Source organism: Ovis aries, chromosome 26 (genome assembly GCF_016772045.2).
Source record: "Ovis aries strain OAR_USU_Benz2616 breed Rambouillet chromosome 26, ARS-UI_Ramb_v3.0, whole genome shotgun sequence".
NCBI lineage: Eukaryota > Metazoa > Chordata > Mammalia > Artiodactyla > Bovidae > Ovis > Ovis aries.
This window is the reverse complement of record NC_056079.1, coordinates 37193402-37653951: the sequence shown is the minus strand read 5'-3', so window position 1 is coordinate 37653951 and position 460550 is coordinate 37193402. Positions and strand designations below refer to the sequence as shown.

The 460550-nt window shown below is 47.5% G+C and overlaps 2 protein-coding genes, 2 long non-coding RNA genes, 2 other non-coding genes and 1 pseudogene across 36 annotated transcripts; 4 read left to right on the top strand and 3 right to left on the bottom strand.

Moving 5' to 3' along the window:
- Positions 1 to 5752: 5752 nt before the first annotated feature.
- LOC114111106 (5S ribosomal RNA) lies at positions 5753 to 5869 on the top strand (annotated as a pseudogene).
- Positions 5870 to 11247: 5378 nt separating this feature from the next.
- On the bottom strand, positions 11248 to 11319 carry TRNAC-ACA (transfer RNA cysteine (anticodon ACA)). Its single transcript has one exon. It is a non-coding gene; the product is annotated as a tRNA-Cys (tRNA).
- Positions 11320 to 16121: 4802 nt separating this feature from the next.
- On the top strand, positions 16122 to 79800 carry SH2D4A (SH2 domain containing 4A). 3 transcript variants are annotated; one of them, XM_042241500.2, is made up of 10 exons: positions 16122 to 16472; positions 22028 to 22403; positions 32776 to 32935; positions 34051 to 34222; positions 51146 to 51226; positions 59065 to 59176; positions 60694 to 60895; positions 63606 to 63736; positions 77460 to 77680; positions 78548 to 79800. In XM_042241500.2, exons 2-10 carry the CDS (start codon positions 22223 to 22225, stop codon positions 78638 to 78640), a joined length of 1353 nt encoding a protein of 450 aa, XP_042097434.1. In that variant the 5' UTR covers positions 16122 to 16472; positions 22028 to 22222; the 3' UTR covers positions 78641 to 79800. The 3 variants fall into 3 exon arrangements, with proteins under 3 accessions (XP_042097434.1, XP_027818288.1, XP_027818286.1); XM_027962485.2 differs by lacking the exon at positions 16122 to 16472 and adding an exon at positions 16734 to 16792; XM_027962487.3 differs by lacking the exon at positions 51146 to 51226.
- A 9512-nt stretch (positions 79801 to 89312) lies between these two features.
- On the bottom strand, positions 89313 to 426028 carry CSGALNACT1 (chondroitin sulfate N-acetylgalactosaminyltransferase 1). Of its 29 annotated transcripts, none has more exons than XM_060407079.1 (12): positions 388704 to 388826; positions 339784 to 339919; positions 286578 to 286695; positions 261073 to 261166; positions 241105 to 241238; positions 174176 to 175042; positions 129693 to 129909; positions 116656 to 116757; positions 101380 to 101558; positions 100460 to 100554; positions 93255 to 93336; positions 89313 to 91198 (listed from the first exon to the last, which is right to left on the bottom strand). In XM_060407079.1, exons 6-12 carry the CDS (start codon positions 174783 to 174785, stop codon positions 90909 to 90911), a joined length of 1575 nt encoding a protein of 524 aa, XP_060263062.1. In that variant the 5' UTR covers positions 174786 to 175042; positions 241105 to 241238; positions 261073 to 261166; positions 286578 to 286695; positions 339784 to 339919; positions 388704 to 388826; the 3' UTR covers positions 89313 to 90908. The 29 variants fall into 29 exon arrangements, with proteins under 29 accessions (XP_060263062.1, XP_060263050.1, XP_027818371.1 ...); XM_060407067.1 differs by lacking the exons at positions 241105 to 241238; positions 388704 to 388826 and adding exons at positions 378290 to 378577; positions 379144 to 379425; XM_027962570.2 differs by lacking the exons at positions 241105 to 241238; positions 388704 to 388826 and adding an exon at positions 425875 to 426028.
- Positions 159429 to 159591, bottom strand: LOC114111086 (U1 spliceosomal RNA). The gene has a single exon (XR_003587216.2). It is a non-coding gene; the product is annotated as a U1 spliceosomal RNA (small nuclear RNA).
- LOC114110991 (uncharacterized) lies at positions 261740 to 264548 on the top strand. The gene is made up of 2 exons (XR_003587118.2): positions 261740 to 261840; positions 262858 to 264548. It is a non-coding gene; the product is annotated as an uncharacterized LOC114110991 (long non-coding RNA).
- LOC121818075 (uncharacterized) lies at positions 425014 to 430526 on the top strand. Its single transcript, XR_006058184.2, has 2 exons — positions 425014 to 425128; positions 429782 to 430526. It is a non-coding gene; the product is annotated as an uncharacterized LOC121818075 (long non-coding RNA).
- The last annotated feature ends 30024 nt before the right edge of the window (positions 430527 to 460550 follow it).

The following is a 460550-nucleotide window of genomic DNA, read 5'->3' as shown; positions in this document are numbered from 1 at the left end:
CTAGAAGGCGCACACTACACCAGACGGTTGCACCGTGACTGGCTCATGGTCACGCTTGTTGACTTGTGTCCGGGAGGCCACTGCTGCAGCTCGATTGGTTCCTGTGGAGGCCAAGCATACTTCGGTTGGCTGGGTGGTTGACACAGATTCAAGAGGAATGTGACAAAGAGGACACCCAATACTTTTTCATCCCAGGATGGCACAGCCTGGAATGGTTAAGGACACAGCCTTGGGAGGCAGTGGTGAATCAGTTTCCCGGCTCTTCCACTGTTCAGCCGTGTGATCCTGGGTAAGCAACTTCTCTGACTCAGCTTCGTCATCTGGAACGTGGAGACCGCAGAGAGTTTAGCTATGAGACGTGTGGGGCCTGGCACACAGAGTACACACTCTATCTGAAGGCTACCTGAATTGTTTCTTAAAGAATACACCAGTTCAGGGACTTCCCTGGTGGCCCATTTAAGACTTCACCTTCCAATGCGGGGTGGGGGTGAGAGTCAGATCCCTGGTTGGAGAGCTAAGATCCCACATGTACCTCGAAGCCAAGGAACCAAAACATAAAAGAGAAGCTGTGTTGTAACACATTCAATAAAGACTAAAAAAGATCTGCATCCAAAAGAAAAATCTTAAAAAAAAACAAACCACACAAAATAATACACCAGTCCACACGGGACAGTGGTCTCTGGGCCCTCTTCCACAAGACATAGCCAGCTGAATGAATCAGCTGGAGAAAAGTAAAGGTGAGGGCTGACAGTCTGGTGAGCTTCCCTTACATCCCCTGACACGCCACCTCCATCCACACGCGTTTATGATCTATTCTCTTCCTGCCCTGCATGACCCAGAGCCACAGCACCCTCAAGGCAGACTGCCTCCAGGATGGAGGCAACAGACCGCAGTCACAGGGTCGGGGTTCTCCATCTCTGAGTCTCCGTGCACAGAGGACAACGGCAGAGCCCGGGGAAGGGAGGAGGGGGCCAGGGGCCTGAGCGAGACGGAGAGAAACGCCACCTCCCCCGGGCGTTGCATTCCTGAATCAACCCTGGGACTTTTTTGCCGCCACTGGGCCTTTTAGGAGAGCAGCTGCTGAGCGGGACACTTCAAACCTGAACAGTGGGCTCCCCTGGTCACTCAGCGGTCAAGAATCCGCCTGCCGGTGAAGGAGACACAGGTTCAGTTCCTGGTCTGGGAAGATCCCGCATGCTGTGGGGCAACTGAGCCCGTGAGCCACAGCTACCGAGCCTGTGCTCTTGAGCCCGAGAGTCACAAGGGTTCAGCCCACGAGTGGCTGCTGCTGAAGCCCAGCAGCCCACAGCCTATGTTCTGCAACAAGAGAACCCACCACAATGAGAAGCCCCCACCCTGCAATAGGGAGCAGCCCCCACTCTCTGCACCTAGAGAAAAGCCTGCTCAACAGGGAAGACCCAGCCCAGCCATACATCTATCACATCAATAAATTTAAAAAAAACCTGAGTGATGAATGAACCAGTCTTCCTGTACAGCACAGGGAACTCCGCTCAATGTATGTGGCAGCCTGGGTGGGAGGGAGCCTGGGGGAGAATGGATCCATGCATATGTATGGCTGAGTCCCTCTGCTGTCCACCTGAAACTATCACACCATTGTTAATCAGCTATACTCTGATATAAAATTTTAAAAATTTTTTTAAAAACCGAGTGATGTTTTTACCCTAATAATCCTGGTTGTCTGCTACAGGAGCCTCGTGGAAATCTACTTGGAATCTTTGTCGTGTTCAGCTGGGGAACAATATCCTCCCCACTGCTCTGAAAACCTGAGGGCAGAAGCCTTGTCTTCTGGCTTTTTTATTGATTCCCCTATCTGGCACCGTGCTCAGGACAGGCTAGCACTTGGCACATAGGCTTTGACTGCTGGATCAGATCCTGGAAGCCCATAACAGAACCATTCAAATAGTTCAGCGGCACACCGGGGCGGTACATTTGCAGCTCTCCCCTGGGAAGGGTTAGGGGATGTGCTGGGGACAGGTAGTGGCTGTGAGAAGGCTCTTCAAGTGTCAAAAACCCATCAGGTCAAAAACCCATGAAGCCTCACCATCACCAGCCTCTTGCTCATCACTGCTGTGCCATGGGGCCTGGATCCGGCATCACTGACTTTGGCAGACAACAAAGGAGCTCCGAAATTCATCCAGGTGCCTCCTCACAAGAAACTGCGGAAGGGCTTTAGACCCACCCAGACCCTTGTTCGTGCGTGCATGCCAAGTCGCTTTAGTCGTGTCTGACTCTTTGTGACTCCATGGACTGTAGCCCACCAGGCTTCTCTGTCCGTGGGATTCTCCAGGCAAGAATACTGGAGTGGGTTGCCATGCCCTCCTCCAGGGGATCTTCCAGAATGGGGAACTGAACCCTTGTCTTCTGTGGCTCCTGCATTGCAGGCAGATTCTTTACTGCTGAGCCACTGGGAAAGTCCCACCCTTGTTCGTAGGCTCCAGCAAACTGCCGTTGCTGATAAGCGGCTATTTGAAACATCACTGCTCAGTATAACTGGCCTGACTTTGGATTTCAGATTGATCTTTACGAGAGAAAAAAATGTTAAGTGATTATAGGAACACAGCGCTGGTCCGACTGACACAACCGGTATTTCCAGTCTTGAATCTTTCCACACTTGAACCTCAAACCATTAGGTGTCTGATTTATGAAAAGAAAAAGAACTAGATTGACAACTGGATATACCCTGCCATGGGCTGGAAAAACCGGATAATCAGTATCTTCAGATTCTTCCCCATCGATTCTTTTTACATAAATCTTATCAATCTTTCTTGTAAATCTGTGGAGATGTTTCTTGGAACTTGCAAATTCACCGCCTATGCCCTTAATCACATTTAACTCAGATTTTCAGGCTAGTCAGCCGTCTGCTTCTCAAGTTTCATGGCTCTATACAATCGTGGACTCTTGGGCTCCTTCCCTGATAAGCCTTTCATTCCATAGGTAAGGGTGGGCTGGAGAGAGGAACGCCAGGCCCTTGGGCCCGTCTGCTCTGTTACAGCCAAGATGAGCCTTCGTGGGGTCCCACGCCTCCCTCCACCTCTCAGTCTTTATTCTGCTCGCAACTGTAGCCCCTCTTTCAATCACGGGCCACTTCTCAAGAGAAGAGCGTTCAGCCTGCCAGGGGTCATTCCCAGAAACATAGGTATTTTAGTTAATGACTAGGTCACTACTTCCAGAAAGGCGGGACAGGGCCTTGCATTCCCTGATGAAGTCAGTTCCCTGCCAAAGACACAGCCACACAAGATGCCAGCCCCAGGGGTGCCTCTGTCACCTGGGACCAACCACTGGGAGACGGGGGACTCCGAGCCACGGGGAATACAGCTGCCATCATGCCAGGCAGAGGGCAGTGAGTGGTGGCAGTGCAGGAGGGTGGGAATGGTGGCCTCCAAGAGCTGGTATGTCCCCAGGGAGGGGAAGGAAGTGGCTCCCCTGGGGGTCCCAGTGAGTTTAACAAAACAGTAAGAACCTGTGTCATTCCACAGGCTGAGATCAAAAGATCCTAATGTCGTGGGCTGATGGTCACAGCTCTTCTCAAGAGCAGCCAGTTAATCTCTTAAGCTCTCACCTGCTCTCATTTCAGCCCAAGGATTGCAACACATCAGATACTTGCCTCTCGCTTGGCGAGTCTTCTTTCTTACATTGCCTTACAACCTCAGACATCCTCTGAACATCCACTGTGCCCGAAGGTCAGTGTTAGGCCTGCACTGTGATTTTAGACAAAGGGTGATATTCATTCTGCCATGCTATGAGCTGACAGGGCATCCGTGTGAACTCAGCCTCTAAAGTACCTTCGGAGGTGCGTTTAGGTAGCATAGTGAATCTCAACTGTAGATTGTCAAAGGTAGGGCCATTTTTCACATGCTGTCAGGGTGGTGATGGAGACAATGAGAATGTTAGCAACTTGGCATCAAAACTCTAGGGTGTGTAAAGGCGATCCATTAGATGATTCATTTCTCAGCCATTAATGAAGTTCCTACTAGCTGTCAGGGACTTTAACTGGGCTCTGCGCTTACAACAAAGAGTGAGACCAACATTTCCCTTAAGAAAGTTACAGTCTTCTTCTAGCTTGAAGGTACAAAACATTAAGTGAGTGCTTTGAGAAGCATACACAGGCATTATGCGAGCAGGCAAAGAGGACCTACCCCTGCAGTGGAGGAGGAAAGGGGCCCGAAAGGCTTTGTGGAGGCACAGATGCTGAGCTGAGCGTGAAAGGATGAGGTAGACTTCAGCGATGGTCTTTGGAGGGAGGGGAGAAGTGGCAGAGTAGAGAGGACAAAGGAGAGAAAATTCCAGGCAGAAGAGACGGTATATACAAAGACGGAAAAGCCAAAATGGCATGAAGATGCAAAAGCTGAATGTTATCCTCTCAGTCGTGTCCAGCTCTTTGCGGACCACTGTAGCCTGCCAGGCTCCTCTGTCCTTGGGATTCTCCAGGCAAGAATACTGGAGGGGGTCGCCATGCCCTCCTCCAGGGGATCTTTCTGACTTGGGACCGAACCTGGGTCTCCTGCATTGCAGGCAGATTCTTTACCATTTGAGCCACTGGGGAGGCAAGAAACAGTTGGTAAATCATCAGTGCTGTTGAGGCCAAAATGACGGGACACAGCATGAAAGACACAGCTGGAGAGGCGGGAAGTGTCCTGGGTCAGCGACGGGTTTTGAGGTGTAGCGGCACGGTGAGTTAATTCATCCTTTTCTGTGGCTACGTAGAGGGTGGATTTAGAGATGAGGTGGGAAGAAAGGAGACCAGTTGGAAGTTCAGAAAGAGATGATGAGACCCTTGACAATGACAGCACGGCGGGACAGGCTGTGATGAACCTGAGAACTACTTAGGCATTAGAACTGGCATGACCTGATTAGGATTAAAAGAGGATGGGGGGCAGTACAGGAGAGGGAAACGACTGGCTGGAATCACCAACTAAAAGAGGTTAGCCTAAAAGAGAAATGTTAACCTTGTGTGTACACTGAGAGCTCACATCGGGTGTATGTTCAAGTGACAGGCATCGGGCCTCTCACTGTCAGAGTCTGAATTTCAGGGAACAGGTATGGACTAGCGGTACAGACTAGGGGACATGCACATACACGTGGGTTCAGAAAATGCACATAGTTGAGATTACCCAAGCAGAATCCATGAGAGCTGTTAGAATCAGGGGACTCAGGGACTTAGGAACCCCAACATTTTAATAGAAGGTGGAAGATGAACAGCCCATGAAGAAGCAGAGAAGGACAGATTAAAAAGGAAAAAGGAAGAACAGAAAGCAGGTCATTCAGAGGCGCTAACAGAGTAGGAAGTCTCAAGAAGGAGGAAGGGTTTTGGGGGTCAAAAGCAGCAGCTTGGCGCTGTGAATCAGGGATTAATCTGTGTTCATTTGGGCTTAAAATGGTGGACATTTGTTTACCATAATAAGAGTGGTTTCAGTGAAGGCAGGGTTGGGAACATTGAGGAGTGGATCAGAGCCTGATAACAATAGGGTGAGGGGAACAGGTGATGGAAATGATTGATTTATTATCTCAAGAACTTAGCTCGACAAGCAGGGGAGAGAAAATTGAGGGAGTCTAGGGTGGGATGTGGGGATGGAAGAAGCTTGAATATATTCATTGATTTGGGGTGATTGTCATTGCGACAGATTCAGAACATAGAAAGGAGAGGGTATGATAGATAGAGAACATGGAAAAAGGAGAAAGGGGTGCAGTCAGGTGTAGAAATAAAGAAGGTGACCTTCCAAACCAGAGGCACTGCCAGGGCTATACCATCCTGAACGCACTTGATCACATCTGATCTTGGAAGCTAAGCAGGGTTGGGCCTGTTAGTACTTGGATGGGGGACTACCTGGGAATACTGGGCATTAGGCTTAGTGATTGGAAGAAGGAAGATATGAATGGATGTGGAGGTAGATAAGTTTTTAGGTAGGTGGAAAGAAGGTGAAAGAGATCACAGGGGCTGTTCATCATGTTCAAGGCTGCCAACTGTCTTTTCTGATCATTCCTCCTGTGTTTGGGGAACTCCCCACATGATGAACCTTGCATCCACAAGGTAGAAACCAAAACTCGTTCTCCTGGGACCCCTTGCTCCTAAGATACAGGCTTGTGAATCTAGCTCCCATCAGTCAGATGCTTCTGCACCAGATGTTGGCTTGGAAGGAAGCAGTATAAGGAGGTAGGTACATGCGGATTCCATGTTCTGATACATGAAAGAGAGGAGTGTTTATCTCTTCAAACACGACAGGAACAGAACTTCTGACTCCTGGTTGTGAGCATCATTAGTACATGGGGTGCGCTAAGGTTCAGATCCAAACATCAGTGTTTACTATCACAGCCCCCGTGGCCTGGTTGGAACCAAGATTTCAAGGACCCTCATGTCCTTCCAGAGATTCTCTGAACTGCAAAATAACTTCTAACAAACATGGCGTTCAATTAGGAGATTGGAGTCAGTTGTTTGTAACGAAGACCTCTCATCGATGCAGACATCAGGTCTAAAAGCATGAATTTTCTCAAGAGAGGAGATGGCTCATCTGCTGAGACTGAGAAGCAGGGGCTTGAGGAATGTGATAACGGTTTGGAGCAGCTGATGGCAACAACGGGAGAAGAAGCTGCCCCAAGACCAGCGGCAGAACTGACGGGAAGTGCGAGGGCCCAGCTGAGTTGCAGCCATGACTCTGGGTGGCCCTCATCTTCGTCACTGTGTGATTTTCTTTCTCCAGCAGAACATGGTAGGGAGCAAGGGAATGGAACGGGTGATGAAAAATCAGCAGAGGAGGACGGCTGGGGAGAAAAGAAGGGGCAGGTGGTGGCTGATAGCGAATAAAATGAAAGGAACCAGGGAGTAAAAGTTTCTTTGAGCTAAAAGAGCAAGATACCTTGAGCTCATGAGAACGTTGGGAGAACAGCAAGCAAGCTGGGCCAGAAGTTGCAATGTTCAAATATTAGACCTAAGAGGTAGAGAAAATTTAGGCCATGGACAGAGTCAGCGTAGTGGAGGCTGAGCTATGCCGTGGGCTGGATCCTCCATCGAGGTGGACGGTGAGATGTTCCAGGTCACTGGCAGGAATGGGAGTAGAGGGGAAGTCCTTGGTATCAGGGCTCAAGGTCTGTGGGTGGGGGCAGTGTCTGGGAGCTGCGTAGGTGAAGGGGGTGAGAAGGATGCAGTGGGGGGCAGCTTCACGTGGTGCTCTGACACCGTGGACTGAGCTTTAACACTGGAAGCATAACAGACCAGGAACAGCAGCGGTGGGTGAACGTGTTCAGAAAGGATCCACAGCCAGAACTGACCTTTAGGAAAGCCTGTGTAGCAGCCACAAATAAGAAAATGGACCAGGACAGGGTGAAGGTGGCGGTCCGTTTCCACTGTCCTTCAACTGGTAAGTGACGATTACCAGCAGAGATGAGATGTCCTAAGCAGTAACTGACCTCAAATTTCAAATGCCCTAATCTGTCCAAGGACCTCTAGGATGTGAGGTTTCTTCAGACATTTGAGGATGTTCCCACATAACCCCAAGCTTTCCCTGGTTCAGGCTAATCACTCCCAGTTCCTTTAACTATACATCACTCAACATATCCGTTCTTCCCTGGAAAAACTTGGTTGTGATTGACGTCACCTTAAACCGTGGGACTCAGATTCAAGTGGAATTTCCCAAAGGCAATCTGACTAAAGGAGGCTGCCAGTGAAACTGCCCACTTGTCGTTCCACCAGCCTGAAGCTGAGCCAAAAGAACGACCCTGACCTCACTTCCCGTGACTCCCCGTATTCTCTCCACGCCCTTCACTCGCCCTTGTGCCCCAACAGAAATGCGCCGCCCATGACAAGTGAGGAGAAGGACGTAACGACAAGGGGGTGATGACGAAGCTCACAGCGACCCAGCAGCAGCAGCACTCCCAGAACCCCGACGGGTTTGGTTTCGTCTGTTTGTTTAACCTGCACCTGTTACACGTAGAACACAGAGCGTGTGACTCGCTCAGGGACCTGCTACCCTAATCCCAGTTACTTCCTGCTTGGAGTCAGAAGCACAGGAAGCTGGGGGCCTCACTGGGCCTCCTGGCGATGCCCACCGTCCCTGCACAGTGGCTGGCAGACTGGGCACTGTGACTCAGAGAAAAGGCACATGCCAAGAAGCACCCAGCATCCCATTCGGCACTCTGCTGTTTGTTACATTAAACCCTCCGGCTTCACAAGAACGAAAACCCGTGTAAGAAATGTGCTCTGAATTCACTTACAAGTTACAAGCTGAGGTTTGTTTGATGTGGAACATCACCTCTTTTCTGAAAAACAAGCCAAGTTATCGAATATCAGACCGTAACCCCATGGTCAGACTACCAGCTAAAGCAAAGTAAATCAAAGTTAATGATAAACAGGAGGAAACGTAGTTTGGGGAATGTAAGGTTCAGGACTGCAGGATCTGGTTTGGGGTCATTCCTCTGCAGTGTCTCTACTAGTTAATGTTAAACACGGTAAAAATGAAATTCATGCGAGATTGTGAGATGATGTGGAGGACTGATAGCATGGAAAAGCAGATGAAATAGCAAATAAATTAACCATAGACATTGAAAAGCACACGAAATATTAGGCAAGAAGTTCTCAAATGTTACAAAGCAAATAAAACCAGAGACAACGTATCCCACAGGAGCTAGAGAGGGAGGGAGGTGGTTTATGCAAAGATCATTAAACTGAGATCTGAATTCTAGTCTTTAACACTCCCTGAGTTAGTGTGGGCAAGGAAGGAAGGGCAAGACAGAGAGGGAGGGGAGGAGGAAGAGAGGAAGGAAAGAAGAAGGAAAGAATGGAGGGAGAGAGGGAAGGACAAGGAAAAGGTCCTTGGAGGAAGTGTCACCAGTGGTTCATCCCTGTCTAGGGGTTGTCCAGACACTCCACAGGAGACGTCGGCAGAAACAAGCCAACGCAGCACACGGGAACAAATTGCTGTGCAACACCGCGCTTCCCTGGGCAAGCTGTCCATGTTCTGGAGAGTTCTGTGCCAGACTGTGAGATGCACTGTGACGGTAATGGTCCTGGTGAGTCACCCGTCCCACGATCTGTGCAGGGCAGCCCCTCCTATATTGACTCTGGACGTGCCCCTGGGTTTGCCCCAGCCAGCACGACACCAGCACGTGGGCTGTGACACATTGGAACGCGTCCTCTTGAAACACTGCTGCTGCTGGAGGAGGTCACTGGACCCCATGAGACTCAGAGGCCACACGCCTGCCCCAGGGTCCAGCTGCCCCAGTGTGCAAGCAAGCCCACGCCAGACCAGCAAGGGAACCCTCTCGCCCACAGACCCATGAAGAATGTCAAAGGTTATTGTTTGAAGTCACTACGTGCTTGGTATTTGTTATGCAGCAAGAGATATCTGATACAATCTGGAAAGATCAGACCAGAGGACTAAAACTTTCTCGTTAAGAAAAGGTTCCTAAAATCCTAGAGCTGTGAAATCCTAGTATGTGTTCAGCCTCACTGACAACCCGGACTGCCACTGTGACTGCCCCACGAATTTCCCCCCCAACCACCAAGAAGCCATAGGCAGGAGGAGAGGAGGAAGATGAGTTCTCCGATAACCATCGGAGTTTCGAGATTCCCTGGGTTGTAATCTATCTTCCCCTGAATGCTCACAACTTTGTCCCTGTGACCTTTGTGTATGCATACGTTTAGCCTCTTTCTTAAAATTACTTTAACTGTTTTTATTCGTGACAGCTCCCCCTCTTAGGTATCTGCTCATTGTCCTCAGGGACTGTTTCATTACCACCACCACCCCCACCTCCAAAGACACAGGTTTACCAAATGTTTGACAGGCCAGCAGATGCAACCATTTACTTCCCCTTCACTTTGGCAATGGAGACTCACACCTGTAGGTTCTAACATGTTATCTGAAAAGGAAGAGAGGAAGAAGCAGGAAGAGAAAGGGGACCACATGTGGGTTTTCTTCTTAATGTAAATATCCTAGAAGCTGTTCCCTCCATTTTGTCTACATTTTTTGCCCTACCAACAGAAAGTTTCATTATAAAAATATGTAACCCTTAGGAAATACTATGAGTTTAATAAAACAGAATTCCATTCCAACTACAGTATTAAGTTGGATCAAGATGAAAACTAAAAAGAAAAAAACCCCAAAAACATTCTCTCTTGAGAGCTGTCAGACTGCATACAATAAGAGCTCCATCAAGGGAATCTACATTGTTGCCTTGATTTGTGTACTCAGAAATCTGTCTTTGTGAGTCAATTCTTCACTGGGTGTGAGGGAAATGAAATATATAAAATGCACACGTCTATCTGAAGGAATTTATAATCTAGTTGGAGAGCCAACATCAATGAAACAGTTGAATAATAATTCAAGATGGTGCATTCCTAAAATTGCAAAACTGATTATGTAAATAATAATCCCTGTGGGTCAGGAAATGCTATGTATTTCAAAACAATAGTTACTCACATGTGTGTCATTCGAGTTGCAGGGATAAAAGGTTTACATCATTCATTGCATGTAATGAATAATAATTTGAAAAAGAATACAATGTTAAGGAAAAATAAAAATCAAGGCAAACGACTCTGTGGCAGGATAATAATATAATCACCCTGACCTTATCCCTTCCTTTTCATATGAATAGCATCTCAAGTTTGAACATTCAAACTACTGAGTCATTCCTGGGGTTAAGATAATCCCTCAAAACATACTGATAACTTCTTAGGCTGCAAAGCTACTTAACCTTAATTTCCAAAAATAAGCTTACCAGACTGTTCAGGGAGGTACTGATTCTCTGTGGGCAAGCCTACAGATTCATTCAGCTCTTAAACAAACACGGATTAAATATCTATTCTACCTCACAGCCTGGGCTAGGCTCTGGGAATGCAAAAATAATGAGACAAAATGCCAGCCATGCCATGCATACAGGTGGAAGGACAGGCTGACAAAGGCAGCAGGTGTGGGGAAGGGGGCCTTGGTCAGGGGATGGGAAGACCCGGGTCCCAGCCCTGGCCCACGACCACCCACTCTACTGCATAAACCAGGCAGACACTCTGACGCTGCTCATCAGTCACTCAGTTGTCTGACTCTGTAACGCCGTGGGCTGTAGCACGCCAAGCTTCCCTGTCCTACACTAACTCCCAGAAAAGAAAGTGAAAGTGAGGTTGCTCAGTTGTGTCTGACTCTTTGCGACCCCATGGGCTGTATCCCACCAGGCTCCTTTGTCCATGGGATTTTTCCAGGCAAGAGTACTAGAGTGGGTTGCCATTTCCTTCTCCAGGGGATCTTCCCAACCCAGGAATTGAACCTGGGTCTCCCGCATTGTAGGCGGACACTTTACCGTCTGAGCCACCAGGGAAGCCACTAACTCCCGGAGTTTGCTCAAGTTCATTTCCATTGAGTCTGTGATGCTATCTAACCATCTCATTTCTGCCGCCCCCTTCTCCTCCTGCCCTCAATCTTTCCCTTCATTAAGGTCTTTTCCAATGAGTCAGCTCTTTACATCAGGTGGCCAAAGTATTGGAGCTTCAGTTTCAGCATCAGTCCTTCCAATGAATATTCAGAGTTGATTTCCTTTAGGATTGACTGGTTTGATCCCCTTGCACTCCAAGGGACTCCCAAGAGTCTTCTCCAGCACCACAATTTGAAAGCATCAATTCTTCAGCACTCAGCCTACTTTATGGTCCAACTCTCACATTCGTAAGTGACTTTTGGAAAAACCATAGGGATTTTGTTGACAAAGTAACATCTCTGCTTTTTAATACGCTGTCTAGGTCTGTCATAGCTTTCCCTCTAAAGAGCAAGCGTCTTTGAGCAAGCGTCTTTCATTGCTGCAGTCACTGTGCGCAGTGATTTTGGAGCCCAAGAAAATAAAATCTGTCACTACTTCCACTTTTTCTCCTTCATGGATGACAGCCTTGTCATGGCGAAGGGGCTTGCGTGACTCCACGAAGCTATGAACCACACTGTTCCGGACCATCCAAGGCAGACAGGTTATAGCGAAGGGAGCTAACAAAACGTGGTCCCCTGGAGGAGGAAATGGCAAACCACTCCAGTATTCTTGCCTAGAGAATCCCATGAACAGTACGATCAGGCAAGCCACAGAATTGCCCTGAACTCGTGTCCCCATTTGTGAGTTAAGATACAAAGGCCTAGCTCACAAAACACATTGGGAGGACTGAACAAAATAATAGCTTGAAAATGCTTTGAAATGTTGATCTGTATGGATATACGGGGTCACAGTGACTTAGAGTATATTCAGTTCAGTTCAGTTCAGTTCAGTCACTCAGTCGTGTCCAACTCTTTTTGGACCCCAGGCCTCCCTGTCCATCACCAATTCCTGGAGTCTACCCAAACTCATGTCCATTGAGTTGGTGATGCCATCTAATCATTTCATCCTCTCTCCTCCTGCCTTCAATCTTTCCCAATATCAGGGTCTTTGCAAATGAGTCAGCTCTTCACATCAGGTGGCCAAAATATTGGAGTTTCAGCTTCAACATCAGTCCTTCCAATGAACACCCAGCACTGATTTCCTTTAGGATGGACTGGTTGGATCTCCTTGCAGTCCAAGGGACTCTCAAGAGTCTTCTCCAACACCACAGTTCAAAAGCATCAATTCTTCTGCACTCAGCTTTCTTTATAGAGTGCATTCAGAGGGTTAGAAACCATTTCTATCTGACCATTAAGCGTCATCTTTTTAGTGACATATGTTATTTCCTTGGAGTCCCACTAGGAGATAGTATTTAAAGAATAAAACAATAGGATGTGAGTCTTTCGTTCCGGGCATCTGATCAGACTCTTTTTGGCTCTGTTGGGTCTCAGGTGTGGCATCTGGGACCTTTCATGGCGGCGCAGTGTTCTGGCTGCCGTTGTGGTTCTCGGACTTAGTTGATTCACAGCATGCAAGATCTCAGTTCCCCGATAGGGATCGAACCTGTGTCCCTTGCATCGCAAAGCACATTCTAAACCACTGGACCACCAGAGAAGTTCCTGATTAGACTTTTTATTCAGCCGGTTTGGGAGGGCTGCTCACCACACAGCAAAACTAGCAAGTCAAACTCATGCTTGCAAGCCCAGTATTGACCAGAAATCCCTCCTTTTCTATTAAAAATTCAAAGTAATTTCTGGGTGTCAGGTGCGTTCTTCCCCCTCTTGTCTGTGAACCCCTCCCCTACTCAGGAGGAGTGCAGACTTGAGGCTCCACAGGCTCTTCCAAAAGGAAGAGAGCTCACGTAAGAACTCAAAAAATCACCTCTGTTCTCTTTATTCTTCTGGTTTGATTCCTTTGCTCCATGTCCTTCTGCCTCCTCCCCTGTGCAGAACTTGACCCACGGAAGAACTGAGAATTGACTGGCGGCTCCATCAGTACCCGCTTATTGCAGTGAAGAAGGTCATGGCCCCAGGTTTGCTTTCTCCAGAGGGGCTGGGAAGCTTGTGGGACCTGCTGGGAGCAGCCAGCAGAGCCTGGATGGGGGCCTGTGCCCACCACTGGCCGCAAGGCATGCAGTCCCGAAGGCGGCTTCCGTCTGCTCTTCATCAACAGACAGAGGTGCTTATGTTGGAAGAGAAACACAGGTGATGGTTCCCTTCATTCTCACTCCTGAAATCAGTAAGATAAGTGATCTGGTTAACACAGTATAATAACTCTGTAAAGACCATAAGTCAGAAACTCTGCTTTAATTCTGTTTTCACCATTGAAGCCCTATGGTGGGGAACCTCTCTTTTCCTCCATTTTTTTCAGCTGCAAAATGATGTCCAGATAACGTCCAAATTCTTTCCAGCCCTAAAATCTGTGTGATGCGCTGTGTTTTAATGAGGACAGATGTGTAGCATTTACTCCCAGCGAGGGTTCCCAGGGTGGCTATATAAACTCTATGCATACAGATTCCTTTCTCCAAAGGGAGCCTGTCTGTGTTCATATTTCCCTATTTATAAGGCATGGTCTGTCATTTATTGGCCATAACCTCCCATTATACTGGATGCTGTACAAGTATCCTTGTTAAAATACTGACATGCCAATAAAACTCACTCTCTGTCTCAAACTTAAACAACAGCACTCATGCTGAGGCCATAAGCTGGCTCTCATTTAAACATACACTTAGGGGAAGAGGTGAACTGTCTTACTTTATCCCAGGGTAGAGTCAAGACTCTGCTTCTAGTTAAAGAAGAGTCTTCAGGCAAACAGTGTAATGAGGGAGATGGCTCTAGAGGGCAGAACTGAAGGACTGCCTCCAGGAAAGGCTAGGAAGTGACGGGGAATGCCTGGAGCCTGGGTGTGTGCTGGGGGGAGGGGAGCGGTGATTTCAAAGAGCAAAGCTCTGGCCTCAACTAAAAGGCCAGAGGGGACATCTGGGTTTCACAAACAGGAGCAGTGAATGGAAGTAAAGGTGTTGATAAGCCAGAGCTCTGGTCTCACATATGAAATGAGAGGCTGTTCATCCCCCCACACAACTTTGGGATCAGAACCAAGAAGGTGAACGTTGGCTCCATGTTTATTTCGGTCAAGTCGAGGAGCTATGTTTGGGCTTCCAAGTAGCTCAGTGGTAAAGAATTTGCCTTCCAATTCAGGAGACACAAGAGATGAGGGTTGGATCCCTGCCTGGGTTGGGAAGATCCCCTGGAGGAGGAAATGGCAACCCACTCCAGTCTTCTTGCCTGGAGAATTCCATGGACAGAGGAGCCTGGCGGCTACAGTCCTTGGGGTCACAAAAAGTCAGACGTGACTTTGTAGCTGAGCACGCACACCACACAGGGCCTGTAGTATAACTCTTCAAAATCTCCCATATCAGCTTCCCACATATTTTAGCGGTTTCATCTTTGGCCACATTAGGACCTCCTAGCATGCTTTGGGGAAATGTGGTCTGTGCTCCATCCCAATCTCAACAAAATAACTGCTGGGTTGGGGGCGGTGAGGGGAACAAAGGGGCAAACTTTAAACCTCCCTCAGGTTATTGTAAGCTGTGCTTAAGAACGACTTCTGGGATCACCAGCAGTAACCCTTTATAAAACTAAAATGAAATTGTGTACTTTTTGAAAAGATGGCAAGAAAGATAGAAGTTAGGAAATACTTGATTTTGAATCTAGTCCAAGCAAGAGATGAGACTTTGGTTTCATTTGTACTAGGAGACCTAGTCCAAGCTCCCTGGGAAGATCTGAGGATACCGGGAAGCTCGTAAGGGCTTTTAACAGAACTTCAAGAACAAGACAGCTGGTGATACACCTCATAAGTGTCCCTGACTTGCCAGTGGCCAGCAGGGTGAGGCTCAGCACCATCCCCTGGCAAGGCGTGGTGGCCCAGACCTCACTTGACAGGCACGTGAAGGCGGGCACCCTCCCACAACACATCCTGGATCATTGGGTGGGGAGATGTTTCCAACCCGGAACGTGGCCCAAAGGCAGATGAGAGCCTCATAGTTAAGTCACAGAGTCACTGATGTGGGATCAGTCCTGGCAACAAGTTCATGATTTCAAGGAGGCAGAAACATACATGCGGCTCCTGTACAAGGTAGTGCTGCCTCCAATGGGGCCGGCTGTCTGCTCCCTGCGTGTCTGGCTTCACCATGACCGGCATGGTGACCAGCAAGCGCTCATTAAATGCCTCTGGGGACTGTGTTAAGCTGACTTTGTCGTTCTTCAACGGCTTCACCACGGAGTGTTAGGGTTCCCTGAGCCGGCACCAGCAGCTAGCCAGGTTAAATGACACTCCAGCCAGAAATACGCGACAGGCCATAAGTTAATAAGCAGTGGGAACCAAACCCAACCAGAAATTCTGCCCTGATTAGGATCCTTAGACTAGCTCTCAAATAGCTACTCGAGAGGCCTGACTTCCGCCCCCAGGTTCTACCTCTCCAGTATCTTCCGAGGTCCCGAGAGGCTAGAAATGGGAAGGTTTCATTTTTGAAAGGAGCAAGTCAGGTAGGCTGTGTAGACAGGTCTACACTCGCTGTTTTTACCCTTTTCTCCCTGACACCTGCGACCAGGTTGGGGCAGGGTGTGGTCAGGACAGCAGGCTCCTTGCTCCACACATGCTGAACGGTCCTCTGAATGCAAAATGCCACCGGACGAGGCCACTCTGCCTCCAATGAGCTGTCCTCCCAGATTTCCTTCTCTGGCCGGCTCCTCCCCCCGGGCGCCACCCAGACCTGTGCTGTCCCCGCGCGCAGTTCAGCGCCGGCCTTCACCCTCTCGCCTTCTCCCCTTCTCCGCACTTCTTTCATTTTCTCTCCCCCCAAACCCCCTGACCGACCGTCTCCAGTCTCCATCTTCCCAGCCTTTCTCCTCCGGGTCCAGGCCTCCTACGAAGCCACACCCTTGCGGACCAGCGCCCGGGAGGAGTTTGATAATTGACTTAAGGTCAACAAAAGAAAAAAAGTGAGCTCGGAGACACTGGAGCACAGGCTCCTCCGGCGGAGCTGAGAAGGGCTCCCGGCCCCGGGCCCCAACCTGCTGGGACGCCCGGCAGGACCCCGCCCGGCCCGCGGGGAGCACGGAGGGACGCGCCGGCGGCCGCAGGTGCGGGCGGGCTGGGGGGCTGGCAGCGGGCCGGGGGGCTGGCAGCGGGCCGGGGGGAGGCCCTCGCCCGCGTCTCGGCCGCGCGTCTGTGCAGCCGGCCGCGCCCGCCTCGCCCTCGGCGCCCCCCGGCCACGGCGGCCCGGCCCGGCGCGGGCGGGAGGCGGGAGGGGCTGCCAGCGCGGGGTCTCCCCGCGGGTGGCGGTCCCGCGCTCCTCCGCCCTGCGGGCTCAGCTGCGAGCGGCCCGGTGTCCGGTGTCGGGTGTCCGGTGTCGCCGCGCCGGCAGGAGAGCGGCGGCGCAGAGAGCGGGCCGGTGGTCGCGGTGAGGGGCGCGCGGGCAGCTCCGGGCCGCGTTCGTCGGAGGAGCGCCCGGGGCTGCCGGGGAGGGAGCGCCTGGGGGTCGCGGGCGGGGAAGGCGGTGCGCCAGGCGCGCGCGCCCCGGACGCCCAGGGCAGTCCCGGATCCCGTGGGCGCGGGCTGCGCTGGGGGGCCGCGCGGGGCCGCGGTGGGCGCGCCGCCCCCGGAAGGCGGGCCCAGACGGTGGCTGCAGGCGGCCGCGCGGTGACCTTCCCCCGCCCTGGGGTTCGCGAGGGCGCCCTTGGGGTGGCGCCCGGGGCACCGGGGAGTCACTGCAGGTTCGCTCAGAGTGTCTTTCTCTCCCCAAGAGTCACAGGAAAGAGGCGACGGAGCGCCCCTTTCTTTCTAAACTTGAGTCCGCTCAACCCTAAAAGCTTTGTTGGGTGCCTGCTTAAGAGAAACAATGACTTGGATACAGGTTTTTTATTTTTTTTTTCAGTGAAGAAGTAAGTGGAATCAATGCGGGCGTAGATCTGGCGTGAGTGAAATTTCTAGATAAACCCGTGTGCGGTGATTTCAAATTTCTGAAGAGTGTTATATCATCTTTACAGAATTTACCAAATTGATGTCGCCCCCCTGCCACCAATTCATTTTATCTTCAAAGAGAACCTTTGTGCGGGTAGACTAATAAGGCAAAGTTGAATGAGATAACTGAAAGCTGGCTGTTTGAAAAGAATTATAATTCAAATGATATTCTTACCATTAAAGTTATAATGTCCATATCACAATATTTTTATGATTAATTAGGCTTTTTTTTTTTTTGGTGCTCAATTGTGTCAGACTCTTTGTGACCCCATGGACTGTAGCCCCCCTAGACTTCTCTATCCAGGGAATTTTCTGGACAAGGATACTGGAGTGCCTTGCCATTTCCCTCTCCAGGGGATCTTCCAGATCCAGGGATCAAACCCAGCTCTCTTGCATTTCCTGCATTGGCAGACAGATTCTTTACCACTGCAATGTCCTTTCGGGTAAGGTCTCAGAGACATTAAAAATACAAAAAGTCCTCTAAAAAAAAGAATCGTTGTTTAGAGGACAAGTATGAGCAAGTATGAGAGCCAGGCCACACCTATGGGAGTCCTGGGAGACAACTGTGACCCATTAGAAATTTATTTTTGGAAAAAGTAGCAGACGTGGACGTGTTGCTGGTCATTTTTGTCTTTTACGAAAAGTATTGCACAGGAAGAAACTGAGTTAGCCCAGCTGTCCTTTTTACTGGGTCTTGAATGGGGGCAGCCCGCTGCACTCAGTGTGCCCGACTCAGCCGCAGCACTGATTGTCAGGGGGTAAAATAGGGGAAATCCTGGCCAGTTGACTTCCTCCTTTCTGCTTCCTCCACCCTGCCTCCACTTGCCTCCGTAAGTCCCCGCTGGATGGTGTGGCACAGACCTCAGGTTACAGAGTCACAGTTCAGGCTCCTTTTACGGTGAGGAAAGCCAGCGCGGGTATGTGAAGTGACACCCAGCCCGGCAGAGGCAGGGCTGGCCTCCCGGGCCGCCGGCGCTGTGTTTGAGGTTCCCACTGGCGGGCCCCAGCCTCAGCGTCCCATGCAGTGCTTGTATTTCAGCAACCTCGCCCCGCAAGATTCTTGTCAGCGGGATCCCCAAGTTTTCGTTGAGGATAGGGGGAAGCCAGTGTCTTTCCCTGAAGGTCCACTAATTACCTTTAATACAAAAAAAAAAAAAAAGCATGTTTGGGGGAAACCGCACAAGATTGAAGCTGTGAGAGCTTGGACCTGTCATCCCTGCGGTACAGAGCCGCCCTTTCCCCCAGTCTGTCTCCGCTGCTGGTCTGTTCCCCAGGGGCTGTGGATGGAGCTGCGGGTGGATGCTGTGTAGACAGTGCTCTATGTGAATGCCGTGAGCCCCGTGTGTCAGTCACTGCCCGCTGTCCTTCCTGGGGTGGGGGCTTTTCCGTACCTGCCCTCCCCTAAGGCCACTTGCACTTGCAGAGATGAGGCTTCTGCCCCCAAGACGTCAACCCTGCCTCACGCACTTTGGGTTCAGCATTTCCGCTGCTGCCAGAACTTGCTTCTGAAGCGTCACCTGCAGTTCCCCATCCCGGTGATGCTCTGATTCTGAAAGGTGAAAGTTAAAGTCGCTCAGTCGTGTCTGACTCTTTGCGACCCTGCGGATTATACAGTCCATGGAATTCTCCAGACCAGAATACTGGAGTAGGTAGCCTTTCCTTTCTCCAGGGTATCTTTCCAACTCAGGGATCAAACCCAGGTATCCCGCGTTGCAGGTGAAGTCTTTACCAGCTGAGCCAAAAAGGAAGCCCAAGAATACTGGAGTGGGTAGCCTGTCCCTTTTTCAGGGGATCTTCCCGACACAAGAATCGAACCAGGGTCTCGTGCATTGCAGGAGGGGTCTTTACCAGTTGAGCTACCAGGGAAGCCTGATTCTGGGCTCCCGGAAAACTCCGTGCCCCTGACTTGGAGCCAGACGGCCGGGCACACCCCCTCCATCGTCTTGTAGGAAATGGGGATGGTAAGGGGCTGAACTCCAAGGTTGGGATGAAGATTCGTTAGTTACTGCCTTCACCGCTCATGGTCGGTCGTGGCTGCGGCTGGGGTCAGCGTCTGAGACCAGGAGTGCGCCAGGTGGGGAGGGGAGAGCGGATTCAGCCCTTTCAGGGTTTTCCTGTTTAGGTGCTGCCTGCCCTGTCCCTGTTGCTGGGAGTCGCCCAATTCCAGACTGGGGGATAGAGCGGAAGCTTCCAACTTCCCTGGGCAGCTCCTCTCCCCTGTGTTTTATTTCTGTGAAAGTCAACCCCTGGTCAAGAAGTGTCCCGGCGTAAGGACCTTTACCGGAATGTCATCTATAGCTTTTATTATGTTGAGGTGTGTTCCTTCGGAATGTCAAGGACTCATTCACTTTGGCTTCTTAGCACTTGGTCTCCAGCACTGGAGTCCAGTGAGTGGAGGACTTACCTTCTTCCTGCTGTTCTGACGCCTACAGACAAGAGCTCAGCCTCTGGAAACCCCCGTCAAGTGTAGATTTAGTTGTGCCCCTCTCCTGGAGACCGCAGAGTCAGGACCGCATCGCAGGACATCAGTGGTGTGGCTGTTAGAGCCTTTGAGGGTCGCCTCAAAGCAAAATACAAAGCTAGCCAGGCAGCCTGGGGCAGGCGTGCCTGACTGAGTTAGAGTCGGACGGTGCCTTTAATTCTTTTAAAAATTTCTCTAAACACTGTGTTCCATTTGAGCCCCGGGTAACTGAATGCTACAGATGGCAGGACGCAGATGGCGAGGGTCGTGGTAGCCTCAGTAAAGGTCCCTGCTACACAGGGCATGTTAGTGAACGGAACTACATGTTGTTGGTACTCAGGGCACCCTGGGTACCCTGGCTGTTGGGCTGTTGCTTGTGCTTCTCTGAAAAAGCTGGTGTAAATGGAGAAACAGCTGCGCAAGGAGGTGGAGCAGGAACGAAGCTGCAGGAGCCTCCCGGGCGTGAGAGGAGTGTGGCAGCCTGCCTGGAGGTGACCAGGAGAAGGGCCGGGGGTGACTGGCCATGGGCCTGGGAGGGCCGCCGTGTGGCTGAGCGACTGGTCTGAAGCTTAAGAGCCTTTGAAGTTAGTTTGGAGAAAGAAGATATTTGAGAGGGCGTGGCCAGATGGTAGGATTGTTAGTCTGTTTCTTAGAACATAGGTGATCCTGCAGAGTTGAAATAAATAAGCTTTTTGTGGATTTCTTATTATATTGGAACAAAATAAGCATTCTGTTTTTCCCCCCAGAATGGAAATGTGTACATCATTTTCTCCTAATGACAAAAATGTGAAGGTTTGCTATATTTTTTGAAAATAGACCAAATGGAAACGTGTGAAGTAGAACACGTCTGCTGAGGAGTAGGTGCCCCTGTGAAGTCACCTGTGTGCTCAGGCCCAAGGCTCCTCCATCTGAGAAACTGTCTTACAGAGCGAGGACCCTTTGTGATGAGCCTGGTCACCCCTTCAGTTCAGTTCAGTTCAGTTGCTCAGTCGTGTTTGACCTTTGCGACCCCATGGACCGCAGCACGCCAGGCCTCCCTGTCCATCACCAGCTCCCAGAGTTTACCCAAACTCATGTCTGTCCAGTCGGTGATGCCATCCAACCATCTCATCCTCTGTCATCCCCTTCTCCTCCTGCCTTCAATCTTTCCCAGCATCAGGGTCTTTTTCAAGAAGTCAGTTATTCATATCAGATGGCCAAAGTATTGGAGTTTCAGCTTCAGCATCAGTTCTTCCAGTGAACACCCAGGACTGATCTCCTTTAGGATGGACTTGTTGGATCTCCTTGCAGTCCAAGGGACTCTCAAGAGTCTTCTCCGACACCGCAGTTCAAAAGCGTCAATTCTTTGGTGCTCAGCTTTTTTCACAGCCCAACTCTCAAATCCATACATGACCACTGGAAAAACCATAGCCTTGACTAGACGGACCTTTGTTGGCAAAGTAATGTCTCTGCTCTTTAATATGCTGTCTAGCTTGGGCATAGCTTTTCTTCTAAGGAGCAAGTGTCTCTTAATTTCATGGCTCCCCAGTTTATCTGGTCTGTAAATTTAGACCCTGTGAAATTAGGGTATCTGGAAGAGGCACGCCTAAACCCTGGTGCCCTTCCAAAATGCATGTGAGTGCCCTGTCCTGCTCTGCACGGTTTCTGTGGTTCTGGTGAGTTGTCTGAACACCGAACTGTCCATCTGTGAAGATGACAGCGCATAATTGTTTGTATTAACAGCCACTTGTAAGGGAAAATGGGAAAATTGCATTATGGTCTAATTTTTATTTCTTCTTTATTTCTTCCTTAAGCCTGGCTTGGGTTTGGGTGGGTAATTCTCTGAAATCTCAAAAACAGTGTTTGCTTTTGAAGTACGTTGTTTGGAGAGAGGCTTTTAATTTCATCCTTGCCTTTGTCTCTTTAACTGTTTTTAGCTGTGGACGTGGTGGTTTGTTGAGCTCGGAAGTAATCGCATGTTTGCTTAGTTGGGAGACAGCCAAGCCTCTGTTAATTTTTTGTTTCCCTGAGAGTGACCGGTAAAAAGTTAGGGTTTATTTTTTTGTTTTTTTGTTAAAGTATCTTTGGAAATTACAGGATACAGGTTACACAAAACTCTTAACAAAGCTTGCCTGAAATAAAGGCGGATCTGTGTTTCTGCCAAGCTTGCTCCTAAGCCCGTCCTGGCCTTTGTACCTTCTAACACAGTTGCATCTTGGCGGTTGCTCTTTGCAGGTTCATGAGTGGCGTTTTGGACAGGGGGCCCGGTGTGGGAACCCAGAGCCAGTTCGCTGAACTGCCGCCGTCCCAGCCCCACGAGCGTCTGGGAAGGTCTGTGGGTGCCCCCCCGTGCCAGCCCAGGGGAGGCAGCCCTGGAAGCCGTTCTCAAGAACTTTTGCCTCAGGTGCAAAAGACTCCAGCCCCGCAAAGATGCTGAAACAGATCCTGTCGGAGATGTACATAGATCCTGATCTGCTGGCAGAGCTAAACGAGGAACAGAAACAGATCCTGTTCTTCAAGATGAGGGAGGAGCAGGTCCGCCGCTGGAAAGAAAGAGAAGCAGCGATGGAAAAACAGGAGTCCCTGCCAGTGAAACCCAGGCCGAAGACAGGTAAGCGGAGCTCACTCCTCCCGGAGCCTCCGCGGCGGGCGGCCTCCCTGCTTGTTTGCATGGCTCACACTGGTCAGCAGCTAGCCGCGTCTGAGGTCTGGTTTGGCAGGCAGACCCTCAGTGTTACTGAGCTTTTCATGGTGCAGTTGATTAGCCTGAAGCACGCGCGTGCGTGCGCGCGCACACACACACACACACACACACACACACAAGCAGCAATACTCTGGAGTGGTGAGGCTGAGAGCAGATGTCTTTCTTGAAACCGGACTGACCTTAAGCTGCAGTAAAAAGTCACGTGGAGCTGAACTCGAGGGGCATGTTCGGGTCCACCTCCTCTTATCCCAGATGCCTGGTATTCTGCTCTGCTGGGCTTAGTTGCTCAGTCGTGTACAATTTGCGACCCCATGGACCGTAGCCCGCCAGGTTCCTCTGTCCATGGAATTCTCCAGGCAAGAATATTGGAGTGAGTAGCCTATCCCTTCTCCAGGGGATCTTCCTGACCGAGGAATCCAACCAGGGTCTCCTGCATTGCAGGCGGATTCCTTACCAACTGAGCTACCAGGGAAGCCCCTGGTATTCTGCTACCAGCATGCAAAGTCTTTACGTCTGCATCTCTCTAGAAATGCTGTTTCCATTCCGTAGACTCTGAGAGATGTTTCTTTGAGTCTTCTGTTTTTAGGGACATTCACTTTCAAGATGCAAATACTACTAAAAGGAAAAAAGTCATAATGCTGATTTTTTTAGTGTGAGTTCACCTTTCAAATGTACTACCTCTTCCTGACCGAAGGAATCCCTGGTAGCTTGGCCGCGTCTTTGGGACCATGGATGAGGAAAAATTCTTTGTATATCAGGGTTAAATCATGTATACACAGAGACATGGAAAGCGTGCATTAGCTTACACACACACCCATCCACACACTTTTTGTTATGGATGGATACCTATGTTGTTGGGAAAAAACAGTTTTCAAGGTCACTTACAGAGAGGCATTCAAAGATCAATTTCTCTTCATTTTTCCTTAAGCCAGGAAAAATAAATTTGATAAAACCGTTCAGGGTTTCAAAGATTGAGAAAATTAATCTCCCTTCTTTGCACAGACTCAAAAGGGAAGTCAGGTAAGTGACCTTTTTCTTGCACTGTCTTTTATTAAAACCTTTTTCTAGTTAAGGTTTTATATTGATATGGAAGTAAATATGAGTACTTCACTTATGATTATTCTTATCACCAATAGCAGCTATTTATTAAACCCCTGTTTCGTCAGACACCATGCAAAGCTCTTTTACATGTATTACATGTCATCTTCACGCTATTTCTCCAAAACAGGTATCAGTGGTCCTGTTTTACATGGAGAAGTGCAGTAATACATGCAAGGTCATACCCCAGTGGTACCCAGGTCCACTGGATTTCACAGGACTCTGCACTCTCCAAGGACATCCTTGGTTTTCCTTCTAGCGGTAACATGTCCAAACTGAAGCATAAGCCTGTGTCTTTCCGATCTGGCTTCTCCATTTCCTTGCATCCTTTGGTCTGAGTTAACCAAGTACAACAGGGCCTCCTGGCACCATATCAGTTGTGAACGTGACTCGCAGACGTGGTGGGTGACTGTGAAGACTGGGGCCGCAGAAGGGCTATGTCCCCTGGAACCAGTGGCCTGGAGCTCTTTGAGAGACTTCGGCTTTCTCACGTTTGCTGAGTTGGTCTCCTCCTGGCGATGTAAGATGAAGTTCTTTGCCCAATTTCTTGCTTTGCCGGTTGTAGGGTTTCCCCTTTCGTCTCTTTAAATGTATCATGCTACTCTGTTCTGTCCTTCAGAAAAAACAGCGGCCAGCCTTGTGGGACTCCCCTTGTATGTTAGTTGTTGCTTCTCCCATGCTGCAGGCTCAGCTGCTTCAGTCGTGTCCGACTCTTTGTGACGCCATGGGCTGTAGCTCACCAGGCTCCTCTGTCCTTGGGATTCTACAGGCAAGAATACTGGAGTGGGTTGCCATTTCCTTCTCCAGCGGATCTACCCAACCCAGGGATCAAACTCACATCTCTCTTGCGTCTCCTGCATTGGCAAGTGGATTCTTTAACACTGTCACCACCTGGGAAGCTTTTCCTTTGCTGCTTTTAATATTCTCTATCTCTAATTTTTGTGATTTTAATTACAGTGAGTCTTGGTATGTTCCTCTTTGGGTTCATCCTGTCTGGCAGTGGTCCCCAACCTCTTTGGAAGCAGGGACTGGTTGTAGGGAAGACAGTTCTTCCGCGGATGGGGATGGTTGGGGGTGGTAATGTGAGTGATGTTGGCGCCTCCTGCTGTTTGGAACCATGTGCGTTTCCTGGGCTGGAGTGACTGCTTCCTTTCCCAGGCTAGGGGAGTTTTCAGTTATTATGTCTGCGTATATTTTCTCAGGCTCATTCTCTGTCTCTTTTCCTTCTGGGCCCCAATAATGCTAATATTAGTGCCTTGATGTTGTCCCCAAGGTCTCTTGACCTGTCCTCACTTCTTTCCACCCTTTTTTCTGCTCAGTGGCAGCGATTCCCACTGCTCCGTCTTCCAGCTCGCTGATCCACTCCCGTATCGTTTGGTTTGCTATTGATTCCTTCCTGTATTTTTCGTTTTAGTTATTGTATTCTCCTTCTCTGTGTGTTCTTTACATCTTCTAACTCTTTGTTTAAAAATCCCAACTTCTTGCTCTGTGCATACCTGCTGTCCTCCTGAGTTCTTTCACCATCTTTACAAGCACTGCCCTGAGCTCTTTCTTGGGTAGAAAGCTTATCTCCACTTCTTTTAGTGCTTCTGGGGTTTTATCGTCTTCCTTCGTCTGGAAGTGTTCCTCTGCTGCCTCATTGTTTTTTCTTCTTTTCTTTTCTTTTTTTTTTTTCGAGATTGTTATTTGTATTTTTACAAATAACTGGTCTGGAGACCCGTGCTGGCTTCCTGGAGGGAAGGGCCAGTGTCTGCCCGCTGGTGTGTGGAGCTGGGTCTTGGCCTTCTGGTGGGCAAGGCAAAGTGCAGAGGTGTGTTTAGAGTCAGCTATGGGCTCAGGAAGTCCTTAGGGCCTGTTCATGGCTGGGGCTGGATTCCTACCCAGTTAGTTATTTGGCCTGAGGCTTCTCAGCCTGGGTTGCCTGCAGGCTGTTGGGTGGGACCGGGTTTTGGCACTAATGAGCTAAGATGGAAACTGTCAGCAGCCATGTCCTCACCACAGAAGGTCCCCAAATATGTTTGCCTCCAGGATTCATGGCCCCAGGGTGACACGTAGCCATCCACGCTTCCCTGAGAGACGCTCCAAAACCGACAGATAGGTCTTGCCCAGACTCCTGTCAAATGACTGCTTTTCACCCTGGGTCCTGGTGTGTGTGAGATTTCATGTGCGCCCTTTAAGAGTGAAGTCTCTATTTCCCCCACCCCGTGGGATTCCCAAAATTAAGCCCCGCTGGCTTTCAAAAGCCAAATGTTCTGGGGCTCATCTTCCCAGATGAGTAGAACCCTGGGCTGGGGAGCCTGACCTGGGGCTCAGAACTCTTACTCCGGTGGGAGAAGCTCCAGTCTGTGGGTCGTCCACCTTGGGGTATCTGTCTCACTGTGGGGTGTGTGTCTCACCATGGTTCCTTTTCTATGTTTTTGGTTGGAGGAGATCTTTTCTTGTAGGTTCTGGTCTTTTTCACGGATGGTTTTTCTGCAGATAGTTGTGATTTTGGTGTTCTCATGAGAGGAAGTGAGCCCAGGGCCTTTCTGCTCCATCATCTTGCCTGGGCTCCTGTTGAGTTTTCAATAGGATGGCTAGAAAATGTACAATTACAGGCAGCGCTCCCATTGGACAGCACTGCTCTAGACTGTAAACCCAGCCCCAACCAGTGCTGATTGAGCTGCTGGAGTGTCAGACCCTGAACTCTGTGCTTAAGTCTATTATCTCATGAAATCATCACAGCCAAGCCTGGAGCTGAGTTACTTTCACATTTCACAGGTGAGGAAAGGGAGAGGGAGGGACCTTAACTGACTCGACCAGGGCAGCAGCTGATCAGTGACCCTGGGTCTGACTCTCCCATAGCTGGCACTGTTAACAAACGTTGCCCCTTGTTCAGCCTACCTGGAACGTCGAGCTTTCCTGGAGCTTGGTAACAGCTGCCGTAGTCTGTGGCTGCCCTGCACACGTCTGAACGTGTGCTTGGGTGGGTGTTCTCCCATGGAGCCTTTATTCCGTAAGCTTTTTTTTCTGGTCATGCACACAGAGGAGGTCTTTACTTGGCAGAGGCTGCCCAGCAATAGACACCTCTCCAGCTGGTGGGAACTTCTCGCAGGAAGCCAGGCTCTGGTCTCGATGAGCGGTGACTGAGATGCTCCGCGTGCACCCTTGGGACAGGCCTTGTGAAATTTCACTTGTGGATTCTCAGACGAGCTCCTTGATGCAGAGCCTTCCCTTTTCAGTGAAACGACAACAGAGCCCTGGGGTGTGCCATCTGCCGTGCCTGCTTCCCTCGCTCCCCCCCTGACCCAGCGCGGTGGCCTCCGTTGCTGGGCTCAGTTCCCAGCTCAGTTGATTTCTCAGCCGGCTCTCACCCTGTGAGTTGCCGCTCAGAGCCTCTTCGCATCGTGGTCCCTCGCTGTCTCCATGACTGTTGTCTTTTACGTTTCTGCCTGACCCTGAATACCTGTGTTCCCCAGGGGAGCCTCACTCTACCCTTTTGGTTGGTAAGCTTCAGGTAGGATTGAGGGTCCCTTAGACTCCGTGGAAAACTTACTGAAAGCTTGGACCAGGAAAATCCATACAGAGGGCATTTGCTGCAGAGTTTCCCAATGTTGGCAGATTCCCTGAGCCTCATTCACAGACTCCCCTGACTAGGTCAGGGTCTCTGTATTCCCTCCCTGGGGCACCTTTTCTTCTCTTTATGGAATCTCACACCTGTATTTCGAAACCAGACCTCTTATCTGAGCATTGGTCTCGTATCAGTTACCCAACGACATCTCTGCTCAGAAGACCCTTGGGCCCTTGATGCAAAACCAGGTTCTTCAGCATCACCCCAGCTCTCTCTCCCCCACCACCCCCAAGCCTGCTCCTGCCTCTCAGTCTCCACCATGATCAGCAGCCCACTTTCCTTTGAGTCACCAAAGCCGGAAGCCTGGAGTCCCCTGGTTACTCCCTGTCTCAGCACACTCCCATTGCTCCATCCCACGGAGGTTCTCCCTACCACCCTGTGGGTCTGTTAGCAAGTGCCAGGCCCTTGTGTTGATGTCATTTCATTTAATCTTTGTAAGAATCCAGGGAAGTGAACGTTGCCCGCCACCTGATTCTTACAAATAAGGAAACAGGCTTGGAGAAAGTGGTGTGGGTGGGTCACCAGTGGAGTCCGGGTTTGAATGTCAGATCTGAGTCTGCTCTGAGCCGCTGGTGCCAGCCCGCTCTGGGCTCACTCTGGGCTGGATAGTGTGACGGCCTTGGGTCTCACGTGTGGAGTACTGGACTCAGATGCCTACTCGGATGTTCCCTTTCACCCCCTGGAGCCAGCTGGCCTCCCACCTGAGTGACCTACTCGCTTGTCTGTGCCACCACCTGCTGCCCGGGACGGTGGCGCCCTGTGGGTTCTCCAGCTCCCTTTCTGTTCCTTTTGTCTCTAGAATAAATATTTTCAAAGGTTTAAAACACAGACTCGCAGAATTATTACCCGCACTACCTTCAGGGAAGTCCCCATAGGACTGGGCCTTACTGTGCTAAATTGCTTCAGTCGTGTCCCGATTCTTTTGTGACCCTATGGACTGTAGCCCTCAGGCTCCTCTGTCCATGGGGATTCTCCAGGCACAAATACTGGAGTGGGTTGCCATGCCCTCCTCCAGGGGATCTTCCCAACCGAGGGACTGAACCCGCATCTCCTCTGGCTCCTGTATTGCACACAGATTCTTTACTGCTGAGCCACCAGGGAAGCCCAGGACTGGGCCTTGGTCTTCACTGAAACATGGGGCTGGCGCTGTCCTGCTCTGCAGGGCCGAGACGGTGACCCTGTACCCAGCTCGCTCAGCAGAGCCCTGCAAACATTCATTTCCTGCCTTTCCTGTTGGTGGGTTTCCTTTTTTTGCTCTCAAAGGTATTTCTGTTTGGACAGTGCATCAGAGGTGGCTCTAAACACAGGTTTACTGCCTCACAGTCAGGTAAGGAATTCTGGTTCCACTGTACCAGCTCTACAATCCCAGACAAGGAACTTACCCTTCCCTGAGCCTCAATTTCCTCACGGCCGAGTAGGGTTGCTAACAGCCTCAGTGATGCTCCACGAATTTCAGGGCAGACCTGGCACGGCATTGGTCGGAAGGAACGTGGCCGTAGCACCCAAATCCCGGAGGCCCTGCCGGCCAGGCATCTGCCCTCTGGTTTCTGGGTCAGAGGTGAGTGACCACGAGGAGCGGCCAGAGTGGCAGGCAGTTCCTTGGGCGTTGGGAGTTCAGGCAGCACATGGACGCTACAGCCCAGGGTTGGTGGAAGGCACCTATAGGCCCAGGAGTGGGCTTTCTGGGTCGAATGGTAGCTTTAGTTTTTTAAGGAACTTCCGTACTGTTTTCATACTGGTTGTCCCAACTTTGGCTTCCACCAACAGAGTAGCTGGGTTTCCCTTTCTCCACACCCTCTCACCATTTATTATTTGCAATCTTTTTGATGATGGCTGTTCTGACCAGTGTGAGCTGATACCTTATTGTAGTTTTGATTTGCATTTCTGTAAAATTAGTGATGTTGAGCATCTCTTCATGTGCCTGTTGGCCATATGTATGTCTTCTTCAGAAAAACATCTGTTTAGGTTCTCTGCTCACATTTTGATTGGGTGGTTTTTTGTTTTATTTTGTTTTTTGGTATCAAGCTGTATGAACTGTTTTTTTATTTTGGAAATTAAGCCTCGTTGGTCACATTGTTTGCAAATATTTCCTCCCGATCCATAGGTTGTCTTTTCATTGTGTTGATGGTTTTCCTTTGCTGTGCAAAAGCGTCTAAGTTTGATTAGGTCCCATTTGTTTATTTTCGCTTTTATTTCTTTTGCCTTGGGAGACTGAGCTAGGGAAATAGTTACGATTTATGTCAGAGAATGTTTTGTCTGTGTTCTCTTCTGGGAGTTTTGTGGTGCCATGTCTGACAGTTGTGGACTCTTGGTTGGTCCCTCAGACCAAGAACATGGAATTAATTCTTTTTGAGCACTTGTCTGTGAGTTCAGACTCATCGCCTCTGTTTTATCAAAGAGGAAACTCAAACTGGAGAAATAAATTGCCATAGACACTGGGATTTTCGTACAGCTTTCTGGAGTTATGCAACACAGGCCCTCCACGTAAACCCCTTTGCCGGGCTTACCTGCTCCCCGTGTGACCTCAGCCCATGGCCAGGCAGCTTCTCAAGCCTCGTCAGCTCTGGCAGAGACCCCGGTTCCACGTGCCCCCTCACCAGTTCCCGTCCCTGAGCTTGGGTCACACTGTTCCTCCTGTCCAGCACCAAACCCACTCTGTTCTCTGTCTAAATTCCATACCCAGCCTCCCTAGCTGAACGCCAGGAACTTCTTATTTCTTCTCTGCCCTTTCGAAGCTCCCTGCCTTCCCTAAGTACTCATTTGATGTACTCTCACCTGGTCACAGAGTACGTCCCCCTGCCCACCAGACCCCATCGCCAACGCTTTAACACCCCTCCCTCAGCCAGGTGGCTCAGACGGTAAAGAATCTGCCTGCAATGCAGGAGACCCAGATTTGATCCCTGGCTTGGGAAGATCCCCTGGAGAAGGGAATGGCAACCCATTCCAGTATTCTTGCCTGGAGAATCCCATGGACAGAGGAGCCTGGCAGGCTACAGTCCATGGGGTCCCAAGACACAGCTGAGTGACTAGCATCATCACTGTCTCAGTCCCGCTACTTTCGTAACTAACCAGCGGTCCAGCGCCTGCCTCCTTCAGCTGGAACGTGAGTCCCTGAGAGCTGGGACTGGTCTGTCTCCGCCAGAGCTGACGAGGCTTGAGAAGCTGCCTGCCTGCCCTTGTCTGCAAGCGTCTGTAGCGCATCCACCTCAGGGCCTGGCACGAAGTAGACAGGTGGCAAAGTTCATCAAGTTGGTGACCAGCCACCCTGTCCTCCTCTCCCAGGTCCTGGTGACCTGCAGGAGGGTGTCTCACCCCGTGCACCCAGCAGCACCCAGCTCTGCACCCCGCCAGCCTTAGGGACGCTGTGGGAACGTCGTGGGAGACAGCCCTCCCTGTCTTGGCACAAAGCCGGGGGCGCCAGGCTGATACTCCCTTTATTAGAATGACCCCCTCCCTGGGTTCGGGTAGCTGTGTGGACCCCCCAAGGACCCCAGTGTCTTTGCCCCGAAGGAGAGGGGTCGTCAGAGCAGAGACTCCCGTCAGGGCTGCTCTCTGACACGTCCAAAAACCCCCTTCCTTCTTGCCCCAGAGCTGCCGTCTCTTTACGCCTCCCGCACTGTCTTAGAGGAACAGGGGCTCTGTCCTCCCCTTGGCTGCCCCTCCCCTTTGCCTCTTAGCCCCTCCTGTGTTCGTAGGGTTTCTGGATTCCTCTCCCCCGGAGCAGGGCCTCCCGCAGCAGGAGTTACGGCCCCCGCGTGCCCTGCGTTATGCCTTCAGACACGGTTTAGGGGCAGCGTGTGTTGCTGTCCCGAGAGGGGCTGGCAGGGACCCCTGGGCCCCTCCCGCCCCCCCGGCTCTCAGCCGCGCCGTCTCCGGCCACCTTCCTCCTGCTGCCAGAACTGTTGGCAGAGGGTTGTTAGGTGAAGATGGAGAGGTAGACACAGTGGGAACATTCTTAGCTGCCCCAGAGCGGGCAGTGCGGGGGCTTTGTGAGGGATGCCGGCGTCCCACGGTGAAGGAACCTGTGGGCATCTCCTCAACGAGCCAGAGCTGACCTGGCCTCCCCAGCCAGGGCCCACCTGGGACTGACCTTCCCTCATTCCTGCATCTACCTGTGAGCACAGACTGACTCCTCCTCCCTGCCCCCCGACATCCTATTTATTTTTAGTGATTTCACTTATTTAGTTTTTGACGGTGTGGGGTCCTCATTGCTGCATGTGCTTTTCTCTGGTTGCGGTGTATGTTCTCGTTGCAGCGGCTTCTCTTGTTGCGGTTCCCGGGCTCAAAGCCTCAGGCTCAAGACTTGTGGTACACAGGCTTAGTTGCCCTGCGGCATGGGGGATCTTCCCAGCCCCGGGATCGAACCCGTGTCTCCTGCGTTGGCAGGTGGATTCTTTACCCCTGAGCCCCCAGGGACATCTTGACTGTCCTACTGAGAACGTTGTTGTACCCAGAGCATCTCCATAGCCCCGAGGGCAGAAGGCACCCAGAGGAAGAGCTAGGCTGGCCCCGAGTGGCTGCGTCCTCAGTCCACAGCAGGATGCTGGTTCTGCGTCTGCTGGATGGAGACTCTTTCGTGGGAAGCTGGCCTCTGCTTCCTGTGACCCTTCCCCGGCCTGGCCTGCATTCTGGCAGCTGCCCCCCATCACACATTCAGCAGCGCTGGCGAGTGTGTGTCCTTGGGCTCAGGCATGTGGACGAGGACGAGCTGAGGTCCCTCATGGCCCTGGTGAGTCCCCTCCGGGACCTTCAGACTTAGGACTGCCTGTCCCCCGACTTATCCAGGGGATAACCCACCGTCCTGGGTGTCAGGGAGCCTGATGTATCCATTGGAGGAGCAGGAATTAGAAGGTAAATACAGCCCGTGCAACCAGCAGGGAACGGGGTTATTCTAGGAGCTTCCCCACGTCTCCCACTCCGGGTATGTCATCTCTCACGGCTGCTGCGAGTCTCTCAGCTACCACGCCCACCAACAGCACGGAGGAGCGGTTGCACCCGCCTCTGCTGAGCGCTGTCCTGCGTCAGACGCCCGGGGACCTGCCCCACGGCTGCCTCCCCCAATGGCTGTCCTCCAGAGCGACATTAGCGTTCCCGTTGTGTGGACAAGAAACTGAGGCTTAGGGAGATTAAATGATTTGTCCAAGTTGTACGGCTAAGTGGCAGGGCTAGGGTTTAAAGCAAAGCTGGTCTGACTGTAAAACGCATGCCTGGGACCCAGCAGTGAGTCCTAGGAATATGGTGGACCCGCCATGCCCTAGAGCAGCTGGGTTGCAGGGAGATTCTTAGGCTTCGGAGGTTCAGGGGTCTGATGTTGGCTCTGTTACCCTAGAGATAATGCAGACTGTGGTCTTCCCATCTCGGGGTCTTGACTTGTAAAAAGGGCACATGCAGAACCCACACTCATCATGATTTAAAACAGACATTCCAGCCACCACCCTGGAAGGGGTTGCTTGCTCAGAGCATGTTGGATGTGCTTCACTTCATCTGATCTTTAAATACTTGAACGGTGGAAAACCTCCTAACCCACGGCTGCAGATACTCTTTCAAACCAGATTCTTGTTTTGCTTGCAGACAACAGCAAATCCGTTCACTGGAAGCTGGGAGCCGACAATGAGGTCTGGGTCTGGGTGATGGGTGAACATCACCTGGACAAACCCTACGACGTGATCTGTGATGAGATCCTCGCGGAGAGGGCGAGGCTGAAGGCTGAGCAGGAGACGCCGGAGCTCAGGTGTGGGCCGGGAGGGCCCAGCCAGGCCGAGGGGCCGCCGTGCTTCTTGGCTGATAGAGCCTGCGGGAGGGCCAGATGGGCCTCGAGGGCATGCGGCGGTGTCCAGTTTCTGGAAAGTTCTCCCTTCCGACTCCGGGGGACCCCCTTCACTCACGAGGCCACCACGTCGTCTGTTCTGCGTCCCCACTGGGATGTCGTGGACCTGGTTCCCCAGTGACCCTGGGCTTCCCTAACGTTGAGCAAGAGCAGCACAGTCGTGGGAGCGAGTGGGAGCGAGTGAGGCTCCGGTACCCCCTCGGACTTCAGGCTCCCGGGCGGCCCCTGAGGAGAGCAGGCCCGATGGGGTCTGTCCACGCTGGGTGCTCAGGGACAGTCCGGGAGCCTGCAGTCCAGGAGGAAAAACGAGCGGCCACGTGGGCTGTGTGCGCTCTGACTCAGGCCAGCCTGGGGGCTCCCATCCTGATCCCAGGGGGAGAGCCTGGAAAGGTAAATAGTTGTCCAGCTGCAGGAGGTCAGGTGGGAGAAGGCAGGCAGGAGGTCCTCAGGACCCCTCGATAGAGTGTATTTGATACGTGGGATGATGGTGAATCCGTCTGCATGTTTGGGGTGCACGTGGGTGATGGGGGTGGTGCTCTCTCATGCCTTGAAGGCCAGATTTAGGACTCTGGAGCTCATTCTGTGGACAGTGAGGAGGTGCTGGGTGAGGAAGTGACGTAATCACTGCAGACACAGGGAGGTCACGGGTGGCAGACACGGGGCAGGGCGTGGGTCGCTTTTGCCGGGGTGCTAGGGTGGCTTCTGGGCCCCCTGCCCCCGAGTGTGGGCAGCCCTGCGTGAGAGGAGAAACGGGAGCAGACGGGACCTCTGTCCCGTGCCCCAGGGCTGTGACTTCACAGCCGTAGGTGGGCGCACAGGGAAAAAAAAGGGACTCTGTGCTGCTGTGGACGCAAAGGCTGTGTGCTCTGTTCCCGAACAGAAGGCAGGCCGTTCAGCTTCTGATTCGGGAGCCGGGCAGGCCTGGATTCCAGTCCTGGCTGCTGCCGGGCCTTGGATGCGGGATAAGCTGTCTTTACTGCAGGATGTGTTTTGATAATCCCACGTTTGTTTCTCCTCAGAAAAGCTCAGCCCAGAGAGCTCAGCAGCAGCTCGAAATCAAAGCTGCCGTCCTCCGAGGGGCGGGCGCCCGGTGCCGGGGAGATCGGGAATGTGGGCGAGAAGGCGGCAGAGGTGGGGACGCCGGGCCGAGGCTGCAGGCCGGCTGCACCACTCGGAGAGCAGAAAGCACCCGTGAGTCTTTCACGTCTCTAAACCATGCGGAACTTCACACCGGGGAGACAGAGGTGTCAGGGCCCCGGGGCGTCAGGATCCTAAAGGGGCTTTTCTGGAAAAGGTTCCTCCTGCCTTGAAGCCCTGCGGTTATTCCTTAGGGGGATGGACTCACCTGCATCCTCACAAATAACATAGAGCCCCCTTTTTCATGAGAGAAGGTGTGAGGAGAGAACTCTAAATAGAAAACTGCATTGTTAAGACATCCCCAGGGGTATATTTTTCCTGTTACATTTTTCTGTAACGGGTCAGCTCAAAGGGCCAGCTGGTGGACAGCAGAGCTCCTGGTCCCATGGCCTCCGGGACTGGCGTGCGCAGACCGTGGCCAACTCCCCTCACCAGGGCGGGCAGGGCCAGGTCTGGCGGTTAAGGCTGCGGTTTGCTGGGCCTGGGACACTGGCTCCTCCGGGATCTAGACTGTGTCCTCATGAGTCCCCCCTGCTTCACTCCAATGATGGAGTGAAGGGTGGATGGGGCCAGACAGGGAGGGTCACGGGTGACCTGTTGTGCAAGAATGGTTGGCAGTTGTCAATGATTTTTGAGCAACGGGCTGACCTGACCCCTTTTGAGGACGGAATGTCAGGGCCCGTTGGTTTCATAGGGTCTGCCTGGTGTGTGGAACAGCCGTTGGCCTCCACACAAGAGCTCTGTCCTCGGAGCGAGAATGAATTCTCTGAGGTGCCAGGTTTACAAGAGCTCAAACGCAATTTGCTTCTGGGATTGTGGTTTGGAAGAATGATAAAACTAGATAATGAAGTAATTTCTTCTGCCAAGAACTTAATTACCCGGAGAGCTAGCAGGGGATTTGCAGCGGCCTGGCTCCTGTGAGGTCCGGCCCTCTGCGTACTGTGCGCTCTTTACTTCTTGGAGGAGGTTGAGCGGGGGTGGGGGGTACATGGAGGAGAAGACCCCAGGATGATTGATTTACTCATTCAGTGAACAAGTACCGTTATGTACCAGGACTGAGATTACACCGTAGGAGTAAAAATGGGATCACTGCTGTTGTGGACTTCATAACCGAGGAAGCAAGAGAGACATCACGTAAAGTGTCATTTCAAGCGGAAGCAGTGGTCCAGGGACCGGGGTGTGTTTCTGTGCTCTTAGCCCGGGGACGTGAGCATCACCAGGGCGGGCAGAATGGCTCTGCAGGGGACTCGGAGCTGGAGGTGACCGCACAGGGTGCCTGGGCCTGGAAGTTCCAGCAGAGAGACCACTGGGCAGGGCTGTGTGGCTGGGGTGGCTGGCGTGCAGAGGCAGGGATGGAGTGAAGGGCGGGTGGAGCCAGAGGGGGAGGCTCTTGGGGGCGACCTGTTGTGCAAGAACGGTTGCCAGCTGTCAGTGATTTCTGGAACTGGCCATTCTTGCATCAGAGTAGGTCTTGCAGGTTCCAAGCTTGGACGCCTAGGGGCATGAGGGTGTCATCAGCATAAACAGGAACCAAATGCTGGAGGAGTTGCTGGTTTGTTTGTTTGTTAATGAAGGATAATTGCTTTACCGTATTGTGCTGGTTTCTGCCGTCCGTCAGCATGCATTAGCCATAAACACTAGTTTGAGTCTGGCTTAGAAACATCAGTATTTCTCACGCTCCTTGAGGTGGAGATGTAAGTTGATTTTATATACGTGCTTAGTCGTGTCCAACTCTTTGCAAACCGTGAACTGTAAGCCCATCAGGCTCCTCTGTCCATGGGATTCTCCAAGCAGGAATATTGGAGTGGGTTGCCATTTCTTTCTCCAGCGTATCTTCCCTACCCAGGGATTGAACCCTGCATTGCAGGTGGATTCCTTACCGTCTGAGCCACCAGGGAAGCTGATTTTATATAAAAGAATAAAATACGCACATTTTGATATGAGTTTGCAAAGCTTTTTCTCGTGGAATTATTTCATTTTACGACATGAGTATGATTTCTGTGTGCACATGCACAGACTAACGCCTGAAGAGACTAATCTGCCCCCAAATCTTTGAAAGTCCTCATTTTCATATATCTGCCCTAACTCCCACTCCCGTCATAATTCCAATGTACAGATTCATTGTCTTCTCCAGATGTGCTCCTCGGGAAAGAACTCTGGTGAGAAGCTGAGACAATGCATGTTTCCAAAATGCAGTCCAGACTTTTGCTGTAAAGATATCTGTGTTGCAGCCGTGACTTAACCATTGTTGTTCAGTTATAAGTCGTGTCCGACTCTTTGTGATCCCATGGACTGCATTACACCAGGCTTCCCTGTCCTTCACTATCTCCCAGAGTTCTCCCAGATTCATGTCCATTGAGTGAGTACTGCTATTTAACCATCTCATCCTCTGCCACCCTCTTCTCCTTTTGCCTTCAATCTTTCCCAGCATCAAGGTCTTTTCCAATGAGTTGGCTTTTTGCATCACATGGCCAAATTATTGGAGCTTCAGCATCAGTCCTTCCAGTGAATAGTCAGGGTTGATTTCCTTTAGGATTGACTTATTTGATTTTGTAGTCTACGGGACTCTCAAGAGTCTTCTCCAGCACCACAGTTTGAAAGCATCAGTTCTTTGGTGCTCAGCCTTTTTTGTGGTTCAGCTTTCACGTCTGTTCATGACTTCTGGAAAAACTACAGCTCTGATTATAGGAACTTTTGTTGGCAAAGTGATGTCTCTGCTTTTTAATACACTGTCTAAGTTTGTCATAGCTTTTCTTCGAAGGAGCAATCGTCTTTTAATTTCATGGCTGCAGTCCCTGTCTGCAGTGACTTTGGAGCCCAATAAAATATATAACTTTAACCATAGCATCTATCAATAAAAGGATATTGTCATGTCTTTAAAATTTCATTGTCTACACAAGGCCTAAAATTTATTATGAAAAGAAAAACTATCAAGCATTCTTATTGAAGTTTGTGATCATAATGCTTATCTGAATAACCATGGGAGGATTTAAAGAACAGTCGATTTTCCAGAATCATAAAAAGCTCCAATCGTTGGCCACCTGGGTGAGAAGAGCTGACTCATTGGAAAAGACCCTGATGCTGGGAAAGACTGAAGACAGTAGGAGAGGGGACGAAAGAGGATGAGATGGTTGGATGGCATCACCAACTCAATGGACAAGAATCTGAGCAAACTCCGGGAGACAGTGGAGGACAGGGAAGCCCGGTGTGCTGCAGTCCATGAAGTCACAAAGAGTCAGACACAACTTAGTGACTGAACAACGGGAGTGGACTGGGCCTCTGCGTTTGTACCAGCCAGTGCCTTTTCAGCTCTGCTCTGATTGTCTTATGAAAGTATGGAGGTGGGAGACACGGTGATAGACATGTAGTCTGGGGCCCCTTTGGGCCGGTGTAGGACTCAGGGCAAATCCCATTGTTAATCCTTCATTATCCGCTCTCTTTGAAAATGAAAGTGTTAGTCGCTCAGTTGTGTCCAGCTCTTTGCGACCCCATGGACTGTAGCCCGCCAGGCTCCTCTGTCCATGGGATTCTCCAGGCAAGAATACTGGAGTGGATTGCTATTTCCTCCTCCAGGGGAATCTTCCCGATCCAGGGATCGAACCGGATCTCCTGCATTGCAGGTGGATTCTTTACCTTCTAAGCCACCAGAGAAGCCCCATCTGCTCTCTTTACCCACTAATATTTTGAATAAGATGAAATCACCTTAAGAGGATGCCAAGAGGTGAAAACAGCACATCCTAAGGGTATAGCCAGGAGCCCAGGACTGTCTTCGGTGAAAAGGCAGGTTTGCTTTTGTGCCAGTAACTGGGGCGATCGTGGCTGGGGCAGGAATTTGACCCTTTACGTGCAGGTGTCCCTGGACAACTGCTGGAGGACTCGGCTTCAGGATCCCACTCCATCCTCAGAGCCACCGTCTGGGGTGTGAAACCAGGTGTGTTCTTGGAGTGGAGGGGGCAGGCCCATGGCTGGGTGGGGCCTGTGTTTCAGGCGGGGCCCGGCCCTCTCTTCTGCTGGGAACGAACCGGCTGCACCCTCACCATCACACCCTGGGGATTTGAGGTTTTGCTTTTTTTCCTCCTAAAGCAGGAATGCTTTAGATCCAGATGTTGCTGGCTTTCAAATTAAACAGTAAACTTTCTTCTGTAAGAAAACAGAAAGAGAAAGGGGAGGGAGTGAGCAGGGAGTGGAGAGCAGATCGAGGCGGTATCCCCACAGCTTACAGCCCAGCCCTGCTGCTGCCTCAGCCAGACCGTTTGGTGTCTGCCCTGTGCCTGGCAGTGCTGAGTCTGTGTGACCCGGCTTCTCCCGAGGGCCAGCAGACAAATCTCAGAACCTCTTGGAGCCTCTGTCTTCTCCTCTATGAAAACTGGAGATTAAAAACTGTTGTTGTTCAGTTGCTAAGTTGTGACCGACTCTTTGGCGACCCCATGGACTGTAGCCTGTCAGGCTCCTCCGTCCATGGGATTCTCCAGGCAAGAATACTGCACTGGGTTGCCATTTCTTTCTCCAGGGGATCTTCCCGACTCAGAGATCGAACTCTCATCTCCTGCATTGGCAGGCAGATTCTTTACCACTGAGCCACCAGGGAAGCCCCAGGAATTAAAAGCACCTGCCTTTTTTTGAGCCCCAGAAATTAAAAGCATAGCTTTCCTTCCCTGGTGGCTCAGCTGGTGAAGAATTCACCTTCAGTGTGGGAGACCTGGGTTCAATCCCTGAGTTGGGAAGATCCCCTGGAGGAGGGAAAGGCTACCCACTCCAGGATTCTGGCCTGGAGAATTCCATGGGCTGTATAGTCCGTGGGGTCACAAAGAGTTGGACATGACTGAGCGACTTTGGCTTTCATTGCCCACCACACCCTGAAGGCGGAGGGCTCATCAGTACTGGCCTGCCCTCCGTTATCCAAACCCCTGGGCCAGATGCATTTTAGATTTCAGATTTTTTCAGACTTCATAAAAGAAATGCTGTGTCTATACCGTGATGCTGTGTCTATACCGTGTAATATGTAGTGTCCCCAGTAGGGCTTAGTTACATTCTAATCAGTGATGGTAAATACTGTAAGTGGCCTCATGGTAGTCCAAGCCACGTTTTCTCCTCAGGATAAGTTGTGCACATTCAGAACTCATTGGATTTCGGAATTGTTCGTAGGGATTGTGGACTTGGGGTAGACTTTTGTGCTGTGGTGGCATAATGAGAGCAACCACAGTAGGTAAATGGACTCAGAACTGGGCTTTCATTCTCACTCTGTGTCTGCAGGAGTTTGTTTTTCCTTCTCTGTAAAGTGAGAGGCTTCTTCTCCCCAGTATTTGAAAAATATAACTTTTTAATGAAAATGTATCCAAATCACTGGTGACTCAGATGGTAAAGTGTCTGCTTGCAATGCGGGAGACCCATGTTCGATCCCTGGGTTGGGAGGATCCCGTGGAGAAGGGAATGGCAACCCAGTCCAGTGTTCTTGCCTGGTAATTCCATGGACGGAGGAGCCTGGTAGGCTACAGTCCACGGGGTCACAGAGTCAGACATGTAGTATTTATCTTTGTTATCAATGATTTTTTTAAACTATATGAGCATGTGTTAATCATCCAAAAGCTATCTATCCATTTACCCATCCATCTGACCTGCCTCCCTACCTATTCACCCATTTATCTATATAAACTAATATACATTGTATTGACCAGTTACTTAATAGCATCACATAGTACATTTTATAATGACTGACTAGTCTACTTCAGATATTTTGGGTGTAAATACAAATGTTTACGTTTGATTTTTATTAAATCATGTACACCCATAACAAATTCCCTTTTTATAAAATTACCTCATTGCTACAAATTTACAAATTTAAAGATTACGAGCAAATTTAAAAACTAAGACCCTGAAAAAAATTTTAAATGCACAACAATGGATTAGAACAAGAGATATTTTTGAAATGCTTACCCTCTGAGGGATCCTCTGGAGGAGGAGCTGGCACCTCACTCCAGTATTCTTGCCCAGAGAATCCCATGGACAGAGGAGCCTGGCGGGCTACAGTCCATGGGGTGGCAAAGAGCTGGACATGAGTGACTGTCTGGGCACACTCTGAGGGAAAAATATGCAGATCCAATTGAGAGGCGTTTAAATGGTCTGTCGCCACGGAGCACAAGACCGTTCCTACGCCTGCACCTGCACAGACATCACTAATGGATCGCAGCTCTCCTCCCCGCAGCCAGGGCCCCTTCCTCTTTTGTGCCCTGTCCGCAGATGCTCTGTTTGCAGAGAGGAATCTTCGCGAGTTTCTTTCTAGCTCTAAATACTCATGATTCTAATCAACTCTCCTGCCTGTGTGGCCTGAATGTGAATATCTTCTCAGGTCTCTGCAGCTGTTAAAGAGAGTTTCTATGCAGTTTCACTGGGTAAATCATGTCACCGGGACTGGACATTCACATGTGAGCGGGAATTGGGCAGGGGTGTGAGGTCCAGACCCAGCAGTACAAGGTGAGGTTAACCCGGCCTCCTGTCTGGAAATACAAATTATGTCCTCCCTAGTCAACTGGCTATCGTATCCTGAGCTTTTCCCCACAGCCCTCCACCCCCAAACTCAAACTTGTATCTCTTGGCCTACCTGGGCCTAGTTAATCTCCCTACATATAAAAAATGTAGAGACCTGTATGCTTCCTTTCATGGAACCAGAGCAGTGAACAGCCCAATCTTTAGGTCTGCAACTGGACCGTTCTGTACCAGTGGAACAGTGCTTTATTTTATATCTTCATCTGCAGATGGCTTTATCCAAGGAGGTGTCTTCTAGAACAATGAAAGGTTTGCCTCAGTTCTGAGGGTGGAGACTTTCTGCTTCACCCTCATATTTGGTCGTGGTGGTTTAGTCGCTAAGTCGTGTCCGACTCTTGGGACCCCGTGGACAGAGGAGCCTGGCAGGCTATAGTCCATGGGATTCTCCCAGCAAGAGTACTGGAGTGGGTTGCCACTTCCTTCTCCAGGGGATATTCCCGACCCGGAAATCGAACCTGGGTCTCCTACAGTGCAAGCAGATCCTTTACCAACGGAGCCACCGGGGAAGCAAGGAGCATATCTGGGGATTTGAGAAGAGTTGTTTAACCCCTGCTTCAGGATTTAGAAAACTTGGGGTCCAGTATCTCTATCACTCAAGATAATCTTTTTAAAAATGTTTTTTAAGAATATATTTATGTAAACTTAAAATTTTCATTTTAATAAATGGATGGCCAAAAGTAAGACTGGCTGATTAAGTACCGGATTTCTTGAAACTGTAGAGCTGACACAATAGACTGCTGGTCTGGGAAAGGGGGATCCCCCCTTTGAAGAGCTCTGTCACTCTAGCGGAATCAGTTCCCGCTGTAAAATAGGGATTAAATTAGCAATATTGTTCCTTTACAAAGGAAGCTGGAAAACATGTATGCAGATGCTTTCCTAGTCTTATCTCATGGAAGCAGCAAGAATTGTCCCCTGAAGCCCTTCAGCTGTAAGGTGCTGCTTTCACGACGAGCACGGCCATGGTCCTTGTCATTTTTCAGAGGAGAGGGTGGAGGTAGCTGGAGGCTGTGTGGTTGCGCAGTTAAGGAGGAGGCAGAAAAGATGCCTAGATCAGGGCTGACCGTGTGGCGTGTATTCCAAAAGCTGTTATCTTCTGCAGAATACCTGCCCTGCCCTTGCTCTTGGCAGTGGTGACCGCACTTGGGAGACTCAGAACTGATGGTCTGCTTAACGTTTAGTGAGAGTGTTGTGGTTCTCTGTGGAGGACAGCAAACGCTCCAGCGTTGCTCAGAGTCTGTCGCTGAGCGGGAGGTGATGATAAATAGCAGAACTGAGTTGTCACCCAGCCAGGTTCTGAGACAGGCAGGTTGGGAAGCAGAGGCCGTTCTCAGGCAGAGACAAGTCTGATGGGGACTTAATCGGAGCCCGAGAAATGGCAGGAGAAGCACCGTGTGAACAGGCACCCTCCCCGGGGGAGTTTAGGAAGAACCAGGAGCACCCTTCTGCTGAGCAGAGAGACCCTTAGGGACCCCCCGTGTTGACAGCCTCCCATTCCCCCGAAGCAGTCAGTGTGTAACCCCTTCCTGCAGGAGAATATGGGAGGGAGCAGGACTGTCTGAATGTGGTCGGGAGAGGGGTGGCTGGGGTGCTAATTCAAAGATAAGCCCTTGTGTGTGTCTGTGTCGGGTGGTTTGTAGGCTGGGCACTGACTCTCCATTAGTAGACTGACTGTCCTTGCCCCAAAGAGGACCTTGAATAAAACTATCTGCTCACTTTTAGATTTTATTTCCAGAGAATTACTTGTTTTTACAGAAATGGCCTTCAAAGTGGACAGTATTGCAAAACAGGAGATTTTTTAAAAATTAAAACACAAACATCTGGAAATCAAAGCATTCCAAAAAAAGAGAAAACGACCTTGAAGCTAGCATATTAAAAATCCTTGAGCAGGACTCTTCCCTATCAAATGTTGTATCGTCTTTAACCACATGGAGCTGGAGATGAGACCGCTTGCCTTTCCACTCCTAGTGTGAACGCGTGCGCGCGCACACACACACACACACACACACACGCACACGCACACACCTCCCACACTGCTCAAGGCTCTGGTACCTGCTTTTGCACCTGTCATTTCACTAAAGCAACTGATGAAAAAAACATGACGCTAAAACGTGCGCTTTGATTGTAAAGTCGGCCTTGAAAGGTGTGGCGTCCAGCTGTGTTTTGAGATGTTACTCTGACTTGTAGGTGATGCTCCCTTCCGTAGAGAGCAGTGAAGCAGTACCTGTAAGGTGACATGCAGACGCGGAGAAAGGCTTCCTCTCAGGTTTCCCTTCTTCCTTACCTCCCTCGTCCCTCCCAGAGCAACGTTGTTAAGCTTGCTGTCTACTCGGTCACCAGCAATTCTCTGAAGCTGGATTTCGGTTGCTTGTCTTCGTAGAGGAGAGACTCAGAAACAAGACGTTGCAATCAGACCACTTGGACAGGATGGAAAAGAAAATGCTTGGTTTTTACTTTTGGACTTTTATCCATCTCGAGGCACTGCTGTCTGGCAACCAAAGTTTGGGGTTCTCTGTGGCACAGGCTTTCTATTGAGAGTGAAAAGTAGGGCTTCCCCAGCCCAGTGGGAAAGAGTCCCCATGCCAAGCAGGAGACATGGGTTCAGTCCCTGATCTGGGAAGATAGCACATGCGGAGGAGCAACTGAGCCCACGCACCACACCTACTGAGCCGGTACCCTAGCGCCTGGGGGCCACAGCTGCTGAAGCCCGCGCGCCCTAGAGCCTGGACTCTGAAATGAGAAGCCGCCACAGTGAGAGGCCCACACACTGCCCCTGGAGAGTAGCCCCCACTTGCCGCAACTAGAGAAAAGCTTGTGCAGCCACGAAGACCCAGCACAGCCAAAAACAAATAAAATTGTAAAAGAAGAGTGAAAAGTAGTGTTAGCATAGCTCCCTCGGTGGCTTAACCTTGGCAGATAGTATCCAGGTGGAGAGCCCGCCTCCACCGAGGGGTAGATGCCCTGTGCCAGGGCTTGGTGGAGTTCTCACGGGGCAGCTGGCTCTTGTCTGCAGACAGATGTGTTTCCAGTCCCCCAGAGGGACTAATAATGAGGAAACCACTGCAAACAGGAGGGGAAATGTGCTCCTGAAATGCACTTGGAATTTTGAGGGTTGTGTTGGATGTGAACAAAAAAGGGAGATAAAATTCCAAACCACTAACCATGTCCCTTGATGTCTGTTCCCTCCTAGTCTACAGGAAGGAAGCATTTCAGTATTATTTTTTGTGAGAAAGTATTGAATATTCCAAGTAAAAACAGTTGAGGAATTAACTGGGACCATTTTATTAATTCAAGAGTAAAGCCATAATCAGAGTTACAGTTTCCCAAGCTGACTTTGTGTAACTGTAATAGAATTTCATGGTAGTTTGTAGAATAAAATTTTGTATAAGCTAGACTCACAGAATCCTAAGCCTTTGAAAGTAAAAAGTGAAAATGTTAGTTACCAAGTCAAGTCCAACTCTTTGCGACCCATGGACTGTAGCCTGCCAAGCTCCTTGTCCTTGGGATTTCCCAGGCAAGAATACTGGAGTGGGTGGGGAATGGCAATTCCCTTCTCCAGGGGATCTTCCTGACCCAGAGATCGAACCCAGATCTCTTGCTCTGCAGGCAAATTCTTTGCCATCTGAGCCACCAGAGAAGCTCCAAAAGCCATTTAAGCTGTTGGAGTTTTAAAAGAAGTATGTTATACAAAGAACTTGACATAAAGTGAATTAGAAAAGAGAACAGTTCGGGTGTTGAGAGTTGTGCGTTATAAAACTGTTGACACAACTTCATGCTGGGCTGTGCCGGTGATGCCAGCATCGATTCATTTATCTGCCTCACTGGGAGAGCGTATGTTGGGGAGAAAGATACAGACCCTGAGTCAGAGGACTTCTCTGGGGCTCAATTTCCGGTTCTGAAAAATGGAGGTAAAGTAGCTACAAGTCACTGGGTTGGATGTGAGAATCAGATGAAATGACATAGAGAGGTGTTTCATAAAGTATGATATACGACAGAACTGCTACTGTCTATTATTATTTTTTAAAAATCATTTTACTTGTTTATTTTTGGCTGTGCTGGGTCTTGATCGCTGCTCGAGCTTTTCTCTGCTTCGGCTCAGGAGTTGTGGCTCCCAGGCTCTAAGCACAAGCCCAATAATTATGGCTCATGGACTTAGTTGCTCCAGGGCATGTGGGATCTTCCTGGATCAGGGATCAAACCCGAGTCTCCTGCGTTGGCAGGCAGATTCTTTACCACTGAGCCACCAGGAAAGCCCCAAGTTTCCATTATTGTTTATTGGTGGGTTCCTATTTTATTTTATGTCAAGACTTCCCAAATGAACCACGTTTGAAGGCTCTGACTACTCTCTTAGCAATCCTTTATTGCTTTCCTTATGTATGTTATGTTTCTGTTATATATGCTGCTGCTATGTCGCTTCAGTCATGTCAGACTCTGTGCGACCCCAAAGACGGCAGCCCACCAGGCTCCCCCGTCCATGGGATTTTCCAGGCAAGCGTACTGGAGTGGGTTGCCATTATATATGGTAAATACATAAATATTCATGGTAATATATTTAAATGTAAGAGGGGCCTCTGAGACGCTTTCATATCTGAAGCACGTTGCCCTAACAACCCGGACTAGCTCTGATAATTGTGTTTCCGAGGATGTTACTTTCCGGTCCTGCTGTCTGCACGTTGCTTGGAGGCGTTGCGGGTGAGATGTGATGCTGGTGGGCAGCCCTTCATGCGGCATGGCTGTTCCATGCTGAGCTCTGCTCAAAATAAACTCAGACACTAGAGACGACGGGCTTCCCAAGTGGTGCTCGTGGTAGAGAATCCGCCTGCCAATGCAGGAGACGTAAGAGACTCGGGTTCAGTCCCCAGGTCGGGAAGATCCTCTGGAGGAAGGCCTGACAACCCACTCCAGTATTCTTGCCTGGAGGATCCCCACGGACAGAGGAGCCTGGCCGGCCACAGTCCATAGAGTCATACAGAGTTGGACATGACTGAAGCGACTTAGTGTGCCAAGACAATGCATTATTTAAAGTTAGGTGCCGTAAAATTACACACCAAAACACTGTATTTTCAGATCAGGCTCTCCAGGAGTCTCCATGTATAGATTTTGCTAGAAACAAGGTTAGAGGAATGGGGAAAAGATCTCTAGGGTCTCCGTTGTCCTAATTCATGTCTCAGTGAAATCTCTCCACGGGGACCACACCGTATTTTCAGCAGTAAAATTGATTGTCCCTTTTTCCTCTTGTTAGTCTAGTTGGCATTGTATTATTCTTTGTCACTTTGTCGAAGTGCAGTTTTATTATTATGCCTCTCTGTTTTAGAAAGAAAAAAAAAGAAGTTAAACCCCAGTGTGCTCAAAAGCTTCCTGTTAGAGTCATCACTGGGAAATTCTCTTTTTACTTAAAATGGCTGGGCATAAAATAGGAATCTGATTATTCCAATGACCTGGTTAGCAAAGTGGGGAGACAAGCCATCGATTTTTGGGGGGAGGATTTGAATTCAGGCTCTCTTATTAGTATTAAAACTAGCCTGGGACTTCGCTGGTGGTCCAGTGGTTAAGAATCTGCCTGCCAATGCGGGGGACCAGGGGTTCGATCCCTGGTCTGGGAAGATTCCACGTGCTGTCTGTCCATGGGATTCTCCAGGCAAGAGAACTGGAGTGGGTTGCCATGTCCTTCTCCAGGGGATCTTCCTGACCCAGGGATCGAACCCTAGTCTCCTGCATTTCAGGCAGATTCTTTACCAACTGAGTTATGAGGGAAGCCCGAGAGAAGTCACTGCAATGAGAAGGCCACACACCACAGCTCGAGAGTGGCCCCTGCTCACTGCAACGAGAGAAAGCCGGCCCTCGGGAATAGAGGCACAGCACAGCCCCAAGCAAGCAAAGTTAAAAAGAAACTAGGTGGAGTGTCTTCTCATGATTGAGCAAGTGCTGGTGAGTTTATAGTGTGTTCACTCATTCACCAGGTATTTACTGAGGCCCTACTAAGTGCCTAGCCACTCTTCTCTTTGCTGAGGCTCCAGAAGTCAGTGAGTCAATTAAGGCGACGTGGCCTTTGCCCTCACAGAGGTTATTATGCCGACCATTAGTCTATGAAGGAACACCGTGGATTTAAGAGGTGTACGGACAGGAGGAGCAAATACTCAACCCAGCGGTTTGTTTTCGAACGTAAACTCTTTGATTTTAACTCCTGGATTCATCATTTCCTTCTTCACCATAAAAAAGCCAGTGCTGAAAATGTTCTGTCTTTTAGAGCTTTTCGGTTTATTGGAAACAAAAGTCTCTTGACATTTGTTTGATTGCATAATCCTACTTTCAAACAGAGTAAATATTTGGTTAGAAGCCGGAAGGAACCACTTTTCAAACCAGTTTAAAAAGGGAATATAATTAGAATAATCTTTGTGTGACATACAGTCTCTGGAGGAGATACAGTTTGTGACCGTGTAATAGTGATGTTGCTGGCAGAGTCTTTTGTTACCGCATTGCTTATGTGGATTTGAGTGGCAATACTTCCGATTTTAACGTAATTTATATGTATTTATAAAGCCCGTTGGTCACTGTGGAGGGGCTCTGCTCCCAGGTCTTGGTCCGCACTGATTGGAGGGGACCATTCTGACTTGGTGTCTGCAGAAAGTCAGCTGTCTCCTGAGGTCATTGGCTTTCAAGCTTTCTCCTTATTTTCTGGAACTTTTGCATAAATACTGCATGACAGTTTTTGGTTTTAAATAAAGCAAATAAGAAGCAGACGCAATTGCTTTCATTCTGCCGGTAGAGATTCAGCAGCTGCGGAAGTCTCTGCGATGATGAGGATGGGAGGGGACAGTCCAGGCTTCTGTGTGTGAGAGCAGACGGGTGTTCTCTGGGATGCCCCACGGAAGAAGCAGGCTGAGAGGACGTGGGTGGCAGTCCCTGCTTTCCTATCTGTGTTCAGGTGGCCTTACCTTTGTGGTAAAGGGATGACCCTTGCTTTGACACCCTTAATGTGTTAGGAAGGCCAAAGGATGCATCGATTTGAAAGTTCTTTGTAAGCAAAATCTGTGTTGGGAAGTAGGTGGTTTCCCAGCCTTTCTTGTGTTACAAATTGGAATGTGTGTGTGCGTGTGTGTTAAGTTGCTTCAGTCGTATCTGACTCTCTGTGACCCCAGGGACTGCAGCCTTCCAGGCTCCGCTGTCCATGGGATTCTCCAGGCAAGAATACTGGAGTGGGTTGCCATGCCCTCCTCCAGGGGATCTTCCCAACCCAGGAGTCAAACCCAGGTCTCTTACATCAACTGTGTTGGTAGGCAGGTTCTTTATCACTAGCATCCCCTGGGAAGCCCCTCAAATTGGAATAACAACAGTCTGTTCCCTGGAACACAGCATCACATGGAACCTTCGGAGAAGCTTCGTTCCTCTCCAGGGCGCCTCTTCATCCTCTGGTTGGGGGTGCTCAGTGTGCCATCCTCAGCTTGCCTGCCTCTGCTACTGGCGCCGTGAATCGTTGCTTTTGAGCCCTGAATCTGGCTGTTTTTCGGTAAAGGAGATCTCCTGCCTCACACTCCCTCCAGTCTATTCCGTTACACGTGATGTGTTTCGTGAATCTGGAATCGTGGACGTGTATCTGAATAAACGTGCTCTGCACAGGACTGGAGTAGCTTCTTTACGTTATTTTAACGCTTTGGAATAAGAGCGAATCTTGGCTCACCTTTACAATGAGAATTTTTAAAAACGTGGTTCTTAGCACTTGTGAACAGTTTTAGAGTTGACAGTATGTTCTAGACACATGGAAGGATTTAAACAGAAGTACCGATCGCTGGGGTGGTTGTTAAATTAATCAATTATTTATGCTAAATCTTGTCTACTCAAGAACCAACTTCGGAGCAAAAACCTAACCCTTCAAGACAAGGAAAGAACTGTCAGTTCTGAGCGGCACCAGTAGGTGGCGCTGACGGTCACCAGACGTCCAGCACCAAGTCGTGGAAACCGGTTCCTGCCTCTATGCTTAGATTTGACTTATTTTAAGAATACTGATAACGCTGTAATATCTGACAAGTGCAGAAGCCATGAGCATGTTGCTAGTGAGAAGGGGAACACGATGATTGCAGACGAAATTCAGATGGAGATTTTTTCAGAAGCAAGTGGTGAGAACAGACTGTTGTGCGTGTACGTGAGGCAGTCAGCGCGGTTGAAGGAACACTTCTAAGGGACAGAGAATAACTCCTGCAGGGCGTCGAAGGCGCTGTGTCCAAGCAGACGACAGTCATTGGCAGGTGCTGGGGGGAAATGCTCGACGGTGTAGAGCACGCCCCGTAAAGAGCAGTGTCAGGCGCGTGGAGTGGAGTGAAAGGCGCTCAGTCGTGTCCGACTCTTTGTGACCCCGTGGACTGTAGCCCGCGAGGTTCCTCTGTCCATGGGATTCTCCAGGCAAGGATACTGGAGTGGGTAGCTGTAGCTGTGTCCTCCTCCAGGGGATCTTCCTGACCCAGGGATCAAACTGGGGTCTCCTGCACTGCAGGCAGATTCTTTACCAGCTCAGCCACCTGGGAATTAGCCTGATGCTTATTTAGGAAACAACTGCAGGCTTGTTGAGGAGCTAATCATGGTGGAGGTGCTGCCGATGAAACCCTGGTCCAAAGCTCTGCACGTGGCAAAGGCCCGAGTCCCTCTGAAAGCCACGAGTGGAGGGTCGGGGCTGCGGGACTGTCCACGGCAGCTGTGAATGTATCAAGGGAGCGCGGTTAGCTGCCGCCTCTTTTTCAGCATAGAGGAAATTGATCCTTTTTTGCAAAATGATGCCCCACAGATCTCATATCACTGAGGGAAGGGAGAATGAACCTGTTTTTAAGGTTCACACTCCCTTTAGCGGAAATGCATTCAAAGACCGCAAGCCTGAGCCCTTCAAAGCCATCTCAGGCTTCTGAACGGACCGACTTCCCCAAAGCCCGCTGGGCGCCTTCTCATCTGCTCATCAGGAGAGGAACTGGTTATTGTCCTGTTGTGCTCTAGGTACGGGAGCTGCATCCTTTTGTTAACATAATATCAAAATAAGAGAAAAAAAGAATGTGGCAGGTAGCAAATTGTGAAACCTATAGGATTCATTCATTTGCCAAGTAGCAGGCATCAGGGGCTTCCCAGGTGGCGACAGTGGTAAAGAACCCACTGCCAGTGCAGCAGGTGTAAGAGACGCGGGTTCGATCCCTGGGTCGGGAAGATCCCCAGAGTAGGAAATGGCAGCCCACCCCAGTGTTCTTGCCTGGAAAATCCCATGGACAGAGGAGCCTGGTGGGCTACAGTCCATGGGGTCACAAAGAGTCGGACACGACTAAAGCGACTTAGCACACACGCACGCACATAGAGGTGGCCGATGCCAGCCATCACCCGCGTTACTTTGGAGGTAATTATTCACACGGGTTCCGAACGGCTCGGGCAGCTAGGAAGTGCAGTGTCACGGGCAGCCAGGTGCCAGCTGTGGTGGGGAAGGGGCAGGATTGAGGTGGCCCTGCAGGTTTGTTTTATGACATGGAAGTGACCCTAAGTCCCCCCGTGCTCTGCGCTGAGTCTTAGCACCAATGCTGACCTCCGGCTGAAACGTTTGCAGGCAATTTCTGACCTATGCCAGGACCCAGGAAGGAGTCCTCAGGTATAAGGCTCAGAAGTGGCGGTCCCGTGGGTTGAGGGTGACTGTCTCAGCCACACAGGTTACGTGGCTGCAGGCTGGCCACGGCCCGGACTCCGCGCTCGGGCCAGGGAGCAGACGATGGGGCTGGTGTGACTGACCTGGTCTTAGGAGGCGCCTGGAGTGCTATGCCAACTCAGCCACAGAGCCTGCGGGGGAGGCGTGGGGCCCACAGGGGTGGCCCCGGGGATCCCCACCGTGGAACTGGGAACCTCATGGGCAGGAGCCGGCTCCTGGGAAACCTGCGTACGGTGGCAGAAGCCCAGATTCTGAGCTGGGGCGTGGTGGCACGGGGGACCCTAGGCAGCGGTGGGCGCCAGGGAGAAGGGGCAGGGCTCGGGCACCAAGAGCTCCAGGTGTGTCCCCAGCCCTGGATGGGGAGAGAGGCGAATGCAGTGCTGTGGTCACGACTAAGGTCTGACCTAAAACACCGGGGGAGGCTGATCAGGGACTGAGAGAAAGAGCTGAGATTAAGGAGTAGTGTTGATGTCTTATTACAGTAATCCCAGGGGTCCTGGGGCCAGCCGGGAGCAAGACACGAGCAAACCACTAGCCCTCAGCTTCTGAGCAGTAACTTACCACTGACCCTACTGAGTGCAGACGCCGGGGTTTCCTATGGAGTTTCATGGAGTCAGGAGCTCACCTGTTGCTGGGAAATGCATGGGTCCAGCGGTGGGGGTGGGCGCAGTGTTTGGGAACATTGCCACAAGGGAAGCATTAGCAGACGATCTTTTGAAATGGCATTGCAGCTCTAAATGGCATAAAAATGTGTTTCGTTTGATTTTTAGCTGTCCTCCAGCTCCTCAAGAAATATTCACCAAATGTTGGCAGATTCTGTCAGTCGTATAAAGGAATTCGGATTTCACCAGGTAAAAGACTCCCCTTCCATCTCAGGGGCGAAGTGCAGAGCCAGTTCTGCTGATGTTTCACAAATTGGTTTATTAGCCTCGTGCAGAAATGAAATTAAGTCTTGAGAAGCACGTGAACACAGCTGTTCATCTTTGCCTGCTGATCCAGAGTGGGAGAGTCTTCAGCATCCTGGAAAGAGCAGGTGCCAGGATGTATCAGCTGGACCCCTCCCTGAAGACCTGATACAGTCAGAGTGGGTGGTGGCCAGCACTGGGGAGACTGATTTCAGAGATAAAGGAAGCATGAAACTTGGCCGAATGTGGATTCAGATCAGGTTCCCCAGCGTCCACCCCGTCTCAAGTCTGTCCCTTTGCGCCGAGTGACCTCTGTGTCACTGTGTCCACAGTGCTCACGGGGCCTCCAGGTGCTCGGCTGTCTGGGCCTGTGTGGACGGGGGTCTCCTGGCCCCCTTGCCCTGCCGTCTTGGTCCCAGAGATGCTCTCAGGATGACTGAGGCAGAGACTGGGAACCTTGTAGGGCTTGACCCACGGAAGATCGGAAAAAGTGGAATAAGAGATGAGGCTGTGAAAAGAAGGATCTGGCCGCAGTGGGGTGGCGGGGATGGAGGCTGTGGTGAGGGCGGCCCGGCCCGGTTCCCATGGACAGTGTGACCCAGGCCCGTTCTCCTCTGCGGGGCCGAGCGTGGCCCACGAGCACGCACGTCGTAGACTGGAGTCACGGGCAGCCTTGGAGCTGCAGGCCTGCTGTGCAGCTATTGTAATAGATGCCTCTTTCCAGAAACAGCAGCCACAGTCACTAAAGGCACTTTCCAGGGACACTGCCCTGTGATGCCATTTTACACGCGGGCAGGCGGGGCAGAAAGGTCAGAAGGTCTGCCCTGTTCGTTCAGACCCCTGTGTTGAGGTCCTCCCAAACGCCGGCCTCTGCTGAACAAAACAGCTCGTGTCCTGCCCTCAGAAAGCAGCTGTTTCTGACGAGGAGACAGATGATAAAGCTGACGTGTGAAGTCAGGTCCTAGGAGCTCTGGAGGAAAATAACGCAGAATAAGGGAGCTGAGGACAGGCCAGAGAAGGCTGCTCTGCAAAGTGGGTATTGGAGCAGAGGCCTGGAGACCAAGGCTGGGGCCATGGGCTGGCTGGGGAAGCCTGTTCCAGGCAAAGGGAACCACATGTAGGCAGGCACAGAGGCGAGAGCCCTCGGACGCGGTGGAGGAAAGACAGAGAATTGTGTGGATGGGCTGGAACGAGCGGCCGGGGAGGGAGCCGGTGGGACTGTCTGCATCAGCCTGCGATGAGCGGCTTTGTGTTGGGGACCTTTGACAGCCCCCCTGCCCATCTCCAGCTCCGTGCCGTGGCCCCTGGACATCTGGACCAGTGTCCAGCCTCAGCCCCGCTGCCCCTCCACTTCCTGGCCTTCATCCTGGACCTGTGGGCTTCGGCAGACAGACAGGTTCCTTGTCTTCAGCGGATAGACAGACGTTTCCGCTTCTAAAGAGGAAATGAGGGTTTTCTAAATAGAGAAAGTAAAGCCTTGTAAACTTGTAAAGCCTTTTCTAAAAGTACGTTTTTCTGGAGGAATCCTCAGGGAAACTCAGGACAAGTTCTTGAGTGTTCTAGCTGAGTTGAATGAACATAGCGGCCAAGGTCAGGTCTCACCCGCTGTCACTCTGTGAAACTCACTGATTCTGTCTCCTTCCTCCCTGTGCCCATATGCACTGATGCTGTGGATGAAAAAGGAATGCGACTTACTAAACACAGCGCTCTCAGACACTGGGGTAGCCCCTAGCAACTGAGCACCGCCCAAGTTATTATTTACTTAATATATTTCCTTAAGGAGACCCACTTTGCAAACTTCTTGCTTTTCCTAAGCAACAACATGCATGATACCATAGTTTAGTATTGTAGTTATATTTTTTTTCCAGTTATTTAAAGTCAGTTTCAAAAAGGCAGGTGTCAAACAAAGCTCCACTTGGAAGTTTTTCCTGTTTGAGCTTAGAAATTGCCATCAGCACTAGGGATTGATTTTAGGCTTGCCAACAGCTTCGTTAAGGCAATGGCAAATTTTAATAGTCATTCCAAACACCGAAAGCTCTTCTCTGGTTTTTGTAATATTGACTAAAGAAAGGGGCTTAGCTCTAGGCAGGAAAAGAGTATAAGAAAAAAAAAGCGAAAACAAGCAAACCACAAAAGTTTCGATACATCTGAGGTGAAGTGCAATTACCGAATTATCACCATCTTCTGTGTTAACCAAGATTTAATGGTGATTGAAACCAGTTTCACAGCGTGTATTTTACTTGTGGTGAAATCATTTAACCGCGAGAAAGTCTATTTTTCTATAGAAAAGCACAAAAGAGAAAAGCCATCATTCTTGCAGTGCGGAGCAGGCACGGCCAGTCCTCCCTGACGCTCAGTTTCCCTCACGGCTCAGCTGACAGGCTGCGTCTTGCTGCATTTGCACCGAGCTGTAAATTCAGCTTTCTCATGAGCACTCAGAAGGCTGTCCTCAAATAAACAAAGGATTTTTAAGTGATTTGGTGTGTAACATTTCTCTCTGGTTAAAAACAAATTCCCTTGAATGCACTTAATGCTTCAGAATGGTAAACGTTAAAATGGTTGATGGTAAACTTAATATTATGTAAATTTTACCACAATTTTTTAAATGTTATGGTGGTCAGTCAGTCAGTTCAGTTGCTCAGTCGTGTCTGACTCTTTGCGACCCCATGAATCGCAGCACGCCAGGCCTCCCTGTGCATCACCAACTCCCCGAGTTCACCCAAACTCACGTTCATCGAGTTGGTGATGCCATCCAGCCATCTCATCCTCTGTCGTCCCCTTCTCCTCCTGCCCCCAATCCCTCCCAGCATCAGGGTCTTTTCCAGTGAGTCAACTCTTTGCATGAGGTGGCCAAAGTATTGGAGTTTCAGCCTCAGCATCAGTCCTTCCAAAGAACAACCAGGACTGGTCTCCTTTAGGATGGACTTGTTGGATCTCCTTTCAGTCCAAGGGACTCTGAAGAGTCTTCTCCAACACCACAGTTCAAAAGCATCAATTCTTCAGCACTCAGCTTTCTTCACAGTCCAACTCTCACATCCATATATGACCACTGGAAAAACCATAGCCTTGACTAGACGGACCTTTGTTGGCAAAGTAACGTCTCTGCTTTTGACTATGCTATCTAGGTTGGTCATAACTTTCCTTCCAAGGAGTAAGCATCTTTTAATTTCATGGCTGCAGTCACCATCTGCAGTGATTTTGGAGCCCCCCAAAATAAAGTCTGACACTGTTTCTACTGTTTCCCATCTATTTCCCATGAAGTGATGGGACCAGATGCCATGATCTTTGTTTTATGAAATGTTGAGCTTTAAGCCAACTTTTTCACTCTCCTCTCTCACTTTCATCAAGAGGCTTTTAGTTCCTCTTCACTTTCTGCCATAAGGGTGGTGTCATCTCCATATCTGAGGTTATTGATATTTCTCCCGGCAATCTTGATTCCAGCTTGTGTTTCTTCCAGTCCAGGGTTTCTCATGATGTGCTCTGGATATAAGTTAAATAAGCGGGGTGACAATATACAGCCTTGACGTACTCCTTTTCCTATTTGGAGCCAGTCTGTTGTTCCATGTCCAGTTCTAACTGTTGCTTCCTGACCTGCATACAGATTTCTCAAGAGGCAGGTCAGGGGGTCTGTATTCCCATCTCTTTCAGAATTTTCCACAGTTTATTGTGATCCACACAGTCAAAGGCTTTGCCATAGTCAATAAAGCAGAAATAGATGTTTTTCTGGAACTGTCTTGCTTTTTCCATGATCCAGCAGATGTTGGCAATTTGGTCTCTGGTTCCTCTGCCTTTTCTAAAACCAGCTTGTACATCTGGAAGTTCACGGTTCACGTATTGCTGAAGCCTGGCTTGGAGAATTTTGAGCGTTACTTTACTAGCGTGTGAGATGAGTGCAATTGTGCGGTAGTTTGAGCATTCTTTGGCATTGCCTTTCTTTGGGATTGGAATGAAAATGGACCTTTTCCAGTCCTGTGGCCACTGCTGAGTTTTCCAGATTTCCTGGCATATTGAGTGCAGCCTTTGACAGTTATGGTGGTAGTTTTATGTAATTGGTATTTTACCACAGTAAGTAATATTGTAGGTCCACTACACTTCAGTAAAAAATTTCCTTTCTGACTAAGACTCATGTTTCTTATTTTATATTTTTCCTTCTCAAAAAGGATGCTTTTAAAAGATATTTTTGTATGTATATATTTCTAATTTTCTTTAATGAAGTACAGTTGGTATACAGTATTGTGTTAGTTCCAGGTGTACAGCACAGTGAGTCAGCTAGTTTTTTCTGATTATATTCCATCCCATGTTATTGTAAGCTATTGAGTATAATTCCCTGTGCTTTACAGTAAGTCCTCGTTTATCTGTTGTATGTAGCCGTTTGATCCTAACTTATACCTCCCTCCTTCCTTCTCCCCTTTGGTAACTAAATACGCTCTATATGTTGGTGAGCCTGCTTCTGCTTTGTGTAGAGATGTGTCTGTGTTATCTGTTAGACTCCGCGTATAGCGGACACCCTACAATAGTTGTCTTGCTCTGTGGTCCTCACTTCACTAAGGAGGTGAAGTAAGCGGATGATCTCCAGGTCCACCCATGATGCTGCAAGTGCGTCATTCTTTTCCATGGCTGAGTAATATTCAACTGGGAAAGTATCACGTCTTCTTAAGCCAGTAGGCTGTTGATGGGGGCTTGGGTTGTTTCTGTGTCTTGGTTATTGTCAGTGGTGCTGCTATGAACTTTGGGGTGCATGTATCTTTTTGAATTAGAGTTTTCTCCAGATAGACAACCAGGAGTGGGGTCACTGGAACACGTGGTAGCTCTATTTTCAGTGTTTGAAGGAACCTCCATACTGGTTTCCACTGTGGCTGCACCAATCTGCATTCCCTCCAGCGGTGCAGGAGGGTTCCCTTTTCCCCACTCCCTCCTCGGCATTTATTTGTAGACTCTTTAAGGATGGCCATTCCGACTGGTGTGAGGTGAGAGCACGCTGTGGTTGACTGGAACTTGTCAAGTACTTAGTGGTGTTTGGCATCTTCCCATGTGCCTATTGGCCATCTGTACGTCTTCTTTCTGCCCCTTTTTTGATGGGGTTGTTTATTTCTTCAATATTGAGTATATGAGCTGTCTGTATGTTTTGAATATTAACCTCTTTTTGATCGCATCTTTTGCAAGTATTTTCTCCCAGTCCCTAGGTTGTCTTTTCACTTTTTTGATGGTTTCCATTACTGCACAGAAGCTTATACGTTTAATTGGGTCCCATTTGTTTATTTTTGTTTTTATTTCTTATGCCTTGGGAGACTGAGTTAAAATATTGCTATGATTTGTGTCAGAGAATGTTTGCCCTATGTTCTCTTCTAGGAGTTTTATTGTATTGTGTCTTATACTTGGGCTTCCCAGGTGGCACTAGTGGTTAAAAAAAAAAAAACAAAAAAAACTCACCTGCTGATGCAGGAGATGTAAGAGATGGATGTTCGATCCCTGGGTTGGGAAGATTCCCTGGAGGAGGGCATGACAACCCATTCCAGTGTTCTTGCCTGGAGAATCCCATGGACAGAGGAGCCTGGTGGGCTACAGGCCCTGGGGTTACAAAGAGTCGGACACGACTGAAGCGACTTAGCATGCACAGATATCTTAAACTCAAAATTTAAACCATTTTGAGTTTATTTTTGCATGTGGTTTGAGGAAGTGTTCTCGCTTCATTGATTTCTATGTAGCTGTCCAGCTTTCCCAACACCACGTGCTGAAGACAAGTCTCTGCTCCATTGTGTAGTCTGGCCTCCTTTGTCATAGATTAATTGACTGTGAGTGTGTGTTTGTTTCTGGGCTCTGTATGCTGTTCCGTTGATCTGTACATCTGTTTTTGGGCTGTTGTGATGCTGTTTTTGATTACTGTAGCTCTGTAGTATAGTGTGAAGTCTGGGAGGTATTTTGCCTCCATCTTTGTTATTTTTCCTTAGGATTGCTTTGGCGATTCTGGGTCTTTTGCAATTCCATATGAACTTTAGGATTATCTGTTCTAGTTTTGTGCAAAATGGCATGGGTCTTTTGATAGGGATCACATTAAATCCGTAGATTGCTTTGGGCAGTGTGGCCATTTTAACAATATTTACCCTTCCAGTCCAAGAACATGGGGTATCTTTCCATTCTTTTGAATCATTTTCAATTTCCTTTATCAGTGTTTTATAGTTCTCAGTGTAAAGGTCTTATTCCTAGGGGGGTTTTGTTTGTTTTGTCTTGTTTAACATGATTTTAAAATCACGTTTAAATTTCTTTGTTAGTCTTAAGAAATGCAACAGGTTCCTGTATATTAATGTTATCTCCTGCTACCTTGCTGAATTCACTTATTAATTCTAGTATAACTTGTGTGGAGACTTTAGGGTTCTCTGTATAGAGTATCCTGTCGTCTGCAAATAGTGGCGGTTTCACCTCTTCCCTTCCAATTTTTTCTTTGTCTTTTATTTCTTTTTCTTGTCTGATTGCTATAGTTATGACTTCTAATACTATGTTGAATAGAAGTGGCAAGAATGGGCATCTTAGCCTTGTTCCTGTGGGAAGTTTTCAGCTTTTCACCATTGACAGTAGTGTTTGGCCGTGGGTTTGTTGTAAATAGCCTTCATTATGTTGAGATGTGTTCCCTCTAAACACATATTGATGAGAGTTTGGCTCTTTCACATGCTTTTTCTGCATCTGTTGAGATAACCTTGTGGTTTTTGCCTTGTCTTCTGTTGATGTTGTGTACCTCATTGATTGATTTGGATATGTAGAGTCATTCTTGTGACTGTGGAATGAATCCAACTTGATCATGGTATAGGATCCTTTTCATGTGTTGTTGGATTCAGGTTATAAATATTTTGTGGAGGAGTTTCGCATCTATATTATTCAGACATTTGGCCTGTAAATTTCTTTCTTTCTTTCTTTCTTTTTTTTTTTTTTTTTTTTGTAGTGTCTTTGCCTGGTTCGGTGTCAGGGTGACGCTGGCTTCATAGAATGACTTTGGGAGTGTTTCCTCCCCTTCAGTCTTTCGGAGAAGTTTGAGAAGGATTGGTGTGAATTCTTCTTTGTGTGTGTGGTAGGATTCCCCAGTGAAGCCATTTGGTCCTAGACTTTTGTTTGCAAGCAGTTTTGGTGTTTTTTAAAATTATAGATTCTATTTCACATCTAGTAACTGGTCTATTCAAATTCACTATTTCTTCCTGACTCAGCCTTAGTGGAGTGTATTCTTCCAGAAATGTGTCCATTTCCTTTGGGTTGTCCACCTTGTTGGTATATAGTTGTTCATAGCATTCTCTTACGGTTTTTTAAAATATTTCTGTGGTATCAGTTGTTATCCTCTCATGTCTAATTTTGTTTACTTGAGTTCCCTCTCTCTCTTCTTCCTGAGCCTGGCTAGAGGTTTGTTACATTTGTTTATCTTTTTGAAAAAACCAGTTGTTGCTTTCATTGATCTGTTCTATTGTTTTTGAACTCTTTTTATCTCCTCTCTGGTCTTTATTATTTCCTTCTTTTTGTTGACTTTGGATTTTGTTTGTCCTTTTCCTGATTCTTTTAGGTGGTAAGTTGGGCTGTTTGCGACTTTTTTCTTGTTTCTTGAGGAAGGCCTGTATTTCTATGAACTTCCCTCTTGGAACTGCTTTCCTGTGTTCCATGGATTATGGAAGCTTGTGCTTTCACTTTCGGGCTTTCTGTTCTCTTCCGTTCGTCTCATTTTTGTGCCCACTCTGTGCGTGGCACCTGCCTCATTGCAGGAAACTGCCAGAGCTCCTCACTAGCGTTTGTTTCTGTCTTTTAAACAGAAGAAAGTGTCAGTGAAGCAAACACAAGATGAAGAAATAAAACAGACAGATGAAGAGAGAACCAAGGAGATTTATACAAACTGGAAAGAAGATTCGGAGTGGCAGGCTTCTTGTAAGTACCCAGAGGCCTCTATAACAGTGACACGAAACCAGCTTGTTCACTTAATAATATGACAATCTGGGAAACACTTAGAATGGTTGTCCAGAGATATTTTTTAACACTAAATTATTACTCAAAGGCTATGGGCCACCTTTTGAATTGCAGAAAGGTTCTCAGCTCATCTTTGCACCAGCAACATTATGATGTATCTAAGTGATGGAATGGTATTTAGCTATGAAAAATGTTTTGGAAGAGTGTTTAATGTCCTTAGAATATATTTATATCTTTTTAACTTGGAGAAGAAAAATGATTATAAAAATAGTATGAAAAGCATCGCTATTTTAAAATGTCTAAGTATACGAGGGAAAAGACGTGGAAGGTTAATGTATTTACATTAGTTTTCTTGGAGAGGCAGGATTCAAAGTTACTTGTTGGACTTCTTGTTTTTGTGTATTTTCCTCAGCTTTCAACAGTGAGCACATCTAAACTTTGTAATCAGAAGACACAGGGATGACAGGCAGGCTTGTCGCATCCTTGCCACACCTGTGGCTGAACCCTGCTTCATTCTGAGTTAGCACTGCCCAGAGAGGGTCCTCAGGGGAGAGGCCAGTGCCGATGAAGCAGAGCAGAGGGTGAGCGAGGCTGATGCTGGGAGGATTCGGGTGTGAAGCAGGGTTAGGGCTTCCATCTGACTTGGACTAGGAAGCCCTAACTGTCTGGTCATCCTCTGAGGCAGTGGGAGGAGCCAGGGACAGGCATGTCTGCAGAATGTTGGGAATTCCTTTACAATGAACACCATTAAAATGACAGTTTTTGTGAAATGAAAATGTTCACCAGATCCCATCACTTCTATGCAGTGAAATCTTAGTGTAATGGAAGATTTTAGGCATTTCTTTGAAGTCAGACATAACAGATTCTGACCAATAATGCCTGAAATGCAGATAAATACCCATAAGGCTTATTCTTACATCCTGCTTTCAAGTCCATGATGCTCGGTTGCTGGAATAAAAACTGCCAAAGCAACAGCCCTTCTGTGTTACAAAGCAATTGTAAAAGGCTGTCTTGGGTCGCTTTCATGCATCCACCGAGGCTGTGACTGGCCCTGTAAGAATCATTTCTTTCTTCGGTCTGGGAGGCTGAATCACTCGTGGTTCAGCCACGCGGACTCTGAGTGTGGCCTCTCTGCCCACCCACCCGGTCCTCGGCCACAAGCCACTGAAGAGCCCCTGATGGTCTGGGGAGGGGCCGTCTCTGGGCTCGAGGATGAGACTGCGGCTTCACCTCATATTATCCTGAGACCCCGCTGATCGGACCCTTGCTAGGGCTGAGACTCCTCTCCGCCTTGGCTGCTGCAGGAAGTTCTCGGGCACGGGGCTCCCCTTCCCCCGCCCCGGTCTCTCTCTCAGCGAACCCTGCAGAAAGAGAGGACAGGCGCCGGGTCCTGACCGCTGGGGGCCGTGCCCTGTTCCAGAGCCTCCGCTCTGCTCACAGTCTCCGAGGGCTGACTTGAACCCCGCTGTCTCTCCTAGTGCGAAAATCCAAAGCCGCTGATGAGAAGCGGCGGTCCCTGGCCAAGCAGGCGCGGGAGGACTACAAGCGGCTGTCGCAGCGGGGCAGGAGCGGCAAGGGGCCGCAGGGCCCCCCGGGCGGCCCCCCGAAACCCAAGAGGCCCCCGCTCCCCCCCAAGCCTCATTTCCTGAGCCCAGCAGGACAGCCACACACACCTCTCAGGTGAGACGCCGGGCGGGCGGCTCTAAGTGTAAGTAATTAAAGGTAAGTTGCGTGGCGGCTTCGGGGACAGAAGCTGCCAGTGCCATTCAGTCCGGCCCCACCTCCCAGCCTACGATGCTGAGACAGCTGGGCAGGGCTTCATCCCTCCTCACCTATAAAATCCCCACTGTGGGTACCACTAACATGCCCAGTAACGTCGTGAAGATACCTAGACAGGTTAGTGACTTTGCATGCCCCCAGCCCAGCCCCTCCCCGGGGACAGCCAGGAAGGGGAGGGGGACCGTTGAGGGGTCGTCCCAGTGGGAACCCCGGGCTTGCTGGCCTTCATGTCACCGGCAGAACTCCATTTTCCACAGATCAGGATGAAAGGTTTGATGACAGTTCTCATTCTGGGGGGGCCTTTCCAGGTGGCCCCCGGATCTGCCTGCCAGTGCAGGAGATGCAAGAGACGAGGTTCAATCCCTGGGTCAGAAAGATCCCCTGGAGTAGGAAATGGCAAGCCACTCCAGCGTTCTTGTCTGGGACATTCCATGGACAGAGGAGCCTGGACGGCTACAGTCCATTGGGTCGCAAAGAGTCAGACACCACTGAATACACACACGCATTCTGGGATATGCAGCTAAGCTCATAGTTTGAGAATTTGGAAATGTTTCTTTTTTTGAATGCAGACTTTATTTGATGATGACGATTACCTGAGCTTTGAGGGTATTAGGCAGAACAATTTGTTTTGGAAGCCCCTTAACGAAAAATACAGTGGTACCACAGCAGAAACTCCCATAGCTTATGGTGTGTTTTGTTTTAATTTGTTTATTTTAATTAGAGGCTAATTACTTTACAATGTTGTGATGGTTTTTGCCATACATTCACATGACCTTCTGTTAACTGATTAAACAATTATTTTCTCCCAGTTATTGCTATTATGATTTGGTATGTAGAAAGATGGTATTTAAAATAACTGAGAGAAATCACATATTGACTTAATGAAATACAACTGTCTGAAGCCTTGTCCTCTGTGACATAAAAACTAAAAACCCTTCTCTGTTGGGAGTATGGAAAAATAAAGAACAAAGCTTTCCCTTTGTATGAGGTCAGTGGTTATCTTCAGGGTTCTTTCCTAATGGAGATTATGAACTCAGAGGGAGCAGGGGGTGGGCGTTTCCTCAACTGTGATTATTTCTTTACTCAGTTGAAAGGTTCCATCTGGGGATTTGCAGGCTGGCACAAAATGACCACGTTCTACAGAGTGGCTGTTTGGGGAATGAGTTTTTCCTTATGGATAACAAAACAAGGAAGACCCCACAGTGCCGTAACCGGACGCAGAGCGTGAACTCCTGCCCAGCCCCTCCCACGAGCCTGTTGCTGTGTCAGGCCCGGGTCCCCGCAGGCAGGGTGCTCCTCCAGGCTCCCCGAGGGTGGGAACGTGCCGCCATATGTCTGCACCCAGGGTGTTTTTAGAGCACAGCCTGTGTGACTGATGGCAACAAAGGTGCCCTTTCACGAGGGTTTAAGATGATGTTTTAAGCTCGGTTAGCTCATTTTTTCCAACTTAAGCCACTTGCATGAAGTGCTTTTTGTGAGGTGGCCAGACTGGATGGTGTCAGGGCTGGGATTTCAAACAGTGATGACCTAGGTCAGCTAGCAGCCAGCCCAGGGCAGGACAGACACGGACTGTCCGTGGCGTTTCCACTTGATCGCCAAAGATTTCCTAAAGGAAAGGACCTAATCTGAAAGTTTGGGGGAGAAATTAGCGTGTAATCCCGTGTGTGCATGTCCGCTCCCCCGGAAGGTCGATTATTATGGGCAGTTTTCTCCAAACTGCTATGTTTCTATGTACTTGCATGTACATCACGTGTGTATATGTGCACGCTGACATGTATGTCACATGTAACTCCTGGTAGCATGTGTTACCATTAAGACATATAAAGAATATAAGTTAATTTACATGCTATCCAGTAGCTCATTCAGACCCATTGTTTTTACTTTGAATTCTGCTCAGAATTAGTGGGCCTGGGACTTGGAAATACATTTATTATTAAAACACTGCAGCGTTGCTTTTTATAATGGAAATTGACTTAAGTCCCAGAACTTAAGTTCTGCTACTGACTTTTGCTTCAAAACCATGCTGCTGCCTGTATCTTTCTCTTAACTAACCTTCAAACACTCTTCTTTCTTTTACTTTCCGTTTCTGAGACTGCCTTTTAGCAGAACTTTTGAAAGTGTGTCAGAGAAGGAAGCAAGTCAGGGAGGTTAGTGGAAACAGGAAGGAGAGGAAATTGAATGATGAAAGTGTTGGGGAAGTTTATGCTATGGCATTTGGGTTCTTCTGCTTGCAAGCACTTGCTCTCCAGGAAAATATGGGGTGCGGGGCAGAATATTTCACTTTTTAGCGCTGTTTTCTCAATTTTTAATTGGGAGTTAATGGAGCTTCTCACTCAAATCAAAAATGAGTTAAACACTGTGGTGTCAACTCAAAGCCATGAGTAGTCTATAGGACCGGCAGGGCAGATCCATTCCACACCCTGTTCCCTGCCTTGGAGGAGCCCTGTGACGGCTGTGTGCAGGGCCCCACCCCATGAGCTCAGCTGTGTGATCTTCAGACATGTGTTATATCTGTGTGTGTGTGTGTATGTGTGTGTGTGTGCACGTGAGTTTTGAAAGCATTATTTTCAAATCCGGTGACTCTAAGTTGCAAACCTTTTGCGAATGTCAGGAATCAGAAAGTGACGAGGCCGGCGTCCAGCCCAGCCCAGGAGGACATCAGGCGCTGGTTCCGGGAGGAGCAGCTTCCTCTGCGGGCGGGCTACCTGGCGGACTCGGACAGCATCGCTCCCTGGTTCCACGGTGAGTGTGCGGTGCCGACCTTGGCGGCGGGTGAGCCAGCAGGAAGGCAGGACAAAGGCTCCCTTCCACTTGAGCTGCCCTGGAGAGGCTCTGATAGTATTCTCAGAAAGTGGATTTTCCCAGCTTTCTCAGGGAGCGGCTAGCTCCCGCCAAGTGGCCCACAGCCTTGGTGGCTGCCAGCACAGTTTAGTTGATCACCCCAGATGGACATCACAGGGCGACTGGCGAGGCATTGCCCCCTGGGCACCTGCACAGGGCACTCAGTTGTGACCCCCCACGGATGGCAGCCCCATCGGTCCACTCCCCCCAAGCAGGGAGGGGGCACCAGATGTGGTCGGAAGGGCACAGGCCACGTGACCTTGGGCAGATCACGTTCTCTCTTGTTCTTGCTGTTTAGTTGCTAAGTTGTGTCCGACTCTTTGTGACCCCACGGACTGCAGCACACCAGGCCTCCCTGTCCTTCATCATCTCTCGGAGTTTGCTCAAACCCATGTCCATTGAGTCGGTGATACCATCCAACCATCTCATCCTCTGTTGTACCCCTCTCCTCCTGCCTTCAATCTTTCCCAGCATCAGGGTCTTTTCCAATGAGTCAGTTCTCATCAGGTGGCCAAAGGATTGGAGCTTCAGTTTCAGCATCAGTGCTTCCAATGAATATTTAGGGTTGATTTCCTTTAGGATTTGGTTCTCTGTAGTGAAGCCATTTATCCGAGCCTTATTTTCTTCTTGCATTAAATGAAGGGGTTGAGCACTGTGACCTTTAATTAAAAGTTCTGTGGTTTTGATCCCTGCAGTTAAGGCTGTGAGATGGGCTTGTTGGAGGCTAAGCAGAGGTCAGCTCGTAAAGCATGTCTTCATTCGATGCTTGAAACTGGACTCATTCATTCAAACCGTCTATTTACCCTGCACCCACCTCACTGACCTCTCAGCTTCTTGGATTTCAAAAACAGGCGGTGACTTTCTGTCTGCTGCTTCTATGAGCTCTGTGGCTGGGATGGATTATCACTGGCTCTGTGGACAACAAAAGCTTTAAGACAGAAATCACGTCCTCTCACAGAGAACGCTTGTCCTAATGGGTGTCTTGGTTTCAGTTGTGTTTAAGACTACTCTCTTTTCAGTAGGATCATCTCATGTAGAAATAGAGCCACAAAAATCAGCACCCAAACCCATAGAATGGCAAACTCCTCTGAAAAAGAACCAAGTCGTCCATGGCAGGCTCTCTGCGAAGGGGCTGCTGTTACAGGTGTAGCAGAACCATCTAGTTTTCTCTGAAAATGTGGGTTCTCTGGTGACTGAGGTTTTGTAACTGTCCGTGCCCAGAGGAGCCCGCTCTGTCTCGGGGAGGAGGTTGTAAAAGCCTCCTTCCCCTTTCTGCTCTCCTCTGAAGATTCTGGGGGAGGGAGTGGCAACAGTGTCAAAAGAGGAACAGAAAGAGCATGGTCAGCACCTCCACCATCTCGCGTTGCCTGTCTTTTCCTTTTTAAGATAAACAGTGAGGAAACCAGCCTCTCTAGTCTCTGTGTCATTGGGCAGAAGATGCTGCTGTTCCTGGTTCCCAGGGTGCTAGCTGTTTTAACTGCCAGGAGTGAGACATTCAAAGTGCTGATGTTATTAAAAATCCTGATACTTTAATAGGCAGTTCTACTTGGAAGAGTTGCTGAGAGTTAGGAAGACACAGTTTGGCTAAAAATTTGGTTGAAGCTTTGGTTGAAATATAAGACTCTTGGATTTTACCTGTCATTTATTAATTGCTATTGTTGATGATTTATTTTCATTTATACAAATATTTATCATAGATGTATCAGTCACATCCGACTCTTTGTGACCCTATGGATTGTAGCCCGCCAGGCTCCTCTGTCCATGAGATTCTCCAGGCAAGGATACTGGAGTGGGTGGCCATGCCCTCCTCCGGGGGAGCTTCTTGACCCAGGGATTGAATGCATCTCTTACATTTCCTGTATTGGCAGGTAGGGTCTTCACCATTAGCTCTGCCTAGGAAGCCCGTTGTAAGCAAAGTAAATAATATGATATAGTGATGTAATAGTAAATACACAGCCATGTAGTCAATGAAAGTTATTATCTTTACTTTTAAGAAGAAAAAACTTTGTATTTCTATGATAAAGAGAAGAGGGGCCACAGCTTATCTTTTTGAAACATAACTGTTTACTAGGAAACGTGTTTTGAAATAACAGGATGGCAATTCGCTGTGGGTTTACTATCTTCCTTTCATTGACTCACACCCCTAAATCACCCTTTGTAAGTTACTGTTTTGGCCACCTAATTTTCCCCCAATAGAGTCTGTATTTCACCCCTTTCTCTAAACTAGCTTTGAGTAAGGATGAGGGTGAGAAGGCAGGGACCAGGGAAGTGAGGGCAGCTGGGCCTCTGCCTTGTGGGGCGGGTGGGGGCTGCACACCCGTTGGTGAGGCAGGACCCCAGAGGATGAGGCAGGACCCCAGAGGATGAGGCAGGACCCCAGAGGACCCCAGAGGATGAGGCAGGATCCCAGAGGATGAGGCAGGACCCCAGAGGATCCCAGAGGATGCAGGAACTTAGGGGAGGGGGCAGGGCACTCGTTTGGGGTGTGATGACTTTGAAGGTTCTTTGGGGCCGTTGTGTAAAACGGTCCCTGGGGCAGCCAGACTAATGGGTCAGAGCTGGAGATAATAGACTGGGTCCTCAGCACGTAATTGGAAGCGTGGAGTGCGTGGGGTTTTCCAGGGGTGAGCTGGGAGGGTGTGAGAGAGGAGCTGAGGAAGCGCCAGGCAGCACCCAGCACGGTGGCAGGGAGGAGCAGATGGAGAGCAGGTCCGGAGACCACCCGCTGCCCGCAGCTTCCTTCTTGCTCAGGGAAGATCAGGCTCTGAAGGCCGTCGACTGATGAGACAGGGCCCGCCCACACCAGGGAGGGTTTTTCTCTCCTCCTTTGAACATGGTTTTTCTAATTATGACAGTAGAGGGAAAATAAATCCAGTGCCAGTGATGTAACAAGTATTATAGCTGCTCTGCAGATACAGGGAGTGTTAAAAGCCATATTCACTTTGTATCTATTTTTACTAGGAAATAAACCCTGAAAAACAGAATTAAGGCTCCTTTTTTCCTCCATTTTGATGCTGTTTCCTCTTCCCAAGGGATGAACCACTCTTCTGAAGCTGTCTTTTCCATCCATATTTACATTTTATTACATGTATATATGTGTGGGTACTTCAGGAAAATATATTTTAAAAATATAAAACACAGGTATGCATATGTTTCTACAAAACAGAACAATGTGTTTAACATTTAACATATGGTATCATGTTGTAGGCATTCTTCTGAAACATGCCTTTTCTCTCAATATTATGTTAAGTGGGTTTTCCCTTGTTTATAAAGGTAGGCTAATCATTCCTGGTACTTGTAGTGCAGTGTTTTATGATATATGTTATTCATAAATTTATAATACACATATAAAACACGTAATCTTTTGTGTTTGATGATATATGTTTTATTACACACATACACACATGTGTCATCACTCATTCATCTCTTCGCCTACATTTGGCACAATTTTTTTGCTGTTACGGAAAATGATGTGGTTGGTATTCACCCTGAACATGCCTCCTTGAACACATTTGTGATCATTTCTTCAGGGTGTGTATTTAGAAGTGAAATTGCTGGGAGGTAGGATATGAACCTCTTTAAGTGTTGCCAGATGTCCTCCAAAGTGATTAAACAAAGTTATACTCCCACCAGCTTAAGCTTACCAGGGGGACCACCTTATTTTAATTTGCATTGATTTGTCCTCGGTTTAGCTTTTCAGGGTTCCTAGATACGTGGGTCGGAGAAGGCAATGGCACCCCACTCCAGTACTCTTGCCTGGAAAATCCCATGCGTGGAGGAGCCTGGTGGGCTGCAGTCCATGGGGTCACGAAGAGTTGGACATGACTGAGCGACTTCACTTTCACTTTTTACTTTCGTCCATTAGAGAAGGAAATGGCAACCCACTCCAGTGTTCTTGCCTGGAGAATCCCAGGGACGGGGGAGCCTGGTGGGCTGCCGTCTATGGGGTCGTACAGAGTCAGGCACGACTGAAGCGACTTAGCAGCGGCAGCAGCAGCAGATATGTGGGTGTCTTCTTCCGTTATTCCTTGTAATCATTTGACCATTCTTTCTGATCAATTCAATGCCTCAAGGCAGCACAGAGTTTTCTTAGCTCCTAGCTTGGAAAGGTGGCTTCCCTGGTGGCTCAGACGGTAAAGAATCTGCCTGCAATGCAGGAGACCAGGGTTTGATCCCTGAGTTGGGAAGATCCCCGGGAGAAGGGAATGGCAACCCACTCCAGTAGTCTCACCTGGAGGATCCCATGGACAGAGGAGCCTGGCGGGGTACAGCCTATGGGGTCACAAAGAGTTGGACGTGACTGAGCAACTAACACACACAGCTTGGAAATGTAGTGTGATGCAGGCTTAGTACCAGACTCCCGAGATGGATCACTGGGCTTGAGTTGTGTTTTCTCCTCTGTGAATGGAGGTAATAATAGTATCTACACCAGAGCATTGTTTCATAAGTAAGTCAGCTCACATCTGAGAAGGCTCAGGTCCTGGTGCAGCGTTTCTGTTGTAACTGATCAGCCTAAGAGAAAGTTTACCCCTCCGGTCCCCTCTGCCCTTCTCCTCCTCATCAGCCTCACCCCGCCAAAAAGTGTAGTCTTCAGCAGCAGCATCACGTACAAGAATGAGGCAGCACTTCAATAACATAGATCTTAATTATTTTCCTCAATTATTTACTTAGGGCCTGTCCTTGATAATAGCTTCCCTGGTGGCTCAGACGATAAAATGTCTGCCTGCAATGGGGGAGACACAGGTTTGATCCCTGGGTTGGGAAGATCCTCTGGAGAAGGAAATGGCAGTCCACTCCAGTACCCTTGCCTAGAAAATCCTATGGACAGAGGAGCCTGGTAAGCTACAGTCCATGGGGTCGCAAAGAGTTGGACACAACTGAGCGACTTCACTTGTCCTTGATAAGTCCAGAGCCCAGGAGGGCACCCCAGAAGGCAGGAGTAATCTGGAAGGACCAAAGGAGAGCCACCCCACAAACAGGGAATGAAGCTGCTTGCAGTCATCCCAGGCAGTTACGATTGCATGTGGGGTCAGCAGGGAGGGTGTGGAGAGACAGCAGTGTGTCCCGGGGTTGCTGGACAGTACTGTGTATTTTATAGGTGTATAATCTGAGTATTGTAGTCTGCTTGGTTTTGCTTCCTCAAGAAGGATTGTCTTCTTCTCTCTCTGTCCTCACCCCTTACCTCCTCTCACACGTGAGTGTTCAGGACTGTCTTGATTGTCAAATACGATCCGTGTTTTTATCCATTTCACTCTCCCGAGTAGCCACCCTGTTACAGCAGCTTCCAGTCTGGGCTGTTGGTGCAGTTGGCGGTAAGTGTTGAGAAGCCCTCTTGGCTAACTTGACACCCCGCTGAACACAGTCGTTGCACTCATCCTGTCTCTCGCTATGGGTCCCCAAAGTAGGTAGGAATGTAATTAACTGTACTCACTTCTTGAAGAAAAGGGCTGGGGAATAAGTAGAACTGAAGTTGGAAGGTCCATCCATCGCCCCGCAGGCCCATTTCTTCCCTCTGTCCATCAGCATTTTCCTATTTCTGTGAGACACACAGCAGTGTTGGGAGCTTAGGGGCCAGCAGAGGCTGTGAGCGGGAAGACGGGAAAAAAGATGGAAGGAAATGCACAAAAAGATTTCTGACTTGGGAGACCTCTAATTGCTTCCATTGTTGTTAGAGAATTCACACGCTTGCTTTCTGCATCAGTAGCTGATCATTATTCCTCTGAAAGGCAATTTACGCTTCCTTATCCAAATGTGGAAGTGATTAGACGGTTGATTAAATATTTGCACCTGATTTATTTCTTTTGAACGTCTTTGCTGTTGCGGCATATGATCAAACCTGCCCTCCAAATGCTTTACATTTTTAAAAACGTTTGTATTTTAAGCTACTTAAAAAGTAAATCCCTTTAACATCTACAGGATACCAACACAGTTCATACCACAGCTATTTTGATTGCTTCCATTTTTCCTGCGCTGAGCTGTAGCTCAGCTCAGTCGTGTGTGACTCTTTGTGATCCCGTGGGCTGTAGTCCACCAGGCTCCTCTGTCCATGGGGATGCTCCAGGCAAGAATACTGGAGCGGGTAGCCATGCCCTCCTCCAGGGGATCTTCTCCACCCAGAGATCGAACCCAGGTCTCCCGCATTGCAGGCAGATTCTTTACCATCTGAGCCAACAGGGAAGCCCAAGAATACTAGGATGGATAGCCTATCCCTTCTCCAGAGGAACCTCCTGACCCAGGAATTGAACTAAGATCTCCTGCATTGCAGGTGGATTCTTTACCAGCTGAGTTACCCTGGAAGCCCCCCCATTTTTAATACACCCTTCAAATGTTCATTCTCCACGGGGGGTAAATGGTATCCATTTCTGTGGAGGCAGTTACTCTCTCAAACCTAGGTTCCCTAGAGAGAAGTGTCCAGGAAGAGTCCTGCGTCTTTGTCCTCCCAGCGTTACTGAGTCCAGGCTCACTGCTCGCCGCATGATAGGCCAGTACATTGAGAGAGGACGTGTTGGGACATGGAATAGTAACTTTATTTGGAAAGCAGAAGATCAAGAAGATGGTGGACAAATATCCCATAGAAGCATCTTCCCCGAGTAAGAATTCAGGCTTCTTTTATACTAAAAGGGGAGGGAGGTATGGTTGGCTGATGCAAACTTCTTGGTGTTGGAATCCTTTGTTCTTGCAGCTGTCTCTGTTGGTCAGGTCATAATGTTCCCGTAAACCTCCAAAGAGTCAAATGTTATTCTCTGTTCTGCAACTTTTTATCTCTATGTGAATGTAAAACGTTATACCCTTAAAAGATCAGAGGCTTGAGAATGGGCTTCCCCTATATTTCAGGCTGTGGGTAACATTCTTTCTAGAAAAGGTGCAGAGCCCAGCATGACTCAGCACAGGCCACAGGGCACAACAGTTAGATAGAAAAAAGAAACGGATGCAACATGGAGTCAGTCTTGCTCTTCCAGTTACTCTGCAGTGTGCAATCCAGGCTCCGTCAGCACACTCCTCTAGGGCTGACTGGGTATACCTGGAGGGGTTGCGTTGAGAAAGTCTCACAGAAGTCTCCCAAGATTTCTTTCAGGCTAAAACCTTAATGAACCTGGACACTGGCACTCTTAAGCGATGATCTGTCCTCCAGTCATTTTCCTGAGGCTTGGAGATTTCTTACTTGTGGGGCCATCAAAATTCTGCCCATCTCTCACAAAGGGATTTTCAAGCTTTGTCTTGACTTACACACAAATGACCCAAAGTCACCCTAATGTATCCACCCTGCCTCACTTACACCTGTGATTCATCTCCTTCATGGAGTGGGAGAGGCTGTGGCTGGCAGCAGGAGGATCTGGGTGCCTGTGTGTGACAGGTAAGGGCATGGGAGGCTTTGACCTTGGGAGGGCCCAGCAGAGCCTGAGCCATGAGCCCAAGGACTCGCCTCCGCTCAGCACCGAAGCTCCATCTGCCCTGTGGCCTCAGAGCGCTTTGTCCACGGTACTCTCCGCAGCGCTCCGCTGTGCCTGCCTAGTCTTAGCTCAGTTGCGAACTAACTCAAGTTGCAGATAAAGGCGTGAAAGCTAGAGTACTCCTACAGATTTGAGACGCGCTGGCTTCTCTGCAGCGAATACGACGCAATTGCCTGGGAGACCCTGACTCCTTCAGACATTACCCCATGCAGCAAACTTGCTGCAAAACTCTTAGTATCTTTTTCCACTAGTGTTGAGAGTTCATGAACCTCAAAGCCCTCCCTGGGGTTTTTCAGATGCTGCCGTGGGGTCCTCGCCCTGACACTGCCAGCCACGGGGGTCACTGCCTGCCTCTGCCAGGAGCCCTGCGCTTCCCACTCCTGACGCCCGGGGGCTCCAGGCTTGTGGTTCCCGCATGCTCTCAGAGGGGCCTGAGAGGCGAGACAGAGGGGGGCGGGTGGGTCCCGCTACGGACAGCGGCTCTGCTGGGGGGTTTACCTGGGATATTTTACCCGGATATTAGATCCATGCTTCTGCCGTCACACTTTCTTCGTCGTCACGTGCCCGTGTCCTGGATTTCTGCTGTCGCCGTCAGAGCAGGCTGGACACTGCTCCTCGACACTGGTGGTGGGGAGGCTGGGGAGAGGAGCCAGCTTGCTGGTGACAAGTGCGTCCCGGGGGCCATGCTGCCTGCACCCAGCTCCCCGTCCCCCACCAGCCGGCTGCGTGACCCCAGCAAGTTGCACGACTCCTGCACTTGCCTGTCTTATGTCCGATGCAGATAATACATTACCTGCCTCCCAGGCTGGTCAGAAAACTCGGTGAGGTATAATGTGCAACGGACTTAGAACCGTGTGTGACGCATGCTCAGTCACCTTTAGTAAGTGTTGGCCATTAAGGTGATGAAGTGAGAACAAATGACGTCAGTTTAATCTTTGAATTACTAGGGAAACATTATGAATAATATTTTAAGAGCTCTGACCACCTTTCCTCATCCCTAAGGTGCCTGAGCCCTGGTAGCTCAGCTGGTAAAGAATCTGCCTGCAGTGCAGGAGACCCCAGTTCAATTCCTGGGCCAGGAAGATCCTCTGCAGGAAGGCACAGCAACCCACTCCAGTGTTCTTGCCTGGAGAATCCCACGGACAGAGGAGCCTGGCGGGCTACAGTCCATGGGGTCGCAGAGAGTTGGACACGACTGAGACACTAACGCTTGCACCTCCCAGGCGCCTGAGCGCTCAAGGGTACATGTCAGCATCGTGGTGGGTCTCCTTCTAGGCAGAGGACCAGGGCAGGACCCAGAGCCTCTCTGAACCTGCGTCCTATACGTGCTGAAGGATCAGAGGGTGAGGTAGGGGGAGCTCTGTCCCGAGTGTGACTTGCCAGGGGTGACGTATACGCTCTCAGTCTGCAGGGCTCTGCTTAAAAACACCGCCGGCTTTTCTCTCGTCCACCCCGCCCTGGGCAGGTGGCAGTGCGGGGCTCTGAGGTCACCTTGAAGCAGAGCTGTGTTCCGTCAGGAACGTCGACTCGGTGCCACGACCTCCCTTCACCACCGTCTGGGGCAGAGAACATGGAACAGATGGCAAGAGAGGGAGAGGTTGAGACGGCACCTGGGGCTCCACCGCCCCAGCAGACCCTGAGATCAGGGAGCCCCGAAGGCGCGGGGTGGCGCTTCTTTATCCACGACCGCCGAACTCTGAGCTGAGGGAGTCACAAGGGGTCACGGTGCATCGTCCCCACATACAGGGACCGCACTCGGTAATCACTGAAAAACACATCTTTAGGCTGCCCAAGTGGGAAATGAATACCTCTTTGTGAAATCAATCTCATTTTAAATTTTCAGCCAACTCCAGAGAAGTTTCGTGAGCCTGGTGGGTTGGGCTAAGCCAAGCCCTGGAGCAGGAGCCTGAAACCACCACTAATGTGTCCTGTAGCTTCGGGTGCCTACCTTCTTTCTCAGTTTTCCCATCTGTAAAATGGCCATCGCTCGCTTGCTCGCTTAGTTGCTCAGTCGTGTCTGACTCTTTATGACCCCATGGACTGTAGCCTTCAGGCTCCTCTGTCCATGGGATTCTCCAGGCAAGAATACTGCAGGGGGCAGCCATCTCCTTCTCCAGGGGATCTTCCCAACTCAGGGATTGAACCCAGGTCTCCTGTGTTGTAGGCAGATTCTTTAACCATCTGAACCACCAGGGAAGACCCCCAAATGGCCATGCTTCTGCTTATTCTAAAGCTGTTTGGGGAAGAAACACAGTGAGTAGGAGCCCCTGGAGCCTGATGCACCAGGGGCAGGTGTTCTGGAGGGTGGGTGCGAGCTTGGCTTCTCTGGTCTGGCCTTTGGTTCCGGCCCACGCTCCAGGCCCACCCTGGGGCCTCTGTGCGGGCGGGCCTTCCCCTCTGTGCTTGGTGGGCCATGACAGCACCAAGTGAGGATCAGATGAGGCCTCAGTGAGGATCAGATGAGGGAAGGCTCACCTGGGGGAGGGCCAGGCAGACGTGAAGAGCTCTCAGTGCTGTTGTTACTGAGTTCTCGTTCGTTTGGTTATTAAACATGGCTTTTCCAGGTGCCGGAAACAGGTCACACAGGTGTGCGTGTAACTCAGGCCTGGGGGTACCTTGGAGAAACATGAGGGCACCCCTGGTCCCTATTATCAGCCCTCAGCCTAGTGGCAGTGGGAGCTAGGATTGTCCTGGAGAGGGACGTTTCTCACTTGACTGTGACTGAGGTATGTGCTAGACCTTTCCTGGGCATCTTCCGGGTGGCAGTTCCTGAGGGCGTGAAGATAAACTAGGAACGGCGGTTGCTCACGAGGAGGCGGGGCGGGGAGAGACCGCAGGGCATGCCGGGGTCCCTTCCAGAGCTGTGGACCGTGCTGGCCGGGTGGACGTGGGGCTGGGTGAGCCCTTGGAGAGGCCAGAGGGAGGCAGCCTGGGGGCATCACGGCCTCAGCAGGGGCTGGAGGAAGACCACTGTCTGTACTAGAACCAATTTCTTAGTGTCACGCCCCGGGCAGGGGTCCCCCAGTGATTAGCGTCTGATGCTGGACTTTGGTTTTGCTTGTAAGAGCCCCCTTTGCAGGCAGACCAAGCTTGCCGTTTGGCCATGACCTCAGCCAGACCTCCCTGGAGGCCCCTTCTGCCCTCGATGGCATCAGGAGAAACTGCACGTCGACCTGTGTTGTCAGATGCCCTGAGAGCTCGTGCCCTACAGAAACGCCGACCCTGCGGTGAAGCAAATGAGCAAAGCGCGGTGCTCACCTTCTGTACCTGCCGTGGGCGCCACCGAGGGGAGAGGGCCCCCGCGCTGGTGTCTCTGGAGCCGAGGCAGAGCCAGGGTTTGTGCATGCTGAGAACAGCTACAGGCCGGGGGGGTGCTTGCAGACGGTCTGATTTGCAGCTACTCTATGACCTGACTTGAGGAGGAATTTGTCTCATTCTGGTTATAATCTTCCAGAATGGCTTTGTTCTAGGCATCAGACTCCCTCATGCTGAAATCCAGATATTAAAAATGACAACATCCATACCGTCTGTTGAAGTCACTTGGAATTTCAGAGTCAGCCTGTCAGGAAGGAGAAGAGAAATCTTTCCAGGATGAAGTCACTGAGCAATCCCCTGGGTTTCAGAGAGCGTCAGACCCAGAGTCTTCACATCGCAGCCCCTGCAGGCCCTGGGCAGGCTGGTCACTGGTGGCCTGGGTTCAGCCTCCAATGCCCGCAGTGGGACCGGGTGTGTAGAAGGTGAAACGGGCAGGAAGGAGCAGTTGCCGCGGGGATGCTCACGTGGGTATTAGTTGGGCGCCTGACATGGACACCCGGCAGCGACCCCAGGGGCTCCTCAGTCACAGCGCCTGCTGTGTCCAGCACCTCAGTCTCATCAGGAAAGGGCAGGAAGGCGACTGGACTCAGCGGCCTGCGGGACGGGGTCCTGGCAGAGCCTGGATGCCAGAGGAGCGGCCGCCTGCTTCTTTCCTCGCAGGCGCGTTTCCTGTCCATGAGGGGCTGGCCGCAGGCCCTGCTATTGCCCCGCGTCGCCCTGGAGCTGAGCCCCCACACCCAGACGTGCGGGTTCAGGCCCAGCGGGGGAGACGAGGCCCGGGGAGCGGATGATCTCTAATCCTCCCTTCTCAAAGGTCTGCTTACAGAAAAGAACACAAATGGTTTCATTTGACGTTTTACACTGGATCCTTAGGTTTAATTCTCAATTAACTTTACTAACTTTAGTCTTGTCAGACTGAAGAGCTGTGATAATCCATTGCCTTCTCACCAGGAGGCCTTTGGGTTTCTCTCTAATCGTAATACCGAATGTCAGCATGGAAGAGGCAGGAGGTTCCATCTGCTGACGCAGGAAACGTTGCCCTCTGGCCAGAGCTCAGAGCAGCTGACCATCCTGCCAGCACGTATCTGCACACTTCCTCTCTGTCTTATCACGTCGTGGGCTCACCTGAGGAATTACAGATGAGGAGGAGCAAGCAGGGGAACCGGGAGCATGGGTCAGACCTGAGCAATCAGTGTGGACTAATTGGGGAAGGCTGGTCTTGAATTCCTGTGAATTCATGAGGCATCCAAACTATGCGTGTGTAGCATAACACGTGTGTGTGTGTGTGTTTGAAGAGTGGCATCCTTTTGAGCATCTGTGAAGACACAGATAGTACGCATATACACACATGGGGCTTCCCTGGTGGCTCATCTGGTAAAGGATCCGCCTGCAATGCAGGAGACCTCAGTTCAACTTCTGGGTCGGGAAGATCTGCTGGAGAAGAGATAGGCTACCCACTCCAGTACTCTTGGGCTTCCCTGGTGGCTCAGACAGTAAAGAATCCACCCGCAAGGCAGGAATCTGAGTTCGATCGCTGGGTTGGGAAGATCCCCTGGAGGAGGGCATGGCAACCCACTCCGGGGTTCTTGCCTGGAGAATCCCATGAGCAGAGGAGCCTGCGGGCTACAGTCCATGGTGTCGCAAAGAGTCGGACATGACTGAGCGACTAAGTACAGCACATATACACGCGTGTGTGCGCATGCCTGCATCTCTTGCGTCATTCCGTTAAATGAAGCCTCATTTAGGAGTAGTCACAGCAAAGGACACTGTCACTAACTCGCTGACCCCTGACCAGGGTGCCCGCCTTCGGCACTGTCAGCCTTTGGCACTGGATCACTGTCTATAGTGAGGCTGTTCTGTGAGCAGTGGGAGGTTTGGCAGCATCCCTGCCTCCATGCACTGGAGAAGACTAGAGCCACCCCCACCCCCCAGCCCCGGTGTCTGAGACGTTTCCAGACATCGCTCCAGTGAGAACTCCCACTGCAGATCTTGTAGGATCATCCCCAGGCCCCAGGGTCCCCATCAGTCAACTTGGGAGAGCTCACCCTCCCAGGATGACTGTCAACGGTCCTACCCCTCAGAAGCCACATGACGCCCATGCTTGTCACTGGGTGGAGACGTGTTCTGAGGGGCGAGCGTTCCATTCGTACTGCATACGCGGCAAGTCGCTTCAGCGGGGCCCAACTCTTTGTGATGCTATAGACTGTAGCCCGCCAGGCTCCTCTTTCCATGGGGATTCTCCAGGCAAGAATATTGGAGCGGGTTGCCATGCCCTCCTCCAGGGAATCTTCCCCACCCAGGGATCAAACCCAGGTTTCTTATGCTTCCTGCATTGGCAGGCGGGTTCTTTACCTCTAGCACCACCCTGGGAAGCCCTCCATTTGTACTACACATTTGCTTATGGAACCTACCCCATCCCAGAGAAGGCAATGGCACCCGACTCCAGTACTCTTGCTTGGACAATCCCATGGATGGAGGAGCCTGGAAGGCTGTAGTCCATGGAGTCACTGAGGGTCGGACACGACTGAGCGATTTCACTTTCACTTTTCACTTTCATGCGTTGGAGAAGGAAATGGCAACCCACTCCAGTGTTCTTGCCTGGAGAATCCCAGGGACGGGGGAGCCTGGTGGGCTGCCGTCTATGGGGTTGCACAGAGTCGGACACGACTGAAGTGACTTAGCAGCAACCCCATCCCAGGTACCAAATACCAGATGACGAACCACAGTACTGCTCCAAGGAAACCCAGTGTGGACTTAGGGCTGCTCAGGTTCTTACTGGCTTTATCCACACGGCTGTGTTTAGCAGAGGGAAGCTCTGGAAATGATGTGGCTGAAACCCCTGCCCTTCTTTCCCACAGGAATCCTCACCGTAAACAGAGCGAACGAGCTTCTGAGCACCTGCGTGCCGGGCAGCTTTCTGATCCGGGTCAACGAGAAGGTCAAGGGCTACGCCCTGTCCTACCAGTCTGAGGACGGCTGCAAGCACTTCCTCATAGATGCCTCCTTGGACTCATACAGCTTCCTGGGCGTGGACCAGCTGCAGCACGCCAGCCTGGCCGAGCTGGTGGAGTACCACAAGGTGCGGCCCCGTGCACACGTCGCTCGCTCGGTGACGGGTGTCCTGCAGCTGCTCTGACAGTGAAAGGCGGTTCCACGGAAGACAGCTGAGACGAGCAGGGGAGATCAGCCCCCCGCTTCTGTAACTCCTCCCGATAATAGTGCTCATGCTCAATTGTGTCCGACTCTCTGTGACACCACGGACTGTAGCCTGCCGGGCTCCTCTGTCCATGGGGATTCTCCGGGCAAGAATACTGGAGTGGGTTGACATTTCTTCTTCCAGGGGATCTTCCCGACCCAGGGAGCAAACCCACATCTCCTCCACCTCCTGCATTAGCAGGCGAATTCTTTTAACCGCTGAGCCATGTGGGTAACCTTCCCGATAACAAGGATTGTTAATTGCACCTCCTTTATCACTGAACCTGGTCCCTCCTCATCAGGGAGAACCCACTGGGGCAGAGAATGCACGAGATGATGCAAAATCTGTGCACTCCGATCACATCTGAGAACACTTTTTTTTTAAACGTATAGTTGATTTACAGTGTTGTGCTAATTACTGCTGTACAGCAGAGTAATTCCGTTATATATGCACACACACATTCTTTTTAAAAATACATTCTTTTCCATATGAAAACACCCTTAAGTGAGAGCACAAGCCCGGGAAGGAGGGAGACCACAGGGCAGCTTGTGGACAAGAAGTCTGTCTTTCGGGGTTGCGTAAGCCAAGAAAGCTTAGTGTAAAGCGAGGGGAGACCAGAAGCTGTGTGCTCCAGCAAGGCAGGAAGGGCTTCTTACGAAAGTGTCCTGTAAAATAAGACGTGGGAGCCTGGGCTGAGGCCTCTGCTGCTCTTGGGGGGCTGCAGCCTGACCTGTACTGTCTTCCTCACAGGAGGAGCCCATCACCTCCCTGGGGAAGGAGCTCCTTCTGTACCCCTGCGGTCAGCAGCAAGAGCCACCCGACTACCTGGAGCTGTTTGAGTGACAGCCCTGCAGCCAGCAGACCCCACGGCTGTGGACACACGTGAGAAGCCACGGCGAGCCGACCCCGAGCAAGTGAAAGGACCCTTGAGGTTCCATAAAGATCTCTGCACGCATGCTAGAGTTTCACGCCAAGAGGGAATCACCTCCTCCAGCAATAAAGGGGGATGAGCCCGCAATTCCGCAGCTCCTAACACGAAGGCCACGATACTAACGATGTGTGAAACAAACCGAGAAACTGGTACCTGGTAGGAATCAAGCACAAGCGAAATCGCTTCGGTTGTGTCCGATTCTTTGCGACCCCATGGACTGTAGCCCGCCAGGCTCCTCTGTCCATGGGGATTCTCCAGGCGAGAATACTGGAGTGGGTTGCCATGCCCTCCTCCAGGGGATCTTCCTGACCCAGGGATCAAACCCGCATCGCTTACATCTTCGGCATCAGCAAGCGTGTTCTTTACCACTAGCGCCACCTGGGAAGCTGATTGGAATAAAGGGACACCTCAAAACCAGACTCTCCCGCGGCCTCACGGGAAGGTCTCAGGCTCCTGTGCAGGTGAGGTTCAGGTGACATTGGGGGCTGAGCCGACTGCCCTCACCCACCTCACTTACTGGGCGTGTGGCAGCCAGGGTGAGGGACACACAGGGAGAACGGTTTGAATGAGGAGTTTGAAGGTGTCGGAAGAGGGGCTTCACGGAAATACCCTGGGCGAGGGCAGGAGGCGAGGGACCGAGAGTGAGGTGGTTTCCCGGCTCTGGGGGAGCAGGCAGGGCTCTAGCCAGGACCACAGAGAAGGAAGGGGGAAGCCCCGCGCGTGACTGGTGTTGGCAGACGGAGCAGGGCATTTGGGGGAGCGCCCTGGACACTGTGTCCTGGGATGAGACCGCCCCCGCCCGCACCTGAACCTGACCTTATTTGAAAACAGGGTCTCTGGGGCTGAGGTCAGACCAGATGAGGGTGGGCCCAAGGCCGACAGCTGGCGTTCTGACAAGGAGAGGGGGCTCTGGAAGCAGAGGCACACGAGGCAGAGTCGCGAGTGAGGAGCTGCAAACCCGGGGACGGGCCCGCAGGGCGGCTGGAGGCCCCCTTCCCAGGGCCCTGGGGACACCTCAGCTTCAGACTGCTAGCCTCCAGGACTACTATGCAATAAATGTCCTTTTTCATAAGCCGCTGAGTTTATGGTAATTTATTACGGGAGAGCCCCAGGAAACGAATACAGACATTTACGTTGTCCCGGACGCTGACATGCACTGTATACCCGTGGTCACTGTTCAGCCTGCCCGCCTCCTAACGAGGGGAGAGCGGGAGATAACCGCCCCTGGCAAGTCTGGCAGGTGCACTGGGTCAGGCATCTCCTGCCCCACTGAGCCCACCCCAGCCCCCAGCGGCTCCTGGAGGAGCCCCAGCGAGGTCGTCCCGGGAGAGGGGGCCCTGACTGGTGCTCCGGGCCTGACTCCTGTGGCAGCTGTTCTGTTCTCCTAAAGGAAGCGTAGGGCTGTAGCGGTCTGTCTGAGGGTGCTGGTTGTGCAAAACACACCCTGACTGGTAGAGAATAGTCAGAGAAGGGGGTGGGGCCCATGCATGTGTGTGAGTATGCATGGGTGTGTGTGTGCTTTAAATGAGAAAGTTTTTAAACAGATTATTGTTAAGTGTTGCTTAAAATGTCCCACGTGGTTTCTGTTGTCTGAGAGATCGTGTCTCTCGGCTTTCACGTCTAATAGTAGTTTGGCAGTCGTGACATCACAGAACTGCAGAGACACACAAAGGCTGGGGGTCAGAAACTCCTGTTCCCATCTCTTCCCACAGTTAGCTGTACGACCTTGGACAGGTCCCTCTACCTCTCTGAACCTCAGTTTTTCACTTCTAACAAAACAAGGTGGGATAACCAGATCATTATTTATTTTCCCAGCTCTGAAATCTCAGAGTTCTGAAATGAATAGAAAAATATCCTATAGTCACTAGTAGTTACGAAGACAGATAAGATGTTGGCATCACCCTCTGCTGACAGTTATTTTGGAGGAAGTAAGGAAGTCATATCCAGACACCACTACACTGAGTGACATCCCATTACACACACATACATGTACCCCACCCTCTTCTCACCCCACCATCCCGCTGGAGGAAGACTTGGAAAGTAGAAGATGAATGAGTGAGTGAACCTGCCATCAGCAGGGGAGCAGATCTGAGTTCACAATCTTACCCTGTTGGTTACTGATACTCAGAACAAGAAACCGACCTGTGTTTGATGATCCGATGGCCAAGAGTAACACTTGATATTCTAAGCGGGAACGTTTTACATAATTCAGCCACTGTTTACAACTCGGTGGGGTTGGAGAAGCCTGAATTCTCATCCCAGCTCTGCAGTTAGACTCCGTCTCCCAGTGTCTGAGCCTGGTTGTGCCTGAAGGCCAGGATGTCCACGCCGGCCTGGTCTCGCCCTCCTGCGGCCTCGGTCCAGCCAGCACCCACACCTGCCTGCCAAGGCTTCCTGGTCTGGGAGCCTCCCCATACCCTGCAACCACCCACCTCGGAGGGACCATGCCAAATACCGCTCCCTGACGCATCACTCAGCCCTCCCCCGGGAGATCCTGGGTCTCCTGCCACCCCAGACCCTCCACTGCCGCTCTCCCTGCCCCTCCCCCTGCCAGCCCCGGCACCCTCAGCAAACTGCCAGCAGGCCGAGGAGGGTGCACCAGAGTCTATGCCCATCAGCCTCGCCAGGAGGCCAAGCGACATGAAGTAAGTGTCAGTAGGCGCAAACCTCACCAGGAAGAGGAAAACACAGGGACAGAAGAATCCAGAGAAGGGAGACAAAGTGAAACCAGGGCCCAGGCAGGTCACTCAGGAGCATTTGTAGCCCCAACTGCCCTTCTGAGCTAACGCGTTGGAATTAACCATCCTGTTAGTACAGGGTCATGGCTGCTGTGGCATCAAGTCTGTTTTTAGATTAAAAATAACTTTTGTCTATTTTTTTGCAATTGCAGTCTCTGCAGAGACAGCTTCCTTCATGCACACGCATCCTAACACAGGTTACAGCCTCACACACACGCACCCAGGGCTCCTGCACCTGGTGCACAGAGAGGACACGCAGTGATGTACAGGGGGTGCTCAGAGGCATCTCCAAGGGGCCTCTTTGCTTTCATTTTGTCAAGAACGTGGTAAATGTTTTCCTTCCAGACTGCACTGCACAAGGCTTTTGTTTCAGAACCTAGTTCAGTCCAGTTCAGTCACTCAGTCGTGTCCAATTCTTTGCGACCCCGTGGACCGCAGCATGCCAGGGCTAAGTTTTCTACAATTGTATCTTTAAACACTTCCGTTTGAGCTGCGTGTCCCCAACCTGAGGAGGAGCAGTGCATCCCGCTTTAGTCGTCCATCCCTTGCTTCCACAGTTATAATCTCCTCCTCACTGTTTGCCCCTCTCTAGCCCCTTCCTTGCATTTTAGGAGAACTGCCCACTCTTTCCCTTCCACTCACAGACTGCACTCTCTGCAGTGTGAATCCTGCTCCTGGGCGGCCTTTAGCATGGATGTTAGTACTTTCGTTTCCACCCCACTGGCTCTGCTTCTTCACCCCCGCTCAGGGAGCTTGAGACACCCTGCTGCTGCCCCAGACTGAGAGCCACCAGGAGGCCTCAATGGTAAAGCTGCCCTCTTGTTTGTGGGTGGTGAAAACACATTACTTGGTAACGAGGCAGCCTGATACAGCAGAAAGCCCAGCAGGTCTGGGTTTGGATCCCGGCTACTTTAACCAGCAGTGTGGAATCTTCAGCTTCATGTCTGAAACAGGAGTTTCTAAAGTCACACTGGGGGTTCTGAGGTTTAGAAAAGAAATGTGTAAAGTGCGTGGACCATGTATAATGTGTGAAGTCCTCCACAAATGGCAGTCATCCGGTGGGTCCTGCATCCAGAATCCACCTCCCCTTTTATCAGCTCAGCTCAATCAGCGGGCTGTGTACCCTAATGGCCCATTTGCTAGTTTCTGGGATGAATTGAGGGGGAAAGGGAATCTTAAGGAGAAGGATCTGATGAGGAATCACAGAATGTACCAGCCAGCTGACTTGCAGAGAAACGGCTTGATTAGTTTGGGTTTGAAAGGGAATTCTCTGCTGCCTCATTTTTGACATCCCCCAAGTGAGCAATCACCTAGCCTTTACCCCAGAGCTGGCCCTTGACAAGCGGATTCAGCTGTAATATAGTTTGAAATCAGGCAGTGTATGCCTCCAGCTTTGTTCCTCGGTTTCAAGATTGCTTTGGCTATTTGGTGTTTTTTGTTTGTTTGGATTGTTGGTTCTATCTTTTGAAAAATACCATTGGAATTTTGATAGGGATTGCACTGACTCTGTAGATTGCCTTGGGTAATATGGACATGTTAGCAACATTAATTCTTCAATCCATGGACACAGACTGTATTTACATTTATTTATGTCTTCTTCAACCTCTTTCATTAATGTCTTATAGTTTCCAATATACAGTTGTTTCACGTCCTTGGTTAAATTTATGCCTAGGTGTTTTACTCTTTTTGATACAATTGTAAATAGGATTGTTTTCTTAATTTCTCTGATAGTTTCTTCAACTGACTTCTGTGTGTTGACTTTGCACCCTGTGACTTTACTAAATTCATTTATTCTAACAGTTATTTTGGTGGAATATCTAGGGTTTATATAGAGTGCTATGTCATCTGAAAATGGCAGTTTTGCTTTTTCCTTTCCAATTTGGGTTCCTTTTCTTTCTTTTCTTTGCCTTATTAAGACTTCCAATACTATGCTGTATAAAAGTGGCAAAAGTAGGCATCATTGTCTTTTTCCTGATCTCAGAGGAAACGCTTTCAGCTTTTCATCATTGAGTATGATATTAGCTGTGGGCTTATTATATACGGCCTTTATTATATTGAGGTATAGTCCCTCTATATCCACTTTGCCAATAGTTTTTATCATAAATGGGATGTTGAATTTTGTCAGATGCTTTTTTTTTTTTTACAGCTATTGAGTTGACTATATTTTGTTAATATGGTGTATCACTTTGAATGATTTGCCGATACTGAAGCATCCTTGCATCCCTGGAATAAGTTCCATTTGGTCACAGTGTACCATCTTTTTAATGGACTGTTGGATTTGATTTACTAATATTTTGTTGAGGATTTTTGCATCTAACGTTCATCAGGCACACTGGCCTATGTGTGTGTGTGTGTGTGTTCAGTTGCTTCAGTCGTGTCTGACTCTTTGTGACTCTATAGACTGTAGCCCACCAGACTCCTCTGTCCATGGGATTCTCCGGGCAAGAATACTGGAGTGGGTTGCCATGCCCTCCTCCAGGGCATCTTCCTGACCCAGGGATTGAACACACCTCCTGCTTTGCAGGCAGACTCTTTATCACTGGGGAAACCATATTGACCTGTAACTGTTTTTCTGTGGCACTTTTGTCTCGTGTTGGTATCAGGGTAATGCTGACCTTGTAAAACGTGTTTGGAAGAGCTCCCCCTTCTTCTGTTTTTTCAAAATTCAAAAAGGATTGATATTAATTCTCGTTTGGCTATTTGGTAGAATTCACCAGTGAATCCATTTGGCCCTGGATTTTTGTTTGTTGGGAGGTTTTGATTACTGACTCATCTCTTTGTTAAGCATCCTGTTCAAATGTTCTGCTTCATCATGAATCGGTAGGTTATATGTTTCTAGGAATGTTTTTATTTCTTCTAGATTGCCCAGTTTGTTGGCACATAATTACTCACAGTAGTCTCGTGTGATCCTCTGTATTTTAACCTATCAGTTGTAATTTCTCCTCTTTCATTTCTGATTTTATCTGAGTCCTCTCTTCTTCCTGGAGAGGCTAGCTACTGGTGTGTCTATTTTGTTGATTTTTCCATAAGCCAGCTCTTAATGTGATTGACCTTTTCTATTGCCTTTTTCTTTCCTTTTGGTCTCTATTTCATTTATTTCCATTCTGATCTTTGTTATTTCCTTCCTTCTACTAACCTTCAACTTCATCCTTCTTTTTCTAGTTCCTTGAGGTGTAAAGTGTGGTTGCTATTTTGAGGCTTTTCTTGTTTCTTGAGGTGGGCATTTATCGCTATGAACTTCTTTCTTTGAACCGCCTTTACTGCATCCCATAAATTTTAGTATATTACACCTCTGCTTTTGTCTCAAAGTATTTTTTAAATCTCTCTTGATTTCTTCTTTGGCCCAGCAGTTGTTCAGTAGTATACTGCTTAATCACCACCTATTTGTGATTTTTCATTTCTCTTCATTTAATTGATTTCTAGCTTCATACTTTTGTCATCAGAAAAGATCCGTGATATGATTTCAACCCTCGTAAATTTATCAAGAAACAGGTTTAGTGGGGTTTGCCTTTAATTTCCATTTATTCTTCTCATTCTTTTCAAATGAGGTTAGCCATCCCAGCCGGAGAGGTGAGGTCAGCTGTCGAAGATCCGTAGACCCTGGAGCTGGAGGTGGTTTAGGCAGGGGGTCAGTCGCTAGGTTAGAGGCTGTGGGATTCATGACGGAGGCAGGGAGGTGCTGGCTGCGCTGTACTCGGCTGGCTTCAAGCCAATGTGTCTGACCCTCAGGTAGGTGAGGAGTGAGCCCAGTTCATCCAGCGTCCCCGCCCCCACTCGGGTTCTGCCTGCGTGCAGCACCTGCAGGACACCTGCACAGCCAACCTCCAGTTAAAAAGGCACCCGGTGCATCTTAGGCAGAGGTCATGAAGGTGGCCCGGCCCTCTCTGAACCTCTGGGTGACGACAGAGGCTAAGACAGCCCGAGGCATCACAGCATCATGTCATCTCCCCAGCCCCTCCCCTTGGAAGAGTGGCAAGGCAGACACAGCTGGGGCACAGGGCTGGCTACTCCAGAGGGCGTGTGCAGAGGATCAGGAATGCCGAGATGTTTGAAGGCACCTCAGCTGACTGAGAGAAAATTTTCTGTGTTGAGAAAACCACTGCCCAAACCCCCCAACCAACTGGCACAGGCCTGAGCTTTTGGCAGCAACAGCAAAGCACCAAATCCTGCCAGGAGAAACAGCTTTGCATTCAAGTATAAAGCTAATCAAAATAAGGACCACACATATGACGCATCCTGCCAGCTATTTAATGAGTGTTGGGTGTAAAACACACCCCCTCTTTTAAGAACCGCCCAAGGGCTTCCCAGGTGGCGCTAGTGGTAAAGACTCCACCTGCCAATGCAGAGACAGACCTGGGTTCGATCCCTGCATCAGGAAGATCCCCTGGAGGAGGAGATGGCAACCCACCCCGGTATTCTTGCCTGGAGAATCCCAGGGACACAGGAGCCTGGCTGGCTACAGTCCATGGGGTCACAGAGAATCAGACACGACTGAAGCAACTTAGCACGCAAGGGCACTCTCTCCAATCAGCCATCCTCAGAAACAATGTCAAATCTTTTCCAAAAAGCAAGAATTCCCTCCTTCCCTCCCCTCCCCTCCAACTCAAGGCCAGCTTTAACACCTTGGGGGCCTACTGGACAACCAGTTTCTGAGGCCTCCAACCCATCCAGTGATGGCCCAGAGCTGGAGGGGTCAGTGGCCACCTGCTCAGTGTCCCTGGGCCACCAGAGACCAGTCTCCAACCACTGCCAGGGGAATCCTCAGGTGGGGCTGGAGGCCAGGAGCTGGTCCTGGGAGGAAACATGAGGCCACTCTCTGGCAGGGCCTCCAAGTTAGCTCTCGGCCAATTCTGAGCCTCCGTTTTCTGTACCTGGAAAACGGAAGTAATGAAACGAGCTGCTTTAGACAGCTGTCCTTTAGACAGGTGCCCAGCTATGCTTCTAAAACCTCTATGCCTCTGCTGAGGGGGTCACCAATTCCAAATTACTGAGCACAGAATTTTAGGAAGAAACTATTCGTTGTATTTTACACTCCTAGTAACCCATCTTCGGATAGACTGAAATGGTATTCAGAATGACAAAAATAAAGGACACTGCACGTGTGATGGTCTCACGACATCCCCTGTGAGACCCACTGTCTGCTTACACCCAAGAGGGTGGGGTGCGCTGGGAAGAACAGCAGACACAGTTGGAATGTGGAGCTGGTATCGGACATGAAAGCCTGCTACGTGTGCGAGTGTGAAAGTTGCTCAGTCGTGTCCCACACTTTTCAACCTCAAGGACTGTAGCCCATCAGGCTCCTCCGTCCATGGGATTCTCCAGGCAAGAACACTGGAGTGGCATGCCATTTCATGACGTGTCCTAATTCCCCAGGCAGTCCTGTGATATAAGTGTGATTTCATCCATGACCCTGAATGAGGAAACTGGGGTGGAGACTGTCAGCTTTAAGATCATACGGGCTGGAAGTGAAAGGCCTGAATTTGAATCCAGGTGCGTGGCTGGGAAAGCCCGGATACTAACTGCCATGCTGAACTGAAACAGCAAGTATGACGCATCCTACCTAATCAGCTTGCACAAAAGCAGCTCCCATGAAGACTAGCAGAGGACCGTCCCTGGCTGCCAACGTGTCTTTAGCTTATGAGGAGAAGAGGGAGGGGGTGTGTTAGCGATGGTTCTCACGAGGATGGTTCACACATGGCTGATGCACGGGACCCCAGGTTTTACCAGGGACCCTGCTCCAGCAAGGGGACCAAGGTCAGTTCCTGAGAAATTTACATAGAGTCAGGACAGGGGGAGGGGGCAAGGAGGCAGCGTTGGAAGGGACCCCAGACGAGCCCAAGCCTCAGGGCTTCCCTGGCACCATTCTTCCTCCTTAGAAGCCACTGGTCATCACTGCCAGCCTCTGCTGTCTAAGGCTGAGTGCTGACTTCCTGACCATCGTGCTCCAGTGGGGGCATTAACAACCCTGCTTTTATAAATAAGTGTCTTGGGCAGGGAGCTGAGGAAGGTCCTGCTACGACTTAATGTGCCCACAAGATTCCCAGGTTGAAGCCCTGATGAGATGGTATTTGGAGGTGGAGCCTCTGGGAGGTGCTAGGTCATGAGGGTGGAGCCTCCCAACGGGATTAGTGTCCTTTTAAGAACAGGAAGGGAAGCCAGCCCTCTGTCTGCCCTTGAACACATGAAGACACATGAAAGTCCTCACCGGACACCTGGTCTGCCGGTGCTTTGACTGTGGACTTTTCAGCCTCCAGAACCTTGGGACATCAACGTTGGGTGACGAAGCCACCCTGCCTGTGGTGTGTGTTACAGCCCCAGCTAAGACAGATCCCTCCTGCATGTGCTTAACGAGGCTTCTCGCCTCTTGATAAAACCCTTTACTTAATAAGCTTTAAAAAGAAAATGAAACTCGCTCAGCCATGTCCGACTCTTTGTGACCCCATGGACTACAGAGTCCATGGAATTCTCCAGGCCAGAATACTGGAGTGGGGAGCCTTTCCCTTCTCCAGGGGATCTTCCCGACCCAGGCATCAAACCCAGGTCTCCCGCATTGCAGGTGGATTCTTTACCAGCTGAGCCACAAGGGAAGCCCAAGAATACTGGAGTCGGTAACCTTTCCCTTCTCCAGGGGATCTTCCCAACCCAGGTATCGAACCCAGGTCTCCCACGTTGCAGGTGGATTTTTTACCAGCTGACCACAAGGGAAGCTTTAAAAAGAGGGAGAGAGAGAGTTTGATTTTGCCGTCTCTTCTCTTAAGGCTTGCCTGGTGGCTCAGACAGTGAAGAATCTGCCAGCAATGTGAGACCCATGGAGAATCCCATGGACAGAGGAGCCTGGCAGGCTACATTCCATGGGGTTGCAAAGAGTTCGACACAACTGAGCAACTAACACGCTTCATCCACCCTCAGCGTCTTTCAAAATCCAATTCTCTGCCTCAGGCACCTGTGCGGTGCCATTCACATCTGCCCAAATGGCTGGTTACCCATGGACTTTGGCCTGGAGGCCCCGCTGGGGGATACTCAGGTCACTGGCAGACACACACGCTCCCACTGCCAGCCTGAAGAGCAGCCTCTGGACCTGGAGGAAGACAGGCTGGCGGGGGCAGGGTCGGCCCCACCAAGCCCGAGACCCACTGCGGAGACAGACCTGGGCCTGAGTCTCCTCCAGGAGCACTGTGTATGTGGAAATAAGAGGGCCCTCGGAAACCACTCCTCAACTTCTAATCAAAAATGACAAGCAGGGCTTCCCGGTGGCTCAGCGGTAAAGAATCTGCCTGCCAATGCAGGAGACACATCTCCTGATCTGGGCAGATCCCACGGGCCACGGGGCAACTAAGCCGAAGCGCCACAATGACTGCGCCTGCGCTCCAGAGCCCGGGAGCTGCAACTACTGGAGAGCACCCGAGAGCCCGTGCTCTGCGACGAGACGCCAGCACGAGGAGAAGCCGTGCACTGCAGCTAGAGAGGAGACCCCGCAGACCACAGCTAGAGAAGCCTGAGCAGCGGCCAAGACCCGGCAGAGCCAACACTAAACAGAGGAAGAAATGAAAAAGAACAAGCAGACTGTATTAGCTGCCAGGCTGTCCACCAAGGTTCTCCCCTCCTGCTAGATCAGTGCCCCCAAGGGGTCACCTGGAGGTGACATGAGAATGTTTAGGGGTCCCCGGGGTGAGAGGCGCTCCAGTCATCGTGGGAGGAGGGGTCAGAGACGCTGGGTACACAGGGCATCCCCCGTCAAGGAATGACCTCCCCCGAAACACCGCAGAGCCAAGGGGAGCTGGTCGACACTCAGGAAACCCATCTCCAGAAACTAAAGACCTGGTGTTCTGACTTCAAGAAGAAATCGTACCCACAAATCACATTTTATTAGCTGTACAATGCCACCTTCCATTCATGTCCTGGGTTTTAATTGGATTTTATGAACTACCAGTACAAATCAGTACAATGCATTTTTTTTTTTTTTTTACCCACCAACAGCTTGACTGTTCTTGGAGCTTTTAAACAATGAGTTGATTGTGGGCAAACAGAAGGCAAGGCACTTGAGAGATAATTAGCTCCTGTATCTGGTGCTGGCTAATAAGTAAATAACTTTCACATAAACATAGAAACCACTAAATATTAACTGCGTTTATTTTAATAGTTGTAAAATGTAATAAAATGAGATTTTTCAGAAGCATCTTGGTGACTAAGTAGAACAGCGTAATTTAAAAAACAAGTCACTGCCGCTTGGCTGGGTTGGAGGAGCCCACCTCACAATCGTCTGTCCCACTGGACGCTGGCGGGTGGAGTGACCTTTCACCAAAGACGTTTCTTTGTGTTTCTTCTCGTGGAAGCCAGAAGCCAGGAAGAGCACCCTGCTTGGAAAAGAGAGCGTTTGGTTCATATAGCCTGCTTTGGTTTATTTCAACAGGTAAGAAAGTGGTCCCCAGTTCCCCTGAGGAGAAAACGTGTTTTCTGACTTGTGTCACCAGTCTGAGTGAGTTTCCTTCTCTGTTAAGGTAAAAAGTACATTTTCCATTCCCTCCGTGTTCAGTTGCTCCATTTCGGAAATACTCTTCAGATAAAGTATCCATGTGCCTGTGTGGTCAGCAGCCGCAAGCCACGCCATCCCCGATGACCGTCTGCCGGCCAGTCCCCACAGGGTCAGCGTCTGCCACATCCTCGGCTGTGGGTCACAATCTGATGCTCTGAACTGAAGCAAGGCAGCGAAAAGTATCTTCTTAGAAAATACCAAAATGTAGCTAACTTGTGCTCCTTCATAAGGCTTGCAAATGGGTAATTAAGTAAGCAGAATATAACCCATAAGCCAAAAAAAGAGTGCATTTTTAAATAAAATTAACAGAGATGGTTAAAACTACAGCCAAAAAGATGAGCAGATTACTTCCGGTTAACGTTGGGGGAGATGATACAATAGCTACGAGTTTCTTTGTTTTCTCACTTTTAGTCCATTTGGTTTTGCTTACTATATCCACGAAGATCACCATGAGTGTTTCTCTGAATTTCACACCGTCTCCCAGACCCCAGAGAAGGGCTGATCACCCCTCAGACCGGGAGGCAGGATGCTGGCCTTCCATCCTAATGAACTTTTTACAAAGCTTCCCTTCCTTCATGAATATTTCAATAAGCGCAGAACAACAGCACTGGCTTTGCTGTAAACACAATCACAACCTCCACGCCATCAGTCTCACAAAGAGGTCCTCTCTGTCGGTTGCCGCGGTTTGGTGCGTCTGGGCTGCTTCTGCAGGCCAACTGTGGGGGGCGTTTGACGCCTGTTGCATAAGCCACACAGGCAGAGAGAAACGCCCCCTCGTCCGTTTTACTAACCCGTCGAATGCTTTCCTTGCCCTTTTGGGGCAATATTTTTCCTTGCTGCAACTGCAAAAAGGAAAAAAAATAATAATAATAAAGTGTCTCGGCACCCCTGGTCCCTTGCAGGGGGCGCTCATGACTTCCTGCTGGCCGTCTTGCGTCTCTGTCTGCGGAGGTGGGCCTCGATCTCGTGCCTGAACACCAGCATCCCCAGCTGCCCGTGCGACGCCTCGTTCATGGCCTTGGACTGGATGCACATCCGGTACTGCTCGGGCGCCAGCTCGTCCTCGCAGTGCTTCTCGTGCCACAGGTGGAAGAGGCCCCGCGCGGGCGCGCGCACCACCACCAGATTGCTGTGCAGGTACTTGCGGTACAGGTGCACGTCCTCGCCGCCCCAGCCTCTGATGTCCAGATCGAAGCCACCTGCGGGGCAGAAGACCCGGCTGAACGCGCGCCGGGGGATCCCGGCTCGGTCCCGCCCCGCACCAGCGCCCTCAGCAGAAGCAGCTTGGGGAGGTCTCCCCGCCCCGACCCCCAGAGTCCAGGTGGTGCGCGTCTGCCCGAGTCAGAGAGCTCAGGAACCCCCCTCGCCCAGCACGAGCTCCTGGAGACGGCGAGACCGCACCCCGCCTCGCCGAATCCCGGAAGCCTGGGCAGCCGTCGTCATAGCAACGCGGGGGTCAGCGATGCCCGCAGCGCCCCCCACGTCCCAACCCAACCTCTGAACGGAAATTCGTGGCACTCTGTTCGAACGTGGCCCCCTCCTGCCCCTGCAGAGGAGAGACCAGGGAGGGCCCGGAGGTGTGAAAAATTCATGTCCTACAGAAGCGCCCTCCCTCCTGCGGACTGGAGTCCCCAAAGCTGTGAGTGGCCCCCACAAGCCAGTGAGAGAAGTAACTTGAAAAGGGCTGGCCTCACAGTTCTGAAGTTTTACTTTGGACATCTTACTTCACATCACAGTGGCCCCTTCACACCTTTCCGAATGGTGACATTGCCCTATTAACTTAAAGCCATCACGTCCCAGACAGAACCAGGAAGCAGTGCCCACTTGCTTGCCACTGTTCCTTGCTTCTCGAGAGTTCTTGGCCTCGGATAAGAAACAGTCAATCAACGCTCAGTGGCTTTGTCATTTAGCCAGATTCCCTGAAGCCCCCAGGCCACGCTGCTCTGATGGAGCCAGCACTGGGGAGGGGGGGCCTCGACACACCCCTGCCTGTGAGCAGGGCTGCTGGGCAGTTGAGGAAACATGCAGGATTCTGGGTCGGGGCCCGAATTCAAGTCTTGGTTGTCACACCTGCGGCCACTGTGCCTCTCAGGTTCAAATTCGATAAACATACATCATCGCAGAATCACTTTTCCTTGCATACAGAGCCAGGAAACAAGAGTTTCTCAAAGTGGAAATTTCCTTCAGAAAAGTTTTAAAATAAGTCATTTTTGAAAATTAGATTTACACACAATAATTTAGGCCATTTATAGAGAAATCGAAGAACACCCGTGGTGACCTGCTGTGAATCTGAGCACACTCGCCAGAGGCCCTTGACTTGTGTGTTCTACTGTTTCTTACAGGACTTAACTTCAAGTCATTGTTTGTTTGTTTTTCTATTTTCTGTCTCTGCCACACGGCACGCAGGATTTTAGTTCCCTGACCTGGGATCGAACCTGTGGCCCCTGCAGTGGAAGCTTAGCGTCTTAAACACTAGACCTCCAGGAAGTCCCTTGGGCTTTTATTTAGTTAGGTGGTTTTTTTGAGAGTCCTATAGTCCCTGCAGTCTACCAAACTTCCTAGAACTCCTCAGATTGACTCACTGACCTTACAAAGAGAAGCCCAAGGCCTTGGGTGGGAGGGGAGGTGGCGAAGAGAGAGCAAGACTGCTGAGCCCCAGGAGACGTAAAGGTGGGGGTCTCCACATGAGGACGGGCCTCCAGGGGACCACCTGAGGCCCTGGGCCCAAGATCATAGCTCTGGCCTGTTCACTTGTCCCCTGGTCGTGTACAATCCACGCCACTCCCTCTAGAGGCTGGAGAGTGGGTGCTGCCCCGGGGAGTGACGTGCTGTCTCCCAGGGGACAGGAGACCCCCGGGGCTCTCTAGCTGTGAGGTCCCTCTGCCTCTCTGAGGCTTGGCCTCCAATCTACAACCGGGGGCCTTTCCCCTCCGGGTTCTAGATGTGTGTGTGTGCATGCACATGCGTGTAGGCGTCGGCACACATACGTGTCCCTGTGTGCACGTCGACAGTGACCGCACACTGCGGACCTGAAGTGATGTCTAGGATTTTCACAGGCTCAGCACAGAGAAACTGGGACCCTCCCAACCCTTCCGTCCAGGGGATCCCCTCCCCGTGGAGGACGGTCTGTGCAGAGGGAGCAGGGGCAAGCCCTGAGCGACTTGGTTTGGAGCCACGTTTATGCAGCGACCTCCCGGGGAGCAGCCTTCTTAGGGACCTGCACGGTCTCCATTGGGGAACGGGCTCTGGGCTCACCTATGTTGATGAAGTCGGACCGGTACTGGCACGTCATCCCGAACCCGAAATCTCTCCAGAATCCAGTCTCCTTCTTTATGACCTGCAGGGAGAGTGCCATCACTGGACGGAGGGAGACGGAGTGGACACGGAGGGGGGGCCGCTGACACAGCCACGCCTTGGCGGGGGCGCGGACGACCGGGCACAGCAACCCCCCCATCCTCAACAGGCCCAGTGACTTCTGGCACCTCTAGCTGGGGTGTTTCCAGGTGTAGGCTTGCACACACACACACACACACACACACACACACACTCAGAAACCAGTGGGGAGGGCCGGTTTGGGGCAGCACCATGGAAAAGCCGTTTGTGTGTGTCCAGCCCAGCACCAGGGGGGGACGTTTGAAAGGAGGAGACAGAAGGACCTGGAACTCAGCCATCCTGGCCCAAGGGCGCGAACAGGACCCCCTCAGGGGATGAAAAGAAAGCTCGAGTCAGCAGTGCTGGCCCAGGACAAGGACTCAGTGAGGCCAGGTCCTGGGGACACGCTCTGTCCACTCATCCACGCACTGCTTTAGTACCATCTGCTCCCCCAGTCTGAGTAGCTGGGGGAGGGGGTCCCCTCTGAGTGAGGATGCAGCTGTAAAAAGCCAGGCCTGGCCCTGTGCATGTCTTACTTCAAAAGTCCATTTCCAACATACTTGCTGGAGCAGCAAGACTTCAAAGGTGTTTTTTTGTTATTTATATACGTGCGGCTGCAGTAAGCCTGGAAACAGATTTGTGACCATACTGGTTACTTTCCCGGATTCGTTCTGGAAGCTCACATAGGTGCTGGGAGGAAAGGAGGCCCCCCAGCAGGGACCCCTCCCGCCTGCGGTCTCCACCTGGGATGCCGGGCCTGGGTCCCCACTAACTGGAAACGGCACATCCTGACCCACGTCCCTCAGGCAGGCGCCCTCCCCCGACCCCCGGTCCCTCTGTTTCCTCTTCTTTAATTAGCAGGTTGAGCCAAGTCACCCTGAGGGCTCGACCAGCCCAGCACCCAAACACTCACTCCCTACTGAGCCCACATTCCTGAGGGCTTACTCTGTTCGTGAGTGTAAGCGTCCTTGCTTCTGTCCAACTCTTTGTGACCCCATGGACTGTAGCCCACCGGGCTCCTCTGTCCATGGGATTCTCCAGAATACTGGAGTGGGTTGCGATGCCCTCCTCCAGGGGATCTTCCAAGCCCAGGATCAAACATGCTTGTCCTGGGACTCCTGCATTGCAGCCGGATTCTGTACTGTTGAGCCACCAGGGGAACTCCATTCTATCCACTCCACAGGCTAGACTACACTCAACAAATGGCCTGCAGAAGCGGTGATGGACCTAACGTTCCCTTTACTCTGCAACCAATGAGACCACCTTATTCCACTGCAATCTACACACACAGAGGTCACTGGCACTCTGCCTGGCATGAACCAGACCAAGGAGAAGAAGGGCCAGGAGGGGGCCTGTGTCCTTCCAGCTCGACTCCAGAACAAAGGCCTGCTGCAGGATAAGCCCCCAGCAACAATAATAATTTATTAGTATCAGCTGGAGAGATTTCACAGGGCAGGAAAGACTAGGAAAATGTCCACTGCGTCCCTTTTTAGAAATGGCTTCTGCTCCCAGTGGTGGCAGGGACGCTGCTTCTCCTGCAGCTGATGGCTCCTGTCTCTTCTGGCAGTGGGGACAAGGCCTGGGGAAAAATGCAGAGAGAGCCACGCCAGCACCCCAACTTCAAACGTGTGGCAGAGGTCTCCCTGGAATTTGAGAGAAAGCCCCAAGTGGGAAAAACAAGGCCCAGCGCCGGGGAAGAAAGAGGGATTACGGAGGTGGCCGGCCAGGACCCGCTGAGTGGACGCAGAGCCTGGCAAGCTGTGGCCCTCGCCTGGGGATAGTGCAACAGACGAAGGTGACCTGTGGGCGGGGAATGAGCTACACAACACTTCTCAACGCGGGCTCTGAAGCCCGCAGGCCACGGAAAGCCGGTGTGGGAAGAGTGAGTGGACATTCAGCCCTTCGTGGGGACGGACCTGGTGGTGCCCTCAGCAGGTTCCGTCCGGGGCCAGACGGGCACGCTGGCCGAGGCCACACCCTTCAGCTGGAGCCTGAGGGGCCTCAAGTGTGCGTCAGACCACAGCCCGGCCCCATTCAAGCCCTGCAATGGGTTAGCTCCTTCCACCCCAGGCAATCAGAATAAAACCTGTGGGGAGCCTCCGAGACCCACAGAGGCCCCAGGTGATCTGCTCCTGGCTGCACCACCTGTCTTGGGTCCCCGTGAATGTGCCAGGCTCACAGGCCTCCAAAGGCTGGACACCCACCGGACACCACCCAGCCAGGGTCGCCCACCATGGGGACTCCGCTGAGAGCAGTCACCCTGACTCCCCGCCAGCATCAGCTCCCACTTCGCGTCCCGCCAGCCGGTTTACTGTTTCCCTGAAAACACCATGGCTCCCAGAAGCGCTCCTGCTGATGGGCTGTTACTATCTGCCGTGCGCACCCACCCACCACCACTGGTGAACCCAGGCTCCTTCACAGCTAGACCTGCAGCCCCCAGACCACCATGCACAGGCGCTGGCCCTCAGTCACTCCTCTGCCGGAGAAGGAGAGTACCCGGCCACCGGAAACAGACACAGCTTGGGTAGGAAACGCTTAGCCGCGAGGAGCTCGGCCCAAGGCCTAGGCACCCACTGAGGAGACCCCCAGAACTGTGAGATCTTGACCCACAGATAGAAAGGCTTCCGCCTTCCTAGGCTCCGAGCAGATGGCTCGACTTCTTAGAACCTCTGCCCCCGGCTCCCGGACAGGGCACAGTGACACACACAGGCGATGTCCACCACATCAGAGGAGGAGGAGACTGCAGACGGCGGTGATGCCGGAAGGGCAGCATCGCCTGGCCGGGATCGCACCCATTTCCAGCGCCCTGCTCATCGCAAGGCCGCCTGCCCCTCCGCCAGCCCCATCTCCATGCCCAGCAGGCACTGCTGTGCTGGCCACACCCCATGGGATGGTGGCCACGCGACGGGAGTGATGACCTCTGAGCAGGACCGAACGCCAAGCACAGATCAGCCTCTCCCCACCGATGCAGGAAGGCGGCTCCCCGCAGTCACACGGGAAGCATGCTGGGTCAGAAGGTAAACCAAACTACAAATACTCAGGCAGAATATTTCCGCTACATCAGAGACAGGCTCCCCAGAACCAAGGCTGCTGCGTCTGGCTGGCCTCATGTCACCAGAAACCCCACAGGCCTGGGGTCTGCAGGCCTGCCTCTGGCCTGGCGCGATGCTCCGCTGACGTCCTGGGATGCTCCGTAAACACCTTCCGGGAAGGGCATGCCCTGGGCCAGGAATCACGCAGTGAGCAGCGGACACCCTGGTCTGTGGGTCTCGGGGCCAGGCTGCCCCTTACCCTGCCACAGGCCCCTGGGGGTCTGGGCCCCGAGGCTGCACCGTGTGTGCATGGGCCTCGGGCTGGGAGACGGAATGACTCGCTCACTCAGCCAGCCAGGCCCGAGCCCCGATTAGCACCATCGTGGCCGTGACGGAGACCATTTCTTGAGAAGGAAGGTATTTCGCAAGCCAGGGCTTTCATAGAATGGGTTTAAGAAATGGACTCAACTGCCACCTGCTCCAAGACTTGCAGTAACTCACACTTCTCCACCAGTCTCCTTTTACCTGCATTAAAACATGAAGTCTCTTCTGAAGGATTTCGTGCTGGATCAGGACTCAGTCCTGGGAGTTGTGACCCAAAGTCAGACCCTCTGCCCCCTGGAAGCACGGGGAACCGAGAACACGCCCCCACCTTCGCTGCTGCAGTCAGGGAGTCCCCGACCTGCGCTCCAGCAGGGAGGCTTCTGAACAAGCGGCACCGCCCCTGAGCTGCAAGGTTCTCCCTGTGACGCGAGTGGGACAGTCCTCACGGGACCATGCAGGCAGAGAATGCCAGCTGCCCCAAGGCCACGGACACAGCATGTGTTAATGGGACTCTCGGTTCGCAGGGAGAGTCTGCTAGTGGAACAAGCAGAAACAGACGGAAAGGATGGCCCAGGCCCAGTTATCAGTTCTTAGAAGTTTAAACTGAAATTCAGGCCGGTGGCAAAGTCCTCTTTGGACGAAAGGAGAGAGAAGGGTCTAAGCAGAGAGAGCTGAGGCCGCGCCTGCACACCACGCATCGTGGCCTCAGTGCTGGAGAGGAGATGGCCCTGGGCAGGGGGGCGGGGCGGGCAGCTCGGGAGACCCCGGGCAGGGCTGCTCGCCTGGCAGAGCAGCAGGTCACACCCGGGTGCCAGGGTCGCAGACAACTCCTCTGTGATCAGTCTGAGGGTCAGATTGTGGATGGCAGTTCACCCCCAAAGGAATCAGGGGTCAGGGCTGTGCTGGTGTGGCCGGGACCAGCAAGGAAATCTCTCCTCAGCTCTGTTCTGAGACGTCAGAGGGCACCCAAACCAGGCCCCGTGGGAGGACTGACGTCTGGAAGACAGGCAGCTCCTTCTCCCTTCACAGATGGGGCTTTGAACACTTCATCTGGAGCACACCAGAGGGCCTGTGGGATTTTAGTTCCCTGACCAGGGATCGAACCCATGTCCCCTGCATTGGAAGCGCAGAATCTTAACCACTGGAACATCAGCGAAGTCCTCAAAGATTTTTTTTTTTTTTTTTAAATAGAATTAATCTGTGTTTTGGAATCGTATCTCTGGCCTAAGGTGACAGAGAGACTGGAGCATAAGGAGAGAGGATTTCTGACAGCTTCTTGCCGGGGGCCTCAGCAGGAACTGATAAGGCTCAAACCAGGAAAGGGGATGTCTGAAAGTAGCACTTATTTAAATTAGGGTTATTCCTTTCTTGGAAGGCTGTTTCTACACTAAAGCATCAGCAAGGCCTATCTCAGGTTTAAAACTCAATAGGTCAAACAACAGTACGAAATCCCATGATTTCACTTAATGCTGATTACTAACTGTACTCAAATGTACAGAAAGAAGTAACCCGAACACAAAAGAAGTCCCCTTAAATTTGGTTTCTCGCCTTTGTCTGCAGGCAAATGTTATCAAGTGTCATCCAATGTCACAGGCAACAGCCAGAAGTGATAACTGGTACCCAAGTCACATCGGCAGGGCTGCTGGCAAAGCCTGCCTCTTGTCTGGACGTGGCCGTCACCTGTCACAGCCGAGTTCTGCATCTGAGCTTTGCCTTCCCCTCGATACTGACGTGTTCCAGCAGAGGCTCTCGAGACTTTATTAATATGAATGTGTTGGATGTTTCAAGCCAAAATGAACCCCTGGCAGGAAGTCTTTCCTAATTCGCCCACCTCCAATCACAACCTTTTATTTTAGCCCCTCTCTGCACCCACATGTCCACTTTCCACCGAATTAACTCTTGGGGTTGGATGTTCTCTGACATTTCCCTTCTATTTCTGTTCTCACCTAGATCTCCAGCAAAACTGTTTCCACCACACTAGGTAAGTGAATCCCGGTATTGACCTGAGCTCTAGCTGGCTGTGCGACCCAGGCTGAGTCTAGGAGAAAGAGTGAGGGTCTCAGGTGGACTTGGAGGTGAGTGTTCAAGGTTGCAGGAGAGCTCAGAGGCCTCAGAGCTGTGGACACAGCAATCTGAGTTCTGCTTCTGACTTGACCATGCATTCTGAGGATCCGAGAAACTGGTTTGACCAGAACCTCTGGCTTCCCTACAGGAATGGCAACAAAAGGATGAAACTTTTAACCGTTCAATGAAATGAATTCCCTGCAAGCAAGTAAGGCCTTGATTTGAAGCTGAACCATGAAACCCATTTGTCAAATGCAAAGCAGTACTTTGTTTAAACTCAGAGGAACTTTTATTCTGAATGGTTGAAAGAAAATAAACCTGGAATTTGATTCCACTGGAGCCCTATGAGAAGCTAAGAACTCTATGGAAAGGAAATGTGAAATTTCTCTGTCTCAACAGGGGCGGTAGCACCCCTAAGTAGGTAAACATTGGTTCTTGGGGAGTGAAGAACTCCTCCAGTGTTGATGTGCGAAGCACCTGCGTATACACACAGCACGCAGAGTCAGACAAAGAAGCTGCGATACTCAAACTTCCCTGGGGGAAGAGAGGACGATGGTCAGGCTCCAACTGGGACGGGGTGCAGAATCACCCTTGTCCAGCCTGGAGTAGCCCAAGCTGGAACTTTCCAGAAAAGGTCATTTTGTATCAGCTGCCAGAGAAGAACAGGAAGGGGACCCGGGATGATGGGGGAGAGGGTATGGGAGACAACAGGTTTTCCTACATCTGGAAGCTTCAGCACAGAATCGGCCCTCCAAAAGAATTTCTTAGAACACGTGTTCAATGAAAGCAGCGTCCTTTCACGCTGCAGGAAAGCACTGGGGACTCCAGCACTCCTCAGGGTCACAGGGAGGCTTCTGTTCACCGTGAGAGGTGACAGAGTGTGGCTTTACCTTTCCACAAGGGATGGGGCCTCCAAGGCAGTGGCCCCCGCCCACAGCCTAAGCCAGCATCGGCTTTAGACAAGCACCCTGGTCCCTGCAGACGATGGTAGCCAGGTGACAACAACCCAGGGGCACAGGGACCCTCTGCTGCCTTCACCCATCTTCCTGAAACCTACGCGGTTTCTCTGCTGAAAGGACCAATGGAGACATCTCAGCTTAAGGAGCGCCTCGGTGCTGTGTCTACCCCTCACCTGTGCACCAGGATCTCAGCACAGATTCCCTCCCACACTCCTGTGAAAGCCACCTGGCCGGTGACACTTCCGATGCTAATGGAACGGTAAGCGGGAGCGGTGACCTGCCCCGCGTCCCTAACTCACTGTGTCCCCGGGGGGTCAGCCACCTTTTCCTAACTTCCATTTTCTACCTGTCCAATCAGAGCCTGAACCTCAGCTTTCTTACCTCGTAGCGCTCTGCAATAATAAAGGGAAAACGTGCTTCGTCCATAATACAATGATACTGGTTTCAAAAATGCCAGAAGAAAGCTATAAAGGTATGAAACTACCTTTCTGTAAGGTACTGCTCCTATTTACTTCCCACTTTTAAATACTGCAAGTACTTTTTAATGGATGAGGTGCTGGAGCAAAGGCCAGAAAATCTGCCAAACTTACAAATCACTTAAGGAAGCAACCCCCAGATTTCCACTCACCTCCACTCGTGGCCAGGTGCCCCTGGGGACAACAGACATGAAACAGAGCACCCCCCACCAGGCCCCAAGGAGAGCACTCACCAGCTGCTGCTCCAAGGCGGGGACTGCATCGTGATGGCCGTATATTATGCCAGGATTGTACTGACTGAAAAGGACGGGATAAAACACCTTCTTCCCTGCAGATCAGAAAACAAACACTCGCTTAAAGGGACAGATAAAGCTATTAGGCTTAATCATTTATATTCACCCCTCGGACGCACCCCTGGTGTCTGCATGCACGTCCCTGCTTCTCTTCACTAGACCCTGACAGATCCTTGAACTGCAGCAGGTAGACCAGATGGACAGACTTGGATTCCTGACTTCCCAGGACAGGGGTGATGCTCCAAGGGCTGACGGCCAGTGGCTCCAGCATGGGACACCACCAGAGGGAATGGGTGTGAACGAGGGTCTCAGTGCCCCCTGCCCTGCCAGATCTTAACCCTTTAACTACTGGCTCTCAGGGCAGTCGGCCAGGGTGACCTCAGGCAGGAACAGACTGAGGGAGCCCAGGGTGGCTGCTCTTTATCCACTGGCACAAAATCATCTCAGGTTTTTTAACAACTGACACAGCCATTCCAGTGGTGAGCAGCTGAGTGTCGGCTTTGCCACTGAGCTCCAGGCTTTGAGAACAGTTTTTGGGTTGTGGGTTCTTTCTGCTCGGGGCCCCTCCTGCCCTGGGGGCACGCACCCCTCTGTGGTGTCAGGCCACATCCTCCCCACCCCACTTGCTCCTGGTTGTCCCCTGAAGCTGACCTCCCAGGAGAGAACAGAAAAGGGGTTATGAACACGCCTTTGGGACTGAGAGCCCAGAGCTACAGTGGCCGACAGGCCCCAGTGCAATACCAAAGGAGGAATCGGTGAGACGGCTCCCCTGTCTCCGTCACCGGGGGGCTGAAGGCTGATGTGGGAGCTGGTGGTCAGAGCGAGCTGTGCCAAGAAGGGTGCCCGGGAGGGGAGCCCACCTGGCTGCGTGTTCAGCCTGCAGGTGTTGAGGAACTCAGAGGTGAAGTAGATGTCCACGTCACAGAAGAAGAGCAGCACGTTGCTGCCCTTCCAGGAGCGGGCGCCCACGTCCAGCCCCTTCCCCCGAGAGAACTCCCCGCTCAGCTGGATGAAGGTGAAGTTCCTGAAGTTGGCGGCTCTGAAAGGGGAGACCAGACACGTCACTCAGGGGCCCAGGCTCGCAGGACAGAACTCCCTGGAAAATGCACAGCCAAGGCCCACAGCATCTTACCACATGTCCTCTGAGACCCGAGGGCACTGGGATTAAGGGCATGAAAATATCTAGTGAAGTTTTGATGTGTTTCGATGCTCAGTCATGTTCAACTCCTTGCGACCCTGTGGACTGTAGCCCACCAGGCTCCTCTGTCCATGGAATTCTCCAGGCAAGAATACTGGAGTGGGTAGCTTGTCCCTTTTCCAGGGGATGTTTGCAACCCAGGGATGGAACACAGGTCTCCTGCGTTGCAGGAAGATTCTTTACCGTCTGAGCCAGTATAAGTACCAATTTATTTCTTGTTTCTTCCCATATTGAAAACAACTGTCATGGCTAATGTGAGGGAGAGAACACGAGCCTGTGAAGACCAGGCAACAGGACCTGGGACAACCCCGTGGCCCTGGAGCCAATAAAACCATTGGCCAAGGAAATACAGCCACGCTCCAATGGCCCCACCAAGCAGTTCCTCATCAGTACTGAAGTCCAGGAGCCCAGCAGGATGGTCTGGGTCTATCCCCAGACACTCACACCTGGACCCCCTTTCCCACCCACAGATGAAGCAGCCGAACATGCCAAGGACACGACGCCGGGATTCAGAAGGTTGGGGCGTCTGGGGCCTGGCTCTCCTGTGCATCAAGGCTGTGATCTAAGCAAGCCCATCAATCTCCTGGAGCCTCGGTTGCCTCATCTGCAAAACGGGAATAACGACACCTTCCTTAACTGCTCAGAGTTATCCGTGAGGCAGGCATGGCCAAGAGCATAAAGCACTGGGTAAGCATCAACCAGTCTGTTACCAGCACAGGGCTGGGTAATGGAGTCCAGGTGTTTCTTCACTTGGCTGTTCCTGCCCAGAACCTTCTGAAATGGGGCATGTCTTGAACAAACGTTCTAGGAATTCATCCAGTACCGAGTGGGACAGGGGCTGTCTTCTCCCAGAGAGAACCAGAGACCCACTCTGGTCCCAAGGAGCGCCCGAGTCCGCCTGTGCAGGGCTAGTGTCCAGCCAGCACCCCCTCCTGCTGGGTGTGCACACCTCTCCTGCCCAATGGCTTCCTCGCCCCTGGCTCTGAGCCCTCCCTCAACCCAGCCTATCCCACCCCCCAAGTTCTCTCTAATCTCGATGCCTCAAAAGAAGTTCAAAAACCCGTGTGGTGGTGGTTGAGTCACTAAATCGTGTCCAACTCTTGCGACCCCGTGGACTGTAGCCCAACAGGCTCCTCTGTCCATGGGATTCTCCAGGCAAGAATACTGGAGTGGGTTGCCATGCCCTTCTCCAGGGGGTCTTCCCGACCCAGGGATCGAACCTGAGTCTCCCACATTGCAGGCCGATTCTTTACCATCTGAGCCACCAGGGAAGGCCCTGCAACAACCCACACCCACTGTCTGATGTCTGTGACTGTCTTGGGTGAAGGCCAACACAAATGCAGAGGCATGAGCTTTACACGTGCAGTTGAATCAGCGGAGCTAGTTCTGCTGCCCCTTCCTAACGGCCACCTCCCTTTAGACCTGGGCGTGAGCTTGGCTGCGTTTTATCCTGGAAACCTGGGCCCAACCCTGTCTGAGTCCAAGGCCAGACAAGGCAGGAGGCCCGGTGCCTGGTGGAGCACTGGAGGGTGAGTCAGGAGCCCTGGGCTGTCTCTGGAGCCACGCAGCCCCACTGGGTACTCGGCAGGTGCTGGGGACTAAATGTGTCCACGGACGAACGACTCCAGTCCAGCCCTGCCCCGCGTTACCCGGGGCAGTCCACTTCTCGCTGCCAAGCCTCATGGATGCGCTCGGGCCCTTTGCAGGCTCAGATTCTACTGCTGGTGAGTCAGCCCAGCACCTGCTCTACGTGAGGGGAACGCTCCTCTTTCGGAACTCCATCTCGACTCTTCTACCCGGGCAGGTGGCCCCGGATCCTATTTCCTGAGGTGCGCCTTGAGGTGCGTCCCAAGGCTTCCCCCAAAAGGAATGGCGTGGCCTCCTTGTCCCCAGAGAAGACGTCCAGCTGACATGTGGCCCTTCACCATCCTCCCACCCCCCCGGAGGTTTCTGCAGCCTACCTCCCCCTGCCCTACCTGGTCACTTTCCAGGACGGTTCTACCCTTAAGAGATGCCTGACTCTCCACCTGTCCGTCTGAGCCAGCCTCCCAGGCTGCGTTCCCCGCCCAGGGGCCCGGCTTCCTCTCAGCTGCAGCAGATCTCTGCTCTGGACAGTCTCACAGTCCACACTCTGTGGGGCCCGCCCAGCCCACGGGGCCGTCCGTCAGCTGATTTCCAGGGCAGGCAGGGCTGCCCTGCTGAAGCGTCAAATCCCGGTTCAGATGTATCTGACCCATGACTCAGGTGCCTCCTCCCAGAGGCTTCCCAAAGTCTGTCATTAGAGGTTTCAAATAGAAAAAATGCTTCCTATTTGAACAACAGCAAGTAACTTCTGCCAAGAGTAGAGGAAGGCAGGTCCCTGAATTGCGTTAAAAGACACGCAGGATTTTCGTCCCAAATAGCCTACAGTTTATCGGTGCTGACATTCCAAATATTCACACAGATAGCGTACTTGCTACTTACTGTGTGGAATGTCACACATTCACACAAAGTCGAGTCACGGGGAATAGTCAAAATAATACCGGCAGCGTTAGACACTCAACTACCAGCGCTTCCCTGGTGGCGCAGGGTAAAGAATCTGCCTGCCAACGCGGGAGACTCGCGTTCAAGCCCTCATCCAGGAGGGTCCCACATGCCACAGAGAAGCTAAGGCCGTGCGCCACGACTACTGAGCCTGTGCCCTGCAACGAGAGGAGGCCCCGCCGTGAGAGGAGGCCCCGCCGCGAGAGAGGGCACCGCTGAGGAGAGAAGGCACCCCAATGAGAGAAGGCACCCCAATGAGAGAAGGCACCCCCGCGAGAGAAGGCACCGCAGCAAGAGGGGGCCCCGCCGCGAGAAGCCCGAGCAACACAGCAAAGAGTAGCCCCGCTCGCCACAGCTGGAGACAAGGCCTCACAGCACGGAAGACCCAGCGCAGCCAAAAATAAATAAATTATGTATATTTGGTGGCTCAGACGGTAAAGCGTCTGCCTACAATGCGGGAGACCCGGGTTCCATCCCTGGGTCAGGAAGATCTCCTGGAGGAGGCAGTGGCAACCCACTCCAGGACTCTTGCCTGGAAAATCCCATGGACGAAGGAGCCTGGTAGCCTCAGTCCGTGGGGTCACAAAGAGTCGGACACGACTGAGCGACTAGCACTTTCACCTTCTTACTGAACTGACAGTGGGGAGGATAAGCCGCCTGGGGGCTGAGCGAGCGGCAGGGAGATGACTGAGCAAGAGCTGCAGGTCTGGGGTGCTGGGGGCCGGGGGGGCACACGTGCCCCACAGAGAGGTCAGTCTCATCTGTTCCGTCCCCTGGTTCCCCAAACCCTGGTCTGAAGTGAAAGTGAAAAAGTTGCTCAGTCGTGTCCAACTCTTGGTAACCCCATGGACTCTACAGTCCATGGAATTCTCCAGACCAGAATACTGGAGTGGGTAGCCGTTCCCTTCTCCAGGGGATCTTCCCCACCCAGGGATCGAACCCAGGTCTCCCACACTGCAGGTGGATTCTTTACTGCTGAGCCACCAAGGAAGCCCAAGAATACTGGAGTGGGCACCAGCTCCTGCCGGCGGCGCGGGGACCGTGTACAAAGAGGCTGTGCAAAAGCAAGGGCGTGTTCAATACGGAACACCGACTTGCTGCAGTGGGCCGTGGGTGTGGGGACGTGCACAGCATGACCACAGGCCGCAGCCCAGATGCAGAGGCGCACAGGCGGGGGGCCGTGCTGAGCTCTGTCCATCCCCACCCTCTCCGCCAGAGGACGGGCATGGATGATGTGGACATGCAGGGACCTCCTGCGTCAGCTCCGCGGTCTCCTCCCCAGGGATCCACTTCCTCCACGGACTCCAGAGAAGATCCCCCCCGATCCTCGTGGTCCCTGTCGAGCGGCATCCCCTCCCACCCTCCCGTGGGATGAGGTGTCCTCTCTGGGCCCCCAGGCGTCAGGGCCAGTCTGTCCTCCATCCTCCGGGACCCAGTGCCTTATCTTGCGCCCTGTGCACTTGACCCCCCCGGCCTGTCCTCTAAACCCTGCAGGACAGGGGCTGTCCTTTCCTCTATCGTCAGGGGTTATCAGCGCTTGCAGTGAACAGCGCCCACGGGACACAGAGCACCTCCGTAAACACTGGATGAGTCAGGAGATGAGTCCATGGACTCAGACCCAGGGCCTGTGGGAGGCGCTGCCCCAGGACACCACCTCGTCCTCTGGGGTGGGTCTCCCTCCCCAATCAGGAAGACGCCCCAGTCAACTCTTTCTCAGGCACAAACCCAAGCTTTACAGAAGATCACAAATATGTCAGTAAAAGAAAAAAAAAGAGCACTGCAGAAAATAAGATGTAATTTGGTTTGAAATATTTCACTTATCCATACAAAGAAATGTAGTATCTAGCGGCATGTCCAGAGTAACAAGGGCTTCTCAGGTGGCGCTGGTGGTAAAGAATCTGCCTGCCCATGCAGGAGACGCAAGAGATGCAAGTTTGATCCCTGGGTCGGGAAGATCCCCTGGAGGAGAGCATGGCAACCCACTCCAGTATTCTTGCCTGAAAAATTCTATGGACAAGAGGAAGCCTGGTAGGCTAGAGTCCTTGACATTGCGAGGAGTCGGACACGGCTAAGCAACTGAACACAGAAACGACAAGAGTTACTGCCTTGTAAGAAACGGGGTTTTTCACAGCATCACATTTTTTACTATGTAATTTCTTTGTATGAATCAAAGTCTGCAGTTCCAGATGGCCCCAGGATTACTTATAATTATTTCTTCTCTTTTCTTCTTGAACTGTAATTATTGACTGACAAAATTCTTGAGCTTCTCCTTCAATTCCTTTCTCTTAATATAAGTCTGATGCATGGGGTCTCCTCCAAGTTAGGCATAGTCTTGCTGACAGAGGTTAAAATGACCTGAGGAAGCTACTGTTTCAACGGAGATTTAATTTCTCTAATTGACTTGCATTTCCTAGAACTGCTGGCTTAAAAATGATAGAAGATCTTGCTGTCTAATGTGATCTACTCTAATATCAATATCTTCTGACCGCTGCAAGGAAATTATCTTAATGTGACACTCCACAAAAGCTCTTCATTAAAAAAAAAAAAAAAAAGCACATTTAAAAATTTACACAGAAATATATATTTAATGTATAACTTAAAAATTTATATCTAACATCCCTGAATACTGACATTGCTTATGACTTCTACTTACTAAAGGGATATGAATATAGTAAATAATTTAAAGCTAAGCATATTCCTAGCTCGTTTTCCATAGCAGGCATTTAAAACAATTTAGAGTTCTCTAGTTTCTGAGCTTATATACAAGCCTGCTTATGCAGTTGCTTTAGCAAGTTTCTTTTGAAAAGATAAACAAAATTGACAAACCTTCAGCTTATTATCTTGAAAAATAACAGAAATGACTCAGATCAACAAAATTATAAACAAAAAGGGGACATTACAGCTGATACCACAGAAATACTAAATATCACGAGACAACTGTGAACAATTACATACCAACAAATTAGATAACAGAAATTGATTAGTTCCTAGAAACATACATCTTATCAAGACTGAATCATGAAGTAATAGAAAATCTGAACAGACAAATAATGAACAAGGAGACTGAATCAGTAGTCAAAAATCTCCCCAAATAAAAACCCAGGGTGGCTGACTTTACAGATGAATTCTACTGAATATTTAAAGAATTAATGTGATTCCTTCTCAAATGCTTCCAAAATATTGAAGGGAGAACATTGCCAAAGTTATGAGGCCAAGTTTCCCTGATACCAAAGTCAAACAAAAACACAACAAGAAAGGAAAGCTACAAGCCAACATCCCTGAACATAATGCAAAATTTTCAACAAAATACTAGCAAATTGAATTCACAAGTTCATTAAAAGGATCACACACCATGATCAAGAGAGATCTATCCCTAAGATGCAAGGATGGTTCAACATCTGCAAATTAATAAAATGTGATACTCCACATTAACAGAATGAAAAATAAAAATTTTATTATCATTTCAATAGATGCAGAAAAAATTCAAACACCCTTTTATGATAGAAACGCTCAACAAATTAGGAATAGAAGGAATGTACCTAAACATAATAAAGGCCACATTCTATAAGTCCACAGCTAACATCATCGTTCTCTCTCAAAGTCACTCAGTCGCATCCGACTCTTTGGACCTCACGGACTATAGCTCCTCTGTCCATAGAGTTCTCCTGCCAAGAATACTGGAATGGGTAGCCACTCCTTTCTCCAGGGGATCTTCCCAAACCAGAGATCGAACTCAGGTCTCCCACACTGCAGGCAGATTCTTCAGGTCTCCCACCCTGCAGGCAGATTCTTTACCGTCTGAGCCACCAGGATAGCCCACTAACATCATAATCAACAGTAAAAATGTAACAGCCTTTCCTCAAAGGTCAGGAACAAGACAAGAGGTCCATTCTTGCCACTTTTATACAGCACAGTATTGGAAGTCCTAGCAAAGTAATTAAGCAAGAAAATGAAATAAAATACATCCATCTTGGAAAGAAAGAAATGAAACTCACTATTTGCAGATGACATGATACTATATATGGAAGACCCTAATGACTTCACCAAAAACCCATTAAGAACTAATAAATGAGTTTAGTAACGTTGCGGGAAACAAATTAACATAAAAATCAGTTGTGCCATTATCAGTACAGATGTATTATTACTGCTTTATGCAGTTATCTATTAAATGAGATAGGAAAAAAGCTACACACAAAAAATACGTTTTTACTGTGTCTTCTATTTCCCTACATAGTTACTTTTCTGGCACTCTGTATTTCTTTGTATGGATTTGAGTTTATGTCTAGTGTCTTCTCCCATCAGCCACAAATACTCCTTTCATTATTTCTTATTTACCAGTGACAAACTCTCTCAGTTCCTGTTCAACTGAAGATGTCTTAATTTCTCCTTTATTTTTGATGGATTGTTTTGCTAAATATAGAATTCTTGATTGATAGAACTTTACTCTCAGCACTTTGAATATGCCATCCCACTTTCTATCTTATAAAGGATTCCTTGGACCTGTTGAGTTGCTTCACTGCTGCTGCTTATGTAAATAGAGGAGAACAAATCTAACTCCATATTGGAAGAAAGAATCAGTTGGTTAAATAAGAACCAACTTGTCTTGTTGGAAGTTTCTGACCTGGCCTACCTGAACAGCTGTAAGAACAAAGGATTCCAACACCAAGAGGTTTTGCAACAACCAACCACATCTCCTCCCCTTTCAGTAAAAAAGGAACTTGAATCCTAACTGGAGGAAGATGGTTCTTTGGGACATTAGTCCACCACCCACTGGCTTTGAAAATAAAGCCACTATTCCTTGCCCCAACACAGCATCTCTCAATTTACTGGCCTACAACGTGGTGGGCTATACAAGTTTGGACTCAGTAACACAGATTCTTTTACTCTTTGTCTTTCGACTATTTGTTGCATTTCTTAAGAGTTTTCCTGTTTGGAGTTTTTGAGCCTCTTGGATGTGTAGTTTAATGTTTTCATCAAATACAGGGAGTCTGGGGCCATTATTTCTTCAGATATTTCTTCCTGCCTCTACGTCTCTCCTCTTTCTGGATCGGATATCTCCCAGTATGTCTATGCTGGCATGCTTGACGGTATCCTACAGGTCTCTGAGGTTTACTCAGTTACTTTATTCTGTTGTATTTTTGTTTCTCAAACTGTATCATATCAATTGACTAAAGTTCACTGATTCTTTCTTCTGCCTGTTCAGACCGGATCTTGAGGCCCCAGAATGAAGTTTTTATTTTAAATATTGTACTTTTCAACTCAAGACTTTCTATTTGGTTCTTGTTTTAACTGATCTCGCTTTATTTGGTGAGACAAGGCTCTCGTATTTTTCTTTACTTCTTTAAACGTGGTTTCTTTTCATTCCTTGAACATATTTAATACAGCTGACTTCGTGTCTTTGGCTATTAAGGATGACACCTGGGCTTAGCCTGGGCTTCCCCAGGAACAATTTCTAACGACAGATTTCGTTCCCTGCACATGAGCCGTACTTTCTTATTTCTCTGCATGCCTCATATTTTTTGTGTGTAAAGCGAAACATTTCAATAATGTAATATGGCAGCCCTGGAAATGAGGCTCTCCACCCGTCGCAGGCATCGTTGCCATTTGCTGTTGTTGTTTGTTTAGTGACTTTCCTGAACTAGTTCTGTAAACTGTACTCTTGTGTGTGACCCCTTAGTGGTAAGATAGTGATTAGTCAAGGGTTTCCTTAAATGCCTGAAACCAAGTCTCCCAGTCTTTGCCAGGGGACTCTGCGAATGGTGGGGACTTTATGAACCGGGGGGGGGGGGGGGGGGGGGGGGGGGGGCATGCCATCAACACACAACAGCCCAGCAGGGGACAACTTACCTGAGCCATTACTTCCTGAAGAATCTCAAGGTCAGTCAGGGGTCAAAGTAAGGGCCTGCTCAGGTCTTTCCTAGGTATGAGCACAGCCTCTGGATCCCCAGGAAGGTGCTGGAGCTTTCCCAGCCCCTTTGGAGGTCGCACTGCTCAGACTCACCTCCTGAGCTTTTTGGTTAGTCTGTTTTTCGCCCCCGCTCTTTTCTACCACTTCAGGAAGCCGCAATGTTAAAGACTTCCTGTAACTGTTTTCTGACAAACATCTCTGGATAAAAGGTTCCACTGTGAGGGCTCTGAGTCGGGTCAAATGAAGACAAGCTTGTGAGGAGGATCTCCCAGGGAAATCCCCAGGCAGGTCAACTAACGACAATTCTCTGAGAATAATGCTCTCAAGGAGCTCCAGCCATATACTGGCTCCCAGTGTCTGCCAAGCTGTGACTCCTATGGGCTGCTGGCCGTCAAGGTTATTGACAAGCTGAAGGCGGGGGGAGGGGTGGAAAAGGGGCAAGTTAAAGTTCCCAAAGCTCCCTGTTCACACCGAGATTCAGTGATTTAGAGAAGCACTTTCTAGTCTGTTCCAAGCTTTAATTTCCATAGTCTTACAAAAGTTGATTCTGATGATTTTTATGAATTTTCTCATTACTTTTATAGAGGAGAATTTTGCAAGGTCTTTATTTCACCATTTCACTGATACAGCCTTCAAAAAAAACCTGTTGCATTATATTCCATTGTATGAACTGAATTTCATTTAATTTTTTTCATAGCATATTTCTCTAATTTTTACTTGGAAAAATTTAAACCATTAGGAAGGTTGTAAGCATACTAAAGTACCTATATACCATCCACCCAGATTCATCCAGTGTTAAAATTTGGCTGTATTTCCTTCCTCTGAACCATTTGAGGTTACGGGCATCATGGCAACTTCACTTTCAAAAATAAGGACCAAGATACTTTCCTTTATAACAAAATAGTGATGCACTTACACTCAAGAAATTTAACACTATCACGATACTACAATCTATATGCCATGCTCAAATCCCCCAAAGAACAACTTGGAACGCCTAAACAGTCACATCTGTGCAAAGAAGTGGTCACCAAGCAGAGTGGCGCTTAGTCCCTTCTCTGGTAGATGCTGGGTGAGATGGCCACAGGCCTGAGAAGCTCCCTTCATTTGTGAGGCACTTCCCAGTGTCCAGAACTCTTTATCTTCTAGAAAGGCATTCACCTTGTAGCGTTTTTCATTTTAGCAGATGAGACTCTTATCTAAAAAAGTCCTTGCTGGGACTTCCCTGGTGGTCCAGCGATCAAGAATCTGCCTTCCAACACAGGGGACACAGGACTTGATCCCTGGTCAGAGAACTAAGATCCCGCACATGCCGCGGGGCAGCTAAGCCCCCACCTCCAAACTAGACAGAAGCCTGCACGCCGCAATGAAGAGCCCACGTGCAGCAAGATCTGACACAGACAAATAAATACTAAAAAGTAAATAGATAAAATGAAACCTCCTTGTTTATGAAGAATATTACAGTAACAATTACGCTCAAATTTCAGACAACTTTCTTCCCAGTTTTCTTTAGGGATATTCTAATAAATTGCTCCTGAAGATACACATCAAACAAGTCCCTTCAAAGGGGCATGAAATGCAGACAACACCACGGCAACAAAGACTGGTTCCTGACAGCACACACGAAACCCTCTCGGGCACACAGCTGCAGGCAGGGTCTTGGCTCCAGTGCTTCCATCCCAGACTGTCCTTCTGAAAGCTGCCTTCTTGTCCTCACGATTGGACAAAGATGCCACTCAGTAAATTAAAACTCATGCAAATCCATCTACCAGTACGGTTTTTAAAAATTTTCTAACATACAGCTCCAGACAAATGTCCCCAGGCTATGTATGTGTGAGTTAGTTGCTCAGTCATGTCCAACTCTTTGCAACCCCATGGAATGTAGCCCTCCAGGCTCCTCTGTCCATGGGATTCTCCAGGCAAGAATAGTGGAGTGGGAGTGGTTCCCCTAGGCTAGAACTCCCCATACGGGCCATGGACCACTCACATCAACATCACAAGCTGAACTCAGTCTTGATTCTGAGGCTTCATCTCAGACCTAACAACTCAGAATTTCTGGGGCTGGAGCTCAGGAATCTGCATTTTAAAAAGCACTCCACGTTATTTAAAGTACATTTATATTTGAGAACCACTGAGCTAGGCTGTAATTTGAGACTAGCTGAGGCGTAGTGCTAAAAAGCAAAGACATCACTTTGCCAACAAAGGTCCGTATAGTCAAGGCTATGTACAGATGTGAGGGCCGGACAGTAAAGAAAGCAGAGCACCAAAGAATTGATGCTTTTGAACTATGGTGTTGGAGAAGACTCTTAAGAGTCCCCTGGACTGTAAGGAGATCAACCAGTCAATCTTACAGGAAATCAACCCTGGATACTCTTTGGAAGGACTGAAGCTGAAGCTGTAGCTCCAGTACTTTGGCCACCTGATACGAATGGCTGACTCATTTGAAAAGACCCTGATGCTGGGAAAGATAGAAGGCAGAAGGAGAAGAGGGCAACAGAGGCTGAGATGGTTGGATGGCATCACCAATTCAATGGACATGAACTTGAGAAAACTCTGGGAGATACTGAAGGACAGGAAAGCCTGGGTTGCTGCAGTCCATGGGGTCACAAAGAGTCAGACACGACGTGGCAACTGAACACAACAAGTAAGAAAAACTCTGTGGAATAAAAATCATCTACTGAGAACTAATTTGTTGTTGTTTTTTAGTCACTAAGTTCGGCCTGACTCTTTTGTGACCCCATAGACTGTAGCCTGCAGGCTCCTCTGTCCATGGAATATCCCAGGCAAGAATACTGGAGTGAATTGAAATTTCCTTCTCGAGGGGATTTTCTCAACCCAGGAACTGAACCTACATCTCCTGCATTGGCAGGTGGATTCTTTACCACTGAGCCACCAAGGAAACCCAAGGGGAGACTAGAAAATGGTTATTGAGATCTTAGGCCTGGATCCTCTCTCAAACTAATGGGATCTCCATGTCAGTGCTTCTAAATATTTTGACCACAACGCTTATCCTTACAAAAGGATATATCATACATCATCACACAGCAACCCCTCTACACACACACTCTCTGAAATTAAAGTTTCATGAAACAATAATCTTTACTACTCATGATACATTTTGATAATCTTCTATCCTATTCTATCTTGTTTTTTTTTTAAACACTGCACACAATCCACTCAAATCAAATCAATTTTACAGCCCTCTAATGAATCACAAACTGCAGTTTGGAAAACATTGCTATGCAGCTGTCCACGGAAATAGAAAGCTCGACGGAGTAAGCATAGACGCTGCACGCCAGTCACTGAGCTAGACTTTTTCAAGACATTCTTAAAATACGTATATATTAGCTAGATTTAGAATAGTTTTGTCACAATGCTGATAGCCAAGTGAAATAAATTTCATTGAAACTGCTTTCAAATCTTACTGTTTTCAATGAACAGCTATGGATTTTTGGAGTGAGAATCTGCTGGGATGTTAAGACTAGGAATCTGAAAGTTACAGATGAGGTTCTGACCGTCCCCCGGATCAGGAGCGGCAGGCTGAGTACCAACCTCTCTAAACCTCCACTTCTTCATCTAAGAAACGGGGTCAGGGAGTTCCAGTGATTGAGTGCATGCTTCCACTGCAGCAGGCACGGGTTTGGGAACTAAGATCCCACATGCCGTGCAGAAAAAAAAAAAAGGGCGGGGGGTTAATAACAGCTTCTATCTTACAGGGTTGGTGCAAACATTAAATGGTACCATTCATGTTAATAACAATGGTTTAATAATTATTAATAATAATAATGATCTAACATTTACTAATTTAATATTTAATAATAACAGTTTAATATTATTCAAAGATGAGATGCATTTTAATTAAAGTTTTAGCATCTTAAGAGAATGATGAAAATAGGAGTTAAGTAAAGCTTCTTCTATGTGTTTTACATAGGTTACTGTGTACAAATTTACTACACGCTGGGCATTGTCCTTCTCCCAAAGGACAAACACTGAACATTTTAAAACTGAGTAAGGCCCTGTGCTGAGGGCTGGAGTCACAGAAGCACCCGACGCGGTACCATGCTAGCAGCAGATAGACTAGCCAGGACAGTGGAAACACACACCAGGAAGCGTGTATGAGAGATGCTGAGAGAGAGGGTGGTCAGAGCTGAGAGGGCAGGACAGGGCAGGGGGAGCTCCAGAGTGGGGATCTGGGTGCGGACGGCCAGACGGAGCCTCAGAGGAAGCAGGAACGAGGGTGGAGGGAACCCAGACCTAAGGGAACACGGCGAGTGAGGACGAAGGGTGAACTGCGCCCCCCGTGCGGCTGCGGGGCACTGAGCTGTCAAAACGACAGGAGAGGTGAGAGCCGGCCTGGGGACCAGACTGGGTACCCGAGCGGGTATAGCGGGTGACAAGGAACTCCATCTGCTCCATGGGGTTGCAGGCAGCAGCCGTGGGGAACCAGCTCAGGCTGGCGGCAGAGGAAAGGGCATTCCTAAAGCAACTCCCAGGAGGGGGCAGAACACGCCCCACGGCCTCCATGGCATCAACACCGCAGTGTCACCGGTGATCAGAGCGGGGAGGCAGCAAGTTTCTGCAGCCTTGCTTCAAAGACTGGCTCAGGCTCCAGCATGAAGTCCCCTTCAGGGCTAGCTTTGTCTCTGGGAGTTTCCCAAACCATCCCTACCCCGGGAATCACTGTACTGTCCTTGTTCAGATTCTGTTCATTCTTGGCTGACCACACAACCCTCTGAGTGTGAATTCAGCCCGCCAGGTAATGTGATATGGAAGAAACTGCCTTGATAGAGTCCCAGGCACTCCAGCCACTGGACAGAGCATTTCCTGTAACACGGCCTCAGTGGCCTCCCATTTGTCCATCAGACTCGTCTAAAGTCGGCCTGAGGTATCTATCAGCAAATGTCTGATCATCTTCTGATGTCCTTGGGAGATGCCAGACCCAGCCTGACTGTGCTATAGAGTCACCTGGACCTCTACTTAAAATACCCTTAAAGGAGGTAGCTCAGGCAGGCCCTGGAGGGACCTCCACTTTCCTAGACAATCGTTCTCAATCCTGGCTGCATGTCAGAATCATCTGGAAGGCGTGAAAAAGATCCACACCTCCCGTGCCTACCTGCAGAGATGTTAAAACCTATCCACCAGCAGAGGACATGAATTCCAATAACTCCCGCTCCTCACTCCCAAGTAGAGATGAAAAGGATACTGCAACGCGCTGGAGTCGAGAGGTTTCTAATTCATTTACGTTTAGGATATTCAATTATTTTATTCCCTTTGATCTCCCTTCGGCAGGCGCCACGGCTTTAAACTGGTACTAGTTTTAAACTCTTTTAACTCCTTATTGCTTTAGAACAGAGGTTGGCAAACTTTTTCTATAAAGGACCAGACAGTAAAAAGTTTAGCTTTGTGAGTTACGCTGTCTCTGTCATAACTACTCAGCTCTGCAGTTGAGTATGAAAACTGCCATAAACGATACAGAAAGAGGTGAGCAGGCCTTCGAGCCAATAAAACTTCATTTACAAAAGTCAGTGTGGACAGAATCTGACCAGTGCACTGCTTCAGAGGTCTGAGTAATTACTACCATTCTGATCTTGTGCTCGGTAATACAAACTTAGTAACAAAGCCTGAAAAACACAAAGAGCGCACTTAGTCTCAGCATCTTATGCTTTGACCAGATATTGAAAACGGAGGGACGTGTTTATACTCAAACCAGTGAACCTACTCAGATGACTTCCGCCCCCAGCACCTCTGACCACCCTCCAAGATGTACGCACAGAGAAACCACCCACCTGGTCATTCACCTGTGGCTGCAAACCAGGATGAGTGAGCAGACTGCACCACCAGCCTCCTCACAAGCAGGAAATGTCACCGATGTGTACTCATTAAATATATGTTTGTTCGCTTATTTGGGTAGGGGAAAAAACCCCTCTCTGTTGTTTTTTTGGTGCACTTACTCCCCACGTAACTGATGAATGAGGTAGAAACCCACAAGCCTCTGTCCACAGGTGCTGGTCCAACAGCTTCTGAGACTCTAGGGCCTGCCCCAGTCATCACTGCCCACCCCTCTCTGATCTCAAAGCGCAGAATGAGAGAGTCGGAGGGTGAGCCCATCTGCGAAGTAGATGAGACGGAGCCCTGAAGAGCGGGGCTGAGAAGCAGCTCCCCACATGGCTGTGCTCCCCGACTCCATCCCTGCCGAGTGCAGTCCCCACACCTGCCGTTCACACGGTGGGTCAGAGAAGCCCTGTCCCCCACCCAGGCCACTCTGGGCTGTTGTTGCCCGCCTGTCCGAGTCGCTGCCCCACTATGAGGATGCATGCGAGGTGGGCAGTCCCCAGGAAGGAGGGCGCAGAAGCAACCCCTCAATCCCCTAACACACACAAGGCCAGCCCGTCACTGTCCCGGGTCGGGCCGCCGGGAGCGGTAAGGACATAAAACAGCCTGTACGAGCTCAGGTACCTCCTCCCAGGCTCAGGTCCCAGACTCCCGACCACAGCTCCACCTCGGACTCACCTGGAAGTGTTCTCAAGTATTTCTTTGACCTCATCCATTTCTTCTTTTCCAAAGTAAACGACAGTGAGGTGAACCCTCCCGTCCTGTTGGATGGACATCTCCCTGGAACACAAAACACGGAAGTCTGGTCCTGGGTCCACAACGACAGGCGAAGCCCAAACAAATGCCCGTCTGTAAAGTGCAAAAGGGTCCCTCAGGAATGAGCCGCCAGCAAAGCAGAGCAGGGGACAGGACACTCTGGCTGGCTCGTCCCAGCGTCCGTATTCCTATTTCTCTTACCAAGAAAACCACGGAATTTAAACATGTAGATCTGGTCAATGAAAATGCAAGATGCAAGAGGCTGCAGGCTCAACCTGCCTCAGGTCTGGCCTATTGGGGCAGGGATACAATGTCCAGAACAGCGCTGGGGCTGTCCCTTTCTCTGTCACAAGAAGTCTATGAAGGACGGAAGACAGAGCCCATTGCACAGATGAGAACACTGAAGTCCAGCAAGGGCGAGACTGGACTCCTCGTCCTTGCCTTTTCTTGTGTGTGCAACACAAAATAGTCTTAAGAGACTGAACAAGCAAAGGTTAAGAGACATTTATTCTTTGGGGGGGCTCCAGAAACCCTGGGGACACCCAGCGTCATGGCAGTGAGGGAGGCGACAAGCCAGAAGTGCCGCTGCTGGACGGCACCCTCCCCGGGTGGGTGGACTCCCTTCCTGCTCCTCACTGCCCACTCTGTGGCTGATGGTATATGTAAGTGTCTCTGCAGCATTTCAGCAGATTTCTGAAAGCAACTTAAAGGTACGTTTCTACTTTGCTGCTGTTTAAGCTGCTAAGTCGTGTCCAACTCTTTTGCTACCCCCCATGAACTGCAGCAACACCAGGCTTCCCTGTCCATCACTATCTCGAGGTATTTGCTGAAACTCACGTCCATCAAGTCAGTGATGCCATCCAACCATCTCATTTTCTGTTGCCCCCTTCTCCTCCCACCTTCAATCTTTCCCAGCATCAGGGTCTTTTCCAATGAGTCATTTCTTCCCATTAGGTTGCTGAAGAATTGGAGTTTCAGCTTCAGCATCAGTCCTTTGAATATTCAGGACTGATTTCCTTTAGGACTGACTGGTTGAATCTCCTTGCTATCCAAGGGACTCTCGAGAGTCTTCTCCAACACCACAGTTCAAAAGCATCTATTCTTCGGCTCTTAGTCTTCTTTATACAATTCTACTGGCAGGATGATATTTTGGGAAATGCTGATACCTTGCTTGTCCTTCCGCTTCATTCCTTTATTTTTGTGTTGCAACCTCCCTGAACCACTAGACAATCACCCACATCAGAGTTTCAGAGTCTCTGAGCTCTAACTGCAGAGGCCAATTTATCCAGTGATTTTTATCATGACATCAAGGAGGAGGGGCTGCCTACCTGGGGTTGCTGGAAAGATCAGAGAAGACATGGTTCCTGCCCTCACAAACTTTCTTAAGAAATAGATGAGCTCAAATGAAATCATCAGGAAGCTCGTGGCACTGATGAAAAAGTACACGGAATTCCGAAAGGATGACCGTCCTGCGGGCCGGAATGGCTGGCACCCTGAGGGATGTGCAGCATTGCGGTGCGGAGAGGAGGAGGAGGAGAGAATTCCAGAGGGAAGAAGTACCGGGGAAGAGTCTACTGACCCAGGCAAGAGGCACAGGCTTCACCTGCTCAGAGCCTTGGCTCTGCAAATTCTCTCTCGTCTCAGAAGAAGGAAGAGAAGATCTGACTCTGAAACCAGACTGAATGTGGGGCTCTGAGAAGCGGACAAGCGACCAGGAATGGGGCTGGGGTGCTGTTCCTGCTTCAAAACTGAGAGCTTTCCAGCCCCGCCCCTGCAGACTGAGCTATCACCCACGGGGGACAAACTTCTCTGTACATAAAAGACTCCTTCTGCAAACCTGCCAGAGAATCCTGGGACTCCCTTGGCTAGGGCAGAATAAAAGCACACACAGCATCAGGCGCCTGAAAAACTGTGCTTTAAAGTATGCTCACTCGGGGGAAAAATCCATCCCAGGAAGGATCAGGAGAGGGTCACCCACTGAGCCTGAATAAAAAGCATCCTTGTTTTTTCTAGCAACATCTTTGTTGGCATTTTAAAATCCATCAAAGGACTTCCTGTTTTCAAGGAATAAAACAGAGACACACTGGACCTTCACTTCTCATTCACCGGCTCCGGCTTCCTGAAAAGGCAAAGCAGAATTTATTCTGAGGGCCACCTCCAGGCCCACTCCATTCATTCATTCACTGCTTCCTGCTTCATTCAGCAAACAAGAAGTCTTAAGAATCGAGTAAGCCGTTTCTGCCCTTGAGAAGGTCTCCGTCTGATTGGAGACTGCATGATTAAAACTATCTACACGGCGGGCAACACACGCTGCCTCCCAGGGAGGAGCACCAGCACCATCTGTCTGATAATTTTACAAACTTTCCTATCTTTCAAAGCAGGTCTCTCTGGACTGCATCCTCTGAAAGACGAGTGGACAAACCCTGAGTCCCATTGCTGTGCGATGCATAATTCTCACTGGAGTAAGAATAACCACGTGTGGGTCTGTAGAGGGACCATCCCGGTTTCCTGGGATTCTCCAGAGTTTAGCTTTGAAAGCCCACCACCCAGTAAATGCCTCAGAGCAAACTGGGACAACTGGTCACCCTGCCCACGTCAGGGACTTGACAGCAAGGAATGGGCAGCTGAGAGGGGGAGGCACGGCAGGTCAGAAACGGCAGGAAGAGGTCTAATGAGGCAAAGGAGGGTGGCGGGGATGTGGCTGCTTTCTGATGGACGATGGGGACGGGTACCAAGGTCAAGGCGGCATCCAGGCCAAGCCTAGACAGGCGAGTGGACGCCCTGCAGGTGGAGAGGACTGGGGCAAGGGCTCTCCCGGCCGAGAAGGTGCGAATGCAAGGGAATCACATCACAGTTCTTGTCTCAGCCAGTCTGCTCTACAGGAACATCGGGGATGAGAAGAAAACCTACTGAGGCTTTAACCATGTGCCGTGCGAATGAAAAAGCATGAAACAGCCTGCCAGGCTCCAGTGTCTCCCTGTGGTGGGCGAGGACACCAGGGAGACATGGGGAACAGACAGGGACAAGGGCCCATCAGAATCGGGCTTCAGAAAGCAACCTTCTTTGGCTTGGTGGGTCCTATCCCCTCCCGCACCCCACGCTGAAGGGCTCACAACTCCTGGATGCCACGATTTGAGGCGCTGAGGCATGAGAGTCAATAGTGACCCTCGACCATGGCACGGGGACACACACTCCTGGGGCCCATGTCAGGACAGCAAATGAGACCACTGCCAACTGACGGTTTTCTTCTCTTGAACACGTTTCTACATAATCTGTGGCTCAAATGAGGTTAAAAACAGCCTCTATTAGGCCCTGGAGAGACCTTTATGGAAATAAGGTGAATGATATAGATTACCATTTCTCAAACATGTGTACCAGAAACTTTTGGGGGATGACATCGGAGTCTGATCAGAGAATTGCCCGCCCAGGGAGAGGTGGGGGAGAGGCTGGGTGGGGGACGGGGCTGGGTGAGCTATGCAAGCTTTCCTTCCGGGAACACAAAGACGACAAAGGGCCTCCAGAATCGAGGCCCCAGTGGGCAGCCTGGCACAGCGTATACACAGCAGGGCTGGGCTGGTCCCCTGCCCACCCAGTACAGCCTACGCTGCAGCCCCACCTCCGTCCCAGAGTCCACAGTCACTGGTTTCTAAAGACCCAGAAATATCCAGAAACATCTTAACGGTGCTAAGCAGGAAGAGGATTTTTTAAAGTGCTGCAGGAAATTCAAGTAAAAGGTATCCCTGATACTATGTTTAAATGTCATAAATGCCTTGGGAGGGATGAGAGAAGAGTTGGAGGAAGGGAAACAGGGGAACATTAAACAAAAATAACCAGCAAAGTCTGAGAAGGCTCAGAGCAACATGGGGAAGGGTTCTCAGTCCAGCTGGAAGGTGTCAAAATAAAAGTTGAGCCAACTTGTAACTGCAAACAAACTACACGACGAGACAGACGCGCTTAACAACGGGTAAGCCGGACGCCTAGGGAACCGAGAAGCCGGAAAGCAAATGTAAGAAGAGTCTCTAAGAAGGCAGAATGAGGTGATTTTTCAAAAGGAGGGGGAGGTCGGTTTAAGCCAACACACCACTAGGCAAAGGGAACTGAATCTGAAGCGAGTTCTCCTAGGTGCACCCCCTCTGCTCTGGGCCAGGCTGAAGATGTCCTGGGAGTGGAGGCACCCGGGGCCTTCATGGGAGGGGAAACGGCTCGTGGACCCTGTGAGGTTCCTCCAGGGACCGGGGCCCCCGGACAGCAAGGGCGGAGGCACCTGCTGGAGTGATGAGCCGTCTCATCTCCATAGCAACAGTGGAGTCCCGGAGCACACAGGCCCATGGGCGGCCCCAGCGCACCTGACCGAAGCGGTCCATACGTCTCCTCAGGGTACACGCCGGTGTCATTCCCACTGAGGGCGGGGACAGCCCTGGAGCTTCAGCCGCATCACATCTGGTCAGTACAGGAACATCCCCCATCTCCTGTTCACGGTCTCTTCAATAAAGGCCCTGAGGGTCTCACGCTAGGAAAATTTTGTCTCACCCAACAAATGGCAGTTACCTTTCCATTAGCCACCGAGGCTGAGGGAAACGAGGCTTTCCATCTGAAAATCAAATTCCTCACATAAAGGAAAGGCTTGTGCGAGAGCAGATTAACGACGAAAGCATTAAAAATTAGAGGGCAGCGAATACACTGAGAAAACCTACAAAATCCATACGTAGGTCTGAGAAGCAGAGAAATCAGTAACAAAGCAGCAATTAGAACACCAAAAAAGCTCCCTGAAATGAAAGAATCCACTACAACAAATGAGAGCGTCAACTCCTAGGCAGACTGATAAGAAGTCCAGGGTCCCCAAGGAGGAGAAAGCGGTCTAGGGCTCTCAAAGTGAAGAGAGGGGTCTGGAATTCTCAAGGAGGAAGAAAGGACAAATTTTTTTTTTTTTCTCTCTCTCTACATTCCTTAGTCTTAGTCACATAAAACGTTTTTATCTTTAAGCCCGGAACTGATGATCACACAACTAGCCACTGGGTTTGGACTCTGTGCTAAGGATTATATAGCAGGCATGTATCCTGCTTGAGGACAGTTTCTCCTTCCTGAGGGCCTTCTGGCTAATCCTGTTATCTTGAAATGCGGATTGTTGGAGTAGGTCTAGAAAGATCTTTGCAAACCTCCGGACAGTCTTTCGATTTATTGTAATAACTAATTGGAGAGTATGTAACTATTGCTAACACTAGCAAGGGGGGCAGTCTTTCTGCCCCCTTCTGATGTCTGTGTCAGAAGCTTTCTCTATCTCTTTTATGCTTTAATAGAACTTTATTACCCAAAAGCTCTGAGTGATCAAGCCTTGTCTCTGGCCCTGGATTGAATCCTTCTCCTCCGGAGGCCAAGAATCCCGGCATCTTTCGGGGTTCAGCAACAATCTTCCACAGACAAGGAAACGGAATTACAGGAGACAGGAAAACAAGACTGAGATGCATCCTGGCTAAGGGACCACGACTCACGATGAAGGCAGGCATTCTTCCGTCAACTTCAGGAAAGACAAAGCAAAGCAGGCCTCACACTTCTCCACGGCGTCGTCATATGCAGAAGAACCTCCACAGCCTCCCGAGGAAAGGAAACGCATCCAAGAGCGTTAAGCCCAGCCACAGCACCCTTAAACTGTGCAGATGACAAGCAGGCTTTCTGTTCTCAGGCACTCAGGACCCTTCTTGAAGAGACACCTTGACCATGAAATCTAGACACCCTAAACCTCAAGAATGAAGGCATCACTGTCAGCACACTGCTGATGAAGGCCCTAAATCCACTGACGCACAGGATCCGTGGTTACGACAGAGTGTCAGGGCTGCAAACCCCACTGAGGTAAAAATAACAGGCAGCTGAGACATGGGGAGATGGGCTCGGGAGAGGGAGGAAACATAACCATGCTCCTCTCTTCTTCTTACCGGGATTTTTCGGTTGATCTAGCCTAACATTAATATATGGGGTAGAGAAACATGATGATTTCTGCTGGGAGCCACCACGGGAGATCCCACCCATGACAAGGTCATGTGGAAGAGAACTGTTAAGCAAGGCTTCAGGACTCAACGGGCTCCCTAGGCTTTCTCGAGCATCTACCCCAAAACCAAAATCTGTCTGTTTTACTATTTCATGACTTTCACCAACTCCTCTGACATTAACAGGGAGCTAACCCTGACCACATTTCTCTGGAAAAAATTAACTTAGGGCTATAGCTAATACGTCTCCTGGACATGAGAGGAATATTTCCAATCAAAACCCCTCTGTTAGCATTATAGCTTGCTTGGCAGGTATATCCAGACTCTTGCAGCTACGCATATGATTATTTACATCCTCCCAACTGTGAGAGGCATGGAAAGCCTAAAACATAGAGCCTTGTAAAGAGTTAAAAGTTATTAGCGTAGTGCTAGGCATAGGATTTCATTATTGGGCCAATGCTTGTTGCTAAGCTCCCGTATCTCTTATCCACTGTGCACCTGGGAGTGCATTAGTTAACACAGTTGGAAAGTAAGAAAAACAAGTGTAGCCTTGAAATTAACCACATCAGACTTTGAGCTAATTGGTTCTTTCTTGTAACTCACTACACCTTTGCTTCCTGAAGATGTAACTCTGTTTAATACTTTTTGAGGCTGACACAGATTAGAAATATAAGAAAAAACATTTCAAGGGAAAAATAAGTTTTCTGGTTGAAAAGCCTTTATCAAAAGAGGGTCATAAAATGTTCACAGGCCTCCAAGGCCGAAAGATAATAATATACACAATATTGTTTTTGGAAAAGGTTTGCAAAAATAATCCTGGTTTCGATAAAGACAAAACAGATGTAATGTTTGGGCTGACTCTGTATGACTTTGCATCTTTCATTTCCCTCTATGTATAAGACAAGGTATAAAAGTACCTTTTAATAATAAAGCTATTGGGCCTCGCTTGAAAAAGCTTGGTCACCCCGTGTTTTTCTTTTTTCTCTTTTTTTCTCTCTTACTTTTTTTTTCAGGCTGATCCCTTGGAGCATAGAGGCTCCCTGCGTTCACTTACCTGCCCAGTTTCTAAGACCTGAATGAGAAGATGTTCTGCATCTTCACTCCTTCGGGTGAGGGAGACCGAGAAGGCACCTGTGGCCTCCGTGAACAGGGCGAACTTCTTGTCTCGAAGTTTTATTGGCTTTCTATGTAAACCAAGGAATATCAGCCTCTTTCTCTCCTCTATTTTCGTATCTACAATATTCTTTCCTTATCTCTCTCTAAATCATCCGCCGACGCCGTTTTTCCTTCAGGTTCCCCTGGATCCTGCGGGGGCTGGACTCCGGCAGATTTCAGTCTGCTCAGCTTCGTAAAACACGTTTTACCTTCAAAGCCATCTGTAATCAGACCTCTAATTAGACAGAACTAGTATCTCTCTCTCTCTCTCTCTCTTAGATTTTTGGATGTGCTGGGTCTTCACTGCTGCCTGTAGGCTCTCTCCGGTTGCGGCAAGTGGGGGCTACTCTCTAGTTCTGGGGCATGAGCCTCTCATCGTGGAGGCCTCTCTTGTTTCGGAACATGGGCTCTGGGGTGCGCAGGGCAAGTAGGTGTGGTACATGGGCTTAGCTGCTCCATAGCAGATTTTCCCAGACCAAGGATCGAACCCACGTCCGTTGCATTGGCAGGCAGAGTCTTAATCCACTGGATGACCAGGGAAGCCCCAGGAACTAATATCTCTTATAGCACAGAAACATTTTCCCAAAGAGCGGTAATTCCTTCTGTCATAATGCAGATTCTTTTCTATAAGTTTCAGTTTCAGTTCAGTCGCTCAGTCGTGTCCGACTCTTTGCGACCCCATGAATCGCAGCACGCCAGGCCTCCCTGTCCTTCACCAACTCCCGGAATTCACTCAAACTCACGTCCATCGAGTCGGTGATGCCATCCAGCCATCTTATCCCCTGTCGTCCCCTTCTCTTCCTGCTCCCAACCCCTCCCAGCATCAGGGTCTTTTCCAATGAGTCCACTCTTTGCATGAGGTGGCCATAGTATTGGAGTTTCAGCTTTAGCATCAGTCCCTCCAATGAACACTAAGGACTGATCTCATTTAGGATGGACTGGTTGGATCTCCTTGCAGTCCAAGGGACTCTCAAGAGTCTTCTCCAACACCACAGTTCAAAAGCATCAATTCTTCAGCACTCAGCTTTCTTCACAGTCCAACTCTCATATCCATACATGACCACTGGAAAAACCATAGCCTTGACTAGATGGACCGTTGTTGGCAAAGTAATGTCTCTGCTTTTCAATATGCTATCTAAGTTGGTCATAACTTTCCTTCCAAGGAGTAAGCGCCTTTTAATTTCATGGCTATAGGTTTAAGTGAGGAAAAACTTAATTCTCTCATTAAAAATAGAACATAGAGCACGTCTCATACTGAATGACATTTCAAATGTGTTATTTTTCTATCTGTAGACGTGCAAAGAAAGGTGCCAAGAATGTTTAATTAATGTTTAAAATGGTTAATTTAGGGAAGCAGAGCCAAACATGAGTTTTTAAATAACTTATTCCTGGTTGTGTTCTACCATGTAAACATCACATTATAGCCATGTATCACTTTCACAAATGTAAAAGTCAGGTTTAAATTATAAAAGCAAAAAAAAAAAAAAAAAAACTTCCACTGAATTTTTAAACAAAGCATAAAAAATAGGGCAATGGTATAAACACTTCCAGAACAATATAAAAATGTCTTAAGACAGAGAGAATCCGAAAGAAGAAAAAAGATCACTCATGGTTCCACTTTCCGTGACAACGAGAATGGTTCAGAATCAGTAGTAACAGTTTCCACTCCTGGATGGAAGTAGCTTCACAGAGACAACACCGAACACTGAATAAACATCAGCTTGTATTTTCTCCCAATACTCTTGGGATCATTTTAATTGCATTTAATATTTAATTGACCAGAGTTTACTTTGGCTTTTGGTGAGAAGTCAGAATGAAATTTTTTCTACCGTTTGATCAGTTGTGCTAAAGCCATGTACTGAATGATCGATCCATTTCCTGCTGGACAACTTGAAATGTCACCTTCACCAAGTTCTGACTCGAAATTAAATAGCCCCAGATATTGGGGCTAAAGGAAATCAACCCTGAATATTCACTGGAAGGGCCGATGCTGAAGCTGAAGCTCCAATACTTTGGCCACCTAACGTGAAGACCCGATTCAAGAGAAAAGACCCCGACGCTCAAAGGCAGGAGGAGAAGGAGATGACAGAGGATGAGATGGTTGGATGGCATCATCGACTCAATGGACATGAGTCTGAGCAAACTCCTTGAGAGTGAAGGATAGGGAGGCCTGGTGTGCTGCAGTCCATGGAGTCTCAGGACATGACTAAGCAACCGAACAACAAGGACAAGAAGGTTTTAGGCTTCCCAAGTGGTGCTGGTGGAAAGAATCTGCCTGTCAGTGGAGGAAACGTAAGAGACTTGGGTTTGATCCTGGGTCTGGAAGATCCCCTGGAGGAGGAAATGGCAACCCACTCCAGTATTCTTGCCTGGAGGGTCCCATGGACAGAGGAGCCTGGCAGGCTACAGTCCACAGGATCACAAAGAGTTGGACACGACTGAGTGTCTGAGCACAGGTTTAAGTATCCCATCTCAGGCCAACTTTTCAGAGACCTCAGCGTGCCCAGGAGCTGCTGGACCACGGAGCAGACTCTGCTGTCAGCTCTGCTCAAGTGCCCTCCGTTGAGGAAGTCTTTCTCCTCCTGCTTTCCCGGCCTCTACTTCTAACTGTGTGACTACACTCCTCTCTGTGTGAAGCCAGGCTCCTCTCATCCCCCACAGTCTGGTCAAGGGTCTGGTGCACACAAGGGCCCCCCGGTCCCCAAGGACCCCACTGCCCACGTGTGACAACAGGGAAGGGAACAGTGCCAGGCAAGAGAAAGGGGCCTTGAATTTTTGTTTTTAAAGCTTTAACTAGAATTACTTTTCATTTCGCTACCTCCACTTTGGAGACTCATTAAGGTACTAGGTACTCATTACCTTTTTCAACAATATTTCCCTTCCAGTGTTACTCCTACTGTTAATTATCGGCCATCCTCATGACACCAAGGCAGTAACTGAATTGGGGAAGCCCAGGAGAATTCTGCTCTCCCAGGCTCGGGGCCCTGCAGGGAGGGCTCGGCCAGATCCCGAGCAGACAGCCCTCCAGGGTGAGCACCGCCTCTCGAGTCCAGTTCACCAGGGAGAGGCCTGCGTGCTGAAGCCAGCCTCAGGGCCCTGCAAGCTCCAGGCAGCTTCCTGGCCCACGGATGTCACTGTAAACTCGTCCTGGGAGTGGGCACACCGGCCTTGGGAGCAACGGCTGGCCTTCCCTTCCGGCCTGGTGCCCACCGCCGGGTCAGCCCCCCTCAGCATGTATGCTTCCACCAGCGCACTGGGCCGGTCCGAAGAGAAGGCAGAGAGGGACACGGGTGCACCCGGGGAGGTTGAAGGGAGCTGAGCGCCAGCCACTTCAGGGCTGGAGCCAGAGGGGCATTGCTGACAGGCAAGGGGTGTGCCCCAGCGTGTTCTGCAGAGGAGGAAAGGGGAGCTCAGCCCAGCCAGCCCCTTGGGACAGCACAGCTGAAGGCAGCTCCCGATCCGGAGAAGACAGAGGGAGCCCAGAACCAGAGCCCTGGGCAGAAATTACACGGAGACGACTTCAGGTCCAAACGACCGCCAGTTTCCTCTCCAGAGCAGCAGCCTGCCCTGGGGCACAGGCAGTGCCTGGTCCACACTGGGTACACACTGAGTACACAGCCAGCCCACCCCGGGTTCGGGCAGTTATCTGACACACACTCTGCACACAGAATCGGGTATTCAGGAGCACCACTGCGGGATTCTGAATGAAGGGACGGTCAGACCCCCAGAGACTCCTGGATTGTGACCTTAACATTTAGCTAGAAAAGCGTTACTCTTTCAAGTTGGAGAAAATTTATTAAGGACCCATTTACAAAGCTCAGCCTATTCCCTGGTGACTCAGATAGTAAAGAATCTGCTTGCAGTGCAAGAGACCGGGGTTCGATCCCTGGGTCAGGAAGATCCCCTGGAGAAGGACATGACATCCCACTCCAGTACTCTTGCCTGGAGAATCTCATGGACAGAGGAGTTGGTCGGGCTACAGTCTATGGGGTCGCAAGAGTCAGACATGACTGAGCGACTTCACTTTCGCTTTACAAAGCTTAATGACGGGGTGTAGGCAGGACACAGGGATGAGAGCAGCAGGCCTCCTGGTGCCTGCAGAGGCGTTCCCATCTCTAGGCCTGGACATGCCAGAGGGGAAGGTTCTGGGAGCTGGAATGAGCCCATCTCGAGGGGAGGGCCATCTCGACAGGAGCTGTCACCTCTGCTTGAGGGACACATTCAGACTGAGGTTACAAGACAGCAAGGGATCTTGGCACACAAGTGCTGGGCTTCCCGGGATCCAGCACACAGTGACGGGCTTGTTTACTCCCATCTCTGAAACCCGGCCAGGGAGTCGAGGAGGGTTTCTCTTCAACTATGCTCACGACCCAGAATGTGGACAAGTATCAACCACATCCTTATATTGAGCATTACTGGCTTTTAATCCCTGATAGCTCAGTTGGTAAAGAATCTGCCTGCAATGCAGGAGACCTGGGTTCGATCCCTGGGTTGGGAAGATCTGCTGGAGAAGGGATAGGCTATCCACTCCAGTATTCATGGGCTTCCTTTGTGGGTCAACTGATAAAGAATTTGCCTGCAATGAAGGAGACCTGGGTTCCATCCTTGGGTTAGGAAGATCCCCTGGAGAAGGGAAAGGCTACCCACTCTAGTATTCTGTATAGTCCATGGGGTCACAAAGAGTTGGACATGACGGAGCGACTTTAATGTGCATTTAGTGATAAAAGATGAAAAATAAGCTTGATATTCCAAGATGTATCATTAGACACATACGACTTTCTATCTTTAAGATAAGCTGGCCAAGCTAGCTACCGACTGACTTCAAGCAGCCTGAGTGTCACCAACAGGCGTGTAAGATTCGACACGGCACTTACAAGTCAGGCACTTGAAGACACATATGAAAACTACCACTGCATCCGAACAAAAACCCGTTTAAGTCTTCTCAAGTATCTACAAAAATGATACTTCTCAGCATGATTCTACACATAACCTCTGAGGAGACACGGGTTAAAATAAAAGAGTCTGCTGAGAGCATTCCAGCCACTGCTGGAGCGGGGCAGGAATGGAAGCCAGGCTGCAGCCAGACGCACAGGTCCACGGGCACGAGGGCGGAGGTCTTTGGGGCCCGGGAGAGGGCCCAGTCCACCCGTGGCCCCCACCCTGAGCCACTGCAGTCAGAACAGAACCCCCAGGTGTCCGGCCGTCTCTGCAGACCCCGAGGAAAACCCAGCCCTCCTGACCCGCACTTCCGAAGGGAAATCTACCCGCTTTCCAACTGCTCTGAGTGCTCATTGTCCGACTCTTTGTCACCCCGTGGATGGTAGCCCGCCAGGCTCCTCTATCCAGGCAACTTTCCAGGCCAGAATTACTGCAGTGGGTTGCCATTTCCTGCTCCCAGGGATCTTCCTGACCCAGGGATGGAACCCGGGTCTTTTTCATCTCCGTACTGGCAGGCGGATTCTTTACCACTGTGCCACCAGAAAGAAAGAAGAAAGTGAAGTCTCACAGTTGTGTCCGACTCTTTGCGACGCCATAGACTGTAGCCCACCAGGCTCCTCTGTCCATGGAATTTTTCAGGCAAGAATACTGGAGTGGGTTGCCATTTCCTTCTCCAGGGGATCGTCTCCACCCAGGGGTTGAACCCAGGTCTCCCGCACTGCAGGCAGACGTTTTACCATCTGAGCCACCAGGGAAGTCGCGTCTAATTGCTCCAGGGGAGGGTGAATATAACAATCAGCTTTACAGGAAGAAAACAGAGCCGAGCGGGGAGAGAAAGGGGCCCGCGTGCCGGGCGGGCAGGAGCCACCCGCGAGGCACACACACCTGAAGTTCTGCATGAACTGCCGGAACTTGTCCACCCTCCTGGCCAGCGGCACGATGACGTTGACGAGCGTGCTGGCCATGTTCAGCTGCTCCTTCTTCACCTTCAGGATGGGGCCGAACGGCCGGAACAAGACCAGGCGTCTGAACTCGTGCTTGTGGTCCCCTCGGAACGTGAGCTCGTACAACGTGCCTTTATCCCTCTCTGTGCGGTAGATCCCTGTGAACAGACACGAGGGGAGAGCTCTGAGAACTAACTCAGCTGCCGAGCGGCGCGTACCGCCGAGAGCTAGCACGGGATGTTTTTGTTTACAATTCAGATTCAATCTCTACGTCTAATAATTATTAGAAAACGCAAAATGCTTCCACTCAAATCTCCAAAGAAATGAAAATACCGTCAACTTAAAAATCACAGTTAATGACTCTAGAAAAACCACGACCAAAAAAATGTGCAACGTTGGACAGAAAACTGCATTTATACTTATTCAGGGGTCTTAAAGGACTGTGAGGAAATACGCCAAATGAGATCAGCTGTGATGTTAGTCGGGGTTATGGTTTTTCTTTTCTGCTATTTATCTACATTTTCTGCCATATGATTAAACACTTTAATATTATACTTACTAAGAAGTGTGATAAAATGATCTCTTAGAAACAAGAAGAAGCGACCATACGATCTATGCGGGGCACTGGGGCCATCTCGTGGGTCACGTGGCCCCGTGGGTGCTTCTGGAAGCACTGAAGTAGATGAAGCCTGTGGGACCCGCTCGGGGGTAGGCACCCATCTTAGGTAACTTCTCCTGCAGAAGCAGCCCAGCCAGCGTGGCAGGGCCAGCCTGCTGGGGCCACAGTGGGCCCTCCGAGTACCGCTGTCACTCAGACTCCACCGTATCCCTCGCTGCAGTGACCACAGGTCCCAACATCTCCGCTCAACCGTGGGGTGGGGCTCCTGGGCCTCACCACACAAAACATCCCCACTTTGTGAGTGAACCCTTCATCCCCTGGTGCCTCAATTCCACACCTCCTCAGGGTCACTGGGCTCATGGGTATTTTCCTACCATCAGACAAAAAAAAACCAATCAAATCTGATGAAACACCAGACAGGCTTCCTCCTCTTCTCTGCGATTTACTGGGTTTTCTCCTCCTCGTCCTTCCTTCCCCTGTGTGTTGTGCTGTGCTTAGCCGTTCAGTCATGTCTGACTCTTTATGACCCCAGAGACTGTAGCCTGCCAGGCTCCTCTGTCCATGGGATGCTCCAGGCAAGAATGCTGGAGTGGGTTGCCATGCCCTCCTCCAGGGGATCTTCACGACCCAGGGACTGAACACAGACGTCCCGCATTGCGATGGATTCTTTACCATCTGACCCATCAGGGAAGCCCAAGAATACTGGGGTGTGTAGCCGATCCCTTCTCCAGGGGAACTTCCCGACCCAGGGATTGAACCAGGGTCTCCCACATTGCAGGCGGATTCTTTACCAGCTGAGCTACCAGGGCAGCCCTTCCCCTCCCATTCCTCCCTCTGAGTCCCTCTCTGGCTGGGACTCAGCCCTGGGCCGAGCATCTACAAGGCGGGAATGGGGAACGCAGGCATCTGCCGGGGGTCACCCATCTCCGGGCCTCTCAGGACCCCTCCTCCTTTTGTCCTCACCACCCACTTTTGTGGGGACTGCAGGTCTGCTGCACAGCGTCTCTGTTCTTTGCCTTCCACCGAGACTGCGGGGCGGCCTCTTTCATCTCCCTCTGGAGCCACAGAGAGGAGCCCAGGGCCGCGACTCGTCCAGGTGCTTCTCCCCCGGGGGCACCGGGACTCAGGAGCTGAGTGCAGGCTTCAAGGATGCACGGGGCAGGGACCCCTCCTGAAGCCCCCGGGGCTCCTGGTGCAGGCTCGGGAGGCCGTGAGGTCTGCAGAGCTCTCACTGGGGCAGAATCCAGCCTCCCTGCAGGGACCACTTGTGGGAGAAGGGAGACAACGCTCAGGAGGCTCGAAGGAGGTCTCTGAAAACATGAAGCGATTCCCTGTAAAGCCTGTTCATGCTCTTGGGCAACTGGTCCTCACAGAGCACACAAGCGCCTCCCTCCGCCACAGCATGGAGCCGTGGGAAGCCAAGATCCCAGGGTCCAGAGGAGGTGGGACTGAGTCAGGAAGGGGTCAGCGGTCTAACTGCATCTCCACTGAGTGCAGACAGATCTGTGACCCAGCAAGCCACCCCCAGGCAAGGCTGCTACAGAACTGAACCTGCAGATAACAAGGTTTCTCCAAACAGAGTCATCCTCTTTCTCCGAACCCGGGTCAGAATCATTAACTTTTAAAAATCTAAACCAGGGTCAGAATCGTTATCTTTTAACAATCTAAATCCACAGAAGGTACTGGTACAGGCTTCTTTCAAGAGGTAGGCATCTAATTATAAAGAACCTGGTGGCTCAGACGGTAAAGCGCCTGTCTACAATGTGGGAGACCTGGGTTCGATCCCTGGGTTGGGAAGATTCCCTGGAGAAGGAAATGGCAATCCACTCCAGTACTCTTACCTTGAAAATCCCATGGACAGAGGAGCTTGGTGCAGGCTACTATCCATGGGATTGCAAAGAGTCAGGCTCGACTGAGCGACTTCACTTTCTTTCTTTCTTTCTTTCTTTCTTTCTTTCTTTCTAGAGAATGCAGCATTTCTTATCATGAATGATTCCTACAACCAAGCCTTTGGGCAGCAGGGCCAGCACCTCCAGGGATCAGGCAGGGCCGAGGTCCTGGTTCCCAGAAGCACTCCCCACCCCACCACCACCCCAGGCCATCAGTGCCCCAGGCCACACTCACCCACAACTCCAGCTGCGCTCCTGGCACCACCCACATCTGTGCCTTGAAACAGCTACTACATTCACTCTTTAGCCTCTTTCAGTTCAGTTCAGTCGCTCAGTCATGTCCGACTCTTTGCGACCCCATGAATCGCAGCACGCCAGGCCTCCCTGTTCATCACCATCTCCCGGAGTTCACTCAGACTCACGTCCATCGAGTCCATGATGCCATCCAGCCATCTCATGCTCTGTTGTCCCCTTCTCCTCCTGCCCCCAATCCCTCCCAGCATCAGAGTCTGTTCCAATGAGTCAACTCTTTGCATGAGATGGCCAAAGTACTGGAGCTTCAGCTTTAGCATCATTCCTTCCAAATAAATCCCAGGGTTGATCTCCTTCAGAATGGACTGGTTGGATCTCCTTGCAGTCCAAGGGACTCTCAAGAGTCTTCGCCAACACCACAGTTCAAAAGCATCAATTCTTTGGCGCTCAGCCTTCTTCACAGTCCAACTCTCACATCCATACATGACCGACCACAGGAAAAACCATAGCCTTGACTAGACGGACCGTAGTTGGCAAAGTAATGTCTCTGCTTCTGAATATACTATCTAGGTTGGTCATAGCTTTTCTTCCAAGGAGTAAGCGTCTTTTAATTTCATGGCTGCAATCACCATCTGCAGTGATTTTGGAGCCCCCCAAAATAAAGTCTGACACTGTTTCCACTGTTTCCCCATCTATTTCCCATGAAGTGATGGGACTGGATGCCATGATCTTCGTTTTCTGAATGTTGAGCTTTAAGCCAACTGTTTCACTCTCCTCTTTCACTTTCATCAAGAGGCTTTTTAGCTCCTTCACTTTCTGCCATAAGGGTGGTGTCATCTGCATATCTGAGGTTTTTGATATTTCTCCTGGCAATCTTGATTCCAGCTTGTGTTTCTTCCAGTCCAGCGTTTCTCATGATGTATTCTGCATCTAAGTTAAATAAGCAGGGTGATAATATACAGCCTTGACGTACTCCTTTTCCTATTTGGAACCAGTCTGTTGTTCCATGTCCAGTTCTAACTGTTGCTTCCTGACCTGCATACAGATTTCTCAAGAGGCAGGTTAGGTGGTCTGGTATTCCCATCTCTTTCAGAATTTTCCACAGTTTATTGTGATCCACAGAGTCAAAGGCTTTGGCATAGTCAATAAAGCAGAAATAAATGTTTTTCTGGAACTCTCTTGCCTTTTCGATGATCCAGCGGATGTTGGCAATTTGATCTCTGGTTCCTCTGCCTTTTCTAAAACCAGCTTGAACATCAGGGAGTTCACGGTTCATGTATTGCTGAAGCCTGGCTTGGAGAATTTTGAGCATTACTTTGCTAGCATGTGAGATGAGTGCAATTATGTAGTAGTCAGAGCATTCTTTGGCATTGCCTTTCTCTTGGATTGGAATGAAAACGGACCTTTTCCATTCCTGTGGCCACTGCTGAGTTTTCCAAATTTGCTGGCCTATTGAGTGCAGCACTTTCACAGCATCATCTTTCAGGATCTGAAAGGGCTCAACTGGAATTCCATCACCTCCACTAGCTTTGTTCATAGTGATGCTTTCTAAGGGCCACTTGACTTCACTTTCCAAGATGTCTGGCTCTAGATTAGTGATCACATCATCATGATTATCTGGGTCGTGAAGATCTTTTTTGTATAGTTCTTCTGTGTATTCTTGCCACCTCTTCTTAATATCTTCTGCTTCTGTTAGGTCCATACCATTTCTGTCCTTTATCGAGCCCATCTTTGCATGAAATGTTCCCTTGGTGTCTCTAATTTTCTTGAAGAGATCTTTAGTCTTTCCCATTCTGTTGTTTTCCTCTATTTCTTTGCATTGATCGCTGAAGAAGACTTTCTTATCTCTCCTTGCTATTCTTTGGAACTCTGCATTCAGATGCTTATATCTTTCCTTTTCTCCTTTGCTTTTCGCCTCTCTTCTTTTCACAGCTATTTGTAAGGCCTCCCCAGACAGCCATTTTGCTTTTTTGCATTTCTTTTCCATGGGGATGGTCTTGAACCCTGTCTCCTGTACAATGTCACGAACCTCATTCCATAGTTCATCAGGCACTCTATCTATCAGATCTAGGCCCTTAAATCTATTTCTCACTTCCACTGTATAATCATAAGGGATTTGATTTAGGTCATACCTGAATGGTCTAGTGGTTTTCCCTACTTTCTTCAATTTAAGTCTGAATTTGGCAATAAGGAGTTCATGATCTGAGCCACAGTCAGCTCCTGGTCTTGTTTTTGTTGACTGTATAGAGCTTCTCCATCTTTGGCTGCAAAGAATATAATCAATCTGATTTCAGTGTTGACCATCTGGTGATGTCCATGTGTAGAGTCTTCTCTTGTGTTGTTGGAAGAGGGTGTTTGCTATGACCAGTGCATTTTCTTGGCAAAACTCTATTAGTCCTTGCCCTGCTTCATTCCGCATTCCAAGGCGAAATTTGCCTGTTACTCCAGGTGTTTCTTCACTTCCTACTTTTGCATTCCAGTCCCCTATAATGAAAAGGACATCTCTTTTGGGTGTTAGTTCTAAAAGGTCTTGTAGGTCTTCATAAAACCGTTCAACTTCAGCTTCTTCAGCGTTACTGGTTAGGGCATAGACTTGGATAACTGTGATATTGAATGGTTTGCCTTGGAGACGAACAGAGATCATTCTGTCATTTTTGAGACTGCATCCAAGTACTGCATTTCGGACTCTTTTGTTGACCATGATGGCTACTCCATTTCTTCTGAGGGATTTCTGTCCGCAGTAGTAGATATAATGGTCATCTGAGTTAAATTCACCCATTCCAGTCCATTTTAGTTCGCTGATTCCTAGAATATCGACGTTCACCCTTGCCATCTCTTGCTTGACCACTTCCAATTTGCCTTGATTCATGGACCTGACATTCCAGGTTCCTATGCAATATTGCTCTTTACAGCATTGGACCTTGCTTCTATCACCAGTCACATCCACGACTGGGTATTGTTTTTGCTTTGGCTCCATCCCATCATTCTTTCTGGAGTTATTTCTCCACTGATCTCCAGTGGCGTATTGGGCACCTAATGACCTGGGGAGTTCCTCTTTCAGTATCCTATCATTTTGCCTTTTCATACTGTTCATGGGGTTCTCAAGGCAAGAATACTGAAGTGGCTTGCCATTCCCTTCTCCAGTGGATCAGGCTCTGTCAGACCTCTCCACCATGACCCGCAGGTGCCCCGCAGGCATGGCTTGGTTATTTACATGGCTTAGCCTATTTACACATACTCTAATTAAATTCATTCTGTCTTATAAATCCGATTCTAGATCCCCTAATCCCGTCTATCTTAAATAATCACTTAAAACTCTCTTGCAGCCTGGGTTCACCAAATCCCAGCCCTGGGTCTACCACACCCCGCAGAGGCACTCCCCCACCCTCCTGCACCCTCATGACAAAAGGACAGCACCTAACAAGCACACCCCACACCTTCATCCACCCTGTGCCTCCTGGAAAAGCCTTCAGCGGTGGAAACGCCAAAAATTTTCTCTCAGAGGGAAAGGAGCTAAAGGTCTCTGGGGCAGGACTGGGTTTTCAGCCAATGAGCTGCGTGCACAGTAGCAAACACAAAGCAGCTCGGCCGCAGGAGGCCATCACTAGTCATGTTTTATAGGGCAGGATCGCTCTTAAACACTCTGCAAAATTACAGATCAAAATAAGGACTGGAGCTGGCTGAGAGCTCAGTCTAGCACCTTTTCCCTCTCTCCACCCACAGGAGCTGAGCTGACTTTGAGTTTGGTGTTTCCGCTCCCGGTGTAGGCAGACTCGTGTTCATCCTCTCGTCCTTCCAGGGGGCGGTGGGGGGCAGGCCCCAGGACCGCTGACAAGGTGGGGGCACCTCCAGGAGCCCAGGGTGCGGCTCCCAGGTGTGTGGCACACACGTCTGCTCCTTCAGTAGGCGAGGAGCTCACCAGATGGGTGAGACCCCGACCGGTCCTCCCCTTGGGGCCTCAAAAGTCACAACACCAAAGGTCCCTGCCTGCCACACGCCCCCCCCTCCTCCTGGCGCTCACTCAGTCTGAGTGGGCATGGCGGCCAGCAGTGCACTGCTGAGTTCAGAAAGTCTCCACTTTCACTCCTGCCCTTCCTACCTTGCTGCGTGGAGCCCAGACCCTCCAGCTGGATCCCTCTGGGCCTCTGACACCCCTGGCCCATGTCCAGGTCCATTCTGCAAGTACCCTGGGCCCTTAGCTTCCCACAGCACCACCCTGCTTCTGCTCTGCCCTAGCTAAGAAGGCCCCCAGCTTCCCACGGCCCCAAGTCCCAGGACTACATAACGCCAGGCCTCCAAACCCTCCCTCTCAGTGAAAGTTGCTCAGTCATGTCCGACTCTTTGCAACCCCATGGATTATACAGTCCATGGAATTCTCCAGGCCAGAATACTGGAGTGGGCAGCCTTTCCCTTCTCCAGGGGATCTTTCCAACCTAGGGATCAAACCTAGGTCTCCTGCATTGCAGGTGGATTCTTTACCAGCTGAGCCACCAGGGAAGCCCAAGAATATACTGGAGTGGGTAGCCTATCCCTTCTCCAGAGAATCTTCCTGACCCAGCAATGGAACTGGGGTCTCCTGCACTGCAGGCAGATTCTTTACCAACTGAGCCACCAGGGAAGCCCCAAACCCTCCCTCACCCACCCCAAACTCCGAAAGACTTGAGGGTAGGTCCTGCCCCACCTCATGTGAAATCAGATTTATTTCAAGCACAGACAACCTCTCTTCCTCCTGGAGAAACTGGTGGGAATGTGAAGCGGTGCAGCTGTGAAGAGCCTGGCGGTTGCCCTCAGAGGTTAAACACAGAATTATATAATATGTTCCAGTAATCCCACTTCTGGGTGTGTACCCGAAGGAGCCAAAAACAGAGGCCTGAGCAGGGACTGGAACCCACATTTTCACAGCAGCCAAAGCGGAGGCAACTCAAACCTCCACCAGCAGATGAATGGACGGACAAAGCGCGGTCCACACACACGGTGGAATACTACTCAGCCTTAACGAGGAATAACACTCAGAGACATACTGCAGCACGGCGGGGCTGAGAACGTGCTAAGCGAAGTCGGTCAGACAGAAAAGGGCGACCGCTGCGTGATCCCACTCACACGCTGTCTCTAGAGGAGCCAGAGTCAGAGGCAAGAAGCAGGCTGGTGGGCACCAGGGGCCGGGGCAGGGGGCGGGGGTCAGTGGTCACCGGGGGCAGGGTTTCAGTCTGATGTGATGAGAAAGTTCTAGCAATGGGAGGGGATGGCGGTCACACACAATGTGAGTGTACGTAATGCCAATGAACAGTACACCTAAAATCGGGTCACATGGGGACTTCCACTGGCAGTCCAGGCATTAGGATTCTACACTCACCACTGAGGGCCTGGGTTTGATCTCTAGTCGGGGAACTAAGATCCCATAAGCCATGCAATGCAGCCAAAAAAAAAAAAAAAGGTTATAATTGAGGGCAGGAGAAGAGGACGACAGAGGACATGACTGTTGGATGGCATCATTGACTCAATGGACATGAGTTTGAGCAAACGCGGGGAGATGGTGAAGGACAGAGGAGCCGGGCGTACTGCAGTCCATGGGGTCATAAAGGGTTGGACACAACTGAGCAGCTGAACAACAACAAAACCACTGTCCTGTGAAAAGGCCAGGCACTTCCTCAAGACACAGGTCCCCAGTGGCCTCCCCCAACCCTCACCCGTCACCCTTCTAAACTGGACCCTCCCCACCAGGAAGATTCCGAGACACTCTCAATCCAAAGTCCTCTCTCTCTTTTGCTTCTCCAGACACGAGGGCCTGAGAGCTTGAGCCCCTCCGTGTGGAGCTGCTCTCCTGACACACGATATGCACCCAGGGATGGTCCAGTCCACCGCCTCCTCCTACAGACGAGCAGACCGAAGCCCAGGGCAGCTGTCTCCTCCCTGGGGAGCCCTTCCATACCCAGCGCCGCGCCCTCAGAGCAGGGGAAGAAGCAGGAGCAGGAACACCAGCGATCAGAGGAACAACATCACGTCTGTGGTGAAAACCACGGCTGGTAGCTCCGAAACCCTCGATAAGCCTTACCTCCCCTCCACCTGCCCCAGAGCTTTAACCCTTTCTTTCACCCACAACTGTAACAGCTGTTAATTAACAATTACCTGAATTCAGAGCCTACCACACATTACAAGTAGCAAATTTTGAAGGAGGAGATTTTCACAAAAAAGAAAAAAAAAGCAACTTTCAGGATCTCCCTGGCGGTCCAGTAGTTAAGAATCCGTCTGCCAATGCAGGAGACACGGGTCCAGTCCCTGGTCTGGGAAGATCCCACGTGCCTCGGAGCAACGAAACCCAGGAGCCACAATTACTGAAGACTGCGCACCCATCCTCGACAAGAGAAGGCACTGCTTGAGAAGCCCTCATTATCGCCGTTCGAGAATGGCCCCTGCTTGCTGCAATCAGAGAATGCCAGCGCTCAGCAGCAAAGACCCAGCGCAGACATAAATTAATAATCAGGCTTGCCTGGTGGCTCAGTGGCAAAGAATCCACCTGCCAACGCAGGAGACATGGGTTCGATCCCTGGGTCAGGAAGATCCCCTGGAGAAGGAAATGGGCAACTCACTCTAGTACTCTTGCCTGGGAAATCCCATGGACAGAGACATCTGGTGGGCTACAGTCCACCGGGTCACAAAAGAATTGGATACAACTTACCAATTCAACAACAACAAAATAAATGGATAAAAATTTAAAAATACATATTTCTGGGGGGAAAAAAAGAGTGTATGTGGAAAGAAAATATGTAACAGGCAGAAATGCTGACGGTAGTAAGTAATGACAGGCCCCGTCCTGACAGCAGCGGGGGAGGGGGGACAGTTGTATGTTGTTATTGTTTTTTAATCTGTCGGAAATGTCTGGGATAATACAAAGAAAAAAGAAAGCACCCTCTACCCTGTAACCTGCCTGTGAACACACCCCTATAGAAGCATATCCTCCTTAGTCTGTTCAGAAGGAGAGGCTGACACTCCTGCGTAGGATTTTACTCCCCAACGTAACTGCTGACTCTTGTGGTGCTGCCGTTATCCCGAGAACTCCGCTTAGGTGGGATGTCTTACTCCCAGGCACACAGGGCGACAAGACATCACCACGGTGCCCTCCGCCATCAGCTCTATTTTCTAAGGGGAAGCAGCAGATGTTTAATATTTGTGAAAGACTGCAGCCAAGTCCCCAAGTGCTCAGATACCTACAATGTAAAGAATTCTCCCCATAAAAAGAGTAAAAAGGCTTCCCGCTTGCCTCCTCCACCAGGTTACAGGGGGCCCTGCAGACACCTCTTTTCTCCTGCATCTCAGCACATCAGCTCACAGCCGCTTCCGGGTACGTTCTGACTCAGGTTTAACTTTCACTAAACATTTCTCATGTGGTGATACACGGCTGCACTGAGGTCCTTGCTGAAATAATTCACAGGTCATCTTTTTACTCCTATTCATTGCATTTGTTCATGCCGTACATCTGTGCCGACAAACTCAACACTTGGTTCTTAATCTATCAGGAATTTCTGAAAACCTCACTTACTGAGGGTTCCTCCCAACTTCATCACCAGTACTAACAGTCGATTTTCTTTTCAGAGCCATATTTTCCCCACAAAACTATGTATCAGCTCCATGAAGGCGACTGGGTAATTAAAGTGGGAAGCAAAGGCATGTTAGGGCTTTCTGATGGTGCTGGCGGTGAAGAACCCGCCTGCCAATACAGGAGACACAGGAGAGGCGGGCTGGATCCCTGGGTAGGAAAGGTCCCCTGGAGGACGGCATGGCAGCCCACTCCAGTGTTCTTGCCTGGAGAATCCTATGGACAGAGAAACCTGGAGGGCTACATCATGGGGTCGCAGAGTCGGACATGACTTAGTGACTTAGCATGCACGCGGGCACACACACAAAGGTACGTTGTGATCCCAGTGCAGCAGGGCGCTGGGCTCACCAGGTGCCCGGCCAGCCACACACCATTCAGTCACCTGACAAGGTTATTTTTATCCTTATTGATTTTCCCTGTGGCTATCATTCACCATGGATTGTGTTCTCCATCAGAGATATGAAGAGGCATATGATAAAAAATGACCGCGCTCTCAGAATTCACATTCCAGAGAGGAAGGCAGACAGACGCACAGCACGCTAAGCATCTAAGCGTTCCCCGCGGTGCAGGGAGCAGAAGGGAGGGACCGTCCACCTGCTGAGGGTGTGGACAGGCTGACAGACGACATTCCAGCGGGACTGGAGACCGAGTGGGCGTGTGCCAGGACTGCAAAATCAGAACATTCCATGGAAAGATGGCAGCGACGGCAAAGATACTGCACAAACAAAACCAGCTTGTCGTGTGTGGCAAAGCTGAGGTGGTTCAGCCAGGCTGGGGCACGGGCGGGGGTGGAAGGCGAAGCTGGGCAGGCCAGTGGGGCAGAGCCCTTGGGCCGCCAGGTCAGCACCAGGGCCAACTCGCCCAGAGCTCCAGGGACAGGCGCGATGCGCTCTGTGCCTTAGCCTGACAGCAGGGGGTGTTCAGGACGAGGGGTGAGGCGGGAAGCAGGAAAGAACCCATGACTCAGCAGGAAACTGAGACAGCGCCAGCGGGAGAGCGGTGAAAGGGGTGGAGAGACCCCCGTTAGAGGTGGGAGGGCGGGCTGCAGGCCAGGGGAGGGCTGTGAGTTAAGCTCGGAAATGCTGACTTGAAGAGCCACGTGGGAAGGTCCGAAGCTCAGCAGAGGGGCCTTTTTTCAGAGGGAGCCCCCGCCCTCCCCAACCCGCCTTTGAGTGGAGCTGCAGGAAATGCAGGGAATGGGAAGAGGAGCCCCGGATGCGGGCCTGGCACATTCCCACCGGCAGGCAGCAGGCGCTGGTGGCCAGCAGGGAGGTGGCAGGCGCAGAGGCAGGGGAGGCCGGCTCAGCCCGGCGCCGCGCCGGGTCAACGTCAAGCAAGACGAGGACAGGGTTGCCCCCCGGGGCGGCCAGCAGCCCCCTGTGACTGCTGCCACGAGGCTCCAGGAGCAGCAGGCGCTGCGGGTGAGAGGTCGAGGGGCAGGGGTGAGCTGGACGAGGAAGCATCTTTCTCCTGTTTCCCTGACGTGGTCAAGTTCATTGCTGCGCGGGGACCTCTGCCCTTCCCTTCCCCTCAGCCTGGGATCCTGCCCCAGGCCGGCTCCGCTGGGTCTTGCCCACCTTTCAGATCTCCACCCAAGTGGACCTCCGCCAGGAGGCATCTCGCGCCCCCGGGTCCCCTCGAACATGCTCCTAGCGCTGTCCCAGCCTGGGACCTGCCCTCCCACCTGCTCAGTCCTGTACACCGCGCCCCGCACCACCCCGACCCACAGCAGTCAGGCCCCGAGGGACCCAGAGATCTGTTTCTGGGGTACAGGGTGCAGACGGAGGGGAGGGGACGGTGCTGGGTAAGGAGGGGCGGCCACAGCAGAGCAGCAGTCAGAGGAAGCTAAGGGAGTTGACAGCGCTTTCTTCTCTTAAAAATAGAAGAGAGCCCACGGTGTGCTGAGAGGAAGACCAAAGGGAAACGGGTCGGGAGAAAACAATGACTTAATGAGGCTTGCGGGGGGGGCGGGGGGGGGGGGGGGTGGAGTCCACCCTCAGGGAAGGGCCACACCTCTGACCACACCCAGCACAGCGCAGGAGGGGGCCAGCAGGTGCACTGCCAGGGGGCGAGGAGGAGGGGCGCCCAGGGGAGGGGCGGGCGAAGTGAAGCAGGAGGAAGGGGAGGCCCAGCGACAGGGCTGGGGCGGGCAGGGGCTGGGGCAGGCAGGGGCTGGGGCGGGCAGCGCTGGGGCGGGCAGGGGCTGGGGCGGGCAGCGCTGGTGGGTGCTCGGGTGACATGCAGCAGGGCGAGCGGGCTTCCCCACCCTGGGCATAGGGAGTCTGTGAGCCGGGCAAGGGCACGCGCACACAGGACCATCCACAGCAGGAGAGGAGGGGAGAGACCAGACTCCCTGATCCGGGTGGCTCTGCGCATCGCGTGTGGGGGTCAGGGGCTCGGGGCACTTGCCGGGGTCTGGCCTGGGCCAGGGTGGGGGGGGGGGGGAATAGAAGGAAAGGCGGGGGGGGGGGCAAGAAATGGGCCCAAGAGAGGAACCACAGCTCAGCAGCCACGGTCAGACGTGACCAGAGTCCCAAGAACTGGCTCCTGAGGCCGTGGAGGCTTCATGGAGGAGCAGGCTCTCGGGGAGACCGGGCCCAGGTACGGCTGCCCTGGAGTTGGGCCTCCCCCACCTCCCTGCAACTCACACCCTCACACGGCAGGACCGACTCCAAGCCCACGGCCTCCTCTCCGGGGATGGGCCTCGGCGGGCCCGCCTCTCTCCTCTAAGGAACTGACATGGAAGCCGCACAGACGATGCCATCCGGACTGAGCAGAGGGGTCCCGGGTTCTGGAGCAAACCCTGGGGGTGGGGCTCTTCTCCCATTATCACACTTCCCACCAGCTGCTGGCTACCTCTCTGAGCATGTGAACACTAAGTCCAGGCTGTGGGAACACAAGCAACTCAAGACACAGCAGCAGCAATGCACAGCGGCTAAGGGTCAGAGAGCAGGAGCTGTGTGACCCCACCCTTGTCTCTGGTGACCGCGAGTCCTGTGTCCACAACTACGCGTCCACCCCACCCCCACAGAGAGGCCATGTGGCCCAAACAGCTGCACCAAGTTTACAGATATCATCTCAGTTCTAAGGAAGTTTCTACAGGACCTGCTGTTCACTGCATCCTCTTACAGAGGACAGAACAGAGGCCTACACAGGAATTGATTAACTTGTCCCAGGTCATGAATGATGCATTCAGGGGGTGACGGCAGGATGGCTGTGAATCTAAGAGCTGGTCATGGCCAAGCTCTTAAAGACCAGTTAATCTCAACGTCAAAAGTGAAACTCGCTCAGTCGTGTCCAACTCTTTGCAACCCCATGCACTATACAGTCCACAAAATTCTCCAGGCCAGAATACTGGAGTGGGTGGCCTTTCCCTTCTCCAGGGGATCTTCCCAACCCAGGGACTGAACCCAGGTCTCCCGCATTGTAGGCGGATTCTTTACCAGCTGAGCCACAAGGGAAGCCCAAGAATACTGGAGTGGATAGCCTATCCCTTCTCCAGGGGATCTTCCCAATCCAGAAATCAAACCAGGGTCTCCTGCATTGCAGATGAATTCTTTACCAACTGAGCTATCAGGAAAGCTAACACCAAAAGGATGATTATAACTCTTCTTTCTTTTCTGCCCTTCCTTTCTCTTTGAGACTGACTTTTGAGAGGAGAAAAGCATCAACAAAGATTCTTCAGAAAGCGAATCGCCTGTACACAATACATTAGAGAAGTGAGTTTTAAAACTGACTTCTGGGATTTAGGTTCAAGATGGCGCAGTAGAAGGACGTGAGCTCATCTCCTCCAGCAAGAGCACCAAAATCACAGCTGGCTGTGGAACAGCCACTGACAGGGGGACGCTGGAACCCATCAAAAAGAGACACACCACGTCCAAAGACAGGAGAAGCTGCAACAAGGTGGTGAGAGGGGTGGCGCAGTCACGATATAATCAAATCCCACACCTCCCGCTGGCTGACCCACACACTGGGGAACAACAGTACCAGAGAAGCTCTCCCACTGTTGTGTTGCTGAGCCCCACGTCAGGCTTCCCAGCCTGGGGATCAGACAAAGGGACCAGGAATCCCCCCGGAACCTGACTTTGAAGGCCAAGGTGACTGGACTGCAGAACTTCCACAAGACTGGGGGAAACAGAGAATTCACTCTTGGAAGGCATAAGCAAAATCCTGTATGCACCAGGACCCAGGGTAAGGGAGCAGTGACCCTACAGGAGACTGAATCAGACTTACCTGCTTGGCTGGAGGGTCTCCTATAGAGGCATGGGTGGGCAGTGGCCTGCCAAGCGGACAGGGCGCTGGCAGCAGCGGTCCTGGGAGGTGCCCTTTGGTGTGAGCCCCACTTCTTACCGCAGAGTGTGCAGACCCCAGCGCTGGGTCCCCGCAGGCAACTAACAGGGGGAGGGCACAACCTTATCCATCGGCAGCCCGGGTCAAGTTTTACTCAGCGTGGCCCTGCCCATCCGAGCAAGACCCAGTTTCCCCGCCACCACTGCTCCCATCAGGAAGCTGATACAAGCCTCTTGGGCTCCTCCACCAGAGGGCAGACAGAAGATGCAAGAACTACAAGCCCACAGCTGCCAGAACCAAAACCACAACCCAGCAAGTTAAACATAATGAAAAGGCAGAGGGTTATGTCCCAGATAAAGGGGCCAAGACAAAAACCCCAGAAAACAAATAAATGAAGTGGAAATAGACAAACTTCCAGGAAAAGAATTCAAAATAATAATAATGAAGATGGTCCAGGATCTCAGAAAAAATAGGGAAGATGCAAGAAATGTCTGCCAAAGACCTAGAAGAACACACACACAAAGATGAATAAATAGCAGAATAAGGGAGGCAGAAGAATGGATACATGACCTGGAGGACAGAATGGTGGAAATCACTGCTGCGAAACAGAATATAGGAAAAAGAATGGGGGAAAAAAAAAAAAAAACGAAGCCAGCCTAAGAGCTCTCTGAGACAATATTAAACGCACAAGCATTCACATTATGGGGGTCCCAGAAGGAGAAAAGAGAGAGGACCTGAGGAAATATTTGGAGAGATAATAGCTGAAAACCTCCCTAACATGGGAAAGGAAACGTTCAACCAAGTCCAGGAAGCACAGAGAGTCCCAGGCAGGATAAACCCAAGGAGTAACACACCAAGACACACAGTAATCAAAATGATGAAAATTTAAAAAAATATTAAAAGGAACAAGGGGGAAATGACAAATACCATGCAAGGGAACTCCCATCGGGCTATCAGCTGACTTCCCAACAGAATCTGTACAAGCCAGAAGGGAATGGCATGACATATTTAAAGTGATGAAAGGGAGGAAACTACAACCAAGAATACTCTACCCAGCAAGACTCTGGTTCAGATGTGATGGAGAAATCAAAAGCCTTCCAGACCAGCAAAAGTTAAGAGAATTCAGCACCTCCAAACCAGCTTCATAACAAATGCTAAAGGAACTTCTTTAGGCAGGAAACACAAAAGAAAGAAAAACACCTACAAAAAATAAACCCAAAACAATTAAGAAAATGCTAATAGGATCACACATACTGATAATTACCTTAAATGTAAATGGATTAAATGCACCTAAATACTAATAGGCTAGGGGGATGAAACATGCACAGGTATGCACTTCCACTAACCGTATCACTCTACTCGACCCCCCAAATTGTGTGCAATTATTTTATATTGTTGGACTAATCATGTTTCCACTGAGACTTGCTATTTTGTGTGCGTTTTGTCTCACTATTGATTGTTAAAACTGATAAACATCTTCTACTATTTGGATTATGTAACAAGTATTCCTTTTAATACCATTGCATAATGATTGGTCAACAGAAAATCAGAGAATCCTGTATACTAAACTACTACTTTTAATAGAAAAAACTAGAATCACTTTTCAAAACCCACATGCACATTAGAACTATCTTGGAATTTTTTTTTTTTAAATATACAAATGCCTAGGTATTGCTTTTTTCTTCAAAGCTCTAGATGTGATTCTAGAGGGCAACCATGTTTAAGAGCAACAGGACCTTATGATGCCCTTTAACTTTTATCTAGTTTCACTTTTCCTATTTCATAATCAGTGTTTCCACTTTATTGTTTATGTTTTCTAATGGCTCCATCTCTTTTTTTATCCTTTCTCAAGTCTTTATCAAGCACAGCAGAAAAGATATATATATATATATATATATATATATATATATAAGAAAACTTGAATTTTTGCTTAGCTAAAAGTCCATGATGTTTTGGTTCCAACTCTTTGACTAAGTATGAATAGAATGTTAGATTTCTGATTTATATTTATTTAAAACTTTGATATAGTTTCATTTATTCTGGCATTTAGTATTACTGCTAAAAGTCTGGAAAGCTTATTATTTTACTGATTTTGAAAAAAGAAATTTGAATGAGACTTGAAACTTCTAATCTAATTCTGAGAATATAAAGAAATACTATCCTGCAAAATAAACAAAAAATTTAACACGTGATACAGTATTATTAACTAAAGCACAGATTCTGTTCAGTTTTCTTATGTGCGTGTTTTTGTTTTCATATTTTATTCAAGACTCTACATTGTATTTAGTTGCATTGAGCACAGCAGCTTCAGCTACATACAATAAATTCTTATAAATTCTTTCATTTTTATCCTGTTACAAATATTTCCTAATATTCCTTGTTACGGATTCTTTGATACACCCATCCTTTAAAAGTAGACACTTAATTTCCAAATACATGGGATTTACAAAGTATCTTTGCTATGAATTTCTCATTTAAATTCTTCTCTGCAATCACCCTCTGTGTTTTTTCAGTCTCTAACTTTATTGAGGCTTTCAAAGGCTAAGTCAAAGATCTCTCTTGGTAAATGTCATACTGCGTTTGAAAATATGTGGGTTATTTTCAAAAATCAATATCAAAATATTGATTCCTAACATAATTCCGCAGTGGCAGGAGAACAGATTCTGTATGATTTCAATACCTTTAGACCATGAAATGTTTGTACCTTGTTTTACATCCCCTGGATATAGTCCCACGTCTCTTGGTTTACAGTCTATGGCAATTTGAATAGAATTTGTATCCTGCTGTTGTGTGAAAATTGCATACATCTTAATTATGTTGAATTGGTTCACAGTGATTTTCAGATCTACTATTATCTTTCCACTTCCTTGTCTATTCATTCTATTAATTTTTGAGAGTTTGATTGAAACCCCAACTAAAAATCTGCTTTAAAAATCGTTATACCTAGTGTAACAATATGTAACTTTGTTCTGCATTTTCCAAATGTTCTGTAAATTTTATCATACTTTTGTAATTTAAAAAAGAAAAAAACCTCATGTTTGAAGACTGAGGTAACATGTCATATCTGATTCCCTGATAGCAATTTCCTCATCTTTAAGAAATGCGTCCACGCCTGGTTGCTCAGTTGTGCCTGACACCTTGTGACCCTTTGGACAGTAGCTTGCTTTCTCCTCTATCTATGGGACTTTTCAGACAAGAATACTGGTGGGGGCTGCCATTTTCCTCCTCCAGGGATCTTCCTGACCCAGGAAGTGAACCCACTTCTCCCACGTCTCCTGCACTGAGGGCGGATTCTTTACCTGCTGAGCCATCAGGGAGGTCTTTTAAGAAACAGGATCAGCAATAGTACCTATTTCTTTGTAGGGCTGCTGTGAACACTAAATAAATTAACACATGCAAATATGCCTGGTACCCAGGAAGCACTCAGTAATTGTAATAACAGTATAATCACTCTTATTCCTGTGACATCATCACTCATTACTATGACATCGCCCCACTTTATGCCATTAGTCTTTGCATCACTGCTCTTGGTCACAGGGGTCAGGGCCCGGGGCAAGCCCTCCTCTTGCTGAGCGATATACACTGACCTCAAATATGCTTGTAAACTGGATCCAGTCACTCATTTTTTAAAGTCATGTGGACCCAGAGACCAGGACTCTTTTAATCTTTTTTTTAACTGAAGTATAGTTGATTTACAATGTTGTGTTAATTTCAGGTGTACAGCAAAGTGATTCCATTTTATATATGCATATATTTTATATATTACTATATATATATATTTCAGACTGTTTTCCCTTATAGGTTATTACAAAATGCTGGGTATAGTTCCTTATGCTATACAGTAGGTCCTTGTTGGTTATCTGTTTTATACATAGTAGTGAGTATGTGTTAGTTTCCAACTCCTAGTTTATCCCTTCCCCTCCTTTCCCCTTGGTAACCATAAGCTCATTTTCTACATCTGTAGGTTCATTTCCCTTTTCTATATAAGCTCTTTTGTACCATTTTTTAAAGATCCCATGTATAAGTGATATCATATGATATGTCTGTCTTTGTCCAGCTCACTTCATTTAGTACGATAACCTCTAGGTCTAACCATGTTGCTGCCGATGGCATCACTTCATTCTTTTTTATGGCTGAGTAATATCCCATTATACGTGCACCACGCCTTCTTTACGCATTCCTCTGCTGGTGGACTTCAGGTTGCTTCCATGTCCTGGCTATTGGAAACAGCGCTGCTATGAACACAGGGGTGTGTGTATCTTTTCGAATTATGGTTTCCTCCAGATACACGCCTAGGAGTGGGATTGCTGGATCATATGGCAGCCCTATTTTTAGCTTTTAGGGAAATTACATACTGCTCTCCATAGTGGCTGCACCAATTTACATTCCCAACAACAGTATAGGAGGGTCCCCTTTTCTCCACAACCTCTCCAGCATTTATTATTTGCAGACGTTGTGATTACGGCCATTCCGACCAGTGTGAGGTGATACCTCATTGTAGTTTTGATTTGCATTTCTCTAATAATTATCAACGCTGAGCATCTGTTCATGTGCCTTTTGGTCATCTTATGTGATATCCTTGATATTCTGCTAAAAAGTCTAGTGATATATAAATTAATAGATATAATTATTTGAATCAAGATAATTTTTTAGCAATATTTCAATAGGATTTTTTTTTTAGCTATTGCTTGAAAAAAAAAAACCCATTTCTAATATCAACTGGAATTTTCAAATAACTAACCTGTATTTACTGGATGCTACGACCGTTTATCTGACTACGTCCCCACACTGTTTAGCACAACCCTGTGTAATGGCACACCTACATCACCAACTATCAGTAACACAATTACAACCGCCTCCTACCCGCTACAGACAGGCCCAGGCCCCGCGCTGTCCTGACAGCCACCGTGCTGGGCGGCACCTGAGCCAGGGGCCCCCTTCTTAACCCCGGCTTCACCACTCACTTCGTGGCACCTTGAGCTATTTCATGACCCTGAGTCTTAAAAATCAAATCACAATGTGCAAAGCATCCACATCCACTGCTTTGTGCTTCAAGGCAAACCTGAAGCTGACCTCTTATATGCGTTTATTTGGCTAACTCCTCTGATTAGCCCATGGTAAGAACTGATTTTAACTTCACAGAGAGACTATAACATTGAACCACTGGACACCCAGGGGAAATATGTATATTTACATGGGGCTTCCTCTTGACAAGACAAACCACAGCAAGCTGAAGAGTAAAAGAATCAAGAGGGCCGGGACACAAGCCACCGCTCTCTACCAAAACAGAGATTGACTGGCCTGTATTTTTGCTGGTAGAAACTGGTAAGCAGGTTCCTGGGCACCCCCATCAGACCTATTAAATTGTGGAATGACTGGTTTACCTGAAAGGGGTACAAACGTTAGACAGTAAAATCAGAACTACCTTGGAGTCGATGGAGCTCTGCTGGGAGGGGGCTGTGTTCAGAGACCCAGGGCAGTGCTGGGCCTGTGACCCCTGATACTTCCAGGGTCACAGAAAAAGACAGGAATTGGGACCACAGCAGCTTGGAAAACCTACGCGGAAAGCAGTCTCTAGACCCCAAAAAGAACCTCTTCTTCATTATGTGATAAAGTCTGTCGCTATGGCCCGAACCTGGGCAGCATTTTAAATAAATCTGAATAATGAATCATCTCTGGCAAACACTCCAGGGCCACAGGCGCAGAAGGCTAGTGAGTGATGGGTTATGCTTCTGAGAGCCATCAATCCTGTGGCTCCTTCTCCCCATGGTCCCCTAATATGCACCTTCCATCACGGTAACAGACTGGAGCCGTGAGGATGAATGACACCCGGGGCTGTCCGGAGCACACATGGTCAGGGGTGTGGCGAGAAGCCCCTGGCGATGCCAGGAGATGGGGGGGACACTGCCCAAGAGGCAAGTGCCCGGGGATGTGGAGAAGGGAGGGCGAGTCTATGCAGAAAACTGGATGGTCCTAGGGCCGGGCGGGGGTCTCCCATGCCTGGGACTCTCACCAAGGTCGGGCTAGTTGCCACCACACAGCAGGTTGGTTTTATTTGGATCCTGGTTTGTAGATTTTCTTTTATTTTCTGAATAATCTCAAGAGCTAAACTATAACAGTTTTAAACTTTTTTTAAAAAAAAGTATGTTCTCATCACCATAATGTTTTGAAGGAAAACCCGTTGAGATCAGCTCTTGGGGGGAAGACTACATCCTGAGACACACTTTCCTCCCCATCCTTAGAAACAGACCCGACGTGCGTCAGCTGGATGGCAGTAAGGAGGTGAAGGCGCTTTTCCTCTGAGGCAAGGAGCACAGAAGAAACAACTCAGCGCAGACTGTTAAGAGCTGTGAGGCCTGTCACAGCAGAACATCCGTCCAACAGAACAGCCCGTTCAGGACGCCGCGCTATGGCCGGTCACGCTGCGAGATGGCGCACTCTAAAGGACACCCGAGATCAGCGGTCCCCAACCCTTTCGGCACCAGGGACCGATCGCCGGGAAGACAGCTTGTTCACAGACGCGGGAGATGCTTTCAAGATGATTCAAGCACATCATATTTACTGTGGACTTTATTCCTATTATTATTATCAGTTCCATCCACCTCAGATCATCAGGCATTAGATACCAGAGATCGTCTTAGGTGACAGAGCCAGGGAACACGCTCACAGAGACACCAGCCCAGGACACGGAGAGGCTGCATTTAATTCCATTCAAGCACTGACTTGCTCTGTGACGCTGCACAAAGTCAGTTCTCAAAGCTTTGGTTTCTCCAACCGCACAGGACACACACTAAACAGCAGGTGACTCACTGTGCTTTGTGAAGTCACAATAAACACGGAGAAACACACTGTGATCCCAGGGTCACAAGCCATTAGATAATTCCTACAGCAACCTCCCTCAGTCTGAGACTGACCTACTTCAACCATAAAAGCAATTCCACCGGATATCAACACAAAGAAGTCTCTTAGGATATGCGGTTTTCACGTGATGGCTGCTGTGACTGTGAGTGTGAGTCGTGTCTGACTCTGCGACCCTCTGGACTGTAGCCCACCAGGTTCCTCTGTCCATGAGATTTACCAGGCAAGAATACTGGAGTAGGTTGCCATTTCCTTCTCCAAGGAATCTTCCCGACTCAGGGATCGAACCCACGTCTCTCATGTCCCCTGAATTGACAGGCAAATTCTTTACCACCGAGCCACCTGGAAAACTTTTCAGATGATAGTTTAATATAAAATATTTTCAACTTAGAGAATTTAAGAGAAAAACAATACTACTTAACCTACTGAGGGCTTCCCTGCTGGCTCAGATGGTAAAGAATCTGCCAGCAACTCAGGAGACCAGGATTTGATCCCTGGGTGGGGAAGAGCCCCTGGAGAAGGGAACAGCAACCCACGCCAGTATTCATGCCTGAAGAATTCCATGGACAGAGGAGCCTGGAGGGCTATAGCCTATAGGGTCACAAAGAGTCAGACACGACTGAGCAACTCACACACACACCCTAAATATTTTTTCTCACGTATGTCACAACCCCCCAATTACTGGGGTTGACCCCTGGAATCACAGTGGGCCTGTGTCCTCCCCAAGGTAGGGCAGCAGAGTGATGCAGCGGCCACTTGGTTTGCTGGAACGTTAGCTCGTGGAGCTCAGACCGTCACCTAAGAGGCTGACTGTCCCGAGGCGGCCAGGCCCAAGGGCCGTCCTGGTGCTCACACCACCACGGCCCGCTGCCAGATCTGCCAGGAAAGGTGCATTCGGGTGCCTGTCTCCCCAGGGTGAGTCCCCTCAGCCTTCCTGCCTTCCCAGACATGACCACAGGCAAGCTAAGACAGGGACAACTGTCCCCACGGGGTCCTTTCTGAACTGTGGACCCACAGAGTCTGTTAGCACGTGAAGGTGGGGATCAAAAGCCACTAGATTCTAGGACCGTTTGCAACACAGCAGTAATAACAGAGCGAGAGCAAGGAGTACGGGCCTGTAAACACCAAAACACGCCACGCCGCTGCCGCGAGCAGACGCAAGCACTGCCAGCCGCTGTGTCTCGGTGTTACTGACGTCGCCCTATGACACTCGGGGCATAAAAATCACACAAATAAAGATATCTTGGGCAAGAACCCAGTGGCAGCTGTTCTTAATCTCATCTCTTGGTGAACTCTCCAAAAGAAAATGTACCTTGGTTATGTATGTTATGTAAACTCTAACATATCTTAATTACCTTAAGTCTAAATGGCCTAAATATATCAATTTTAAAAAGGAGATTGGTAGAGTAGATTAAAACACACACACACATGTACAGACATCTACAAGAAACTCACTTCAGATCTGACAAAATGACACCATAAACTGGAAGGAAAAGAATGAAGAAAGACATACCACGCAGCCATTAGTGAAACAAGAGGGGCCGGGGAAGATACAGTAGGGGAACTTTTCTTGGTGAGAAACTCCAGCAGTTCGACTTTTTCCAGTGGCTGAGAATCTGCCTAGCAATGCAGGGGATGTGAGTTCAATCCCTGGTCAGGGAACTAAGACCCCACAGGCCAAGAAGCAACTAAGCCTGCGTGTTCCAATTACTGAATCCCACGCTGTTAACTAGAGAGCCCATGTGCCTCAGTGAAAGCTCCGACATGACACAGCGTGTCGCAACTAAGACCCAACACAGCTTAATTAATTAATTTTAAAAGATAAGACAGACTTGAGAACAAAGAAACTCCCTAGAGACAAAGAGGAACATTACCAAATAATAAAGGCAGCGTTCCATCAGGAAGACACAATGACCCTAAATGCATATGCACCAAAGAACAGAGCTGCAAACCACGCAGAGCAAAAACCAAGAAAGCTGAAAACGGAAACTGAGAATTCCACAATTATGGTTGGAGACTTTGGTCCCCTCGCCAGCAACTTACCAAACTACTAGACACAAATCAGAACGGATACAGAAGACGTGAACAACAGAGTCAGCCAACAGGACCTGACCGATATGTGTAGAACACTCCACCCAACACAAGCAGGACATATGTATTTTTGAAGCCTGTGGAACTTTCAACAAGGCAGACTATATCTTAGGTCATAAACAACCCAACAGTCAGAAAAGAACTGAAATTATATAGGGTGTGTTCTCTGATCATAATGAATTCAAAGGAGAAATGAGTAACAGAAGACAAGGAAATCTCTAAACACTCAGAAATCAAACAACACACTTCTAAGTAATCCACAGGCTAAAGAGGGCGTCTCATAGAGAGTAAAACAAAATACAGTCAATTAAATAACTATGTGTTATAGGACATCTACCAAGAATAATTATTTTGAAATTGATTTTCAGTCTTGCGTTTCTGAGAGCATTACGCAGGCCTGTTACCTGTTAAGCTGCCCCAATTCAAAATGAAAGTATGCGTAAGGGCCTGGCACGCTGCAGGGGCCTGTAAATACCTGCAGAGTGAATCGGTGCTTGGCTTTCTCTCCATGGACGGAGAGGCAGGGCGCCGGAGCCAGGGCACCCGGGTTCAAGCACCAGACGTGTAATTTTGGGCAAATGACTGCAGCTTTCTTTGCCCCTGTGTCCTCGCTTGCAAATATGAATGACTGCAATAAAGACCGTCTCCCAGGGTCCTCGTGGGGGCTGAAGTACATATACAGCATTTAACACACAAAGCCCTTGAGGCTCTCAGTGAGTGTGAGCCAGAATATTATTTGGGGAGAAGGAAAGGAAGAAGAATGACTTCAGTTCCTCCCAGATGAAGGTCACGTGCTATGACCTTCATAGCGAAGGTCAAGCACATTTCATAATATTCCACCTGGAGAATCACAGCTTCCAGAGACCTGCTCCCGAACAGGCACAGCCTTGAGAACTGCCCGTGAGGGTGTCTCAGCTCTAGGGCTGGTGTCTCCATCAGGGCAGCGGCTCACGTCTGCACCTGCACACTGGGATCCCCCAGGGGCTGCCCCGGCTCCAGCCCCCGAGATCCTGATCCATTGAGTGCAGCCGGGATGCCCCAAGAGATAGCACGGTGCAACAGAGGCCAGGAAGCACGCCTTAGAGACTGCAGTCCCAACGCTTCCACCCACAGGGGTTCCCACACCCCGCAAGGCCGTCACTGGAGCCCAGCCCTGCGCTGCAGAGCGATTCTAGCAGGCGAGGGAAGACCTTCTCCCCCTGGAGCACTCTGACGCCTCACTCTGAACAGTACAGGAAAGGAGCATTCCGGCTGCAGAGGCCTGGGTGAGAGAGGTTCTGTCCTTCAGAGGCCTGCCATGAGCGTGAACGCCTGTGAACAAGCCTGAGACCAAAGGAGCCTCCCACCCTCAGCGCCTGTCGTCCTTAAAAGGGCCGTGCAGGGCGCTGTGTACCAGTAAGGCTCTCGAGATGCCCCATTTCCCCCATTTGATAAAATCCACTTTAGGGGACACTTCCCTGGCAGTCCAGTGGCTAAGACTTCACCTTTCAATGCAGGGGTTGTGGGTTCGATCCCTGGTCAGGCAGCTAAGATCCCACATGCGCCATGGCCCCTCTCAAAAAAAAACCCAAAACATAAACAACAGAGACAACACTGCAACAAATTCGATAAAGATTTCCAAAATAGTCCACATAAAAAAATTCTTAAAAATTTAAAGCCTACTTCGGGTTGTCGGCGTGTGAACGGTGGATCTTCCTGTGAGAAGAGATGGAGGGGGAACCCTGGGGGCAGGAGGACACGCTGAATGTCAGGAGATGGCTCATCGGACGTGTCTGCAACGTGCAATCCTTGTGAACACCCACCCCGCAGGGTGATGGTCTCGTGAACGACACCACTGTGGGGTGCAGACTGTCACGGTGAGAGCCCGGTGGTCAAGGGGGCCTGTGGGCCAGCTGTCCAGGCGCCTGCAGGCTGGCCTCTGGTTTTGTCAGTGTTACTCATCTGATGCAGCTGGACCTCTTCTTTCTTCCATTCTTCCTATATTGCAAAATCGGGATACTTTCTCACTAATTCTGTCTTCACTCTCATTCACGTCTCATCTGTAGTTGTTGAGGCTTGTGAATGCCAGCTCTTTCCGTCGAAAACGGCTCCGTTCCTTGGCTTTCCAGGTAGCACGTTCGGCTTCTCTGCCAACTTCCCTAGCTGTTCCTTTCCAGCCTCCTGCACAGGTCACCCATGGATGTGGCTACCCAGCCAGGAGAACTCTCTCACACTTCCCTGTTTCAAAGCCTAATTCATCACAAGCACTTAATGGAGTCCTGAGAGAGTGAAATGAAAATACACAGTAAGAGCATTTATTTCAATGTTTTGCTCTTCAACATGAGGAATATTGACAATCTCATTTCAGGAGTCATTTCTGGGTGGGGCAGTGGTAAAGAACCTGTCTGGCAATGCAGGAGACAGGGGACGCAGGTTTAATCCCTGGGTCGGGAAGATCCCCTGGAGGAGGAAATGGCAACCCACTCCAGGATTCCTGCCTGGAGAATCCCATGGACAGAGAAGCCTGGTGGGCTAGAGTCCACAGGGTCGCAGAGAGTCAGACACGACCAAGGGACTGAGCAGAAACACGTGCACACATGCAAAACGCTCTAATGACACCCCTTCAGGTTCCCAGATACCAAAGAAGACCAGCATCAGCAGCTGAATTTCGTCCTCCAAAAATTCCTAGGCTACCCACCCTGAGCACCTCAGAAGGTGCTATGTTTAGAGACACGAGCTCTAAAGAGGTGAGCATGTCCCCGGGAGGCTGTTAGGCAGTCCTAATCCAATCTGACTGGTTCCCTTATAAGATGAGGAGGCCAGGACACACAGAGGCACCAGGGATACGCGTGTGCAGGGAAGAGTACAGGAGGACCCGGCAGGGGCAGCCGTCTGCAGGCCAAGGATAAAGTGCCTGGAAGGAACTAAACCTGCCCACACCTTGAGCTTGGACTTCCAGCCTCCAGATTTGTGAGAAAATAAACATCTGTTGTTTAAGCCCCTCCCCCACTGATGGTACCTGCCCTGCAGTCCCGGGACCAGTGGTGGCAACCATCAGTCACACGGGACCCACTTTCCCCAAGGATATCGTGTGTGTGCGTGTGTACTTGTTCAGGAAATCTAATCGGAGAACTTAACAATTTTCTCAAAAAGTGAGCTTCATACAGTTTAGACATGAGAAAGACACAAAATAGACCCCTCTACCCCTCCCAAACACACACACACATACGTGCACACGCACACACAGGCATGCACACGTGCCGCCCAGAATCTGCCCACCTCCGCTGACAGCAACGCGGCCCCTGGATGCTCAGACTCAAGTCCCCAGCATCAACCCCGACTCCCCGATCTTGCTCATCCATCCACAGGCAAACATGCTGGCTCCATTCTCAAAACACGCCCAGCATCCAACCACTGCCAAGCATTCCCCTGTCCCCGCCCTGGTCCAGTCACACCACCTGTGCACGCTCCCTGTAACAGCCCCGGAGAGGTCGCCCGGCTCCTACCCGCTCCACGGTCTGCTCCCAACACAGCACCCAAAATCACCCTTCCAAAATTTAAGTCAGATCATGTTCCCCCCTCAGCTGAAAACCAGCCAGGATCTCCCCATTTCACCGAGGCCTGTAAAGTAAGTCCTCACAATGGTCCATGAGATATGTGCCCCCACCCCCCACTGCTGGCTCCATCTCCCCTCTCTTCCCCAACAGCTCTGTCCAGCCCACACTGTCCCTACATCGGGCACTGGGCAGGCTCCCGGGCTGAGCCAGGGCCCCACCTCTCCCCTCTGGATGCCCCCTCCTCCAGGTGTATGAAGGCCCAGCTCCCTCACCTTCTCTACATTTCTGTCCACCTGTCATGCCCCAGCACGACCTCATCTGATCACGATTTCAGGCTGAAGCGTTCGCCCCAGAAGCTCCCCACTTGTGTGTGCGTGCTAGCTGTCCAGTGTATCTGATTTTTTGTGACCCGCCAGGCTCCTCTGTGCATGGGGTTCTCCGGGTCAGAACACTGGAATGGGTTGCCATCTCCTCCTCCAGGGGATCTTCCTGACCCAGGGACTGAACCCAGGTTCTGCCGCACTGGAGGCAGATTCTTGACCATCTGAGCCACAGCGCCTTTCTTTTTCCCTGATAAAGGACCCATCTTTCCTCTTGCTGTGTGATCTGCTCCTTCAGGTCTATATTTACTCTCTTCCCCAACTGGAACGCAAACTCCACGAGCCACGCTCTGTTTGGGTTTGCACTTTGGGCCCCCAGTGCCCAGAATGGCCCCTAGTGTCCGGGACAGCGCCCGGCGGAGTGAGAGCTGAGAGGCTGCTGCCGCTAAAGCCCATGTGACTGCAACGGGATTCACCGCACATCCTCTCAGGACGCCGCGGTGAAGAGGCATCCTTTCACTGTTATTTCTGGGGAAGAAAGTTAACCTACATTCAGACGCCAACTCACACTTCCGTATGACGCTTCCTTTCTGAAGGATTATCTCATTTCTTCTTCCCCCTCAAGCTGACAACTCTAAAGAGCTTAAATTTTATTCCTGAAAGCTTGTGCTTTAAGATTTACTCACGATCTGCCCCTAGAGACTTATATGTCGGGTTAATATTTGCAAAGCACTATGAAATCAACTATATCCTAAAACATAGCATTGCTTTAGAAAGACAAACAATTTCACTCCAACCAATACCCCCAAAGAGATGACCATTCCACCTCCCAGTGGTAGCTGTGGGTCCAGAAAGAAAAGGATGCGCTTCCTTTATTTCTGCTCCTGGTCAGTCCCACCGGTCCCAGGTCCCAAGAGCACTGGACATCCAGTTTCTTGATGGGAGTGAGGACACGGTCCCCCCACCCCACCAAGGCAGGAGGGACCACCACACGGCAAGGTCACGACAGAGTCTGCACCAAGTTCAAAGGCGGAACAAGTGAGTCTGGGGTCAGAGAAACAAGCAACTCAATCGCAGTCAACATGATCAGTCAGTAAGAATGATGGGTGAAATCTCAGACCAGAAAAACAGGTGGACTTTGAAGGACTCCACTACTCATAAACGCCAGCAGGCTCGAAGTCACAGCGCTAACAAATGAGCCTGCAGCTTCCGCCACAGGACGTGGTCCTCGTCTGCCGCTTGGAGTGCTCAGCACAGAAGTGCCTTTTCACACGCCAACCGCAAGACCCTTCGCCTGCCTCCTTCTCCCAAGAGGATTCTCATCAGGAAGACACTGCAGGGATCGCGAAATCGTTGCGCTCCCAGCCACAGGAGGCTTGGGGCTTGAGAATGGAACACGGCGGCCCCAAGGCAGGAACAAGAAGGAAGGAAAATTCACATCCTAAGATGTGCTGAAATAAATGCAAATACGGATAGTCATCCCAGGTTCAAAATTCTCTACATTATACACTTCCCAAGAGACACTGTCTTACATCAACAGACACATGCGCAAAAATACAATTAGTCTGCTTAATACAGACAATGAAACATGACCACCGATAACCACAATATTAACACTGGGTTAGAAGTGAACTCTAACTTCCTGAGGAGAACTTTTCAAAACTTCTTCCCTGGAAAATTTTTAACTTTGCATGTATTAAATGATTTGGACATGAGTCAAGAAAGGGAAATGAACTTACCGCAACTGACAGCTATTGTGTCTTAGGGAAGATTAATTATAATTCAGGAGAGTGTAAGAAGCCAGGGAAGGAGTCTAAAAAACATCTGGGGCTATAAAAATGCCTCCCCCAGGCCTACCAACAAATAACAAAAATAGTAGTAATAATTAACACTTACTGTGCCAGGAGATGCTATAAAAGCATTATTTGTATGAACCCATATACTCCTTGTGACAATCCCATGAGGTATTAGTAATGTCCACTTAGTGGCTCAGAGGTAAAGAATCTTGCCTGTAGTGCAGGAGACCCGGGTTTGATCCCTGGGTCAGGAAGATCCCCCGGAGAAGGGAATGGCTGCCCACTCCAGTATTCTTGCCTGGAGAATCCCATGGACGGAGGAGCCTGGCGGGCTACAGTCTATGGGGTCGCAAAGAGTCGGACACAACTGAGCAACTTTCACTCACTCACTGTGCAGACGGAGTGAGTGAAAGTCACTCTTTTTTCTCTTTACAGGGCAAAGTGCACACGCAGTCCCCTACCACAAAGCGTGCAGCTGAGTCTCCCACAACTGGGGAACTCACTGGGGTCAGCACAGCCAAACTGCCATGGATAAGCGTCAGGCCCTGGGAAAGCCAGCTTCGTGCTCACGGCATCTCCCATGCCAGTTAGCTAAATGGCTCAGCTGAGATCTAAATCCAGGCAGCCTGGCTCCCAAGCCAAACTCATGAAAAAAGCCAGCACAAGGATGGGACAGTCTAATGCACGTCCCCATCTGGGACACTGCGGAAAGTGTATGCTGGCCTCTGCCCTGGCTCCCTGGGACCCTTGGGATGTCCTGGGTGCCAGGAGTGTCTTTTGTTCTGTTGAGGTGACTCTGGCTGGTCTGCTGCTTGGGGGCTGGTCACTGGAAAGACAGTCGTGACTAGCAGCTTGGAGTTTTCAGCCCCACCCCACGTTCTCTGGAGAAGGGCTGGGAGTGGAGTTAATGATCCATCAGGCCTGTGTGCTGACGCCTCCGTAAAGATCCCAAAGGCATGGGGTTTCAGAGAGCATCCAGGCTGGTGAACAGGTGGAGACACTGGGTGGGGGGCGGTGGTGGGACCCAGAGAGATCAGGGGAGCTCTCCTCTCCCCACATGCCTGCTCTACAGATGGCTCCAACCTGGATGCTCATCAGCAACCTCCATCGCATCCTTTCATAATAAACCAGCAATCGAGTAAAATGTCTCTCTGAGTTCTGTGAGCTGCTCTAGGAAATTAACTGAACCCAGAAGGGGCCGTTGGAACTTTCAGCCTGCAGCTGGTTGGTCGGAAGCACGGGTGATAACCTGGAGTCTGAAGTCGGGGAAGAGGGCAATCTTGTGGGACTGAGCCTTTTACACCCGTGGAATCCGATGTACCTCCAGGTAGAAGGTATCAGAACTGAGCTGAACTGCAGGACACCCAGCTGGTGTTGGAGAAGTGCCTGCTGGATGAGTGGGGAAGACACTCACACACACAGACACACACTGTAACTGGTGCAGAGCTCTTTTACCTGCCCATGAATCACAGCAGAATGGGAGGGTCTGCACTTCACATAGACCAAGACTGCAAAGACTAATTATATGCAGGTATGATTGCAAATATGTCCAAGAAAAGACACTGGCTCCCCTTTAAAGGGCAGAAAATGCATCTCCTACAGGTGAAGCATAGTCACGAGCAACAGGGGCCAGGTCACCAGAGACAGGTTAATAGCAGAGAGAGCGCCATGAAGCAGAGGGTAAGGGGTCCCTGGAAGAGGAGGAAGATGGACCATGGGCGTGGACTAGGATGATTACTGCAAGAGAAATGCCAAACGCACATTAAATTAGCTTTCTACTTTAAAGACTGAAATACACAGAGATACAGACGAATAAAAGCATCACATGAAATCATCACTGTCATTTACTGAAAACTAAGTACAGCGCTTATCTGTATGTTCCGACCTTAAATTCCTAGTCACTCTCTCAGACGAAAAAATCAAATGAGCAAAACTTGACTCATCCCACTGCAGAGCCACCCTCCCCTCCGTTTCAAAGGAAGCTTTCTCCTTCCTCCCGTGCAAGCCCATCCTCTACCTGTGCTGCCATGCGTCCATGCATTCATTCAACAAACACTGCCAGCACCTATGTACCAGGCACTCCACCTAAGTGTCAGGGCTACCAAGGGATATGAGAAGCGGTCCCTCAGCTCAGGCTAGCGGGGGGACGCAGAAAGCTTAGCCATCACAGGGCACAGTGCCGTGAAAGAGGAGGAGATGGGGTTGGTGCCAAATACCCCATCTTGGGTTTTCACCAGCTCCCTCGACAAATTCATCTTTCTCTAGCCCTATGAAGGAGTCGAGGATGTCCCTGGGGGTCCAGTGGTTTAGAATCTGCCTTCCAGTTCAGGGGACACGAGTTCGATCCCTTGTCCGGGAAGATTCCACAGGCCGAGGGGCAACTAACCTGAGCACCACACCTGCTGAAGTATGAGCACCCCAGAGCTCGTGCTCTGCAATGAGAAGCCTGGGCACGGAAACGAGAGCACAGCCTACCAGCCCCAACTAGAGAAAAGACTGCAGCAGCGAAGACCCGGCCCAGCCAAAAATAAACAAAACTGGAAAAGGAACAACCCATTCATTGAAAAAAGAGTTGAGTACCTCTACTTTTAAACTTAAAACAAACAGAAGCTCTCCCCTTCTATCTTCTTGCTAGGAACCTTTCACTTGGGAAGCAAAGCTGAGCTGTTATCTCTCAGCTGTGGTGACTCACTGACACACAGTTTCAGCCCTACCAGTTCTACCCGGAGCCTCTCTCCACAACTTGAATGGCCCCAACAGACGGGAAATTCTGCTCCAAGCTCAGAAAATGACCCATCGCCTCCCTGGACTAATTACTGCCTGGGCCATCTGCCTTCACGGGCCATCTGCTCTCTTGATGTCCCCAAATATCTCTCACTTCTGGATCTGCGGGTGAGAACCAAGAGCATCCAGCAGCCAGTCCTGACCAACAAACAGCCTTGCTCGCCCATGTGACTTCCCAGCCCCTCTTGAATCAGCACGCGGAACAGTCCCGATTTAGGCAGCTAAATATACGGCGCATTGTGCAGACCGAGCTGCAGATGGGAAGCCACATATGCGAGGCTGCTGCAGCTCACAGTGACTTTCATAAGACCTATTTTTGGAAAAGAAGGGAAAGGGGAGAGACAGGTTTTTAAAAAAGGCACCATCGACAGTAGGGTCTTTTTCCAAGAGGAGGAAGAAGAGGTGCCTTGTTCTCCTCTTTCTTGACATTTGAAGCCCCCATTCCTCTTAGAGAAGTCCTGGGAATGCTTTAAGGAAAGTTAGAAAGCAGAGTTAGATGCCACAGGGACCAGAAGTCAGGCAGACAGCATCAGAGCCGCGGGGCATCAGTGGAATGCAAGCTCCGCCAAACTGCTGTTTAGGGCCCAAGGATCCAGGGCCGGGGTCCCGCAGAGCTGATGAGAGTGACCGCACGGCTCTCTGCTGGGTCCTGCCCTCCAGCCAGACACCTGCCACCCATCATGATGAGGGTGGACACAAAGAAGCTGTGCTCAAGCCTCTTCTAAGAGGCTAGTCATCGCCTTCCTAAGAATGACCCTCATCACCTCTGCAGGCTGGCAGCCTCCTCCAGCCCTGTTATTGAGGCTCAAGACTGCTCAAGACCAAGAACATGACCTACAATGTTATTTTTCTCGTCCTGAGTTTCCAGAAGCAGGACAGAAATGCACGGAGACCACCACCCTGCACTCAGTGTCTGTCCCAAACATCACATTCGGTCACTTTGAGGAGATCAGACAATACGTTCTTTTTAAATCATGTCAACATCATTCAGGCGCTGCTATATCCTTTTGCAAAGTATAAGAGCAACAGATTATCAAAGTAGGATGTCCGGAAACACAGCATCACCTATAATTCCACCACTTGCGAATAAGACTATAAATGCTTTGATACAGTATTTTCATCCTTTTAATTTGTATAGTTAGATGTAAACTTTATCAGTACTTTCACAGCTAAAATTACAGTTTTTCCCATCACACAGGCTGTCCCACTCTATCAGTAGTTAATAAATGATATTTGGTTTCTGTACAATAGAATACGTTATGCAAAATGCCGGGCTGGGTGAAGCACAAGCTGGAATCAAGACTGCTGGGTAAAATATCAACGACCTCAGACACGCAGATGATACCACTCTAATAGCAGAAAGCAAAGAGGAATTAAAGAGCCTCTTGATGAAGGCAAAAGAGGAGAATGGAACAGTTAGCTTAAAATTCAACATTCAAAAAATGAAGATCTTGGCATCCAGTCCCATCACTTCATGGGAAATAGATGGGGAAACAATGGAAACAGTGACAGACTTTATTTTCTTGGGCTCCAAAATCACTGCAGATGGTGATTGCAGCCATGAAATTAAGAGACACTTGCTCCTTGGAAGCAAAGCTATGACAAACCTAGACAGCATATTAAAAAAGCAGAGACATCACTTTGCCAACAAAGGTTCAGATAGTCAAAGCTGTGGTTTTTCCGGTGGTCATGTATGGATGTGAGAGTTGGACCATATAGAAAGCTGAGCGCCGAAAAATTGATCCTTTTGAACTGTGGTATTGGAGAAGACTCTTGAGAGTCCCTTGGATGGCAAGGAGATCCAACCAGTCCATCCTAAAGGAAATCAACCCTGAATATTCACTGGAAGGACTGATGCTGAAGCTGAAGCTCCAATACTTTGGCCATCTGAGGTGAAGAGCCAATTCAGTGGAAAAGACTCTGATGCTGACAAAGACTGAGGGCAAGAGGAGAAGGGGCAACAGAGGATGAGATGCTTGGATGGCATCACAAGCTCTGGGAGACAGTGAAGGACAGGGACGCCTGGTGTGCTGCAGTGCGTGGGGCTGCAAAGGGTTGGACCCAACTCGATGACTCAACAACAACAACGTGATTACCAGTCTCCTACTCAGGCGTTTGGGTTGTTTCTATGTTTTTCACTCCTACAAGCATTTCTACAGCGAACTTTCTTCATGTCAACATTGACAGGCATTTTCAGAACAAGTTTTCAGAAATGAAAACACTGGGAAAAGGTATGAACATTTTAGCGGCTCTTGTCCCAAACTGCCTTACAGAATGGCTGCATCGATTTATATTCACATTACTCAGTATAAATGCTCATTTCACCTCACCACTGTCATGGACTGCCATTTTTATTACGGCAATTTAATACTCAATTTTTTAATTTTTATCTACTGCTCACTTTTGCATGTGATTTTCAGGCATCCATGTCTCTTCTTTATGATCTGTTTGTATCTTTTGCCCATTTATCTTTCATAATATTTGTCTGGACTTAAAAGTTTAAGCAAGAACTGCTATCAGGCTCATTGTACCTTGAGCCATATAAAGTAGGGTCTGTTTAGATCTCACTCTGAGCATTTGATGTATGCCTCTCTGTTATTCACCAGTCTGCAAAGGATATGACTGATTCTGAATAAATTCAGCACACAACTGAAGGGTATGAGACAAACTTTTATAGCCACACACTTTATGTGAGGCCACACAGTCTGCTATTTTTCATGAATTCCAGTGCCGTTGAGTTTGTGGGTAGAGGTTACTGAGATGAATGATTTCATTAAACATGGAGAGAAGGTCAAGCATACTCCATACTATTAATAAACTCTACATATTCAAAAGTTGAGGATGTTCAACCATGAACTTGAAAATGAATGAAAAATTCAAACTATGGCCTTTTGGGAACATTGGCAACTAGTGAGAATCTCTTAGGAAATGGCTGGAAATTCATAGGATTTCAGTAACAAAATATTACCTACATGAAAACTGTGGGGGCTCCTTCCAGAGAAGCCCACAGCCCTCATCCTAAGGCCCGCCAGCACAGCGATGCACAGTAGACATTCAATTAATGTCTGTTGAATAAACCCCTACCCGCGGGTGCCAAAAAAGGTCCGTCTAGTCAAAGCTATGGTTTTTCCAGCAGTCATGAATGAATGTGAGAGTTGGACCATAAAGAAGGCTGAACGCCAAAGAACTGATGCTTTTGAGCTATGGGACTCTCGAGAGTCCCTTAGACTATAAGGAGATCAAACCAGTCCATCCTAAAGGAAATCAGTCCTGAATGTTCATTGGAAGGACTGACGCTGAAGCTGAAACTCCAATACTTTGGCCACCTGATGTGAGGAACCAACTCATTAGAAACAATCCTGGTGCTGGGAAAGATTGAAGGTGGGAGGAGAAGGGGACGACAGAGGATGAGATGGTTGGATGGCAGAGTCATGGGGTTGCAGAGTCAGACACGACTGAGCAACTGAACAACAAAGGGTGCCGAGCCCTCCTGACCCGATTCAGATCGCGTCTCCCGCCTCGTCCCTGTGTCCAGCTGACTCCTGCACCCCCTCCCTGTCGGGCCCCTGACTGCACCACCTACTCTGCATGCCCACCCTGCCATATGCTGCCGAGCCTCTGCGGGTCCTGACACCCGCTGCACTGGGTTTTGCCCTCAAAGCTTCTGTCCCTTCAGCAGCAGCGGGAGGCCAGCTATGTTGTGGCCTCACATCTGGCCCACCCTGCAGCCAAGCTCCTAGCCCTCTGCCAATGGTCACCAACCAGCGATGGCACGCCGGCTTTTGGTTCTTATGCTTGAATGCTTGGCCTTGGGCTAATCACAGTGTGTTTGGAAGATGATTTCCAAACTGGAAACTCGTTAAGGCAGTCAGTTGACTACGGTCAGAAACATGTAAACAAGGATTCTTCATATTTCTGTCTGTTGAATTAATCTTAGAGTAAAAGTAAGATATGGGTCTTCATTCTTCTAGCCTCTGCCCACTTCCCCATCCAGTCCCTGCCCGTACTGGTGTCTCATATAAGAAAGACATGATTTAGCACTTACATAAAGGGGAAAGAGGTCTGACATCAATAAATACCACTGCTGCCTAAAATCCCTTTTGAAAAAGCATGATGTTAAGTATGTTCCTGGCAGCTTGTTCATTACACACTCTGGGGAAATGCCTATGGAAAAGCCCAGGGGACTTCCTGATGGTCCACTGCACCCCATCCTCTGTACTTCCACACAGGGCCAAGGGTTCGATCCCTGGTTGGGGAACTAAGAAACTGCTGCCTCTCAGGATGGTCAAAAAAAAAAAAAAGCCCAGGACTCTATTGCTGTTGTCCAGTCACTAAGCTTTTGGTTGGACCCCAAAGCTACCACCTCCCAATGTTCTGAGCCCTACCCCGCTCTCCTGTTTCACAGCTGCAGCCTTGGTGCAGGAGTCTGTGCCACCTCAACTATTTTTAAAGCTTTTTCATTAACCTCCCAGCCTTTGCATTTTTTTTTTTTTGAGGACAGAGATTATATTTATTTTTAAGTAGCTTTACTGAGATGTAATTCACATACCAAACAATTCACTGTTTCAACTGTACAAGTCACCTTTTTTTTTTTTTTTTTTTTTACTATATTCACAGAGTTTTGCAACCACTCCCACCATCTAATTTTGGAGCTTTTCATCGCCCTAAAAGGAAACCCTGTAGCTGTATTAGCAGTCACTCCTCACCCCTCTCCCCACCCACCCACCTGAGGTCCTAGGCAAGTGGCAATCTAGTTCCCGTCGCTACAGACTTGCCTCTTCGGGACATTTCATGTAAGTGGATTACACAACATGCGGTCTTCTGTATGTGGACTCTCTTCGCTCGGCACCATGTTTTCAAGGGACATGCGCTTTGCAGTGTACATCAGTCCTTTGTTTCTTTCTGTGGCAAATAATTTTGCAAGGAAGTCACATTGCGTGTATCAGTCCATCCACAGGTGGACATCAGGGTTGTTCCCACCATCCAGCTGTCATGAATATCTGTGTCCAAGTTTTTGTGTGAACGTACATTCTCCTTTCTCTCGAGTCATACCTTGAAGCAGAACCACTGGGTCATGCAGTAACTATGTTTCCTACGTCGAGGAACTGCCAAACTATTTCCCAAACTCTCAGCCCTCTCGAATATCCCCTCTATCCTGCTATCATAGTGACCAGGCTAGCCACAATTAAAAATGGTCAATAATGGCACACGCCCTGCAGGGTAAACTAGAAACCCTAAAATGCACAAAAACCGGTGATGATCTTGGTACTAATTCTTCAGGGTCACCATCTTGCCACACCTCCTCCCACCCAGAGCTAGATCCTCTTACTGAATACTCCAGCATCCTGCCTGCAGCTCCCCGAACATCCCAGGCTTTCACACGGCTCCAGGTTCTGCCTTCGTCACTCCCGCTGTGCAGAGCACCCCCAGCCTGCACCTTCTCCGTGAAGACCTTGCTGACCCTGCCGCGGGACGGGCCAATCTCTCCCCGCTGGACCACTTAAGGTGTGACTCTGCTGCCATCACCTGCGAGGGGCAGGGGTCGTGTGTGGCACTCTGCCCTCAGCATGGATGATGCTGGCACATGGGCCTCCCAGTGAATAAACAGACTGAACATCCAAGCCTTCAAAACCCTCAGAGCTTCACTCTCCCATTACCCATCTAGCCCTCCATTTAAGAAGCTGTGACACTTTGTGGGACTTCCCTGGTGGTCCAGGGGTTAAGAATCTGCCTTCTAATGCAGAGGACTCCGGTTTGATCCCTGGTCAGGGAACTAAGATCCCACACGCCATGGAGCAACTCAGCCCACGCGCCACAACTGAAGAGGCCGCGTGCTGCAATGAAAGACTGTGCATGACGCCATGAAGAGCCGGTGCGCCGCAAACAAGGCTCAACGCAGCCAAAGAGGTGCATTAAACAAACATTCAAAAGGAAGCTCCGACACTCCCAGCCACACCTAACCCACCACCTCCGTCTGGAATCTCACTCTGTCCTCTACCATCAGCGTCCTCCCCACAAACACCCACCTACAACTGAAGTCACCTCTCCAGACTGTGTTTTCCAGACCAAATGATAAGCCAACGGAACCTCCAAGGATGGAGAAAGACTATGCCTTCCCTTCATCTACGCCCACAGCAAAGATGGGGCTGAGGGCAGAAGGAGAGCCAGGCAGGACGCAGGCCAGCGTTTCCACAATGGAGCCACTCCCCTTGGGGTCCATCCCTCCTGCACCTCAGCTCCTTCAAGGAGGGTACAGCCACCAGGGCCAAGGTTCAGCTCCCCAGCAGCCCACCTCCCTGTGGACCCCTGCCCACCTCTGATCAGCAGCCCCAGTGGAAGCAGACAGATACGGACGAGAGATGCTTTACAGACACTGGGGACTGCTGATACTCTAAGCAAAGCATAAGAGGTAATGTCACCACTGCCCTCCAAAAGCTCCCATTGCTGAGTGAATTGGATAGAGCCTAACTAGTGATGCAGGAAACTCTGGCTGCTGCTGACAGAGGCATTTACAATGTAAAGGAACGGGGGGGGGGGGGGGGGGGGGGGGGGGGGGCAGTGCTCTCTACAAAAGGGCTGTGTGCAGGGACTTCCCTGGTGGTACGGTGGGTAAGACTCCGCCTACCAATGCAGGGGACACAGGTTCGATCCCTAGTCCAGGAAGATCCCACCTGCCACAGGGCAACTAAGCCCATGAACCACAAAGCCTGAACCAGCCCTCTGGAGCCCACACTCCACAGTAAGAGAAGCCCCTGCAAGGAGAAACCCACACACTGCAAGCTCTCCATCCTGTCCTGCCTGCAGCCACCTCCCCGAACCATCTGCTCTTCTCCCCCCACACCCTGCCCACCGCACAGAATCGCCGCTCTTCCTAATTTCTGAATCAAGACCCCCAGAAGCCCCCCAAGTGCCCCGAAATGCACCTGAACACCTATCTTACCTTTCCTCCCCAAGTCACAAAAAGGCACGCCAAGTATGGTGGTTTCAAGCACCCAGCCCTCCAGACACCCGGCCCTGGGACTGGGCTTGACTTGTCTAGCAAAGCTTAGCATCGTGGTCCTCAGGGCATCCCTGGAGGTTAAGCTGAGGCATCAACAAAGGATGTAGAACACTCAGGATCCTCACTCCGCCTCAGCCGCCTGCGAACCACCCCCTCCCCGGTCGTGGCTGCAGAGCACAGGAGGTCACTGTGCAGTGGCCACTAAGGTTTTGGAGCCACTTCCACATCCCCTTGTTTTAAAACGGGTCTCAGGGCACCATCAAAAGCTTCCCTTTCTCGTGACTCTTCGCTCGTCTCCATCTCATCCTAAAATCAAGTCTTTCGGCATTTGACCCACTCTTGCTTCCACTAACCCTAGAAAAGCTGGAGCGAGTGAGCTGCCCAGGCTGGTTCAGAACCACCTCATGGAGATGGCACACACAGCGCATCACACAGGACTAACATTATCCAGTGTTTAGATGGTTACAATAATAATTCTGGAGGCTACATTGTTTTCCTAAAAGAAATCAACCCTGAATATTCATTGGAAGGACTGATGCTGAAGCTCCAATACTCTGGCTGCTCAATGAGAAGATCTGACTCACTAGAAGAGACCCTGATGCTGGGAAAGATTGAAGGCGGGAGGAGAAGGGGATGACAGAGGATGAGATGGTGAGATGGTATCACCGACTCGATGGACATGAGTTTGAGCAAGCTCCAGGAGACGGTGAAGGACAGGGAAGTCTGGCTGCAGGCTCTGGGGTTGCAACAAGTTGGACACAACTGAGCGACTGGACAACAAATTGTTTTATGGCTGCAGGTCCCAGAGCTCCATTTAAAAAACGCCATTGAAGCCAAAAGTCGTGCCACTCAGACCTGAACAGGAGGCGCTAAGGCATAAAGGGCAGTGTTCTGTTCACTTGAGATATAGTTCAGTTTCTGAACACACAGGATCTGATCATGTTTTTCTCCTTTATCTTCTTTGCCCAGATGGTTGTACCAAAGATTCATGCTATTATGTGAGAATCCAATGCAAAAATCAGTGCCAGAAGAAACATCTGGAAATAGGGGTCAACATCGCTTCCTGTATGTTTTAGAGATAGATAATGATTCAGTCAGCGTGGATAACAAATTAGACAGTCATCAGCAGGCGCTCCCCCTCCACAGGTTTCACAGAACTGCAGGAAGTGGCCACCGTCAGAGAAGACTGTCCAAATCCCTCCTTTCCAAAGAGCAAGATCCACAGGGCTGGGGCACCCCTCAGGAACGGTCCCTCAGCAAAGCCGAGGAACAAAGCTGAAGCTGTGCTTCGTATTTTGCAGGAGGCCAGGCCGGGTGGGTCTCGGGGGACATGAAAGTCGGCCTCTGACTGAAGGACAAGGAGACCCAGCTGCTGGGAGGTGCGGGATCTGGACCAGGGTTGCCCAGCCCCCTGCCCTGGCAGCATGCCTTCTGCCCCAGGGCTGGCTTTTCAGTCAACACAACCATTATCATCCGGAAGCATTCTCAGACTTTCATTATTCCTCATCTGAACACAAAGAACCCCCAGCCTTATCACAGGAGCTCAGGGTTCAGCCAACCCGTGACCCTCGTGTGGAGCCCTACAAGTGTGTTGGAGCCCAGGTCTGCCCAGAGACTCCCACTCAATTGCCTGCTGACACCCAAACACAAAAGGGTCCAAGGTTAGGCTTACAAACCCAAACACGTTATCGTAAAGACAGACTTTATCCTCACAAGGTTCTGTTGCTTGTTGTAATTACCATGGAAAGTGGACGTGTGAAAGTGTTAGTCGCTCAGTCTGATGCTTTGTGACCCCGTGGACTGTAGCCTGCCAAGCTCCTCCGTCCACGGAATTCTCCAGGCAAGACTACTAGAGTGGGGTGCCATTCCCTTCTCCAGGGGATCGTCCTGACCCGAGGATTGAACCCGGGTGTCCCCCACTGTGGGCAGGTTCTTCAGCATCTGAGCCACCAGGGGAGTTGCAAACTTCAGTTTACAAACCTGAACACGTTATTGCGAAGACGGACTTCATCCTACACGGTTCTGTCGCTTGTTCTAATTACTATAGAAAAAAGATTTCAAGTCAGACCCTTTCTCTTCCCTTCTTTCTCCCCCACTAGGTGTAGATCAAAGAATCATGAACCAGGATTGCAAAGACCTTCACATAACTCAGTCCAGCCACCCCTCTGACGACAGAATCATCAGTTACAGCCTCCCAGCTATCCAGCTGATGGCAGAACCCTTGTAGAGACGGAAACCCCACTTTGTTCAGAAATGTCTCTGCCTGACAGTTACTCCTTGCCCCGGATTTAACTCTGCCTTCCTGCAGTTCCTGGCCAGTGGAGTCTTTTGTTGACACTCCATTTACTGAGAAAGTTAAAAACCTGCCTTCATAGTCTTTTGTGATAAGAATGAAAAAGTGGTATCAACTAGGTGTACGACAGTCAAATAGGTGTAAACACATTTAAAGTGTTTGTGTCCATTTACTCATTGTACGAAATAGCTGAGCAGACTTTCCCCAAGTTTGGAAGGTGTGTGCAGACCGACCTGCCTTCACACACAGGGTGTTACCCACACAGGGCAGCGTGACAAGTGGTCTCTGAGAGGAAGTCAGCCATGCCATGTCAGCTCAGGGACAAGAGGTCCAGGTCTCTCCTGACGGAGAACCACAGGCCTTATACTTCAGATACTGTGCACAGAAAAGCAGAGATTTCAAACACGAATGCAGATTAAAGCCACAAGGGTGAACATGCCCAAGTGCAGGTGCGGACCTGTAATCAAGTTCTTCTGAAACGGTTTTGTGCGAGGGGCAACCAGGAGTTCCTTTTAAAGGATGTTTAATGATTTTCCCTGGCAGTCGGCTAGGCAAATAATAGTTGTTGAAATGTTTCATAAGCTCTTGAGCTCTCTAAAAATGAGAGGCTACAGCCTCACGATATTTTAAACACTTACCGAGTGCTCACCCTGTGTTTACTAGCTTCCCAGTGTGCTGAGCATTTTAATACCTCAGAATAAATAAGTCAAAAAAATCCTGACACCTGTGGATGAAAAATGGACACTTGTCATCTGCCTCTACAAGGATGAAGTCAGTGGCCACTGCAGTCACTGACCTTCAACTTACCCTGAAACAAGTTTGAGGTTGAGAGCAAAAATGAGGTACTCAATTCTCTGGGAAAAACTGGAGGAACAGATCTCAGATAGATACTTCAGGAGAAGATTTTATGAGCCCTATTTCCTGTATCTTATACGTGGAAAAGTACCAAAATCATGAACAATGACATCTGCTCCTCGTGACCAGCAGCAACCTTCTGCCAAAATGCGTTGTTTCATGGACCCCCTTCACCAAAATCACATATAGCCTGACCTCCACCCCACTTCTTGGGGGGTGTATCCTCAGAGATGTCTGAGATGCTGGCTGCCTGGCTAAAGTCCTCATTTTGCACCCAAATAAAACTGAATTCACAATTCTCAGGTTATGCTTTTTTTTTTTTTTTCAGTTGACACATCAGAAGCTTGATCTTGTGTAAGATTTCTTTACCAAGCTCCAGGTATATGAAAAGAGATAATATATCAAAACTGCATTAACTTACAGTTCACCTGTAAAAGGAAAACTGGTAAGACTGGAAGGCATCCAAAGAGAACAGCATGAGGAGCAGAGGGAGGGTTCTGATACGACTAAGGGCAGTCTGTCCTGCCTGCAGGTGGACGAGATGGTCATTACAGAACCCAGTAGGGAGCACGGTGAGTGGACAAGCCACGTGTCTGGGAAGCAGGTCCTATTCAGAAACAGGAGAAAAAGCTGGGCATCCTCAAAGGCAGCTCCTCTCCCAAATTATCAGCTGATTTTTGAATCGGTAACAATGGAAAAGTCGGTAAGAAGAGCCTGCAAGAAACTTCCAAGATGCGGCTGCTTTCTTCTAAAACTGGCACAAACGCAAGTTAATAAATACAAGGTTGCTCTGCATCCATGAAGAAAGAGCCATTCACTCTCTCAGCTTCCAGGTGCTCTATCCGCACAGTGTGACCCAGTGGTTAAGGACCTGGATGCTGGCATCAGAATTCTGGGTTCACATCCCACTGTCACTTGGTAAGGGAGCAATTTTAGGTGATTTACTTAATCTGAGCCTCCATCCCCTCAGCCCCCTCAAAGGGGTCCCTGTAAGTGTAAACTTGCTAAAACAGAGCTGCTGCTGCTGCTGAGTCGCTTCAGGCGTGTCCGACTCTGTACGACCCCAGAGACGGCAGCCCATCAGGCTCCCCCGTCCCTGGGATTCTCCAGGCAAGAGTACTGGAGTGGGTTGCCATTTCCTTCTCTAAAACAGAGCTAGACCACCCTAAGTGCTACAGGCACACGTTGGTTATTACTGTTCTGTCTGTGCCTGATGAAAGGGCCCTGTCTCCAGAAGTGCCTGTAAGAAGTCATAAAACGAAAACTGCCTGTCACACTCAAAACCGCTCTTGGCTAAGCTGCCATAAAACCAGTCTAAGATGGTACAAACTGGTCTAAACTGGTCTACGCTGGTCTCAGCCAGTTCAAATGGGTCTAAACCATTTCCACCTGTTCTTAGCTGGTTCAAACCGGCCTCATCCAGGTCAAACCAGTCTGAGGCTTTTTATACTGGTCTAAGCAAGTCTCAGCCAGTTCAAACAGGTCTAAACCAGCCTCAGAGGCTTTTAAAACTGGTCTAAACAAGTCTCAGCCAGCTCAAACAGGTCTAAACCAGTGTCAGAGGCTTTTTAAATTGGTCTAAACAAGAAGATCCAACCAGTCCATTCTGAAGGAGATCAGCCCTGGGATTTCTTTGGAGGGAATGATGCTAAAGCTGAAACTCCAGTACTTTGGCCACCTCATGCGAAGAGTTGACTCATTGGAAAAGGCTCTGATGCTGGGAGGGATTGGGGGCAGGAGGAGAAGGGGACGACAGAGGATGAGATGGCTGGATGGCATCATCGACTCAATGGACGTGAGTCTGAGTGAACTCCGGGAGTTGGTGATGGACAGGGAGGCCTGGCGTGCTGTGATTCATGGGGTCGCAAGGAGTCGGACACGACTGAGCAACTGAACTGAACTGAAACAAGTCTTAGCCAGTTCAAACCAGTCTGAACTGGTCTAAATCTGTCCGGGCCTGGGCTCATGGTGGATTTGTGCTTGCTTCAGTCAAGGTACTGTCAGCCTGTTCCTGGGATGCTGCCTGGTCAGCTTCCCCTCGGCTTCCTTTGTTCTCTCCTTGACTCTGCACCTTCCCTGGCCACGCTGAGTCGTCTTACAGGTCACAGCCACCGCGGTCCCTCGTCCTTAAAGCGGCTCACACAGAGCCGTCGTCTCATCCGCAAAGCCACCGCAGACCTCAGCAGCCCGGCCCTGCCTGGACCGGGGCCCGCGCCCCTCCCACCACTTCCCACCCCCGTGGCCAACCTTCGATGAAGTCCGAGGCCGTGTAGGGCCGCTGGTCGGGGCTGCTCTCCGCGGGGCTGTTCAGAGCCTCCACGGCCGACTGGATGGCCTCCACCAGCTCGTCCCGCTTGTCCTTGCGCACGGGCTTCTCCTCGGGGTGCCGGGTCAGGCCAGTCTCCAGCTGGTATACCTTGTGCAGCGTGAAGCTGTCGAAGGGCACGGCGGCGTACTCGGTGGCCTGCTTGACGCCGGCGTGCACCTCCGCCCTGTCCACCTGCGAGCGCAGGAAGGCCAGCAGGTCGGCCTGGGCCCTGCCCGGGGCGCCCGCGGGCTCCCCCGCCAGCTGCTGCGCAGCCCTCAGCTGCTCGCTCCGCTCCTGCAGCTCATCCTGCAGCTGCGCGATCTGCCTCTTGAGGCTCCCGACGTGGTCGCGGTGACGCTCCTCCCAGCTGAGCACCGCCGCCTGGGAGCCGGCCCTGCCCGTGGGGCCGTTGGCCCTGGGCAGCCCCAGGCGCTCGTCGTCGCCCCTCGGCGTGCAGGCCAGCATGTAGAGGACGGACGCCGCGCAGCAGAGGAGGACGAGCAAGACCACCACCCGGGAGGCCCAGGCGAGCAGCCCCCGGCGCAGCATCCTGGCTCAGGAGTCGGCCATGCAGCCCCGGCCCGCAGGGGCGTCCCCAGACTACACCTCCGGGAGCACGCGTCCGAGGGCCCCCAAGCCGCTCTCATCCATTCCTGTCTACACCGCCACGCCTCGTTTCTGGGAGGCCACTACCACACGCAGCACTTTCCTGACTTCCGAAGGACGAACTTGCGGGCAGAGGCAACAAGTCGGGGAAACCATCCAAGTCGTCAGGCTCATTCCCATCGTAACCTTCCAGAAGGGATCTGGGGAGAGACAGAGGGCAATAAATAACACTCACTCAAGACTGTAACCTCCTTGTGTTCACCATGACGGTCAGTAATCAATATGCAGTGGGGTTTATGGAAAATACTGGAAACACGGGGCAGTTCAGTGATTAGACTGCTACACTCTCACTGCCCTAGAGCCAGGCTCAGTCCCTGGGCAGGAAACGAAGATCTGCAAGTCATGCAATCTGCCAAAAAGAAAAAAGATGCTTACAACAGGTGATTAAATATTGTTTGGTGTTTCTGAATCAGCATGCAGAAACCCATTTGCAGAGGAGTGCACACAAAATACAGAGCATGAAGGGAAAAAAAAAGGAAGAAAAGACGGCAAAAATGTGAGCTGTCTCTTACTAGAGTAGGATTAATGGTGAGTTGTCTTTATCGTGTAAATTGTCCACAATGGCACATATTATTTTCGCGGTTAAAAGGGAAAAAGCAAAACTTAAATGACAATGGGATTGCAGACAGGGCCTGCCCAAGCCCTGCCGGATGCAAGCAGTGAGCATCCCTGATCTTGAGGGCACCCACCCAGGGCAGAGCTTCATGCCGGCTCAGGGTGGTCCTCACACCTTCTGCTGAGCAGCGCAGAAGCACCTGGAGGCCCAAATATGCCAATGCTAAGTTCGGGTGGTCACATGCAGAAAGAGCAGACAGTTCTTCCCGGGCGATGGGTGATGAGTTTACAGAGAAAGGGATGAGGCCGGGAGAAGGGGACCTGAAACACTGCTTGGTGAGAACTCAAACCCAGGATGCCTCTGCCCACCCTCCAGGAAGAATTCCCTGTCCTGGCGGCTCACCAGGAATACCCAGCCAGACCACATGGCTTGTCACAGACACTCTGCACCTCAACTTCACCAACCCCCCAAAACAAATGCAGGGCCACCTGGCTCTAACCTGCTGTCCCCCTTTCCCGGGCACCCCCTTCCTCCTCCACCCATCAATGACCCTCTCTTCCTCACCCCCTCCATCCCCTCCCTTCCTCAATCCCCATTTCTTGACTCCCCTGCCCATCTGAGCCACGAAAAAGAAAGAACAATAAATGAATCAAATAAGATTTCTTGTTTGGGGAGATTTTAATAAATTTTCCTAGATGCATCTTCTTATTCAATATATCACTTCTCTGAAATGAGCTCCCTGAGGGTACTGTGTCTGGATCATTTTGTAAAAATTCAACACTTAAAAAAAAAATCCCTGCGATAACAAAGTTACTTTTCACATAGTCTTCACTAGACCTAGATATCCAGATCCTCGCCTCATTTACCGGTGGGCTGTCTCACTGATGGACTGGAAGAACTGTAGGCAATTAGCAGCTTCTGGGCCCCTGGGAGAAGGAGGAGGTGATCCTTCTGCACCCTCCGTGGGCTGAAAATGCAGCGAACAGCAGGGTCACTGAGTCTGAGTAGTCGCCCCTTTGTCCTGCAGCCACAGCAGGGGGTTTCTCTCCTGCTTCCCAGGGGATGTGCCTCGAATGATATTACTATGTTACCAAAATAGCTGATTTCCCAATTTTCCGTTAAGACGCAACACCTAATATTTGCTCCAGCGTCTCCCTCGGCCAGAGGATTCTGCAGCCTATACTTCAGCACAGCACATGGCTATCAGTGCTGAGTTTAAAGTGCATGCTTCTGTCTGATGTAAATCCCAGGATTTATGTAATTACTATCATTCTGTGATTAAAAACATCTCAGCTTGGGAATTCAGGCACCATGCTGTTTTTAATGACATCCCTTGGATTAACTCATTATATCCAAGTACTAAATTACCAGTGAAGACACATTACCATGTTATTCGGCCACTTTAAAAGACTTTTACTTTAAATGGATTGTCACTAAAGACCAAATAAGCAAATTAAAAAAAAAAAAAAGAAAAGGAACTTTCAACACCATTTATTGTGCTGCGGAAACAAAAGTATGCCATCTTTCTACCATTTTGAATGGAATAATTGTTGCATTTGCATAATAAATTGAAATCATGTTGGTTAACCGAAGCAGTGCATTAAAGCAATGGCTAAAGAATTTTTTAAACTGTACAATAATTATTTTGTTCCGTTCCATAAATCTCTTGAAAGTCTAGTCCAGCTTTTGAAGTTCACTAGTATAAATTTCAAAGTTATTTGGTATTTCAGTCTTTGAGATACAAAAGGAGAAGAAAAGAAAACAGGCCTAGTAAAAGCAATGACTTTTTAAAAGAAACAAAAGCCATACAAATTACTGTCGAGAGAGCAGTGATGGATTGCTCCTTTTAAAGGTCAGGAGCAGATAAGGTACATCAGAAACAAAATTCCGCACCTCTCAACACACAGTGGTTTTGATGTTTCCAGCTATCTATCCTGTGATCAAAATAGTAACCTGGCTGCACATTTGCCTGCTGGAGTCAGGAGACTCTTCCTCCCTGCTCCTGCTTCTACGGGGACATCGTGTTTTTCATCTGCAGCAAAGGTGTTACCTTCCCAGCTCTACCACATACACGTGCAGGACTCCTCGATGAGACGAAACCATACAACCTGGGCCAAACCTACAACCAAACCACACAGGTCCAGCCCGTCCCCCTCTCTGCAGAGGTGCTGGGAGAATGAAACAGTTAACATTTACACTGTGTTTACAGCTGCAAATGGAGCCCACCATGTAATTACCAGGCACTATCATCAGAGACAGTGAAAATACAGCTGTTACCATCCCAGCGGCATCGTGCTACTATTTAAAAAACTTACAAAAGACACCCAGATTTCAGAGGAGTTCCGTCTTTGGGGCAGTTAGGGGCAAGACCTGATGGGAAGAGCCAACTCATTGGAAAAGACCCTGATGCTGGGAATCTTCAAAGGCAGAAGAAGAGGGCAACAGAGAATGAGATGGTTGGAGGGCACCAATGGATATGAACTTGGGCAAACTGAAAGGTGGAGAGGGACAGGGAAGCCTGGTGTACTGCAGTCCATGGGGTCACAAAGAGTCAGACATGACTTGGCGATTGAACAGCAAAGTCCTGTCAGTAACCAACCTTAGGACGAATAAATGGGAGATGCGTGTTCCTGTTTTTTAACTATAAAAAATCCTCATCCTCACTGCATCTTGCCAGCTACATTTTACTTTTTAAAATCTTTTTTTAACCTTTTTGTCATTGCAATTAGCATTAGATTTTTCTTGTACTCTAGTTAGTAGAATAGGCATGATTTTTTGTGTTGTTCATTGTTTAGAGAGAAAAAAAATAAGAGCATAAATGTATCAGACATTTCAAAATACTGTTTTTACAAAATAACCAAATATTCGTGTTTTTTTAATCCTGATTAAAAGTAGAAATAAAGTGATGATAGATCACTGTGAATTCAAGCAAGAGCATGCACTTTATGTCTGTTTTTTCAGAAAAGTTCAAGAGAATAAACAGTGAATATAGCTTTAAAGCAAAAGTTTGACTCAAATACAGTACTTTAGAGAAAAGTCCACCTGAGAAGTAATACTTTTTTTCTTTTCACTTCACCCAGTCGTGTCCGACTCTTTGCGACCCCATGCACTGTAGCCCGCCAGGCTCCTCTGTCCCTGGGATTTCCCAAGAAAGAATACTGGAGTGGGTTGTCATTCCCTTCTCCAGGGGATCTTCCTGACCCAGGGATCAAACCCAGGTCTCCTGCACTGAAGGCAGATTCTTTACCGTCTGAGCCACCAGGGAAGCCCTATTACTCTGTTGCCACCTTCACTTCAAAGGTCCATCCTTCCCAAGAGCTCCCCCCAGGCTTCCCTGCCCCAGCCAAATCCCCAGGGATGTTCTGTGATCCACACCATCCAAAAAACATTGCACTTACTGATTAGACTGAAGGGACACCCAAACACAGAGGCTTTGTTGCTGTTTTTACAACCTCTGAGCAACAGAAGGGCAGGCGGAGGGTCCTCCAAGGTCCGCTGTGAGGGTGGCCCACGCTGCAGAGCAGTGCTCGCCAGATCACCCAGGGCAGAGCCCACTCGGTGCAAGGTCCCTCCCCAAACTCTCGGGCCGGACAAGGGCTCTCGGGACAGGCAGACTGACGCTAAGAGCTCTGCCCTGGGGTGTGCAGGCAGGGGGCTGCTTAAGGAATTTCTTTCTGGACGGTCAAGGCAGAGAGTCTGAAAGACACAAGGGCCTAAGCCAAGGGGCCCAGCCATGGGGTGGGTTTCTCAGACTCCAGCTGCAAGCCATCTGGCAGCTCTGACAGCCTGCGCTGACCAGCAAGTGTCCGGGGCAGCTGCAGGCCTCCAGAGAGCACAGCAAGGGCCCAAGAGGGGGAAGAATCCAGGAGGCTGTCGCTGCTCATCCTCGCTGTTACTGAGCATCTTCTAGGACCCTGCCGACAAGAAGTTACAGGAGATGAAAAGGGAACTGAGCCCAGGTTCCAGCAGCAAGTTCATGAGCTTGCAGAGGAATGAAGCCCTTTGCCAATAACTGTAACATGAGCCCTTAACAGGCAAACTACATTGAGACAGGTATCATCGCTAATGCCATGTTCCCACCTACCAAATGTACAGGGGATAGGAGTTGAGAAGTATAAGAAAATAAATTTCAAAATGACAAGAGCTTAAAATAAATCTAGGTGTCCACAACATTCATTAAGATAGGCAAGCGGCTATAGGGACTGTGTACCCTTTCATCTTAGAGTGGAAACTCTGAGGGTGAAATGAAGACACGTCTTAAGTTTGGTCCAGGGTCTAACAGTCACCGAAAATAAGGACAGTAGACATTACAATTTCTACAGCCAGGACAGAAGCGCTCTTAAGATGCATGCCCCAGTTTCACGCTACAGACACCAGGGGACATTTCGGTCAGCAGGGCTGTGGCCTGCGACACAGAGAGCCTTCTAAGAGGCCTCTACGAGTGTCCCTGAGAAGCTCACACACGCTGAGGACCGCAGGACAAGCCCAGCTGTGAGACGCAGCCAGGGCAGCATCAGGCAGAAGGGTCAGGGGCTCAGTGGTGAGGCCAGGCTGGGCAGCCCTACTTGGCACAGTGACAGGCCTGAGTGACAAAGGAGCCCGTTCAGGGCGTGGCCATAAAGCCCACGGGACAGCTCCACCCTATGCACACACCCAGCCAGAAGGGCGGGAGCAAAGAAAACCAGCTGCGTGTCCTGAGCCAGGAAGCGGGGGACCAGGGCCCCAGGCCGCCCCGCATAGCAGCTCCTCGGGGGACACAGACAATCGGCTCTTTGATGGCAGGGGCGTGGCAGCCCCTCGGTGGCAGAATTAGCTGTACTAATGGAGCATAAATCGAGGTCCCATCTCCTGGATAAGCACACCATCCTGAACGTGTGTGCAGAAGGCATCGTGCAAGGACGCTTATTCAGACAGACTTCAGATGTTCTCAGAAACATATACAAAATGACTCTGTAAGCCTCACCCTGGAAAAGACCCTGATGCTGGGAAAGACTGAGGGCAAGAGGAGGGGGGGTGACAGAGGATGAGATGGTTGGATGGCATCACCAACTCAATGGACATGAGTTTGAGCAAGCTCCAGGAGTTGGTGATGGACAGGGAGGCTTGGCGTGCTGCAGTCTACGGGATCACAAAGAGTCGGACATGACTGAGCGACTGAACAACAAACCCTCAGCCCGCCTCAGCGCTGCATGGAGAATTCTCTCCGCTTCCACTTAGCTCCCATGTGCACCGGGTGGCTCCCAGCATGGCCTGGCATCCCTGCCTCCCTGCGCCTCCCTGCCTCCTGTGGACACACGTCTTTCTAACTCTTTCCCACCCGGTCTCTTAGAGATGCGTCTCTACCAGCAACTCCTGCCACAGCGTCATGTGGTCCAGAGCGAGCTGCCTCTCGTGCACATCTGCCACTTTAGGGCTGAGATGTTGCAGGGACATTAAAACGGCCGGAAAATGAGCATATTCTTCCCAAGTCACACCCCCAGGAGCTGCGGAGCTGCACTTCTCCAGCATCGCACATCTTTCTGTAACACAAGCGTCTCTTCTCCAGGCAGCTTGAGTCAGCACCCATCCTGTGCCAAGCGCCGTCAGCCTCAGGGTGCTTCTGACGGCAGCTGAGGAGTGCAGGGAAGATCAGTGTCGCTGTCCACACAGGCCCAGGTGAGGGCCGGCGGGGCACAGCCTTCACCTGACATCACAGTGTCAGTGTGGACGGGGAGCATCCTCACAGCCTCCCCAGCCTGATGCCAGGCTGCCCGGTCCACGACAGAACCAGGCTCCGAGGGCCACGCTCCTCCTCCACCCCCGGACTGGTGGTCTCCAAGCTGATGGATGTAAACAGCACGGCACACCCGGCAGGAAGTGACCAGTGGGCGAGGACCAAATGTCTAATGGATTCATTGACAAGCTGCGCACCAGTCTTACAGTACTGCTGCGTTACGTGTTCACAAAACAAAACCCCGACAACAATGAACCACGAAAGATGCTTTGAATGTCTTCTCACTCCAATGGGCCATCCTGGCCACCAACCCTGCCCGGGACCTGCTTCTGGCTCCCACGTAACTGTCCTCCTCACCTACTGCCTTTCATTCCGGTATCCCAGGGACACAAAACTGCAGCCCAACCCACCCAGGGCCCAGTGCAGGCTCCCAGTCCGCAGCATGACCTTCCTGCCTCTGGACCCCTGGCGCCATCCCAGGGTCCCCAACACCAACTGCCGGGACACTGCTTGGCCCCACCACGAGCATGCTTCCCTCCCTTCCAACCTGGAGGATCTGGACCTCATGGCCTTCAAGGTGCCCTGAGGGTCCTTCCTGTAACCAGATCCGGAGGGGGTTCCCCATGGCCCAGAGGGATGGAAAGCCCCTTGCTTTCCACCCCTCCAGCACCCTCATCTCCATACTGCTCGGAAGGAATCCTTCTGCTTCCCTTTTCCCTGCTTTGAAGCAGAGACAGGGAAATGCAGAAAAAAGAAACCAGGGTCTGCTAATCAGAAAATGAATGCACAGAGATGAGTCACAACTCCGAAAGCTGAAAAGCCAGGAAACAGGCCAGCCTTCCGTGCTGATCTCTGGATTTTGGCTTCTAATTTGCCAGTGAATGTTTGAAAGAGACGGTCTTCCTGAAATACACGTAGATCTTCCTTCCCATCCCCTTGCCACCTCTGCCCTTGTTTCAGGAGCATCTAAGGGGGTCAGTCGGCACAGGTGGGGGCCGTGGAACCTGGAGGCAGGGGTGACGAGAGAGAAGGGCTCCACACGAGAACGCAGGGCTCACGCTGTGTGGTCTCGGCCCACAAGAACCTCTTCCTGCAAGGAAGATGCCCCAACCACAAGAGCAGGGCTGAGTCAGCTGCCAAAGAGGGCTGTCCTGTCTCCATCTGCCCCTCTGTCCCGCCGGGCCTCTGATCTCTCTCAGCTCCCAGCCCCTCCTGGTGCTTACAATCAATCACACCCACTTAGCGAGCGTCTGCTCTCCGCCAGACCCCCAGATTAAACACTTTATAAACATTATCTCATTTAATCCTCAAAACAATCCCACTAACGATAAGGCTGAGAGCAGCGAGGTCACTCACCCCCGGTGCAGAAGTGGCAAGCAGCCAAGCCCCGCGTCAAATCCAGCTCAGTCTTGATGCCAAACCCTGCTCGTACCCGCCAGGCTGTGCCGTTCACCACCCTCATGAATCCCGAACTGCTGGCTGCAACCCGCCCCTCCTGCACCCTACCTGTCCAATTTTTCTTGCTTCTAAGCACCCAGTGGATCTTGCCTGGCCTCTCAGACACGGTACAGAGCAGCCATCTTTCTCTATCATGTTTTGTCTCCCCATTTAGCTGTGGTTTGTACGTCCGCATCCCCTTAGCAGCTCTGCAAACCCACGGTGTCCCTGGAAATAACGGGGATACCGGGCGTGCCTGGGGCGAGCCTTGCTGGGGCCCCCAGTGGGGCCGGGGACAGAACACGCCTGCAACAGCCAGAGGCCTCTGAGCAGATGCCAAGAGCCCTACCTCACGCATTAGGTTTAAGACGCGCAACTAAAATGCACCCCGGCAAGTGGAATTTCTTCTTCGAAAGAAGAAAAACAGGACATCTCTTGGTCAGTTAACCGAGATGCTGGCTGGACTCACTACGAGCTCTCTTCTGCCAAACACCGAGTTCTCCCTTCCTTCCTCCACAGGCTGGTGAAGGGGCTGCCCGTGCAACGGCCATCACCACGCATCACCTAAGGTGCTCCCGTGCAGGCAGAAGCCGCCGCGGCAAGTGACATCACGGGGGGCTCAGGGAAGCGCACCCCTGGGGAGACCACGTCCCGAGGTCACACAGTCCAGCTTCCAGGGGAAGGCGTGCCGGTGATCAACACAGAGAGGACTAATTAAAAGTGAGCAGGGCTCCGTGCCAAGCCCTCCAAGCTGAGAGCAGCAGGCAAGCAGGGCCCCCACGCAGAAGCAGGGTGGAGTCGCTGGGTGGTAAACACCAGCTCCCGGGGAGGTGGGAGGCGTGAGTCACCCTCCCCGAGCTGTGAGGGCCAAGGATGGGGGCGGGCGCTCAGGCTCACTTACAGGGAGGGCAGCAGAGGGGGGGAAAGCTGAGCTCTCGGGCACCGATTAGCAGATCGGAGGAGGGAGGAGAAGAGGAGGATGAGAAATGAGCTTCACCAAATGCCTCCACCACACCCCAGGCCGCGTCTTGAAAACACTTCCAGACACAGAGCGCCTGCACACCGAGCAGGTGACAAGTCCCAGGCAGGGACCTGGTGGCCGTTCAGGCAGCCCAGCAGCTCCCCCAAGGACATTCCAAGAATCACTGCCCCTCAAGCATCATCTGCCGTCTCCCCTGAACCTCACGCGAGTTGGTGATCCCGATCTCGAGAGTAGGAAACCGGACTTCAGGGAGATCCGAGACTTTCCCACATGGCCAGGAGCCTCCACACGGTGGCAAAGGGGAGGCAACGCCCACGAGCAGGGCCACAGGGAAGTGCAGGCAGGCAGAGAACATGTGCACCAGGGAAAGCTCTCCAAAGAGGACCAACAGCCGCCGAGGCGAAGCGGAACCAGACACCAGCCGCTGAGAGTGCGGTAGGGCAGGGCTTAGGTCGGGGCGGGGGAGGGGGGGAGAACCGGGGAGGGGTGCCGGGGGCCGCTCCCCTGCCCACCCTGGGATCCCCTGGGAGAGACCCCACGTCAGGGCAAACAGTGGCAACCCACAGCTCTCCACTGGCCCCGTGGAAACCCCGTGGCCACTTGAGCCGTGCCCCGCCCCAGGGGTGGCACTCATTCCCTGGGCACCAGCCGTGTGATGTGTGAGTGTGGCTGCCCCAGGTCTCCAGAAAGAAGTGGGTGAGCGCAGCCACTCCCCAACCCTGCCACGGCCCCAAAGGAGCAACCAACCCCTGGACACATCCTGAATTGAACGTGCTGGGACCCACCCTGTGGAGGCCAGCAACGCGTTTTACTGGCTTGTGTGAAGCCAGAGGGTTAAGGAGTCAACCACTGTCCTGAGTCAGGACAAAGTGACCTCCTGACTCCACCCGGTCCTCCCACCAGGTCCTTTCCCACCAACAAAGAGGCATCAGCACGCACACAGGGCCATGCTTCCAGAAAGCGGTCCTTACTGAACAGGGCTGAGACAGCAAGGCCTGTACAGGAGCTAGAAATCCCTTGGAGCCACGTCAGCAGAGTATGAGTGCAGAAAAGAATCAGCAATGCCGAAAGATATACTACTAGTCCAGTATCGTATAAATGAAAGATGAGCATTATTTTCACAAAAATAAAACCTCGGGTTAATCAGAGACCATATTTAAAGTCCAGCTGCGGCCCACCATACCATAAGCCCCTCCGCTGGTATCCCCTGCCATCCCTTGGCTTGTGCCCAGACACCAAGCCTCTCCTGGCTCTACTATTTCCACTGAGGGGGCCAACTGATCACTAGGGGACTAGCTAAAAGCATTTCCAGTTACTGCTCCTAGAAAAAAAGTTACCAGCAATGAAAACTGTCTTATTTCTACACAACATAAATGACACAGGGTGCTTACTTAACCCAAGTTTGTTTTTCAGTTTAATACTTCTTAATATTCCCCTAACAGCCCTCTGCTTCATTCTTAAAATATCCCTTGCCCCTGCTAGAAACCTTCCTGTCTAGGACCCTACTCTACTTGCATCTTCTTCCTGCTTTTCTGATGTCTCCCATGAGGTAGGTTCTATTAACATCATACCCATTTTGCAGGTAAGGTCACTGAGGCAGAGGTTAGTCACTGGCTCAGGTCACCCAGCAACGAAAGGGTAGAAATGGGTTTCCAGCCCAGGCAGCATGGCCCTGCTGTCTGTCTCTCCATCACTGGGCCCTGTGGCTTCTCTACACTTGCTGTTGTTGTCACTAAGTCGTGTCCAGCTCTTCTGTGACCCCATGGACGGCAGCCCGCCAGGTTTCTCGGTTCATGGGATTTTCCAGGCAAGAATACTGGAGTGAGTTGCCGTTTCCTTCCAAGGAGAATCTTCCTGGCCCAGGGATCCGACCCATGTCTCCTTCACTGGCAGGCAGATTCTTTACCACTGAGCCCCCTGGGGAGCCCTTCTCTACCCTTTCAGTTCAGTTCAGTTCAGTCGCTCAGTCATGTCTGACTCCTTGCGACCCCATGAATCGCAGCACGCCAGGCCTCCCTGTCCATCACTGACTCCCAGAGTTCACTCAGACTCACATCCATCGAGTCCGTGATGCCATCCAGCCATCTCATCCTCGGTCGTCCCCTTCTCCTCCTGCCCCCAATCCCTCCCAGCATCACAGTCTTCTCCAATGAGTCAACTCTTTGCATGAGGTGGCCAAAGTACTGGAGTTTCAGCTTTAGCATCATTCCTTCCAAAGAAATCCCAGGACTGATCTCCTTCAGAATGGACTGGTTGGATCTCCTTGCAGTCCAAGGGACTCTCAAGAGTCTTCGCCAACTCCACAGTTCAAAAGCATCAATTCTTTGGCGCTCAGCTTTCTTCACAGTCCAACTCTCACATCCATACATGACCACTGGAAAAACCATAGCCTTGAAGAGACGGACCTTAGTCGGCAAAGTAATGTCTCTGCTTTTGAATATGCTGTCTAGGTTGGTCATAACTTTTCTTCCAAGGAGTAAGCATCTTTTAATTTCATGGCTGCAATCACCATCTGCAGTGATTTTGGAGCCCCTCAAAATAAAGTCTGACACTGTTTCCACTGTTTCCCATCTATTTCCCCTGAAGTGATGGGACCAGATGCCATGATCTTCGTTTTCTGACTGTTGAGCTTTAAGCCAACTTTTTCACTCTCCTCTTTCACTTTCATCAAGAGGCTTTTAGTTCCTCTTCACTTTCTGCCATAAGGGTGGTGTCATCTGCATATCCGAGGTTATTGATATTTCTGCCCTTTACTACATGCTTTTAAAAGGCCTGGGCCTTATAGAGGGAAAGCATAGAACCTGGCCAGGGAGCAAGGCTGGTGCATCAGGGGACCCGAATACAAGGAGCTGGCCGGGCTGGCACTCTGACCTCAGACTTCCGGCCTCCAGAGCTGTGAGAATTAAAATACGTGCTGTTTGAGCCACATGGTCTATGGTGTCATAACAGGGGTCTGTAGGGAGACAGGCTTCCTGTTGCCACAGGGCATCTGTACTACAGCCTACAGGCAATGGTCATTTAATGTCTTAAATGGGAGTCATTGTGAGCTGAACTGAATTTCAGCAAACGGGCAGTGCTGAGAGGCCCTGGAGAAAGGCGATGGGCACTGGGCAGATGGGCCTGAGGTCGGCGCGCCTCTTGGGGCGTGGGGTAAGGCGAGCGGAGGCAGCAGCACTCAGTGTGGGGGAGGGGAATTCTAGAAAGGTCTGTCGAGTACCATCTCCAGGACCTGGATGGAGACTGGCCTGACACGGGAGAGGCACATTCACGGAGGAGGAGGGTGCCGGGTGGAGCTCTGGGAAAGGACAGGCTCATGGGGAGATCAGCAGAAAGAGGGGTCTCATTCTGGACATGCCCGGTTGCTGAGGTGGGGGCCGTGGGGTTGGAGGGAGGCCAGTCTGGCACAGCCATCGTTTCACCAACCAGAAAGGTGAGCCTGGAAGAAACAGCTGCTGTTGAGACAAAGCGACGGGGCCAGCATAAAACACTGTCAGAAGCAAACGCCTGGGCTTGGGATGCCGGGTCCCTGCCTCTATCCTGTACCCTCAAGTGTGCAAAAGTGTCACTCAGTCGTGTCTGACTCTTTGTGAACCCATGGACTGTAGCCCGCCAGGCTCCTCTGTCTGTGGGATTCTCCAGGCCAGAATACTGGAGTGGGCTGCCATGCCCTCCTCCAGGGGATCTTTCTGACCCAGGGATCAAACCTGCATCTCCAGCATTGCAGGCAGATTCTTTACCGTCTGAGCCATCAGGAAAGCCCACACTGTAAATCAAAGTAGCTCCTTCACATCCTTGTCATCCCCCAAAGTATGGTTTATTTTTTAAAAGAGAAGAAAACTGTAGTATATCTGAAAAGTTTTCCCCGAACCACATTTAAACAGAGAGGTGGGGACCCCAGGCAGGTTCCCAGGGGGCTTTTAAACGTCACTGCATGTGAAGACTCAGCAGGGTACCCCGGCATCAGGACAGCACAGGGCGGGGGGTCTTCACACTTCCTGGACATCACTCGGGTACTGGGGAGTATACCTCCCGGCCAAGCAGGAAGCAGACTGCCCACCAGCAGACTGCCCACTTGGACCACAGGCACAACTCAACCAAAGTGGGACCTACCAGGTCCCTGGTCAAACACCAGCTGGTACCGTTTATTAAGAGAATCTCTGATCCTCCTAGGGTATTTCTGACAGGCAATTTTCCAGTAGCTTGAAAAGACATGGTTTGATACAGCAGCATTCTAGTTCTAGCTGCTGGTACTAGAGCTATTCCTGGGGTTAAAAAAAATTTTTTTTAAACAACAATAAAACCTTCTGGTTATGCACATGGGGCTCTGAGACCACCCACCTGGTCTCACCAGAAGGTGGCAGGTGGACCCTCATGACAACCATTTCCTCCATAGTAACAAGGGAGCAGAAAATAGCTCCCGACATTCAGCAGCGACGTCACGATTAACATGAACTTTATCCACCCAGTCACCGAGCGCGTATCGAGTGAGACCGTTCGGACGACCACAGGGTCAGAGGAGGGGCGCACTGAGGGCCCCACCGGCTGCCAGGGGATGCGGTCAGTCATCTTTAGTAGAGACAAGGGGTGCCACCGTGGCTCAGAGGAGATGAACCACGCGATTCCGGCTGGAAGGGTCAGAGAAGCTGCAGAGTGTGATTCCACGTGGCACAGCTGAGAACCCCTCCACGACCACGGGTCTCCAACCTGCAGACCTAGTCAGGTCTTCTGCGCCCACTCCAGCTCCACTAGTAAGGACGCCCGTTGTCTTAATTTGTAAAAGGGGAAAAGATAAAGAATTCTAAAGATACACCACTGACAGTGTCTAGCTTTTTCTCGATTTTTTTTTCAGACACTTTTCCATTACAGGTTATCACAAGATATTGACTAGAGTTCCCCATGCGATACAGTAGGTTCCTGACGATTATCTATTTCCTATATACAGCAGTGTGTATGTTCATCCCAAACTCCTGATTTACCCCTCCCCTTCCTGGACTGTGTCTCTGAGTGTGCCTCTGGGTGTTCAAACCTTTTTTTCACGTGCTCCGGACAAGGTGAAAACTCCATGACCTTGTCACAGTCCTTATTTATTTTTAAACTTTTTATTTTATATCGGAGTATAGACAATTAACAATGTTATGATAGTTTCAGGTGAACAGCAAAGGGACTCAGCCAAACATACATATATGTGTACCTAATCTCCCCCAAATTCCCCTCCCATCCAGGCTGCCACTGAGCAGAGTTCCACGTGCTATACAGTAGGTCCTTGTTGGTTATCCATTTTAAATATAGCAGTGTGTATTTTTTTCTTTAACATTAGCTCCTTCCACATAGAAAAAAAAAAAAAAAAAGGTTGAATTTTTTTTTTTTTCTTGAAACCAAGCTAATGGGTCTCAAGATTGATTCAAAGGCAATTATCCTGTGGGGAAGTGAGTCTGAGGCGAGCTCCACTTTTAATGAGTGTTGCTTCATCTCTATTAAAAGCCTGTAATGAGGTGAGATTTCTAAGGAGCTTCCTTAGCTGCAGAGCTGACCCTGTGGCTTGCCTACCTTTGGCTGATATTTATTTCCAAGTTTCTGGCTCCCGGATAGGACTGACATAAGCAGAAACATAACAAACGAAGGGCACCTCTGTCAAACATTCCCCAACCTCAGCTTCAGAGTCAGACTAAAGATGCTGAAAAGAATGAAAGGGAGGGCCTCCCACCCCCGCCCGGCCCTGAACAGCCACCAGGGAATCCAGAGAAGACGGGGCAAAGCACAAACCAGACCACACCTTCAGGCCTTAGCAGCACATATCATTTACTGGTCTTTCTCTCTAGTAATTCAGAAAAGGGAGCCCCTCCCCCTCACCCCCTCGCCCACTTCAGCACAGACGCTTCCTATTCTTCATCTCATTCATTTGCGAGGTCAAGGTCTCCCTCAAGGGCACACAATCCCAGCTGCAGAGCTCATGAAAAAATAATGTCAGTTTTCTTTCAACAAATGTGGAGATGCTTTACAGGGTACAAAACTGAAACACTGGCAATGGGTGGGATCATCGCTGCTTTTATCTTCACTGTGACTGACACAAAGAACTTGCAGAAACGTCAAAGGAACAATGCCGAGAACAGCGCATTAGGAGGTGGTAATTGAGGAAAACACACTCTGGTTTCCACAGCAAGTTCAAGGCCAAGTCTCTTCTCAGATCCCTGGCACCCGCCTCTGGCCCCCAGCTCCTCTCTCGTCCTGCTCCCCACCCCCAACACTGCCCATCCCTCACCTGGCACCAGATGTGCTCAGAGAGGCCTCCCCTCCCCCAGAGACAGACAGCTGGAGGGACAGCTCGGTGTGTGGTCTGGATCAACAGGGTGAGCCCAGACTACTGGAGACCTTGCTCAGGGGGGCGTCGGGGGTCATCGTCAGTGGCTGGGGACAAGCTGCCAACCAGGAGTGGCCGGGCCACAACCTGAGTGCCCGGTCAGAGCCCCATGATGGGGGAGGCTGTGGCAGCTCCACTCTGCTGCCTGCGGAGGGACTGCTGTCCCGGCCCAGAGAGCTGCCCCCTGTCCAATCCCACCTCCAACCTGTCTCTGAAATCCAACCGGGTCGAGAGAAGAGAACACGGGCTTAGGGGCTGGAGTCCAGGTTCTGCCCAGAAGCTTCACTCCCTTAACTCGGAGGGCAGAAGAGCCGTTGTTTAAGTAAGGACCCTTAACTCTGAACTTATAGGTTCATTTAAGATGTACAGATAAGAAGAAAAATGGGTATTTGACTGATAAAGAGATTATTTACACTTTTAGGAGTCATCACCCGATGGCAGTCAATTAGAAATGAAAATACAGCATTCTCAAAAATATCCTGCAATTTAATGGGGGGAAAACAGTGTACTTGACAAATGTCAATCTAGATCCTACTTTTCTAAATTATATCCTGAGTAGAGTACCCCCAGATAAAAAATACTTGGCTCACGCTTCTCATACTAAAATTGGCAAAGCTCTGGTCATTCCAGAACTGGACAAGATGCTAACGGAATCTTTAGACAACAAGCTGTTTAACAAGCACATACTGCACCTAATGAATAGCAAGCTACATATGGCAAGCCGAGGTCAAGACATCAGCCACTTGTATCACACAAACCTGTATCTACATGTCTGCACTTAGAAACAGTGTAAGTGCAGACACATTGAGTACAAAGTACAGATGTACAGATATATCTCAAGACATAAAGATGAATAAGCTAGAGTTCCCACAGGAGGCAGACACATGAACAGATAAACCCTGAGCTTTTTGCTGGGCTAGAGAAGCAAGGCAAGAAGGGGCTGACACAGACAGGAACAGCCAGCCCGGCCTGGAAGGCTCAGAAAAGGCTTTCTGCCTGAAGTGAGCCTGAGCCAGGGCTCTAAGGGGGTGCTTAGCAAGGCAGAGAAAGGATGAAACAGTGTTTTGGCGGAAACAGCTCCACGGCAGGGCTGGGGGCGGGAAGTATCACAGTGCACATGGGCTATGCAGGCTGTCGGGGTGTCAGGAGCAGGCCCCTGAGCAGAACCTGGGAAGGTGGAATTTAGAGAGGGGAGTATGAGTGTGGGAACCCAGCGCAGAACAGCCAGGAGACGGACTGTGGCCTGCGGGTGAGCCGGGGACTCCCAGGGGCTCCAAGTCCACGGCTCTGTTACCATCGGAGACTGGGGCCCTGGCCCCTGGAATCTCCCCTGCCATCCATGAGTTGGTGGGGGTCTGCCTGTCTGAGGTTCAGTATCAGAGCAGCCGTTTCTGCCACGTAACACCGAAACCATGTCCTGCAAACTAACCTCGTAACACAGTTGCTCTCGCGGTCTCCATCTGCCTGAATGCAGTTTCTCCGCTTGTTCGGAGTTGAGAGAAAGAAAAAAGAAAGCAACTCCTGACATTCAGAAGCTGCCCCCGCTCCGGTCCCCCAGCAAGGCCATGTACGCTCATACTGGACATAAACCATCTCAAGAATATCGGTCGCCACAAGGTGGCTCTGAGATCAGGATAAGGAAAAAATAAGACCACTTCCTAATTCTGTCTAATCACAGACAAAATCAAAGAGTCACCCACAAAATACCAAACACCTCCTTTCTTGGCCAAAATGATGGATGGCTACTTCTTTCCCAGTTCCTCACTTGAGCCACCGCCCCAACAGGTAAGATTTACTGAGGTGCCTCATCAGAGGAGCAACCTCCACTTTCGACAGCATCGGATCTGGACCAACCTCCTCCGCCCCCCTCAGACTCGCCTGCAGGTCATCCGACCGAAACCCAAATCCACATACGAGGTTCTGACAGCCTCTTACTGACACAGCCTGGCTTCTCCCCAGCATGTCTTCATCGCAACAAACAGAAGACGCAGAATGACCTGAAGCAGGGCACTCAAAGCTGGTGCACGGGGCACCCCAGAGGGATGCGATGGGGAGGGAGGTGGGAGGCGGGACGGGGGACACCTGTACACCCGTGGCTGATTCATGTCAAAGCATGGCAAAAGCCACCACAATATTGTAAAGCAATTAGCCTCCAATTACAATAGATAAATTAATTTTTTAAAAAAGACACAGAATGACTCAGGATGCCTTCCTGTCTGTGTCTGGAGAAACTGATGGAACTTAGCTGAGGAAGACAAGTAAACTGAGCCCTAGGCCCCACAGACACCCGGGCAGGACAGCGGTTACCCCGCAAGGTAGACAGCCTGGGAACCCTATAAGGAATCAAGGGTTAATATTGTCAAGATTCTGTTTCTTAAAGTTGGAGCTTCCCAGGTGGCGCTAGCAGTAAAGAACCCGCCTGTCAATGCAGGAGACGCAGGTGACCCGGGTTCGATCTCTGGGTCGGGACGATCCCCTGGCGGAGGAAATGGTGACCCACTCCAGTATTCTCGCCTGGAGAATCCCATGGACAGAGGAGCCTGGCGGGCTGCAGTCCATGGGGTCACCCAGAGTCAGACACGACTGAAGTGACTTAGCACGCATGCACGCACGCAAGGTGGGTGGTGAGTATATGGGGGCTGTCATATTCTTAATAAAATATTTAAGTCTGAAATTTTTAACAATATACTTTTAAGAAGAAGGAGGCAAAATAATGTCAGCTGCTGCTGAGCTGTCAAGCTAAAAGAACTGAAAAAAGGAGGTCGCAGTTATCCAGCAAAAGTTCGCCTAGTAGGTTGATGGGTGTGAAAGGTGAGTTAGAGCGGATTACAGAGCCGGAAGGGGATGGAGACAATGAAGAGAGAAAATGCGTTCTAATTCAGCTGCAAAGGAGAAGGGAGGGGGAAGGTGCATGACGGAGGGCAGCCCATGATGTCACGTGGCGGATGAGACTTGCAGGCCTTCACTCAGGACAGGCGGCTGGGGGGCGGGAGCCAAACGAAAAAGACCCTCTGCCTCCTGCTGCTGCCTCTGACCCTAGCATCTGGCTTCTGAGTAACATTCAGCTGATCATCACCGCACACGCCCCTTCCCCACTACTGACTAGTAAGCTTGGCAAACAGGAGAGCACAGAAAGACTGTACTGCACCTCTTTCTTCCAGTAACATAGGGAAGTAACAGACTTCGTATTTACAGTTCAGTTTCTATCCTTGAAAATTATAGCCACAATATATAGATGCTACTGATGCTGAAGCTCCAGTACCTTGGCCACCTGAATCGAAGAGCCGACTCATTGGAAAAGACCCTGATGCTGGGAAAGATTGAAGGCGGGAGAAGGGGACGACAGAGGACGACATGGTTGGATGGCATCACGGACTCGATGGTCATGAGTTTGAGCAAGCTCGGGGAGACGGTGAAGGACAGGGAAGGGTGGTGTGCTGCAGCCCATGGGGTTGCAAAGAGTTGGACACGACTGAGCAACTGAATAAGAATAGAAGCTATCGTAATCCAGAGGCTAAACTCTTGCTTCCAAAGGGACTGGGTAGTGTTTCCTTTATCCAGGGAATCTTCCCAACCCAGGGATCAAACCCAGGTCTCCCACATTGCAGGCAGATTCTGTACCAGCTGAGCCACCCGGGAAGCCCAAAAACCAAGCAGAGAAAAGCAACTGTCCACAAAGTTCCAGGACTTCAGACCTCTCCACACACTCTAATGAGAACGGGGTTGGTGACAAGAAGAGCCTCCCACAACAAGCCACGGAGTTCCGTTCAGCACGGTGCTTCCCTCAGGGAGGCCTCCGCAGAGCACCCCACATCCCCGCCGGGATGACCGAGGCTGCAGCCACACCTCTCCCCGCAGCAGCTCCCTCACCACAGAAGTCGGCGGGGCTCAAGGTCAAACCCAGAACCTGGGCTGCACTCTGGGCTCTAAGAACTCCAGCCAGTGGCCACTTGGCGAAGCTGCCATTCCCATTCAACAAAAACATGACAATGATTAATCTGATCACTGTCATCACAGACTAGATTACCTCCCTAATCCCTATGACATGCCACTAACGGATCCGATATCTATTATCTTTATTCGAGAGAAGGAAAAATTTAAAGCCCCAAATCACAAGCTTTCTAGATGAATGTAGAATAATGTCTCAGCCTGCCAGAATATTCATTCACATCTACACAAAACAAAGAAAAAATATATTTAGAATGCTCCTTGAAATGGGAGTATAGAAGAATTTTTTAAAGATCCTTTTCTTCAAGGAATATGCAATCTAATTGACAGGAAATAATTAAGATATATGTAAAACAAAGCTTACATATAACTTCTAAAAAACGTCAAGATAGGATATTCAAAAGCAGGAGGGGTAAAAAGAGACTCCTTAGTATCAACCAAAATATGGCCTCCCCAGGTTTTCTGGCTGTAGGCCTGAATAGCTCACATCCTGAGAATGTAGCCAAGTCAAGGTCGCTAAGTCCTGTCTGACCCTTTGCAACCTCGTGGAGTATACAGTCCATGGAATTCTCCAGGCCAGAATACTGGAGTGGGTAGCCTTTCCCTTCTCCAGGGGATCTTCCCAACCCAGGAAACAAACTGGAGTCTCCTGCATTGCAGGTGGATTCTTTACCAACTGAGCTATCAGGGAAGCCCGAGTGTAGCCAAGGTGAAACTGTCAACAGTGACTTCTTTGGAAGAAAAGAACTCTGTCTTTTGCAACCAAATTCAGTCTGCTCTCAGGGCCTCGTCTGCAGGGAGCAGACCTCAGGTTCCCTCTGTTCTGTGCGCTGGCTGCAGCTGACTCAGCTCAAGCACCCCTGCACCCCTGAACATGCCGCGTGCACCCCTCCAGCAAGCGGTGCCCCGAGGCTTCCAGCAGCCCCTGCCCTTCTCTTGGAGGGAATGGAAGAGGCAGCCCCTCGGAACCTCTCTGCTTCCTGCCGATGCCTGAGTTCTCGTTTTCATTCCCAGGAAAACAGTTCGATGGCAAGTCCCAGATCAATACTCTGGTTTACTGTAAATTCTACACTGAGACTGTCAGCTTGGGCTTATAAGAAAGCATGAATCTTTTTTTGTTACTGGGTTGTTTCCTTCTTTTTTCTCCCTCTCAACAAAGCCTGCTACTGCTGCTAAGTCGATTCAGTCGTGTCCAACTCTTCGCAACCCCCATGGACTGTAGCCCATTAGGCTCCTCTGTCCGTGAGATTCTCCAGGCAAGAATACTGGAGTGGGTTGCCATTTCCTCCTCCAGGGGATCTTCCCGAGCCAGGGATCAAAACCCCATCTCCTCTGTCTTTGCATTGCAGGTGGATTCTTTGCTACTGAGCCACTGGAAGTCCCCCTTCTTTTCCAAAGGTCTAAATTAACGTAAGTTTAATATGGGAATAAATCCTATTCAGTGAGGTGTGAAAATTAGAATAAAGTCTGAAAAACACATACTTGATAATACCAAGCTCAGAGTTGAGTGCGATGTTCAGCTGCAGGACAGCAGTTACATAACAAAGGAAAGAACTGCAGGGAATTCAAATGCCAGCCAACTGAGTCGCTGCAGATGGTGGCTTGTGAGCAGGAGAAAAACATGGATCACGACCCTGCAGAGGCTGCCATACCAGGGGCCGGGAAGATTAAATGAAATCCAAAAAGAATTATTTCTTGGCAGAACTCACAGCAGAAGGCATAGAAAACTGAATCAGAAATGGAAAAGCCCCAAGTGACCGAACTCTCTCATAGGGAATGACAGCCTAATTTTTAGAGGCATAAAAAATGACTAAAGAAATCAAATAGTAATAATAGGCTGTTGATTAGCACAAATCCTACACGCAGCAATATTTTTTCCTCCTCGGGTCAAGTGGAGAGTTGGCAATCCAAACAGTTTTGATGATTACGACAATATATTTTGTGTCTATCCAGTGCACTTCACAGTATTTCTTCCAAGAAGAAGTTTCTGATCACAGAGGGCTGCTGAAATATGTCTGGGGTGGCTTGGCTACAAGATGCTGGTTAGAACAGGTGAGGATCACAAGCCTGGAGAGGAGCTGTCAGCTACAGACTGGCCCTTGCCAGGCGCTTCTTCAAGGATCAGATCACCTGCCACAGCAGCTGACCTTCGACACCCCCTGAAGGAGCTCAGGGTGAAGACCAGGAGTGAGGCACTCTGTGCTTTGGGAAAACTGGCAGAATAGGTCTTCAGATAAATATTCCCAGGAGCTTGATTTTATGAGCCTGATTCTTGTATCTCCTCTTATCTAGAAAAGCACTGAAATCCTTATGGTGATGCCTGTTTCTCATGACTGGCAGAAATCTGCAAAAAGTATGTGCTTGATTGCATGTATCCCCTCTTCACCAAAATCACACATATACTGATTCCACCCCTACCTCTTTGGAGCAGTTTCTCAGAGCTATCTGAGGAACTATCTCCCAGGCTATAGTCTTCATTTTGCCCCCAGTAAAATATAACTTGAAACTCTCATGTTACAGAGGATTTATAAAGGAGAATAGCAAAGGCTCAAAGCCATCTGTGGTGAGGGAAAGAATGTGAAAAGAGACAGGTGTCTAGTACATTAAAGAATGTCAGGCCTATTTCCAAATTATAAGTCCCATGCCTGTTTATCCATGAGTAAACTAGATCATACAATAAATAAGAAAAGAAGCATTCTCTCCCATGTTTAATTTTATGGAAAAATTAGTGAAGTCTTCCAGCTAAAGGCCTGCAAAAATATTTCAGGATGCTTTCCCAGCACCTCAAAAAAGGATCTGACATCTAAGCTGCTCCTTAAATGTTTCCAAACTCAAGGATCTGAGATAACTCAGTAATTTACAACTTCTGTTCCCATGACAGCAGTAAAAACTGGGATAGAAATTTGATCGTTAACCGAAAACAGACCTTCTTGAAATGGGTGATTCAGCAACTGAACTCTCCTGATTAGAAGGCTTAGAAAAATATACATTCAATCTCAAAATCACTAGTTCAACTGAATGTCCATTAATAACATTAACATTTTAAACATTTGCAATCATTTAAACAAGGATTCATATCCCCAGATTAACAACTGAAAAGTAAGGTTTTGTTTCTTGTAACTGAGGGAAACATAATATTCCAGCTCAATGTCTGGAAATTTAGAAACTAAATATGATTCCAACTGCAAAATAGCAGACTGAACCCATTCATTTAAGCTAATGTTATACATCATACTAACCAGCTACAGAACAGAAATTACCCCACCTCATGAAAAAAACATTGGACAAAATTCAATACCCATTCATGATTAAAAAAGAAAAAACTCTCAGAAAACTAATAATAGAGGGAACTTCATCAAGTTGATAAAGAATATCTACAGAAACTAATATTGTATTAATGGTGAAATACTAAACAAAGCATGGATGTCCACCTACATAATTTTACTGAGTCTAGGACTGGAAACTCTAGCTAGTACAACAGTCAAGAAAAGGCAGACAGACTAGAAGTGAAGAAATAAAATTGTCCATATTTGCAGATGACATGACTGTCATCTGTAAAAAATTTAAAAATCAACTGTATTCAAGAACAAGTGGACACACACTTAAAATACAATAGCATTTACAATCATTCAAAGAACTGAAATACTTAGGTATAAATCTAATAAAATATATATACAACCTATGTGCTGAAAACTACAAAACGCGAATAAAAGAATTCAAAGAGCTAAGTAAATGTGTGCAAGGACTGGAAAACATATACACAGATTCAAAGACTCAACATACGAGAGATACAGAGTCTCCCCAAACTGATACACAGATTTATTGCAACTCCAATGAAAAATCTCAGCAGAATTGTTTTATACATACATCTAAGATTATTCTGACTATATAAGGCCACAAAGGGACGAGAATAGCTAAAACAATGTAAAAAAGAATAAAATGAGAGCACTCAGTCTACCCATTTCAAGAATTATTACACGACTACAGTAATCATGACTGTGATACTGGCGCGGGGACAGACACACAAACCAACAACACGAGACAGAGAAGTAGAAACAGACTCAGCGACTGTGGCCAAGGGGGTTTCACGAAGGTGCAGAAGTAATTCAGTGCAGGACACACAGTCCTTTCAACAACGGCACCACAGCAATTGACCATCTACAGCCCCACCTTCCCCAAGACACGCTGACCAAAAACTAGCTCAAAAGGGATCACACAGCTTTCCTGGTGGCTCAGGTGGTAAAGAATCTGCCTGCAATCCGGGAGACCAGGGTTCGATCCCTAGGTTGGGAAGATCCCCTGGAGAAGGGAAAGGCTACCCGCTCCAGTATTCTGGCCTGGAGAATTCCATGGACTGTGTAGTCCGTGGGGTCACAACGAGTTGGACACGACTGAGCGACTTTCACTTCACTTCACTTCACCAAACTATAGCATTTTGAGAGAAACACAGGCGAAATCTTTGGGACCAAGGACAAGACAAAGAGCTCTTTCACTGCACTGAAAAGCATGATGCATAAAAGGGAAAATGAATAAAGGGGATGGCATCAAATTTTAAAACTTTTGCTCTGCACAAGACTTTGTCAAGAGTATGAATAGATAAGTTACAGAGCGGAGAAATATATGCAGAACACATATCCAGCCAAGGACTAGTATCCAGAATATATGAAGAACACTCAAGACTCAAGAGTGAGAAACGCAAAGAGTCCAAGTAGGAAATGGGCAAAAAGACATGAACATTTTGCAAGGTGGGAAATCAACCAAGAGGTCAAGGCGGTGATCCAATCACGAGATAATGGTATGGATGAGGATGAGAAACAACCAGGGCAGAGGGAAGGAACTTGAGCTCTCCACTGGACACAGGACTGGAAGACTGGACGGCTGGATGGGAACATGGGAGGAAGTCTTACGGATCGTGGGAGCTACTGGATGGTTTTGATAGGAACAGAGTAAAGGGACAAAGTAGGTGATTTTATATAGTTAATCCCCGTGCGTGCTTGCTAAGTCGCTTCAGTCGTGTCCGACTCTTTGTGACCCTATGGACTGTAGCCTGCCAGGCTGCTCTGTCCATGGGATTCTCCAGGCAAGAATACCGGAGTGGGTGGCCATCGCCTCCTCCAGGGAGTTATTCGTAGTAGGGGATAAATAGAAAAAAGTATGGGAGACCCCTGTAAGCTAATGATCACTCAAGCAAGCAGGTTTGCTTAAGCACAAAACCAAGCAGGCTTGCTGAGCCACAAAACCAAGGCTCAGAAGAACAAGATGTGCCCCCAAAACGAGAAAACCATGGTGGCGTGAGGCCCACATCCTGTCCAGTGAGCTCAGTTGGTTAATGAGCCCCCAGGGCACACTCTCTGTACACACAGAAAACAGTAATTTAGGGAAAGGTGACATTTCAGAGTGAAACACCCTCACTGCGCCGACATGAGATAATTTTTCCATAGTGTCATGACAGTTCCGGCTTGACCGTGTAGGGACGAAATCCCCTGACCCAACAGGGAGGAGGAGCTGATGATGGAAGCGTCTACTCAAGAATGGGGGAGGAGGCGGTCCTCTCCCCCTCCCCACTGTTCCTCTGATTATAAAACTGCAGCCCACTATGTTCTATGGGCAGCACCCCTTTGTAAGCTTTACAAGTATCCTGTTCTAATACATCATTCCTTAATTATGACTTTGCCTCTCACGGAATTCTTTCTGCTCTGACCCATAAAGGACTGGAGGACCTCAAAGCCACCCCGCCCCGAGATGCCACCTAGTGGTTTCAGTTTAATTTCTTAGGCTGATGGAGATGGGAAGCAGGACAGGCTTGGAGAAAAACCCGAGCTGGCCTTCAGGCTGGGCAGGCTGGAGGTCGCCATGAGGTCAGTGGGAACGGCAGGGTTTACAGCACTCGCTGTATCCTGGGATCAGGACTCTAGAGCAGGTCTTCCCACCTTGTGCCCTTGGCTCCCCGAGGCCCCATACTGACTGGCTGTGTCATCTCCAGCGTCTCAAGCTCATTCCTGCCCCAGCCTTGTACCCAACTCTGCTTAAACCATTCCACTAGAGACCTCAACTCTCAGCCCTCACTTCTGGATGCGATGCTTCGGCCACACGGACTTTCATCATGCTTTCTCACACTTTCTCCTTGCCTGGAGAGCTCCATCCGTCTTGCTCCCTCTGCCTGTGAAGGCCTTCCTCTCTCTCCAGCGCCTCTGTGTGAATCATTCCCATGCATCCGTCAGCATCAGCTTAGGCCTCCAGGCACCTTTGTGTGACCCTCTGTTAAACACCATCCCATAGGGTCACTTGACCCAGTCCCCCTCAACTTGGCCTGGCGGCCTGTCCACCCCACCCCGTCCCCATACTGTAGGTCCTTGAAAGAAACAGCTCTGTCCGATTCATTGCGGCCTCCACCCTCAGTCAGTCTGCATCAGCATACATGGGACAATCATGTACTTTCTCTGGATGTGTGTGGGCATGCTCAGTCCCCCTCTGCAACCCCATGGACTGGAGCCCTCCAGGTTCCGCCGTCCACGCCATTCTCCCAGTAAGAGTACTAGAGTGAGTTGCCATTTCCTCCTCCAGGGGATCCTCCCAACCCAGGGATCAGACCCACGTCTCCTGTGTCTCCCGCATTGCCAGGTGGATTCTTTACCACTGAGCCACCTGGAGGGTAATAAAGAATTTTCTCTGTTTTCAGTTTAGCTCTTACAGGTCTTCCATATTATCTTCATAAAAATGTGTTTTTCTAGTAGAAAGTAAAAAATAATTCCTGACTGTTTCCATATCCCCAGTCCCTACAGTGAGTATCTGGACAGATGAGGTCCTTTTGTGTTCCTGTCAAACGCCACTCTTGGCAGCTTGCACAGGAATCCCACACTTGACAGTAAAGGTCTTCGTACTTCCCTGGTGGCTCAGATGGTAAAGTGTCTTGCTTACAATGCGAGAGACCTGGGTTCAATCCCTGGGTCGGGAAGATCCTCTGGAGAAGGAAATGGCAACCCACTCCAGTACTCTTGCCTAGAAAATCCCATGGACAGAGGAGCCTGGTAGGCTGCAGGTCTTCAGTTATCAACAAGCACTGGAGTGGAAGCAAGACAAGGAGAGGAACTCTGGCATGGGCAGATTTATTATGGAAAACATTTCCTATCCACGGGGATGGTCTAGTTTTGGGTGGAAGGAAGGAAAGTGAGTATTTAAAGGCCAAAGAACCGAGTGCGCTGTTCTGTGAGTCACTTGATTTCAACAAGGAGTTTAAGTGTGCAAGAAAGAAGAAACCAGGCACAAGGACCCACACACACACAGACACACATGGACACACACATGCAGAGATACACACACACACACACACACACACACACACACACGGAGTAATCATTCACCAAAGCCTCTCAAAGTGAAAGTTGCTCAGTCGTGTTGGACTTTTTACAACCCCGTAGACTATATGGTCCATGGAATTTTCCAGGCCAGAATACTGGAGTGGGTAGCTATTACCTTCTCCAGGGGATCTTCCCAACCCAGGGATCGAACCCAGGTCTCCCGAATTGCAGGCGGATTCTTTACCAGCTGAGCCACGAGCAAAGCCCGGTTAATCCAAAGGAAGCTCATTTAAATTCCCTACAAAGAAAACACTGTCAGCCCAACCAGGGCTGGGTCACTTGAGCCACAGCAAGAAGCAAAGACCGCCCATTTTACAGAAGATGGAGATGGCGCTCACGGCAAAGGGATTGTTGACTCTTAGGCCCCAGGCTTCCCTGGCGGCTCAGCTGGTAAAGAATCCGCCTACAATGTAGGAGACGCCAGTTCAATTCCTGAATTGGGAAGATCCCCTGGAGACGTCTACCCACTCCAGTATTCTTGCCTGGAGAATCCCATGGACAGAGGAGCCTGGAAGGCTACAGCCCATGGGGTTGCGAAGAGTCGGACACCACGGAGTGGCTTTCACTCGCTCACTCAGGCCCCAGGCTGGTGGGTGACTCCGGGGGATGCCCCCAGGAAGAAGGGTGCTCCGTCCCTTCCCCACAAGTGCTGGCTGCAGTCCCTCTTCTCAAGTCCTTGGTCTGAGTGACACCAGGTGAAACTACGCTGACAGAGTCACAGAGCAGAGGTGATGCCGCCCTGTTCGGGGAGGGTTTGGGAATCTGCGGAGCAGCACAGCACACCTCCACATCTTTTCACAGGAAGGCAACGGGCAGAGTCCTGCCCCCATGTCTTCATCGCGCCATCATTTTTATTTCTTTACCTACCTAAAGCTGTGTCATTCACTTGAGTTTTTAGAATTAGAAGAAAACATAATTTCTAAGTTGTATTAATCGCCTAATTGGCTCTAAAGCTACTGGGTTAATTTATAAAAGTGACATTGAAAGCACTTTGTGAAGCTCTTCCTTACATTCCAATCCTGTGTCCCGAGAAATTTAGTCTGCAAGCATCAATAACGAAGCATCAGACAGGCAAGAGCTTTTCCTAGAACATTCACCCACAGGTGCGATCCTTCAGGAATATGGAGATAAAACTACCGGTGATAAAACTGATTTAAACTGTACCAACAACCAACCCCGGGCACTTCAGAAGCCTGCATCTGCAAAATGGAACCCTGATGAAAAGCGAACTGCAGTTTTAAAACATTAGGCTCATGAGACTTCTAAAAATAGAAGTCTATTAGGCGGAGAACCCTCGCATTTTCTTGTCTTTGGCTCCAGGCACCTCTATCAAAGGCCAAGTCTGATCCCGATGACGGTTCAGAGGAACAATCACGTGGCTTTGCCCATCGCTGTCTCACAGACCGTTTACAAGAAGGAAATGCAGGCCGGTGCTGGGAAGCGCTCACACAGCAGGCCCACGGCTGCTGTCCTCGGGAGGAGGCCTGCCTGCACGGTTGGCCCTTGGCTGGTGTCCGGGAACCCAGGACTGTACCAGGCTCCCTATACCAGTGGGCAGTGTCTCCTAACTGATAAGGTGGTTTGGTGTCCAGGCTGTTTACACAAACAATGTGATTTATGGTGAACATCTGCTTGCTTTCTGGGAGGCTGGAACTTCAGTGGGGTTGCTAGGCAGAGAAGGCCTTCCTGACCATCCCCACAATAACACCCCAAACTCCGACTCCAGTGGGCTTCAGTGGGCAGAAGGCTCTGCACACAGCTGCAGTGTTTGTTGTTCGGGAGGGGGAGCCTGGCTATCTTTCATGGACAGCACCGAAGACCACACAACCCTCACGGAGTCACTGTAACCCGCCCCTGGCGTAAGGGTGGTCATGCGCTCATGCTGCGGGCCCTTCTGGCAAATCACCAAACTCGTGGATGTTTTGGGGGACACCATCGCAAAGGCTGAAAACAAAATATGAGCTCTTACTAGGTAAAGACTTTGTTTGATCATTTCTCTAAAGGGGAAAATACACCACCATCGTCAAGCCCAGCCAACATAGTAACCCCACGCTGCTAATTAATGGAGTTTTCATGATGAAGACACAACTCTAACTTTTTACAGGTTGTTTGCTGCCCTTTAGTTTATGGAAAAAGAAGAGCTTAGTGAGCACAAGGACATGAATGTCAAACTACAGATTTTAGACAGAACCCAAATAATAACTCTGTTCCTTGCCAGAGGCAACAAAATAAGGCAGAGCAGACAGCTGGACTATGGGCCTCCACCAAGAAGACTAGGATTTTATTTCTCTAATTCAGTCTTAAGAAAAATATAATTTAATAGGACTCCACTCCACTACTTTTTAAATTTACACTTTAAAAGATAATTCGAGCAAATTATCACTAATTTTTATTACTGACGTACACAATAAACATGAAAATTCAGATGCTCAAAATTAGAACATAAGATTTTAATTTTCTTCTCCAATAATGAAAAGAAAAGAAAAAACTATAGAGCTTTCTAAAAGAGATGAGCAACAAAGATATATTGTACAGCCCAGGGAAACAGCCATTATTTTGTAATAACATTAAAAGGAGTATAAGCTATGAAATATTGAATCACTATGCTGTATACTGAAAAGTAATATGATATTGTAAATCAACTATATATTTTTTAAAAATCCTAGAGCTTCCTGATAACTCTTAACGAAGAATTTTCTGTTTTTATTACGTTGCTGCTGCTGCTGCTGCTGCTAAGTCGCTTCAGTCATGTCCGACTCTGTGCGACCCCATAGACAGCAACCCGTCAGGCTCCCCCGTCCCTGGGATTCTCCAGGCAAGAACACTGGAGTAGGTTGCCATTTCCTTCTCCAATGCATGAAAGTGAAAAGTGAAAGTGAAGTTGCTCAGTTGTGTCCGACTCCCAGCGACCCCATGGACTGCAGCCTACCAGGCTCCTCCGTCCATGGGATTTTCCAGGCGAGAGTACTGGAGTGGGGTGCCATCGCCTTCTCTGTTTAGGAGGACCCAGAACGAAACCAAATAAACGTGCACCTGTTGGAAGACCTTCCTTTTTTAGCCACTCTGATGTTACAAACTCTTGGAGAAGATGTGCAACTGGCTTGTCCAAAAATTTCTTTTCCTTTCTAGAGAAATATGGAACATGGCCCCACAGCCTCGCTGGGAGCTTACACAGAAACGTATGTAGATTACAGAGTAGGTCCGATCTGCATTCATCCCGCTAGGTAACTACAGACACCCAACCTCATCCTCCAAAGGAGGCTATGAGTCTAAGAAAAGAGAAAAACCTCCTGAGAAGACAACAAAGAAAGAAACTATGGTTTATAGTAGAGACTCTGGGCCTCTCTCCTGTCAAATAGAGAAGCTTTTAAAGACAAGAGTGGGAACCAAGGGAGAAACCCCTCCATCCTCTCAGACACTTTGCACTTTCAAAGGCTGAGCTCCCAGGATGAGGGTGACCCCACAAGGGTACAGGTATTCCTGGGGATGGGACCGGAGCCCTGCAGGGTCACTCCCAGGTCAGCTTTGAGGTCACAGATCCACTTTCCTCCAGTGAAACCGTTCAAGTCCTGGTTCTGGACTTGACTGACCCAAAGCCACATCTGGCCTGTCAGGGAGGGCTGTTCATAGTAGTTAAGTGACTGCCAGGTGTGACACCTTCTCTACTGCAGAAGGAGGCAGGCATCTTCTGGGTTGAGCAGAGTCCGAATGAATTAAAACTCAAGAAAAAAAAATGTTTCTAAACAACAAGTCGCATTTAATTGAAGATGTAAATTCACAGAGAAGCCTCTCATGGAAGATGAGACTGTAAGAATATTCTCATGGATGCATTCTGGAAAAGCAGCCCTTGGCTTATGACAGTTTCCCCTTTGATAATAAAGGATGCTGAGAGAGCGTCAAATGCCATCGCTGACTCTCCCAGGTGAGGGACTGGACGGCCAGCTCGCTGATGCAAGGATTCGCCTTCTGTTATTCCTCCCCTCCCCATGCCTAGACCAGGCTTCAAAGGTAACGGGAGCTCAACAAATGTTTCCCAATAAAAGACATGAGTATGTTAAAGAGAGGTGGTTGAACAACAGAGAAGAAAAAGCTGTGAAGACATAAATACATCAAATTATCAAACTACAATGCACTTTTCCTCCCAAAGTCCCCAGACAGGCATGGATGGGAGAGGCTGAGGAACCAACATGGCAACCCCAGTTTTCCAGGCAACAAAACAAAATGCAAAGAAGCACGTAAGTGGGGCATGAGTTTGAAATTCAGGACATGTGGTCTCCAGGGTGTTGGATACAATCACTAGAGGCGTTTTTCTCTTCATTTAACTCTAGGAAGTTTTACAAGGAGACTAGGATAGGCTCAATATGTTTGACATGTTTTGGTCAATCACAAACAGGTGTACATGGATACATTTAGTAAACAGAAAATTTCCTTTTAATATTTTTACCCAATTTCTATATATCAAATACACCAATATAAGAAAGCATTTCTTTAAGTATATTTTGAGAAATGAGTTAAGTATGGTTTCTGTTTTTTAATTTATTTCTTTATTTAGCTGCACTGGGTCTTAGTTGTGGCATGCAAGATCTGTTGTTTTTTTTTAATTGTGTTTTTTTCTTTTTTAAATTGCAGCATGGGGTATCTAGTTCCCTGACCAGCAATCGAACCTAGGCCCCCTGCATTGAGAGCAACGGAGTCTCAGCCACTGGACCATTGGGAAAATAGGGCTTTAATGTATGCCTAAGGGACTGTGTTTAAATATTTGGGTTTTCATTGTTCTCTTCCCCAAAACAAGATGTCTATATGTCCATCTTATCCCTGCTACAACAATCAATTTTTGTGCAGGTTACTGACCATGAATTACTAGACATTATCCTTTCTAACAAGAGCTCCGCCTCTACCTCTGTTGAAGAAATTTGTGAACCTCAAAAGAGCTGTTAGAGCAACCGCCCCTCATCACTTTCCACTGAAACAGGGAGGCACCATTAAGGTTTAAGAGGCAGTTATAGAGACAACCGGAATTTCCTTAACCAAATGTGCCGTCAAATCATTCAGAAAATAAGCACTTGGAATATCCTCTGACAATGCACAGCAAAAGAAATTCTCTCTGAACGTAAGTCACAGTCTTTCTTAATGTGCTGAGTTGTAGGGATCTATAAATCAGAAACTGGCCCTTCAGGACGTCAATAGATACTTTACACCAATGTTAATAGAAGGATTATTCACATTAGCCAAAAAAGAGAACCCAGGTGCCCACTGACAAACGAAGGGATAAACAAAACGTGGTCCATACATACAGCACACTAGTATCCAGTCTTATGCGGGAAGGGAATTCTGATGCCTGCTACAACACGGATGAGCCCGAAGACATGACACTCAGTGACATGAGCCAGACACACAAAGACAGATACTGCATGCCTCTGCTTACGTGGGGGCACTTAGGAGTATTCAAACTCATAGAGACAGCAAAACAGTGGTCTCCCTGGATGGGGTGCGGGGGAGGCAAGACTGGGCCTGAAGATTCAGCTTTGTAAGATGAAAAGAGTTCTGCCGACGGGTGGCTGCAATGATTCCACAACAACGTGGGTGGACTTTATGACCCTGAACGTCAGTGAGCTGTATGCTTAATGAGGATTAAGATGACAAATCTCATGTTGTGCTGTGCTTAGTCTCCCAGTCACATCCAACTCTTTGAGACCCCATGGACTGTAGCCCACCAGGATCCTCTGTCTGTGGGGATTCTCCAGGCAAGAATACTGGAGTGGGTTGCCACGCCCTCCTCCAGAGGATCTTCCCAACCCACGAATCGAATCCAGGTCTCCCGCATTACAGGTGGATTCTTAACCATCTGGGCCACCAGGGAAGCCCAAATTTTATGTTATGTGTATTAAAAATATTTTAATTTTTAAAACTTTAAATAGTTTAAATGGCAATCTGTTATAAACATTTTTACCATATTTTTGCAAAAGCTAATATTGCAATATAAAAAGTCATTGAATTATGTACTTTAAATAGTTGTTTTGTACAGTATTAAATTTGCATTTCAAGAAAGCTGTTTTAAAAAAAAGAAACTTGGCCTTTCCAATAGGACTATGTGTTAATCACTCAGTTGTGTCTGACTTTATGCTGTGCCTAGTCGCTCAGTCATATCCGACTCTTTGCAACCTGTAGCCCACAAGGCTCCTCTGTCCGTGGAATTCTCCAGGCAAGAATACTGGAGTGGGTTGCCATTTCCTTCTCCATCCAATATGACTAATTCCCAATTTAATTCAATCAACCATAACTGAGGGTCCCCCACGGAGACCGTGCTGTGCTTAATGAATTGGTCCCAACACCAGATGGTGCAGGTAATTATACATGACCAGAATCAGACTGCTTAAAGGGACGGCCAAAGCCTCATGCTTCTCTCTGCTTGACTTGGCACCCCTCCTTCTTCACCAGGCAGCTATTTATACAGTCCTGCTAAACTGCTAGTAAAATAATATCTAAAGCAGTCTTGATCTCCACCCAAGCTCAGATGAAAACTAGCAACAAAACCAACTGTTCTTTGCAAAGAACGGTAACCAAGCTGAGGTCCTGCCACTGTAACTGAGGCCCCTGAATCAGTGTCACATTAAGGGCCAGAGTGCAAGGCGCTCCTGGGGCTTCACAAAGTCAGCGAACTGCCAAGATGCTCTTCCTGAGAAGGCTGACAGCAGCTGAATTGTCAGCAGCCTCTCCCCCACAAATACCTGACAGTGATTTTCCAAAAACACCTTCTGAGAACTCGCCAGTACCTCACAGTAGAGTCTGGATTTCTACATCCGACAACATAACAGATATATATATATATATATTAGCCAAAAGATATAAGGTTCCATGATGCAAGAATAAAACCTCTGTTTCACCAAAAATCTGTTCATCACTTGCTGGGTTTTTTTCAGGCTTTATATAACTCATTTTGGTTATATAACATGTTGAGGGAAGAAGAAAAATCTTTTATTCATGGTCCAGGCCTGGTCATCTGGTATCAGAATGCACTTAGGTATTTAGAAGACACAGTCCAGCGTATCCTAGGGACTTTCAACTTGCATCAAGAATAATAATCTCTGGGCTTCCCCAATGGTCCAGTGGTTAAGAATCTACCTTGCAATACAAGGGGTACAGGTCGGGGAACTAAGACCCCACATGCCCCGGGCTGTGGCCCAAAATTAAAATAAATAAAAACTTGAAAAAATAATAACTCGAGATTCCTGGGAAAAAGAGAGAGATCACTGATATGGAAAATAAATTTTGACCAAAAAATAATACTCACAAGCGAAGGAAAGAGCAAAACTTACATAAAAGGCAAACAGGATAAGAAGGTTGCTGCCTTCTTACGAAGGTTGTGTGCTGGGGGCACAGGGTGTGTTCTGGGGACGGGGTGGAGGGGTGGGCTCCATGGTGAGGGAGCGGGGAGGGCAGAGACCAGCTGTCTCTTGGCTCCTGTTCCAAGCACCTTATTGTGAAATCCTATCCGTGATGTAACACATCATTCACCTGACTCTGGGAGGCTGAAGTCTGAAGTTTCCAGAGTTGGATGGAGAGGACCATAGGCTTGACTATTAAATGTTTAAAACAAATAGTACGTATGGAGTATATTTCAGCCAAACCATAATCAACACTAATCCTTAAACTCAAAAAAAGGCAACTTGCCCATTTCATTATAATTGGAATTTTCCTCAAGGAAGGCAGATTTGAATGCCAATGAATCTGGCACCTTTTCCTACTGCTTAATAAATATTAAAGAATAAACTGAAGACTACATGTGTGAGTAATAAAGCTAAGTTCTCACAGATTCCAACATCCAATATCAAAGCATCCACAATCCTGAACCCAGGGTTCACAAACTAAAAAAATGTTGCCTTTTCAATATATTCCAAAAAACTCACTGCTGTTAGTTTTTCCTAAATAAAAAAGTTTGTGAAATACATAAAAAAGAAAAACACACATGTGCAAGGACACCTTCATGTCTATGGATTATTTTACTTTTATCAAAATAATGTGTTCAGTGCTCAGTTGCTCAGTCGTGTCCAACTCTTTGCAACCTCATGGGCTGTAGCCCGCCAGGCTCCCCTGTCCGTGGAACTGCACACACGTGATTCCCAAATCAAATGGCACTACAGGCTCACAGTTAAACAAGGCAGACCTCTGCCACCTCCCACTCCTTAGTCATGGGGGCCAAAGGCAGTCACTTCCCACCCATTCAGCTGTTTTTCTTTAGTATTTACATGCATGTTTTAACACAGACCCTTCAACTGCTGCTTCTGAACCATTTTTTACCATCTCTGGGCTTTCTACCATCGAAGGTCGAAGATTTAGGCCTCCTGCCTTCTTTCTGCACACGTGTCCCTTCACCCCCACCAAATCTTCCCAACTGTATCAGTTTTGAGAAGCGATAATGCTCAGCGCTGGCACTACACTATTATACTTGGTTAAGTACTGTTCCAAGTCGGGCCTCATGTTGTACCATAATGATACTGCCTTTCTCATGCAACCGTTTGTTTTACCCACTGTTAATCATGAGCTCCGTTTTCCATTTCACGCCTCTAACACTGCTTTCCCCAAACTCCAGCACAGAACTAGAACACTTGTCTCCTCACACGTCAACACCAGGGGATCTCTCTGTCTTGCCCACGTTTCCTCCTCTCCTGATCCCTCCACCCTCCTGTCTGATCTGGAAAGGTTGCTCGCTGGACCTCACACAGGTGATATCTAGGTGTCACCTGATACGTCTCCTCTCCTCCCACTGTGGGAATTCCTTCACTTTCCCCCTGATTCCCGCATGTCTGGTTTATTATCGCATCATGGCAGAGCACTTCTTCAGCAGCTACCCAAGAAAGAGTCATGGGGGGCCAATTTTGGGGACCTTTCATGTCTGTCTGAAAATAGACTTATTCTATTCTTGCATTTGGCTGACAATCCAGCCAGGTACAGGACTCCAGATTGGAGGCTATTTTCCCTCAAATTTGGGGGTAAAAGCTTTCTTGTATTTCTTGTATGTTCCACTATTGTAGCTGAGAAGTGAGATTCTTGATCCTTTGTAAAGGACCTACTTTTCTCTCACTTTAAACTTTTAAGAAAAATGTCTTTTATTCACAGGCTTTATCACATATCAATATGTTTTGGAATTGAACCTTTTTCTTATACATTGCACTTAATGCACCTTCTTGATGGAAATTTATGTTCTTTACTTTTGAAAGCATATTCTGTATCATTCTCCTTTAACTTTCTCTCCCATATTTTTTTTTTCTAAGACTCCCATTAATCAGATTTGGGACTTGCTCAGAGCAGCCTCTGTTTCCTCCTCTTTTCTCCGATGTTTTCTGTTATCAACATTCCAACTCTTTCACTGCAGGGTTTCGGCCGTCAATTTCCAAGCCCTATCTCACAGATGCAATATATTCTCTAATCTTTCAAAGAACACCACTTATAATTTGCTGACCTGTTTTCCTTGCCACAGTTCCCTGTTTTCCCTGATTATGTATCTGCTTTGGTCCCTTTCCTGTCGGAGACAAACCTCAATGCGTCGTGATCCCCGGCTGTACATGTGGAATCCAAAAAGGTGAACTTACATCTTATCTCCTCAACTGAACAACTTCCCAGGGAAGAAGCTTCTAGGCCCCTCATCCAGGGATGGAGCATGCAAGCCTGGCTGCCTCCTCCCCGTGTTAATTCAATCCCTACTCCCCCACTCCGTTTCCCACGTCCACCAAAGCTCCTCTCCTAACTTCTCTGTCCATGTGGATTTATGCCTGTTTCATTTGCTGCCTAGCATTTGGGGTAACTTCAGGAAGCAGAAACAAACAAGTGTGCTCAAGCTGCCATGTATTAGCCTTACGTCCAAAAATCTTATCATCGTGAAAAAGAATTCAGGTTAGAAGTCTTGGCTAGAGAACTCTCTAAACAGAGTAACGTCCTCAGTTGTTAATGAGAATTTGGTCATACGTTGGCAAAAGTATTATGTTCAATTTTTGAGCCTCTAAATAATAATTTACAGATGACATGGAGAGAATTTAGGCAGGGAAAAAACAGTAATTACAGAATTTGAAAATTGGCTTAAAAGAAAGAGCTAAACAAATAGATTTAAAACGAAGAGAGGGCTGATGTGGGACCTAGCAATGGCCATCAGGTGAATGAAAGGTTATTATAGACACAAGATGTTGGCCCAATTCCTCTCTTTCCATTTGAAACGGAGTAAGAAAATGAACTTAAGACATAACGTAAGGAAAACTCAATGACAGTAAAGTGTAGCATGTATTACCAGAAGAGGGTATGGAATTTTCTTTTCTGGAATTGTATCAAAAGTGAGAACAGTTCACTTCTTAGAGGTAAAATCCTGCACTAGATGACATCTTAAATTTCTTCCAGGTGCATGCTTCTTTTCTTTCCAATAGATTTGCATGCAGAAAATAATCACTGCTATTCCAAGCTTCTTCTTCTTCTTCTTTTTTTTTTTGCTAACAGACACATTCTCCTGGGAAAAAGAAAGATTTCTAACGCAAGTTCAGTTCCATTTCAAGGTTCAGTTCCATTTCAAGGTTCACACTTGCAAGTTGAAATAATTTTTAGTGAAATTAAAGACAGACTTTCTACGTGATAAAAGCATGACTACATTCACCATGTGGGTATCATAAGAATCAGCATTGCTAAAGAAACATAAGCTTGTGTCTACTTGTTTTCAGTACAGATATTTGAGCCTGACTTCATACCACACACAAGAGTCAATTCCAGGCAGAAGACTTCAGGGTGAAAGAAAAAGCAAGGTTTAAAAAAGAAGTACAAGATAACAACTTGTTGATCTCTGATTAGGAAAAGATTTATTACATAAGACAGAAAGAGCACTAACCACAAACACTGATTAGACCACAATAAAAAAAAATCTGTTTATTAAAAGATACCCCAAAGAAAATAAAAAGGCAAGTCACAGAGTGGCAAAGGATGTTTGCATCACATAAAACTGACAGATAATTTGAATCCAAAACACATTTTTTAAAACACCCTATACATCAAAAAGAAAAAGATAACTGAACAGTGAAGAAGAAAGCCAAATATCTATGCGATATGTAAAAAAAAGTTCAACTCAGCCATCAGGAAAACATGAAGAAATACTGCAATAAGATGCCGCTCTATACCCACCAGAATGGTAATTTTTAAAAATCTGACACTGTTTTCTCAGATGTTGCATAAACTGGTATAACCCCTTTAGAACTGTTGGCAGTATCTAGCAAGGCTGAAGACATACACGCTCTATGACCAGCATTCCACTCCCCATTATCTATTGCGCTTGGCAGAACCAAGAGTGCACATTTCTCAAGCTATCTGTTCGAGAAAGTTCCTAGCAGCATTATTTATAATAGTGTACAACTGGGCACAAGACAAAATGTCCATAAATGATAGACTCGCTAAATAAACCACCGTATACTCACACGATGGAATATTTTGCAGCAACGAAAATGAATGAACTATAGCCATTGGTAACCGTGAGAATGAACTCCACACAAAGGAACGCAAGCCACAGATGCCCCCAAACGACTCCACTTAAGCAGGACTCTAAATCAGGATTCATCTTGAATCAATCTCCAAAAAGTCACTACTTCAGTTCAGATCAGTCTCTCAGTGGTGTCCGACTCTTTGCAACCCCATGGACTGCAGCACACCAGGCTTCCCTGTCCATCACCAACTCCCGGAGCGTGCTCAAACTCATGTTCATCAAGTCAGTGATATCATCCAACCATCTCATCCTCTCTTGTCCCCTTCTCCTCCAGCCTTTAATCTTTCCCAGTTTCAGGGTCTTTTCAGAAGAATCAGTTCTTCACATCAGGTGGCCAAAGTATTGGAGTTTCAGCTGCAGCATCAGTCCTTCCAATGAATATTCAGGACTGATATCCTTTAGGATGGACTGATTGGATCTCCTTGCAGTCCAAGGGACTCTCAAGAGTCTTCTCCAACACCACAGTTCAAAAGCATCAATTCTTTGGCACTCAGCTTTCTTTAGAGTCCAACTCTCACCTCCATACATGACTACTAGAAAAACCATAGCTTTGACTAGACGGACCTTTGTTGGCAAAGCAATGTCTCTGCTTTTTAATATGCTGTCTAGGTTGGTCATAACTTTTCTTCCAAGGAGTAAGCGTCTTTTAATTTCATGGCTGCAGTCACCATCTGCAGTGGTTTTAGAGCCCAAGAGAATAAAGTCTGTCACTGTTTCCATTGCTTCCCATCTATCTGCCATGAAGTGATGGGACCACATGCCATGATCTTAGATTTTTGAATGTTGAGTTTTAAGCCAGCTTGTTCATTCTCCTCTTTCACTTCGTTAGTTCCTCTTCACTTTCTGCCATAAGGGTGGTGTCATCTGCATATCTGAGGTTATTGATATTTCTCTTGGCAGTGGCTCAGATCATGAACTCCGTATTGCCAAATTCACACTTCAGTTGAAGAAAGTAGGGAAAACCACCAGACCATTCAGGTATGACCGAAATCAAATCCCTTATGATTATACAGTGGAAGTGACAAACATATTCCAGGGATTAGATCTGACAGACAGAGTGCCTGAAGAACTATGGACGGAGGTTTGTGACATTGTACAGGAGGCAGGGATCAAGACTATCCCCAAGAAAAAGAAATGCAACAAGGCAAAATGGTTGTCTGAGGAGGCCTGAGAATAGCTGAGAAAAGAAGAGAAGCAAAACGCAAAGGAGAAAAGGAAAGATATACCCATTTGAATGCAGAGTTCCAAAGCAAGGAGAGATGAGACAGCCTTCCTCCGCGATCAATGCAAAGCAACAGAGGAAAACAACAGAACGGAAAAGACTACAGATCTCTTCAAGAAAATGAGAGATACCAAGGGAACATTTCATGCAAAGATGGGCACAATAAAGGACAAAAACGGTATGGACCTAACAGAAGCGGAAGAGATTAAGAAGAGGTGGCAAGAATACACAGAAGAACTATACAAAAAAGATCTTCATGACTCGGATAACCACGATGGTGTGATCACTCACCTAGAGCCAGACAATCTGGAATGCGAAGTCAAGTGGGCCTTAGGAAGCATCACTAAATTCCAGTTGAGCTACTTCAAATCCTAAAAGATGATGCTGTGAAAGTGCTGCACTCAAAATACCAGCAAATTTGGAAAACTCAGCAGTGGCCACAGGACTGGAAAAGGTCAGTTTTCATTCCAGTCCCAAAGAAGGGCAATGCCAAAGTCACTACTTAGATGAACCTATACAGGAATCCAAGGCAGTGATAATCTTACAGATCTGGACAGTGGTCACTGAGGGGTGAAGGAAGGATACAGCAGAGCTTCTGTGGGGCCGGGTGGTCCTATGTCTTGATCTGGACAGTGGTTACATGGGTGTTCACTTTAAATAATTCTCTGAGGGATATTTAGGATTTTACATACTTCTTTTTACTGGGGCTTCCCTGCTGACTCAGACAGTAGTGAATCTTCCTGCAGTTAGGGAGACCTGGGTTCCATCCCTGGGTCAGGAAGATGCCCTGGAGAAGGGAATCGCTACCCACTCCAGTATTCTTGCCTGGAGAATCCCAAGGACAGAGGAGGCTGGCAGACATCTAAATAGTTAGGGAAAACAAACGCAGCATTACATAAGGTAAACAAACACAGCACTCTGGGTCCTCACCCCACACAGACAAAGTAACTACTGTTAACAATTTGGTGTTAACAGGTGTGCGTCCATGCTTTCTTGTTGGCTGTAAACTGATACAGCCACTACAGTGGACCCTATGGAGATTCCTTAAAACCTAGGAATAAAATTACCACATGACCCAGCAATCCCACTACTGGGCATAGACCCGGAGGAAATCATATTGAAAAAGACACATGTACCCCAGTGTCTACTGCAGCACTATTTACAAGAGCCAGGACATGGAAGCAACCTAGATGCCCACTGACTGATCAACGGATAAAGAAGTGGTGGTGTGTCTGTGTGTATATATATATACACACACATATAGAGAGAGATAGATATAGATATACAATGGAATATCTCTCAGCCATAAAAAAGAACGCATTTGAGTCAGTTCTAGCGAGATGGATGAACATACAGCCTGTAATACACAGTGGAGTAAGTCACAAAGAGAAAAACAAAATATCATATACTAACACATATACTTGGAAGGACTGATGCTAAAGCTGAAACTGCAATACTTCGGCCACCTCATGCGAACAGCTAACTCATTGGAAAAGACCCTGATGCTGGGAGGGATTGGGGGCAGGAGGAGAAGGGGACGACAGAGGATGAGATGGCTGGATGGCATCACCGACTCAATGGACGTGAACTCCAGGAGTTGGTGATGGGCAGGGAGGCCTGGTGTACTGCAATTCATGGGGTCGCAAAGAGTCGGACACGACTGAGCAACTGAACTGAACTGAACACATATATATGGAATCTAGAAAAATAGTGCTGATAAACCTATTTACAGGGCAGCAATAGAGACACCGACATAGAGAACAGATGTATGGACACAGTGGGGGAAGGAGAGGGTAGGACAAATTGAGAGAGCAGCATTGAAACATACACACACACACACACACACACACACACACACACATATATTTGTTTCTGTTTAGTTGCTGAGTCATATCAGATTCTTTTGTGACCTGTGCAAAACGGAAGGAGAGAAACAAAACTGAAGGACTCATACTACCCATCTTCAAGACTCACTATTCATGGGGTTGCAAGAGTCAGGCAGGACTTGGTGACTAAACCACAGTAATCAAGACAGGTAAGGTTTTGATCAAAGAATAGAGCTATAAATCAATGAAACAGAAGAGAGAGCCCAGAAATAGGGCCACCCACCTAAACACAGTCAACTGACCTTTGACAAAGGAGCAAAAGGCAATAATACAATGGAGCAAGGACAGTCTTTCTTTTAATACTTATTTATTTATTTGGGCTGTGCTGGCTCTCCACTGCTGTGTGGCCTTCCCTCCAGGTGCGGGGAGCAGAGCTACTCTCCAGCTGCGGTGTGCCGGCTTCTCATAGTGGGGGCTCCTCTCGTTGCGGAGCACAAGGTCCAGGATGCTCAGGCTTCAGCAGCTGCAACACAGTGGGTCCAGAGCACAGGCTCGGCAGCCGTGGCGCACGGGCTCGGGTACTCCATGGCACGTGGGATCTTCCCGGACCAGGGATCAAACCTGCTTCTCCTGCTCTGGCAGGTGGATTCTTTACCGCGGAGCCACCAGGAAAGCCCGCAGAGAGAGTCTTGTGACAATGATGCTCGAACACCTGGACCATCCACATGCAAAAAATCGAGTCTAGACACATCTTTCACAAAAATTCAATCAAAACGGATCACAGACCTAAGTGTAAAATGCAAAACTATAAAACCCACAGAATGACATAAGAGAATACACAGATGAGTTTTTAGCTACAACACCAAAGACACAATCCATAAAAGAAAAAAGGCTGGCTTCATTAAAATTAAAAAACTTCTGCTCTGCTAAAGACAATGTCAAGAAGACAAGCCACAGACTGGGAGAAAAATGTGCAAATACACATCTGATAAAAGACTGTTATTCAAAATATATGGAGAACTCTTAAAACTCAAGAAGAAAACAAAAAAAGGCTCGTTAAAAACCAGGCAAATATCTTAACAGACACCTCACTGAACAGATACCTTACAACCGCGCAGATGGCAAAGAAGCACATGAAAAGATATTCAACATCAGACGTCATCAAGGAAGTGCAAATTAAAGCAACAATAACCCTATACACCCATTAGAATGGCTAGAATTCCAAACACTGACAACACCAAATGCTGGCAAGGATGTGGAGCAATAGGAATTGTCATTCCTTGCTGGTGGGAATGCATAGAAGAGCCCCACTTTAGAAGACAGTCTGGCTATTTCTTATAAAACTACTTATACTGTTAGCACAGAATCCAGCAGTCATACTCCTTGAAATCTACCAAAAGGAGCTGAAGACATATGTCTACACAAAACCTGCACACGGAGTTTTATAGATGCTTTATCCATAGCCGTCAAAGCTTGGAAACAAGCAAGGTGTCCTTCATGTGTCAATAATCAAACTGTGGGTACATCCAGACAATGGAATATTATTCGGTGCTAAAAATAAATGAGCTCTGAGGCCACGAAAGACACGGAGCAAACTTGGGTGCATGCAACTAAGGGAAAGAAGCTATACTGAAAAGGCTACCTACTGTACTATGAGTCCAGCTACAAAAAAATGCTGCAAAAAAGGGAAAAAACCACGGAGACGGTTAAATATCAGTGGTTGCAAGAGATGGAGTGGTGGGACAGATGCTGAGGTGGAGTACAAGAATTTTTAGGGCAGTGAAAATATTCTGTATGACAATGTAAAGATGAAAACATGTCAGTATACATTTATTCAAACCCATGGGTGGCTCAGTGGTTAAAACAAAAAAAAACCTGCCTGCCAATGTAGGAGATGTGTTCAATCCCTGGGTCGGGAAGATCCCTTGGAGAAGGAAATGGCTACCCACTCCAGGATTCTTGCCTGGGAAATCCCATGGGCAGAGGAGTTTGGTGGGCTGCAGTCCATGGGGTCACAAAAGAGTCAGATATGAAAGAGTGACTAAACCAACACAGGATATACAACACCAAGAGTAAGTCTTAACACAAACTACAGACTTTGGGTGACTGTGCCGATCGAGGCTCATCAGCTATTCCACGGGTACCACTCTGGTGAGGATGCCGACAACAGGCGAGGCTATGCGTGCACGGGAGCACAGGGTACATGAGAAGCTTGCGTCCCTTTAAGAGAAGTTTTTAAAATGCAATCATTACTCTCAAAGAGCTCAAAAAACACTGCATCCATAAATAAGTTCAGGATGTTGTGAAAAAGTCAATCGCAGAACAAAACACAAGTACACACCTACCAAAAAAAAAAAAAAAAACCTCATAAGAGACAGAAATTTACTTGAAGTGGTTCATGTTCTAGCAAAGTTGAAGCCTGGGTTCTTTAGATAAAGTTGAGGCCTGGACTCTTTAAACTTAGGGTTGGGGGCGGGAGATTCGGAAGAGACAGGACTCCACCCATTGCCCGTGCCCTGGCTCTAAACATGCCTACTTGCAGAGGAGACAGAATTCACGCACCTGGAGGGTCCCGAGCAAACAGGATGTTGGGTGAAGGGATAAACTAGCAAGAAAGTCCTCCTTGAAAACTGCAATATAAGTTGGGAAGGAAGAAAAAAGGATACCCCATAAGGAAATAATGAGACAGGTGACCTCCGAGAAGACTGTACACCCCACAGTATTCAGCCAATGAGGAACCGGGGTGGGGGGGGCACCTGTGTGTTAGGGAATAAATTACTTGTTTCAACCGCCCTGGGAGTGCCTGCCCACCAGACACCCCATCCTGCAAGACCATCATTCAAAAGCCTCGCTTTCACTGTGCTTCGTGTCTCCCAAGTCCATCCCTTGGTTTTGGGTTGGTGAGCATATTTCTCACAAGCTCTTTAATCAATAAAAGATTGGAAGATAAAACAGAGAAAGCCATCCAGAATACAGAAAAAGGAAATATAGGCACCTAAAAGATAAGTTCCAGTTTGTCTAATTGTCCATCATCTAACAGAAGTTCTAAGAAAAAAGTGAACAGAGAAAATGGGAGAAAAGTAGTAGGGAAAATTGGAAAATTGGGGAAATTGTAAAACACACATACAAGCACATACTCCTGAACACAACAGAGAAATTTCAGAACCCCAAAGTAAAGAGACTATTCTAAAGGTCTCCAAAGAGAAAGCACAGGCCACCTGCAAAGGAAACACAATTAGGCTGAGATCAGGCTTGTCAGCAACAGTGGACCCCGACGTGGAGCAGTGTCTCAAAGCTCTGAGGGGAAATCACTGGATCAGCATATCACGGGCAAGGTATCTACCCGGGCAGCTGGCAAGTCAGCTGGAAGGGACCGAAGGGCACAGGGAGAGACAGTGAGGTCCCAGCAAGTCAGGGACCAGGTGACTCCGCCTGAAGGGATGAGGCAAGATACACAATCTAACTACGTTACTTACGTCACTGAACAAGGAACACTGACATAGGGACGCTAGGTCAAGGAGTTGGAGAGGCAGAAAGCATGGCTGGAAGCCAGCAGATGCTGTCCACGCTGACAACTGAGGAAACATCGGCTTAAGCACAGGTCAGGTACACAGCAGGGGCTACCAGAAGAGGCAGTTACAGGCTCGAGAAGGGTTCCCTTCTCTGGGAACAGGGAGGGAGCAGGGAGGGAGCAGGGAGGTGAGGTCAGGAAGACAGCCATGGGCATGAGCTACTCTGTAAAAAGAACTTAAAAAGAAGCTTCATTGGAAAACGTCTTTATATTCTAACCAGTAACTGATGTGCTGTTGCAGGGAAGGTTGGGAGTGCCCTGGCGACCGGATGGTGGACCACCAACCAACCGAGACAGCCTGCAGAGAGCAGAGCAGGATGAGGGCAGCAAGAAGAAGGCAGTGGGGAAGCTGCCAGGGACGGGGTGACACCAGGAGGACGGGACTAAGGAGACCCGGAGACGCAGGTCAGACCTGCAGGGAGGGGCTGACGGCACACGGTCATGGGTCCACTGGTTGCTCAGGGCAGGACCAGGCAAGGATAAACCCTGCAGAATGGCCCGATGACACGGAGGGAGGAGCCTGCACACAGTCAGGAGGTCTGGCTGCACACAGGGCCCTTTCCCCGAGCTCAACCACTCTGCCCTGGCCTCCCCAGCTAGTCATCCTCTCCTCTCTCTGCTCTCAGCCTCTCTCTCATTTGCCTCTCATTCCCTTCCCGTCTGAAAGAAACCTGCCTGGACTGAATGCCTCTGCAAGAGACCTGGCAAGGTCTGATGTCCAGGAAGTCGGAGGGGTGGAGTCTGAGGAGGAAACTGACAAAACGGATGAGATGCAACCCAGAGGTCGCCTTAAAAGGCCAACACTCCCAGGCTTTAGGAGATTCCCTAGGTCACTCGCAGGCACTCTCTGATCTAAGGACAATTCGCACAAAGCCAATCAGGGGCTAACATGGGACCTTGACCCTGACTCTGCTGGGAACATCTCTGAGCACTGAAACCACTCCCGCGGTCCAGATGCTGCTCCAACCCTGGGCTGCACGGCAACTAAACAGATCCACTTCATCCACATTTGCTCTCAGAATGAAAAGCACGTGACCCTCATAGACTGCCTAAAAAGATGGGGCATCTGCTTCGTGAGAAACCTTCAACCTGGCGTGTAAACTACTGATAAGGCCAGTTTCGGAAACACACCAACGCCACGCATTCCTCCCTTTGGTAACTCAGCGGTAGGGGAGAGTCCGAAACGGGAGATGTAAAAATGCTCATTTCCTCCCGCCTCTGGAGTTCTGCTCAAAAACTAGCCATCCGGGTGTCTCTTGCGTATTTTTCCTTCAAAGAACACCAATGCCACTGAAAGTTGCGATAAGAAGTGTGAACAAAATCCTGCGCTAACAGCCTACATGAAAAGGAGTATTTCATTAGTGGAGAAATCCTGCTTGAACACGTGTTCCCTGTATTTGAGAAGGAGGAGGAAAAAAAAAAAAAAAAACAGCTGGCAATCAGTATTCACGAAACTGAACGGATCTGCCTCTGGCATCAATTCAGAGCCGAGACTCGGTGTCACTGCACGGAGTCGGGGGACGCTGCCTCCTGGAGCACGGTCCTCCGTCCATTTAATGAGCTGGCACCATCGAAACACTGCATTATTGGGCCTGCTCTGTATGCAGACACCTCTCTGCAGCGAGCAAGCACAAACCAATAGATTCCCTCCTCCTTCCAGGATGATTTCTTTTAGCTGCCAACACGCTGAGCTGCCGCTGCCATATTAATGCCCCGTCTTATCTTGAAGCCAAACCTCACCTCAAAAAGACTTAGCAGATTTTCAGGTCAACGCAGAGATGAGAGGAAAACATCGTGACGTCGGATGCAGAATTAGTGACCCCTGTGGGCAGGCGTGCTGCAAACAAAAGGTCCATCACGGCAGACGAGAAGGCTGTCTGCCCAGCAAAAGGCCCGGAGCCGTGACCGAAACACGCCCGGGGAACGCGCGTCCTGGCAAAGCTTTCGCAGGAGGGCAGCGGGGCAGAAGGGGACAGGCGGAACGGTGAGGAGCCTGGGTTTCCGCAGCGTCCTGTGCCCGGCGCTGCCGCCAGTCCCGCTGCTGAACCTTTAAAACACGTCAGAAGCCGTCCGCTGTCTCTCTGGCTCACCTCCCCTGGTTTCCGGCCGTCAAACCGCGCTGGCCTCTCTTCAGATGATTCAGCAGCAGCCAGCCGGCACCCTGCACTCCTGCCGTCAGCCGGGGTCCTTTCCCTGGGCTAGGCTTTCCAACGTCCTCCGACAGTGACCAGTAATTCCCGAAGGTTCTCCCCAGGCCTCCAGCCCTGGCGACCTGGCTTGGGCCCCACCGTGGCTACCTCGGTGCCCACCTCCCCGGCCAACCCGCCTCAGACCGCCCCCTCTGATCTGCTGGCACTGACCCCCTGGGCTTCCTGTTCCCTCTCCCTAGAACATTCTTCCCTTTTCCAAGACCACAGGCTCACGCCCTCATTCCCAAGGTCGCTCCTCAGGGACCACCCCACCCAAAGCACCCCAGCAGCTTCTCCCCACTCACTTCCTTTCCCTTCTGGCCACTTCTCCACGCAGGTCACTTTGCTCACTGCCAGCCTCCTCCCGTGGAATACAGGTCCCGGGAGGGAAGGACCTTGTTCACCACCGTATCCCCAGTAGGTAGAGCAACTTTCCACACACACACAGTTCTCAGTAAATATGTACTGAATACATGAATGAAGAAACAAACTAATCTAGTCCCAACTCTAATAAACACCTTTCGGATCTCAGGCACGCCACTGGTCTCATCCTTGGGATGAGGACACTATACTGCACGGTGGCTAGTGTCTCCTCTTATTCTAAAATGTTAATATTTCCTTTACCAGCTCATCACCACCACGAAACCTGGGGACGCTACCATCTGATCAGCAACATATCGAGTTTGCAGTAAAGCATATGAATAGCTGGGAGTTCATGAAAGCCACTGCTTAGCACACTTTGCTCTTTTATGGATTCAGGCTCCTTAACATCCAATTTGCTTCAAGTGTCAGTGGTATCCATTGATTACACACACACATATATATTTCCTCACCTGCACCCGGTTCTTCATCCTTTCCAAGACTATCTCAGAAATGCGGGGGGAGGAGGTTATCACTAGGGATGCGAGGGCCCCAGGCGCTGAGCAAGTTACAGCATCACAGTCACCAGCTGCTTTTTGCACACTCGCACAAAGAATATGTTGATACAGAGAAAGACATACATGCCCCGGAAAGTTAATTAACGTCAACCAAAATTATAAAATGTATTTTAGGAGTTCCCTGGGAGTCCAGGGGTTAAGAATTCACTTTCCAATGCGGGGGACGTAGGTTCAATCCCTAGTGGGGTAAGAACCCATGTGCAACTAAGTCCAAGTACTGCAACTACCGAAGCTGGCACGCTCTAGAGCCCGTGTTCCACAGCAAGCGAAGCCTGCACGCCTCACCCAGAGAGGAGCCACCGCGAGCTGCAGCTAAGACCCAGTGCAGCCAAATCAACCAAATTTAAAAATATTTTACATTTTGTGGCTTTTATCTAGATTTTACTTTTTAAACTTACAACACTTGCCTTTTGCTCCCCAAAACTCTTTTTATTTAGAAAGTATACCACTCAATTACTGACTCAGTCCCCAAACTGTTAGTATCACAGGTCATCCAGGAAAAGATAAGCTCTTTCCACACTGACACTCCATTCAAAGACTGAAATGGAATCATGGGCAAGTTTTAAATCTAATTATCTTTTTAAAAAATGGTTCATCAAAGGATGAGCCCATTACATACAGGTCAACAACTTTCTTGCAATGACTTTGAAAAGAACTCTTTTCATCTGTGAAACAATTTATTATAAAGGAATTTTCTCCTTAACCAAACTGAAGCATTCTGAACATAATTTGAAATTTTCCAAGGGAAATCAATTCCAAATATTTGATATTCTTTGCACTACATGCATAGGTAAACAGTCCTATTTCAATGCAACAGTGGCTCTCATATCAAAAAGCTTAATTTTTACTCCTCAGGGAACCTCAGAATGAAATCAAAGTTTTCAAGGTCTTATTTTAACCACAAAGTTGGTATGAAAAGGGAAAAAAAATCGCAAACTAAGCTTTCACGAACACAAGACACAGAAACTCCCACTCAAAGCATCACCAAACTGAAGTCACTAATACATAAAATATTAAGCTGATTTTATCCGAGATACTAAGCTGGTTTAACACTGCCAAAATCAGGAATCTAACTTCTCACATTAACAGTCTAAAAACAGAAAAATAGTATAATCTTCTTAACAAATACAGAAAATATTTTTAGTAAAATTCAATATTCATGATTCAAAACCCTTAGAAAAGGAGGAATAGAAATCACGTCTTTTATCTTTATTAAATTATCTACTTCCTCCCCCAGAATGCTACAGCAAACTTCATACTTAATGGTTAAGTGCAGAATATTTCCCTTTGAAATTAGAACAACAAATATGTCCACCTTTCTAGACAAGTAAACAGACCCCAGCCAGTGCAATGGCAGGAAGTAAATAAACAGTATAAGGCTTAGAAAGAAAGTCTTATATATTTGAATTCTTCATAAATGATATGATTGTTTGTAGAATATCCAAAGGTATTCACACATAAGCTGTTAGGAGAGTTAAACAATGTAGAATAATCAATTATCAATGCAGAAAAAAACAACTAAATTTCTTTGCAAACAGAAAATTAAGCCTTAAAAATAATATTTGCAACAGTATAAAAAATATGTGGAATGCCAAAAGATATGTAATATGGCTAAGGAAAAAACTACAGAATTTTTTAAAAGATGTTTTAAAAGACTTTAGAGAAAGATTCGATATTATAAACTATCAGTTTTCTTCAAATTAATTCATAGATTCAATGCAATCCCACTCCAGATTCCCAAACTTTATTTGGAGAGTGTGGAACTTCACTAAGTTGATTCTAAAATTTTAAATGGCCAAGACAGGTTAAGACCCTCTTGAAGAATGTCCTCTCTGAAATCAAGATTTTTTTTTTTTAAAATAAGGGCATGGTATGGGCATAGGATAAAGCAACAGAATAGACTCACATTCATCCTGATACGTGACATACCACAGAAGTAGAAAGGACAGTCTTTTCAACCGAACTGAGAGTAATACATATTCATAGAACAGAAATCAATTTGGATTTCTAACCTCACATAACACATCAAAATTAACTGCAGATGAACTTCAGACTGAAATGTGAAAGGCTAAATATGGAAAATAATTTAATATACAAATTAATCTTGATGTGTTATGTGAGGCTGGAAATCCAAATTACTTGAGTTTCTCATAGAAATGCATTAAATATAGAACTTAAGAATACTTCCTCGCAGCGGGGTAGGAACGGATGTCTTAAACAAGGTCCAAAGAGCCACAAACCATAAGCAAATAATTTATAAATTTCAACTACATCAAAGTTAAAATTTTCTGCTTACTAAGAAACATCGCAGGAAAGTCATCAGGGATGGGAAACGAGATGAGGCGTACGCACACCCAGTGGACAGTTAAGGATCCAGAAGGTATGAAAAATGAAATGAAAATTACTGAAAATAAATATGCAAACTCTAGAGTTTGATTTCGACCTACGTTTCATTCTCATGAGCAAGTACAGAAAGACAGACGAATGATAAGAAACAGGCTACAACTAAGAATAGGGGTTGTTCCCTCTTCTCAGCTCCATGGACTTCTCCCTTGCATTCCTTCCACTGAACCACACACAAAAAATTCATGTCCAAGTGCTGTGTCCATCCCTGCGAGAGGTGACCCAGGGCTACTGTGCTGTGGTCCCGGGGTCAGGACACACATGCGCTACCTCCACGGGGGTGAGGACAGAAGCAGGCAAAGGCACTGCTGCTGCTAAGTCGCTTCAATTGTGTCCGACTCTGTGCAACCCCAGGGACGGCAGCCCACCAGGCTCCCCCGTCCCTGGGATTCTCCAGGCAAGAACACTGGAGTGGGTTGCCATTTCCTTCTCCAATGCGTGAAAGTGAAATCGCTCAGTCGTGTCCAACTCTTAGCGACCTCATGGACTGCAGCCTACCAGGCTCCTCCACCCATGGGATTTTCCAGGCAAGAGTACTGGAGTAGGTTGCCACTGCCTTCTCCAAGGTGAAGGCAAAGGGGCAAGAAAGAGAAGCCAAGATGACCACAACGGCCTTGACGCTAGAAGCGATCAGGAGGCCTGGGGCAGAGAGCACAGGCCGCGAAGCTCAGTCTCCTGGCAGGGAACCCACGGGATGAGGCCTGCGGTGGGGCTGGGGGCCGAGGAGGAGGGGGTCGCTGAGCCACCTGGGGGCGGGACAGGCAGCGAGAGGCCGCTCCTCCAGCTCCAGGTCCGCCCCCCGGCTCCTCACTCCCGATTCCGGAGCATCTTCACGTCCTCCACCCCACAGCCTCCCCACAGCCCGGTCAGGAGCTACACCAAGGCAGCCCGGCTTCAAGACACTTCACTCAGTCCTCAACTCTGAAAAGACCACCCTGGGTCATTTAAAGTGCGTCCTCCAATTAGGCCTTCCCTAGTAGCTCAGACGGAAATGCCAGAGACCTGGATTCAACGCCTGGGTGGGGAAGATCCCCTGGAGAAGGGAATGATAGCCCACTCCAGCCTTCTTGCCTGGAGAATCCGGTGGACAGAGGAGCCTGGCGGGTCATAGTCCATGGGGTCGCAAAGAGTCGGACACAGCTGAGCAACAAAACACACACGCAGGTCCAATTAGGCTGACTTCCTCACTTTGTTACACTCACACACACACAAACTTATTTTGAGGTCCCCTTGCACACCAGAGTAGAGACTTAGGAACAAAAGGGAAAAGCCATTTTCGGCTACAGAAGCAGCTGGTGGGTCCCAGACGGCCCGCATCACCCCTGCCAGCTCCCACTGGGTGACTGTCCTCCCACTGCCTATCGCTCTCTGCCCGCGGGTCCCCACAGCAGCCCAGAGACCCCCTGGCCTCACTGTCACTCAGGGTCACTGCCCTCCGCAGACCTCCCAACCGGCTCGCGCTGCCTTTCTGGCCTCGTTTCCTCCCAGAAACCCCTCCCTCTGCTCGTTTCTGGGTTCGTTCTTGCGTCAAGGGCTTTGCAAGGGCTGCTCCCACTCTGCACCGTCCCCAGCACACCCACAGGCTTGCCCCTTCCTGTCCCACTGAAGCTCGTCCCAGACATCACCTCCCGGGAGTGGCCTCCTCCAGGGCCCCCGGTCAAGAGGCCACTGGGCCCTCTGGAGCAGTTCCCACTTCAACACTCTGCAGGGTCCTTGTCAGTCTCTGAATTTCTCTCGATTGTTTATCATCTATTCTCCACCAAAGTCAAGTCCTTGCTGTGCTGCTCATCACAGCTTCCCAAGCTCCCAGGGCAATGCCTGAAACACGGCAGCGGTTCAGCACACATCTGTTGACTGAATGAGTGATAAACAAGTAAACAAAGTAATAATCCAGGTCGCCTCTATCTCCCAAGCCTCCCTGAAAATCACCATTATATTACAAGTGTAGTATTTAACGGCTCAGTCTTGTCCAACTCTTTTCGACCCTTTGGCCTGGAGCCCGCCAGGCTCCTCTGTCCATGGGATTTTTCAGGCAAGAATACTGGAGTGGGTTGCCATTTCCTCCTCCAGGGGATCTTCCTGCCCCAGGGATTGAACCTGCTTCTCCTGTCTCTCCTGCACTGCAGGAAGATTCTTTATAGGCTGAGCCATCAGGGAAGCCCATATGACAAGTGTAGCCAAACTTTACATGTTACAATCACCCTAAAGGAAAAATATATCCTTTCCCTCTCTTATATTTATAGAATGAAATATTAAAGACTAAAATTCATCCTTCAGAAAAGTTCTAAAATTGAAAAACATACAAAAAATTACCAGTCTGTCTGACTCCCAGAGTGAGTACATTTAAAATAAAGCATTCCTTCCACTTCCTCTGGCATCAGCTGTTACCTCTCTAGGCAGTGTAGCATGACTGCTTACATACATTCTTCAACATCATGTCAGTTTTTAAATTGAATCTTTTACCCTGTATTTATGACACTCATTCACGTAATCGGGTTAGTAGAGCTATCTCAAACTCAGGGTACTTTAATAGTCTCTTTTAGTGGAAATAAACAGGAAGTCCAAAGGAGAAATGGGAGATATATTCAAAAATGTTATTTTCTCTAGCTCCATTTTTGGAGTACCAAAAGTAAAGGGACCTCTATTCATAGCTTAAAGAAATTCAAGGCTGATCTGGTCTTTAAGTGCTCATTTCCAGTTACACTGAGAAAATCGCCGTTCAGTGCTGAGTGGTAGTCTCCAAAAAGATACATTTACATTCTAGAACCTGTGAGTATTATCGCACGTGGCAAAAGTGTGAACATTACCCTAGTGGTAAAAGATGTGATTGAGTTACTGATCTTGAGAGGAGGTGCTTATGCTGAATCATCTGGTTGGGCCCTAAATGCAATCTTATGCATCCTTAGAAAAGAGAGGCAGAGGGGTTCTGACACAGAAGGGGAGGAGGCGATGTGATCACGGAAGCAGAGACCAGAGTGATGCGGCCAAAAACTAACACAAATGACCAGATTCTCCCCGGAGCCTGCAGGGGGCAAAGCCCTGCCCATACCTGTATTTTAGACTTCCAGCCTCCAGCCTATGAGATGACACATTTCTATTGTAAGCCTCCCACTCTGTGGTCATTTTATATTTGTTAAAATTGATCATAAATATGAGCTGGACACTATGAAAAGCATGGCACAAGAAGTCTGATAGCTATCAAAAAAAGTTTTTGTTTCATGGTAAATAACTCTGACATTTCCATTTTGCTGCTGTTGTTCAGCCACTCAGTCACGTCCAACTCTTTGCGACCATGCCAGGCTTCAGCATGCCTGCAGCACACCAGGACTGCAGCACGCCAGGCCTCCCTGTCCTTCAGCGTTTACATTTTGGTGGTGGTGGTTTAGTCACTAAGTCATGTCCAACTCTTGTGACCCCAGGCTACAGTCCATGGGATTTAAGTAAGTATAATTTGAATATATTCAATTTCCGTTTGCAGGGCAGATCTAGAATATGATACTCTGTTCCCCTCTGTTCTCCTGATTTGAAGCCGATCACTTGATCTCTGTAAGGCAGCGTTCCACCTGAAAACACAGGATTAAAATTCTTGACCCCCTAAGGGTAATAAGGATAGTAAGAAAAAAGATGATGGCAGGCAACCCCTCACAGATTCACGGAGTCACAGAGCCGCAATAGCTCAGGAAGATTTCAGTCCCGACTTCAACCCAGGGAGGGGAACACAAGAGCCCGTGGGCGGGGCCCTTGCCCTGAGACAGCAAGAGGACCCCAGGTACCTCGACTCTGCCAAGAGCCTTTGCACAGCAATGTGGAAGGATGAGGGTGACATTCCCAATCCCCCCGTGTTCTGCTTTTCCTCCCGTTTCCTCTGATTCAACGCAAACACTCAGTCACCTTAGGGTTCATGGCAAAATACGGGGCTGGAACATAGACTGCTTCTGTTGAAAAGTGCAGGCCTGATGGGGGAAAAGTTAACAGAACGAAAATCAAAAATGTATTCTGAGGATAATGAACCAGGCCCCATGCAGAACGAGAACAGAAAGGAGGCATAAGGCCACTGCCAACATCAACTCTTCCAGCATCAATTAGGCAAGAGAGTGAAAGGATCTGCCTGGAACCCATCCCAGGTAATAAACAATCCAAAAGATCACATCTTTTTTTTTTTTTTTTTTTGCTGTTTATCTACTTATTTATTTTTGGCTGTGATGGGCCTTTGTTGCTGCCTACGGGCTTTCTCTAGTCGCGCAGAGCGGGGGCTGCCGTCTGCTACCGTGGGCGGGCTTCTCATTGCACTGGCTTCTCCTGCTGTGGGGCATGGGCTCTGGGGCACAGAGCTTCAGAGGCTGCAGCACGTGGACTCAGCAGCTGCGGCCCCCGGGCTCAGGAGCAACCGGTTCAGCTGCTCTGTGGCACGTGGGATCTTCTGGGACCAGGAATCGAACTTGTGTTTCCTGGATTCTCTGCCACTGAGCCATCAGAGAAGTCCCAAAGATCACACCTTACTGAGTGAGTCATCAGCACTGCCATTTTCCCATTAAAGCGACGAGGTAGAGACAAGGTGTGTGATAAAAGTCATCATTCCAACGGGGTAAAAATTCTTAAGAACTGAGAACAGGAGGTAGCCTCTTTAATTTGAAGAACATTTACAAAACCCCTCCAACAAGCATCAGACTTATCAGTGAAATGATAAAAGATTTCCCCTCAGGATCAGGAATGAGGTAAAGATGCCTACCACCACTTCTCTCCAACCCTGTATTCAAGATCCCAACCTACGCAGTAAAGCAAGAAAAAGAAATAAAAATTATAAGGGACGGAAAAGAAGAAATAAAACTGTCATTATTTACTGATGTGTGATTATATATACGTAGGAAATACAACAGAAAACACAGATAAAATATTAGAATTAATAAGTTTAACAAAGTTGCAGATACAAAATTTAGCATGTAAAAATAAACTGTATTTCACATACCAGCACAAAGAGTCAGAAAATGAAATATTTAAAAGATATCACTGGCCATGGGACTATATAATCAGAAATATAAAGTATCTAAAAATGGGTTTAACAAAGATGGGAAAAACCTGTACTAGGAAAAGCATCAAGTTTACTGAGTTTTCTAAAAGTAACTCAGGTATGTGCATAGATTTTAGTTATAACAAATGAAAGAAAAATAAATTGGGTATCATTATCACCATACCTTCTCATTCAAAACTGGTTTTGAAATCTAGAGGTATCTTGATGCTTATTTAAGAATTCTGCTCAGACAGGTACCAGGTAGGTTCTGATGGTAAACCAGAATTCTTACCATTAGTCCAGGTTTTGAGTAAACATAAAGAAACATTTAATTTCCACACTAAGTACTATATTAACTATGAAAAAAAAAGACTTTAAGTCCTTTAATTTTATAATTACAGAAAAGTCTATTGACAAGATCTAAAGTGGAATTTTACAGATATGCATACTATTTCAACACATCTGAGATTCTATGCCATCTACTCTATTCCAATCCATTTAGAATAAGTGTCCCAAACCAATGTATATATAATGAGGCCAACTCATCCTTAAATGGGAATTAATTGAAATTTCTTCCTTGGGTTTTTAGTTATTCCCCTGTTCGAGCTACCTTTATATGTAGGTGGAATGGATAGCTTCCCTTAATGTGATATTTATGAAGCAGACTTCTCAAAATTCCCCATTAGCCTGAAAACATCAGAAATCCAAGTATCAATAGTAATTCCTTTGAGCTAAGACACTATGTCTCCTGGGACCTATTTTTAAAAGAAAAATACTTCTTGGAGGAGGTAGCATATCTGAGTCATTATCCAATTTTAATACAGAACTGAATTTACCTGACTCATTTGCAAGATTTTAGGGAATCAAGTCTGACAATGTAGAGACTTTTAGGTAGCACACGGTGCTACTGTGAGCCAGACGGGTTGGCACCGTGAGTCTGCTGGAAAGAACAAAGTGGGCAGCACGGCAGTGCGGAAGGCAAAGTGAAAAGAGGCCAGAGACGTGCATGACGCGCTTGACAATGCAGGGGACACAGTCCTGCCGTCAAGATGAGTCCGAGAGACTCGAATACGGCGCACTGCGGCATCCGGACTGCAGTGCTGACGGCCTGCTCTCTCCAGTGCCGACGGAATACGGGAAACCCGCGAGTACAGGACTTATGTTCTATTCTCTCACAGACCCTCAGGGACAACAAAGCCCTCAGTAATACCATTTAGGGAGTTAATAAAAATGCATCCCCTGAGCTCTGGGATATAAAGACCATACGTTTAAATCAGAGACAGCATTTTCTTGGCTGTTGGCACAACCAAGTATTGACAAAGCCGGTGAGCAACTGGAAGTCACATACAGTGTTGGTGGGGGTTTACACAGACACCAACAATGTGGAAAACTGTGTATGAGTATGTTGTTCTCAAGGGTAAGTAGAGATCCTGGGATCCAGTGATTCAAGAACACATGTATCCCCCAGAGCTTTATTTATAGCAGTCCTTGCATAATAGACACAAACTGTCCATCAACAGTAAAACGGTGAATTGTAGTACATCCCTACCATCAGACACTGCACAGCAACGAGCAGGAGCAAACCCCAGCATCAATCTCACAGACACGGCGAGAGCAGCCAGACACAAAGGAACACAGACCTCACGATACCACTCACAGGAAGCTCAACACCGGGCAAAACTACTCCAAGGTGCTGGATTAGATCTGAGGACAGAATAGCAGTTATTTATGAGGGTGGAGGTGTTAAGTGGGAGAGAGGTGTGGACAGGGAGCCTCCTTGGTAGTGATCTGTGAAGGTATCCTTGCATGCAAACTTCATTGAGCTGTATGTACACTTGGGGCTGGTGCACGGGGATGACCCAGAGGGATGTTGTGGGGAGGGAGGTGGGAGGGGGGGTTCATGTTTGGGATCGCATGTACACCCGTGGTGGATTCATGTCAATGCATGGCAAAACCAATACAGTATTGCAAAGTAAAATAAAGTAAAAATAAAAATTAAAAAAAAAAGATTTGGGTACTTTATATAAATTATACATCATTAAAATCGTAAATAAAAAAAACTGGCTGTTTATCAACACTTAATATTTGTCTTAATCACTTTAATTGTGAGAAGCCAATGTTCTCTAAACGTATTTTTGTTGTTGGCTATAATATGAACGTCTAAAACACTTGAAAGGAACTTCTAGCCAATCAAAAGAGAGGACTCTCTCCCAACGCAGACATTTAAGTGGTCCTGATAGTCTCAGTAATATTTTGATCCTCATTAACGTCTCAAAGGAGCCCTAATCAAAATCCAGACATCCATGGAGAGCAAGAGGTAGTCAGGACAGGCACCAAAGTGAGGCGCATCTCCAACTTGACAACCAAGGGTCCCAGGGGCTTGGGGCGCAGCTCAAGCTACCCCAAGGACTCCCCCTAAAGCAATAAGTGAAGTGAAGTGAAGTTGCTCAGTTGTGTCTGACTCTTTGCGACCCCATGGACTGTAGCCTACCATGCTCCTCAGTCCATGGGATTTTCCAAGCAAGAGTACTGGAGTGGGTTGCCATTTCCTTCTCCAGAGGATCTTCCCAACCCAGGGATCGAACATGGGTCTCCCGCATTGCAGGCAAACACTTTACCATCTGAGCCACCAGGAAAGCGATAAAACAAAGACGTCTGTGATTCCTGGAGCTCCACCTCTGAGACGCACAGACACTCAGGCCCTAGACGCTCCATCTCACGTGGGCCGGTCCTCAGCCAGAGTCCCGTTAGGCAGGGAATCACAGAACTAGCGCAGGAGAATGATTGCCAACAGGAGCCTGGCGTGTCTGTGCAGGCAGTGGAGAGCAGTCAGAATTCAGGGCCAGGGCAAAGGCAGCTGTCAGCCGCCACCTTGCTGAACTAACTCACTCGGCTAGAGCGTCATCTCCACAAAAAAGGTGCTAAACACGTTTTCAGCTAATGATTAAACATAAAGGAGTCCAACTCAGCAAATAAACAAGTCATTATCATTTAAGTAACTCCTGACAAAAATAACCAAAGTTTTGAAAAAAAAAAAAAAATTTGAAAAGTCACAGAGAAAGGCATGAACTTCAGCTTCCACAGCCAAAGCACACGGGAGATGGCCTCGGCTACGTCAGCCACTGACTTTCCATTTTCAAGCAAACCTACAGTCCGTCAGCAAGATGGAAAGAGGACCTCTGCCCTTTCTGCTACAAGAACTGGCTACCTGAAAAGCTAATGTACAATACCTCTGAATTCTAAGAAGATGCTCTACGTTTTCAGTGGATAAGGAGAATTCATTTATTCATTTCAAAATATTTAGATTAAAACTGCCAGCCTCGTTTTCATCACTGAAAAAGTCATTACATAATTTTTTTCCCTGTAGCTGACTCCCCACCGCTTATCACAGGTCATCTCATAACTGCATATTTTAAATGGCTACAGAATTCCATTCACCATCAAGCATCTTTTTCATACTGAAAACAGCAAAATCTGCCAATCAACTGGAAAAACGTCAACAACAGCAACAAAAATGTAAATATTTTCCCTTAAAATGTTAGAGTCACTTCCTCCAAAAGACCTAAGAGTTTATCTACCTATAAAATGTCATCTCCTCTGATGAAAGGGATAAAAAATTTTAAATCCACATCATTAATTTTCTCCTGTTCTTGTCATTCTTCAAGGATATGATGCAGTGAAAGAAGAGTGGTATTTTAGGCTTAACACTGAGTCTAAGGGAAAAAATCATGGGAATATTCAGAACAGGTTAACACAGGAATTCAAGAAAGCAAAAAGCAGTAAGATTCAAGAGTCCCTTCTGGGACACTAGTATTAAAAGTGGTTAAGGTCCAAATATCAAATGGACAAAAGCTTCTTTGACCAGCAGAAAAATCACTTCATGTGTGCACACTACTCACAAAGGAAAAGTTTACATTCAGCAAAATAATAATAATAAATTATTTCAAACTAATTCTATTTCCCCAGCTACAAATAAATAAAGCTACCCTTTGAGTGGATGATTTGCAAGACACATTTCTTATGCAAAGGGGAGTAAATTGGTTAGCAAATGCTAAAATTTTATAGGGACTATTAAATATTTACGTAACTTAATGTTTTACTAATCAGAGGAGACTTGTGACAATTCACACTAAAGGTTTTCATGGACGTTCGTTCATAAAAGACAGAAGACAGTGTTTTTCATCTGTCCTTGTTAAGATAAATAACCTGGAATGAGATATAACTGTGCACTTTCTCTAGAAAAATGCTATGGCCCCAAAAATCATATTTAGAAAACAAGCCCAAGGAATCTGTGTCAAACTGTACGTGTACGTGTGGAAATGACATCAAATGAGAAACATACAGAGGACAGAAGATGAAATGAACAAGGTTTGCGCTCCCACCAGCAGATAGTTTAAAAGGGTGCACTCCCACGGCTGCTGTTCCCAGGTTTTACTTTGATTCAATACGTGAAAAAGATGAAGTCAATTTGGTTCATCCTCTCCTTACCCAGCCCAACCCAGCAAATCTCATGGACAGAGGAGCCCAGCAAGCTACAGTCGATGGGTCACAAGAGTCAGACACGACTTAGCGACTAAACCACCACCACTTCATCCAAACACACAGTCTGAGCACAACCACAGGACATGATCAAAACAAAACAGACACAGAACAGACGGTGGTTGTCGAGGGGCCCTGTGGGTTGGGGGAGGGATGGAATGGAAGGCGGGATTAGCAGAGGCAAACTAGCATACAGAGAATGGATAAACAAGGTCCTACTGTATACACAGGGAACTATAATCCATATCCTATGACAAGCCATAATAGAAAGCAGCATTTTTAAAAGAATATATATATGCATAACTGAATCATTGTGCTGTACAGCAATAATTAATACAACTCTGAAAATCAGCTACACTTCAATAAACAAATTAAAATATAAATAAAAGAATAAAGAAATAGATGAGACTAGGCACATTCAGTGTGGTATAGCCGTAGACAAGAATAAAGAAACAGAAAACACAACTTCTAGACCTAGAATTCACACCGGGCCCGGCTGCAGTTCCCACCTCCCCAGGTGATGTCAATCGGCCCATCTGGGGTTTCTGGGTCTGCACCAAAGAGATGGTCTACATGATAAGACTCCTGCCATTTCCTTTCCCCAGAAGTAGTAGTCCTGGCCTGAAATAATCCTTACTTTTGCTAATAACTTCCTTGCCCCACCCTCCTTCTGCCTAGGAAAACCATGTCATACAACTCCTTGGAGAATTCCTCTACTTGCCGGACAGGAAGCTGCCTGATTCATGAGTAGCTTAGTAAAGTCAACTAGATCTTCAAATTAACTGGCTGAATTTTTGCTCTTTAATAGGCTGATCTGATTAATAACCAATGGTTTTAATTTTCCAGTAACAGCAGACTGTACACTGTGTCCCTTCCCCCTAGAAAGTGACTTTTATTTTCAGTCCATCTTCAAATGTTTCAGGGTCCTCTGGCTATTAAAATATTAATAATATTAAGAAGTAATGATATTTAATGTCAATAAAATTAAAATAACCACTATGAAGTACCTTGTCTAAAAATCACTGAACCTGAATCTAACCAAGTTTCTAAATCTACCTGCCAGCTTCCAAATAATACCAGAGATAGGGAAACAAGTTAAATGTCACCATGAGGAAGAAATCAGTCAAAGGGGTGACACTTTCTACAGGACAGATGGACCTACTTCACCATCAAGCAGTGTTAGGAAGGAGGAACAGAAACTGCCCTAAGGGGAACAATTACATTATAGAGAGATTTATAAACACAGTCACCAAATGCAAAATATGGGCCTTGTTTATACACAAATTTGAAAAGCAACTGTGAAACGATCCTTTTGAAACAACCAGGGAAATCTGAATGTGGTTAGTGTTACAGAACATTAAGTAAGGAATTAATATTAATTTTGTTGTAAACAATAATGGCATAACGGTTTTGCAGAAAAAAAAAAGCCCTTGTGTGTTAGAAATATAAACAAGAGTTATTTACACATAAAATGGCATGACTAGGATTTGCTTTAGAAATAGCCCCACGGGGCTTCCCTGGTGGCTCAGTGCTAAAGAATTCGCTTGTCAATGCAGGAGACACCAGTTCGATCCCTTGTCTGGGAAGATCCCACATGCCTTGGGGCAACTAGGCCCATGTGCTACAACCATCAAGCCTCTGCTCTAGAGCCTGGGAACCACAACTATTGAGCCACATGCCGCCAACTACTGAGCCCAGGTGCTCTAGGATCCGTGCTCCCAACAAGAAGCCGCTGCAAAGAGAAGCTGGAGCTTAATAAAAGTTGGGGAAGGAGAGAAGAAACAAGACTGGCAAAAGGCTGACAGTTGTTGGGCTAGGCGACAGATTCGTGAAAGTTCACTCTATTCTACTTGTGTGTACATTGAGAGATTTCTCCAAAGAAGAGGGTTTAAGACACAGAACTCATCCATCTCGCATTTGATCCTAAGATACTCCTGCCTCCCTGCAAAGCAGGCCAACCCGGTGGTTAAAGGCGGGCGGGCAGAAGCAGAAGGGGAGGTCGGCTCCCCACGCCCTCCGTTCCCTGCGTCCGCTCCTCCTGCCAAAGAGCAGAGAGGTTGTCCTGAGCGCTTCCCCTCGTGGTCAGTTGTCTTCTGGGTTGACGTCCGACTCTCCCACGACAGCAGGACGGAGGAGGACGCCCGAGCCGCGCCGGCGGGGTCTCCGCCCTGAGCAGCTGCTCAGAATCTCACCAGCCTCCTGCGAGGAGAACTGGCCGAGCCCCCAGGGCACAGCGTCTCGCTGCTCTACGCTGATGAGACAAAGCCTTCTCCCTCCGCCCAATGCAGCCCAAGCTAGTCTTCCCTCTGTGGGGCCAGGACACCAGCCTGCTCATGGCAGGAGTCTGCATGAATGTTTCTCAGGGACCCTGACCTCGGGGAGGCTGTTCGTGGTCTCTGCAAGGGACCCCCCCACACCCTCCAGCACATGCTCGGTCTGCGCTGCGCCAGCCTGGGGCAGGCAGCAGACACCAGCAGAGTGCAGGTGGCCCTCCCTTCTTGTGGATGCCAGCAATGCGATGAGCAGCCCCCTTGTCCCTCCTCCACCTCAGCTCAGAAGCAGGGGGCCTTCCCGACGCCCAGCCTCTCCGCTCTCCTTTGGGAAGGACAGAGAAGAAGCAACTTGGATTCTCCACGGTTGTACCCTGAAGCCCCGCTTCTTATCTGCCAGTGGTAGACGTTTGACAAAGGAGTGTCCCTTCCTGCACCTGGAAATCAGCTGGGGCTGTACTGGGCCTTGGAGAACCTAGAACCTAACCTGTTCTCTACAGGCGACTAGCTCTTCTGTTGGAGTGGTGGACGGGGTGGCACAGAAGATCTCAGCCGGCAGCCCCCACCTCCCTGTCGCACCCTTGGGTGTCAGGCATCCAGGTCGGGCAAGGGCGATCTGAAGGCAAGTGAGACCCGCCCCCACTGGCTCGGTCATCACGGGGAGTGAAGGTGGGCACCGGACTCGCCAGCTCCTGGGGCTCTGCTTTGAGCAAAACCCTGGAGCCAACACCGTGAAGGCTTTGCATCCGTCACTGGGAAAGGAGAGGTGGTCGAGGTGACTCCGAACCCGGGGCCCTGCAGGAGAACAAGCAAAGCCGCCACATCGAGTGATGCCAGCCCCCAGTTAATCCAAACGTAGAGAGCTGGCTGGCGGACGACACACACGGGCCTCGTCGGGGTGGCTCCCTGAATGGAGTGATGGCGGTCACTGCCACAGACCCAGTGGGCATGCAGTCAGCCAACGGACCAGCGCAGGGTCCTCAGCAGACGTGCCCCTGGTCCAGGCGCAGGCGGTGTGCATGGTCCACACCAAAGACACAGGGCAGCAGGCTGCAGACGCCGTCCAGAGCGTCTACTCCCCTAGCTGTTCACTCTGCCACTGGCGTTTAGGATAACAGCTCATCATGATTTCTAAAATTCTCTCTCCCCAAAGCCCTGCCCAAGCAATCGAGCTAAGCCAGCACCCAGCCACTGAGAGCACTTGGGATAAGCCAACGGAGGGGACACCTGTCAGGCCCCTGGCCCTGTGCACACCCCTCCCACACTTCAGAATCAACCCTATAATCCTACAGACTCAGTTATTTTCCCAGACTCTCTTGCATTTAGGGTGAGTCATCACCTCTGGATTTTACGTGAAAAAAATAACTATTATTTAAGTCACTGCTTAGGGGGGTTGCTTATCTCAGATCCTAATACATACACAAAATGAAGACTCTGGGCTACAGGACTGCAGACCCTACCACCCCTGTAGTGTAGATGAACTTACGTTCAAGGGTGTGTGTGAATACCGATGCAAAGCCAAGTTTCTCAGAACAGTGTTAACACTGGGGTCCCACCCTCGGTCCCTTGCTCTGGCTCCCATATCCAGACCTCTTGGAATCAGGGCGACGCTCTTGAGGTCACCTTGAGCTCCCTTCCAAAGCCCTGATTGAGCAACGCCTTAGGAGTCAGGTCAAGAGAAACACACCTGCCTGAACTCGTCAATCACAGTGACTGCTGACTACTATCTAGATGAACAGATTTATTCTACTGCCCACCAGAAAATTAAGTATTCTCTGGCAGGAGATAACAGCATCCAGAGACCTTGCAGTTTTCAAATACAATGTCAGGTCCTTTATAAATCACTAAGCACAGCAAGAGATAAGAACAAATGACAAAAACTAGAGAGAAAGGATGGATAATACATACATTCCAAGTGTACCATCTAGGTGATATACTACAATTATCAAAAAGGAATTTTAATACAATTATAATTGCTGCGTGTAAGAAAACAGATTAAAGGTGACTGATGTTATCAAATACCTGGAATCTACACAAAAGAACTGAATAGAAGTATAATTATTGAATTAAAAATGCAACAGATAGGTTTAACAATAAATTCAGTTCAGTTCAGTTCAGTTGCTCAGTCGTGTCTGACTCTTTGCGAGCCCATGAACTGCAGCACGCCAGGCCTCCCTGTCCATCACCAGCTCCAGGAGTTCACTCAGACTCACATCCATCGAGTCCATGATGCCATCCAGCCATCTCATCCTCGGTCGTCCCCTTCTCCTCCTGCCCCCAATCCCTCCCAGCATCACAGTCTTTTCCAAGGAGTCAACTCTTCGCATGAGGTGGCCAAAGTACTGGAGTTTCAGCTTTAGCATCAGTCCTTCCAAAGAAATCCCAGGACTGATCTCCTTTAGAATGGACTGACTGGATCTCCTTGCAGTCCAAGGGACTCTCAAGAGTCTTCTCCAACACCACAGTTCAAAAGCATCAATTTTTTGGCACTCAGCTTTCTTCACAGTCCAACTCTCACATCCACACATGACCACTGGAAAAACCATAGCCTTGAAGAGACGGACCTTAGTCGGCAAAGTAATGTCTCTGCTTTTGAATATGCTATCTAGGTTGCTCATAACTTTCCTTCCAAGGAGTAAGCATCTTTTAATTTCATGGCTGCAATCACCATCTGTAGTGATTTTGGAGCCCCCCCCCCCAAAAAAAGTCTGACACTGTTTCCACTGTTTCCTCATCTATTTCCCATGAAGTGATGGGATCAGATGCCATGATCTTTGTTTTCTGAATGTTGAGCTTTAAGCCAACTTTTTCACTCTCCACTTTCAATTTCATCAAGAGGCTTTTAGCTCCTCTTCACTTTCTGCCATAAGGGTGGTGTCATCTGCATATCTGAGGTTATTGATATTGCTCCCAGCAATCTTGATTCCAGTAAATTAGACACAGCAAAAGGAGGATTTTCTAAAGTAAAAGCGGTATAAGGGGAAAATATCTGTATAAAAAGCGCAGTGAGAACAGAAGAATAAAAGTACAGGAAAGAGTTGAAGTGGCACCTGAGACACGGATAAAAGCGCCAACACATCTGTGCCTGGAATCCCCAGGAGAAAAGAGGAGAAAGAAGCAATAGCTGCAGAAATAATCACTGGCAGGTTCCCCAAACAAATTAAAGATACGGAGCCACAAATCCAATAAGCTCCCAGAGCCACAATGAGGGGAGATATACTGGGTGGGGGGGGGGGGGGAGGGGTTGGGGGAGGGTAATAACACAGATATAAAGCACATATTTAAGCTGGACTCATAATTTCAGCTCAATTATGGAATTTTCATAGCTTCTCTCACCTACTTCGCTATTAAGGGTGAAAGTCTGAAGGTTAAAATCTTTTCATTTGGGGCAGAATTCTGTAAGATATCAATTATGACATACACATTTTTTTTTCTGTTTCTTTTTTAGTTTTAAAATCTGTCACTTACTCTATTAAGATTTTTCATTGAAGTCTGAGATGTCTTTAACTCCCAAAATGAATATAAAATCACATCAGCTACTGGGTATCAACAATAGTCATAATTTCACCTTCTGGAAACCCAAGGCCCATAATGTAGAGAATAAAATTGAGTTATTACTCTTTTGTGGTGAGACTGATTTCTTAACATGAAGACAGGAAGCTGCTATTGCAGATAAATTGGAGTGGTGAGTATACCTGTAACTTACATAATATTGTACATCAACTGTACTTCAATAAATTTTTTCAGAAATAAAGAGTTCAAAAGGGATTTACACTTTAAAAAAATAAGAGCGCTGAGCTCATCATAATTTCAAAGGCTTCAGAAATTTAGTCTGACTTTTCTAACAACCTAGGAAGTTACTCATCTTAATTCACAGGAAAAGAAAGCAAACGCAAAAGCTGAAAGACAATTGTGTGTGGGAAGGGATTTGGGAGGCAGGAGAAACAGGCAAAGGGGGTCGCCTGTATGGTGATGGACGGTAACCAGACTTGTGATGGGGATCACCCACATGGTTCACAGATATCAAATATTTATGCTGTACACTTGAAATTTACACAATGAGAAAAAAAACTTTTTAAGATAATTTTGCAATAACAGTTTACCCACCCAAGCTGTCTGAGTATCTGTCCTACCCAAATGAGTCCTGGAAAAGCTGAGACAGAAAAATGAGGCTTGAAAGGACAAGACTCCTGTCCCTCAGCCCTCTATCCAGAAGGCCATGGTGCTAAATGGGCAATACTGCTGACTCTAAGTCCCCCTCCACTGTGATTTCAGATACTGTTCTGGTGAATGGTACCATGATAGAAGAATGTGATTCAAGCTTTCACAGATGACCCAAGACAAGAACCTTACTCAGGAAAGAAGGAACACTCACCCCTGAGACCACCACAAATGACACTGTAGCTTCCAGATCGAGGAGAAAGATCTTGATGCTCGTGTGCCCTCAACATCCCAGCGTCTGAACTGGAAGAACCTGAGGGCATCCATTAAGCCATCATCTCCTCCAGCCTGTGTGTGAAGGAAATCACCAGGTGTCAGGAGTTGATGCCCACGGCCAAGACCCAGTCAATGAATAACTCAGCCCCTTGACACGAGCACTGGTTCAGAGACAGACACGTGCCCCGTCAAGGTCAGCGAGTATGCCCTGGGGTGTGCTGGGATGACCAAGAGACAAGCACCACCCTCTTCAGCTGCAGCTGAATCTACAGATGGCTCACCTTTCCCATGATCTGAACGAAGCCGACAAGAGAGGAGACCCGAGAGAGTCGAGTCCCTGGACCAAGGGATCCCAGAAGTCAGCTGCCTGTGTATTTATAGAAGCCAATATGTTTTCTTTTTTGCTTGAGCCAGTATGAGCTGGGATTTCTATCTCTTGATGTAGAATGAGGCTCCATATGCTCGCTCTGCAGAAAGGCAGCCATTCCAACACGTACCGCCGTGCGATGCCTCAAAGGACTACTCAGCAGGAAGCTCTGGGGGACTGGATTAGACCAGAGAGGGCAGACACTGACATAGACACAGTTAGTTCAGTCGTTCAGTTGTGTCCGACTCCTTGCGACCCCATGAACTGAAGCACACCAGGCCTCCCTATCCATCACCAACTTCCAGAGCTTGCTCAGACTTGTGTCCATCGAGTTGGTGATACCATCCAACCATCTCATCCTCTGCCATCCCCTTCTCCTCCTGCCTTCAATCTTTCCCAGCATTATGGTCTTTTCCAACAAGTCAATTCTTCGCATCAGGTGGCAAAAGTGTTGGGAGTTTCAGCTTCAGCATCAGTCCTTCCAATGAATACTCAAGACTGGAAAAAAATTCTAAGCTGCACTGAACCCAGTGTGAAGCCCTGGAATTTATATGTTATCTGACCAGCCTCTAAAGTAAAAGTAAGGTCATTTGATTGTATGCTAAGTGAAATTTTCCCGGAACAGATCAGGCTACTAAATGCCTCAGTCCTTTCTGATGATGATAAGCAAGTATAATTCAGCACGACGGAACAGAAAGACCTACGTCTTAATTTTCACTAAAATTACCAACCACTATAAATCCAATTTCTTTGACCACAGGCCTTGTTCGGAAGGATGTTCACTTGCAGGCATCATTTCAGCTTATTTAAACTCCACTGTCACCTGCCTGCTGCCCTAAACCAGGCTTCCAGAGTCTGTGAGCCATCTGTTCCTCCTCTGGGCCTGGGAGGCCTGACAGACACGGACAAACATCACTCCACGCGGCTGGCAGTGCTGGGCAAGGTCTGCGCTACTGGGTTACCATTAAATATCACAGAGGAAGCACCCCCTGAGACTTCCCCGGTGGTACAGTGAATAAGAAGCCCCCTGCCAATGCAGGGGACACGGGTTCGATCCCTGGTCTGAGATGATCGATCCCACACGCCGAGGAGCAACTGAAGCCCATGAGTCACAACTACAGAGCCCGCAGGCTGCAACTACTGAAGCCTGTGTGCCCGGATCCTGTGCTCACCAACAAGGGAAGCCACTGCAGTGAGAACAAGGAGTTGCCCCCCACTCACCCCAACTACAGAAAGCCTAGAGGCAGCAAATGAAGACCCAGTGGAAACCTCCCCCATTACCCACAGGAAAAACAAAACAAAACAAAACAAAACACAACACACACACAGTGGGCCAAGCTAAACAGCTGGCTCCTGTAATAATAGCTGACCAACTTTATTTTTCTTAAAAATACGGCAACTAAAGACAACATTATCTATGATGACAAAATCAGAAGCGGTTTCTGCCGGCCCCCAGCTGTGAGGCTTTCGGAAGATCATTCACCTCTGTAGCTTTTCCATCCACTTAGGTCCTTATGACTTATGTTTAGTCAATCTAACCGATCACCCTCTGGAGCTGACATCTGAGAAACCTGTGTTCAGGGAACTCGGAAGCACACAGCCACCTGCCTCCTGGGCAGTGGTACCGGCTTTTGGAATGAAGTTACGGACACAGTTAGTATTACTCACACTGAGCTTTTGCAGGGCCATGGTGATCTTCACATCAGAATTTCAAACTGAGCTGAAATAAAAGAGTTTTTTCCCCTCTCTCTCTTTAAAAAAAAAAAAACACACACACAGAAAGGCTCAGTCTGGATACTGAATTAAGAGAAATCTTAGGCTAAAAACAGTTAACCTCGGATTAATATTTATTTTACTAATGGTAGCTTTATACCACATGGTGATACTCTTAATTCCTCCATGAAATTTTTTTACGCCATTATAAAATTCTAGCTAATGCCACAAATCCTAGATGGAAGGCACACTGCCAGTGAGTACTACTAACGGCTTATCCAACAACCAATCACCTGTTGATAAAATCAAAAGAAGCATAATCTAAACACACTCAGTGGAGAAAACGGCTGAATGCTTGGTCACCGTTTTCTTTTCCTTCAGAATCTGTCCCAGAACAAGGGGTGACAGAAAGCAGCTGATAGGTAATAAAGCGCCACACGGCATCTTGCTATGTCCTTAAGAGCCTGTTACCCAGCCCAATTGCAAAGAAGACATTCAGAAGCAAGAGCGATGGCAACCTTGACAGTGGGGACCGGCCGCAGTCCGCAGGACTGGGCTGGGGACGCCCAACCACACCTTGGCATGGAACAGATTTAAGTTCGCACTCCGGCCCCACACTCTCAAGCCACCCTTGGACAAGACAGTTTTCTCTCTGAGCTTCCGCGTCGCTCATCTCCGCTTGGAGAGTCATCAAGAAGCACACTTCCCAGGACTGCGGCAGGGAAGACATGGGGCATTCCAGGTGTGGAGGACAGCGCGTGAACACCATGCAGAAAGCGGTCCCCTTCCTTCTAGCGGGTCACTGCCCAGCACCACAGAGAGGCCAGTGAGGGCTCCTCCCTCCACCCCTACATTCACAGGACGGGTCACTTTCCGCCGGAGTTTATGCTCTGTGGTGAGCCCGGTGTCATCTCTGTGGTCGGGCCACGACCACACTTCAACGGGGTAAAGACAAGCTTGATGTGCCTGCCTCGGATCAAAGACTGAGTCTCTGGGGCCTGTCTCACACGCCCTGAAGTGGCAAGCGAGGCAGCCTGGTGGTCCTTCTCATCTAGGCCCTCCCTGGAAAAGCCCCTCGGGGGCACCTCACTATCCTGGTGTGGATTCCCCAGTAGCTACGGTAAAAGCCTGCCCACCTCACTGGGCTGCTTCCTGCCCGGCTTCTCGGGGTAAATGGGGAGGAACAGAGAGTGGACAGGAAGGCAGGGAGGCCCCCGAGATGAAAGGAGGCGACCCCAACAGAACACTTCTCCGAGAGAACCCGAGACCCTCCTCCGTGCCTGCAGGTCACCAGCTGACTGATGGGCAGAGTTCCAGGTCTGCGCAGCGCCTGGGGGGTCAGGAGCATGACCCTCAACGGCCCCCTCCTCACCACTTCCTCCCACCCCCCTGATCCGGCAGCCTCAGGACCGTGCCTGCAAAGGACCTGGCCACCCCTGACCCCAAACGCACCAGCGGAGGCCCAGCAGCTGAGGACTTCCGAGCACATCAGATCTATTTCAACCCCAAACCAATTCCCTTGAGGAAACACATCAAACATCCAGAAGGGTCTGAAGTGGAGGCAACTACTGCAGCCTGAGAGAAACAGAAACCTCTTCCAAGAAGAGTAACTCAGCCTCTGGGACACTGGAGACCCCCTGCAGAGCATCTTACAAATGCAGGCAATGCGCACCAGCCCAGACACTCAGGATCAGAGACTCTGGGATGAGCTGGGGCATCTGTGTTTTTTCAAAGCTCCAAGATGAAGGCTGAGAAACACTGCCTGAGTCTACGGCTGCTAGCGAGGGCCAAATCAAACTCAAAATCAGACGTGGCCATCACGGCAACACTTCTTTCTTAAAGGCTGGTGGGTGGAACACTGTTCTTACAAAGGTTAAGAGCTGTCATGCTGAGAAAGGGTTCTGTGGAAAAGAAGGCTGGGACCCACGAAGTTAATCCAAACTTAAGTCCTCCTTTTAAAGCTCCAAAAACTGTAACAGGCCCAGGTGCATCGTACTAGCAAGAGAGGAAAGCAGTATCCAGTATTTTCCCAACTTATCTGGCCAGCAAACTGTCCCTCTGAAAAGCATCTGATAACACCAGTGATCTCCAGGCAACGCTTTGGGAAGCAACAGTCTGGCATACTATCCTCTGTTAACTGTCCGACTCTTCGTGGCCCCATGGACTGCAGCACGCCAGGCCTCCCTGTCCATCGCCAACTCCCAGAAGCTACCCAAACTCACATCCATTGAGTCGGTGATGCCATCCAACCATGTAATCCCATGTCGTCCCCTTCTCTAGAAGTTTCCAAAAGGACAACGTGGTGGAAAGGCCGGAACACACAGAGGGGCAATGAGGACTCCAGGTGGAGATTAGTCAGAAACTGGGTGACAAGGACCCCGGTCCCCACCCCTCCCCACCTGCGATGCTGCTCTACACAGCTCCACACCCTCTTAATTTGGTCCCAAAATAAACACACATAAGTAATAAATAACAACTCCTACGTTGTGAATGAAAGTGAGCCTGTGCACACAGTCCTGAATTGCTTGGAATAAAGGGGCCACGTGTATCCACATTCTCAGTGATACAACAAAACTATACGGATCTCCTTCTGAAAAGATGATGCTACAGAAGTGTTACAAGCTGTTGTTCTAACAGCTAGTGCCATGGGCATAAACACCCTGTGTCACACGAGGGATCCTTAAAAGGCAGGTACGTTTCCAGCGCTGGGCTAGATACAGGCCTGGCTTTCTTCTGAACCCCTTCCTGGGGATCAGAATCCTAAACTCAACAGAAGCAAGAAATGCCAGCTATGATCAGATCACACCTCTGCCCACCGTGTGGCCAGCACTGCAAATACGCAGTCGCAGGCAGGATATTCATTTGGTGATGACAAAAAATACTAACGTCATCATAGTACCCTCAACATCACACTCCAGCCAGTGAGAACTCAGCACAGACATTATCATTTCTGCAGATTATTTGACTGTAACATGAAATAAAGTTTATCTAAGCAAACTTCAAAGAATCCAGTAACTCATATCCTACCGGAATACTTTAGGTATAACATTACCCACAAACATTACCCATAAGTTAGAGCATGCCCCTGCACCCAACCCACAACATTTCCAGAGTTTCTCCTACTCGCCAGGCAACATTCCAGGAGGTGGAAATGCAGCAGCGAATAAGAGATAGAAATCCCTGCCCTCCTGTAGTTTTTATTCTAGGTCTAGGAGTCCAAATATTTAGCAAGTAAACTGGATTTCTGTCATTTCCATTTTCTTCTAAGGTTTATTCACGGTTAAACGCCTATCTCACACGCACCCCAGCATTCACGTGTTTGCTCAGGCTCGTCTGACTCTTTGTGACCCCATGGACAGTAATTCTCCAGGCGCCTCCAGCCATGGGATTTTCCAGGCAAGAATACTGGAGCAGGTTGCCATTTCCTCCTTCAGGGGACCTTTTCTCCCCAGGGATCGAACTCACATCTCCTGCGTCTCTTATTTTGGCAGGTGGATTCTTTACCACTGAGCCACCTAGGAAACCCAAAACCTTCTTAGAGTGCTCCGATTTCCCTTTTATGTTACGTCTCTAATTCCAGTTAGCTATGGCTCATGGATAAAGACTTTCCTTCATGTTCACATCTTTGCAGTTCTGTTGTGATTTTGCTGATGTTCAATGAGTGTGACCTGAGTGGATGGCTTCTGCACATGGAAAGTGTTCATGGGAGTTTTTCTTCTATGTTCATAGCAGCACTAAGACCTGGACATAAATTAAATGTCCATGGGCAGATTAATGGAATATTAATCAGCCACAAAAGTTACAAAATAATGCCATTTGCGCCAACACAGATGGACCTAGAGATTGTGATACTGAGTGAAGTTAAGAGAAGAATATCATATGATACTACTTGCTTGTGGGATCTAGAGAAGAAAATGGTACAAATGAACTTATTGATAAAACAGAAACAGACTCACAGACCTGGAAAGGGAGGGGGGATAAATTAGGAGCAGGGGATTCACAGACACACACTAGTGTACGTAAGGTAGGCAAGCAACAAGGACCTACTGGATGGCACAGGGAACCACACTCAGTGCCTTGTAATAGCCTATAATGAAATCTAATCTGCAAAAAAAAAAAAAAAAAGTCACTTTGCTGTATGCTTGAAAGTAACACTCATTGCAAACTAACTATACTTGAATAAAAAGAAAAAAAAACAAAACCTCCCATCTCCCTTTGATCATAAGAATCTTGGATGATCAGAGCTGGAGGAAATGACCTGGGTAGCTCTGTGCCTGGACGCCAGGCAGGCGGGCAGGGGACTGAGATCCTGGCTATACTCGTATCTGTGACCTCGGGTGACCCCTTCCCTGCCCTGAGCCTCAGCTTCCTCATTTGTTAAACGAGGGCTGGGTTCACGTTTGACCAAAGCACGGTAGTCAAGGGTGTCTAGAAATTGGGGGAGGGTGATATCTGGCTGAGACACTATTGAGTGGGCCCAGGAATGCTGAACACCCTGCAGGTCCCAGGACGAGCCCCACCCGGGCCACGGAGTTTGTGTAGCAAGATCCGATACACGCAGCTTAGGGCCCGTCTTGGACACCAAGCCGTTCCACTCTTACAAGGATCATCTATGGTGACATGCTCCCAAGTTCCCATTCCTTTGAGACAGCCCCTTAGATGGGGAAGCCATCTGCCATGATCTTCCAAAGCCTCACACCAGGTAGAGCGGGTATCCCTCGTTACCCTGATGTTCAAAACATCCCCCTTCCTAACAGGAAAATCTCTTCACAGCTGAAGCTCAGATACATACAACTGAAATTATTATGTCAACCAGATCTAATTTCTACCAGGATCTAGTTAATCCACACAGCTGTTATACCTTCTTATGAAAGATATAAACCTTAGTGACAAGCCTGGGTTTGAGATTTACAGCATTCTTCCAAAGCCTGAAGGGGACAGTGCTAAAGTATTTGTCAAGGAAATCATTAATCCATAGAAAATAATCAGCTTGTGGGAAGAATAACATGTGCACCAAACCAAAAAGGTTAAGTAAGAAAATCTTATCTAATTGTTTTTATTCATTAGTAAGCAGGGTATTATGTAATACTATCTAAGGAGCAGGGAGCAGACCTCTGACTGGAGCCATATCGTAAATAAAAGAATTTTCAGCTTTTGCTAATTAAGTTGACATGACATCTCTGCCCTCCTGTCAGTGTGCTGAGAAATTACAACCTTGCTCCTTCCAGTTACTTAACCCCTAACTTACCTTGGAGGCACATATCTGGATGTCTAAAGGCTACCAAAGGATTACAAAACACCCCCAGGAAACTTTTTAATACCTAACTCAATGATTCCCAAACTGTGTGCCAAGGCACCACGCTAGGGTACCAAAGGGAGTGCATAATTGTGCTTCAGAATATTTTAAATTTTCAAGCGAAGCACTAGATACCAGACTGTGCTGGGCACTGTGCAAACTACGAGCTCCAGATAACCCACATTTTCAACATCATTCTGAGCTACATTCCTTTTGAAGATCACATCCTTGTGAAAGTACATTTTGAGCAGTTACTGTGATAAAAGCAACAGCTACACAAGATGACGGCCCATCTGACTCCAAGGTCTGCAGTGCTGTGCAGCTCCCAAGGGAGGCACACCACCCATTGTCAGGGAACTGTGGTTAAGAAGGAGACAAAACTTATTATTCTTTCAATCTATTGTCTTATTTTTTCAAACAGCTACTAGCTTGTTAGGACATAAATATAAGCTAATGGCTATAACTACTTAGTGGGGGGAAAAAAGAAAACCTCTGAGTCATTTTCTTAGTCAAGGGGTGTTGAGAAAATGAATAGGACACTGATAACACTGTGAACCTCCGACCTAAACCTCTTGGTCAACCTCCAGAACAGGGCAGAGAACAGCAAAGCTTCTTTTTCAAAGGGCAGATCTTTGAAAGAAGAGGTCCACTCCGAGGTTGCCTCCTCAAGCATCACAGTGACCATATCGCCTTGGTGGCCCTATGGGAGGGCTGGCAAGACCAGCTCGCCAGCTCCACACACTGTCTGGCCCCTGTCACTTCTGTCTTTGGGCCTCAAACCCTGGCAGTCAGAACGACTCAGCATGCACAGTGAACACAGCCTACAAGCTAAAGACAGATCTCCACACCGCCACCAGACTGAAATTTTTTATCATGAATTGAAGAGTGTGAGCTCTTCAGAATAAATCACCACATGAGCACCTGTAAAAAAAAAAAATAATCAGTGACAGTTATTTCAGTTCCTTTCTAGGTCTCCAATCCATCCAACTGCTCACCATAAAATTAAGATCGGATGGGAGCCTCCACATAAGCCAAGCCTCTGAACTTGTACAAAGCAAGTTTTAAAATGCTAATTTCATTACAGATGAGAAATGAGTTGATGAATAGGTATCACAACAAAAGGTGATAAAAGTAAGGCATTTCTTAGTAGTTACAAAGAGAAAGATAGTAACCACACAGTGGAGAAATGGACCGTCACCTGGCCAGGGTCACTGAAATCAGCGTCGCCAACAAGGGGGAGGTGGGGAGCCAGTAAGAACCCGTCCCTGTGCAGAATCCCAGCTAGGAACGCACAGCCTGAATCCAACCACGAGATCAGTCACCTAACCCCAAATGAACATCCTCTACAAGATAAACAACAGTATTCTTCACAAACATCATTCAAAACAAGAAAAACTATGAGAAGGTTTCAGGGGGCAGGAACAAAGAGATATAATAACTAAATCCAATGCCTGATCGTAGTACTACAGCAAAACACCATAAAGGACGTTGTAAGTCAACGTTACAGAGTGTAGACAGTCTGTTATCTAAGAAGATAAATTGAAATAGATGTCAAGCTGACTGACTGATGCCTGCACTATTGTTATACTGGAAAATATGCTTATTCTTAGGAAATACACACCAAACTATTTGAGAGCAAGGGCTATGTATGGGGCTTCCCTGGTGGCCAGGTGGTAAAGAATCCGCCTGCAAGGCGGGAGACCTGGGTTTGACTCCTGGGTTGGGAAGATCGCCTGGAGAAGGAAAAGGCTAACCACTCCAGTATTCTGGCCTGGAGAATTCCATGGACTGGGTAGTCCATGGGGTTGCAAAGAGTCAGACACGACTGAGCAACTTTCACTTCACTTCATTTATAATCTATGAAAGAGTCAAAGTGTTAGTTGCTTAGTCATGTCCGACTCTTTTTGACCCCACGGATTGTAGCCCCCACGGACTGTTCATGGAATTCTATTAGTTCATCAAATGGTTCAGGAAAATACGACGTGTAATAATTTTGCTTACATATACTAGAGAGAGGGAGAGAATGAGCACACAAATGAAAAACAAATGATGCAAAATATTAACAATAGGAGGATCTGGGTAAAGGCTTTGCGTGCTTTTGGTTCCAGTTTGAAACTTTTCTATAAGCTGAAATTATTTTCAAATAAAATATTTCCAACCAGTGAAGTGCTGAACCACGTTTGGCCACAAGAAGACAACTGCGTAAGTAACTACACAGGACACCTGCACCACAGCTGAAAATGTGTGTATCAGAAGGGTGTGCGTGGTGAGACGCTCACCACAAATGCAGCGGGAAGTCACCAGCACACGAGCGAGGCTCTGCAGCCATCAGCCCAGTGGAGGCTCCAGAGTAAGTCAGGAACAGCAGAGAGCGAGACGTCAAGCCCGGAGCAGAGATCACGGCTCCTTTGGGGGCCCTGGGAGAGAGGATCACCATGAGAAGGTGAAGTTAACGTCACTCTGAGGCTCCTGAGGCCAGAGCTGAAACAACCAAGCTCCCCAAAGATTCTGATTTCAAGTGAAGCCGGGGGATCTGGCTGGGTCCCCAGCATCCCGGTAGACTCAGTGCAGTGGCTCAGGGACCACACCACGGGCTCCTATAGAACCAGGACTGTCCATCTCCCCGAACCTCCAGTGTCTCACAGTGGAGCACTCCTGGCTAACATGCAAACCAACGTGTGCTTAATTAACTAATTAATTAGCCCATACACAAGCGAATTCTTTCCATTATGGAAGCTGGGAAAGGAAAAGGGAGGAGCAGGGACCACAGGTTTATTTTCTGTTTTGGAAAAATGTAAATGTTTACATCCTGTTAGTTAATACTGGTAATCTCTTGCATCCCTACTATGTGCCAGGTTGTTATTGTTACTCAGCGGCTCAAGTCATGTCTGACTCTTTGCGACCCCATGGGCTGCAGCACACCAGGCTTCCTGTCCTTCTCCATCTCCTGAAGTTTCCCCAAACTCACATCCATTGAGTCGGTGACGCCATCCAGCCATCTCATCCTCTGTCGTCCCCTTCTCCTCCTGCCTTCAATCTTTCCCAGCATCAGGGTCTTTCCCAATGAGTCAGTTCTTTGCATCAGGTGACCAAAGTATTGGAGTTTCAGCTTCAGCACCAGTCCTTCCAATGAACATTCATTGGGTTGATTTCCTTTAGGACTGACTACCTTTAGGATGTGCCAGGTACTTCACAAACATTCATCTCAATCCTCACAACAATTCTAAAAGGTTTGTCTCACTTTCCAGATGAAGGGTAGGGGGGTGCAGAAACCTGTCCATCTCACCGCACTGGTAAGCGATGGAGCTGAGCTTCCAACCCCAATTCCAGGGCCAGTGTGGAGCCCACTGCCTCGCCTCTAGAAACAGGGAGGCACCCGCTCCAACACCAATCAACTGAACAACCAGAAGTGCCAGGGTGAGAGCCTGTGTGCCCTGAGTTAAAGAAGAAGAAGTTGAGGAGAAAGGAGACGCCTACGTACACCTTCGGTCTGCTCCTAGCGGGGAGAAATGCTGGCATGCAGCCTGCAAGCTGGCAGACCGGTGGCCACGTACGCGTGTTTCCCAAACCAAAGAAACACAACCGGAAACACGAGATGGGAAGTGCAGGAGGGAGCAGAAAGCAAGCTGTTTCTCTGGTGCCCTTCTGACAAGCTATTTTCTTTCATTCATGTACTTCTTCATCCTCAGCTTCTCCCACAATTTGACTCAGGAGAAAACAAGAGCCCTTCTTAGAGGGGAAGGCATGGACCAGGAGAAGAGGTGGGAAGAAAGATGCTGGTTTGAATTCCTTGACAGCGCAAGTCCGCTGCACCCCGCTCCTCGGCAGGAGAGCAGGCGGGCCTGCTCAAACTCCTGCCAACCATTCATCCTGCAGGGCACCCGCTTAGCGCCAGTCCCTGGGAGTGTGGAGTGGTCCTGGGGGTGCTCAGGATGCTCCAGACACCATGGACCGGGTAACAGGAACAAAAGCCAAGAAAACCAAATGCAGTAACACCACACAGTAGGGGCCATAAAAGGAGAGGGTAGCCCACAGGTCAGCTCAGGGGGAGGCGAGAAGCCTGGAAAGAGAGACCACCAGAGTCAAGTCGTGGAGAACCAGCAGGAACTGGCCCAGCCAAGGAGCCTGGAAGGGTGTTCCAGGGGCAGGACGCAGCAGCAAAGACCCAGCACAGTCACAAAATTAAAAAATAAAATGTTAATTAATTAAAATTTTTTTAAAAGGAAGAGGATGGGCAGGGTGCAGGCACTTGGCGAAGGACCACGTAAGCCCCTGAGTGATGGTAACAACATCAGGGTATCTTGGGGGGTTCTGGCTGGGGTCTGGGGGAGCCCAGGGGAGCATAATGAGTGCAGGGAGCTGGGGACTTCAGACGGCAGAGTGAGCTGGGGAAACAAACGTGAGGTCAGCACAAGGTCAGCACCTAGAGCCGAGGAGACTGCGCAGATGACACAGAACGAGAGGGCGGAGAGGATGGGACGCTGGGGAACACGGACCTGTAAGGACTGGGGAGGGGGCCACCCAGGATCAGCCACAGAAAGAGGGAGAAAACCAGAGGAGGTCACCAGACAAGCCAAGGGGAGCAAGAGTTTCTAGAACAGCGGTCAGAGCGTTCTAGAACGCTCCACAATCTGGCTTCCTAAATAAGCACTACAAGGGTTAACATGCCTTATCAAATTACAGTGAGATAAGCAAAAATAACACTGAAACACACAGCAAGAACTTCAGAGGAAGAAAAGTTAGGTGACTGCCTAACACAAAACCACACACGTGCCCACACGCAAGTAGCTAATCCACCCCCAGGGACAGCTCCCATTCCAACGGCAGGACTCAAATGAGGCCAAGGCTACAGGTAACGTTACACTTCACCTTGCTGCAGAAAATCATCAAAAAATGCCAATGGTATATGTCATGTGATGGTACTTAATTTAACTTCAAGTTAATCTATTATTTTCCAGCCATCAAGACCTCTGTCCCTTGGTATATACTCCACTGGCTTGGGACAAAGCTGTCACATGTTTTATAAACTTAGAAAACACATTAATGATACCAATAGCCCTTGGTGGAAGTTTTATCAGATATGAGCTGGCGGTAAAGAACCTGCCTGCAGGAGCCACAAGAGACACTGGCTCAATCCCTGGGTCGGGAAGATTCCCTGAAGGAGGGCATGGAAACTTCTTCAGTATTCTTGCCTGGAGACTCCCATGAACAGAGGAGCTTGAAGGGCTACCGTCCATGGGGTTACAAAGAGTCGGACACAACTGAAGCAACTTAGCACACACACACATGACCTTGTGCAAATTCCAACAGATTCCTTTCCTAAGGCAGTCTAGTTCACTTCTGGTTCTTGTAACCACGAATCCTGAATGATATCCAACATTTTAATTTGCCAAGAAATAGAAATTTTAAATATTAACCATCATTATATTCTAAAAGAATAAATATTTTACATTTTAATATATAAGAAAACAGACCAGAAGCTCAAAGTAAACATTATTCCTTTAAAGTGAATATTAGCTCTTTGAAAACATCACTTTATTTTTCTCATTTCTCTGCATGTGACTGACACCTTCACCAGGGACTGGATTCCAATCCAAGAACTGGCACTCGGTCACCGACAGGGTTCAAGTCTAGCATGTGTTGGTTTGGCCAGAAAGTTACTTTGGTTTTTAAGTTAAAACAAAACACTCATTTTTCATTTTCACCAAAAACATTATTGAACATGTTTATCATTCTGTTCCACTACACTCTGCCATTTCTCAGGCAACTTCATAATTTCACCTTCCCAAAACTTTTTATCTTTTTAAGCAAAGAACCATTTCAGGTGCCTTTTACAGTCTTCCAGGAAATGGAATTTTTTTTTATTAGGAGAATTTTGCAAAGACCAAAAAAAAAAAAAAAAAAATCCCAAAGCCATCCAAAGGCGCAATGTCTGGTGAATCCAGCGGAGGACTCAGTAACACTTTTTACTTTACAAAGCTGTAACAGTTTTGCCTGGTCATCAAAGAAACATGCGGTCTTGTGGTGCTCTGGTAGAGAATTATGCACTTTCTGTTGACCAATTCCACACAATTTTCATCAAGTGCTGCCTTCAGCTGGTCTAACTGGGAGCACTATCTGTCGAAATTCATCTTTTGGTTTTATAGAACGAGCTCATAATAGAGGACTCCCTTTCAGGCCCACCAAATTCACAACGCTACCTTCTTTGGATGAAGACTAGCCTTTGCTGTGGTTGGTGTTGGTTCACTGCACTCGCCCTATGAACTCTTCTATTCTACATTATTATACAGTTTCCAGTTCTCATCATCCCTCACAGTTTGTTTTCAAAACAGGTAATGTTTTTGTTATGTTTAAGTAGAGACTCTTCTGCAAAACTATGCTCAAGACAGTGTTTCCACTTAACTTATGTGGCGCCCGAACATCAAAGCAGTGAAGATGACCAAGCTGGTGGCCAGCTGGCGCACGTGATGCTCAAGACTGATTACGATATTTGGAGCACGCTGCCTGCCTCCCACACGGCATAAGGTTGACTGTTTTCAATTAATGTCTCGTTTTGGTTGCTATCAACTTCAACTGGTCTACCCGACCGTGAAGCATCATCCAGCAAGAAATCTCCAGCACGAGATTCTGCAAACCACTTCTGACACGTTCCTTCAGTCACAGCACCTTCCTCATACGCTGCATAAATCATTCTTTGTGTTTCACTTTCGTTTTTGCCTTTCTTGAAACAATAAAGCATAATATGTTGGGTCTTTTCTTCCATCTTCAATACTAAAGCTACAATACTATAGCTACATAACAATTCACCAATCTTGGTAAGTTTTTTTAAAATCCATGCTGATATGATAGCTGTCACAATACAATCTAACAAAATTGTTTTGAATGAAGTTAAAGACAACTAAACGCTACTAGAGCCATCTTACGGGGGAAAAAAAATGAACCTTTTGGCCAACCCAATAATAAGTCTCACATTTTCGTTGAATTGAAAATATGCATGTCTTTATCACAACATTCGAGTATAAACACTATTACTCCTAATTACCATGTGTTTTTTTTAAAACTTTACCAAAAAAATTTACAATATCAACTGAATGAGTTTCCCAATAGTAGAGATGAATTTCATTTTTCCTAGAGGCCTTGACCACAGGATCACATTGGAACATTAAAAACCTCAGTAACAACTGAGCTAGAAGTTTCCATAAGGTCCTAATTCCTTCTTTTGCCCACCCTCCGCCTCTGACCTTCATTCCCACTTTCCCCTCAAAGCTTCACACACGGCCTCACCCGATCTCTACTTTCCCTTCTCAGCCAGTGTGCCCCTAGGTTGAAGGGATTCAAGTTTCATTTTAAATTCTTCAGGAAACATACTACCTAACGGGTCAGAACCTTTGAGACAACTGCTTCCCAGGTGTCAGCTGAACCTTGTGAAACTGTGCCCTTTCAAGCACCAGAGTTTTCTTTACAGTTGTAGGGTCATGATTTTCCACTTGAAAGGGCCATTAGTGTAATGGGAAAAATAAAATAAAAAGGCAAGACTTAAAGTAGCTGTCTCCTTGAAAGTATTAGAGATAGTTGCTCAGTCACGTCTGACTCTTTGCAACCCCAGTGACTGCAGCCCGCCAGGCTCCTCTGTCCCTGGGATTCTCCAGGCAAGAATACTGGAGTGGGGTGCCATGGCCTCCTCCAGGGGATCTTCCTGACCCAGGGACTGAACTGGGGTCTCTCTCACTGCAGGCAGATTCTTTACCATCTGAACCACAAGGGAAGCCCAGCTGTCTCCTTATGAGCAGTCAAATTAAACCCTAGACTCTGTCATGCCCTCTTCTCGGGACAGAAAAAAACATTCCTGCTCCTCACACTGATTTTCAATGTCATACAAGTATTTCCAGACGAGCAATAAGATCCTGTTACCTTTGCTGAAGAAAAACAGGTGAGGAAGTGGGTAATTTTGAACCAGATTTTAACTGAAAATACAGGCAACACTAAGAAAAGGAATAACAAGGTCTGAAAGTAAATTCCAAAGGTCTCGTCAATGGAAAGATAATTTGTTTTTCTTACACAATACAATTTTTTAATGAAAAGTGACTTTAAAATCTACGTAGGACTTCCTTGGTGGTCCAGTGGTTAAGAATCCACCTGTCAATGCAAGGGACACGCGTTCCATCCCTGGTTGGGGGAAGATAAAACATGCCGATAATACATGCCGCAGAGCAACTAAGCCCGTGGGCCACAGCTACTGAGCCCCAGCACCCCGGAGTCCGTGCTCTGCAACAAGAGAAGCCCCCGCAATGAGAAGCCCGAGCGCCACAACAAAGACCCAACACAGCCAAAAGTACAGAAATCAATCATTTTTTTTTACACTCTACACAAGTGAAAAATTAAGCTCAAGGAAGGGAAAGTCCCTAAATCAAAGAAATCCCTTTCATTAAAAAAATTAAGTGGCAAAAAAAAAAAAAAGAAATCCCTTTCAACTTTTTTTTTTTTTTACTTTTAAAGGATTATTATTCTTTTTTAAAGTCAAGTCTTTGACTTACTTTGTTATCTTTAATTATGGTAAAATACACATAACAAAGTTTATTTTCTTCACAATTTTCAAGTATATTCACACTGTTGTACAATGACTCTCTAGAACTTCTTTGTCTTGAAAATTTAAACCGTGTTAAACAACTCCATCCTCCACTCCCTCAACCCCTGGCAACCACCATCCTACTCTGTGTCATCATGAGTATGACTGTTCCCGCTACCTCCTGAAAGTGCAATCATACAGTGTCTGCCCTTTCGTGATTGGCTGATTTCACCGTTGTATAACATCCTTGAGTTCAACATCCGTGTGGTAGCATGTATTAGAATCTGCTTCCTTTTTAAGGCTGAGTACTATTCCATGGAGCGCACAGACCACATTTTGTTTAACCATTCACCACCAGTGGACACCTGGGTTATGGCCAACCTTCCGTGACTTACTTAAAAAAGAATTTATTTAACCTAAGCAGGCGCTGGTACTAGAGTTAGAGCCCTCGTTCACATCCCTCCTATCCACGGTAGCACAGAAAACAAACGTGAAAGAGAAAGAAGACAGAGGGGGGAAGAGAAGACAGAGGACAGACAGGTATACTGTGACTGCATGCGTGTTCAGTCACCCAGACCATACACAGTCAAGCCCTCAGCAAATTAAAATACTGACAATACGTGGTTCTGATGAGGGTTTTCAGACACCAGAAATTCATCCAAATGTTTGTGAACGTGCATACAGACAAACATATGCTGGGCGTTGCAAACGTAGACACGGAGCCCCCTTTGAGGACGATGATGGCCACAGGACAAAGACCCAGCAGGCGAACAACTGCAGACAGTGGAGGATGGTGGAGGCGACAGGGCCCAGCCCCAGGCCAGGCAAAGGCCAGGATGGATTTCCAGGGCTGAGTCCAGAGCAGGAACGCAGTGAGGAGGGGCACGGAGGAAGGAGGAGGTGGGGGTTGGGGAGTGAGGGGCCGGCAGGGCAAGACACAGCCACGAGAGGCTGAAGCAAGAAACCCACTTGATGCCAGGAGAAGCTCAACGAGCAGAGCCCCGGAGCAGAGCAGAAGAGACAGAAGCCAGGCCTGAGGAGGTGACAGTCAGCAGACAAGAGACGGCCGCCCCGTGGCAGGCCGCATCAGGCCAGAGTGCCTCTCCTGGCCTGGCCTGGAGAAGCCCCCGCTGCGGAAAAGGAACTGTGGTTCAGGAGGATAAATGAAAATTGCAGCAGCAGACACTGGCACTCATGACAAGCTCACATTCTTCACGTCTCATTCCATTAAGTGGAAAGACTGTGGAAGTCCAAAACAGATCCCAAAGAAGGCCACTTCGTAAACTATCTATACAAATTTCTCTACCTGATTCTCTAGTTTTGCAAATATGCACAACCTGCCAGTTACTCCATTATAGTTTTATATCCATATTTACTTGTAACACCCCTTCGTTCCAAAAGGAAACGCCATCGGCTACTACTTCACGTTATCTGATAGACACGTGTCATGCATGGGCTCGCAGAGCTGCAAAGAACTACAGGGTGATCTGGCCACAAACAGAGCTTGGACCCCACAGACCGCAGCTGAGGAACTAACTGGATCAGAGTGAGACCCGCCGCGTCAGCATCCTGCTCAGGGGCCCAGGCGGCCGTCGTGGGACTGTGACAAGGAGACAGTGCCAGGTGTCTGCTCTGCGGGGGGAGGGAAGCAGAGGGATGCGGTTCCCACAGGCCCAGACCCCCCTATATTCCCTTCCTCTGTTTTCATCAACCATGCCATGCCTCTTTCAGCGTATCCAGGTGCCAGGACCTGTGTCTGAGTGCTAGAAGCCTCAGAGGGGGGTTGCCACTGAAGGACCAGTAAATGTTCCCTGGAGGGTGGCAGGGAAGGAAGAGTTCCCAGTGGGAGAGAGTGTGGAGACACTGGGCTCGGGGTGCGGTCACGCACTCAGTGGGCAGCAATTCACAGAGAAGGCCGGGCGGTATCAAAGGCACCAGGGGGACACGGAGGAGACCAGGAGATCGCCGGGGGAGCCTTCCAGCACCTCGAGCTGGTGAACACCAACCACCTCTCCTGGCTGGGACTCCAGGACCACCGTGCACAGGGCAGGTACACCTGCCAACCAGCCACTCTTTCCCAGTTTACATGGCTGGCCCCTGCAGGTCTGGTGAAGGTCCACCATTGAGGGACTTCCAAAGCCCTACATCTATGAGGAACTCAGATTACAAGGAGTATGCAGGCATGCTAAGTCGCTTCAGTCATGTCTGCCTCTTTGTGACCCTATGGAGTGAATATAGGCCACCAGGTTCCTCTGTCCATGGGATAATGTCCACGATACTGACCTCTATCCAAGAATCCTGGGGTGGGTTGCCCTGCCCTCCTCCCGGGGATCTTTCTAGCCTGTGCCTCTTTTGTCTCCTGCGTGGCAGGCGGGTTGTTTTACCACTAGCGCCACCTGGGAAGCCCACAGTTCCTGGAAACCTGGAGGTTTTCCCAAGCTCCCACTGTCCCAGTGCAGCCTGACTCCCCATCAACACCCTGTCTCTGCAGCAGGACGTACAGAGACCAGACCCTCATCAAAACCCAGCTGGGCCTCCCTCATCACTTCATTCTGGGGTATGAACATCGTAATTGGATTATTTCTCATTACTTCTCTATTTTGTACAGTTTACTCTGGCTCTTTTCTACAATCATCTCAAGGTTTTAATATCATGATGTTCTAATGACACTATTATCTTCCACATCATCCATGTCATTTTCAAAAACATTAAACATTGAAATACCTGATTAGAAGACTTCCATTGTGACCCTCAAAGTAGCCTTGGATCACTTAGGCCTCTTAGCCACTCAAGTCTCTACTCAGAAAAGAATTTGTGAACAATTACTGTTTGGTTATTTTTGTATTATTACTATTGTTTTATTGTGATTATTATTAACTTTGGCCAAGGTTGTTTTTATTTTTCATTACTGGTAACTCAGATACAATCCCTTTAACTCCTCACTCGCCATTGTTTGCGTATAAAGCAGTTCATTAAAACAAAATCACATCCAACGTTTTGGTTTTCAGCCTTTTATCTCAAACAGTACAACAATAGTAAACATTAAAAACCAAAACAAAACCTCTCCAGCAATTTGTTGAATGAAGAAGACCAGTGACGGGGTTTTCTTGAAGGTATGCAGATGGTGAGCACAGCTTATCTATTTTCATTTTTACATTTATAGATTCATCTCCATAGAAAACTAAAATAAAGGTTTGCTCTGCTGAAGGTAAGAACCACATACATGACTTCCCATCTCATAGTGTTCCATTTCAACTAATGATGTCCCTGAAGTTCTTAGTTTTTTTTCAAAGTTTAGTCTTGCCAGATGTAATAAAATATCTTATAGTAGAGAAATTCAAAATCACTGCTTACAAGAACGGAACTAAAACAACGTCCCCGAGATTTACATGTGTCCCCAAATCTAAAACCAACCATACAATCTGTCAGGGTACTATTCTCCAAGAGTTCTAGAAAGTATTCCCCTGAGATGCTATAAGTCAGAAAGTAAGATCATCCTTCAATTTCCTATTTTATTTAAATAATTATTTTGTAGCATGGTAAAAATTACAATGGCCTTTTGATTATGGGTGAAATATTTGAGAAAGCTTAACATTTCGTCACAACTTCCAAAAGAAGAACAAATGATCTTATTCAGGTGAATTTTTAAAAAAAGAATTACGTAGTTCTTCTAACCACATTATTGGCATTTGCCATTCTGAGAAGAGATAAATTCTGAAGAAGCTGGCAGAATTAAATGTAAATTACAGGCTTTACAAGTGAATAAAAGAATTTTCCAAGGCAGCCAAGTAATTATACTACCTTGAAAAAGTACTCATATCTTAAAATAATAATCTGTTATTAATGGAACTATTGGAAGTAAAATGAAATTCAGCACATTTCAAACATAGCCAGAATACTGAATAAATTCAGACCATACAAAGATTCATTTCTTAAGAAATTCATGATTAACAGACTCACTTACCTGGAAGCATAAGAAAAGAAGGTTAGGAGGAAACTACATCATTCTTCCACTGAGTAAAGATATCTTGACTTTCCTCCTTGAAATGGAAAGGAATCTAAAAAATAAAAATAGGAGTCACTTCTGGGAATTTCCACGTCTTAAATATAGACGATATTACAAAATTTTAAATCACTTAGGATCTAAAATACAATTTATCCAACCAAAGTCCTGCCCCAAAAAGCAGGATGGTATTTTCCCTTTTCTATTTCAATAGGTAAAATGCAAAGCATCTGTTTAAAAAAAAAAAATGATCCGGTTTAAAATAAATGCCGAGAGCCATGTAGATACGTGTGTAAAAACAAAGCAGAGTCACACTCTTGGAAAAGAACCCAGAAAAAGCAAACCTCGCAGGGAGGAAGGGTGCCCGCTGGCTCCCGAAGGCGCCGGGGCCTGGGCTGTGAGTCCGCAGCGAAGCCGCGGTTCAGGTGGTGTCGGGGGACCGCGCGCCGCGCCGCCACTTTTTTCTAATGGTCGGTCGTAGGGAAGGAAGAAATGTTACAAAACAGCAAACCCCGGGGAAGTTGGAGAGCCCAGCTCCCCGGGACGCGCGCCCCCGCCGCCCCCGCGGACGCCCCCAGCACCGCCCGGCGGGCGCGCACCGCCCGCGGGACCCGCCTCCTCCCCGGACGCCCCCCCTGCGCCCGCTCCGTCCAGCCCTGTGCCCCCCGGCCTTTCAGGAATCCACCGAGCGCCCCTGTGTCCACGGAGATCAACGCGGACGCAAAAGAGGTACGAGCACAGCACCGGGGGAAACACTCCGGAGAGGATTCGCCCCCGCGATTAAACAGACGCGAATAATTCTATCTTCAACTCCTTTACGCAGAGTCGTGTTTTCCCGAGTTTGTGATTTCATCTCATCTGTCTTTATAATTCAAGTCATAGCGCGCGCGCACACACACACACACACACACACACACACATACACGAAAATACTCTATGGTTCCCGTTTCACAGGCAGGAATAAAAATAATAATTTAAAAAAAAAAAAAAAAGGTCCAGGGTGGTTGCAGCGGGACAAAGACAAATTGATAAGCGGCTGAGGTCCGCGGGGTCGGCCTCCCGGTGCCAGTGCTGGGGGCTGTCACGTGCTGTTTCTCCCTGCGCCCAAGTTTGAAAGTTTTCTCTGCAGCACGGACACCGAGTCAGTCAGTACGGCGTGAGGTGCGTCACCATAGAAGGGGCCATCTGGATCCGCTTTCCTGTGGGTTAACTGTTGAAACGGTGGGCCAGCCGGGGCCTTCCCCCCACCCCAGCCCCGCCAGTCCCCCCGCTGCGCTGCCTCTCCCGGCTTCTCTCTCCCAGCCCACTTCCGTCCCTGCCTGGCTAATTAATCTGTGTCTAAATGGAACTGCAGTTGGCAGCCCCGCCGCAATGCCAAAGTCGAATAATCACTTGGACCTGAATCCGAGTTGTTTTCCATCCTTGACAACAAATAAGGCCACTCTAGGGCCTGCGGGCCAGGAGTTGAAATGAGTTTATAATTTGGCTTCCAGTCTCCCATTCTCATTCTCAGCCACTTAAATGTCCTATTCTGCCTTTTCTGCACGCAGCGGGGGCAAGCTTTGGAGGCGGGATCACCAGCATGGTCTTTATTGATATCTGTAATGAATATTCTTTGCCATCTAAGTAAGAGGGAAAGTCCACATCATTCAAAACCACACTTGTTTTAACAATGAAACTAAATAGGCTGTCAGCTCATGCTACCACGATTAAATTAATAATCGAATTTGTTCTTCTCAACTGCAGCAACTGGAAGAGAAACGCTGGGTTTTTTCATCCACACACAGAGGCCCCATTCATCCGGCCAGCCCGAGTGCCTGTCCTGGCAACGCCAGACTACAGGTTAGGAGTTACAGGACAGCCCTGCTTCTCCTCGCCTCCTAGTAAAGCACACACGGACGCTCGGCTCCTCGACTCTGGGAAGCACACTGTCTCCTTGCAGTTCCAAACATCAGGTGCCCTAAGAAGGTGGTCATCTCTCGCTGGTAATAGAAAGGGAGAGACACAGGAAGGCAGAACCACTGGCAAGACTCCCTAGAGGTCAAGATGAGAGGGGAGGTGCCATCATGGAAAATCATTGGAGGTGAGCCTCAGATACACAGAGGACAGGGGTGTGTGCAGCTGGGCTTCTCCCATTAGGAGGACGGCAAGGGTCATCACCCACTCGCCTGCCACATGCCTGCCTCACACTGCAAGAGCTGCTCCCAGGGTGAGCTCCTGCCATCCCCACAGCGATGCCATGGGAGTCTGCCATAACCTCCCCATTCTAAAGATGGGGAAAATGAGGCTCAAAGGTGCTAAGAAGCCTCTCGGACAGGTATATGGTAAAGCCAGGATTTTTCTGACTTCAAAACCGAAGCTCTAAAAAGAAAAAGAAACGCAAGCCTCGACTTCCTCGAGGATGCAACATGGTGGTCCTCATGGGTGGTTCTCCAATAGGTGGGTGGCTGCCAGCGGTAACCTGCAGACACACGGCCGGCATCTGAGGACCCTCCCCAGACTCCTGAAGCCCTCATTCTTCACAAGAAATCACAGTGACAAACCGCTCTTGGACAAGCCTTTCAGAGTATCGAAGACAGAGACAATAAGAATGCGCTAAAAATAAAAGCTAAATCCAGAAAGCAACTGCAGGTACAGAGCAGAGACAAGCACCTTGCTTTGTCGAATTCAGAAACTAGTTCTCAAGGACATCCCTCGGGCTGAGTCCAGGTCTGAGGGCTCCTCTCCAGTCATCTGATGCCCTGGTGCTCTCCTCAGTTTGGCATAGAGAGAGGATTATGGCAGGGCTTCCGTGGCCTCTCAAGTTCTGGTTTTGGTAAAAAGTGAGCAGGAGAGGGCAGGATGTGCATGAGAGTAGCTGGGAGAGGTTCCATGGGAAAACCACACACTCAGTTTTGGAAATTTCCCAGTTGGGATTTGAAAGGTTGGGAAGCCTGCCCCCGCCACTCCCCCTCCACAGTTAACAGAGTTCGACATCCATCAATTAGCAGCACTCCATAAATAAGTCAGCTTTTAATCACGCCAAAGGAGATCGCCAAAAATCAACTATGGAAAAGAGAAGTTGAAAACAAGGACACTGAGGTCAATGCTATTTTAACAATCTGGGAAGCTGTACTGTTCAACGCACAATGAGTAAGTGAAAGTTCCCAGGACTTCCAAAGAACTTCAAAGGCGTGGCTGGTCCTCAAGGCAGGTACCTTAAGTTCCAAGGCTTCCTCACATTCATACATGTAAATCTAAATCTTTAATCCATCTAAACCACATCAGTATCAGACACATTGATTCCTGAAATATGAAAAATAAGAAAAAAAGCCTGCCTAACATAACAAACCAAAGCACCGATAGACTAGAAACATACCGGCCAACTCAAGCTGCCCAGGGGGTTTTTGTGTGTGTGTGCACATGTGGATAATAATATACATGTTTTAAAATCTTGATGGTAGTGTTTTCATTTGTGTTAATCAGCGGAGTCCTCTGGGTAACTGCGCTGGGAGACGGGGCAGACTTAGGGTCGGGAAGTATGCAGCCAACTTCTAAAATTATCCTTCTCAAGAATGTTTCAGAAAAGAAAGTGCCCTTGGATGCTACACATTACAAATGGCATGTTACTATATTCTTGACAAGATTCCTTCCACATTAAATAATTCTACTGAAAACAGTACATTTTAGGAAACATTTTAAAAGTCATGAGTTCTTCCCCCAAAACCCTGTCTTCTGTTATTCTGTGAAACGAACAACAGAGTCTCTGCATCCTGGTCTTGTGTGTAAAGACGCAGAGCGAATGAGATGAGGACGTGTTGCTGTTCAGTCGCTCAGTCGTGTCTGACTCTTTGTGACCCCGTGACTGCAGCCCACCAGGTTCCTCTGTTCATGGGATTCTCCAGGCAAGAATACTGGAGTGGGTTGCCATTTTCTCCTCCAGGGGATCTTACCAGGCCAGGAATCGAGCTCAGGTTTCTTGCATTGGCAGGCGGATTCTTTACTGCTGAGCCACCAGGGAATGAGATGATGCCCCTTTCTCATTCCTAACCCTGCCCGTGAAGTGGCCATCCTCACTATCTTCACTTCAATTTATCACTCTGATAAAACGGTGATAAGCACAGATCAGTTCAGTTGAGTTGCTCAGTCGTGTCTGACTCTTTGAGACCCCATGGACTGCAGCACACCAGGCTTCCCTGTCCATCAGCAACTCCTGGAGCGTGCTCAAAACTCATGTCTGTTGAGTTGGTGATGCCATCCAACCATCTCATCCTCTGTCATCCCCTTCTCTTCAATCTTTCCCAGAATCAGGGTTTTTCCTAATGAGTCAGTTCTTCACATCAGGTGGCCAAAGTATTGGAATTTCAGCTTCAGCATCAGTCCTTCCAATGAATTTTTAGGACTGATCTCCATTAGAACTGACTGGTTGGATATCCTTGCAGTTCAAGGGACTCTCAAGAGTCTTCGCCAACACCACAGTTCAAAAGCATCAATTCTTCGGTGCTCAGCTTTCTTCACAGTCCAACTCTCACATCCATACATGACCACTGGAAAAACCATAGTCTTGACTAGATGGACCTTTGTTGGCAAAGTAATGTCTGCTTTTCAATATGCTATCTAGGTTCGTCATAATTTTTCTTTCAAGGAGTAAGCGTCTTTTAATTTCATGGCTGCAGTCACCATCTGCAGTGATTTTGGAGCCCCCCCAAAATAAGGTCTCACTGTTTCCACTGTTTCCCCATCTATTTGCCATGAAGTGATGGGACCAGATGCCATGATCTTAGTTTTTTGAATGTTGAGTTTTAAGCCAACTTTTTCACTCTCCTCTTGCACTTTCATCAAGAGTTGTTCTTTGCTTTCTGCCATTAAGGGTGGTGTCATATGTATATCTGAGGTTATTGATATTTCTCCCGGCAATCTTGATTCCAACTTGTGCTTCATCCAGCCTAGCATTTCTCATGATGTACTCTGCATATAAGTTAAATAAGCAGGGTGACAATATACAGCCTTAATGTACTCCTTTCCCTATTTGGAACCAGTCTGTTGTTTCATGCCCAGTTCTAACGATTGCTTCCTGACTTTCATACAGATTTCTCAAGAGGCAAGTCAGGTGGTCAGGTATTCCCATCTCTTTAAGAATTTTCCAGTTTGTTGTGGTCCACACCGTGAAAGGCCTTAAAGCAGAAGCAGTCAATACAGCAGAAGTAGATGCTTTCCTGGAACTCTCTTGCTTTTTCGATGATCCAACAAATGTTGACAATTTGATCTCTGGTTCCTCTGCCTTTTCTAAAACCAGCTTGAACATCAGGAAGTTCATGGTTCACGTACTGCTGAAGCCTGGCTTGGAGAATTTTGAGCATTACTTACTATGCTATGAACAGAGCTGCCAAGATGATGAGCAAGATTATGTTGTTAAATTATTTGAAGTCTCTTTTAAAATGTATGGGTCTAATGTTGCCTTAAAGGGTATCAAGTATAAGTGTATCTCCTTAAATTCCAAGCATTTACAAAGTGGGCTGTGGGGTCCCATGAGGGCCCTGTGTGTGCCGTCTCCTATACTGTCAACATGAAAACTGCTAATACAAGGGAGAATGAAATGATTCATATGCTAAATAGAGTCACAAATAATATGCTATTAGAGCATCAGAAAAGACAGGCTAGAAGTGGAGGGAATCAGAGTTACCGCCAATCTCTAGAAAAGAGACTAAAGTGCTCTGTTTGCCATTGATGGTGAGACCAATCACACATCTTTCTCCTACATCAGTTGGGATACAGACAGACAGCTGATGTGCGAACTAAGTTACTTCAGTCATGTCTGATTCTTTGCAACCCCATGGACTGTAGCCCACCAGGCTCCCCTGTCCATGGGATTCTCCAGGCAAGAATACTGGAGTGGGTTGTCATGCCCTCCTCCAGGGGAATTTTCCTGACCCAGGGACTGAACCTGAGACAGCTGATGCTCCTTTGTAAGAGAGCTCTTTCTCAGCAGAGTCTGCAGTTACACACCCTCTCTGAAACCCCTCCGGGCCAGCCCTGCCTGTCTGAGACGCTGCAGCTGCCAGGCATGTGGTGACATCACAGATACCAGTGAGGGAAGCCTGTAGCACTCAGCCCTGGGCACGGTGTGGGATTCAGGTTTTCATCTGTTATGGACTGTGTTGAAATTCTAACCCCAATACATTGGTATTTGGAGATGGGGGTCTTTGGGAGGTAATTAGGTCATGAGGGTGCTACTCTCTTGAGTGGATTAGTGCCCTTGTGAGATGTAACAAGAAAGGTAGCTTGCTTTTTTTTTTTTTTTTTTTTTTTGCTTTGTGAGGACACAGTGAGAAGTCAGCTGTCCATAGCCCAGAAAAGGGCCCTCATCAGAACCAGACCGTGCTCACCCTGTGATCTTGGACTTCCAGCCTCCAGAACTGTGAAGAACAAATGACTGCTGTTGATGAGCCTCCCAGTGTGTGTTTGGATGTTCTCTTATAGCAGCCGGGACTAAGGCATCATCTTAAACATGTTACTATGAGACCTTAGGCAAGTCCATAACGTCTTAGTCTGTTTTTCCAAATCTGGCTGGATCGGGCCAGTGGTTCTCGGTGAAGGAGGGTGGTCTTTATCGGCTGCCTCCCTTCCCCATGAGGATTCCATCGGTGGGGGAGATACATACATCACAGAGAGAAACAAACAGCACAGATGAAGGGAGATGAGCAGGACTGGACTTGGATGTGAAGATGAGGGACGAGCTTTCAAAAGCAGAAGCTCTTTCAAGACTTAAAGGTACAGCCTCCTGAGTATAGTGATTTTACCAGACTAGTTGATAATGAGTAAGCTGACCATCAAAAGCATGGGTTTGCCCATTAACCAAACGTCACACCTCACAGAACTGATAGAGCCAGAAGCACAGCTCTCCATTCAGCAGAATAAACTCACCCCCTAAGAAGATAAGATGCTCAGGAAGAAGAGCACTCAGATGCAGTGCCCCAGGGAACACAGACCCTTCCACAGGGCAGCTCAGAGAGAGCAAATCCCACCTTCCAGCATCGAACACTCCAACACACCAGCCCCAACACAACAGGGGCAGGAACGCTGAGAGGGCCCACATAGAAAATCCATGCGTGGCTCAGAAATCCCTGGTCTAGCCCCAGTTCTGCCATTAAGTTACTGTGTGACCTTGGGCTGGTCATCAACAAAATGAAAGTTTGGATCAGATCATCTCTAAGGTACCTTCCAGCACAGAATGTAACTGAATTACTTTTTATTGTGTTCCATAAAAGTCTATCTTGCTCCTAGAATCCTTGCAGCATCGTTAAGGTCAGTATATACGTCTCCATTTATGGGCTCAGTTTTTTAAATTACTGCATTCCCAGGTTTCCGAGGACAGCCACCCAGAACACAAGGCTGAGGTGCAGAATGGGTGAAGCTTGTTTTTTCTGGCTTCTTGACAATTCCCTCTGGCTAAATTCTACCCACAATGCTGCCAAGCCTCTAGCACTTCTGGCACCGAGGGTTGATCTATAGTATTCACAGGGCTCGTGACACAGTGACAGATGAAGAAATTAAATCTTTCACCAAACTTGAACAGGTATTCTGAATGGTAATTTTTATCTTGCTCCTTCCCAGATGCAGAAGTGTCAACAGTTGAGAGATACTATGGTGCTGGTAAAGAACATTAGAAAAATAGACTTGCCTCTCAAATGATCTCTTATTATCTTGCAAATATATTATTTTTGCTGTAGCCATTTTTTTTTAGTTTACTTCATGTTATGCTCCAGCTGCAAGGAAATTGAGAACATACTGTTCCTACTTTCAAAAAAAAAAAGATTTAAACATCAACAGAAGAAATATTTCACCATGAAAATGAAAACTATGTGTAAATATTTATAGAACTGAATTTATTCAATCAATTTATTGAGTCAGGCCAAGGGAAGGATGCTTTTTTTGGTACCTGAGAGTCAGCAAGACAGGAGAAAATTGTAATCTCAATGTTCAAATAAATAGCAATACTGTTTATAGATATCAATTTTTTTAAATATGCATACAGAGTACAATGGGTGTTACTCTCAAGAAATCTACAATTTCTGTATACTACTTACTACATATACCAGATAACAACAAAATGAAAAGTAAGAATGAGAAACACAGATATTTAACCCAATAAATATTTTTAAAATCATTAAAATATGTTTTCATTCCATGCCATGTCCAGTTAAGTAAGACAGGGGTAAAGAATAAACAAAAACAATATTGGGAGTAATAAGCAGTAAGAAAAATGAACTATTGGTCCATGTAGGAGTAAGAATGATAATCATGCTGATGGAAAGAAGCCAGACAAATAGAAAATATACTGTATGATTCCATAATATAAAATTCTAGCAGGTCAGAGTTTGCCTGGGGGTGGGCATAAAGGGTCGGGGGCACCAGGATAGGCAGCATGGTGGGATTACCAAGGGGCAGATGGAAACTCTCCTGGTGATGTGTATCTGATCACTATCTTGATTTGGGGGATGGTTTCATATGTGTATTAAAACTAATAGCATTGAAACATGTATATTACCATATGTGAAATAGATCCCCAGTCCAGGTTTGATGCATGAGACAGGGTGCTCAGGGCTGGTGCACTGGAATGACCCTGAGGGATGGGATGGGGAGGGAGGTGGGAGGGGGTTCAGGATGGGGAACACATGTACACCCATGGCTGATTCGTGTCGATGTATGGCAAAAACCCCTACAATATTGTAATTAGCCTCCAATTAAAATAAATAAATAAATTTTAAAAAAAACTAATCAAGTTGTATACTTAATTTTTTTATAGTACCTCTGAAGGTGGAATGCATCTTTTTCAAAATATTTATTTATTTGGCTGCACCAGGTCTTCATTGCTGCACATGGGACCTTTGAGCTTCGATCTCCGCCGCAGCGTGTGAGACCTTTTAGTCGTCAGTGAGAACTCTTAGCTGCAGCATGTGAGATCTGGCTCTCCAACCAGGGATGGAACCTGGGTCCCCAGCACTGGGGCTACTGAACCACCAGGGAAGCCCATGTATACTTTAAATATGTGAGTTTATTGCAGAGCAATTACTGAATAGACAAAAATAGGGAAATTTTTTTAAAAGACTGAGTAGTTATATTTTGAGGCAATTAAGACAGTTGTTGGATGAAAAGCTATAGAAAACCACACGCTAGACTAGAACCCATAAAAGCCTCCAGAAGCAAGATTTATGATTGTTGTTTATATATACACACATATAAACATAGTTTTTTATTTCCTTCATATTTTTGATAGAAAGAGCTCTAACTACCTTTAGAGTTACAGTAACAACCGCTAACATTTATTGAGCACTTATAGACCAGGGCTTCCCAGGTGGCACAAAAGGTAAAGAACCCGCCTGCCAATGCAGGAGACACAGGTGTGATCCCTGGGTCAGGAAGATGACCTGGAGTAGGAAGTGGCAACGCACTCCAATATTTCTTGCCTGGAAAATTCCATGGACAGATAAGTCTGGCGGGCTACAATCCATGGGGTTGCAAAGAGCTGGGCACAACTGGGGACACGTACACTCTAGACCAGGCCCCGGTCTTATGGACGGAGCCATTTGCTCCTCACCTAAGGAACCTAAGGCATAGGCACTGCCTATCACGATGAGGATATCAAAGTTCAAAGAAGTTAAGTATCTTGCTTCACATCCTTCACCAGCCCAGAGGTGGAGCTAGGTATAAACCCAGGCTGAGCTTCTGAACGACATCTCTCCCTCTGCCAGACACACAGGATCCTAGACCAAGGCTGTCGGTCACGATTTGCTGACTCACACCTCTGATGGCTTAAAGAAACTCTGTACGTGAAACAGCTACATTTCTAAGTCTGAAGGCTATTCAGAAAAGTCAGTAATGAAGCAATGGTGGGAGGTAGGAGAACTGTGGTGGGGGAGCAGGGGAAATCATGCCCAGAAATCAACAGATTTGGGTTTGGCCGTGTCCTCGGTGATGACTATATACTTGGGCAAGCCATTTCTCTTCCTGGAGTCTATTTCCTCTTCAGTAAAATCAAGGGTTTGGACTAATTGATTCCTAAGACTCCTTCCAACCAGTCCATTCTAAAGGAGATCAGCCCTGGGTGTTCTTTGGAAGGAATGATGCTAAAGCTGAAACTCCAATACTTTGGCCACCTCATGCAAAGAGTTGACTCATTGGAAAGACTCTGATGCTGGGAGGGATTGGGGGCAGGAGGAGAAGGGAACAACAGAGGATGAGATGGCTGGATGGCATCACCGACCCGATGGACATGAGTTTGAGTGAACTCCTGGAGCTGGTGATGGACAGGGAGGCCTGGTGTGCTGCAATTCCTGGGGTCGCAAAGAGTCAGACACGACTGAGCAACTGAACTAAACTGAGCTGAACTGAAGACTCCTTCCAGCTTGGTGATTCTGCCAGTTCTCTTTGGGATAATACCCCTTGCATTTTGTAACTTGAGTAAAAAATCTTCCATGACACAAACACATTTCCAATACAAAGCTTCCTCCATCCCTTAAGATACCTGGAGCTCTCCCACACCTTGAAAATTCCTTCATTATTCCCCAAAGATATTTTGTTCCCAAGGGACCACCCTAAGGGAAAGCCCAAGGAAAAGGAGAAGAGTTCCCCAGTCAGAGCCCACCATGTTCTCCTCTACACACTAACAATCTTTTTCACTTTGAAAACTCTACAATGTTGATTTGGGAGGTGTGGCCGAGACATTAGGGTAGGAAAATCCTGAGCTCATCTATTCCCGCAGACGCACCAAAATTACAGTTATTTACAGAGCAACTATCTATGAGCATGAAAAGAACAACAGAAAAGATTTTCCACAACTAAATATACATCAAAAGAACCTCAAGGAGATGGGTCAGAGGTCAGAGACACTGTACAGTCAAGACCTGTACACCTGGTGGATAACCACAATTACAGAGGCTTTCCCTCACAATCAAGGGGCCCAAGCCTCACACTGCATTCCACATGCCAGGGGTCCTGCAATAAGACAAGCCCCCCAGAATGTCTGGCTCTGAAGGTCAGTGGGGCACATGTGGGAGAACCTGTCAGCCAACCAAGGACAGCCTTGCCCACCAGCCACATCCCGAGAAGTCAGCCTCATCCCAGCAGAAGAGCCCCCAGAGCGAACACAGGGGCACTCCCAAGCATGCTGCCCTGTTGAGGGGCGTGCACTGCACCCCCCCCAGCACATTTCCTGTATAAAAGAATAGATATATGTGTATTTATAACTGAATCATTGTACTATACACCTCAAACTAACACAACATTGTAAATCAATTATACGTCGATGAAAAAACTTGTTTAATCTACATAAATAAATGTGAGGACAGTTTAAAAGACCTCTGAGACAACTCAAGCATTATTAACGCTAACATTTTAGGGGTCCCAGAAGGAGAAGAGAGAGAAAGGGGCAGAGAATTTATTGGAAGAAATAATAGCTGAAAAATTCACTAACCTGGGAAAAGAAATTAGACATCTAAGCCCAGGAAGGAAGCACTGAGAGTCCCAAACAAGATGCACCCAAAGAGGTCCACACAAAGACATGCTGTAATTAAACTAACAAGAGTTAAAGACAAAGAGGGGACCCCGAAAGCAGTAAGAGAAAAGCAACTTGTTACATGGAAGGGAACTCCCCTAAGACTATCCTCTGACTTTCCAGCAGAAATTCTTCAGGTCCGAGGGAGTGATACAATATATTCAAAACATAAGAAGAAAGGTGAATACTGTACCTGGCAAGGGGTTTCCCAGGTGGTGCTAGTGGTAAAGAACCCATCTGCCAATGCAGGAGACATGGGTTCGATCCCTGGGTGGGGAAGATCCCCTGGAGGAGGGCATGGCAACCCACTCCAGTATTCTTGCCTGGAGAATCCCATGGACAGAGGAGCCTGGTGGGCTACAGTCCACAAGGTCACACAGAATTGGACATGACTGAAGCGATGTAGCATGCATACCTGGCAAGCCTATCATTCAAGTTTGAGAAAGAAATAAAGTTTTATGGACAAGCAAAAGGTAAAGAGTTCAACACCACTAAACTGGCTTTGCATGAAATGCTAAACTTCTCTAAACAGAAAAGACCAAAATTAGACAAATGAAAATGAAAACGCAATGATCCAAAATCAGCAAATATAGCAAAAGCAGTTCTGAAAGGTAAGTTTATAATGATAAAACCTACCTTAGGGAACAAGAAAAAAAAATCTCAATAAACAACCTAAACGTACCCCTAGAGAAACTAGAAAAAGAAGAAAAAACAAAACCTAAAGTTAGTAGAAGGAGAGGAAAAAAAAAAAAAAGATCAGAGCAGAAATAAATAAAATAGAGACTAAACAACAAAAAAAAAAAAAGAAAAGATCAGTGAAAGTAAGAGCTGCTTCTCTGAAAATATAAACAGATTGATAAGCCTTTAGCCAGATTCATCAAGAAAAAAAAAAGGGGGGAGGGGGCCCAAATCTATAAAAACAGAAATAAAAAAGAAGTTACAGCCAACACCACAGATATACAAAGAATCATGAGAGACTACTACAAACAACTATATACCAATAAAATGGACAACCTGGAAGCAATTTCAAATTCCTAGAAATGTGAAATCTCCCAAGACTGAACCAGGAAGAAATAGAAAATATAAGCAGATCAATTGCTAGCAAGAAAATTAAACTGGCAATTTTAAAAACTCCCAGTAAGCCAAAGTTCAGGACCAGACACCTTCACAGATGAATTCTACCAAACACCTATCCTTCTCAAACTATTCCAAACACCTGAACAGAAAGGAATGCTTTCAAACTCATTCTACCAGGCCCACATCACCCTGATAACAAAACCAGACAAAGATACCCCAACAAAAGAGAAAATTACAGACCAATGTCACTGATGAACATAGATGCAAAAATGCTCAACAGAATATTAGTAAGTCAAATTCAGCAGTACATTAAAAGGACCATATACGATGATGAAGTGGAATTTACCTGAGGATGTAAGATGGCTCAATATCTGCAAAGCAATTAATGTGATACACTACAATAGCAAATTGAAGTGTAAGAATTATATGATCATCTCAATAGATGCAGAAACAACTTTTGACAAAATTCAACATCCATTTACAATAAACACTCTCAACAAAGTGGCATAGAGGAAACATAACTCAACGTAACAAAGACCATATACAGTAAGCCCATAGCTAGCATCATGCGCATTGGCGGAAAACTGAAAGCATTTTCTCTAAGATCAGGAACAAGATAAGGATGCTGACACTCAGCACTGTTACTCAACATAGTGTTAGAAATCCTAGCCACAGCAATCAGAAAAGAAAAAGAAAGGCGCCCAAACTGGAAAAGAAGTAAAACTCACTATTTGCAGATGACATAATACTATATACAGAAAATCCTAGAGATGGCACCAAAAAAGCTGTTAGAACTAATAAAGGAGTTCAGTCCAGCTGCAGGCTATAAAATCAATATACAGAAACCCATTGTTATTTCTATAACAAACTATCGACAAACTGTCAGAAAGAGAAACAAAGAAAATAATCCAATTCACAATTGCATCAAAAAGAATAAGATACCTAGGAATAAGCCTAATCAAGGAGGTGAAACATCTGTACTCAGAAAACTCTAAGATCCTGACAAAAGAAACTGAGGATGACCAGACAGACGGAAAGACATGTATCCTCATGGACTGAAAGAATATTGTTAACAAGACCATACTGCTCAATCTACAGATGCAACCCAATTTCTATAAAAAATTCCAATGGCATTTTGCAAAGAAGTAGAATATTTTTCACAGAACTGACTTCAGACTACACTACAAAGTTAGAGTAATAAAAATGGTATGGAACTGACACAAAAACAGACACATAGTTCAAAAGAACAGAAAAGAGTTCAGACATATATCCACATTCATACGGCCAATTAGCCTATGACAAAGGGGTCAAGAATATACAATGAAGAAAAGACAGCCTCTTCACTGAATGGTGGTCGGAAAACAGGACAGTGACATGCAAGAGAATCAAACTGAACTAGTTTCTCACAAAATGTACAAAAATAAATTCAAAATGATTAAAGACTTAAATGCAGGACATGAAACCATCAACCTCCTACAAGAAAACATAAGCAATATGATCTTTGACATCAGTCTTGGCAATATATTTTTGATATGTCTTCTCAGGCCAAAAAAAAAGAGTAAAAATAAACAAATGGAAATACAGCAAACTAAAAAACTCCTCCACAGTTAAGGAGGCAGTCAATAAAATGAAAAGGCAGCCTACTGAATGGGAGAAGCTATTTGCAAAAGATAAATCTGATTAGAGTTCTCATACAAGTCAACATCGAAACAAACAAACCTGACTGAGATATGAGCAGAAGACACGAAAGCCATTTTTCCAAGAAGACACACAGATGGCCAGAAGACACATGAAAGGATGCTCAGCACCACCAATCATCAGGGAACTGCAGCCCAAAACCACAGTGAGATAACGCTTCATGCCTGTCAGAATGGCCACCATCAAAAACACCAGGAGTAGCAAGATGTGGAGAAAAGGGAGTCCTTGTGCACTGCAGGAGGGAAAGCAGTTGATACAGCCAATGTGGAAATCAGCACGGAGATTCCTTGGAAAAATAAAAACAGAACTGCCATATAATCCAGCAATTTCACCTGTAGGTTTTTACTCAAAGAAAACAAAAACAGCAATTCCAAAGGATATATGCACTTTTATGTTCACTGAAGTATCGTTTACAACAGCCAAGACATGGAAGCAATGTACATGTCCATTAGTAGATGAATGGATAAAGCAAATGTGAAAGTGAAAGTCACTCAGCCGTGTCTGACTCTTTGTGACCCCATGGAACAGTCCATGGAATTCTCCGGGCCAGAATACTGGAGCGGGTAGCCTTTCCCTTCTCCAGGGGATCTTCGAAACCCAGGGATCGAACCAGGGCCTCCTGAATTGCAGGCAGATTCTTTTTTTTTTTTTTTTTTACTTTAGTTTGCTTTACAATACTGTATTGGTTTTGCCATACATTGACATGAATATGCCATGGGTGTACATGAGTTCCCAATCCTGAGCCCCTCTCCCACCTCCTACCCCATATCATCTCTCTGGATCTTCCCCGTGCACCAGCCCCAAGCATCCTGTATCCTGTATCAAACATAGACTGGCAATTCATTTCTTACATGATATTATACATGTTTCAATGCCACTCTCCCAAATCATCCCACCCTCTCCCTCTCCCACAGAGTCCCAAAGTCTGTTCTATACATCTGTGTCTCTATTGCTGTCTCACATACAGGGTTATCGTTACCATCTTTCTAAATTCCATGTGTTAGTATACTGTATTGGTGTTTTTCTTTCTGGCTTACTTCACTCTGTATAATCGGCTCCAGTTTCATCCACCTCATTAGAACTGATTCAAATGTATTCTTTTTAATGGCTGAGTAATACTCCATTGTGTATATGTACCACAGCTTTCTTATCCATTCATCTGCTGATGGGCATCTAGGTTGCTTCCATGTCCTGGCTATTTTAAACAGTGCTGCAATGAACATTGGGGTACACGTGTCTCTTGCAATTCTGGTTTCCTCGGTGTGTATGCCCAGCAGTGGGATTGCTGGGTCATAAGGCAGCTCTATTTGCAATTTTTAAAGGAATCTCCACACTGTTCTCCATAGTGGCTGTACTAGTTTGCATTCCCACCAACAGTGTAAGAGGGTTCCCTTGTCTCCACACCCTCTCCAGCATTTATTGCTTGTAGACTTTTGGATCGCACCCATTCTGACTGGTGTGAAATGGGTACCTCATTGTGGTTTTGATTTGCATTTCTCTAATAATGAGTGATGTTGAGCATCTTTTCATGTGTTTGTTAGCCATCCGTATGTCTTCTTTGGAGAAATGTCTATTTAGTTCTTTGGGCCATTTTTTGATTGGGTCGTTTATTTTTCTGAAATTGAGCTGCAGAAGTTGCTTGTATATTTTTGAGATTAGTTGTTTGTCAGTTGCTTCATTTGCTATTATTTTCTCCCCATTCAGAAGGCTGTCTTTTCACCTTGCTTATAGTTTCCTTTGTTGTGCAGAAGCTTTTAATTTTAATTAGATCCCATTTGTTTATTTTTGCTTTTATTTCCAGAATTCTGGGAGGTGGATCATAGAGGATCCTGCTGTGATTTATGTCAGATAGTGTTTTGCCTATGTTCTCCTCTAGGAGTTTCATAGTTTCTGGTCTTACGTTTAGATCTTTAATCCATTTTGAGTTTATTTTTGTGTATGGTGTTAGAAAATGATCTAATTTCATTCTTTTACAAGTGATTGACCAGTTTTCCCAGCACCACTTGTTAAAGAGATTGTCTTTACTCCATTGTATATTCTTGCCTCCTTTGTCAAAGATAAGGTGTCCATAGGTGTGTGGATTTATCTCTGGGCTTTCTATTTTGTTCCATTGATCTATATGTCTGTCTTTGTGCCAGTACCATACTGTCTTGATGACTGTGGCTTTGTAGTAGAGCCTGAAGTCAGGCAGGTTGATTCCTCCAGTTCCATTCTTCTTTCTCAAGATTGCTTTGGCTATTCGAGGTTTTTTGTATTTCCATACAAATTGTGAAATTATTTGTTCTAGCTCTATGAAAAATACTGCTGGTAGCTTGATAGGGATTGCATTGAATCTGTAGATTGCTTTGGGTAGTATACTCATTTTCACTATATTGATTCTTCCAATCCATGAACATGGTATATTTCTCATTAGTGTCCTCTTTGATTTCTTTCATCAGTATTTTATAGTATATATAGGTCTTTAGTTTCTTTAGGTAGATATATTCCTAAGTATTTTATTCTTTTCGTTGCAATGGTGAATGGAATTGTTTCCTTAATTTCTTTTTCTGCTTTCTCATTATTAGTGTATAGGAATGCAAGGGATTTCTGTGTGTTGATTTTATATCCTGCAACTTTACTATATTCGTTGATGAGCTCTAGTAATTTTCTGGTGGAGTCTTTAGGGTTTTCTAGGTAGAGGATCATGTCATCTGCAAACAGTGAGAGTTTTACTTCTTTTCCAACTTGGATTCCTTTTATTTCTTTTTCTGCTCTGATTGCTATGGCCAAAACTTCCAAAACTATGTTGAACAGTAGCGGTGAAAGTGGGCACCTTTGTCTTGTTCTTGACTTTAGGGAAAATGCTTTCAATTTTTCACCATTGAGGATAATGTTTGCTGTGGGTTTGTCATATATAGCTTTTATTATGTTGAGGTATGTTCCTTCTATTCTACAGGCAGATTCTTTACCAGCTCAGCTACCAGGGAAGCCCAAGAAGGTGTGGTATATATACAATACAAAATACTACTCAACCACACACACAAAAATGAAATCTTGCCATATGCAAGACAACATATATAGATCTACAACATAGATAGATCTAGGGAGTACCATGCTGAATAAAGTAAGTCAGTCAGAAAGAGACAAATACTACATGATTTCACTTATATGTGGAATCTAAAAAACAAAATGAACACAGACTCTTAAATACACAGAACAAATGGGTGGTTGCCAGAGGGAGGGGAGTGGGGGACTGAATGAAATAGGTGAAGGGGATTAAGTGGTACAAACACCCAGTTATATTAGTTATATAATGAATAAGTCACAGCAGTGTAACACACCACATATGGAAGATGGCCCATAACACTGTAATGTCTGTATATGGGGACAGATGGTCCCTGCACTCACTATGGTGACCATTTCATAATGGATGCAAATGTCGAACCATTATGTGATTGTGAAACTAACATCATATTGTACACTGACTATATTTCAATTAAAAAATAAAGGATACAGTTTTTTTAAAGTTGGTTTGGGCTTTCAGGTGGTGAAAGGGAGGCATCTCATTGCCCAGAGCTCATTCCATTCTCCGTGTAAAGCTTCCAACATCCGAGATGATCCAAGGTACTGGGCGTGTTGTGGCCATGGGGCCAGACTGCATTTATCTCCACTCCCCTAGGTTCTCTAAAGTGGCTATTTCTCCTTGCACTAAAAACACATTATTTTCTCTTTTTAAATGAAGGATTTTTGTGACCCTCTGGGGAGACATAAAAAATAAGAGCAACTAAATAAGGCAATTGTGAACCATTTCAGCATCTATAAAACCATCTCCTTTGTCACAAAAGAAAAGAAGGAAAAGCAGCTGGAAAAACAATGCAACTGACAAGAAACCAGATATCCCCAAACACAACTTCTCCCTGAGTTTTCTTCTCTCTATTGAGGGTTTCGGCTGCCTTGAACTTTATTTCCGGGAAAAGCACTTCTCAAGTGTGATAACTACCGTCATGATGCATTGGTGAGGCACACTTAAAAATTAGAGGAAGCATAATGACTATTTTTCTCTAATTCCACCTGTCTTTCTGCCCTACATTTTTATTCTGTGGTTCATACACTCTTCATAGATGTCCTGTGCTATCTCAGAACATATAGTTTATATTTTTATGGACCCATTTAGCAATCAGTATACTACAATAAACCAGAAATTTAAATCTAGTTCAGCTTTGGACTTCCCTGGTTGTCCAGTGGTTAAGAATCCAGCTCCCAATGCAGGCGAAACGAGTTTGACCGCTGGTGTGAGAAGATTCTACATACGGCAGGGTAAGTGGTGATGGACACGGCGGCCTGGCATGCTGCAGCCCATGGGGTTGCAAACAGTCGGACACGACTGCGCGACTGAACTGAGTCCACGCGCTACAACTGCTGGAGCCCACGTGCCCGAGCGCCTGAGCTCTGCGACAAGAGAAGCCCCCGCAGTGAGAAGCCCCCACTCGCTGCAACTAGAGAAGGCCCCCAGGCAGCAACAAAGACCCAGCGCAGCCAAAAAAATTAATTAACGAAAAAATTCGGATACCCTCTTTCCCACACAAAACTCGAGATTTACAAAGTTCACTTCCAACCTTTGTCATTGCACAGGCAAGGGTTTACGTGGCTATGTTTGGATATGCACACCATTTTCTAACTTTTTGCCTGAATTCTCCATATATCTACTAGGTCCTGGTATCTGTCGTTTTAAAAGGACAAATATTCCACTGTATCACTGAAATGGTTTCATTAAGCCATCTCTCAGCTAGTTGTTTCCACTGTTATAATTCGGTCAAGCATTTTTAAATAAATAAATTTTGTTTATCCTTTGGAGCTATTTTCTCAGGCTGTAATTTGAAAAGTGGGATTACCAGCTTAAAGACCATAATCAGCTGGATGACTTTTATTATAAGTTGCCAGGGGCTCTCTTCAAGAGGTATTACCAATTTGCAACATCACCAGAAAAATATGAGTTTAGCTTTTCCTTCATAGTCTCTTTAACACTAGGCTTTCTGGGTTTTATTTATTTGTAGTGATTTCAAAAGATGGATGTAAAGTCTCTTAGCTCTTTGAATCTGTCATATGTCTGTTTAAAACTCTCATTGCCTCTTCTTGAAAATAGGTATTGATCACCTACTACACGCCAGGAGCCTTCTGTGCCCTATAACTCACTTAGTACCCCTGACTGCCGCATAATGTAGACACTAGAAATTTCATTTGCACTAAAGAAACTGACTCTCAAAAACATAAATAATATGCGCAAGATTCAAAGGCTGGTAATTGATGACAGGATTCAACCTCATTATCTACTTCCTGTGAATTCTCCGTACACCATCCTCACAACCACAACCTTTAAACATCTTGCTTGTTTTTCTTCTCTCTCTCTTTTTGGTTTATTTATCCTGTTTATCAAGGCATAAGACACGCAAGTAAAGTGATGAAGTTGTCTTCATCTTAAAGGTACAGCCAATGCAATTCGAAGATTCATACATGATGCAACCCCCACACAGATCAAAACACAGAATCTTTCACCAACTTGAGATCTCGTCTCTGCTTTTTAAACACAGATCGGTACTGTGCTTCTCATTCTACATAGGCCCTGGTACTGAAGCTACGCAAACAGCTGTTTAATCATTCAGCTGTTTAACTGCTGAATCATAGAAGGTTGAAACGTAGAAGTGACCTGAGAGATTACGCGTCCCAACTTCTTAAACTTGCAGATGTGGAAACGGAAGCCAGGAAGAAAGAGGCTTCTCCAGCATCTGATAACACAGGCTGTTTCAGCCACACTGCCCACGCAGGCCTGGCGGGCGGCTTGCCACACTTTACACAGGAGATGAGGTGAGGTGACGAGGAAGCAAGGTGCACAGCAGAGGAAGGGCCTAGACAGAAGTTTTGGCTTTTTTTTTTCTTTATTTATTTTAAATGAGCCTTCAAGTAACCAAAGGGTCAAATCACAGCACGCTGACCTTACTGGAAAATACTATTTTTTTTCTTACATAAAAGTATCAACAGTTGAAGTCAAATGAGACTGCATGTCACAGCAGTCTCTTAGAGGGGTAGACATTTATTCCAATCATGTTCCATTGCTCATGACTTCATTCCAACATCCTCTTTCACAAGAACTTTCAGAGCTAATTTGAGTCCATTTTATTTTTTGAAGCTATAAAATTGGCAACAACAGAACTGGATGTGTACCTTTCAAATCACTAGAAAGAAAACAAAAATACAATCCATATCACAAAAGTACAGAGAACAAGAGGCATAAAATGTTAAAAAAATTATTTAACAAAGGAGCAAATCTATGAAATATGACAATAAATGTGAATGGGTTAAATAGACCCCAAAAAAGGAAAAGATTTTTATCATCCAATTATATGCTATTTATAAGATGGACCTAATACTGAATGACCTAAAATCAAACATAAAAATAAGAGCAAAGCGTGTCTAGAAAATACAAATGGAAAGAAGGGTTAGATGGCAATATTTATACCAAATAAAGCAGACACTGGAGCAAAAGAACATTTAATAAAAAAAATATGTGAAAAATTTCGACCTCACTAACAGGTCATGTATGGATGTGAGAGTTGGACTGTGAAGAAGGCTGAGTGCTGAAGAATTGATGCTTTTGAACTGTGGTGTTGGAGAAGACTCTTGAGAGTCCCTTGGACTGCAAGGAGATCCAACCAGTCCATTCTGAAGGAGATCAGCCCTGGGATTTCTTTGGAAAGAATGAAGCTAAAGCTGAAACTCCAGTCCTTTGGCCACCTCATGCCAAGAGTTGACTCATTGGAAAAGACTCTGATGCTGGGAGGGATTGGGGGCAGGAGGAAAAGGGGACGACCAAGGATGAGATGGCTGGATGGCATCACTGACTCGATGGACGTGAGTCTGAGTGAACTCCGGGAGTTGGTGATGGGCAGGGAGGCCTGGCGTGCTGCAATTCACGGGGTCCCAAAGAGTCGGACACAACTGAGTGACTGAACTGAACTGAACAGTAAGAATTCCACTTTTAAGAAGCAGTTTAGTTTATCAAACTAGTAAATATTTCTATCATTGAGTGTACAGACAAATAAACGCATCCAGAAACTGCTATTAAGAAGACAACAGGAAAATGGTGAATACACCATGGGTACATATGATGGGATAAAATGTAACCCCCCAAAATCAGATTTTGAATGGCAATACACTCATTATACAGTACTAAGTAAAAGAGGCAGTGAGATCTCAACTTGTCTTTAATAAAATATACATGTGAGATATTTTTAAAATTAAAAAAAATATACCAAAATAATACTTATGCTAAATTAGGGTAGATCTTTAGGTTACTTTTTTTAAAATAGTAATGGCCACAATTATTAACTACTTTTTTTTAAATCTGTCCAGAACTCAAGTACTACATATATATCATCTATTTTAATCCTCAGAACAACCCTAAGAGGTGGCAACTATTATCTTTTATTTTGCCCCTGGCCGCACTGTGCAGTACGCAGGATCCTAGTTCCCCGACCAAGGATGGAACCCACATCCCCACCCCACACTGAAGTCCCACTGGACCACCAGGGAATTACTTTTTACACTCAAGGAATCTCTGGTCTTGAAGGGACCAGAAGCTTAAACATCTTGGGGTCCAGAAGCTTAAACATCACTTTTTCATGGTAATCTCATCTCTGGTGATAATGTTGATAAGAAAAGACTTTGGAGTTAAGACACATGCATGTTCAAACATTGGTATCACTGCATAATAGCTACATGACTTTAGGAAAATCATTTAACTTTTTTGAGCTTCAGTTTTAAAATAGGCATACCAACAGTATTGACCTCACTGGATTGTTTTCAGCATTAAAAATAATAGTGTGTTCTTCAAAACTGTTAGTTCCTTCTTCACAGTATTTTCTACTTTGAATTTTAATAAGGCTTTCGGTAAACCAGGTTTTTGTGTGAAAACTGGATAAGATTTTTTATTATCTTGTCTAGCTATTTGTGAAAGATATATGGGGACAAAATTGGGACATTTGCAAAGATAAAACACCTCAACTTTTTGAGTGCCTAATATGTTGCTGCCAAAGATCTGTCTAGTCAAAGCTATCATTTTTCCAGTAGTCATGTGTGGATGTGAGAGTTGGACTACAAAGAAGGCTAAGCGCTGAAGAATTGATGCTTTTGAAGTGTGGTGTTGGAGAAGACTCTTGAGAGTCCCTTGGACTGCAAGGAGATCCAACCAGTCCATCCTAAAGGAGATCAGTGCTGGGTGTTCACTGGAAGGACTGATGTTGAAGCTGAAACTCCAATACTTTGGCCACCTCATGCGAAGAGTTGACTCATTGGAAAAGACCCTGATGCTGGGAAAGATTGAAGGCAGGAGGAGAAGGGGACGACAGAGAATGAGATGGTTGGATGGCATCACCAACTCAATGGACACGAGTTTGAGTAAACTCCGGGAGTTGGCAATGGACAGGGAGGCCTGGCGTGTGGCAGTCCATGGGGTCGCAAAGAGTTGGACACGACTGAGTGACTCAACTGAACTGAACTAAAACCGAAGATTCGCATATCATTGACTTAGCAATCCCACTCCTAAATATTTGCTCAACAGAATGTTGCTCAACGGAACTGAATATTAGCAACTGCTCTCTGAGGTATTATTTCAGCTCACATATCTTGGGCTTTCTTGTCTACTCAAGCACACCAACATGCACACCCCCCAGAATCGCTCTCTCACATGACTCTATCTCTTTTTTTAACACCACCAGGGTCTAATGGCATCTAAATATAGCCATTACTGAGTAAAGGAATGAATGGTCCCTATAATCCTAAAATAGCTTGGGCAGAGAGGCTGACCTTGCTTTTACAAGCAAAGCACCTAGGTTTACATAGGTAAACCCACCTGTGTGTGTTAGCACAGTTCATGAGACCTAATCAAACAAGCTCTTTCTAAGTTCTTCCTCTTTCTATTGCATCGTGCATGCTCTACAGATTTTGAGGGCTTCTGAGATGGTGTAGTGGTAAAAAATCTGCCTGCCAATGCAGGGGAAGCAGGAGAACTGGGTTCAATCCCTGAATTGGGAATGTCCCCTGGAGGAGGAAATGGCAACCCACTCCAGTATTCTTGCCTGGAGAATCCCATGGACAGAGGAGCCTGGGCAGCTATAGTCCAAAAGGCTGCAAAGAGCTGGACAAGACTAAGCACATCTCTATTTAAAAAAAAAAAAAAGAGGGCCTAAAGGCCAAGATAAAGGATAAGATGGCCTGAGAGGACTTTGCTTCCTTAAATGAATTCAGGCATCCTGACTTCCTGATACAGAAAAACCCCATCCCAGGGCACTGGCAAGGAAGTCAGAAAAAAGACTTGTACTGGATGAGAACTCTGAGACTCTGAGCACCTTCTGGCTCTGCAACCATGATGTTCAGAGTTTTCTTCCAAGGACTGACTGGTTTTTAACTAGAATATAGACTGGGTTGATTTTCTTCTTTCTTCTAGGTTCTCCAAATGAACATAAAGTAAGCAAACCGATAAACAATAAACAAGGCAGTAACACAGTTCAACCACCCACTTGGCTCACAAATTTGTCCTGCAAAGACAGATCTGCCAGTGTTAGAGACGAGAGTGTGCAAGTTCTCACGGGTAATTCTGAACAGAAGTTCCAAACGTATTTTAAGCGAAGGCAGTCTCCTGGGAACAGCCCCCTGGATATCGCCACTGAATTACTTTGCATTCATTTTGATGTACATATTTTACATGTGAGGGTGTCTTAAAATAAAACTGTACTGATTTATGTTACCATGTCATTTATTCAACAATATGAAGGAAGAATAGACAAGCTTTTACAAGAGGGACTCAGTAGAAGTCAGCACGTTCCTATGAGCTTACAATGAGACTTGTCCCCCCATCATGATTAGGAAATAATCAGAATTCCAGATCTTTCGAGAAGTTCTCTATCTCTGCACAATATATACCCCAACCCTAGAATCCATCGGCCATCAAGTACGACCGTAAGGACCACAGGCCTGGAAGAACCCCAGCAAACGTGGTGCCCAGTGTCTCCCATCCTGGGAACCAGGGTCCAGGGAGGGGCGTGTCCTGCCCAGTTCTTGACTGGCATGCTGTCCGAGCATAGCTGCATCCATCACACTTTCTGGTTTTTCCCTTCCCGCTGGATCTACATAATGTAATTATTACTACCACCCATTTTCTTCCACGTCGAACTCTTCACCTCAAAACAAGTGAAATGTTTAATGGGGTGGGGAGCCGGTGGTTGAAACAGGCCAACCTCCATTTCCCACTCATCCCACAGAAACATGCCAACTGACCCCAAGGGCCCAGTGCTATGACGGGGCTACCGCCCCTGCTCTCAGGGACCTCACAGACCCTCAGCTCCCCACCACCCCGAGTTCAGAAGGCTGTGGAGTCTGGGGGAATCGTAGGGGCTGCAGTAGCATCTAACCACGCCTGAGTGGGAAGGTGGGAAGGAAGATGAGAGGAGACACAGGAGAGAGGAAGACAGCCGTGAACGTGCCTGGGGGTGCAGACTCCCAGAGAGCCCAAAAGCAGGCGGGGAGGGCGTGAGAAGGCTGGGAGTTTCCCTGAGGGAAGGAACCACGTCCACAAGGCCATGGAGCCACTAACACAGCCTAGTCGAGAGACGGACATGGTCCCATCTGTGTTTAAAATGCTCACTGTAGGGCCATGATGCAGCTGGGCTGGGGAGGAGGAGACCCCAGCTGCGGACCCTTCCAGAAAGCTCCAGGAGTCGGGGCTGGGGGGACGTCCAGGCAGGCACTCAGGACAAGTGGTGGTTCTCATGCAGGTGAGGGAAATGAGGCAGCTCCTCGAACTTGTAGCTTTCTTCTCTTTCAAAACCCACGTTGTGTATCATTGACATACTCACGCATGACCAAAACAAAATGGCCCTGTCCTCAGCCTCTAAACTTCAAGGAGCACTAAATTCTGAGAATAGAAAGGGAAGCAGAGGCCGGCAAGGTTCCTTGAAAGGTTAAGGAGGAGCAGCACAGACCGCTGACCAGTCACCGGGCAGCAAGCAGTTACAGTCAGGTGAACTGGGGTTTGAATTCCAGGCTGGCCACCTGAAACCTCGTGCAAGTGTTCCTAACTGGATCTCAGTTTTCTCACTTTTAAAAAGAGGGTAAGGATGGAACTTACCTAAGGAGCTGCACAGGGAGGTTGAAAGAAGGAGAAAGTGCCAAAGGCAGCAGCTGACCCCCAAAGAGCGCGCATCACACACTCTCTACCATTACACAGTGCAGAGGATCTCCCAGGGCTGGAAAAGAATAAAATTCTTCATTTTAACATTAGCATTTACTGTTAAGACATGCTGAGCTCTGTGCATTGGGCAAGAAAGAGAACACGGACACCCCAGCAGGTGGCTACGGTCAGATGCTCCTTCTCAATCGCAAGGGAAGGCACTCAGGTGGGGACTGTGAGGTGCTCCCACCCAAAACCTGCCAGCTGGACACGGGGAGTGCACACTTAGAAGGCACAGTCACAGCAAAGGAGAGGAATTACCTGCTTCACATCTGAACAGACAAGCAGAGAAACCCAATGCTATAAAAAAAAAAAATGTAAAAATAGCAGAAAAACCTTGAGTGAGACCTGGGTAGTTTAGACCAAGGTGATAAGATTTCTAATCCACCTTATGATAAAGAACATTGCATATTTTATTGTTATCTGTAAATTGTGTACTAATACTCTACACCAGTAACATTTATAAGTAATTTATGTACATAGGTATAGATATATATGCAATTCCTTTTTTCCCCAGATAGCTGGTTGTTAACAGGTCCCAGCACATCATTAGTTTCTCCAAAACTAGTTAAAAGCATCCTAATTTTATCTGCTGACTCAGCGATCTTCCGATGAAAGGGGACAGACGTCACTGACTTAAACACAGCTATTGCTTCTCTGTACATTTCTTTACTAGAGTTTTCCCAGAACTTGGACGAGAAGTATTATAGCTTTGGCTCATATATTTAGGTCTATGATCCATCCAGGGGCTTCCCAAATGGAGCTAGTGGTAAAGAGTCCGCCTGCCAATGCAGGAGACACAAGTGATACAGGTCAAAGCCTGGGTCCCTAAGATCCTCAGGAGGAGAGCATGGCAACCCACGCCAGTATGCCTGCCTGCAGAATCTCACGGACAGAATATGCTCGCAGGCTATAGTCTGTGGGACTGGAAAGAGTCAGACATCACTTAGCTACTGAACAACAGCTAGGTCCTTGTATTGGCCAGGAAACAGGAAAAGTGCTCATCTGTGTCAGCCTTTAATAAGCCAGCCCTTGTCTAAGGCAACCACTAGAAGAACATAAAAGAATGCATAACCCACAAGCCAAAGAAGAGAGAGAAAAAACGGAACAGTAAACAATACTTGTTTAAAAACAAGGCAAAAAAGAAGAGAAAGACAAACAAGAACAGGTGGGATAAATGGAGATCAGACAGTCAGACGGCACCTTGAAACCCAAACAGACCTGCAATTTTGTCAAAGGCAAAAAGACTAGTCCTATTACAAGACAGATTGATAAATTAGATGCACAATTAAACTTAACTGCTTCTAAGAGAGGTACTTTAAACATAAGAATGCAAATGGTTGATGGTAATAGGCTTTTTAAAAAGATAAGAGCATGCCAACACTAACCAAAAGAAAGCGGGAAGGGCTCTGTTAATCAAAGTAGACTTTAAGGGAAACATCACTGTCATCAGGCTGATATAGCAATCTTATATTTTGTATAAATGTAATATTGCTTGAACCATACAAAGCAAAAAGGGAAGGAAATGAGGGACAGGTAAGCATAAGCACTTATCCATAATCACAGTGAAATATTCCAACACGCATCTCTCAGAAGCTAGCAGTACGAACTGAAAAAACTGAAATTTTCTATCCTTTTGCTTTTAACATCTCTATGTCCTTAATGCAAAAAGTGTCTCTTACAAGCAGCATAAAGCTGGTCTGACACACTTTTTAATTGAACAACACTACAAACACTCTCCCAAACTCAACAACTGTAGAACATGCCTCATTTTCAGGAGTAAACAGAATGTTTACAACAACTGACCTCCTGCTGGGCCAAAATGCAAGTCTCAGCAAATCTCTAAAGATGGAAATTACATTGAGTGCATTCACTGATCACAGTGAAATCAAACCAGAAATCAATTAACAGAAATGAAAAAAAAATCCTCCAATGTCTAGAATTAACCAATAAACTTTTAAATAACTCATTCATCAAAAATTATTTAGAACTGAATGATAATGAAAATATAAATCCTTCCAGAAGGAAAAACTTCTAAGTCAAGAAGGCATCTTTTGAGACACAGATATAAAGAACAGACTTTCGGACTCTGTGGGAGAAGGCGAGGGTGGGTGATTTGAGAGAATAGCATTGAAACATGTATATTACCATATGTGAAAGAGATCGCCAGTCCAGCTTTGATGCATGAGACAGGGCGCTCAGGGCCAGTGCACTGGGATGACCCTGAGGGATGCGGTGGGGAGGGAGGTGGGAGAGGAGTTCATGGGGACACCTGTACACCCATGGCTGATTCATGTCAATGTATGGCAAAAACCGCTACGATACTGTAAAGTAATTAGCCTCCAATTAAAATAAATAATTTTTAAAAAGAAGGCACATGAAAGCGGTGAACAGGCCTGCTTCCCTGCTGACATGCTGTCCTGAGATCTGTGACTTTTATTAATGGAGCACAGACTGAGCCTCCACCTAAGAAGGGGCCCACCTCCCTCCTGCGTTGAGGTCACTGGAGACAAACGGTTAAACGCCTCGGACACAGACCCTGGGCAGCCACTCCACGGAATACAAGAACCTTCTGTTTTACAGTGAGAAATGGTAACATCTTTCCTCCCAGTGCCCAGCACTTCTCTCCCAGTAGAAGAATGCCTGCCCGCGCTAGACTGTCAGACCACCTCCTCGGCAGAGGAGACCCTCCAAGACTGCTGCTTCTGCCATTCTAATTCCCGATGGCCCTTATCCTTAAGAGATGATTATCTTGACGTTCACCTGGACACCTGAGCTGCCTTCTGGTGCTTGAGAATTACATAAGGCCACGAATACATATACTTGGACTTCCCTGGTGGCTCAGACAGTAAAGCGTCTGCTACAATGCGGGAGACCCAGGTTCAATCCCTGGGTTGGGAAGATCTCCTGGAAAAGGAAATGGCAACCCACTCCAGTATTCTTGCCTGGAAAATCCCATGGATGGAGGAGACTGGTAGGCTACAGTTCATGGGTTCACAAAGCCAGACACGACTGAGCGACTTCACTTTCTTTCTTTACCAATACATAAAACTCTCACATATATTCCAGTTTGAAAAGAAAATCTATAATCACAAATGAATAGCTTGTGTTACAGCCTCCGATGAAATTGCCTGCATGCTTCATAATGTATTTCCTGTAGCTCAATAAAAATGAAGCATTTACAGTAGTATAATAAACATAATATTCAAAAGATAATTTTGCTTTACACTTCTAAATATCCATCAGTATATTAATTGGAGTAATTACCACTCACCCATCCCCTTAAATCTCAGTGGTTTAAAACAACAAAGGCTTAGTTCTCTTCCAAATCAGCACAGTGACTCAGGGACTTAGGCTGCCCCCACCTTCTTGCTGCAGTGTCGTCCGGGTGTCAAGCAGCCAGAAGGGACACAGACACACACAGGGAGTTCAGACGTGGCCTCTCCGTCCAGAAGTGACACACCCTGGCCATGCTCACGTTCCACTGGCCAGAACCAGTCACATGACCCTACCCAGATCCCAAGGGGCAGGCAAGGGTGGTCTCCCAGTGATCAAGAGGAAAGTGAAGTGGTTTGTTGAACAGGTGACACTATTTTTACCTCAAATGCACATCAAACGTCCCAGTTCATTAAGGAGGAAGGAGGAAGGAAGCGGTCTTCACTGATGTGGGCACCAACTTCACACACACCGTGTTTAAACAGAGAGGAGACTTGGGAACCAGATGTGTTATTCCCATTTTATAGATGAAGAAACCAAAGCACAGAGCTAATAAACAGGCGAGTGGGAAGCTGACCCCACATCCATGACTCCAAGGTCATGCGACTTCTCAATCGGCCTCAGTCTTAGGTGGATCCAAGTGTGGCCCACAGCCTCCCTGCATCAGGGTCATTGAGGTGCCTCTTCAAACTGTGGGATCCCGAACAATAAACAAAATGAAAAGACAACCCACAGATTAGGAGAAAACATTTGCCAACGATGCGACCAGTAAGGGATTAGTCTCCCAAATTTACAAACAGCTCATGACACTAAAGTAGCATCAAAGCAAACAGCCCACTCAAAACCTGGGCAGAAGACTTCAGTACACAGCTCTCCAAAGAAGACACCCTGGCCATGCTCACGTTCCACTGGCCAGAACCAGTCACATGACAGACGGCCAATAGGCACACGAAAAGATTTCAGCATCACTAATACTCAGTTCAGTTCAGTTCAGTTCAGTCGCTCAGTCGTGTCCGACTCTTTGCAACCCCATGAATCACAGCACGCCTGGCCTCCCTGTCCATCACCAACTCCCGGAGTTCACTCAGACTCACGTCCATTGAGTCCGTGATGCCATCCAGCCATCTCATCCTCTGTCATCCCCTTCTCCTCCTTTGCCCAATCCCTCCCAGCATCAGAGTCTTTTCCAATGAGTCAATTCTTCACATGAGGTGACCAAAGTACTGGAGTTTCAGCTTTAGATCCCAGGGCTGATCTCCTTTAGAATGGACAGGTTGGATCTCCTTGCAGTCCAAGGGACTCTCAAGAGTCTTCTCCAACACCACAGGTCAAAAGCATCAATTCTTTGGCACTCTGCCTTCTTCACAGTCCACCTCTCACATCCATACATGACCACAGGAAAAACCATAGCCTTGACTAAACAGACCTTAGTTGGCAAAGTAATGTCTCTGTTTTTGAATATGCTATCTAGGTTGGCCATAACTTTTCTTCCAAGGAGTAAGCGTCTTTTAATTTCATGGCTGCAGTCACCATCTGCAGTGATTTTGGAGCCCAAAAAAATAAAGTCTGACACTGTTTCCACTGTTTCCCCATCTATTTCCCATTAGAGAAGTGCAAATCAAAACTACAATGAGACATCCCCTCGCACCAGCCAGAAAGGCTATCACACACACACACACACACACACACACACACACACACACACACACACACACAAAACCCACAAACAATAAATGCTGGAGAGGGTGTGGAGAGAAGGGAACCCTCCAAAACTGTAGGTGGGAATGTAAGCTGGTGCAGCCACTATGGAGAACAGTACGGAAGTTCTTCAAAAAACTAAAACCAGAGCTACCAAATGACCCTGTGATGCCACCTCGGGTATATATCTGGAGAAAAACATGATCCAGAAAGATACATGCATCCCCATGTTCACGGCAGCGCTGTTTATAATAGCCAAGACACGGAAGTGACCTAGAGGTCCATCAGCAGAGGAAAGGATAAGGAAGACATGGTGCACACATACAATGCAGTCTCACTCACCCACTAAAGAGAGTGACATAAAGCCATTTGCAGCAGCATGGGCAGACCTAGAGACAGTCAGACAGGGAAGTCAGTCAGACAGAGGAGGAGAAATGTCGCATGACATCCCTTATATGTGGAATCTAAAAAGAAAGGATACAAGTGAACTTAGAAAACAGAAAGACTCACTGATTGGGAGAACAAATGTATGGTTGCCGGGGGAAGGGATGGTTAGGAAATTTGGGATGGACATACACACACTGCTATATCCAAAAAGGATAACCAGCAAGGACCTACTAACCAGCACATGGAACTCTTATATGGCAACCTGGATGGGAGGGGAGTCTGGGAGAGAATGGATCCATGTATACGTATGGCTGAGTCCCTTCGGTGTTCATCTGAAATTATTACAACATTGTTAATCCGCTATACCCCAATACAAAACAAAAAGTTCATAAACACCCAAACAAACAAACAAACAAACAAGAATTGTGGGTCCCTGAGCTGCACATCACACTTACTGAATCAAAACCCCCAGTTACAGGAACGTGCACTTTTAACAAGTTTCCAAGGGGACTCCATACCATTGATCATGTTATCTTTAGCACTCAACAGCAAATTCTAAAATAATGTCTTTCAAGAAAGTAGAACAATATAAGGGAAAAAGAAGAGTTTCGGTAGGTTTAGCGGGGACGAGGCCTTGTGACAAATTGAAAATCCTTCAGATGAAAGCACTAAAATTCTTCCAGAGACTAAAATTCTTCAGACGAAAGACTCAGAAGCTGCGAACCCCGGCCCTCAACCAGCTGACCCCGAGTGATCTTAGGAGCACTCACCAGGGTGGAATCTATTCTGAAGGAAGATGACATTGTCTCCACAGCAATCACTGGAATCACGCTAAGTGATCTCTAAAGCCCACTTTGGTTCTAGGCAATTGTGAGAATGATAAAGTAAGACAATAAAACAAATTCAGAGTGGGAAAAGTAATAACTATTTAAAATCACAGCTGATCTCAGCAAAGCGTTTTTTGTTGAACAAAGACAAGCTTCTTCTAAAATGTATAGGGAAAGGCAAAGAACTAAAATAACTGAAAGCAATCTGGGAAGAGAAGAAGAAGAGAGAGGAGTCATAATATTCCGTTTTGAGGCTCACTCTATAATCAAGACAGCGGGGTATTTATTGGCGGAGGCATAGACACACAGATCAATACAACAGATTTAAGAACCCAGAAAGAGCTCATCAGTATGGCCAATGAATCTTTTTTACAAAGACACAAAAGCAACTGACTGGAGGAAGTATAGTGTCTTCAATAAATGGTGTCGGAATGATTGTTTATCCATACTCAAAGAACAGGAGAGAATTTCAATCTAAACCTCATACCTTAAACAAAAATTAAATCAAAATAGATCCTAGATGTTAATGTAAACCGTAAAAATATAAAGCTTTTAGGAACACACAGAGGAGAAAAATCTTTACAATTCAGGGTTAGGCAAAGAAATTGCAGACATAACAAAAGCATGATCGATAAAGGAAAAAATTCAATAAATTAAAAACTTTCACTCTAAAAAACATCCTGCAAGGGGATGCCACATAAAGGGAGAAAACATTTGCAAAGGACTTGTATGCTGAACATATGAACTTTCTAAATTCAATAGTAAGAACACACGGAATCCAATTTTTAAAAGGAGCAAAAGGCCGGAAACCAGTCCATCACTAAAGAGAATATACAGATGACAAATAACTTCATGAGGAGATGCCCAACACCACTAGCCATTAGGGAAATGCAGATTAAAGTGACAGTGAGATACTGCCTCATGGCTCTTAGGATGGCAAAAATAAAACCCAGCAGCGCAGAGAAACTGGAGGTCGCCTACATTGCTGGCAGAAATGTAAAATGGGACAGCACCAGAGAAAATAGCTTGACGGTTTTGGTTTTTTTTTTTAAGTTAGACATACCCTTCACACATGACTCAGCAATCACAATTTTAGGGAATGAAAAACGCTCACACAAAGTGGACATAAGTTTCCACAGCAGCATTGTCTGTAATAGCCAAAGAACTGACGACACCCCAAATGTCTTTCAAACGGTCAATGGACGAACGAACTCGGGGCCACAGCTCCACAGTGAAAAGGCAAGGACTGCTGTCCCATGATCAACCTGGATGGGTCTCAAGGTCATTACACTGAGCGGAAGAGCGATCTTCAAAGGTGTGATTCCCCTTGCACGACGTTCTCCAAAAGTGACGGAGAACAGATCCACGGTGTCCAGGAAGGGGTGACCGTGACAGGACAGCCTTTGTGCAAACAGGACAATCCTGCATCCTACCAGGTGGTGGTCGCATGAAGGTGTGTCCTGAAATGTCACAGAACTGTACACACCCACACACGAACACACAAAAGAGAGCACGAAAAAGAGCGAAACCCAAACACGGTCTGTGCTTAATATTGTTGTACCAAGGGCAGTTTCCTGGGTTTCACGAAGCATTGTCACTATGGAAGATCCGTCATTAGATGAAGCTGCGATGGTTTCAGGAGAACTTTCTACACTGTTTCTTCAACTTCTTGTGAGTCTAAATGATTTCAAAGTAAAAAGTTTAAAGAGAGCTGATATCATCAGGACTTCCCTGGTGGTTCAGTGGCTAAGACTCCACGCTCCCAGTGCAGGGACCTGGGTTCACTCTCCAGTCAGATCACAGCTAAGAGTTAGCACGCTGCAAGTGAAGATCCCACAGGCTGCAATGAAGACCCAGGATCCCACGTGCTGCAGCGAAGACCCAACACAGGCAAATAAATAACTAAACATACTTTACAAATTAAAACAGCTGATCATTTGTTGAGGACTCGCCAGGCAGCTGTACTGTTCTGAGAACTTTATGTTTATCCACATATTGAATACTTAAATCTTTACAGTAGACACTGTATTCATCACATTTTACAGAGGAGGAAACTGGGTTTCCAAAAAGCGAAGTAATTTGGGCACGGATGCAGTTGGTAAACCCAGGATGCCAGCCCCAGTGTCTTACCCAATAAGTAGTATTAAAAAAAAAAAAAAAGCAAGTCAAAGAAAATGTCAGAACAGGAGTTAATAATGTGGAAGAAAAGAAAAAGAACAAAAAGAGAGAACCATGACCATCACAGAAAATGCTGGGGAGTGGTCATTCCCGGCCACTCTGTACATGTCCCTAGGAGGACACGTGGTCCCTTTTGATCCATGTGTTTCTAAAGCCCGATGAGGACCCAGAGAGAAGGAAAGAGCTTTGTCAAAGGAGTACCAGTCAGAGGAATCGAAAGAAAGAATGAAACTGGCAGTTCATTCGACTCAAAATTAAAGCTGTGTGACGAGCCCCTCTCCCCACCCTCCAGGGCTGCACAGGCCCCGGGAAGGGCGTGCAATGTGTTATCTGACCGTATCAGCTTGCCCATTTTACAGACAAAGAAACTGAGCTGCAGATGGGCTGAGCTCCAAGCTAAGTCCCTCGGCTGCCAGGGTGGACAGGGGAAGTTCCAGCCCACGCTCTTCTGCCTTCAAGCCCAGCCTTCCCACTACCCGACACACTCTGCTAAGTTCAAAGATGTAAGGGCTTGACCAGTCCTCTGCCTGCTGGCATTTTTTTTTTTTTTTAATCAGTGATGTTCCTTTCCAGTTGCAAAAACCTCCATCCATCACAGTGCGGCTAACCTGGTTTGACATCAGCTCCACCTCCCCAATCTCTACCTCGATGTTTTGGTGGGGACCTCATTCATCCCATAAGTTAACCCACGTTTCTGATTATCACTCTCTCAACAGCCTCCCTGTGGACGTGACGAGTTGAATTAGAAGAAACTTAAGAGAAAGGGGAGAACAATGACCCTCATTCGACAGATGAGAACCTGGGCTGCCCACTCGGGGAGGTGGCTGGGAAGCGACTCCAGGACAGGCGGGGAGGGAACTCCCTGAAGATTTCAAAGCAGAACCAGTGCTCAGCACAGAGCAAAGGCCCCTGGAGGCCTCCTCCCATCTGGCCGTGTGGATGGTGATGCAGCTGCAGTTACCCCATGAAAGTGCCCTGGGTGTGTACCCCGCAGAAGTTCATTTATGGAGACTGAAATTTGAATTTCTTTCACCTTTGGCTAATTGTTTTAATTAACAGGCAAACTTTTGGAGAAGTTTTAAGTGTACAGAGAAACTGAGCTGAAAGTATAGTCTCCAGGGACTCCCAACCAACCCACGGGAGTTTCCCCTATTACTTACATCTTTCATTCTTACAGAACGTTCCTTACAACTGATGAACTAATACAGATACTTAGTTATACATTATTGACCAGAGACTTATTGATAATACATCTTTTGTCACCCGAATGTTATTGACTAGAAATATTTCAATTTTCGCTTACATAACAAATCGCCAGCCACAGGGGTCAGTTACTGCAAAAAGTCCCCTGGTCAGTAAGGCGTTAACACACTTTTCATTAAGGTTCGCTCTTGGTGACACAGCCTATCGTTTCTGCCAAATGCAGACAAGTCCCCACCGTCACAAGGTCACGAAGAATAGCCTCACCACCCTGAGGCCCGTGTGCTCTGCCTGTCATCCACGCCACCCCCCCCCGCCCCCCCCCCCCCCCCCCCCCCCCCCCCGCCTCCCCAGCTCCCGGCAACCACGGGTCTTCTTTGTTCGTTTATTTCTGCCTGCGCTGGGTCTTCGTCACTCTGCGCGGTCTTTCTCGAGCTGCGGTGCTCGGGCTTCTCCTTGCAGCGGCTTCTCTGGGTGTGAGCACGGGCCCCAGGGCACGCAGGCTTCAGCGGCTGCAGCTCTCAGGCCCCAGAGCTCGGGCTCAGGAGCCGTGGTGCATGGGCTTAGATGCTCCGCAGCTGTGGGATCTTCCCAGACCACGGATCGAATCTGATCGAGTCCGATCGAATGTGTCCCCTGCACTGGTGGGTAGACTGCAATTCACTGCACCACCAGGGACATCCCACATCACTCTTCTTACTGCCTCTAGAATTTTACTTTTTGCTGAACGTTATAAAGCTGGAGTCACACAGTACGCAGCTTTTTCAGATTGGCTTCTTCCATTTAGCCACGTGCATTTAAGTTTTCTCCATATCTTTTCATGACTTGAAAGATTTTTTTAACAGATTTTTTTAAGACTAGGCCTTCCCTGGTAGCTCAGATGGTAGAGAATTTGTCTGCATTGTAAGAGACCCAGGTTCAATACCTGGATCAGGAAGATCCCCCCTGGAAGAGGGATGGCTCTCCACTGTGGTATTCTTGCCTGGAGAATTTCATGGACAGAGGAGGCTGGTGGGCTACAGTTCCCGGGGTTGCAAAGAGTCAGACACAACTGACTCTTTCTTTCACTTTCTTAAGAATAGTTTTAGGTTTGCCGAATAGATCGGAAAGCACAGATCATTCCCCCAAACTCCCACACACTCACGTTTACAACTTGTACTAGTGTGATGCATTTGTTATAACTGATGAACTACTGTTGGTCCATTATTACTAACTGAAGTTCGCACTGTGACATTAAGCATCAGGCTATGGCACATGGATAAGAATGAGTGTGCCCATCGGTTTCATCACTGAGTCATATTCCACGATATGGGTGTATCATGCTTCTGCTGCTAAGCCGCTTCAGTCATGTCTGACTCTGTGCGACCCCACAGACAACAGCCCACCAGGTTCCTCTGTCCACAGGATTCTCTAGGCAAGAATACTGGAGTGGGTTGCCATTTCCTTCTCCCAGATGTACCATTGTTTACTGCTGAAGGAATTTGGGGTTGGTTCCCATTTGGGGCCACTATGAATAAAAGTGCTACACTGCAAATGTTGGCGTTCAGGGTTCCATGTGGACCTAGTTTTCAATCGATTAGAATACGTAGGAGCTTGATTGCTAGATCGTGCGGTGAAAATATGCTCAGCTTTGTAGAAACTGCAAACTGTCTTCCAAAGCAGCTGTGCCATGCTGCACCCCCACCAGCGACGAACGAGCAATCCTGCTGTTCCACCGTCCTCGCCGGCACTGGGTATTGCCAGTGTTTTAGATTCATTCATTCCAGTCATCTGGAGTGATATCTTGCTGCTGCTGCTGCTGCTGCTGCTGCTGCTGCTGCTGCTGCTGCTGCTGCTGCTAAGTTGCTTCAGTCGTGTCCAACTCTGTGCAACCCCAGAGACAGCAGCCCACCAGGCTCCACCATCCCTGGGATTCTCCAGGCAAGAACACTGGAGTGGGTTGCCATTTCCTTCTCCAACGCATGAAAGTGAAAAGGGAAAGTGAAGTCGCTCAGTCATGTTCGACTCTGTGTGACCCCATGGACTGCAGCCCACCAGGCTCCTCCGTCCATGGGATTTGCCAGGCAAGGGTACTGGAGTGGGGTGCCATTGCCTCCTCTGGAGTGATATCTTAGTGTCGCTTTAACCCAAGTATATATATATTTAAAAGTACATTGTTCAACTCCCTAAACTGCATAAGCTGCATAATAAACTGCAAGGAATCAGCTCTGAACGGTCATTCTCAGAAATTCCAATCACAAAAGACGGCTCTGTTGAGAGAGAAAAATTAATCTTTAAAACAATTCATTCCTATTGCTGAAGGCAAGGCTGATATAAGATTTGGAACCTGAAACACACTGAGCTTGAAGAAAACAAATCAAAATTTGTCCCATCATCACTAATATGATAAAATACAAACTTTCAAAGTCAGTTGGACACCTGAAGTTGAGAGATTAAAAAAAAACTGTCTTCTAGTAACCACTGGCCACATATAGGCATTTTCACTGACATTCCTGGATTTGCTTTGACAACGTTCTCAGAGTTAAACACTGTGCGCTTCGTCCCAACCAGTCCATTCTGAAGGAGATCAGCCCTGGGATTTCTTTGGAAGGGATGATGCTAAAGCTGAAACCCCAGTACTCTGGCCACCTCATGTGAAGAGTTGACTCATTGGAAAAGAATCTGATGCTGGGAGGGATTGGGGGCAGGAGGAGAAGGGGACGACCGAGGATGAGATGGCTGGATGGCATCACCGACTCGATGGACGTGAGTCTGAGTGAACTCCGGAGTTGGTGATGGACAGGGAGGCCTGGTGTGCTGCGATTCATGGGGTCGCAAAGAGTTGGACACAACTGAGCAACTGAACTGAACTGAACTGAACACTTGAACAGCCGGGAGGGGAGGGAGGGCTGGGCTTTCTCCTTCTATAGCTTGTCCAGATGTTCTCAGGCACTTTTTGTGGAAACTAGAGCACCAGAATAATGGGAAGAAAGGTTTCACTGTCTATAATTACACCTGCTATGGCTTGAATTTTCATAAAGACATTCTCTTACTATATTTATGCCGAAGCAGCACTTCACACCTGCATGTTGATACAATGGTTTTGATGTTCATTAACTCAACAAAGATTCAGGCAATAAAGTGCAAATAATTCTTGAAAGAAGTCACTAGTTTTCATTTTCTTTTTTGCATCAATGTGAACTTGCTATATGAAACTTAACATAATCAAAAGTCATATAACACATCTACCTTGAAAAATTATTGGCAAGGTATCTTAAATTTTTTAACAGCCCATTTAATATTCCCGTTCTTAGCAGGCATGATATAACCCATATGAAACAAGTGCTTTATCCTCAGCTCTGGATCTGCTCTTTATGGCAGCTCTTCAAAAGCCTTGGAAACAGTCCATAATGAGGTGGCAAAGATGCCTGAACACTTTCCCAAACCAAATGGCAAAACATTTAAGAGAAGCATCAAAAGAGAATTTGCCAGGAATAAACCTAACATTTGGAATACCTTTTCTTTGCATTCTTGAAGATACATTTTGGAGGACACATTCAAATACTTCTGTGTTTGACCTCTGGCTATCTATGAGAATTGAAGTGAGGCATCCCCGTATTTTATAAAGCAACATCCTCGAGTGTAAGATCCTTCAAAGCAAAAAGCTGAAACACCCACACTTCGGTAATGCTAAGAAAATTCTCCCCATCATTTTGCTGTCAACCTAACCAGAGTGACTATGCACTCTGCTGAAAGCTTTTTTAAGGGGAATTTTGGGGCTTGTTGTTGTTAAGTCACTAAGTCATGTCCGACTCTGCAACCCATGGACTGCAGCACGTCGGGCTTCCCTGTCCTTCACCAACTCCTGGAGCTCGCTCAAACTCATGTCCATTGAGTCGGTGATGCCATCCAACCATCTCATTTTCTTCTCGTCTAACTTATTTTTAAATTTCCAGAGAGGGACTTTTGGCTCAGAGGATACTGATTATCAGGCTGAATTGAAGGTGCCTTTGCCAAGTTAACCACACACCCTCACTAATCACGTTGGGAAGCCTCCAGGACAAAAGGTACAGATGTTTAATGTAGTACAAATAACTGGAGGATTTTGGTAATTCGCCACTTTCCTTTTTCACCCACAGCTTTATAAACATAGTACTTTCATCCACACCAAAGATGGAAAATTTTCTAGCATACAGTTACAGGGTGAATTGTGTCCCTCTCAACAACAAAGTAAGCGCACACATGACAACAACAACAAAAGATATGCCCAGAACCTCAACGTGTGGCTTGTTTGGAACCAGGGGCTTTTCAGATGCAATGAGGCCATCTCATTGGAATCAACTGGTCAATGGGATAGGGTGGTCCCTAATCCAATACGGCTGGAGTCCTTATAAGATGGTGTGAAGACACAGGGAGAGAACATGATGATGAGGCAGCTATTACAGAGAGCAAGAGTTGCTGCTGCAAGCCAAGAAAGGCCAAGAATTAACAGCAACAGCCAGGGTCAGGAAAAGGAAGAAGAGCTGTCCCCTACAGGCTTCAGAGGGAGTATGGTCCTGCCCAAGCTTTCAGAGGCGCAGATTTCAGATGTCTGACCTCCAGATTTTTGAGACAATGCATTCCTGTTGTTTTACGCCACCCAGCTGGTGGTAGTTTTTTTGTGGCATTCTTCCAAAACTAATACACAACATGATCAGGTGGGATTTATTTTATTTACTGGGGTGCAAGGATGGTCTAATATGCACAAGGCAACCAATGTGACCATATTAACAGGATGGAAGATGAAAATTATAGACTCATCTCAATAGATGGAGAAAAAGCATCTGACAAAAAGACAACACGCTTTCACGGCAAAACTCCTAACAAACCGAATACAGAAAGAACACACATTAAGGCCGTCTGTGATAAACCCCCAGCCAGCATTATACTCAATGGTCAAAGCTTTCCCTGTAACAACAGAAACAAGAAAAGGGTCTCCACTGACGCCACTCCTATTCAGCCCAGTAGTGGAAGTCCCAGCCAGAGCAATCACGTGAGGAAAAGAAATGAAAGCAAGAAGGAGAAGTGTCTTTGTTTGCAGATAACATGATTTTATATTTTAAAAATCCTAACAACTCCGTGAAGAAATTGCTAGACGTAATCAGCTAAATCAGTAAAATTGCAGGTTACAAAATCAAAATATAGGAACAGTTGTGATTTTATATACTAACAATAAAACACCTGAAAAAGAAATAAAGAAAACAAGCCCATTGACAACAGTATCAAAAAGAAGAAAATACTTAGTAATAAACTTATCCAAAGAGGTGAAAGATCTGTACATTGAAAACTATAAGACTTTGATGAAAGCAACTGAAAAAGATACAAACAAGTGGAAAGATAGCCCGTGTTCATGGATTGGAAGAATTAATATTGTTAAAATATTCCTATTACCCAAAACCAGCTACAGATTCAAAGCAATTCCTATCAAAATTCCAATAATATTTTTCGTGGAAATACAAAAACTACCCTAAAATCTATATGGAGATTTGACCTCCAAATGGTCAAAGCAATTATGGCAAAGTAGAACAAAGTTGGAGGCACCACACTTTCTGATGTCAAACTGTACTACAAAGCTGTAGCAATCAACACGGTATGGTACTGGCATAAAAATAGACACAGAGACCAATGGAAGAGAATTGAGAGCCCAGAAATAAATCTATGTGTACATCGTCTCTTCGATACACGGTACCGGGAAACCTGAATAACAACAAGTGGGAGAATGTGCGCCACTCCCCAAAACGAACTTGGAATGGATTAGAGACTTAAATTTAAGATATAACACCACAAGATATAAGATATAAATCTTATACCACAAGACACAAGCTATTAAGATATAAAACTTCTAGAAGAAAACACAGAAGGAAAAGCCCCTTGGCATTGGTCTTGGCAGTGATTTCCTGCACGTGTCGCTGAAAGTGCAAACAATAAAAGCAAAAACAAGTAAGTGGGAATAGGGCCTTGCCCAGTGGTCCAGTGGTTGTTAGAACTTCGATCTTCCAATGCACGGGTTCAATCCCTGGTTGGGGAATTGAGATCCCACATGCCCTGAAGCCAAATTTTTAAAAAAAGCAGGACTACATCAAAGCTTTTGCATATCAACAAAAGCATATAAAGCAACCTACGGTATGGGAGAAAATATTTGCAAATCATATATCTGATAAGAGGCTTCCCTGGTGGCTCAGACAGTAAAGCATCTGCCTGCAATGCAGGAGACCTGGGTTCGATCCTTGGGTTGGGAAGATCCTCTGGAAAAGGAAATGGAACCCACTCCAGTACTCTTGCCTGGAAAATTCTATGGATGGAGGAGCCTGGTAGGCTACAGTCCATGGGGTCGCAAAGAGTTGGACATGACTGAGTGACTTCACTTTCACTTTTTTTTTATCTGATAAGGGCTTAATATCCAACATATGTAAAGAACTCATACAGCAAAAAACAGACAATCCAATTTAAAAGTCAGTGGAAGAATTTATTTTCCAAAGAAGACATCCAAATGGCCAATAATCATATGAAAAGGTGCTGGAATTCACTAATCACCAGGGTAATGTAAATTGAAATTACAATGAGTTATTAGCTCACACCAGGGAGAATGGCTATCATCAAAAAGAACACAAATAACAAATGTTGGGAGGATGTGGAGAAAAGGGAACCCTCATGCACCATCGGTGGGAATGCAAGTTGGTATAGCCATTATGAAAGCCACTCTGGCAATTCCTCAAAAAAGTAAAATCAAAATTACCATATGATCCAGCAATCCTACTTCTAGGCATTTATCCAAAGGAGTTAAAAATCAAGACCTTTAGAGCTATCTGCAATCCCATATTCCTTGCATTACTCATAATACCTAAGACAGGAAAACAATCTAAGTATCCATTAACAGATGAATGGATAAATAAGATGTGATATACCTAAGATTATAAGATTAACAAGTTCTAGGCATCTAAGGCACAGCTTGATGATTACAGGTAATACTGTGCCATATGTTTGAACCCTGCAAAGAGAAGAGGTATTTAATAGTCTCACCACAAAAAAGAAATAGCAATTATATAACAAGACGGAGTTGTCGCTAATACATAGTTGCTAATACTATGGTAGCAATCATTTTGCCATATATAAATACATCAAATCAATTATACACCTTAAACATTCACAATGTTGTATGTCAATTACATCTCAATAAAGCTGGGGAGGAAATAAAAATAAAATTAGCCATCAACAGAAAAAAGACAGCTGGGGACTCCCTAGTGATCCAGTAGCTGAGACTCTGTGTCCCCAATGCACAGGGGATCAGGTTCGATCTCTGATCAGGGAACTAGATGCCACAGCCCGTAACCAAGACCCAGTGCAGCTAAATAAATTTTTTAAATAATAAACATGACAATCTTAAAAATATATTACTTTTATACATATAAAGTAGCTTTGACCAAAACGTTGAATTGTGTTTGCCCAAAATTCATATGCTGACCCCCTCACCCCAGTGTAATGGTATTTGGAGATGGGGCCTTTGGAAGGGCCTCCTTAGGGTTAGGAGGTCATGAGGGTAGAGTCCGAATGATGGGATTATTGCCTTTGCAGGAAGAGATGCCAGAAAGCCTAAAGTGTGAGTGTGCATCTGTGTGTCTGTCTGTCCTGTCTCTCCCTCACCCACCTATGTGAAGACACAGCAGGAAGGCAGAAATACAAGCTGGGAAGAGCGTCCTTGCTGGAAACCCATGTGCTAGCACGTGGACCCCCAGCCACCAGAACTGCGAGAACTTAAACCTTTGCTGTTGAAGCCTCCCAGGCCATAGTGTTTTGTATGGGAGCCTGAGTTGACTAAAACCGCTGTCGTACACAAGTTAATGAAACGGTGGAAACACCTCAAATTCTGTAGCGGTAGTCAGACATCAGCTGGGTCAGAACTCCCTCCCTGGAAGCCCTCAGCTGCTTTGGTGGTGGAGTTTAGTCGCTAAGTCGTGTCCAACTCTTGCAACCCATGGACTGTAGCTCACTAGGCTCCCCCGTCCATGGGATTTCCCAGACAAGAACACTGGAGTGGGTTGCCATTTCCTTCTCCAGGGAATCTTCCCGACTCAGGGATCAAACCCCTGTCTGCTGCATTGCAGGCGGATTCTTTACCAGTTGAGCCAACAGGGAAGCCATCAGCTGCGCTAAGAACAACGAATGTCTAAATAATTGTGTGTCAGTTAAGTTGTTTCAGTAGCAAATAAGGCCGTTTACGCACGGCAAAGAGGAATGGGAGGAGGGGAGGGAGAAAGGGGCCCCATCCTCTCCCCAGGACGCCTGGGCCTGAGCCCTTGTCTGAGCTTCCTCCCCGTTAGTGATGCCCGCACAAAGGCATGGCACATTAAGACTCAAGGGCCTGCGGGGAAACAGGCTGCCTCTCTGCCCGCCTCCCTGGAGCCGAAGCCTTGTCCAGAGCACCAGGTGAACAGCTGCTTCCCCACTGCCGCCATCACCTCTGAGATCAGCCCCACGTCCTTGGCTTACTGGAGTCGCTTCATTGAAGGATGGGCAGAAAGGGGACTTCCCTGGTGGTGCAGTGGCTAACACTCCACGCTCCCAGCGCAGGGGGCCCAGGTTCGATGCTTGGTTAGGGAAGAAGATCCTGCATGTCCCAACTAAAGAACCCGCATGCCACAAAGAAGGCTCAGTGCAGTCAGATAAAAACAAATAAATGAGAGGTGGGCAGAAGGGAGCAGCTGTGAGGCATCCAGCATCTCTCCACTTTCCTCCTCGTCTTTTCACTCCCCTGTTCTCTCAACCAGTTGAGAAGGCCTCTCACACAATTTCCCAAATTTCATGATATTATTCCCAGGAAGGATGTATAAGACATGCCAGAACCCCAGAGAAAATACCTCTGAAACAAGCACCACTTTTGCATAGTATTGGGGCCACTTTATAGAGAATGGCTGACTTTTTTTATGTTCTATGCTTTTTTGAATCTGGAAAGTATTGACGGGTCCATAAAGACACACTGGTTTGCTATTTTTAATACACCTGCACAACACAACCTGTCTGGCAAAAATCAGCGTTCACGATAATTGAGGCTCACTGGTACCGGATATCCATAGCCAACAGTGCTTCCCCCAACCAGAGACAGATCTCTAACATCCTTCAAGAATTCTCTATTCAACAAGAACAGCACAAGAGTACTTCCTCTCAGAGGTTTTATGAAGTTTTTTTTACCTTGATTACTTAATGCATCATTTTATACCACTTGGATATGGATACTTTCATAGGCAAATCAGAGTCCTTGAGACAATGGTTTCAGATGTACCATTCATTAAAGAAAGCAATGACTTATATTTCATCATCTGTTTTCATTAAAATGTCTTAAGGAAATGGTTCTGCCTTAAAGGCTCTCTTCCTGAGTTCATATGCAACCAAATCATCTTATTCTTTTCCATGAAAAATCTTAATTCTTGCAAGTTAGAGTTGGTGATTTTAATATTTAGTAATAGCCGCAATCATTCTTTTTTATTTACCATATGCAGTTGGCAAGATTTTTATTTTACTATTTTTCTTTCCATTTTATGATAATGCTCTCTTTTTTGTATGATAATGTCATAGCCTAATTTTCTCTTCGGCTAGGTCTTGGATATTCCCCTCAAAGGCTGATATTTTAAATGAAAACATTTAAAACTTAATGTTAGCAGAATGGTTATGTGGTCACATGCATACATGGGGAAATAAGCCTACAGACTCCGTTAATAATATTCCATGCAAATTAAGTCTAACTTGGCACATATAATAAGCAGCTTCCCTTCAGGGCTGAGCTCAATTGTAAAACTGAGGCTAAAGTTTTAAAAAGATAATAAAATGGAGAGCAAATAACTAGGAATCAGCTTGTCAACTTCTGTTGCAGGGCTGACGTCTAAATATCATTTGCATCTGACAGAAAACCACAACCTAAGAAATACACTCATTGGATGAGCATCCAGTCTGCATTAACACTGATACTGAGTAGGGCCCTGTGGGGTCCCAGGCACAAAGCTTTTCTGTGCCCCTCATTTCTTTGATTATAGGAAATAACCTTCATTCAGCCTCCATGACCTTCCCTGAGCTCCAACTGGTCAGATTCAAGCACAAATCCAGGGAGAAATAGTCAAGAGAAACAATAGCGCAGCCTTGGGGCAGGGTCTTGGTTCCCCATCAATACACACAAGAGTATCTTTGAGTTGTTTTGCAGATATGGAAAGCCCCTCCGGGTGAGAGTAGGGTACTGCCCACCAGCACACAGACTCCAGACCAGTTAGAAGCAGAAGGTTGATGATGCTGACTCCCACTTACCTCGCCACCAACCCATCAGAAGAATGCCCACGAGCTGACCACGCCCTCTTTGAACCATTGCTATGAAACTCCTCATTAGCCCCTCCACAATGGGACACATAGCTTTGAGGACATGAGCCCACTGTGTCCCCCCTTTGCCTGGCATAGCAATAAAGCTATTCTTTTCTTCAGTGGAATTCAGTTCAGTCACTCAGTCGTGTCCGACTCTTCGACTCCACGGACTGCAGCACGTCAGGCCTCCCTGTCCATCACCAACTCCCGGAGCTTACTCAAATTCATGTCCATTGAGTAGGTGATGTCATCCAACTATCTCATCCTCTGTCATCCCCTTCTCCTCCCACCTTCAATCTTTCCCAGCAACAGGGTCTTTCCTACTTCACCCAAAACTCTTTGTCTTAAATTTAATTTAGTGTAGGGGTACAGAGGCCAGATTCAGCTTCAACCTGACCCTTATTTTTTTGTGGTTATCTGTTAACAAACATACCAGATCGGTGTCTCTTGCAGACATTAGCTGAGGCTGGCCCAAGGCATCAGTTCCACAGGTCCTTCAAGGTAATCTGGAGCCCAAGTGCAAGTTGAAGACACACCTAGTTTTAACAGCAGCCGGAGGTTGGGGGTTACAGGAAGGATCAGTTTCATAAAGGCAGGAAGTGGCAGTGAATCAAGCTTACCGGCGTGACAACCAGCCTAAACTGTCAGTACCTTGAGAGCAGGCGCTAAGTTAAGAGTTCTCTCTAGTTTCTCGTGTCTAATGTGCTGAACCGTTCTGTGTCCCTGAAGTTCCCTCCCCACCTCTCAGCATCGCTGGGCCCACCCCACCCTTCAAGCCTCAGCTCCAATGTCAGTTCCTAAGGGCGGTCCACCTGGGCCAGGCTCTGCCCCAATGCTGTCTACCGAGACTGCAGAACAGAAACGAAAGACAAGGAGGACCTGCAGGGGACAAATGACGTGACTTGCCCGGCATGGCAGCCACACCCCAAGGATGCCCACTTGTCTCTGAGCTCAACCTGACCCCAGACCTACCCTTCTCTCTGCCCTGTAAGATCTGTGCTCTCCCAGGGCTCACTGCTCTGATTACTGATGACCCTCAAAAGTATCAATAATGCTATTCCTAGGGACTTTCCTGCCAGTCCAGTGGTTGAGACTCTGTGCTTCCAATGCAACGGGCAAGCATTTAATACCTGATCCCTGTTCAGGGAACTAAGATCCCACATGCCACATGGCCCAAAAAAAAAAAAAAAAAAAAAGTTGTCCCAAAGTGAAGTAAAAGAAACTGGAGGAACTGAAAGGCAATAATAGAAAAAAAAAAGAAGAAGAAGAAGAAAAGGGAAAGGGGTATTATGATTGAATGAAATCTAAACGCACAAAAGACTGATTCCCCTGGAATTTAAACAGTCTAAGGAGATCTCTGCAAGAAGTGATTATGTAAGTGGACATAAAAGAACAGGGATGGGGGGTGGGCACAGTGATCTCTCTCCCCTGGCTGAGAGATACAAGGAAGGAGCTGAGCTGGGCGGCCACGAAGGGATTTTGTAAAGCCGATGCATCAGCCTCACTCTTATAGACCATGTTGGGGTCTAAAAGCACATACAGGGCGTTACATAACTTCCAAGGTCAGCTAAAACCACCACATACATAATTTGACAAAAGCTTGTTTCATACTATAAATGCCCACTTTTGTGCTCTTTTCCTGAACTTTCATGACTCACCAATAAAGAGATGCAACACTTCATGATGCATTCTGTAATGAATCTGCCTTGTCTATTCAGGACTCTGCAAAGGGAAAACTGGGAGCAAATGTAAATGTTTTCCTAGCCCTCATAAAAGTACAAAATTGAAAAGGCCCGTTACCCTGGAATGGAAATATTCTACCAAACTGAAATCTCATTTTCAAATGATCCAACCAGAACAATCAACAATCACAGGCTTTATGTCCAGATGGGAGAGGAGGGGGCACAGATCACTTGCCCTTGGGTTAGCAGGGTTATATTTAAACAATGAAGGCCAAACATGTCTATATGAAGGGCTCTGAGAAAAATATGCTGAGTATTTTTTTTTAATTAATGGGAATTCTGCTCCCAAATTTCCACAGAAAGCTTTTTCTTTTCTAATCTGATTATTCACTGCAGTTTTAGCCACTGCCAGGAAGAAGTCAGAGGACTGTAAAAATCTATGATGTCCCATCTGAAGGGAAGTGACCTACAACTGGGGTCCCTGGGGGCTCCACGTTCCAGTATGAGCTGGGATCGGGTGTGTGGGTCAAGGGGAGAGATGTACATGAAACAATGAGCTCAGGAGTGCTCCAAGAGGTAAGCAAGTGCTAAAAACCACAATCACACCAACTGTGGGTAACAGGAAGCCAGTCAGTGATTTAACACTTGATACACACACAAAAAGTGTCCCTCTCCTCCACACCCACAAAGGAATAGGGCTGCTTTTCCTAATTAGCCCACAGACAACACACAACCGCTCTGACCCCCTCCATTCACCATCGACAGATGGCAAAGTATTACAGCTTCCTGGATTTATAGGGACATATCCATTTGTATTATCTACAAGTGTTTTTTGGAACATTCACTTTTAAAAGAATAGTTCTTGAAACAATAAGGTCCTACTGTACAGCACAGGGAACTATATTCAGTATCCTGGGATAAACCATAATCGAAAAGAATATGAAAAAGGATATATATGTGTGTGTGATATATACACATACACATACATTCCACTCACAGATGAGTCAGTAAAGAATTTGCCTGCAAAGCAGGAAACCTGGGTTCTAGTCCTGGGTCGGGAAGATCCCCTGGAGAAGGAAACAGCAACCCACTTCAAGTATTCTTGCCTGGAGAATTCCACGGACAGAGGAACCTGGCGGGCTACAGTCCACAGGGTCACAAGAGTCAGACACGACTCAGCGAATAAACCCCCATACATACACGTGTAACTGAGAAGGAGGCGACAGAGGACGAGATGGTTGGGTGGCATCACCGATTCAATGCACATGAGTTTGAGCAAACTCTGCAAGATGGTGAAGGACAGGGAAGCCTGGCGTGCTGCAGTCCCTGGGGTCTCAAAGAGTCAGACACGACTGAGCGACTGAACAACGATAACCCAGTCACTCTGCTATACAGCAGAAATTCACACACACTGTAAAACAATTATACTTCAATGAAACAATTCTTTAAAAAGAACAGTTTTTCAAAAATTGATACAAGAAAAAAACGGGAGGAGGGGGGAATAAAAGCTGCGAGTTTATAACTTTAGTTGCAACTTGGCATCATTTCAGTCTAATGAAATCCCTGAAACATTTAAATTTACTTTGTAAGATATAAGATATTTTCATACAATGAAAACAACCAAATGTACCAAGATTGTTGAAAAAGTTTCCTTGTTTCCTTGTAGGAATCATGACGCTGTTACATGTGCAAAGTCCACACAAGAGCAGTGCGCACGGCAGTGTCAGCAACAACAGCATCACATCCTTACACCTCTCCAGACGCACACGTGCAGCACTTTGCCATCGCCATAGCAACTGTAATTCCCATGGGAGGAAGTCACCCGGGCAAGTGGCAAAGAGGATCGGTGAGAGAATCAGTCCCAGAAACCAGGCACCCAGCCCCTAGTCCAGTACTTTTATTATTCAGCCCCTCATTAAGGTCAAGTGTTCTGAAGAAGATAATCCATCTCCCTAAGAAAGGCGGCATTGCATTGGTGGTTAAGAGGATGGGCTTTGGAGACAAACAATTCTAGGTCCCAGGCCTTGTCCTGCCACATTCCGGGGATGTGACCGTGGACCAGTAACCCCTCCGCTCCGCACTCCGTTTTACCATCTGTGCGATGGTCCTCCGGGAGCCGCTGTCATGATACACCAGTCTCCAGCTTTCCCCCTCTTCCCAGCGCACAGAAGGCACATTTCTCCAGCCCCTGCACCTGGACGGCGCCACGTGACCAGCTCTGACAAATGAAGTGTGAGCAGAGGCAGGCTTGCGGCGTCCAGGTGTGGACAGTGAGGAGTCCACGCGCACACAGTGCTGTGCGCCCTGTCTGTACCCAGCCCTGTAACACCGCACCGCCTAACAGATCGCAGCTCAAGCCTTCCTCAGGCCCCTTCTTGTGACGGTCAAATGAAACGGCAGAGGAAGTTCTTCACACAACGCCTTGCACGGTCACCAATGAGCGAATGACGGCCCCCATCTATAGACCTGCACGGGCGAAAAGGGAGACCCAAGATTCAGTCTCAAGACACCTATTCCACAGTCCACTTATTCTCTCTACAAATGTTTGCAGAGTACCACGCGCCAGGCACTCTGCTGGGAGTTGAATATACCCCCAGGAAATACACACATCTTTAAAGACTCTCTAGATACCCCTTTCTGAGGGAGTTTAGGTGCAACTCTTCATGATTATGTACATGTACAACTCTGATTATATTATGCACAGCTCTTCAAGTATATGTCCTAGTGACCTGCAGGGGAGTGAATTCCTGCCCTGGCAAGGATCTGAGGGATCAGAGAGACCACTGAGGACACCTCCAAGGTCTTGGCTAGTCCCCTCCCCCATATGAGACTCACGCAGCTCTCCTTCCTGCTGACGAGGGCACCAAACGTCAATGCACCTGGTCTACAAGGACAGAGCTCTGACTTCCATCAAGGGTGCTGTAGTGAACAATTTATCACATAGCCATCTCACATCCCATCCAATAGCACCTGCCAGATATGCAGGTCATCTTATGAAATGTGTGAGCGGAATGGATAGATCCAGATAAATCTCCCAATATTTTAATCTTTTTTTTCTCCTCGATTCTTAAAACTATACTTTTCTTGAGAGGGAACTTCTCTGAAGATTCCTTGGAGTTTTGGGTGTGTTTTACCAACTTCAAATTTATTTTAATGATATGTACAGAAATTAACAAATTACAATTAAAACAAAATCAGTTATGTTCATTACACACAACTTAAAGTCATGCAGCACCGCATGATAAAAACAGCAGCTTGTGACTTGTGATAGTAAAATGAAATTTTTATCATAAGCTTCTGGTAAAGAGTATTTCCTAAAGATTTAAAGACCTGATGAATCAGTTAATGCATTATTAGAAAAGATAGGAAACATTTTAGTAAAGTGAGACTACAAGCAATTAACTTGAAAATTACACCAGGGACAGGGTTGAGCATTCCTGACTGAACACCCCATTGCTGGTGGACGTGTTCTCAAAGTAAGAGCTCTGAGCTCCAGATACAGTCATGTTTTCATTAACTTGGAAAAAATGATTACATCTGGAAAATGCATATACTTAGGGTCAAAACTCAAAATCGGTCCCCCCCTCACCCAGCATCAGCAAACAACACTGTTAACCGCAAGCAGATCCCAATAGAATTTTTAAATTCTAATTTAGTGAGGCACGACCGCATTTTCCAGGAGTGATCAGCCACACTCAAATCTAATTTAAATTCCCAACAACCTTGCTTTAGAAATTTTTCCATGAAATCTGGTCTATGCCTGACTTGCCTGCTGTAAATTCTATTAATCAAATTCAGCAGGGCCTTATACTCCTCTTGAACAATGCTGCATTTGGAGGAGGGGGGGGAAATGATTATGAAATATCTAGCAAACACCTTCTATATTTCAAAAAGTATGCTTAGAGCTTAAGACTTAAATTTTGGTTGTTTTTCCTTTCGGATTATCCAAAAGGCTAGACTCAATGCCTGAATGATCACATTTTCCAAGACACAGGAGACAAGCCCTACACTTGGTCCCAGCTGTGAGGCTCAGGCTGCTCAGACACGAAACCTGGTCTCACTGGTCCTCTCCAGCCTTTCTTCAGCAACGATGGAGACTTCTGGAACACCAGGCAGAACTGGTCTTGCCTTTCTTTCCTCGGGGTTTCCAGGTCTCTTGGGACATGGAATCTACCCGTGTTCCCACTGACAGTGACCTGCAGACCCCGTCTGTCTCCTGCCAACCATCTCTCATCCTTAAGACCCTGTAAGTCTTCAGGCTCCTTCAGGCCTCCCACAGCCTCCACAGGGCTCCACACCCACCTGAACCAGTCCCGTGCCCGGGGTGGCTACACACACCAGTCCATGCCCGGGGCAGTCTGAGCTGTCTCCAGTGATGTCATCCTTCAGTATCTGCAGGGGATCAGTTCTGGGATCCAGATTTGCTCAAGTCCCTTATGTAAACTGCTGCAGTACTTGCTTATAGCCTATGCACATTCTCCTTTGCCTTAAAATATGTCCAGATATTCCAATTCTACTTCTCATATCTAATACAATGTAAATACTACGTAAATAGCGGTACGTTTGATGTAAATACTATGTAAATAGTTGCTGGCACACAGCAAATTCAAGTTTCGCTTTCTGAAAATTCCTTGCATGTTCCTGTCTCAAATATTTACAACCTGCAGTGATTAAACCCTCAGATGCCGAGCCCATGGAGATGGAGGGTCAGTTGTAAACAGAAGTTAATTGGATAAATAAACCAGATCACATCAGGTTAATGAAAGGGCCTACTCTGGTTAAGAAGAGGTCTATGAAACGGCGCTGCTGCTGGGGTTTGGAGCATGGGGCAGACTTGGGAGTCTGCCTGGAGCCCCGCAGACACTCCTGTGTGGGCAGCGGCTGACCTCAATAGCCCTGCTTTGGGACAAAGGGTATAAAAACTGGATGTTCTTATGAGCAGATGTGAGCCTTCCAAAAGAAGTACTTTAAAAAAGAATTCGCAACACTCAAGGCACTTAAAAAAGTTTTCTTTTCATTTTTCGGCCACACCACATGGCATGCGGGATCTTAGTTCCCCAACCAAGGATTGAACCCATGTCCTCAGCACTGGAGTCCTAACCACTGGACCACCAGGGAAGTCCCAAGCCACTTTTTAAAGTGTGAAGTGTATGAAAGCACTCTGTGCTCACGGCAGCACCGTCCACCATAGCCGAAACAACAAATGGAGGCAACCCAGATGTCCACCGACCGAAGACTGGACAAAGAGGATGCGGGACGTGCCTACAACGGAATAGCACTCAGTCATGGAAAAGAGTGAAATGATGCCATTTGCAGCAACAAGGATGGATCTGGAGACTGTCATCCTGAGTGAAGCAAGTGAGACAGAGAAGGAGAAACGCTGTATGACATCCCTTACGTGTTGTTGTAGTTTACTCGCTAAGTCATGCCCGATTCTTTGCGACCCCGTGGACTGCAGCCTACCAGGCTCCTCTGTCCATAGGACTTCCCAGGCAAGAATACTGGAGTGGGTTGCAAGTTCCTTCTCCAGGGGATCTTCCCGACCCAGGGATCGAATTCGTGCCTCCTGCATTAACAGACGGATTCTTTGCCATGCGGCCATCAAGGAAGCCTGGACCCCTTATATGCAGAATCTAAAAAGAAGTACTACCGATGAACTTATTTACAAAGCAGAAACAGACTCACAGAGAAAGAACTTACAGTTGCCAGAAGGGAAGGATTGGGGGAAGGGATAGCTGGGGCGTTTGGGACTGACAAGTACACACTGCTGTATTTAAAATGGATAGCCAACAAGGTCTTACCATATAGCACAGTTGGTTCTATTGAACAGAACTGGGTATGTATATGAGGCAGACAGGATGGGAAGGGAGTTGGTGGGAGAACAGACGCATGGGTATGTATGGCTGAGTCTCCCAGCTGTCCGCCTGGTACTACCACAACATTGTTCATCAATTACACTCCAATATAAAATTAAAAGTTTAAAAATAAAAAAGCACAGGAAAACATTTTGCAATGTAGGGAGAAAACAAGGGAAGAACAAAACCAAACCTGCAGTCGTTCACCCCTCTCCTTACATAAGATCACCTTAGAGGCCTGAAACAAGCAAACAAAAGCCTCCCACAGGGCTGTCTGTGCGCCACGCTTTGCTGCAGATGCCTTCATCAAACTTCACCTGTAAAGTGCTAAACCGTAAATACGTTGGGCTTTGCAGGCCACAAAGGGTCTCTGTCATATACACCCTTCTTTGCTTGATTTTTACAAGCTTATAAAAGTGTAAAAACCATGGCAGCTTGAGAGCCGTGGGTGGGGAGCCTCTGGCAACCGTTGGCCATTATCAGGCTGTAGTCACAGCCTCAGACCATCTTTGGGGCTTAAACAGAGATGCAGGATAACCACCTCTGACAGGACAAAATTGTAGATTAAGCAAAACACAGAAAACTAAGAAGCTTTTGTTCAAAAGAAAAGCGCCTTTCCAGATAGGCACGAAGTGAGCTCAGTTCTGCCTAAAAGCATTTTCCTGGTTCTACGCAACTGTAGTTATACATCCCGGAGCTGTCTACGTCTCCTTTTGGTTTTCATTTTGTCTGTTTTTGCTTGAGGGTGGGAGTAGAGAGGTCAAGGGAGATAGAGGATAAAGATTTTGGCAGAGTGATTCTTTGACTTATATTTTTAAAGTTTAAGTAAGTTCTGAAAAATAACTGTAAGAAGGAGAAATACAACCTCTCAAATAATAAAACATACTATAGATCTACAATAATTAAAAGTATAATTTTAGACCAAAAATAGAGTTGCCATACAATCGTGCAATCCCACTCCTGGGTATATATCTCGACAAAACTATAATTCAAAAAGATACATGCGCCTATACATTCATAGCTGCGTTAATCCCAGTACCCAGGGCATGGGAGCAACCTAAATGTCCATCAACAGGTGAACGGGTAAAGATGTGGTGAGTGAAGCAAAGTCGCTCAGTCGTGTCCGACTCTTTGCGACCCCATGGACTGCAGCCTATCAGGCTCCTCCATCCATGGGATTCTCCAGGCAAGAGTGCTGGAGTGGATTGCCATTTCCTTCTCCAGGAGATCTTCCCGACCCAGGAATCGAACCAGGGTCTCCCGCATTGCAGGTAGACGCTTTACCGTCTGAGCCACCAGGAAGATCTTGGTATGTACACATATACAATGGACTATTACTCAGTCATAAAAATGAATGAAATAATGCCGTTTGCAGCAACATGTATGGAACTAGAGATGATCACACCAAGTCAAGTAAGTCAGACAAAAACAAATACCATAAGATATCACTTCCATGAAGAATCTAAACTATGGCACAAATGAACTTATCTACAAAACAGAAACAGACTCACAGACAGAACAGACCTGCGCTTGCCTAGCGGGAGGGTGAATAAGGAAGGGACGGAGCAGGAGGCTGGGGTTAGCAGATGCAAACTATTATACAGAGAACGGAGAGACAAGGTCCCACCGTACAGCACGGCGCACTATACTCCATATCCTGGGATAACTCATAACGGAAAGGAACAGGGGACAGTGTGCACATATGAATAACTGACTCACTTTGCTGTACAGCAGAAATTAACACAATACTGCAAATCAACTATATTTCAAGAGGATAATTTTTAAATACAATTTTAGGCTAAATCAGAAGCAGATAAGTAAAACAAAAATATCATAGGAACAGACTCTAAGATATACAGAACAGGATACATGAGGAAGCGATAACAAAGCTCTGTGGTGGATTCAATGCTGATTTCAACAAAATAATTGCTGGGTCAACTGATTATTTACAGGAGGAAATCAAGTTAGAAAGATATACTCCAAAATTAATTCCAAGTAACTCACAAGGTTTAAAAATTCCACTAGAGGAGTTATAAAAAAAATAGTTGAGCATATTATTTCCTTTCTGTAGGGAAAGACTTTTAAAAACTGTGACAGAAGTCACATATCCATAAAAGGTAAAATTGACTTCTTAAAAATTAAAATTAGTAAATTTATTTTTACATAGTAATGCTATATTCTTAAGATTATACACTTAGAGTGAACTAATATTATAAATAAAAATTAGCAAATTAAACACACCTAAACATCAAAAGGTCTTCCCAAGCAGTGCTAGTGGTAAAGAACCCGCCTGCCAATGCACAAGATGTAAGAGACACAGGTTCGATCCCTGGGTTGGGAAGATCCCCTGGAGGAGGGCAAGGCAACTCCCTCCAGTATTCTTGCCTGGAGAATCCCCAAGGACAGAGAAGCCTGGCGGTCTACTGTGCATAGGGTCACAACAAGTCAGACACGACTGAAGCAATTTAGCACACATGCACACGAACATCAAAAAAATTACTAAAAGGCAACAACTAATTAGGAAAATACTTTCAAGCCTATTAGAGAGAAAGAATCGATAGCCTTCATACATGAAGATGCCTTATAAACTGCCAGGACTTCCCTTGTAGCTCAGTCGGTAAAGAATCTGCCTGCAGTGCAAGAGACCTGGGTTCGATCCCTGGGTTGGGAAGATCCCCTGGAGAAGGAAATGGCAACCCACTCCAATATCCTTCCCTGAAAAAATCTCATGGACAGAAGAGCCTGGTGGGCTGCAGTCCATGGGGCTGCAAAGAGTCAGGCACGACTGAGCGACTAACACTTAGTCACTTACAATATAGACTGTTAGGAATATATTATACTTCAACAGATTAAAAAGTAGAGCATTTTTTTACCATGTATTAAATAATGTGACTCATTTGAAAAGACCCTGATGTTGGGAAAGATTGAAGGCAGGAGGAGAAGGGGACGACAGACGATGAGATGGTTGGATGGCATTACCGATTCAATGGACATGGGTTTGGGTGGACTCTGGGAGTTGGTGATGGACAGGGAGGCCTGGCGTGCTGCACTCCATGGGATCCCAAAGAGTCAGACACGACTGAGCAACTGAACTGAACTCAAAGTTAATATACAGATAAAAACGTTTAACTTCACTGGCAATCAAAGAAAGGCAAATAAACACCATGATTTTTTGCTTCTCACATCAGCCACGTCAGCACATGATGCTTGAAGCGGGTATGAGTCCTGGCCCCTCCTCCCACTGCTGACTGCATAGAAATTCACTCTGGAAAACTTTATTTATTTTAGTGTTTGATTTTTTTTTATTGAAGTGTAGTTAATTTGCAATGTAGTATTAATTTCTGCTGTACAGCAGAGTGATTCAGTTATACACATATATGCTGCTGCTGCTGCTACTGCTGCTAAGTCGCTTCAGTTGTGTCCGATTCTGTGCAACCCCATAGACGGAAGCCCACCAGGCTCCCCCGTAACTGGGATTCTCCAGACAAAAACACTGGAGTGGGTTGCCATTTCCTTCTCCAACGCATGAAAGTGAAAAGTGAAAGTGAAGTTGCTCAGTCGTATCCATCTCTTAGTGACCCCATGGACTGCAGCCTACCAGGCTCCCCCATCCCTGGGATTCTCCAGCAAGAACACTGGAGTGAGTGCCATTGCCTTCTCCAATATATATATACACATGCATTCATTTTTTTATTCTTTTCCATCACGCTTTATACAGGGTACTGAATATAATGCCCTGGGCTATACAGTAGGATCTTATTGTTTATCCATTCCATATATAATAGCTGGGAAATAATTTGGTCAGCATTATGTATCTTTCAACTTATGTATCACATACCTTTAAAGTGATCACACACACATGGAACTGTTAAAGTATCTTTGATACTAAATTCTCAGTTTGATATTGATTCCTCATTTGAATGAGAAATCTTTCTTCTCTGCCATCACCCTCCGGTCTTCCAGTCTCTAACTTCACTGAGGCCTTCAACGGCTAAGTCAAAAGTCCCTCTTGGTAGGCGTCACGTTGCACTTGAAATTTGCAGGCTATTTTCAAATATCTTTTGATACTGATTTCTAACATAATTCCACAGTGATAAGAGAACAGACTCTATGATTTCAATATCTTTAGACCATGAAATTTTTGCACCCGGTCTTATGTCCCTGGATACATTCTAGTGTCTCCCAGTTTATAGTCTATGGAACTTAAATAAAATTTGTATCCTACTGGTGTGTGAAAATTGTATAAATTTTAATTTATATGTTAATTATGTTGAATTGGTTCACAGCGCTTTTCGGGCCTATTGTATCCTTCTATTTCTCTGTCTATTCACTCTATTAATTTTTGAGAGAGTGATACTAAAACTTCAACTAAAAATCTTAATTTATTTCTACTTAAAAAGTAATTGTAATGTTGAGTGGAATTACATGTAACTTTGTTCTGCATTTTCCAAGTCTGCTATAAGTGTGTTATCATATATTCATAATTTAAAAAATAAAAAAGAGGAAAAGATAAAGTGATCATACTCTTTGACCTATTAAATTCACTTCAAAAAAAATCAATCTAAATGAAACAATCATAAATCCAGACAAGGACAAAGCAGGTGCATTATTGGGAGCATTATTTGTAAAGCTAGAAATAATTTCAATGCCTGCCACTGGGGGATGGCTAGTAAGTGATGACATAAACATACTATGAAATATTAAGTTGCCATTAAAATTGTGCAGCCCGCTCCAGTACTCCTGCCTGGAAAATCCCATGGACGGAGGAGCCCGGTAGGCTGTGGTCCATGGGGTCACAAAGAGTCAGACACGACTGAGTGACTTCCCTTTCACTTTTCACTTTCATGCATTGGAGAAGGAAATGGCAACCCACTCCCGTGTTCTTGCCTGGAGAATCCCAGGGACGGGGGAGCCTGGTGGGCTGCCGTCTGTGGGGTTGCACAGGGTCGGGCACGACTGACGCGACTCAGCAGCAGCGTAAAGAGTTGTAATGACAGAGAATCTATGTTAAATGAGAAGGTGACTACAAAACTGCATGTGATGTGATCTTAGGTCTGATAAAATACACACACACAGCCACACCACCTCCACACACACCGCAAGACACTCCCCACCCCCGCAACACACACACACACACACACACACACACACACACACAGACTGGGGGGGGGGGGCGAAATCCCAAAATGGTCAAAAGAAAGTGAGAGAAAGTGAGATTACAGGTGGCTAATATTTATTCTTTATATATCTCTGCATTTCCTACATTTTCCATAATTAATATATATTCACTTCCTACCCAGGGAAAATATACTTTAATGATATCCCTAGACCCCTTAACTAAAGACAATGAGTAAGAAAGTACTGATCTTTACCAAATCAAAACTTAGCAGAAACCAGAATTACAGAAATAAAAAGTACCTCATCTCAAATTTTCACTGCAGATTAAAACTCACTGTAAGAATTTTATGAAACTGAGACATGCCCTAAACTTTTCAAAGGTCTTATCCCAGTCTGCAGTCAGCCCGATAGTACCTATAATAAAATTCCTACAGAATGCTCTGTTAAGCAAGACACAGGTCTAAAAGTAAAAAACAGGGCTGCTAAAAGGAAAAGAATCCATGTAAAAATCCTTTGGGCATCAAAGTTTAACTCATTAAAAGGAAAATAAACGACGACCTTGATCTGACATTATCAGATGGTCAAGGCCCCATGTGATATAACTTTCCCTGAGCAGGAGCCTGGGAAGTGGGGCTCACCGGGTACTAACACAGTGAACAAGGGAAACGATGCGCTGAGATTATTAATGAGTCAAATGTTGTTATTTCATCGCTGAGTTGTAATGGACAAATCTCCATTTGACTCTCTTGCAACCCCATGGAGTAGCCCACCAGGCTCCTTTGTCCACGGGATTTCCCAGACAAGAATCCTGGAGTGGGTGCCATTTCCACCTCCAGGGGGGTCTTCCTGACCCAGCGAATGAACTTGCACCTCCTGCACTGGCAAGCGGATTCTTCACCACTGAGCCACCAGCAAAGCCCAATGAGTCAAACAGGGAAAAATAAATAACTCCAGGGAGCACGACACAGTAGTATTAAGACACCCACTGAGACGCCCTCTAATTAGGACACGAAGGCACTAAGTCAGTGAAGAGGACAGAAAACGCAGAAGGCACTCAGGCATCAAGTGCCTTTGCACAGAAAAGGTGTGCTGCGGTGGAAGCGAAGCGGACTGTGGAGGCCCCCAGACAAGGCTGGAACCCGGAGCGCCCACAGGCTGGCGTGTGCTCCCAGGCGAGATCTCAGCCTCTCGGAGCATCAGCTTGCTTGCCTGGCAAGAACACAGAGAGTGACGACCCTTACAGCCTCAGTGTGAGGTTCGAGGTAGTGGGTACCAGGCACCTGGATCAAAGCCCAGGGTGCCCAGCCACGCGTGGAACCCACGACCCACCCAGGAAAGACCAGAGACCCCAGAGACCACCCCCTCCTGCCCGATGCTGGAGGCACTGCTTTCTCTTCCCTAGCTGGCTTGTGCCCCTGGTGAAAAGCCTTGCTGAGCACTGGCGGGGGGCTGGGGCAGCTAGGAAGAGAATGATAGGCAGAGCTGAGTGACGCTCTGAATCTAGAAGCCCAGACGGTCCCTGTGGGCTCCCCCAGTGCTGGCCTGGCCCTGCTCCAGCACAGCCCGACCCAGACCCTGAACAGCCTGGAACAGAACTGGGGCAAAGGGACGGGAAAACAGCATCAATAATATTGCCCAGTGAAGGCACAGAATACAGTAAGCCTTACAACTAAAAGAATAACAAGAAATAAATGAAGGATGAGAAGTCAACAAATCTCCATTAGCCTGTAGAACACTTCAAAAGAGATGGTGGACACAAAGGAAGGAGAAAATGGGCAGCGTGGGAGGAACTGATGAAGACAGAAATGCCAATTTCACTCTGTGGGAAGACGGGAAAATCCTGGACGGGAAGATATGTGTACAGCAAGAACGCTGCCTGGGGTGCTTGCGGGTCCTAAGAGAAGTGGGTGATGAACTTGCTGGGCCGCCAGGATGGGGAGAGACAGAAAGAGAGCCCTCTATTCATCACCAGAAGCTGATGGGAGACCCTGGGTGGTACTGCTGATGGCTGGGAAGTTAAGGGCAAACCTGACGACTTGTCAACGCACAAAGGCCTCAGTCTTCTTCTGAGAAGTAATAAAGATAATTAGAGGAGATATTGAAAACCATTAGCAACATTAAAATTGACTGTAATTACCTTACGGGTAGTTGAAGCAGGAGTGATAATGAGCCCTTATTTAGAAAAAACTATCGTGTCAGACAAATGTGACGGCTCCTGGCCTCGGTGTTGGCACAGTGGACAAGGAAGGACGATCTTCACTACGGAAAAGACCCGGACACGAATCCCACTCCTGTCCCCTTCCCAGCTTACACGTCAGCTGACCCCTCTAAGCGTCAGTATTTCGCCTGCCTCGCAGGGTGATGGTGACACCTGGCAGTTGACAAAAAGACGACCGCGTGGTAAGAGCCGCACGAATGGTGCCGACTGCCGATTCAGCAGCCTCTCTCGCGTCGGGCTGAATTCCCAAGGGGTGGGGGAGACATGCTCCTCCAGTGGAGATCCTGTCGAGTTGCTGAGAAGGGACGACCGCCACGCTGATGAAGAACCTGTGGTCCAGCGCTTCAGGGAACACCTGCACGGCCTCCTCAACTCCCAGCAGCAGGCAAGCATACAGAGCGGATGAAGCCCACCACCGCAGAGCACCGGGGAGCCCCAACTGTCCATGGGCCCCCAAATCAGCCCCAACCTTCTGTGGGCCCGTGTGTTCCCCACAGTGGACCTGGCAAACCACAGCAAACACATGTGGCTCCATTTTGATTTTTTAAGGAACACCATACTGTTTTCCACTTCCCTGGTGGCTCAGCTGGTAAAGAATCTGCCTGCAATGCAGGAGACCTGCATTTGACCCCTGGGTGGGGAAGATCCGCTGGAGGAGGGCATGGCAACCCACTGCAGTGTTCTTGCCTGGAGAATCCCCATGGACAGAGGAGCCTGGCGGGCTGCAGTCCACGGGGTTGCACAGAGTCAGACACGACTGAGCACAATTACTGTCTTCCATAGTGGCTGCAGCAATTTACACGCCCACCAACAGTATAGGAAGGTTCCCTTTTCTCCACACCCTCTACAGCAGTTACTGTTTGTAGACTTTTTAACAATGGCCATCCTGACTGGTGTGAAGGGAACCTCACTGTAGGTTTGATTTGCATTTCTCTAATACAAAATCGTATTTTTAAAAATTAAACGCTGATTGTCAAAACAAGTATATATGAGAATGAGAATATTTTGCTGGTAGGGGTACATCGTTCTACGGAGGACAGTTTGTCAGTATCCAGCAAAATGAAAGTCTGTACTTCAACCATTTCTAGATTCCACTTCTAGAAACTTATCCTACAGACACACTAGTACACGTACACATGACATTTCACTAAGGCTCTTTATAATGCCACCATCAAGACTCTTTATAATATCATAACAATCTACATGTCCACCCATAGGGGACTAGATACGTAAAACTATATCTGCAGAAGAGAATACTGCGGACACACTAAGAAGAATGAGGCAGCTCTATACGTGAGAAAATGAACCAATATCCAATAGGTTAAAAAAAAAAAAAGGTGTGGAAGTGTGCACGGTATGCTACTATTTATGTACAGGTAAGGACAAAAAGAAATGTTCACATTTGATATTAATCGTTAATACTTGTTGCATGCATTCTGCATGCCAAGAATTGTTCTTAGCACTTTACACGAATTATCTCATTAGTTGTTCTCAGTAATTCTGAGACCTCATTCATATACCCATTTTGCAGATGAGAAAAACTGAGGTACCGTGAGGTTGCCCAAAGTCACAAAGTGAGTGACTGAGTTTCAGGCTCTGTCTGGCATCAGAGCTCACCCTCTGGGCCAAACCACACTGAACCTCCTAATACTTCTGTTACCTCTTAAGAGTGTCCCCAGGAAACTTATACAAAGAGTTGCCCAGCTAGAAGATGAGGATGGGAATGAGAGGGTCTGAATTCTGTACACGTACATGACCTGTCCAAAAATCAATAAACGCTATAATCTTTTACTCTGCCTGCTTGGATTAATCGGTAAGAAGGACAATATCAATTAGTGTTATGAATGAATTATGCACTTTTAAAGAAATGTAGTTTTATTCATCTATTGACTTGCTCCTATATTTAATTAGTTTCTTTTTGTTTTTAAGGACTCAAAAAATGACAAATAAAACTTCACCTAGTACAGAATTCACAGTTATGCATACAAGCGATTTCCAAGATCATCAAGGGGGAATGATCACTCACACACACAGCATTAAGGGACTTCTCTGGCAGTCCAGTGGTTGGGACTTCACCTTCCAGAGCAGGGGGTGCAGGTTCGATCCCTGCCCGGGGAGCTAAGAAAGACCCCACAAGCACGCTGCCAAAGGATCAAGATGTGGAACATGGAAACAGAAACAACAGTAAACAAATGGGACCTAGTTGAACTTAAAAGCTTTTGCACAAGGAAGGAAACTATAAGCAAGGTGAAAAGGCAGCCTTCAGAATGGGAGAAGATAATAGCAACGAAGCAACTGACAAAGAATTAATCTCCAAAATATACAAGCAGCTCACGCAGCTCAATACCAGATAAGCCAACAACCCAACCAAAAAGTGGGCCAAAGGACTAAACAGACATTTCTCCAAAGAAGACATACAGACAGCTAATAAGCACATGAAAAGATGCTCAACATCACTCATTATCAGAGAAATGCAAATCAAGACCACAATGAGGTACCATCTCACGCCAGTCAGCACAGCCGCCATCAAAAGGCCTACAAACAATAAATGCTGGAGAGGGTGTGAAAAAAAGGGAACCCTCTTACACTGTTGGTGGGAATGCAAACTAGTACAGCCACTATGGAGAATGGTGTGGAGATTCCTTAAAAAACTGGAAATACAACCGCCTTATGACCCAGCAATCCCACTGCTGGGCATACACACCGAGGAAACCAGAATTGAAAGAGACACGTGTACCCCAATGTTCATTGCAGCACTGTTTACAATAGCCAGGACATGGAAGCAACCTAGATGCCCATTGGCAGACAAATGGATAAGAAAGTTGTGGTACATACACACAACGGAATATTACTCGGCTATAAAAAAGAACTCATTTGAGTCAGTTCTAATGAGGTGGATGAAACTGGAGCCTATTATACAGACTGAAGTAAGCCAGAAAGAGAGACACCAACACAGTATATTAATGCATATATAGGGAATTCAGAAAGACAGTAACAACGACCCCACATGCAAGGCAGCAAAAGAGACACTGATGTAAAGAACAGACTTTTTGACTAAGCGGGAGAAGGCAAGGGTGGGATAATATGAGAGAACAGCATTGAAACATGTATATTACCATATGACTAGACGACCAGCGCAAGTTCGATGCATGAAGCAGGGCACTCAAAGCCGGCGCTCTGGGACAACCCGGAGGGACGGGATGGGGAGGCAGGTTAGAGGAGGGTTCAGGGCAGGGGGACACATGTACCCGTGGGTGACTCGTGTCGATGTGCGGCAAAAACCACTTTACCGTCTGAGCCACCAGAGAAGTCCAAAAAAACCACTACAACACTGTAAAGCAACTATCCTCCAATTTAAATAAATTAATTTTTTTAAAGACATGGAACAGATGCAATTGTAACAAAGTCAATAAAGATTTGAAAATAAAACAAAACCGCATTAAGCCTACGGTTGAGGGTGAGGCTGTTCACTTACTTACAAAGTATCCTCAGAGGCAGGAGGAGGGATTTTAGACTTTATTTCTACATAAGGAGAGACATTAAATGCAGAAAGAGTAAAAGCATCCTCAGAAGCACACTCAGTCTCTTAATTATGATCTATCTCCAACAATAACTGAGAAAAATGGCACAATTTTTCTGATAGGAGAAACATTCACCATAAAATATAAAACCACGTCCTCGCAAAGATATAAAAGGTCTAAGACATCAATGAGGTAGGGCTCTATGTTTTGTGTGCTCATCTGAAACACAAGGTCAACAGGCCAGAACAGTGCTTCTCAAACTTTAATGCGTGTACACATCCCAGGGGACCTCGTTAAAATGCAGACTTGGATTCGGTAAGTCTGGGGGCCACCCAAGACTCCACCTTTTTCAGGCAGTCCCAAGGGCCACCTGTACTGAGGCGGGCTGGCCACACTTCGTGGAACAAGATTCTAGACAATAGGGCTAAGGGGATACAACTACACCCTCATAAATTTTCAGCTGGAGAACTAAACTGCAGCTATTAAAATCTCCGTCCCTTTGTTTTCGACCAGGATTCTTGGCCCTGCCCAATCAACAGAAATTGATAAAAGGCCAAACAAGAAATTCACACAAGGCTTTATTGGGGCCCCTGCTGCGGCAGTGGGGAGGGAAAGGCAAGTAACAGGTTCCCTTGCTGGCTCATTCCCCACGCGGGGACAAGCTGGTTGCCCCTATGGGGTGAGGGTAGGAGCAGGCCCGGAGGTCAGCCAGAGGTATGGCTTAGGCAGTCAGCCACCTCCTTGGGTGCTGTTGAGGGCAGCGGGCATGTGTAGGACTTTGCTTTTGCCCTCAAACCCCTGCTTTTGTCCCCAGCTCTTCAGAACTGGCATCTGGGCTTTTGACTTGTGCCTATAGTTTGCCCCAACTGCACGTGCGGACAGTGACTTTCAGTCCCTTATAGTTTCTCCATATTTTTGTCCAGATGCAAGCACTGCAGCCCAGGGTCCCAGGCCCCAGCCTGTCTCACCTTCAGAAGCGCTTCAAAATCCAGCAGAGACCCAGATTTGAATGGAGGTGTCCTTTCTCTTGACAACGGACCAGGGTGGCATACAGAGGGAAAAACGTGACTGCTGGGAAGACTCAAGCAGAGAAACAAAACCACGGGGGTGAGGACGACCCGGGGGCTCCTGGTGATGATTCTGGAGAGGAAGGAGGTCTTGGCTTCTTAGAAAGGGTGAGGAAGAGCGATCCAAGGGAAGCAGAATAAAGCAGCACATCCCAGTCCTGGAGAGAGCAGGGCAGGCAGGCATTACCAGGGCTCCTCTGGGAGCACCCAGACAGGTATCACTGCAGGTGTGGCCAGGTTTCATGCACATCTGATCTAATCTCTGATCCTAACAGTTAAAGTTCCTGAGAGAGGAGTCAGCAGGTAATTCTCAGGGCAGGCGGCGTCTGGAGAATGCCAGGGAACGCAGAGGGAAGTGCTCCCAGCGCTGCGGGGAGAGGGGCCCTCTGAAGTCAGCATCCTCGTGTCACCTCGGTTCCCCACCTGTCCAGAGGTCTACACATTCCTCCAAAAAGGGCCAGACAGAGACTATTTTAGGCTTTGCTGTTGGGCAAAAGCAGCCTGAGATGATGTGTAATTGCATGAACGTGGCTGCGTGTCAATAACACTTTATTTTACGGAACAGGCAGCAGGCAGGCTGGATTTGGCATCATTCCTGAATTACAAGGTAGGCGGTGGTAACAACTTCCCTAATGTTAGGAAGCTTGGGGTAAAGACCAAGGAGGTGGGAGCTGATGCAACTTACAAGTGACCCTGGGACTCAACAGCCATCAATGATAGCCGTTGGGGTCCATTTGGAAACATCTAGGTCCCTCTCATTACCTCCGTCCCTCCTGATCACCGGGCTAGGTAGCTCTTCCCGCCCACCTGCCTCCTCCTCCGGGCCCTCACTCCTTAACTCTTCTCCCCTCCAGAGCGTCAGCATTCGCTCTATTTCCTCCTTCCATTTAGCACAACTCTATCCTGCCCCACCCAATACCACCCTTTAGACCACATTCCTCTCTAGGTCCAATCTGGCAGCTTCAGGAACCTGCACCAGTTCTGCCCACTTTCCAGTGCTTCCACCCAGCATTCCTGTGCCAACTGGACTTTGACCCCACCACGTTTCTGTAATAGTCTTTGCCAAAATCATGAACACTCCTGAGCCATTAACTTTCCTGACCTGACTCGAGCGCTGGGAACTGCTGATGGCCAGCCCCTCTTCAAACCCCCTTACCACCTGGCTGGCGACCGTTGGGGGGGCCTCTCCTGCCCATGGGCCCTTCACTGGCTTCTCTTCTTCCCTCCAGTGTTTCCATTCACCAGCTTTCTGCTTTGAACGGCCTCCCGGCATTTGTAACAATGTATGTCACACAAGTGGGAGAGCCAGGGAGGTGAAGAATGAACTGATGCAAGTGAGCCCATCCCCTTCTGTTCAGAGCTGCCCCCACACGGGTCCGCTGTCCCCGCGGGCAGAGCCTGCATCCGCCTCGCTCCCCCAACCACAATACCATCCTCCCCACGGCTCCTCCAGCCCTGTTGTCAACAGACGGCCATCTCCTGTCGGTGGTCATTCTCTCACAGTCCTCACACCTTGCCACACAAACCCAGTGAGCCCCGCTCAATTTCATCGTGACCTGATCTCCCTTGGCACTGCCAGGACACCCTTGGACGGCAACTGTCCCTTCCAGCGTTAGAGGGCCTGCACCCCACCCCGAGGGCGCCTGCTCCCGCTACCACCTAGAGGTGCCTGCTTCTTGGCCCACCGTGTGCGTCAAGGTCCCGCCCTCAGTCCTGATCCCACCCCACGGCTTTAATCCCCTCCATGAGCCTTATGGGGGAGACCTGGGTTCGACCCCTGGGTCTGGAAGATCCCCTGGAGAAGGAAATGGCAACCCACTCCAGTATTCTTGCCTGGAGAATCCCATGGACGGAGGAGCCTGGTGGGCTACAGTCCATGGGGTCGCAAAGAGTCGGACACGACTGAGCGACTTCACTTCACTTCACTTCATGAGCCTTAAGGACCAAGTCGGAATTTTCATCTGTACATTCCTCCAGGGTGTCAGACGGCTCCATCCAACTATCCACCCACCTTTCCAGCTATTATCATCAAGAGCACGAGAGCAGCTGCAGTTCCGGACTGCCTGCATGCCTCACAGCCCACCCCAGCCCATAATGGAACTCCTCCTCCCACCGAGGAAGCCATCCCGGGCAGTCCACACAGGAGCCTGTATCCCCACTGCTCCCATCGATCAGAGCCCTGCAATCCCCTGGCCGTGCCCACTGCACCTACAGTGCCCGGTCCAACGATCACCGAGAACACACCCCAGACAACGTTTGAGTGTGTCCGGACCTGACACTAAGACACAAGCATTAGTTACTGTCAGTAGCAGTCACTGGACAGATAATGTTTTCCTGCTGTTTCCCCAAATATTAATACAAAGTAAACAACAAGAACTAGAAACGCCCAGTCACTTTCCAGTGAGGTCATATCGTGAGACTATCACAACTAGCTTTGAATTTCAAATGGGAAGACAAGGCATTTAAACATGTTTACTGGCTAACATTTAAAATCAGACCAAATCCTAGGATAAAGCTGAAGCTGTGAGTGTATGGAGTCCAGGAAAGAAAGCAGAGCTCTGAGCTCAGGTGAAGCAAATCATAACAGTCCCATCCTTAACTGGTGAGTGAGCAGGACAAGTCATTTCGCTTCAGCTTCCCCATCTTTAAAACGAGGGTCCTGTATGGTCTTCAAAGTTTAGACCAGGCAGTTTGTCAAAAGTTCTCAGTACAAAGTAAATTTTCCAGAAGAACCAGATAAAGCAAACTCAAGACTTGAAAACACATTTCTCCAGTTTTACTGAAAAAAAAAAATCTAAAATCACCTGATATTAGAAAAGAATTGGAAAGGAAGAAAAACTGCAATATGCGTTCATTCCCTTTAAAAATCAAGTAAAATTATTTGATTATTTGAGTAATAAGCAAATAAACTTTGTGGCAGTACTTTTCGTAGAACATTCAGGCCTAATCTCTCTTTGAAGAAAATAATGATGGACAGAAATAATTTCCTGAGAATGATACAAAGATTTTCCGCTGTAACAGACATCTGTGACTCCACCATGGACAGGGTCCTGCCAAACCACTCCAAGCTCCAGACAATGAGACTGTGCAAAAAACCCAGGCTCTCTGGGATGGGATATGCCACCGCCCAGAGAAGGCCCCCACCCACTTTAACAACCTTTCTGAACTACATGTGGGAGATTTAAAGAATCTTTAAGCACCATTCAAATTGCAAGCCTTTTGTAATCCTGTGTTTAGTAGGTGCTCATCCTGTTACTTCGGAGAAGGCAATGGCACCCCTACTCCAGTACTCTTGCCTGGAAAATCCCATGGACGGAGGAGCCTGGTAGGCTGCAGTCCATGGGGTCACTAAGAGTCGGATACAACTGAGCGACTTCACTTTCACTTTCACTTTCATCCATTGGAGAAGGAAATGGAAACCCACTCCAGTGTTCTTGCCTGGAGAATTTCAGGGACAAGGAAGCCTGGCGGGCTGCTGTCTATGGGGCCGCACAGAGTCGGACACGACTGAAGCGACTTAGCAGCAGCAGCAGCATCCTGTTACTCAATTAAATCCTTTCCTTTAATTATTGAATGAAATATTCCAACTATTGCTTAAGGCCTTCCACTGCGTGCTATGGAACAGAAAAATGTGAATAAAACATGGAGCTCTCGGTCTGGTGTGGAGATAAGAGTGAATCTGTAATAAATGCACACCGTGCTAAGACAGTTCCAAAGAGGAGATGCCTTTGGAGACAGCGTGGGAAACCAGGGACGTCTTCACAGAGGATGGAGCCCTTGAGCCAGGACTGGCTGTGTAATAGGCAAGAACAAATCTGACTCCATAGAAGGTCTGTTCCTTTTGATTTAACCTTTGTATTGTATGTCTTTGCTTCAAGGTAATAATGTTACCTATAGTCTGAAATACACAGGAAGCCCATTCTCAAGGCTCTGACCTTTAAAGGTATAACACATTTCCATTCATATAGAGGTAAACTGTTGCAGAACAGAGAATGACATGTGTGTTGTTGGAGGTTTACAGGAAATTGTAACCTGAGCTACCTGGACAGCTGCAAGAACAAAGGATTTCAACACCAAGAAGTCTGCAACAGTCAACCATGCCCCTCTCTCCCCTTGCCTTTAAAAACGTTTTGTTAAGGGGTTTGGGGGAGCATGAGCCACCCGTCTCATCGCATGGCCTCTCGAAAAACCATTCTCTGCTCCGAACTCCAATGTTTTGATGTGGCCTCTCTATAAGTTGGGCACATGAACTTACACTTGGTAACAGATGGGCAGGATGGGGTCGGGGACATGTTTTAATCTGAGGTGAGGACACCTGTGTATCACACACCTCCAGGCGTCTGAGCGCCTCACCCCACAGTCATCTCTGATTTTAACACCACTCTGAAAATTTTCTATATGATAGCGAGAGAGTATCTTGGAAAAGGAGCTTCCCCCCCAACCCACGAATTTGTACAGCGTCACCACATAACAAGCAGTATGGCTGTCTCCAAGGAACTGCAAGCAAATCTGACTTCTCAAGCCTTGTGACTTCATGGGGAAAACAATCTCCCCTAAACATCTGTCATCAAGATCTGGCCCTCACGTGGGACCTACAGTCCAAGTTCACAGTGCCTGGCGACCTGGTGAATCTCGAGACAAAAATGTGCTTTAGGGAGGTCCCAGCTTAGTGAGACCCCCAAGAAATCAGGCAGCAGCAAACAAATTCTCTGAAAGAATCCACCTTCAGTTTAGGCCTGAAAGAACCTCCACAGATAAATTTTCAAAAAACTGTGACACACTTAAAAGCCACAAATATACAGGAGGAAGCATCAGCAGAAACCACACACACACACACACACACACACACACACACACACACACGCACAGAAGATCAGCAGAGTCTCAAATACCAGAATCATCAAACACAAAATACAATGCAATCATGTTTAAAGAAATAAACAACTGATAAGATAAATGTGAAACAGAAAACTCATAAAAATAAGCAGGTGTTTTAAATGAATAGAACTTTTGGAAATCCAAGCATGTAAGATAAGTGACATTTAAAATGCAATAGGTATGTTTATTAGGAGACCAGACACCAATGAAGATACATCTTGAAGACAAAAACTGAAGACATTATTGAGAATGAAGCAGAGAAAGACACAGATGGAAAACTGAAGGAGGTAATAAGAGACGTGATAATGTTGAAGGTGTCTAACGAATCTAATTAGATTCCCATGAGAAAAGAAAGAGGCCGACTCAGAGGCAGCAAATGAAGAGAACGGCTGGACATTTCCTAGAATTGATGAAAGACACCAATCCAAAGATTCAGAAGACCTAACAAATTCCATACAGGGTCATCAAAAGACCTCCTGACATATCACAGCAACACAAGAGAACACCAGAGACACAGATCTTAAAAACAGCCAGAATGAAAAGACAGATTACAGCCATCCCTTAGTGCCTAAGAGAGATTGGTTCCAGGAGCACCCTGCAAACTCCCAAATCCACAGATGTTCAAGTCCCTTCTGTAAAATGGCATTGTATTCGCACCTATTGTAAACAGGCATTATATTGTATGTAGTCCCTTCATATGTAGTCCCATTGTATGTACCGTATGTATGTTCAAGTCCCTTCTGTAAGATGGCGTTGTATTGCACACCCTCCCATACATTTCACATCATTCCTAGATAACTTACAATGCTAAATACAATGCAAATGTTATGTAAATAATCGTAAATACACTGTAAATGCTATATTAAGTAGTTGCTGGCATGAGGCAAATTCAGGTTTTGCTTTTTGGAACTTGCTGGAATTTTTTTTTTTTTCAAACCAAAGTTGGTTGAACCCTCAGATGTGCAATCCAACTGTACTGGAACAGCAATTAACTAACTAAGGAACTAAGAAACAATAATTAACAGATTTCTCAAAAGCTACAATGCAAGTCAGAAACCGGTAGAACAACACTTTGAGTGTAAGGTGAGAAAATAAAGGTCCGTCTAACACCAGACAGGTTGAGTGAGCATCCTAACAGCTAGGGCAAAAGAAATGTATCACAGAAAGAGTATTCTAGACAGAGGGGACAGAAAGTAGAAGGTACAAAGGTGAGTACACGCTTGGGATGTTTTGGGAAAAGGCCAATGTAATGGGCAGAATAATCAAAGAGGGAGCCGGGAGATGAAGACAAAAGGGATCACAGGGGCAGACAACAGGGTCTGTGAGGCTAACTTGAAAGTCCATGGCAAAATTAGCAGAGGGTCCAACTGGCCTCCCTGTCTGAATCTTCTGTGCATTATTGAGTATCCAACCAGATTCTGATACACAGAAGACCTAGACACCAGCTTTATTGGTGGTTCTTGGCTGATTTTTTTGTTCCACTCAACCCTGAAATCTTATTCAGGCAGAACAATGATAGAGAAAATACAGCTAATTATTATTCAACCAAGCACACTTTTTATTTTGGTGGTGGGGGGACCTAGGCTGGGTCTTTCCTGTTGCTTGGGCTTTTCTCCACTTGCCACAGGTGGGGGCTACTCTCTACCCGAGGTGCGGGGGCTTTTAGCGATGCCCCGTCTTGTTGCAGAGCTGGAGTTCTAGGGCACTCGGGCTGCAAAGCACAGGCTCAGTAGTTGCGGCTTCGCTGTTCCCACACGTGGGATCTTCTCAGATCAGGGATGGAACCTGTGTCTCCTACACTGGCAGGCAGATCCTCTACCACCGACCTACCCAGGAAGCCCCAACCATAGTTTATTAAGAGACAAGTCAGAAGATCGGAACTACCAGGAAAAGTCAAGAGGAATTCCAAAATCCAAGCCAATTCTCTGTGCCACCAGGTTTTCAGCAGTCGAGGCATTTATTACGGCAAGCTTCAGCTCCTTCAGGGGGATTTTGAGGCTAAAACGTCACACACTGCGTTCACCTTCCACTCTGTACACCTTGTATTGAACAGGTCCGTGGAATGAGACAGCCAAAATCAGTACCTATGGGCTAGTTACATTTGTTGAAGCTGTGAATAACTACCTTCACACATGATTTTTCTACTCATCAAAGTGATGGGATCACTGGTTCAGCTCTCACTGAAAAGGCAAAGGCTTTTCCAACTTGCATGACCTTGTCGTTTACGCTTTCTGCAGGATGGGTGATTTCAGCATTTTAATGCCCAGTGTACCCTTTGGGGGGCTTCCCTGGTGGCTCAGACGGTAAAGCGTCTGCCTGCAATGCGGGAGACCCAGGTTCGTTTCCTGGGTCGGGAAGATCCCCTGGAGAAGGAAATGGCAACCCACAGGGGGCATATATATTCCAGGCAGGTCTACCAAGGCATCTCCCAGAAGAAGAGGGCACAATGGTTATTTCTTAAATTCATACTGAAAAACAGAACTCACTAACCCAGACCCACTGTGCCCATGTTTTCCACTATTTCCCATCTGTAACACTCTAAGCATCTCCTTCTTCGCCCCAACTAGGTGATGTCCTCCACACGTGGACCCAAAACATGAACCCTCATCCCCAACTCCAGCACTCCCACAAAGCCGTCCGCCAGTCAGAGTGTTTCCAACAAAACTGAAGTCTCCTCAGGAGCAGTTAGTCTTATCAACTCCCCCCTCCCCAGAACTTATATCTCTGTACTGCTTCCAAAAGTATTTAAACTGAATCTTCCCAGAACCTAGAAATTAGCTTGAAAGTGGTTTTCATCACCTTAGCTATCATCTTAAATTCTCCTTTACTTTTCTCCACAGTAAGAGTATAGGACATAGACCCTGTTATACTGCTCAGACTATTACTTTAAGACTGGCTGATCACTCAGTTTTGCTTCAGTTGTTGCAAGCCTTCAGCAACATTGTTGCTGAGAACATCCCTCTGTGGAGACCCGGGGCATGGAGACACCTGCACGGGGTAAGGCTGTGTCCCACCAGCCACAAGGTATCCCCTCTTCTCCAGCCTGGAGAGACACTGGCAAAATCATGACAAAAGAGTAACCCCTCCCTGGCAGTGAATGTCTGCCATATCCTAGATGCTGTCCCAAGTGCTTTCTAGGGGATAATTTATTTATTATGTTAACAACATAGAGGCCGTACTACTGTCTCGGGCTCACAGATGGAGAAACTGAGGCACAGAGACATTCAGTGGCTTAGCCAGGCTCACAGCCAGGACGTGGCCAGGCCTTGATGCAAACCTGGTAAGGCTGTTGCGCTCTGCAGTCTACGTCTGTACCACAGTCTCATACCCACACAGATAAAGGGCGTCTGTCCCATCTCCTACACTCGGCCACAGATCACTAGAAAAGAGGAAGGCAGGGAGAGAGCAAGGGACAGAGGGCAAGAAAGGAAAAGAGAAGAGAGGGAAGGAAGACAGAAAGAATCAAACGGAGAGCGAGAAAAGAGTGAGGCAGGGATGGAGAGAGAAGCCGAGGGCGTGCAGCAGATTTCAGGGTGCAGTCGGAGTCCAGACAGGCCTGAATGAGTCCCAACGTTTTTAACTACATGACCTCAGGCCAGTTACTTAATCCCCCTAAGCCTCAATTTCCTCATCTGTAAATTAGAGATAATTACACCTTCTACCACTGCTGATGAGTGGCAGAGGCAGTATTCAGCCCATAATCGTTCCATAATGCTATATTGCCACGTCCTCCAGAAGACTCTAATTTTTCAAAACTAGGGGGAACATCGAGGCTTCCTGCTGCCTGCCAGTTTGGAGGCAACTACTGCCAATCAGAGTTTCCTGGTCCCATGACATCTGCAGAGTCTAGGTTCTGAGTGAACCAGAGAGCTCCACACAGACACACTTCCCAGCGAAGAAAGCCATCCTCTTCCTCGTGAACAGCTCCATCAGCTAAGGGAGTGTTCTCAGAGCCCTCCTCTATGTCACCCCCAACATCCAAGTGATGGCATCACAGCACCTGCCCGGAACAACACAGTGGAAAAAAAAAATAAGGTTCTCAAACGAGAGTTCTTAACCAGAGCATGCACCCCTCAAAAGCTCCTAGACAGACTTCCTGCTATGGGGAAGGGGCCTTTCAACCCTGCCACTCTGGATGCATGTGAGCTGGTCCTTCGAGGGCCCTGGAAGTGGGCAAGACTCTGCTCAGACCTCGTGAAGGTGAGTGACCATGGGGAGTACCTCGGGCTAACACCACCCAGCACAGGTCCTCAGCAGGATGCTGCAAAGACCTTCAACAGACTCACCAAGCATCTGCCAGCAAAGCTGTGTACAAAACAGAGATTAAAAATAAAAAAATCACAACACAAAACTATCTAGAATCTGAAATATGCACCAAACAAATAGTGTCTGTATGAGGGTTCTGGTTTCCTGGCTCGTACTTTTTTTTTTTTTTTTTTTTTTTGAGACTTTTCCAATGTTCTGTAATACGGCACTATTATTGCTATATAAAGTCTTTTCTTTTAAGTAACACGGATAACATGGAGTCTGAATTGGAAGAGAGAGAATATTCACCCCTCATCTATTTCATGACCATCTGTGTTATGCTCCCTGTGAAATAATGGGACAGACACCTAGTATTGTGGGAGGCTCCGGCCTTTCCTTTCCATGAACCCTAAAGGTCAGGTATATCTCAGCTCCTAAGAGAAGTCGCTGGCACACACAGTGAAGTTTATCCTGCCTTTCTGCCGCCCCAGTGAATGTCAGTGTGAACGGTACCTTCTATTCGCTTGTTTGGGGCTGTGCTGGACCTTCCCTGCTGCATAGGTTTCTCTCCAGCTGCAACAAGCAGGGGCTACCGTGGAGCTGCAGCTCCCAGGCTCTAGAGCACAGCCTCACTGGTGGTGGCGCGCGGGCTTCGGTGCTCCAGGGCAAGCGGGATCTTCCCCAACCAGACACAGACCCCGTGTCTCCTGCACTGACAGGATTCTTTACCACGGAGCCACCAGCGAGGCCCAGCATCTTTGGAGCCTGACTTTGACCTCAGAGAGCCCGTTCATCCTAAGATGTCAAGGTCTGGGGAACAAACTCACAGTCCGTCTCAGCCATTCCCCCTCTTAACGTTCACTCTTCTACGAGTCAGAGGTTCTTTATCTGTAGATTCGCCCAGCCAGCATTAACTCCTTTTCCACCCACCGGTTAAAGCCGTCCCTCTGCATATTCACCAGCTGCTGCCCTTTATTAAAATTCGATAACTAAAACAACGGCAACATAAATATATGTTCCCAGTACTCTTACTAATTTTTAAAAAGTCAAAACACTAAGGTGATGCTTTATTTAAAAAGGTTTGCATCGTGCAATAACTGAATGCCATCTAAACAGTTAACAACCATCTTATCAGTAAACAGATATCCTCCTCACAAGAAAGCCTCCCGCTAGTCCACTTCTTCTTTCCTGATAAGAAGCCTTTAAGTACGAAAGCGGAACCCAGCACTGGCCCCACGCACAGAAAGACCGTCTGCTAGGAGGATGCTGAGGCTCAGGCAATCCATCTCAGAGCAGGAGAGCCACTGGCTTCACTCCTCGGGAGACAGGGGCCTTGCCTAGCTGCATCCCCGCCGTCCACTTGGAGCCATGCAGAGACACAGCCCATCTGCTTTGGCCTCTGCAGAGCTGTCCTGGTCGGTCAAGATGGGGGGTGGGGCGGGCCACACCATGCATCCAGCCACCCTGAGCCTCTGCCCCCCGAAGAGGAAAACCCTCCCCCTTGGACTCCCCTCACAGACCCCCAACCCCCAAGGCAGAAACCCCAGCATTACCTGCCCACGCAGGCAAACATCTGTAAACCACAAAAGGGAATGAAAAAAAACCTGCTGGGGCTACATACGCCTGGAAGAGGATGCAAAACGCGGTGTCTGGGGTCCCGCCCACGTATCTATTAGGCTTCTCATCAATCAGGCCTCTGAGATGTCACGAATCCCCCACCCCCACCCCCGTACTGTTGAGAAAACACTGGAACAGCATCAACCTATTTAAAGATAACCACAGTCCTGATAACAGATTTTTCCACCTTCCATCGTGCGGGGTCAGGTCTGCATTCCTGTAGATATTTCAGCTCCGACCGTGGTTCAAGGCCAGCAGACTGAAAACCCTGTTTTCTCTGGGTGGTTATTTTCCTTTTAAACCTCTCCCCCAGGCTCAGAAAAATCTGAACGCCAAACGTATTGAAAAATCATTCATTATGATTAAAGATTTCTAGAGCAAATCCGACACTGAATACAACTAATGACCCACCACCCCCATCCACCTTGCCTTCCCAGGAAGAAGGGTCCCTCCAGCGGGCTCCCTTCCAGGCGGCGTGCATTCACGCTTTCACGAGCTGGGAATAGACTGTCCAGGAGGCTGCAAAGAAGGCCTGATTCACAGGCGGGGCATGCGTGGCCCTGATAGCAGTGGCTGCCTCAAGCTTGCAGGCCCAAACCTTGGAGGAAGGTATGAAGAATGCTTACTGACCGGGGGAGGCGAGCAGGGCGGGAGACTTAACAAGACAGATGTCTTACCTGAAACAACCCAGGGGAAATGTACTGCTACATTTCCACAGTGCAAAAAGTGCCAGCTCATCGTGAGAGAATCTTAGGTATAAGCACTGCCAAGAGCCAGGGAGCCAAACCAGTCCCCCCACCCCACCCCCACTGCCTACAAATCTCTGTTCCTAATGCTTGATTCGACCCTGAACCCACCTCCAGGTTCACAGCAGACACTGGCGATGTTAAGACAACAGGGAGATGTCCCTCTCTGTGCAAGACTAAAGAGGACTCTGTCCAGGCTTGTGGTGGTCAGTCGCTCAGTCGTGTCCGACTCTCTGTGACCCCATGGAAGGTAGCACATCAGGCTTACCTGTCCAAAACCATCTTCCCAGAGTTTGCTCAAACTCATGTCCATAGAGTGGGTGATGCCATCCAACCATCTCATCCTCTGCCGTCCCCTTCTCTTCCTGCCTTCGATCTTTCCCAGCATCAGGGTCTTTTCTAATGAGTCAGTTTTTCGCATCAGGTGGCCAAAGGATTGGAGCTTCAGTTTCAGAATCATTCCTTCCAGTGAATATTCAGGGTTGATTTTCTTTAGCACTGACTGCTTTCAGAGACTTTTCCAATTATCAGCAGAGGGACCCCCGCTGGAGAGAGCAGTCCTTGACCAGGTGTCGCCCTTGGAAACCTAGTGATTCTCCCCTCATCACGTCCTTTCTCCCAAATGCTCCCCAGACTCCCATTTTCTGTTGAACACATTTTCTAAAGCTGTAAATCAAGGAGCAGGATGAAGACATGACTGGTTTTACAGGGTTGCTGAAAAAGGAAATGGCATTTTTACTCAGCTTCAAACTATCCTGATAGATAAATTTGGGACTTATAAAAAATAAAAGAGAAACTTATTTGTAAAAGTATTCATGACTGAATTGTGTTACATACCATGGGGTTCTTTCAGGCTCTTCACACAGTGTTTAAAATAGTTACAAATGCCTATTAATAACCAGCTCGCCTCCTAAGATAACACACAGGAGCCAGAACTCCGAAGGAGGATCAAGAAAGGGCAACTGTCTCACAGGACCTGAGGCCCTGGGTGGACTTTGGTGGAATAAATGCTCGTATTCACAGCCCGGATGAAGTGTCCTGGCAGGGATGAGTCACCCCAGGTCCTCCTCCTCCCAGATGCAGCCGGGGGTGCGTGGACCTCACCCACATCGTCGCGACGTGCAGCTTGGGGCAGAGCCACGGTCCTCAGGGACTTCGGTTCTGCCATCGGGACCGAGGTGGATGGCCACCTGGGAAGACAGGATCCTCCCCCAGTAACCTCCCAAAGGACCTGAATCTCCCCCAGACTTAACACACCGTGGAAGGGTGTGCGTTGTTTCCCTGGGATAACGGATAACTAAAAACGTGTTTTGCCGTCAAAGAGCACAGCCTCTGCTCATTTAAACTTCACACATCAGCGTCCAAGAGACAACCTCCTGGTCTCACCGCCGTGATGAGGTCATCTACCCCATCCTGGACGATGTGCCAGATGTCTTACTTTACTTCTTTTACTTGGATCTTTCTGGTCCAAGTTCCCTCTCTCTTTACACTCCCCTCGGGACAGCTTTCACATGATGGTCTACACTGAGGTTATTTCAATTCCAATTCCACTTGGAGTCACTTCCCGTTGCCTTGTCTAGTTTAAGACCAGGCAACCTTAGAGAGAGACCGTTCCCTCCACCAGTGTGAAATGGTAGGCAGAAGCAGGGTGTTTCACGTCTTCCTTAGGCTCACAGGATGAGGCAGACATACTGGAGGCATACCACCACCGAGGTACCTCCTGGAGCCCTGAAGCACATGTCACTGGCCCAGCGCAATCAGCCCACCAAGTGTGAGTGCTACAAGGAATCAGAGCCTCCAGGCCATTAGCCCCCGCTCACAACTAAGGCATGGAGCCCGGACAAATTCACTTACTCGCTCCAGGTCCCAGGAAGAAAACTCCATTTCTTTCACTTCCTTCTGTTCAAGCTATTTTACCCAAGGCACTTGCTAACTTACTAACCCCAAAGGAAAAGAGTTAGTCACTCAGTCGTGTCCGACCCTTTGAGATTCTATGGACTGCAGCCCGCCAGGCTTCCCTGTCCATGGGATTCTCCAGGCCAGAATACTGGAGTGGGTTGCCATTCCCTTCTCCAGGGGATCTTCTCAACCCAGGGATGGAACCCAGGTCTTCGGCATTGCAGGCAGATTCTTTACCGTCTGAGCCAGAGGGAAGCCCTACTAACCCCAAAGACAATTTCTTTTCAACCTGAAAAGGTGAGGTGCTCTCTTATATGCGGGCTCTAAAAGCACAATACAAATGAACTTATTTACAAAACAGAAACAGACCCATAGACACAGAAGCAAACTTACGGTGGTTCCCAAAGGGGGCACACAGAGGAGAGAGACACCAGGAGTTTGGGAGGAACATACACACCCTCCACGCACAAAGCAGATAAGCAGCAACACTGTGCCGCTCAGGGACCGCAGCTCAGTGTCGTGGAATAACCTATAAGGGAAAAGAATCGGAAAAAATATATAGATAGGTTTAACTGTATCACTCTGCCGTACACCTCAAACTAACACAATATTGTAAATTAACTATACTTCCGTTTTTAAAAATGTAATCTGAGGATTCCTTCACACAACGATTGAGAGGAATGGCTCCGGAGTCCGTCTGAACAAGAAGGACTGGAGTTTGAACAGGAAAGCGGAAGTCGCTCAGTCGTGTTCAACTCTTTGAGAACCCATGGACTATACAGTCCATGGAATTCTCCAGGCAAGAATGCTGGAGTGGCTAGCCTATACCCTCTCCAGCACATCTTCCCCACCCAGGAATCAAATCCAGGTCTCCTGCACTGCAGGCAGATTCTTTACCAACTGAGCTTATCAGGGAAGCGTGGCGTTTGGACAGGTCAAGGCCCTAAATCCAACAGGATCATAGATCGACTGTCAGGAAACACCATCTGCAACTCAAAACCTAACGTCTCTCGCTGGAATGAGGAAGAGTTCCGGAACGCAGAGAAGATCGCCCGCTGCTCCAAGAGAGACAGAATGTGAAATCATAAGCTGTAAATCAACCAAAGTTACACCACAGAGAAGGGAATGTAAGATTATACCAGGCGCATGTTTCCATTATAAGAGTACTAAATATTGGTAAGAAATTCAGAAATTTGCAAGAGCGTATGAGAAAAGAATTAAACTCTATGATGATCGTGAAACTGCCTTCAACTAAATATTTTCAAAGGAAATATAATTAAAGTGCAGACTACAACTCTTCTGAAAATGAGGATAGAGTAGTTGAACAGAAGGAACTGTAAAAATTCAAATACGAAGAGGATGCTGGAAATGGACTGAGAAAGTAAAATCCTGACCAATTGCATCCTGTAACCATTCAACAGGAGGCAGAAAACCTGGCTCCAAACTGCAAAACACAGCCGCCCGGGGAACAGCTGTGACAAGTTTTTCTATTTTTTATTCAAAAATGCAAAAGGTAAAAATCGTATGTAGTCTCATCATTTCTTTAAAATTGTATAAAGAAGTGATTGTCCCCACTCTGCCAACCACACCTTCGCCCCTGGAGCCACTTCAGGGATGCAGTGTAGGGCCACACACTCGTCAGCTTCTTTCTGTACACAGAGGCCTCGCTCAGCACACACACACACACGCACACAGCCCCAGCTCAGACACACACACACACACAGAGCCCCAGCTCAGACAAACACACACACACATACACAGCCGCAGCTCAGACACACACACACAAACACACACACAGCCCCAGCTCAGACACACACACATGCAGAGCCCCAGCTCAGACACACACACACACACACACACAGCCCCAGCTGCACACACAGACACACACACACACACACACACACAGCCCCAGCTCAGACACACACACACACAGAGCCCCAGCTCAGACACACACACACACGCAGAGCCCCAGCTCAGACACACACACACAAACACACACACAGCCCCAGCTCAGACACACACACACAGAGCCCCAGCTCAGACACACACACACACACACACACACACACAGCTGCAGCTCAGACACACACACACAAACACACACACAGCCCCAGCTCAGACACACACACACACAGAGCCCCAGCTCAGACACACACACACACACACACAGCCCCAGCTCAGACACATACACACACAGCCGCAGCTCAGACACACACACACACACACAGAGCCCCAGCTCACACACACACACACACACACACGCAGAGCCCCAGCTCAGACACACACACACACACACACACACAGAGCCCCAGCTCAGACACACACACACACACACACAGAGCCCCAGCTCAGACACACACACACACACACGCAGAGCCCCAGCTCAGACACACACACACACACACACACAGCCCCAGCTCAGACACACACACACACACACAGAGCCCCAGCTCAGACACACACACGCACACACACAGAGCCCCAGGTCAGACACACACACACATGCACAGAGCCCCAGCTCAGACACACACACACATGCACAGAGCCCCAGCTCAGACACACACACACAGAGTCCTCGTTCAGCACACACACACACAGACACACACATACACACACAGCCCCAGCTCAGACACACACACAGAGAGTCCTCATTCAGCACATGCACACACACACATAGCCCCAGCACAGACACACACACACATGCACACACAGCTCCAGCTCAGACACACACACACAGAGTCCTCGTTCAGCACACGGACTCACACACATACACACACAGCCCCAGCTCACACACACACACACACACACACACACACAGGGCCCTCGCTCAGCACACACACACACACATGCATAGCACTACTCAGACACACACACACAGGGCCCCAGCTCAGACACACACACACACACAGCCCCAGCTCAGACATACACACACACACACACACACACACACACACACACACACACAGCCCCAGCTCAGGCACACATACTCAAAACTTTACAAAAATAGGCAAATGTTTCACACAAGTCTTCAAATGCTTTCTTTCTGAATATATTTTAGAATTTAAAAGCTTTTTAAAAAAGAAACAAGTTGAATCTTTTTAAAGTAATACCAAAAAAGGTAAGGAACAGATCACCAACTTCATGAGTAAATTCAAATCTAAAGATTCCTAACTGTGTACTTCCAAACTGTACATCTATTTTTAAACAAGAAAGATGATACAAATGGTGTAGGATTAGGAATGTAGATTTGTTAAACTCTTTGAAATACTATGAGAAAATAGTTTATGAATTTCCAGTGATCATGGCTTGAATTCCTACTTAAAATGCTTTTAAAACCTGTCATAGATGATCATTTACTGACTACGAAACAAATGCTGCACAGAAACAGCATCAACATCAGGACACTCAGCACGTGGTGGTGTCAATCAAACTGATAGCCTACAGTCTCTGATTAGGCAGGCTTCTGAGAGCCCAGGCACACAGATGGGATTCAAGAGCACTGTAATAACCTGCGATACAGCTTTGAGAAAACAGTTTAGCCATGTAAAATCTACCTCCACTTTCCCAATAGCTGGTAAGTAAATCTGCAGATCCTAGCTCTAGCCCAATCCAGCGGCTGTGCAGCCCGTGGAGGGAAAAAAATAAGTCTCTGGGAGCAAACTTATTTTCACTTAATAAATTTCATTTCAGGATGAAAGGCAGTGCCATAAATATGACAAATATCAAAAGCACATGGTTCCACTTCTATCTATCAAACCAACTGAAACCCTTTTCTTTCAAACCCCATTTCTAATGTGGGAGAAGATCCAAAGGCCCCTTGCGAGGCTGAAAACAAGAGGTTCCCACTCCAGCCAGAAGGCTCTCCCTGTGACACCCAAATCCACCTGCCGGCTTCCTCCGCCAGCTCTCGCCTGCACATCCCCTGCCCAGGAGCCCCCTATTCACCCAAAACCTTCTCCCACCCACTGTCAGCTGTGTTCCCCCCACCTGGAACCCTTTATTTCCCCCATGTCTAGGATCTCCACCTAACAAAAGTCATAATTCTGGGCCCATAAACAATGTCTCCTACTCCATCCACCCTCACCTGTCCCCAGATCGCATGTAATGTCTCCCTCCTTTAAACCCCCAACAACATGTCTTTTCTCTTAGGCATTGTTTATGCCCTTAGAATCTCACTTCATAGACTATTTTCAGCTGACTTACACAATCTCCTTCAGTGCTTACTGAATTACCTTATAAAGAGTAGAATCTCAATAAACATTTACTGAATTGAATTATCTGTTATGTAGTAAACTGCTTCCTAAAAATTGATCTGTATTTCCTGCATAAAAACCATACAATTTTAATAACAGAAGGTTATAGCAATCAAGTTAGATCCTGGACCTTTCACTTTATCAGCTTTTTTAACTGTTAATGACAAATTGTCATGAAATATATACGTGCACATATACATGATGCCTCCTGAGGCACGTGCCCCATACTATCCTCACGCAATCTCTGAAGGTCAGAAATGACATTTATTTTACATACAAGTAGCCAAGGACGTGATATCAGCTTTGAAACCAGACCTGTCTATGCACTAGTGAAAGGGAAGAGAAGTAGAAAGTAGAAACCTTTTTCTCCAATAACTTGTCACTTGCCTGCAGAGAAAAGATAGTCCACAGACAAGTATCCCATGTGTGTTTAGAGTGTTTCTACAGTTGTGTCTTAAAGAGATTCCACGTGACTCCCACCTATGGTGGCTCTGGCCTCTTTGGTTAATGTCAGTTGCAAACAAGAGATCCCCAAAGATGAACGGGAGAGCCATGAATTAAGAATGGCATTGAAATGGAGATCAGGAAAGACACAGCCTGGGAAGGAGACCTAGAAGCAGCCCCGAGCCAGGGGTGTGACGGGGAAATGGGAAAACGGAACAAACGAGGCTCAAAGCCCTGCCACAGTCACGCTCTATAGCCAGGATGGACTCCGGGGCTCTGAGAGCTGCCCAGGTGATGCTTACTGCTCACAGCTGGAAGGCTCTGAGTCTCCAACTGTCTGTTCAGCCATCCCCAGATAAACTAGTTAGGTTGAAACGAAGAATTCATAAGTAATAATATCTTCTTAAAGCTTTTTCTCTCTAATCAATCATAGAGGTCACCCATGTTTGTCATCGAAAATATGAAAAGTTCTGAAAAGTAAAAGGGGATAGTCAATAACAATCGGCTTATTATAATCCAAACCCATTTCCTTCAACATTTATTCAACAATCACAATATTTATTAGGATCCGGCATGTGCCAGACACATCAGAGAGCAAGCCAGAAAAAACTCCCTGCCCTCCTGCAACTTAAACTCTTATCACGAGAGAAAGGCAATGAGCAGTAACATAAAGAAGGAGGTTGCACAGGATGCTGCATGCTTGCTTAGTTGCTCAGTTGTGTCCAACTCTGCGAGACCCCATGGACTGCAGCCCACCAGGCTCCCCTGTCCATGGGATTTCCCAAGCAAGAATACTGGAGGCGGTTGCCATTTCCTCCTCCAGGGGGTCTTCTCAATCCAGGGATCAAACCTGCATCTCCTATGTCTTCCACACTGCAGGGAGATCCTTCACCCTCGGACCATCAGGGAAGCCCTAATAGGTCGTACGCACAGAAGGGTCAAGAGCAGGGCAGGGCGGCCCAGACTGAGAACAGCGAGTTACCACGCTGAGATCATCCAGCTTTATAGGCTTCCTTCCCCACTTATTACATGGTGAGAGCTCCCCTCCACCGTTACACAATCTTTAGCAAAATAATTTTTAATGACTGCAGAGAACTCCATCTCATGAATGTACCATAACTAATTCCATCATTCTGCTCTATGCAGCAATGAGATTTTCATTTTTTAACTATCATAAGTAATGCTTCTATTTCCTCAAGAGAAGCAACAAGAAGAGAAATCACCCAGGATGGAGCCGGGCACTGCTGACGCCCATGGCGACCTGTCACTGCACAGGTGCGCAGGGCCTGCGGGCCACGCACACAACTCTTCCTTCCCTTCCAGCTTCCTGCCACCCCCACCTGACGACCTTTCCATCAGTTCCCAGAAAAGCGCTGGCCGCTGCATCCCTCCACCATCGCTACTCCGTATAAATGAGATGAACTCTACCCCGGGGAGGTGATAGCACCATGACTGGTATGAAGCAGAACATGCAATAACCACCTACTGGATTAAGAAATGGATAGAGAACTGAATGGGGACTCAGAAATCACTCTGGCTTTCAGGCAGCCAGGAAGCTGCTGAGAAATGTTCCCTCCCACTAAGGAGTGAGTCATATCTCAGACACATTCAGTACCTTCCTAATAGGGCTGCACAGTACTTCCCGTAATGCCTTTCCGATGTTGGAAACTGCCATATGACCTGGACAGTCAGAGAATGCCATTTAACCATCGAAATGAGACGCTAAATAGCACAGAGACTATGCAGAAAATACTCCCAATACTTTCCCTCTTACTTAAAGATGACAGTTATATAATACCTTCCTCTTGAAACATAAATGAGAAGTGTATCTTTTAATAGTTCATCAGCCACTATTCATCTTAAATGCCAACCATAGCATTATAAACTGCTACTGCACTCTCATCAAAAATTAACACACAAAAAAAAATTATAAAGAGGAAAAGCCCTTAAATGATGTGTATAAGAACTTGGCAAACAATTTGAAACAGACTCACAGACACAGAGAACAGACTTGCGGTTGCTAAGGGGGTGGGGAGAGATGGATTAGGAGTTTGGGATTAGTAGATACAAACTATTATATTTAGAATGCATAAGAACAAGGTCCTACTGTAAAGTACAGGGAACTATATTCAATATCCTGGGATAAACCATAATGGAAAAGAATATGAAAACGAATGTATGCATATGTATAACTGAATCTCTGCTATACGGCAGAAATTAACACAATATTGTAAATCAACTATTTCTAAATAATTTAAAAAAAAGAAAAACTTGGCAAACCAGAAAACACAGCAACTCAAAAAAAGCAAACCAAGAACAAGAGGAGACATCAGTTCTTTCTCCCCTGAGCTGGTTCCTTAGGGGGCCATGTATCAGCAGTAACAGTTTCATTGTTGAGGGAACAGAGACTCTGAGTTGTGAGCACCATACTCACTATTAGAAACACCACCTTGAAGTTTTCCTTCCTTGAGTCCACTTTCAGAAGTTAGAAGTGAATCTAGGAAGCCAGCTCAGGATAGCTCCCAATTTATGATGCAGGCTTAGAGAAAACAAGAGGCCAACGTGCCCACCAGCAGTGAGAACACACAGCCTGGGGTGACAACTGCCTTCTCTGTAAATAACCCACGTGGCCCTCCAGCCACTGCACTGCAATCGGATTTGGATGCAAAGGACAGAGGCAATGCAGATTTCTGAGACTTCACTGGCTTCTGGGTGTACATGTTTGAGCTCCGTAACTACAGCGTCTTCACGACCCACCTGGCTAAGTCTCAGAAGAGCGGACGTCAATACGGGAGGAGAGGATTGGGGCCACAGCAGCTGGCGACTGTGTAAAGTTGCTCAGCTTTGGGGCTGTCTACCACTTACGAGCTCTCAGTCTATCGTCATTATCAGGGGCCTGGGCACAGCAGAACAACATGAGGGATAATGAGGCCAAAGTGGCTGGGTGCAGTATGCCCAGGGCTGGCTTCCACACTGCTGTGTCCACCCCGCCTGTCTGCACTCGGAACACAAGAGGGAAAGCTGAGCATTCCCATTCCGAGTGTGTGAGAGTCAGAGTTCATTCATCTGCTTCCACCAGGGCACTGATGCTCTGCACCCCAAGGGTGGGCTAGGAGATGCCAGCATCACCTGGACAACGTCTTCATCCTTCTCTCAATATAGCGGTTTTGTGAAAGACTGGAAAGCAACTGTATCAAATTTCTTTATGTGAAGAAATGTTCTGACAACGTTGCTTGTCCTTTGGTTTGCTCGTTCAACACATATTTCTTGACAATCAGTTGAACAAGATGAAAAGCGCCGTGGAGACAGACAGCGGTGACGACTGCACATCACGAATGCATTCAATACCTCTGAACTGTAAACTTCAAGATAGAGAAGATGGCAAATCTTATGTTATGCGTATTTCACCACAATAAAAAATTTGAGGAAAAAAACAGGCAGATTGTGATAAGGAGTCAAACTTGGAAAAGTAAGGGCTTGAGCCCTCCCATGTCTCTCCCGGCCACATCTTCCTTTGTCCCCAAGTTTGGGCCACAGTCACAGAGGTTCACAGCCAGATCAATCACATGGAGAAAGCCCGTCTACCTGTCTCTAGTGTAAGTGAGGCCAAAGAGCAGACACAAGGGGGTCCTCGAATTCCACCCGAGTCTCAGGCTCACCCCAAACTGCATACATGCAGGACAGACCCAAAACAGACAGCAGAGACTCTGGAAAACTAAACTGTGCTGGAACCACCACTAAGAGGGGGTGAGACAGAATCTGTGTCCTAACCTAACCATGTGGAGAAACTGCTAAAACAAAGAAACAGGCAAAAAACACAGCACTCTCCTAGATTACAACAGCATTCAGTGTTTACACATACAACACTCACAATGTTTAGGACAAAGGAAAATTAGTCCGTGTACAAAGAACCAGGGAAATGGGAGCAGTTCCCAAGGGAAAAGATAATCAGCAGATGGTGACTGAATTTGACCCAGACGTTAGCATTACCAAACAAAGACTTTAAAGCAACTATTGGAGCTGTGTTTCCTGAGGTAAACATTCTTGCAATCAACAGAAAGTTGGGTGTTCCCAGCACAGAAAGAGAAACAATAAGAATCAAATGGAAATTATAGAACTGAAAACTAGTAAGATCTAGAATTAAAAATTCACAGGGTCATCGCAATAGCAGAAGGGAGATGACAGAAGAAAGGTCAGTAAATTTGAAGATCAACAAAAATGACCCAATTTGAAGAACAGAGAGAACAAATATCAAATAAAAATGATAAACACACAGCCTCAGGAACCTGCAGGGCAACGTGAGAAGATCGGACATGTGTTGTTGCATAAGGAGGAGCAGATAATGAAAGAACAAAAACAAGTATCTGATGAAACAAAGCCACGGACTTGGATAGAACGTCTGTAAAGTACAAGAAGTGGGGACCCCAAAACCGAGCCCCGAGTTAGACTCAAGAAGAGGGACCATCAGCATGAGGTAAAGGGGGAAAAGACAGGATGGAACTGGGAGGCTGGGCCCTGGACCACAGGGAAGAAAACCAGGAAGCGGGGAGTCGAAGGATGGGGTGGAGGGTGGAGTCAAAGGCTGCTGGCGGATCAAGTGTGACCAGGATTGAGAACCAGCCATCGGACTGAACAACGGAAGAGTTATTAGGGACCTTGGTAAGATCTGCTCAGTAAAGTGATGGGGACAAAAGCCCAAATAATGAGGATGCAAGGAAGGAAGAGAATGCAGATAATTCTTCTGAAAAGTCTTGTAGGAAAGGGGAGGAGAAAGTAGAGGGTTGTACAGACAGACTGGGTTCACATGTATGTGTATGTTGTCGGAAGACACTTTATTCTTTTGAGTTAAAAAATAATAATAAATCCCTTAACTAGTGAGGATAATACAGAACTCTCAAGAGAAAGAAACAGGTAACTCAGAGCCTAGAGAATTCTTTGGGCTGGTGGCAGTTTCACAATAAAGTATTATGCTTTTTAAATTGTATCAGATTTTATTAATATATTTCTATTTCAGTTATTATTTATCTTACATCATCTGATTTTGGTTCTAATTAAAGAGTACATCTTTTTCAGATGGAAGGTATTTCTGAACGCTGAAAGAGGGAAAATTAACGATGCAGGAGAGAAGGACCCAGTTTAGAGACGACCCTGAGTGACAGAGCGGGGTGGGAACCCAATACTGGGAGGCCAGGCCTGGTACAGGCACGTGGGTAAGAGAGTGTGTGTTTCAGTGGGGAGGAAATCAGAATTTAGAAGGATAGGTGTGGTGGGTTGGTAGTTTTAGCTGAAAGGACAGATTAACTGTCTTCCAAATGGATCCCCTTCAAGTGCAATAAGAAGCCAGATGACCGCTGATATTAAGGAAGGGTGGGAGATGTTGGAGGTTTGAGCAGGAAAAAAAAAAAAAAATGGTGTGGAAAACAGTCATGTTGAAGAGTGAAGGCTCATCTGAACCAGCGAAAATTACCAGGCAGAACTCAGCACGTGTGTGAGGAGGCTCCTTTGTAGGCAAGCTGGGAAGTCAGAGATGACTGGAATTCTCAAACTGTCTGAAAAACAACCCCACTAAAGAGGCTACCTCAGCCCCTCTATAAACACACTTCCTCAGTCATTTCCTCAGGGACTAATCCCAACTGTTAGGCAATCCCACCAACCTTAACACCCAGCCCTCCGGGGCTCAGGCACCGGCCAGGGGTAGAAAGAGGCGTCTGTGTATTTGCTTTGTGGCCTCAAGGAGACAGGTTGGTGGGGATGAATGAAATACCAACACCGTGGCTCAGTGGTTAAAGCATCTGCCTGCAATGCAGGAGACCTGGGTTCCATCCCTGGGTCAGGAAGATCCCCTGGAGAAGGAAATGGCAACCCACTCCAGTATTCTTGCCTGGAGAATCCCATGGACGGGGAACCCCTCAAAGAACGATCAACAAAGCGGAAACCATCCCAGGAGAAGCTGCACGAAGCGAAGCTTAGAAAGCTCAGCCCCTTTTGTCCTCACGCTGAGCAGAAACACGCTGTCTGACACAACTGCAAAGCAGGCACCCAACACGGCGGGAAACGAGCCCGTGGCATATCCCTCCGCCCCAACTTATTGAGAAAAGAAGGTCCTAAGAATAGACTAATGTCGCTACTGGTCTCTTTTAGATACACTAATGGTTTAGTTGTACTATAAACTGACTTTTAATGCCCAGAGTTTCCCTAAGTGAATTTTTTTTCATCTAAAAAATAAATGCAAGTCTCACTAGAGCAGTGAAGGAGTTCCCCCTTTACACCACTGATATGTCAGAGGACGGTGGAGGTGGCTTAATCATTTAATGTTCGTAAAATGTTTTAAGAACATTAACTACAGGATTCAGACTGAAACAAACCAAATAGGGACCCATTTTTGTAAACACATTGTCTCCTTTGGAATATATGGCACAAATACAAAATTTAATAGGCCTTTATGCATAAAAATATTGAAAACAATTCAAATAGGCATTTAGTAAACTAAAAAAAGAAAAGAAGGTCCAAGAAGCTGCACAGGAAAAGGTCAAGAAAAAATGACGAAAGGACTCTAAGACAGCAGAGAGGAATCCAAACTGGTTTCTGCTAAGCTGCTACTGCTAAGTCACTTCAGTCGTGTCCGACTCTATGCGACCCCATAGACGGCAGCCCACCAGGCTCCCCTGGCGCTGGGATTCTCCAGGCAAGAACACTGGAGTGGGTTGCCATTTCCTTCTCCAATGCATGAAAGTGAAAAGTGAAAGTGAAGTTGCTCAGTCGTGTCCGACTCTTTGTGACCCCGTGGACTGTTGCCTACCAGGCCCCTACGTCCATGGGATTTTCCAGGCAAGAGTACTGGAGTGGGGTGCCTTTGCATTCCCCAAACTGGTTTCTGCTGCTGCTGCTAAGTCGCTTCAGTCGTGTCTGACTCTGTGCGACCCCTAGACGGCAGCCCACCAGGCTCCCCCGTCCCTGGGATTCTCCAGGCTGGAAGGCAACAAATCAAAAAGCCTAAAAAACACAGAAAAGAAGAAATCCTGTACCTCTTGACACATGAAGGAGCACTCTCAGAATATGAAACAGAACTCTCTGGAGTGACAGAGAAGAGCCCCAGATTAAGGGGGGAGGCCCCTGAAAGCACTGAAAGCCCGACAAGGAACAGACAGGAAGAGACTCTTGCATCGACAGCACGGCCAGCTGCAGGGACCACGAAACGACACGGGGAAGCACTCAGGGTCCCGTTACTGCAGGCGGGAAGGCGGCGGGGCCATCACAAGCTGTCACCATCCCTGTTTTATAGCCGAGGAACAGGCCCATGTGTTACGCAACTGATACAAGAGAAGACGAAGTTCTAAGTTCCGAAAAACAGTAGCTATTCTTCTACCTACTAGAACTCTTAAAGGTAAGGAATTCCAGATTGCCGCAAAGCCCGGGAGAGATTCCAGCAATTTAACCTCACGGGCAGATTAATGACATTTTTTCATTTTTCATTTTATTTTTAATTAGAGGATACGTGCCCTACAATATTGTGATGGTTTCTGCCATACATCAACATGAATCAGCCACAGGCATACGTATGTCCCCCTTCGTCTTGGACCTCCCTCCCACCTCCCACCTCATCCCACTCCTCGAGGGTGTCACGGGCTTTGGGGTCCTTGTGTCACCCAGCAAATTCCCACTGGCTATCTGTTTTGCATGTGGTGATGTATGTGTTTCAATGCTACTCTCGTAAATCATCCCACCCTCTCCTTCCCCTGCTGAGCCCAAAAGTCTGTCCTTTACATCTGAGTCTGCTTTGCTGCCCTATGAAGAGGATCATCAGCATCATCTTTCTAGATTCCATGTTTATGTGTTAATATACCATATCTGTCTTTCTCTCTCTGACTTACTCTGTCTAACAGGCTCTAGGTTCATCCGCCTCATGAGAGCTGACTCAAAAGCGTTCCTTTTTATAGCTGAGTAATAAATGCTCCACTGTGTGTGTACCACATCTTTTTTAGCCATTCACCTAGGACATCTAGGGAGCTCCTATGTCTTCACTGTTGTAAACAGTATTGCAGTGAACACTGGGTACACGTGTCTTTTTCAGTTAAGGTCTTCTCAGGGTGTATGCCCAGTACTGGGATTGCTGGGTCATATGGCAGGTTTACTCCTGGTTTTTTAAGGAATCTCCACACTGTTCTCCATAGTGGCTGTATCAGTTTGCATTCCCACCAACAGTGCAAGAGGGTTCCCTTTTCTCCGTACCCTCTCCAGCATTTACTCTCTGTAGACTTTTAGGGACAAGGGCACTGAGAATGTGGATCCAGTAAGCCCGGCTGCCACCTTTCGATTCTAAAAAGCTGTGACTTGCTGCTGCTCTTTAAATGTCCTCTCATCATAAGGAGGTCACAAGTAGGAAATCTGACGGGGAGCGGTGGAGCTGAGGGTCCTGGGAACACAGGGGCTCCCCTGCACCCCACCTAGCTCTCTCCCCCAAACAGGTACCGGTACCCAAGTCCCCCGGGAATGAAAACAGTGCTCCTCCATCCAGGCAGGGATGAGAGACGGCGGCAAGGTGGGCTCCCAGGCTTGACTCCAGACAAGGAGCTGTTCAGCTTCATACTCTCTGATCGAGACATCCTCACCCTTAAAAACCAAACAGATGGACTCAAATCACAGCCCTCCAGAGCGCTCACATCAGTTGAGATTTGACTGGGTTTACTCACTGATGTTCAAAGAGCATCTTTCAGATCCAAAATTCTAAAACTAACAGCCACAGTGACCCACACATTTTGTTCTGAAAGTTCATTTCTAAATTAGTTAGTTGAAACTGGGAATGTAGTTCTCTCCAGAAATAATTTCAGAATAGTTAAGTTTCCATGTCAACCTACCCAAGCCTATTAACTTGCAGAATACCCGAATATACTACGACCATAACAATGTCTCCGCTCATTGGAACACAAGGGAGGTTCATCCACCTCACACCACCCTGCCAACCACAGCCACTGCCACCAAGCGTCAGGGAGAAGGAAATTCTCAGGCAAAAAAAGGCACAGAAAATGAGAGGGCAAGCGAAGTGGGAAGATGGGTAGCAGGTGGGTGTGGGCCCCTTCCACCCCAGCACAGCCCAACGGCAGGGGGACCCCGGGGCCACACACCTCGGGGCGAGTCCAGCAGGCACCATCCTGCACCACCAAGAGGTAGCAGAACCGGGGGACACCGACGTGAGTCATCAGATGGAACAAATGGGGCAATCGGGAAGCGGCCGTGCAGTATCGGGGCCACGAGCCCCGGAGTCCCATGTCAGCTCAGGATACGAGACCCATCTGTGGCCGGAGCAGAACAGACACTTTGCTGAGTCACACTCCGCCAAGGCTCTTGGTGATTTCAAATTCCCCTAGTTCTGTGCATCCCAACCTTGGTCCCGCTGATGCTCCATCACATCGTTTATGATCAGGAATCCTGCCCCATGAGGTCACCAGGCCCTGACGTCCTCCCAGAGAGGCCAGTCATGCCAGTGTTTCTGACAAATCAAAAGTCATCAGGAACCACTCCAAAAATGGGTTGGATGAGGAGTCAAATTCTTTTTTAAAAAGCCTTCCCACAGACCAACAGCAGGCAGCGAGAAGAGATGATGGGAGAGAGACGGAAGATCCCTTTCAAAATGAAAGCAACAAACACTGCCCAGAACTGAACATTAAAACTCTACCAGAAAGACAAACAAATAAAAAACCCACACCAATCGCAAAAAAAGAAAACGGAATAAAGAGAGACTCCACATTTCTGAAAAGCCTGACAATACTAGACAGATTTCAACTCTTTAGAAAATAATCTAAAATTAATCCGGATCCATTCAAATCCTAACAATTTTTTTCTGGAGTTTGGCAAAAATGTTGCCAAACATCACCTGGAATAATGAAATATGTGAGAAAAATCAAGAAACTTAAAAAAAAAAAGAAGCTATTGAGGGGACAGGGTAAGACTGCACCTTCCAAATATAAAAATATACACTAAATGTTCAAGGACTGAGGAAGTAAGAGCCCGGAAATAAACAGGTCTGTCAACGCAACAGAACAGAAAGCAGAGAAACAGATCCAAGTATAAATAATCATTTAATACACAGTCCAAGTAGCATTTCAGATCAGTGGGGCAAGGCAGACTAGTGAAGAAATGGATCTAAGTGTCTGGTGAAAACCTGGAAAAATAATAATAAATTAGATCCCTACAACAAAGCATCACCAGATCAAAGCAGAGACATCACCTTGCCAACAAAGGTCCATCTAGTCAAAGCGATGGCTCTGCCAGTAGTTATATATGGATGTGAGAGCTGGACCATAAAGAAGGCTGAGAATTGATGCTTTCAAATTGTGGTGCTGGAGAAGACTCTTGAGAGTCCCTTGTACTGCAAGGAGATCAAACCAGTCAATCCTAAAGGAAATCAACCCTGAATATTCATTGGTAGGACTAATGCTGAAGCTGAAACTCCAATACTTTGGCCACCTGATGCAAAAGAGCCGAATCATTGGAAAAGACCCTGATGCTGGGAAAGATTGAAGGCAGGACGAGAAGGGGACGACAGAGGAAGAGATGGTTGGATGGCATCACCAACTCAATGACATGAGTTTGAGCAAGCTCCAGGAGATGGTGAAGGACAGAGGAGCCCGACGTGCTGCAGTCCATGGGGTACAAAGAGTCAGAGACGACTTAGCAGCTGAGCAACAAGCACCACCAGGAAACATTCACCAGATCAAACTAGATGTGACAGAGACAAAACATGGAACCACAGAATTCTGAGAAGGCCAGCAAACATCTGCATTATCTCAGGGTGGGAGAGGTCTTGTTCCGTTCCCACTGGGTCACTCCCAGGGTTCCCAGGGTCTCAGCTCAGAAGAGGAGCCTCGTCCCCTGGCCCCAGCCCTGCCACCCAGAGCATCCTCCGCCCCGCCTCCCTCCCGTGGGCGTAGATGAAGGGTGAGCAGTTGGACCCTCCCTCACCCTGGCCCCGGGGAGGAAGAGCCACTGTTCCAATCTGATCAGGAAGCCTTTTCAAGTGTAAGTTTTTCTGGCCAACTGCCCCCAGAGAGCCCAGAAGGGGAAAAAGGAGCTGTACTTCCAAAGCTCTAGTGATGTGTTATGATTCCTTTTCTTGTTTTAAGCCAATGTTTGCTTTTGTATCGAATACTGCAATTCATTTATATTCTTTTTCTTAAAGAGAAACATTGCAGGGAAGGGGCAGGGAAGCCTGGCATGCTGCAGTCCATGGGGTCGCAAAGAGTCAGACTTGACTGAGCCACTGAACTGAACATTGCATAAGCTTCCAGGTTCTGCAAAACCTGGACCCAGGCAGCCCAACTCTTTCCTGCAACACCTTGCCCACAGCTCTGCACAAGGACCTCACTGCAGCAGGAACACGGCTGGGAGGAGACCCTTGATGAGAATTCACGAATAACTGCACCTTTATAACGTGGAGTGTAGAGTTACGGTTAGAACCCAGCCTTCAGAATCAGGCAGACCCAGAGCTTCAGATCCTTTTTATGTAAAATGCGGATTGTAATACCCTGCAAGTCAGGAGGACTGGGTGAGATCGGGTATGCAGAAACATGAAGAACAGCACCTACTCCATGGCAGACATCTGTGGTCTGGCTTCTGAAGACACGAGGCTCCAGAGCTGAAAAGCCACAGCCCTGTTACCTACTCAAGTCCATGATTTTTACCCCTTAGAAAGAAAAAGACTACCTAGAGAGAGCACTCTTATTACTGTGTCCACTGCAACTGTAGATCACGAAGCAGAAAGTCATTGCGATTTTTCAGTTGCTGACATTTCCGGCATATTTCTTACATAAGTCAAAAATGGGAACGTGACCAAAAGAGATACGTATACGACCCTCAGAGAAAAATACAGGTCTCATAAAATGTAAACACCCACACTGGCCTATGGAACTACGAATAATTGCTTCCTTACCTCTGTATAGTACTCTGCAGTTTACAATTTTTACAGTTCAGAGGGCACTTTTACAAGAGTGATCAATCTCACAACAACCCCTTTAGTAGGTGTTCATACCCCGTTTTATAGATGATCACCTGACGCCCTGAAAAGAAACTGTCTGACCAGAACAGTGTTTGGTCCTGGGGCCAACTGCGGGGGGCTTCTAGAAGCCCTCCAAGCCCCAGGCCCTCCTTTGGGCTGCTCCCTCAGGGGGTCCTCTGGGAAGAGGGGGTCTTGGTGAGCTCTCTGAGGTCACAGGGAGGAGAAAAAGTCACTCTAAATTCCAGTGGAGGTCACCGGCAGGCAACAGCTTCCACTAACGTGGAAGATTTTTTTTTTTTTCTTTTAAATCTCCGTGTTCTGAGCTTCCCTGGGGGTCCAGTGGTAAAGAATCCGCCTTGCAATACAGGAGACACAGGTTCAGTCCCTGGCCCAGGAAGATCCCACATGCCGTGGAGCAACTAAGCCTGTGCACCCCAACTACTGAGCCCAGGTGCTGCCACTGCTGAAGCCCATCGGCCCGAGAGCCCGTGCTCTGCGACACAAGAAGCCGCCCCAGTGAGCAGCCCCGGCTCCACAACTGGACAGTAGCCCCCGCTCCCCACAAGCAGAGAAAGCCCATGCACAGCAATGAGGACTCAGCACAGCCATAAATAAACAAATACATAAGTAAAATTGCTTAAAAACTTTAAATGCTAAAAAAAAAAAAAAAAAAAAACACCATACATCTCCTCTGTTGGGAAACAAAACAGCAGGCAAAGGGCCTCGCCCCGAAGGGCAGGAAAGAGGCCACCACGGCAGGTGAGCCATCCTATAAACAATGCTTTTCTCCAGGTGGGATCCCTCTGTCCTACAGCAAAGGTCGAGCTTTGAGGGTCTCGAGGCGGTGGGAGGCACAGGGCCAGGCGCCCCGTGCTCAGACAACAGAGGAGGAGGTCAGGCACGTAGGTGTGCGGGGACACGCTTTGCACTCAGCGTCAGCTCCTTTCCTTTGCGCTACAGACTCTCCGAGCCACGAAAAAGTAGAAAAAAGAAAAAAAAAAAAAGCTGTGCTGGCCCACCACCAGCATTTCAAACCTGGGCTGAGCACCGTGGGTGTGCGGCCACCCGCTGTCTTGGCACCCAGCAGCCCGACTTCTGTCCCGGCTGCCCCGACAGGACGGCCTCGCCTGGCTCACCTGGGCCCACAGAGGTGCACCCCTGATAAACACCACTCAGCGGTGCCTGCTGGACCCAGACCGAGTCCAGTCAAGCCTGTTATCATGGGAAGCGAGGCAGCCTTTCCCAACCCACAAGCTCACAAGTCTTCTACTTTGTATTCACAGCAGCCAAGACATGCAAGCAACCCAAGTATGCATCTGCAGAGGAATGGGTAAAGAGGACATGGCTCGTATAGACAGTGGGATACTGCTCAGCCACAGAAAAGAATCAAACAATGCCATTTGCAGCAACACGCATCGAGACCTGGAGATGATCACACCAAGTGATAGTGAAAGCCGCTCAGTTGTGTCCGAATCTTTGTGACCCCATGGACTGTACATCCACGGAATTCTCCAGGCTAGAATACTGGAGTGGGTAGCCTATCCCTTCTCCAGGGGATTTTCCCGACCCATGGATCGAACCGGGTCTCCTGCATTGCAGGCAGATTCTTTACCAACGGAGCAATCAGGGAGGCCCCATACTAAGTGAAATAAGTCAGGAAGAGAAAGACAAATACCATACAATATCACTCATATGTGGACTCTAAAATATGGCATGAGTGAATTTATCTACAAAATAGAAACAGACCAGACTTGGGGTTATGGTTGTCAAGAGGGAGGAGGGGACTGGGGGGAGGGAAGCATTGGGGGTTGGGGATTAGCAGATGCAAACTATTATACTGAGGGTGGATGAACAAGGTCCTCCTGTACAGCACAGAGAGCTATACTCAATATCCTGTGATGAACCACAATGGAGGAGAATATGAAAAGAATAGACATGGGTATAACCGAATCACTTTGCTCTACAGCAGAAACGAAGCTAACACTGCAAATCAACTCTACTGCAATTTTTAAAAAATGTGTTTTAAGTCTTCCATGTAGAAGCCACAGCTAAATGTTCACCAGGGGCTCCTATAGCAGGGTGGCCTATCTCCTGCCAACAGGCAGAGTCTGCAGTCCCCACACCTCCATGCTCTGAGATCCCCAAGGCCGGCAGGAAGGCATCACAGCCCAGGCCACAGCTGGACCCCACCGCCAGCCCTGCACGTGGAGTCTCGGAAGAGGATCCTCCATGCTCCCTCCCTCGCCTCCCCCCATCCCCACCTCCCTCCTCCACGCCCTCCCCTCCCACTCCTTGAACACATGACTCGCAAGCCTCCCACAACGAGCTCTGCCCAAACTGCCTGTTTGTGTGTAAATAAAAAATGACTGTTGTTTGAGCTGCTATGTTTGGGGAAGGTTTGCCATGTGAGAATAAGTAACCTACACGGGACTGCAGAAAACTCGACTTCTACTTACAAATTCTAAATGAAAGATGGTGGGAACCTCCTATGTATTAAATCCATTACATAAAGTTCAATTCTGTATTCTAGAGATAACTGGAAAACTGAAGGTACAAATTTGCTGGAGTCTGAAGAAAACGGTGTTTTGAAGAAAAGGTCACAAGCAGTTATTTTCTAATAGACCACCTCATATTGATCAGCAATTAATACGCAAATACTTTGAGAAGTGCTTTCTACAGTAACAGAAAATACACTTTTCCATCCTTTCCTTCCAAAAGGCTGCATGCATTAACTACATTAACAGCCAAATAAAGCTGTTTTTAAGTCTCTATCATCCAAATGAATTATCCACATTGTTATACATTCATCCACCGTTCTAATCTAACCCAGGTGCCAAGATGCTGATTTCTCTACCTTGGGTCCTAACCCACTATTCCTGCACAGGAAACGTGATGGAAGCTTCTACAAATGTGATATATAGGACTATTAAACAGCCAACAGCTCACATTTCGCCTAACTCACAATTTGGCTACAGTTCCCGAAAATGAAAAAATAGAAACCATTTCTAAAACAGCTTTCTCTTTTATAAGCAAAGCCCATTTGTAATAAACTACATGAGATATTCAAATCTGCCTGATCGTAAGAGAGCTGTTTAAAAATACATGTCTGGAATTCGCATTTGCAGTTTGCAGATGGAACAATAAAGATACTTGGAATTAATAATTCATACGTGATTTAGATCCAGCAGGAAGGAGGTGGCATGCAGGCACATGCTCTCAACCTCTTTCTTCTTCACACCCTGGGTCTTCCTGCGGGCGAGTTAGCTCAGGGACTGACTTGGGAAGTCAGGCCGAGTTTGTGAGTTGTTGTATCCGAGATAGGAGATGAGAATTCAGGACTCTGCGAGGGTCCCTGGGAAGAGTCATAGAGTCCTCCACCAGGGAGACTGATTTTATTACAAAAATATCCTCTGTTATTTTGAAACAAAATGCCAGGCAACAGTCCACACCCTGAGGCAGAAGGGAAGAGGTCTGAGCTCTGTGGCCAATGTCCACACTGCAGGCCCTGGGCCCCTAGGGATTTCCCAGCCCAGAGGTCAGCCAATCATATACAGGGCATCCCCCCCAGGCATGTGGAGTGGGATCCCACAGCCCCAAACAACCCAGCCAGCCTCACCTAACAGGGGCACTTGTACCAAAAGTGAAAGTCCACTAACCAATCCAAACAGGACCCAATGTTTGCAGAAATGTAACCCACCAACCAACAAGGCCCTACCATATAGCACAGGGAACTCTACTCAACATTTTGTAATAACCTGTAAGGGGAGAGACTCTGAAGAAGAATAAATAAGTATGATATATATGTAATAGAATCATTGCACTGTACACCTGAAATTAACAAGATATTGTAAATCGGTTGTACTTCAATTTTTCAAAATATGTAACCCATCAATCCACTTTCACCACAGGATAAAATTTAAGACAGAAACTCACTAGAGCTGTGTGTGTGCTCAGTCATCTTCGACTCTTCACGACCCTATGGATTGTAGCCCGCCAAGCTCCTCTGTCCAAGGGATTCTCCAGGCAAGAATACTGGAGTGAGTTGCCAAACCCTCCTCCAGGGGATCTTCCCGACCCAGAGATCGAACTCTAGTCTCTTGCGTCTCCTGCCTTGCAGGCGATTCTTTACCCCCTGAGCCACCTGGGAAGTCCCACTAGGGCTATACGACCGAACTATAAACTCCACCGGCCCTGCAGCTCCAACTCCCTAACGATGGATAACAGAGGATATTTTTGTAATAAAATCAGTCTCCCTGGTGGAGGACACTATGACTCTTCCCAGTGACCCTTGCAGAGTCCATCGTTAGGGCGTTGGAGCTGCAGGGCTGGATGGTGCCTGATCGTAGTCAAGGGTGGGGCACCAGCAGCTGACCTGCAAAAGGACTCCCCAACACTGCTTCTCAGGCTCGTGGCCTTGAAGTCGTGGCGTGACCTCTCCCAGCCTCAGCTCCTCCTCTGTAGGGCGGACAGAATGACACCTGCCTGTGACTCTGTGAGGAGCACTGATGCGGTGGTTCTCAAAGTGCATCCCGGACCAGCGGCCTCAGCCTCATCTGGAAACCAGTGAGAAACACACATTCTCAGGCCCCACCCAGCCCCGCTGAGTCAGAAACAGACTGGGAGCCCGTCAGGCAGGGAAGCTGCCTGAGTTTTAACGAGCCCTATGGGTGATTCTGATTCATAGCCAGGTCTGAGAACCATGGCCAGGCTGCTCTTTTTACTTATTAACTGCTTTAAAAAAAAAAAAAAGAAAGAAACATAAGTATAGTTAATTTACAATGTTGTGTTTGTTTCAAGTGTTTGCTTCAAGTTTGTTTCAAGCAAAGGGCTTCAGTTATACCTATTTGTACATATGCTTTTTCAGATTCTTTTCCCATGTAGGTTATTACAAGATACTGAGTAGACGTTCCCTGTGCTATGCAGTAGGTTATTGTTTATTTTATATACAGTAGTATATATCTGTTCAGACTTCCCAGGTGGTTCAGTGGTAGAGATCCCACCTGCCAATGCAGGAGATGTGGGTTCCATTTCCCTGGAGCAGGAAAATGACAACCCAAACTCCAGTATTCTTGCCTGGAGAATCCCATGGACAGAGGAGCCTGACGGACTGCAGTCCATGGAGCTGCAAAAGAATCGGACATGATTTAGCGACTAAATAACAACCACCACAAAGGATCTATTCATCCTGAACTCCTAATTTATGGCCCAGCTGTTCTTAAAGCACTCTGCACAATACCTGGTGTGTTAACAGTTCAACAAGTGACAATTACCACTGTTACAGCCGAACTCAGCTTACTTCGTCCCTTCCCTGAAATGCAGGTGACACACGGTTCTACTAACAGTTGTTAAATTTCCGTGACGATGCCAACCGGGATGGTGATGATAGTGACAGGGAGGCTTAAAGTGGCAGCTTTTCTACCCAGAGTGGCTGGAAGGCGGACAGAGCCCAGAGGACACCCTAGTTCATGGCTGAGAATTTATACGACTAACTCAGAGACGTGTCCCCTCTGCAGCCATCCAGAGGGCAGAAAGGCATAAAGGAGCTGCTTATACAGAACTTTGTTAGTTCTGGCTGCCATGGAATTCTCCACCGTCGACCCGGGGGGCTTTGGGGGGCCCTGGTGGAGGGTTGGCTGCTATGCCTTCACGTGGTGGTCGGAATCCAAGATCATCCACAGCCTAAAAAGACGCCACCACCCCCCACACACACACACACATACACCCGGCTGAGCTCCCAGTGGGCTGGAGAAGAGGCGCCATCTCCGGCCACGAGGGGCACAAGCCTGGAAGATCAGAGGAGCCCAATGCCCGGGCCTCGTCACCCTTCGGGGAAGGCTTGCCCGGATGCTCCAACAGGTCCACTGGAGCGAGCAGGAATCCCACCGGGAAAGAGTCTCCCTCCAGCCCGGCCCCTGCCTCTGGCCTACCGCTGGTCCCTTCCCTGCCCTTTTGCCATAAATCACCTTTTCCAGAGCCATCCGCCAACGGGCTCCAGCCAGGCTGAGGTGGAAGGCAGGGGATTTCTCCCCTGTCCTCTCTCTGCTTTGGATGGCATCTCCAGCAAGGGCACCAGACAGGCCTTCCCTCCGCTTCCGCAGAAGTCTCCATGGGGCTGCAGCTCGTGGCCTCTGGGGACAACCACCACTCCCCCTCAACCCCGACCCCTTTGTTCAGTGGCTTCCTGCTATTGCTCACCTCTGGGTGACTGCATCACCCTCCATTCAGCTTTCAGACCTTTCAAAGACCTTCTTAACTAAGTCCTTGCATCAGCAGGTTCCTAGCTGGCTGCACGGGCCACGACTAAAGCAGCCTCCTCTTTCATCATCAGCCTTGATCGTGCCTTACCTGAGGCCTGCCCAAATGACCCAGCTTCCTTATCAAGACGCTCCTTGGGGCTATCTTCTTCAGTGGGGAGCTCCTGTACAAACCTAGGTCTGGGACCAATTAGATTTGATACCAGCCTTTGCAACTGTGCCCTGACACCAACCCCAGCCCTGATCACTCAGACCTGCTGCCCATCTAACTAGAGCCCCCTTGGAGACTCCCTGGTGGCTCAGATGGTAAACAATTTGCCTGCAATACGGGAGACCTGGGTTCAATCCCTGGGTCTGGAAGACCCCCTGGGGAAGGGAATGGCAGCCCATCCTAGTATTCTTGCCTGGAGAACTCCATGGACAGAGAAGCCTGGTGGGAAACAATCCACGTGGTTACATAGAGTCGGACACAACTGAGTGACTGATGCTTTCTCCTTGTATTCGGTAACTAAGCTAACGGGCACACTGAGTTTCTCATCAGATATTTTACGCTTGAAACTCTTTCCAGGAGCAACTAAACACCCACTGCGAACTGATTAGGTTAAACAGGCAAAAGTCAACTTGTAACTTGAGATAACTATGTAACTGGCCCCACACTCACCTGATGTTTTCACAACGTTCTGCTTTCTTTTGGCTGGAAAGATATAGCAGCTGTAGGAACCAGAGTCAGAACACGGTGTTCCAGAAAATGAGGATGCTTCTGGCAACAACCCACATAAATGCAGCAAGTACAGTATTAATGACCAGCCTTGCCTGATGCCTCGTGTTTGGTATAAGAGCTCTACCCCATTACAAGTTCTGCTTCCAAAAGCAATCACTGAATGACCCTTAATGGCCAACCTTTTAGAGCTCCACTCTCTTAATTGATTTCTCAAAAAAGCTCAGTAGTGAAAAAGCCAAACCAGACAACTGCATGTAAGACTATGATGGTGTTGATCTGGGATTGAAGCCAGGACTGGCAAAGGCTGTGACTTTCCAGGGCAGACAAGCACTATATTTATTAGAGTTGCACACTGCACTACAGCTTTTGGAAACATTCAGCTCTTGTCCATGAGAGCTTCTAGAACAGGAAGAGGGTACGGGGTTTCCTTAAATGTTAAGTCAACTGCGAGAAGTCACTACCTTGATACGTGCTTCTGAGCCCTTCCGGAGTGACTCGGCTATTCCCAGTCTGCCCCGAAGCTTGTGCAGGCAGCTGTCTTAAGGAAAAGCACATTAATACAAAGAAGGAAGAAAAGAACAGGCGCAGACATACAGGTTATGTTCTAAAAGAAGCCCCTGCACAAATGGACAAGGTCCCCAGGCGTTTATGCCACGCTACCCAAGCAAAGACACAGGAGCACTGTGTCTGCAAAAGAGCCCCTCCAAGTCAAACAAGCCCAGGAGACCTGACCGAGTGCTTTCAGGCCAGCACAGAGCTCCCATCTCACTGTATTTGCCCAGAGTCTAGTATTAACATCACCTAATGTTGTGCGTGAAGATGTAAAATCCCAAGAAAATACGCCCATAGAAACATCCATGTGAAACTCGGAGCTTTTCCAAAGCGCGCTGCTACTATTTTCTAAAGCCACTGACTTACTTTCAGGTTTCTACAGCTTTGGGAATCATTTAAATCATAACAGCTTAAGTTAAAAAATAACAACTTGGACTTTTATTATTTTTTCCCACCCCAGTTTCTGGATGACTTCATCTCTGAAAACTTACAAAAGGGAAATTTTTCAACTAGGAAATATGAGCGTGTGGGTCTTGTCCTGCGTCTTGCCTTCATTCCACCCCTGTCTAGTCATATGACCATGAGTATATTTCATAATCTCTCTCATCTTTCGTTCTTGTAAACAAGGTGGTTGGCCCCTTCTAGGCCTAAAAATGTTCTGATTACAATGTACAATCAGCTCCAGAGTAATAACCCAAGAAACGCAGTTTTCATTCAAGGTAAATTTGAAGCACGATGAAACAAAAACACCGGCTCTTAGATTTCTAAAACCATTTTGGAAACTATACTGCAGCCTAGGGCGGAGATTAATAATATAAGAGAAACAACAAGAAAGAGACCAAGGAATGTGTGTGATTTAGAATCGTTTCCAACAGTTACTATGTTTCACATGATGTAATGCACACTATTTTTTTCATAAATTTGCAGTCAAAAGCTTTTTCCTCTGCTTCAGAAGAGTTTGCAATATTTCTCAATGACAGCATGTGAGGAAGAGAAAAATCAAATATTACACTACGTGAGCTTTCATCCTGTCACAAAGCCATTAGAGCTAAGGAAAAACGGTGGCATTGTTTAGTTTTATTTAGAGTTTCTTCTAAACAAAATGAAAAACGAACAGAAAAACACTCTGAATATAAATTTTTAAAGACTTCAGGGATTCAAGAGCAATAGCAAATATATATGCATATATATATATATATATGTTGACATAGGCCTATAAATAGTCCCTTCTTCTATATGTATATAGGATTGTATGTGGCTCCTACCAAGTTTTCCTTTTCACACTGGCATCACGAGTAATTTAGATATCCTGCATTCCCAGGTCACTGTCATCAGGAATTTAGGGCCTGCCTATGTGAAAAAGATTCTGTCTCCCACTCAAACTATATACAATCTGTCCTGAATGCTATTGACTGACCCCCGTTGAGCTGAGTGAGGCATGACACTGTGCCCCATATTGTTTAAGTCACTTGTCCTCAAACCAGCCAACCAGGTACTACCTTACATTAGGTCTAGGAGCAGGAGAAAGAACAATCACATGTGTTTAGCACTTCAGGTCCAGAACTTCACAAACTGCACCCCATCCAATCAGACAAATGTGCCCTAAATACCTCAGTTTTTAATCCCCTCTCCTACCATAATACATGATGAGATAACAGTAACACTGCTATTTAAATAGAACTTTGACCAGGGGTCAGCAATCAAAGGCTGGAGCATATAATTTTAGCTTCTGCAGGCCACGAAGCAAAAGTGAGGCTATTATGTAGGTAACTTACATAACAAGGGAACACACACAAATATTCTCAAATTTGTTACCGATCAAATTCTAAAGACAGTAACACCAACTGTCTGTAACAGATCTCCAAACAAGGAAGAACAGAAATCTTGGGAGATTTGCGTTTTATCTAATTGGCTTTCATCTCCAAAAGCCAAGGCTCCCTATCACCACCCTTACTGCAAATATTCATCTGTGAATTCTTAGCTGGTAGGCAATGCAGAAACAGGCAGCAGGCCAGATCTGCCTGTGGCTGGCTGACCCCTGCTTTACAACTTACCCACAACTTACCCAGAATGTTTTCACTCATCATTCACTCCGCTCATTTTCATTATATGCCTTCAGGGATTCTTTTTTTAAAAATTTGATGAGTATGTACCATGTGCCTTACTGGACCACAGGGATACAGACGTTTCCATCTTTTCTGGATACATGCCTAGGAGTGGGATTATTGGATCATATGGTAGTCGTATTTTTAGTTTTTTAAGGCACCTCCATACTGTTCTCGGCAGTGGCTGCACCAATTTACGTTCCCACAAACAGTGGAGGTGGGGGTTCCCTTTTCTCCACACCCTCTCCAGCATTTATGATTTGTGGACTTTTTGATGTTGGCCATTCGGATCTGGGGAAGGAAATGGCAACCCACTCCAGGATTCTTGCCTGCAGAGTCCCATTGGACAGAGAGAAGCCTGGAGGCTACAGTCCAGGCGGTCGCGAGAGTCGGACATGACTGAAGTGACAGTGTGAGATGCTGTCTCATGGTAGTTCTCATTTTTATTTCTCTAATAATTAGTGATGTCAAGCATCTTTTCTTGTGCCTTTTGGCCATCTGTATGTCTTCTCTGGAGAAATGTCCATTTAGATCTTCTGCCCATTTTTGACTGGGTGGTTTGTTTTCTTGATATTGAGCTGTATAAGCTGTTTGTGTATTCTGGAGGTTAAAGCCTTCCATTTGCATCATTTGCAAATATTTTCTCCCATTCCATAGACTGTCTTTTTGATTTGTTTATGGTTTTCTCTGCTGTGCAAAAGCTTTTAAATTTAATTAGGTCCCATTTGTTTATTTCTGCTTTTGTTTCCATTACTCTGGGAGACAGATCCAAAAATATTGCTGTGATTTATGTCAAAGAGTGTTCTGCCTTTGCTTTCCTCAAGGAGTTTCATAGTATCTGGTCTTAACACTTAGGTCTTTAATCCATTTTGAGTTTATTTTTGTACATGATGATAGAGAGTGTTCTAACTTCTTCTACATGGAGCTGTCCAGTTTTCCCAGCACATTTATTAAAGAGATTGACTTTTCTCTATTGCATATTCCTTTCTCCTCTGCTGTAAATTAATTACCCATTAATCAGTTCAGTTCAGTTCAGTTCAGTCGTTCAGTCGTGTCCGACTCTTTGCGACCCCATGAATCGCAGCATGCCAGGCCTCCCTGTCCATCACCATCTCCCAGAATTCACCCAGACTCACGTCCATCGAGTCCACAATGCCATCCAGCCATCTCATCCTCTGTCGTCACCTTCTCCTCCTGCCCCTAATCCATCCCAGCATCAGAGTCTTTTCCAATGAGTCAGCTCTTCGCATGAGGTGGCCAAAGTACTGGAGCTTCAGCTTTAGCATCATTCCTTCCAAAGAACACCCAGGGCTGATCTCCTTTAGAATGGACTGGCTGGATCTCCTTGCAGTCCAAGGGACTCTCAAGAGTCTTCTCCAACACCACAGTTCAAAAGCATCAATTCTTCGGCGCTCAGCCTTCTTCACAGTCCAACTCTCACATCCATACATGACCACTGGAAAACCATAGCCTTGACTACACGGACCTTAGTCAGCAAAGTCTCTGCTTTTGAATATACTGTCTAGGTTGGTCATAACTTTTCTCCCAAGGAATGAGTGGGTTTATATCTGGGCTTTCTATTTTTTCCCACTTGGGTCTGTTTTTGTGGCAATAGCCATACTGTTTTGATGACTGAAGCTTTATAGTATAGTCTGAAGTCAGGGAGTATGATTCCTCCAGTTCTGCTCTTTCTCAGGATTGTTCTGACTATTCAGGGTTTTTTGAGTTTCCATACAAATTTTCATTTTTTTGTCCCAGTTCTGTGAAAAACGTCATTGGTAATTTGATTGGAAATGCACTGAATCTGCAGACTGCCTTGGGTAGTATAGTCATTTTGACAATATTGATTCTTCCAACCCCAGAACAGGATATGTCCCTCTATCTGTTTGTGTCATCTTTGGTTCCTTTCAGAGTGTCTTACAGTTTTGGGGAGTATAGGTTGTTTGCCTCCTTAGGTAGGTTTATTCGTGGGTATTTTATTCTTTTTGATGGTATGGTTAATAGGATTGTTTCCTTAATTTCTGTCTGATATTTCATAATAGTCTATGGAAGCACAACAGATTTCTATTAATTTTGCATCCTGCAACTTTATCAAACTTATTGATGAGCTCTGGCAGTTTTTTGGTAGTGTCTTTAGGATTTTCTACATGTAGTATCATGTCATCTGCAAACAGTGACAGCTTTACTTCTTCCTTCCCAATCTGGATTCCTTTTGTTCCTTTTTCTTGTCTGATTGCTGTGCACCAAAGACATAAACGGGACTAAGGGCTTCCTGCGTACTTGGAAGAGAGCGTACAAATGCCATCACAGAGATGTGTATGAGTCAGGCGGGGGCCGGGCAGCCCAGGAGGAAGCAGCCACCTCTGTCTGAGCAGCCAGCGCTGCCCCAGTGGTTCAGAGCCTGAAGTCTGGAGCGAGACTGCCTATCCTCAGATTGCTACTAGCCTCCAGCCAGCAGTGTGACCCTGAGCATGACAGTTAACCTCTGTGCCTGCTTCCCAGCTGTAAAGTGAGGGTGATAATATTGGTGCTTACCTACAGGCTGTTTTGAGGACTCAGCAAATTAATTCCTGCAGAGGACGGATGGCAGTGATGGAGCAGGCAGGACGAGCACGCAAGTGCTGACCACTCTCCTTAGGACAGAGGCCATTAGGATGCAGCTGAGTCATAAAGGGTGAGCGGGAATCTCCCAGTAAGACAAGGTGGGGAGAGAGCTCCCGGCAGAGAAAAACACATCCAAACACACACCAGGGTGAAAAGCAACCCTGAGCGCTTTGCTGTAGCTCAGAAGGGAAGGGGTTGGTGGGCAGGGGGTGAGGACGGTGGGAAGAGATGGCAGAGGCTTGTGGGTGCCATTCACAGGAACTGGTCTTGATCTCTGAGCCAGGGGGCACGGGTTCTAAGCCGCTGAGAGCAGCGGCACTGGGGGAGGGGTGCGGGGTCTGGTGGCAGAGCAGAGGATGCCTGGGAGGGGGCAGCTGAAGTGAAGTGTTAGTCGCTCAGTCACGCCCAATGCTGCGACCCCATGGACTGTAGCCCACCAGGCTCCTCCATCCATGGGACTTCCCAGGCAAGAGTACTGCAGCGGGTTGCCATTTCCTCCTCCAGGGGATCTTCCCAACCCAGGAATCAAACCCGGGGCTCTTGCATTGGCAGGCATTCTTTACCACTGAGCCACCAGGGAAGCCAGGACGGGGACAAAGTGACGGAATGGGGCTAAGACAACAGTGACAAGGAGAGGCGACCCCAGCCCGAAAAAGGAAGCTGCGGTGAGGATGTAGAGGTGAGGACGTGGGAGCTAGGCAGAAGCTCAGGGACCTTCAGTGGGTCACCAGGGAGAGGGACCGCAGGGAGTCCCCAGTGACAGCCAGATCAAAAAGGTGCATGGAGGGATTTACTGGTGGCCAGATGGGCACTCCAGGGGAGGAGGAGGAACACAGGGAGGAGTCCAGACACAGCAGTGACCCAGGTGAGACCCTGGGGCCACGGGGTGGGGGAGCGGCCACACCCCTGCAAGGCAATTCTCCAGGTTCTCAACAGGCTGGCCAGCAGAGGCGGGGATAAGGAGCTCGCTTATCTCCGGGGACACGCTGCCGGGAGGACCGCAGGAGGGAGCTGGAAAGAGGGGCCTGGAGTTCAGAAGGCGAAGTCCAGACACACAGACCCAAGGGTCATCCGAAAATGCGTGATAGGGGTGCCCCCTGCCCGCCCCCTGGAGAGAGGAGGACTAGCAGAAGGGGAGAAAGAGGGTGCTCAAAGAGGACTCTCTGAAGGACACGCGAAACCAGAGGGAAGCGGTGTCCCAGGAAGCCAGGGAGAAGACCTTGAACAGAGCGGAAAACACGGCCAGATGCTGAGGAGGCTCAGAGAGGATGAGGCTCCGAGCTGTCCAGACTCGGCGAGCAGCGTGCCCACGAGAGCTGAGGGCAGCCTGAACTTCCCAAGGGGAAGACAGGAGGTCATGGGTGGCAGCGGAAGGGAGCAGTGGGAATCCCACTTCCCGGTATTTATTCAAAGGAGATGAAGCTGGTGTCTTGAAGAGACAGCTGCCTCCCAGGCTCAGTGCAGGATCACTCAACACAGTCAAGACGGGGATACGGCCTAAGCGTCCATCCGGGAGGAGTGGACACGAGCCTCAAGGGCCATGTGTGCAGATACAGACAAGCAGATCTTAGGCAGCATGAGAAAGAAGGAAAGGCTGCCTCTGCCACACTGTGGACGGCCCTTTAGGGTGTTATGCGAAGGGAAACAGGCCAAAGACATTAAGTACCTTGTGTTTTCACTTATACGCAGACTTTTACAAGTCAAACTCAGAAGAACAGAGCATAGAAGGGTGATTGCCAGGGACCAGTGGGGATAGGGTGGGGGAGTGGGGGCATGATGGAGAGATGGTGCTCAAAGGTACAAACTCCCAAACTCCAAACGTAAGATGCATAGATTCCAGGGACCTGACGTACATCAGGGTGACTATCACTGACTATATGCTTTATTCCAAAATTGTCAAGAGAGTGGATCTTAAACGTTGTAACAGAAAAACAGCAATCTGAGGGGATGGAGGTGTCAGCCTATCTTATCCTGGCAAGCATGTTGCAGTACGCAGCAGTCACTACACTGTAGCCTTAAACCTGCATGAGTTACAGGTCAATACCATCTCAGTAGAGCTGGGAAGAAACTTCAGGCTTTGTGGGGAGTTAGGGAGAGCCGAGTGTAAATGTCTAGTCCAATGAGGTGGCCACAGTTACGTTAGAGTCAGATATTTGCCCGAAGTCCCTCAACTAGAACGTGGGAAAGTTGAAATTCTCTTTCATGAGTTCTAGCTCCAAGACCAATGCCCTTTCCACTGTGACGCTTTGGAAACATTGTGTTTGGGGTCAGGATGTAGGAGGCAATCTACAGCTAGGAACAATGGTACTATTAACAACGATGCGCTTGGTTAACACTTTTAGCTTTTCCAGGGCCATAAAATGAGTATCTGAATGGACTTTATCTCATCAACATCTATACAACCCCTCTGCTCTGGCAATTATGTCGAGTGGAAAATGAAATTGAAGCTCTCAGAGTCAGTAACTTGCCGAAGCATTAAGCAGAGAAGCAGTGATTCAAAAGGAAGTTAACTGGAAGCACTACTCACACCTCACTCCTGTTAGGAGGGCTACCATCAAAAGTACAGAAAACAAGTGTTGCTGAGGGTGTGGAGAAACTGTTAACCTTTGTGGGTCGTGGTAGGAATGCAGACTAGTGGAGCCACCATGCATAACAGTATGGCTGTGCTTCAAAAATTAAAAACAGATCCAGCAATTCTGCTTTAGGATATATACCCAAGAGAATCGACAGCAGAGCCTCAAAGAAATATCTGCACATTCATGTTCCTGGCATCACTATCTGTAACAGCCAAAAGGTGGAAGCAACCCCAGAGTCCATCGACAAAAGAACCAATAAACAAAATGTGGTGTAGGCAATGGAATATTACTCAGCCTCTATAAGGGAAGGAGATTTTGACACATGCTGTTACCATGAATGAACCCTGAAAACATTCCTGGTGCAGGAAGCCACTCACAAATGGACACACGCTGTATAAACCCAGTTATCTGAGTTAACTGAAGGCGTCAAGATTACACAGACAAAGGAGAAGGCGGGTTGCCTCGGGCTGGGGAGGGGGAGGGAAGGCGCAGGTATTGTTTACCAGACACAGGGGTTCAGTCGGAGAAGATGACAAAGTTCTGCAGACGGATGGTGGTGATGGTGACACCATGTGAATGTGCTCAGCACCACTGAACCGCACACTGGAAATGGTGAAGGCGGTGAATTTTATGTTACAGGAACTTCCCCACCGCACAAACAGCCTACGCTAAATATGTTAAATATTGTTAAATAATGTTAAATATTTTTATTTATTTATTTTTATCTGGGGGGCTGTGCTGGGTGTTCGTGGCTGTGTGTGCACTGCACCAAGCAGGGGCTACTCTCCAGCGGCCGTGTTCAGGCTTCCTCTTGCAGCTCTAGGGCTGGAGCACTCAGCAGTTGTGGCACACAGGCTTCGTGACCTCATGGCACATGGGATCCTCCCGGACCAGGGATCGAACCCCTGTCCTCTGCACTGGCAGGCGGATTCTGAACCACTGGACCACCAGGGAAGTCCCTAGGTTATCTTTTCAGTCATATAAATCAGTTACTCTCTGAGCCTAGAGCTGAAACCTCCTATTTCCGGACACGGATCTTACTAAACAGGGCTCACGGACCTGCTTTCAACGATGACTCAGACTTGAGGTTCGGCAGGTCCTCGCAACCCACTGCTGTGGTCCCTCTTTACGTGTAACTCTGGCCCAACAGTCTTTCTTATCTACAGAATCAGGCGAATTAGCCTCCTTCTTTGTATCTCCTATGATATGTGGACAGTTTCTATGTCACCGTCAGCCTGACTATAGTATAGAAACATGATAGGCAGGAGTCGGACCAAATGACAAAGGTTCCTCACCATCAGGGGGCACCGTTCGTTATGCGACCCACAGAGTGGATCTTCGGTAAAAACTACGACTCCCGCCTACACCTATACTGACAATTCTTTGAGCTGAAAAACAGCCTACGTTCCCATCTCTTTCTGTAATTGCCTTTTCTATTTTGAACAAACTTCTTACAAGCAAAAACTTTTAAATGCTAAAAACTTAACTGATTAGACTACTGGAAGCTGTCGATTTGGGAGACAGCGATCAACTGCTAACACAGAAACAGACTAAATTATTTTAAGCCCTTGAGGTAGCTTTCTTGCAGTGAGGTCCCACTGTGGCAGAGACCACCAGTTGCCCATACAATATCCACCCTTCTGTTTTTTCTTGGCAACGGAACATCTATATTTTGAGGGGAGTAAAGTGCCTGGAGTAACAGGCAAATCTGACTTCCTACTTTTGCATTCCAGTCCCCTATAATGAAAAGGACATCTCTTGGGGGTGTTAGTTCTAAAAGGTCTTGTAGGTCTTCATAGAACCATTCAGCTTCAGCTTCTTCAGTGTTACTGGTTCGGGCATAGACTTGGATTACTGTGATATTGAATGGTTTGCCTTGGAAACAAACAGAGATCATTCTGTCGTTTTTGAGATTGCATCCAAGTACTGCATTTTGGACTCTTTTGTTGACCATGATGGCTACTCCATTTCTTCTAAGGGATTCCTGCCCACAGTAGTAGATATAATGGTCACCTGAGTTAAATTCACCCATTCCAGAAAACAACAGAATGGGAAAGGCTAGAGATCTCTTTAAGAAAATTAGAGATACCAAGGGAGCATTTCATGCAAAGATGGGCTCGATAAAGGACAGAAATGTTATGGACCTAACAGAAGCAAAAGATATTAAGAAGAGGTGGCAAGAATACACAGACGAACTGTACAAAAAAAGACCTTCACGACCAAGATAATCATGATGGTGTGATCACTCACCTAGAGCCAGACATCCTGGAATGTGAAGTCAGGTGGGCTTAGAAAGCATCACTACAAAAAAAGCTAGTGGAGGTGAAAGTGCTGCACTCAATATGCCAGCTAATTTGGAAAACTCAGCAGTGGCCACAGGACTGGAAAAGGTCCATTTTCATTCCAATCCCAAAGAAAGGCAATGCCAAAGAATGCTCAAACTACCACACAATTGCACTCATCTCACATGCTAGTAAAGTAATGCTCAAAATTCTCCAAGCCAGGCTTCAGCAGTACAAGAACTGTGAACTTCCTGATGTTCAAGCTGGTTTTAGAAAAGGCAGAGGAACCAGAGATCAAATGGCCAACATCCACTGGATCACTGAAAAAGCAAGAGAGTCCCAGAAAAACATCTACTTCTGCTTTATTGATTATGCCAAAGCCTTTGACTGTGTGGATCACAATAAACTGTGGAAAATTCTGAAAGAGATGGGAATACCAGACCACCTGACCTGCCTCTTGAGAAACCTATATGTAGGTCAGGAAGCAACAGTTAGAACTGGACATGGAACAACAGACTGGTTCCAAATAGGAAAAGGAGTATGTCAAGGCTGTATACTGTCACCCTGCTTATTTAACTTCTATGCAGAGTACATCATGAGAAACACTGGTCTGGAATAAGCACAAGCTGGAATCAAGATTGCCAGGAGAAATATCAATAACCTCAGATATGCAGAGGACACCACCCTTATGACAGAAAGTGAAGAGGAACTAAAAAGCCTCTTGATGAAAGTGAAAGAGGAGAGTGAAAAAGCTGGCTTAAAGCTCAACATTCAGAAAACGAAGATCATGGTATCTTGTCCCATCACTTCATGGGGAATAGATGGGGAAACAGTGGAAACAGTGTCAGACTTCTTTTTTGGGGCTCCAAAATCACTGCAGATGGTGAATGCAGCCGTGAAATTAAAAGACGCTTACTCCTTGGAAGAAAAGTTATGACCAACCTAGATAGCATATTCAAAAGCAGAGACATTACTTTGCTGACTAAGGTCCGTCTAGTCAAGGCTATGGTTTTTCCAGTGGTCATGTATGGATGTGAGAGTTGGACTGTGAAGAAAGCTGAGTGCCAAAGAATTGATGCTTTTGAACTGTGGTGTTGGAGAAGACTCTTGAGAGTCCCTTGGACTGCAAGGAGATCCAACCAGCCCATTCTAAAGGAGATCAGTCCTGGGTGTTCTTTGGAAGGACTGATGCTAAAACTGAAATTTCAATACTTTGGCCACCTCATGCGAAGAGTTGACTCATTGGGAAAGACTCTGATGCTGGGAGGGATTGGGGGCAGGAGGCAAAGGGGACGACCCAGGATGAGATGGCTGGATGGCATCACTGACTCGATGGACGTGAGTTTGAGTGAACTCCGGGAGTTGGTGATGGACAGGGAGGCCTCAGTTCAGCTCAGTTCAGTTCAGTCACTCAGTCGTGTCCGACTCTTTGCGACCCCATGAATTGCAGCACACCAGGCCTCCCTGTCCACCACCATCTCCCAGAGTTCACCCAAACCCACGTCCACCGAGTTGGTGATGCCATCCAGCCATCTCATCCTCGGTCATCCCCTTCTCCTCCTGCCCTCAATCCCTCCCAGCATCAGAGTATTTTCCAATGAGTCAGCTCTTCGTATGAGGTGGCCAAAGTACTGGAGTTTCAGCGTTAGCATCATTCCTTCCAAAGAAATCCCAGGGCTGATCTCCTTCAGAATGGACTGGTAGGATCTCCCTGCAGTCCACGCGTGCTACAATTGATGGGGTCGCAAAGAGTTGGACACGACTGAACGACTAAACTGAACTGAACTGAACGGACAGTGCCTAGAGAAAATTACCTTTCCAACATCCCCTGAAGATAGAGATGGGCAATAAGACATTAGTGGAAGTCATCAGATAGCGTTTCTAGCTTATTGAACCTGCAGGTACCCTTCTGACCTTCCCTCTTCATTCTTTGTCCTTCACTGAGATAGGCAAAACGGCTGGAGTGGCAGCAGCCGTCTTGAGCCCATGAAGGAGGGAGGCCAAGAGAATCTCAGGTGTCCTAACATCCTGAGGACATCAAAGCAGTGTCAGCAACTGTCCACCAGTAGTCTTCTTGTTAAGAAAATAAACACTTGGGTATTTAAGATCACGGTGGGACAGACTGTTAACTCTCAGCCGAAGGCAGTTCTTAAAGGGGAATACATAGGCTACCAAAAAGATCCCGTATCTCGGTGATAAGACATTTGTTGTAAATATTATAAATGTTGCAGATGATGGTGATGTTAGTCTTTCTGAGGGAGCAGGCACTGAAGCACAGGAAGGCTAAAGCAGTTCACCCAAGGTCTTGTGGCTAATAAGCTGGAAGCCGGGCTCTGAATCCACAGTCCATGCTTTTGACTACAAGACCATAATATCACACACGATATACGAACATACACTGCACAAAGTAACCTCCACAGATACATTAATCTTCAAGAAGCTTTGCTGATTCACAAAGGGAAATTCTTATCTCACACCACCCCCAAACTACTCCTCTGACACTGCTTCCTGCAAGAACTGAGACCCTTGTAAGCCTCACAAGGCCCTCGACCAGCTTCACAGCCGCCTTACGTGTTGCCTTAAATCCCGCTTAGACCATGACCACGGTCTCCTCCGGAAGTCCCTCCTCACCCCCTTCCACCACGGCAAGATTCACCTCCCGAAAATGCACTCTGATCTCATCCCAGCTCTTCACACAAGCCTTCAGTGTTCCACGTGGCCTGCCGGTGTTCCCAGACTCTCCCCACCTTCCCGCCTCACCACTCCCCACTCCACGCCCTCCAGCGTGCCCTGCGTTCACCTGGGCTTCTCCATCTTGGACCCTGGCATGTGCACGTGGACACACGTCCTCTCCCAGCCCTCCCCCAGCTCCACCTTCAGCATCAGACCTCACCCATAAGACCAAGTCTAATAGCTTGCATGCCATGTTGTGGCTCCCTTCCAGACAAGGGCTCAGCTGCCACGGATCTGTCTGGGGAGGGAAAGCTCTGGGTTTCAGAGTCTCCCCTAGAGAGAACAGGGGGAGCCCAACCTGGCAGCAGCCCCCATGCAGACCAGGGCCAGGACTGGATCTTGTTCAGCATCACTCACCCGCCTCAGGCCCCTGCCCACTGAGCATCCTTTCCACTTTCTTCCTGTCATCGGATCAAAATCAACACCTTGGACAGTCTTCAAGCTAAAAATACTCCACGAAAGGGAAACACATAATCCTCAGGATGTCTGAGAAAGGGGGGTGAGTGAGGCCCCAGGGAAGCTTTTCCAGCACCAAGGGGTCCAGTCAACAGGAGGCGGCTGCCGTGCTGACCCAATGACCAAACTCATCTGAGTCAAGGAAATGCAGAAGGCAGCTGGCCCAAGGCCAGGACACCCTAAGAAGGGGCTCACCTCCCCTGAGACCAACGGGAGCGTTAATTACCACCGACAGCAGAGCATCTTGCACAGTATACCCAAGTCCAGCCAAACACAGAGCCTCCTCCTGGGGCTGCAGGTCTCACTGATGGATAAAAGCCATCAGATTCAATGCATGACGTGCACAAGAGCCGAGCCTGGAGCTCCTGGGTGTGACTGACTGCAGTTCTCCCCAGGGCGACGGCTGCCAGCAGGGTCCTCTGCTCACGGGACCCTGGGCGCTCCTCCCGACCCTGAGATTCCTCATATCATACACACGGTGTGTGGGCATCTGGACAGCAGTCCTCCAAGTACCTAGGGGCTCCTGGAGGGCAGGGACTTCTCTGATGGCTCAGATGGTAAAGAATCTGCCTGCAATGCAAGGGACTCAGGTTCTATCCCTGGGTAGAGAAGATCCCCTGGAAGGAGGCATGGCAACCCACTCCAGGATTCTTGCCTGGAGAATCCCATGGACAGAGGAGCCTGGCGGGCTACAATCCATAGGGTAGCAAAGCATCGAACACAACTGAGCAACTAACACACACACACACACACACACACACACACACACACACACACACACACACCCGCCCCTGGAGGGCGGCACCCACTCTACTGTGCTTTTCTGCCCTCTCAGACTAACATCCGCACTGCACTTGGGAGAGCTTTTCAAGGTTTTGAATGAAGAATGAGAATGCTCCGAATCGGCTGCATTTTATGGTTAATTAGGCAACTCAGTGGGTCACGTTCCCACCCTTCCTCTCCTCCCCTGCCCCGTGCCCCCATCACCTGGAAAACATCACCCAGTGAACATGCTGCGGGAGAGAGAAGAAAAGCGCACCTCAGCCCTGCGCGCTTCTGGAGCCCCCGTCACGCTGGCTTTAGGTGGACTGTTCCAAAGCATCACGAATGCTGGGTTTTTATTTTAAAACACATCTCATCCCTCTCCTCCCCAAATCACACCTGGCCTTACCCAGTAAACCGCAATAGTGGGGGAGGTGTTTACACCCCTCTTTCTTTGTCTGCCAGCGAATCCCCAGAACCCCTCCATTCCAATTAGGAAGAATTCTGTTTCCGGTTCTAACAGATTTCACAAAATAGCCAAGAGTGTGAGCCCAAGCCCAGCTCAGCCGTATCTGTGTTCTCGTAGGGACCAGCATTTTCCTCAACATCCGCAAAGGAAACTTGACTTCCTAAAAGGAAAGCTGTAGGGGCAGGGAGGCCGATGGCGCTCCACACCCCCAGCCCACCCGCCAGAGCTGTCAGAGCCACCTCCACTCAGGCTGCCAGGAACGCGGGCCCAGGCACCAGTCGGGGCAGGGAGGACCATGCGGGGCTTCGGGGTGCCTGTTCCTCGTCTGAAGCTGACCAGGCCCCCAGAAGAGTTCTTTCTTACGTCTGCAGCCTTCAGGGAAGGAGAGGGATCGCTGTCACGGGGATAATAAACATCTGTGGCTGCACCCCAGGCATCTGGAGGCCAGATCCCCCCAGGATGTGGTCCCCCCAGGATGTGGTCCCCCCAGGATGCCGTCCCCCAGCAGGAGGTGGGGGCAACGCCAAGCAAAGGCCTGGTGTGGTGGCTCTCACTTCCCTCCACATCCTATCTGAGCAAAAATCAACACCACAGACAGTCCTCAGGCTAAAATACATCACAGAAGGGAAACTCGTGACCCTCAGGATGTCTGAGAAAGGGGCCTGGAGGGAGGCCCTGGGGAAGCTGTCCCAGTACCGAGGGGTCCAGCCAACAGGAGGAGGCGGCTTCTCTGATCCGCTGACCAAAGCCATCCGAGGCCAGGAAATCCAGAAGGCAGCTCAAGGGAAAAGCAGCGTGAGGTTCAACAGGATCTGAGAACACCAGCGCTGCCGGTGGAAATTCTGCTGCTGAAGCCAGGAAATCCTTGCTTGGTTGAGAGCTCAGGCAGTTCTATGTCCAAAACACACAGTTACACAGGGCCAGCGCCGCCCTCTGAATTCCAGTTAAGGGCTTCCTGGGTGGCTCAGAGGGTAAATAATCCACCTGCAATGCAGGAGACTCAGGTTCAATCTCTGGGTAGGAAAGATCCCCTGGAGAAGGAAATGGCAACCCCCTCCAGTATCCTGGTCTGGACAGAGGAGTCCACGATTGAGCAACTAAGCATGCATGCTAAGGGGCCCAGTTAATACTGCAGATGCCAGCCCACTTACCAATTATTTCCTATAAAGCTGCCTGATTTAGAGGACACGTGGTGTTAGAGAAGACTCTTGAGAGTCCTTGGACTACAAGCAGATCAAACGAGTTAATCTTCAAGGAAATCAATCCTGAATGTTCACTGGAAGGACTGACCCTGAAGCTGAAGCTCTAATACCTTGGCCACCTGATGTGAAGAGCCAGCTCATCAGAAAGACCCTCATGCTGGGAAACATTGAAGGCAGGAGGAGAAGGGGACGACAGAGGATGAGATGGCTGGATGGCATCACTGACTCAACGGACATATGTTGGAGCAAGCTCCGGGAGATGGTGAAGGACAGGGAAGCCTGGCAAGCTGCAGTTCATGAGGTCGCAAAGAGTCGGACACAACTGAGCAACTGAACAGCGACAAATACCTGAGGGTAGGTGAGCGGCAGGAAGAATGACAGCCGGACCAGCACCGCTATAAGTGACGCAGCGTCAGAGGTGGAGACTGTTTACTGAAAGTCATTGATCGAACATGGGAAGTTGGGAGATGATCGCTCTGGAGAAGGTGGCCTCCGTAACTTATCATCCAAGGGGGCACACATCGGAGAGTGAGGGCACCACCGCTGATGACTGTGCGGGGCAGCAGACAGCCCCCGGGAACCCCAGGTGGCCAGCGTGCGGTCACCATCCTCAGGGGCCACATTCAAATTAAATCGATGGCAGGGATCAAAGGTTTAGCTGACATCACTTAAAATCCACCCCCAAATGCCCTTAAAACTCTACTAAATGTAAACAGCAAAACCATTCAGCAGCTCCATCGTGAGCAAACACAAGGAGCCGGCAGAGACAGGGACAAAGTTGGGGGACGAGGCGGGAGGTGGAACCAGAGAAATACGGGTTAGTCTGGACCCGAGGTCAAGGTGACTGATCACACGACTGCTTCATTTCTCGCCTCTTAACGGCTGAATGATGCCGTGTTTCTATGGGCAGAGGGGCACGCGCAGCGCACACTAAGCAATGAAGCCAACTCGTCAATTCAGCACCCGTGACCCACCCTGCACCCACTGCACCCGAGCCAGGGCAGCACCCACCCCCACACACTGCACGGAGGCCCATCCAGGTGACGGATTTTCGTCTCTGTTAGTCAGGCGCTTACACGCTGACACACTGACTGGTGAGAGCTCCAGGCTTTCGGATCTCTTCCCGAAACTCATGGTCTGCCGTGATGAGGGTTCGCAGCAGGTCACCGAGGAGGGAGGGTTCCCTGTGCAGCATAGCCAAGCCTCCCAGTCCTCACCTGCACCCAGAGAGGAGCCGCGGGAAAGCGGGAGCACCGAGTGGAGGGGCAGCGCGCGCCTGGTGCCCTAACCCCGCCAAGGGGGCACCCAGCCCAGTCCTCTGCACCACCATGTGGACAAGGCCACGCTATTTACTTATTTATCTATTACTTTGAATCTCAATTTTAATGTTTTAATTTTTATTTTTTATTGGAGTATAGTTGATTTACAACATTGTGTTAGTTCCAGGTATACAGCAAACTGGTTCAGTTATACACATACACACACACATATATATGTACTTTCTATTTCAGACTCTTTTCCCACTTAGGATATACAGAACATTAAGCAGAGTTTCCTATACAGTATACAGTCTGAGAATTATTTATTCTACGTGTGTGTGTGTGAATGTGTGAGTCGCTCAGTCATGTCTGACTCTTTGCGACCCCATGGACTGTAGCCTGCCAGACTCCTCCGCCGATGGGATTCTCCAGGGAAGAGTACTAGAGTGGACTGCCATTCCCTTCTCCAGGATTTTACATGTAGTAGTGTATATATAAAAGCTTCCCAGGTGGCGCCAGTGGTAAAGAACCTGCCTGCCAATGCAAGAGACGTAAAAGATGCGGGTTTGATCCCTCGGTCAGGAAGGCCCCCTGGAGAAGGGAACGGCAACCCACTCTAGTATTCTTGCTTGGAGAATCCCATGGGCAGAGGAGTCCGGCAGTTTAGTCAAGAGGGTCACAAAGAGTCGGACACGACTCAGGCGACTCAGCAGCAGCAGCTTGTGTATGCTAGTCCCAACATCCTAATTTATCAACCACATTATTTACCTGCTTTGAGCCTCTTTCATCTCCTGTGTGTGATCTCCCCACCTCTGAAGAAAGGATCTGGTCAGACAAAGCTTCCCTGGTGGTTCAGATGCTAAAGAATCTGCCTGCAATGCGGGAGACCTGGGTTTGATCCCTGGGTCAGGAAGACCCGCCTAGAGAAGGGAAAGGCAACCCACTCTAATACTCTTGCCTGCAGAATCCCATGGACAGAGGAGCCTGGTGGGCAACAGTCCACGGGGTCACAAAGAGTCGGACATGACTGAGCGACTAACATTTAGAGCCTATTACTATTGTATACATGCTTGAGGCTATATTTTTCTTATATAATAATAATTATTATTCATTAGGAAATAATGAGGGAAGGCCAGGATACAGGCCCAGGACTGGGTTCCAGGACACACTGCCCAGCATTCTGATTAAACACTCCCAAAGAGACTGGTGCATCTTTCCAGCAAAGAGGTTAGCGTTCTTTAGGTCTTAGAAAAAGGACAAACTTATGCCCAGTGGCCCTTCGATGCCTTTTGATATCAGAATTCACATTCTCACTTGACAACCATTTCCCACGTATGTGTTATGCCAGGCGCCGTGCCAGGCAGAGGAGTGCGGTGTAAACAAGAAGCAGGGCCCGCCCTCAAGGGGCCCATTTCCTGGCGGGGAGAAGGGAGACAATAAGCCAGGGAGCAGACTCGCAGACGATTTCCGACAGCTCTAGCGCCAGGAAGGAAACACACTGGGTGCCACGCTTCAGTCCAGCTGCTGGTGTCGGGGGGGACTGTTCTAGAAAGGCTGGTCCAGGAAAGCCCATCGGAAGAGGGACTGTCAGCTGAGCTCCTGGGGCGAGGGGGCAGTTGGTGAGTCCAAAACCCCAGGGATGTGGCCACCTGGGTGCGTCCTGGAGTCCTCCAGCCCCCCGAGTGCTTCAGAAGTACAGCCTGAATTAAGAGCTACCCAGATAAGTCTGTAAGTGAGGTTGGGACAGCGCCATGGGCCACCAGGAGGTTAAGGCCTTCCACTTCAGACCCTCTGCTCCAACAGTGCATAAACCAAACCCCGAGTGAAGGCCAGGTAAGGGGCCGTGTCCAGGAGTAATGACTTCTTTTCACGTCACAGTCTGGAGCGGGGCAACACTGTGTGTACAAAGCGTTTACTCCCCGGAGGCTTGACTCTTCCTCCCTAAGGAATACTTCTAGGGAAAACATGACAACTAAGCCAGCTTACCCCATGTCTCTGGAAAGCAAGACAGCTAAATCGGCTTACTCCATTTCCCTGGAAACTCTCTGCCACTTCTCATCTCAAGTGTTTAAAAAAAAAAAAAAAAAAAAACTGAAAAAAAGGCAAAACTTCATTATGGTTCTCTCTGTCATTCCATAAAATGCATAATCAAAAATGAACACAGCATGACTCTGCATGGGGAGTGAACAGGGTTTATAATCCATATGTCAAGAAATAATGATCAGCTGAGCATCCTGGCACCCCGCTGACTTTGAAAGCCCATGGTGAAGAGGGATTTGGGCTTCCCTGGTGGCTCAGATGGTAAAGAATCCACCTGCAATGCGAGAGACCCGGGTTCGATCCCTGGGTCGGGAAGATCCCCTGGAGGAGGGCATGGCAACCTATTCCAGTATTGTTGCCGGGAGAATCCCATGGACAGAGGAGCCTGGCGGGCTACAGTCCATGGGGTCACAAAGAGTTAGACACGACTGGGCAACTAACACAAGAGGCAGGAAAGTCATCTGCACAAAGGTCAGTTCCTGTAAGCCCTCCAAGCTGATCATCACCTCAACCATCAAACAACCGTATGGCCCACAACAGGAAGCTCACCAAACCCACCACAGCGGCTTCCTCTGGGAAGGGAGAGGAGGCAGCAAATGAAGAGTTCATCTATCAGAAACATCCTACTCCTTTCATTAAAAAACAAAATCTGAAGCAAACATAGCACAATATTTATGAATTCCAGGGAGTGGACCCTGAGTGCTTGGGGCATGTACTCTATACTTTCTGTATGAAGGAGGAAGAGAGAAGGAACATTTGAAGGGTTAAAAGCAAAAAATTCTTCATTTAACACTTCTTGCATAATAATGTGTTAAACTGTCTGAAACCCTGTAATTATTTCCTAGCATGACTGTTTGCCAGTTGCTGAGGCAATGTTCCTGAATTTATCATCAGCATTTGTGCTCCTGTTATATTTATATAACATGAGGGGCTAAGGAGAATCTGCTCAATGCTGTGTAGAGTGTCTGTTTCACCATCTCCTCTTTAATCAAACAGACTAAGCGCGTCTCTTCCCATTCTTCCTGAAAGCACTGCAGACAGTCCCTACAGTCTTCCTGGAAGACTGACCCTGGCCCACCTTTTCCAGAGCCTCACTGCTGACTTAGGAGATTTGGGTCAATCTTTCCATAGCCTTTTTTTCCCTTAATTTATATTTTCAATAAAAATCTATTTCAGAGGGCACTGCTACTTCAGTTTCCTACGCATCTTTAAAGGATAACTCATGGTCCTTGTGTTAAGTCAGGTCCAGTAAAAAACCAAATAGTCATCAAAATGATCGTTGCGTAGTGCTAGGGCAGAGATTGGGGCAGGAAACACAGAACTCAAAGTTTTAGAACTGATATTTGCAGCCTGAAATGTTCGATCAATCAGTTTTACAGCCGTTGAAAACACCGCCCTCCTGCAGGAAGGTGGGGTGGTGAGGAAGTAGACAAAGAGACAAAGGAAGAGATTCTAACAACTTCAACAATAAATGTTAACAGGATTCAATTCACATTGGTGAGAAAATACGGTTGAGCAAATCCTGTGTGTTGAGTGGCAAGAAGTAATATATCCCAACAGTGTTGTCCGTTTAAAGGGACATCACAAATAAAACTTCCGCTTATAAGGAAGCGTTTACGGTATAAAGTCCGAAGTCAACACTATCATTACATTTACAAATTAATATTTCTCACAAACTCATGGTTAGCAAAGGGGATAGTGGGGGGAGCAGGAGTAAAGGTGGAGATAAATTAGGAGTTTGGGATTAACAGATAAACAGTACTATACATAAAAGGGATAAACAACAAGGACAGGGAACCTTATTCAATATCTTCAAATTACCTATAATGGAAGAGAATCTGGAAAAGGAAAATATACACATGTGTATATGTGTGTGTGTATATGTGTGTGTATGTGTGTGTGTATATATATATGTGTGTGTATATGTGTGTGTATATATATATATGTGTGTGTGTATATGTGTGTGTGTATATATATTTATGTAAAACTGAATCACTTTGCTCTATACTTGAAACTAACACAACACTGGAAATTAACTACACTTCAATTTTTTAAATGGCTCTTAAAAAAATCAATATTTTTCAGACATTCAATCTCCAAACGAATCTTCGGCTCTAAAACAAAGGACAGAGAGTGGAAAAGCCCTAAGAGCCCACAGGCTTCCACGGCTGAATTTTTAACCCGGACTCGGCATCTCACGACTGCCCGGAGGGTCACGCAGACAAGTGTACCTCTCTGCTCCAGGCTGGCCCTGGCAAGCCCACAGCTGCCGCTTCCCTCCTGTCTGTTGCAGTCTCCACGTTTCTCAGACCTAGAAGGGGGTAAACCAACAGCATGTGGCATCTCCCCCGTGCCCAGCAGTACTGGGCCAGCCAGTTCTCAAATATCTTAATTTCACTGACTCTTCCCGGAGCATCAAAGGCGGTGTCCCCTCTGCGTTGAGGTGAGGAAGCCACATGCCCGAGATGGCAGGAATGATGAAGCCCTGAGACCAGGGTTAGCGCTCAGAGGTACCCAAGACTAAACCTTCCTTTAGCGTCCAGCCAATGACACAGGAAGCGGAAAAGGACACATGCTCCCACTGGGGTCAAGCAAAGGTAGCAAAGGCAGCCGTGTCCATCCACAGCACCCGCTCTAGGCACGGGCACTCTGCTTCCGGAAACTCACTCTGCCTGTTCTCCCAGGGCCCACATGGTCTTAGAATTTCTCCTACTAAACTGCCAATCAGCCCGCCCCAAAGACCTTCCCACCAAGCTACTTCTCATCTCCACCAAGCCTCTCCATTCTAAGCACCACCATCAAAGAAACAGAAGCGCCAACCTCTGCATTTTTAAAAACCGCCTTCTTGGCCAAAATAACAGTCCCCCAAAGTTCCATGGATGTACAGTTTCTTGTTACATTACTAAAGGCAGAGGACCATCTCACTGAGGTACCTAAATGCACAGACCTAAAACACAGGATGGGGTTGTACAAAGCTGTGCAGAGGGCAGGGCCTGGCAGCAAGCACCCCCAAGGTGTAACCGTGACAACTAGCCCAACCACCTCAACTGGCTGCCAGATGCGCTTCTGGGTGAGTCCCGCGCAGAGCATCCAGAAACAGCCTCACTGGGAAGCCCAGCCCTGGTCCTACCCCAGACGAACAGCGGGACTTTCAGAAGCAGTTTCCAGACTTCTCTTCTCCTCCCATCCCCGTTACCCTACCCCGAGTCTTCCAGGAACGCGCGCCCACCAAGCCACCATCCACTCCAGCGGCTCCTTGATCCTGAATCTGGGCTGGGCTGTGGGCTCCCAAGGTGTTTCCCGGGAGGCTCCTTTTGAGTCTCTGAAGCATCCAAAGAGCAGTGGGTGACTTCTGCTCGCAGGAGCAGGGGGCAAGCTGAGTGGACAGGGATAATGAGCCACATGGCAGGCGGCACGGGAGAGGAGTCACGGGGAGGGATGTCCATGGAAGGTACAGGCGGGAGATGGCAGCTCAGGGACTCCAGATGCTGCACGCCACTTCCCTAGAAGGTCTGGTAAAGAGGGATGAAGACTTGGTGGGTATCGCAGTTGAACTGAGTCCCCACCCTCGCCCCGAACAGGCAGAGTGAGTTCCCGGAAGCAGAGTGCCCGTGCCTAGAGCGGGCGCTGTGTATGGACACGGCTGCCTTTGCTACCTTTGCTTGGCCCCAGCGGGCACATGTGTCCTCTTCCGCTTCCTGTGTGACCTGAGGTGGAAGCAGGATGGTGGCAGGTGTGATGAGTTAGGCTGAGGTCACATGGAGCTGAGTGGGTCCCAGTTCAGATGGCCGCGGGAGGACAGGGACACGCAGACAGGACAGCACGTGGGGACAGAGGCAGAGACGGAAGAGATGCGGCTGCAAGCCCAGGGCCCCGAGGATGCTGGCTGGGGGCTGGGGGCAGGAGACAGAGATGGAAGAGGTGCGGCTGCAAGCCCAGGGCCCCAAGGATGCTGGCTGGGAGCTGGGAGCAGGAGGCAGGCACGCCGCTACCCCGAGGGCCTCAGGGGGAGCCTGGCCCTGACCACGCCTCGAGGCTGGACCTCGAGCCTCCGGCGTTCAGACAGTACATTTGTTTTTGAAGCCACCCAGTGCATGACACTTCCCTTCGGCAGCACTAAGAAACGCATGCAGTCGAGGGCGGAAGAAAGAGAAGAAGGCAGAGGTGGTACAAAGGAAACCACAGGACATGTCTGAGAATCCCTCCTCTGGCCTCAGACCAGTCCTGACTCACTTCACTCTGAATAAGGCGTCTCAGCAGCTTCGCTCACACCCAAAGGGCTGCGGCTTCCCTGCCCCCATTTCAGCCTGTCCTTTAAAACTGAGCTGCTGCTGCTCCTCCAAAGGGGGCTTCACAGGTGGTGCTAGCAGTAAAGAACCCGCCCACCAATGCAGGAGACCTAAGAGACACAGGTTTGATCCCTGGTTCAGGAAGATCCCCTGGAGGAGGGCATGCAACCCACTCCAGCATTCTTGCCTGAAAAGTCCCAGGCACAGAGGCGGGCTGCAGCCCATGGGGTCGCACAGAGTTGGATACGACTGAAATGACTTAGCATGAACGCACTCTGCTTCAAAGGCAGCGCTGCGCCTGGAAACCTTCCCTGATGGCCTCCACTCCTGCCAACATCCTGCTCCAATTGTTCTGCTGCCTGTTGTGCAAACTGCAGATACTTCCCGAAACTCTGCTCCCCCCGCCCCACCTGCACCCTCTCATCTCCTTCTAACAGCAGCCTGGGTTAATCCTTCCTCTTCTGAACCACTCACTCCGGACTCAACCCTTTGTTAGGGTGGCCTCTCCTGGCCCCTCCACTGGAACAAGTCTGCAAGGGGTATGAGTTCTAAAGACGTGATCCCTGGGTCAGGAAGATCCCCCTGGAGTAGGAAATGGCAACCCACTCCAGTACTCTTGCCTGGAGAATCAACACGGACAGAGGAGCCCGGCGGGCTGCAGTCCATGGGGTCGCGAGAGTCAGGCACGACTGAGCTACTGAGCACAGCAGAGCTATGCTGTATCAATAGCAACGCATGGTGGCAAGAAGTGCCTTTGTGTTCTCAAAATGATCTAACTGAACAGATTATCTTTTTTTTCTTGCCATCAATGTACTGGTTTTATTTTATATGAACTGGTAATTACTGCATGCAATATTTTCCCATCATGAGCACTTAGTAATTTTCAGAAACACTGCTGTGACGCTGTCACCTCCCTGGCCCTAAACATTTCAGTGTGCCATCATTTATCTGATAAAGTCCAAACCATTTAGCCATCTCTAAATTTGCCCACACTGCCTCCCACGACTGAGCTCTGCTCTGGAGAAAGGACTTATTTTCACCTTCACACATACGCACACACCAGAGAAACTGATTCATCCATCCAAAAGAAGGAAGGATACAGTTGGCCCGTGAACAACCACAGGTTTGAACTGCGTTGGTCCACTTACACTCAGGTTGTTTTCAACAGGAAATGCTTCAGTATTACAGGATCCAAGGCTAGATGAGTTCTGTGGATACAGAACTGTATCCTGACTACCCGTGCGTATGAGGAATGGAGGGCTGGCTCTGAACTATAGGCGGGTCTCAACAAGTAACAAATAGATTCAAGGGATTAGATCTGATAGACACAGTGCCTGAAGAACTATGGACGCAGGTTCGTGACACTGTACAGGAGGCAGCGATTAAGACCATCCCCGAGAAAAATAAATGCGAAAAGGCAAAATGGTTGTCTGAGGAGGCCTTACAAATAGCTGTGAAAAGAAGAGAAGCTAAAGGCAAAGGAGAAAAGGAAAGATATACCCATTTGAATTCAGAGTTCCAAAGAACAGCAAGGAGAGATAAGAAAGCCTTCCTCAGTGATCAGTGCAAAGAAATAGAGGAAAACAATAGAATGGGAAAGACTAGAGATCTCTTCAAGAAAATTAGAGATACCAAGGGAATGTTTCATGCAAAGATGGTCTCAATAAAGGACAGAAATAGTATGGACCTAACAGACGCAGAAGATATTAAGAAAAGGTGGCAAGAATACATGAAGAACCATACAAAAAAGATCTTCACGACCCAGATAATCACGATGGTGTTACCACTCATCTAGAGCCAGACATCCCGGAATGCAAAGTCAAGTGGGCCTTAGGAAGCATCACTACAGACAAAGCTAGTGGAGGTGATGGAATTCCAGTTGAGCTATTTCAAATCCTAAAAGGTGATGCTGTGAAAGTGCTGAACTCAAAATGTCAGCAAATCTGGAAAACTCAGCAGTGGCCACAGGACTGGAAAAAGTCAGTATTCATTCCAATCCTAAAGAAAGACAATACCAAAGAATGCTCAAACTACCGCACAATTGCACTCATCTCACACGCTAGCAAAGTAATGCTCAAAATTCTCCAAGACAGGCTTCAATAGTACATGAACCGTGAACTTCCAGATGTTCAAGCTGGATTTAGAAAAGACAGAGGAACCAGAGATCAAATTGCCAACATCCGTTAGATCATCGAAAAAGCAAGAGTGTTCCAGAAAAACATCTACTTCTGCTTTACTGACTAAGCCAAAGCCTTTTGACTGTGTGGATCACAACAAACTGGAAAATTCTTAAAGAGCTGGGTATACCAGACCACCTTACCTGCCTCCTGAGAAATCTGTATGCAGGTCAAGAAGCAACAGTTGAAACTGGACATGAACAACAGACTGGTTCTAAATTGGGAAAGGAGTGCGTCAAGGTAGCCTCCCACAAATGATCATGAGTTTCAGGGTCTAGACCTTCATCTTGCCTCTTGCCACACAGCTTCCTGTCCTCTGTTAAAACCACTCATTCGATAAGTGTTGATCTGAGTCATTTTTACTAGGAGTTAGCTGCCTACTTCTCCCTTGTTCTTTAGACTCCCAATTAGAACCATTACAACTCCAATCTTGCTCCAGGCAGTAATGTACTCTCCATAACAAAGGAACTTTGTTTCCCCAAATCCCTTGTGGCTAAGGATGGCCTACTTCTGGCCAGGGAGGTGTGGGCAGGAAAAAGCTGCCCTCTTCCTAAGTATGAGAGAGGCACGCTCAGCTAGCCCACGCCCTCAACCTCACCATTCACCCTTCTTACTGCTTGGAAGGCAATGTAAGGGCAGAGGTGCCAGCTGATTCTAGACCTAAGAAGGAGAGAAAAGCAGGGCAAAAAGCTAAAGATGGAGATGCCGCCCTGTCTGGACCACTACCTACCGCCTCTGCGTGTCTTGTCAAAGGAGAAAAACAAACCCCTACATTTCAATCCAGAGGTTTGGGTTTTCTATTACATGCGTGCTAAGTCACTTCAGTCGTGTCCAACTCTGCAACCCCACCCACTGTTGCCCACCAGGCTCCTCTGTCCGTGGAGACTGTCCAGGCAAGAATACTGGAGTAGGTTTCCATGCCCTCCTCCAGGGGATCTTCCCAACCTGGGGATCGAACCCACCATCTCCTTGCAGCCCCTGCATTGCTGGTGGAATCTTTGCCACTGAGCAGGGAAGATCCTTGGGTTTTCTATTACATGTAGCCAAACTTAATCCAGAAGGGCCAGGGAAGAGGCATCCTCGATGATAAAAGAGATGAGTTAGGCCTAGTCAACAGTGATAATCTACCTGGAGAGAGAGAAACTCAGAGGAATAATTCTAACACCAGATGGGACGTGACCAGCACGTGGGCCACAGCTGGGGTGCTCATGGGGGTCCAGGGTGGGAAGAGAGGACTTCTGGCTAAAAGCATTTAAACTGAGCCACTTCATACTAAAAATACCACATTTATCCCACCTGGAGAGATACTGTTCAATCCAAGAGAGTACATCCCTACCGGTGGACTGCACAGGTTTGAGCCTCTTCAGGGAGATACAGAGATGACTCCCCTTCCACAGACAGGTAGAGCTGAGGGGCCAGACTGCATCTGGTGGGCATCTAGGACTCCCACTCGCCCCCTTCCTTTCTATCCGCCCACTGAAAGAGCCCCAAATACATGTTCTCAGGTCCCTGAGGGGACCAAACTTCCCCTGTCCTCTCCAGATGACCCAGGGCACCCTGGCAGAGCAGCTCCCTGGAGGAGGAGGAGGAGGTTTCTGTCCCATGTTCCAAACCATCGCAGCAAAAGTGCTGATGAGACCCCGAGTCGCAGCCTGCAGAGAAGGCGGCCCTGCCATGGCTGGGAGATCCCGAGGCTGTCTGAGCTCAGCCGCCCAGCCAGGGCACCCGGAAAACACAGCCAGGGATTCGCAGCCCTGTCCTCCCAGACGGCCCGAGGGCTGGGCCGAACACGGAAACAGGAGTCAGAAACAGGAGCCCACCGGTGCGGCCGCCCACTCCCCGCTGGAACTCGGCCACCCAGCACTGTCCTCACCTGGCCCTCCACACGAGGCCAGGGCCCACGACCCCCTGAGGGTCTCTGGCGTCTTCCTCCTCCCAGACTCCCGGGGGTCCCCTCTCTGCCCCCGCCTCCTCCACAACCCACTGCTGCTACCGGAGCAGGTCTGGTCCATCCTGCACCCCTGCCTTGGCTCACCCAGTCCCAAACGGGCCCCTCCTCCATCCCCCACCCCCCTGACCAACTCTGTCCAACTCTTTGTGACCCCATGGACTGCAGCATGCCAGGCTTCCCTGTCTATCACCAACTCCCAGAGCCTGAGACAGTAAATACAGTTCCCTGTGTTAATACAGTTAAGTCTTTTGTTTTTTATCTATTTTATATTTAAGTAGTTGTATCTGCTAAATCCATACTCCAAATGTATCCCTCTCCTACTCGCTTTTCCCTTTGGTAACCATAAATTGGTTTCCTATGTCTGTGAGTCTGGTTCTGCCTGTCAATAAGTTCATTGGCATCATTTTTTAGATCCTTCATATAAGGGATACCACGATACTTGTCTTTCTCTGACTTTCTCCACTTAGTATGACAATCTCTAGGCCCACTGATGTTGCTGCAAATGGCACTATTTCGTTCTTTTTTACAGCTGAGTAATATTCAGCTGTATACATGTACCAACCCTTCTGTATGCATTCACCGTTCATCACTGATGGACGCTTAGGTTGCTCCCAGGTCTTGGCTATTGTGAACGGTGCTGTGACGAACGTACGGGTGCATGCAGATTTTCGATTTAGAGTTTTGTCCCCTTTATGGCAGGAATGGGACTGCTGGGTCATATGGTACTTCTGGTTTTAGTTTTTTAAGGAACCTCCATACAGGTCTCCAATTTACACTCCCACCAGCGGTGCAGGAGGTCACACCTCCTGTTTGGGAAGAGACACTGACTGCTGGCAATCAGTCCAAGGTCACCAGGCCAGGCCCCAGAGAGGGCAGCGCATGGGCATAAATCCCACCTCACCATCCAAAAAGAGAAAGAAGGAGAAAATGAAGTCGCTCAGTTGTGTCTGACTCTTTTGCAAAGAGTCAGACCCTGTAGACTGTAGCCTACCATAGACTGTAAGCCTCCAGGCTTCTCTGTCCATGGGATTTTCCAGGCAAGAGTACCAGAGTGGGTTGCCATTTCCTTCTCCAGGGGATCTTCCGGACCCAGGGACTGAACCCGGGTCTCCCGCATTGCAGGCAGATGCTTTACCCTCTGAGCCACCAGGGAAGCCCATTCAAAAAGCCCATCCAAAAAGTAGCAAGTGTCACCGTCCAAGCTGACACTACTGACCCTCAGGGCCACCTTGCCCAGGCTACACCCTTTCTCCGGAGGCCCCCATGCAGTTCAGTTCAGTTCAGTCGCTCAGTCGTGTCCGACTCTTTGTGACCCCATCGACTGCAGCACAACAGGCTGCCCTGTCCATCACCAACTCCCAGAGCTTGCTCAAACTCATGTCCATCGAGTCGGTGATGCCATCCAACCATCTCAATCCTATGTCATCCCCTTCTCCTCTTGCCTTCAATCTTTTCCAGCATCAGGGTCTTTTCCAAGGGGTCAGTTCTTCGCATGAGGTGGCCAAAGTATTAGAGTTTCAGCTTCAGCATCAGTCCTTCCAATGAACACCCAGGACTGATCTCCTTTAGGATGGACTGGTTGGATCTCCTTGCAGTCCAAGGGACTCTCAAGAGTCTTCTCCAACACCACACTTCAAAAGCATCAATTCTTCGGCGCTCAGCTTTCTTTAAGCTGAGCCCTCTTGGAGGACAAAGAAAGGGCTTCTCTGCCCCCGATCCTCCTGGCAAACACCACCCAGGAGAAAAGTGAACTAGTCCTCCAGGGAGGCACAACAGACACACCCTAAGGCCCCAGGCAAGCCCTCCGGCTCCACCCACCCCACCCCACACCCAGAGTGGGATCCTGATCAAAGAAGCCTGAAGAGCATGGCTTTCACTGTGAAGTCAGTAACTACAAAAAATATTTTACCTAAAACACATAGGCTGTAACAGTCAACAGAGCTCCATTTGCCATCTCAAAGGTTAAATTTGAAAAGACAGCCATTTCTTCCCAGCACATCACATAGTCAAAAACTGCACCTTCAGCGCCCCACTGAGAGCACACTTCTGTCTAAGAAGTCTGCCTGCATATGCAGATTTACACGTTGCTAATTGGCTTTGGCTGTTCCTTTTACATAAAGTCAACATTTTTATGGATCATTAAATGTCTTGCTCAGCATATTAATTTCAAAAGAAACAGTAATGGCTATAAAAACAAATTCCCTGGTGCAATCAATGTAAAGACTGAAGATAACTATATTTGCTATATCGCTATAGCTGAGTGTCTTAACATGCTGGTACTGACACTGAGAAGGTATTCAACTCAAGCAAAAAAAAAAAAAAAAAATTTGTACCTAAGTCTTTCTTCCTGTGATTTAAAGCTGACTGACCGATGCTGGTTTAAGTTCAATATAAGCTACTTTGGGGACTTCCCCCATGGTTCAGTAGATAAGAACCCACCTTCCAACGCAGAGGACACAGGTTCTGAACCCTGGTTGGGAAACTAAGAGCTCAGATGCCTCGGGATAACCACGCCCATACGCTGCAGCTGGATCTCCCTGACTACCACTACCAGCCACCCACCACAGCTCTGGGGACAGAATGTAGAGAGGCAATTCCAAAGTCCATTTCAAGACTGCCCTTCTCCATTTTGTCTCCAGTTGCTTGATTTCATATAACTAGAATGCTAACTTTCTAATTTTAAAAAACAGATGTGCAGCAAAGGTTTACTGTATAGCCCAAGGAACTGTAGTCAAAATCTTGTAATAATCTATACTGGAAAATAATCTGAAAAATAATATATGTGTATAACTGAATCACCTTGCTGTGTACCTGAAACACTGTAAGTCAACTACACTTCAATAAAATATATATACTAAGAAAAAAATATTTTTAAAAAGACTGTCCTTTTTAATGTCTCCACCTGAGAGCCAGCCTCCTCCAGGTACACAGGCTACTTTACTTAGTCAGGTTACCCTTGAGCTGACATCCTGGGAACACTTGACCTCTTGAAATAGATGAGGCATTCTGGGCTCTGACCCTAAGACCCAATGGATTGATATCAAAATTTAAGGTCAAACCTTATTTCCCTTATATTCAAGCTCTTATATTTGGGAGGACTTTTGGTATAAGCCTAAAGAACTGAACACAGTATCATAAGTGTGTTTAACCCTTTGAACATGCAGATAAAAGACAAGTATGCCAGTAACAAAAGAACCTGGCCCTCAGCAAGGTACATTAACATCAGCATTAAACCCTATATATTAGCACTGTGCTCTGCTGTGCTCAGCTGCGTCTGTCTGACTCTGCAACCCTATGGACTGCAGCCCACCAGGCTCCTCTGTCCATGGGATTCTCCAGGCAAGAACAGTGGATTGGGTTGCCATGCCCTCCTCCAGGGGATCTTCCTGACCCAGGGATCGAACCCGAGTCTCCTGCTTCACAGGTGGATTCCTGACCGCTTCCACCAGGGAAGTCCACATTAGCGTCAAACACCATGTATTCACTCCAATATTAGCGTTGGGTGTTCGCACCCACATGTGATGTGGAAACGTCACATCGCACGCATCCTCTCCAGACACCAGGGACTGTTTGGAAAAAGAAGAAATGTTTCTCTCAGACCTCAAGGGTGGCTAACTGCATCAGTTCTCAGGTTAGCAAGAGTAAAAGAAGGAAGTGGAATGTATGAAACGAACCACTAAGGAGGCAATGCTACCGGAATGAAAAGAGGCCGTGAAGGCTGGAGAGGAAGGTGAGTGGACAGGTTTATTTTCTAGTTCAGGGCACAGAGGTCATGGTCAGCTCCTCCCACACTACACGACCTGCACTTTGGAAGAAGTGCCTCCTTCTTCGAAGGTCAAAATGAAGCATAATGATACACCTTCACCAGTTAATGGTACTGTACATGAGAACAGTCTATAAACGCCCTGGCTATGTTATAATCTGTAAACTGCCCTGGTCCCAAATCTAAGCGAAAATAAAAATAGTGGGATTGAAATAGAGCTCTGATCTATAGTTCCATTCTTAACCAAAGTGTCTGTCTTTCAAGGGTAAGAGACTTTTTTCCAGCAATAGAAGTCATCTACTCTATTTTTATCACCAACTTTATCACCATTTTTGAAGGATAGGGGTTTCAAATAGCCCATTTCTAAAACCCTAGGACTTCCTGGCTGGCGAGTACATTTGTGCCCGAGCACGGGGTTTCTGCATGAATCCTCTGCCCTAGCTTCTCCGTGTCCGAGGCCCTGAGCCAGGCAGACCCTGGGGAAACCAACCTCACACCCACTTCCTGTAGCCGCTGTGACAAATTACGCCAACTTGGTGGCTTAAAGCATCACAAATCTATTGTGTAACAGGTCTGGAGGTCACGGGTCCAAAATGGGTCTCCTGGGCTGGCCCTAGCAACCTAGGGCTTGATCCTTCTGGAGCACAAGGAGACTCTTGGGGGAGAACCATTTCTCCACCTTCCCAGTTTCCGGGGGCCGCTTTCTTTCCGGTTGGTGGGCTCCCGGCTCCACCTCTGAGGCCAGCAATGGCCGGTTGTGTTTTTTTGGTGTCGTGTCAGTGGGTTCTCTGTTCTCTCCATCACATCTTTTCTTTCTGAGTCTTTTAACGCTGGCCCTCCCCAAGATAATCCACATAATCTCCCCATCTCCAGAGCCCTAATCCCAATTACCCCTGCAAAGCCTTCTCTACCAGGTAAGATACCACGGACTCCAGGGATAAGAAGGTAGGCGTCTTTGCAGGTCATTATTCTGCTGCCACAGCACTCGCAGCTCATGAACGAGAAGGGTGAGAAGCTGCAGGGCGTTCAAAGCAAGGCACCAGTAAGTCCCCTCTGCCCAAGTGTCTTGGGCTCCATAGTGTCCCTGGATATCGCAACTTTTCGGGAGGTTAGAGGACGGTGCGGGGTCAGGGGCGATGTCTCACCTCCTCTCGGTGCCCCCACATGCCCGCCTGCATCGTGGCACTTTGCATCAGCCTTGGCCTGTACCATCACCTACCCATGACCCCTGCAGTTTACCTGACCCTGACTCCATCCTTACCCAGCGAGCCACGTCAGACCAGGAACACACACACGTCTTTTTCAGACAGCATGGACGAAAGCTCATTCTCAGATGGGTGGAGAATTCAAAGGCTCTTGTCTTCGGCCAGCATCTCCAGGGCAGCTGACCTTCTAGAATAGTCAGAGCCAGGTGGTTCGGGACACAAAGTTCTCAGAATCATTGCCCGCCAGCTGCCCAAGACCCTAGGGAGTGTCCAGAGTGGCTCTGAAAGCCAACTAGATAAATCAGAGCCCATGACAAGGCACCAATAAATCTGAATTTCTGCAAAAACCAGAAATTGGTAAGCATGGCCAGTAATCACGGCCATTTACCCTGGAAAAGTCATGGGCCTCAGACTTGCTAAGATATTGGCAATCCTGCCTGAATCCCCTATATGTTACAAAGCCTACACTTGAATCTGCATGTCTGAATTTTAAAAAGGTATTGTAAATAGTTACAAACTTTAAGGAAAAACACAAGTTTCTTCAGGACCTTGAATAAATGAAACAGCCCTATGTTCCTAAAATGATGAATAAGAAACAAAAAGACATTTATTTAAGACAAAAATGTTTAATTATCTCAGTACATATGAAACATCCACACAATACAGTATTAGATAGCTACTTTTGTGAAATGCGGAAAATGCTTATTTTCAGGATAGGCACAAAGTTGTATGAACAATATAAATACTGAATGTGTAAAAACACATTCAGAGACAACGGAAGGAAAATACATCGAACATTGGCAGAAATTTCCTCTAAAAAGCAAGTGTATCTGTTAAAGATCTTTAACTGCAAACCACAGTTCTGACTAACTCGACCCAACGAAGTTCTACTGCGATCCAGTCCTGGGAGCTGGGGAGCCAAGTTGGCAAAAAGTGAGAAATGAGCGCTTCAGGCAAGTCCTCACCCAGGAGCAGTCACCCAGGTGCCACTACCAGGGATAAACGCGCTCCCAGGTGCCACTACCAGGGATAAACGCGCTCCGAGCTCGGGCATTTTTAAGCTTTGTCACTTTCCTCAAATCCCTGGGAAGGAACACTGTTGACCTAGGTCACAGGCCTACCCTGGGGGCAAAGCCCCTTCTTAACAATGCCCCCCCCCAAGACTCTACCACGTGGGGAGAGGTGTAATCCCCCAAAGGAGATCTGAGAGCTTTATGGAAGGAGGGGGTGATAGTTTAAAAAGTTGTGACTTCCCTGATGGTCTAAGACTCAAGCGCCCCTAACACAAGGAGCCCAGGTTCCATCCCTGGTCAGGGAAGTAGATCCCATATGCCACCCCAAGACCTGGCACCGTCAGATACGTAAATAAAATGTTTCAATGTGATGGGGCCCACATGGGATCTCAGCAACAGGAAGGCTCGTTATGTGGACCTTGCAAACAAAGAATAAAATCACAGTGATCTGTGAGACGGACCAAACTGCCCAAATGGCATCCTGTTATCTCACTGGCGTCTGTCTTCTCAAAGCTGCAAGACCACCAGATTCCAGACCTCTGGCTGCGTGACCATCCTTTCAGGAAATTTTCACTGGTGGGGTATCAGGAGGACTCCATCAGAAAGGGAGGACGCTGGTCCTCCTTAAGGGCCAGTCACCCTCTCTTTTCCCGCTAATAAATTTCCCTTCTCTTGCCTGACTGACCAGCTCGCTCTCTTTTTCTCTGCAATCACATTATACAATGAAATAAAGTAAAAAAAAAAAAAGTCTGATCCAGTGGAATCAGGAGTGAAGTTTGTCTTTTTTTAAATACTTTACTTGTTAAGATTCCTTATAAAGATGAAATATTATTTTTACCGAGATCATTACGTTCTTTTCTACACCCAGGTGGACCCTGCTGGCGGCCCATGAAAATCCGTCTCCCCCTTCTCTGGAAACCATGGCTGGCTGAGGTCTTTCCCCGCAGACAGCCGCGGCGCAGTCACCACGGCCAGGGTGACCAAGTCCTCCTCACCGCAGGACACCCGAGTGGAGGCGGCCTCGGACAGAGGGCAGGCAGCCGCCACCTCCTCCCCCGTCCCAGGGGCAGCGGGCGAGCACAGCCACCACCCCGCTCCCCACACCCAGGGGACAGCAGCGCCCTGAGGGCGATGGAGCCCCGACTGGGGAGGAAGGGGAATCTCAGCAAAAGGGCCCTGCTCCCGGGAGCCCCTCAGACCACACTAGAGGGACCCAGAACTTTCTCCTTCAGCCACCACAAGAACTGCTGAGTCCCCCTGCTGTAACCTCTCAGCCTCACCCTGACCCCACCGTGCAGACGTCACTGCAGGGTGGGCAAGAGCTCCGGGAGCCACACCCCGGACAAACCACGGCGCCTCCAGGCCGGCTCCCCCAGCAGAGCTGAGGCCTGGACAAGCTGGGGAGACTCTAGCGCTTCAACCCCTCAACCCCCCTGATCTGTAAGATGGAGTTAGTGGGGTGTCCGCCTCGTCAGGCTGTCTTGAGGACTGAGGCAGTCTGTCTGTGTAAAACACCATGCTGACCGCACAGAGGATGTTACATTTCTACATTATTTCAAAAGGACTCCTTTTTTTCAGTTATATTTCAGGTATTAGATTTGGAAAAATTTTAGCACAACTATTAGCCTTAAAAATAAGCCGTGAGCAGGGTGAAAGCTAGAACTGTAAATAGGTAAGAACACATATTAGAGCTGTTCCTTTTACTTGAAACTTTGTGCCCCATGGCCTCTGCTGAGTCACGCTCTGAGTCACACTGGCTCTGCACTTTTTGTAAAAGCATGTTGCCTATAGCCTGAAACATACAGGAAGCCCACTCTCAGGGCTCTGACCTTTAAGGGTATAATACTTTTCCAATCACATAGAGATAAAAAGTTGCAGAATGCAGAGTAACATTTGTCTCCTTGGAGGTTCACCGGAATACCCTGATCTGACCTATGTGGAGAGCTGTAAGAACAAAGGATTCCCACAAGAAGAAGTTTGTGACAGTCAACCTCACCCCTCACCTTGCCTTTAAAAGCGCTTTGCTGAAACCCTTCAATGAGTTTAGGGGCTTGAGGGGCACAAGCCACCCATCTCCCTACGTGGCCCTGAAATAAACCTTTCTCTGCTCCAAATTCCGGCATTTACGTTTGTTTGGCCTCACTGCGAGATGGGCATAGAAACTTGGGTTCAGTAACAGAATAAGGATCATTTTCCATATGTGTAGCAGGAGTCAGAACTGTAGTAAGAATAAAGTTTAAGAAAGGCTTAAACTCAGCAATGTGAGCTGAAGATACAGATTTACTCTGAATCCTTCTCTTTGAGGGGCCTATGAGTTTAGGTCAGACTTCTTTGCATGAGTCTGTTCCAATGTGAGCACACGTGCGCACACTCTCACGTTCACACACAGGCACCCACGTCAACACAGAGCTGGCCCCACATTTCTGCCCACGGTTTCTGCAGCTGAGGATAAAGTGTTATTCATTCAGTGAAGAGGCACATTGCTGCCGCATAAAAAGGTGGCTTGTTAATTCATTTCTCAAGTTTTAATACTTTCTTACAATTTCTCCCCAAAACTCTGGAATGGTTTTAGGTGTGTATTACCGCACTGCGGAAAAAGAAATTAACCCTTTCCTGGACCCTGGGAGACCTAACTTCATCCTAGCCGGGAGCCTTTCAAGAAGGTGAAATAAAAAAGGAGGAAAATAAAATTGTCCCTCAGGCAAGGAGCTGTGAGTTTACAGATGTCATGTTACTGGTGAGTTTACTAAGGAAAATTTTAACTGTTCCTTTTCTTTTTTTAAGCTGAATATATTTACCCAAGGCAGTTAACACAAATTGCCTGTGTGTCCCCTGACAAAATATTCCACGGATATTTCCATAACAGCAGAAAGCGGTTAAATTGTGCCTACCAGATGCAGCCCAGTGTGGCTGAAATGTGCCACAGCTACCAGGTAAGAAAGTGTCTTTTGAGAGCTAAGGCATTCAAGGAGATGCTCTGGGCATATTAACCCAAGGGAGCTAATAACACATGGAGTCAAAACGTAGGCTCACCTCACTCTGATACCGAGGCATTTACACGTGTGCTTGCTTATTACATGACAGATACAGGTGTCCAGACAGGGTTCACATGCAAACCGCACCCACTCTTATCCAATTGCTCTTCACGCCTCTAAGGGGCAGAATTTAAGACCAATGGGTAGAAGCTGTAGAAAATATATGAAAAACTTTCCAACTGGGCCACTCAGGTTCAGAAGGGAGCCTACTGTAAAGCGGTTAGCTTGCCACCCCCAGAAGTATTCAAACAGACTGGACAGCCCAGGATCTTGAGAGAAGCTTTAGGATGAGAATGCTAGCAAACTCCATAGACATCCAGACCCGATCGAGGTTTAGATCAACAAGAGCCCAGGACCTCACCAAGGCATTTGACTTCAACCTAACGATGTTTTTCTTGAGAACTGCCCAGCCCCAGAAAAGTAAGCTCCAGGAGTGACAAGGTACACTTACAATGTGAGAAGACTTCTCTTCCTGGTCCTTGACCTCCCAGGTCAAGGTCATCCCCACCACCCAGAGCCTGGTGGCTCTGGGTTCCCCTTGGGGATGCTTAGCAGCAGTGAGGAGGAAGGGTGGATGTGCGTCCCACAGAGATGATCCCAGGCTCCTCGCTGAGGGAGGGACACCTCCCTTGAGGGTGTGCCAAAGAGCTCATCCAGGAGAAACACAAGTAACCAGGACCAGGCCACCTCCTAGGGCAGAGGGGGGACCACAGGCAAGAGCGCTACAGCAGCCCTCCAGACTAGAGACCTCCTAGGCAAAACCTTCCAATCTTTCTGATGGTGCCCATGAAATAGTTAAAAGACCCCCGGTCTGCAACCCCAACTCTAAGCTGCCTCCATGACAGAAAAGCGGAAAGATCACAAAGCCAAAATCACATGACAAGCCACCATCCTTCCTCCTATAGACTCTCAGGATCACCATCCCCAAGTCCGAACCAACCGAAGGATTAAAAAGGCAGAGGCAGAACTGCTGGGAAGCAGGCCAGGCTCCCCGCACAGCCCCTGGCTCTGGAGAGAGCTGAAATGCAGCAGAGAGAATTTGCATAGTGGAGGTCCTCCAATCAAGTCGTTAATAGAGAAACTGCTCACGCTAGATGCCTAAAAATGTTCTGCATCGTTACGTGTGTATTATGTACGTGCTGAGAATGACAATGTTTAAGTGACAGCTATTCTGAATGGACTGTACCCCAAAAAACGGGTGAGGGGATAAGCACAGAAGTTTAATGAGGGACCCCCCTGGCGGTCCAGGGGTTAAGACTTCGCCTTCCAATGCAGGGGGTGCAGGTCTGACCCGTGGTCGGGTAGCAAAGATTCCACATGCTTCCTGGCCAAAAAAAATCCGAAGTAAAACAGAAGCAGCATTGTAACAAATTCCATAAAGACTTATAAAAAACAAAACAGTAAAATGATAAGATGGACCCACAGGAGGAAATAAGCAGGTCTCTGCTCTGAGCAGACTGCCATTTTCCTTGTGTGCAGAGCCACAGACTGGCCACTGGCAGCTGGACCTCCAGCCCCGGCCAGTGGCTGCTGAGTGGGAGCGGCAGCCCATCCTCGGCTTTCCTACAGAGCCTCCTTTAAGTTGCTGGCACTTGTCAGTCACAATGAGGTAACTGGCGTGTTTTCCATTTTTCGATCATCTTGCAAACCAGACTCCAACTGCCACTGGGCAGAACCTCCTTACGAACCTGGAAAGGCTGCTCACAGGCAGCTCTCTTGCACCATGCCTGCATGACCACAACCCTCCTTCATCCTTCAGCCACCAGGACACAGTCTAAGGCTTGCAGGGACTTGGGGCAAATATCCCTGGGAGGAGGAGTAGGGGGAGGAGCAGAAGCATCAGGGGTTTGTAATCGGGAAGAACAAGTCTGACTCCCTATTGCTTTAATTTTGTATCTCTGGCTCTTGTTACTAGTTTAAAATGGTGTCTATGGCCTGAAATGGACAAGAAGCCCATTCTCAAGGCTCTGACTTTTAAAGGTATAAACAACCCTTTTCTACTCACACAGAGATAAAAAGTTGCAGAACAGAGAGTAACTTTTGTTAGAGGTTTACAGGAGCATCGTTACCTGACGGATGTTGTAGACAGCTGCAAGAACAAAGGATTCCTGTACCAAGAAGTTTGCAACCACCAACCACACCCTCTCCCCTTTCAGTATAAAAGAAGCCTGAATTCCAACTTAGGTAAATTAGTAAGCCTGAATTCCAACTTGAGACAACAGTCCACCATCTCCTCTGACTGCTGGCTTTCCAAACAAAGTTATTATTCCCTGCCCTGACACTTGTCATTCAATTTACTGGTGTGTCATGTGAGGGGCAGTATGAGCTTGGACTCAGCAGCAGGACTAAATTTAACTGGGATTCCGACTGGGATTAGGGAGTGTGGGGAAACGGAAAAGTTAAAGTCACCCAGTCGTGTCTGACTCTTTGTGGCCCCAAGGACTGTTGCCCACCAGGTTCCTCTGTCTATGGGATTTCCCAGGCAAAAATACTGCAGTGGGTTGCCATTTCCTTCTCCAGGGGGGCTTCCCGACTCAGTGATCAAACCAGCATCTCTTGTGTTTCCCACGTTGGCAGGAAGATTCTTTCCCACTAGCGCCACCTGGGAAATCGAAGGGCTCCCTTAAAGAAAAGGGAAGACCTGAGAACTTGTGCTACTTGTAACTGATATTATGAAATAATGAAATTACATCAGGCTAGCTAGAACATGGTGCCTCAAAATAATAGTAATACTAGTAACAATCAGCTCCTGAAAGAGTTCTGGGATGAGTGGTGGGGATGGTTGAACAACAGTGTGAATGTACTTAAATGTGCCTTAATTGTACACTTTTAAGCAACTATTTTTAAATGGTTAAGATAGTACGTTTTATGTGTATTTTACCACAATAAAGAAAAGCTCTGGCTTAAGCCTTAATTTTTGAAAAACAAAGAGCAGATATTTACTTGTCAGCACCCTCTATAATTCCACATTAAGAATTTCTTTTAAACTGTGGCCGTGATTGTGCCGTGCTTAGTTGCTCTGTCATGTCCGATTCGTATGACCCCACGGACTGTAGCCTGCCAGGCTCCTCTGTCCATGAGATTCTCCAGGCAAGAATACTGGAGTGGGTTGCCATTTCCTTAAAATAAACTAAAATGTTGAATCAAATAATAAGCAAGTAGCCAGGCCATGCTGCGCCCCTATCTGCCCTTTCCATTCTGTATGGCAGAAGAGTTTTTGTCTCCACCATGTGTTGATGGCACACAGAAAACAAGGACATTTCCAAACAAGCGCCCTTCTCCAAGTCCTTCCTTACAATCAGTTCTAAATCTTCCAGGTTAAGAGAACTAAGTAATGTAAGCCAAATGCTGCAACCCGGATCAATCTAGATTTAATCAGATCTTCCTTTTTCCTAGAAATTAGTGTACTAAAAACGGCAAATTTCAAAACAACTTAACAAGGGTTAACTTCCTCCTGCTGTGGTTGACGGATATTAACAAATCTCAGTTAATGTCTTGATTTGATTGCTATCAACCTAATTGATATTAACAAGGATATGCACTCACTTATTTTTAATTTCCTGAGACACAAAAGGTAGAGTTTTTAACAGTGTTTCTCCAACAAAATACACCAATTTCAGATTCGTACGTGTCCACTGTGGTTAACTCTATTTATTAGCTGCCACAGAACATGTACCAAACTAGTTGCTGTGCTCAAGGCTCAGCTCTTGAAAACCAGAACACAAACACAAATTCTGACTCTGCAGTAGTTGGCCTTTCACCTAGATATTGGATTTCCCCAACCCTGAAATAAGAATACGAAGCAGCTGTGTCTTCCTGTGACTCTTCCCGGGCACCAGCTCAAAGCAGAGCACGTAGTAGGGGCTCAATGAGCACGTGCTAAATGAATCCATAATAACATCAAGGTTCGTTTACAATAAACACCAAAAAGCAAGAAGTATTCACAGACACTTCAGGCAACAAGTCAACCTGCAAAACAGTCACACATGTGAATCTTTCAAAATTATGTCATTTCCGAATGCACTACCTCAAGTTATGAATCGCCATCTGTGTTATCTTGTATGACTGCATCTTACGAAGGGAAGCGTGGTGGTTTTCTTTCTTTAGAATGTAAACAACTTCTAATTTAACTGTTGGGTTGACTAAAAAGCGTGTTGGGTTTTCCCGTAAGATGACTCAAGTAGCGCTTAGTTCTTTAAAACTTCATTCAAAACAATTTTGTTAGGTCGTACTGACTGATACCATATTGACTGATATTGACTGGTTGTATGACTGATATGGGAGCTGCCATATGACTGATATGGCATTTTTAAAAAAATTATCAAAATGGGTGAGTTTTTGTGTAGCTATTTTAATACTGAAGATAGAAGGAAAAAGCAGTATTTGGGGCATTTTATGCTTTATTATTTCAAGAAAGGTAAAAATGCAACTGAAACCCCAAAATGGATTTGTGCCATGTATGGGGAAAGTGCTGTGAATGATTGAACTTGTCAAAAGTGGCTTGCGACGTTTCTTGCTGGAGATACCTCATCAGGCGATACTCCATGGTCAGGTAGACTAGTTGAAATTGATAGCAATCAAATCAAGGCATTAATTGAGATCAGCCAACATACTCAGCCAAATCAAGTGTCGAAAATCATTTGCACCAGCGTGGTTATGTTCATCACTTCAGTGTTTCAGTTCTACGTAAGTGATAAAAAACCTTCTTGACCATACTTCTACATGGGATTTTCTACATAAACATAACAATACATCACGTTCTTAAAACAGACTACAAAAGGCGATGAAAAGTGGATAGTGTACAATAATGTGGAATGGAAGAGATCACGAGGCAAGCGAAATGAACCACCACCAACCACACCAAAGACAAGCCTTCACCCAAAGAAGGTAATGCTGTGCATACAGTGGGATTGGAAGGGAGTCCTCAATTATGAGCTCCTTCCAGAAGACCAAATGATTAATTCCAGCAAGTATGCCTTCCAATTAGACCAAATGAAAGCAGCACTCAGCAAAAAGCATCCAGAATTAGTCAACAAAAATGCATAATCTTCCATCAGGATGGCATAAGACCGTGTTTCTTGGATGACCAGGCAAAAACCATCACAGCTTAGCTGGGAAGTTCTGATTCATTCGAGGTATTCAGCAGACACTGCACCTTCGGATTTTCACTTATTTCAGTCTTACAAAGTTTTCTTAATGGAAAAAATTTCAATTCCCTGGAAGCCTATTATAGGCACTTAGAACAGTTCTCTGCTCAAAAATGTAAAAGATTTTGAAAAGAAGGATTATAAGGCTGCCTAAAAAATGGCAGAAGGTAGTGGAATAAAATGGTGAATATGTTGTTCAATAAAGTTCTTGAAAATTAAAAATGTGTCTTATATTTACTTGAAAGCCAAAGGAACTTTTTGGCCAACCCAATGTTCTGTAAATTCGATGATAGTGAGTTAATCGTTAATTTGTTCTTTTTAAAGGTAGAACATGTAGATATTAAATTCATTTGTAAGTATGAGGATAAAATATGGCAAACAGATGGGGAAACAATGGAAACAGTGAGAGACTTTATTTTCTTGGGCTCCAAAATCACTGCAGATGGTGACTGCAGCCATGAAATTCCAAGACGTTTGCTCCTTGGAAGAAAAATTATGACAAACCTAGACAACATATTAAAAAGCAGAGGCATCACTTTGCCAACAAAGGTCCATTGAGTCAAAGCTGTGGTTTTTCCAGTAGTCATGTATGGATGTGAGAGTTGAACCATAAAGAAAGCTGAGCGCCGAAGAATTGATGCTTTTGAACTGTGGTGTTGGAGAAGATTCTTGTGAGTCCCTTGGACTGCAAGGAGATCCAACCAGTCGATCCTCAAGGAAATTAGTCCTGAATATTCATTGGAAGGACTGATGCTGATGCTGAAGCTGAAGCTCCAATATTTTGGCCACCTGATGCAAAGAGCTGACTCATTTGAAAAGACTCTGGTGCTGGGAAAGACTGAGGGTGAGAGGAGAAGGGACGACAGAGGATGAGATGGTTGGATGGCATCACTGACTCGATGAACATGAGTTTGAGCAAGCTCTGGGAGTTGGTGATGGACAGGGAGGCCTGGCGTGCTGCAGTCCACGAGGTTGCAAAGACTGAGCAACTGAACTGAACTAAACTGAACCTAAATTGGAGAACCTTTACTTTCAAAGGATTATACTCCTAAACCAGTCCTTTAGATTGCCATGTTTGGAAATGGTATAGCACTGAAAGAGGATTTCTGAGAATTAATAAGTTGATAAAGAGTAAAACATTTGGCAAGGCAAGGATAGGGGAGAATAGGCAATAATGACCTAAGAATAGACACTGTTTTCCATTTCTTTTGTCTGACACAGTCGTGCTTTATGTGGAAGTAAAGCAGTGTGCTTTATGCATGTAGTAAATTTAAGGTAAATAAAAATATAATCTTATTATATAATTAATAATTATTATATATTAATTAATAATAATATATTATTATTTTAAATACACAGTCTTACAAAGCAACATTGCCAGTTTGGAACACACTCCCTGTGGTTATGTGACCATTACAAATCACATTCAAGGCCACACGTGACCAGTGGTTAATGTGAAATTCTATTGAAGTGTAAAATAGATTCCGTTATTTCCCACTTTGAAGACCTGTACTTCCCATTAGTAAGAATAAACCAATTCTGTGTCCAGGATAAGCCCCAAGTCAAACTCCACTGCTTCAAAGTTTCTAATTGCAGAGTCAGCTGTGCCAACGCGGATTCTCACTTGTTGCTGTCTAGTTCTCCAGCCATGTCTGACTCTTTTGCGACCTCCCAGACTGTAGCCTCCCACGCCATGGACTGTAGCCTGTCAGGCTCCTCTGTCCTTGGGATTTTCCCAGGCTAGAATTCTGGAGTGAGTTGCCATTTCCTTCTCCAGGGGTTCTTCCTGACCTAGGGCTCAAACTTGAGTCTCCTGCATTGCTAAGCAGGTTCTTTTTTTTAATCACTGAGCCACCAGGGAGACCAGGATTATTGCTAGCCTCCTCCAAAGTCCTTAAAACAGGATTGAGGAGGCAGTGCACCAGGGCCTCTCCGTGCTGAGAGAGGTCTAGATCTTTCTACCGACAGGAGAACACTGTGGCCTAATCTATGCCAGCTTTCCACTGTCTGAAATACACCTCACACACGTTCACCTTTTGAAAATGAGACACACACAAAAAAAGAGATACTTCTTGAGACAGTCAAGTAAAAGGTTTTTTCACTTATCAATATATTTTAATACTTGTACATCATTAATCATCTGCATCATTCTTTTGAAAGGCTAATAAGAATTCCTCTGTATGGAGACACCAGAGTATCTTAACCATTTCCCCTTAATTTATATTTAGGATTTTCTTCTCTATAAAGAATGCTTCAGTGAACATGCTTTACATACCTTTGGATACTAGTCTGATGATCTCTGTAGGATGAATGCTTATAAGTAGATTTACGAGGTTAGAGTATGATTTTTTTTTAAGGATTTTTTGACGTGGACCATTTTGAAAGTCTTTATTAAATTTGTTACAGTGATTCTTCTGTTCTGTTTTAGCTTTTTGGCCTCAAGGTATGTGTGATCTTAGCTCCCTGGCCAGGGATTGAACCCACATCTCCTCCACTTAAGAAGGCAAAGTCTTAACCACTGGACAACCAGGGAAGTCCTTGAATATGCATTTTTCAACTGAGGTATCATTAACACAACATAATTAGTTTCAGATGTATAATGCAATGATCCAACATTTGTACAAACTGCAAAACACTCGCCAGAGTAAATCCAGTTAACGTCCATCACCACAGTTAGTTACAAGATGAGGAAATTTTAAGCACAGTCTGGTTATTAGGCAACTTTTAAAGGATGATTATTAATTTTTTAGGTGTGAAGAGGGCATGGAGGTCTTGCATAATAAAGACATTTTTCAGTTGAAATAAATATAATATTCAAGCAGTATGTATTCCCCCTGCTACCCAAGGGAAACTTCAGCAGATCCCATAATTCCTTGGCTACTTGTAGGTAACAGAAACTCCTCAAGTTACTTTAAGTCAAAAATACAATGATGATTCAGACAATAAAATGTCAAGTCAGTACACTATCCATCCTTGACGTAAGGCCAAAAAAGTAAGAAGCATCATCTTCTGCCTTCCCCCTCTCTCCCCACCTCTCCTTCCTGGCTGTGGTTACCTCCCCTCCCGGGTTGGAATGGCCACCTGGCTGCCATGAAAATGAAGTGGCACAGACTTCCAGCACAGACCAATACCCACTAGTCCCTTCCTCTTGACAAAAAGAATCTCAATTTTAAGTTGGGCCCATAGTGACCCAGCAACAAGCTTTTATTTCCAAAGATCTCTTAGAGCTGGGCATGACCCCATGACTCAGCTCTGCCTAGTGACACATAGGCAGAAATGTTGGGTGTGCATCTTGGAAGTATCCTTAAAAGGGAGGGAGCAGATCCTGCCTATGTCTGCCTGCCTGAACTATCATGTGATGGCTGGAACTGCAGCAGCCCCTCTGACCTGGAGCACGAGGACCACAGTCACAGCCTGGGCCATGGGGCAGTGAACTAGGAGGTGTGATCCTGGCAGCTCTGGAGCCCCTGAACTGCCCACTTTCCTACCGACTGTACATAAGAGAGACGCTAACTTCTACCATATGTCACCACCATTCTTTAACTTACATGCCAGCAACTTACTCCTCACCAGTACAGAAGGCTTTGCACGCTCTGGACCGGCAGATACCTAGCCCCGACTCTCTGATGCACGGGGGCCCTTCTGTAGGGACTCCAGGGGCTCCCTTCAAATCCTGTGCTATGGGTGATGGACCCAGCCCCCGAGACTCACTCCACAAGCTCTCCTCTGACTGTGCCCCTGAGCGGGGGTCAAGGTCCAGGCTGGTCTCCCTCCCTGCAGGGGCCACAACTGGTCCAGGCAAAGTACTCACAATCACCCCAACACATGTGGCAGTGGGGGGCCCTGTCCCAGCTGCTCTCACTCGCCACACCCCCAAAACATCTCACCAGATTCAGAGCCGGACCCCCAGGCGCCCAGCTGAGGGGACCCGGGGCAGCACCCCCCAACCCTACATCCTCCCAGAGGAGCTGGTGCACAGTCACAGCAGAGGATTCTCCACAAATAGAGCGATGCTTTTTATACCCTCAGAGTAAGGAGGATTTTCAAGAGCTGCGAACCTCGTGTTCAAACACTGCCTCTGAAATGCCCATTTTGGTCTTTCTCACAACTTATTTTTGTCACTGCTATTTGCTACATCTGGGGGCTTTAGTCAAGTTTTCCAATTCAACAGCCTGTCGCAAAAACAATAAATCTTATGTGGACACAGCAGGAGAAGGAAAGGTGGGACGAATGGAGAGAGGAGCAATGAAATATATCTGTCATCCCATGTGAAACAGATAGCTGATGGGTAACTGTGGTCTAGCACCGGGAGCTCGTGGAGAAGGAAATGGCAGCCCTCTCCAGTATTCTTGCCTGGAGAACCCCATGGACAGAGCAGTCTGGCGGGCTACAGTCCAAGGGTCAGACATGACTGGTGACTAAGCCACCATCACCACCACGACAGGAAGCTCACCCTGGTGCTCTGTGACCACCTGATGGGGTGGGATGGGGTGGAGGTGGGAGGGAGGTCCAAGAGGGCGGGACGTATGGATACCTTTGCTGATTCATGTTGATGGATGGCAGAAACTGTGGCAACATGGCAAAGCAACCATCCTCCAATTAAAAATAAACAAATCTAGAGAAACCAACAGCTCACGTGGGGATGCACGTCGGCGGTAAACTCTAATAAAGCAAGGAGACGATTAACACGATATTTGGAAGCGCAGTCAGCCCTGGGTGGGGCTGGGTCGGGAGGAAGGCAGGGACTCTGACCCAGAAGCACATGTGGGGGCTCCAGAGGGAAAGTGCCAGACGCTCCCTGGACAGCCATTCACTTTGTTATTATAAGCTAAAAGGGACATGCCTATTTACATGTGCATGTATTTATCATGACTAATGAACTTAAAAGGAAGCAGCAGGCACAGCGTAACATGTAAACTCCACAGCAGACGATTTGGACGTGAGCCTGCACTTGACCTCAAGGCTATGAACGTGATACAAAGTGGAGCAAGCCAGTCAAAGTATGGCCCTTCCAGTGGTGGCCTCGGAGGCGTTTGTCACCGCTGACCTCAGTGGCGGAGGTCAGTGCTGTGGCAATGACAGATGAGAGCAAACAGATCACAGCTGCTGTCTGGGACCCCGGAGCCATCCGAGGGGAGAAAGTCTCCAGGCCTCGCAAGCTGGAAAGGAGTCTGGGCCATCTGCTCAGCCCCCCGGCTCTGGCTGTCCCCAACACCGTCCACACCGAGGAACGTTCGGTCAAGGCTCCTGAGCTCTCTCTGCGTGACTTTTGTAATTGCCAAAGCGACTTTCTGATTATGATCTGGTTTCTGGGAGCTCCCTGAAGGGCAAAGAAGGTGCTAATCATGGAGGTTTCCCTGTTGCTGTTGCTGAGGCGACGCCAGCTCTCTCACCCTCAGCGAGGGCAGCTTGTGTCACCTGATCCTCACAGTCAAGTTAATCTGACTGAGAGGCACCAAAGGAGACAGACTCAGAGCAACCAGCTCCAAGATTCAAATCCTACTCGCTTCACCCCTTAAAAGCTGTCATCGTGAGCGATTCACAGAACCTCTCTGGGCCTCAGTCTCCTCACCTGTAAAGTGGGAATAACGGTAGTACCCACCTCCTGGGGTTGCTGTGAACACCCCAGGAGTTAATGGTCCTGAGCCACTAGATGGCAGATGTCACAGAGTGAGTACAATAGAAATGTTTGCCATGACTCCCACTTTCCGGACCAAACACCGGAGGCGCAGGTGCTAAGGTAACTTGTTTAAACCCCATACCTGGCAGCTAGTCGAACTCAAGTACGTTAGGCTTGAGACCCCACATGCTTAATCACCAGGCCTCTTACCAACCAGCAAGACAGTCACTCGTCAAGGTAAACGGATCTCTGCGCCTTGGCGTGTTGGTGAAATTACTTACTCAGGCCTGATGACGCCACTGTAGGCTGACAGAGACCAAACCATGGGCCTCGGGAACAGAGAACCTGACTCCCCAGCTGAGCCCCGGGTTGGCCTCGTGGCAAGCCACCTTCTCTTGGACCATCATCCTAGGAGAACAGACAGCTGTGTCCCTACCCACCCCCCGCTGAACTCAGAACAGTTCAGAGGGAGACACTGGCCCCCAGTTCTCCATTTCTAGGAAGATGGCAATTAGCAGATACAAAATATAAGTTCTTCTGTGACTCCAAATAGGTTCTCCTTTAAGCAGGTTAAAAGGCAGCAAGCTTTCCTTCAAGACCTTTCTAACCTGAAGCTCAGGTATATCACTCCTGTGAAGGGCAAGCAGATGGACCCTGGCCCGAGGGTCACCTTGGGAGACTTGTCCTCAGGCCTGGAGACAAGTGCAGGGATGCGGGACCCCCTGCTAACACCCTGTGACCTTGAGGAGGGCCGACCTCTCTGCACTGGCGTCCCCACGCGGGAAGCAGAAAAGTTAAACCAGACAATCTGTGAGTTCCCTTCCATTCTTTGATCTTTATATCCATATTTTAACTCGGAGCTAAATTTCATTTTGAGTTGACCGCATTCAAAAACAACTCAAAATAACTCTCGCTTCAAGGCGATACAGGCTGCTTTCTTTCCAGAATGCATAAAGGGCAGGCAGTGCCAGCGCTGTTTGCAGTTGCGAAGGGGAAAAGGTGCTTTCAAAGCCGCTCCATGAGCTGCTGGGACCAAGAGAGGGAAAAATCTATCAGCCTGGTAAGTGCACAGCACGTGAAACAGGCCTTAAAAGCTTTTCTCCCTGCGAATAGTAAGCAATAAACCGGGCCTACTGCTAAGCTGGTTCACACGCATCAACCCCAGATTACCCTTTGCACATGTGTGTGCCTGTGTGTGCACATGCTCACAACAGACTGTGGGTTTTTTAAGAAAGGTAAGTACTGCAGAAGTACCGTAACCCTTCCGAAACAGACAACGTTCATTACAGGGATCGTCTCAAAATGAGGTGGGTAACTTACCAGGGACACTAGCCTGATCCATAGTCTTACCTTTGGCCTCATACGGACAAAGTGTTTCACTATGAAATCCACAACGCAAATTAACTTCTGAAAAAAGACTGCACAGAAAAAATAAGCTGAAAAAGTAAGTAATGGGGACTTCCCTGGTGGTCCAATGGCTAAAGATTCCACAATTTCAATGGAGGGGGGCCTGGGTTCTACCCCTGGTCAGGGAACTAGATTCCACATGCCACAAATAAAGAGGTCACAAGCTGAAACCAAGACCCAGTACAGCCAAATAAATAAATATGCTTTTAAAAGTAAGTAACGGACCACCCCATTGGACTATCAGGAGACGCTGGTTTGACACCTAAAATTATTCTTTTTATCTGCAGCATGTATAAAGTGCCACTATAATACTAACGGGGTTTCTCTTCCAAACAACACTGTCACTTGTATTTTTAGCCTTTAAAGCTATTTTATAATTCGTCAACTTAGTAAAAATTAGTTTCATCAGAAATATCTGTCCAGAAGCCCAACTCATGAAAAAATGCCAACTATAGACAACACATCACTCCACTCATTTTTAAAAGATCTCATAATCTTTGTAGCAGGACCTTTCTTAATGGCCTGACGGTGCTGAACCCTCCATCAAACTTTGCTGCATTATATGTGGTACACGGGCACTCTGATAGGAGGGAAAGAGAAAAGACAAATGATCCAGGAAGCTGAGGTATGTCACACGTAATGACCAGGCTATTACTCTGAATGATAATGCCAGCCTTGTGCTGAGCACTTTGCCTAATTAGACTTCACACGAGGGGGAAAACACTTTAATATTTAACGAGTGTAATGGTGTAATCAATGTACACAAATCAGGCTTGATAAGGAATACTGCTTATTAAAGAGCGAGACAGATGGCTGCAAGAGAGGTACCATCATTCAAGGTAAAACTTCACAGTCTCGCACGGTGGGCACCAGGCACGCACTTTCCAATCACCGCTGCAGCCCCGGCCACACCATGCATTATTCAGCCTGCCTGCTTGCTCAGTGGACTACAGATACACCCACATCATAGACGTAAGGAAATCACTTGGTTGAAACAAGTCAGCTCTGCCATTTCTCAAGCCGTCTTAACCACTCTGACTGCTGTCAAAATCCCCATGAGTCAAGATCTCCAACGTCTCTCTTATAATCACTTCAGTGAGATAATTAGTCCTCCTTTTTATTACCTTCAAGAACACTTAATGTGCTGGAAGCCTTCCTGACTCTATTAAATCCAGCCAGCCTGCCGCAAGATTATGAATGCGTAATTGGTTTACAGGTAGCTTGCAAGAAAATACCAAGATAGCAAACAGCATGTGGGAACAGAGTTAGAGACAGGCAAGCTTACGAACAGCACGTGATACTAAAAAGGATTTTGAAGGGCGGGTCATTTGGTTTCTCCAAGGTCAGCTTTACCCGCACATGCAGGGATCCTGGGAGGTAACTTGTCCTGTTTGTGAACACAGTTTCTTCCCAGCCCTGTGGATTTTAAGTTGATGTCTCTGTTCATTTCATGCGTGTTTGCAGAGAACCTTCCTTCCGTTGTCTACACACTGAGCCAGGCTGTTCGCAGGGCATCAAACAACAACTGCCTGAACTGCAGTCCCCACGCTCCAAGGGCCTGTGGTCTTATCCAAAAATGACACAAGGCTGCTGCTGCCTCAGGCCTGGTACTGCGGGGGGCAGGGCGTGGGGGGGGGGGTGCCACGCCTGGACACAGGAGCTACAGCACCAAGCAGGCTTTCATGAAAATGCTGGGTCTCCTTGCCACATCACCTGTCCTGCCACAGCATGTGGTCTACCTGAATCTTGGTTCTTCCAGTATTTTCATCGAAGTTTCAAAATTTTCCATAAATAAAGTGCTTCGGATACTGCTGAGTACCTAAGTAGATTTCTTCCTAAGCTTCTGCTGCTTCTGCACTCACGGTGGGGGGAAAAATGGGCCTCGATTTAATTTTAAAACCTATTATTCAACCTGATGTAGCTTCAGTGACACACATATTTGCATTTTATTCCTCTTTGGCATAAACAGTCCAATTTTTGATTTGTGTCCATAAACAAACTCATCCAGAACTATTCTTACCAAGTGTTTCCAGAAAGACCATGCGTTTCAAGTCCAGAGGACAGAGGGTTTCAAATTTTAAACCTCTCGCTGGATGTGTACAGAATGACTCCAGACGAAGCTGGAATCACTCAGAGTCAATTCAATTCATGAAGTGTATGGCCATCATTCCCACTTCTGACGCTGCAAAATCAACAGGAAATAAAAACGAGTCCTGTTGATCTTGAAGCAGGCACTAAGAGCTCACCATCCCAGGGATGATGCTCCACATGTCACTCAGCCGCGGCTTGACAGTATATCCCATCTTGGTATTTCACGCGACTGTGGGCTCCTTGAAGTCAGAAACCCTTGTCTTCTTACCTACGTCTATCTCTAGCACCGAGAACAGTGCCAGGCACTCAAAGGGAGCTCCCTAACCAAATTCAGGAAAATCTGAGAGTTGTACAGGTGGCATCACTGTCAGGGCACCTAAAACTACCTGCCAGCCGGCCTGGTACCCAAGGAGACTGCATGGCCCATAGCGACCAGCAGGATGGAAACAAGTAACCTGGGCTCCATTCTCGACAGTGTCATTCCACTCAGCACCTGAGTCATCTTAGACAAGGCACATCCCCTCTCTGGGCTTCTTTCTGAAAACCAGGAGATAGTCCAAACGATCTCAAATGTGCTATTATTTCTGCAAAATACTGTTGGTCTAACTGATCTGAGAGATAACATTTCTCTTGATGTATGCTTGTTAAGCGGTGGTCCCCGCCCCCCACAAAAACTTCCAACTCCAAGAAGTCACTGATAAGACTGTTAATGAAGTCGACAAATCCTTCAGAATCCAAGTGCCCCCTTCAGATGCACGGTTTTGCCATTTCAAAGATTTTTAGCTCATGTAGACAGACTAGTACCAGGCACTATTCGCACAGTGGATGGCTAGCTTTAGTCAAAGCCTCTCCTCCATCCATTCTCTGACTCTCATTCCTAAGTGATTTAAGAGTTGCAATTATGCCTGTCCGCCTCACACTGGCATTACATTTGCCCCCCTCCCAAATAACGAAACGGTCACGAAATCACTTACAGAGACCAGGGAAGAGAGTTTCTAAAAGCTGGTGCCTCCTACACACCTCCACCCCAGGCAGCACCCTCCCCACAGACCCAACCTCCTTGTGCTTTCAGGCGAGCAGACGTGTCTAGATCCTGCATCTCCTCCCGCCTCCACCCCATTTCCATCAGAACATGCAACTCGTGCTCAGCAGAAAGGCCCTGAGGAGGCTAGCAACAGTCCAGGCTGTGGTCCAGACTCACTCGTGGAGGAAGAGAACAAGGTAATTCCAGTGAAGCCGGATAAATTCTCCTGACCACCCAAGGATAGTCATAGAAAAACACACTCAGGACTTTTTATTTACATCAGCGAATAATACCCTCTACAAAGAACACTTGTTTTTGAGACAACCCAAGGTCCAAGATGTGGGATCAGCTCACGTGATCCAAGGGAGGAGCTAGTTTTAAGCGCGGGTTCTGGCTTCAGCCTCCAATCTGACTATTGGAGCTGTTCACAGTCCACCCGCTTCACTGCTTTGCATTCAAACGGCCCCTGAGTTTCAATAATCAGATTCCTACTTCAGGGATTAAGAACCTGCTCATGGTCACAGAGTCAGTCAGCTGGGGAATCCTCTCTCCATCAATCTAGACTCCTTCTGAAGCAACAGGGCTTCCCCGGTGATGCTCGTGGTAAAGAACACGGCTCCCAACGCAGGAGACCTAAGAGACCTGGGCTAGAACCCTGGGTCAGGAAGATCCCCTGGAGGGGGAGATGGCAACCCACTCCAGTATTCTCACCTGCAGAATCCCATGGACAGAGGAGCCTGGCAGGCTACAGTCCATGGGGTCGCAACAAGTCGGACACGATTGAAGTGACTTCGCATGCCATGAGGAGGAGAGAAACAAAACAAAGAAAAACTCTGTAAATTGAGCTCTCTCTCATCATTCTGGCCCAGAAACCTATGGGCCACAAGTTCAGTGAAAAGACATAAAGTTCAGTTCAGTTCAGTTGCTCAGTTGTGTCCGACTCTTTGCGACCCCATGGACTGCAGCACGCCAGGCTTCCTGGTCCGTCACCAACTCCGGAAGTTTGCCCAAATTCATGTCCATTGAGATGCCATCCAACCATCTCATCCTCTGTCGTCCCCTTCTCCTCCCACCTTCAATCCTTCCCAGCATCAAGGAAGGACTCTCCCAACCAAAGAACACGCTTCAGACGCAAGAGCTTGCATGTCACAGGCACATCCAAAGAAATACCCCCCCAGACACTTCTCCTTTGCTGGCTTCTCATCACATAGGCACACACGTGTGCTCACTTGCTCAGTTGCATGCGACTCTTTGTGACCGCATGGACTGAAGCCCGCCAGGCTTCTCTGCCCATGAGATTTCCCAGGCAAAAATACTGCAGTGGGCTGCCATTTCTTCCTCCAGGGGATCTTCCCGAGCTAGGGATTGAACCCATGTCTCCTGAGTCTCTTGTATTGGCAGGTGGATTCTTTACCACTGAGCACCTGGGAAGCCCCTTATGTAGTTACACACATCTGTAACTAAATCTCACTTCTACACAAAAAAGACAGCCAAAGGTACCCTAGGTATTTTGAGTGATTTATGTCTATGATGTCCAAGAAGTTCTTATTTTCTACCCATCTGTATGTAGAGTAGAAAATAAGATAGGGCATGCTACTATCGTTTGGGCAGCTCGTTGAAACAGCCGAGAGACGCCCGCCATTCTTTCCTTTTTTAATATGTATTTACTTGGCCGCATTGGATCTTAGCTGCTTCGTGTGGGATCTCACGCTGCAGGGCATGGACTCCAGCTGTGTTGCAAGGGCTCGGGAGTTGTGGCCCATGGGCTTAGCTGTCCCTTGGCACATGGGATCTTAGTTACCCAACCTCGATCAAACTGGCGTCCCCTGCATTGCAAGGCGAATTCTTAACCACTGGACGACCAGGGAAGCCCCTAGGCGTTCCTTCTTTAACAACAAGACCCAGTCATGGTCTCGCCCCTCTTGGCCTAAGACTGTGACCTACATGAAAATGTCGAGGGCAGTTTTATGGGATCAGCGTCTACCCCCAGACACCTTATCATCGGGACATATACACGGCAGACATTCAGGACACACTGGATTAGAAACCTCTAGAACTTTAGACAAGAGTGGAACTGAAGAGCGCAGGCCCTGGGCGGACGCAGGAGCGCCTGACCCGTCTTCCCTCCCGCCTTCCTCCCCGGGGAGCTCTGCAGTCACAGCAGCTGATGCCACCACATCTCCACCGCATGCCAAGCAATCCACCAACATTGTCTAAATCAATCTGCCAGCTGCCCAATATGATGGGCACTATTATCTTCATTTTACAGATGAGAAAACTGAGACCTAGAGAAATTCAGTGACTTGCCCAGGAGCACAGTTAAGAAAGGGTGGAGTATGAACCCGGATGAACGGGCTCCAAGGCCCAGGCCCACCCCCAAGGGGCTGCCTCCTGGCTCAGTCCCATGGACTGTAGCCCACCAACCTCCTCTGTCCAAGGGGACTCTCCAGGCAAGGATACTGGAGTGGGTTGCCATTTCCTTCCCCAGGGGATCTTCCTGCCCCAGGAACTGAACCCGCATTTCTTGGGTCTCACTTACTAGAGCGATCAGGAAACATCCATTCCACTCAGCTCTCCAAGAACCTCGGGAACCAGTCTGGACTCTACAAGCAGGATTCCTCTGCTCCCCACAAAGCTACCCTTCTGTAGCTTTTTAAAAGCCTGCTTGTTCGTTTCAATATACACTATTAATTCCATTAAATGGGCTTTTGAAAACTACAGTAGCTTGCTTTAAACAAACGGTTCCCTGATTCAGTACCTTTTTAAACCTTCTTTGCATTTTTTTTTTTAAAGCCTGAATCAAGCTTCTCTTGCACCTGGGCAGGTTCTGTTTGCTTATCCACAGAAGGGCTGGTTTATGACCATGTGCCAACGCAGGACAAATGAGTCAGGGTTCCTGCTCCCTGGCTGAGGTGCCGTTCCCAGACTGTAATGATTTTGTGAAGCCTGCATTCCATCCTTACCACACATGGCATCTACCCCCAGACACCAAACAAGGCAGCCTATTATCATAAAGCCACTGGGAACATCTCCCCCAAACACCCCCGACCTGACAACACAGCCCACGCTATAGAAATGCCGGGAGGACCCTGACCAGCGCCCCTTGAGCCTGGCGTCCTGCCTCACCAGGAACAGATCTAGGTGTGTTTAACCGAATCCCCAACTGGAATAAGCAAAGGCTTATTCTCCTGCGATACCAACGAGCCTTGAAGGTCTGGAGTGGAAACTGGCAACAGCTAATCATTCTTACTTGGCTGTTTGCTAGGAGAGGCTGCGGTGCTTCTGGAAAAACCCTGCAGAGGGAGGCCAGGGAGCTGGGAGTCTGTAGCCGGCCCTGCAGCACTGGGGAGGCAGTCCAGGCGGGCTGCAGGCCACTCCTCACGCCTCCGCACAGCCACCTGCCCGCACATCTGAGCCACCTGACCACCCTTGTGCCCCCGAAAACAAGCTGCTCATGTTTCTGCCTCCCCTTCACCCAGATCCCAGACCCCTTCCACTGAGCCGCTCTCAAATTCAGGTGTGGCTTGTTCCAATTTTCCTGAGACCCCAGTTCTTGGCTACTCCTCCAAAAGACCCTCATCCTCATCCCTAGACCCCTAGTCACCTATCCTGGGCTTCAAGCTGCCCTGGCTCCCTGGAATTCATCCTCCTCTGGGCTCCTGGGTAGCAACCCCACGTGGCAGAAGCTCATGTGTCACTGGGACCAGTCATGTGTCACTAGGAACCCGGTCTGTCCCAGCCCCACAAGGAGAGCCAGAAAGGAAGATTCTGAATCATTCTATCTGAGATGCTAAGCGTCTTTATCTCTACCACCCCCCATGATGGGGGGATGGGAGGAGAAGAGACAGTTGGGAAAGGCAAAGAGGCAGCCACCACTGTGGGTCAGGACTCCCCCCTTCTAGGGGTCTCATGCCTTCCCCGTGCATCTCATCTAATTTCTGCAACAGCCAACACAGTACCATCATTCCCCGTTATGATACACACACACATACATTCCCCATCATGTACACACACACACACACATACATTCCCCATCATGTACACACACACACACATACATTCCCCATCACGTCCATACATACATACACTCCCCATCACATACATGTATGCATACATACATTCCCCATTGTGTACAGACACAATACAAGAAACTAAGCTTCAGAGATGTCCACCGATGGGACCCCTGGTCAGAGAGCAACAGAGCTGAGATTCAAACCTCAGCAACACCCCCGCAAAGGCCTGGAGCCTTCCTCTGCCCTGCAGCCTTCCACACCTCTGCCTTCTCTTCGGTGTCTGGCAGAGCACCTTCAGAAAAGAGGTGAGAAATTTCTGTTAAATGAACACATGAGTGGTTGACTCCAGCCTTCACACCTGAATATTCTGCAACCCAAGCGCTGGATTTTATTCATACATTCTGCTTATAACATGCCTACGAAACACCTTGTTAAGACGTTAAATGTTGTGCGGAAGGAAGTTGTACCACACTGTATTGTATTTCAAGCTACTAGAAAAAGCTACAAATAAAAAGATCTACAAATAAAAAGTGCTGAAGCAGACCCGCTGATAACAGTTTATCATCTTGCTCCATCGGGTCTAGGAAAGGACACAAACACAAGAATCTAAGGAAAATCAATGTTTTCACATTTTGCTAACCCTCAGGACACGAAGACGTTTTCTGAGCTACCAATTCCAGGAGTACTGATGCTAGAAAAGAGCACAGAGTGGGAGACGTGGACCCGCCGCCCAGGCCGCCACCTGAGCTGAACTTGGGCAGGTAACTCGCCTCTCTACATCCTGGTTTTCTCATCTGCAAAATGCAGATAATAAGAGTGTGTCTTTCTAAGGTTGCTGTGCTGGCAAAATGAGTAATTCCTGGCCTGCATTTAGGAGAGAGGCTGCCACGTGGTTAAGGGCTCTGTGTGAGACATTTTTGTCACATGAAGAGAAGAACTATAATGGAAATGCAGCAAGAAATCGGAAATGAATGAATCACTTGCTTCTGCAAACATTCTTATAAGCACTAAGCTCACCGGAATCCTCTGTTCCAGACTGCTGTGCCTACCAGCATGCTCTACCCTGAAAGCAACGCTATCAGGAATAAACAATAGCAACCACCAGCATCAGCGATGGCGCATCTCTCATCAACCAGGTGCCAGCACTGTCCTAACCGCCTGAATAAGTGCAAGCCTCTCACCAGCATCAGCGATGGTGCATCTCTCATCAACCAGGTGCCAGCACTGCCCTAACCACCTGAATAGGTGCAAGCCTCTCACACAGTGGTGCAACCTGTGCCCCCAAAAGAGTGCCCCGCGGGAGGTGAGCGGGCTGAGGTCACACTCTGTTCCCACGCTGTGCAACCTGGCACGGATGCTCCAGCTCACAGGGCATCTCCTGGAATGGCAGCAGCCTGTTCACAGATGTTAGCGGACACACCAACTGAAGCAAGTTTCTAAAGGGCGGGAGACAGAAGCAGAAGGTCACCTTCGCGAGTACCCAGCACCTAAGTCAAAGGCCATCACCCTAGTAAGTTCATGAACAGAGTAGACTTGGATTTCCCCCAACCACCAGGGTGATGTACTCAGTCCCTCAGTTGTGTCCGACTCTTTGTAATCCTATGGGTTGCAGCCAACCAGGCTCCTCTGTCCATGGGATTTCCCAAGGCAAGGATACTGGAGTGAGTTGCCATTTCATCCTCCAGGGGATCTTCCCGACCCAGGGATCGAACCTGCACCTCTTGCATCTCCTGCACTGGCGGGCGGGTTCTTTTGAACGGCCGCTATTATCAAGTTGCCCATGTGCCTCGGTGTCCAGTGTAAACAGACAACTCCCATCCCCCCCTCCTCCCTGTTTCCCGCTTCCCTCTTCCTCCATCAACTCAAATATCCCTGGGTGTGAAAAGGAAACAAAGGGTCAAACATGACCCCGGGATAACCAGACGTTATGTTTCCCACTATCTGAAAACAGCGACTAAAATGATCTGTGCAGCAAAGCAACGTGCCTCTACGTCACAGGATCCAAACAAACTTTTCTTTGCCAACTCTAGCGGTGCTGTTTCCGTGCACCCAGCACCACCCAGGCGCAAGTTCCTACAAAAAGACTCCCAGGTGTAAACAGGCGGCTCCTCCCACCCCGGGCAGCCATCATCTTGGTCAGCTCCAGGGCTCCAGGCCAAACCCAAATGCTCTGCACACGGCTGTACACACACATCGCTGTGGCTGAGCCTCGGGAGCCTTCCGGGGGGGGAAGGGGGTGCGTGAATATGGGGAGCCCTCACTGCTGGATGTCTGAGGGCCACCGCAGCACTCACCCAGCTCCAGAGAAGAGCTGTTGTGCAAACAGGATCTGTGTGACTCTGTGATGTGCTCAGAATCCTAAACACAACCCCCAAACGTTAGCTTACTGGTGGGGAAGGGATAATAAGAATGATCTACGACCTTCACGAAGCAGTTACTCCTCTTCCCCAGTTCTTAGTAATGATCTAGACTTTGACAGAAAGGCAGCAAAGACCAGACTGCCTGGTTTTAAAGGGTCGCCACGTGACATGTATCCAGACAACACGGCAATTCAAAAAGATACATGCGCCCTTATGTTCGTAGCAACGCTATTCACAATAGCCAAGACACAGAAGCGACCTAAGTGTCCACCGACAGCTGAATGGATAAAGAAGTGGCACGCATATATATATATACATCAGAATACTACTCCGCCATAAGAAAGAAGGAAATAACGCCGTTTGCAGCAACACAGAGGGACCAACAGACCATCACACTAAGTGAAACAAGCCAGAAAGACAAATAGCACAGAACATCACTTATAAGTGGAATCTAAAATATGACACAAATGAACGTGTATCTAAGAAACAGAAGCAGACTCACGGATAGAGAACAACCCTGGGGGCTGCCAAGGGGGAGGGGGCTGGGGGAGGGTGGAGTGGGAGGCTGGGGTCAGCAGGGGTAGGCTTTTACCCAGACTGGATAAACACTAAGGTCCTACTGGATAGCACAGGGAACTATAGTCAATATCCTATGATAAACCACACTGGAAAACAATATAAAAAGAATATATATGCTGATCACCCTGCTGTACAGCAGAAATTAACACATTTTAAGTCAACTACATGTCCATTAAAAATACTGAAAAATAAAAAAGTTCCATCCTGTGAAAATCAGAATCAGGAGTCTGCTGACTTTCTGAGCTGAGAAGAAACCCCTCGATAAGATTCGGGGCCTGCAATGCACTGTAACCTTCTGTAACTATTGTTAGTTTTTACTGTACCGATTACGGGTATTTAGTTTCTCACTGTAATTGCCATTTTACTGAAAAGTTGAAAGCACAATATTCCCTTTTTCTCTCACAAACAATGTCAATATTTTCAGTCATCGTGTTTGCTTACATACCTTGTCAGTGTTTTTTTCCTACCAAATAGCAAATTCCATCTGACAAATAAAGACACCAACACACCTTCAAATTGTCCAATAGTGTCAAGCATGAGTAGCTTCATTCAGGGTAGAATTTGGAAATAAAAGGGCTTGTCAAAAATTCCCAGAAGAAAAATGCTTTTCAATGATACATTCCTAGAATATAATAAAACGTACTTTTCAAGTGTGAAATTTCATGTTGCCCCTTTTTCAAAAAAGACACCTGCAGCTTCTGCTGGCCAGATAAATTTCTTGAGAAGCAAGTTATTAGTGCTGCAAGTACCAATTGAGGAAACAAAGCAATATTAATTTAAAAGATAAAAATAAGACCAAAAACATACTCTCCCTAAACCCTGAAAGTACTAGGCCAAAAGCATAGATTTGAATTTTTAGACAGCTTTTAAAATCATATATTGGAATATAAGGATATACAAAGCAAAAATCCCAATTCTTAAATCTCCTTTAAACCTTTAACTTTATTCTAAAATGGTACCGTATCTGACATTTAAGACCACCTGCACATACTTTTTAGGCCTTCAGTAATGCTTCTCACAGGATGCCCTTTTCCATACGGAGAACCGAAGAAGTTCAGTTCCTTTGCTATTGATACATTACAGCAGGGGTCCCCAACTCCAGGATCTAATGCCTGAAGATCTGAGGCGGAGCAGATGTAATCAGAATAGAAATAAAGAGCACAATAAATGTAATTTGTTTGAATCATTCCAAAACCATCCCCCGCCCACCCCTCAGTCCGTGGAAAAATTGTCTTCCACTGAATCAGTCCCTGGTGTCAAAAAGGTCGGGGACCGCTGCATTAAAGGACAGAATAATGGCAAAGAACAACAGCCTGGCTGATACACTATGCAGAGGGGGCCCCTAGTGGTGGAGCCGCTGCCCCGACTTGGCTCTGCAGTTTTTCCAAGACTGCTTCACCACCACTAGGGCAAATCGATAGGTAATAAAGTCTACTTCAGCTGCCTTCCATAATAACCTCTATTAGCCCGAATATACAGCCGAGCCATCATTTAGAATCCCGAGGTGCTTTCACTAGGGGAAAAAAAAAATGTGACTTGAAGAATAACTTCATTACATCCTGTCTTTCAAATCCACAAATATTTATGAAGCCCCACCTTGCCAGGCCCGAGCTGGCCTGGAGACACAAGCTGAGAGCCAGAGCCAGCACAGTACACTTTCCGGTGCTTTCTTTCCAACGTGACACCATTACACCAGGGACAGAGCTGGAGCACCAGGAAGACTAGGAAGTACAACTCATCCACCCGTGACCTCATGATGAAATCTCACCAACAGGAAAAACCTGCAGCATCGCCCACCCCCACTGTTTCCAAACACCCAGACAGGGAGGCATCTGAGGTTTTTTCAATCAAGGGCGCTTGAATGAATGGCCGGGAAGGAAGGTGGCAGGGCAGAGGGAAGTTTAAATGAAAAACAACTACACTGAAAACATGCCAGATCTGGGGGTTCCTAAAGTCAAGGAAGATAAGAGACAACTTTTCCAGAGCATTTACTGTGCTCCCAACGCTAGGGGTAAGTCCCTAAGTGTTATTTCCTTTTCCCTAACAGCTTCATAAAGTGAGGGATATTATTGGCTTTTAACAAAGTGGAAACCAAGGCTGTGAACTTGCCCAAGGTCACACAGTTAACAAAGGGGAGGCTGCTTGGAGACCAAGAGTCTGACATGGCAAAACCAAAGTTCCCATCACTTCAGTATCATCTGGCAAATCCAAATGCTGGAGATTTTGCTTTGAACTTCATTAATACAGTCTGCAATTTGGAACACAAAGATGAACAGAATTAAAGCATTTCAATACCATACACTTTACAGCACATACAGGATGGAAAGAACCATCACATATTTCAAATGTAATGGCCCATCTCTGGTTTTCCAGGAACCGACCTTGTCTGGAAGCACAACAGGCCACCCCACATCCTATTATGCACCGATTCAGTGGACGTGAACTTGGGCGAACTCGGGGAGACAATGAAGGACACGGAGGCTGGCCTGCTGCTGTCCATGGGGGTCTCAAGAGAGTCGGACACGACTTAGACACTGAATACCACCACACGTGTTCAAATCAGTTTCTAAAACTAAAGCTTCACGTTTTCGCTTTATGCTTCTATATCCAAGTTTGAAAGACTTTTCTCCTTCCAATTAGCAACATGACGGCACTGCGCAGGGCTTGTTCATAACGTTCATTGTGGCCAGTAACGCTACGATAATTATGACTTTCTGGAATGAAAATGTGAACAAAATACAAGAAATCCGGCAGAACTGAATTTCAATTTCTAGTCAAAAGGACGCGAAAGAACAGCTAATTATCTTTATTATCTAGACTTCTCTAATGACATTAAGTAAAAACCACTCCGAGGCTTTGAAATCAGAATACAAAGTGGAGTTTGCGAAATACCCCCTCTATCGTGAACTGGTGCCTCCCAGGGCTCGCTGTCTCGGCTTGCACGCCGCAGCTTTGCCGCCTCCTCTCCCGTCCCTTCGCTCATCGATGAAAAGATAACTTCAAAGTCCCCGACGCCAGTGCAGGTGCAGGAAGCGCCGCGGAAACAACAACTTTGGGAGTCTTTGTAGCGCCTTCCTCACCCACCCCCGCCCTCCGCCCCACCCCAGACCAGTGCCCTCGAGTGCCCTCCGCCCCACCCCAGACCAGTGCCCTCCACTGGCCGCACACGGCACTTCCTCCCAGCACCCCGGATCGTGGCGACCCACGCGCACGATCGCCCCCAGCCCGGGTCCCAGGCCAGAGGGCCGGCTGCCCGCCGCCGCCGAGGCGCGCACCCGGCGCCCTCTCCATCCCAGCGAAGACGACTCGGTGCGGAGCAGCAAAGCGGTCACGCGGACACGTGCAGAGGCTACTTTTAAAGTGGGTGTTCGAGAAAGTCATAAAACAGCTAAAGGCCGCCGCCGGAGGCTGGTGAAGCCAAAGGGACCCCGGCGCGGCCGCGCCCCGACCCCTCTCGGGAAGCCTCACCGGCGACCCTGCGCGCCCACCTGCGGGCGCGGCGCCTCGCGATCGCAGCCGCCCTCGCCCCTCTCCCCTCCCTCCCCTCCCTGCGGCGCGACTCCCCTGCGCGCGGCCCTGCCCTCCGCAAGCCCCCCGGGGGCGGCGGGCCGGGGGACGCCAGGACGCCCCTGCGGCGCCCGCGCCCGGCCCCGACTCACCGCTGGGCGCTGCGGGCGGCTCCCAGAGCCGTTCGCTCCTCCTGCGCGGCGCCGCGGGCTCGGCTCCACCTCCCGCTCTGGCTGCCGCCGAGCCTCCGGGGACCCGCGGGCGGGGAGCGCGGGGCCGTCGCCAAGCCAGGAGCCGGGGCTGGGGCTGGGGGACGGCGAGCCGCGGGCGGGGCGGGGGGCGCGCCGGCCCGAGCGGCTCCCCGCGCGCCGGGCGCGCCCGAGACCACCCCGCAGGTGGCGGCTCCGCGCGCGCCCGAGGCCAGAGAAGTTGCGGGAGGGCCGAAGACGCGGCGGCAGCCGGGCTCCGGCCGAGAGAGAGAGAGGGTCGGTATCTCCTCGGCGAGGGTGGTCCTTCCTCTTTCCGGACCCCCTCCCTCCCACCCGTCTGGCCCCTCGCGGCTCTGGGCGGCCCTCCCTGCCCTGGGCCGACTCACTCACCAAAACTTTGCAGACGGCGCTGGGGAGAATTAATCCCGGAGTCGCCGTCTACGCGGCCCTGGGGGGTTAGGACGCCCGCCCGGGAGAGAGCGTGGACTCGCCGCGCGCGAAGGTCGGAAAGCGGTGAGCCCCGAGCCCCGCCGCTGCAGGGAGTGAGGTCTGCAGGGACCCCTGACGACCGCTGGGGGGCCGCGGAGGGAAGTGGCGGGGGGAGTGGAAAGCGGGAGAGAGAGTATTGATGAGAACGCCCCGACACACACACATGCCCTCGGGGCCACGGGTGCCCTGGACTTGTAGGTTTTCTGCGGGAGGCAAGGTTTGGGGGTATCTTGAGTCCTGGTATAATGAAGGAGGCTCGCGAGGGCCAGTGTCCCGCTGGAGGAGGCCGCTTCTCCACCTGCCACCCCGTCTCAGAGGCCCCGCGGTTGCGCCAAGGCAGGACCAGGGCTAAAACGCAGCCCTCTGGTTCTAGGTGCCCCTTCCACTGCCTGGCCAAGCGGAGCGCTGTAAGTCCCCAGGCCGAGGACTTGCTGGCACAGGGCACTGGTCCCGGAGGCAGGCACCTGTTTGCCTGCAAGAAGCAGGCTGGCTGCCAGACTGCTGGCTCCTGGGGGTGCTTCGATGGCCCCCAGCCCAGGCGAGGTCATCCCTCTTCCAAGGATGCCCTGAGACGTCGGTGGCTCGGCCCCCAGCCCCCACACCCTTGAGTGAGTTACCTCGTGATGAGGTTCCCACAGGAACTCAATTGTGATTTGGGAAAGAGGGGGAGAAGCAAGCGTTTCCCAAAGGAATGAAAAATAGTGTCAGTGTGCTGCCCCCAAAACGTGGCAAAGCAATGGAGGTGGTCAATAAATAGCTAACTGGGCATCCACGCGCATGTAGGTACAAGTCATTGGTCAAGCCTCCTCTACGCATGTCATATGACAGTCCCCACTGGACAGATGGAGGCCCCCATGGAAGCTGGGTTAGTGATGCCACGTGTAAAGATTGGAGCCAGCACCGCCAAGCCCTCTGGGGAATAAGGAACCTCTTCAGAGCCTTCCAGCTGTCACCAACATCCCCCCACCCCCAGGCAGTGACAGGTGGATTGTTAAAGCATTGATTTTCTTTCCTCTGCTGAGGTGTCTGCCATCGCTCTGTTCAATGATGTCTCCAGAATTTCTATTTACTAGGGTTTAAGTACAGAATCTGGTTTGGAGGAAGGACCAAAAACTTGAGCAGGGGCTGCTGTGCCGGACTTCAGGGGACTCAACTTCTAGGTCATGGGGACTGGCCGTGGGCAAGATAGGGGGCACCCCCTGTGGCTGCAATTGTTTCTTTCCCTGTCCTAAACAAGGAAAAGGAGATCAAGTCAGGATTAATCGCCTCTTCTCCAGGGCTTGTAACACGCCTGTCGAGGTATCTGAAGAAGTTTTCCAGTCTTTCTCAGTTAGATACTAATAGATCAGCACAGTGATCTAGGTATCAATATGTTTCACATCGACACACATGTCTCGAGTCAGGAAGGGCTGGCTAAGGTGTACCTGATGCTAAGGTAATTTTTCACAATAGTACAATAATGAAAAAATAAGACAGCTGAAAAATGATAAAACTACAAAACTAAGTCATAGCATAATGTGAGAAAATATAAACTTTTTGTGGGTGTGCTACCCAGAAAGAAAGTAGGTATTATTTTGGTAATTATGTAGTAGATACTATTTTGAGTATATAGATTATTTGGGGGTACTGTTTCAGAGGAGGCACTGGTATGAGGTGCCGTGGGTCATCCTTAGTCTCTCCCAGGGACAGAAACAAAACTAGGGAAAGAGCATCCTGCTCACCCCTGTAGCTCTGCCCTCTACGATGGATGTCGCCAAACAGAACTGGGACAGTGACGCCAGTGGAAGGACGGGTTCCCTTAGACTTTCTTGGTTTTCTACGTGGGTTTCAGCTTTTAGCCAACATGTTCTTATGTAAACGTTTTTCACAACAGAGTGATTTAGGATTCAAAATATGTTATGTGAATTTCCATAACCTATTTATAAAGGTGCTACCACCTTTTCAGGTCCTGGTAATGTTAAAAGTACAGAAATACACAGAAAGCTCTGGAAATAAGGAAGATCGTGATTTTATCCTCATGGCGGGCGGGGGGGGTGGTTGTTGGGGGGAATTGTCATATAAAAACATACTGTACAAAGATACTATAGATCCCACACATATGCCACTCAGCCAAAAAAAATTTTCTTAAACTAAATAAAAGGAATATAAAACATATCAACTGGAAATTTATATGGGAAAAGTAACAAATATCTTCAGTGAATAAAAATACATGTACTGCAAAACAATACATACGATGTCAAACTTTTATACTTAGAAAATACAAAATATGTATAGTATAATATGTAATTTGTTTAATAACCATTTCAGATATATACTGCATAGGTACTAAACTTTAAGTACAAAAATATTTCACCCAGTTCAAGGTCAGACTGCTCGGCCTTGCCAGGATCCTTGAGAAGCCGCACCCAGAGCCGTCCAGGAGCAGAGGGAACAGTTGTGAAGCCCATTCATTAAAACTCAATTACTGTTTTACTAAGAGATACCATCAGGCGGTCACTCAAGTGTGTTGACTCTTCCTTTAAATAGCTCTAATAATCAGGGTTATCTGATTTCTTAGATCACAGCAACTGTACTGTGGAGTCAGAGGGACTCATTTGATGGGCGAGGTCTGTCGTGCTCAAGTAGGAATGTGGTGGGGTTCGGGAGAGGAAAGGGCAGGGGTGGGGGTGCAAGGTTCAGACCGGGTCTAATTATAGTCCATAGCATCTCGCACATATGCAGTGTATTTCCAAGTAGATTTCCCCTTAAGCTGAGGAACATAACGTGTGACCTAAAAAAGCAAGCTTTGTTTTTCTAGACCAAAAATCACACACATTGAAGACCTCATTCCATAAGCCCTGTAACTCAGAGTGGAGGGGCAATTAACATGTGTTGACTGGGGCTTCCCTGGTGGTCCAGTGGCTAAGACTCACCCTCCCCATACAGGAGGCCAGGGTTTGATCCCTAGTCAGGGAACTAGATTCCACATGCCACGACTAAGATCTGGTGCAGCCAAATAAGTATATTTTTTAAAACAAATAAAATGTGTTGACTAAGTAAGGGATACTTTAAAAAAAAATTGGGGGAGGCCTTGGTGAGAATTTTGGATTTCATTCCAAGTGCGATGGGGAGTCTTTGGAGGGTTTTAAGTTGGGAACGATGTGATCTGGTTTACATTTTCCAAAGATGACTCTGTTATGTAGAAGAGTGACTCAGCAAGGCAGGTGAGGAAGCAGGCAGGCTGATGAGGAAACTGCTACAGCCCAGCGGGTGACGGTGGCCGGGATCAGGGTGGTAACAGAAAAGATGGAGAGAGGAGGCAGGCTCAGGATACAAACTGGAATGTAACCACAGAGCGTTTTCTGATGGAGCGGATGGTAGCTGTGCTGCGGGGCAGAGGGAGGAACGAAAAGATAGTAACTCAGGGTAACGCCAAGGCTGTGACTTGGGCAAATGTTTATATGAGTTGGTGGGGACTAGGGGAGGTCCCAGTTTTAGGTAGGAAGGAAAGTGAAAGTCCCTCAGTCGTGTCCAACTCTCTGCAGCCCCATGGACTATTCTGTCGGTGGAATTCTCCAGGCCAGAATACTGGAGTGGGTAGCCTATCCCTTCTCCAGGGGCTCTTCCCAACCCAAGGATCGAACCCAGGTCTCCCGCATTGCAGGTGGATTTTTTACCAGCTGAGCCACCAGGGAGGGAAAGGCATGCTTTTAATTTCTGGTGGTCGTTCTGTAATAACATCTTTACAGAAGGCATCAGACTCAAAGAGTTGCTTGGTATTATCTGGAGTCCTGCACCCTCCGTTCTTCTCCGTGCTCTTTCTCCCCAGGTCGGTCCAGGAGCAGGACGAAAAGGACAAGACGTCCTCCCATCCCGGCGCCCCCACCGAGCACTCTTCCCCGAGTGCCAGACGGCTGGCGCAGTTCCGCGGGCTCTTGCTGTCAACAGGAGCAGCGAGACCTCACGGAGAGGCATGTAGCACGCCAGGCGGCTTGCCCGAGACGCTGCCACTCTGCTTCTGTGCACCCGGCATCCCCCAGCCCACCCCGGGAGACAAGAGACGCCTTACAGGGGGGAATCACAGAAAACAACTAGAGCGGGGCAGCCCCAGAGACGGACGCACATCTGGTCTGCATCCGCCTGACATAAAATCCTGAGATCCAAACACAGATGAGCTCGAGACAGGGCCTTCTATTTCTACAGCAGTCGCGGTAATCCACCCTTGAAGAGATCTAGCTCAGCTGGGCCTGTCTTCTCAGACAGCAGGAATACTGGCTTGTAGACATATCCCTTGGACACCCCAGGTCTCTAAAGTATACAGACAACTCCGTACACACAGCCCTTTTAACTCTGTGCAGACAACCTTTTTAACTCTGATGGATAGATTATTTTAAATATTATTACTTCTTTCCAAGCATTACTAGCAGCTTTTTTAAAAAAATAGATCATCTATCACTTAAGTCAGTATCTTCAAAGTTCTGTCCGACTTCCAGGCCTTACTCTGGGCCCTGTCACTTCTATAAATACATGTTATAATAAGATCTCCATTAAAAAGAGAATGTGTTTCAATAACACATGTTATTGTAAGAATCTTTATTACTGACAATAGACATAGGCTGTATAAGGTGTACTCAAGGATGTTAGTGGCTCAGTGGTAAAGAATCTGCCTGCCCATCCAGGAGACATGGGTTCGATCCCTGGGTCGGGAAGATCCCCTGGAGAAGGAAACAGCAACCCACTCCAGTATTCTTGCCTGGAGAATCCCATGGGCAGAGAAGCCTGGCGGGCTACAGCCACAGGGTCGCAAAGAGTTGGACACGACTTAGCAACTAAACAATAGGATGTCAGAACAGGAAAGCTCGTATGTAAAATATTAACACTTGGTGATGAGAGGGGCAAGGATAGTCAAAATCAATAGGTCAGGGATAACTCCTCCTAAAGGAGAAGCAATAAGTTCAATTGCTGTTTTTGTTTAGTAATTAAGGCATGTCTGACTCTGCAACCCCATGGATTGAAGCTCACCAGGCTCCTCTGTCCATGGGATTTTCCAGGCAAGAATACTGGAGTTGCCAATTTTGCATCTGAGGAGCTCAAACTCCTGCCAGCACCATGTTCTATGAGACACGTTTTAGGCATCAGCAGTAGGACTGAGTCAGTGGTTTAGTGACTGATGAACGGATGGTAGCCTCTGTCCATGGGATTTTCCAGGCAAGAATACTGGAGCGGGCTGCCATCTCCTTCTCCAGGGATCTTCCTGACCCAGGAATCAAACCCGAGTCTCCTGCACCATAGACAGACCCTTTAGACTGAGTGAGCTATGAGGGAAGCCACAGGAAAGATGGGCCAAGTATTGCAGGAACTCAAAGAAGAAAAAGAGAAGCCTTCAAGATGCCTGTGGACGGCTTCGTGTTAGAAGTAGCTTTCCAGATGGATCTTGAGAGATGAGTAGGCTTCTGATGGGCAGAGAAGATTGGAGAGTGGTACCGAGAAGCAGTGAATGGTGAGGCCAGGAAAGAAAGAGCTGCATACATCCTGAGACGGTGCAGAACTCAGGGCACATTTGGAGAGAGCGGTAAGAGTCCAGGCCACGGAGGACCCTGAATGGCAGATAAGGAATTCATGATGTGATTTTCATGAGCAGGAGATTGTGTCTGCAGGCCGGCAGTGATAGCTGCCTAATCACAGCCTTTCTGGCTGGAAGAGCTCCTAGCTGTTCAGAGCACATCCCCCCTAAGGCCTCTGTGAGGCCCTAAGGGGAGGTCCATACACTCCCCGCTCTGCGGGGGCTGGAGGGAGGGCATGACTTGTGGTCAGCTTAAGCCAACAGGAAATTTAGTGTGAAAATGGCTGAGCGTACAGTATCTGGGGGACCTATCGGACAGGTCTGGTTTTCTGTCAGAACCAGAGATCTGGAACTCAGGGTAGTCTGGGGCGGAATGGGGAGACCTCCACGTACAACATGTGATTATTTCAATGAGAGTGAAAGTGTATACAGTGAAAGGAGCTGACTGAGAGCACAGTCCAGGGGACGTTAGAATTAACTGCACAAGAAAAGAGGTTCTGTGAAGGAAACCGGATGGTGCGGTGAGAAAGACAGGAACCAGGCATCTTAGGAGCCAGAGGGCTTCAAGAGGTGGGGTAGGGGTGTGAGCGTGGAGCTCTGCAGCGTCTATTGGGTTTGTCAAGAAGCTATTCAGCTGTAGGTAAGACATTATCATCAGTTCAAAAACCCAGGAGAAAAGATACGTTTCTCACCGGTGGGAGAGCATCGGCCAACTAGGCACAGAAAGTCTCCCTGGTTGGTTTTTTTTTTTTTTTTTTTTCCCTACTAGAATCATCTGAAATCGGTGCAATTACACTAACATCTCACAATGGATCCATTCACAGTAAATCCATCAGATTTCCTGCTCACGACATTTGCAGGACTTTGGGGGATGTGGATGGTGACCCTGTCACCGTGCCCAGAGGGTCCAGCGAGCCCTCCACCTCAGCCTAAAAACGTAACTGCCTGTATGTTGACTCATCCGAATAGTTTTCTGGCATCACGACCATATCTATCATTCAAGCCACCAGGAAAATTTCTTCTATACCTTTGATAAGGGTGAATCTTTGGTTAAAATCTGGAATGGATCAGAGATGAAATAGAAAAATAATGTGACTACAAATGGGAAAGGTCATTTTTGTTAGAGGCTTTCAAAGACCTTGAATCTAAAGACCCAGCCCTGTTCAAACCCTAAATGTGTCCTAAACTGTTTGGGTCCACAGGCTTCCCAGGTGGTGATAGTGGTAAAGAATCTGCCTACCAAGGCAGGAGACGTAAGAGACGCAGGTTCAACCCCTGGTCGGGAAGATCCCCTGGAGAAGGAAATGGCAACCCAGTATTCTTGCCTGGAGAATCCCATGGACAGAGGAGCCTGATGGGCTACAGTCCATGGGTCTCAAAGAGTCGGACACGACTGAGCGACTTAGTAGGTGTGCACACATTCAGGTCCACAGCCCCACTGTGGAGCAGCGAGCGGTGTCTCTGGTCTGGCTGCCTCCGTCTGTATCCACCGTGAGCATCTACTCCCCACCAGCTGCACCCTGTCCCCTTCCTGCTGGTCCGAGTTTTGCTCTGAGAACAACCGCTGCTTTGAAGCCTGGACCAGGAGGACCCTCATCCCTTCCTGGTTGTTTTTTGTTTGTTCTTTCCAGTTTCACTTCCTCCACCCTAACTGAATCCTGCTCTAACCTTGACAGCCCAAGCAGAATCAGCTCAGACCCCTGCCCTTGAAAAACAAGACCCTCCTCTGCCCAGGAACTCTTGCCTGGCACGCCACACCCCCTTAAAGGTACAGCAACACCGCTCAGACCAACGTCTGCCGTGTCCCTCCGGACACTGTGGATGGGTCTGCTGGCCAGCTCGCAGGAGGACTGGCCCTTCTGTCTGGCTAATTCAAATAATAATGATAATGTCAGCGTTATCATTATTAAGATTTTGGCTTTCACCATGCTGCAGATGCTGCTCTCAGCCGTTATATACGTTTACATGCTTGCCACACCCAGTGAGGAAACAGGCTTAGAGAGTGTATATAGCTCTCCTGAGATCCTATAGCTGGTAAGCCATGGGGCCAGGATTCATGCCCAGACCAGCTTCTTTCCCAGTGGACACACCTCTGGGGTCCCATGCCTTAGCCCGATGTATTAATAACTGTTTAGATAGCTAAGAAAATCTTTCCAAACCTCATGTCTGCAGGGCAAAAAATTATAAAGTAGGTTCTTTGTAGTGGAAAAGTTGGGGACCAGCCATCTCTCCAGGGTCCCCTCTGAGGACAAGGTGAGTCCAGATGTGGGGTCTAGCCTATCTGACTCACATTCCATCACGTCCTTCTGATGGTCTGAAGCAGCGGTCCCTTACCTTTTTGGCACCGAAGACTGGTTTCCCAGAGGACACTTTCACCACAGACCAGGACTGAGGGGGGATGGATTGGGGATGATTCAAGAGCACTACATGTATTGTGTACTTTATTATTACATCAACTCCGCCTCAGGTCATCAAGGCATTAGATCCCAGAAGTTGGGGACCCCTAGTCTAAATATACCTGGTCAATTTCCAGCAACGTGGATGGACCTAGAGATTGAGTGAAGTTTCAGACAGAGATGGAGAAATATTGTATACCCTCGAAATGGCAATCCACTCCAGCACTCTTGCCTGGAAAATCCCATGGATGGAGAAGCTTGATAGGCTATAGTCCATGGGATCGCAAAGAGTCGGACGCGACTAAGCGACATGGCCTTCCCTGGTGGCTCAGAGGTTGAAGCGTCTGCCTGCAATGCGGGAGACCTGGGTTCGGTCCCTGGGTCGGGAAGATCCCCTGGAGAAGGAAATGGCAACCCACTCCAGTATTCTTGCCTGGAGAATCCCATGGACAGAGGAGCCTGGTGGGCTACAGTCCACGGGGTCACAAAGAGTCGGACACGACTGAGCGACTTCACTTTCCTTATATGTGGACTTTAAATAGAAATGATACAAATGAAGTCACAAAACAGAAAGAGACTAACAGACTTAGAGAACAAACTTCAGGTTGCCAGGGGGAAGGATGGGTAAGAAGAGACAGTTAGGGAGTTTTGTCCATTTGATGGACATGTACATACTGCCATTTTTAAAATGGATATCTAGTAAGGACCTAGTGTATAGCCCATGGAACTCTGCTCAATGTCATGGCAGCCTGGATGGAAGGGGAGTTTGGGGGAGAATGCATACATGTATATGTATGGCTGAGTCCTTTCACTGTTCACCTGAAACTTTCACATTATTAAGCAGCTACATCCCAGTACAAAATGTAAAAAGTAAATGAAAATATAATAAATATACCCGGTCAGAGCTTCCAGGAAGTGTGGCCAAGTATTACAATGCAAAGTTAAACAAGATATTAATGAATGGATCTGCTTTTTCCGTCATTTGCTTTATTCTTCAGTCACGTGATGCTGTGTTTTCTACTCCAACTGAGGTAACAGTCAACATCCTTTATTTTCAAGCTATTAAGCCAACAACTAGAGTCACACTAACAGTGTTTACCTATCAAAACAGAGAGGGCTTTTTGTTTCTTTTCCTTCTCATAGAACAGATACTTCTCCTTCCTAATTTTTTTTTTACCAACATCTTGGAAGAAGAACAGTCCCAGGATCTATAAACAGCGCTTCCCTCCAGACAGAGCTTTTATCTTGATGGGCAGAGAATGTAGACTGCTCTCTCACTGAGAAGGGGCTTTCTGAAGACTTTGACATAACTTCTGCTATGTATTAATATTTGAGAATGATGCCCAGGAGAGAGTAGTGAAATCTTACTTATTGCTGTGCATATGATTCGGTGTTTCGTCTTTTTTTTTTTCCCCCAGAGTCATATGGTGCTACAAATAAAATGGGAAAAGAAACAACAATACCACACTGCAGCTGAATTTCATCAAAAGGGAACTGGGCACTCGTCCATTGATTTTGGGAGTTTGCACGTGTGGCCTCTTTCCTGGGGCAGGAAGGGCTGTGGGGCCAAGTCTTCCTGGGGGATCTCCGTGAGGCTCAGGCAGGCTCATCGCTCTTCCCAGCCTGCCTCTGAGCAGTCCGCCAGAGAAAAACTGGGAAATTACACTGCAATTGAAGTGGTGAAGAAGCCGTCACATTTACACAAGAAAGCGTCCCCTAGTCAGGGTTCCCTGTGGCCACCTCCTTTCATAAACTCTCACGCAGCCCTGAATTTCTAGACACAGTTAACCGGAGGTGGGCTGTTACTAGATGGGGGTTCGCAACATTTATTTATGTAATAACCACACACCTGGTCTTAGCTTTCAGGTTATCTTTCTTCACAGGGACCCCTCAGAGCCAGGTAAACTGAGAGGCCAGCCAGGCAGCTTCTTGGAGTAACAATCTATGAAACTTACATGTCACTGAAAGGAATCAGAGCTACAGCCTCCGTCAGCCTGAGTGAAACATCGATGGTCTCACTACTCTGGAAATATTAATAGATGACATTCTCGAGTGGAAAACACCACACACACACACACACACACACACACACACACACACACACACACCCCTTTATCTATGTTGAGTATGTTGTCAGCGTATATGTGCTAAATATTAATTAGTTGCCTTCAGCTAAAATTCTGAAATCAAATAATGTATAGCATAATGCTTACTGAAGCGAATGAGTTGTTTATTACTCTCAAATTTTAAACCTTTTAAAATACATCCTAAGATGTTATCTGGTTCAGAATATCACAAAAGGAAATGGAAGGGCAAACAAGAATGGCAGAGAAATGGAAAACAGATTCGAACAAATGTATCATCAGCCAGTGAAGTGGATTAAATAAGCATCTCGAGCCCCATACAGTGTTCATTGCTATAAACTGGTTTCTTCCCACTCCTACGGATTCAAGCCTACATAATTATTTAAAGCACATGAATTACTGTGTAATTGCGTTGCTGGCTTGCTCAGGGTGTTCACATGAAAATCTCAAGCCAATGTCAGAACCAATCACGCTTTTTTCACCACACAAAAAAAGAAAAAAATGACCTGGGACACTTTGAAAAACGGTGTGTCAGTTTCTTAAAAAGTTACATACACATCAACCAGGTGATTCAGCCGTTTCACTCCTAGCTATTTACGCATAAGAAATTCAAATGTATGTCCAAAGACTTACACACAAATGCTCACAGCAATGTTATTTGTAATCAGCAAAAATGGAAGCAACCCAGATGTTCACTAGCGTTGGATGAATACAAAAATTGTGTTGAATCCATACTGTGGACTACTACTCGGAATAAAAAGAAGCGAACTATTCAGACAGCAACATAGATGAAACTCAAAACAGTTATGCTAAGTGAACAAAGCCAAACCAAAAAGTGCACATTCTGTAAGAAAATGCACACGGACCTTTAGTGACATAAAGCAGATCCGTGATGCGTGGGTGTGAGGCGGCCAGGAGAGGTGGGAGGGGAGGATCGTAAAAGGGCCGGAGAGACGTCTTCGGGAACGGATTCATTCACAGTCTTGAGTATTGCTCCCAATCTTTATGTTCAACGGCTAAAACAGAGGTTCTCCAAGTTCAGGAGGCATAAGAATACCAAACACACTTGTTTAAAATGCAGATTCCTGAATTTCACCCAGAAGCTAGAAAATATTTATCAATTAGCTCTCGCAAAAAAAGCAAACAATGTAGGTGCTCCACAATACAATGTAGGCAATACACAAAAGTCTATTCTTTATCTTGCTGATAAAGAGATGCCTAACACACAATGTACAGTGAATGATACAACAATGCTTTTATTATAAATTTCCTACAGCTAATTGATTCCTACAGAATGCTTTTTTTGTTGTTGTTGCAAAACTCTTCTATCTATAGCCAACTTTTAGTGGCAATTGATCAATAAGTGTAGTTCCTACATGAATGTGGGTTGATACTTTTGTTAAGGTTAATAAGTAAAAGAAAAGTGAAATGTCCACTATTAATGATGTGAGAGACTGCTGAATTGTAATCGTTTTTTGACTATTCGAAGAACATTTTATCATACTTTGTACTATTCCAAATGTGATGGCCACAGACACGACACATTTTAATTTCAATCTGCATTATTAATATTTTTCTCCATTACCCTCTTAAGTCTAAATAATCAACAAAACCGTAAACCAAGCCTGGTTTGTTTTTGTCAATTTCCATGTGTAAATGCTCTCACCTGGCTGATTTCAAGCCACCACTGAGTATGCCAAGGGGAACAGACGCCCACCAGCACACGTATTTCCACCAGCCAGACACAACGTGTGTAGCTCTGAGAGCACAGATCATAGTGGAGTGAAGGCCAAGAAGTGATGAGTTTTAAATATTTTTTACCTTTGTTTCTAATTTACAGTATTTAACTGTTAGCACATATAATTTAATTTTTAATGATTTTTAGTCATTGGCTCATTAAATTCCTTAAAATTTAATATTGGCTCTTAAGAACCAGGGTAAGTTGGCTACAACAAACCACTGGCTCCATCTCAGCCCTAAGGAATTAGATTCTCTGGGGTCAGGGCTCAGGAATTTACCTTTTTAATATCTCCCAAGATGGCTGCAATATAAGATACTCATGGAGAATCTAACTGCAGAGTTCTTTTTTTTTTTTTTTCTTTTTAGCGGAAAGCAGGTAATCTTTAGAGGCAACATTTTTATGGGGAAAGAATATGGGATTAAATATTAAGAACACTAAAATTCTCACTCTGATTCTGCCACTAATTACATGGCTTTGGACAAATCACTAACCCTGTTAATTTCTTAATCTAATAAGGAGAGAGTGAGACTAACAAAGAATTAATAGATGTAATTTTTAAAGGATTTATCTACATACTGAAGTATTTATGGTTTAATGATCTGGTATCTATGGTTCACTTTAAAAGGCTTCGAGAAACATAGAAAAAAAGTTGGGCTGGGAGGTAGATAAGACAAGATTGGCACACTGGTTTGGTGATGAGAATATGGGAATTTGTTATTATACTATTCTCTCTACAGTTGGCTATATTTGAAACTTTACAAAATAAAAAAAATGTTTGAAAGTCACCAGGAAACTACCAGGATCACTTTCATCTTTAAAAATAATATTTCACATTATCCTTGTGTTTCTAAACTCTTTAATGGGACAGGAGGTGGGAATTAGCATGTCGCAGGCAACTGATGCTTTGTAAAGTAAAATAAAAGGAAAAAAAGAAAAAACAGAAAAAAAAAGTGACTGTTGCTCAGTCGTGTCCGACTCTTTTGCGACCTCACAGAATGGTAGCCCGCCAGGCTCCTCTGTCCAGAGGATTTCCCAGGCAAGAATACTGGAGTGGGTTGCCATTTCCTTCTCCAAGAGAACTTCCTGACCCAGGGATCGAACCGTCTCCTGCTTGTTAGGTGGATTCTTTACCACTGAGCCACCAGGGAAGCCCAATGCACAAATACACACTGTCATCTGATGCTTTAGGAAATGAATCTTCTCCACAATCTCAGAGCAAGTCAGTGACCGGTCCGGCTTCCAGCTTCCGAGGCCCTGTGGCTGTTCCGGTTACACCACGGGCCGGGGCGCCCCCTCCCGGGAACGCGCGAAAGAGAGCGGGATGGGTTTGCTGACTCAGCTCTGAGGTCACGCTTCAATACGTGATTCAAAATGCGTGGTCACACGCGCTCAGATGCTCCGTCGTGTCCCGCTCTGCGACTCTGTGGACGGTAGCCCGCCAGGCTCCTCTGTCCGTGGGATTCTCCAGGCAAGAATACTGGAGTAGGTTGCCATTTCCTTCTCCAGAGGATCTTCGCGACCCAGGGATCGAACGGGCATCTCCTGGGTCTGTTGCATTGCAGGCAGGCCTTTACCAAAGAGCCCCCGCGAAGCCCTATTCAAAATACCTCCTTCTTCTAATTACATGCAAAACTGGGGGCAGATATGACCGCGGGCAATTAAAAACCCAGTCACATAGAATCCTCTAAGCAGGTTCTGAGTTGTTAAGAAACTGCTTGTGCCACTTTCATTCACTCACACAAAAGAACAGAATATCTTCTGTTTCAGTCAGGCTGGCACCTGATACAGAGTTTAGCAAATTGTAGATATTCAATAAATGTATTTGGTGGAATCTAGATAATCTTAAACATTTTTAGGTATTGGTGCTAAATGGTTGTAGGCAACATCACTTTTATATTTAAAATTAAATTAGTAATTTTTGATTCATCCAACTATAATAAGTTGTAATATAAACAATGCTACTTTCCTTCAGTTTAAAAAAATTTTTTTTAAAAAATGCCACTGAAATTTTCCAGTTTGGGAATCTTTAGGCCCTCCTTAGGTTTCCCTTGTGGCTCAGCTGGTAAAGAATCCGCCTGCAATGCAGGAGGCCTGGGTTCGATCCCTGGATGGAGAAGATCCCCTGGAGAAAGGAAAGGCTACCCACTCCAGTATGCTGGCCTGGAGAATTCCATGGACTACAGTCCATGGGCTCACAAAGAGTCGGACATGACTGAGCGACTTTCACTTTCACTATATAAATTTCATACAATACTATCAATTATAAAAGCATCAGGAGGGACTTTTCTGGTGGTCCAGTTGTTAAGACTCCACAGAGCAACCCGCTCCAGTATTTTTTCGTGGAGCATCCCATGGACTGAGGAGCCTGGCGGGGTACAGTCCATAGGGTCTCAAAGAATCGGACATGACTGAAGTGACACGGTACTTTCACTGCAGGGAACATGGGTTTGATCCCTGGTTGGGGAACTAAGATCCCACATGCCACATAGCACGCCTCCAAAATAAAATTGAGATAAAAGCATCAGTAAAAGACAAATCCTTATATTAAAATAATAAAAATGCAAGACTCAATTATGTGCTGTCTATGAGAAGCAACTTTAAATATGAAGACATAAGTTAAAATTAAGAGGATGGGGAAAGATATACCATGTAAACTCTAACCAGAAGAAAGCTGGAGCAGCTATGTAAATATTAGACAAGAACAAGGACTATGACCCTGAATACAGAGGACATTACATGGCAATAAAGGGTCGATTCACCAAGAAGACAGAACAATCTGAAATGCATGTGCATTTAGCAACAGAAGTTCAAAGTACAGGAAGCAAAAACGTGTAGAAGTGAAGCTGAAATAGAGAAATCCACAATTCCTGAACTCACCGCAGGCTCTGAGAGCTAAACCTCAGAGTCTCACATTTCAGTGGTCTTCTGAGGGCACCCCTAGCACACATCAGAGGATAAAACAAATTCTTCCTAAACAGAGCATCCTGGACTTAGACTCTCAGAATTCCAAAGGATTAAAAGCAGCCAAATCTGATCTCACAGTACAAGCTCACCGAACACATAAGGAAGTAAGCCTCCATGACCAAAAGTCCAGAAACAGGGAACAAGAGACTTAGAACTCCAAGGACCCGAGTGCTGAAGTTATCAGATACAGAATACCAAATAAATTTGTATAAAGAGGAAACATGTGGAAAAGAGCAATAAGGAAGTAACAAAACATAGAATGAGCCAATAATTTTTTTCAAAGAACCAAATAGGTCTTTATAACATAATATCTGACACTCACTGTCTGGGTAGAATGGCAGATGAGGTGTGCCTGAGAGGGAATCGGCAAACTTGGGGCCGGTTAGAAGAACAGCACAGATTTCTGCAGAGACAGGAGATGCCGTGTATGCGGGGAGGGGCAGGAATGACGATAAACCTGATTTTAGACGCAGTTTATGAAGCTGAAGACCATGCAAGGGAAAGAGAAGGTCTTGGGCACAATGGCTTCCATGTGGTTGGACAGTGTTGTTTCTTGTCCAAACAGGGACACTTTTTGGAGTCAAAGAGGACATTCTTCATCACTGATCTAAGGCATCAGTCTTAATTAAACTGGGCTCTCTGGGCAAATGCAAAGGTCACCCTGTTAAAGCCGCCAGTGAGACAAGATCACCTTCTCAGAATGACGATGAAGACTGCTGACACCTAAAAATGCTAACAGCTAACTACTGTGGATCTCGAATTATGAACTCAGAAAGGCTGTGTTTCAAGACTCAAGCTGAAATAAAGGCATTTACAGGTGGAAAGTAATTTTTCAGTCTTTGCTTCCAGTGCGTCTCCACTAGAGACAGCTATAGAAAGAAATTCAGAGGGGGAAAAGACAAAAACGAAAACAAAACCTGCTTCAGGAACAAAGTGTGAGATGGAAGGAGGAATGAATGACCAAAACAATGAGGGGAAGGTATGTGTGTAAGTGTGTGTGTGTCTAAAGCAAATATTATCTGTATAAAATGGTAACATCTCAAAGGAATTTTCAAGAAGATGAAATGCTGGACAACAATAGCATGTAGATTGGGAAAGAGTGATCCCAAGCATATGTTCAAAAGCTCTTTTACGATCCTCAGAGAGAAAATTCCTGATTAACATTAGATGAGATGGGCATGATATAATGCTGAGGGTAACCACTAAAATAAAAGAAATGAAGCATATCACTGCCAAACCAGTGGAAGAGGTAACATGGGACAAGAAGAAAACTCAATTAAAAAACGAAAAAGAACGATAACAGTTCTGACAATGGCAAGTGTTGACAGGATTGTGGAATTATGAGAATTTTTTTACATGCTTTGGAAATATAATTGGCATCATCTTAAAGTAAGATGTGTTTCCTGTAGAACCCAGTCATTTTGCTCCAGTGTACACAGTAAAAAACTCACATACAAGTGTACAGGAACGAGGATGTTTTTAGCAACATACATTATATATATAAGTAATACATATATATGCCTTGGCGCCCCACTCCAGTACTCTTGCCTGGAAAATCCCATGGATGGAGGAGCCTGGTAGGCTGCAGTCCATGGGGTTGTGAAGAATCGGACATGACTGAGCGACTTCACTTTCACTTTTCACTTTCATGCATTGGAGAAGGAAATGGCAAGCCACTCCAGTATTCTTGCCTGGAGAATCCCAGGGACAGAGGAGCCTGGTGGGCTGCCGTCTATGGGGTCGCATAGAGTCGGACACGACTGAAGCGACTTAGCAGCAGCAGCAGCATATATGCCTTCCCTCATGGCTCAGTGGTAAAGAATCTGCCCGCCACTGCAGGAGGCATAGGTTTGATCCCTGGGTCGGGAAGACCCCCTAGAGAAGGAAATGGCAACCCTCTCCAGTATTCTTGCCTGCAGAATCCCAAGAATAGAGGAGCCTGGTGGGCTACAGTCCATGGGGTCGCAAAAGTCAGACATGACTTAGTGACTAAACGACAACAAATATATATGCATACTTGCTAGAGCTGTCATAACAAGATATCACGGGGTGGCTTAAACAACCGGTTTTATTTTCTTGCAGCTTTGGAGGCTGGAAGTCAGAGATCAGGTGTGACTTCTCCCAAGGCTGCTTTCTTCTTGGCTTGCGGATGGCTGCCTTCTTGCAGGGTCTTTACATGGTCTTTCCTCAGTTTGGGTCTACCTCTAGTGTCAGTTGACTCACTGGAAAAGACCCTGATGCTGGGAGGGATTGGGGGCAGGAGGAGAAGGGGACGACAGAGGATGAGATGGCTGGATGGCATCACCAACTCAATGGACATGAGTCTGAGTGAACTCCGGGAGTTGGTGATGGACAGGGAGGCCTGGCGTGCTGCAATTCATGGGGTCGCAAAGAGTCGGACATGACTGAGAGACTGGACTAATTAGTGTCTTTTTGTGTGTCTAAATCTCCTCTTTTTTTTTTTTCCTTTACTCTCAACAACTAATTTATTGAAAAATAGACAAACTGTTGTTAACCATAGAAAATAGTAACATAGCGATTTCAAATGTATGGTTTCAACCAATACAAAAAGCAATTAAGTACTATCTGAAGACTTATGTAAGAAATACATACAGGCTCTCTGAAGTTCCTTAAATCCTGACACTAATTCTAACATGAACTTATTAGCAAAAGACCCAGCAATGCGGTAAACCCTTGACTTAAAAGCTAACTGCTTTGTATGAAATGAAAGAGGAAATGAGATCAAGAGTTCTAGTGCCAGTGTTATAAAGATAACTGTCAAAAAATAAGTTTGCAAATTAATTGAGCACAAAGTAAAAATTTTTTTCCAACAAATAAGATCATATTTCTTTTTTCTCCTCTTTTTGTCAGTATACCGGTCAGATTGGATTAGGGTTCATCCCAAGGGCCTTGTTTTAACTTAACACCATTTTACTTTAAAGTAAACCACTACTTTACTTTAAAATCTCCAAATCCAGTCTCATTCTGAATTAGTGGGAGTCAGGCTGTCAATTTAGGAGTTTGGGGAAACACAAGTCAGCCCATAAAAATCCCAAGTGTATGTCAATAGGAGAAGAGATACATTTTGGAATAATTAAATATTATACAGCAGTAACATGGATGAATTACAAGGACATGTGAGAAAATGGATAATTTGAATGTCAAAAGCAAGTCACAAAAGATGACCTCCATTACAATACCATTTGTATAAACGAAAGGTAAGATTTTAAAAGTATATAATTTAGGGAGGTATGCACATGCTATCACTATTCTTTAAAAGACAAAGGAATGATAAATATAAAATTGAAGATGGTGAATTCTGGAATTTTTCATGAGAAGAAGCAGGGGTGGAACTTGTGAGGAACCCACATACTGATAATGTTCTAATTCATAAGTTGGGTGGTGGGCTTGTGGGAATTCATTTAATGCATTGTTACTTATACTGTATCATCATATATATAATATTCACATATATAAATGTATATAATCACCTATACATATTCTTTCAGTTCAGTTCAGTCTCTCAGCCGTGTCCGACTCTTTGGGACCCCATGGACTGCAGCACACCAGGCTTCCCTGTCTATCACCAACTCCTAGAGCTTGCTCAAACTCAAATCCATTGAGTCAGTGATACCATCCAACCATCTCATCCTCTGTCGTCCCCTTCTCCGCCTACCTTCAATCTTTCCCAGTATCAGAGTCTTTTCAAATGAATCAGTTCCTCACAGCAGGTGGCTGAAGTATTGGGGCTTCAGTTTCAGTCCTTCCAGTGAATATTCAGGACTGATTTCCTTTAGTCTCCTTGCAGTCCAAGGGTCTTTCAAGAGTCTTCCCCAACACCACACTTCAAAAGCATCAATTCTTCGGCGCCCAGCTTTCTTTATAGTCCAACTCTCACATCCATACACGACTACTGGAAAAACCACAGCTTTGACTAGACGGACCTTTGTTGGCAAAGTAATGTCTCTGCTTTTTAATATGCTGTCTAGGTTGGTCATAACTTTTTTTCCAAGGAGCAAATATCTTTTAACTTCAAGGCTGCAGTCACCATCTGCAGTGATTTTGGAGCCCTCTCACTGTTTCCATTGTTTCCTCATCTATTTGCCATGAAATGATGGGACCAGATGCCATGATTTCAGTTTTCTGAATGTTGAGTGTTAAGCCAAATTTTTCACTCTCCTCTTTCATCTTCATCAAGAGTCTCTTTAGTTCTTCTTCGTTTTCTGCCTTAAGGGTGGGGTCTTCTGCATATCTGAGATTATTCTTCTGTATATATCAAATACTATCTAATAATGTTAAGTATCAAAAACACCTCTTGCATGCTAAGTCCCTTCAGTTGTATCCAGCTCTTTGTGACCCTATGGACTGTAGCTCACAAGGGATTGTAGTCCCTGGGATTATCCAGGCAAGAATACTGGAGTGGGTTGCCATTTCCTACGCCAGGGGATCTTCCCAACCCAGGAATCGAACCCTGTTCTCCTGAGTTGCAGGCAGATTGTTTACCAGTTACAGGGGAAGACCCTTGCAGAGTACTGAGCAGTAGTTCCAGCTCTTACCGCTAGATGTCAGCAGGTCCCCCATCCCCTGCCCCCCACCCCCAGTCAGGAGAAGAAAATGTCTCCAAACATTGCTAAAGGTCCTTTGGGACAATATCCCCCTGGTTCAGAACCACTGTTCTAGAGCACTCCTGATTCAAAGGACACATAAACCACACTGGAAATATCATTTTCATCCCTTACTCCACTGTTCTGTCTTGCCAAATAAATCCGTTTTGTTCCTTAACATGAGATCTTACTTAGCCACGCAGTGTTGACCACATTATCGCATTGAGACACCGGATTTTTTTTTTTTAATGTTTCACTTCACAAAAGAACTGTGGATGCAAAGTGAAGAGAAGGTGTCTGAAGTTCTCTGTGTTGTCCTGGTAGCAAACTGTAAACTTTAACCTTCTACAGCTGTGGGCAAATCCATTCTCTGACTTAAACTTTCCCAATCATGGCACAGAATGTAAAATACAGTGCAGAAACTTTTCTGCTTCTTCATAAAACTCTTGATATTTTTAAGATAAGTCCATTCCTTGGAATGGGTAAATCATTCTTCAAATAAAATTACTGGCTCAAGATTATGAATAGCTTTAGAGCTCTTGAGTGTAATAACAAAGGACTGTACCATTTTGTACCATCACACCTGGTTTGAAGCAATACCATTGACTGGAGAACTCTACTAAGACGGTAAGAATTTTTCCATCCCTCTTGAGGATTTTGGCTTTCTCAGTTCTTTGAAATGGTTTCCAATTTCTAGAAGCTTAATTCTAGAAGCCTAATTTCTAGACAGAAATTTCTTCAGCATGATGAAGGCAATACACAGAAACCCACAGGAAACATCACATTCAATAATGAAAGATTGAAAGCTTGTCCCCTAATAAGGAAGAAAACAAGCATGCCTACTTTTGCCACACCTATTTAACATAGTACTAGAAGGCCTCACCAAAGCAGTTAGGCAAGAAAAAGAAATAAAAATTTGACAGAAGTGAAACTATCTGTTAGCACATGGCGTGATCATCTATGCCACACACAAAAAAAGATTTTTTTTTTAAAGATTCCACATGCAAAAAAATAGGTTAGAGACTTCCCTGGTGGTCCAGTGGTTAAGAATCCACCTAACGCAAGGGACATGGATTTGATCCTCGATCCAGGAAATTTCACATGCCGAGGGGCAGTTGGGTCCGTGCACCACAAAGACTGAAGCCTGCACGCCCTAGAGCCTGTGGTCTGCAGCAAGAGAAAACTCGCGAGTTTTAAGACCCAGCATAGCCATAATAAATAATTAAATAAATTTTTAATTAAAAAAAAGTTTTTTAGAAAGTCCTGCTGCATATTATACTAGCTGGAGAATGGAAGGGGTATGTACCACCCTCCAAATCAAATTGAATAAATTTTTAAAAAATGATTACAGCAAATAAGTGAATTCAACAAAGTTGTAGAGCACGAAGTCAACACATGAACATCAATTCAGTTTCTATACACCAGCAATGAACAACTTGAAAAGGAAATATAGAAAAAAAATTGTTTAATTACCATAGCTTCAAAAAGAATAAACACTTAAAAATAAGTATGACTAAGGAGGCAAAAAAATGTATGCTCAAACTACAAAACATTCCTGAAAGAAATTAAAGAAGATGTAAATAAACAGAAAGGCAGCTTGTGTTACTGGAATGGAAAATTTAATATTTTAAAGTTGACAGTTGTGTCTAGGGTGATCCACAGATTCAGTGTAATCCCTACCAAACTCCCAAACTCCCTGTAATGTGTTTTGCAAAAATAAAAATAATCCAACTTAAAATCTGTATGGCCTCTCAATGGACCCCAAACAGACAAAACTTTAAGAAAAGAACAATGTGGGAAGTTCCCATACTTTCCGATTTGGAAACTTACCACAAAACATCAGTAATCAAATCAATGAAGTATTGGCATAAGGATGGGCATATAAACCAATGGGTCAGAACACAAAGTGAAAAGTGAAAGTGAAGTTGCTCAGTCGAGTCCGACTCTTCACGACTCCATGGACTGCAGCCTACCAGGCTCCTCTGCCCATGGGATTTTCCACAAAGCCCCCCCAAAATAAACTCTCACATGTACGGTGAGTTGCTTTTTAAACAAAGGTGCCAAGACAATACAATGAGGAAAGAATGATCTATTCAACAGATGGTGCTGGGAAAATGGATATCCTCATACCACACACAAAACTTAAAAGTTAACCAAAAAAATCAAAGAACTAAACTTAAGAGGTAAAACCATAAAACTTTTAGAACAATACATAAGAGAATACCTCTATAACTTTGAATCTGATGGTGATTTCTTGGATATGACACCAAAAGCAGAGGCAACAGGAAAAAAAAATAGATAAAATTGACTTCATCAAAATTTAAATCTTTTGTACATCAAAGGACACCACTGAGAGTAAAAAGACAAGCTCAGCTGGTAAAGAATTCACCTGCAATGTGGGAGACCTGGGTTCGATCTCTGGGTTGGAAAGATCCCCTGGAGAAGGGAAAGGCTACCCACTCCAGTATTCTGGCCTGGAGAATTTCATGGACTGTATAGTCCGTGGAGTTGCAAAGAGTAGGACCCGACTGAGTGACTTTCACTTTCATAATGGGAGAAAATATTTATATTTGCAAATCTAATAAGAGATTAGTATCCAGAATACATAAAAAATTCCAAGTCAACAACAAAAAACAAACAACTTGATTCCCAAATGGGCAAAGAACTTAAATAGACTTTTCTCCAAGAAAGAGCTGCAACAGCCAATAAACACGTGAAAAGATGCTCAACATCATGAATCATTAGGGAAATGCAAACCAAAATCACAATGTGCTATTACTCCACACACAACAGGATGACTATTATTTTTTTTAAAAAAGGGAAATAGCAAGCAGTGGCCAGGATATGAAAAATTGGAACACTTGTTCATTGTGGTGGGAATTTTAAATGGTGAGGATGTGGTGGAAAGCATTTTAGCAGTTTCTCAAAAAGTTAAACATAGAATTATCATATGACTGAGCAAATCTACTTCTAGGCATTTACCGAAAAGAATTGAAAGCAGAAACTCAAACAGATACAGGTATCTGTATACCAATGTTCATTGCAGCATTATTCAGAATAGCCAGAGGCAGAAACATCTTTGTGTCCATCAACAGGTAAATGGATAAACAAAATTTTACTGCCTGGATGAACCTGGAAAACATTATGCTAAGTAAAAGAAGTCAGGCACCAAGGGGCAGATATTTCATGATTCCACTCATATGAAATTCACAGACAAGGAAAATTCAGAGGCAGAAAGCAGTATAGAAGTTACCTCGGGTAGGAGAAGGGGGAGGAGGCACCCACTACAGTTTAATGGGTACAGAATCTCTGCTCAAGGTGATGAAAAAGTTCTAGAAATGGACATACGGTAATGGTTGCACATCATGAAAATAATACCACTGAAGTGAACACTTAAAATGATTAAAATGATATTAACAAATTTTAAGGGCTTCCCTGGTGGCTCAGAGGTTAAAGCGTCTGCCTCTAATGCAGGAGACCTGGGTTCGATCCCTGGGGTGGGGAAGATCCCCTGGAGAAGGAAATGGCAACACTTGACACAGTAGGGAAAAAAAAAAAAAGAATGAACAGATAGTTTGAGAAGTCAGCTGCCCAATTAGGCAAAATCAAAATCGAAATCATGGTGAAACAACAAAATCGTTTTAATTGATAAACCAAAATTTGAAAATCTGCTCACCAATAGATCAGCTGACTGTAGTTAAACCCTGGTCTTACATGATCTAACCATGATCCATCACCCCACGTTCTTTTAAAACCTTTAGATGGCAAAATTTAGGCATTTACTAATCTTTAAAAGAAAAAGATGTGATTTTTCACTAGGGAATAAGAGAACCTGACTGTTTTTAAAAGAGGCGTTTAGGATTACCCTGATGGTCCAGTGGTTGGGAGTGTGCCTGCCAACGCAGGACACACGGGTTTGACCTCTGCTCTGGAGAGATCCCGCATGTCATAGAGCAATTAAGCCCGTGCGACACAATTACTGAGCCTGTGCTCTAGAGCCTGGGCACCACACCCACTGAACCCATGTACCACAACTACTGAGGCCCATGCACCCGGGAGCCCACGCCCCACGACAAGAGAAGCTGCCACAATGAGAGGCCCGCTCACGTCACCTAGACCGTAGCCCCTGCTCCCTGGAGAAAAGCCCACGCGGCCACAAAGACCCAGCACAGCCGAAAATAAATAAAGAAGGCTATTTAAAACAGAAAGAGAAGGCTGATGAACAGAATGTATTGGAGCAAGCATAAAAGACGAAGGGGAATATCTTTGCTTCACAAAGGACGCATATCAAATTCATCTCCCTCCCAGCCAACACTGTAAACGAAAAGAGCTTAACTCCTGAATCTTAGAGAAAGATCTGAGGATGCGCCTGGCCAACGGTCCTGCAGGAGTGCGATGAAGCAGATGGGAAGGAGTATCTGCTCTTAATTGCATTCTATATTCTCAATTTTACAATAAGTTTATAGGACTCGTGATTTTAAAAGACATTACAGTTTTGAGGATAAAATGCAACATCATGACAGGTAATTCATTAAAAAAGGGAATGATACTGTTAAATCATTAAACCTGGTCATAATCAAAGAGAAACTAATTAAATACAGTCTATTATTTTGCTTCTCTAAAACTAGAAAAGAACAAGAAACATCCTGGTATTGTTATATACTGATGATGCCAACATGAGTAAACACAACCTTTTGATAAAGCAATTTGAAAACACATTCCAGAGATCTAAAACTATGCCTTAAGTTGAGCCAGTAATTTCATTTCTGATAGACCCATCTATTCCAAGAAAATCATCTATTCTAAGAAATAACGTAAAAAGAGCATTATACAAAAAAGTTGGAATGTGTCCAACAGCATGGAAATGGTTAAATGGATTGTTTACGCGCCTTCCATGAAATAGTAAACAGCCAGTAAAAGGGCATTTTTTTATAACACTGTCTGATAACGTACTATAAAAATGACATCAAAGAAAATGGAGCATCACAGAAAAGAATTGTTATTAAAAAACAATTCAAAACTGTTCATACGGTACAATTATAACTACATAATTTTTTTAATGTCTATGTAGAGAAGGAAAGAAAGGATCAGAAATTAACAATAACATTTCAAATGATACTCAAAAAACGGTTGTGTTTTCCTTTGTGTAAGCTAAGACCACAGGCTGGTGTATAGGGAACATTCAGTAAAAACCAGCTGTTATCACTGTTCTTATTACCATTATTAAGGAGACCAAGCACTTTTTTTACTTAATGAACATGTGTCACTTTAAAAATTAATTCTTTTGAAAAGCATTAAAAATTAATATTATTGGTGGCGATTTCAGGGTAGTGGAATTGTGGGTAATTTATTCTTTTTTGCTTGCCTGTTTTTTCTGAATTTCAAAGAAGTACCTATTGTTTATATGAATTTTAAAGAGTTTTAAAATGTTTTTTATTTTTAATACATTTAACATGTGGTTTTTATTAATCTGAGTATATTGTTGTTCTAAAATTCATTCTAAGTCAATTTATTGAATCACATTCACTTTGTATGTTGATACCTGTCAAGATAAGTATCTTGGATATCAAGACTTAGACTTCTTACTCCGTGTGTGCGCATCTGTGCTCAGTTGCCATGTCGTGTCCAATTCTTTATGACCCATGGACTGTAGCTCTCCAGGACCCTATGTCCATGGGATTCTCCAGGGAAAAATACTGGAGTGGGTTGCCATTTCCTACTCCAGGGGAGCTTCCCAACCCAGGGATTGAGCAAACGTCTCATGCATTTCCTGCATCGGCAGGCAGATTATTTTACCACTACTGCCACCTGGGAAGCCCTTTTTACCCCCAGACACTTCCAAAAGTTTCATGTTCCTAAACTTAACATGTACAGATTACCTGTGTAAGTTCTAAAATAATGTAAAATAAAACTTGATGATAAAACAAAAACTGCTTTGTTCTCTAATAATCAGGGCAAGTAATACTCTTGCTAAAACATTAATTCAGTAACTACTAAAGTAGTAATCTCAAACAGATACACAGCTTTTAGGATGAAGATTACTGTATTTGGAAGGTAGTTCAGAGAAACAGAGAGAAGCCAGTTATTTCTCCGGTTTGTTGTCTTGGTAACTAAGGCAGCCGTATGAACTGTTTCCTATTATTTTCCAATCCTGACACAGAGAGAAAATTTTCAAATGGGAAAGCAGATGTGCCAAGGGTATAATTAATCTCCCTGAAAATGGCCCATTAAAATAACGTCAGTGGACATAGGATAAAAATGAATCCAAACGAACCAGAAAAAATGAAAGTCTGAAGCCACGGGGTGTCTCACATTTAGTTCCCTTTACACCGTAATATGAAAGAGTTTGCAACTGGCCAAAAATCTCTACAGCTGGAATCTGAGGAGGCCCAGGCAAGCTCGCTCAGAAACCAAGCAGAGTGGGGAAAAGTGTCCTGGGGCCAAAGTCACTAACACAAAGGAATAAAACGCACACTGGTGAACGCACCAAAGAGGAGAGAGGATGACGTCATGGGATAAGTCCATCTAAACAGAGTCTGTTTTCAACAGCCACAAGTAAAATGAGAAATTAATTCTACCAGAAGTACCTCAATTAGGAAAACAAGCCTGGGACAAATGTATGCAACTAACATTCCCAGGCTGTATTATCGTACAAGGATACACCACAAGGCACGTACCTGTGCGTGCGGGCTTAGTCGTGTCCAACGCTCTGCAACCCCATAGACTGTGTCCGGCCAGGCTCCTCTGTCCGTGGGATTTTCCAGGCAAGAATACTGGAGTGGGTTGCCATTTCCTCCTCCAGGGGATTTTCCTGATCCAGGGAGCGAACCCACATCTCCCGCATTGGCAGGCAGATTCTTTACTGCTGGGCCACCTGGGAAGCCAACGTACCTGTACACACTGTCCTGGAACAGATCAATTATAATCGGCCGCATAGATTCCACCGAGGCCTGTGAAGTCGAAACTTACACAGAGATGGATTGCTCTTAGTTGGGCTTGATTTTTGGCTACTTTCAAGTCAGCTGAACTTGATGCAATTGGAAATGTTAACAAGTTTTTACTAGACTTTGAGAGTATAAAAAAAAGATCAGAGACCTTATTTTCCACATTTTTTTTTTTCTTCTCCACTTTGCCCAGCACAGATGGATGATCTCTCTTTCACTGCATCAACAAACCAGCTGGGAAAATGTCAGCAATCTTAGAGACAAAAATCCTCAGACTCAAGCAGAGAGCAGATTAAATCAGTTGCACTATCATCTGGAAAAGTTAGCTTCAAAACAATTTTTTAAGTTAAAAGAAACCTCAGGTCATCCTGAGAACCATACTTTTTGAGTTACTCTCTACCCAGGAAGAAAAAACTTTGAGTTTAATTATAAGCTTTTTTTAAAAAATTAAGTCTCCAGAGGATGTTCACTAGATTTATTGTGGTGATCACTTTGCAATATATACAAACATCAACGTTTTGTGTTATACACCTGAAACTAACTATATCTCAACAATAACAAATTAATTTAAAAAAATTAAGTTTCCAATTGTTTTTCTTGTTACAAAAAATAAAGTATGCTCATTGGCCTCCCCTCCCAAAGAAAAAAAGGAGCAAGACGAGGAGGAAGAGGAGGACAAAAGAAAAGTGAGACAAGCAAAAGCAAAAAGAGAAAAGAAAACAAATCTGAGCAGCGTGTCCCAGCCGCAATCACCCAGGACCCTCCTGCTGTGGGCATGCCCAGATTCTTTGCCGCATATATACAAATTTTCCTTCAAATCATATTAATTCACAATGTTTTGCACTTAAAAATGTACGTTGTTTCATCTTCCTCTTTTCCTTTCCCCTGTTTTACAGGCTGGGCCATGGCTCATCACATCATGATGTGGGGCTCTACAAGGCACTCGGTGGTGGCTGGTGTGCGGGCAGGGGGCAGGGAGCGAGGGAGGGGGCCGCCCACGGAAGCCACGTGGGCGAAGAGGCTGCAGCGGGGGAGCAGCCTCATCACAGAGGTCCTGGCAGAGCAGCAAGGGCAGCCGCCAGGGGTGGCTGACCCATTGGGGAGCGTGTCTGCACAGACGGGGAATCCAGCAACAGACTCCAGTGTGCTAAGGGTGTCGGGAACCAGGCGTTCTTGCTGTCAGGGAGGTGAGAGCCTACTGTGGAAATGGAGAAGAATAGACTGGAATGGGGATATCAGTGTAAATCTCTGATTTTTAAAATATATATTTATGAATGTCTTCCTTAGCTCTGGGAACAGAGGACTCCAGATAACCACGAGCACACCAGGTGCTCCGATGTTGGTTTCTAAATACTGTTCTACTCTAGAAGGAGCCAGGGCTCCCACAGAAGTGGCTAACTCGGGGCCATTTCTACTGCAAGGCGAGGACATTGTGGTCGTTTCTGAGGCCACTCTAACCAATGACCACAGACCCTGTGGCTTCAAACAAGAGAAATGTCTCCTCCTATAACTCTGGAGTTCATCTCGCAGGGCCGTGTGTTTTTGCCTTTTCATACTATCCACAGGGTTCTCAAGGCAAGAACGCTGGAGTGGTTTGCCATTCCCTTCTCCAGTGGACCACGCTTTGCCAGATCTCTCCCCCAGAAGTCCAACACCAGGATGTGGGCAGGGCTGTTCGGCCATGGGAGGCTCCAGGGGAGAACCCGTCCTCACCTCTGCCCCTTCCCGGCTCCAGGCGTTCCCCGCGGCTGCGGCGGCACCGCTCGAGCTTCTGCCTGTCTTCACATGGCCTTCTCTGCCTCTGTTTTCTCCTTTCCGTCTCCGGTAAAGACACTTCAGATTAGACTTAGGGCCCTCCAGATAATCCAGGATGCTCTCCTTATCTCAATATCTTTAATCACATCTACAAAAAATCATTTTTCCAAAAAGTGTTCACTTTCTACCTCACTGAATCTGGGGATTTGGATACGGATAGATCTTTGGAGGGGGTTACCACTCAACTTGCTATAAACATAATGATCCTGGAATATCTATTGTGCCAGAAAGTAATAAAGAACCCCAAGATTGATGGTGATGTGTCAAAAGAGCACAGATGACTTGACAGTGTTCCCCCTGCTCAAATATGGGACAAACTGAACACCAAATAAACAATCAGAGACAGACTGCAAAGCAGAGAATGAAATAGGAATCCCTGTATCCATGCAGACATAAATGAACAAATTGGGGATTTGATAAAGAATGAAAGTTTACATACTCTCAATGGACCTCTCCACACAATACTTATCAATTACAAAGTGAATAAAAGAGTAACTTTACAGTGGAGAAGGCTGAGAAGATTAATCAGGGAGAAGACTGAGCAGATTAATCAAGTGTCCCAGGAATGAGACAAAAGGAAGCTATATACTTTTCCCAACTGATCCCGAATACAGCAAGAATCATCACTTCTGAGACCTTCTTGCCAAAGATGCAGATGGCAGTGGTGGCGCTCAGTCGTGTCTGACTCTTTGTGACCCCCACGGCCTATAGCCTGCCAGGCTCCTCTATCCATAGGATTTCCCAGGCAAGAGTACTGGAGTGGGTTGCCATCTCCTCCTCCAGGGAATCTTCCCGACCCAAGGATAGAACCCTTGTCTCCTACATCTCCTGCAAAGATAAAGACTGACTATTCTTTGCTGCAAGTTTGGGATTATTTCAAAAAAAAATTTTTTTAACTCAAAAATGCAGCTTTTAAAAAGTGTATTTAAATACTCTTCACATTCACAGATGCTTTCCCGTAACATCACTTTAAATAGTTTCATATACTGCAAGTATTAAATGGGCTTCCCTAGTGGCTCTCAGGTGGCTCAGGGGTAAAAAATCCACCTGCCAAGCAGGAGACCCGGGTTCAATCCCTGGGTCGGGAAGATCCCCTGGAGAAGGAAATGGCAACCCACTCCAGTATTCTTGCCTGAGAAATCCCATGGACAGAGGAATCTGGCAGGCTATAGTTCATAAGGTCGAAAAAGAGTTGGACATGACTTAGCAACTGAAACAATAACTTTGCTTATTTAACCAAATCTTCCATTATCAGACATTTATTCTTTCCAACTTTGCATTATTCCAAACTATGATCATTGAGTATTATAGTGATCTATTGGAATATACTCTTAATTATTTTCTTAAGACAAATATGGAAAAGTGGAGTTTCTGGGTCAACGGCATTCATTTGATACTTTTGTATACGTAAATTGCTAAACTACCTTCTGAAATGCCAAATTCCCTTGCCACCCACAAACATAGAATTACTGTTAGTAAAATAATCACCACTGTTCAGTTGGATTCGACTGATCGACTGAACAACATCAACAAACCTCATTTGGGGAGTCAGCAATCCATACTTTGGAACCAATCTTGCCTCTTGAGGAAAGGAGAGAAATGATTACATTTTTTCTAATCAAAAAGAGGGGATATATATATATATATACATATGCCTGATTCACTTCCTTGTACAGCAGAAACTAACATATTATAAACCAGCTATTTGTTGTTTAGCTGCTAAGTCGTGTCCAGCTCTTTGCAACCCCATGGACTACAACAGCCAGGCTCCTCTGTTCTCCGCCATCCCCCAGAATTTGCTCAAATTCATGTCCATTGAGTCGGTGATGCTATTTAACCATTTCATCCTCTGCTGCCCCTTTCTCCTCCTGCCCTCAGTCCTTTCCAGCATCAGGGTCTTTTCCAGTGAGTCAGTTCAGGTGGCCAAAGTATCCAAGCTTCAGTTTCAGCAAGTCCTTCCAATGAATGGTTAAGGTGGATTTCCTCTAGGATTGACTGGTTTGATCTCCTAGCAGTCCAAAGGAATCTTTTAAGAGTCTTCTCCAGCACCACAATTCCAAAGCATCAGTTCTGTGACACTCAGCCTTCTTCATGGTCCAACTCTCATATCTGTACATGGCTAATGAAAAAATCATAGCTTGGATAATATGACATTTGTTGGCAAAGTGATGCCTCTGCTTTTTAACACTCTGTCTAGATTTGTCTTATCTTTCCTTTAAAGGAGCAAGCAACTACATCCCCAATGAAAATAAACAAATTCCTTACACTCCCCCGCCCCTCCCCCCCCCCCCCCCCACACAAAGACTATTGGCCTCAGATGGGCAAATGATTATTGTCTACCATAAAAATTACAGAATTCAAAGTCATATTTGCTTGAGTTTATGCCTGTTTTCTGGGCTTCCCAGGTGGCGTTAGTGGTAAAGAACTCACCTGCCAATGCAGGAGACATAAAAGACGCAGGTTCAATGCCTGGGTTGGGAAGATCCCCTGAGGGAGGGCACTGGGACCCCACTCCAGTATTCTTGCCTGGACAATCCCTCGGACAGAGGAGCCTGGCAGGCTACAGTCCATATGGTCGCAAAGAGTCGGATACAACTGAAGCGATTTAACACGCATGCTTGTCTTTAGATTTCTTAATGGCAAAAGGGCCAAGTGTTCACTCTCGCTGGTATGATGACCCCATTGCTTAGCATCTGCTCTGGACTCAAGTCCACCCTGTGACTGCCAGAGGACCTGGAATCAGTAGAGTTCAGTTAATTTCTCTCTGTCAGTGAACGCGTGGGTTGCTGTGTGGTAGGATGGACCTGAATGGCCAGGGACCAGGGCTTATGGGCCCACTGGGTGGGCTCTGTGTTGTGACTCAGGTGTATGATTACAGTCTTTTCAGATAACAATAAAAGGAAATCCTTACATCATCCAAAGAAAGAAGTTTGGAGGATCTATGGGAAAATACAGAGAAGGCAATGGCACCCCACTCCAGTACTCTTGCCTGGAAAATCCCCTGGGCGGAGGAGCCTGGTAGGCTGCAGTCCATGGGGTCACTAAGAGTTGGATGCGACTTGACTTTCACTTTTCACTTTCATGCATTGGAGAAGGAAATGGCAACCCACTCCAGTGTTCTTGCCTGGAGAATCCCAGGCAAGCGGGAGCTTGGTAGGCAGCCGTCTATGGGGTTGCACAGAGTCGGACATGACTGAAGCAACATAGCAGCAGCAACAGCATGGGAAAATATTGACAGAACTTCAAAACAACTATAAGAGAAGATTGGAATAAAGAAAAAAAATAGACTCTTCTGAATGAAATAGTTCTAGATTATAAAAATATAATTTATTTCAAATTGTTGGAAAAAAAACAATTCACAACACCCATGAAATTGATGAAATCATAATATCATCTTAATGAATACACGGGAAGGAGTAGTTAAGAAATGTTGAAAAGGATAAATAACAAGGAAGGTTTTTGCACTTAGCAGATACAGAAAAATATAAAATTTGGTCATGAAGATAGCGTGATGTGGTCACAGAAAGAGACACATGAAAATTATTAGAGGGTTTAGCAACTGACCTAAGTACAAAGAATATTTAGTCTGTGATGAACAAAGCCTTTTAAATCTGCACAGAGATAAGTGAGTAAATGGTTTTGAAACGACTATTTGTAAAAATAAAACCAGGTCCCTAAGTCTCATGAAACACCAAGAGAACTACAGAGGAATTATTTTTTAATGTACAAAAGGAAAAGAAAGAAAGTACTAAAAAATATGGGAGCTTTTTATGCTACCCAGACAGGGATCCATACAGCATTGTCTGGATTCCCACTGTAATTTAAATTTTCACAGTACTGGAGCACTTGATGTTCTGAGAATGAAGTAGGAGGTAAAAAACAATGATAGTAATATATATGCAGTATATATATACTGTGTGTATATATATATGTACTATAATAATATTCAGTTCAGTTCAGTCTGACTGTGACCCCACGGACTGCAGCACGCCAGGCCTCTTTGTCCATCACCAGCTCCCGGAGTTCACTCAAACTCAAGTCCATTGCGTCTGTGATGTCATCCAACCATCTCATCCTCTGGCATCCCCTTCTCCTCCCACCTTCAATCTTTCCCAGCATCAGGGTCTTTTCAAATGAGCCAGTTTTTCTCATCAGGAGGCCAAAGTATTGGAGTTTCAGCTTCAGCATCAGTACTTCCAATGAATATTCAGGACTGGTTTCCTTTAGGATGGACTGGTTGGGTCTCCTTGCAGTCCAAGGCACTCTCAAGAGTCTTCTCCAACACCACAGTTCAAAAGCATCAATTCTTGGGTGCTCAGCTTTCTTTATACTCCAATTTTCACATCCATACATGACTACTGGAAAAACCAAAGCTTTGACTAGACAAACCTTTGTTGATAAAGTAATATCTCTGCTTTTTAATATGCTTTCTAGATTGGTCATAACTTTTCTTTCAAGAAGCATGCGTCTTTTAATTTCATGGCTGCATTCAACATCTGAAGTGATTTTGGAACCCAAAAATATAAAGCCTGTCACTGTTTCCATTGTTGCCCCATCTATTTGCCATGAAGTGATGGGACCAGATGCCATGATCTTCGTTTTCTGAATGTTGAGCTTTAAGCCAACTTTTTCACTCTCCTCTTTCATTTTCATCAAGAGGCTCTTTAATTCTTCTTTGCTTTCTGCCATAATGGTGGTGTCATCTGCATATCTGAGGTTATTGAGATTTCTCCTTGTGCTTCATCCAGCCCAGCGTTTCTCATGATGGACTCTGCACGTAAGTTAAATAAGCAGGGTGACAATATACAGCCTTGACATACTCCCTTCCCAATTTGGAACCAGTCTGTTGTTCCATGTCCAGTCCTAACTGTTGCTTGATCTGCATACAGATTTCTCAGGAGGCAGGTAAGGTGGTCTGGTATTCCCATCTTTTGAAGAATTTTCCACAGTTTGTTGTGATCCACACAGTCAAAGGCTTTTTGGCATAGTCAAAAAAGCAGAAGTAGATGTTTTACTGGAACTCTCTTGCTCTTTTGATGATCCAGCGGATGTTCGCAATTTGATCTCTTGTTCCTCTGCCTTTTCTAAAACCAGCTTGAACATCTGGAAATTCACCATTCACGTACTACTGAAGCCTGGCTTGGAGAAACTTGAGCATTACTTTACTAGCATGTGAGATGAGTGCAATTGTGCGATAGTTTGAGCATTCTTTGGCGTTGCCTTTCTTTGAGATTGGAGTGAAAACTGACCTTTTCCACCCCTGTGGCCACTGCTGAATTTTCCAAATTTGCTGGCATGTTGAGTGCAGCACTTTCACAGCATCATCTTTCAGGATTTGAACTAGCTCAACTGGAATTCCATCACCTCCACTAGCTTTGTTTGTAGTGATGCTTCCTAAGGCCTACTTGACTTTGCATTCCAGGATGTCTGGCTCTGGGTGAGTGATCACACCATTGTGATTATCTGGGTCGTGAAGATCTTTTTTGTACAGTTCTTCTGTGTATTTTGCCACCTCTTAATATCTTCTGCTTCTGTTAGGTCCACACCGTTTCTGTTCTTTGTTGAGCCCATCTTTACGTGAAATGTTCCCTTGGTATCTCTAATTTTCTGGCAGAGATCTCTAGTCTTTCCCATTCTATTGTTTTCCTCTATTTCTTTGCACTGATCACTGAGGAAGGCTTTCTTTTCTCTCTTTGCTATTCTTTGGAACTCTGCATTCAAATGGGTATATCTTTCCTTTTCTCCTTTGCCTTTAGCTTCTCTTCTTTTCTTAGCTATTTCTAAGCCCTTCTCAGACAACCATTTTGCCTTTTTGTATTTCTTTTCCTTAGGGATGGTCTTGATCACTGCCTCCTCTACAATGTCACGAACCTCTGTCCATAGTTCTTTAGGCACTCTGTCTATCAGATCTAATACCTTGAATCAATTTGTCACTTCCATTGTATAATCATAATAGTATATAACATATACTGTATACAATAGTAATATACATTATATATATATATATATATATTTGTTGTTGTTTAGTCATTAAGTTGTGTCCAATTCTTTGAGACCCCATGGATGATAGCCTGTCAGGCTCCTCTGTCCTTGGGGACTCTCCAGGCAAGAATACTGTAGTGGGTTGCCATGCCTTCCTCCAGGGGATCTTCCCAACCCAGGGATTGAATCCAGGTCTCTCACATTGTCGGTGGATTCTTTACCATCTGAGCCACCAGAGAAGCCCATGAATACTGGAGAGGGTAGCCTGTCCCTTTCCCATGGGATCTTCCCAATCCAGGAATTGAACCAGGGTCTCCAGTGGATTCTTTACCAGCTAGCTTCCAGGGAAGCCCATATATATGTATATACATACACGTATATATGGTGTATATATATATATATACATACACGTATATATGGTGCATATATATATATATATATACACACATATATACATATATGAGGCTACTTATTTGAGTTTAGAATGGAGGAATACATTCTAGAA

Excerpts from the sequence above, each read along its gene's own strand:
- SH2D4A (XM_042241500.2), top strand. The coding sequence starts at position 22,223 with ATGCTGAAACAGATCCTGTCGGAGATGTACATAGATCCTGATCTGCTG. Across the intron at positions 34,223-51,145 it reads TCGGAGAGCAGAAAGCACCC|CTGTCCTCCAGCTCCTCAAG; the intron begins GTGAGTCTTTCA and ends TTTGATTTTTAG. Across the intron at positions 77,681-78,547 it reads AGCTGGTGGAGTACCACAAG|GAGGAGCCCATCACCTCCCT; the intron begins GTGCGGCCCCGT and ends TCTTCCTCACAG.
- CSGALNACT1 (XM_027962570.2), bottom strand. The coding sequence starts at position 174,785 with ATGCTGCGCCGGGGGCTGCTCGCCTGGGCCTCCCGGGTGGTGGTCTTG. Across the intron at positions 101,559-116,655 it reads ATACTTGAGAACACTTCCAG|AGCCGCCAACTTCAGGAACT; the intron begins GTGAGTCCGAGG and ends CTCCCCTTTCAG. Across the intron at positions 93,337-100,459 it reads CCGCCTTGGAGCAGCAGCTG|GTCATAAAGAAGGAGACTGG; the intron begins GTGAGTGCTCTC and ends CTCTCCCTGCAG.